General features: G+C 39.8%; 3 protein-coding genes and 2 non-coding genes across 9 annotated transcripts in view; 2 read left to right on the top strand and 3 right to left on the bottom strand.

Moving 5' to 3' along the window:
• Positions 1 to 4,281: 4,281 nt before the first annotated feature.
• Positions 4,282 to 4,442, bottom strand: LOC124516871 (U1 spliceosomal RNA). Its single transcript, XR_006963256.1, has one exon. It is a non-coding gene; the product is annotated as a U1 spliceosomal RNA (small nuclear RNA).
• Positions 4,443 to 38,231: 33,789 nt separating this feature from the next.
• Positions 38,232 to 363,520, bottom strand: ANKRD44 (ankyrin repeat domain 44). Of its 2 annotated transcripts, none has more exons than XM_047083714.1 (28): positions 363,313 to 363,520; positions 245,787 to 245,870; positions 203,335 to 203,413; positions 192,034 to 192,104; positions 177,614 to 177,814; positions 177,204 to 177,291; positions 174,658 to 174,800; positions 173,373 to 173,585; positions 164,806 to 164,884; positions 157,585 to 157,699; positions 147,641 to 147,723; positions 146,436 to 146,499; positions 144,365 to 144,433; positions 142,588 to 142,728; positions 140,845 to 140,928; positions 136,704 to 136,815; positions 79,707 to 79,778; positions 69,244 to 69,445; positions 64,629 to 64,716; positions 63,479 to 63,596; positions 61,621 to 61,837; positions 57,712 to 57,799; positions 50,387 to 50,470; positions 48,732 to 48,877; positions 48,196 to 48,278; positions 45,991 to 46,073; positions 44,907 to 44,998; positions 38,232 to 42,586 (listed from the first exon to the last, which is right to left on the bottom strand). In XM_047083714.1, the coding sequence occupies exons 1-28, from the start codon at positions 363,337 to 363,339 to the stop codon at positions 42,339 to 42,341; spliced, it is 3,174 nt and encodes a 1,057-aa protein (XP_046939670.1). In that variant the 5' UTR covers positions 363,340 to 363,520; the 3' UTR covers positions 38,232 to 42,338. The 2 variants fall into 2 exon arrangements, with proteins under 2 accessions (XP_046939670.1, XP_046939671.1); XM_047083715.1 differs by having other exon boundaries at positions 140,845 to 140,925.
• On the top strand, positions 332,190 to 332,262 carry TRNAK-CUU (transfer RNA lysine (anticodon CUU)). Its single transcript has one exon. It is a non-coding gene; the product is annotated as a tRNA-Lys (tRNA).
• A 65,161-nt stretch (positions 363,521 to 428,681) lies between the features above and the next one.
• On the bottom strand, positions 428,682 to 467,113 carry SF3B1 (splicing factor 3b subunit 1). Of its 3 annotated transcripts, XM_047085899.1 has the most exons (25): positions 466,941 to 467,113; positions 454,776 to 454,942; positions 453,001 to 453,105; positions 452,494 to 452,608; positions 450,573 to 450,652; positions 449,059 to 449,229; positions 445,226 to 445,463; positions 443,575 to 443,787; positions 443,213 to 443,334; positions 441,373 to 441,570; positions 441,172 to 441,273; positions 440,443 to 440,622; positions 439,388 to 439,474; positions 438,994 to 439,264; positions 438,083 to 438,228; positions 437,824 to 437,970; positions 437,560 to 437,685; positions 436,610 to 436,831; positions 435,930 to 436,112; positions 435,729 to 435,840; positions 434,124 to 434,244; positions 433,706 to 433,837; positions 432,315 to 432,587; positions 429,459 to 429,675; positions 428,682 to 429,169 (listed from the first exon to the last, which is right to left on the bottom strand). In XM_047085899.1, exons 1-25 carry the CDS (start codon positions 466,966 to 466,968, stop codon positions 429,011 to 429,013), a joined length of 3,915 nt encoding a protein of 1,304 aa, XP_046941855.1. In that variant the 5' UTR covers positions 466,969 to 467,113; the 3' UTR covers positions 428,682 to 429,010. The 3 variants fall into 3 exon arrangements, with proteins under 3 accessions (XP_046941855.1, XP_046941854.1, XP_046941856.1); XM_047085898.1 differs by lacking the exons at positions 452,494 to 452,608; positions 453,001 to 453,105; positions 454,776 to 454,942; positions 466,941 to 467,113 and adding an exon at positions 450,960 to 452,440; XM_047085900.1 differs by lacking the exons at positions 428,682 to 429,169; positions 429,459 to 429,675; positions 432,315 to 432,587; positions 433,706 to 433,837 and adding an exon at positions 434,640 to 434,709 and having other exon boundaries at positions 434,136 to 434,244; positions 466,941 to 467,035.
• Positions 467,114 to 487,142: 20,029 nt separating this feature from the next.
• COQ10B (coenzyme Q10B) overlaps positions 487,143 to 501,719 on the top strand; it is a 21,194-nt gene continuing 6,617 nt past the window's right edge. Inside the window, exons 1-4 of one of the 2 annotated variants that reach the window (XM_047084492.1) lie at positions 487,254 to 487,340; positions 488,542 to 488,642; positions 493,004 to 493,156; positions 499,620 to 499,812. In XM_047084492.1, the coding sequence (XP_046940448.1) occupies positions 493,029 to 493,156; positions 499,620 to 499,812 (321 nt within the window). In that variant the 5' untranslated portion in view covers positions 487,254 to 487,340; positions 488,542 to 488,642; positions 493,004 to 493,028. Of the gene's footprint in view, positions 487,341 to 488,541; positions 488,643 to 493,003; positions 493,157 to 499,619; positions 499,813 to 501,719 lie in introns of both variants that reach the window. The other variant, XM_047084491.1, reaches the window with a different exon arrangement.

Genomic DNA, 501,719 nt, shown 5'->3' with positions numbered 1-501,719 from the left:
TACAGATATCTGTGTAAAGTGCCTAGTATGTAATAGGCACTCAAGAAAAAAAAAAGCTATTATTACTATGAGCTTGGCTATTTAGAAAAACTAGTACTTGCCCCCAGTTAAGTTAAAGGGGATTTTCTGGTACCAGAAGGAAAAGAAAAATGAAAGACTAACAGTTTATTGAACGAAAAGACCATCATCTTTCTGTCAGAGGGTAATATGATTTATGACACAAAGTTGACATTCAGAAAAACTGACTTAATGAAAGAAGGTGGGAAGTTCTTAAAGGAGAAATTAGTGCACTCATAGCCAGCAGAACGATGGTGGATTTTTTTGTTTGTTTGTTTTTGTTTTTTAGGGGCTAGGAATTCCTCCAAGGAAAGCCCATTTCAGTGAAGGCAGAGAGTTTCTGTGGACAGCTGATTTTCAACCCCTGTCACACCTATGGTCTGATGCAGCTGGTTCAGCATGTTCAGTGGCTCTTCCTAAAGCTGTGTGACCCTTTTTTCCCTCTGCTGCTACAGGAGCTACTGCAAACCTACACATGCTGTCAGGTGTCTCCAGGCCTCTCTTCTGGACAATCACCTGCTGCCAAAGCCCTGCTCCAAAGCCCCTAAGAAATGAAACACATGGGAAGGTTTCAGGCTCCTTTACTGGACTGCAGAGGCCAATGCCGAGAGGGGTACACTGAAAAGTCCCCGGCTCTGTCTCAAAACCCTCAATCCGATGAGTCACATTATAAAGGCTCTAGAGACTCTCCAGTGAGAGTATCCCCATGACAATACTCATTTGTTCTTTGAGAAGAAGTTCTTTGAGAGAAACAGAGCCAGCAGAGTCTGTCGGGAGGTGTTAGCCTGATTTTCAAGCTGTTATTTTTTTTCCAGTGTCTTGTGGGTGGGTCACATGTCATGGGTATATGCTGGTGCCAGGTCCATTTAGTCTAACCCAATAGCTCCCACTCCAGTGCACCTGACTTACTCTGATGCCTAGCGGGATGGAGGATGATGGATCTTCCTTCTTTCTGATAACTGGTGCTGAGATGGGTCTCCTCAAACAATCAGTGAAAAGAATCCAAAATGTAGTTGCTAGATTGAGGTCAGAAACTGAGGAGATGACAAGTTGCCAAAGGTTAGTCAATAAAAGCAGAGTGAGGAGAATAAAAGTAGGAACTAAGACAACAACCAGAGACTCTAAGTCTAGACAGAAGAAAAAGAGAACAAAAGTCCAAGGAACAAAATGAAAATGATTGTTGGCGGGTGCTGGCAGAGAGATAAGAACAAGGAAACTGAAATATGCTTGTAGTTAAATCTGCTATAGAGCATTCCACTTTGTTAGATGCCAGCATATCTCAGAGGCCCTAGATATGCTCCTACAGGCCCACCTGTTACTCTTCCTCCTCCACATATACCTCTCTATCCTAAACATAGGAAGCACTTATGGGTTAATAGTGCTGCTACGTGTAAAAGTGGGTGATGGTCCTCAGATATGTGTACACCCATGTTCATAGCGGCATTATTCACTACAGCCAAAAGGCAGAAACAACCCATGTGTTGAATATCATTTAGACTTCAAAAGGAAGGAAATTCCGACACATGCTATAGCACAGGTAAAACTTAGGGACATTGAGTGAAACAACCCAGCCACAAAAAGATAAGTGCTGTATGATTCCATGTATATGAGGTACCTAGAGTAGTCAAATTCACAGAGACAGAAAGTAGAATGGTGGTTGCCTGGGGCTGAGTACTGAGTTTCAGTTTTGCAAGGTAAAGAATTCTGGAGATGGGCGGTCATGATGATTGCACAACAATATGAATGTACTGAGTACCACTGAACTCTACACCAAAATAAATGGTTAAAATGGTAAATTTTATGTTACATATTTTACCACAATTATTTTTCTATTACGTATTTTTACCAAAATTGTAGGGGCACCTGGGTGGCTCAGTCAGTTGGGTGTCCGACTTCAGCTCAGGTCACGGTCTCACGGTTCGTGGGTTCAAGCCCAGCCTTGGGCTCTGTGCTGACAGCTCAGAACCTGGAGCCTGCTTTGGATTCTGTGTCTCCCTCTCTCTCTGCCCCTCCCCCACTCACAGTTTGTCTCTCTTTCTCTCTCAAATAAACATAAAAAAAAAAAAGGAGGTGATTACCTTGGAGGACTGTTCTCTTTCATGGCACAAGTCCTGTCCTTAAAACATTTTCAGCTTAGTGAGAAATCAAATGGTTCTTCTCAGGAAAGAGAAAGTACACAAAGATATTTTTTAGGGAATTGCCTACAAATAGAAGTGTTTTCCTTTTGGCACCACCAAGAAGCCAGTACTCTTGTGCCAAAATCACAGTTTCCTGAAGCGTAATTAATAGTCCATCCTGCTATGAGAGAAAAAGGAGGTAGGTTAGGACAGTGTGTCACACAGAGCACAGTATACTCAGGAAAAATCTGGAGAGAAAAATAGACAAAAGGAGGACATGGAGATAACAGGAGGGAAAAGTAGAAAGCAACATAAAACCAGAGGAAAAAGAAGAAAATGTAGCAACAGTTCTCTGCAAAGATCTGCGATCCCCCAGCAGTAAGCATAGCAGTGAGGACTATGAGACTTTTCAGACACAATAATCTGTCAGCTAAAGAGCTCAGTGAAGACATAGTAGAACAATGCAGGACAAGAGAGAAAAACTGAGCATGGATCTCAGTCACCCTTGACCTATGAGCTTAGGCAACCCTCTGTAGGAGAAAGGAAGCCTAACCAACATGTATCCATTCTTCCTAGAACAGTACTCCTTCAGCTTGAGTATGCATCAGAATCTGGAAAGGTTGTTAGTATGTGCCCACACACCAGAGATTCTTCCTCAGCAGATCTCCACTGGAGACTGAACATTTGCATTTCTTTTCTTTTTTTCTTTAATGCTTTTAATGTTTATTTTTGAGAGAGAGAGTGAGACAGAGACAGAGTGCGAGCCGGGAAGGGTCAGAGATAGAGGGAGACACAGAATCTGAAGCAAGTTCCAGGCTCTGAGCTGTCAGCACAGAGCCCGACACGGGGCTCGAACTCATGGACTGAGAGATCATGACCTGAGCCGAAGTCATTCGCTTAACCGACTGAGCCACCCAGGCGTCCCTGAACATTTGCATTTCTAACAAGTTCACAGGTGATGCCAGATGCTATTGGTTTGGGGACCACACTATGAGAATCAGAGCTCTAGAATTAAAGAGGTATAGGATATTAGTGATTGGTTGCATTTTTTTTTTTTAATTGCTTAAAAAGGAAGGTCTAAATCAAGTACTGTGGTAAGGGACTGTATTGAAAATATTTAAATCCAGGTAGACCTGTCTACCATTTGGTCCCTCAGTGCAGTGGTTAACAGCATGAACTCTTGACTCCGACAGACATGACTACACTTTCTAGTAGTATGCCTTTGGGTAAGTTACTTGACCTTTCCATACCCTCTTTTCTTCATCTGTAAAACTAGGATAATATAGCACCAACCTAATGGGGTTGTGAGAAGATTAAATGATTGATGCATGTACAATGACTTAGCACAATACCACGACACACACTAAATGTAGCAGCAACATTCATCTCTGCTACTTTTGTACCAGTCCCAATTATCTTTCCACCAATGTTAATAGCCCTTTGAAACCTGAATCTTAGGAACAAAGCCAAGATAATAATCTGCTGAACTGATCCTCTCACTTTACCATGGAAACCACTTCATCCTGTGGCAGGTAATTTACAGGCAAAAGAATAAAAATATATATTGCCTTCACAGAAATGTTTAATCCTGGAATATTCCCTTCTGTGGTTGCTAGAGAGGGAGATAGTTTCAGAGGTTTCCTAGGTAAATTAATTAGTTTGCAACTGTAATGTTATTCAGCATCTTGTATTCATAGGCCTGTGCAAAAAAATGTTGCAAGGGAAACAAAGGGTTTGTGTCCTTAAATTTGTGATGAAAATCTGGAGGTAGCTGCTAGGATGAAATGCAATTTTTTGTTATCTGTAAACTCAAAAAAAATTATTATTTGGGAAGAGAATTTTAATTTCAATAAAACAAATAAAACCAATTTCACTTCTCTTCCATTAGAAGATGTACTTACAGTAGTTGAGGAATGATTGGATTAATCATTTCTCTTAAATCTATCACAAAGGAACATTCTGGGCCATAGCTTCAAGACTAGTTTCTATGCTATAACCTCTTAGGGGGATACAACCCTTTGCCCCCTGCATCTGCCCCTTAATCCAAGAAGATAAGCTCTTATATGGCACCCCTCAATCTAAGAAGATAAGCTCTTATATGTTTATAGGGGAGAGCGAGAATTCAGACTCCCACTACTGCAAATTATCAGTCGAGTTTCCCACATCTGGGGAAATCACAGGGGTCAGCATATCCGGAGTGCAATGGATAAGCCTCTCTCTGAGAAAACCACCTTCATGATCATGGTATCTTCCCTGCCAGGTAAGTATGGAATTTGTTGTTTTTTATTTTTTTTTTATTTTTATTTTTATTTATTTTTTTTATTTTTTATTTTTGGGACAGAGAGAGACAGAGCATGAACGGGGGAAGGGCAGAGAGAGAGGGAGACACAGAATCGGAAACAGGCTCCAGGCTCTGAGCCATCAGCCCAGAGCCCGACGCGGGGCTCGAACTCACGGACCGCGAGATCGTGACCTGGCTGAAGTCGGACGCTTAACCGACTGCGCCACCCAGGCGCCCCTGGAATTTGTTGTTTTTTAAATGGCTTTTTTTTATTGTGTCTTTTGGATAGTTTCATAGAGCAAGCACCTTTAACTGCTATCTGTAATCCTTTCCTTTTTTCTTGTGAACTGTCCTTTCTTTTGCACAGAGCCATATGTGTCAGGGAGGCCAGTCCAGTTCTAGCTCTGTGAAGCAAGGGGCGGGGGCAGTATTTATCCTAGACTGGCATATGACAAGAGCTTATGACAAAATTCTGGCTATGATGAAGTGAGGGGGAAGTCTACTGGGGACATACAGGAAACCCTTCCTCACATACAAGAGGGGTGCCTAGGTGGCTCAGTTGGTTAAGCCTCCAACTCTTGGTTTTGGCTCAGGTCACAATCTTATGGCTATGTGGGTTGGGCCTTGCATGGGGCTCTGCTCCCACAGTGCTGGGCCTGCTTGGGATTCTCTCTCTCCCTCTCTCTTCCCCCATCTCTGTCTCTCTCAAAATAAATAAACTTTAAAAAAAATGGCACGCAAGAATGAGGTGAGCTCATTTATGTCTGCATCTTGTTTATGTCTGCATCTGATCTGGGATAAGGGGCAGCCATTTTGTAACTAGGAAGGGAACTATCCTAAAAGATGGCAGGATAGAAGGTGGAAGGGTAAAAATCCTGAGAGCTTGGTGATATCACTGAGCTGCTGAATTCAGTAACCCTAGAGGCACCCTTCCTCTAGGATAGTAAATAAGGTAGTAAAATTTTTTAAATAAGATAGTAAATTTTCCCTATTGTTTTACATATTTTAAGTTAGATTTTCTGTTACTTGCCAACAACATTATCCTAGCAGTCATTTATATGAAACCAGTCCTTGACCTGGTACTCAAAGAGACTGGTGTTCTCAGACCCAGCGGTTGGGCATCTTTGCTCCAGTCAGTGCTACAACTGAAGTAAAGTCTGTTGAAATGCACCGTAAAGCTTTGAGTGAAGCTCTTCCCGGGGGACAACAGTGGACTTCAATGTCAAGAATGTGTCTGTCAAAGATGTTTGTGGCTGCAATGTGGCTGACAGCAAAAATGACCCACCAAAGGAAGCAGCTGGCTTCATGGCTCAGGTGGTTATCCTGGCCAGGCCAAATCAGTGTGAGATATGCACCTGTTGTGGACTGTCACACAGCTCATATTGCATGCAAGTTTGCTGAGCTGAAGGAGAAAATTAATTGTCATTCTGGGAACCAGCTGGAAGATAGCCCCCAAATTCTTGAAATCTGGTGATTCTGCCATCATTGATATGACTCCTGGCAAGCCATGTGTGTTAGAAGCTTTTCTGATAATTCTCTTCTGGGTCATTTTGCTGCTTGTGACATGAGACAAAGGGTTGTTGTGGGTGTCATCCAGAAGGTGGACAAGAAGTCTGCTGAAGCTGGCAAGGTCGTCAAGTCTACCCAGAAGGCTAAATGAATAGTATTTGCCACTCTTAATCAGTGGTGGAAGAATGGTCTCAGAACTGTTTGTCTCCATTGGGCATTTAAGCTTACTGGTAAAAGACTGGTTTGATGATACAATGCACTGTAAAACCTTCAGAAGGAAAGGAGAACATTTTGTGGACCATTTGTTTTTGTGTATGTGTGGCAATTTAAAAAATATCAGTACTTTTTAATGGAAACATTTTTTATTTTTATTATTATTTTTAGCTATCTCTACACCCAATGTGAGGCTCAAATGCACAACCCCGAGATCAAGAATGGCACACTCTTCTGACTGAGCCAGCCAGGCACCCCTTTAGTGGAAACAACTTGAATAAAAATCTTTTACAGAATTTTGCAATTCATTAAAACAAAGTTTAATAAGAAAAAAATTCTGTCATTCAGCCTGACCTATTTGAAGCCTGCTCAAAGAGACTATGAATGAACATCAGGAATCTTCTAGTGATAGATAAATTAATTATCTTGATTGTGGTAATGGTGTCGTGGGTACTTACATATGCTACAACTTGCCAAATTATACACTTTATTTTTTAATAAAGTTTATTTATTTATTTTGAGAAAGAGAAAGCACACACACACGTGAGGAGGGGAAGGGCAGAGAGAGAGGGAGAGAGAGAGAAGAGAATACCAGTGCAGAACCTGATGTGGGGCTTGAACCCACAAACAGATCTGCATCACACAAGCGCCCCTTAAATTATGCACTTTACATATGTACAGCATATTGCCTAACAACTATATCTCACAGATAAATTTCTCTGACTACAATGCAATTAAGTTAGAAATTAACAAAAAAGGAAAAATCCATTAAAACACTTTTAAAAATTCATCAAAGAATAAAATGATAGATTTATAAAATTCTTTAGAATTGAACAATGAAAACAGCGTAGAAAAAACTTTGAGATGCAGCTAAAGTGTTACCAAGTTGTAGATGTGTCTTCAGTGCTTACAAAAAAGCCCAAGGACTTGATATTATAATCTAAGTTAGACAAAACAGAATGAAGAAGTGGAAGAAAATGTAAATAAGAATTGAATGAAATTGAAAATAAGTATACGAAAGGAACAATCAGGAAGCAAGAGTTGTTTCCTTAAAATGACTAATTAGACAAACCTCTGGCAAATTTAATCCAGGAGAAAAAGAAGAGAAATAAAAAAACTGAAAAAGGAAACAAGATACTGTAGATACTAAAAACATAAAGGATATTATGATCCACTTTTGGCCAAGACGGAGTAACAGAGACCAGATTTATCATCCTTCCTAAAACAAGCGAAAAAAACACACAAAACATAAGAAAAGATAGTTTTCAAGAGACTGGACATCAGAGAACAAAGAGCAATGGTTCCCAAGAGACAGAAAACAGGAGAGAGGCAAAAGAGATGACAAACGACAGAAATGAGAGTCCTGTGATAGCCCCAACTTACCATCCTTAGAGTTTCCAGGCTGGGGTTCAGGGAAGGGGAGTCAAGGTGGAGTCCAGCAGATTCCCCAAGGTGCTGAGGAGTGGATTGTTCAAGAATACGGAGCTGAGAGTCCAGGGAGCTCAAAGAAGCTAGGGTTTGCAGGACAGAGTGTCTGCGTTGAGATAGAGCTTCACATGAAGAGAACCTAGGACATCTGCACATGCGTGGGAGGAAACCACCTGAGGTCAGAGAAAGGAACACCTGAAGGCATTTAAGGAAAGAATGCCTGGAACTCACAAAGGAGTGGTGTCTACTACCACTAGCCAGTTGGGAAATAATCTCATAAATCACAGGCATTGGGGGGAGTACTCTGAAAGGATTACAAAGGGCAGGAGAAAACTTTTTGGGGATGAGGGATAATGTTCACTATTTTGATTGTGCTAATGGTCTCTGGGATGTTTGCAAATGTTAAAACTTATCAAACTGAAAACAAAAAAAAAGCTTATCAAATCATATACTTTTATATGTACAGTTTATTGTCTATAACTATATCTCAAAAAGGCTGTTAAAAAACTTTAAAAAATAGACTCTAGAACACAAAAGTACAGTACGTATAATAGTGCATAAGACATCCTCAATAGATACTTATTAGTTTTCTCATATAAATAACTTTATCCAATAGAGTTGAAACTTACATGAGGTAGATGAATTCCTAGAGAAATGTAAATTACAAAATTGACTCAAGAAAAAAGGAGGAAAACTGAATTATCTACATCCTTTAAAGAAATTAAAAAAATTTAAGAACTACCTCAAAAAAAAAAGCACTGTGCCGCCCAAATTTTTATAGGCATATTTTAGCAAATAGTAAAGTGGAATAAATAAAAAAACACAATATAACAAGAGTAGAGACACATGTTCAATACTCACTATATATATAAAGCACATTCAACTCAACAATTGAGAAAAAAATCCAATCTTAGTGAAAGAGTATCATAATTACCTCAACAAGTGATAGATAAAGCAGAAAAAAATCAAGAAGGATAATGCTGACTTAGAATAATTTCAATCCTTAGATAACTATTTCCAGAGAATAGAAATAAAACTTCTTAGCTTATTTTATGATGTTAAAATACCTTGATATGAAATCCAGCACAATCTTAATCTTGAACAATAATCACAAACCTATCACTGTATAAAAAGATATTAGGTTTTTTTTTCAGAAATAAAATATTGATTTAACATCATGTTATATGTATAATAATATATTGTTTAGAGATACGTACATATGCTATAATTAATGCCAAAATATTGAACACATTCCCTGTAAGATCAGGAACAAGGATATCCAGTATCATGACTTTTATTATATTTTTCCATTTTATGAAAAATATATTTACTATCATGACTATTCAATATTGAACCAGAGATCTTAGCCAGTGTGGTAAGATTTAAAAAAAAAAAAAAGATATTTGCAACAACATGGTTGGAGCTAGGGAGTATCATGCAAAGGAAAATAAGTCAGTCAGAGAAAGACAGATACCATAGGATTTCACTCACATGTGGAATTTAAGAAATAAAACAAATGAACATAGTGGGGGGATAAAGAGAGGAAAACCAAGAGACTCTTAACTATAGAGAACAAACAGGTGATTACTAGAGAGGAGGTGGGTGGGATGGATTGGCTAAATAGGTGATGGGGATTAAGGAGGGCACTTGTGTGTATATAAGTGTTGATTCACTCAATTCTACACCTGAAACTAGCATTACACCGTATGTTAATAACTGGAATTTAAATAAAAACTTGGGGGCACCTGGGTGGTTCAGTTAGTTAAGTGTCCAACTTAAGTTTCTGCTCAGGTCACAATCTCGAGGTTGATGGGATGGAGACCGCATTGGGCTCTGCCCTGACAGTGCAGAGACTGCTTGGGATTCTCTGTCTCCCTTTCTTGCTATCTGCTCCTCCCCTGCTTGTGCACGCATGCTCTCTCAAAATAAATAAATAAACATTTAAGAAATAAATAAAGACTTGGAGGAAAACACACACACACACACACACACACACACCTGAAAAAGAAGCAAATGGAAAAAAGAAAGAAATGGCACAAGAGTCAAAAAGGAAAAAAAACAAAACTCTCATTTGTAGATAATAAAATTTCCTGTATGGAAAAACTTAAAAGATTTTTATTTTTTTTATTTATTATTATTTTTTTTTTCAACGTTTATTTATTTTTGGGACAGAGAGAGACAGAGCATGAATGGGGGAGGGGCAGAGAGAGAGAGGGAGACACAGAACTGGAAACAGGCTCCAGGCTCTGAGCCATCAGCCCAGAGCCCGACGCGGGGCTCGAACTCACGGACCGCGAGATCGTGACCTGGCTGAAGTCGGACGCTTAACCGACTGCGCCACCCAGGCGCCCCTTAAAAGATTTTTAGATAAACAATTGGACTTAATTAATTTAATAAGTTTTCTGGATTAAAAAATCAACAAATGAGAGTGAATTGCAATTCTAAATAACAGAAACAAATTAGAAAAAAAAATTACTTTTAAAGTACTATTTATAATAGCAACAAGACAAAATGCCTAAATACCCAGGAGTAAGTCTTGACAACAGATGTGCAAGTCCTTTATGGGAAAATTAAGAAATTTTATCGAAAGACCTTAAATAACATCTAAATAAAATGGAATGATATATATGATGCTCATGGATTAAAAAATAAAAAACCTCAATATGAAAAGTGAGCACACAAATAGAATGCAAATATATCTAAAAATACTCAACTTTTTAGTAATCTAGGAAATGTAAAATAAAATCACAATGAAATACCATTAAACCTCTACCACATTGACAAACATATGGCTTACTTATGTCTGCGAGCAATATTGAACTCCAGAATTAGGCTGACACACCCACTTGGGCATGGACCACCACTGGTGGCCTACGTGACAATTAATTATGCCCTGTGGCTTGGAGATATGGGTGCTTCCTCTGTGGCCAGCTAGCCCTTAAGAGGAAGAAAGGAGGAAGGTGGGGCTCTTATTGCCCAGTTTCTGCTCCTAAAATCGTGCTCAGGTCCTTCCTAGGGTAGAGTATGGGGATAGAGAGGAGTTAGGAGGATTATGTTAATTGACCTCCCTTCAACTAGAAGGAAACTCCAGGAGAGGGAATCAATGTTCCTACTAAAGATAGTTATTTTGTAGTTAAGGCAAAACAAGTTACTCCCACAATGGTATAGTTATTTTTACAGGGATGGGTAGCCAGCATGTAGAGTAATTTTACAGCAATGGTAGCTTACTTGAGGTCTTACTTGAGGTTTATCAGCACCATAACCAACCACCACCAAGTTCAATAGAACAAAGGCACCAGACTTTAAAGAAACAGTGTATATTCACTTGCACTTTAGAGAAATGTTCTAAATATATAATTTGGCAGTTACTTTTAACAATTTTTAAGTTAAAAAAAAATCTTACTGGGGGAATAATTATCACAATACATGTGGTATAAAATTCAGAGGGAATAAAGTATGTAAGGTGAAGTCTTTCCTCTGCCTTGGCAATTATTTTTTAAGAGTTGTTTTTCTAATTATATATCATCAGAAATGTGTTTTGTTTCAATTGCTCTTCCTCTTGATTTGATGAACACAATTTATTTTTGTAGCACAATTAGCAACAAATTTTTTAGCATAATTTGCTTTTAAGGCTTTTGGAATTCAGACTACATAGTAAATTTCTGTTTCTAGTTTCTTTAAGGAGGCTCACCAGCTTATAATTACACCTCAAAAATACACATGAAATAGTCTATCACCTAATGCATTCAATCACATAGTTTCTATACTAAATTGTATTCCAAGTTCTAACTGAGACTATCAGAAATATATCTAATTATCTGCCATTTTACCTCAAAATCCCAGCAGAAACCATCCCTCTTCTCCTCCAATATCTATACTGGAACTTTCAAGCTAATTCTGAGGGAAGAGGGAAGTAAAACATGTGTCTATGGTGGTAGACAGGGTAGTAATGGAACTTCTGGGAGAGTAACAACATTTACTATGGGAACCCCCTGCCAGTTGGGGATTGAGTAATTGGACCACAGTGTCACTGAGAGCACCCCAAGCACTGGAAGACACAGCACTCATGAATCCCACAAGCTGTAATTTTGCTCTGGAGTATATAGTCAGAAGTGGCAATGACTGATACACATATAAGTATCTTTAACTTGTAGAGACCATAGAAGATATTGACAACCAGTTAATCATATACAAATGGTTTATTTCCTACCTCTTAATTTTAATGGACACAACTCGAAAAGGAAGTATTTTTCATAGTCACTTTTTTTACTTTACTTCAAAGAAGTATGAACATTTCTTTTAGACATTTGCTCTTTGAAATAGTGTTGCTCTTCCGTTATTTCTTCTATCTGCTTATTATTTGTTTACATGAAGCTATTGACTTACTTATATTCATTTTATATGCTACTTCTTTACTAAGTTCTCTTATAATTTCTATTAATTTTTCCATTCATTTTTTTTTGTCTACCAGATATATAATCAAGTTATCTATAAAGAGAGGTAGATTTTTTGTCTTCTTTCTAACTCTTGTATGATTAAATCCTTTCTCTTGTCTAACTGTATCGGCTAATACCTGTTTCCAATGATAAGTAGTAATGGATGTGATGGTCATCTATGTCTTCGTTCTACTTTCAGTAATGTTTTCCCATTAAGTAAGAAGCTGGCTTATGGGCTGAAGTATCCCTCAATTCCTATTTAATTAAATATCTTTAACATGAATGAATGTTAAATTTTATTAAATGCCTTTTTTGGCATTTATGAAGGCAATGAGCTGATTTTTCTCCCTAGCTGTATTAACACGACGAGTCATATTAACTGATGACCTACTATGGAAAAACTCCTATATCCTTGGAAATAGACTTTGTAAACATATATTATTTTTTATATTTTAAATATAATTAAATACATTATTATATTTTACATATGTTGTTCGTTCTCTTTGTGAACATTTAAGATTTTTTTTATCTTTCACAAGTGGGATTAGTTTTCTTTCTTTTCCTGTGCTCTGGATTGGATTAAATAGCATTGGGATGATCTTATCTATATGGTTTGATAGAATTCAAACCATCTTTTTTTTTTTTTAATCAGATTCTTCAGCTCTACCCTAGTTCCACAGCATGTGGGACCCAGAATAAAAAATTTCAAGCCCTCCTCTCCTATACCTACTGCCAGTGATACTCACCCATGGATTTTGCATTTTGGAACCACCATAGGATATGGGGATGCTAAATCTTCTAAGAAAGGAGTATAATATTAATACCAAACCTGACAAAGATCACACACACAAAAAATTATAGACCAATCTGACTTATTCTGTGAATATACAAAAAAAAACACCACGTTGCACACTTTAAATAGATGAATTTTATGTTATGTGAATTATATCTCAATAAAGCTTTTTTGTTTGTTTGTTTTTAAGAAAAAAGATTACTATAGCATGATTCCTAGATATCTGACTTAGGGGACTGAGTGGTTAGTGGTGCCAGATACTAATACTAGGAGTAGAGAAAGACGAGTGGGCTTGGAAGGAAAGCTACTGAATTCAACTTCAGACAGGCTGTAAATTGTAAATGAAGCTATAGAAAGGGATAGAGATGGAGACAAGCCCATAAAATTGTAGAATCAAGGACATATTCACTCTCTTGCATATAATCCTGAAATTCTATATGAAAATAAATTGAGTTTCCAAGTTGTTTAAAACTAGTTGAAATTTCCCTTTGCTTTCCATTTTGTTAAAAAGATACATGGTTTATCACAAGCCATATTTGATGGAATGTTAATTTGAACTCAGTATAATAGTCATTACCAGATACTAAGAGAATGACAAAGTTTAACTATTTCTAACCTTTACCTGGAAATTAATATTAAAAGAGTCACCTTCTGACATCAGTGAGAGAAAAAAACATCTCTATGAATGGCTTCCCTCTGAAGGCTTATGAAGGTTTGACCTATTTGTAGAAGAATGGTTGTGATTGAATAAGGTGTACATTAATTAAGATGAATGAGTTTAAAATTAAGTCAGTTTAAAATTTCAACTCACAATGAGTCTGGCAAACAATGGAGTATAACTTGTTTCCTAGAGATGAAGGTTTTGTTGTTTTTGTTGGCTAAGACTTTAAATTGACTTCTCACAAGGAGGCTGCAAACAGATTCTCTAGCAAATTGGCATCCTGGGGAGAGCCAGGTACTTTGAATGTTTCCAATTAGGAGAAGTTAAAGGTTATATAAGCCCAGCTGCCAAATTGACTGCCTAACCTTAACAGCCAGACAGATTTACCTTTGTTTCCTTCCTTCTCCTTATTTGAAACCTGGTCTGGAAATAAAACTCAAAATGCAAACACAAAGTTCTGTGATAGATCAGGTCTGAGAACTAGAAGGGAGCTTGTTATAGTTTAACAGAGGCTGTGGCTCATCCGAGGCTTTATATCTAAGCACTCATAATCACAGGTAGTCCCGCATTTGGCTTTGGTGTGAACTAATCCAGAGAGAGGGCAAAACCACGTAGTATGCTATACTGTGTCCACAGAACTTTTGTCCATTATGCTTATTTTACATTTCTGAAAGCAGGATTATTTCAGTGTGGAGTTACAGACCCTATTGCCTGTATAAAATCTAATCAGGACCACTGCCATAGATACCGACCAATTTTAGAAATGATGTTATTCCTGGGGGGGGGGGGGAAGCCTATAATCATCTATTTAATAAGAGTTATTTCTGGGGCACTTGGGTGGGTCAGTCGGTTAAGCGTCCCACTGGCTCAGGTCGTGATCACACGGTACGTGGGTTTGAGCCGCGCGTCAGGCTCTGTGTTGACAGCCCAGAGCCTGGAGCCTGCTTCAGATTCTGTGTCTCACTCTCTCCCGCCCCTCCCCCACTCAGCCTCTCTCTCTCTCTCTCTCTCTCTCTCTCTCTCTCAAACACAAATAAACATTAAGAAAAAAAAGAGTTATTTCAGCATTTGGGTTCAGAAAATATTCCTAATTCAATTTTCACCTATCTTTACCAGCCTGTTGATCATACTACAGCTATTCATAAATTACAATAGATCCAAATTGTATCCTTTTTAAACAGGAGCTGTTTTTTCCAAAAATGATCCTGGTTATTTCTAGGAGTCCCCAAACAAGTTTCTTCCCCATATTTATGAACCAATATTTCAGCTTTCATCACTATATGGCACTCTCCATTCATTCATTCACTCATTCATTTGGTTAATCTGTACTGAGTGCTTACTGTGTGAGGGGATAGTGCAGAGTCTTACAGACATCTCAATCCTGGCCCTCTTGGGCATCCAAAGTATTTTTCCTGGAAAGCTCCAGTTATCATTTGTCAACATTCATTGCTGGCAAGCAGCTGGATGAAATTTTTATCGCTGTCTCTGCTGAGGAAGTCCACTGTGTAACACTTGAATCAGAATATACCAAGAATGCTGTCTCTCAGTGTTCCCAAAGCCTCCAATCTTTTTTTTTTATTAAAAAAAAATTTTTTTTTTCAACGTTTATTTATTTTTGGGACAGAGAGAGACAGAGCATGAACGGGGGAGGGGCAGAGAGAGAGGGAGACACAGAATCGGAAACAGGCTCCAGGCTCCGAGCCATCAGCCCAGAGCCTGACGCGGGGCTCGAACATCACGGACCGCGAGATCGTGACCTGGCTGAAGTCGGACGCCCAACCGACTGTGCCACCCAGGCGCCCCATCAGAGCCTCCAATCTTATATGCCAGAACAATGCTGGATTCCATGAGGAGATGGAGAAAACGGCCCTTCTCAATGCTGTGATACTCTTTGACACCTGGACTCTAAATCAGAGCTGCTTCTTGAAAAAAAATTTCCATAACTCTTGGGGCTCAAAACCAGTCCTAGAGGCTGGAGGTCATGTTTTCATCTTCATGGTCTTCATCATCCCTCTTGCCCACCCCAAACCTAGTTATTGAACTGACAAGCACCCACGCATGTCAAATGACAGCAAATACTTCCTAGGTGGTGGTGGTTGTGTTTATATTAGAAGTGCCTGGATCCCAGCTGAAATGGCTTGTTACATTATGTAGCATAATTCAAATGCTTGGCCAGCAATCTAGCAACCACTTAAAGATTTTGCCCAGAGCTACAGCAAAAAAAGAACATGGCAGTTTAGTGAGCTTAGTCCATTCTTCAGCATGCCCAAAGTGCAGGAGGATATGGCCAGATGCTGGTATGGATTACTTTAATTATTTGGAGGTAGATACGAATAGTAGGGACCTACTAGTCTAAAGCTGGGTGTCTAGAGCTAGATGTGTCACTAGGTTGAGAGTGGCAACCAATTCTTGTGGGAATTGATAAAAGTTTGGTACTGTTACCACTAGAAGATCCCAAGCAAAGTGGGAAATGTGGTCAGAAAAAGAATTCAGTCCTGAAATATCGAGAAATCATGTTGTCAGGGAGAATGCATGCATGGCAACCTATAAGGACAACAAAAGCAAAATAAATAAAACCAACCAACCAAAAAACAGACACCAGTCAGAACTGTTACTGAGGGATTTGCTCTGGGAACCTAAGAATAAATCAAATAAAATTCAATCTACACCAAGTCTGACCTGTTTCGTGGGCCAGTATCCACTGTCACCTTGCATGTTTTATGAATGGTCTTATTCACAAGTTTCTAAACTGAAAAAGAATCCAACACAGGGCTATGATGTAGCATGTATAACACCTGACACCAGATATTATTTATTACTCGAGTGTGGATCAGGTTGCTCAGATTTTGAGATTTCTAGTATTTTTCGGTGTTGTTCCTTCCACCATTTAATTACCACAGAGGGAAATATTTAAAATTATTAAAGTTTTCTACAACTCAAGAACAGGTAAATTTTCAGCCTAGGACATGAAAAAGCAGCAATCAATTATTGTTTTTACTTTGGGGCACCTGGGTGGCTCAGTCAGTTGAGCGTCCAGCTTTGGTCAGGTCATAATCTCATGGTTCGTGGGTTTGAGCCCTGCATCGGGCTCTCTGCTGTCTCTCAAAAATGAATCAATGTTTAAAAAAAACTTCCACTTACCAGAAGTAGATAATTTCCACTTACCAGAGGTAGGCATTGATAAATTTGCCCTGTATCCTTCTTGTCTTTCCCCATGCACGTACATCTTCTTTCTAGACTATGGAATCATACTACATAAACTGTTCCACAGTTTGTCTTTCATCACTAAATAATTTAAATTGGATATCTCTGCATGTCAGTAAATAAAGGGCTGTATCCATTTTTAAAGGATAAAAATATATCATATTCCACTATTTTGATGTAACATTATTTATCCAATCCCCATTGATGGACATTTGGATTATTTCCAATCTTTGATTATTACAAATAGTGCTACAGTTAACATCCTTATACATTCTATGTACTTATACAAGCTTTTTAGGAGATAAATTCCTAGAAATGGAATTGCTTGGTCAGATGGTATATGCATTTACATTTTTGATAAATATCTCCCAAATTACCTCTAAAATGTTTACATCAATTTACACTCCCACCAATGATGACTAAGAGTGCCTGTTTCCCTGCCTGCTCTCCAAACTGTGTATTCAGGCATTGCCTGCTGCAACTAGAGAATGTGTCTCTCGCTTCCAAGATACATGGTGATAAAGGCCTTTCCTTGTGCTCTAATTTTCTTTTCTCTTTACTTTTCATAACTGAGGTTTAGTCCTAAGATAGGAAAAAAAGAATATGCCTATTTGGTTTTCAGGATGTTCCTCAAAGATCCATGAATTCTCCAAGTTGTGAACACCTACCTTATAAGCATTTACATCTTACAGATACATGAACCCTGTGGAGATGGGGGGGTATAGGAAGCCAGGAGGGTGAGAGTCAGTCAGCTCTAGAATGAACAGTAATCCCATTTTATGGTATTTATCCTAATTAGGTATGACCTTTATCATAGGTCAGAGGTGTGGAAAAATACACTTATTGATAATTTATAAGAACCAAACTTGGAAAAACCTAAGTGTCCACACACAGGAGATACATGATGGTAAGTCCATGAAATGGAATGAGACAGGGCCATTACTGTATTAAATCATAATGTATCATCTTGCATTAAAATCTTAGTTCCAAAAACTATCTGGTAAGGTGGGAAAATATTTATAATAATGTATTAAGTCAAAAAAGGAACATACAAAATAGAGTAACATACAAAATACAGAGTAAACCCACCTTCATAGTGACAATGAATTTTATATATTGTGTATGTTTTTCTATTTGTGCCCACACACACATACATACAGTTGCATTTACATAATACACACAGATATGTGTTTATCTTTTCTATCAGTCAGGGTAAGCTAATTTATGTTTCATTAACAACATGAATATCTCCAGAGCTTACAATAACAAAGTTTATTTCTTCTGATGCTGCCTGTCCATCCCAGGTCACCAAGAAACCCATAAAGATGACAGAGGCTCCATCTTGAGACAAGCTTCTATGATTGCAAAAGCATGAGTGGACTTTTAAAACTTCTGCCCAGAAGTGACTCACATCATTTCTATTCCTGTTTCATTGGCTGAAGGAATATGGCCTCATTGGACTTCAACTAGACAGGGAAGGGCACCAAGTATTTTTGAATAATATTCTAGCATACCACATCCATATATCTAAGCATTAAGAGAATGGGGTAGGGATGGGAAAGAAATTCACTTAAACAAATGGTTATCACAGTGTGATGAGAATATAATTTAAAATAGTCTCCATATGCTTTTCAGTATTTCCTAATTTTGTAAACGAACACATATTACTTCTACTTTTTGTTTTCTTTATTTACCTAGGTATACATTACCATATTTTGTAAATAATTGAAACACTATGGAAGTATAGAGTCAGTGAAACTCCACCATCATATCACCTCACTCTAATCCCCAGCCCTTCCAGATGTAATTATTCCCAGAAGTAATCACTGTTTATGGTTTGGTGTATATGCTCCAGACTGTCTTTGTACATGCATTCACAAACATGAATATAAATACACATGATTTGATTTTATGAGAGAAAAAAATTAAAACAGCATGTAAACTGAGCAATATGCATACTATTGTAATAAACCACTTTCTTAAAGAAAATGCATAATTCAACCATACCAGTTCAGGGTCCTTAATAGCTCCATCCCAACTCATGAATTCATCTATAGGCAATCCATGCTCTGCACTTCTCTGTATTTCTTACCTTCTGGTGGTTTTTTCAGTTGCCTCTGTCTTCCACTGCTGACTTCACTTTGGAACTTCTGTGCTTTCCACATTTTACTTCCTTACTTCCTAACCCTGACTAAGGGCACAGTTCTCATTGTGCCTATTTTCTTGTGATCCTACTGCTGCTAACCAGCACTGCCTGCTCACAGCCCAGGCTCCAGCATCACCAGCCCAGCTGCTCCCCTACTGGGAGAAGTATGTGGGGGGATGTGGGTCTTAATTGCTAAGATCATGAATCTCAGCGAGCTATGCTCAAGAAAATGTGGAATAATGACTCTCATGGTGGGGTGTTGGAGTTTGGTGGTTTGGAAAAGCCACCATCATGATTTTAATTTGGAAAATAATATGGAAACCTATTGTTTTTACACTAGAAACTTTAAAACTAAAGCTTGCAGTTGAGAGTACTAGAGTAATGTCAACAATAAGGAACAATAGTCAACAATAGTCAACAACAGGGAAAATTGGGTATATGGTATATAGGAACACTCTGTAACTCTTGGAATTTCCTGTCAATTTAAATTTAAGTTAAATTCTGTGAATTTAAAACTATTCTAAAACTAAAAGTTTTTTAAAACAAAAAACTAAAGCTTACAAAATCTTGTTGACTGGTAGAGAGACTCAGAAGTCACAGAGACTCCCAATCAGGGATAGTCTCTGAAATTCTGTAGGAAATCCAGATGTATAACCTCAATGCAAATATTACATAGACTAAAAATTCAGAAATAATCAGAAAAGTAATCTATCCTGAAATACACCCCCAAAGACAGAAATTCCAGTTGTGAACTAGCAAAGGAGTGGAATTTAGATTTAGATGATAGGTTTTATAATTTATTATTTATATCCACTTACTTCCAAAAGATGTATAAAAATTGCCTGTAACGAAACCTCATATCAGCGGAACAGTTAAAATAAAAATATCAGAGAAAGGCAGAACAGCATTTTTCAAAGTGTGTTTTATAGAATGGGAATAGGTATCACGTGAAAAATAAAGTTCATGTTCAAATAAGCTTGAGACATGTTTTAACAAAATGAAACAATAGTTCCTCTTTTCAGAACTTTGCAGAGCCTTTTATGCTAACGAACATGGTGAATGAACAAAAGGAGTAAGGTATATGCAAGGCTCCCTGATTAGAGCATGCTTTCTGCAATGATGAAAATGTTCTATAATCTGCTAGCCACATTTGACTGTTGAGTACTTAAAAGGTAGCTAGTACAGCTGAGGAACTGAATTTTTTATTTTATTTAATGTAAATTTAAGTAAGCACAAGTGTCTACTAGCTACCATATTGGCTAGCACAGTTAGAGCATCCCAAAGTCAACCTTCCAAATAATGCACTCTGGGAAGCATATATAAAGAGCAACCATTTTCAAACTTCTTTTGGTCTCAGGATCTTGACACTCTTTTTTTTTTTTTTTTAAGATTTAATTTTAAGTAATCTCTACACTCAACGTGGAGCTCGAATTTACAACCCCGAGATCAAGAATCACAGTCCCCAACCAGGTGCTCCAGGATGTCTTTTAACACTCTTAAAAATCAATGAGGACCCCAAGGAGCTTTTGTTCATGGAAATTAACACTGAAAGATTTAAAAAATAGATATGCACTAATTCACTGAAAAATAGCATCAGTTGTTTTCCTTGAAGTGACATTCATCTTCAAGAAAATCACTGCCAAATACCCAAGTCTGAGTAATCACAGTCATCTCATCAGCTGTATATTTGAGTAAAAATGGTTTTCCATGAAAAAGTCGCTGATTCAGCTAGCAGCTCAATGCAACAGTGCTCTGACCATACTTGAACATGCAGCACAAGTGCTCTCAGCCTATTTTCATACCTTTAAGGACTGAAGTTCAATAAAATTGATAACTTTTACTTCATCATTTTTTTTTTAGTGCCAGTATATGTATAGCGACAGCCAGTATAGTTCCAGCACACTGACATTGGTGCTAAGACAATGGCAGTTTTACCTGCTATAAAACTTGTTTTGCACCATTAGTGAAATAGGCAGGTAATCTTAGAATTATTATGAAAAACTTTTTAACTCATGAAGTCCTTCAAAGCGTCACTGGGATGTCAAGGGTCTGCAAACCATGTTTTGAGAAAAGCTGGTATAGAAAAAGAATAAGGTGGGGAAGGATGGGTAGGAGAGGATATAATCCAGGAAACTGGGTCTTTCGTTGACATTGATGATGATATGGAAATGTTGCAGTTCAGAGCAAACAGTCAAGAAAGGATTCTTGAGATACCTTAGATGCAAAAAAAGTGGTTTTATTAAATGATGGGGACAGGACCCGTGGGCAGAAAGAGTTGCACTGAGGTTGTGATGGGTGACTGATAATGTACTTTAAGTTGGGAGGGGGCTAGGCCTAGTGTAAGTCTCTAGGAATTTGGAAGCAAGGTTTCCAGGACCTTGAGGGGCTAGCTGTTGTTAGGAAAAGGTCATTTATTACTGTTTAGTAAACTTTAATCATGAGACCCTTCAGATGTATATCAGGGGGCCCTATGCTTGGAGGCTGATTGTTAACATATATCTTCGGGGTTAGAAATAAGGGAAGTTTCGGGGCGCCTGGGTGGCGCAGTCGGTTAAGCGTCCGACTTCAGCCAGGTCACGATCTCGCGGTCCATGAGTTCGAGCCCCGTGTCGGGCTCTGGGCTGAGGGCTCGGAGCCTGGAGCCTGTTTCCGATTCTGTGTCTCCCTCTCTCTCTGCCCCTCCCCTGTTCATGCTCTGTCTCTCTCTGTCCCAAAAATAAATAAAAAAACGTTGAAAAAAAAATTTAAAAAAAAAAAAAAGAAAGAAGGGAAGTTTCTAACGGAATTTTTATATGTTAAAAGACACTTAAAGATTCAGGAGGTCAGGATCATGTTAAGCTAAAATTGCCTTTTGCCCTTAGCAAAGTATTAACATGGAGGCAGTTGAGTTCCTAGAATTCCTCTGCCTGTCTCAAGGACTTGTCAGTGGGATGTACGTTGTAAGGAAGTTTAATTTAATTTTTTCTTTTGTCTTTGTTCTCCACATCAATGAGAAAATTGGTGAGTGTCCAAACTGTTTATTATGCACGCTTAGGTTAGAGGGACACGGAGACATCCAAATAGAATCCATCTTTGGAAGCAGGTAGTTGTAGCAAATAAAAGGAGGTACCAATCATTATATCCCCACAACTGGATTGTTATTAGCTATTCATTTAAGAATAACTAAATAGTATAAATTAGTCAACATAGGGTTCCTAGAGCTAATTCTTCACAGATGACATAAACTGGACAATGAAACAAGTTAGAACACTATTTCCTTAGTGTTGGTCTGCAAAGCAGGGTACTTTAATTTTGTATAGCCCAGAGCTCATTTCAAAATATGACCAAATTCTTTTCACATTCATTCCCAAGTTTCCACTTCTTTACTTCTTCTTTGTCTTATAACTCAGAACAGGATTTATTTTTCCTTCCCACATTAGTAGACTTCCCTTCCATCAGGAATGTCTCTTTGTCTCCACACCACACATGGTTTCTCCCTTCCCTTTCAATGAGAACTTTGGGGCTTACATTTTGAATTATTTCTCCTACTTTTACATCCACCCTCTCCCCTCTCACTTTTGTCCAACAGGCAGACCATAACATGCGATGGGAAATGGGGGACAGAGGTAATTTATTCAGAGGCTGATTTTGCATGCTTCTGACTCTTCCTTCTTTGCACAGCAAAGTTCTCTTGTTACTTAGTGATTCACAGCATTGTTACTTTCAATTAAAAAAAAAAAAAGCTCCCCTTGGAGAGTTATTGATGATAGGAACTTAATTTAACAATAAAAGAAATAATTTGTGTTCTTACAACATTTTTCCTGAAAGAATTCCAAAGAGCTCTGGAAATACTACCTAGTTCTAATTCCCACAGAAAACACCCTTGTTTTCTGTTTTTAGGTGGAAGGGGAGTTTCCAATACCTTGCTCCCAGTAAGAAGATAGAGTGTAATTCCCAAGGCGGGAGGGCGAAGAAAGCCTCTCTCATCACCCACCACAGGCCTTGCAGCTTCCAGGGGAGTAAACCCCTTTGCACTGGGTGGGTGGTGTAAGGCACCTTCCGATTCCTAACTGCTCCTTCAGGGCTTCTGTTATGCAGCTGACCCATGGATCTTGAAGGGTTAACAGCCTGGGTTGCTGTTTAAAAAAAGAGAAAGAGGGGCGCCTGGGTGGCGCAGCCGGTTAAGCGTCCGACTTCAGCCAGGTCACGATCTCGCGGTCCGTGAGTTCGAGCCCCGCGTCAGGCTCTGGGCTGATGGCTCAGAGCCTGGAGCCTGCTTCCGATTCTGTGTCTCCCTCTCTCTCTGCCCCTCCCCCGTTCATGCTCTGTCTCTCTCTGTCCCAAAAATAAATAAACGTTGAAAAAAAAAATTAAAAAAAAAAAAGAAAAGACAAAGAAAATGTGCAATTCTGTTAATTTTTTCAAAGTGGGGACTGGAGAGTGTTCAAGAATAAAAAATATTTGCTGAAACAAGATACTAGTGCCTGCTTTAAATCATCAAAAATTAGATCTTTAAAAAACTACGCAAATATGCAATAAACAACATAGGACTCAATTTTATACAATGGCAATAAAAGCTGATCCTACAAACAGAATTATCTATATTAAAAAAATTAATAGATAAAAAGTGTTGAGATTAAGAATCTGGAAAATAATTCTCACAGTCTTATGTTGTTTCCTAGATTAAGTCAACGGCAACTTAAAAGACTTATCCCAAGAGGAAAAGTAACTATGAAAGGATAGAAAAGACCAAATGTGGAAATGGAGCTCATTGACTGAGAACACTGAATTTTCTTCAAGGTTCCTACTGAAATTGTCCCAGGAATTGGCTCCACAGAAGGCCATTGGCTGTGTCATAAACATGCCATAAAGACGCACAAATGAATTGTGTCTTTTCACAACATCAGCTTTATCCAGTCATAAAGCAAAGTTGACCACCATTATAAAGCAGGTTCAGGATTCCAAACTCCATGACATTTCACCATGTGACTAAACTTGGCTTCTTACACAGCACACAGAGCAGACCATAAGACAAACCACATAACAAACAAGATAACACAAGGGTGTGGGAAGTAATGAACCAAAACCAAAATCAGTCTGTGGGCGTGCAGTTGAGATAAGGCCTCAGTCTGGTCCAGGTCAGCTCTTGGCACCTACTGCTTATTAAGTGCAAGCAGTGGAGGATCTCAATTCTATTCGGGAATCCATTGGGCAGAGCCTTTGGTGGTGTCTGAAGAGTCTGATAGTTTGCTGCAAAAATCCTCCCCTTTTTAAAGGGATTTCATTGGTCTTGGGCCCCTGCAGACCTCTACTGCTTCTGTTTGTTATCAGTTCTGGGTACCAGCTGATGCTGGTCCTGGTCATATCTCTCACCTTTAACTACTTGTGTCATTGCTTGACACAGGCTCCTGCTTGACATGAGAGACTCCATTTTGCTCCCTACAGGCTGGAAAAGTGGGAAACCAGGGAGATTGTGTCTTACTTCAGAGATAACTTTTACTGCATCATTATTTTTCCCTGCAAGTATGTGACAGTGTAGAGTACTGTGACTACCAGTACAGCACCAGGATATAAACATGATTTATGGTAGGGCACCAGCAGTTTTTGCCACTATAAAGCTTGCCTTGGGTACTCTGGACTGGTCTGTTCAGTGGGAGAGGAGTATGAAAGAGGGGATACACAGGGTGTTGCAGTGTCTTTAAATAGCTGCACCTGCCCCATTCAAAGACACATTCTGAAGAATATCCCTTTCTCAGATCTCTGAACATATTTCCTTCATTTGGCATCTTGAACTGGGACATCATCTTTGGATGTCTCCTGGCCACTGATCTCACAGCTTGTGTTCATCTTAAGCCTTTGGCTTGCCTTTCTCTTGGCATCGCATTAATAACTATTCTCTCATTGCCACACTTGTCTCACTTCGATTTGGCCTTCCATCCAGAGCACAGGCCCCTCTGCTTATGTTCCAGCCTGTGGGCACTCCTCTCATCTGTTGGCCTGGCCTTGAGGACCTCTAGTGTTTGAGCATAAGCAAAGTGACACCATCTGGAAATGTTCATTAATGCTAATTTGGAAAACTGGGACATTTTGTTGGAAGGAGACAAATACGACATACTCATGCACATTCATACATTCACTTATTAAGTAATTCAGGCACTGTCTTAGGTACTGGAGAAATAGACATGACCTAGAAAAGGAAGCAACAGATACATGCATGACCTAAATAATCCCAGGGCTCAATGTGGCTTATCTCTGTGTGACAGGCACAATATTCCGATATTTACTTATGTTTCTCAAAGAATATTAAAGGAGTCCTGATTCAATTCCCCATATTTAGAGATTTTGATTACCCAGAGGCTCTCATATGCTAATCCTCCCAAGCCCTTTCCATGCCTGTTTTTAAAGCACCAGAAAAGACCCAGAATTAGGCCAACCCAAACTGTTCTTTGGCATGTGGCTGGGAGGAGATGGGGAGTGAGGAGCATTGACACAAGAATATTTCATCATCATACGTATAATCACATCATTACAATGGTAAGTGATATGATCAACCACTGCTACTGGCGTATGCACAGTGCCTCAGAAACAGGAAAAGAAACAATTATTTCTGCCTTTTGTCTTTCAGGTAAAACTTTAGGAGACATTTGAGAAGTGACATTTGACCCAGGTTTGGAAAGTTGAATCCAACGGGCATAAAAGGGGAGGTACGTTCTAGGTAGAAGGACTAACACATATGAAGGCAGCAATATATGCGAAGGAGAGGACTTCAGTCCTTTCCAAAATGCCTATAGTGTAGGGTGGCTGAGCTGTACGAGTGATGGAAAATGAAGGTGAAGAGATGGGCAGGTGGTTCAGGCTAAAGAGCTTGACTTTTAAAAAGGATAGATTTTGGCAGCAATTTTGAAAAAAGGTTGAAGAAGGGCAAGACTGCAGGCAAGGAGCTTATTAGGATGTTATTTCAGTAATCTAAGTGTCCTTTGATGAGGGTCTGAAACAGGAGTACTGGATAAGGAAATGAGGTAATTGGTCCAAAAGACATTTAAAAGGCACAGAAGTATTAAAAAATTTTTTTTTTAATTTTTAGAAGGCACAGAAGGAACAGAACTTCATAACCCATTGTATAATTATAGCAAAGGAGAGGGAAGAGTCAAGGATGTCTGTCTGGTTTTCAGCCTGGGGACGCAGGATGAATTTTGATGCTATTGAATATCATAGCTACAATAGATTGTTCAAGGGTGAGAGGAAATAAATGTGTTTGAGCACCCATGAAACAACAAGCTGGCGGAGATGGCTGTACATGTAGTGCTTGAAAGACTTCTGAGCTATGGAGCATATTGGCCAACTGACATCTCTCTAACACTATCCTGTCATGATGAGTGACAGCCTTAATTCTGAAAGTCTCCAGTAAAGGGACTTTACAATCGGTTCTGTATCCACCACTTCTTTATTAGCTCTACATTTTCCCCAGTCATTCTTCATGACCCTAAATTTGTCATGCAGCAGTTAAAACCCATGTATTTTCTTGCTCAGAAGAGGAAGAGCACATCTTAATCTCTTCTGTCTGGAAGAAATTCTTTCGGTGCAACGACTAATGGCACAGTCAGCCTCCAATCATGTTTATTTCCCAGTGTATGCAAATTCCTAGTTTTCTGCTTCAGATGTTACAGGCAGTTGGCAGTTACTCTGTTGACCAACAGACCTAGTCTAAAAACAAAAAATTGTTAGAACTGAAAGGATATGAGAAATTACTGACTCAAATCTCCATATTTTACAGTTCAAGGTAACCTTAAACTATTTAGGTTGTCTTTAACTCTTACAAAAAGGATGTGTTCCTCAATTCTTAACATATCTGTGGTTTTACTGGAACATCTCCAAGTTTTCTTCATTCCTCTCTAACTTTGAAACTTGGAGCTTGTGCTAATGAACGGTATTAACCTATCATAAAATAGAATGACTAAAATTTACCTCCTAGTTCCTGTTGTGCATTCAAGCATCTTTTCTTTTTAAAAACTTTATTGCAAAAACAATAAACATAAATGTAAACATAAATTCAGAACAGAAGTCGCCCACAATTCTGGCACATAGTTAAATCAATGTTTTAATTTGTCTATATTATATTTCAGTCCTTTTTCATATATATGTTAAATTTTTATCTATTTTTGTGATATAAAACAATTTTATATTCTACATTTTATATTTTCACTTAACATTATGCCATGCACATCTTCCCATTTAACTGCAATTTCACCACTATCTTATACCCTCCTCCTCTAACATTATAGGGTAAGTCCTGCCATCATGCAGCAGATAGATGCCAATAAACATATATATGGATTTTTTGTTGATGTTGGGATTATAGCTATAAACATTTCACTGAAACTTGCTTGTTTTAAACCACACTTAGTACTGCTTAACCACACTTACTATTTTTAATAGCTTAATATCATTCCATAGTAGGGATATAGCAGAATGAATTCAAATTGTCTCCCGTTTTTTCTTTCCCACTAACAATAAATGCAACAGACAGGGGTGCCTGGCTGGCTCAGTTGGTAGAGCATGGGACTCTTGATCTCTGGATTGTAAGTTTGAGTCCCACATTGGGTGTAGTGATTACTTAAAAATAAAAGCTTTAAAAAATGCAATAAATATTTTGGCATATATTTCACTGCTTTTCTGAGGGACTAATAGTCAACTTGTAGTTGCTAGAAAAGTATACTGGCCAGCAGTATTGGCTTTAGACTGGTGTCCCATACTAGAAGGCAATGCTCTGGTCCTTCTCCAGTTGTGTTCCTCCCTGTGTGGCAAGGAGTCTGTGGCTGAAAGATGTGCTCGATTGTAATCTTTGACCTTCTATTAGACTATTTTGATATCTAAGATGCTGCAATTCCCTACCCAAAAGTATTAATTCTAATAACACAGCTACATGGCTCATTTTCCTATGTCCACCCACTTGAGGGTAACTTATGCCACCATTGCAAACACCCATAGGCCTGAGGGGTAACCAAGGGGCTGAAGGTATAAACAGAGCTTGGTTGTGCCAGCAAGGTATCCATATACGTATGTAAGACTCCTCTTGGTGAAGGATCAGGCTGTAGGTAGGAAGAAAATGGAGTGAGTCACGAGCCACAGGTTGAAGGTGGGAGGCTACCTTCCCTATGCTACAGTGGTCTGACTTAGAACTCCAACGAAGGCAACATTTTTACATCTAAACCGGTTCTTCTAGGTTGTCATGAAGGCATATTTGTCAAAGTATGGTGAGAGAACATATTTTATTTAATGATCTTTTTAGCTTTTTTTTTTTCACTTTTAAGTATTTCAACATCTGGTATAAAACCTTCCACTTATACTGTTTTGCTCAGGACCTGAGAATGTTAGAGGCAGGCCTATTGGTGTCTGTTTTGATGGTTGTCTTGTTCTGATTGGTAGGCATTTGTACCATATTGGCTGTTAAATATTTTAAATATCACCCTTGCTTAGCTGCAAGTTTATTTCTGCAGCATAGATTCCACAGGGTAGGACTGATTGGTAAAAGGATTTGTTTAATTCTAATTTTAATTAGTATTATCATATGCCATATTTTATCATTCACATTTAATGTCTTTAAGATCAGGATGCATCTAATAATCAAAGAGAAGAAAGTATTGTATCATTGTTCAATTGGCAGTATTCTCTTCCTTTGATAAAATAATGGTACATCTTTGCTATAGACTGAATGTTTGTGTCCATTCAAAATTCATATGTTGAAATATAATTTCCATAATGATAGTATTAGGAAGTGGTGCCTTCGGGAGGTTATTAGGTCATGAGGCTGGAGCCTTCATGAATGGGACTTGTGCCCTTGTAAAGAGACCCCAGAGAGTTTTCCTATCCCTCCTTTGATGTGAGGGTACAGAAACAGGGAACAGGCTCTTACCAGACACCTCATCTACAGCACCTAGTCTTGGAATTCCCAGTTCCCAAGCAGAGAAATGAATGTTGTTCAAGCCACCCAGTCTATGGGATTTTTGTTATAGCAGCCTAAATTGACTAGACAGTCTTACAATTGCTATCTTAGATTTGATGAAATACAGTATTGTCCTACTGTAGCAGTTCCCATACCCACTATCACTGTAGGAGAGTTCCTGTCTTTTGGCCTGCAGCAGGTGGTATCACTCTTTTTAAAACTTTTTGTCAATCTTTTGAGTAAAAAATAATATAACTCTTGCTTTAACTTGGATTTCCCTACTTACTAGTGATGTTGAGATTTTTAAAAACATACTTATTAAATATTTATCTTTTTGTAAATTAGTTATATACTTTTTCTATTTTTAAATTGTGTTTTCTCTGTTTGTTACCAATATATAGATATTATATTATAGACATTAAACTTTGGTCTATCATTCTATTGTAAACAGAAATTATATAGGGGAGAAATGCGATGCAAGGGAATGGTTGGTGAGTCACCCCACAGTGTTGGGGGCTTTGATGTTCAAACCAGTCATTCTTTGACATCTTCCCTCCTGGCTTCCCATGGAAAATCGGGAATTCTACATGAATTGTGGGAGGTGTGATCCAGTGACTAATGAAATCAGAGGCCTTGGTTCCCCGACCCCTGCTAAGGTTAGATGGGGAGAAACAGAATCCAACAATGTATAAAACATATTATATACCCTTACTAGATGGGATTTATCCCATGTATCCAAGTTGATTCAATATAAAAAATTAATGTAATACTCACATTAATAAAGGACAAAGGATGAAACCACATGATCAATCATCTCAAAAGCTTCAGTGAAGCATTTGGCAAAATCCAACCCCCTTTAATAATTTAAAAAACTCAACAAACTAGAAATAGAAGGAAACTTCCACAAACTGTTAAGGGGCATCTGTAAAAACCCACAACTAACCTCATATGTAATAGTGAAAGGCAGGATTCTTTCCCCCCAAGATCAAGAACAAAATAATGATGTCCATTCTCACCAGTTCTATTCAACATCATACCTGAGCTTCTCATTAGGGCAATTCAGCAAGAAAAAGTAATAAAAAGTATCCAGATTGAAAATGAGGAAGTGAAACTATCTCCATTTTCAGATGACATGATGTTATATATAGAAAATCCTAAGGAAACCACTAAAAAACTATTAGAAATAATAAACAAGTTTAGCAAGTTTGCAAGATACAAGATAAATTTTTATAAATCAATTGTATTTCTATACATTAGCAATGAAAAATCTGAAAGTGAAATTAAGAAAACCATTCCTTTAACAGTTGCATCAAAAGGAATAAAATACTTAGGAATAAATTGAACAAAAGAAATGTAAAACTTGCACAGTAAAAACTACCAAACACTGTCAAAAGAAAGACCTAAATAAATAGAAAGACATTCCATGTTCATGGACCAGAAAACTTAATATAGTAAATTGGGCAATACTCCTCAAGTTGACTTACGGATTCTAAATGTAAGAGCTATACCTGTAAAACCCTTAAAACAAAACATAAGAGTAAATCTTTATAACTTTGAATTAGGCAGTTGTTTTTTTTACATATGATACTAAAAGTACAATTTTTGTGCCTCAAAGGACACAATCAAGAAAAAAAAATAGAATGGGAGAAAAAATGTGCAAATCCTATATTGATAACGGACTTGTACCTAGGATATAGAACAAGTTTTTACAACTCAACAATATAAAAGTAAATAACTCTACTTTAAAATGGGCAAAGGATTGAGGGGGGCCTGGGTGGGTCAGCCAGTTAAGCCTTAGACTTTTGATTTTGGTTCAGGTCGTGATCTCACAATTCGTGAGATCAAGCTCTGCATTGGGCTCTGTGCTAACAGTGAAGAGTCTGCTTGGGATTCTTTCTCTCCCTCTCTCTTTCTCTGCCCCTCCCCCACTCGTGCTTGCGAGCTCTCTTTCTCTCAAATAAACTCTAAAAGAGAACATTAAAAAAATAAATAAAATGGGCAAAGGACTGAATACACATTTCTTCAAAGAAGATTTAAGAATAACCAATAAGCACACAAAGCAATGCTCAACATCATTAGTCATGAACCAGAAATGCAAATCAAAACCACAATAAGATATCACTTCACACCCACTAGGGTGGCTGTAATAAAAATAAATGGGAAGTAAGATAAGGGTGTGGAGAAATTGAAACTCATATATTGCTGATGGAATGTTTGGCAGTTCCTCAAAAAATAAATCTAGAGTTACCCAGAAATTTCAGCAATTCCACTTGTACGTATAAACATAAGAAAACTGAAACACAAGTCCATACAAATATCTGTATACAGTGTTCATAGCAGCATTATTCATAACAGCTCAAAAGTAGAAACAACTCAAATGTCATCAACTGATGAATGGATAAACAAAATGTGGTATATCCATACAATCAAGTTGTTATTTGGCTATAAAAAGGAATGAAGTAATGATACATGAAAAAACATGGAAAAACCTTGAACACTTTATGCTGAGAAGCCTGTCACAAAGGACATACATTGAATTATTTCATTTATACGGAATGTCCAAAATAGATAAACTCATGATGATAGGAAGTAGGTAAGTGGTTGCCAGGGAAGGTGAGAAGGAGCGGATGGAGAATGACTGTTAATGTGTATGGGGTTTCTTGTTCGGGTGATGCAAATTTACCAGAATTAGATAGTGGTGCTTGTTACAGAACTTTTTGAAATCACTAACAATGATTGAATTTTATACCTTAAAAGAGTGAATTTTATGGTATATCAATTATATTTCAATAGATCTGTTATTGAAAAAAAAGTGGCTGCTTGTTTTGGACCACAGACCATAGTTTACCAACCCCCTGTTGCATACAAATATTTACTGTCATAGAAGAAATTACCATGCTATGGTAATTAAGATTATGAACTCTAGAGTCACCTGAGTTTGAATCCCAGATCTGCCACTAGTTATTGTGTATTGCTGGGGGGTTATAATAACATCTATCTTCTAGGTAGGGTGAAATGGGTTGATGCATGGAAAGCACTCACAGCAGTGCCTGGCACAGAAGTATTCAGTGGTTATCGCTATTTTTATTATTCACTCTGATTGAAAAAGTAGCTCGACTAATTCGATAAGATGATTTTTATTTGGTGCTCTGGTCAGAACCAGCAGCTTAATAAGAATGTCCTCTGTTCCCCATCCAGGTCACTAGCAGATCATGAGGCTGGCAGCCGGAAAAATGAGGATGAATCGTTAATACACACTAGAAAATATGTTCTTATCTCTAGGAAATATTGTCAGCACCCTGAAGGGCTTTTCTTTTTCTATATCTAAAATATATTGTGGGAAATTAATTAGTTTTCTCAATCTAATTTCTAGTGTCAGCTGTGACATCACAAAGCAAACTCCCAGATGGTACCAACTGAACCCTTTATCAGCTTTGTTAGCACTGATGCCAAAATGAAACTGGCCCAGCAGCCCCATCAAAATTTACATGCTAATGGGTAGACCCTTGTGAATGAAGTTAAGCAGAAAATGAATCATTAGGTAACATTCCTCTAGCAAAATCATCCTAGATTTTAAGTAATAATGAAACAGCAAGGAGTAAACTCAAGACTGAAAAAGAATGTAAAATAGAAACATGGCATGCACTTAGAAATGGAGAAATCATTTCTAAAAAAACAAGAAGTTCAAAGGGAAATTATAAACACAAATTAGCTTTCTTTCCTTTTAGTTGAAAATTGAGATTTTCAGGAAAAGTTAACATTTTAAGGCAAATTTAGTTTTCACTTAAAGAGCAAGACAGAATTCCAGTGGTTTTAGTCTTCTGTCTTCTGTGGAAAGCCTACTGCTAAGTATTCAGTTTGTCATTGTTATTGCTAACATGTTTGATCCATACACTCCTTTTGTTCATTCCGTGGCTCTTAACCATCTGTCATGTTTTCTGGAGAGCATCATAAACACATTTAGGTTAAACCATATGGTCATGAAACCTGTCATCCTATTATAATGAAAGTCTGGTTGGTTCTTTTTCTTGTGTTTGTTTGTTTTTAACAGAAATGCACTTGACCATTCTTCTTTAAAAGCATCATCCTAATCCTGGAACCAAACTTCAGTCTGATAATAAATCAACTCTGAGTCTACAGCAACTTAAAGTAAACAACCTGAATAACAGATGTTTTGAAATGGCCAAATTTTCTCATCAATTTTACTCAAATACTATGTGAAATGGCTTTGGGGCCTTCATTATATTGGCCTCCTCAGTTTTACTTCCGCACCTCCAATGCTTTTTCCTTCAATCATCCTAAACTACCCACTCTTTAGGTTTGTCATCATCAAAACTGTGCCACCTCTGAAAGCCTTACCTCAGGCATCCCATGTTTAGCTCATCACCTCTGATGCTACAACTCAGCAATTCTTCCATCTTGCCAAGACCTTCAGTTCAGTGACTCTACCCCTTGTTCATTCTCCATAACCTCCCTCATGACTTCACTTCCTTCCTTACCCAGTTTAGAATCCATGATCCATATAACCATATCTATTGAAATCACCATAGTTCCATAGCTCCCTTGACTCGCCTCGCAAAGCTCTATCCCTTTTTAAATCCTACTCTGTACTTATTCTATGCCTGTACCCAGACATCTGATGAAAAACCCATCAGGATGACTGGTATCATTTAAATTAATGGTCATAAATCTCAAATGTACTAAGCCCTAATCAGCAATCTTCCTTTGCTGCTCCAAAATGTTCCTTCCAAAATTACTTTCCATTGCTTCCCAGACCTTCTTCCTGCTCTCTTCCAGACACTCCCTCAGCATCAATATGATAAAACATGTCCTATCTTAAAAAAACAATACCCTCTCCGGTCTCCAGAGCTTCCTTCAACTACTGCCTTGCTTTTCTTTTTCCCTTCAGCTTCTCTGCTTTCTTTATCTCCTCATCCTATCCTCTGGATTGTTGCCCCCACCACTCTGATGCATCTGCTCTTACAAAGATCACTAATAAATTTTATGTTGCCAAACCCAACATCACTCTGTCATGTCTTATTTGAGTTTCCAGAAGTGATTGAGACCATAGATACAACTGAAGCTCCTTTTTCCATGACATTCTTTTCCAGGTTTTAGAGATACCTTGTTCTCTTGCATTTCCTCCTTCCTCACTGGCCATTCCTTTTTGATGTTCTCTGCTAGGTCCTCTCCTCTTTCTGACCTCTAAATGTTGGTGTGCCCATGGTTCAGTGTCCTTCTCTCTCCCTATTACTCCCAAGGCAATCTCCCATGGTCATCTATAATTTCACATGACCCAAGCCCCAGCCTCTCTGCCAAACTCTAGACTATTTACTTGACATCAAACCATCAGTAAGGTCAGCCAACTCTACTTTCAAGAATACTCCAAAATTTCCTCATTCTCTCCATTTCCCTTGTTGCCACACCATTCCAAGCCACCATGTTTACTTGTCTATTCTATTGCAGTGGCCACTGAACTGATCACTAGGGTTCCTCTCTTTCTTCCTTACAGCAGCTAGAATGATCTTTTAAAAACAAAATAGGACCACAGCCATTTTTCTCCTTAAATTTCTTCAGTGGATTTTTATCACATTCAGAATAAAATAGAAACTACTTCTTCTGGCTCATAAAATTTAATAAGATCTGGCTCCAGATTGCTGTTGAGCTCATCTCCTACCCTACAAGTCTGTAGCCACACTGGCCCCATTTCTGTTCCTGGAACATACCACATTCACTCCTGCCTTTGGGTGTTGGCACTGACTGTTCTCTTTCCTCTGGTCTTTATAGGGTTGGCAACTTGTCATTAAGATCTGAGCTTAGATGTTTGTAAATCTTAGGAATCCCGACTATAAGAAATATGAGTTATTCAAGTTCTCAAACTTGCTGGGTGCTTTCAACTGAATATAAACATGGGTAAGTTTTTTTTACTCCAAGTACCACTTCACTTCACTATTTTTTCCTTGAAAATTATAAAATCCTTCTAGAATTTAAGTTTGCTTCATTAAATCGTCATTTACCTTTGTGGTGGTAGCCACAAAGATTTAAAAAAAAAGTATCCTAGAAATTGTGTCTACCAATGCCTAGAGAACATGAGAGAACATGAGACAATAGTGCTTTGTTGCCAGATCTTGCTATGTGACTGTGGGCCAAGAGCCCCATGGTTGTGAACAGGATTCCCCCACCTGGACATAGATACGATCATACCCTGCTGAAGACAAGGAATGTATATCTGCATACATGCATTCGTGTATTTAATAACAAAAGAATTGGGGCGCCTGGGTGGCTCAGTCCGTTAAGCGTCCGACTTCGGCTTGGGTCATGATCTCGCGGTCCGTGAGTTCGAGCCCCGCGTCAGGCTCTGTGCTGACTGCTCAGAGCCTGGAGCCTGTTTTGGATTCTGTGTCTCCCTCTCTCTCTGACCCTCCCCTGTTCATGCTCTGTCTCTCTCTGTCTCAAAAGTAAATAAACGTTAAAAAAAATTAAAAAAAATAAAAGAATTAAGTGTCTCAATTCTGCGCAGTACCTTTCTCCTCTCCACTCACTTGCATGTGCTCTTTTCTGGAAAAACACACAATCAGGGACCATGTTGTCAACATTGCTTCTGAAATTTTTTTTTTACAATTTATTTTAATAGTTTATTTATTTTTGAGAGAGAGAGAGAAAGGGCATGAGAGAGGACAGGGGAGAGGCAGAGAGAGAGGGAGACACAGAATCCGAAGCAGGCTCCAGGCTCTGAGTGGTCAGCACAGAGCTCAACATGGGGCTTGAACTCTTGAGCCATGACATGAGGTCATGACCTGAGCCAAAGTTGGTTGCTTAACTGACTGAGCCACCCAGGCACCCCTGAAATTCTTTTTCTTAAACTTGTAAGTGCTCTTTAACAGGTATACATATTTGAGCCTGTTTATGCAATTCCTGTGAAAAAATAGTTAAAAATATGGCTGGCTTCACAAATAACAAATCGATGAAGAAATGATTCAGCAAAAATGGTGAGGAGGCGGATGAGTTGTGAGGTGGCAGAGCACCAGCACTGAGGACAGGGTGGTTGCACGCTGGGCTTGGTGGGACATTTGGTGGTACCCCTGGCCTAGTAAATGCTAATACAGTAAATGCTAGTAGCAGTTTACTCCCACCCACAGTTACTGTGCCAGTCCCAGAGCTCATGTTTCCAATCACCCCCTGGAGTGCTTGAAAATTAATGAATGGCACAGCCATTATCTTTGCTGCTTTATATTTTACAGCAAATGTATCTTCAGTATGAAATTTGCCAGAGACAATTCATAAAGCACTTTGACCCACAACATTTTTTATGTTACGTTAATAGCTTTTTAGTTGAATGCCTTTGTGCCTTGCAAGCTAATTCTGGAACACAAGGGGCGGATGTACCAGGATCTAAACCTGCTGAATGGAATTAGAAGGATCCTTTGACAAGCGGTTTGGAGACAAAGTGCACCAGCAACGTTCAACAATACAGCTACTGTAGCAGAAGCCATCGGCTCCTTTCTGCTTGCTTATGACAGCACAGGTGAAATTAGGGGATCCCTATGTTTTTCTTGAATTTAGGAAGTCAAGTAAACAATTTCCTTAGCAAGACTGGGAAGAAGTTATTCTAGGAGGATGCTATGCTCTGGAAGGACATTGTGATAGATCCAGTGAGATAAATAGCTTCCCAAATAGTTCCCAGTGATTACTGCCTCTTGGTAGTCAGACCCTTTGGTCCCTTGAACATGGAACAAACTTAGTGATTTGCTTCTTATGAATAAAATATTATGGAAAAAATAACGAAATTTCACTTCAATATTCAGTTTAAAAGCTGTCACTTCTGGGGCACCTGGGTGGCTCAGTCGTTAAGTGTCTGACTGTTGATTTAGGCTCAGGTCATGATCCCACGGGTTCGTGAGTGCCGACAGTGCAGAGCCTGCTTGGGATTCTCTCTCTCTCTCTCTCTCTCCTTCTCTCCCTGTCCCTCCCCATCTTGTTCTCTCTCCCTCTCAAAAAAGAAAAAAATAAATAAAACTTAAAAAAGCCATCACTTCTGTCTTATACTTTCTCTTTCTGGCTTTTTTCAGCTTGCTAGCTCTAGTGAGGTAAGCTACCAGGTTGGGACCTGGCCCTGTTGGGAATGGAAAAATTTGGCATGGAATTGAAGGCAGTGAACAGCCATCAAGAAACAAAAGCCCTCAGTCCAACAACCCATGAGGAATCTACCAACAACCATATGAATGAGTTAGAAATGAATCTTTCCCTGGCTAACACCAAGATTACAACCCATGAGGGGCCCTGCGACAGAAGACCCAACTAAACCGTGCCTGGACTCTCTCAGACACTGTGAGATAATACACATTTGTTGTTTTAAGTCACTAAGTTTTGGGGTAATTTGTTTCACGGCATTAGGTAACTAATATAGACACTCAGCTCTCAACTACATGAAGTACCTACCTGCGGTATGACTCACGCTTCACAGTCGTCCAGAATGAAAAGCACCAACATTTGTATATTTGAATAAGGAGTGAGACATTGCAAAGTACAAAACCTCCCTAAACATCTCTAAGCAGGAACAACCCCAACAATCACAAAGCATTATTGCCAGGATGGCATAAAAGAAAGAACATCTATAGGCACAGGTTGTACATTCAGATCATCAATTATACAAATTTGAGCAAATTATATAATTTCTCTGGAATTCAGTTTCTTCATGATGGGATTGGGCTAGACCGTAAGAACTACTAGCACTCTAGAACACTGTGCTTTGAGGAACTCCAGAGGGCCCCACCCCAGAGTCTCTTTCTCTTTAGCTGGAAACGGCGTCCCTGGGAATTTGTTCCTTAATGCTTCTAAGGACTGTCCCTGAAATTATTACTTAATGGGAGGAATTCTGAATGTGAGAAAGAGAGAAAATTCTATTGACACCTCTGAGATAGTGCAGCGAGGTGGGGCCTTGTATTGCAATGAAGCAGTTGAAGGGTAATGGTGGCAGCCACAAAGATAAGTGTGGTTGATTTCACAATTTTGAGGACCTAGTAGACTTCCCCCTTTCTGAGATATGTGATTTACACAGTCACATTGCCCCTCTCACCGTGAGTGCCTTAGGAATCTAGAGCAAGCTCCCATTCAGTCAGAGCCACTGTATTAAATCTTATGGTTCCCATATTTGTGCTCTTTTTCTGTCCTAATTTTTCTACTTCCAGTTTATCACGTGTCCTTTGTTGCAGGCCAGCTCAGATCCTTTGCCAAAAAAATTGGAAGCACAAATAAATATAATAAACACGATTATACATATTTAACTTTTCCCCCTCTAACTGAGTTGGTATAAACAGACATAGCAAATCTGAAAATACACTTCTATCTTGATTGTTAATTTTCAAAATTTAAGGACAATTAGGCTTTGGTGGTGACCAAGATTTAAGTTAGCGGAATAATTGGTAAAGTGAGCATAAACTGGAAAAATTAAAGACAAACACAAATTGTAACAATATTTGTACCGTTTTTATTTGTAAAAATAACCATCTGAATGCATTTCCATAGTATATTACAGTTAAGTACTTCATTACATTATTAGCATTCAGTAGTTGAAAAAGTATTAAACTGTGCTTGAAAAGATTCAGATTGGTTCAAAGTCATTCACTGAACTAAAAGTCATTGTCTTCATTTTTACAGTCATGACATTTACCAGAGTCATTCAACTCCAATTTACATAAGAAAACATTACAGACAAAATCCCACTGAAATCATCAAACAGTATTTTATGCGATTACAAATATGTTATGCAAAATATAACACTGGCACCAGATTTGTATCATCGTGCTTTGCAAAGATATATTGCACATGCTAAAGCATAAAATATGTAGACAAAACTACCAAACAAAAGATATTTGCATTGAATTTTTAGATCACTGCATAAGAAACGCATAAAGTTACATTTTTACACACACTCAGATTGTCACTATCTTAAAACGCTTTTCCCCTAGAACATTGACCTATGGTTTACAGTTTTGTAAGAAGAAAGCATTTTAGCACTGCAAAATTCAACATAATTCCCATAGAAAACTTCGGCATTTTCATTTCAAAGCAGGTAAAGGGGAAATAGGAAAAAAAGACACTTTATACATTCAAAGAAAGGCTGAAATGAAAACTCACTGGTATTATATTGCTCCGATAACACTCAAACGAAAAAAATACAAAACATTTCACAGAACATTTTCAGAATATACAAATATAAAAAGGCACTCTAACTTCATATTACAAGACAAAAAAGGGGGTGAGTTCTTCAACCAATGCAACAGATAAGCAAACCAAGTTGCTCAACAGTACAAAGAATAACGAGTGCAGCAAATCCATTTGATGTTCTTATTCTAATCTTATAATAAAATAAAAAATCAAGCAGCTGTTTACTGCCTAAAGTACCAAAACATACTATGGTGCCCTTTTAGTAGTGATAAATAGAAATCCCCTGAGCTTTTTACTGTAGAATCATAGCAGATTTTAGGCAATTTGGAGATAGTAATGTATTTACCAAGGATAGGCAGACACGGCGAATAGGTTAAGTGCAATGAAACATGATCCCTGTGGCTGTGGTTAAAATACAGTCCAAAAACAACACATTTAGGTAAAAGCGCTAAACAGCTAAGACTCAGTTAAAAGCATAATTTTTTTTTCTTAGAAAGCTATGCTGCAAATCTAGTTTTATTTCTACGAGATGTCCTTGAAACACACAGAACTCAGAGTTTTAAAAGTCATTTCCTAAAGAAAAAAATTTGGTCTTGGGGAATGGAGAAACTGAGAGAGTGTGGGAGAGAGATCTGATTCAATGAACAATTCAGAGCGAGCATGATTTCATTTTGTTCCTTTGTCCTCCCTCTATCAGTGAGAGAGGGGAGAAGTCAAAATGCAGCTACATGGAGAGAAATGTCCATGGCCGCCACCGCTTTGCTGCAACCTTCCTTGTATCTCTAGGCTACTCTGCAGGAAAAATGTGAACGCTGCTTCACCCACTAAAAGCAGGCATTTCCTTTCCTGCTTTAAATGCCAATGGAGCAAGATTTCCATTCACTTCTAGAAAAGACACCACAGTATATCGTGCTTTTTTTTTTTTTTTTAGCATTGGATCTCCCTTACTTTCAGTGTTTTGGTAAAGACAAGGTCATTATTGCTCATTAGCAATTTATCTACTTTTTAAAAATTCATCTTCCCTAAACAAACAAAAGGACAGAGGAAGGAGGGGAGCACAACACCAAGAATTTAAAAAACAATGTTGGTGGTGTCAAAAATCGTCAGTGGAATTAATATCAATTCTAGAAGTCCTTTGAACAAGTTCTCATCTGTGAAGAACCCAACGTGAGTTTTTAATTAAATCCAGAATATTAAAAGAGTAAGAGTAAAGTCTTTTACAGTTAGATGAAAAATATAATACGGTATGTGTATTTGATCCAGATATGCTAGAACACTGTTTTAAAAATATCTCACACACGCTATAAAAGAGAAATTTCCAGGGTGAAAATGGAACTGATTATAAAACGTCAGAGTCCCGCCCAAATGCAACACGTTTCTCTCCGGTTTCTTCCTCAAGCGGAAAATAGCACTTGAGCTGGTGATTTGTATTTCTTCTCTTGGTACATGGACTCACACACTGATATCATTTCCCATTCCGTTTGGGGGACCACGTGAGATTTTCAGCGTGTTCAGAATAGTTCCTGCATCTTTCTTTGGGCCACCTTTGTGCATATGATCCACCACCCACCTGAGTTTTCATCTCGCAGAAGAGCTTTAAGGACGGCAGTGTCTCCTAGGCTCTCAAGGCTGGCTACAGACTGGGGCTGAGCCCTGGATGTCGCACCCCTCTCCAACCGACGCGGAAGAACCTGAGGGTCGGCTGGCAACCTTAGCAGGGGAAATGCTGGGCTTGGCCCAGGACTGCTGGCTAGCCCAGAGAGGGTCCGGAGGGTTTTTCTGCTTTTTTGTTACTCCAAGTCACGCACACAGCAATTAACACAGAGAACAAACAACGGATGTTCCTCGACATTTGTTTCATTTCAAATAAATACAAACACATTTACATCAAAAGTATATGAACATTTTCTCTAGTTTGGCAAAAAAAAAAAAAAAAAAAAGCCTTGGTCAACACATCCTCAGTTACAAATGTTAAGCCATCAACTAGAAATCTGTGTCATAAGAAATATAAAATACAACAAAGACTGTTACACAAAAAGATTACAGTTGAACTCCATAGAAAAGCTACTTCAGTTCTCATTTCCATTTTGAAGGAAAACAATTAAATTCTTCCATTTTAGACTGAAGCATTTTGGTCCTCACGTATAGCTGGTTGATGAACTACAGACATATATATATATATATATATATATATATATATATATATATACACACACACATATACATCTATGTGTGCGTGTGTAGGTGCATAATGTTTAAAGAGTTTCATTCTTCTTTTTGTACAGCTATTCCAGGTGCAGAACGGGGTCCATTTGACCTAGAAGCTTTGGCAGAGGGAGCAGATGCAGTATTCACTATGTTGATTTGATCATCAAGTAACTATCAGTTGGCTTTAATTTCCACATCACCCATTTCTACTTTCTGCTTTCACCTCCTTTGCTTCCTTCTGTAGTCACACTTCCACTCACTTGGCATGACCTTGACTGAGAAGCTCATTTAACGTTTTACTACTGATAAACAAGGTCGATGGTTCTGATGTTTTTTAAAAAGTTAGCATTCTGATTTAAGGATGAATTAACAAATAAATAAAGGGTAGTTTCATATTAAATTTGCATATGTCTCAAAGTTTTGGTGCAATACAACTTTTCACCTGAACTTTTATTACATAGATTTGGATTCAATCAGTCGGGTGAAAACTACTCACAGACTTGTTACAGGGAGTATTCGGTGCCATATTTGTGTTAAATGAAAAAAGCAACTTCAATTTTCAGTGAATTTTTCCATTCATCTGGCAACTTTGACAAAATCCTTGGAAAGAAGTTCTGGATATTTAAGTGCGTATTATAGAGAAGATATATGAATAATTGGACTCCCTCAAAAAGATTATTACAGGCATCATTTCTGAAGATGAACACCTTTACCTTTGGCTTCTAGTAAGGAAGTAAACATCAAAGTGAGAAGAGATTTGAGGCAATTCCTATCTATACCTTCCATCCCCTCCCAGGGGACATGAATGTCATACTGATATGCTTCTTAGAACTCACAACTGGGTGAGTATACGAAAAAAAATTCTTTATAGAGAACCGCTCCCTCTCAATTGCATTATGCCAAAAGAAAAAGAATTAAATGCATTTCTTACTTCTTACTTAAAATGAGAGGTAGACTTTCACAGAAGTATCTTAGATCTAAGGAAAACATAAAGACAAATAAAAATTGGCGCCCATCTGTGTGAGTGCTTTGTCCTACAGCCTAGCTGCCCTCTCTGGGTTTGATTAATTCCTTCTCTACAGGCTTCTGGAAGCCCAGGCCCATGATAACACTTGAACACAACATAAACCTGGAAGTCAAATTTCTTTCCCTTCTTCCATTATGGGTGATGAGGGAAAAGCTTCTACAGTCCAAAGTCAAAACGTTTCTGAATCAGAATCATTTTCATTGTACCCGTCCTCTGAGCCTACGTTGTTACTGCACAGGCTAACCATACTACCCAGATTGGAGAGGGTCGTCCTGCTCAAATTGTCTTTTTTAAAACAAACGAAGTTGACAGCCGTCATTGTACTGGGAGGAGAAAAAGGCATCATGGTAGCCAAAATGAGGGCCAGGCAGTCAGCCACGTCTTTGTTAGGAGCACAAGCCAGGGCCGGGGTATGACCTGGGCGTAAATGCAGACAAGGCAGTGGTTAGTCCAGGAAATCCAAAGGCGCCGTGAGCATTCCACAGTACATCTCAAACGACCTCACACGTGGAGATGTATGTTGAGTTAGAAATCATGCCAGGCAAAAAGAGGAGTTACTTCCCATGAGTCATGCTAGGGGTGAGGCTAGAGGGAACTGGGAGGGGGAGACACTTCATGAAGGGTTTTGGGGTTTGTTTTTGTTTTTTCAGTTTACATGACAACAAGCACTATGTTATCCGAAGTTAGGCAGAATTCTAGTCTTCATCTAGTGAACAGAAACACAAGGGGGCAGGGATGGGACACAATTCCACACAAAAAAACCAGCAACAGGACAACCACAAAGGTGTTTCCACTTGAGAGCACACGCACACCATGCGCCTCAGGCCTGGGCCAGAGCACTCTCATTCTGAGAACAATGACTTTCCATCGTAGGTAATCGTGTGTCAGGTTAGGAGAGATACTGAAAATCAGATGTCCGTAAAAGTGACTAATGCAGATTTGTTGCTCTATATATATTTATATAAAGTCTATACCAATTAACTAGTTCTAGGAAAATGGAATCATTTGAGCAGATCAGACACAGGAAAGCACTGGTTGTTTGTGATTTGAAATTTACTATCAATTAGTGAAAATTTAATAGAATTAAAAAAAATACCAATACCACCAATCAAAGTCCCAAATCCCAACTGTGGAAAAATGACTGTCGAGTCATGTCATTCTCTACCATTTAGACTTGATGTGTCCTATCCAGAAGAGAAAACTATCTCAATACGTGTAACAGGTGCACGGGGAGGTAGATAAATTCTTTGATTTAATTATTATCCCTACCCAGCCTTTATTCTACTGACCTGAAAGGGTTAGCCTATCTTCTCTGTTGGCAAAGTTCCTACCACCTCTCCCTCATTCATTCAGAGGAATTGGCTTCATAAAACCCAACCTTTTGTTGTTTTATCAACGCTTGACCTAATTTCTGCTCCTGCCCTGCTTCCCCCAACAGATTATTCCTCTCTCTAGTACGAAAACCAATAAAAATAGACAGGTATGATTTATGATTGTGCTGCTGTACAAAACTGCCCCAAATTGTTCCCAGACCTTTGGGATAGAGCTAAGCTCTGAGAAAGGCCTCAGTTCCACTAACCCAGGCCTCCCATTCCCGAGGTTACTATTGGCAGGACAAGCCTCAAATGCAGCAGGCTTACCCTGGAGAAAGACAAAACTAATTTATTTTGATCTCTTTTGGTCACTTTGGAGAAAAACTGCATGCCAACCCTAAGATACATAATAGGGATAAGAAGGTGAGGGGGAAGGGGGGTGGGACAACCAAGGAGATGGAGAAATAGAGAACTTTCTGTGCCTCCTAGATGAGTCAGGTTGGGGAAAGAGCGGGGGGTACATGCTAGGATAAATGGGGCTGCAAAACAAAAACTAATAGGAATTAGCTAATGTCATATGGCTAATGCTTACTTCTGAGAAATAGGCATGGGCTGCTAGTTCCAATACCTGTAATAAGCAGTTAATTGAGTTACATTAATTATAATACTTTATAAATAATAACGCCACAATTAATGCCACATTAAAAATTACATCGTTCATAAATATCCAGAAGTTCGTCTTTTGTTCCCCGCGGTTTATAGGCCTTGTGCTTAAAATGGTAGTTTAACACAATTCTGGTATTCATTAGCTTTCCAAATTTCTTAGGAAGCAGAGTAGAAAGCTTCTGCTAAGAGTTAAGAGTTAGTTCATTTAGAAAAGGAATGTTACGTAGATCAGGAGAAGCTTTCAAGCCTAGAAATTAATTAAACAATATACTCATGTTCCCCAAATATCCATACTGAGAATATGAGTTTTGATCTGTTCTTTAAAAAAAAAAAAAAAAAAAAAAAGTTTGATCTCAGAATGAACTGAAATACAAAGACCTGGGTTTTTCTTTGAGCCCCTGAGCATGCACTAATGACATGGATAGTCTCTAACTCTTCAGCGTATGCAGTTAGAAGTTTGAATGCCTATTTGAAAGCTTTTCAGTGTGTCTAAAACAGTTTAACCACCACGCTGAGGAGTCAGAGACCAGCTGCTGGCATTACATGCAAAATGGAAGGCACTGGTGGGCTACAGGTAGACTACGTATTTTACAAAGACAGACAGGACAAATTATCCTTGTTTGATTTCTCACACACAGAAACTTCCAAGGGTAGAGAATTCTCACTGCCTTTTTAATGAGCTTCTATCTTTCTCATCTTCCTCTAGCTTCACAGCATAGGTAAGGTACCTGTGGTGATTGCTTACTTTTTCCACTTACCATTTTCATCTATAGCAAGTACACAGGCCCCTTTGGCCAACAACTCCTCAACTACCACCTTCAAGCCATTTCGTGCAGCCACGTGGAGGGGTCTGAAACAAGACAACACCTAACGTCACCTGTGATGCATATTTGTATGAGAATGTGTCGTTTTGGGTAGCTGAATTGCTAAAAGGAAAAAAAAATACTTAAGAATCTATAAATAGTACACGAATATTTTTATTTTGTAAAATAAAAATATTTGCCAACTAAATCTTTTCCAGGTGCTAATGATCCAACTGTTCTTCCATGTTGGTCCAGATTTCTCTGCAGATACTACAAATACTCTGCATCTTAAACAACCCTAATAACAGTATATAGGGAGTCAGAAAAAGAACGCAAGCTCTGGCATGTTTTCTAGAAGGTTCTTTACCCCTTGCTTTCTACTCTAGCATTTGAATGACTGTTTCACACTGTCCATCAACATGATTGGTATTAATATCACTCATATATATTTATCTCAAACCTCCTTATTATTACTAGATGCACTAAACAATATTTTGTTGAATTTCGAATACCTTAAAGAATAATGTCAAACCCAGTATACTCATCTCTGCTATATACTTCTTAAGAAACTTAATGGAAAAAAAATCCTAATACTCCTTTGCCCTAAAATGCATAAGGAATTTCCTAAAATGGAAAACAAATCAGCCTTTAGGTCTTCCATGCTGAGGAGTACACTGAATTGTATTAAAATGTAATTAAGCCAAATTGCTTAGAAACCCTTCAAATGTATTCGAGGAACCTGATTTATAAAACTGTCACTTTCCAGTAAGAATACATAATGGTAGTGTATTATATTATATAATTCTCTGAAGGCATATCAAAATAAAGATTCTAACTAAAAATGTCTAGCTTGGTCAGCATTTGTCAGTATGTGACTGTCAACTTCCTGAAGGAGAAGCCAGGACTATGTCTTTCACCACTGTGTTCCTCAGTGCTAGACTGGCACACAGCACACTCTTAATATCTGTTGAATAAACGACTATGAAATGAGTATGAATAAACAACTATGTCCAAATCCAACTGTAGTAGTCACACTTACGTCTGCAGTGCGTTATTTCTTGCATTAATAAGGCTCTCGTCCTGTATCTTGTCAAGTATTAACAAGGCACATTTTTCATGACCCTAATCAAGAAAAAAAAAAATAAGAAACACAAGACAGAAACACAGAAAAGTTCCTGCAAAATTACTTGATTTTGCTTTAAATTGAAAACGAACATTCTTTGCTTAAAAACATTTTATTAAGGCTATTTTCTGAGTAATTCCTTTTTTTTCTAAAAAGCAAATGGTTAAAGGATGCTAGATTCTCAAAGATTCTGGATAAGATCTATTAGGACTTGATTAATGGAACTCTAATCTAAAATATTAATATTTCTAAGGTAACAGCAGAATTAATGTTCAGAGAACTGAAGGAGATGCTAGTTCAGCAAGGTCAGCTGGTAAACATATAAGTCTGTCAACGTTACTTTTGAAACATATGTCAAGTCCCATCTCCTTCCTCAAGCCCTCAATGACACTCAGTGACCTATCTACTCCTGAAATTTCCATCACATCTATTATCAGTATCACTTATCATTATGTTGCGAAGGAACTCTTTCAGGAAAGTTCATTCTTTTCTTCCTCAACCAGGGGAAGATATCTTTATATCTTATAAGAGATGGTTGATAATTTTAAAAAATTAATTTGTAAGTCAGAGACACTTTCATGACTTCAGGCCTATGCCCTGTTAAGGGGTCATAGTTTCTTAAACGTTTGCTATTCAAAGTGCGTCCCACAGACAAGCAACATCAGCTTAACTTGGGAGTTAGAAATGTTGAATCTCAGGCCTCACTTCAGACCTGCATTGTTTTAAACACTTATTTATTTATTTTTTTGGGGGGGGAGAGGGAGAGAGAATGAGCTGGGGAGGGGTAGAGAGAGAGAGGGAGCCCAATGCAGGGCTTGATCTCATGAACTGTGACCTGCATTTTAACAAGATCCTCTAGTGATTCATTTGCACAATAAAGGTTGAAGATCATTGTACTTCTATTCATGAAAACATTACACTTTGAAACAAACTTTATGAAACTGAGTTTTTTTGTGGTTTCCATGGGCTTCCCAGAGCATGAAGTGAGAAAATGCAACCACTGAAATGAAAAACCAAGACTTCTGGTACCAATGGGTATAAACAACACCTTTAACTGTCACTATATTCAAATCAACCACCATCACCGGTGTCCATTGGCATCACATTATAATGCCTTATAAGGGAGCCCCTGAAATGTAATTTCAGAAGTGTCCCTGGAGTTTTCATTCTAATGCACTCTGATAGAGTGTAAATAGTTGTGATCTTATTAGAGGCCCATCTGGGCTTAAAAATATTCATAGCCGTAGGCTTAGTAAGTTCACATTTGGAATTTATCTTAAAGGAATGAGTAAGAATTCTTTAAAAAAATATTTCTCTACAATGACAACATCTATAGTAGCACATATTTTAAAACATGCAAACGTCTAACAGTTGGGGACGGGTTGAATAAAGGATGGCACATTTCTAAGGTAGAATACCATGCATCTTCTAAAACACTATAAAAATTTGATATCTAAAAGAAAGATATTCATAAGAGATGATTCAGTAACAAAAGCAGGGTTTAAAATAGTATGATCTCCCTTTTGTAAAATTATATATATATTTATATATCATTTATCTTTTACAGAACCAGGAATCTTGGGCTACATGCGAACATCATACTATTAAAAAAAAAAACAAAAAAACTCAAACACATTCCTTGTGGTGAACTACGTATGCATCAGAAAACAGGACAGAAGGTAGAAATGCACATGAATGCACTAATTTGCCTCCTAGGAGAGTAATTTTTGGCTGTGTTATTACAATGTTTTCAAATGGAACAAGATGAAAACAAGTGGACCTTTTTATACTTTAGAAGCCATGTAACTACAGCCCCAGCCTGTGTTTCAAACCAAAATGATATAGTAATGCAACCATGGAGACAGACACAGTGGCAGCATGAAGATAGACCACACAAGAATGCAAGTGTCACATGCCATGAAAGTCATGTCCTCATCAACCCCTGCGTGGGTCTGCCTTTTGCCTCTTCCCCTTCCATTATGCTTAGAGTTGACAACACCTTGGGGAAATGTACATCTTAATTAAGAGACATGATACACGCTTCTGAGATAGCATTCAAGTGGTATTATTATTCCTATTATTACAACACTAAGTAACAGTGTTTCAAATTCATTTACATACTTTGCTACTAGCCAAATGTAAGGATGTGTTCAAGTCTTTATCCTTTACAGTCAGATCAGCCTGGGCACTGTTCACCAAGATATCTATAGAAAAAGCCAAGAGAGAATTACTCAGACTACATGCCAATTATAATCACACATTCAAATCAGTATGGTCACGTAATCATATTTAATCCTTTTAAAGAAAAAAAAGAGGAAAACTTTATTGCCACATTTTTTCCATCCAAATCCAAGGTCTACAGGCATCAAGTTTAATTCTCTGTACACAGTTCTGTTATTTCCAGGTCAAATAAATCTGTTGCTATATTTGGTCTCTAAATGTTGAGATGTTTCACTGCAGAGACGAGTTCACTTTGAAAAGGTCCACCAATAATCAAATAACAGGGGACTGAGGATGATTAGCAAGTAGAGTCAAGTGGCTTAAATAAAATGCTGGCCTTTTTTACATGCATATACCAAGAGAATAACTGATTCTCGGTTTTATGCTACTCTGGTTTTGGTTGGGCGTGGATGTGAAGCCCACCAGTCAGCACATACCCACAGCGCCTGCCTGCCCATTCTCAGCAGCCATCATCAGTGCTGTTTTCCCTGAATTGTCTGCTGCGTTCACTTCGGCACTGTGTCTCAGAAGAAGCTGCAAGCACTCCACGTGATCAGCAAATGCTGCCGCGTGAAGCGGTGTCCTAATGATTTAAAACAAACAGGATGTTAGTTTCCTTTATTTATTTTTGACATTTATTCACTTTTGAGAGAAAGAGAGAGAGAGAGAGAGAGAGAGAGAGAGAGAAAGAGAACGGGCAGGGGAGGGGAGAGAGAGAGGTAGACAGAGAATCCGAAGCAGACTCCAGGCTCCAAGCTGTCAGCACAGAGCCCGATGCGGGGCTTGAACCCACGAACCACGAGATCATGACCTGAGCAAAACTTGGATGCTCAACCGACTGAGCCTCCCAGGTGCCCCAATTTTAGTTTCCTTTAAACTCAACACACTCTTTCTGTATATGCCTAAGAAACATGTGCACAGTGTCATCTTAGGGATTTAAACCTTCTCAGTTTACAGAGATGACAATCAGGCCCTCTCCAAGGTCCATTCAGTCACCTATGTGAATGGCACCCCCTAGATTTGGAGGGTGTAAGTGGTGGCCTTGATAATAAAATGAGCATCTTCACTGACCCTTTGATGTTGAGTTCCAGTGACTTCTTTCTTATCTTTGATAAAGATACTTTCAAAATTAGGCCTTAATTTTATAGATAATTGGCTATTTAAATAATAAAAAAAGCCCACATTATCTACTGTGGACAGTTGATTTCTCTAGGAGTACAATTTGGTATTATTTACCAAAAATAAAAACCACTGACCTTCTAACCAAGTAAATCCATGTTTAAAGCTTTATTTCCTAGATGTACTTGGTCATGTGAACACACACATATACTAGACTGCTCACTGCACCACTCTGTGAAACAGCAAAATACTGGAAACAACTTAAATGTTCTTCACTAGAAGGCAGGCTGATTAAATGAGTATAGCGATTCAGTGAAGTAATATGCAGATTCAAAAATAATCTGGTAAATCTACATGTTCTGGTATGAAAAGATTTCCAAGATACCCTAAGAGCAGAGCATTGCAACAGAATTCTCCCATTTGCATAAGAGCATAAGTATATATTTTTTTACATATGTTTGTGGTTATTGTGTAGAAATTACTTGGTAGAATATAAAAATGTGAAAAGATCAATTTAAGGTGATGGAAGAGGCTGGGGCTTCTGGGATAAGAGAGTAATTTCTCCTAATTACATATTCATTATATTTAATTTTTAAAAGCCATGCTTTTATATTAGTTTTTGTGACTTTTATTGTTTGTTCTTTTTTTTTTTTTTTTGAGAGAGAGAGAGAGAGAGAGAGAGAAAGAGTATGAGTGGGGCAGAGGGGTAGAGGAAGAGAGAGAGACAGAGAGAGAGAATCCCAAGCAGGTTCCACACTCAGCACAGAGTCTGATGTGGGGCTCAATCCCAAGACCCTGGGATCATGACCTAAGCCAAAGTCAAGAATCATATGCTCAACTGACTGAGCCACCAAGGTGCCCCTATATTACTTTTTAAACTAAACAAAAAAATAAATGTTTGGCTACTTTACAACCACAAAGCAGAGACTAAGATTGATCAAGACAAGAGGCATGCCATCTCAGTATCACTTACCTGCCTTTGTCATCTCTGCAATTGACAATGCTGGAATCTATGGCCCCAAGTAGCAATGACGCACAATTCTCATGATCATTTATTCTAAAATGAAAATAAGTTTTACATTTTAAGGTATCACTCTTTAAAAAATTACATGTTTCCTCCTACTCCATCTTCCTATGCACTATATATTTTAACAGTCTGACACATTAAAAAAATATGATTCAAATATCTGTGGTTTATGATCTGTTCACATGATTGCAGAAGACAATTTAGATCACACGAACAAACTTCATTTAATGCTTCATGAAGCAGGCAGTCTCCATTCTCAAGAGTTTGGAGAACTGCTTGCTTCAGGAAGCGTTAAATAAGATGTATATCACCTAAATTGTCTTCTTTAATCAGTTTAACAGGTGACGAGGGTGGGATTCTAAGCTGACTACTAACAGCCTGCAAGAGGAAAAGACAAGCAAGGCACCTGCCTAACCCTGAGTTCACTCTCCTCTGGTTACCAAGGGCCGGGGGTGAGTCACTCTTGGATGTGAGGTCTGCTCCCTTGTCTGAAACGGTCCAGGCCAAACGCACTTTATCCAAAACTTTTTAAGGGAAAAGTGTTCATTAAAGTTCCCAGAGAGGTTCTATGATTCAGAAAAGGCTCAGGGACAGTTAGGTGACAGCAGTTGTGGGACTAACAGGGACCATGATGTAAGTCTACAGCATAAACCACTGGGAGACTTGGGGAAATAAATTAAAAGTCTGCAAAAATGCAGACTGTTTTGACCAACGGCACATCAAAATCTAAGTAGGCACAAGTTGGACTATTAGAAGCCCTTAGGGCATCCACCATTATAAAGAATGCTTGTGACGAGTAATAGATCTTTTGTTAATGAGAATCTCAGAAATCAAAGCCACAAAATTGATGGGCATAGGTTGGGCACTTTAAAGCTGTTACAGTGCTCACCACATACTTCTGTGATAAGTTGGTCATGGAATAGATTAGATTCATACTAGGTCACCCAACAACTTCAAGAAAATTTCATGCAACAAGGTACACTGTAAAACACCACACAAATCCCAAACTCAATGGTACATCTCTCTCAGGTATTAATTTGGTTCCAAGAGACTCTAGGCTTAGCTAAAGAAATGAGATCCTCAAGTTTCAAAGAATTGAGCACTCTGCCTTCCAGCACAGTTGCTTATTTTATGTCTAAGAACTGTGATCCCAGATGCAACGGATACCTACAAAAATGGCAAACTCCTACTAAGACAACCTAGAATTACAATGGCCATCATGGGGAATGTTCCAATTAGGTAAGATTGTTCCTTTGAGAAGAAGAGTTGAAAGCAAGGGTTCCCAAATCAACAAAGAGAATGGGATGACTATTTTAATTGGTCTGCAGAAGCTTCCAAAAGGTTTCAAGGTTCCAAGGTAGCTTCATTGAAAGATTCATTGCAAAAGGTTAATGAAAAATTAAAGACACAAGAGGTACCTAAAATAAAGACTGTAAGACTGATATGACTCCTACTACTGCCCTCTATCCTCCCTTACCTGAGTACTTACAGTCTATTAATTCACTTCTGAATTGCCTTTCCACTGTAAAGAGGCTACAAGAGTGTAAACAAGTCTTTTCAGAGTTACTGGCCCTATAGCTACAACTGCTCCAAGGCCAGAAACTTAAAACAACACCTCAGTGCACCATCATCAAAACACTGGCTCAGAAATTGGTGTCTCATTTGCAATCCACCAGGACACTGGAGGAAAGATTGTCCTAGAAGGTTTTGTGCAAATCCTCTGATACCAACTCAAATGTCCCCATATATACCCTCAAAGGAGGGCCCCTATTATATGGCCCCCCTCCAGTGTTGATAAGATGCCAAGGAATTCTCCGGTAAACTGCTATAAGTTATTCCTTTTAACAGCCAAGTCGAAATAAAATTAAAATTAATGGAAAAATCTTGCAAAATTCCAGTAGACACATACCAGAGCAATATTCTCTACTTTGAACTACACTTACTCTGGAGCCTGCAGATGGGATCCTGGGAAAACTGGCAAGAGTGGGCAAAGAATGAGAATTCTTACCAGATTCAGCTTTTCTGGTCTCTGTGGTGCCTGGTCAAGAGGGGAAGGTATAATTTTGTGTTTTCCCTTCCTTTCCAAATTCACTCTTATGAATTTGGTTTTGAGGTAGCCATTGATTATTGATCTTTTTCTCTTCCAGGGACTGCTATTGCCTTCTTGCTTGTCCTAAATCCTTCTTTCTTTTGGCAATCTTTAGGAGGTAGCTGTGGATCTTGGGAGAGTAGTATCTTTTGCACCATCTTTGGGGGCACCTCTTGCATTCCATGGGTTGTTCAGTATTGCCAGGGATATTTACTGTTTGCCCAGGCTGACAAGATATTGGAAATGCCTTTTTCTTTCTTTCTCTTTCTTTCTTTCTTTCTTTCTTTCTTTCTTTCTTTCTTTCTCTTTCTTTCTTTCTTTCTTTCTCTTTCTTTTTTTCCCTTCCTTCCTTCCTTCCTTCCTTCCTTCCTTCCTTCCTTCTTTCCCTCCCTTCCTTCCTTCCTTCCTTCCTTCCTTCCTTCCTTCCTTCTTTTAAAGTTGCTTCATGGTCAGAAGTTGGCCAAATAGGAAGTTGGTATTCAGAGCCTGATAGCAACTTTTTTTTTAGGCCTTCCCACTAAGTTAAATGAAACTATGTACCTGGTGTTGGGAGTGGGGGACCAGGGGCATTCCAAAGACAAACAGCTCTAAATCTAGAACAAAGGAAGCCTTTGATTTCTATCTTAGTTGAAGGAAGATTTTCTCCTTGATATAAAAAAGCAAATTAAAGATAATGTAGTTGGATGAGTGGGTCAGCCCCCTTTTTGGGGGGAATTAAAACCAACCTTCCTTGCCTTACAAATTCGGTTTTTAAAGAACAGAAAAAGCTCACCTATCCTTTTTATCAATCCCCAAATATCCTCTATTCATCTCAAAAGGCTTGTAGGTATTGTAAAATCCTAGATTTAGGAAACAGAAGTCCTTCTTGGAAGAAAGAATTACTGCATTCTTTCCCTGTGCCTTTGAGATGTAAATGTTATAAAGGTCTTCTCTAGGAACTTGTTTGTAAGTCAACTGTTTGAAATGCACATTTCAGGGAAATAATTCTTGTCAGAAAAAAGAAGAAAAAAAGAAAGGCTATTTGGAAACTAGGAAATAAAAAATCCTAAGTGTTGATGAGCACTGGGTGATGTACGGAATCTCTAAATCTCTATATTGTACACCTGAAACTAATATAACACTGTATATTAACTATACTGGAATTAAAAAAAATGTTTAGGGGTGCCTAGGTGGCTGAGTCAGTTAAGTCTCAGACTCTTGATTTCAGCTCAGTTCATGATCTCACGGTTGGTGAGTTTGAGCCGTACGTACATTGGGTTCTGCACTGAGAGCACAGAGCCTACTTGGGATTCTCTGTTCCTCTCTCTCTGCCCCTACCCCACTTGTGCTCTTTCTCTCTCAAGATAAATAAATAATTTAAAAAAAATTTTTTTTAAATCTTAAGTTTTCTTCTCAAATATTAGTAAAGAGGTTTAAGCCATCTGAGCAGATAACCTTAACTAATTCCATTTGTCAAAAACAAAATTTAGATCTATGTATTTGTTTTGTTAAAAAATTTTTTTCAAATGTTTATTTATTTTTGAGAGAGAGAGAGAGAGAGAGAGAGAGAGAGTGTGAGTGGAAGAGTAAGTATGATGTTTCATCTCCAATTTTGGAAGAATTTTGTTACTGATTTGTAAATTGATTTCCTTGTTTCATTTCTTTTTAAAAATACATATGACCTGAGATCATGACCTGAGCCAAAGTTGGATGGTCAACCAACTGAGCCATCCAGGCACCCCACCCACAAATAAAATTCTAAATGAAGTCTTTTTGACCTTGAACGAAGTTGGGTATTTTTCAAAGGTACCTGAAACATCTCAAAAGATTCTTTCTCTTTCCTTATTAAAGGATAAATATTAAACTAATCAGGCTTATTTGGTATGTTAAATTATATAGGAAGCATTGTCAGATAAGAAATGATGTTTTCAGGTTATATGGTGAGCATACATACGTTATCATAAGTGTTCCAGAAATTGTATAAAATTCCTAAAATTCTGATGCATTCTGGTATAATTTTATCTGTCCATAATTCCACTTATCATGTTAAATGTTATGTGTAACAAAAATTAACAAATTTCCTTGTCAATTCCTTGCAATTACTTGTTATCGGATCTTCCACAATAGACCTATTTAAATCCTTTGTCATTTGCAGGCAGTTATTCTTTTACTCTGATGCTTTTGCAAAATGAAATTCCTGGAAAGGACCCTACGAAGTACCCTTGATCACTGACACTGCTGCCAAATTACAAGGTGTACAAATCTCATGACTGTAGAAGGCTCATCTGACATCTGGTCCTGGGCCAATGCCAGAGACTTCAAAATCAAATTGACTGTGAAGATTAGTAGCTGACACTGAAGTACACCGTTTCCTCCTAAGATGTTGGATCAAGAACATTTCTCTCCATTCCTCTTTCCCTCTCTGGCCATTATTTCCCTAATTATTATACCATGAAGGTCTTTATGATTCGTTTGTCCACCTCTCACCTTGAGCTGGCCTAGAAAGAGAATGCCGTCACTCACATATGTCAGGCCACTGCAAAGGAGGGTAATCAAACTCTCAACTTACTGTTGGATTTGCTATAATACTGGTGACTCTGTGGTTCTGTCCATCAAAAACTTTCTCCTGATTTCTAATGTCTAGGTTTCTCTAGAACAAGCTTGCTGTAAAACACTTCTAGGGAAGTGGAAACACGGTTATACAAGATACATTAACAGGCCAACTGGCTTAAAGAAGTATCCCCTCTTTGGGACCATTTCTTGGTTTGATTCTAGTTGGTTTGGTTCATGGGGACCCTGTTTCAGGAATGTCCTGCAAATCTTAGGAATACTTTTTTCTTATTTTTATTTTTAATTTAATTTTTTATTTTTTAAAATTTACATCCAAATTAGTTAGCATATAGTGCAACAATGATTTCAGGAGTAGATTCCTTAGTGCCCCTTACCCATTTAGCCCATCCCCCCCCACAACCCTCCAGTAACCCTCAGTTTGTTCTTCATATTTATGAGTCTCTTATGCTTTGTCCCCCTCCCTGTTTTTATATTATTTTTGTTTCCCTTCCCTTATGTTCATTTGTTTTGTCTCTTAAAGTCCTCATATGAGTGAAGTCATATGATATTTGTCTTTCTCTGACTGACTAATTTCACTTAGCATAATACCCTCCAGTTTCATCCACGTAGTTGCAAATGGCCAGATTTCATTCTTTTAGATTGCCGAGCAATACTCCGTTGTATATATATACCACATCTTTTTATCCATTCATCCATCAATGGCCATTTGGGCTCTTTCCATACTTTGGCTATTGTTGATAGTGCTGCTATAAACATGGGGGTGCATGTGTCCCTTCAAAACAGCACACCTGTATCTCTTGGATAAATGCCTAGTAGTGCAATTGCTGGGTCGTAGGGTAGTTCTATTTTTCGTTTTTTGAGGAACCTCCATACTGTGTTCCAGAGTGGCTGCACCAGCTTGCATTCCCAAGGAATACTTTTACTATTAATAATTATCTTCCTGGTCTATTGCTCCTGGTATGTTGTTCTCTCAAGGTTTTTAGATGCGTGTGTGCAACTATAAACTAACAAATAGTCTCCCTCCAACTAGAATGCAAGCCTGACATCATCTCCTCCTGTGAAATATATACTGACACCCAAAGAGACAATGGTAACTGAGAATAGCTTTCAACATCACCTTTGCTCAAACCTCTTGGTTGGCCAGAGGTTGATCAAAGGGAGGAGGAAGAACTGTCAAATTGATCTCACATTAACCTTTCCTTGGTAGACGAGGCACCACTGGTCCTGGGAAACAACATCAGCAAAACAAAACTTTACATTTCATGTTCTTATAAATGTTCCATCTTCCCAGAGATAAGACCATCTAGTTAACCAATTAATAATCACCAAGGTATATGGGTGATTGCTCCATTCCTATGATACCTCAGATTTGTAACCCTAGGTAATCAGGTTTTTTTTTTAAATGTTTATTTATTTTTGAGGGGGGGGCATGAATGGTGGAGGGGCAGAGAGACCGAGAGGCAGAGGATCACTGTGCTGATAGCAGTGAGCCCTATGTGGAGCTCAAACCCACAAACTGTGAGATCACAACCTGAGCCAAAGTTGGATGCTCAACTGACTGAGCCACCCAGGTGCCCCACTAATCAGGCATTTTTATTCCTTCTCTTCCTTGTTCCCGATTTTTTATTCTGTAAAAGCTTCCTATTTTCCGCCCCATTTTGCAGTTCTCTGAACTCTTCAAAGTGCAGACAGTCTGCTTCATGAAGTGCAAAATAAAGATTGTTTGTATCACTTCAAATGTCTTCTTTAATGATTTTAACCATTTTAATGGCACACGCTCTGTATTCCCAGCATGTCTTCAGAACCCCTACATCCAGGAAGGTGTTTACCACTTATACAAGGCATCATGTTAGGTTTTGGGGGGATACCAAAGTGACAAAGAAATGCTTCCTTCAAATTTAAAATCACCCCTACTCTTTATTCCTTACCCTTTCTTTATGGAGCCATTTTATGCCTCCAATATCTTTCAATCAAATGACCCAGCTGCATGTGAAGCACACAGAAATGCATAGACAAAGCACTCCCAAGTCTTGGGTCTCTAGGCTGACCATCATTTCCCAGGTGAATATGAACCCCTGGGTAAACACAGGCCCCAGGTGGCCATGTTCCTCCAGGCTGACTGTGGAAGTTGGACTTAACCGTCACCGTATTCTCTAAACATTCATACTATGACATGGCAGAAAAAATTACATTCATCAAAAAAGAATTTACAACCTATGAAGAATGGAGAATTACAATATATAAAAAGTCTTCCTGCTATAAAATGTCTTTCCAATCATCCATAGGTACATTGTTTCTAACCCCAACTTATTTTTAGAGTTTGGTACATCTAAAGAGCTCTTCACCTGGTGTGTAACGTGCCTGTTAGCAGTCACCCATTACCCTTCAGGTAGTTTCCCTCTGGTGATATGTGAGCCCCCTGGAAACCTGGGCACTCTACAAAAAGCTCCTGGAAAATCATTAACACTAGGGACCACACTTTGCTATCAGACCTATTTGCCATTAGCAGCAAAATGGAATATATTGGTCTTATCTCTAGTCTAAAAGCCCATCTCTTCCCTAAAAGGCAATTTCTTTGCATGTAGTTAAAAGGATTAAAGGAACACCATTAACTTCCAGCATTTCTACTTACATTGCACAGTGCAGTGGAGTAAAGGGATTACCGATAAATGTTCGAAAACATTTTTGCTCCAAAAGTACCTCTATACAGTTTTCATTACCTGCAAGGAATCAAAAGAATTTAGGGAGTTTCCCAGAAAGAAATTTTGTTCAACGCAATCTATTTTCTTTTTCATTAAGTATTGAATTCGACTGAATTCTCCTGAATTGGCTGCATGTTCATTCTCCATGGAATAAAATTCACAAAATGCCAAAATGTTATGAACTATGCTCACAGGTGTTCTGAGACATAATGAAACAGTGAAGGCCATATGTTCTGGTGGAGAGAAAGAGATAAAGAAGAGACCTCATTTGCAAGCAGAATAGATTCTATATCATCCTCAGCTCTTGCCAGATGCTTGACATAGATATGCCTGTTTGACCATATTTACCATAGCAAATTCTCCTTTCACCCTCACGAATAGGTTCACTTACAATTATGCAACCTAATTCACGAAAGAAGATGTGATTGATAGAATTTAGTATTTGAGATAATGCAGGTGAAAAAGGGCTTTGACTATAAAATACTACACATGTGTTTAATACAGCACCAAGATCAGTTCCCAGCAAATAGTATGTACCCAATAAGTATTTTTTTTAATAAGTAGAGGAATGAATATGAGGAATTATTTTCAGCAAAATGACAAGTAGTTTCTAAATCAACTGAATTTGAGTTGAGTAAGGCCCTAGTTCTGTCAGCTTACTTGTTACCTGACTTAGGCAACTCACTTGGGATTTGTGAGCCTCAGTTTCCCATATATAAAATATCAGACTAGTAATGCCCGTCCTACCTAGGTCACAGGATGATGGAGTTTTCAGCTGATAAAGGACATATATGTGTTTTGTGAGACGAGGTACAATTGTTGAAGGCAAAGTTATTTGGCTTTGGAATATAGATTGTTCTCCTGAACCTCTTCTTGGTTAAATTTAGTGCTAAATTAGAGTTCTTTTATGGTCCACCTCAGAATTATGTAGATGTGTCTAATTTTAAGTGTTAAAATTCAAGCCAAACCGGGGCGCCTGGGTGGCGCAGTCGGTTAAGCGTCCGACTTCGGCCAGGTCGCGATCTCGCGGTCCGTGAGTTCGAGCCCTGCGTCGGGCTCTGGGCTGATGGCTCAGAGCCTGGAGCCTGTTTCCGATTCTGTGTCTCCCTCTCTCTCTGCTCCTCCCCCGTTCATGCTCTGTCTCTCTCTGTCCCAAAAATAGATAAACGTTGAAAAAAAAAATTAAAAAAAAAAAATTCAAGCCAAACCTTTCTTGTACTTCTAGAGAGAAAAGGTGAAACAGTTTTTAGGATGAAGAAGCACATGAAGTGATGAATATAAAATCGTCTAACTTTATTCAAGTTATACTGTTTAGCTTTCCAACTATATCCAACCCTCACTCAAACCACCCTAGATACTGTTGAAGTGTTGGGAAGAGGGGCTTCCCTCTATTAGTATGACTCCCCCCAAAGGACTTAGCTTCATGCAGCATCTACATCTACCATTCCTTGAAGACTATGTGAATCCCAATTTCAGATCTGTGTGGGGAGGACTGAGGACCCCTGTACAACTTTCAATATTCTAAGTGCTCAGTGGAGGGGATTCTAGGAAAATGAGAGCTTGAACCTCAGATTTGAAAGGCTGCACTGGCAAGGTGATTGCTCAGGAGAGGGTCTCCCCCTTCCCTCCTTGCACCTGGATGGGCCCAAGAACAGAGGCACCTGCCATTCCCACACTATCCCACTCCAGTCTAAATTATGCGGTCTATAATCAGCACTCTTATGTCTTCCCCCTTCCTGTAGGCTTTCCAGTGCCAGAGAGATCTCACAGCTTGATTCAGATGGGGGTAGGGAGCTCTCATCCATTAGTAGAGAGAAAAAAATCACAATCCACCAATGGCAGGGAGGGAGCAAAATCAAGTCGAACAAGCAGCAAAATGTGGCTCTCACCAAAGTCGAACACTGAAAAAAGGAGGACTCTAACGAAACCATAATGAAAGGTCTTACGTTGATATATCAGGGCACCCAAAAACCTTTCTGGACCTAATAATCATAGTTTTTGAGTGAAAATTTAATAGAAGAATTAAAAATGGAAAAATAAAATTATAGGAGTTGAGTAAGAAACACATGGGGAAATATCCACATACACTTAGGGGTGAAAGACCTGCTTAAGCAAGACTGGAAACTTAGATGCAATAAAAGAAAAAAAATTGATAGATTCAACCATTTAAAGTTCAAAATCTCTGCATCAAAAAGATATCATAAACAAGGAACAAAGACAAATGCAACACACATAACAAATGGAGAATTCATATTTCGAACACAAGGTACTTCTGCAAACACTATGAGAAATGATAAACAACTCAGTAGGGAAAAATGAGCAACAGATGAAAAAGGTAATGTCCAGAAGAGGACACTTTCCTCATCTGGAAAAGGAAATACAAATACATAAATAAATACACTATCAGAGAAACACAAATTGAAAAATATCTGTTTCTTGCCCTTCAAACTGACAAAAATTAAAAAAAAAGACATACTATCTTGGGCTGGCAGAGGCTTAAGAAGATAGTAAGTTTTATATACACGTTTGATGGAGTAATAAATCTTTATACTCTTTTTGCCAAGTAATATGGTATAATTTACTAAAATTAAAAAATTTTAGGGTATGTATGCCCTCTTATCAACAATTTCACTTTTGGGGACATCTGAAAGAACTCGAGTTACCATAATATGAACATACACACTGCAGCATTGTTTGTAATAGGAAAAAACCTGAAAACAATTTGAATGTTCGTCAACAAGGATATGGTATGAATAAATAATAGATTCTGGTATACACACTCACACATGCCTGTATCTATCCAGCTATGTGCTACAAAATATACAACTATTAAAAAGATCAATGTATAGTGATACATATTGACTTGTCAGAGTATCTGCAATGGAAAGTTAAGTAAATAGTGACAAAAAAGTTATATAATATTTGCTCTATGATTCTAGTTTTTAAAAATAGGTGCGTATATAATAGGTGCATATTTATTTATTATTCTCAAGGGAAAATTATGAAATATATATACACCAAATTACATCAGAAAGTAAATTTGGAAATGGAGACAATTTTACTTTAGGCACTTCAGTATTTTTGATATGTTACAGTTAGTATGCATTTTCCTTTTTTACTCAAATAAGTGAAATAAAATTTTAAAAATCTCCCAAATAACAAGTGCTACTAAATAATTAGGGGATATAAGACATAAAAAGAAATGCCAAAAAAAAAAATCACGCATCTACTAGTGGTCAATTGTGACAGATTATTACATCATATTTTTTTGTTTGCTTTTTTAGCTTTATTATTTTAATTCCTTGTAGGATCTCTGGTTATCTCATGTAAACCAGAAACCCTGATTAAAACTAGTTCTTTCAGTTCATCCAAAGCTCTGAATAGGAGTTACATGTTAGAGGTTAACAAAAAGGAGGAAAGTGGAGGTGCCTGGGTGGCTCAGTTGGTTAAATACCCGACTTTGGCTCAGGGCACAATCTCACAGTTCGTGAGTTCAAGTCCTGCATTGGTCTCTGGGCTGACAGCTTGGAGCCTGGAGCCTGCTTCAGATTCTGTGTCTCCCTCTCTCTCTAACCCTCACCACTTGTGCTCTCTCTCTTTCTCAAAAATAAATAATAAACATTAAGAAAAATTTTTTAATTAAAAAAAAAGAGGAAAGTGAATTTTTACTGCATTAGGGCATCATGGTAGTCATGAAGGGGGAAAAGGGTATCTTAGATATAGAAAGATTGGAAACCATGGTTTACAATGTTACACTATGTTCTCACTTCCACTGAGACCACAGTGGTACCGGGCAGGCAGGAAGTCTACTGGAAACAGTCCAACGACAATCAACTCACCATTGTAACAAGCCCAGTGCAGTGGCGTGTAGCCTTGGTTATCTTTGAAAGAACAGTCCTCCTCGGAAAGTGCCATCTGGAGCAGCTCGCTCAGCCATGTGGCATGGCCACGAGCCGCCGCGTAGTGCAGGGGTGTCCTCCCTCTGGAATCTTTACAGAGAATCGACACTTCTTGTTCCAGCAGCATTTGCACACATTCCTCGTGGCCTGTCATAATCTGAGGCATTGCAATTAAAAACACAAAACACATCTCAGAAGGGCAGAGATGCAGGAAGCAAAGCAGGGCTAGATGAGGCTAGGCTCAGAGTAAGTGGACATACACTTGGGCCTTAAGGCAAGCAGACTCTGCCCTACTGCGGAGGGAAGAGGCAGCACAACCCCAGCAAGATTCCTAACGGAGAAGTCTGTGAACACCAGCGCCTCAGAAACATCTCTTGACTCTCCAAACATAAACTTGAAAGGTAGCGTGATATAGTGGAAAATACCAGCTTCAGATTCAGGAAGGTGCAAGTTAAATCCTGGCTCCCACTTATGACACTTGGACAAATCAATCTGCCTTTCTGTGCCTCACTTTACCCACCTATAAGCAGGAATAGTCATAATGACTCGGAGGTTGTTGTGAGGCCTTGTGAGGTATGCAAAGGCTCCCAGCCTGTGACACGGACCACAGGAAGTATTCAAAAAATAAGAACTACGATTATGATATTAACCACTTAGAGTTCTTATTCTTTTCATTTATCATAGTGTTTAGCACCATCCCCAAATAGCAATTTCATAATTTGTTTTTGTTTCATTTAGTTTGACACGCATTAAAAAAAATTTCAGCAGATATGTATGAAGAATCATCCAAGGATACATATTTCAGCAGGATATGTATTTCAGGTGGGAAATTGTCACAGGATACATATTTTAGGTGGCGAATGGGCCCACATTTGTAAAAAAGAACAATTAGAAATAGCATGGCTACTGAAAACTAGGTAATCACTACAATAAATTATACCTCCTAAGCAAAATGGAGGATTAAAATAATGTGGCAGAAAAATACTTAGTGACATGGAGGGGTGCCTGGATGGCTTAGTCAGTTAAGCGTCTGACTCTTGATTTCAGCTCAAGTCATGATCTCATGGTAAGTGAGTTCAAGCCCCGTGTCTCTCAGCATGAAGCCTGCTTAGGAGTCTGTCTCTCCCTCTCTGTCCCTCTCCCTAAATAAAAACATTTAAACAAAGAAAAAGAAAAAATATTTAGTGACATGGAAAAAAAGTCCTTGATCTACTTAGAAAAAAAAAGCAGGTTCCAAATAACATCATCAGTATTCTCTCTTTTTAAAATTCAAAACAAATGCACATTACAGCAAAAAAGAATGGGGATATATTTACTAAAAAGTGGTTATCTCCAGGAGGTAGAATTGCTGGTGATTATGATTTTCTTCCTTAAGCTTTACTTTTTTTTTTTTTTTGCAAATTTTGTATGATTTGCATATAATCATAAAACAGAATCAATTCTATCAACAGCAGGTGTTCATGTATCTATTATCATAATCGAACATGAAATCTGAAGAGCAGGATCTAAGAGTACCTGCCATTATTTTACCTTTGCAAAAGATTTTGTAATTTCTTTTCTCTCTTTTTTTTTTTGTAATCTCTACACTCGATGTGGGGCTCCAATTCATGACCCTGAGATCAAGAGTCACATGGTCTACTGACTGAGCCAGCCAGGCACCCCTGTAATTTCCTTTTCACTGACCTTTATTAGTTATCTTAGAAAATAATGTTTTTACTAAAAATTCATATGGGGGCAAAAAAGAGGAAATAAGCTCACTACAAAATTGCTTTACTAAAGCTGAGGAAGATGTGCATACCCCTCTGTGTAAAGCTGTGCAGCCCATGATGTCAACAGCATCTACATTTGCTTCCTTTTCAAGCAACAATGAAACAGCATCAATGTGGCCATATGCTACTGCAAGCATCAGTGGGGTTCTAGGGAAGAAATAAATTAGGCTTTTAAAAAGAAGATTGGGGGAAAAAAAAACCCAAACCACATCATTTCCTGAGGGAAAACACCTCTCTCTTCCTTCTCTTTCTCCCCCTCCCCTCTCCCCTTAACAACTGCTTAATATTTTCTGAGGGTCCCCAGTTTGCCGTAGGTCCATGGAACAAGCTATATGCTCTACCTCTGGTCTCTAAAGGCCATGTGGAATGGTGTCAGTGGAATGATCAATAGAGGGGGACAGGGTTGCTTCTCACAAGGTTCATGTTAATCCCATCATTTTCAAAACCATGTAGCATTCACCAAATACTGAGGAGGGAGTGTGTCTATGGAGGAGACCCTCTTACTTCTAGCATTGCAGCTCTACTTTCACAGTTTCCTATGTTGGACGTCTGCTCAAGATTTTATTTGATCAAAACTTCATTGCCTTAAAGAAAATTCTGACGAATCTAGAGTTAAAAACAAAGGGTTGGGGCCCAGGAAGTGAGGTTCTGGTTTGAACTCTGACACTAATTCATTGGTCTGGAGTGAGTCACTAGCGCTTTGTTTTTGGCTTTGCATTTCCTATCTGTAAGAGAAGATTAGGTGGGGGAATAGGCTAACAGACGGAAAATACTTTGGAAAAACAAACTCAGAAAGGACAAAATTATGAAGGATTTTTTTTAATGATAGCGATAACCTCGTGAGGTCTGTCCTGTTCTCATTATTAATTAAAAAAATGGGAATGCAGCAGCTTCAGACGAGGGTAAAAATGGATACAAAGAAGAAACAAATTAAAGAAAGCCCAGGACACATGGCCCCAAAAGTTGGCTCTTTTTCATCAAGATACACAGCCCCCACCCCATACTTTTCTTGGATATATACTTTAGCACAAAGGCCCTTCATTATTCTTGGGCTTTCAACTATTAATTTCACCCAAATATATACCTCAAACTAGAACTCCCTCCTAACTGTTTAAAGAATTAACCAGTTACCTATTGTGATTGAAATGTCAACCCCAGGCCGGATTTAAAAAGACTTACTGTCCTTTGGCATCTTTCACGTCAATTGCTTCTGGGTTGTCTGCAATTTCTAGTAATAGCCGCAAACACAGTGTATGACCATTAATTACTGAAAAGGAAAATAAGGGACATGTTTTTAACAGACCAGCACTACACGTATCCTTCGAAAGTGAAATTTATTTACACTTCAAATCAGTGGTTTTCAACTGCTGCTGACAGATACCCCAGGTTTCCAGCTGGTGCTAGCTGCTGGGCACATCATGCTCCAATGTTTGTTTCTAGTCAATTCAGCTTCCCTTTCTTTCCATTAGGGCACGTTGGTCCTCACCTACCATTTTCCTGGTCCTGCATTGAGAGTGTGTTCCTTAAAAATGATGTCCTTTCTTCCCTCCTTGTATGGGACTGATATCCTCTCCTCAATTTTCAGCTAGCTATCTTTTGTGTTCTTTGAAGAGAGTTACCCAATTCTATATAATCCCATGTCCAGCCTGCCTCTAGCGCTTTTTAAAAAGAAGAAAGAAGGGAGAGGATGGAAAACAGGAGAGTAGAACAGGATGGGAGGGGAGGAGGGCAAAGGGGAGCAGAGGAAGGGAGGAAAGGAGATGCAAACAGGTCCTGCCTGTTTTCTCCTAGACTTCACATTTATAGGTAGACAAGAACAATCATTCAGTTGATTTGTGGTGACTTAAAGCCTCAAACTGGAAAGGTACCCAGCCCTGGGGTCACTGCTCCTTGATTGACTAGAGGCTCCCAGGGGATTCAGGGATGCGCCCTCTGCGGCTGGAAGACAGCTCTGTCCCAGAGTTCCTCAAACTTCTGCCCTAGGTTTATCAGTCTTCCAGGGTCTCTTGCACTGGCTTCCATGGCTGCCACCTGCCTGTCCCCTTGGCCCCCCAGTTCCTTCCCTGGCTGACCTGTGACTCTAGCAACCGCCTTGCCCCTTCTTCTTCTCGCCCAGCCGACCAAAGGTGGGCTGTCCACTGGGCCGTGACCCACTGGGGCCAAATAACAAGATCTCACCCCTGTGTGCACCAGGCAAGATTCTACTCTGGGGAGTGGTGGTGCCCCCCTGGGACTGGGAAGCAAGCCTCCTGGAAGAATAATCTACTGGGCTAAGGTACTTTCCTCCAGGTTGTTGAGTGGAACCCACAGCCTTACAAAAGACATGGGTTTCCACTGAGGGAGTATGATGAGAACAAATATGTTTAAAATTCTAAACGTGACCTCCTCTCTTCTCTGAACAATGAGAACACTATAAGACACATTGCATTTACCGCATTATGGCTGTGGAGAGAGAAGGGAATAGATGCAGCTATGTTAGGTTGATAAAGGCTCTTCTAAGAGCTGCATTTTACAGTTCTTTTTATTGCATGCCAGTCGTGAGAGAATGCTAACTTAACGACATATTTTTCAGGGACAATGCATATTAGAATTAGCTTCCATTCATTGACACAACACAAATTAACTACAGGAATAATGCCCACATTTTGTAGACCACTGCATTCAGCTCATTCAGCAATGTTCCATTTATGTATCTCAGGAGGAAATTTTGGGGACTGGATGTACAGGCAATCTACTGCTGTTGCTGTTGTTTTGTTTTTTGTTTTAAAAATTACATTAAACCTATTACCACTGGCAAAATAGGCAAGAATTTAATGTATGCTTAAAAGGAAATGATCAGCAGAGAAATGATTGCTACACACTATAGACAATGGGTTCATGAAGGTACAGGTATATTTTGATGGATTCCTCTTTCTATATCAATTTGCTACTCATTAAATACTCATAATCATAATAGTTCCAAAGACATCTGATTTTTGGCCAAACAGAAAAAGACAATAAAATTATCTAAGTTCACATCACTCGCCCAGTATGCTGGAGAACAAACCAATTTCTACAGTGGTGCTTTTTTTTTTTGGCAGGGGGTAGGGTGGTGTACTTTTGAACTTAGCTAATAGCCCTCAGGTAATTATAATTCCCCTCTAGTGTAAAAGTGTTGCCAAACCAGAATTCTTACCGGCTTCCCATACACTATGTTTTCCCCAGTTGCCTTCTAGCAAAAAGATGCTAACATCTCCTTCAGTTGTGCCTGCCAACTCCAGCTTTGTCCCAGACTAGCTCAGCCTCTCCCTGGCTGTGAGTGACAGCCATTTTTCATACTGCTCAAAGGCCACAACTGTCAATGCAACGATCTGTGCCAAAACCTCTAATATCCATCCTGGCTCCCGCCTCTCACAGTACTCCCAGGATTTGAAACAAAAAACAATTGGCCTCTCAAATGAGTTGGAAAAGATTCTGGAAGCACAAGCAAAAGCTTCTGCACATCAGACATTTTGTGGAGAATAGAGTCAAATGACGGCCTGTATCTTTTTAATGAATGACCTGATGGAAATCCAAAAGGATTGAGTGGTCTCGACCACGAGGGGGCTCCATTGGACCACAACCTATATCACAGTGGCAAATGAGTGAAAATGATTATCCTTCACTGTTTACCTGTTAACAAGGACAATTTTCCACAACAAAAATAGGCCTTTTGTAATTGTCAGGAAGTACTGTACATGGTAACTAAAAGCATGATGTTTGCCGTGAATAATAGACAACTAATCTTTAAAAAGGAGAGCTACCATTTGCAACTATGTGGGTGGAACTAGAGGGTATTCTGCTAAGTGAAATTAGTCAGAGAAAGACAAATATCATATGACTTCACTCATATGAGGACTTTAAGATACAAAACAGATGAGCATAGGGGAAGGGAAGCAAAAATAATACAAAAACAGGGAGGGGGACAAAACAGAAGAGACTCTTAAATATGGAGAACAAACAGAGAGTTACTGGAGGGGTTGTAGGAGGGAGGATGGGCTAAATGGGTAGGGGCATTAAGGAATCTACTCCTGAAATCATTGTTGCACTATATGCTAACTTGGATATAAATTTAAAAATATAAAATTAAACTAAAAAAAAGAGATCTAAATATGAACTTTGTAATAATACCAAGAATGCCTAGAATACCAAACTTTGCAATGACACTTTACAATATTACCAAAAATACCAAAAAGACTAAATGTGATGGGAAATTAGTACTTATAATTTATAACCATACCATCCATTACTGACGTCATGGCTAAAAATTCTTCCAGGAGCAATCATTTCCAGATGATTAGGTAACACCATGATTTTTCAATCTCCATATTGATTTTCTTCAGTGGTTTGGAAATTCAAGGATATATATAGAAACAGTGCCACAAGATCTACCATTTTTCCAAATAACAAGAATTATAAAGTCTTTTGAAAAACTGTCTTTACTCTTATTTTTCAATCCACCCATTATTTCATGGTCTGAGTACGATAGTTATTTCTCTTCATAAGACAATATCGGGGTGCCTGGTGGCTCAGTTGGTTAAGCATCCAACTCTTGATTTCGGCTCAGGTCATGATCTCATGGTTTGTGAAGTCAAGCCCCGCATCAGTCTCTGTGCTGACAGTGCGAAGCCTGCTTGGGATTCTCTCTCTCCCTTTCTCTCTCTCTCTGTCCCCCCACTGCTTGCTCATGTGTGCATGCATGTGGACATATGTAGACTCTCTCTCTCTCAAAATAAATAAATGAATTAAAAAAAAGACAATATCTACTATTCTGATCAAAGGCTGATATCCTTGAATTCCTGACTTCAAAGGAATTTATGTCTTAGCTGAGCTAGAGATTCTTCCACATTACCTTTCTATCTGTGTATGTAGCCAGAAATGTCTTGGCAGAGTTTTATTTTATGTATATTGGAGAAAAATCTCCAATAGAAGGAAAATTACTTACTTTTTTATACATATGCATATACTTTTTAAGAGTCTTTATTTTTACCTGATGTAAAGTCTTTATTTATTTTACCTGATGCATCAAGAATTAGAGCAGAAGCTAAGAAGCATCGTTTAGACTGGCAGACTGATGCTGTCTGATGACACCTTTTATGAAACAGCCCAGAAATATCATTAATTTTATGCTTTAAAATGCTGTGTGATTTTGTCTATGTAACTCATTTGAAGATCACATTACACCTTGCCTCCTGTTTAGAAATTTTTGTGATAGCCATTGGCCAAGGTTCTGAACTCTCTTCTGAGTTAAGAAGGCCAAAAAGAGTGCAGAGGGTTTTTAGGGCAGTATTTACAATATCATACTTTATATGATACTCTAATGCTGGATGCATGCCATCATACATTTGTCCAAATTCACAGAATGTATAACGAGTGGACCCTAATGTAAACTATGGACTTTGGATGATTATGACGGGTCAATGTAGGTTTATCAACTGTAATAAGTGTATGACTCTGGTAAGGGATACTGACAATGGGGAAGGCTATGTGGGGGGAGACAGGAAGTGCATAGACAATCTCTGTAGCTTCCTCTCAGTTTTGCTGTGAACCTAAAACTGTTCTCTAAAAGAAGAAGGCCAGAGCCTACCTGGCCATAAAACACTAATCATCTCCAAGTGGGTAGTAGACCAAAAGCGTTTTGGAAGACTGGAGGCATATTTGATGTAGAAAGAAAACTGATACTTTAAAAGTTGGGATGCAAGATGCTGCCATCCTTTTACTTGGACTTATAAGTGGGCCGTAAAACTACAGTCACCAGACTCTTGGCAAGACCCACCTGAGGCATGAAGTGGGGTTCTTTTGGTTACATTGTCTTTCACAAAGATGGATGCGCCCTGATTGATAAGTGCTTCCACGCATTCTGTGTGTCCCTTAAAGGCAGCCAGGTCCAGAGCGGTGCGGCCTTTCTCATCCCTGATGTCCAGGTCCACCAGCGACTGCAGAAGGACTTCCAAGGCTTGGTGGTGCCCGTTGTAGGCCTGCAAAGAAGAGACCAACGACACAAATGCTCACTCACTTCCAATCCCATAACAACCCACATGAGGGGCTAAGCCTCCAAGGTCACAGTTGGAGACCCCTCCAAAGAGCACATCTGAAAGATGCTTGGGATAATTATTGAAACAGGCAAACCAGAGAGACTGAAAAATGATAATGCACAAGGCTCACTGGTACATATGAATTTCTTCATGTTCTTTCTTGCTTGTCAAATAATTTGTTCCAAACGTACTAAATGTATTAATGTATTCTTACATTTATGTCTATCAATCTAATAATATAATATAGACAAGCAGCTGAATGAATGAATACATTAATTCTAGCAGTTCAGTCCTAAACATAATGACACAATTAGAATATTTTTTCAGGATACTTTTCTGTTAAACCTGGGGGAAAAAAAATCACTGAAAACAATGCAGACTTGGTAATTCAACAGAAGCATACTGACCTGTTGCAGCCCAACATTTTAATTTCTTTTTTGTTAATGTTTATTTTTGAGAGAGAGAGAGAGAGAGAGAGAGAGTGCAAGATGGAGGGAGGGGAAGAAAGAGAGTGAGACACAGAATCTGAAGCAAGCTCCAGGCTCTGAGTTGTCAGCAGAGTCTGATGAGGGGCTCAAACTCCTGAGCTGTGTGATCATGACCTGAGCTGAAGGTGGACGCTTAACCGACTCAGTCACCCAGGCACCCCACTGACATTTTAATTTCTAAGCAGGGGACCCTTGGCAGGTTTCTGAATTTCACTTAGGGTTTGTTTTCTCATTTATAAAAATGAGAGCAATAAAAGTCACCTCCCATGGAAGATAGAAAGAATAAAATCACACAGGCTTCCCCATCCTATCTTGTACCCAGTCGATGCTTCCTCCTTTCTCCTTTACTTCTCCCATTGATTATAATGAAAACACAGACACAATTATGGAAATGTATTTCATGTACCAGCACCAAGTTCAGACCTATTATGAGGTCCTATGCCATGTTAGGTTAAGAAGCTTCACATTACTAAAACACAAAATTAAAAGACTGAGGGATAATTTTCATTAAGTCTACAAGGTAAAAAATTGTATATGCACACACAAGGCTGAGGACACTGGAAATAAAAGAGAGAAGAGGGATAAGGACAGGAAGGGGAAAGATGGGGGACAAGGAAGTAAAGAAGGAGATACAGGAATAATCTGCCTCCAGGGGTTTTCAGCAGCCAGAGTCCCCTCTTATGTCAGCAGCACTTTTTGTTTTCCCACTGCAGCAATTGCTCAAGGCACAATGAATTTGAAAAAAGGCTTAGCACATACAAAAGATCAATATCTCTAATACATAAAAAGCTCTTACAAACATTAACAATTTTTTTTTGCATTTATTTATTTTTGAGAGACGAAGATGAGCAGAGGAGGCGCAGAGATAGAATGAGACAGAATCCAAAGCAGGCTCCAGGCTCTGAGCTGTCAACACAGAGCCTGACGTGGGGCTCGAACCCACAAACTGGGAGATCATGACCTGAGCCGAAGTCACACGCTCAACCAACTGAGCCACCCAGGCGCCCCTCTTACAAACCATTTTAAAACTTAGGAAAATGTACAAAGGGCATGAAAAGACAGCTCCCAGAAAAAGAAATATGAAAGGCCAGTGAACATATGGAGAAAATATATAAATTTTTTTAAGGTATTATTTTTCAACTACCAGCTTGACAATGATTAAGTTTGGTCATGTCCAGGGGCACCTGGGTGGCTCAGTCGGTTAAGCATCAGACTCTTGATTTTGGCTCAGGTTATAATCTCACAAACCGTGAGATCAAGCCCCATGCTAGCTCTGTGCTGACGGTGCGGCGGCTTGGAATTCGCTCTCTCCCTCTCTCTCTCTGCTCCTCCCTTGCTTTCTCTCTCTCTCTCTCTCAAAATAAATAAACTTGAAAAAAAAAAAAAAAAGGTTGGTTATGTCCAGTATTTGTTAAGACCTGGTGAAAAAAGCAATCTATGCTCTGTTGCTGGGAGTATATATAGTACGACATTTGAGGAGACTTGACAAAATCTATCAAAAACTTTTTTAAAAACTGTAAGCTGCAGATAGCACATATAACATGACCTCATTCATATAAAAAGCAAACATACCCAAATATACACATATCTATGTCTATGTATATTTCTATATTCATAGAAAATCTTAGAAAAATACAAAAGTAACTGTTAATGCTGGCTACCTCTAGAAAAGGGAGGTAAAGCAAGGATTTACCTCATCTTACCTTTTTAAAAGTCACTTGAGTTGTTTTCCTAAGTATATGTTCATAACAACAATACCAAAAACTCAACATAAAAGGACCCACAGAATTTAAGAGTACTTAATTTTTAAGTTTTAATACTTTTTCTTTATATTACTTTTGTGAATGATTGTGGCTATTATATGTTATGTATTAAACATATCTTACCTATAATATGCAGTATAATAATTCATATGCTAATGAGTTTCAAATTTACATCCATTTCTAACTTCTTTTACTTCCAAACTTGTGTTTTTTTAAGTTTATGTATGCATTTTTGTGAGAGAGAGAGAGAGAGAGAGAGAGCGAGCGAGCATGAGTAGGAGAAAAGTAGAGAGGAAGAAAGAGAAAATCCCAAGCAGGCTCTGCACGGTGGACACAGAGCCCCACGCGGGGTTTGAACTTATGAACCGTGAGATCATGACCTGAGCCTAAATCAAGATCAGAGGCCAAATGAGCCACTCAGGCACCCCTCACTTCTAAACTTATATATTCAACTGCCTATTGATCTTTCCACTTGAATATATGCCTCTCATGCTCCTCTATTGCAGCAAATGGCAACTCTATACTTCTAATTGCTCAGGCCCAAAACTTTGGGGTCATCTTTGTCTTCCCTCTTAAGACCAGGGTTGTAGCCCTATACACGGGCCCTGGGATGCTGGCACAAGTGTGTGTTGAAGGATAGCCTCTCCCTCCTGATCCCAGCTTTGCCATGCCCGGGAACAGGGATGCGTCTGCTGAGAGGAAGGGACACCTTTTGCTCAACACACAGAGTTCTCCTCAGGTTCTCAGGCACCTGGCAGGAAAACATCTATCTCCAACCCCCTACACCTCTGTTCTAATTCACAAACAGGTGTCATGTGGCAACCCTCAATCCACGATCATCTCTAAAATTATATCCAGAATTAACCCAGTTCTCACCATAGGGCCATTCTCTTTGGCCAGGATTATGGCAAACACTTTCTTTCCATCTTTGCCCCACTGCAATCTATTCTTGACATGGTATCCAGATGAAATCTCTTAAAACCCAAGTTGGACATATCACTCCTTGATGAAAACTAGTCAATGGCTTCTTTCCTCCTTGATAATAAAATCCAAAACTTTCCATGACCATTCAGGCCCCTTAGGATTAGTCCACCTTCTTCTTATTCTTTTTTTTTTTTTTAAGTAACAACCAGTCTTTTTTGTTTTTAAATATTTACTTTTGAGAGAGAGAGCACATGTGCATGTGAATGCACACAGGTGGGGCAGGGGCAGAGACAGAGAGGGAAACATAGAATCCGAAGCAGGCTCCAGGCTCTGAGCTGTCAGCACAGAGCCCAATGTGGGGCTCAAACCCACTAATGGTGAGATCATGAGCTGAAGCTGAAGTCTGACACTTAATCGACTGAGCTACCCAGGCACCCCAGGATTAGGGCTCCTTCTACCCTGATCATCAGCATGCCCCCTCACTCTGTTCAACCACACTAACCCCACCTCCTACCCCATGGTTAAATACATGCATTTCCTCCTCTGGGCTGTTGCATTTGTACTCTTAAAATTTTTTTAAATTCATGTATTTATTATTTTTTAAGTTTATTTATTTATTTTGAGAGAGAGAGAGAGAGCACATCCATAAATGGGGGACAGGTAGAGAGAGGGAGAGAGAGGATCCCATGCAGGCTTTGGGCTGACAGCAGCGGGGCCTGATGCAGGGCTTGAACCCACAAAATGTGAGATCATGACTTGAGCTGAAACCGAGAGTCAGACGTTCAACCCACTGAGAGACCCGGGTGCCCCTGTACTTTTTTTTTTTTTAAGTTTTTTTTTTTCCTCTAGTAATCTCTTCACACAACGTGGGGCTTGAACTCACGACCCGGAGATCAAGAGTTGCATGCTCCTCTGACTGAGCCAGCCAGGCACCCCTGCATCTGTACTTTCTATTTCCTCTATCTGGAAAGCTCTTCCTCCAGAGGGCCACATGGTTCTCCTGGTACTTCTTCAAATATCACCTTACCTGGATGCTTTCCAGAGCCAAAACACAGCCCTCCACCCTCCACCTCAGCATACTACCAGACATTCTCCATCCCACTTATCCTGCTTTATTTTATCTTTATAGCACTTATTACCATTTGATATCTGTTACTTATCCATTGGTTTATTACCTGTGATTGAAGGCACTTCATGCGTATTGCTCACTGCTGTATCCTAAATCATGCCTAGTGCATAGTACACACTCCACAATTATTTGATGAATAAATGAATTAATTTAATGGATGTTATTTTCATTTATTGGTATTAGTGGTAGGAATATATTTTTAAAATAGCAGCTATTTGCCTATGCAAACATTCTTTTTATTGATGAAAAAACAAAACAAACAACGTAAATTAATTCATCCAAGGTCACTTAGCTATTAAGTGACAAAGCTAGAATTTGAAACCCAGAGCTGTGACCACTAAAATCTATGCTGTTCAGCAATGTCTTATAATTTTTCCCAGTAATTCCACTGAATTGGCTTTTAAACAAAATACTTTTGTCTCTACATGTAACGGCACAAAGAGGTGAAGGACAAATATTGGATCAGAAACCTTGACCCCTTCTCTAGAAGGCTTAACACAGAGGTAAAGTGACTTGCACAGAACTATGAGGCAAGAAGGCACACCCTGGGGCTAACTTCTAGACTATTGTTCTTTTACTACACATACTGCCTTTCTTGAGACAGGGAAATAATTTCCTATATGTCCATGTTTGTGATCTGTGTTTGCTGTGCAAACCATAACTGCATAGGATTGTAAGCCGTTTAATCTAAATTGTGAAGCAATAGCTAACTTCTACTGAGCCCTTGCTGTGTGTCAGACCGTGCTGGACATGTAGCACCTCATTTAATTGTCAAAACAACTGCCGATTTGGATACTACTGTTATCCCCATTTTACTGACAGGGCACAGAAGGGCAGAAGGTAACAATCCAGCCTTTCCATGGTCACTCAGCCTTACATGGGAGAGCTGAGATTCAAAGACAGGCCAATTGGACCCCAGAGCCTGAGCTGTGGGCTTTTCATGAGCTCCTATGGAAAGGGTGCAACAAGGCCAAAAGGTGTATGTTTCTTTACTTCTTTATTATAGGAAGTTTGAAACTTAGACAAAGAGAGGATAGCTTATCCACAACCCAGTTTCAACTCAGCCATTATCGACTCAGGCCACGGGTGATTTTAAGCCAACTTGGGAAGACCTATCCTGTTAAATCTGTGGTACTAGCAACATCTACATCAGGGTATAAATCAGTCTATCTCATTTTACTCCAGACTTACCTGTGACTTATTTGAAAACAAATTTTGCATAACACTTCTCATTTTAAACTGTAATAGTAGCAACTGATTCAGCTTACGTGGAAATCCTGACTTCACACCAAAGGGAAATGAATCCCTGTAGATAACAGCAGGGCCTAGATGTCATTTGCAAATGTTGGTCCCTTCAGTGCCAGTTATTATTATGACAAAGACAGTAAACATTTTAATTTCCATCAACATGACTTAGCCTAGGAAATCGAATCGGCAACTTATAAATTGTAGGCGTATCTGCAAAACATGATGGCTAACGTATTTCGATTTAATAAAGAGAAGACATAGGGGAAAGAGAAAAGTAGTAGGAAGGAAGCCAGTGTGAAGGAATCGATGCTGTTCAGTACAGTAGAGTCACCCTGCAAGGCGCTTGGGTTAGTGCTAAACTTATCCCCACTCTTTCTTCTTTAATCCTCACAACAAAAAATAAATCCATCAGTCTGTGTTAAATTTAGAGGCTTAATATTTTTAAAAAAAGATGAAGTGGCCCTGTTGGTAATTAGGAAAGCTTCAGAATCCCAGCCCATACTTTGTTCTGTATCAGGCATTTCAAATTCTCTTACGGAATGGTTGAAAGGCCAGATTTACCTATAAAATTCCTTTCATTTCTTCACCTAGTCTAGCTAGCAGCTTTTGAATTTTAGCATGCAAAAACATTACTCCACAGAACTGAAGACATAAAACTATGTATACTAAACTTAAATGGCAATTTAAAAGGAATAATAAAGTGAGTTTGATTATACAAGAACTTTCACTTACTTCCACACTCTAGAGTTTAACCCTAGAAACAAACTACCATGTAACATGGAATTCTGTTTTATGGTTAAATGCATGATTATGTCTTTGGGTAGGTATATGGTTCTTGGAGTACACACACACAGAAGTATATAATAAAGCTTTAAACTCTTTTAAGGAGGCTCAAGTAGGCAGGAAAGGAAACCTTTCTCATGTCAGCAGTACATGACGAAAATTGCCCTCTTTCTTTCTATTTCCATCCTAATCCAGGTATTTAGTAGGCAGTTTCACCAATAATTTCTGAATTAACTAAATGAGGAAGGAATCACATAAAAGAACAAATATGTTGGTTCAAAAAGCATGTAATATTTTGGCTTTCAATAGATAACTCAGTTAAAGTCTTCACTAGAGGTAGCAATCAAACATTTTAAATTTGTTTGATGAAATGTCTTTATTAAAAAATACATTAGGTAACTTTAAATATGTCTTAAACATGATTAATTTCTTTGAACTTTTTAGATAGGAACTGAGGGCAATGAGGAGAAAGAATCTGGCATCTCAACAGAATCCACGAAACAATGGGTCCATCTGGAAATCTTGACAGCTGGAGGCTTTCATTTGCATAGCCTTGTTTCTTGATTTAATTTTTTCAAGTGGATGAAATGTTTATGAAATTCACTGGGTTGATAACCCTGGAGACTTGAGTCATTCAGCCAGGAAATAGTAACTCAAGGCAGGTCAGGTTTCTTGTGACAGTCAAGGTTTGGGGGCATCTGCTGTGATTTCATTGCTAGAATGCATCCCCAGAAGAAATAATGTGCCTTGAGTTTTTATCAAGTTAATTGCCACCGAGGCCCCTGGAGAGGGTGATGGGCATACTTATAGGGTTCTTGAAGCATATAATAATTTTTAAAAAGGTGTTAGCAGGCAAGAATAACAGAGTTTCAGAATTAATCCACTGCTATCACCCTGGTCAAAGACATCATCACCATCATTACGTCCTGGTTGTCTAGCTTCTGTTTTTCTTCCCTTACAATGTATACCCCACACAGAAGCTGAAATAATCCTTTTCAAACAAAAATCGTATCATATCATCTGTCTCTTCAAATCCCTCCAAATGGTTTTCTAACTTGCTCAGAGTAACAGTTGAAGTTCTTACCGGGGAGTACAAGGCCCTCCCCTGACTCACCTCCTCCACGACATGTTGGACACCATCGCCTACGCCACTCCCTTTCTACTCTGCTCCAGCCATGTCGCCTCCCTGCTGTTCTGGGACCATGCCGAGCATGCTCTTACCCCAAGGACTCTGCACTTCTGCCCAGAACACTCTTCTGTCACATGATATCAACATGGGTAGCTCTTAAGGTCTCTTGTCCAAATGTGAGATTCTATGCTATGCAAAGTAGAGCCTCGCCTGTCGCCTCAGTGTTGTCTCACTGATCCCATTGGTAGCACTTCACACCATGTGTCATGTTAAATATTTACTTGCCTATTTCTCTCCTAGACTAGAAACTCTACAGAGGCTGGGCTTTGTTTATTGCAACCTCCCCAGCTCCCAGAACAGGTGCTTAGCATACACACAGTGAGTGTATGTCAAATGAAATAATGATATGTTAGCATTAGTGAGGATGAAGCTTAGCTGAAAGCACATATGTGCCAGGCACTGTTCTAACCACTGTAACGCATTAACACACGTCATCCCCACAATGGCCTTACAACAGAGGTGCTGCTATTGTCCGCTTATTTATTTTATTTTTTTTAATGTTTATTTTTGAGAGAGAGAGAGAGAGCAGGAAAGAGGCAGAGAGAGAGGGCAACACAGAATCTGAAACAGGCTCCAGGTTCCGAGCTGTCAGCACAGAGCCTGACACGGGGCTCGAACTCACGGACCATGAGATCATGACCTGAGCCAAAGTCGGACGCTTAACCGAATGAGCGAGTCAGGCGCCCCTGTTATTGTCGCATACTATGGGTGAGGAAATTGAGACACAGGAAGTTCAGTTCTTGGCCAAGATCATACAACAAACAATTAAATAAATCTACAAATTAGAAAGGGTGTGGGGGTCCTTAACTTACTCCTTTGAATTTACAGGTGGGAAAACCATGACCAGGCAAATTGCTAAAGGGAAGACTGGTGGCTGGGACCTCCTCTCTGAGTGTACTTCCGAGGCCCCTCCAAGTACAGAGCTGCCAGATGCCCCGTTCTCTCCAGGGATAACACAGCACCCTGACTTTACAGGACCCAGAAACTCACAGACCTTAGCAGAGCAACTGGCACACTGTAAGCACTCAACAATAATTCTTTGGGGGGAGAAAAAGAGAATGACAGCTGGCAGAATTTGGGAGAGCTAAGAAAGTCTCTTCTCAGATTACTGGCAGGTGTGGCAGTGCAACCAGCCCCACTTACAAAGGGCATGAGAATTCTATCTGAGATAACCTCAGATAGTCCTCTCTAGGGTCAGCTAATTCTGCTGTGAACCCTCAGCTTTGGGGTAACTTCTCCAGGTGCACCAGGTGGTTGGGCAGAGATTCTAGGGAGCAACCTTTAGGGCAACGTATACTAAGAGCCACATGGCATAAAGTTTTATACATACAAATATCCCACTGTCCATCCAACTTTTCTGCTCTAAGTCCACCTCCAGAACAAAGATTGATGCATATTTTAGCCTGATTTCAGGACTCAAAACGTGTGTGTGTGTGTGTGTGTGTGTGTGTGTGTGTGCAGTGGATGTGTTGGTGGGTGTGACAGAGGGTGGTGAGTGGGATCAATAGGTGCGCTGGTGGATACGTGGGGAGACTAGCAAGGAAGTGGGGGCTCCATGCAGTGTGATCAGTTCATCCCAATCCTTATGGGATGGTCTCATCCCCTCACCTTGCCTGATTACTTATGCATGCCCATCAACAAAGCCACTCCCCTTTGCTCTCCAAAACCTCCCTCTCAATTTTTCATCAGAATGACATTGAGAAAGTGCTTGTACATAGATGGTACTAAGTGAATGTCATAACAGTTAAACTCAGAGACCCAACTCCTTCCCAACCTTCTCAGCGTTCAGCCTCCAGGTGCCTCCAACCATCATCATTGTGGCCATGGACTGAGGGCTCACAATGTGGTGACACCTTCTGTAGCTGAGCCTCTATTGCTGGGTGTGGCTGCCGGTTGGAGAGAGGCTCCTAAGGAATAGCTGTTGATTACCAACTGCTGGCAGGACCATGGTAGGATGGTGGGTGAGTTTCCTGGCTCGGTCATCCCTATGGAGAATCTGGGGATCCTCACTCTGGGCTGCTGCATTTCCCTTCAATTGTTGGGATGTGGAGAGGAAGGTTTATGGGTGACAGAATAACTCTTCCTCCCTGCTCACAGATCTTAGCCAGTACAAGAATCAGAGCTCATACCTCCTCTGAGACCCTGACTTCGAGCCCAGGCAGAAAGAGCAGAGCTGCAATAATGCACGTGCTTACCTTGCTCTCATGTTTGTGTTTAAATATCTCACACGTTTTTAATTGGGGTATTTGGTTTATTTTTTGGTAGGCTGTATGCATTGTCGGCTATAATCAAATCTTTAAGCCACAATGTTTTCAAATTTCCTCAATGTTTTAAAATTTAACTACTAGATAGCAATAATTTTAAAGATTTAAAAAATGTATAACAATCATTTATTAAGTATACTGTGGTAGAGGCTTTATGAATATTATCTCTTTTCCTTTGTCTTCATTTTACAGATGGGGAAACTGAGGCCCAGTAATGTGTCTGAAGTCACCAGTGAGTGAAGCTGGGACTGGAATTTGAGGCAGTCTTTCTCTCTGCAGCCTGTGCCTTTACCCATGTACTGTTTTCATTATTTGTTATTATTGCGTTATTATGCTCTCATTTTAAGAGAAGCCTAGTTCTAGGACACTTAGGTTCTTTTTGTAACAGTGGAAGCCACTCACAGCATCTCACTTACAGCTAAGTGGAGCGGACTCTTGGTAGCACCGGAATCTGATTCTTCAAAACCATTGTTGGTTCTTTCCAAAAGCTGTGGAGACAAAAAGAAAACAATAGTACATGAGTGAACTTTGCAGGAGGAATCCTCCTTTATGGATACCAACGTTGACATAAATGCAAAAGAGGTTTCAGAAATGTAAAAAAATCACACAACTTAGCAATATAAGAAACCTGGTGCAGCATATCTGAAACAAGTAAGAAATCAGATGTAGCATATCTAACACAGATACTCTAAATATTTCAACTTCTAGATCATCTTAGCATTTGCTAATGAAAAAAGGCTTTCATACTTGAAAGATGCTCAGTCTCATGAATCCAGGAAAATAATTCATGTTTAATCCTCTTTTCACCCCGCAGATGGTAATAATGAAAAATTATAATAGCCGGTGTTCAACTATCAAACACACATTTACCGGAGATAAGGGTTAGAAAACACGGATAAAGTTCCCGTTCTCATGAAGCTTACATTCTAGAGAGGGGAAACATAGACAAACAAATAAATATAGAAATAAATATCTGGTAATGACATATGCTATACTGAAAATAAAATAGGGTGATGTGATACGGAATGACTGGGAAGTTACTTGACAGCTGATGATCAGGGAAGTCCTCTCTAAGGAGGTGACAATTAAAGTAAGGCCTGAATAATAAGGAGAATTAAACCAAGTAAAGGTGTGGCAGGAGAGTATTCTGGAGGAGGAAGTCATGGAGGAGGGAATGTAAATGTGTCAAGGGGAGATGGACATGGTGAGTTGAAGGAACAGAAAGGATAGTGTGACCAGGGAATCAGGAAAAAGACATTCTCAGGGATTCATGGTGGGAACAAATTGTTAAAACATTTCTAGGCAATTTGTGTATACTTTTAACCCAAGGAATTAATTCCCAATAAATAATTAGACAAGTGCATAATGATGCATTTATAAAGAAAATTATTCAACAAATATTTGATGAATGATTACCAATGTGCCTAGACACGGAAGATTCAAAAATAAAATTAATAATGTATTAAAATATTCACTTCCCCAGGGCAGGGGGTAGGGTGGATAACAATAGAAAAAAGTTACGCAGTTAATTAGAAAATGGTATGTGCTATGGAGATAAATCAAACAGAGAGGGAGGGTTCAGAGAGCTGGAGGGGAGATCAGTTTGCAACTTAAATAGGGTGATCAGAGAACGTCGTACTGGCTGAGCAAAGTCTTAAGGGTGATGAGACAGCCTTGTGGATATCTAGGGGAGGAGAGTTCCACTCAGAGGAGCCAGCAACTGCCAAGTCCCTCAGGGTTAAGTGTGCTTAAGAATATCCAGGATGTTGGAGCAGAGTGACCAAGGGTGAAAATGACAGGAAAGGAAATCAGAGAGATAGTGGCAGTGGGGGTGGGAGTGTCATCAAGAACCTTCCGGGTTGTTGTAAGAATTTTGACTTTTCATCCTGAGATGGAATTTCACTGGAGTGTTTTGAGCAGAGTGATGACATGTTCTAACTTTTAGACTCTAGGGAGGGCACAGAGAGAGAGTGGGGCAATAGTTCAAGAGAGAAATAACAGTGGCTTAAACTAGTGGAGAGCAGTGGTGATGGAGACAAATAGTTGGATTGTGGATATTTTTGGAGGTAGAATCAACAGGATTTCCTGATGGGATGACTGAATGGGAATGTAAAAGAAAAAGAGAAGTTAAAGATGACCCCCAGGATTTTGTCCTATTAAAATGGAAGGATGGCAGTTCCATGAACTAAGATGGAAAAGACATTGGTGGAATATATGTAGTGGGAAAGAACAGAAGTTTGGTTTCATAACAGAAATGTTATGTTTGAGATGTTCTTAAAGCATCCAAAAGTTCATGCTAACAAAGCAGCTGTTGGGTACATGGGTGTGGAGTTCAGGTATTTAAAGACATTAGACTGGATGAGATGAGAAAGACAGTAAAGTTTAGAGATGACAGATAAGGAGAGAGTTGGAGAGATGGGGGGGAGCCAGCAGGGTGACAGACTGAGCAGATGAACTAGAAGGAACACGAGGAGGTCTGGAAACTGAGTGAAGAAAAAGTTTCAACAAGAGAGTGAGTAACCGTGCCAGAAGTCCTGATAGGTCAAATAAAATGAGTTGTGAGAATTGACCACTGGGTTTGGCAACACAAGGCTATTAGTGACTCTGTGAAGAGCAGTTTAGCAAAACACTGTTTATATGAAAAAACTAGAAAAACAGATAGCAGTAGAGATGGGTTAAATAAATTAAAGTGTTACAGGGACTTCTGGGGAAAATGTCAGAATAGGAAATTTCAAAGCTCACCTCATTCCATGAATACAACTAGAGAATATGTACATCAATGTAAAAAACCCAGAAAACGACCCAAAGATTGGCAGAACACACTCTCTCCCAAGCTAAAGGTAGACAAGAGGCCACGTCAAAGAGGGTAGGAAGGTCAGAGATGTGGTTGGGAGCTAAATAGACCCATGCGACTTTCTAAGGAGGGACACCTAGGGCACAGAGAGGGGAGGGAAACAGACCCTCAGACCAAGCACCCCAGGCATGGGGAACTCACACAGGTTAGACAAATTCCCATAACATTTGGCTTTGAAAATTGGAGGGGCTTAATTTTGTGAGTTCTTACAATCAGTACGGCTTAATACCTGGAAGTTTATTATTGTTTTTAATGTTGTTTTTTTTTTTTTATTTTGAGACAGAGAGAGAGAGAGAGAGAGAGAGAGAGAGAGAGAGAGAGAGAGCGAGCATGTGCATGTGAGCAGGGAGGGGGCAGAGAGACAGAGAATCCCAAGCAGGCTCTGTGTTGTCAGCACAGAGACTGAAGTGGGGTTTGATCTCACAAATTGCGAGATCATGACCTGAGTCAAAATCAGGAGTCAGATGCTCAAACGACCACGCCACTCCAGTGCCCTCCGATGCCTGGAACTTTAAAAATCAGTGTGCTCAGTTCTGGGAAAGCCAGGAGAGTGATAGAAACTGAGTCTCTGCCCTTAAAGAGACAGTACAAGAAACAGCCCAGCAGAGATACAGCATAGAAACAGCAGTTTGAAAAATGCCTGGGGTATATAGGAAGAAGATCAAAGTGTGCACTGGAGAGGCAGGGAGTCTTAGGAGACTTTTCCAAGAACAAAAGAGTTGGCAGGTACCGTTTTCCCTCCCCTGTCCCATAGTTTAGACACATTGACCAACACTGCACCAACAGTTTCCACCTAACTTTCTAACAGTGCTCTGCCCCGCATTCCTCTGTGGACTTGCCCCCTTGAATACATCCTAGGCCAGAGTCCATCCAAAGTGGTGCCACAAGCCTGGCAGCATGCAAGGATTCCTGATAGGAGGCAGCACCACCCCAAAGTGACTCCTGTCCTGGAGAAAGGGGAGGATAACCACCCACACCAGTCTGACTATGGCTCCAGCAATGGGACAGGAGCAGATATCAGGTTTGGCTGCCTTACTCACCAACAAAAGGTAGCTTCTCAGGGCACCAAAAAGAGAAAGTACCCTGCAGTTTGGTGCTATTGTATCTCTGACAAATGCCTGTTCTGACTCAACTCAAGCCTAAGGCAGCCCCAGACTGGCCCACTAACAACACAAAGACCAAACCGTGCCCCAAACAGGCAAATAGAGCCATTGGAGATGACTGGACAGGAGGCAAAAGTGGCCCAACCACAACAGTTGGGTGCATATAACATACCCAGGAGATACCCCAAGGCACTAGGTTCTGGTGAACAGGGGACATTGCACTGCAGGGCACTATAGGACCTGTTCTTCATAAGGCCACTACTTTCAAGAGCAGAAGATGTAGCTGACTTTTTTTTAACACATAGAAACATACACAGAGAGCTAGACAAAATGAGGAGATAGAAGAGTGTGTCCTAAATGAAGGAACAGGGCCAAATCAGAGTAAGAGAGCTAAATGAAACGGAGATAAGTAATATGCCTGATAGAGAATTTAAAATAATAGTTTAAAAATTCTCACTGGACTTGAGAAAAGAGTGGAGGACCTCAGTAAGGCCCTCAACAAAGAGAAATAAAACATAAAAAAAGAATGAATCAGAGATAAACTTAATAACTGAAATAAAAAATACATTAGATGAAATAAAAACTAGACAAGAGGAAGCAGAAGAATGAATCAGTGACCTGGAGGACAGAGTAATGGTAAGCAATCAAGATGAATAGGAGAGAGAAAAAATAACAAAAAATGAAAACAGGGGCGCCTGGGTGGCACAGTCGGTTAAGCGTCCGACTTCAGCCAGGTCACGATCTCGCGGTCCGTGAGTTTGAGCCCCGCGTCAGGCTCTGTGCTGACCGCTCAGAGCCTGGAGCCTGTTTCCGATTCTGTGTCTCCCTCTCTCTCTGACCCTCCCCCGTTCATGCTCTGTCGCTCTCTGTCTCAAAAATAAATAAAAATGTTAAAAAATTAAAAAAAAAAATGAAAACAGACTTAGGGAATTCAGTGACATCATGAATGAAGCATAACAGCATTTACATCATATGGATCCCAGAAGAAAAGACAGGAAAGGGAGAAGAAAAAAATTTTTTTTTAAATTTTTTTTTTCAACGTTTATTTATTTTTGGGACAGAGAGAGACAGAGCATGAACGGGGGAGGGGCAGAGAGAGAGGGAGACACAGAATCGGAAACAGGCTCCAGGCTCTGAGCCATCAGCCCAGAGCCTGACGCGGGGCTCGAACTCACGGACCGCGAGATCGTGACCTGGCTGAAGTCGGACGCTTAACCGACTGCGCCACCCAGGCGCCCCATGGAAAGGGGGAAGAAAATTTATCGGAAGAAAGAGTAGCTGAAAACTTCCCTATTCTGGGGGAAGAAACAAAAATCTAGATGCAGGAGGCACAGGGATTCCCCCAACAAAATATACCCAAGAAGGCCCATGGCAAAACACATAAAACCGTAAAGGGACACCTGGGTGGCTCAGTCAGTTAAGCGTCTGATTTCATCAGGTTATGATTTCACAGTTTGTGAGTTCGAGCCCCATGTTGGGCTCTGTTCTGACAGCTCAGAGCCTGAAGCCTGCTTCTGATTCTGTGTCTTTCTCTCTCTCTGCCCTTCCCCTGCTCTCACTCTGTCTCTCAAAAATAAAAAAAACATTAAAAACTTTTTTTAAAAAAACCAGTAAAAAGCAGTGACAAAGAGAGAATTTTAAAAGCAACAAGAGAAACGAAAACAGCTACATAAAAGGGAAGTCCCATTAGGCTATCAGCAGATTTTTCAGTTGAAACTTTGTAGGCCAGAAGGGAATGGCATGATATATTCAAAGTGCTGAAAAAACCTACAACCAAGAATCTGTCCAGCAAGGCTATCATTCAGAATAGAAGGACAAATAAAGAATTTCCCAGACAAACAAAAGTTAAAGAAATTCATCACCACTAAACTGGTCCTGCAAGAAATGTTAAAGGGGACTTTTTCAATGGAAAGGAAAGACCATAAATAGAAGTAAGAAAAGTAGGAAAGCACAAAAGCAGTAAAATTAGCTATATTTATAAAAATAAGTCCAGGGATTCACAAAATAAAAGGATGTAAAGTATGATACCATATACCTAAAACACGGGGTTGGGAAGAGGAATAAAGAATGCGTCCAAACTTAAGCAACCATCAACCTAATATAGAATGCTATATGCAGAAGGTTTTATATATAAAAACCACAAATCAAAAACCAGTAATAGATATGCAAAAAAATAAAGAGAAAGGAATCCGAGTATGTCACCAAAGAAATCCAGTAAACCGTGAGAGAAAAAAGCAAGAGAATAAAGGCACAGAGACGAATTACAAAAACAACCATAAAACAAGTAACAAAACGGCAATAAGTGCATACCTATCAATAACCACTTTAAATGTAGATGGACTAAATGCTCCAATCAAACAACACAGGGTGACATAGTGGATAAAGAAGCAAGACCCACCTATATGCTGCTTAAAATACTCATTTCAGATCTAAAGACAGATGCAGATTGAAAGTGAAGGGATAGAAAGCCATTTATCATGCAAATGGAAGTGAAAAGAAAACCAGGGTAGCAATACTTATATCAAACAAAATAGACTTTAAAACAAAGACTATAACAAAAGACAAAGAAAGAAACTACATAATCATACAGGGAATGATCCAACAGGAAGATATAACAACTATAAATAATTATGCACCCAACATGTAAGAACCCAAATACATAAAGCAGCTAGTAACAAACATAAAGGAAGCAATAGATAGTAACACAATAACAGTAGGGGACTTTAACACCCCACTTACATTAATGGATAGAATATCCAACAGAAAATCAACAAGGAAACAGCGGCTTTGACACATTGGAGCAGATGGATCTAACAGACATATTCAGAACATCCCATCCTAAAACAAAAGGATATATATTCTTTTCAAGTGCATATAGAACATTCTCCAGAACAGATCACATATTAGGCCACAAAACAAGTCTCAACAAATTAAAAAAGACTGAAGTCACATTATGCATCTTTTCTGACCACAAAGCTTTGAAATGAGAAAACAACCATAAGAAAAAATTTCTGGAAAGAACACAAATACATGGAAGTTAAATAACATGCTACTAAACAATGAATGGGTCAACCATGAAATCAAAGAGGAAATAAAAAAATACATGGAGGCAAACGAAAATGAAAATGGTCCAAAACCTTTGGGATGCAGCAAAAGCTGTCCTAAGAGGGAAGGTTACAGCAATATAGGTCTACTTCAAGATGCAAGAAAAATCTCAAATAAACAACCTAACTTTACACCTAAAGGAGTAAGGAAAAGAAGAATAAACTAAGCCCAAAACCAGTAGAAAGAAGGAAATTATAAAGATTAGAGCAGAAATAAATGAAATAGAAACAAAACAAAACAAAACCACTATAGAACAGATTAATGAAACCTGGAGCTGGTTCTTTGAAAAGGTCAACAAAAAAACCTTTAACAAGAACCGCCCCCCCCAAAAAAAAGGTAGAGAGAGAGAGAGAGAATCAGAAATGAAGGAGTAGAAATAATAACTGACACCACAGATACAATGAATTCTAAGAGAATATTATGAAAAATTATATGGTAACAAACTAGACAACCTAGAAAAAAATGGATAAATTTCTAGAAACATAGAACTTTCTAAAAACTGAATCAGGAAGAAATAGAAAATTTGAACAGACCAATTATCAGCAATGAAAATGAAGTGGTAATCAAAAAACTCCCAACAAACAAAAGTCCAGGACCAGATGGTTTAACAAGTGAATTCTAACAAACATTTAAAGAAGAGTTAATACCTATTCTTCTCAAACTATCCTAAAGAACAAAAGAGGAAGAAAAGCTTCCAAATTCATTCTATGGGGCCAGCATTACCCTGATACAAAAACTAGACAAAGACAATACAAAAAAAAAAAAAAAAGAAGAAGAAGAAGAAGAAGAACTACAAGCCAATATCTCTGATGAACATAGATGCAAAACTCAACAAAACATTAGTAACTGAATCCAACAATACATTTAAAAAAATCATTCAGTGCAATCAAGTGGGATTTATTCCTGGGGTGCAAATGTGCTTCAATATTCACAAATCAATCAATGAGATACATCACATCAACAAGAGAAAGGATAAACCAATACGATCATTTCAATGGATGCAAAAAAAGCACTTGAAAAGTACAGCATCTCTTCATGATAAAACCCTCAAAAAAGTAGGTTCAGAGGGAATATACCTCAATATAATAAAGACCACAAATAAGTTATAGTTAATATCATACTCAATGGTGAAAAACTGAGAGATTTTCCCCTAAGATCAGGAACAAGGCAAGGATGTCCACACTCAACCACTTTTATTCAACATAGTACTGGAAGTCCTAGCCACAGCAATCAGGAAAGAAAAAGAAATAAAAGACATCCAAACTGGTAAGGAAGAAATAAAACTTTAAGCATTTGCAGATGACATGACACTATATGTAGAAAACCTTAAAGACTCCACCAAAAAACTGCTAGAACTGATAAATGAATTCAATAAGGTTGAAGGATAAAAATCAATACACAGAAATCCATTGCATTCCTTTACACTAATAATAAGGCAGCAGAAACAGAAATTAAGAGAAGAATCCCATTTACAATTGTACCAAAAAGGATATAACACCTAGGAATAAACTTAGCCAAGGAGGTAAAAGACCTATACTATGAAAACTATAAAACACTGATGAAAGAAATTGATGACAACACAGGGGTGTTTCGGTGACTTGGTTGAGCATTTGACTCTTGATTTTGGCTGAGGTCATGATCCCAGGTGTGGGATGGAGCCCTGTGTCAGGCTCTGCACTGAACATTGAGTCTACTTAAGATTCTTTCTCTCTCCCTCTGCCCCTCTCCCCTGCTTTCTCGCTCTCTCCCCAAAACAAAAATTAAAAAAAAGAAATTGAATAGACCAATGGAATAGAATAGAAACCCCAGAACTAGACCCACAAACATATGGCCAACTCATCTTTGACAAAGCAGGAAAGAACATCCAATGGAAAAAAGACAGCCTCTTTAACAAATGGTGCTGGGAGAACTGGACAGCAACATGCAGAAGGTTGAAACTAGACCACTTTCTCACACCATTTACAAAAATAAACTCAAAATGGATAAAGGACCTAAATGTGAGACAGGAAACCATCAGAACCTTAGAGGAGAAAGCAGGAAAAGACCTCTCTGACCTCAGCCGTAGCAATCTCTTACTCGACACATCCCCAAAGGCAAGGGAATTAAAAGCAAAAGTGAATTACTGGGACCTTATGAAGATAAAAAGCTTCTGCACAGCAAAGGAAACAACCAACAAAACTAAAAGGCAACCAACGGAATGGGAAAAGATATTTGCAAATGACATATCGGACAAAGGGCTAGTATCTAAAATCTATAAAGAGCTCACCAAACTCCACACCCGAAAAACAAATAACCCAGTGAAGAAATGGGCAGAAAACATGAATAGACACTTCTCTAAAGAAGACATCCAGATGGCCAACAGGCACATGAAAAGATGTTCAGCGTCGCTCCTTATCAGGGAAATACAAATCAAAACCACACTCAGGTATCACCTCACCCCAGTCAGAGTGGCCAAAATGAACAAATCAGGAGACTATAGATGCTGGAGAGGATGTGGAGAAACGGGAACCCTCTTGCACTGTTGGTGGGAATGCAAATTGGTGCAGCCGCTCTGGAAAGCAGTGTGGAGGTTCCTCAGAAAATTAAAAATAGACCTACCCTATGACCCAGCAATAGCACTGCTAGGAATCTACCCAAGGGATACAGGAGTACTGATGCATAGGGGCACTTGTACCCCAATGTTCATAGCAGCACTCTCAACAATAGCCAAATTATGGAAAGAGCCTAAATGTCCATCAACTGATGAATGGATAAAGAAATTGTGGTTTATATACACAATGGAATACTACGTGGCAATGAGAAAAAATGAAATATGGCCTTTTGTAGCAACGTGGATGGAACTGGAGAGTGTGATGCTAAGTGAAATAAGCCATACAGAGAAAGACAGATACCATATGGTTTCACTCTTATGTGGATCCTGAGAAACTTAACAGGAACCCATGGGGGAGGGGAAGGAAAAAAAAAAAAAAAAGAGGTTAGAGTGGGAGAGAGCCAAAGCATAAGAGACTGTTAAAAACTGAGAACAAACTGAGGGTTGATGGGGGGTGGGAGGGAGGGGCGGGTGGGTGATGGGTATTGAGGAGGGCACCTTTTGGGATGAGCACTGGGTGTTGTATGGAAACCAAGTTGTCAATAAACTTCATATAAAAAAAAAATAAAATAAAATTCTTTCCCTCTCTCTCTGCCTCTCCTCTGCGCTCTCTCTCTCTCAAAGATTAAAAATAAATAAATAAATAAAATCATAAATTAAAAAAAAAAAAAAAAAAAAGAAATTGAAGATGACACAAACAAATGGAAAGATATTCCGTGCTCATGGACTGGAAGAACAAATATTGTTAAAATGTCCATACCACCCAAAGCAATCTACACATTTCATGCAATCTCTATCATTAAACCAATAGCATTTTTCACATAACTAGAACAAATAATCCTAAACTTTGTGTGGAACCATGAAAGACTCCAAATAACCAAAGCGATCTTGAAAAAGAACAAAACTGGAAGTATCACAATCCCAGATTTCAAGATATACTATGAAGTTGTAGTTATCAAAATGGTATGATGCTGACACAAAAACAGACACATAGATCAATGGAACAGAATGGACATCCGAGAAGGAAACCCATGATTCTATGGTCAATTAATCTCCAACAAAGGAGGCAAGAATATGCAATGGGAAAAAGACAGTCTCCAACAAACAGTATTGGTAAAACTGGACAGCTACATGAGAAAGAATGAAACTGGACCACTTTCTTACACCATACACAAAATATAAACTCAAAATGGATTAAGGACCTACATGAGAGACCTGAAACCATAAAAATCCTAGAAGACAGCACAGGCAGGAATTGCTCTGACATTAGTCGTAGAAACAATTTCCTAAATATGTCTCCTGAGATAAGAGAAACAAAAGCAAAAAATACACTGTTGGGACAATATCAAAATAAATGGCTTCTGGGGCACCTGGGTGGCTTAGTTGGTTAAGTGTCTGATTCTAGATTTTGGCTCAGGTCATGATCTCATGGTTTGTGAGTTCAAGCCCCGTATCTGGCTCCCCATTGCCAGTGTGGGATTTTCTCTCTCTCTCCCTTTCTGCCTTCCCCCCCACCCCGCTCTAAGTAAATAAATAATCTTTAAAAAGCCTCTGCACAGCAAAGGAAACAACCAATAAAACAAAAAGACAACCTACTGAATGGGAGAAAATATTTGCAAATGACATATCCTATAAAGGGTTAGTTTCCAAAATACGTAAAGAACTTATATAACTCAACACCAAAAAAACAAATAATCCAACTGAGAAATAGGCAGAAGACATGAACAGGCATTTCATCAAAGAGGACATTCAGATGGCCAACACATGAAACAATGCTCAACATCACTCATCATCAGTGAAATGCAAATCAAAGCTCCAATAAGATACCACTTCACACTTGTTAGAATGGCTAAAATTGAAAACACAAGAAAAAAGAAGTGTTTTTCTGGAAAACAATATGGAGGCTCCTCAAAGAATTAAAAACAGAATTACCATATGATCCAGTAATTCCACTACTGGATATTTACTCAAAGGATAGGAAAAACACTATTTTAGTACATGTGCTGCCGAAGCGAGCACAGAAAAACACTATTTTAAAAGGTTTGTGCACCACTGTGTTCACTGTAACATTATTTACAATAGATAAGATACGGAAACAGCCCAAGTGTCCATTGATAGATGAAGGGATAAAGAAGATGTGGTGTATATATACAATAGAATATTACTCAGTCATAAACAAGAATGAAATCTTGGGATTTGCAACAACATGGATCTAGAGAGTATTATGCGAAGTGAAATAACTTAGAGAAAGACAAATACCATATGATTTCACTCATATGTGGAATTTAAAAAACAAAACAAATGAGCAAAAGGGAAAAAAAAGAGGGAGGCAAACCAAGAAACAGACTCTTAACTATAGGCAATAAACTGATGGTAACCAGAGGGGAGGTGGGAGCAGGGGAATGAATGAAACTGGTGAAGAGAATTAAGAGTACACCTATCTTGATGAATACTGAGTAATGTATAGAATTATTGTACACCTGAAACTAATATAACACTATATGTTAACTATGCTGGAATTAAATTTTTAAAAGAATAAATAAATAAATAAATAAATAAATAAATCAAGTAAGCAAGTAAATAGAGTGGCATAATCATCCCTCAAGACAAATTATTCCTCTTTATGTTGCCTTTAAGTTCTTCTTCGTATAGTGATACATCCAAAAGGAAAAAAATCCAACACCCAAAGCAGTGATGTGTGGTGAATATGGTGGTACAGAACATCCACTCCAGCCTCCTAACTGATGGGCTTGGGCTGTGTAAGCTAGACAGTTAAAAACTATGTCCCTAGACTCCCTTGAACTAGGATTCCAGATATGATGTAAGTTCTGCCAATTAGATGCACTAACCTGAAATACTGAAGACAGAAATGAGCTGAGAACATTTCTGATGACGGGCACAGTTGTGGAGACTTTGTCTTTCAGCTTCCTGTGTACAGGCTCCTAGCTTAGTGAGGGTGGAGTAGCCAGACAGGGATACAGGACATCCACTTTTTAGCAGTGTGGATCAAGCGGGTGCTGTGGGGGCTCTAGGGCCAACAGTGGTACCACTAACAAGTGTGTCCCTGTATGTCGCCTAGGGTGACGTGTCTGGGAGCAGCCATTCTGGTGGCTACTTTCCAATTCCCTGTCACCCTGATCATGGGGAAGAAGCAGCCACTGCAGTCCAAGTTCATAGTTCAGGCTCATTTCTCCTCTTCTAGACAGCCCCACAGTCTTGTAAATACCTATTTTTAAAAGTCAAATCCTTCTCTGTTTAAAATAGCTAGCATTGTTTCTGTTTCTTTCAAATGAACCCTGATCGATTCAAAGACTAATAGAGTTTATGACAGAAGTTGTCTTAATGATAGAAATTACAGCACTCAATATACCAGAAAGCACAGCTTCCTAAAATCCACTATATCCATTTTTCTCCCTAACAGTCACAAACTTGTTAAGTGGAAAATCACATTTTAAAGCCATGTATGTGGAATAGTACTATTTCATTTACAAAAAATCTGTATTGACATGATGATATATGCAGGCAAAAAGCCTAGAAATACATACTCTATTTATACAATAAGCTAAAAGTGGGATTTTGGATGATTTTTATTTTTGTCTTTCCAGATTTTTTGGGCAATAACTATGTATTGTTTTTGTAATCATCAAAACACAGAAACTATTTCCTACTTGGGAAAAAAGCTATTAACCTTCTTTTTCATTCAATAGAATGATGTCCACAGACTCCCCCCCAGATAGGTCCTAAATTCCTTTCTGGCCAATGCACATGGCACAAAATGTTTGTATTCATTGGTAGATCAAATAGCAGCATAAAATTTATCATCTAAGAGCACACAGTTTTAAGTTTGTGAAGACTACAATATAAATGATGATATAAGAAGTAAGGTATTTTATGTTTGTTTTTATTAGTATAAGAATAGAGTTTGGAACTTAATCTAGGATACATTAGACTAATGAGACTAAATTTAATTTGAACTTCAAAGCAAATCACTTTAAAACCAATCTGCCTTGCATAGTTGAAATACAAGTAGCCTTAACTGCTTGCAAAGGCTAGAAAACAGCTGTTCTTTGCTTTGTTTTGCAACATTATCACCTGCAAGACTTCCTGGAATTGACAGTGTGTACCAATGCCAAATCCTGTCCTAGAATGAACTTTTAATCAAAGGAACACAGAATCATTTCCACCATTACCACAAACATGATGAACAGAGACAAGAAGACAATATACTGTTTATAGCCACAAAGTAGGCATGTTCCCAGATTTATCACGGAGTAAGATTTTTCCACACACATTCTTTGGTCATTCTAATAGCATGTGCTATTTTACTTCTATCATTTACCAAATATTAGTGGAGTGTTATCTCTGTACCGGACCCAGGGTAAGGCACCAGGATTCAACTTTGCAGAGAGCAGATGTTGCTGGTGACCTGAGTGAGCATGGACGCTAGTGGGGAACCCACAGAAATTAACGGTATTGAAAACGATGAGAGCTAGGCTGCAAGATGCCATGGGAACATGAAGAGGTACCTGACATAACCTGGGGGGGTCAGAGAAGACTTCTCTATAAAGGAAGGTCTAGCCTGAGACCTGGATGGTAGGAGTCAGCCAGGCACAGAGAGAGGAATTTCCAGGCAGAAGGAAGAGCCTGAGAGAGCAGTGAGTACAACAAATTTGAAAAACTTTCAGTTCAATAAGGCTAGAGTAGTAGGTAGGGGTGAGGAAAGGATTAGGAGCAGAATGGGAGGCTGGAAACACAAGCAGGAAACAGATTAGATGCATAGTGATTATATCATTATTGTCCAATCCAGGACACTTTTGAGAATGAAAATAGTGCCAGGACAATAACTGTAAACCAGGACATTTAATCAGGGTGATTATTCTGGGTCACTGAAGTGCCAATCAGAGAAGAGGCACAATCATGGTCAAGATTCTTGGGGATCACTCTGGCTGCAGTGTGGAGAATGAGCTGCTGTGGTGTTGGGTGGGGATTACAATCCTAGAAGCAGGGACATCAGTTAGAATAGTTCACCTCTGGGATTTCTAAATTGTGAATTATTAAGCTGGTGAGACCTAATGGTGGCCTGAACCGCAGAAATGGAAGGAAGCAGGTGCATTCAGGAGTTTCGTTCACTACTGTATTCATTCATTCCACAATTATTTTTCTGGTGCTGTCCCTACCCACATGAAACTGATAGTTTAGAAGGCGTAGTGGACACCATTCGTTGATTGAACAGTAGAGGAAGAGGAAAGGGTGGAGTCAAGGGTGATTCCCAGTTTTCTAGCTTTGGTGATGCTTTCTTTAAGAAATACAGAGAATATGCAAGATCTGGGGAGAGAAAGGTATGTTGAGTTTTGGTTTGAAGAGCTGCTGGGACATTCAAGGGGAGATATCTGGAGGACAGATGGATATCATGTCTGAAGCTTAGAAGAAAGATCTGGGCCAGATCAATGGATCTGTGAATCATCATAAGCAAAGGCTAAGACATAAAGCCCCCTGTGGATGAAATTGCCCAGGGAGAGCGTGTAATGAGAGAAGGGAAAAGAGCATAGGGCATAAGCCTCAGGAACCCCAGGGTTTAAAGGTTTGGAAGAGGAACAGAGTCTGCAATGGAAGCTAAGGAATGGACAGAGGTAGAAAAGAAAAAAACCCAGGAGTGTGAGATGATGATGATGATGGTGGTGGTGGTAGTGATGGCAATGATTACCAGGACATGAAAGTGGTCGTGGTGATAAATGATGATGAAGATTCTCACGGACAACAGCCAAAAGTTGTAAAGCATTTACTATGAGCCAAGTATTCTACTAAGGGCCTTACATGGATCATCTCAATCTATCCTCAAGTAATCCCTTATGGCCTTCTCAAGTTCACACAGCCTGTAAAGGATAGATCACAGGACTAAATCTTGGTCTAACTCAAGATTTACCATGTTATTTACCCAACACAACAATGCCTTCCCCATCAACTTAAAAGCTGAAACTCTCCCCTGATATCTCACAAAGGAAAAAAAAAAAAGCAGCAGGGATGAGTGGAGGAGACAAGGAAAGGTTGTTTTGTGTGTGTGTGTTTTTTTTTTTCAAGTACGTGAGTCTTCTGAGGTGTCTAACTTCATATATAGACTTAACTTTCTTTTAATTTAGAATTTGGTCCTAAGTATATCAAGTCCAAGGGATGAGGCGGGTACACAGCTCTGCTCATACTGTCTCCTGAGCATAAATGTCTCAGGGGAGGGACACGGCAGCCAGAGAGAGACAGAGAGCTCATACCATGACTCATTATACAAACTTATAAGTCAGTCCCTGGTCTGCAATATTCCTGGAAGATAACATTGCTCTGCAGAGATCAACCTCTACATACTCTGTCAAAATCAGAAATGGAATAGCTCTTTTGAAACATAGTTATAGCTAAGAATGCATACCAAAGAAGCGGCATCATAAAAAGCAATGAGTTCTGCACATAAAGCTTGTAGTTATAAATCAATCTTAGAATACAATCTTACATGTATAATATAAAAGCAAACTAGTTATAACTTTCTCTCTTTTAAGGCCATTTCCAATTAATATAACCTCATGCTTGTCATCAACATTTACACAACCTATGCATTTATGTGCTAGTTTTCCCACTGAATCACCTGCATAAATTCAGCATACACACGCAATATATTGCCATAGGCTTCTGTTGGAAAAATAAACATTTTGCACACATTCCAAGGATCTACTTGGTTCTCTGTTTAAATAATATTAAAATGGCTGCTTTAATAAAGCCTTATCTGGGCTACTTAATTTTATTCTTGTCATCTCCAAAATCCCAGAAATACTTCTTTTCTCAATTAGTCATTTATGAAGCCTGTAGGTACAGTCTCACACTATTTGATCTCACTTCTTCCCCCAGTCTCCTCCAGTCACCTTGCATTTGCTAAGACTCTCTTGGCTAAAAACAAAACAAAACAAAAAACCAAACAAACAAAAAACAGAAGGTTTGAGATTAAAGCTACTTCTAATTCCCACTGACAAGTAAAGACAGGTGTCTAAGGTGGGAATTGAGAGAAAGAACCAAGGAGTGAGAGCAAGCAAACTTTTCAACTGTCTAATCTGTAAAGAAAGACTCCCTGTTTCAAGTGGAAAGCAAGTAGGATGCTCTATGATTTTGTGGGCCCCAAGAAGATTACTGTATTTAACATTATAGCAACTTAAAGGACATTTTTTTGAATCCGGATGGTGTTTGCACAGGATTGGAAGGCTCACATAAAAAGCAGCTTCATGTCTTGGATTTAAAAGCAGCAAAGGTAATAGAAGGCCAAGTTTAAGCCTCTTTCTCTACAAAGTGAATCTATGATAACAAAACCAAGAATAAATATGAACTTAATGGTAAGCCAACTGGCCGCTGGGTTAACAAAACAGTAATCTTATCATTCAAAATTGTGAGGACACACATAAATATTACACTTGAGCTGGAAACCCATGCTTTATAAGTAGTTTAGGTTATCACTGGCTATTTGAAAGCATGGCAGGGAAAACTTCAGGGATCCCAAGAGACCTCAAGCTGATCTAAACCAGTTTTTAAATGTGCTTTTTAAGAAAGCAGAAATATGCGAGGCAAATATGGCTCAGACTGTAAAAACAGAAATGTGTGGCCAGGGGGTCTGTGGGGTAACCCTTTCTCTTGTTGGTTCTGGTTAGATTCTGACTACACAACTAGTTTCCAAAAGTTAGGAGGGATAGGAGGAGCTAGAAAACCAATCAGAAAATATCCGTGGAGGGTGGCGCCTGGGTGGCTCACTTGGTTAAGTGTCAATTCTTGATTTTGGCTCAGGTCATGGTCTCATGGTTCATGGGTTTGAGCTCCACACTGGATTCTTCTGCACACACAGCACAAAGCCTGCTTGAGATTCTCCCTTTCTTCTCTCTCTGCCCCTCTCCTGCTCGCTCTCTCTCACTCAAAACAAACAAACAAACAAACAAACTTAAAAAAAAAAAAAGGAAATATCCATGGGGACCATGTAAAGGAGGTGCTCTGAGGAAAAGCTTAAAAATGGATCTATTTATCTTTCAGCAGTGAGGGCTGAGAGGACATTATGAGTCTTCGAGTCTGTGAAGGGTTGGAAGCAGGCCAAGAGCCCAGGAAAGTTGGCACCTCTGTCAGAAATTCTATTTCACATTCCACTCGTCTGTGCTTGAGAATGAAGTGCTTTTTGGGCAACCTCAGGGCTACTCCTGAGTTAACTGTGGTGGGACTGGCTCTGGCTCAGTCCAGAATGGGGGTTGGGTTTGCAGAAGTTCCAGACCACCCAGCCTATGTCAATACACTCTATTCAGAGGATCCCAGGGGCCCAGGACAGAGCTCAGGGATACCATAGGTCTTTAAGCCTCAGAATAAATATGATATTTCAGGCCACAATGGACCTCAGTGAACCCCAGGTCTTTGGGCCTAGCCCCAAATAAACTAGCTCCCCATGATGGCACATCAGTAACGGCTGTGACTATCTATTTCTCATGATTCTGCTCACACCCCTTCACAGCTATTAGAAAGAGCTGTGTTGCTTGAAATTATTATTTGAAACAATTATCAGAAAGTCAGTGGTTTCTAGAAATGTATGAATCTAATCTAATTTCTGCCTCCCCCAATTCCACAAGTGAGGAACCATTAACCTTCTACACTTGTGTAAGCCAAGGTCTATGCAACTTTAAAAGGAGATAACACGAATTAAGGAGGGTGCTACTGTAAACTTAGCTAGATTAAGTTTCCATTTTTTCTTTGGAGCCGATTTTGATAACTCTGCTTATCTCCTCCCTCCAGTGTGTATTCAGTTCCTGGTGATTTCCTTGCCAATTAAAAGGCAGAAGAGTCTGGAGTATGTGTAAGGAAGGCTAATGAAACCCACTGTGAAGATAAAGTCAAATGCAAGATGTAAAAGGTATGGTGTTCAAAGTCATCTTGCAAGAGCCTTAAAAATGTTCACATATGTTGACCCATAAATCTACTTCAGAGATTTTATTCTGAGAAAGTTTTAAGCCCAAAGCCATTCAATAGTGAATAGTGTAAGCAACCTAAATAGTTGAAGAATGTCAAAGTTATGGTTTATCCAATAATTGAATATTATTTAGATTAAAACATGTTTACTGAATTTTTAATAGTATTGAGAAAGGTTTATATCATAGTTATTTTACAAAAAAGAAATCAATGTACAAAGTTGTATATTTAATATTATCTCATATGTAAAAGTAAAATGTGAAGAGACAAATGAAATACAAGTGATCCTTGAACAACATGGGTTTGAGCCACATGGGTCCACTTATGAGCGGATCTTTTACAATATTGTAAATATGTTTTCCTATGACTCTCTTCATAACCTTTTCTTTTCTCTTACTTTATTGTAAGAATACAGTATCTATTTCATATAACACACAAAATATGTATTGATTATGTTACTGGTAAGTCTTCTGATCAACAGTGGTAGTCAAGTTTTGGGGGAGTCAAAAGTTATACTCAGATTTTCACAAAACAATGAGCAAAGGGAAAAAAAAAAGAGAGAATGACACAAATGAAGAAACAGACTCCCAGCTATAGAGAACAAACTGATGGTTACCAGAGGGGAGGTGGGTGGGGGGATGGGTGAAATAGGTGATGGGGATTAAGCAATGCACTTGTGATGAGCATCAGGTAATATATGTTGAATTACTATATTTTACACTTGAAACTAATATAACACTCTATGTTAACTAACTGGAGTTAAAATTAAAACTTAAAAAAAAAAGTTATACTCAGATTTTCAACTGTGCAGAGGGTTGGTGTCCCTAATCCTCACATAGTTCAAGGGTCAACTATGTACCAAAAGGTTAGTAATGATTGTTGTGGGGTGACGGAACTTTGGGTATTTTGATTTCTTGTTTCCACTTTTCTACATATTCTAAAATTTCTACAACAAACATATATTACTCTAATAAATAAAAAGATAATTTTTTATTCACAAGTAAGATGGTTCAGTGTGATGATTTCCAAAGTCCCTTCAGCTATCCTCTGCATGGTATCTGGTCAAAATTTAAGGAGTTAATGTTTTCATGACCATAACAATATATCTTCATGTTAAAGAAATAGTACCAGTCTGGCCAGTATCAATGTTGGTTGAGTGCATTCCTTTGTGGCCATTAAATTGCAAATTCCTTAGGGGCAGGGGCCATCAATACCATGTTAGGCATTAAACAAATGTTTGCTGAATTTAATTTAAATCTGATAAGTGAGTGAAAGCATTTGTGGAATTAATTACAGGGTGATAACACATTTCCTTGCCTGTTTGGAAACTGCAGAACCATCAAAAATGATACTGGTATCTGAAATTTTGGGTGGATTTTTGCCTTTATAGAAACAAGTTAAATAACATTCATTGCTACATTTATAAAACCAATGAACTGATCAGCAAAACAAAGAAACAAATTTGACCTTTCACAGAATATGGTTTTGTAAATGAAAAATGCTCCAGGATAAGTGTATCTTTTTTTTTTTTTTTCAACGTTTATTTATTTTTGGGACAGAGAGAGACAGAGCATGAACGGGGGAGGGGCAGAGAGAGAGGGAGACACAGAATCGGAAACAGGCTCCAGGCTCTGAGCCATCAGCCCAGAGCCTGACGCGGGGCTCGAACTCACGGACTGCGAGATCGTGACCTGGCTGAAGTCGGACGCTTAACCGACTGCGCCACCCAGGCGCCCCAAGTGTATCTTTCTATACCATAGTCACAGTTTACTGTTACCAGGTGGTGGTATAATTCATCATGAGGTGACCCTCTGTTCTTCTGTCATAAGGAACTAAAGAAAATTAGTAGCAAATGAAATTTTGATATGATGGATGGACCAATAGTATGAAGAAGATGAGATAAAACAGAAAGAATTCCAAACACATTTTCTGGTTGTAAATATCTAAATCAGTCCAGAAAAAGCCAATTAGTATGTTTTCGAAGTAGCAAAACAGTATGATTCTTTTAATCTTGCCATAGGCATTCCAGATGAAGAAGAGTATTGAGATTAACTCATAAAAAAAAAAAAAGTCAGTATCTTTAGGGATAAGGCATCCTGGTTACTGAAACAACAAGGACTGATCCAAGGCTAGAAGGAGCCAAAACTGATAACGGATGGGACAAGGGTTTAACTAACTGAAGGAGTTGCAAAGAATCATGGCAGAAGCCATCCCAAAGGTAAAAAAAAAATCATCAAAGTGCTCCAGTATTATTTTGAAGTTCCATGGCAGCTTTGTTTTTAAATTATTTACCTAAATCTCAGAACTCTTACATTCAATTTTTCCCCAGCAGAATAAAAAATATATAATTACTATATCTGGGTTAAACAGAATCAGAAGACCTAATTCAGCTTAATAAGGAAATCATTCTCTTTGGCGCCATAGTTTCCTATAACTGAATTTGGTTTGATTCTTTGTGTGTGTGTGAGCAAAAGAAGGAAGGAATGTTTATGTCTTGGAGACAGAAAAGAGAACTGAAAATGGTCTCTATGAAAACCTCTGAGGGAACACAAAGAAGCTGCAGGCACCAGCCAATTTCAGAAACATTAACCTCAGATACAAACTCAATGCCTTGGTTGTGGCTGCCTTGGGAGCACCCTTAATATATCTACAAGGGCTGTGGTTGTAAGTCCTGAAAGTCCTCTTGGATCTAGCAATAGTTGTTGCAAGGAAACTTCTGTACAACAATAACTTTGGCTCTTCCCTTGGTATTCATGATAAAGGAAAATCTAGACCACACCTGTTCACCTCCTGAGTTTTGTAAAGTAATTCAAAAGTTAAGTTCACCCTTCTATATTAGCAATGTGTGCAACACACTGGTATATTCTATCAGTGGAAGAAATCAACTGATTCTCTTTTGTTCTCTTTTCCTTTTTGGATCCCTGTATCACACGTGTGTGCTGTAGTGATGGTGGTGTGTTGGGGGGGGGTGGGTAAGAGAGAGAAGACAAAAGCAAAAGGTCTGTGTTAATCAAACATGGATGTTGTCATATGTTAGTAACAGGAGTTTAGGCAAAAGAGTAAGATGGGTAAATATCAAGAGGTACTTGATAGATCCCCTATTGTTAAGAAAAATGATCCAAAACTTATCAACAAGGCAAAGAGGCTAATTCCATGTCCTTTTAAAATCATACTGAGGCACTGTTTTAACAAGCCAACACAACGATTAATTTTTTAGTATAATGTTAGTTAAGAGCCCAGTCTTTATGAAGTCACATGTTAACTCATAGATCAGTTTCCAGCAGAAATATACATTATCTCTGTGTGGTAGAAAAGGTAACTCCAGAGGTTATAACTTATTGCCCTTTATGACATTAACCAGTTTTGTATCTAACCTAGTAATCTTATTCTAATATTATTTTACTAAACTGCCTATAAATGCTTTGTTCTTCAAAGGATCCTTGAATAAACTTTAGCATCTTTACTTAATGAGATTTAAAAAATCTTTAACACATATTCCTCCTCCTTTTTTATGAGAGTCTTGTTTTAAGTTTATTAAGAAGTAGACTTTGACACCACTCATCAGCTCCAATCTTAATGCAAGACCTCAAAAGTATTAATACCCTTTGGAAATGCCTGTAACATTCTCCTCCCCTCAATGCTGTTCCACAACAGACTATTCAGGCTAACCCTGAGAGAATATGAGAAGGTGCCTTCCTCTCTTTCTAAAGGAACCTGTGGGCAGACAGAGCTATGTTGTTCCAGGATCAGAAAATCAATTCTAGTGGATTTCCAATGAACTCTTTTCAGGCTCTGAGACTGAGGAATCACGTGCTCCTTTCCCCGCTTCAAGTGTCTACTGTATCCAGAGAATCGTGGTAATGGCCAAGCACTTTTCACATGGGCTGAAGGCCTTATGGCCTACACTTGCCCATTTTCCTCCTAGGAACCAACAAGAGTTGCCAGAGACCAACACAGCCCTTCTTCTTGCTCCCATTCTAAGAGAGGAGGTCTCCCTTAGTGTACTAAGCTCATTTGGCACACTTCGGGGGAGTGGTAGGGGGACTCACAGTGCACCACCTTTTCTCTTCCTGGCCTCCTTCCCTGCTTAGACTCCTCAGCAGAACTGCACAGAACCTCACCATGGTTCCCTCCTCCACCTCACCTCTCTTCAGAAATAAATCTCACTGCAGAAGAAAATTAAATGCAAAAGAATGCATAGAGCATCTATGACTAAAAGCAAGAGCACGCTCATTTCACGTTAAGCTAAATAAGATAATTCAAAGAATTGTTTCTCTCAAAGCTCATTTTCATTTCATAAAACCGTCTTTTCATTTATGTAAAATGAATTTATGCCATAGTTATCTTGGTGGTATAAAAATTAAGAAAATATGGCTGTAGATTTATATAAGATAAAACATACATAAAAATCATAACAGAGTTCTTTTCTCGTTAGTATAATGAAACTATGATGCTCCAAAGCTTGATTTATTTGTGTCAGTTTAAAAAATGGTTTCTTCTATGGGTTTTTCTACTGTGGACCCACCTTAGTCTCACACCCTATCCTGGATACTTAGCCTCTCCTACCTACTCCTATTACTACCTTGTCCGTACTAAATGAAGAAAACTATCATGGATACTTAGCCTCTCCTTAAGTGAAGGGCTTGTTGGGAGCCAGCTTGCAGGGTGTCATTTTGGCAAATATAACCCTCCTAGATTCTCTTTCTGTGGGATGCTAGGCCATCCACCCACCCAAGTCTGACTCCTGCTATCTTGTCCTTTGGCAATTAGTGACCACAAAATATGGCCCCCATTCCCCCCCGGGCCACCAGTATTCTGGGGAGAGAAGGAAGGTCACTGTCTGTAGGATCTAATTAACTCCTGTTCCTTCCAACCTCATCCTCCCACTCCAAGGCTTCCTGCTCCATCACCAAATTCAAACTGAAACCCAAAACCCTTGCCAGCCCCCAGGACATATATGTAAATAACTACCAGTCTCTTGGGGAAAATGTGCACCTTTTTTCCTACTCACCACCGCAATATAAAATATAATCTGCTGTCACAAACCCAGACAGTCCATGGATAATTCATGAATTTTAATGAGTTCTGAATTCAGCTCCTAAACTATTTTATCTCCCATTAAGGCTCACAAAACCAACAATTCTAAAAGTTAGTTATGTTCAACCAATGGCAAGAATGAAGCATCTTCAGCAAATGGTGTCCATCATTTAATGGGGCGCCTGGGTGGTTCAGTTGGTTGAGCATCCAACTTTGGCTCAGGTCATGATCTCACAGCTTGTGAGTTTGAGTCCTGCATTGGGCTCTGTGCTGACAGCTCAGAGCCTGGAGCCTGTCTTGGAGTCTGTGTCTCCCTATCTCTCTGCCCCTCCCCCGTTCTCTCTCTCTTTCTCTCTCTCTCTCAAAAATAAACATTAAAAAAAATTTAAGACACATTAAAGGGGACCTGGGTGGCTCAGTTGGTTGAGTGTCCAGCTCTTGATTTCAGCTTAGGTCATGGTCTCATGTTTCGTGAGGTCAAGCCCTACATCAGGCTCTGCACTGACAATGCGGAGCCTGCTTGGGATTCTCCCTCTCTCTCTGACCCTCCCTCCCTCTCTCTCTCAAAATAAATAAATAAACTTAAAAAAAACCCTACATTATAATGTACGAATTTGGGCCACCAAATAGGATGCAAATGGAGCGATTTCACTCATGGAATTCAGAGACTCTTTTACCAAGTTGGGAATGTCCATGCTTCCTTTCCCATCTGTTATCTTTTCTTTTTAGCTGTTAATTAGCTCTTTGAACAGAAGGTGCGAGAGTATTTAATGTGGTAAAGTAGATCACAAAGGTTCCCCCAATTCTCAGAGTGACCACTCTCACTGCTTGCTAATGCCTTCAATAAAAAATTTAAGAAGACATATGAAATTATTGACCAAAATTGGGCTTTTGCATTACCCATGCACTTATCCTACTACCTCGTCCCTACTAAATGAAGAAAACCTTAAAAAGGTATGTAACTTTATGTCACTCATAACAGCAATTTAAAAGAAATCTATACTCTTGTAAAGTTCTTTTCCTTGTTGCTCTTGACTATTGATCAGAATGACTTTACTCTGATTTTAACAAGGCTTTATTCAAAAAGAGTCACATTTATTTTTTCTATATATTTTTAATGTTTATTTTATTTTGAGAGAGAGAGAGAGAGAGCAGGGGAGGGGCAGAAAGAGGGAGACAGAGGATCCAAAGTGGGCTCTGTGCGCTGACTGCTGAGTGCCTGATGTGGGGCTCGAACTCATGAACCATGAGATCATGACCTGAGCTGAAGTTGGACGTTTAACCGCGCCACCCAGGAGCCCCCAAAAGAGTCACATTTAAAAGGTACTTTATATGCATTCTCTAAAAAGTATGGAAAACTGTAATTTGGATGCAGCCCTGTTTTAATATTGTAATTACTTTGTATGGTGACAGATGGTAACTAGACTTATCATGGCGATCATTTTGTAATGTATATAAATGTTGAATTACTATGTTGTGTACTTGAAACTAATACAATATTGTACACTAACTATACTTCAATTTAAAAAATTGAAAAATAAGATAAAATGTTGAACATCAAACATGTCAGTATGCAGATGAAAGGGACCTGAAAAAATTCAGAGCTCCATTTAAAAAATGGGTACGAACTGATGCTTTTAGCTCGACACATTTGAAACTAAGCCACCTTCATTTGTTGTACAAGAGTGCAGTTGTCAAATGTGGACCCTGTATTTTTCCCCTTGAGGACACACATGATACCATGAATTCTTTAACTTAGAGTGTGGATTAATTAGGAACACATTTGAAACTAAAAGAACTAACTTCACTTCTAGTTAGAAGTTCACAAATTCATAAATTTCAGTTCCAATTTCAGTTTCCAAGTTCAGGTCCAAGCTCATAAATTAGATTGCTGAAATTTAGATAACAATGATCCATTTATAAAGTCTAGTGCCAAAAATAAAAGAAACTGTAATATTAATGTGATTTCAGTGTTTAACAGTAGAGATAGGTGATCAAAAGATAAAAATCATGAAAACATCTTAAAAGAAACAAATCACAACTTACAGCGTATTTTTCTTTTTTGTTCACTCACTGTATCTCTTGGAATTTTACTTATCAACTAATAAAAATGGCAATGAACATAATTGCATAAAAACTCTTGGGAGACTTCTCTGTATGTTATCACAGTAGAAAGATGTTTTTTCCCCCCAAATTTCTCTTAACTACCAAGTTATTCTGAAATTGCCTGAATGGTTAATAAACACTGGAAGTGCTAAATTGCATACCAACTCCTGCAGCTTCCAGTTGCATATTCCAGTTTTAAAGTCAGGCCCATTATGAATGTTTTCCTCAGGAGGGTGCTTTGCGTTTATTTATGATCAATTTTTAAGTATATGCCTGAAAAGTGACATGATCTTGAGAAATGCCCAAACACACCAAAGCACAGTCTGTGATTTCACCTGGTTCTAAAATATTAAATTAAGCCATCAATCCATAAATAGTTTATACAAATTCCTAGCTATGCCATAAAGGAGGTATAAAAAGGGAGTTTTACGTCTAATTAAAAAAAATTAAATATAGCTTAATTTCAGCATTTATTTGCTGAAACAGCTTTTGAAGAAAGTTTCCAAGTTTGTGCTCAGGGAGAATGTTGGATTAGAAAGACTACCTCAAAGTTATTAAAATTAAATATTAATGGTGAATCTTATTAAAATGCCAAAAGAATTGTCAAAGGTTCTGATAATTTCATAAATAGTCACACAGCTTGAACCACAACTTGGGTTTTTCTTTTTCTTTCCTGCTTTTCCATGTAGGCAGTAGGAAGGCTGAGCCACCTTGTCAGTGGGCTGTACAAATTTGTCTTATGTTGCTTGCACACTAATCTCTTAGCGGAAGAGACAGGAGCGCTTCTTTTTTTTTCCTTTCTAAATGCTGATAATTCTGTCTTCATTTTACTTTCCTTCCTCAGTTTCAGTAAAGAAGTTGTTTGTTCTTTTTCTGCTATCATAATGAGGTCAGGTTACTGCAATCTAAACTACTTTGAAGGCATTTTATTTTTAACAGGATGGAACCACTAACAGAGACTTTAAGGCCCTCCTCCATCACTCTGAGCTACCGCCCGCCTGCAGCGCTGTGTTGATCCCCACCCGAGTCGGTTTTCCCTGGCAAGCAGTCTAAAAGCATCATCAGTAGGAGGAAGTAGAACTGGAACTTCAGGTCCTTGTCTTCCTCCTCTAACAACAGGCTTGGAAAGTCACTCTTCTTTTTTTTTTTTCTTTTTAATGTTTATTTATTTTTGAGACAGAGAGGACAGAGCATGAGCAGAGAAGGGGCAGAGAGAGAGGGAGACACAGAATGTGAAGCAGGCTCCAGGCTCTGAGCTGTCAGCACAGAGCCCAATGTGGGGCTTGAACTCACGAACTGTGAGATCATGACCTGAGCTGAAGTTGGACGCTTAACCGACTGAGCCACTCAGGCGCCCCGGAAACTCACTCTTCTAAACACTGCTGGTCACTCTGAGAAGCTTAATTTTCCTTTAAAACAAACTTTGATGACTTTTCTTCCCATTGACTTTTAAAATTATATTTTTAAATTTTTATTTATTTTAATATAGTTTATTGTCAAATTGGCTTACATACAACACCCAGTGCTCCAGTACTCATCCCAACAAGTGCCCTCCTCAATGTCCATCACCTATTTTCCCCTCTCCCCCACCCCCCATCCACCCTCAGTTTGTTCTCTGTATTGAAGAGTCTCTTGTGGTTTGCTTCCCTCCTTCTCTGTTTGTAACTATTTTCCCCCTTTTCTTCCCCTGTGGACTTCTGTTAAGTTTTTCAAGATCCACATATGGGTGAAAACATATGATATCTTTCTTTCTCTGACTGACTTATTTCACTTAGCATAATACCTTCCAATTCCATCCACGTTGCTGTAAATGGCGTGATTTCATTCTTTCTCATTGCTGAATAGTATTCCATTCTATACATAAACCACATCTTCTTTATCCATTCATCAGTTGATGGACATTTAGGCTCTTTCCATAATTTGACTATTGTTGAAAGCATTGCTATAAACATTTGGGTACATGTGCCCCTTTGCATCAGCATTCCTATATCCCTTAGGTAAATTTCTAGTAGTGCTATTGCTGGGTCATTGGGTAGTTCTATTTTTGATTTTTTGAGGAACCTCCACACTGTTTTCCAGAGCGGCTATAATAGTTTACATTTCCAATAACAGCGCAAGGGGTTTCCCATTTCTCCACATACTCACCAACATCTGTTGTTTCCTGAGTTGTTCATTTTAGCCACTCTGACCAGCGTAAGTTGGTATCTCAGTGTGGTTGTGATTTGTATTTCCCTGACGAGGAGTGTCGTTGACCATCTTTACATGTGTCTGTTGGCCATCTGGATGTCTTCTTTGGAAAAGTGTCTATTCGTGTCTTCTGCCCATTTCTTCACTGGATTATTTGTTTTTCAGGTGTTGAGTTTGGTGAGTTCTTTATAGATTTTGGATACTAGCCCTTTATCCGATATGTCATTTGCAAATATCTTTTCCCATTCTGTCGGTTGCCTTTTAGTTTTGTTGATTGTTTCCTTTGCAGTGCAGAAGTTTTATCTTGATGAGGCCCCAATAGTTGCTTTTAATTCCCTTGCCTTGGGAGATGTGTTGAGTCAAAGAGGTTGTTGCCTGCTTTCTCCTCTTGGGTTTTGATGGTTTCCTGTCTCACATGTAGGTCTTTCATCCATTTTGAGTTCATCTTTTGTGTATGGTGTAAAATTATATTTCTTTTAAAAATCGAAGGATATTTGACATCCACTGACTTTAAAGTATGATTTTTAAATAAGATACACCTAGGCAAACACACATTATCTACCATGGTGCCTGACTCTAGGGCAGTATCTAGCCCAGAGAAGATATTCAATATATTTGCTTTAATCCATGAGTTAAAAAAAAAAAAGAAAGAAAATGAAAGAACTGTAAACTAATCTTTAAACCAGGCCAAAAAAAAAAAAAAAAAAAAAAAGAAAAAAGAAAAAGAAAAAGGAAAAAATTAAAGAAAAAAAGAAAGAACATAATAATGTGGTCCCTAATCCATAATGGCAATGATAGAGGTAACCAGTGAACATTTTACTATGTGCCCTCCCAGTTATATAACAGCCCATAGCACACATAAATCATGATGTATGCATTATTTCTTAACTTTTCTTTTTGTGCTATTTAATATGTAGTGAATATTTTCACATACATTAAATATTCTTCTACAATGTCATTTTAATGGCTATACTGCATTCCAATAATCAGTGTAATAATATCTCAATAATTTAACTTTCTCCCCTATTGTTAAACTTTTAGGTTGTTCCCTTCTTGGCTTTATTATTATTGATATTAACAGCTATGGACACTTGTGTGGCTAAATCTTTATGAATACTCATGAGGATTTCTTGATGATAAATTGTAAACAGCATAATACTAATATTTTGATTTGCAATTGGCAAAATATTTTTGGTAATTTATTATTTAAAAAAAATTTTTAATGTTTATTTTTGAAAGAGAGAGACAGAGCACAAGTGAGGGAGGGGCAGAGAGAGAGGGAGACACAGAATCCGAAGCAGGTTCCAGGCTCTGAGCTATCAGCACAGAGCACGACATGGGGCTTGAACTCATGAACTGCAAGATCATGACCTGAGGTGAAGTCGGATACTTAACTAACTGAGCCACCCAGGTGCCCCTTTGGTATTTTAAATCCATTTCGGGGGTAGCTTGAGGAATAGTACCTGCAGATATAGTGTCTGGATCTTTTTCTTTTTTAACAAATTCTTTAAAAATTTTTTTTTTAAGTTTATTTATTTTTGAGAGAAAGAGAGAGAGAGAGAGAGACAGAGAGACAGAACACTAGCGGGGAGGGCCAGAGAGAGCCGGAGGAGACACAGAATTTGAAGCAGGCTCCAGGTTCTGAGCTGTTAGCACAGAGCCCAACGCAGGGTTAGAACTCACAGATGACAAGATCATGACCTGACCTGAAGTTGGATGCCTAACCACTGAGCCACCTAGGCACCCCAGTGCCTGAATCTTAGTTCATCATTTCCAACTCTATTCACCCTTATCTCTGACTTTTTATTTTCAAGGCTCAACAAAGCAGTTATTCTCCAAGGAGCTGGTGACTGAACCCTGAAAGAGAGCAGGAAACTTGTTTCTCCTTTATTAAAAATAGCTCCATGGGTATTGCCAGCTGTTCTTTCATGCCCAGCTGGAGAAGTCTACATATCTTTTGATTCTTTTGCTAGTAGCAAGCACATTTTCTAAAATGAATCTTGTACTCTTACAACTTCTCAAATCTTTATGTGTTCATTCTTAATAAGTGAAGTGAAATATGAATTGATTCATATTTAAACTAAAAGAAACAAAACCTAATCTTTTCCACTAGTTAAAAAAAAGGAATTTCAAGTTGCAAGAAAGAAATGAATAAAAAGATAGGCTTTATTTATGATTTTAAAAAGGGCTTATAGCTATCTATGAATAACTATCTCTAGAAGACTTAAAATTTTCTTTAAATATTTATCTCCAGTTGGTAAATAAAATATCTAGAATTGCTATTTTAAGATGATAACCAAAATGCAATCCTTTACAAATGTGAGTGGACACAAAATAATATAGTATTTATCTACTTGGATTTTAAAATTTATCTTTAGAAAACATACACATTGAACTCTGAGTGGTGACTTGAGTAATTAAATGGTTTGTTCATTTTACTTATAATCACCACTACAAATTAATGAAGAAAAAATTTCTCTTCTTATAGGACTAGGGCCACAGTGTTTCTAGTAATGACAGAGATACTCAGCATGTTTTATAGGAATTTAGCAGAGAAGGATTTACAACCTTTTCCAAAAGGGTCCCTGAGGATGGGGTAAGAGGATAAGAGGTAAAAATCTGAGCATGACTTCAGTGAATTTTTTGAATGCTTATAACAAATGCCCTCTGGAACTAAAAAATACCCAATTCTAAAAGAAAACACACACACACACACACACACACACACACACACAATTTCTTTGTTAAAATGCTTTTTGCTATTCCTTTAAAAACTCAAATCTTAAATCTTACTTGTCGCTGTATGAATAAATATTTTATATGGATTTACTGCAAATTATGAAATAATTTATTCTGTATATTGTACTTTTCTAAACACACCTATTCTCGTGTATCCAATCATTAAAGACTTTTCATCTTCTAAAAATTTATGTGCAAAGGATTTTTCCATAACCTTCACAAGTTCACAGGATACCACTATGGAGGGTAACTGAGGACTTCTAAATATGTGCATGATTACAAGAAACCCTTGTTTTACCCCCCTTTAATAGCCACACAAAACCACATGCTAATATTTAAGTTCTATGCTATTAAGGGAACATTCTCATTGTTTATTTAACTTTTTAATTTTTTTTCAAATATGCCTTAAATGTTCATGCTTTATATACACCTTAGGATAACCAGATGCTTTTCTGAATTCTCACCTTAATATTTCACCTTAACAGTGATTTTAATCAAAGAAAGAAAGAAGATTCTTGGGGTGCTTTTTCTATTATAACATAAACTACTCTTCCTCCTAATCTAATCCAGAAGCCTCTTTCTGTATCTTGGCCAGGACACTCCTTGACCACCAATAATAAAGCATTATACTTCTCCCTCATTCCAAATTCACAATATTATTTATTGCAATTAAAACCTTTCTCCCCAGAACTTTAGGCTAATTAAATTTGAGCCTTTTTCTGCTGGTAAGCCACCAGGTTAGTTTTTGAAATTTCTTGCCTACTGAAAGTCGTACAAATAAGCTTTGGTTATTCCTAGCTGTGTTTGGGCTCTGTGAGAACACAGCACTCTCAGAGGCAGAGCTGAGCCTGGGGAGGAGCCCCTCCATGTGTGAACTTATTCAAATGCCTCCCTTTCTTATCTTTGAAGTATTGATAACTCATAAACAGTAGGACTCAACCTTTTCAAAACCATGCGCTTCTACCAAATCAAGCTACTAGGAGGTACCAGTTTGGTTAAATCAGATTATCTGGTCAAATTATTATGCCCCATATGTGTCTTTTGAATTATTTACTAGTAACTTTGTTGAAGAGAAGAATTAACAGTACGAGCTTGGACTCCCAGCTAAATCTCACCAATAAATAATTACCTACTTTATCTTACTGTCACCACTGAGATGTGAATACTATTCTGTAGGCCAGAGGTTCTTGACAAGGATGACTGTAACCTCCAGGGGACATTTGGAAAGGATTGGAGATATATTTGATTGTCAAAACTTAGAGGGGATGTTGGTTGCTATTGGCACCTAATAAGTAGAGGCCCAAGGATGCTACTAAACACCCTACAATGCACAGGACAGCCCCCCACAACAAAAAATTATCTTGTTCAAAATGGTAATAGTGCTGAGGTTGAGGAATCCTGCTTTAAGAAAATGAAATACGGGAATGCAAGCTGGTGCAACCACTCTGGAACACAGTTTGGAGGTTCCTCAAAAAACTAAAAATCGAACTACCCTATGACCCAGCAATTGCACTACTAGGCATTTATCCAAGGGATACAGGTGTGCTGTTTCGAAGGGACATATGCACCCCCATGTTTACAGCAGCACTATCAACAATAGCCAAAGTATGGAAAGAGCCCAAATGTCCATCGATGGATGAATGGATAAAGAAGATGTGGTATATATATACAATGGGGTATTACTCGGCAATCAAAAAGAATGAAATCTTGCCATTTGCAACTATGTGGATGGAACTGGAGGGTATTATGCTAAGTGAAATTAGTCAGAGAAAGTCAAAAATCATACGACTTTGCTCATATGAGGACTTTAAGAGACAAAACAGATGAACATAAGGGAAGGGAAATAAAAATAATATAAAAACAAGGAGGGTGACAAAACAGAAGAGACTCATAAATATGGAGAACAAACTGAGGGTTATGGGAGGGGTTGTGGGAGGGGGGATGGGCTAAATGGGTAGGGGGCATTAAGGAATCTACTCCTGAAATCATTGTTGCACTATATGCTAACTAATTTGGATGTAAATTTAAAAAAATTAAAAAGAAAATTAAAAAAAATAATAAAATGAAATAAAAGTAGATAAAAGAAAAGTATTCCCTTTGAACCTTTGGAAAGGGTTACCACCCAGGTAGTATAGAGCTCCTGGAGCTTAATGATAGGAAGACAAATTGCCTAACAGAAGTCCTAGGATGGCAGCACCCCAGTACATTCTTAAAAAGGAGTTTAGTAAATGTGAATCCATGGTACAAAGACCAAATTCCAGAAAAAATATAATCATCAACTTGATAGTGTTCATAGCTAGTGAGAAACCCATCCTTCACATTTAATTTGACTGCATAGAAAATTTATGGAGTGAATGAAGAATAAAATAGAAAATAGATGTTAACCAAGCCATCCTAATTAGGTATAGCCTTTTTGATCCATTTAAAATCTTCTCTTGTTTGGAGAAGCGTGGCGCTTGGGGGATGGGGTACAAATAAATATCTGTAGTGTTCTGTCAGTGTTGTGACACATGAGCAAACCTCCAGCCATTTTCAGATTTTAATCATCTTACCCACATTACAGATGCAGGCTATTTGGCAGATGCTCAGAGGAAAAGAGCCTTATCAGTCCTCAGCATCTAATTACTTATCTTAGAGAAAATTAGGCAAGATTCCAAGTCTACAGAAGACTCATGTTCTGTTGGGAGTTATTAATTACAAGCAGACTTAAGAAGCATTAATTTGTTTTAGTAATCATGCCAGGGTGTGTACAACTCTGCCAAAAAGCACAGGAAGTAGAGATTGGGGAGAAGGTGAGCTACTCGGCTCAGCTGGTAAAGGGGGATTAAAACCAGACGGCCCCAATTTGTCTCTTTTAGCCAAGTTCCAAATAAAATATTCCTTGTGAAGTTTAAATTAAATTGATGCCTGATTGTCTCACTCCTAAGAACCCAAGTTAATTCCTTCTTTGTGATTTCCAGTTTCATTGTTATGGTTGAAGACCTTAAGATAGTTAAAACTTAGTCTGACATACAAACACACATCCACATACATTTGCATACATGTGGGAAGAAAGACTGGAAGAAAACAGACCAAAATTTAAACAATTATTATATCTGGATGGTGAAATTATACAAGATTTCAATTTTCTTTCCTTTTTAAAAAAATTTTATTTTAGAGAGAGCGTGTGAGCAGGGGAGTGGGACAGAGGGAGAGAGAATCCCAAGCAGGTTCCACGCTCAGTGCAGAGCCCAATGTGGGGCTGGATCCCATGGCCCTGGGATCATGACCTGAGGTGAAATCAAGAGTCAGCCGCTCAGGGGTGCCGGGGTGGTTCAGTGGGGTAAGCGTCCAACTTCAACTCAGGTCATGATCTCGTGGTTCATGAGTTCGAGCCCCGCATCAGGCTCTGTGCTGACAGCCCAGAGCCTGTAGCCTGCTTCAGATTCTGTGTCTCCCTCTCCCTCCGCCCCTCTCCTGATCACGCTCTGCCTGTCTCTCAAAAATAAATAAACATTAAAAAAATTTTTTAAAAAGTCAGCTGCTCAACCAACTGAACCACCCAGGTGCCCCTCGATTTTCTTTTTATATATCTATGATGTTTCCAAAATTTCTACGATGAAGCACATATTATTTTTATAATCAGAAAACCTGTAATAGATTTGTTAATTATACTCCTCTCAGCTTTCTATTCCATTCCCTAATTATGATCTAGTTCTACTGATAGTGTTATTCTTTAAAGGTTGACATGAGTACTTATGCTGAAAAGGGGTGAATAACCAGTCATAGATGCTAATCAGATCAAAATCTCACCCAGTACTACCTACTTACATAGCCGTCTGTATAACATATTGCTAATGGGTAACATGTTACTCAAGAAATAATTTAGCAAGGACTTCTCAAATTCTATCTTTCACTATTTACATATCTTTATATTCCAGCAATGTATAGTTAGAGGGAAAGAAAAAAAGGTGGAGAATGGATATATCAGGTCACAACCAGGCCAGTTGTGGGACATATTGAAAAGATAAGGCTCAAACCTTGAAACGAATTTGAAATGAATTATGTTTAAGCTCAATGTCTAAAGTTACATGCAATCTATATATTTAGTGAAATCCCTTGACAAGCTGGTAATATAAGGTACCTGATGTTGGCCTAAGTGAAACACAAAAAAATTCCTACAATACATGAAGTAACACAGGTTTACCTCAATTTCATGGTCAACAAAGAATTAAGACAAAGTGTTTGTCATGCTGTGATGCTAAGAAAACTCAAATGATGGGGGCGCCTGGGTGGCTCAGTCGATTAAGCATCTGACTTCGGCTCAGGTCACGATCTCACGGTTCATGGGTTTGAGCCCCGCATCAGGCTCTGTGCTGACAGCTCAGAGCCTGGAGCCTGTTTCGGATTCTGTGTCTCCCTCTCTCTCTGCCCCTCCCCCACTCGTGCTCTGTCTCCCTTTGTCTCAAAAATAAATAAACGTTAAAAAAAATTAAAAAAAAAGAAAACTCAAATGATGAACTTAGGTATATCAAAGCAAGTGCTGACAACTCTACCTCAAAAAAAAATCATCAACATCAAACATTAATAGCTATTATCATTGAAAAGAAACATATCCTTTCTTTGCAAGACAGAGAGAGAGAGAGCAAGTGAGTGAGGGGAAGAGAGAGAGAGAATCCTAGGAAGGGCAGAAGGAGAGAGAGAGAGAAGCAGGGCTCACCCAACGTGGGGCTCGTGTTTTACCCAAAGTGGGGCTCGTGCTCACCCAAAGTGAAGGCTCAAGCTCACCCAAAGTGGGGCTCAAGCTCACCCAATGTGGGACTCGAACTCATGAACCGTGAGATTATGACCTGAGCTAAAGTCAGATGCCTAACAACTGAGTGACTCAGGTACCTGAAACACATCCTTTAAAATTAAAGTCTAGATAGTTAGGCAAAAAAGATAATGAAAGTCTTATATAAGTACAAAATGAAGAAAATCCTTGTACCTACCACTCAGGTAATAAGACTGTCTTGATAGAAGTCAATAAGTGAGAAATAAATTATGCCTATAGTGATCCTGGAAGCAGGTAAGTGATCTCTCGTCCACTAGCTATTTCCAGTTCCTCAATGTTAAGCACTGGGGAATTTCTCTTTGACTCATGACAGTTTCCTGATGAGTACAGGACCATATAGATATTCTCAAGGCTCTTTTAAAATAATACTTCTAGTAACTCTATGGTTAAAGCCACACATACAGAATACCTTCTGTATGGATGCTATAGTGATAGATGTTTTGAGGCCACAGAATATGGAAAAGATACAGTCCCAGGAGGCAGCAGCCTGGGGTAGACCTGGGAAAACAGAAACTTATTTGGACCAAGAATCCTTCATCCACTCAATAGTCTTATGATGGCCCTAGGCAGCTCAAGTCTCTCTCACAAAGAATTTATCAGTCCTATATCTCATTCTTTCAAGTTTTTGCTCTTTCTGAGCTAAGATGCCAGCAGATGTGTTTCCTTCTAGGAAAGTAATTTTCAGTTTAACAGAAACATAATACCTTGACTCAGAGGAATCACCTAGCTGAAAGAATTTTATGTGACCAGCACACAAGTCAAGAAATACAACATCAGGGGCACCTGGGTGGCTCAGTTAAGCGTCTGATTTCAGCTCAGGTCATGATCTCACAGTCTGTGAGTTCGAGCCCCACATCGGGTTCTGTGCTGGCAGCTAAGAGCCTACAGCCTGCTTTGGATTCTGTGTCTCCCTCTCTCTCTGCCCCTCCCCCTACTCTCTCTCTCTCTCAAAAAAAAAGTTAAAATTAAAAAAAAAAAGACGAAATACAACATTACTAGGAATTAAAAAGTCCTTCTCATGCCCCCTAAACATTAGCCCCTTCCAAGAGTAACCACTATTCCGACTTCTAACACCAGAGGTTAATTTTGCTCACTTTTGAGCTCTTTTGAAGTGGTATCATAAAGAATGTATTCTTTTGTATCTGGTTCTTCTGATCAACATTATGTATGTGAGATTAACCCATGTTCGTATGTGTAGTGTAAACTATGTGTTCGTATGTGTAGTTGTATGGGCTACTCATTTCCAGCTACAAATATTATTTACTTCAGTCTTCACTGTTTTTCCACACATAACTCCAATTATTCATTCCAAAATTATGAGAGACATAAAAAAAGCAAGAAAAAAACCCACAACCTACTTTTAAGAGATAAAGCAATATAGTATAGGATTCTAAGATGAATGATCCAGATAGTGGAACTAGAGTCATAAACTATAAAACACCTAAGAATAACATGTGAAAGGATTCAGTAAAGAAAGTACAAAAATAAGTATGAACAAATGGGGAAAGCAGCAGAGAGATAAAAACTATACAAAGAGTTAAATGGAAATATGAGGGGAAAATCATATCAGAGATGAAGAATTCCTTTGAAGGATTCACCCTCAGACAAAACCATGGAAGCAAAAACCAGTGGACTTGAAAATAGGTCAACAGAAGTGATCCAAATGGAAACACAGAGGATAAAAGAAGTAGTGAAAGAAAAAATAATAAAGTATCAAGAACTACAGGACTATATCAAACAGTATAATATATATGTATTTGGAGTCCCAGAAGATGAAGAAAGAGCTAGCAAAAATCTGAATTTTCTAAAATTAAGAAGATATCAAATCACACGTCCAAGAAATCCAGCGAACTTCAAGCAGGATAAATGCCAAAGGGGAGGAAATACACCTACATACATGTTAGCCAAACAGCTGAAGCCCATAGATAAAGAGAAAATCTTTAAGATAGCCAGAGAAAAAACTGAAATATTACATTCAGAGAAACAAAGAATTACAGCAGATTTCTCATTAGAAATTATATAAATCAGAAGACCATGGAATGACATTAAAGTACTGAAATAAAAAAGTTGTCAATACAATATCATATAACCAGTGAAAAATCTTTCAAAATGAAGGCCAAAATAATAGTAATAATAATAATAATAATAATAATAATAATAAGCAGGAGGAGAAGAAGAAGAGGAAGAAGACAATGACGAAGGCAACAATGACAAAGTGGTTCTACTTTCAGCAGCAGTGTAGGGGAGTTATACTTGTTCCACATCCTTACCAATACTTGGTATTTTCTTTTTCACTGGCAATTTTGGTGGCTGTGAAGTTGAGGCATAATGTGATAGACAGAATAGCTCCCCAAAACATCTATGTTTTAATTCCTAGAACCTGTGAATATATTACCTTATATGGCAAAAGAGAATTTACTGATGTGACCTTAAGATGGGGGAATTAAAAAAAAGGGGGGGGACGCCTGAGTGGCTCAGTGGATTGAGCGTCTGACTTCAGCTCAGAGCATGATCTCATAATCCATGAGTTCAAGCCCCGCATCTGGCTCTATGCTGACAGCTTGTAGCCTGGAGCCTGCTTCAGATTCTGTGTCTCCCTCTCTCTCTGCCCCTCCCCTGCTTGCACTCTCTGTCAAAAATAAATAAACATAAAAAAAAAAAAGATGGGGGAATTACCATGGATTATTTGGGTAGAAGTAATCTAATCACACAAGTCATAAAAGTGGAGAATCTTTCCCAGTGGCGGTCCCAGATATACACAGTGGAAGAAGTGTCAGAGAGATGCAATATTGCTGGCTTTGAAAACAGAGAAGAGGAGAAAACCAAAGAATGAGGGTGGTGCATAGAAGCTAAAAAGAAAGGGAAATAGATTCTTTCCTAGAGTGTCCAGAAAGTAATGAATGCTATCAACATCTTCATTTCAGGGCAATGAGACCTTTGTTAGACTTCTAAACCTATAGAACTGTAAAATAATAAATTTGCATTGCTTTAAGCCACCAAATTTGTGGTAATTTGTTATAGCAGCAATAGAACATGAATACATACATTGTGGTTCTAATCTGCATTTCCTTGATGGCTAATAGGGTTGAACTACTTTTCATGTTTATTGGATATCCTTTTTTATGAAGTGCCTGTTCAGATTTTTTATCCATTTTTCTATTGATTGCTTATCTTCTTCTTACTGGTTTTTAAAGTTTCTTTGTATATTCTTTAAGAGTTATTTATATATTCTGTTTTTTCATATGAATATATTGCATGCTGAAGCTTGCCTTTACACTCTTTTTTAAACATTTAATTTAATTTATTTTATTTTTTATTTTAGAAAAAGAGAGAGCATGAGCAGGGGAGAGGGGCAGAGGGAAATAGAGAATCCCAAGCAGGCTCCACACTCAGCACAGAGCCCAAAGCAGGGCTCGATCCCACAACCCTGCGATTATGACCTGAGCTGAAATCAAGTGTCAGCCGCTCAATCGACAGAGCCACTCAGGTGTACCTCATCCCCATACATTCTCTTAATGGTATCTTTTAATGAAGAAAACTTTTAAAGTGAATATATTCCAGTATATCCAATTTTTTTCTTTTTGGTTTATTATTTTTACATCTTATTTAAGAAATCTTTTCCTCTAAGTCATGAAGATGTTCTCCGATGCTTTTTCTTTTTTTTTTTTTTTTTAATTTTTTTTTCAACGTTTATTTATTTGTGGGACAGAGAGAGACAGAGCATGAACGGGGGAGGGTCAGAGAGAGAGGGAGACACAGAATCGGAAACAGGTTCCAGGCTCTGAGCCATCAGCCCAGAGCCCGACGCGGGGCTCGAACTCACAGACCGCGAGATCGTGACCTGGCTGAAGTCGGACGCTCAACCGACTGCGCCACCCAGGCGCCCCATCCGATGCTTTTTCTAAAAGCTTTATTGTTGTAACTTTCATGTATACATCTACATGTATAGATTTAATCCATCTTGAATTAAATCTTGTATATAAAGAAAAGGTTTATTTTTACCATGTGCACATTCAATTAACTGTTAGTGAAAAGACTCTCCCTCCCCCCACTGAACTGCTCTGCACCTTTATCGTGAGCCAGGATACCATACATGTGTGGATATTTTTTCCAACTCCCCATTCTGTTACATTGGCTCGTTCATCTGCCTTTGCTCTAATATCATATTGTTTTCGTTACTAAGATTTTGAGATATGGAAGTGTAAGACCCCAAGTTGTTCTTTTTCAAGATTGCCTTGTATATTCTTTGCCCTTTGTATTTCCATATAAAACTGTAAATCAGCTTTCCAGTTTACACACATATACAAAGCCCCACAGGGATTTGGATGAGTTGGAGAGAGTTATTATTTTTACAGTATTGAGTCTTTTTAACTAGTGGAAATAATATGTTTTTCTGTGTATGGAATCAGAGTTAATTGTTCTCCATAATATATTGTAGCTTTAAGGTAAGGACACTTAATATTTTTTATGTTATTGAAAATTATAATTTTTTAAGTGGTATCTCTTTAAAATTTTATTTCCTAGTTGTGGTTAATGAGATATAGAAAAACAACTGATTTTTAACATATTATCCTTGTATATGGTAAAAATAAGGGCGTTTACTAGGTCATCTCTAATTTTTCTCAATACTCTTGTAGTTTTTATGGAAAGGACATTTTATATAATATTTTAGATGCTAATAGAAATAAACCTATCTTTTATAAATGGTATGTTTAAAAATTTTTATTTCTTATTTGTTTTTGTTAGTGATATATAGAAATATAATTGCCTTTTGTATGTTGACCTTATACTCTTACCAATCCATCTTGAATTGAACTTTCTATATGGTATGAGGTAGAAAAAAGTTCATTTCTCCCTATATGCATATTCAATTAACCCGCCACTGATCTTATTGTCTGTAGCTTATTAGCACCTGCAAAGTGTCATTTGCCATATAAGGAAACATATTCACAGGTTCCAGGAATTAGGGTGTGAACATCTTTGGAGGGCCATTTGTCTACTACACTTTTATTTCCTTTTTTCCCCTTATTTTACCAACTAGAACTCCCTGTCCAATGTTGTACAAAAGGGGAGATAGCAGGTATATTTGTCTTGTTCTTACTGTAAGGAAAAAAGCTGTCAATATTTCACTATTAAGTATGATGTTTGCCATAGATATTTTGCAGATAATCTTTATCAGATTAATGCAGTTGTTGTCTATTCTTATGCTGCTAGGATTTTTTTTGTTTTTACAAATGAGCATTGAGTTTTACCACATACTTTTACTATATCGATGGAGATGTTTATCTGATGTTTTTCTGCTTTTTCTGTTAATGTGGTAAATTACCCTCGTTAATTTTCTAGTGTTAAACTATTTTGTATTTCTAGAATACTCCCATTCATTTGTGATATATTATCTTTTTTAGCATATTGTTACACTTAATATGCCAATATTTTGTTTAGAATTATCACATTTTGGATGGACACTTTCAGTCTAAAAACTATTTTTTTTTGTTCTACCTTGAGCAAAAGAAAAACTGTAGATAATATTGAAATAAGATTAAATCCTTATTCTCAAGCATTTTATAATCTTCTGTAACTTGTCCACATTGGTCCAACCACATAACAGTTCTTTTTGCTCCTGTCAAATTTTTTTTGTGATTTCTCTAAATGAAATGAAACATGTCTGGGAATTGGGATCAGAAAAAGAATCTTATGGGAACCACATATTTCCAACAGAGCAGTCCATTCATTTATTTTCAGCATTTTTGCCAGTTGGCAATATATGCCGAATCCATCAAGATGAAGCTGTGTCCACTTTATAGAGTGGACACCTGGCACATTATATGTTCTTAATAAATATGCAGTGACATTAACAGTGAAACCACCAGATGGTGCCACTGTAGGTAACAGCCTGCTTTTTCATTCCAACAGTAAAGAATTCTTTCTCTCTAAGTACTATCTGGAAAAATCTCTTGGGACTGCAGTTACTGCACATACTAGTAATTATCTACTCCTTCATCCCACCCCTGACATTGCAGGTCCCCAAAGTCACCAAATATTTAAATCGGTTTGGGCTCAAAGTTATCGGAAAAAAAGCACTAGAGTTGAATTGGGGGATTCAGAGGGTGTTCTCTCTACACTTAGCCTGTGAATCTTTATAGCATTTTTCAGCATTGAATTGTTATTGTGCTGTGTTGTGTAAATTAAAGCCTTGTAAACAGAGAAAGGATGCCATAGAAGATGAGAAGAAATCATGACTAATTTTAATGAAGGTCAGAAGCCTAGATTTGATGTCAGTTGTTTAATTTTTCACTTCCTGGGGTAATATTAATTCATTGATAAAATGTGAATGATATCAACAAAGACTTTTATTATAAGAGAGTATTCGTAAGTATGAGGCCTAATCACCACTCTAAGTGGATATCTAAGACAAAAAGGCAGCAGGTGTCCTGGATCTCATACTATGTAAAATGCATTCAAGCCCCCTGTCCATTATCCACATATCTATCAACAAAAGTACTCAACTGAGAGCTAATTCAGCTGAAGTTCTGCACTGCAAAACACTTGATTGCATTAAGTGACAGACATATTGAAATGGTGACAAGTAGTCAACCCTGTAAAATATTCAGGGTCATGGGTATTATATTTGCTCAATTCCACTTGCTAAGCATATACAGTTCTTTGTGTATTACCAGGAAAAACAATAATACTAGCCTCATGTTTCCATGGTGACTTCTGAGAGCAATTCTTAAATTTAAAAGTTACCTCTTTTAATCAATGATAATTTTCATCTAGATGATATTCCCAGGTTACCCTGACTTATATTACCGTGTTAATTTACTTTCTGCCTCAGTGCAAGGTGAAATTTATTTGCCTAGGGCAAGAGAGGTTTTATTTAGGGGGTAGATAGTTTGGAGAGGGATGTGGAAGCTGAGGGACATGGTAATCATATGGTAATATGATTAAAAACTGCAGAAAAAGAGAACAAAGAACATAATAGATTTGAATACAAAAATTATTAATTTTTTAATAATTAAAAATTGTGCAATGGAAAAGGTATTCTGTTTCAGAAAGGCATTTTGCTTACCTCAAGGCTGTGCAAACCAATGTAATGTCCCTTTGTACACCATATTTATGTTAAGTTACAGTACAAATTTCCCACTCTAAGCATTGATGAACATTTTAGTGATTCTAGCCCAGTCAATAAAATATACAGCTTTACAGAAAATTTCTGATGATTCAATTAAAGCTCATCTTGGTAGGATTCTGAAACACTAGCTAACCACCACAGACTACTTCTACCTAATGAACATTAAAAGAATTAGCAGAGTCAAGTAAGTGGGTAAAGAAAGCTGTTATTATTTTAAGCAAAATTAAAACAGATGGGAGAGACTGACACACATGTATTCAGATATGTGCCTGCCTCGCATTTAATCTTTTATGAATGGCTGGTCCCAGATGGTGGTGGGATTCAGGAGCATAATTTGAGACCCAGCATCCATTTTCCTACTCCAAGGTATATGTCATTTATATCTTTTCTATCTAGTGGATGATGCAAATACCATCAAAAGCAAAGAAACTTTTTGCAAGCAGGTTCTCTGATATTTTGAAAATGAGGTATTGGTCAATTTATCAACCAAGTCCAAACATCTACCCGCATTCTCCATCATTCAATTCATTTCAGGTTTGGTCTGCTATTCCACATTCACACAAACGGTGGGGTGATGAAACAAGAAATCTAGAGACAAACTCAGCAAACACATTATGCTGACAAGTGTCAGTGAATCTCTCATTAACCACTGAACCCAGAAAGAGATGTGCCCTCCTCTGAACTCTCACAGCATGTCACCAGTACTTCTTCTGGGACATCATATTTTATCTTGGATGATGGTAAGAATATCAGAAACACAGAATTCTAAAAGAGCAATTATAGTACTTTACCACATTGATTTACATGCTGATTCCCATTACTGGACAATAAACTCCCAGATACAGTGGTTTCTTCATCTTTTAGACCTGGCAACACAGCCCAGTGCCTAGCAGACGGGGGAATTAGGATACACTAAACAAAGATACAATGATAGCTGCTACTGATACCCATCACATGGCAGGCACAGGGCTGGGCACTTTGCTTACATTATTCCATTAAATCCTCAGAGCAACCTAACCCCTATTTGACAGATTAGGTAAGATACAGAGACTCACAGAAGTGAAGTAAAATGCTTAAAGACCTTGCAGGTAGGTAATGACACAGCTGGCATTCCAACACAGGCCTGTGTGATGCAGACGTCCTTAAACTTGCAATGATAACAACGCCCCCGCCTCTGGCACAGCTCCCATAGGCGCAGGCACACGTCGTAGAGTGGGAGGTCTAAGGAAATGATCAGTGGCACCACAGGAAGTGGTTGAGTGAAGACCCCACACGTTGGGCACAGCACTGGCAGCCTCTGCATTGACACCGGTGGACAGCAATGGGAGCAGTGTCTTTCCTGCACATCGGCGACCAAATGGCTTTTTGGATGTTAATGGCAGATACCACCTTAGCAGGCATGGACAGGAGAGAAGGAAAATAGTGGGTGTTCTGTAGTAGCCAAGATAAATGCATAGAGCACATGGGAAACATGCCAAAAGCTTTTCAGAATGAATTGGAGCCAAAGCTTAGGCAGAATGAGAGGGGACAGGGCCAGAGAAATAATTTGGGGATAGTTATTTTAGTCCTATTATTACCATATGGGGAGCTAGGAAATGTGAGTGACATTTTGAGCCAATATCTATATAGTATATATCTTACCTCCCATATTCCATACTCCCATAGATTACAATCTCCTTGAAAGTAATATTCATGCCTAATATGTATCAGCCATGGTTCCTAGCATATTGCCTTGTAATTTACTCTATACCTCCAGAAAGCAACCATCCTAAAGATTGCTAATGTAAAAGAAGCCACCTCTTGGAAGTTGTCCCAGGGGACTGCTAGATCCGTTTTCCTGCAATCTGGGAAAAGTAGTACCAGTGGTAAGGGCTTCTTTAACTCCTGGATAGGTTACCAAGGATATTCTGATTGACAAGGCACTGGGTCTCAAGTACAGGAAAATACATGAGGTTACCAGAGTTTGAGCTCATTGACTTGTACTGAACTCCTTGATTTTAATGTTATAGACAGGAAGAAGACTTCTGATCTTTATTCAGTTTATAAAATTGAACCCCCTCTTTGGAAGGGAGCGTAGCTATAGCAAATGACATGAATACTTCGGTCCTCTTAGCAGTTGGACTTTTCACTGTAAGTTAATAAAGAATGGTCTTGCTTATCAGTCTCATATGACTAATAAGGAGGACTAATAACATTTATGAACTTGTAAAAGCTGATATGTTGACCCTGATCTCCAACTGCACCAACTGCTGGTAGTAATAGAGCCTTAAAAAGACCAGTACACAGGAAATCCTGACTAATTATGTACCATCTTTACTGTAATATTCCTTACACTTTCAACAATATTTTTAGAGACAGAATGACACTGAAAATATGCTGCTTGTCTGAAAGGATTGCTTCGGATTATTTCTTTTTTATATGCTGCTGAAGCAAGCACTGCATTATTTCTTACACAGTTTGTCTCACATCATTGTGGGAATGTGAGATGCAAAGAAGATTGCTATTAACTGAAAAATCTTTATGGAATAAGAGGAATTTTTGTGTGAAATAAATCATGTGTTTGGAAAACTACAAATTTTTCCTAGAAAAAAATTCTATGAAGTCCCGACTGTATTAAATTGCCTTCCCAGTGACCCAGTGAATTTTATCATTTAACGTTAATAAAACTACTTTCCAAGTCTGAATGGCACAGAATTTAAATCCCATGATGTTACCACTTAGCTTATAGGTATCTGCTCATACGAGAAAATAAATCTGTTATTACTCAGTGATTTGGTTTTTCCAAATATCCTTTTCAGCTGTTACAGATGGCTGAGCCTCTACCCTCCTTTGGAATCTTAGAAAGGCTCTTTGTTCTTTGTGACTATCATAACCCCATGACCTGAAGGCACAGGTGTCTATGTCAGCTCTTATTCTGATAATGCTCAAGCTTCTATATCTTCTGTTACTGAATAAGGATCAAGGGAAGATGTGATTATTATAGGGACCTGATCTAGGCTTCAAAAATGTCAAGTCCTTGGCAGCTGTTAAGGATAAGGCATCTTTGGAGAAACAATCTTGCTGGGAAGTCACTCTTCCTCCGGCCCTTCCCTACCCCCCCCTCCCCCCCCAGGCTGGAAGGGGTCATCCCTGGCAGCTGTTCTTATAAGGAGAGTGAGGCCAGGCTGACAGCAGCTGTTACAAAGATACTGAACAGAGATTCCAGGAGAAGGGCTAGGTCCAAGTAAGAGTACTTTTATGAAAATATGTACCACAGTACAGGGCTCAGGGCTGCAGTGGGATGTACTTGGGAGCTGTATCGGGGGTCATTTTACTTCTCACTCGGTGGATAACGCTGTAAGGTAGTTCTGCTCTCCTGACTGAAAAAAGAAAATGCAGACCTCTAGACAAGGTGTCCAAAGATGACACAGACATAACCGTTATTGATATTATCCGTCAATTTCCGTTATTGATATTTCCTTTGACAAAGCCTAATGACTGCACATCTCGGCACTATCTTGGTTGGATGTCACTGTCTTGGTTGATGTGGAATTTAGATGTTCTGAGACAGCTTTATCTTTCAGAGTGTGGAATTTGCCAGTCTTCCAGGCAGTACCACATAATGGTTAAAAGCCTGAAATACCAAATCCGATAAACATGGGTTTGAGTCCTGGTTCTACATCACACCAGCTGTATGACCCAGAACAAATTAATTTTTCTTTGTACGTTAGGGTACTCACATGTGAAACACAGATAAAAATAGGAGCTCCTTCAGTGTTGTTGTGAGAATTAAATGAGACGATGCAGGCACAGAGCCCAGCCCAACATGCCTGCAATAAATGCTCATTATTGCGACTTTACTAAAAATAGGCAGAGCTGTTAAACTTCTCTACGAGAAAAGACTTTCAAAGAGAAGGAGGGTTTTGTTTTGTTTGAGGGATTGATTCTTTCAGGAAATGAAGGTCTGATGACTTTTTATCATTGATCAAAGTTCCATGAACTCTGGTGCCATAAAGTTCAAAACGTCTCCCCGTTTTTAGATCTTCCTTGATTTCTTTCATCAGCATTTAGTACTTTTCAGCATACAAGTCCCATATTTCATTTTTTTGTGGCAGTCATAAATGACACTGTATTTTTGATATCTACATGTTCATTCTTAGTATGTAACAGTGCAACTAATTTCTGTATGTTTATTTTGTATCCTGTAACCCTGCTACATTTGCGAGTTTTTTTTGTTGTTGTTGATTCCCTGGGATTCCCTCTGTAGACAATCATGTTATTCACAAACAGGGGGTTTTACTTTTCCCTTTCTGTTCTTTATACCTTTTATTTCCTTTTCTGACTTTTTTGCTCTGGCTGGAGCTTCCAGCACAATGTTAGAGAAGAGTTGTGAAAGCAGACATCTTTGCCTCGTTCCAGATCTTAGGGGGAAGTGTTCAGTTCTTCGCATGATGTTACTTGTTCTTTATGAAGTCGTTAGGTGCTTTTTTATCAAATTGAGAAACTTCCTCTCTATTCCTATCTTTTCCAAGAGTTTTTAAAAAATCTATTCAAGATGTTGAATCTATTCAAGGTGTTGAGTTCTGCCACAATTTTTTTCTGCGTTGTTTGACGTAATCATGTGATGTTTCTTCTTTAGCCTACTCATATGGTGAATTGCATTGATTTTCAATTATTAAAATAGGCTTTCCCTATACTAATCTCACTTGGTCATGATATATAATTTCTTGTATATGTTACTGAATTCTATTTTTTAATATTCTAAGGATGTTTTCTTCTATATTCTTGAGATATATTGGTCTATATTTCTCTGTTTTTGCTTGGTTTTGGTGTCAGGGTATTAGCTTCATAAATGAATCAGATGGTGTTCCTTCCTATTCCATTTTTTCAGAAGATATTGTACAGAATTGTTAACTCTTTAAATATTTGGCATAATTCTCCAGTGAAATCATCTCGATCTGGATATTTCTTTGGGGAGAATTTTAAAATCCAATTTTCTAAATAGTTATAGGGCTATTCAAATGATCCACTTCACATTGGGTAAGTTGCAGTAATTTGTGTTTCATTTTTTAATTTTTTTACTGTTTATTTATTTTTGAGACAGAGGGAGACAGAGCACGAGTGGGGGAGGGGCAGAGAGAGAGGAAGACACTCTCTCTGAGAATCTGAAACAGGCTCCAGGCTCTGAGCTGTCAGCACAGAGCCCGATGCGGGGCTCGAACCCACGAACCGTGAAATCAAGACCTGAGCCGAAGTTGGACGCTTAACTGACTGAGCCACCCAGGCGCCCCCCCCCCTTTTTTTTTTAATTTTTTTCCTAATGTTTGTCATTTGTGTTTTATGATTAATTGATCCATTTCACCTAAATTGTCAAATGTATGTGTGTAGAGCAATTCACAATATTATCCTTCCGATGTCTGAAAGGTTTGTAGTAATATTTCATTTCATTCCTGATACTGGGAATTTCTATCTTCTCTCTCTCTCTCTCTCTCTCTCTCTCTCTCTCTCTCTCCTCTCTTTGGGTCACAGTCTCAGTAGAGGTTTGCCAACTTATTAATCTTTTCAAAGAATCCAATTTTTAAAAATTAATTTTCTCCATTATTTTCTATTATTTCCTTTTTATGCTTATTTGGGGCTTACTCTGCTCTTTTTTTTTTTTTTTTTTTGAGGTAGAAACTTAGATTATTGACTTGAGACTTTTTCTCTTTTCTAATGTAAGCATTCAATGCCATAATTTTTTTCTGCATTAATTTAACTGTGTCCCCAAATTCTGATTTTTTATATTTTCCCTTTCATTCAATCCAATGTATTTTTTTGGTATTCCCTTGAGGTGACTTTCTTTGATCCATGGATTATTTAGATGTCTGTTATTTGATTACCAAGCCCTGGAATTCTTCCTGGTAACTTTCTGTTACTGATTTCCAGTTTCATTCCATTGTAGTAGGAGAATATCCTCTATGATTTCAATTCTTTTACATTTGTTGAGGTTTGTTCTATGGTTCAGGATATCCTGGTGAATGTTTCATGGGCACTTAAAAAATATGCATTGTTTTTGTTGGGTGGAGTGTTGTATAAACGTCAATTAGATCCTCCTGTTGATGGTATTATTGAAGCTTTTCTATATGCGTGATGATTTTCTGTCTAGTTGTTCTATCAATTATCGAGAGAGAAGTGTTAAAGTCTACAACCGTAATTGTGGATTTCTTGATCTTTTCAGTTCAATTGGTTTTGGTTTCGCATACATTGCAGTTCTACTGATTGATGCATACACATTAAAAAAAAATAGGACACTTTCCTTCAGTGGGTTCTAATCTTTTCTGGGCTGCCTTCTGGCATCTCCTCCTTGGGCTCCAGCCCAAACTGGACTACTCTCCTGCCCTACAGGTTTTTAAATGAGTAGGAAGGAAGGAAAGGGGAGGAAAGAAGGAAGGAAAAAAAGAGGGAGGGAAGAAAGGCCAGATTATTATTATTATTATTATTATTATTATTATTGTTATTATGGCTTTTAAACTATATTCTCTTGGGGTACCTGGGTGGCTCAGTCAGTTAAGTGTCTGACTTCAGCTCAGGTCATGATCTCACGGTTTGTGAGTTTGAGCCCCATGTTGGACTCTGTGCTGACAGCTCAGAGCCTGGAGCCTGCTTTGGATTCTGTGCCTCCCCCTCTCTCTCTGCTCCTCCCCAACTGTGCTCTGTCTCTACTCTCTCAAAAATAAATAAACACTTAAAAAAACAAGCTATATTCTCTTTGAGAAATCTTCCTTTCTCCTACATCACTGAGTCCTTAGAAGCTCCCATACAAGGAGCAATAATCCCCCTTCTTTGAGTCCCTTAGTGCTCATGATCTATCTGGAAGAAACGACAGAAAATGTGTATGTGGGCATGTGTGCATGTGAGTGTGGGTGTGTGTAATTTTAACTTGGTGGATGTCTTCATATCGGTTTGATACATTAGTATAGGTTTTCAGATCTTGAGGAAGAAAAAAGTGGAGGGGATATTGCAATAAAATGAGTTGGTGCTAGGAAGTAATCAAATCTAAAGAAAAGGCCAAACCACAGAAAAGTAAATTTTCATTTCTTCTCTCACCTGTGTCTCTTCTATGAAATACCTTCCTAACTAACAGGACAGTTATCATAATAGTTATAAAATAGCATTTAAGTCAAGCACTAAGTCAAGTTAAGCACTAAGTCAAGCTTAATCATTCATAAGTGTTCTTAATTTGTTCCACAATTTTGGGCATCTGATAAGTGTGTGGGATTACTAAAACCTCTGTCTTACCCAGTTGGTATTTAAATCCACATACATTTAAAGGATAATTGTTTATTCTACCTTACAGCTGGGCATTCATCTTTCCTAAAACAATGATTCTAAGTGTGTGACTTTGTACTGAACCAGTGAGCCATGGGGTATAATCAAACCCGAACTTAATTCTCCTTCTCCCCACACCAGGTCTAATCTCCTTTATGGAGCTACTTCTTTTCCTGCTACCTTTTCCTGCTACCAGATAAAATCTCTAGCCAATAACAAAGAGTTCCTCAGGCACTTTAGTTACAAGTGTAAGTTGGTATCAGTAAGTAGTACACCTACTCTAGTGTAGTAATCACAAACTGAATGCTGTTTAATGTTGAAGCTTCTCTATGCCTCCCGCATAGGCTGCAGTGGGGAAGGAAGGAGACAAGACTGACTTCTCTCTGTTCCCCAGCCTCAGGCTCCTCCTCCTCCTTTACCCTCATTGTCTGCCTCTGCCTCCTCCAGGACTAGAAGAGTTGGGGAAAGGAGGACACAGAAGGGGACACGGACCATGGTCTGACCGACTGGCACCCTTCTGGCAGTGACATTCTCTGTCCAGGTCAGGTGTTTAAAATTGTCTCTCTGGGATGCTTATGTAGGTTCTCCAGCAACACCCCCATCCCTGGGACCTCTCACCTGCAGTTCCCTCTCCCCCATATGAATGCACCTCTCTGCTGATAGCTCACGTTCCTCTCCAGGCAGCCTGGGTCTCCTCACTCTTGAATAGGATCTAGGAGAATGCCAACCCGGCTGTGGCCCATGGCTCACATTTGGACACTAGGAAATATACACTTCTGACCCATCATTGGTGGGGATGGAGTATTTCTCAAACACAGACCTCTTTTTATTTAATTTCTGGCAAGCAAGCTCTGGTCAGAGCTATTTAGTCTTCAGATTTATCATATGCCAGTCTACCGGCCCCTAAATTTCATGGAACACATATCAGGGATCCAAGCCATCTCCTTGAAGCTTCTGTGACTGGGCTTGGGGTCAGGTGAAATCATCCTTAGCCTCTGCTATGGTGGGAGGGGAGCAGCAGTGGGATTCATAGCAGACCTGTCTCCAAAGAAATCTGTTCTCGGATCTCCAACTTCTTAAATGGGGAAGGAGGCCATGGGTTGGAACACTTGTATTTCACTCTGAAATGTGAAATGTCATGTGCCCCATGAAATGAAATGAAATGCCCCACTTTCCTGGGGCATACACCTGGTTGAATGATTCCTTCATCGATTGCCAAATTCATTCACAGTAAAGACACACAAAAAAATTCTGCTGTATTACAAAGAAATAAATGAAACATTGTGTCATAAAATACTGTCTATTCCACTCTTCTGAATACAGATTCATGTCACATTCTGATTCAAATTTTGTGAGTTTTTACATTTACATTGCTAGCCCAGGAGGCTGCCAGTGGCATCAAAAGATCTGTGCCCACCCCTCCATTCCCTCCCTGAGAGTTCCTCATAAGATTTTATGTTTCTCTTCAACTAAATTAGGAGAAAAAAACAAGACCAGCATTGTTGAGGTCTCCTCTGCCCATTGGAAGTCTTCTTGCTGGGAGGTCATATACACCTCCAGGCACATCTCTGACATGCACCTCTGGGGGCAGAAAAACACCATCAGGGACTTGTTTGGGGCTGGGGTTCATGTTTGCTGGTTTTTCATCTTCTCATATTTAGATGACTGCTTGTAACCCTCCTCTTTTTCACTGCTTTCTCAGCCTTCAGAAGCTTAATTAGACATTGCCAATGTAAGTACATCTTATACAGAGCCATGTAGTAATGGTTTCTTAAGGTCCTGTGATAAACGCAAGAACCAACCAAAACATTAAGTAGTTTATCTCAAAGCAGCATAATTTCAGAGTTCAGTTGCCCAAGATATACTTATCTTCAGAGAATCCCAGAAACTCCTTGGAGAGACAGGTAGGGGCATCTGTCACCCCCACAGACTCTCACAGTTGAAGTTCAAGTTAGCTTGTAACAGTGAAAGGAGGCGAAGGTCCCAGGGAAGGAGCCAAATTCCAAGTAATTTGGCATGGTATAATCTCGGACTGAATTTAATCACAGGCCTGGAGTTTTCAAACAATCTTTCTAAATTTCTGCAGGCAATTTACGTAATTATATTGGCACATACATTTTTCCATTTCAATAACAAAGCCACAAAGATCTTTATGTTCGCAGACAAATCTTTAATACTATAAAAGAAAAGCAGCACGCCAATATAAACTCACAAATTCCAAATAGGGGCATGATTCTGAAATTTTTCCCTTCAGAGCTAGTAAGATGCATTCCAAGAAAGGGGAGGCACAGGGCTCTCCTTTGCCAACTCCCTTCCTCCGCTCAGACATAAGTTGTATTCAGACATGAGATGCTTTATTAGCCAAGTCTCTTCCATTCTGCTTTGATATTTTGAGCTCAATTGATTATGACTTATCACAGCTCTCAGCATGTGTTTGTGGGGAGATTTTTGCTTGTACCCATAGTACATACGTTTTTTATCACAACCAGCTGAGAACACTGGCCTAAGTAGGCAAACTTGGCAGAATCCTGAGCCTTGGCTATTCTACCAAGGCTAAGGAGTTCATACTACTTTCTAGAAGTTGTTTGCTCAAGGAATGAATTCCATATAACTTTATATGAGGGAAGTAGAATGAAAATGACTAAAATAATTTCTGTTCCCTTTTGATTACAGCAAAATAGGCTGAACACAAAGTATGGTTTATAAATTTTAAGCTTATGATCACAGACAGGAGCCATGGACCATGAATGCCAAGTAAGCCCATACCAAGTTAAATGTCAGAGTCAAGTAAAATCTGCATCAAAATTAATGATACATATTTAATGATATGCATAATCACAATAATTGCTCAACTAGATGAGAAGAGAGGTGAAAGACAAATGTTACCAACCTTACTAATCAGCTGGCTCCGAAGGCCACCCACCCTCCTCAATGCTACACCGGCTCCCAAAGGACTAAGGCCCTGGTCTCACAGGAGAGGTTCAGGGGCTATGAATACTGATTTGCTCCACTCCTTCCACAGGCCAGAAACATAGGCTAGGCAATGAGACATAAAGAAATGATTCCCTGCATACTTCCTGCTGTGAGGCTCAAGTAAGCCATTCAGGGCTACTAGAAACATGCCTTTCACTGGCGTAATTCTAGCACCTGGCACAGAGTCAGGATCGATTTGTTAAAAGGATCCCCCACCCCGCTGAAGGACAGGGGTGTTTGTGTGGTGAGATGAGGGAGCAGACTGGCATGGCAGTGGTGAGTCTGAGGAATGTACCTTACCTAGCATACTGGTGAGGTGGTTTACTTTCCTAATATCTAGCACCCAAAGAAATGGGGCTTTTAAGGAATTTGAGGGTATTGTAGTCCTAGAGAAAGAGACAGGGTATAAGTTAGAAAAGGCGCCCTTCAAAAACCCTACTTGTTGTATCAAGAACAAGCCTGGGGTGCCTGGGTGGCTCAGTTGGTTGAGCATCCGACTTTGGCTCAGGTCATGATCTCACGGTTTGTGAGTTCGAGCCCTTCATCAGGCTTACTGCTGTCAGTGCACAGCCTGCTTTGGATCTTCCGTGCCCCCTTTCTCTGACCCGCCCCCACTCTCTCTTTCAAAAATAAATAAACATTAAAAAAAATTTTTTTTAAAGAACAAGCCTTATTCTCATCACAAGGGAAAAAAACACTTCCTTTTCTTTTTCTTTTCTTTTCTTTTCTTTTCTTTTCTTTTCTTTTCTTTTCTTTTGTGTGTGTGTGTGTGTGTGTGTGTGTGTGTGTATCTATATGAGGTAATGGATGTTAACTAAACTTATTGTGGTAATTATTTCACGATACATGTAAGTCAAGTCATTATGCTGTATACCTTAACCTAATATGTTGTTGTCAAATATATCTCAATAAAACTGAAAGAAAAAATAATTAAATGGCATTCCTGGCATGTGACGAACATGTAGTAAATGCCATTAATGGTGGTCTCAGCCACTCCCAAATCTGTTCACAGTGCTGCGAGCCAGCAGTATGGCTAAGATGGCTGCAGTGGTCTGGCTCTATGATGCTGGTCCTAGGGGAGAGCTCAGGACTGTGTGTTGAGTGGGAGGGAGCAGGTACAAGAATGTTGATAGCTTGCTTAGGATCTCTGCTTAGTTGAACCACACCCCAAGAGGAATTGGAGGATGCATTCCAAAATGGAAATATACAGAACGTTCCATACAACCACAATCATTCAGGGTTATGAGGAGAATTTTCATCCTGTCTGTGTTATAAATAACCCACTGAGGTCCTTTCCTGAAAGCAAACAATGATGACCTTTCTACCAATTTATATTGATAGTCTGGCTTTCTCAGCTGACAGTACAAATTAAGACCACTGAATACTTTCCCTACCCACTTTTGAATGTCTTAAAATTGCCAAGAATAATCATTTCTTTGTAAATCACATAGGGCAAGTTTCGATATAATCAAGGGGTAATTTCATTATTAGACAGAACTTGCAAAACCTTCTTAGGGACAGAAAATGTTTTTGTTGGATAACAGAAATAGTGGCCCTGAAATGGCTTTCCTGAAAAATGAAAATAATATGCAATATATTATTTACATAGAAAGAAAATGTTACAGAACAATCATTCTCAGAGTTACTCATGCTATGGGATTAAACATAACTCCTCAAAGTACTTTAAAACAGCAAAGTTATTAAGACTATAATAACTTTGTAATAAAAGTTTGTATGTCCAGTTATGACATGTGGTTTTCATAGAGAAGACCAATTAAAGACAGCTGTGTCTTAAGTACATTTTGGAATGCAGGCTTATGACGGGTAGTAACAATAGTAAGCCTTCACTCTCTGCCACTGATTACTAAACACACAGACACACACACGTACAAACTTTGGGAGGAGCCTTTCTTATATGGGACCTAAACATAGAGTCCTATATGGTGATAGGTCTAGATCAACTTCCACAGCAATGCTGGTGTTGGGAGGCAGAAGTGACCCTGTCTTACATCTTAACCAGTTCCTTCCAAGCTTTTGCTCTATGCTGAAAAGGCTTGAGTGGTGGTAGAGCTTTGCCCTGCAACGGAAAGCAGCATGGTATAGAAAATATTTTTTGTTTTTTATATCAGGAATCCTGATTCATGAGACTGCTTCTTCCACTGACCAGGGCTATGTCTTTGGCACAAACCAGTTAATGCCCTGCGGTTTGGTTTGCCCATCTATAAGATAAAGGATTGCCCCTTGGCCACTTGTGGTTCTCCATTAAAGTCCATCTTACAGAAGGCTATGAAATCATTGGCTTTCTACATCTTCCTAGGAAACTGGATGGTTTTAAAATATGTCTATAAATCCTTTGACACTCTTCCCTTTGAAAGGTGGAGTCTACTTCTCCTTTCTAGGGTAACCCTGTGTGACCTTCAAGGCTAGATCATTAAGACTGATACTGTCTTTCTCTCATTCATTCTCACACTGGCTCTCTCCCACTCTCTTCTGGATCCCTGAAGTGATCTTCTGGATCACTCCTTTTGATCCCTGAGCTACCACGTAAGATATCCAGCTATTCTGAAACCACCATGCTAGAGAAAACCACAGAAAGAAGCCCCCCAGAAGCTATTTAAATCTTACAAGCCAGGTAACTGACATGAGTGAAGAAGCGTTTGAGATTATCCCAGCCTCAGACATTGTCTGTAATCTCATAGGATATCTTTAACAATAACTACTCAGCTCAGCCACTCCTGAATTCCTGATCAATAAGAGATATTAAATAATTGCTGTTGTTTTAAGCCACTAATTTTGGGGTAATTCATTTGCAGCCTCTGTAACTGGAAGGGGAACTATAACAGAATCAGGAGTAGGGGGAAAATGACACCTTCAAGGTCAAACAAGGAAGTCTTCAGCAACCACAAGAACCTCAGGAAAGGAGACTTAGAAGTCTTCAAGAATGATGATGGTAGATATAATTCACCAATAAATGCCACACCTAGCAACACCAGAATAATCACCTCTCTATTTTCAAATGTTTATGAACATTTCCCCACATTCACGGTTAAGAGAAATATAGTAAGAATGACCCTAAGTGGAACCACTGAAATCTGGCAGCAAGGTCAAAGGTAAAGGAACCAGCTAGAACATCATTCAGTCATTTCTATGGAGGCACTGACACAACTGCTTGCTGGCTTTCCGCCTCAGGCCTTCCTTAATAGATTGTGCAGTTGATAAAGTGCAAGTGTTTTCTCAAACATATCTCCCCAATAACTCTGAAAAGTAGGACTACTCCATTTATTTATGTATTTATTTAATTAAAAAATGTTTATTTGTTTTTGAAGGAGAGAGAGAGACAGAACATGAGCAGGGAGGGGCAGAGAGAGGGAGGAAGACACAGAATCCAAAGCAGGCTCCAGGTTCCAAGCTGTCAGCCCAGAGCCCGATGTAGGGCTCGAACTCACAAACTGGGAGATCATGACCTGAGCTGAAGTTGGTTGCTTAACCGACTGAGCCACCCAGTCTCCCCAGGACTACTCCTTTTAAAAAGAAAAGGAAAAGAGATGGAGTCCACTGAGGGAGGTGGCACCTACCAATGGACCAAAGATAGTGAGTTTGCGATGCTCCATGCGTCCTAGTGAAGCTGACCCATGGGCGATGCTCAGGAGATGACAAATGGTGGCCAGCAGCCAGGATTTAACCACAAATCTGTAGTTTTTCTTCCTGGTCCACCCAGTGTTTTTGAAATAGGAAATTTCACATAAAGAGTCTACATTTCTAGCTTTCCTTGAAACACTGGAGTTCATCCCTGAGTATGAATTACCACCTGATCTCACTCACTGGAGCTGACTGGCTGTTTCTCCCTTTAGACATAACATGTCCTACTGGTCACAGTCCCCACTGCTCCCTATTGCTCTACACCTGGGCTCACTTCAATGGCTTACTTTCCATTCCTGTCCCTGTGGTCATTTAAGTTTGTGTCTGATGACCTATACCAGTAGAAGAATTTCTGACTCCAAAACCCCAGGTGTTTTTTGATAGCTGCAGGTTTGAAATTTGGGGCAGTTTGGAAATTCCAATAAATTTTGCTGTTGAGCCCTTGTCAATTTCTCTCTCTAGACTACAAATGTGGGACCATGACAAACCCATATGCCTAGCAGCTATGTAAGTCATCTTACAACACATAGGGTGATAAGTGTGACTGGAAATATATACTGAACCTATTTGATACATCCAAATTATCTTTAAAATACAAACTGTCCATACAGAGGTCTAACATTCCTAGTCCAAGTTAATATGGAAAAGCAGTAGCTGTGAGATTAGGATGCACAGAAATGAAACAATGAGATCTACCTGTTGTAAAGTAAACATATAATCATTTACCACAGAATATCTTCAAGGTGATTTCTAGTGGGGACTTAATTAGGCAGTGAGGGCATTTGTGAGAGATTAAGACCGGCATTTTCAGGGTTGGGTCTGTGTGTGGTGTGGTGTGTGTGTGTGTGTTAGAGGAAACAAAACAAGACAGAACAGCTTACCAATTCCAGACATTGTCTGTGGCCATAGGCAGCAGCATAATGTATGCTATTGTAACCTTCTTTGTCCCGGATAGATGGGTTTGCATCATTTTGAAGCAGAAACTCTAGACATCTGCAAGTATAAAAATGGGGTGTTATTTTAGAAAACATCTCTAGATTAAAAGTTATAATTAATGTAAATATTCTCCTATTATAAATGTTCCACAAAGCACTTTGTGAATTTAAGTGTTTCTTTAAAAGTCCTACAGCAATGGGTGCCTGGGTGGCTCAGTCGGTTATGCTTCTAACTCTTGATCTTGACTCAGGCCATGATCTCACAGTTCATGAGTTTGAGCCCTGCACTGTCAGTGCAGAGCCTGCTTGGGATTCCGTCTCTCCCCCTCTCTGTTCCCCCCTCTCTCTCTCTCAAAATAAATAAACTTTTAAAAATATCCTACAGCAATGAAGGTTTATGTATTAAAAGTTTTACTTGTTTGTGTTTTCTGTATCCATCTTTACTTCAGCTTAAAATAGCCATTCTAGAATTCAGGAAAAGCCTTAGGAACAAGAGGGTAGTTAAGTACCGTCCCCCACCTCAATTTATTGAAAGTACTATCTCCTCCTCACTGAGTTGTTTTAATGTCATTATCAATTATTGCATATTTATCCATACATGGGCTCATTTCTGGACTCTGTTCTGTTACAATAATCCATTTGTCTCTTCCTGCATTGATTGGTTTTGTTTTTATAGTTTGCATACAATTTTATATTAGTTTCAGGTGTACAACATTGTGATTCAGCAATTCTATACATTATGCTGTGCTCACCACAGCAAGTGTAGCTGCCGTCTGTCACCAATGTTACTACAATATTATTGATTCCCTGTGCTGCACTTTTCATCTCCATGACTTATTTATTTTACAACTGGAAATTTGTATCTCTAATCCCCTTTACCTATTTTGCCCATTCTTCCGCCCCTATCCTCTGGCAACCACCAGTTTGTTCTCTGTACTTATGAGTCTGTGTCTGGTTATGTTTGTTTGTTCACCTGTTTTGTTGTTTCGATTCCACACATAAGTGAAATTATATGATATTTGTCTTTACCTGACTTACTTCACTTAGCATAATAAAGAATAATTAAGCCTCTTTTTCCTTTTCACCTTAAAGTACAGAACCTGGTACTGAAAGTTCCACGTTCAAAAGATGAGCTCTCAAATGTAACAAAGAAGTGGTCAGGCCATTACAGCAAGAGAGAGGGATCTACTTTTAACCTTGCTATTGGAGACTACCATCAATCCAAAGGTTAGAAAATGAAAATTAGGAAGAATAAGAAAATAACAACAGCAAAAGAACTTAAGAATAGCCCAAATAATAAAAAGATTAAAGGAGCGGGCACTTAAAAAATATAAAAGATTAATTCAGTAACCACATCTGAAGAAAGACGCTTACATTGCATCATTATGTATAGACTAGAACAAAATAATTAATAATAAACTTAGAAAGCCTTTTTGGAAAGAATTATAATTTTTCTAAAAGAGCCACAATCTTTACAATGGGTTGGAGGTAGGGGTGTGATGTGGCTCCGACTTGGCTGAAATGCCCCAAAGCCCAGGACACAAGTGCCGGGGGATGTAGGAATTCTGTTCAAGGTCTTCTGGTCAAAGAGGGAATAAGTAGTCAGGAAGCACCACTCCATAATTTCAGTTTTATATCCATGGCAGTGGGACAAATGTGTCCTCTACAAGGTCAAGCTGATTCAATTTCATACTCAAATCAAGATTCTCAAATGCTCAAATTATACTTACATCAAAATATGCAATGGAAGCATGTACATTAAATAAGACCATCCAAGGGAAAATGCCTATTGTTTCCTCAAACACTTTATTTTTGGTTCTAATTTTTTTAAAGTTTTTATTTTAATTCCAGTTAGTTCACATACCGTGTTATATTAATTTCAGGTGTACAATACAATAATTCAACACTTCCATACATCATCCTGTGACTCAAACACTTACCTATCTTTTGGCATAAGGCAAAAGGAGTAAATAAGTCACACACAGAGACGACTAACACAGATATTTTAATTTCTAGAAAAACTGATAAAAGACACAAATTTTTTACACCAAATATCTACAAGTTACCTGATTTATCCATCAAATGCTCCATAATAAATCAAACTATTATTGGAGTTCTGATATCATTCTGTCTTTGGTGATTTGTACCTTAAAAGGAAGTCTTTTTTTATTTTGGCAATTAAATGTCCATGGACAGGATCCCAGGTATGACTCATTTTAAATAGAATTTGGCTCTTGAAATAAAATCATTCAATAGGAAAAGGGTTCTAGTGGATTCACAACCCCCAGCTCCTGAAAGAGTCACATTGTAAAAAACCAGTTGGCGGATTTAATATGTAATTCGGAAAACACTTGGAATTGCTCCCAAAGTGTCATTTACCCCAGGATATAGCTGAACTATACTACCAGCAGTGTGATTTGAAAAGACAACAGCACTGTAGAATTTGAATATTCTCCATATCGTTTCCAAGGGAAAATACATTCCACTTTTTTTTTTAATTTTTTTTAACGTTTATTTATTTTTGAGACAGAGACAGAGCATGAACGGGGGAGGGTCAGAGAGAGAGGGAGACACAGAATCGGAAGCAGGCTCCAGGCTCTGAGCCATCAGCCCAGAGCCTGACGCGGGGCTCGAACTCACAGACTGTGAGATCGTGACCTGAGCTGAAGTCGGACGCTCAACCGACTGAGCCACCCAGGCGCCCCAATACATTCCAGTTTTAACTGGGGATGCTTATCTCTTCTCCTCCCAGGGCTGTGGCTACCACTTTGGGCACCTGCGCTGCAAAATCAAGACCTGCACGTTAAGTCAGAGATGTATCTGGATGAGAGATGTAGCCTCTCTGCTCCGAAGAGCTCTCAGGAAGCCTGGTTCCCTGCCTCCCCTGCCTGTCCTGCTTTTTCCGTCTCCATCAGCCGTAAGAGGGTAAGAGGGCTGCTCTTGGCACGATTTCACTGGAGAAGGGGGCGCTGGCTGATGTGGCTTAAAATTCTACAGTCTTTGAATATCATTAAGTTTGGAATATTAGGGCAAAACCTTGGTCATTCTGCTTTACTCATGGCTATGTTTCCTGTCCCCACCCCAGTAACAGCCCAAGTTACGTCCCACAACCTATATCAGGGCCACACTTTCTAACTTCTCTTCCACAATGGTCTGGACCTGGGAGGACAGCCCAGTGGACAGTGGGAAGACCCTAGAGGGGACACAAGCCTTCAGGTCACAAAGAAATTGGTTCTTCTGACAACTGGAGAAGAGAATAAACAAGTTAGGAACTGTGTGGGTGCAGACTCTTAAGAGAACTGTATCCACTAGTTTCAAGGAGGCGGGACACAAAGTGTGGGCAGCAATCATTCCTTTGTTCATTTGTTTAACAAACAGTCACTGAACACCAGCGACACGCTGGCTACTGCACTGAGCAGAGCACAACCTTCACACTCTGCTTTGTTGCACAAGGACTCTCAGAGGATGAGGCATTACAGCTTCCTGTGCATCAACCCCCCTGGGTGACGGCAAGGACTCTGGCCCTTGTCACAGTACTAGCTAAGTCTCTGTCAGAAGCCAGAGAGAGAGAGGTGGGATGAGGTGGGGCAGGAGAAGTTGTGGGAAAGAGTGAAGGACTATTTGTGAGCTGATGTTTGTGGGTTGGGGAGGGGAGGGAGAACACAACCACAGTATTGCACGCTGAAATTTCAAAACATTTATTTATAGAACCTGGTAAATAGTTACCCCCCAGGTCATTAAAAGAGAGCCGATGGCCTGAGAGGAGGCTTAATGTGTCCCCTGAGGCATATGATGCATGGCAGTCAAAAATGATATTTAAGACACCTGTTCCTAAAAACTGCTGACCAATCACAGTGATGGTCTTGGCAAAGGGTTCAATTTTAGGAAGAGTTCCTTGTGTAAAAATAGCATAATTAAGGGATATATTAAAAGAACCATTTCCTCTTCACTAAAGGCAAGCCCATATCGCTTCCTCAATATCCCAAATCAAACCCTAGAATAGCAAGGGCTGCCCTACGTGACAACCCAGAAAAGCAGACAAGCATCAGTAATTACAACTTGTGCTTTAAGCTGAGAAGAAACTTACAATGCGGCTTCCTTTTCCTTCAGCTCTCTGGCTCTTTCAAGTTCTTCTGAATTTTCATGGGCATTTCCTAAGATAGTCTTACTTCTCAACATAAGGGAAAGAAAAAAATTACAATTATTTGTTTTAATGGCAAGGCTGCTAGTGATTTTGGTACAACTTCTATCTCAACATCTTTTCCCCCAACCCAAAAGAAATAAGCACTCCTGATTTTCATTGAGGATCTACGTGGTTCTCTTAAAGGCCATCCAGTAAATCTATTCTCTCCCAAGAAACCCAACTGAGAACATGACTTTCCTAGAATTTCCACCCTGGTTTCAGTAAGTAAGAAAACAATCAAGTCGTCCTCCCCTCTATAAATATCCTAAACTCCCCAAGTAAATAGGAGGCAATTTAGCTTAGACCTCCCTGACTCCTACCACATTCCTTGTTGCCTCCTTGTCAGTTCAGCATCTCACTTATCCAGGAATGGGGTTCTAGTCACTCTTCAACTGACAGAGAAATTCTTCATCACATAGGATTCCTTTCTCAGCTTTAACATTGAAGTGTACTTGCTCCCACATTCTTTTCTAAGTGAGCAGCATAGAGCCTGCTATGTAGTAGGGTCTCAATAAATGTTTGTCGAATTAATAACCTATGGGTCTACGGGATCCAGAGTGTAGGGACATCAGATTTGCCAATATTATGTAAACATAAAAAGAAAAATAGTGTTTCCCAAACTGGAAATATGGATTATAATCCATTATGGAATTATGAAATTAATTTAGTAGATTGCAGTAATTAGGGTTTTTTTAACAAGATAAAAGAGAAAATATCAGAATCATCACACAGAGTAAAAGTAAATATGGTTTTATGAAATTCTGCCTCCTTTTTACACACACACACACACACACGTCTATATAGACATATAGGTATTTAAAACCTATATATTTGAGTACATATACTGGGTCATGACATCAAATGTATTTCTTACCGTGGGTCACTGTGTAAAATATTTAAAAGCCACTGCTGCATACGAATAGAATTTAGCACTGACCCAGAATCAATTCCGTAACACAGAGTGGCAAGTAAGTCAATAGTTCTCCAAACAGGGTCACCAAAAAGCATTCCTCTGAAGGAGGCCCTGGTCCTCAAGTCTTTGAGAACAATCTCATAAGCTGTGGGCACCTCTCACACCGTTTCCACCTGACCTGGTTCACTTCTGCTTTTCATCCCTGGACACCTAGGATCCAAACATGTCCAGGGCATCCAGCCTCTCTCCAGCTCCTGATAGAGCATTCTTGCCCAGGTTTGGAAAGAGTGCCAATTTTACACATACCGACGCTGCATTTGAAGGCTATTGGGATTATACACGGATGGATATTTTCGACACGTGACGTATTTATTAGCGAATGTAAGTTTGAGAGCCAATGAAGCATTTAAGTGGTGATGATGGCAACTGCAGTATATGACAAAATAAATCACAGCTGATCTCGAATGAACTGAAAACATGGGCTTGACAGCTCCACTTGGCATTCAACCCAAAGACGAGAGAAGAGAAATAATTGGGCAGTGACACGTAATAATCAAACATAAAGAGAGCAGAATGGGAAAACTGGGGTTAGGGATGAGGCAATTCTAACTCCTCTGGCCCTGGATGAGAGAGATTCTTCACTCAAGTTTCCATGAGGCAGTATGAAGAAAACTGAGTAAACCCTCCCCCTGTAGCCATACCCCCAAAGTAAATTTGAGCAAGGCTGTTTTTACTTTCTATCCATGTCTGATGCAGCAGCATAGTGCAAAGCTGTCCGTCCCCAGTCATCTGTTTCATTAACGTTGGCCCCTGTGGTCACTAATGTCTCAATACAATGGAAATGACAATTTGCAGCTGCATAGTGCAAAGGCGTCCTGAAAAACAAAGAGCAATTTCTTACTTCATTCAGTCTGAAAAACAGACCTCCCCACCCCCCGCCCCAATCATCAGCATTAGCACTGACAGCCTTATTCCTGGGAGTGGGGAAAGCTCTTCAGCTCTCAGAGTGTGGATGCCAAGGGACATGCCTTCATTTGAATTTATACATTGGAGCTGAGGATACAAAGACAGTGGCTTCAGACACGGCCACCTACCTGAGGATCTATCCTTTCTTTCCATTCCTAGTGCCTATCCTGGTTCAGACCTACATTACTGCTCTTTCAGACTATTGCAATACCATCCCTATTGGCCTCCTTAGCTCTAATCAAATTTCTATCTATTTCTAATTGGTATGAATGAAGAACTGGATTTTCTAAGGTCCAATACCCACATACGACATCCTGTTCTAAAGCCATCGGTCCTCTCTACTGAGCAAAGCCTTGATTCCTTAGTCTGGAATGGAAGACCTCCCCAAGCTGGGCCCAAACTACCTTTATAAAGTATCTGTCTCTTCCCTGGATGCACCCATTACTACAAGCCCCTTGGGGGTAGGGATGTAGGTTAATGGGAAGAACAATGCCCATGAGCTATACCAAACCACATCCCCTCTCTGGGCCTGGGCTTGCTCACCCTTGCTTCAATAAGGACCTGTGAGCAGCTGTCCCCTAACATCTATTCTAGGTCTAAAATTCCTAGAATTTTACATGCACATGTAAATTTATTACATGTATAACTCATTTAGTTTCTCCAAGCCACTTTTATTCATCTATTAGAAAAGGATAATAAGCATCCCCATATATCTCATAGAGAGACCATGAAAAACCAAATGGGTAATATATAAGAAACACATGCACCTTATAAAGAGTAAGGCATTGCAGAAACATGAAGCAATTTATTTTATATTACTTATTTTTAGTCCCCAATTATTTAACAGTTTATCTGGTGTGCCTAGCCAATATTTAGGGTATAATAATCAAATGAATTACTTTATATCAGAGTGAATAACTACTTCAAGAACTATTGATTAATTTTCAAGTACCACTCTTTTATATTTTAAAGTCAATGTATGGGCTCTTTTACTAGTTGACTTTCTCCTCTTTCATCCCCCCAAAAGTAAATTATAAGTATTTTACAAGATCCAGTCCTGTTCCTCAGGAGAGCCATGGACAGGTAAGAGGAGAGACAAAACAGAGAGTCCACTAGAACTGTGTGATATGTGCTTCAGTTGTGAAGTATGGAGGGTACCAGGGGAAGGGGAGGGAGGTGTTACTTAACCTAAGTCTGGAAGGGTGGGTAGGAGTACCATAGATAGGTTGGTAAGAGAAGAAATCTGTAGCAACTCCAAGAGCCAGGGTGCATGTGGAGAGGAGGGGTAGAGAGATGCATGGAAAAAAAAAAAAAACTGGAAGAAGACACAACTGACATTTCTAAACAGAGCTGCGAGAGGAGATGCCTTCCTTGGGGCTTGTGCCTGCTTTGTTGTGTTTCACTACAAAAAGGGATTTCCTTCTGAGGACAGAATCTCCCCAGCTAGCTTCCCTGTTTACCATTTCAGTATAACATGATTTCCAGATGGATTGCTCCCCACTCCTTTTACTTAGGCACTTGAAGCAGAGTTCCCTGTTTACATACCTCCCACACTTGTCCTTTTTATGGAAATCTGCTCCGCTGCTCTGCAAGAGTTTTATACATTCCACGTTACTAGAAAGACAGGGAAAACATTATTAAGATGGTAGACGTCAATTGCTTGGGCTACCTTCAGAAAGAGCTGTTTTTGGTGAAGTGTGGGCCAAGATGAAATGATAGTTCCAGCTTTAAATTCTGCTAACACAAAAACAACGTGAACATATGAGGAAGGTAATATTGCAAGGATCTAAAGTTCCTGGAATTCCTTTTTCCATAAATCAATGCATGAAAGAGCCTGATGGAACATTTTCAATTCCATGACCAAGGTATTTAATTTTTACATGGTTATTATTACATGATTAAACCTTTAAGTGATGGTTTCATCATTTATCCTAAAATTCTCTTTCAAAAGCATCAAGGGTTTGGGAAATAACCCCTTAAACATATGATGATTTTGCATCACCTTTAAACAATGAGCCAGAATGGAGAAGCATTACCTTTTATCACAGCAGAATGAATTCACTGTGATAACTGTTTTCAACCCAGACTCTCCATAATGGAAAATAAAACAGCTGCATTTCCCTGTCTTTGTAATATAGGTAAATAAATGTGCAAAAAATAAAAGGCCAAAAGTGATGTAATGGAGCATAGTGATCTTCCAAAGCTTCTTTGTCATTTGCAGAAGCAATAAATCATATTTAGTAAAGAAAAAAGGACCCACTGAAGTGAATTTTCCTATTGAAGGGCATGTAGCTGAATATTAATTCTACTAGGAATTTCAGATATGAATCCAGAATGGTGTGTTTCCACTTTCCGTGTAGGTCTGATATTTTTTTCAAATGTCGGCATAAAAAGAGACAATCATCCATTATTGTTTTAAACTTGGAATGCTGAGTAGTCGTCTCAGATTTACTATTTTATTATCATTTAAGTATGAAAAATGATCTCATTAATGATGAACCTGAGCAGGGTGCCCCCCCATCCACCCTTTGTAGTCACCTCTCTCAGAGAACTAGCTGTTTCTGTCATCAAATATAAGAACTTTCTGAGACCATTATGTGTCTGTGTAGTGTGCCCGTTGATAGGAGGCACCTGTCTCTTACTGAATGAACCCAAAGGATCAAGGGCAGAGGCAGATCTAGTTGTGTGGCTCATGAGACTCATTTGGGGAGAGGGGTTGGGTAGAGGGAGATTCATTTAAAAAATAATACATAACTATGAATATAAAACTAAATACAAGATTTTGGAAGGGACCCATGCAAATAAAGGCCCTGAAGTTTCACAGTCAACCCACCTCTGATAAAGAGGTAATGCCTTTGATAATGTACAGATGACAAATGGGGAGGTATTGCTTCTCCTTAAGGACAAGAAACTTGATTAAGAACTAACACATTACCCAAACAAGGTCATCTGAGAGAGGCCATGTTTGGTCAATATATGGTCATATATCAATAACATATTGATCAGAGGCTTAATTTCACCACTGATATGAAGAAGAGTACCTGATTAAAACATGCTTTCTACAACTTAAAAAAAAAAAAGGCAAGGATTAAATCATTTCTTGCCTATCCTTTGGGTTTTCTTGACCTTTGTTCACATTTAACCATTTAAGTACTTAAAAATCAGCTTTGAAATAAGGACAAAAATATCTGCAAATAAACATGAACTAATTCAATCTTGGATTCCCTTGCGCATCATCCATCTACTAGCAACAACAAAAAAAGAAAAACTTAGGAACAAATCTCAAATTATTTTCTTTTGGTAGAGTATCAGCTAGATACACATTCTATAAGGCTTGAAGACATACAATTTAAAAAAAATAAGGAAAAGGAAGAGAACGGAAAACACAAGAAAAATGATTTTCTATATGAGATGGGCCAACAATTTTTCTTTAGAAGAACAAACGTACAATTAATCTGCAAGTGCAATAGTGATAGTGATATTTGGTGTTGGTAGAAATGATTCTTTACCCATCTTACTACAGAAATTGACTTTGATTCACAGACAACTTGAGTCAATGAAGATAAATTAGAGGAGTTAAGTCATGAAATAACAACTGAAATTGCTAACTACTCACCCTCCTGCAGCGGCAGCATGAAGGCACGTTCTTCCAAATTTATCTGGGGTGTCTATTTCAAAGCCTGCAGACAGCACGTGCTCATTACTAAACAAGGATACTATGCTATACTTTTGTCCTAGTTAAACCACAAGAAACATTGCAGAGACAGAAAAATCAGTTAGTAGAAAAACCAGAATGCAAGCAATTGTAGTCAGAAAGAGGTTGTCATGGAAACGAATGGTAACTGCTCAAGCTTGGCAATTTTATAGGAAGAACCGTGAAGTCTAGAAGAATTTATTTTCACATTCAGCCCTGGGTGAACCACAGCCCCATATTTCAATCCCAGGGTAGAAATTTATGAAACCAATTTGAGATAAGTAGGGCAATAGGCAGACAGAACACATGGAGAAAACATGGACAGCAAAGGAGTAATCTTAACATGCTGGAGTAGATATTTTCTTATGTGTATTATTAGCTTTCAGTTGGTTTAAGATCTGGGAAACATGCTTTCATGCAGGGATTATTTTTAAACATGCCAAAAGCAGCGAAAGCAGAATCAACCATAGGTAAAGCACTTAAAAGGAAAAAAAATGCCTCTGGGATGTCTGTTGAATTAATTCATAAACAATCTTTGCCTTGCAGACCTCTATCACCTTTGAAAGCCAGGAACTTCTTAATACATGGAGGTTGGCAGAAGCAGTGATAAGAAAGATTAGCAAAGCTCCAAACCAGAAAGAATTTCTTGGTTCTAAACAGTCCCATATTTAAAAAAATAAAAATTAAACATAGGTGGAAGGGATCGAACTGTAGTGATTTTTCAGAGGCCACAGAATGGGGAGGTAACATGACATTTCTACTGTCAAAATGTGGGGAATTGCCCTTTTTCCTTTGTTGAAAAGATTAACTGTTAAATCCGCCATTTTCAGCCTCGAAGGTGTTTTTTCTGATTACAACAAACTTCCGGTAAGCTACGGCCATACCTTCCTGCCTCTCACTCTGGATCACCCAAGCTTTAACTTGAAAAACAGACAAGGCTCTCATTCTGGGGCAGGAATACGGACACTCAAACAGTAACAACACCAAGTATTGCTGGGAGCTGTCCCCAGACCAGATCAGGAATATCATGAAGTGCAGGCAGCCACTTACTCTAATCAGACACCTAGAGCCGTCTGGCTCATTTACAGGACACATTAAGCCTCATCTGTGGTAATGGGGTTACTTACCCGATGATAGCAGCTTTCTGCAACAGTCAGAGTGAGCATTTAGGGCAGCTAAATGTAAGGGGAACATGCTATGGATTCCACACCTGAGGAGGAAAAGAATGGAGCAGCTCAACGGTAACAGATCTCAAGATACATGCAGAAGAACAACAACCTTTCTAGAAGTTCTCTGATGAAAATGAAATCCACAACACCTCGCTTAGGGACTCTTGCCTGAAATAATTTTATAATTCTTTCACTCAGACAGGAATTGTGCAATCATTTTCTTAAAATAATAAAATCCTAAACCCAGAACAGAATTAAAAACCCCTAACAACACGGAATGTATAACTTCTTTTCTTTTTAATTAAAAAATTTTTTTAATGTTTATTTATTTATTTATTTATTTATTTTTTCAACGTTTATTTATTTTTGGGACAGAGAGAGACAGAGCATGAACGGGGGAGGGGCAGAGAGAGAGAGGGAGACACAGAATCGGAGGCTCCAGGCTCCGAGCCATCAGCCCAGAGCCTGACGCGGGGCTCGAACTCACGGACCGCGAGATCGTGACCTGGCTGAAGTCGGACGCTTAACCGACTGTGCCACCCAGACGCCCCAAATGTTTATTTATTTTTGAGAGCAAGAGAGACAGAGCATGAGGGGTGGAGGGGCAGAGACGGAGAGAGGGAGACACAGAATCTGAAGCAGCTCCAGGCTCTGAGCTGTCAGGACAGAGCCCAAAGCAGAGCTTGAACACACGAACCGTGAGATCATGATCTACTGAGCCACGCAGGTGCCCCGAGGAATGTATATCTTCAAGAACATAGTCCCTATAAATGGTGACTCTACACTGAGAATTAATTTACCTTTTTTTTTCAGCTTAGCAATTTTTATGTCAGCAACCTGTTTTACTCAGCAACCTGTTTTATTCCTTGAATTGATGAATAAATACTATTGACTCATGTGCTAAGCACTTTGCTAAGAATTAATAATGACTGTATTATTGAAAATAAAACTTTTGGGGCGCCTGGGTGGCGCAGTCGGTTAAGCGTCCGACTTCAGCCAGGTCACGATCTCGCAGTCCGTGAGTTCGAGCCCCGCGTCAGGCTCTGGGCTGATGGCTCAGAGCCTGGAGCCTGTTTCCGATTCTGTGTCTCCCTCTCTCTCTGCCCCTCCCCCGTTCATGCTCTGTCTCTCTCTGGCCCAAAAATAAATAAACGTTGAAAAAAAAAAAATTTAAAAAAAAAAAAAAAAAGAAAATAAAACTTTGGATGAGAATAAAAGCTAATGTTTACCTTTTGCAGGTGCAATGTCATCTTCCTAATAAACTTTTATATTGCACATTAACCCACATCAGGACACGAGTCATGAAAATGTGCTGAAGCAGTAAACATTATCTTGCATACATTTCATCAATCTAGCATATTTTCCCTAACAGTATTACAGAAAGAATCTAGAAAAGGACTTTTTGGACGGATACCCCACCATAAAACAGTCCCCAGGATGATCCCTTAAGGGATTGGCAGCCTTCTGATGGCAGTGCTTTTTGCTTTCAGAATCAAATCCTCCTCTTGCCCATCACCTCTCCTCGAACAAGGACCCAAAGCCGTGTGCGGAACTGTAGTTCCTAACAAACAGCATCATCAGGAGTTTCCTGTGTACTTATAAGCATTTATAATGTTAGTGTTCATTTCTCAGAGCATCTTGTTATATTCAAATACTGTATTTCAGATTTTGTAAATCCTCTGCATAACACTAGTATATATACTTACACCTGCAGTATTAATGACCTAAGTTTCTTCTCTGCCACAGTTGCCGTTTTCAGATTCTACACTGCATTAAAAACCACATACAGTTTGAATTTGTTAGGTTTCAGATACATGAATTTTATTTGCTATCCTAAAAGCTATTATGATGTGTGTGAATGTGTGAAAGTATCTACATATTCACAGATATTTCATGGTATGCAGTGTTTTGCCAAATCTGAGTTTGCCAGCAATTAACCACCTCTCTCTTTCCGTCAAAACTTTTCTCTGCGTATCGGTGTTTTTGTTCAGTCTTCCCTCTGTTCGTTTCTCTTTCCCTATATGGAGATTTCCAACCCAGTGTATATAATAGCTGGCATCCATCAAGAGATGCAATTTGCTTGTCTTCTGGGCAGTGTCATGTGGAGGAGAACTCCTTGTAATTGCCTCTCTCATCATTTACAAAAAAAATTCTGAAAAGCAATTGCACCAGTGACAACCTTGATGCTCATGGGAAGGAAGAGTGAGTTGGGGGATGGGAGGGAAGCCTTTCTATCTATGCTGCTATTTAAATTGTTCCCTCTTGATTCCAGTGAAACATAGTAATTTTGTAAAATGTCTAACATGCTTTAAAAACACCTTACTAAATGGAATTTTAAGCCAACGAGACTTTACCTAACCATTTTTGTTTGTTTAGGGCAAGTAAGGCAAAAATATATGAATATCTCTGGATATTTTCAAGAGAACAACAATATTTTCTAGGATGGTTTCAAGTTCCTGAAAGAATGTGCCTGAAATTAGATTGGATCTCTCAAGATTTCTTTGATCCTTTCCTCATTCGTTAAAAATAATTTTAAGAGGCACCTGGGTGGCTCAGTTGGTTAAACATCTGACTTCTGCTCAGGTCATGATCTCACAGTTCGTGAGTTCAAGCCCCATGTCGGGCTCTATGCTGACAGCTCAGAGCCTGGAGCCTGCTTCAGATTCTGTGCCTCCCTCTCTCTCCGTCCCTCCCCTGCTCACAGTCTGTCTCTCTCTCTCTCAAAAATAAATAAACATTAAAAAATAATTTTAATAAAAATATATAAACATGTGTACAAATATATGTAAAATATAAATATATTAAAATTTTATACATTAAACACATATATATATATACATACATATGCACACACATATGTATATATGCAATAAAATATATATTTTTAAGGATACAAAAAGTATATATCTTTATATACAATAATACAAGCAAATGAACTGGAGAAAATAGCATCAAAATCTATAAGAAACCAATTAGGAAAAACATAAAAAGTGTAAATGATAGTATAACAGCAATAGTATTGTAACATATTCCATACACTTCATCATTGTTTTCAGATAATTCATCATACTCTACATTAGCTAATTCTTTTTTTCCTGCTACTTGTAAACTTGAGAAGATAAAGGAGGTAGAACCATTCTAAAAGACCTAGCAAAAATTCTATTTGGTATATGTTTTTTATTCCATAGTTAATAAAAAATCACCACCTCAATTAAGTTTTGAAAACATATTAATTTAGACTCAAGTATTATTGGCAAATATTAGGCCAAGATTGGAAAGAGAATAAAAATTAAATTCAGAATCTCTGAATCACTTTAGAAATGATTCATGCATTTCAAAATAAAATTATTCCTTTACTGTTATACAGTAAGACTACTTATAAGGAAAGGCCATAAAACCTTTGGCAGGAAAATTAGGGTTTGTCTGCCTTAGTCAAATAAGAAGCATCATCTTACTTCATCAGGTATACATCAAAGAAGATCAAGAAATAAAGATGTCAGATAACTGTAAACTTAACAATGCATAAATTGCAGGAGAGAGGAGACCAATTCTACCTAAAATGCTACATTTATTTGACCAGTCATAAAATTAATGAGATAACATTTGTATTAGCTATTTCTTTTTTTTCTTTTTTTTTCATGTTTTTATTTATTTTTGAGAGAGAGAGAGAGCAGGGGAGGGACAGAGAGAGAGCAGGGGTAGGGACAGAGAGAGAGAGAGAAGGAGACAAAGAATCCAAAGCAAGCAGCAGGCTCTGAGCTGTCAGCACAACGCCCAATGCGGGGCTCGAACTTGTGAACTGTGAGATTGTGCTCTGAGCTGAAATCGGATACTTAACCAACTGAGCCACCCAGGTACCCCTGTATTAGCTATTTCTAATTTAGCTGTTACCTGTGTCTCCTACCCAGTTACTTCAGAACAAATAAGGTCAGCATAAACTGTAGGGACCTATCAGGAGTAAGGAGAGGGTTCGTGCAGGATTAGAATAAAAGTTCTTTTAAGCTTTTGCCTTGGCATCAGAGAGCTACGGCGGTCACTTCCCACCTCCAGTGCTTTCTAGAACTTTCCCTTTGGCTGTATGCTAAAAAAAACACTGCGGTTAAGGTGATGGGATCAGAAACCTTGGGTTTGAGTCCTAGTTTTGACATTTGCTAGCTATTGGATCTTTGGGAAGTACACAATGGTTTCCTCATCCAGAAAATAAATAAGATTCCTTCATCCAGAAAATAAATATAATAATAGTGTCAATCTCACAGAACAATTGTAAGGGCTAATTAATAATGCACACCAAGTGCTAAATAAGGGGTCTGGCCATGATAAGCCTTTACCATACAAGTATTGTATTATTGCCCTTGAAATTATTATTAGCTTAGTTGGAAAATTGGCAGTCTATGAGTTTTAAAGTTGAAATCAGGCAATGATTCCTTAAAATCAGGTTTGTGATTCTTTCTTTCTTAAAATCAGGTTTGTGATTCATTCTTCTCTTCTTTCTTTCTTTCTTTCTTTCTTTCTTTCTTTCTTTCTTTCTTTCTTTCTTTCTTTCGGTTTGTAATTCTTTAAAAGCCAAGAATAACTTGTGATCTGCTAGCATTTCTGCTATCTTCCTACATTTCAAAATTCTTTATGATAATTATCTCACAAGTCCCCTAGGGAAGGTGGATTGATTTAGTTTTGCCCACTGAGCAGGTGAGATAAAAACATGTGATGGTTTTTGATCCTCAAATGATTTTATGATTCTTACTCAGCTGATCAACCCAAATCAAAAAATCAGTTTCCTATTAATTTTATCTATGTCATTCCAAGTATTATCATGCACCCCTAAGCTATAGGCATTTGGGTATAACTGGCAACAGTGAGGCCTGGTTCTTGCTGTTTGCAACCTACTGACACTTTTAGTGGTTTCTTTGGAATCAAGACCAAACACTCTAATGTGGCTTACAAGGTCCCTTCAGGGTCAAGGTGTTGCTTAACCAGCCAGTATTCTAGAATCTCAGTGGACTTCTATCCCTTTGTCCTGGAGGAACCAAGGCTCATTTCTGCCCAGGCTTTGTTTGGTACATGCAGGTCCCCTCTTGAAATTCATCCTTCTGCCTGGCTTCTCGTAGCCTTTCTCAAACTAGTTAGTGCATCTCTGGAGGCCACTGGAAATACCTTTGGGCTTTCAAGAGTTCTCTGTGGGAATTGTTAAACTCTCTTTTCCTTTTGATGATAACCTAAAGCAAGTGGTATAAAAGCATATTTTGGCTTCCCTCAACAACCACCTTCTTACTACAGACCTCCGCCAGATGTCAGCGCCCGAGTCTGTATTTAGGGTCACAGTGCTGCCATGTGGAACTACTGTGATTGGCAGGGGCCAGTAAGAACAGAAGAAAGGTGGACTTAATAGACAAATGACGTCTGGACGTGGGAAGGGCCAGTGATAATGCAGTGTGCTGAGCCTTCTATATGTACAGAATTTGGCAGTAGTTGGCCTTTGTGTTGTGTGACGAGCCCACGGTCCCTCTATTGCATTTGAAGCCACTACAAAACCTCTACTCCCACAGCATGTACTGACCTCTAAAGAGTCAGCACCTTGGCTACCAGGACAACTCCATAGAAAAGGTGATTGAATTTTGGCAAATTGTGCACTATCACATTGTCCACTACATAGAGGGGCAGCAAGCTTCTTGCTGAGGAGCCTTACCTCCCGATCCAGATGGACAGAGTCTCATTTCCAGCCCCTCACAAGCTCTGTGACCGTGGGCAAGTACCTGAACCTCTCTGTGCCTGATTCACTTCACCTATAAGATGGCAATAATCATATCACTTACTCCATGGAGTTGTTGTGGTAATTGAAGGTAATTCCTCCTCAGAGTGGAACTTAGCATGAGTAAGCACTCATGAATGTTTGCTACTACTGTAAGCCTGTTAAAGTTGAGTGCTGTTTGCATGTGTTTTGTAATTTTTTTTTGGATTTATTGATAAAATAGAGTCAAAAGCTTAAGGAGTTTCTATCTGGTCTTATGTTTATACATATTCAAGTAACACTATAATAAAAACAATTTGTCTACACTTAAGATCTGCAGACTCCCATGACCTAACTCATCGCTATACACCTTGCAATCTTCAGTAACCATTGCTCCTTCTGGAAACCCCACCCCCAGCCCTGCCATGTTCCACATATGTTCTGTATCCAGTAGCACCCAGCAATTATTCTGGCATCACACTTTGCATGCATGATTGTAACTGCTTGTTTATTTCTTGCCCCCAGTGGAATTATAAATTCCTTGAGGGCAGGGAATTCTGTAACCCCAGAAACGGACACAGGGGGTTATACTTCACAGACCTTCAACAAACATTTAGTGAGTGAACAGATGTTGGAATCAGTTACCTGTGTAACTGTAATACCCCTAATTTTGCTGCGGTTGAGGCAGAAAAACACGTGAGAGCATAATCAGTAAGGTGGAAGACAAATTAAAATCCCAGAGAAAAGTGCCCCAAACCTAAAAAACTTAAAGAAGAAAAACCAAAGGGCTTTGACACCACATAAAGTTGTGTGAGCACTGAGTCAAGTTGCAGAAGTGCTCTGACTTGAAGTTCAGACAAGGCAAAAGAATACCAAAAACATTAATTTGGCCCTAGAATGAGGTTCAAATAAATTCGTAAGAAAGTAAGGACCATAGCATTTGTCATATGGAGATCTTTTAAAATACATTTGGTCATATTGTTTGTGAGTGAGGATAGGTTAATTTTCATAAATACGATTTGTTTGTTTTCTTATTTATAGAAGCAAAGTCCTACTTTCCTCCTCTTTAATAAGCTACTCTACATAGATCTACAAGGAGCCCAGAGATCACGCAATGATTTTCCGGAGGCCTTTAGCAAAGTTAATCTTCTCCAACACTACCCCCACATCACACCTCATTTTGATATTCCCCCTCAAGTGATTTCTTTCCCCATGCACTACACACACACACACACACACACACACACACACACACACACACACAACACACACACCACAACACACATGATTGCAGCCTAATGAACCACAGTTTGCTGCAGGAGGCCTTCTGGTTTTTTTTTTTTTTTAAGTTTATTTCTTTTGAGAGAGGCAGAGACAGCCCAAGCGGGGCTGGGGCAGACAGAGAGGGAAAGAGAGAGAATCTCAAGCAGGCTCTGCACTGTTAGCACAGAGCCCGATGCAGCGCTCGAACTTAGGAACCGTGAGATCATGACCTGAGCTGAAGCCAAGAGTCAGACGCTTAACCAACTGAGCCACCCAGGCCCCCCCACTGCAGGGAGCGTTCTTAACCCCAGATATCCCCTGTGACAAAAGCAGATGTGGCTCTTTGAAGCTGGGACAATGTTTGCCTCAGTGGCATCCCCAGGACACAGCACAGTCAATGGAAGGAAAGTCTACTTGAACAACAATGCCATCTCTAAGGCACTTGAGCCACATGGTGTGTGTTTGCATAAAGTGAAGGCAAAATCATTACCCAGAAATGAACTTTGGGCTTATTGAGTAAATGTATTTTGGGAAATTTTAAATAAGTAGTGGGCCCCATTTATCCCTCATGTGGATCCAAATCTGAAAGAAAATCAGAAAATCATGGTTGTTTGGTTAAAACTCCCCAAGTAACCCTAAGTTGAAACAAAAGTACCACTGAAAATATTAACATATCACAGGTGAAGTGCATGTGTCTAGATAGTCTACTTCTGCTTAATGAACACTGAGCATTTACAGTCTCTGGCTTTGGGGAGCCATGATCTGGTTCAGGACTCAGAATCTGGTAAGAGCACTCTTTCCACAAGACTGAACTGTTTCTTTCAGCTTGCAATATCCCAGTCAAAAAGGTCCTTTATTCTGAAAGGAGACAGCCCACTGCTCTTACTATTTGTCAGCATGTCCCTCTCTTTCCACCCCCCGCAGCCTCGCCCTGAGCCCAAGCCCTCGTCTTTTCCTCCCTGGACATTTGCAAGAGACTGCCACGTGTTTCTGGTCTGGACCACCTCTTGCACGTCCGGGCTATTGTCAGAGTGATCTTTCTCACATACAAATGGGATCATTAGACACAAACGTCCCTACATCCACTCAGACTTCTTTAACAGTTTCCGAATGCCTCAGAACAGAATCCAACTCCTTAGTGGGACATGCAAGGTCCTTCAAGATGTGGCTCTTCCTGCCTTTGCACCTAATTTCTTTCCATTCCTCCACACACCTCAGGTAAGCCAAGCATGGAATCTGCTTCAACACATGCACATGCTTGTGCTTTTGTAAATACTGTTCCCTCGCCCTGGAATGGCCTTTCTTGCTTTCCCTCTATCTTTTAACCTCACACAGTTTTGTTCTCCTGGCAAACACCTATCCATCCTTCCTTTTGCTGAAATGCCCCCTCTTTTGTGAAACCCACAGAGTCAGCGTCTCCCTGCCTATTCCCATAGCATGGTGCAAACCTCTTAATACCGTAGTCATCTGCTCTGGATCTTATTCCCACCACTGGACTGGGGTCCCAGAAGGTCTCTGGAACCCACTGATGCCTTCCATGGACTATTTAAATTTCAGCTCATCCTCAAGCAAGATTTTCAATTCTGTTGCACAACACTTGGCAGATAAAATGGAATTCCTTACGTTACACTGTCCTTATATCGTTTTCCTGAACATCTAGTTTTTCTTTCCCACAGTCTCTGTGATCAAAGCTATACTCTTCATTCAGTCATTTAAAACTCTCTTTAATTTGGTTCTACTACATATCATTAAGTAATAAAACAAAAAACAGTTACTGATAGCTTCCTATGTGCTAGGCACTCTTCAAAGAGCTTTTAACATGGATTATCTCGTTTGATAATGTTAGCAGATATATTTATGTAACTCATACAGATATTAACCTATAGCAGAGAGATTTACTAATAATTATGTCCTTTAATCCTCATAACAAGCCCATGGGCAAGTACTATTATTACTTCCATTTTTGAAATGAGGAAACCAAAGCACAGAGACTTAAGACATTGCCTTAAGCAATGGCTCAAGGTCACACAGTTCATACCCAAGGTAGCTTGGATTGGAGCCAGGTAGTGCCTGTGAAAACCTGGGCTCCCTTGCAACATGATTACAACTTCAGGGCAGAGAATCGTGGAACTGTACTCTTGTGACTCTCGTTCCTGCTTTCCTCCCTGCTCAGGATGTCTGCTGCCTTCTGCTCTACCCAAATCATTGTCATCCTTCAAAGCCTACCTAAAACTCACCTTCTGCTTAAAGGCTTTTCTGAAAACTTTGGCCACCTTTGAACTCTCTCCTTCATGGCTACACTCTATGGTGTATATTGTCTGCACCAAACATTTTGCCACTTAAGTCCTGCTTCATATAACTTTATTATATACTATCTTGCATGGTTCTTTGTCTTAAGAGGCCCTTGGGCCTCCAACAAAATTATGAGCTCCTTGAAGGTACCAACCAGGTGACTTATTTCTGAAATTTCCCATCGCACCCCACATTGTGACAGACTTATACAGCTGCTTTGTATATTCTTCTTGAATTGAAATGTAAAATGAAGTCAGGTCCCCCTTCCCAATGTAGCAGATTGACTCAACTGTACCCCATAATTATATCATTAAAACCAAGCAATCACCCTGAATAAAATTTGAATTTGTCCAATTATGTTTTAGCTTTCTGCTTAACTAACAATAAACATTGGGAAGAACAGAATATTAGAAAGTAGAGTTAGGAATAGAGTTCAAGTCCTCTTGGTTAAAACCACTGATGTAGCTGAAAATAAAATTGGCTCTTCCTTGCATCCATCATTTAAAGTCCCTTAATTTAGTTTAAATTTAATTTGTATTTAGCACAATGGTACAGATCCACCTTAACCTAGATAAATGGAAATGATCTACTGCATGGCAGAATCCCTTTTGCAGTAACCTACTTGGCTGTGTCAGCTCCGCTGGTTATTAAGGTGTTAATCAAAAGCTCATGACCGTATCTTGCAGCCACATGGAGAGGAGTGTTGCCATCCTTATCCACACAGTCAATTTCACCTCCTGAAAGAGATGTTTTAAAACAGGATAACATAAGGATTCAGGTTGATTCAGACACTACATTCTGTGCTAGTCACTCCTGTTGTCCAAATGTTGATTTCTTTTCCCCTCTGTATACATCTCTATTCTGAAGTACAAGAATGTCTTTACAGGGATCAGGTCACCATCTAAAGTAGTAGTGTTATTAAATCTACGTAGAGGGAAGTCTATTAGAAATGCTATGGAAGAGTCTTTCCATATTGTCTTATTTAAAGATCTAAAATCCAGGGGCACCTGGGTGGCTCAGTCAGTTGAGCGTCCGACTTCGGCTCAGGTCATGATCTCACAGTTCATGGGTTCAAGCCCTGTGTCGGGCTCTGTGCTGACAGCTTGGAGCCTGGAGCTTGCTTTACATTCTGTGTCTCCCTCTTTCTCTGTTCCTCCCCCACTCATGCTCTGTCTCTCTGACTTTCAAAAATAAATAAACAGAAAAAAAATTTAAAGATCTAAAAACTTAACAACTGAATTCCTGCTTTGAAGGAACAGTGTAATCAAATTCCATAAAATGTAATTCTGAAGATACATTCCACTTTACTTTTACCTGCTGGATTAAAAACTTTACATTAAAACTTTATAAAACTTTTATAAAAACTTTATATTAAAGCATATGAACCAAAGAGAATAGAAAGTTCAGGAAAATATTTTACGTAGTTTGAGTATTTGGTTTAAAACATGATGAGTAAAATGAATAAATGCATAAACTATGGAATGAAAATGTCTACATTTATAAAAACTATCACATTAATCACCAATAGTCCCTTTAATAATACAGTATTTTCATTTATTTTATTTTGTCTTCTTTTCCCCCAGCTTTTTGTTTTACTACATTTCTTTCTTTTTCTCCCCTTTCCATAAATATATATGTAAATACAGTCAGTCTATCTATTCATTTATTTGAGGAACCATTTTAAAATAAGTTAGACATCGTAACATTTCACTCCTGAGAACAAAGACATTCTCCTACACAACTACAATTCTATTAGTATACTTAAGAAATTTAACGTTGATGTCACAATCTTATGTAACATACAACATATTCCAATCTCTCCAGTTATCCTCAAAATGCGTATTATAGCTGTTATTTTTTTTAAGTCCAGGATCCAATAAAAGATTCTGCTACCATTTGGTCGTCATGTCCCTCTAGTTTCCTTTAATCGAAAACAGTCCTCCTGCCATTCATTCATTCATTCATCTCCTATGTCATTGATATCTTTGGACGCCAAGCCAGGAATTGTGTGGAATATCCTGCATTCTGGAGTTGTCTGATTATTTCCTCGATTAGATTCAGGCTGAATTTTTGGCAAGAGCACCCCAGAGTTGATGTGCCCTTCCCATTGCATCTCCACAGCACACATATAAGGTCAGGATATTCAACTAGATGATGCAAATTTTGATTATGCGATGCGCACAGTTTCAGTTTGGAAAGATGAAAAAGTTCTAGAAATGGACAGTGGTGTTGGTTACACAAAATGTGAATGTAGTTAGCACCACTGAACTGTACAGTTAAAAATAGTTAAAATGGTAGATTTTTATGTTATATATATTTTAACACAATAAAAAAAAGGGGGGCTTGATTACTTGGTTAAGGTGACACCCACCAGAACTCTCCACCGCAAAATGTCTTTTCCCCTTTGTAATTAACAAGCAATTTGTGGGTGGTACTTCAAGACTGTGCAAATATCCTATTTCCCAACAAAGTTTCCTGCGAGGATTTTAACATAAACAGGGAGTACTTTGTTCAAAAGTTACCTGAATTTTTTATTGTGGATGATTATATTATGAACTTGATACATAGTTCATTGATTCTGTTTTCGAAAATTTTACCAGCTTTTGATTTAATTTTACCAACATGTAAAACATTCAAAGGTCAAAATTATATTCTTTAAAAGCCTCACTCTGATTTCCATCCCTTCCACTTCATTCTCAACCACATCCTGCACTAATCATTTCCATTAGTTTTGGTTTATGCTTTCTTTGTTTCTCTTGGCAAAAATAAACACACAGACTCTTTATACCTTGCTTTTTTAAAACTTAACAATATACCCTGAAAACCTCCTAAATATACTTTTACAAATCACTTCTTGAAGGTCTTCCTCATTTTTATACAGCCTTATTGTTTTCCATTGCATGGATATACTACTTATCCTGGTAGGGTGGGCATTTAGGTAGTAAATATCATTTTGCTATTATCAGGAATGCTGCAGTGAATAAACACATGCATATGTTGTTTCCTATTTGTGGGGTGAATCTTCAGGGTAAATTCCTAGAAAGGGAGTTTCTTGGTCAAAGAAAGAACTGTGTAGTTTTGTTCAATTTTGCCATATTTCTTCCTTCAGGTGCTGTGCCATTTTACTGTTCACACGAACCATGTATGAGAGTGCCTTTTCCCCACAGTCTAATCAAGCCTTTGAATACCTGCCATGTGATGGAGGGAAGTATTATCTCAGTGTAGTCTTCATTTGCATTTCTCATAATAAGAAAGTTGAGCATCTTTTCCTATACTGAAGGATTATTTATCTTTTTCCATGAACTATTTATTCATGGCTTTTGACCATTTTTCTAAGTGTGTGTGTGTACGTGTATAGTTTTTTTATTCCTTGATTTTCAAGGACTCTTAAAATATGTAGGAGATTCACCATTTACCAGTAATATGTATTACAAATATTTTCACCCTAGATTTTCATTTTTCTTTGTTTTTTACTCTGAATTTTTGGAATTCATGTCTTTTCTATTATACTATTTAGATTTTGCATTAAGGTTAGAAAGGTTTTCCCCATATCCTGACAATAAACTGACACACGTGAAACTATTTGCAATACTGTCTCCACAGATACCTCAGAGCAATCTAGGGCCCATGTATCTAAGAACTGCCTGCAGTGGTTGCCTGAAAGTTCCCCCCCCCCCCCGCCCCCGACCAGCCCCTAGAGCTGATCCAGGGAGATGAGAGAGGCAGATTCCCAGACTCCAGAGAAACCTTTGCTCTGGACAAATACTGCATCACTCCATGTCCTTCCCAGCCAAGAGGCACCAAACCTTTCTTAAGAAGTGTTACAGCCTCTGTGTTTATAGCCCCAAATATGTCCAATATTGGGTAGGGAAAGAAAAGAGTGAAAAATATTGGAAAAGGTAAGGGGCTGAGTTGATAAATTTCTTCCTGTTGTTACTACCATTTTATAAGTCAATTTAAAACTATGAACATATATTTAATTACTTTCCACATATGCATTTGTTGTCATTTAAAATATATTTCAGAAAAACATCTTAACTAGTGGAAAAATAAAGATTGTATTTGTTATTCAGAAATATGTTTTATATTAAAGTAGGACCTCTAGATGAATGAATTTCTATTTTATAGTTATTCCCCAAACCTTTCCATTTTCACCTGAAAATCTTTAAGATTTGCCTGGATTGTAAATTAAATACCTTTACAATTCATTTGATGGTTGTAAGTTAAATGTCGGTAATTGATTACTGATAATCAGTGAGGAAAATAAACATCCGTGAATTTAGAAGTATGCGAAGCATGTCAGAAAGGATAATTTATGCAGCATTATCTAAACATTCCTCTGAAGTTAGTTTTTCCTGCATAAATAAAAAGAATGGTCATCTTATTAAATTGCCTCAAAAGTATTGTGAGCCAAAAGGTCAAAAATCTCACAATGAATCATCCTAACCTATCACTTGACTCTTCCTTTTTAAACTCTATTTTTAAAGCTTCCATGAAGCAAACATCACATTTGAACTCTTGTAACCTGCTGCACAGCATCTGAGGCAGCTGCCTAGTGCAAATGGCTGGATCACATGCCTCCCGGTATCACACAGTGTCACACAGTGGCTGGGGCAACATACCTTCAGACAACAAACAACGTGATTGAACCTCAGAGGTAGTCCGCTACCACCTATAAAAATAAAAGAGGGGTGTGTGTGTGTGTGTGTGTGTGTGTGTGTTTTCTGTTTGTTTCTCTTTTTGTTCTTTTTTCACAACTATCTCACCAATGCTGAATGATCCTGGAAAAACAAAGTTATGAAGAACTAATAACTCTTGACTAGAGAATAGTCAGGGAAGTAGAGAAATGCCGTACAAAGTCCAAACACCAGGGTGATGTAACAAAACAAATAAATAAACACAAAGAATGTTCCTCAGGAGTATGCTCAGTTGGTTTAGGGAGCCAACTGATGTCCCCACGTGGGACCAGCATTCCGAGTCCGGTTGTGCAGTGACCCATTCTGGAGGACAGACACCAGGTCCGGGGGTGTGAGCCTCTGGATTTTTCCCAGAAGGAAGCCAGCAAACAGAAGGAAAGAAAAGAGCTTCCTATTCTTCTCCCTAAGGGCATTTTTGAAAATGTCAGATGGAAGAACTCACAGTTCTCAGATGTGTAATGAATGCAAAGAATTGTCAGCTGACAGAAGAGAATGGCAAATCATCCTTCCACAGGGACGACTCTACTCCAGATATGTGACTCTTAGAGTAAATAATTCAAGTTAAAAAAAATTTTTTTAAATATGCCACTGTGCAGGGCACCTGGGTGGCTCAGTCGGTTAAGTGACCAATTTCAGCTCAGGTCATGATCCCATGGTTTGTGAGTTCGAGCCCTGCGTCGGGCTCTGCCGCTGACAGCTCAAAGCCTGGAGCCCATTTCAGATTCTGTGTCTCCCTCTCTCTCTGCCCCTCCCCCACTCACGCTCTGTCTCTCTTTCCTTCAAAAATAAATAAACATTAAAAAATTAAAAAAAATATATGCCACCGTGCATCCAGAGATGCATTTGTAAGTGTAGTGCTTGAGAGTTCGGTCTCTGATGTTAGACTGGCTGTGTTCCAATCCCTGTTCCTCAACAAACCTGCCATGTATCCTGACAGAAGTGACAACCTCCATGCCTCAGTTTCCCCATCGTTGAAATGCAGATGACAACAGCACCTCTTTCTCATGGGGTGGTTGAAAGGATTTATGTGGAGTGCTTACTCAAGCACCTGGCAGTGTGAACACTTAATGAACATTAGCTGTATCATTATATATAATGGGCTATGTATTATTGCCACCATATCTTCATCATTTCAGGCCCCTGGACCCCACCCAACTCACAAGTAAGATTCCAGGCCAGCCAAGAATGAGGCTCTGAACAAGCTCCTTGATCATAGAGGACAAGAGACGGGTTCTCTTTCAGGTCTCATCGCAACTCAAAAATCTAGCAACAATGTCTGGAGAGGGCATGGAAGTCTTTCAAGTCCACTGGAATGGCTTTTGGAGGGGTCAAAACAGCCAGCAACACCCCCAGACTGCTGTCAGCACACTAACGTTACACAGGGAGATGCGTCATGGGCTTGATATAAAGGAGATGGTCAGTATGGTCTGGCCACAGGGAAGGACCTGTAGGAAGGCAGTACGCACAAAGAGAAAACTTACTCTCTCTTTGATCTGATCACTGGTTCTTGAATATGCTTTAACAGGAAGCAAAGCCTTTTATACCAAAGAAGTAAGGCCTATTGATTAAATTCAGAGTAAATTTTATTTTTTAAGTTTATTTATTTATTTTGAGAGGTGGGATCAGAAACAGAGAGAGGGAGAAAGAGAATCCCAAGCAGTCTCTGTACTGTCAGCACAGAGCTCAATGTGGGCTCAATCTCATGAAATGCAGGATCATGACCTGAGCCAAAATCATGAGTTGGACGCTTAACCGATTGAGCCACCCAGGCACCCCAAATTCACACTAAATTTTAAAAAATGGATCCAAAAATCACCCTGGTTTCATTTATTTTTAAGGCAGTGGACACTATTTCTGAAAAAACAGTTGAGAAACATGTGTGATGAGGAAAGTGTGAGAAAGAGAGTTTCGAGGGTCACTCCCTACCTCCCCTTGTTTACTTCAAGCAAAACAAAACAACTAATGTGGCCCTTTCAATAAACTGAATGTCAAAGACATACCTCATATTTCAAATTAGAATTAATGGGTCTTATGCAACTAATTTTCATTTTATCTTCCTTTGTTCACTGGAAACCTGTCAGGGTTTATTTTTCCCTATAGTTACACTGAAATGCTTATAAATTTCCTTCGCTCTGCTGCAGATATTTTGCTTCCTAAGCGTAATTTTCCTGGCTGATCTTCCATCCAAATGTCAAATGACTTTTTGGTTTTATGACTTCAGTATCTAAGATATAACAGTACCACTAACAATTCATCCAAAATTCTTAAAGATGAGAAAAAGACAGGTCCAAGAAATTGACTAATGCCAAAACTTTAAAAAGTACAAACGTGGGTCAACTAAAGATAGTTTAGGAACTGCTGAACTTACCTGGAATGTCAGCATAAATTTTGCACTAAACCTGTTTTTTTTTGTTTGTTTGTTTGTTTGTTTTTTTTATTGTGTCTAAGATTTGCTAAGAAAGCAGTAGTTCTACTGTGGTCAAGGTCAATCCACTCACAGATGCTGGCCACAACCCATAATAGTATTATAAACCATAATGTGAAGTGATACTCCCTAGTACTTTGGCTACAGAGACAACCCAGTGGTTCAAGTACACCTTTCCAAGTGAGCCTGTTAAATTACTAGGTTATGTGACTTTCCAAGGTTTCTATCAAGCCTGTGACTTTATCATCCTTTATATCAGGCACTTAATTGCTTTTCCTCTGAGTCATCTCATTTTTCCTACCTTTGTCCAAGTAGTTAAAGAGGTTTAACTTAGCAAACTATGGTGAATTCTAAAACTTAAAAATGGTATGATTTGCTGCTAGAAAATGTATGATAGTTATTTGTATTAGATTCTGAGTGAAGAATGCAGGACCTTGAGCCCATACAAGGACATCATTTCCAGTTTCGAAACTCCTATGTTCTTTGACTGGGAATTAACTGAGAAATAGTGGCTTTATGTTCTTGCTCCTAAGCTGGATGGTGATGATATGTCTGATAAAGAGCTTTTAGCAAAGTGCATCAAAGGACGGTGTAAATCTAAGTTTCATAAAATAGACCATTATCTAAAACAGAGCATCATCTTTCATGTCCAGATAACTGACAGACAAGCTCAGATCAGGACACTGTTCAAAAAACAACACTGCGGAAGAATCTCTCTTACCATTCTGAATGAGAGTTTGTGACCGTGTGAACCTTCCATGGACAGCTGTCATGTGCAGTGGACTTTTGCCATCTTTACTCTAAAAAATGAGGGAGAGAGAAACAGTTGATCAGTGACACCAATCTGAAACATCCCTATGAATACTACTGCCAATGCCTTGAAAAAACCAATTTAATTTTTTTAAATATGATAAAAAATTATAAGAAGCCAATGATAATTTTGAAAGCAAAAGGTAAAATATATATGAAGCCTCAAGTGACTGCATAACATTGCATTTTATTTATTTTCTTAAAGTTTTATTTATTTTTTGAGAGAGAGAGAGAGAGAGAGAGAGAGAGTGAGCACGTGCCTACAAGTGGGGGAGGGACCTAGAGGGAGGGAGGGGACAGAGGATCTGAAGTAGGCTCTGCACGTACAGCCAATGTGGGGCTTGCACTCACAAACTGTGAGATCGTGACCTGAGCTGAAGGCAGATGGTTAATGGACTGAGCCACCCAGGTGCCCCAAGAAGTGAAAATTATTTTAGAGAGGAAATGTGAAATGTCTAGTTACACTGATAATTTTTAAACTATCCTGTTTCAAACCGAAATAATCATCCAAAATGTTTTTTTCCTCTCCTGTGATTTACTGATGAAGACGGTTTCCTCAAAGGTGGTTTTTTTTTTTTCCAACTTTTGTCAAAAGTACATGAGAAAAGACAAATGATGTGTTAACTGGCTTGGCCCTGTTTGACCCAACGTTGACTATGCTGCTATAAATGACTGTAACTCTCAAAACAGACTTGGAACCCTCCACCATTTCCTATACTCGAATTCCATAGCACAACTTTTTATTGTTCCAAAATAGAAATGCATGCTTCATTTAACTCATTAGAAATCACAGGATTACAACATGCAATGGTTTAACAAATTGCCATTTAAATGATCACCTGGAAAGGTGCTGAATTTACACATGTCTTTATTATTCAAGATATAAATGATAGAACTCCTGGACGGAGATTAAGCAAAAAACATGAAAAATGTACAAAAATCTATATAGTGATCATTATTATGCCAAATACCAAAGTCCTACATATTTATTAAGAAATAGCCATTTATAGGAATTCATCTGAAAATAATAATACCAAAAAGAAAATATTAAGTATCCCCAAAGGACAGAATGTATCCTTTCATTCAGGTATTGTTAACAAAAAAAAAAAAAAAAAAAAAGAAGAGAAAGAAATACATGTTCTTTATTATTCTAAGTCTCAGGAGGAACATTTTCCAAAGTCTGAGGTTAAATATGAGATGTCAAAAATGCAAATTCATTTTTGAAATGAAACCCATATACCTGTGCTTTAAAATGCACTGTTGGTAGGAATGCAAATTGGTGCAGCCACTGTGGAAAACAGTATGGAGGTTCCTCAAAAACTTAAAAACAGAAATACCACATGATCTAGTAATTCCACTATGGGGTATCTACCTAAAGAAAATGAAAACACTAATTTAAAAAGATATATGCACCCCTACTTTTACTACAGCATTATTTACAATAGCCAAGATATGGAGACAACATAATTGTCCATCAACAGATGAATGGATAAGGAAAATGTGGTACATAACACACACACACACACACACACACACACACACACACACACACAGGAATATTATGCAGCCATAAAAAGGCTTTAGACTGTGGGCTGGAATAGCTTATAAAAACCACAAGGGTTTAACAGAAGAATTTTTATTATATCCTAAAAGTCCATCCCTTAGGAAGTAAGAAAGGAGTTATGCACACTCTGTGCCAAGGAAAGAGTTAATCAGAGCAGTAAGTGCATCAGTTGAAAAATAATCTTTATAGTGAAAAGTCAACAGGAAGATGGGAGAAAAATAGGATCCTTATATGATTATAAGCTGAGTCAGAAAAGATTAAGAAAGGAAGATGGAAGTAAGCTTGAGGCTTTACTGAAATGATATTTTTAGAGGAAAACGATCAGCAACCAAGAGAATGAGGATACAATTGCAGAAATTGCAGAGTTGACATTAACTTGTCCCTAGGTGGTGCTATTTCTTTAAATTTTGCTCCAATATTTTCTCTTAAATTTAATTGAAAACATAACTAACTAGCATTTAGTTAAATATATATAAAACCATAAATATTTCAGTGTTTAGATAATATCTTTATAAATATTTAGCTAAGAACTTTTCTGCGTCTAGAAAATAGCTTAAAGGCTGCTAACTACCTAAACTGCAGCCAGAGAACCAAAGCAGAAATAACTGGTTTCTGTATCTTGCCATTGACAATGCTGGTTCCATTTCAGGGACAGAAAACACTGCACCCTTTTCTCCCATGGAGTGGTTGTGCATTTGGTAAGGGGACAAATAAATAGGACAACCAAATTTTCATAAAATACAAACAACAGCTATATCAGATCAATCTTTGCCTGGGTTCATCAACCACTGAGTCCAGTCCTTAGCTGATTTTTCCCCCTTAGGGATATGGTGGCCGGAGGTGGGGCCAGGAAGCATTGAGAGAATCATGGCAGCCATTTGGGAACAATTATGTTTATATGGCATGGATGTAAAGGGAACTTGCTATTTCAAAAAGCCATTGGAAACTAATGAAGGTCCAATCGATAATACTTTTTATTTAGTCTTTACAAGTTAGAACTCAGGATACTCAGGTTGAGACTAGGGATCCTACTGAGTTTCATTATCTGCCTGAGAAATCTGTCACACTGGGTGTTTGTTGTTACTGCTGCTGTTTTAACAACTTCAGAGAAGGATAAAACATTCTTTGCATTCTCAAAAGAGAGGATATGTTCAATTCTTATTTATTCAAATCTCTGCTTTTATAAGATTTTTTTCTTAATTCCTAGTCTCTTTCCTATTTCTAGACTCATTTCCCCATTGTAGTTAGTGCTTGGAAAATTCTGTTATTTTGAGAATTTTTTTTTTAATTTTTTTTCAACGTTTATGTATTTTTGGGACAGAGAGAGACAGAGCATGAACGGGGGAGGGGCAGAGAGAAAGGGAGACACAGAATCGGAAACAGCCTCCAGGCTCTGAGCCATCAGCCCAGAGCCTGACGCGGGGCTCGAACTCACGGACCGCGAGATCGTGACCTGGCTGAAGTCGGACGCTTAACCGACTGCGCCACCCAGGCGCCCCGAGAATTTTTTTAATTTAAGCCAGAAGCCCTTCTATTGATGTAGGCATGGTTCAGCCACGCTCACGAAGAAAAACTAATAAAGATGAAGAATATTTTATAAACATTAGTACTCTTCCAGGACAGAATGAAATATCCTTCACTAAATGGGGTATCTCAATTTCCTTGACCACCATTCTCCTGAGAAATCCTTTCATTTCTTCCACTTTGAATGCCTTCTTTCCTCATCCTCCAACATCCCCCAAACCCTCCCTAAACCCAGACATTCTTACTACCCAGGAACTTGAAGGCATTGTGTTGTCTGTGGCACATGTCTCCTGGAGTCACACAGCTCAATGGTCCTACTGGAAGGCAATAGAGCATCTAGAAGATAACATTAAGGTCAGCCTGCAAGGGTTAGGGGGAATGTGTCAGAAGCGCAAAAGGGCTTCCTAATTCAATGGAAGAGCAATATAAAACCCTAATTTGCAAAAAGCCGTACGTAGTCCAATTTTTTAAATGGTTCTAAAAGCCAGAGATGGTACATGGTTAGTCCTCATCCATTTTTTTTTTCCTCACATCCTCTCCAAAGTCGTCATGTCCTTATCACTGCTTTCTTTCTCTCGCCTGTCCCATTTCACCTTTAACCTCTGCTGTGCAACTCATTCTATAATTCAGACCTGGTACATATACAGAAGGGAGCTGGTTCACTTCAATAGATGTGTGATGGGCTTCAGCTCCAGTGTCTGAGGGCTAAAAAGACTAAGGGCCCACGGATGGAAAAGAATTCAGACCATGGCAGGCTGAATACTAGTCATCTGGAGGCAGGAAACTTGGCAATGGTAATTTCTGAATCTATCTGAGTAGTATTTGGAATAGCTATGTATTTAGTGCCTTCTTTAACATTTTGAATGCTTCCAAAAAGAGCTTTGAGATGCCACAGAATTACAATGTAATGTGTAATGGAGAAGAAAAATTATTTTGTATCTTCTCGGGCTCTTCCTATTTGCAAAATACAAGTGAACCTTCAATGGATTATTGTATAAAGTATTGTGTCTTTATTATTTTATCATAATTAAACCAACACTACAAAGTCAGAGGTAGGGCCATGGTCAATCGAAGCAAAATGAGGGATTGCAAAATGTGTGTAGGACACACATTCTCCGTCCCCTCTCCATCATCTTGTAATTGCTCATGAAGACATCACTCTTAGTACTTTGTAATGATAGAGGAAAACAACGTGAACATGTGCCTGGGTATTGGCCACATTTCAATATGCTATTTCTGTCAAACTCTGGAAGATCTAAACAAATACAAATTGTCTTGGAATCTACAAACACTTTCAAAATCCAAGGAGCACTGTGGTACACAGAGATAACAACTTCAATTAGAAAGCTACCTCCAGAGTCAGACAGAATGGCTCTACGGAAATGGGAGACAGATTATGGCTCCAGGATGAATCCGGAATCACGAAGGAGGATTCAAGAGAAGGAAATCCAATGTAAACAGAGTAGATTGAAGGAGACTGAAGGAGAAGGCTAGATTTGAACCAAAGTCCCACTTACACAGATCAGCTATTACATAACCCTAAGTCTCAGATTAAAAAAAAAAAAGGTATTTCCATATTGTATTGATGATTAGCAGTGTACAGGAAAAATTAATTCTTTAAATTAAGTGGTCATGCTTTCCAGGCACATTTCATGAGAGAGAAGGCTTCCATAAACTGAGACAGCATAGTTAACTGGGAGAAGTAGGGAGGTGTGCCAGAAAGTGGCCTTCTAGCCTTGTTCTCAGGCACACTGAGAGCACCAGTTGGCATGGTTTGAAGAGGGAATAGAGAACATCAGACAGCTCTTTGAATTAATTAACTGAAGGTTGGTGAAGCGAGCTATTTTATTTAACTTCAATAATTTTCCTTTCTTTGGAGAATTCAAGGATTTCCTTCAGATACCAGTATGGCAATACAAGTGTCACAAGTTTTGGGGACAAGAAGTTTGGCCACCTGTAAACCTCCTGCCTTCTCACCACTGTCCTCTGTGACTTCAACGCCATATGATGACTCTTCCCACCTTGGGTTACAGGTCCTCAGTCTCTTTGATGCCCCTTCGTCTCTTACCCCCACCTAGCACCCTGGATTGACTCCACTCAACACTCTCTTCTTCATTTCTGCCTGTTTTCCACCTTCATGAAGACGTTATACTCCCCTCCACTTCCTTTCTATCTTCTCCAACTCTTCTTTTTTCATCCCTTTCTCTGGCTCTTCCTCCTCTTCCTGATCCTAACACCAAAGGGTTACTGGCATCCTTCATCCTTCCTCTCCTCATGCTGTGATGCACTCTCTCCTTGGGTGACCTCAACCTTTTCTCTGAGCCTCCACTATTGATCACCTCTGTGTGAATGAGGCAGCCTAATTTTTTTTCTTCTATTTTCTACAGCTCTCCCATGCTGCAGGATCACATTTTCCATTGTTGGTTTTCTCAGACTGTACCAAAGGCTCAAAATCACCTTCTCAAAAACTAAACTTACCAGTTTTACCTCCTAAGCCTACTCTTTCTCCTAACATCCCCCTTAATAACGATAATTGTTTATTGAGTGCTTGCCATGTGGAAGACACTGTTCTAAGTAATTTATGTGAGGTAACTTGTTTGGTCCTCACAGCAGTTCCATGAAGAAGATGCTACTGTTTCCCCAACTTTACAGATAAACGGACACACAGAGAGGTTGTTTATGATTACATAATTACTGAAAGTCAAGGCTAGGATTGGAATATAGGCAGTCCAGCCTCAGAACTGAACACTTAACTACTATTCTGTATTATCTCTTAACCAGATTTCATTTCTTACATTTGTCTTCAATTCCTCTATCTCCTATCCATCCAAATTTCATTGATTTTCTTTCTGCGAAGGCTCTCTCTTCTGTTGGTTGTCCCAACTCCCCTGGGCTCATTACTTCTTATCTAGACCAGTTTTATTGACTTTCATTTATTCTCTAATTGTCCTCTCTCTAGGTCCACTACACCTGAATTTTCTTTTTATAAAAATGAAAATAGTTTTTTCTCACCTGGATATAAAAATAACACATGCTCATGTATCACAATCAGAAGATTAAAACAAGTATATAAAAAAGAAACTAAAAACCCAAATCATAATTTTGCCTCTCTGCAATATATTTGGTATATATTCCAAGTATTTTTCTCTTTTTATTCATATACACAGACACATACTTTTTTAAATTAAAAAATTAGATATTTAGTTACTGCATATTAATTTTTTCACTGATAACACTAGGTATTACAAGTCTTGTTCACATTTGCCAATCTTTTTTCTTTTACTTTTTTCCTTTTTTTTCATATTTGCCAATCTTAAAGGCAAATATACCTGTGTGTTAGTTTGCATTTTTCTAGTTACTAATGATACTGAATATTTTTCATAGGTTTAATGGATATTGTTTTATCAGTCTTGTGATCGGCCTTTGCCCAGATTTTATAGAAGATTTTCAGACTTTTTTTTTTTAATGTTTATTTTTGAGGGAGAGACAGAGCGCAAGCAGGTAAGGGGCAGAGAGAGAGGGAGACACAGAATCTGAAGCAGGCTCCAATCTCTGAGCTGTCAGCACAGAGCCTGATGTGGGGCTCGAAACCACAAACTGTGTGATCGTGACCTGAGCCAAAGTCAGATGCTTACCCAACTGAGCCACCCAGGCACCCCATCAGACTTTTTCTTATTGATTTTTATGAGCTCTTTATATATTAAATGTATTAACATTTTGTTTATTATGTGTATTGCAGAAAAAATTCTTTTGAGTTGTTCCTCTTTCAATTTAGTTTATGTCTGCGTTTTTATTTTGTTTTGTTTTGTTTTTTTGGGGTTTGTTTTGTTTTGCCATATAAACATTAAAAAAATTTATGTAGTCATATATACAATTTTTTCTCTGGTGTTCTGTGGCCAGATTACTATTTCTAATTGTCAGTTTAGATCACATGACCTCTATAATGAGTATTGGTCCCCACAGCTTATAGAAGCCCAAACTCCTCAGCTAGTTGATAAGCCCTTTCGTTGGTCAGGTCACATCTCAGCTTGCTCCTGGGTACTTTCTTTCATACATTTCATTCAAGCACAATAAATCACCATTCTGAAAATTCGTCTCATATTTCCTCACTATTAAAAATTGTAACAAAAAAAGTAAAAAGATTTTAATAGTGAATGGGAAAGGTCATTAAAATAGATTGATCCATGGGCACCTGGCCGGCTCAGTTGGTAGAGCATATGACACTTGATCTTGGGGTTGTGAGTTTGAACTCCAAGTTGGGTAGAGAGATAACTTAAGTAAATAAATCTTAAAAAAATAAAACAGATTGATCCAATATTCTTAAAATTAAATTTCAGGAATGGTAATTTTTCAAAAGCAGAGGCAGAACACATTGGGACCTTGCTTTAAGATTCCTGTGTGCTTGGGATAAGGGAAGCTGAGGATGAGTACAAGGTCACTTGGTACAGGTTAGGATATTCTGCTACAACCTAAATGCATTCAAATGATGGAACCTGGATGGTGAGGGCTGCACGCATAAGTTCCTCTTGGTTACCTGTTATAGTGAGCTAACTACTAACCTAGAGTCTACCCAGAGGTTTTCCTATCCAGAATTCCCAAACCCTTTCATGTGGTTCTCTTTACCTGGAGTGCTCGCTCTCAGATTCTCTCTATCCCTCCTCGTATCAACTGACATCAATCTTCCGAGTCTCAGCTCAAAAGCAGGTTCCATTTTTGATCCTCGAGAAATAAGCACTGCTTCTTACAGTTTGCAGCATTCTATTATTGTCTCATGCCACTCAGCACATTCCTCTCTTGCCTCATGAACACTTGAGCACACTATCTCCTTACCGTACTGTAAATTCCTTGAAGGCAGAGCTCATATCTCATCTTGGAGTACTCCTTCCGAACTAAACAGAGGGCACGAGATGATCTTCAGTAAGTGTGCTGAATAAAGACTATCAGGTCCAGGTCAATGTTACATTACTAAAGCCACTATCTAGGGTTTACTATTGGACAGTGCCTGAGAAACTTTTTAGAGGGCCATGCCAGGGTTAGGAGCAGACCTGAGATCATTGGCTTAGGCTTTCCTTTTGATTCTCAAGCAGTTCTGCCATGTTAGCTCAACATTCACCTCAGTGTTAGAAACCAAGCCAAGTCAACATCCCTGAGACCAGTATTTGCTCTAGAACATTCACTAAGCTACCAAAAGCATGTGGCTAGACCCTCAGTGTCTTCCAGCTGGTCCTACCATTTCTGTGGTAACAACACAGCTAAGTTTCTGTAACACACCCCCACAGGGCAAGGCTGTTGTTTACTAAAACAGGGCATAATTTACAACAGTTGATTTTGCTCACACAGAGGCTCAACGCAAAGGTATTTAGCCCAGAGAGAGACTGAGAATGTCGTACCTGGATGTTAACATCCGCCCCGTTGTTTACCAATAGTTCAAGACACAAAGCACCGTGTGTGGAGGCAGCAGCGAAATGCAAAGGGGTGAACCCGCTGTTGTTGGGCTGGTTCACGTTAGCACCGTAGTCAGTCAGCTCATTAACTACAGCATCCTGCCCGTTGTAGCAGGCCAGGTGAAGGGCCGTGTTTCCATAGATGTTGATTTCATCAATCTGCAAATGAGTCCAACACAGGATGGGTAAAATCACCAGAGCCACTTTATTGCATTTTCCACAAGAAAGCCTAATGGCTACACTAAGGGAAGTAAACTTCCATCTGCCAACATAATTATTCAGAGCTTTCTCTTGTCCCGGTGTGGTCATCCTGGGAATACCTGTCATCCCAAGATAAAGACAGCAAAAACTGAATGTGACAAAAAGTGAACTGGGAGGAAGAGTTGGAGGTTTCAAGTCGTGGGGAGAGATTTTTCAGCAAGGGAAGGGATAAAGAGTGAAAGGCAAAACTGCCTCAAAATGGCAGAGGAGAACTGAATCAGGGAAGAAAAGAGCCAAAACTCAACAGAGAACGGGAAGCGAAGGGTTGGGAGATATGCAGGGAGGTGCTGCAGATTCTAAACTAGGAGTTGGGCTCAGAAGCCACTTGGTTTGGCTCTGCCGTCCGACACCTCCCACGGCCACGTCCCAGCTGCAGAGCCAAGAGCTGTCTTAGGGATTTAGCTCAGGGCTCTCTCCTGCTGTCCCAGAACTGCTGCACTGCTGGGTTTCACTATCTCAGTCTCAGCATTGCAACTTGGTTTTCCTTTCCTCCAGGGACAGGGATGTTCCAAAGCCCCACACTGCCCCTGTTCTGCTAGTTGAGGGAGGCTGGGATGGGGCTGACTTTCCAGCTCAGCATTGGACATTTCTGCTGTTTGTCCCTGCCACTCACTCCTTTATTTCTGCGTGTACACCACAACTTAGAAGGCTGAATTCTGAAGGTGGGATGGAGAACCGTAGCCTATTTAAAAAAACAACAGGTTAATAATATGTACTACAGGCAACATATATGTTTACAATTCTCTATGTTGATACAGAAAGTTAGCCTGTTTCTGGTTTTTCATTACTTGCTATATGCCCCCATTGCCCTTCATTGATTGCCCCTGTAAACTCAAAAAGACAGGACGCTAGAAAAGAAGGTGGGGTGTTTTTTTTTACCCTCTGGAATTAAAAATCAAACAGGATTCAATTTCAGAACAACAGAAAACCCACAAATACACCATGGGTTGATGCATTAAACATAGCTCACCTCCACCCCTAGATTCAGGAGATGTTTGACAATGTTGATCTGTCCGTTGGAGGCTGCAGCGTGCAGGGGGGTATAACCCTTCTTATCCTTACAAGTCACTTCTGCGCCATGGTTAATGAGCAATGCCACAACGTCCAGGTGGCCTTTACAAACAAAACAACAGAAGACATGGTGAACCTTTTTAGGATAATTTGACAATTTATTCCACCTAAAACATCACTATTAGCTTCTACTGTCACCAATATTGCAAATCCTGCTAAGTATGTTAGTACCACAACCTAAAATATGTTAAAATAAAAGCAATGCTTTTGAAAGCAATTGCCATTCCTCAATGAAAAGTCCAACAATGACAATTTGGTTTGGAAAAACTAATGGAAGAAAAAAAATCAATCGGAATAACTCCAGATTATTGTTAAATTATATTGCTGCTGCTTGACCATAGTTGTGGATCACAGAAGTGGCAATTCATATGGTTCAACTTAAAAGTATTCTTGTGAATTACTGGCTAAATAGAAACCTTCTAGTTTCAACTCCTGTTGACATATTTTCTAGAATATTTTCCTTTATACCCTATCTCACTATATAAATAGTATGATAAATGTGTTTGGCCTTTATATTGTGACTGAAGATTATTTGATGCTCTGGGTCATTGCTCTAAACATGGTTCATAATTGAAGGGTAGAAGGTAAGTACTGACTCCAAGGGTCTAAGATGCATGTGGGATTGTGTGTGCATATGTGTGAGAAAGAGAGAGATGGAGGGAGGGGTGTATTGGGGGGGGGAGGGAGAGAAGTGTGTGTGTGTGTGTGTGTGTGTGTGTGTGTGTGTGTGTATGAGACACAGAGAGAGCATTTGGCCATGGCTTGTTGTATTAAAATTTGACTCTTTTCCCCCAAGACTTGTATATGGAAAAATTACTTTCAGTTACTAGTGGTGCTATCTTAAGCTTAAGTGGTGTTATCTTTTGTCCTGGTTTTGTCCTTTATTCCCTAAAGATAGTCATCTATATATTTTTTTCCTATTTGTATCCTGATGACACACAAAAAGCAATTCCATACAAATGCTGAAAGCAATTCTACACGAATGTTTTAACTATATGTTAGCAAAGAACAAACTTGAAACCCCAGGTTCTTTGAGTCCCATCTCACACTAGTCTAGTGTGTGCTCTACACAAACACCAGTCTGGCAAATGTCCTCTTGACTCCAGTCCTGCAGGTACCATGCAGACATCCAATCTGCTTCAATCGGCACAAAAGTCCCTGCTGTCTTTAAAAAAAAATGATAATGCTTGCAAGATCTTAAGATTCTGATGTTTTAAGCGCAAATGTCCATGCAGACTCATCTACAGCCACATAATTTATTTCATCCCTACCCAATCCACTCTTTTTTCTCCCCACAATTAATGTTATTATTTTTATGATAATAAAAGACCTGTATGCCTACTAAAAAGATTTTGGAAAAGGCAAAACGGTGTTAAAAGGAAACCAAAATCATCCATAATTGCCAATCCCTTGAGATGATCAGCCAACATTTCAGTGTGTAACACTGAACAGACATTTCAGTGTATACTGAATAGACAGCCGAATAGATAGTTTAGATTGCATGGATTTTTTTTTTTTACAAAAATGAGGATCATAATATCCATACTGTGTATTGCACTGTTTTTACTTAACATATCACAGAATCTTTGTATGTTAATAAATACTAATGACATCATCACTATAGTTACAGGATAGTGTCCCATTGTGCTTATCTTTATAATTCACCAACACAATCTCCTGTGGATGGGCATTCAGGTTGTTTATAACTTGGGGCTGACAGAATCCTATCAACTTTTCAAATTGCAGGACGTTCTCCAGTTAGAAACACAAAGGAAGGATCTTAGCTCTTCATTTCCCACAAGTCTACACTGAGAATAAATTCCATGAGGTCTGTCATTTGTGAGTGATATTCGTGCCAACAGAAGTGAAAAGGAAAAACACGGAAATGTCACGGCTCCCTTCATCTCTCCCCAGCGAGCTGGCAGAAGCGGGAGTGGCAAGCCCCAGCCTCGCGGTGGTACAGAAGCAGGATACTCCATGGTTACTCTCGTCACTTCAATCTCCCTAACAGCCAGGGGGCTGCCCTTCCTTCCTTTTTGTTTATTTCAAAAATATTTATAAATAAAAGGACAAATGGAATTTATGTCCTTGCTTTGCTAGCCAGCCCTCTTTCTTTTTGAACACTTCATTTTGCTGCCATGACAAGCTCAAAAGAAGCTCAATTCACGCCACTCTCCAGTCCCGACTGAAACCCATTCAATGAGGTCTGGGCCATGATTCATCCCTCTTCCTCTCTGTGGGGTAAATGAATCCCTGAGAAAGCAACTGTGTAACTAGAGTGCTCTACGCATGCCAGTAAAATGGACCAAATCTTAACTCGGGTGAATTCCAACCTTGGAAAGAAGTCAGGCCTGCCCAAGAGAAGGCCTACATCGTTAATGGCAGGGCTGTGGCTTCTTTAGGTACAGGTATCTGCACTTTGCCTTCCATTCATGGAATCCTTACCCATATATGCTGCCCAGTGCAGAGCACGCCGGTCCTTTTTGTCAAATGCGTTGATGTTTGCTCCTTTGGCCAAGAGTAAGTTGACCATCTGGAAGAAAACCAACATGCGGATACTCTGAGTCAAATTAACATCAAATCTCAAGGTGGGTCAGAAACCTGGAGTTCACACAAAGTATGAAGATGATGTCACAGACAACCGTGAGGCATGTGTGTCAGAGGAAAAGACTGAGGTGATGGCTACTTTTTTAACCCACTGGCTGTGAATTTAAAAATTGCTATGGTTGCCTAAGGTTTGGTGTACAGATGTAAGCATCACACTCTCTAAAACCCTCAGCACTAAGATTAGGCCCCACCTGGGGCTAAGGGAGTCTATAGTAAGAATTGTTGCTCCCAGTGATGAGGACACTCACCTCCACATGGCCATTCAGGGCAGCATGGTGCAAGGCTGTGCGCCCCCCTCGATCGGAGACGTTGACGCTGCTCAGCAGGGGAATGATCACTTCTGCACACTTGACAGCCTTATTGGCAGCTGCCACGTGGAGGGGGGTCTGCCAGTTCTTGTCCCTCGCATTGACGTCAGCCGAGTGCTTAATCAATACTTGTACTGCTTCCTGCAACCAAAGCGGAGTTTGCAGGGGTCACTGACAAATGCTCAGTCAATACTTATTGAATAGAAGACGCTTTACCAGACCCCAGAACTACAGGAAGGGAAGGCTCCATGCCCTCAGAGGCTGGCTCATGATGTATATTCTTCTGAGAAAAGCTAGGTAATATATGATAAAGATCAAAAGAGTGGCACAGATGAAAACAGATCCACTTTATCTTTATTTGCTAGACCAGGAGTCTTGGCACATCTTCAAAACCAAATAAACCTTCTAAACGTAAGGTTTCTTTAAAAAAAATTTTTTTTTAATGTTTATTTATTTTTGAGACAGAGAGAGACAGAGCATGAACAGGGAGGGTCAGAGAGAGAGGGAGACACAGAATCTGAAACAGGCTCCAGGCTCTGAGCAGTCAGCACAGAGCCCAACGCAGGGCTCGAACTCACGGACCACGAGATCATGACCTGAGCCGAAGTCGGCCACTCAACCGACTGAGCCACCCAGGCGCCCCTAAATGTAAGGTTTCTTAATGAGGTATAAGCAGCCTTAGGTTAAATGTGAGCACTCATGCGTAGGTACGCATGCCAGGGTAAAAATATCCATAGGTCAAAAAGCCCCCAAAGATAATGTAAAGTTGGAAGTGTTTGTCCATAAGCCTCCATCATCCAAAGCCAAAGACCTCAAAGTCCTTCAGACATTCTTGGATCAATTCATAAATCTTTGGTTTTCTCTGCCAACATCTTAACTTTCACTGTGTGATCCATAGCAATCAAGGGAAGATGTCTATTACTACCTCAACTTGAAGCTACAAAATTGTTCCATCCTTTCCCAACTTTTTTCCATGTTATGGTGAGGTAACTTTTTTCCTACTGTTGAGTTCCTTCATCTTTATTGAGACTTACACTTTTAATTTTCCTTCTATTGATCTAATCCGCTTATTAGACTCTTGAAACCTCAACCGTGGCTGTGCAATGGAATCACCTGGGGAACTCTTAAAAATACAGAGCTGGTCCCACACCAGAGATTCTAACTGGCCTCAGAATTTCTGTAAAGCCATCTGGGGATTCGGTTATACAGCTAAGATTTAGGACACTCTTCTGTTACAGCAAGAAAATGATATAGCTTCTCTCAAGATGGGAATGACTGTTGACTGTTTCTCTTTACTTCTAGAGACAACCCTAGAGCCAATGAGTGGGATGCCTTTATGAACATCTTGTCAGTGTGGCATCAATAAACCAATGAAACGCATGAAAGGTACCACACTCCTGCCACCCTTCATAGACCAAGAACTTACCCTGTCCACCTTATTCCTCACAGGCCTGGACTGTCTGATCTACTTTATTGTGCAGGTACATAAAAGTGCCCAGAGAGTAAATTATTTGAACTCTTGAAATTAACATTTTTATCAGGGACATAAATAATGAAGAAGAATGTTCTAGGAATCAGTAGCAGCAACACATTAAGATGAATGGCTAACCTGGACAGTAGAATGAGAGCAAAAACATTTAATTTTGCAAATTAGAGAATACAGTTTAAATATGCGGTGTGACTCCATTCAGATGCTATAAACAATAAACTGAGAGGGCCCAAGCAAGTAATTTGTTAAAATTACCAAAAAGGAAAAAAAAAAAGGATATATGCCACACCTCCTCAGCAAGGCAATAAAGTCCATGAAACATTCCTGGAGCTCATGTTAGAGTGAAACATGTCTACGTGTATTCTTCTCTCTCTCTTTTTTTTTAAGTTTACTTATTTTAAAGAGAGAGAGAGAGAGAGAAAGTGGGGGGAGTGGCAGAGAGAGAGAGGGAGAAAGAGAAAGAATCCTAAGCAGGCCCCACACTGTCAGTGCAGAGCTTGATGTGGGGCTTGAACTCAAACCAGGAGATCATGACCTGAGCTGAAGTCGTCCACTTAACCGACTGAGCCACCCAGGGGCCCTTGTATATGTGTATTCTTAATGCTCAACCATGATATGTGAAACACTGCAGAAGATTGAAAGAAATATTAGTCACATTCTTTTTTTTTTTAGAAAGAGAGTGAGACAGACAGAGAGACTGCATGTGCGGGGGGGGGGGGGGGAGGGTGCAGAAGGAGACAGAGAGGGAGAGGGAGACAGAGAAAGTTTTCCCAAGCAGGCTCCACACTGTCAGCGCAGAGCTCCACATGGGGCTTGATCCCACCAACCTGAGATTATGACCTGAGCTGAAATCAAGAGCCAAATGCTCAACCAAGTGAGCCACCCAGATGCCTCCAGACTCTGTTTTAAAAGCTAGCTGGGTGAAAAAAAAAAAAAAAATAAACAAAAGAAGAGCTAAGCCACAATATAAGGATGAAGATTTACATAAGAAAAAGATGGTATTTTTTATCAACTTTGGTCTCAAAAGTTGTGAGATTTATGCAGATGCACATACAATCTATTGTGATGTGGAAAGAAAATATTGGAACCTCCATTCATGTTTGTTTTCTTTAAAAAGGAAAGCATTTTAGCCGGTATTTAACTTCTGGGTTGGCATTGTGCCCTCAGTCATCTCCACAGAAGATCTTGCCTCGCAGGAAATGAGATGCCCTCCAGGAACAGTGGGGCCTCCAGGCACAGAGGGGGTGAGCCTTGCCCTCTCCATTCATTTGCTCCGAATGCACTGAAATGCACAGTGATGGGCCTGCCAAATCAATCTACAGATTGTAATATGTACCCTTAAACTAAAAAGATGTATGCAAGGAACCTGCAGATTAAAGATGATAATACAAATGCAAGTGTAAATAATGTGCAGTCACAGAGCTGACAGTTCTACTCTGAGTAAAAGGTTTCTATCATCCACATTACAGGGTAAAAATAATGACAAATTTAATCAGATCTGACAAGAGCTTGGCCAAAACAGAAGAAAATCATCAGAAGTCTATTAGCTACATGGTTATGTAAGACTATGATAAATGAAAAGCCTCACCCTAAGCATATTGTGATATACTTGAAATATTAGCTAATAATAGTCATTCCTATATATAATTCATAAGTAAATAAGATGCATATCTTGAAGATGCATACTGAAAAAGTTTTGCAGAGATACAGCCAAAAAGGTTGGAGATAACCATCATAAAGTAATAATATAAAAGTGGTATTGTACATATTCACAGCAAATAAGAATATACACTATATTTTTAATTCCTTTGTCTTGTGTCTTATTTTACTGTATTTATACAGATTATTGCTTTGCACTAGATATTATTTAAATTCAGAATAGACTAACAAAATAGAAACTATACATGAACATTTCACAAATTTATACTGTTCGGACATAAGACCAATGAATTCATGAAAAAATTTTAATTAATTAATTAATATATTTATCTATTTTATTTTGAGAGAGAGGGGTGGGGCAGAGCAAGAGAGAGAGAATCCCAAGAAGACTCCCAAGAAGACTCCACGCTTGGTGCAGAGGTCAACACAGGGCTCAACTCCATGACCTTGTGATCATGACCTTAGCTGAAATCAAGAGTTGGATGTTCAACCAACTGAGCTACCTTGGTGCCCCAAAAACCTTTTTTCTAAGATAACAAAATATGATTACTTTGAGAGTAACTCAGACTAGGTAAATAAGATGTTACCTAGGAGAGGCCCTACTTTTAAATGATTAAGAATGATTTACATTTCATTCAAAGTAACAGGTTAGGGGCGCCTGGGTGGCGCAGTCGGTTAAGCGTCCGACTTCAGCCAGGTCACGATCTCGCAGTCCGTGAGTTCGAGCCCCGCGTCGGGCTCTGGGCTGATGGCTCAGAGCCTGGAGCCTGTTTCCCATTCTGTGTCTCCCTCTCTCTCTGCCCCTCCCCCGTTCATGCTCTGTCTCTCTCTGTCCCAAAAATAAATAAACGTTGAAAAAAAAAAATTAAAAAAAAAAAAAAAGTAACAGGTTAAGCCAAGAAAATATATATTTACATACCAGTTATAGTTTATATATAAATAAGTAGTATTAGAGCTTGTCGGGAAGAAAATCTGTATTGTTAAATAGGCAATACTTCTAAAAATAGTTTAAACAGAAAAATTTTGGTCTGTTTTTGTAAATAAAGCTTTCTTAAAACACAGAGTCATTCATTTCTTTACATATTATCTATGGCTTGGTTGAATTGTAATAGAGTATGCAGCCATCAAAACTCAACATATTTACTATCTGGCTTTTGCTGGAAAAAGTTTGCAGATGCCCTGGTCCATCTTGCTCCTTGTTTGAATTACCACAAATTGCAAATGATCAAATCTGGTTAAAATAAAATTTTGTTATTTACCAACACGAAAAAATACTGTTTTGAGTCCAAACAGTCTTCTAAGGAGGGCAGAAGCCTCTGTGTTCAGTCCTTGCTATGCAGTGGTGGGTCTATAGTGAATTTGGGAGGGGGATGTACCAAGCTGCATTTTGGGGCATAATACAACAAGCAGCATTTGGAGCTTGGTAGGAAGGAAGGGGCGAGGACAGAGAGAAAGGAGAGAGGACTTGGGCCCTGTACCCCAGGGCAGAGGTGTACGTCTGGGCAGGAACAGAGTCAGCAGGCTACGAAGAAGAGAAAGCTGATACATAAACCAAACAAACATCAGGAGCAGGTTGGTGGAGCCAGGCAACCAAACGCTCAGATCTCCAGGAATTCTTTGGGATCACTGGAAGAATGCTAGACTTTGCACAAGATATGGCACATCGTTTCCAGCCAGTTATATCCATTTAGAAGGCAAGGTGCCCCAACCAGCATCGGAGTTACACCCCCAAAATTAGACAAGTTAAAGGTTCAAGTTCATTGACTGGATGGGGAAAAAAATAGAAGCAGGTAGGCTTTCTAATAAGTCTCCTTTCACGTGAACTTTAAGCAAGTACCATGTGAGTACCAACTTCGTCACATTTGTCTCTCATACCAACACTCAACTGCCATAGCTCAAGGATGCCTAGAATAACCATTACTTTTATTTATCTACTTTTATAAAATGTTTTAGCTTTGCCATTCTTCATTTTTATTTCTCTATCTGCTTATGCAATGGATTGCACTGTTTTCATCTTACTTGACAAGAAAGGACTCTATCTAGAAATACTTAGTATACAAAGGAGGGTATCTTACTTATTTTCCAAAAATTAACACTTTTTTTAATGTTTATTTACTTATTTTGAGAGAGAGTGAGCAGGGGAGGGGCAGAGAGAGAGGGAGAGAGAGAATCCCAAACAGGCTCCATGCTGTCAGTGCAGAGCCTGTCACGGGGCTTGATCCTACAACCCATGAGATCGTGGCCTAAGCCGAAATCAAGAGTCAGGTGCTTGGGGTGCCTGGGTGGCGCAGTCGGTTAAGCGTCCGACTTCAGCCAGGTCACGATCTCGCGGTCCGTGAGTTCGAGCCCCGCGTCGGGCTCTGGGCTGATGGCTCAGAGCCTGGAGCCTGTTTCCGATTCTGTGTCTCCCTCTCTCTCTGCCCCTCCCCCGTTCATGCTCTGTCTCTCTCTGTCCCAAAAATAAATAAATGTTGAAAAAAAAAATTTTAAAAAAGAGTCAGGTGCTTAACTGATTGAGCCACCCAGGGGCCCCCCAAAGTTAACTATTTTTTCTTAATGAAAATACAAGTATTCTAAAATTATTATGGAATGAACTTCATAGACATGGGATATTAGAAGTAGAGAAGGCTGGAGCCCCTCGGTGGCTCAGTCGGTTGAGCATCTGACTTCGGCTCAGGTCCTCATCTCACCGTTCGTGATTTCGAGCCCCACATGGGGCTCTGTGCTGACAGCTCAGAGCCTGGAGCCTGCTTCAGAATCTGTGTCTCTCTCTTTCTTTCAGTCCCTCCCCTGCTCACACACACTCTCTCTCTCTCTCAAAAATAAATAAACATAAAAAAAAAAAAAAAGAAGAAGTAGTAGTAGAAGGCTTCAGGGGTCATCTGGCCTGACCTCTTCATTTGAATAGGCAGCTTCATGTGATAGGCAGGGTGACTGCGTCAAGGGGAATGATCTGTCAGCCTGGCTGATTAAGAACCTGGCTTATGCATTTTCTACCAGGCCAGAGCTTACTCACTGGACGGTTTCAGCCAAACATGCTGACATAAGTACTTTTAAATGTTAATTCTCCTTAGTTATTTAAAATTTTTAACTCTGTTTTAGCCAGCCAAACCTGCTTAAACATTAATAGAAATTTAATATAATACTTCAGTAAAAAACAAAGCTTTGATTTAGAAAGACAGTAATTTCCTTCTTTAAAATTGCATTTCTCTTTCAAAAATTTTAATCTTGGAAGCACAATTTGGTTTTAAGAGAGAGTAATTTTATAGCTATTTAGGAAGTTAATAATTTTTGTAATCAAAAGAAGCCTTTCTCTCCTAGTATCACCCACTAGCTAAAATCTAGGAGTCCGCCCTGACAGAAATTTACAAGATAAAAGAAAACTAGGGGCAGCCGGGTAGCTCAGTCAGTTCAGTGGCCAACTTCGCTCAGATCATGATTTCATGGTTCGTGAGTTTGAGCCCCACGGTCGAACTCTCTGCTGTCAGCACAGAGCCCACTTTGGATCCTCTGTCCCCCCTCTTGCTCTGCCCCTCCCCTGCTCACGTGCGTGTGCTCTCTCTCTCAAAAAAATAAATAAATCAGCATTAAGAAAAGAAGAAAACTAATGTGGGGCAAGGGACACTGAACACTTTCTGAATCAAGAAAAGATATTTAGGGGCGCCTGGGTGGCTCAGTTAAGCCTCCAACTTCAGCTCAGGTCATGATCTCACAATTTGTGGGTTTGAGCCTAGCGTTGGGCTCTGTGCTGACAGCTCAGAACCTGGAGCCTGCTTTCAATTCTGTGTCTCCCTCTCTGCCCCTTCCCCGCTCATGCTCTGTCTCTCTCTGTCTCTCAAAAATAAGCATTAAAAAAAAAAAAATACCTAAACAGTGTTTCTCAAACTATCTGTGGTGAAGGACCAGTTTTTAAAAAAATATTACTTCAAATCAATCATGAGTCAATGCTTTTGTGAAATACAATAAAAAGTATTTAGTAGGATAATAAAATTTAAAAAGACAAAGACAAATTTTGAACTTGATTCTTTTATTATTAAATTTAGTAGGCGTGAAATGAAAAACTGCTCTAAAAAAACCTGCTCCATCAAATTGCTCTAAAAGTTTCTGAATGCTTACTCTTATCATTTTGTCTTAAGACAAAAGCTCACGGGCTTAGATGGGTATACAACGCACACTGTGAGTAGGGCTCCCGCAAAGACTTTCTTTATAATGAACAAGCACATGTGAGGAGTCCGGCATTTCTCCTGAATGGAGGCATCAGCCCAGTTAGCATTCAGTGTTAGGACTGTAGACCTAGTTGGATTACACTCCACAGTAGGCTGCTCTGTATCAATCATGGAAATAATAGAGTGAGCAACTGTCATGGGATGCCATGCAGAAGGGAATTGGAGACGGCATTTGCAGTCACTTTATTGCTACTTTTTACGACTTTCTCTTTTTACAAAAGGCCACCCGAACCCTGTAATAAGAAGTAGAAACATACACAGCGGCACATGGAAAAGATGAAAAGAAATAGGAAGCATGTGTCTTAAAAACTGTCACCCTTAATGTTTGTTTTTTCACTTCCAAACGTGCATTGCATTTAAGTGGTCATAAATTACTCATGGAAAAGTAATTGTTTGTGACTATAGAGAGTCCATGCAGGCATAAGCAATGTCAAATGTTATAAACTGTAAGTTGGTTTAGACCGGGGTCTGAGTCTCACCCAGTTTTCTGTAGAAACTCTCCCCAAAGCCTGGCAGGTGCCTTGTGCATACTGTATATACTCAGTATATTTGGGTAGAATAAATGCATTGGTATAATCATTAGAAACTCTCTAAGTAAAAATATGCCAGTGTTAACAAGACATTTCCCGCAGTCCTGACGGCATTTACTCTATTACTGAAATCATTTGGGGCTTTCACCCTCTATTGATTACAGCAATTTCATATTCTGAAAGAATTGCATAAATCGGTGCCCAACTAATTTGTTCAATTAATTGAATATTTTTCCAAAAGCCCTCCTTATTAAATCAAACTTGCCCTTCATTATTATAATTATTATTGGAGTTCAATTATTCCAAGAACTAGCAGTACAAAGGGGGCTCCCTGGAGACTCTGGGGTATGGAGGAACTCAAAGGCAACTGTTGAAGAAGTGCTGCCTTTCGACACAGGGAAGGCCAGACACTAAAATATTCCCGGTGTTAGACCTCAGCTCTCAGAGTGTGGTGTGGAGACCACATGCGTCACAATCTTCTTTTTAAAATGCAGATTTCTGGGCGCGACCACAGGCTATATCAGAATCTCTGGAGATGAGGTTCTAGAACAGGTACTTGTGACAAGCACCCCAGATAATATGAATGCACAGTAAATCTGAGTATCACTCACCTACATTCTAAGTAATAGGTCATAGAGTGCTTACTTTCTTTCATTCCCGGTACTACGTCCTCTACGTGATCATCTTTTTATAATCATGGAATAACTTAAGGAAAGCAATAACATTCCCGTCTCCCATATAATTCTTCCAATCCTCTTGTCTACTAGCATTTAGCTCACAATAATGACAATGCTTTTTAGAGAAAGGGGGAAAGCATGAGTATTAAAATTTGAGCTATATGATAAAATGCTTATCCTGCTTGGCTCTGGGAAACATTTTTATACTTGTCAGGACTTCTGTCTACGCAGACACAAAAGCAGACCCATTTTATGGGTAGGAGCAGTATCCATCAGGGGGCTCGGTTGATCTGAGGGAAGCAGCAGATCATGGTGGTTAAGAGAGCAGATTCGAGAGTTACACGCTCCTCCACTTACTGGCTGCAGCATGTTAGGCTTGTTACCTAACTTCACTGAGATTACCTTTCCTAAATTAGGATTAATAGCATTATCAGTCTCAAAGAGTGGCCCGGAGGTTAAAATGGGATCATGCACAGAAAGTGCCTACTAACATTCTGCCTAGCACACACTAAGGTTTCAATAAACGTTCACTGTGACAATATATATTGGGACTCAACATCCTCACTTCTACAGCCTAAAGACAGTACACAATCATTTTTAGCACTGTTAACCAAAAGACAGCCGCTAGAACAGGAAAGTGAAAAGTTCAGCCATTCTCCTTTGGTGCTACCTTCAGTTCATTCTAGAAGAAAAGGCATGTGTGAAAAGCCGGCTGCATCTGGACGCAGGCCACAGTAGGCTGGGTGCCTGGGTGTCTGCCCTAAATACCATGTCCTGGAAGACACACTCTGTGACCCTTCAAGGCCCCTGTAGCACACTTAACAGTGTCCTCCACTGGGTGACTTCTAATAAACAAGGTATTAAACTGTCCAGGTTCATATGCATTTAATTCCTGTCCCCTATGGCTGCTCTTTTCTAAGACAGAAAAACAAAAAAGCAATAAGAATAAGTTAAACAGGGGGGCGCCTGGGTGGCTCAGTTGGTTAAGCGTCCGACTTCGGCTCAGGTCATGATCTCTCAGTCTGTGAGTTCGAGCCTCGCGTCGGGCTCTGTGCTGACAGCTCAGAGCCAGGAGCCTGTTTTGGATTCTGTGTCTCCCTCTCTCTCTGACCCTCCCCTGTTCATGCTCTGTCTCTCTCTGTCTCAAAAATAAATAAATGTTAAAAAAAATTTATAAAAAGGATAAGTTAAACAGGAGGAACAATCAGAAATAATTCACACTTCAGAAAACTCTTCCTGGAAGCCCCAAATGTTGCTCATCTGTGTTATCTAGAATCTCAAAATATGTTTCCCTAACACTTTGGCAAGAGATATCTTCATTTCTTCTCAGTAGTGGGAGTAGTCAGAGAAAGGGGAGGTGGTGGTGAAAGAAGCCTTTGGGGGGTCGCGCAGAAGACAGTGCTATGGCTCCAAATATTGGTTTGGCTGTCTCCTCCCTGGGAATCCCAGGTGTGAGGAGGTGGGGAGGAAGGAGGGGGACGCGGGGAAGCATCAGAAGGAAGCACACAACACAGCCTGGTCAGTAGCAAGAAAGTCTTGAAGGTTTATCTCCAGATCCCAGTCTATGCTGGACAGTCTTTGGAGGGTATGACCACGTCTTGATCTACTTTCCTGTGTGTGTAGGAGCTTTTCTGTCAGGCATGGGTTGATGTTTAAGCAATATTATAATCTGATACTCCTATTGCTATTACAGGCTCAGGAAATACATTTAGCAACAAATATGATTTTTCCAGGCATAGAAACCTGAACATAAAACTTGCCTGGATGGAAAGAAAGCTCAGAAAATTTGACTGATATCGATATCTTTGACTTCTACTGATATCTGTGCTGCATACAATTTTGAAACTCATCCTGGTCTCGCGGGTTCCAGTAGCTTAAACAGCTTCCTGTGCCACACTTCCATAAACAAGCTTCGAGTCAGTTTACCTTGCATGCACAAAGGATGATTACCATCGGCATTCTCTGTGGTGCACACTAGTTCTATGTTAGCAGTTGTACAGAGAATCACATGAACATAGCTTAAGTTAGAAATCTAGTCTTTAATGAATCACTCAAAAAACAGTTGTTTACTGAGCAGGCTAGATGCTGGAAACACAGTGACAAGCAACAGGCATGACACTCATTTCAAGGAACTTACTATCCAGAATGTCATTTAAAAATTTTTTTGAAAATATTTATTTACTTTTGAGAGAGAGAGACAGAGAGACAGAGGCATGAGCGGGGGAGGGGCAGAGAAAGAGAGAGACACAGAATCTGAAGCAGGCTCCAGGCTCTGAGTTGTTAGCACAGAGCCTGACGCGGGGCTCGAACTCATGGACTACAAGATCATGACCTGAGCTGAAGTCGGGCACTTAACCAACTGAGACACCCAGGTGCCCTGAGAATGTCTTTTTAATTAGAATAGAATAATAACTTCAGTGATAGTTTTATGTTGTGTCAACATAGCCAAGCTGAACTATATTTCCCAGAATCCCCTCCCCAGCCCTGTTTGCCACAAGGGAAATCTGCCTGGATTTTGGGAGGCATAGATGAAACCACAGCCTGATTGGTGTATTGGGTGCCAGGTGCCGCTGCGGCTTGCACACACTGTCACTGACCAGCTGGACCCTGTGTTGGCACAGGACATGGTTGGTGCTTCTTCAGAACTTACAGTATCTCCCTCGGTTTCTCCTGTTCTTGGGTCAGGTGCCCACAAGCTCTAAGGTGAAGCACACAGCTCCTTCTGCAAATCTCCCAAGTCTGCAATGTTGAGGCAGTGAGAGTCAGGGGTTCCAGTTTGTTCTTGTTCTCCCCCATTTCACGTCCAGCTTTTCTTTGCAACTGCAGACCCTGCCCACCAGCAGTGACTTCAGAACCACACAGAAACCAAGGTGATGGCCTTACACAAACTTCTCCAGCAGCTCACACAATTGTGTGAGGCTTAATTGCTACAATAAATATCTTATTCTGTATCTCTCATGGTGGTTCTGGGTCCCTGACTGAACCCTGAGCCCCGAGACATCAATTGCCTACATTTCAGAGGCAAAGGGCTTTGAGGACAGAAGAGAGTTCATAAGCCTTTCAATGCAGAAACGGTTTTTAATTCACATTCGCGTAAGTCATACACCAGTGTTTGCCAATCTAAGCAACAGACAGATGTGCCAACTCTCAAGCTGAGCACACACATCTCCTTTGGCAAATGCTAACAGACAAGTTCCAAAACACAATCCAAACCTTCTCTGTTGTTTTCTCCTCAAGCCTGCTTCTCTTTTCTCAGCTATTATTTAGGGGAGATATAATGGAATGTAATAATCACATAATAAGATCAAATTCAGAGGAAGAAGAAAATCTGAATTTAGGACTTCCACAGCCAAGTGCTGTGTTGGAGTTCAGATGTCCACAGTCTGTTCCAACGACAGTCACAGAGACTTCGATTTTCATAAGAATCTTTTTGACTTGTTGTGACAGATATTAATTTGAAGATATGACCCTGACTACAACTCAGGGTCGGCTTGCATTTAATTCCTTCCTAACAAGAGACACCTGCAAGGGATATTTTTTCCCTCGGCAAACCTGTAGAGGGAGCTGGTTCCTCAGGGAAGCAACAAACGCCTGTCTCAGACATAAAGGTTGAATCATCATTGGGTTGACTGAACTCAATCAAATACACTAAAGACATGTAAGGAAGGCAAGCTGATGGTTGCTGGCAAATGGGTGTTTTGAAGATTTAAAGCAAGTAGCTGAGCTCACAAAGGGGGAGATCACTTGGGAAAGATCACATAATACTGAAATCATCTGGTTTTACATCTTTCTGTGCCACTAGACTACAAGCCTCCTAAGCACAGTTCCTGGCATGTTGGAAGTGCTTGGTGAATTTTTTTTTTTTAACTAAAAAGACCTGGTTCATGTTAAAAGAGGAATAAAACTCATAGTTTTTGAAGAATACTTAAAAAAAGAAATTTCCTGAAGATCAAACAGTCTTCAAAGACCAAGGAATACTCTGTGAAGGAGCTAGTCTCATGACACATGACACTGGTCATACAAACTCAAGCAGCCCACTGTACCTGCTTTCCCAGGTAAAACAGAAATGAAACGTGAGACCATAAGGAGATTCTGGATTCCCCAGGATCTGAGTCAGGCAACTTAGGATCATTTGTTTCCCTCATTCCATGTGGGCTATTGGGAAAGAGAACAGACCGCATCTTATAAAAACTACTCAAATCACACAGCACAGCAAGGAAGATTATGAGCACTAAGTTAACTGTCATCTACGAAGCATATTGTGAAATGTCCAGATAGTTTGCCAAAGAGGAAAAGCTGACGCTGATGATAGCCATCAACACGTCAGCAACACCACTTGCTCCTAGCTGTACCTGGAGAACAGCACCTTCTCCAGCAGCAGAGAAGCCTCATTTGGTAAAAAATCAGCTACAAAAACTAGTCATCCAATGACAAGTGCCCCCTAGGTGACAGCCTCTTGTATCCCTGGATGGTGGGCATCCCCTCTGACTAGGTTGCAAGGTTCATATTCACCAGCATTCCTGGCCACCCCTCCCCCACACTGGTTCTCTCTTCGCATCTGTTATACTTTCCCTGAACCAGCTGGGCCATTTGCTGTAGTTTCTTTTTAAAATTTTTTTAAAAATGTTTATTTATTTTGAGAAAGAGACAGAGAGTGAGCAGTGGAGGGACAGAGAGAAAGGGAGACACAGAATCCAAAGCAGGCTGCAGGCTCTGAGCTGTTAGCACAGAGCTCAACGTGGGGCTCGAACCCATGAACTGTGAGATCATGACCTGAGCCGAAGTCGGAAGCTTAACTGACTGAGCCACCCAGGCGCCCCTCCCCCCCCTTTTTTTTAAGATTTGCTATAGCTTCAATGACCATCCTCTCAGTTCCTCAGTGCTAGACGTGTATAAAAAATGATCATCTATTAACCATCTTCACCTGCATTTTTGGAATTTAAAATAAATTCTTTCTTAAGCACCTACAATGTCCCAGGCTTGGGACATCATCAAGGAACAAAACAACAACAACAAAAAAAAACAGGTCTGTGCCCTTATGGAGCTTACATTCTGGTAATATGTTTGCCAAATGTGACATGTTCATACAGAACTGATTAACTTCCCTTCCCTGCTCCTCTGCCTCTGCCTTCTCAATCGATGGCATCACCATTCACCCAGTGACCTCTCTTCTACCTCACCCTCACAAGGTCCCAAGTCCTGTCAGGTTCATTCTTATCTTGCCGTGACTGTACCCTACTGCTCAGAGGACCCCCAGCCTCTGCCATCAGACTTATCTTCCACCACATCCCTTGTTCCATCTATAGCCATCTGAACCTGCCATTCAATCATGTCCATGGCCCTTGTCCTCTAGCACGTCTACTGTCCTGCCTCCACCCTCCCCCCTCCTTCTGGCCTGGTAAGTCCCTACTCATCCTCTAAGCACCAGCTCAACCGACCTCTCTTCTTGGAAGACTTCTCTACTCAGGCAGTTATCTTCTTCCTCCTCCAATTAAGTTATGATATTGTACTGATCTGCTTACATGTTTAGCACCCCCTTCAGACTGAGAACTCACTGAAGTCAAGTATCACACTGTCTACCTGGGACTACTCCAGTCACCACCCCCAGCACCATGCCTGGCATGAAGGAGGTGCTCAAAAGAACAAACTGTTTTTTGGTAACCCTCTTGTATTAGAAGTAAAAGCCTTTTGTTCACAAGCAACAATACCGAATTCAGCAGAAAGCATTTTTCTCTTTCTGTGGACTGGAGGTGCTAGATTAGATAAGATAATCACTCACTTCACTTCTGGAGGCAACAGCCCGGTGCAGTGGGGTCAGCCACATGTTGTCCTTGGCATTTACACGAGCTCCTGGAACCAAAAGCACAAGTTAGAGGCATAATGCAGTCAGGGAAATTCTACTGATGTTAAATCAAATGTGATATCTTGTGCTCTCATTTGCCTGGTACAACCACCATATTTTGTTTTGTTTTCTCTTTGTACCGGTCATGCATTTGCTAGCCACCAGCCAGGAGGAGAGACCTAGGATAGTAGAAAAAGTGAAACCAGGAGCTGAAAATGTCACCAGAATTGCATAAAGACTGTGTGAGAAGTGCAGTGCCTCATTGGATAGGAAACACAGATGTAAGAAGGTGGAGATTCTCCAGGAGCAGGGAAATGTCGATTCTGAAGAATGAAGAACTTCGCAGGTATGTGTGTATGTATATAAACATATATGTATATAAAATGTATAAATATAAAATGTTTTATAGACAATACACAATATATAATCACATATGTTAGTTTTAGTCTTCAAGTATACTTACCACGCAGGACACACAATACCCTTCTTGGCAAACTGCTTAGGATGAGCAGCCTTCCAATAAAAGTATACTAGAGGCCAGTGGGATTTCAAACAAGTCTTGTAAGGTTGACTTCTCATGAGACTTGATCTGGGCTGAGGGGATTAGCAGAAATCTGTTCTATCCAGGAATCCCAATTATTTCTCTGAGACTAGCCAGGTATCTCGGTAGGAAGAAGCCAGCTTCCAAAGCATTTGGACAGACACAACATGAAGTCTATACAGGTTGATCACGGCCCTCCCTCCCCTGCCACTATGGGGTGGGCAGACAGGCTCACACATAGGCCAGAACAAGCGCACACTCAGGGATGTGCCACCCATGCTCAACTTTCTGGGAGCCACGTCGCCATCACGGAACAGAAGCTCTATGTGAATGGATTTCCAGAGAGTAGAGCATGCCCTCCTTCCATGATACCCTCACCATATCTATGACTGCAAGTTCACTGAGTCTACAACTGAACTGTGGAAACACCCAATATGAGCTTCCCTTTTTTGGGTCCAGGGTTTTGATCAGTGTTTTGCCCAGATGGAAAATTTCTTTAAAGGGCTATAAAAGAGGAGGATAAGATAAATATCTGTGATATCTTTGTAGCTGCAACCTGAGGAGCCTATGTTAGCCTCAGGACAAGAAGGAAGGAAGCTTGTGAGGACGAAGAGTGGAGACATGAATCAAAGAAACTAGAAAGTAAGGCAGAGGAGGGGAAGTGTGGAGGGGGTGCCTCTGGGACAAGGGCCGAGAAAGTGAGTCAAGTGGAATCAGGGAGTGACTAATCTCAGTGAGGCCAAGGCCAGCTGAGAGCTGAAAAATAGAAACCTTGTTTTAAAAAGAAAAGAAAAAAAAAGGCGACAGGAGACTTTCATGGGTAAAAGTGAGCTAGCCATTTAGTTTAAGCCACCAGCTAAAAGGAAATAACAAATCATAGAACTTACCCTATTTTTTCTCCTTAACTGAAGAACAAATACCATCAACAATATTAATTACAGAGAGCAAGAACATAATAATCCCTAAAACAAGAGAGAGAGAGGTCTCTCCTCCCCTCCCCTCCTTCTGACTTCATTGGCTTGAGATAGAGCCAAGTGCAAGTATTTTTTAAAAGCTCCCCAAGACCCAAGGTTATTTTAATATGCTGTCAAGGTTGAAAGCCACTGATAAATTGTTGCTTAGTTCATCAAGCTTAAAATTACTTGAATCCTAATTCTACTAACTCTGTCCAGGCAGTTTACCCGAAAAGGCTGAAGCCCCTTACATCAATAAGGATGAAATAAAATCAGTTTGGGCATGCTAAGAATCAACAGCAGCAGGTTATCTCCTTGTCCTGTAGCAAGAAGTCCTGAGCTAAACGCTCTGGAGTGAACGTCCTATAGGGGTGGATGCCTGGTGGGGATGCCTGCATCAGGGTATCCCGTTCGCTTGCCCTGTCCAGTTTTAACTTCATGTCACAAAGTCAAACCAGTCGTCTGAGAGGGACAACACCTGGTCGCATCACACCCTGAGTCTGAGTCTGAGGTGTCACTGAACTGTCTGCACCCTGTCCCATTAACCACTGTAGTCACCCCCTCCTTTAGTACGTTCGTAGGAAGAAACGCTATGTGTGTCAGATGTGGTACCTGCTGTGGGTACCGCATCCCTTCAGACTCGGAGCCTCAGAGTCAGTGCAGTCCAGTGGGAATGTCATGGGAGCCAAGGATGCAATTTTAAATTTTCTGGTAGCCACATTAAAAAGGGGGATAAAAAAAAGAAGCAAAATTAATTTTAGTAATATATCTTATTTAACTCAATATACCCAAACTATTATCATGTAATTGAGTTTAAAAATTATTCAGGTAATTTATTCTTTTCCTCATGCAAAAGCCTCAAAATCCAGAGTGTATTTTACCCTTACAGCACATCCGCACTGGAACTGGCCACACTTCAAGGGCTCAGTAGCCACCGCAGGTTTGTGACTACCGTGTTGGACAGTGCAGTTCTAAATGCTAAGTGGTAAAGCCCAACTTGTCTACTCATTTGCTTAAAAGCTCCCTTTAGTTCGGAAGAGCTAAAATTCTATTATTACAGCTGTGCAATTGCTAACAGCCTTGTTAGAAACTGCTAATATAATCTGAGCTCTTGCTTGGTATACTAACAAATGTGTAGTCCATTTAATAGGGAGATGCTATTAAGATGCTAATTTTGTAGATGAAGGAACTAAGGCCACAAGAAGTAATAAGCTCCAGGTACCCAGCTAGGAAATGGTAGATTTGAACCCAGGCAGTCTGACTTCAAAGCCCAAGCTCTTAGGCAGTGTGCCTCACTTCACAATTAACCTTTCCACTAAACATTGATTAAATTTCCCTTCTACTTTCTCCAATCTTTCTCTGCCTTCCTTAGATTCATTCCTCTCTCCCTCTATCTTTCCATCTTTCTCTATCTTTTTCCATTTTCATATATATATATATATATATATATGTATATATATATATTGCAAGTATTTATACATGTACATTCCCCCTTGATTTCATTTCCTTTTCCCCTACATTTCTCCTTTTAGCTCCAAACACTGGTTATAATAATATGAAACAAAAATACATACTTCATTATTCATAGTCTTTGACAGAGCAAATTTTGCATTGCCTGTGTGTAAGCTTAAAAAGCTAATGCAAGAAGAATCCCAAATGGCAAGATACATATGAAAATATACTTCTCAAAATTTATCAGGGAGAAGCAAATGAAAGCAACATTAACATACGATTTCACACCCATCAAATTGGTGAAAATCCTAAAGTATGACAATCCGAAGAGTTAGTAAGGGTAGGGAGTAATATTAACACTTAAATTGGGGCGCCTGGGTGGCTCCGTCGGTTAAGCGTCCGACTTTGGCTCAGGTCATGATCTCGCGGTTTGTGAGTTTGAGCCCCGTGTCGGGCTCTGGGCTGACAGCTCAGAGCCTGGAGCCTGCTTCAGATTCTGTGTCCCCCTCTCTCTCCGCCCCACCCCTTCTCATGCTCTGTCTCTCTCTGTCTCTCAATAATAAATGTTAAAAAAAAAAAAAAGATTTACATACAGCTGGTGGGAGTATGAACTGGTACAACCACCTCTGGGAAGCAATTTGCTGCTACCCAGTAAAACTGACGTTGCATGTGCCCTCCTACCCAGCGACCCATCCCAAACATATACCCTGGACAAACTTTCGCACATGTGGAAAAATGCTTACTGCAGCATGTTTGTAACATGCAAGAAATTGAAATCCTAAATGCTGGTCAAAAGGAAAATGGATAAATACATTGTGGTATATGTGTACAATGGAATGTCATACTGTCATGGAAATGAAGGAATGAAGTTTTTGATATATATATATATAAACAGATGCACTTCAGACGAATAACGTGAATGAACAAATGAAGTTACAAATAATACCTATTACATAATGTCAGTTATATAAAGTTTTTAAATTTACAAAAACAATTCTACATGATGTTTGTGGATGCATAGGTGTGAAACAAAAGTAACAGATATGGCTAAAGAAAACAAATAGCAATTCTAGACAGTGGTTGCTTCTAGGAAGGGATGGTAGAGAAAAAAGGATGAAGTATGCCAAATGGGCTGGAAGTGTATCTTCAATATTTTCTTTAGAAAACAGATATGATACAAACATGGAAAACGTTAGGATATCTTAAAGCTTGGTGTACATGGGTATTACTTATATTTTTCTCCATATTTTCTGTATGTTTGAAATATTTACTATTAAACATTTCTAAGAAAGCAGTGCATTTGGAGTTTTATGTTTCTTAATAAAAATAGGGAAGTTTGGGACACTTGGGTGGTTCAGACTCTTGATTTTGGCTCAGGTCATGATCTCGTGGTTTGTGAGTTTACGCCCCAACTCAGGCTCCATGCTGATTGTGCAGAGCCTGCTTGGGACTCTCTCTCTCTCTCTCTCTCTCTCTCTCTCTGCCCCTCCCCAGCTCGTGCTCTCTCTCGCTCTCTTTTTAAATAAATAAGTAAGCTTAAAAAAATGGGGAGGATTATGATGCTTTTTCTTATGCTATTTTTTCTTGGTCAGTGGCCCTTCTCACGGATAAAAAAAAAATGACATTTTCATATAAAGTGGCCCAGGCACAGTCTCTTCCAGGATTTTCCGAAGGCTCACTCCAGGTATATAATTGATTAGGAACCACAACTGCTGTTGGATTTGTAGATAACCTCAGTGGCACAGTCCAATTTGAAAAGACATTTTCAAGTTAAAATTTGTTCTCATGCTCTCTTCCCTCCTCAATCACTGTAGCTGATCCCACAGATAGATCCCCAGCTGTAGAACAGAAGCAAGGTCAGCACACCCAGAAAAGGTGGGACCACAGAAGTTCATGACTACCCAGAGGTGAGAGAGCTTGAGAATCTCAGGGAATCTTTTGCTGTCTTCCCAAATTTTATCACGACATTTTGAATCTAAACATCTCACCCCAGTAGCTCCTCACCAGGCAGATCACCAGGATACCAACGAGGGGCAGAGGGCACGTGCATGGTACCTGTGTTCACCAGCTTTGGCCATGGCATGTCCAAATCTTACCTTCAGTCTCCCTCTGTGTTCTGCCTCCCCCTTTTTCCTCCCTCTCTCTCCCCTTCTCTCTTCTCCCTTTCTCTCTCTCTCTTACCCACAACCTATTTCTGTCTTTGTGTAAGTGTATTAGAATGCTCTATAACATGTTTCTAAAGGAAATAACTATGGGCTAATGTTAAGACTAATCTTCAAGAATGTGTTAAAAAAAGGTTAGCCAAAAAAGTAATATACAGGAAACAATCTTGGTGTTAGAGAAGAGTTGGTTAAATAAATTAGCATATAGCCATACGCGGTGGCTGTGGTGCTTTATAAGAATTCTTAATGTGGAGGGATGTTCACAAACCATTGTTATGTGGAAAAAGTAAGTACCAAAATATTATATGAGCCTGCTTTTGTAAAAATATTGAACAGTCTAGAAGGATAAACCACAAAAGACCTGAGATCACTTTCTGACACATGGTAAGCACTACATAATTGCTTGTTAACTATTATCAGAGCAGAATCAGGGACTAAGGAATAGAAACTGGGGGCATCTGTCTTTGGCACGGTGTGCCAATTTAGGTCCAAGCCCAGGGCAGTCCTAAATTAACAGTTGCTAATTGAAGGAAGCTTTCTGGTTAAAAGAGAGATTCCTCAAAGTCTCCTTCACTGAGCTAGTTTATACAGCAGCTATGAAAATCTGCCTAACATAATGAAAATCAGCAGACCTATTTTACTTCATGGTTTCATCATACAAATAATGCATTCTTCTTTAAAACATGAATTTTTTAATGTTTTTATTTATTTTTGAGACAGAGAGAGACAGAGCATGAGCAGCGGAGGGGCAGAGAGAGGGAGAGACACAGAATCGGAAGCAGGCTCCAGGTTCTGGGCTGTCAGCACAGAGCCCGATGCGGGGCTCAAACTCACGGACTGTGAGATCATGACCTGAGCTGAAGTCGGACATTCAACCGACTGAGCCACCCAGGCGTCCCTAAAACATGAATTATTAAAGATTTGAGTAAAGTCCTCTGGAGAATCATTCTCAATGCTGGACTCTCCCCACTTACTGAAGGAAAAAAAAAAAAAAATCACTGCCCTGAGCCTGGTACATAAGCCTCCAGTTTCTTTTACCCCTACGCAGGCCAATATGTGTACCAAGGAAAACTGAGAGAATTAAGCTGAGTGGTCAGTACAATATTCTTTTTTGCATATTTAAAACATTACACAGTAATTTTTAAAAATCTATAGTGTTTTATAAGTATGCTTTTACATAGATTATATCATATTGTAATAACCCTCTGAATATTGTATCCTACTATAACACTCTGAGTTTCTGAATTGTTTCTGAATTGACATTCTGCATTGTTTCACACGATATATTTTTCATACCTATCTCTGTTGATACTTATGACGCCATTCTTTTTAATTACCACATGTATTCCAACATATAAACACAGTACATTTTTTAGACATTCTGTCCATTGATGGGTATTTCAGTTGTTTCCAGTATTTCATTATTCAAAAAATGCTGCTGTGAACACCCATAAAATGATTCCTTCTACAAACGTGCAAGTATTTGTCTAGGATAGATAATTAGAAATGGACTTTCTGTGTCATGGGTCACACACACTTTCGGTTTTAATCCTTAGTCTCAATCCTCCAAAGAGTGCTAATGTGTGAGATTGCCTAGTTCCCCACATCCTCATCAATATTTGATATTATCAGCCAATAAAATATTGCAAATCTGATTGGAAGGAAGCAATATCACATTTTTCTGTTCCTGTTTAATAGTGAGGTTGGGCATCTTCTAATATGTTTGTTTACTGGACATTTGCAATTTATTCTCTGAGAACTGCGTGTTCATATTTTTTGCCTGTTTTCTCTATTTTTCTATGACTGTTTTTCTTGTTATTTATATTTATACATTTACATTATATTGTTATTACTATTATTATTTATATAGTCTGCAAACTTTCAGTTTTATGTAGTGCTCAATGTGGCTTTTAATATTAACATTCTTTCAAGGAGAAAGATGACCCCGAGCTTGCTGATATCAGAAAACAACCCACACCCGGTGTGTCACAACCAACCAATGCCAGCATTGTTTCCTTGCAGCTTTAGCGTCACTTGAGGAATTGAAAAATAATTAGAAATCTAAGAAGTAGCTTCCTTCAGTTTCTATCCCTCCACTTCTCCTCCTCCAGAAGGTTAAACGGGCAGCTGCCAGGAAAATCTCCTCTCCCTGAACAACAAAATTATTATGACAAAAGCAGAGTTATCTGAATGGGGACCAAGCAGTATTTCATCAGTGTCATCCCCTGCCACTGGTTTCCTCATCCTCTTCCGCTGAACACGTCCAAGAGTCTTGTTTACATGTCAGAGGGAGACGTCAGATGGTTTTCAGTTGAATATTTATAACTGATTTTTCTAAAGGAAGCTTCATGTTATTTACCTGCCTGTCAGGCGCCATTGTGCACTGAAGGACACAGAGTCTGCATGTCTAATGATTTAAAGGCAAATGCTTTTTACCCAAGGACATTTTCAACCTTAAACATAAAAAAAAAAAAAAAAGGTGCTAGGCTATACTGATTCTTCAGAAACAAAGACCCAACTAAAAGTTGTCAGGCATAAACTCTAATTATAAATTAAGTATGTTTTCATCTTATCCCTATTACTGCTTGATTTTTTTTTTTTTTATGGAGATCAAGAGTAAAGGAAACTAAGTATCTTTCCCAGAGGCAATATTCCTGTTCTCTCAGCCTTGTCATCTAGGAAGAAGTAAAACAAAGACTAAGTGACTGAAAAACCTTACAGGCCCAGAAAGGATAATTGATTCTTAAGTCTGGTTTATCCAAAGTTTGACTTTTAATTGTAGAAATAAATACATACGAAAGATCATATGAAATATGACTTCAATGTAATGAGATCAGCTTGCTATTGATTTTGCTTTTAAGCAAACAGACCAAATGTTATTACAGCCCAGGAGCACTGTCCTTCAAAGCAATAACCTTGGAAGAGTGTATGATAATTCAGTGTATGTGACAATTGCTTAAAACCTTTTTCAGACTCCCTTTGGACCTGCCTTTAGAACCAGTTTACACACCCACCAGAAAATGGCTCATTACTTTGTAATCACACCACACTGAGGGTGCCTGGTTTAATCACCCCTCTCTCACCAGAACAAACAAACAAACAAACAAACACCAATCAAATCCAACCTCAAAGGATGAATAATGAATATTTGTTATGCATAAAAGAATCAAAAGAATGACCTGCCCCTGGCACTGGTGGCAATTTGCATTGACCGTGGTAATCACATTTTGACAAATCACAGGAAATGATTTTACAAGAATACACTTGTTTGGTGGCCTATGTCTAATAAACATATCATTTTTAGTTAGCAGTTGCACCTCACAAACACTCCCACGTTAGCAGGTGGGTACCTCCAGTTTTCTTCCTTCAGCCCAGGACCTGAACCTCGAGCATCCCAGTTTCTCTACAGGGTATTGTGACAGTGCTCGGTTTCCTGTGTGCTCTGCTTCCTCTAGCTCAACCCCAATCTCTTAACTCTTAGCCACGGATCCACTGATTGGTTCACACTGATCTCATTCATGCATCTCCAGCAAATGATTTAGCATGCTCTTCACCTTCTCTTTGCCTTAAATCCTGACTCGGCTAGTTCCCAAACAGAAGCCAGAGGCCAGACTGGGGATGGGGTGGGGAGAATAGAGCCAGAATCTGAACTGGCAGTTATAAGCAGAGGAAAGTTTCAAGGCCTGAATTCCTCCCTTTCTACTCAGAGGCATTCAGGGTTCCATCCGCCTGGCTAATAGGAGATAATGTCAGTGGGAATTTAGTGGGCTTGGGTTACACTATGCTCTGTAAGTTAATACAACAATGGAGTACACAGCTGTAATGGGCTATTCTGGCAAGGCCAAATCATTTGTCCAACATGGGAATCATTAGCACCTCATCCATTATTAAACTGGAAAGCAGTTTGGTTGGATTCCCTAAAGGGTCAGCTGCCAGATGTAAGCTCAGAAATGAAATCATCGTGCTCTTACAAGGATATTTCTTTAGGAATTTAATATACAAATTGAATAAAGGACCTTTCAAGGAAATTAAAGCCATGTGAATTCCAAGAGTTTGTCTAAGCTTCCACAGTTGAGTAAAATTTCGAAAGAACTTTCCCAATGCTCTCCTGTATCCTACGTCTTCCTAATTGGATATGAGGAGGAGGAAAAATTCCATTGCATGTGCCATCCAAAATTATACCAGAGACTAAACAGGTGTGCAGATCAGGATCTATGGAAAAATTTCTCCAGGCTCTAGTAGATGAGCCCCATGTAAGTGAGGTTGATGGACTCCATCCCACGTGAAGGTGATACGAAACCAAGTTTCTCAAACAGTCACCAGCCCACAGATGCCTGAGGAACATAGAGGGGTCAACTTCATGCTGCAGAATTAAAATCTTCCTTCGGATGTGGAAAAATAAACAAACAAAAAACCAAAGTTGGGGGTCTAAGACAAAGTTTTGAATTTGCACCTTCATGAACTAAACATTCCTCTGAGACGTTGAGATGTCTCTTAATACAACACTTGGTTGGTTGGGACCCCTTAGCTGTCGTGCCACAAAATTCTTATTTTACACCCCCACTGGTTTTGCCTACAATTTTCCATTCTACAGCTATAGGGCAACCAGCCAGGTATGTACTGGCTCTCAGCCATAGTCTGTGTCACACCAAACAATACATGTTTGTTTGGAACACAGCCCTGGAACATCTTTAAAACTGTCAGAAGGAAGGCCTGTTCTTTATTTTTTATTTTTTTTTTCAGTAAATATAACCTTTAATCCAGCAGAAAAAAAAATCAGTCTATCAAATGGAAAGTGAAAAAAAGGAGGAAACAATGTACATTAAACATAAAATAAGAAATGACTTGCAAAAATAAATCTCAGTATATTAGCAGTTAGGCCTGTTCTTTAAAGCACAAGGAATGTCACACAGAATCTAACCTAAGCTCCGTGCAATTGTCAGGAGCACAGAGCACACACACGTCGTAAGGCACTGAATACTTGCTTCCTGGGAAAATCCACCTCAAGAACACGAACACAACAAAAGTAAGGGCAATGTGAGCCTTCCTGGTGTATCACAGCACAATTCTTGTTAGTTTCTTCTACAGTGTTCCCCACGTCTGTTTGAATACATGCATTAGCTCCTACCTTTGCATAGCGTACTTTGGATTTCTACAGTTTCCCTTTACTATCGCAAACAAAGGCAAAATCTTAATATAGGCCTTTTGCATAGTCTGCGGGCAGAGGTATTTCTTCCAGATTTTAATCTTCCCAAACAAAAAGGAGGAGGGGAAAAAGCCAGCTGATCTGCAATCCACACCGAGACACGTGCATGTGCCCAGATTCATTCTAGGGATTTGTCTAGCAAATACTCAAGGGAGAAAGCACATATTGGTTTTGGAAACCAGTTTGGTGAGATGTACCAAGCATACAGGTTTCCAAAAATGAAAGCATTGGTATTTCTAGATCCAATGAGATCTTTAAAATTCATAAAATATAAAATATAAAGAGAATAATAGCCCCCAAACTACGTTTGCCATGTTTGCTTCCGATTTTTTTTAAACAAAATATTTTACAGAGTTGTAGTCTCTTCTTTACCCTTCCCTGAAAATATCTCTCACTCAACCAGCCTCTTCAGAGGTAACCACCATCTGGAAATTGGTATATTTCCTATCCTTCCATTTTTTATTACATAGTCATAGTCATGTATCCATAAACAAAACATAGTATTATTTTGCCACACAATTTAAATGTATGTAAATACACAGATACATTTGTGTTTTTCATGCAGGCTTTAAGGAGTCAGTTTTGTTTGTTCATTTTTTTAATGACAAAAAAATGAAAAGATATCCAAATCTACTGAATTCATCTATAATACTGGGCCTGATTAGTCAAATCAGACTTTCAAAGTAATAAAATGTTTTAATGGCTACGCCATTTTTCATATAAGAATAACTTCTTGCATTGTTGTTTTTTTGTTTTGTTTTGTTTTCTTTTTTTGTTTTTGTCTACTGATAAAATCACTGATCAAATAAACTTCCATGAGCACAATAAAGAAATTTCGTTTGGGTTCACTGTCATAGTCAATCTAGTGAGTTGGTCATTTAAATTTTTATCTGCAATTGACTTTTAAGTAGATCTGGTATTTACCTGACAGAATCAGGAGTTCAATGATCTCTGCATCTCCCAGAAACGCAGCCACATGAAGCGGGGTTCGCTTCTCAGAATCCTGAAACGGCGGCAAAGATAAACAAGTCAGTGGAGGCCAGAGGTGCCTTTTGTAGACACAGTCAGACATGTCACTTACTCTGAGGTTAATGTTTGTGGGGAGAATGAAGGCCAAAACCTACTCAGGTGAGCTCTGGTTCCACATTTCTCTCAGCGTCTCCCGCAGTCACATGTACAAAAGATCCCGTTCGGGGTCTGTGTGTTGCATTTGTGTCCCTGCTCCTTTTATTGGAGCCCAGCTCAGGTCAGGGATGGACTATCGTGCAATGGATGATGACATTCAATTTATTTTCAGACCTTCGTTATGGCAAAAGAGAAAAAACTCAAACCCTTCTACCTACTGTAATAGCAGTGTTCAAAGCATACAATGATTTCTTTCAAAGCGAACATAGAATTGTTCTCAAGGACATTAAATATAAGTACAGTCACTTTCTCCTTTCCATCTCCATTAACTGTTGCCTGGTTCGCTGCCCATTCATGTAACACATAATGAGAGCCTACTGTGTGCCAGGAACCAGATTTTGGGTTCAGTCCCTGTCCTTGTGAAATTTACATTCAAATGGGGAGGCTGCCAATAGTCCTGGAAACCAGTTACAAGACAACACTTCAGATGGTGATAAAGGCTGTAACAAAACTAAAACAGGGTGGGGCGCCTGGGTGGCACAGTAGGTTAAGCGTCCGACTTCAGCCAGGTCACTATCTCGCGGTCCGGGAGTTCGAGCCCCGCGTCGGGCTCTGGGCTGATGGCTCAGAGCCTGGAGCCTGTTTCCGATTCTGTGTCTCCCTCTCTCTCTGCCCCTCCCCCGTTCATGCTCTGTCTCTCTCTGTCCCAAAAATAAATAAAACGTTGAAAAAAAAAATTTTTTTTAAAAAAACTAAAACAGGGTAATGGGATCCCATGACTGGCGTGATGGGAACAAGATTCCTCAGAATGATGGAATAAGGCCTTTCTGAAAATATTGACATTGAAGCCGAGAGCTGAGGTAGATACCATATCTCTGTTTTACAGATGAGAAAACTGTGGCTCAAATAATTTAAGAAATTTCCTCCAGACCCCACAGGTATATAGCAGAGCCAAGGCTGGACTTTTGCCTGTCAGACTCCATTCTAAGTCCATGGCAAAGCATTTAACATATTGTGTTGTTAAGATGATAAAATGCAGCGGAAAAAAATATTGCTTCTCCATCTGTAAACTGGAGGATGTGATGAGAGAATTCAAGACAATGTAAGTAAATAGAGCCCTAGGCAGGCACGAAGCTTGGCCTGTGCATGCCATGAGTTCCAGGCAAAGCTGTCTTCGTCATGAGCATAGATGGTTGTGTGATATCTCCCCTCCAAGACCAAGAATTCCACAAGGTAAAGAACTTGCTCCCTTTATCCCCACAGTAGCGGCCAACTAGACGCTCAGCGTAAATTGGCCAAATTGAACCAGTCTACATGCGTTGCGTCTTCTACAAACTTCCATTGATTGCTCCACGACAGTAATCAAAGTTTGTATGCTGTGTATTGGAGGTTTCCCCTAAAACCAGCATGCATTTTAGTTTCAAGATTTGTGAATTTGCTGTTGGTTTTAATCATCGTTCTTATTATCACTTGATGATACAACCTACCCAACCACCCTTGGATTTGCCCAAGGACACGATTCTGTTTTCTGACAATTCAGACCCTCTGCTCCTTCTCAGTCTCTTTCAGACTACTGTTTTTAGGCATTTTGTGACTCACTAATATCTAAAACAGATGGCAGGCAGGGGACATGACAAGAACTGATGTTCAAACCAGTCTATATGTTAGGAGGTTTGGGAAATAGGTTTTATAAAGGGTTGGACTAACTCTTAAGTGGGTAAAAAGAGGGGTCTGAATTAGCTGGGAATTTATGTTTCCTATGTATGTTGCAGGCAATTATTACTGATAAGTGGAAATAGGACAGTCACGTAACTATTCCATATAAAGTAAGGGTATGCTGTAGAAAATTCAGAAAGCTATATAACCATGGTTAACCCTCTTAGTTATATCATCCTTTCCATGAAAATAGAGATTCAGTATTTGAAACCTGAAAAATATCTCAAGTGTATTAATTTGTGCAAAGAGCTACACTAAGAACTGAGACTAGACTTTCACAAATGCTTTCCATTTCTTTTTCTTCTACTGTTATCTCTACAAGCATTTTCCATCTTAGCCTCACCTCTTTGAATCCCTGCTGTGACTATAAAACATTTTTCTTGAGTCTTGTGACAAAAGTTACATAATTATATGTTCTTCTGTGAACTGAACGGGTTCCAGGGTTTGGTTCAACAAATTAAACCTTACCTAAGTGACTTAAACAAGGACTAACCCGGTCTAAAGTATGACTTCATTTGACCTGAAGCAAAGTCAATGCTCTGTGTGAGAGCTTGGCCTCAAATAAAAAATCAAGAAAACCCCAATATCTAAAACTGTTTGGCCTGTCATTATAAGACTGGCTTTGCTGATTCTGTGGCCCCTTTTATGACATGGCTTGTTCAAACTGAAGTTTTTAGAATATAAAATAGATGTGTTACATGAGATCATATTGTAAAAATGCTGGGTTGCAAATACCAGTGTTCCTGTTGAAATGTATTTAAAGGTTTCCTGTAGCTTCCAGAACAACTATACCGATTGATACTCTCCTTCAGTGACATGCCACAGACAGGTAACTGCAGAGAAGACCTGTATTCCGGCAGCAGGTCTTTGGTTCTCTAAAGCATCAGAACTAGATAAACAATTTCATGTGCTATTAAGATCTTAACTAAAATAACAAATCATGTCCACTATTGACCAAGGGTCACCAACACCAGCTCTCTGGCGGGAACCTGAACGATATACAGGGTCCTGAGCTGAGAGGTAAATAAGAGAGCCACAGTACTCACCAAACTCAATCAGGTAAAATCAGCTCAGAGGCTGCAGTTCATCCTCTGCCTAAGTATAAGGCTGCTCTACTTTGCCACAAGCTAGACAATTGGACAAGAAGATGTGATGGTAGGAGAAGGAAGGAAAAGGGTCTGGGGAAAAGAGTAGACTAGCAATAATACTAGAAAAACATGTTCTAGGCCAATGATACTCCTAGAGTATCTAAAAACAAAACCTAATTACAGAGTGCTTTAATTTTTTTTTTTTCAAAATGCCTTTTAATCTATTCTACTACTTGAATCTCATAACATCCCTATCAGGGAGACATGCCTTTCAGAATCATGTTGTTAAGCCTTATTATCGTCATTTGAAAGCTATGATGTTTTAGATTGAAAAGCTAGGGACTCTGAGCATTCTGTATGACTTGCCCAACACTCGGGGATGGGAGATGAGGTGAACAATTAGAACTGACCCTCACAGAGAGAGAAACCCTTGCAGTGGTCTTGAAGAAAGATTCTTGAAATAAGTTGATGTTGAAAAAAGGCCAAACATGCTCACAGGTAGATGGAAGACCAATGCCTTGGCCTAGACTCTTGGTGGGGGAATAAAAGTATCTCCTCTGAGCATTCCCACAGTTTACCCTGATGTGGTTTGGAGTTTTGAATTCACAATACTTGCGTATTCCAGGAAATTTCAAGCTGAAAAACAGGCATAAAATTGGTTCTAGGCTTAGGACATCCTTAGGGTGACAAGAAGAAACAAGACCTCTCTGGAGGGATGTGTCCTCAATAAAAGCAACGACAGACACCCACAGTTGAGCCACCCCCGAAGATGAGCTCACAAGCCTAAGCCACAAGACCCATGTGGAAGCAATTAAATATAACCAAGAATCAGCAGGCACAACAACCAGAGAGAACTTGAGATAACAGAAGAATCAGATAAACATATGAGTAGTGTTTAAAATCATTTAAGATGTAAAAGGCAAGGCCCAAGAAGAAAAAAAAAAAAAAAACATTATTTTTTTTTAATGAACAAAATTTGGGGGAGAAGTGTGCAGGAAGAGTTTCAGGAAGTAGTATAAACACATGATGCTGCCAATCATCTAAAGCTCTGGACTAAGACCGATGAAAACAAGAAGGGTAAACAAGAAGGAAAGGAGAAGAAAAAATAAGGACAGTGACTTTGGGGTATGTTTTACAATCATTTTTCAGCCATATTTTCTAGACATAGACCTTTAGTTGAGAAGTTATTATACCCCAGATATTGTGGTGGATGTTAAGAATGCAAATGAAAAACATCCAGGCCTTGCCCTAAAGAAACTTACAACCCAGTTACCAGTTTCCGTATCTAGGACATTAGAATAAAAATAAGAAGCAAGTGGCAATTAGTGACACTTGTGATGTTCAATGATTTGTGAAAATTACCATAAGTGATGAGACTAATGTCTTAGTGAATACTGCCCTGAAACCCACCCCATTCTGAACTGCCCTGGGCAGCAAATCTAAACTGACAAGAGAAAAATCACTTCTGAATTGGGAAATAAGCACATTTTGCCCAGGGCTCTCTAGAAACCGTACTGGCTCCAGTTTACCTAGGAACTTCAGAAACCCAGGGAGAGACTTTCACTTTAGCCACAGAGCCCAGCCTATATCTTACAGGGCTGACTTAGGGATCTTTTCTGGATCAAAGTTAGAATCGAGGACCAGGTCAGGACCAGAGAGGAACGTTCAGATATAGTGGCTGAGCTGTGTTCTGCTTCATTTGCATTCACTGACACCTGGTCCTCAAGTGGATGTTCCACAATGACCAAGAGTTGATGGATGGTCATTGTGGTCTTTCCAACACTAATCATACAAAAGGAGAAAATAATGCAAAAGCAACCACAGTAAATTCAACACACATTGGAAATGACTCATCGGTGACTTATCCACACTGACAGCACAGAGCCCGATGTGAGCTCAAACTCACGAACAGTGAGCTTGCAACCTGAGCCAAAGTTGGACGCTTAACTGACTGAGTCACCCAGGTGCCCCACATCAGTGTATTTTTTAAAAGATTGTTCAAGTATCACAAAAAAAAAAAAGACCTTTTCCCATTAACCAGTAGCTCCGATTCCAAATAGCCTTTTGAAAACAGATTCGTAGCCATGAAAAGACGGTTTCTCCAGAAGGAAGGAAGGTAAACCCTTCCTTTCTATGAATAGCCAGAGACACACACAGCCAGCTGGCGTCTGAGCTAAATTTGCAGTATGTCATAGAGAGATCAGGCAGAGGAAGTTTCTGTCGTCTGTTTACCAAAGAGGCAGATGAAAGAAAATAGGGAACTTGAAGTATATACACATAAAGTGAGTTTGACATGGGCAGAGAAGCCATTGTGGCAGCCAAAAATACGGTGTAGGCAGGCAGACTGAGGGGGCACCCCAAGCCTCTGCTCTTAAGATTAAGAATTGTTTATTATATGCTTTAGAAATTCTCAGCTAGAAGTGCATGATCTAATCTTCATTATAAGTATCTATCATACACTAAAACAAATATCCCTCCCTACATATAAATATCTTACGTACCAAGACAGGCGGATGGAGCAGTATTAAGAAAAGAAGCCCTGCAAAGCCTTGCTGTCATGAAACACAGCAGTTAAGTTTCGATTGTCAATCCAAACTCCCATGAAGAGCAAAGAAGCAAGGAAATAACGGACAACTTAGGCCCAATAAGTTTAATGCGATATTGAACAGAGATCGCTAGAAGGAAGGAGATGTCTAAAAAAAAACTCTGAACACAAAACAGTTACCTTGGAGATACTTCAAATCATGTGAAGAAAACAGCTCAAGACATGTTATGTTATAGGTTGACATCAAACAAGACGCAAAATGGGAAAGATGGGTCTTAAGGTGAGGAATTAAAAGAAATTTGTAAAGAATTAAAGCAGAGAAACAAACGTCATGTTTCTTTTTAAAATTTTCATGTTTACTTTCAAGTTTTAACATCTCACAAATACGAGAGGTACAGAAAATAACAGATTTGTATGTTGCCACCAGCAAAACCAAACATGTTGACATTTTTCTCTATCTGCCTCAGAACTCTGTTTTAAAAAATAGCTTTAGGGGTAAAGTGCCAGGAGTATTGTGACTTGCAATGGTTTTGAAAATAACTTGAAGTGTGTGGCAGGGAGGAAAGAGAGAAAGAGAGAAAGAGGAGATTGGGGGAAGGGACTGTTTTGAATTCTTCACTATTACAAATGGCGTGGCAATGCACATTTTTGTGCATGTCCCTCTGCACATACGGGTGAAAATTTCCCTACAGCAGATACCAAGAAAAATAAGTGCTGGATCTCAGTGTTTATACATTCTCAACTTTATTAGGTATTTTCCATAGCTTTCAAAAGTAGTTTTACAATTTATACTCTCTAGCCATAAATTTGCTCCTTTCTCCAACATCCTTGCCAATATTTGATGCTACTGACCATATTACTTTTTGTCAGTATGATGTGCCTGACACGATATTTCATTGTTGCTTTGATTTACATTTCACTACGTACAAGTGAAATTAAGATTTTTTCATATGTTGTTTTCTTTTTAACTTTTGGCTTCTTCAACTGCATATTGCCTGTACATATCCTTTACTCACTTCTAAGTTCAGTTGTCAGTCTTCTTATGATATGTAGAGTTTTTATGTAGTTCAACTTTCAATGGAAACTCAAGTTATGCCTTCAGCTAGACACAGCAGAGATGAATTGATGTCTACCCCAAGTTATCATAGGAGAAAAATTTAGATTGATAGTCAGTATTCATCTATCCTATGGAGCTGGATTTTCCTCAGCTGGAATTTTCTACATCTCAAATGTGACAGCAAATCTCTGCCCCTACATACCTCCAGCATCAAACAACTTTATTCAGTCATCATTCTGTTGGTATTTTAACCCATCCATTTGAATTTAAATGAGTGTATGAGAAACACCAGTACATTTTGTGATATCTAAACATGTTCAAATGACAAGTCCAAACCTCAAAATGATACCCAATTCTTAAAATGAAACAAGAATCATTCAAAAATCACTTAATGGCTCAGAGCCTGGAGCCTGTTTCCGATTCTGTGTCTCCCTCTCTCTCTGCCCCTCCCCCGTTCATGCTCTGTCTCTCTCTGTCCCAAAAATAAATAAACGTTAAAAAAAAAAAAAATTTAAAAAAAAAATCACTTGAAACGAAGGTAAAATAAGGGAAATAAGAATGCCAAAAGTGTTCTGATTGTATCTGCCTTAGGTAACTAAATATTGGATATTTTTACATTACGCTAATTTTTTAAACTAAGATGCGTACTAAATAAAAATTGCATCAGAGATTATATATTTCCTAATTTGATCCTTGAAACACTGTGGTAAGGTACATATTGTCATTCCCATTTTGCAGTAGAAAAGCATGAGATTTTGAGATGATGAGTAATGTGGCCAGAGTCACACAGCTAGTCATGGCAGAACCAGGACTCCGAACCAGATCCGAGTCCATTGTTCATGCTCTTGCTGACTCTCTGAATAGTTAACAAGCCTGGGTAAACAAAATGCAAGTTATTTTTCATTACAATTAACACTCTTGACCTAGTACTCTAGACCTGAGGACAAAATTCTCATAAGTAAAAAGTGCAAGCAGGCAAGTAGAATAGAGTTGGAGAATTAACATTGCCTGACTTTTAATGCTTATCATAAAGCTACAGTACTCAAGACAATTGGGTACTGGTGCAAAGACACATATATGCACAACTTACTGGATTTTCAAAAAAGGGAAAATGGCAACTCACTGGTGAAAGGATAGCATTGTCAACAAACAGCATTGACACAATTAGATATTCATATGCAAATAAAATGAACTTTGATCTGTACCTTGCACCCTAGACAAAAATTAAATCAAGATCACAGAACTAAATGTAAAATGTAAAACTATAAAATATCTGAAGGAAACACAAGAGAAATCCCTTGCGACCTTGGGTTGGACACAAATTTCTTAGATGTAACTCCAAAGCATAACCCAGAAAAGAACAAACTGATAAACTGTATTCCATCAACATTAGTAACGTCTGCTCTTTGAAATACACCGTTAGGTGAATGCAAAGATGAGCCACAGACTGGAAGAAAATATTTTTAAAGCATATCTATTGAATAGAAGATTTCTATCTAGACTATACAAAAACTCAAAATTCACTAACATGAAAGCAAACAATCCATTTAAAAACTAGAGAAAATATCTGAACAGATATTTCACCAAGGAAAGTATACAGATAGCAAATAAGCATATAAAATGAAGCTCAATATCATTAACCATTAGGGAAATGTAAATCAAAATTATATACTCATTAAATTAGCTAACATTAAAAGGACTGGTGATATCAGGTGTTGAGGATGTGGAGAAACCGGAACATGCAGACATGCCGGTAGGAACATAAAATGGTACAACCACTTGAGAAAACAGTTTGACAATTTTTTAAAAAGTCAAACACAGATGTGCTTTACGATCCAGAATCCTAGGAATTTGCCCTAGAGAAATGAAAGTATATGTCCATACAAGGATTTGCACATAAACGTTCACAAGTTTTATGTGTAATAGCCAAAAACTGGAAACAATCCAAAATCTCCATCAGCAGATGAATGGTGTTATTTCCACACAATGGAACACTATTCAGTAATTAAAAGGAATGAACTATTGCTGTGTGTCACAACATGGACGAATCAAAATAATTACGTTGAGTGAAAGAAGCTAGCATAAAAAAAGAGTACACACTGTATGAATTCATTTACATAACATTCTAGGAAATGCAAACTAATGTACAACAATGGAAAGCAGATCAGTGGTTCCCTGAGGTGGCTGGAGCAGAGATTGGAAGGGGCGGGGGTTAAGGATTACCAAGGGGCACAAGGAAGCTTTTGGGAATGATAGATAGGTTCATTATCTCGATTGTGGTAATGGTTTCATGGATATAAATATGTCAAAACTTTGCAAATTGTACACTTTAGGCATGTCTGGTATATCATATGCCAATTATATCTCAATTAAGCTGTTGTGAAAATACACAAGTGGGCAAATAAAACTTTCTGTCACTTGTGTAACATAAAGAAGGGGATATTTATGAGTTAAAAAAATACACCTAGGCAATAATATAAATTCAGTTAATAGGAGAAAAGAAATAGAATCTGATCAACCAATAATGTATTAATTTTAGAGGCAACTCATGTTATGTCCCACTCATGTAGAGACATAAAAGTGAAGCCCTTGCAAAAGAATAGGGTGTTGGATTTACGTCTACATGCTTTAAACAGAGGCACAAGAAAGAGTTCTCTTCAAAATCCCTTGGAACACTTACATTTCCTAAAAGAAACCTGTGACAAGTGTGTATTGAGTAAGGATGTAGAAAATAAATCCAGAAAATCAAGTACGAGTGGGAAGATGGATGGTCTATGCCTAACCTGTGGGTACATTGCAGCATGTCAGCGGATTACCAAGGGACTTATGGGATCTTACCACAGTACCCCGAGATTCCCAAATGACAGAAGCCCTTTTACATCGATTTCTGCCTAGGAAAGTTGATGGAGTGCCAACTATTTGTTCTGTTGCTCTGATATCATTTGGCCAGCAAAATTTCTTGACAGTGCAAACAGGATATAGAAAAGGATTCTACTCCTCAACTGCTACAGAATGGAAAACTGGCCAAGATGCTTGTGCTTTGTTGCCAGTGAAACAGTAATATACATCCAGCCACTGCAAAGACATCATCAGGAGTGTCTGATGAAAACCAAAGCAGGTCTTCAAAGCACTACCTCCCCTCACATCCTACAAACTAATAAAGTTCACAGCTGTTCTGTGCAGTATCTCAAGCATATTAAGGAGCAGTACCTTTTAATGCATTTGTTAAATAGTTTTTATGAAGAAACCCTAATTCTTGTACAAGTGGGAATGTTTTACTACTAAGGGTATTTAAGGAAACTCATAGATTGGAACTGCTCTTGGTTCCAATGAACTAACCAATGAGGTGAGAAATCTAGTTTCAGTTGGGGCCCCACCCCCGGCTCACTGTCTCTTTTAATTACTTCATTAACCAGCTTATTCAAGAAAACATTGGTGCCTAATAGGAAAGGCACATAACTAAGAAAATATATTAATTGGAAAATTATCTTCTATTGATGAAAGAGTAAAAAGAAAGCAGTTGCTAGCTTTTCACACCTATCAGGGGCTAGCAAGCGTGAAAATTTGACATCAGGTAAATGGCCACACAGTGTCAGAATCAAAATCTCAGAAGAGGAAACCTAAATTTATAAAATATTAGAACTGGAAAGCATTAGAGACATCCAGAGAGTTTAATTGATTGGCCCAAGGTCACATGGCTATTAATGGCAGTGGTAGAATCCTTCACTAATGCAAATGACAAAATATTTACTAGGGTCTTCTATGTGCCAGACAGCATGCTCAGTTCTAGAATGCAGCTGCGTTCAAGATACAAGTCCCTCCCCTCACAGGAGCCTCAAAGGATCTTGCTCTCTTGACTATGGTGATGGGCTCTTTACTACAGTAGACTAATATTAGATTAATCACACCAGTCAGCAAAGAGCAAACACACATAACACAGTGTAGAAAATGCCAAAGAGAGAAAGAAAGAGTGTGGTATAAAAGGAGACAATGCTCAAAGGCGTCCAGTCTGGATACAACAATAACTTAGTTCTTGGGTCTGTTTTTGTCTCTCACGTGTGCATTTGGTTGGGGGGAGGGGAATTAAAACTAAATCTTAGAAAAACTGTTTCTGCAGTCATAGAAAATCCTCCTAACTGAAAAGATTTAGTAGCTCTTCACAAGTTTTTTTTCCAGCCTCCAGGTGGATATTTTAGAAACAGTTTGTATGTAATACTAATAATAAAAACCACCAATGCAGTTGTGGACATATCAGATCGGCTCAATGTACTAAGATGGTTACAGTGATTACCTCTGGGTGAACAATTTTATGAGTGTTCTTTACTTTCTTCTTTCTTTGCCTGTCTTTCAAGACTTTGTACATAATGCAGTTTAGAAACAAGAAAACACAATTCCTTTTGTAAATAAGAAAAGACTTTCCTATAAAAAAATAACAAGAGTCAGTTTTAACTAACTGCATATAAATGTAATGCACTGGACATTATTTATTGTCCAAAGCCTTAATCATCTTGTAGTAGGTTATAATATGCAAATGTGTTTCTGTGCAAATGACAAAACATTATGTTTATGACTAAACATGGGAGGATTCTAATGCTCCATAGCCTTGCCAGAGCACTGTCCTACACAGTGCATCATCTAATTCTTGAGAAAACTCAAAGGAACTAATCAAGTGGTATTGTTGTCTCCATTTTGCAAGACAGGAATCAAGGCTGATTGGGAGAGTTAAATGACTTGTCCAGAGTCCTCTGTGTTCTCTCTCAATACCATATAAAGCCTTACTAATCAGTAACATTCCTCTCCAAAGAAAAACCTGTTTCTACCTTTTTCACGGCCTTTGGAGGCCTTTGGTCCTAATGGGACCTTTTCTGTCAAGTGTCCTTCAGGATAGGGACACACACACACACACACACACACACACACACTTTCATTAGAGGCATCTTCTTGTGGCTAAAAGAGCATATACTCTGGAGTAAGAGTGACATAACTTTGGACCCCTCCTCTGCCACTTACGAGCTGTGTGACCTTGAGCAAATAAATCAACCTCTGAGACTCATTTTCCTTTTCTGTAAAATGAAAATGGACTATCTCTCCAACAGGTACAAAGTGGATGTTAGATAAATATTAGCCATCCTATTATCATTATTACTACAGACATCTTTGCAGCTTATCCTGATTTTTTTCAGTTCCTCTTGGGCTTAGAGAAAACAAGAAGGAGATTCAGAGCAACAATTTTACTGGAGAAACAATTTTACTGTCAAGTAATGATATTTGTTGGGGCACCTAGGTGGCTCAGTGAGTAGAGCATGTGACTCTTGATCTTGGGGTTGTAAGCTGGGCCCCTCATTGGGTGTAGAGATTACTTAAAAAATAAAATCTTAAAAAGAAGTAAAGACATGATATTTGTTTACCAGTAGAAGGGCTGAGGCTGCCTACTCAAAGCTGGCCAATAGCAGTGTTTTGCCTGTCTCCTTTCCTGCCTGAAGCAGTCACCCCCCAAAGGTTTGGCCATTGTATCCTGTCCAACCTCAACCAAAGGTAACCAAAGCCTTTCCCAGACTCTAGAGTTGGGCCTTGCATGATTCATCCTTTATCTCATGTAACTCACAGTGGAGTCTTTTCCTCTCACAGAATGACCTAAAAGACCCACACCTCAGCAGTTCTAAATCCTTGTTCAGAAAATATCCCTACTGTCCTGAAGGCCTTTTTTGTCACTTATTCTTGGTAGCTCAGCAGAGTCAGATCTGGTTGCAACCTGGACAGATGGGAGCTGCCCCAAGGGTTTGGATGCTGTGCTTTCTTTCCTCCCCCAAAGCTGAAAACCTTTGAACCAGGCATCCCCAAGCTAGAACACCCTTGCCAAACCTTTCTAACACTTAATAAGACGGTTTTGACACTCACGACACCTATGCTATCAATGATAGTTCCCCTCATTAACTTATTAGAAATCCACCACAGAATTGTTAAAGGTCCTCAGGAAGATAACCTGGGGGTCACCTTCCAAATCAACAAGGAAGGAAATATTCATTTATGCCCTTACCAAATTCAAACAATCGGGTAGAAAGCTAACCACACTGCAAAGATTCCATATAGAAGAGTCAGCTTAGAGAAGGTAGATTGCAAAATGGCAGGCTTAGCAAGCCCCTCAATTACAGACTGATAGTAGCGGTCCCAGAACCTGAAGAAGGTTATATAACATGCTTCTTGGAGACAAGGGATATGGGAGATGTACCTCTCCACCTCCAGGCAACCTCTAATAAACCTATAGCACTTGAGAACAACCATCAGAGAAAATGGTCACTGAGATGCACTTGGCCTTCATAAACTTGGGCTGTAAGGGAAATTTTTTTCCCCATATCAACTTTAAATTACTGTATTTCCCAACTAACTAGACTTTTTCATGTGGGTTAAGACCCCCTTAAGATCCTCATTCAACAATCTGGCTTCTGGCAGCATAGAGAAAACAAGAATGGGTCTTCTTTTAGAAGACATCAAATACCCATGTACTCAACACCAGAGAAGACACAGGGATATGGCATTTCATTGATGGATAAAATGCTAATGCATATTTGGATGCTTTGCTTGCTTGTAATTATCATCCTTTCTCTATTGAACTTATGTATTCATGGGAGGGAATGATCTTCAATTTAAATGTATCTTGTTCTGCATACCATATGTATTTATGAAAGTGGTTTAAACATTAAGTTGTGAAGAATTGATTAGTTTACCTGAATTATAAAATAATACTAGAATATAAAAGAAGACATGACGTTCAATCAGATGAGTGTCCTGGGGTATTACTTTTGGCTGCTCTAGACTTGAAGTCTTTGTGCCCTCTCTGGGCAATTTGACCTCAAGATGGAATAGAGCCAGACATATCTTATTAGCACATCAGCCTTCTATTTCCTATAGACATGGAAACTTTTACCAGCTCACACATTGCCATGATCTTACAACTTGGAGGGACTACTCCTCCATTACCCACCTCCTATCTATTAGTTCCATACTCATAGATGTGCTTCATGCTCAGCCTTGAAATCCCCCATAAGACCCCATCATCGTTAGTGATCCACCTGGCCAAATGGCTTAGCCCACAGTATGTTCTGGTATGTGATACTTTCCTCCTTATCGTCCCTAGATCAATGCTAATCTTAGATCACTCCCCAACTTCAACCTTAAGAAGATATGCTTGGGTTTTCAGTATAACTATCCCGATATGTTCTCTTCCCATCCTAAATGCGACAAGATGTTTAGGTTTCCACTCTCTGAACACCACTGGAGAAAGCACAGAGCTCTATGACCACTGGCCTACTTGTCAGAATTGTCTACTCTTCTTTTCTCCATGCCTCCCACTAACCAGGTTGAGGGCTCAGAGGGCAGAAATAGTTTTATTCATCTCTGTATCAACCCAGCACTACATCTGGCATACAGTAGGTGCTCAACATATGTGTCTTGAAGGAATAAAAAGGAGTAATGTCTTGATTTATCTTAGATTCTTTATCAAAACATACACCCCCCAATAAGAACAGGGTCTATATAAAGATGGCCTGAAGGTTTCTGTGGTGAGACAGAGGAGTGGTTGTCTACAAGGGGTTAGGGATGCCATAGAGTCTGGGTGGGTGGGTGTCATGGTTGTGTGTGGTTCTCATCCACCTCTAACCTTGACTGAAGATAGCAACCCCCTCAGTCCATTACAGGTAGGCTTGGCCTTGTTTCAAAGCTGTTTGTGATGAAAAGTACAGCCCCCAAGTAGTCAATGATATTTTAATAATATTGTATGGTAACAGATGACAACTACACTTAACTGTGGTGAGCACTGTGTAATGTACAGAATTGTTGAACCACTATGTTGTGCACCTGAAGCTAATATAACATGTATGCCAATCTTACTTCAATAATAAAAACAAAATTTTTAAGCTGTTTGACCATCCTAGAACCTTCAGCCCTTCAGACTTCCTATCGATTCTGTTGCTCTCAACTGGGGCCTTGGTCTTGCACCTTACTTACCCAGTATGTAGGAAGGCTTGCTAAGAAGCTTGTAACAAGCAACTATGAGGCTCAGCTAACATCTCTTCTCAGTTGAGCTCACTCACCTGTGCTCTCTCTTAACGAGGGCTGCCTGCTGCAGGGATATGGTTTGTGAGACCTCGCCTACAAGAAGTATTAATGTCCGTGGCCAGGCCACAAATACCAGTTCCCAGAAACCTAGTGACTTGTGAAACTAGGGAAAAAACACTGAAAATTTTTTTTTTAATTGTGGCACATTTATTTCCTTGTCTCTGCTAGCCCAAACCTGTGTATGAAATGATCAGAGGCTCCTATTAAAATCAAACTGCTGGTATGGAATAGTTCCAGGCAGAGGAAATCTGGATGTTGGAACAGAGTCATGGAAAGTAAAAGGCGTGGGTTTGTAACTATTAACAGGCTGGTGCAGGCCCAGTGCTGAGGAAGGGTGCTGAGGATAAAAGGAGAGGGTTGATGAGATTACAGGGGAGTGGTTCCACCAACGTGCTTTATAAAGGACAAGAAATAGGGGCACCTGGGTGGCTCAGTCGGTTAAGCAAGCATCCGACTTCGGCTCAGGTCATGATCTCACAGTTCGTGGGTTTGAGCCCCGCATCGGGCTCTGTGCTGACAGCTCAGAGCCTGGAGCCTGTTTCAGATTCTGTGTCTCCCTCTCTTTCTGCCCCTCCCCCGCTCATACTCTGTCTCTGTCTCTCTCAAAAATAAATTAAAAAACATATAAAGGACAAGAAATAGAAGCAGGGTCACAGGTGGTGTCTTTTTTATTTTTAAAAAAATTTTTTTTAATGTTTGTTTTTGAGAGAGACAGAGCCTGAGTTGGGGAGGGGCAGAGAGAGAGAGAGAGAGAGAGAGAGAGAGAGAGAGAGAAATCTGAAGCAGGCTCCAGGCTCTGAGCTGTCAGCACAGAGCTTGATGTGGGGCTTGAACTCACAAACTATGAGATCATGACCTGAGCCAAAGTCCAATGCTTAACCAACTAAACCACCTAGGTGCCCCACCTAACTCTTTTAAATTTTTAAGAATTTCCCAGAAGGATGAATTTCCCAGAGGCTGAGGTGCGCTGGGAGACCCACAAGCCAGACCAGCCATGTCATTTGGCTAGGACCAGAGTTACTGGAGAAATTTTATTCAGAGGGTGAGAAAGAACTTTATTTCCAACCTGCTTGAGTGAGGGCTTTGTACATTCCTCAGGTCCCCGGAGGTCTGGCCTCAGACACTACCAGCTGTGCCTGGGTAGCAGGACCCTCTCTCGCAGCACAAGGTCAAGAGTGTGGGGAAGACGGGGCTGAAGGAGGAGGGAGGGAAGTGCAGCTGCGTGTTCCTGGAGTTCCCAGAAGGGGCTGACACAGGAAGCCTTTTTCCTCTGTTCTCCAGGGCCACACTGTGGGGTCAGGCAGGTCATGCACTGCCCCCAGCTGAAGAGCAGCTCTCAGGAGAGCCCTTTCCCACAGCACTGTCTGTGGAAGAAGGGCGGGCTTTGCCTCCACACTGAGCATGTGCAATGTTGAAGCCCGTCCTCACACACACACACACACACACACACACACACACACACGCACGCACGCGCACACACACACAGTCTATTTTCTATGGGAGGAGAGGGTTATCCTGCAATGGGATTCTCACACCTCCCATGGCTCCCCTCCCTGCAGCTGCCCCCACCCCAATGTCTCTCATCCCCACCACTGCCAAAGGCCCCCTTGGAGCCACAGAGCACTGGCTTTCCTGGCCCCAGACCTCTGCTCAATAGACCTGCCTCTTCCTCATTTTCTCCACCCCTAAGATTTCTTACTTTTTCAGGTGGCCCAGCCCTCAACCTCCCCCAGGGCCTCCTAGCAATGCTTTCCAAGCAGTATCTCTCAGAAGTAGTAGTCCCTCCCTCTGTGGTCCCCAGGCTTTGTTTACACTTAGTTGATTCTGCCTTGGATTTTAGCAACCTCTGAGGATGGCAGTACAACCTAGTGGGTTCTGGAGGCAGAATGACCATGTTCAAGGACTGACCCTGCTTTGTAGACCTATATGACCTCAGGTAACTTACTGGACCCTCCTCTGAGCCTCCACTTCTTTGTCTGTAAAGTGGGAATAAGATTAGACCTGCGTCCTGGGGATTTGTGAGATGGAACAAAATGATGCTAATGAAGCCCTTGCCACAGTTCCTAGTATATAGTTAGCAATGCACAAATGTTACCCAGTGTTATTTAATCCGTGTGTTCACTCTTTCCCCAGCATGCCTTTCTGGCTGGCTGATGGAAGGAGGGAGAGAAGGCAGGGTAGGGACGGAGGTGGGGAGGTTAAGGTGTCCAACCCATTCTCAACTGAATTCCAGAGTAATCAAGATGGCATTATCCAAAAGGAGGAGGGAAAATATGTCCAAGGGCCAGATAAACATCCTCTCTAGCAGGTCTCGTGGCTAGAGATGCATAAGATTAGATGAACAAAATCAAAACATGCTCAGTATCATGGGAGGGAACACCTGACAGAAGAGCTGACCAGACAAGCCTTTCATCTTCATCTTTGGTGAACAAATTCTAATTGCTGTCACAGTCATTTATAATTATTGTGGTGACAGAAAGGTGGAGTGAGCACCAACCATAGTGAGTGGTTCACGCGATATGTCTCATTTCCTGTGGGCAAGCCCCTGTGAGCAGCCAGGACTAGAGATTGTACGAAGAGTCTCTGAACACCAGAGAAGCTCAGAAAATGCAGTTCTGTGTCTAAAAGACAATGGACAAATTAGCCAAATGCTTGCGTTTTCCCAGGAGTAAGCCACCATTAAATACAATTTGTGGAAGCATTACTGATGAGAAAAGGTGCTGGCATCAGGAAACATCCACCCTAAAACTTACCCAATGAAGGAAATGCTTAGTAGTAACTATGAGCACTTATTTATATGTAATGGCATTTAAACTTGGACTTATTTTAGATAATGCACTTGATATGACATATTGACTATATAAATGATCTGACTCATTTTAGGAAATGAGAAGGATTTTCTAATAATTTTTACACTGGGCCAGGAGAGAGGGGTTTCAAACAAAGAGAAATGGCACTGTGCTAGCCCTTAAATTCATACTTTAGTAGAGGCAACAAAACATATGTTTGTAAGGTTTTTATTTTTTTTTAATTTTTTTAATTTTTTTAAAAGACCTTTATTTTTTTTTTAATTTTTTTTAACGTTTTATTTATTTTTGAGACAGGGAGAGACAGAGCATGAACAGGGGAGGGTCAGAGAGAGGGAGACACAGAATGTGAAGCAGGCTCCAGGCTCTGAGCTGTCAGCACAGAGTCCGATGCGGGGCTCGAATTCACAGACCGCGAGATCATGACCTGAGCCGAAGTCGGCCGCTTAACCGACTGAGCCACCCAGGCGCCACTGTAAGGTTTTATCTATACCTATTTTAATATATATAATATATATATATATATTATATATATAACATAATATAATAATATATTTTAATACCTATACCAGAGCTCAAAACCCAGACCCTAAATCTACCCACATATCTTGTCTGGCCAGCACAGAGGTTTTTAAAATCTAAATTTGAATGTCTTTATTGGGGTACAAATGTTTCTAGTTCAGCACAGTTCTCCCCCCACCACCACCGCCTTCCTCACACACTGGACCTGCAACTAGACTCTGAAAGCTTTTAAGGGGCAACCGGGTTCTATACCTTTCTTTCTAAGTATGCCCATGCCTTTGGCTTAAAGCAATACAATTTGGACCCAATGAACTGCAATCCAAAGACATGCTCTGAGGCACATGCACAGTAATGCCATGTAATGCCATGTAATGGCACATGTAATGCCAAAGTAAGGCACATGTAATGCCATAAACTGTTAAGGGCAGTTTTTCAGAGCTAGGCACTGGGATAGGTTCTGGGGATACCCAAAGAATCCCTGTACCATAAGGGATTAAGATACTGAAATAACCAAGGCACCAAATGAAATTGAAGAATACTGAAAAGAGGATGTTATGTGATAAGAACATGCCTAGAGACGTGGGAGTTGCTGATTCCAGACAAAAATTAAATTCTTTAGAAAGAAACATGCTTAGAATAGAGAAGAAGCACTAACGTTGATTGGGTTCTTAACATATGTCAGGCCCTGATCTAAGCATTTTTCATGGATGTAGCTCAGAGTAAGTAGGAACTACGGGTATCCCCATTTTACAGATGGAGAAACAGGCACTGAGGTTAATTACTTAGCCAAGGTCACATTGCAGCTGGTAGGCAGCAGATTCACAGTTGGCCAGTCTGGCAGTCTGGCCACTAGAGCGCTCACTCTTAGCCACCATTCTATGCTGCATCCCGAGAATAACCCACCGTTATGCTGCATCGGTTTCTTGCAAATATCCTTTAGGAATCCAAAGTTTCTTTCTAGTTTAAGGTTCATCAAGCCTCTTGTCTGATATTTTGGAATTTTTTAATTATTATTTTGAGAGATATAGAGAGAGCATGAGTGGGGGAAGGGCAGAAAGAGGGAGACCTCCAGCAGGCTGTGTGCTGTCCGTGCAGAGCCTGATGTGGGGCTTGAACTCATGAAACTGTGAGATCATGACCTGAGCCAAAATCAAGAGTTGGATGCTCAACAGACCGAGCCACCCAGGAGGCCCTGATATTTCGTATTCTGAGAGAAATTACTCTGTCAAAGAAAAATAGTATAACATGTATAAATGATAAGCCTAGTTTTCAAGCTATCAGAAAATGATAAATTTGGCATTTTGGTTTATAAGTCAGTCTCTCGTAGCTTAGTGTGAATCAATTCATCATATTCTAATAACTCTTGCACTGAGCTGAGAAAAATCAAGCTTCTCCAGGTGATTTGTATGCATAAAATTTCAAAACCATTAGCTATAAGGTGTAAATGCTCCATCAATGAAAAAAGCAACTTTTTAAGCAGAAACAAAGTTAGTTATTTACTTAACTAGTCATTTATAAATTTCATAAACTCATTACTATATTATCATATTTAATATTCTAAGATGCACACAAAAATATATATTAAAATAATTTCCAAGGAATAGAAGTAGGTACTCCACTGCCTGCAGTGAATCATCTTGCATGCTTCTTGGCGTATTTATACTTCCCTTTTTGGAATCTGATGCCTTAGATCAAGGATCTTATCTTATAGCTAGAGCATCAAACTTAGACTAGTGTTAAAAATCCTTGAAGGCTACTCAAAACCCAAATTAAGAATAATTTCTAAACTTGAAGCATTGTGCATTGCTACCTGAGGTGAAACCCACCAGAATGGATCTTAGAGGTCTTGGCAAATCTGTGTAATGTTTAAATAATTCCAACCTGTTCTTAGATGTCCTAGTTTATAAACATCCTTTTATTATCTGGTAAGTATAAAATATGCTTGGTTGCTTCACCTCTCAGGGCTGGGCAAGTGGAAGAGAATGGAAAAATACTTGTTTACCACATGACTGGCTCACAGCCAACGTAAGAATATCCTTGTCATCTGGTTTAATGCAAAACATCCAGTTCCTCCCTTTTACCAGACTCTTCTTCCCCGAGTCAGGTTATCCCCAAAACAGCACGCTGAGCATGTTGCAATCCCTTTCTTATCTAGCATTCTATTAGGCAGAACATGAATTCAGCTACCTGTCCTGTAGAATTTAGAGATTCAAGATCTTTGCAGTGATGACCCGCCCTTGGAGCCCAGAGCTGCCGTGTCAGAAGTTCAAGTGCCCTGTAGGCGCCCTGCTGTGAGGAAGCCTGGGCCCCGAGGAGAGGCCATGTGTAGGTGTTCAGGCTGACAGCCAGCATCACCTGCCAGGCATGTAAGTGAAGACATCTCCAGATGACTCCAGCCCCCATCTGTCAAGTCCCCCCAGCTGACAAGTCTCTCCAGCTGAGCCCAGACATCATGGAACACAGAAGAGCTATCCTGCTATGCCCTGTCTTAGTTCCTAACCCACAAAATCCATGAGCACAATAAAATGGCTGTTTTCGCCACTAAATCGTGGTGTGGTTTGTTACACAGCAACAGTAAAGGTCTCTGTGAGATTCTGAAGTGCTCTCTGAATTATTACAGAAAGACAACATTATGTTCAGTGTTAAATGGCCTTATTTGTTTTCTAATTCAGGGCAACCAGGCAGCCATTGATTTGTGATATATAGGGCAACTCTCTAATAAGAATGTTTATTAAACCCCAACATCATTTCTTTTGTGTACCAGCATAAAGCCAATTACTATATTTGCAGAATAACTGTGGCTATGGTCACTTCACTGTCCCCTGAAAAGTAACTCTTTTGTTCTGTCCCCTCTCTCAGAAACGAATTGGCACCCCCTCCTTCTCCTCCAGCTCTTCCTCTTTTCTTCTCTCCTCTGTTGCTCAAGCCAGGAGCCCAGGAATCGTTCTTGGCACCTCTCTCTTTTGTTGAGCCCCACATTTAATCCATCGTCAAATCCTGTTATGATCCACTTCCATAATATGCCTGGAAGCAATCCAGGTCTCTCTACCTCCAGTAGATACAAGCAATCCATGTGAGTGGCGCCCCCTAGAGCTCATGGGTCCACAGCAACCCTGACCAGAGCTGCAGCCCCACTGCAGGTTTATCATTTCTACCCTGACTCTAGCCTCCGGGTCTTCCTGCTGTTCTCTCACAGTGTCTGCTCTTCTCCTCACACTCCTTCCTTCACACAACACAACTTTAAACCACCACTAGAGCCTTTTGCACTTAGAATGAAACCCACACTCCTTCACTGAGCTCTGATGACCCGGCCCTTCCTTGTCTCCTCTCCAACCTCCTTTTCTTCCATTTTCTCTCTTGCTGACTGGCTTCCAGCCACGCTGGCCTTCTTTCTGTTCCCAGAATTTGCCACTCTCCCTCAACCCATCAGGGCCTTCACACATGTCTTTATCCCAACTAAAACATTAAGCTTGGGGCACCTGAGTGGCTCAGTTGGTCAAGTGTCCAACTTGGGCTCAGGTCATGATGTCGCAGTTGGAGCCCCACATCAGGCTCTGCGACGACAGTGCAGAGTCTGCTTAGGATTCTCTCTCTCTCTCTCTCTCTTCCCCCCTCTCTCTCTCTTCCCCCCTCTCTCTCTCTTCCCCCCTCTCTCTCTCTCTGCCCCTGCCCCACTGGCATGAGTGCATGCTCTCTCTCTTTCTCTCAAAATAAATAAACTTTAAAAAAAAAACCCATTAACCTCATATTCTCAGGACCTCCAGTTTTTCATGGCCTATCTCAGCTTGAATGTCACTGCCACCTCCCAGAGATCTTTCCAGATCACCTTTTGTTTAGGATCATAGCACACTGTGGGCTTCCTTCACCGGGCCTTCCCAATTTGTATGGACCAACTGACTCATTTCTTGTGCCTGTTTACTGCCTGCCTTTCCATGACACTGTAAGCTCCTGAAGGCAAAGACCAGGCCTGCATCCACCACCCACGTATGCAACCCCAGTGTCCAGCATAGTGCCTGGAATACAGCAGGCTCAATCTGTATACTCGAAGTGAGTACATTAACTTGCACACTGTAGAGAGGCACACCTGTGGTACCACCACTACCCCCTGGAACTTTTGTTTTCCTTCCAGTTGGACCACAGACTAGTGGTTCTCAAAGTGTGGTCCCAACCAGCAATCAGCATCACCTGGGAATTTATGAGAAATGTAGATTCTCAGCCCACCCTGGACCTCTCAAATCAGAAACTCTGGGGGTCAGGCCCAGCAACCTATATTTTAACAAACCTCCTGGGATTCTGATGCTCAAGTTCAAGAACCACTGCCCTAGACGATTCCAGAGACTCTCATTCTACAACAAAGTAAAGCATGTTCTACTGGCTCTGAGGGTCAGTTCTAGGTGATAGGTTAAAATTAAGAGAAAAAACAAAAGAAGTCAGAATTTGAAGCCAAATGACTTTGGAAAACACTGTGTTCAAGAAAGTTAAACACATTTCCTCACAGCAGAAATTCTCATAGCCTTTAATATGGCAATATGCACTGTAAATCAATAACACAAGGAATTTTGCAGGAGTACTTCCCAATTTTATTTAGCCACAAAACCTCTTTCTTCCCCTTCAAAACACATGTCAGATTTGTTTGAGACTCTGAGAAACACACTCTGGAAAATGGTATCCAATGTATTCTTCCCCCCTACCCAAATCTTTCCACCATCATTCCAATTCACCGTGCCTACAACAATATTAATAATGTCTGAGTCATTGGCAACAACTGTTTTCAGCTTTGTGCAGCTTTATCTCTTTTGTTCTCACTCAGGTTTGAAAATAAATGCTTAATATTAAGTACATATTCATACACATATGTTTAATGTCAATAAGAAGAAATCCGATCTTTGTCAAAGCCAAAAATGTCTATAAAGACAAGTGTGGAAGAATGGAAAATGGTGGCAATTTCAAGTTGAATTAGAAAAAGAGGCAGAGTTTAGGCTCTTGCTCTGTATTGGAGCAGGCAGTAATGAGATTCACTTTTTAGACTGTGAGAGAAGAGTCCTCTAAAGAGCATTAGAGGACCAACTTCATGCCTGGGGCTCTGGGAAAGCCTTGGTTTTCTTCCTCAGTTGAATGGGGATGGGGAGGGCATTCCCCAATGACAGAGCGGGGGGGTAAACTGCACAGGTGAATGAAGAATTATCGGTCCCAGCTGACAATCAGTAACCTCGAGAAGGCCGAGCCAGCTTGGAAATAGGAAGTTAAAATATTCATGCCAAACATCCAGTGTTTACTTAATCAGGGCTAATGATTAGCTTCTTAATGAAATTTTACAAGCTCAGTTGAACACAGAAAACATTGGCTTCTCTAAAAGCAAATAGGTCTGTTTGTATTGTAATCAAACATCTGGAGCACAGAAACCCCCTAACCCTCAGTAGTACAGAGGTGGCTCCATCTGGGGACTTCCAACCTTTCTGGAAAGATGAATGCGGTCAACCTGTGAGGACGGAGGGAGAATGGTGACCAACAAGTCAGCCATGAGCACATCCACCACATTCCTTGGTTTTAAAACTGCAGGATTTAGCGCCACAGATCCTGACATAAACTTTGGGCCTTTGTGCAGCTGTTAGGTAGAGGCCTGGATGGCCAAAGGAGCTAACACAGTCAGCGCTAATTCCAGAATGTGTTTGGAGGGCTTTGCAGAAGCAATCTGACTGGAGTTGTTTCTGCACTTCCGGCAAACTCTTCCTTCTTAAATTATAGGTAAAATTCAGTAAAACAGGGGAGGGAGGGATGAACAAGCAGAACACAGTGGTGAAACTATTCTGTGTGATACCATAATGGTGGTTACATGTCCTTGTACATTTGCCAAAACCCACACAGTGTACAACACCAAGAGTAAATCCTAATGTAAACTATGGACTTCAGGTGGAAATAACGTGTAGATGTGAAAATGTAGGTTTATGGAGTGTAACAAATGTACCCTTCTGCTGGGGTATGTTGACAATGGGGGAGGCTAGGCATGTGCGGGGACAGGGGATATAAGGGTACCTTCCTTCCTCTCAATTTTGCTGTGAACCTAAAACTGTTCTAAAAAGTAAAGTCTATTTTTTAATTCAATAAAATTAAAAGTTTCTAGGGGTGCCTGGGTGGCTCCATTGGTTGAGTGTCTGACTTTGGCTCAGGTCATGATCTCACAGGTTGTGGGTTCGAGCCCCGTGTCAGGCTCTGTGCAGACAGCTCAGAGCCTGGACCCTGCTTTGGATTCTGAGTCTCCTTCTCTCTCTGCCCCTCCCCAACTTGCATTCTATCTCTCTCTGTCTCTCTCTCTTTCTCAAAATAAATAAACATTAAAAAATTTTTGGAAAAAAAATTAAATTTCTAAACATCTTTTTATTCATACTTTATATAAGACTGAGAGAACATCATTCACCCAAATAATAAATCACCATCATTACTTGGAGAAGGAAGTTAATAAAGATGGTAGGTGGGCTTAAAAGTTCTCCCACCACCCCCACCCCAACACCTACCCAGGCCCTTCCTGACACTGTTGCTGAGGGAGGAGACTGCTGCACTAAGAGTCCTGGCCACACAGGGAGTGTGCAGGGACAGAGCATTTCTACTTCTACTGTGGAACTGACCATCTCCTTTGACAAACTTGATTAAATATCTGTCTCAACCACCTGATTATATAACCCAGGAGGACAAGAACCCTGCCCTGTTCATCTTAAATTCCCAGCCCCTGGCACAATGCCAGGAATGTGGTAGGTGATGCTCGATGTCTGCTGATTGAATAGAAGTGAAAACACCACGCTCAAATAGTTCTTTAACTGTCACTTGTGTGTTAAATATTTTCTTTAAATATTCAAGTTTAATAGGGCCCAAGGAAATTACCAATCAAATTTAGGAAATACATAACAAGACCCATTTTGAAATTGCTAAATAGCTAACTGAAGTTTGACTACATCTCTAGAAACAAGATATCCATTCATAGCCCCCATGGATTTTTATGAGCAAAATGCAAAACAGGGTCAATCATGTGATCTTTCTAGAACAATTTCACATTGACCCAAGGACTACTGAGTCATTATTCAAAATTAAAGATGGTAAAATCTTCCTTAACTTTTCAATTATACCTACAAAATTTACAAAATGCTTTTAAAATAAAACCTTGTTCTCTAAACAAGTATTCTTTCAATAGGAAGCTCAGAAGAAGGATATTTAAATGTGTACTAAAGAAAACCCAGGCACTGGAGTTATTCTGTACCTATGTCTGAAGTCAAATTGTCATATTATAGCAAAAACAGACTTCTCTGACATTTACAATCTTATCAAAAACCAAGAATTCTAAATATTACTATAAAGCACCTCAACATATTTGTCCCTAGTTTTTCCCTTCTTGAAGGAAAAGCCATTAAAGCTTTACTAATATGGGGGAACTATATATTGAAATATGTGATTTACCTCTGGAAGAATTCTATTTTCTTTTCTCCTCCAGCTTTATTGAGGTATAATTGACAAATTGTTAAGATATTTAGAGTGTATAACATGATGATTTGATAGATACATACATTATAAAAAGATTCCCCGCATGGACTTAACACATCTCTCACCTCGCATACTTAACCTTCATTCATTCATTCATTCATTCATTCATTTTTAGATTCCAAACACAAGTGATACCATGCAGAGTTCGTCTATTTTTTTTTTCATTTAGAATAATATCCTGCAGGCTCATCCATGTTGTTGCAAATAACAGGGCTTTCCTCTTTTTTAACTGAATAATATTTAGCTGAACAATACTCCAGTGTGTGTGTTGTGTGTGTGTGTGTGTGTGTGTGTGTGTGACGTTTTCTTTATCCATTCATCCATCCACAGGTACCTAGTTTGTTTCCACACCTTGGCTACTGTTAATAATGCATATGCTATGAACACAGGAATGAAGATATTTCTTTTTTTTTAATTTTTTAATGTTTATTCTTGAGAGAGAGACAGAGAGCAGAAGGCAGGGGAGGGACAGAGAGAGGGAGACACAGAATCATAAGCAGGCTCCAGGCTCTGAGCTGTCAGCGCAGAGCCCAATACGGAGCTCAAATTCACAAGCCATGAGATGGTGACCTGAGCTGAAGTCGGACACTTAACCAACTGAGCCACCCAGGCGCCCCTGAATGCAGATATTTCTTCAAGATAATGATTTCATTTCTTTTAGAAATATACCCAAAAGTGGAATTGATGGATCGTAGGGTAGTTCTATATTTAACTTTTTGAGGAGTCTCCATACTGTTTCCAGAGTGGCTGCACCAGTTTGCATTCCCACCAATAGTGCATGAGGGTTCCTTTTCTCCACATCCTCACTAACATTTGTTGTTCCTTGTGTAAAAATTTTAACCATTCTGACAGGTGCGAGGTAGTTAGTATCTCATTGTGGTTTTGATTTGCATTTTTGATGATTAGTGATGTTGAGCACTTTTTCATGTACCTGTTGGCTATCTATATGTCTTCTTTGAGGGAAATCTATTCTTGCAGTACCAAGAACAAAATCACAATTCCTTGAAAAAGAGAATTTTATAAATAAATGTGTTCAGTGGTGCTGCGTAAAAATCGCTGTCTAAAAATACTATTTATAATGATTTTATTTTTTCAAAGAGGATAATTGTTATTGAAGAAACTTACGTGGTTCCCCTTCTAACTTATTTTTTTCCAAGTACACAATTCGGTAAGTTTTTAAATATTTTAATTGTGGTAAAATACACATAACAAAATTTACCGCATTAACTTTTTTTTTTTTTTTTTTTTGGAGAGAGAGAGAGAGAATGAGCAGGGGAGGGGCAGGAAGAGAATCTTTTTTTTTTTAAGTTTACTTATTTATTTTGAGAGACAGTGAGCATGAGCAGGGGAGGCACAGAGAGAGAGAGAGAGACAGAATCCCAAACAGGCCCTGTGCTGCCAGCCCAGAGCCCAACGCCAGGCTTGAACCCAAGAACCCTGAGATCATGATCTGAGTTGAGGTCAAGAGTCAGACGCTCAACCCACTGAGCCACACAGGTGCCCCAAAAGAGAGAGAATCTTAAGCAGGCTTTACACTCAGCATGGAGCCCAACAAGGGGCTTGATCCCACAAGCCTGGGATCATGACCTGAGCTGAAATCAAGAGTTGGATGCTCAACCGACTGAGCCACCAATAGTTTCACAAATGTGAAACCCCATTAACTGTTTTCTAACCCATTTCTAGAATTGGTACAATCATTACCACAGGTTAAACTCAGAGAGTCCCTCACAAAAGAAAGGTAACATATAGCTGATATTAAAAAGCTACGGCCAAAAATAGATCCACTGGGATAAAATTTTAGAAGGAATACTGTAGGAATATGAAATATATGAAGTAAATGCTTCTGTATTCACATAGATAAATCTCAAGCACATAATGTTTGAAGAAGTAAGTTACAGAGATATATATATAGTTTGCATATGTAATTTTTTTTAGAGAGAGCGTGAGTGCACATGTGCATGTGGAGAAGGGAGAGGCAGAGGGAGAGGAAGAGAGAGAGACTCTTAAGCAGGCTCCACACTCAGCTCAGAGCCTGACGCGGGGCTCCATCTCACAACCGGGAAATCAAGACCTGAGCAGAAATCAAGAGTCAGATGCTTAAATGGCTGAACCACCCAAGCACCCCTCTAATATTTTTTGCCCCCCACTGTCATATTTCTAAAGATACACACCACCATCTATTGTTCTAGAGTATGTGTACACAATGCTCACACAGAGATATAAAGGTATAAATAAAATTAGATTGCATAAAGACAAGGATGGGGAAGATATATAAAACTTCAGGACAGTGGTTCCCCCTGAGAAGAGAAGCAGGGAGAGAGGTGATGCGTGAGGAAGCCTAAAAGAGGCTTCAGCTCTGTTCACCAGTTCCTAGCTGGTGCCAGCCCCACTGAAGGAGAAAGGGATTCATCAGGAACAAAGCCACATCCAGCTCTCACAGAGCTGACATGCTAGTGGAAGGAGATGGACAGAAGACAAGCAAATAAATACACTATGTATGTCAGGTGGTGAAAACTGCTAGCAAGAAAAGGTTAGAGGGGAGGTTTTACATGGAAGATTGGGGACAGTGTCCCAGATACGGTAGTATTTATGCAAAGACATGAATGACCCAAGAACCACGTATTTATATGGGAGAAAACCTCGACATCTATAAAATTTCATTTTGTATTTTTTCTTAAATATGGCAAAGTGTTAACATTTTTTTCCATCTCAGTCATGAGCTTGTGGTTGTTTTCTGTTTGAACATTTTCATAATAAAACGAGATTTTAAAAAAAAGAAAGCGCACTACCATCAATTCCTGAAAGATTAGGATGAAGGACATTAGACATCTCTGAATTCCTTCCAAATGGAGTATCTTAAGCCTGTGACTGTAGATCCTATTTCCTAAAGGGTCCTGCAAGTATTCAGGCCCCCGCTGAGAAACAGCCAGTAATTGACAATGCTGCCTGATGATTAGGTTATGCTTGCTTGCTTATGTATACTTATCCATCCATCCATCCATCCATCCATCCATCCATCCATCCATCCAACCACCCACCTACCCACTGATTGATCGATTGATCTATTTCCCTATCTATCTATCTATCTATCTAATCTAATCTATCTTTGCTTCCTAAGTAAATTGCGTGTCTATTCAAACACAGTGTTCCCTATTCAAAGGAAGAGGAAAGAAGATGAAAAGTCAATCCTGCGCATGTGCTTTAAATAGGGAAAAGGGCATATATCCAAATAAGTGAGGATGCAAGACGTAAATCAACATGAGGAACTGATGACAAAAGACAGGACCTCTGTGAGCGGGAGGGAAAAACATGCACAGTCTGTACTGATGAGCTAGAGAGCTGTCATTTTTTACATGCTCCAATGTCACCCTTCCCCTTCCCTCCTTCCAAAGAAAGGGATTAGTATCTTAGTGATGTTCTATGCCCACATGCACAGCAAAGTAGGGGAGAATCACAGCTATGTGAATCCCTCAACCCTTTTTCTTGGAGATAACATAAATTGACTAAAAAATATATGAGGAAGTATACGGGCACAAGTTCTAGTGCTACACCCCCAGTAAGTACTTAATAAACACTTGGTGAATGGATGAATGTACATCAGGTTGCTTCTGGCAATATTACATAAATACTTTTCGTACTAGAAGCATTTCCTAGGTCACAAAAGTCTTTCATGAACTGTGGCAAAGACTGCCAGTCTGCCCCCACATCTTTCTTTCATCATAAATGTAATAAACATAATAAATAATAAGCTGCCTTTTAACTGAGTACACAGCCACCTGATGGGGTTCTGTACAATATGTGAGCAATCCTTAGTGGAAGTATCCTTAAAGAGAATGGGTACACCCTTTTTCACCTTCCTCCTTTCTCTTAGCTGGAATTTGGATATAATGATTGGAACTCAAGTGCTCATTCTGGGCTATGAGATTGAAGCCACCTGCTAAGAACAGCAGTGCAAAAGGAAACAAAGACTGGGTCCCACACCATAAAGTATCATGCTAGTCCTGGGCAGCCTGGCTCTAGACTCATATACAGGAAACAAACAAAACTTCTATTTCCTATGAAAATAAAGTTCTATTTTATTAAAAGCTACTATTTTACTATTATCGCTGTTTTTGTTGTTGTTGTTGTTGTTGTTGTTGTTTTTTGGTTTTTTTTTTTTTTGGTCAAAAGCAGTCAAATCTAACCCTAACAGATACACATTTCATCTCCCTAGCCATAACCTTATAAAAAGTTTGTTATAGTGTCCATTTTATAGACAGGGAAGTGAGGCCAGAGTATATCAAGAGGCTTCTGCCTCTGAGGTTAGCCCAGTACTCTTCTTCCTCCATCATAGTTGCATTTTGGTGGGACTGATATAGATTATGTAGCCAACCAATAAAACATATCAAGCATGGATATACCAGGTTTGTTGTGAAGGGGCTATACCAGAAAGTGAATGTGTGCATGTGTGGGTAGGGAAAGCCAGGGAGGAGCTCAGGAAGGGACTAGAGGAGAAGGAGAAGGTAGCCTGTATTACTTCAGGATGACTTTAGAAAGTACACAGCAAGTACCCATAACTGTCCTGTACTAACTGCCAGGAACGGCCTTTTAAGCAGAAAGTTGGCAAGTGATGTGACTATAACCAGCTATGCAACCTCCTGGAGAAAAATCCCACCCCTCCCCCAGGCTTCTACCCTAATTGAATAACATATCCACTTAGCCCTTTGTATTCCTTTCTTTTCTTTTAAAGTCAGTGGCAATAATAATATGTCTATAAAACTACAATTGGAAAGTCCTCTGGCTGCCATAATGATACAGTTATTTAACATTTGAAACAGAAAGTAATATATCCTTGGTAAAAATCAGGGCCAGCACAACTAATCAAACTAAAATATACCTTATATCCTTTTAATTTAAGCATGTCTTTTAAGAATAATCTGAATGTGATCATATCTGCCTAATTCATTTTTAAAATATGAGTTATCTCTTTTCCTGTGGATTTAAAATTTAAAATTTAAATTCCTGTGGATTTAAAATTTTTTTCTGATTACAAGTATATTCTCGATGTAAAAGAAATTGCAGAATGAAGGAAACCATGAAGTGTCTGGAAACTTGTACTAAATTTATCCTAATTGAAACTAACGATCAAAACCTGAATAGCCAAAGCAATCTTGAGAAAGAAGACCAAAGCTGGAAGTTTCACACTCCCTGATTTCAAACTACAGAGCTATAGTATTTAAAACAGGACAATAATGGGGCGCCTGGGTGGCGCAGTCGGTTAAGCATCCGACTTCAGCCAGGTCACGATCTCGCGGTCCGGGAGTTCGAGCCCCGCGTCAGGCTCTGGGCTGATGGCTCGGAGCCTGGAGCCTGTTTCCGATTCTGTGTCTCCCTCTCTCTCTGCCCCTCCCCCGTTCATGCTCTGTCTCTCTCTGTCCCAAAAATAAATAAACGTTGAAAAAAAAATTTTTTTAAATAAAAAATAAAACAGGACAATATTGGTATAAAACAGGCAGAAAGATCAATGGAACAGAACAGAGAGCCCAGAAATAAACCTACATGTATATGGTCAATTAATTTACAACAAAGAAGCCAAGCACATACAGTGGGGAAAGGACAGTCTCTTCAATAAATGTGTCGGGAAACCTGGACAGGCACATGTAAAAGAATGAAACTAGACCACTACTTGCATCATACACAAAAATTAACTCAAAACACTTAAATGTTAGACCTGAGTCACACAGATCCTAGAAGGAAAAATAAGAAGTGGTAAGCTCCTTGACATTGGTCCTTGGCAATGATGTTTTTGAACCTGACACCAAAGGCAAAGGCAACAAAAGCAAAAATAAACAAGTGGGTCTACATCAAAGTAAAGAGCTTCTACACGACAAATTATCATCAAAAAAAAAAACAAACAAAGAATCTAATTCAAAAAAGAGGTATTTTTCCAAAAGACTACATATGGCCAACAGGCACTTGAAAAGATGTTCAAAATCACTAATCAGGGAAATGCAAATCAAAACCACATTGAGATATCACCTCACACCTGTCAGAATGGCTATTATTGAAAAGATAAGAAATAACAAGAGTTGTCGAGGATGCCGAGAAAGGAAACCCTTGTGATTGCTGGTGAGAATGTAAACTGGTGCAGCCACTATGGAAAACAATTGGTAGGTTCCTCAAAAAAACAAAAAACAAAAATAGAACTACCATATGATTCAGCGATTTTACTTCTGGTATTTATCAAAAAAAAAAAAAAAAAACAAACCAAAAACTTGAACTCAAAGAGATATATGCACCCCATGTTCACTGCAGTATTGCTTACAATAGCCAAGATATGGAAACAACCTAAGTGTCCACTGATGTATGAGTGAATATAGAAAATGTGGTGTGTGTGTGTGTCACACACACAATGGGAAATTATTCATCCATAAAAAATGAAAACCTGCCATTTGCAACAACATGGGTGGCCCTTAAAAGCATTATGCTAAGTGAAATAAGTCAGAGAAAGACAAATACTGTTTGATCTCACTTATGTGTGGAATCAAAAACAAAACAAAACCAGGCTCATAGATAAAGAGAACACATTGGTGGTTGCGAGGTAGAAGATGGGGCGGGGGGGTAGGCAAAATATGTGAAGGGGGTCATAGGATACAAACTTCCAGTTATAAAATAAATAAATCATGGAGATATACAGCATGGTGACTATAATTAATCATACTGTATTGCATACTTGAAAGTTGCTAAGAGAGTAGATCTTAAAAGTTCTCCTTAGGGGGAAAAATATTTTGTTACTACGTATGGTAACAGATCTTTACCAGACTTATTGTGGCAATCATTTTGCAATGTATACAAATATTGAATCATTATGTTGTACACTTTAAACTATACAATGTTACATGTCAATTATATTTAAATTTTTAAAATTATCTTTCTATAATTTATGACATGAAATGTTCATATAGCTAAATAAAAAGAAATGCAATTTTATGATATTGCCATCTAGAATCTTATACATTTTCAGTCTTCAATATCAAAAAAGGGAGTCCTCTCTGAAATTCCTGTAAAAGGGGAAACATGATGGTAGAAAAAAAGAACTCTACTGAGGTGACAACAGCTCCCACCACCATTCCTCAGGCTCCTGCTAATACCGTAGAAAAGACCCTAGTGACGTAATACAAAATGGGAATACCTCCCTGCCTGTCATTGTAGGTAATAAGCACCATGTCACTGAAGTATGCTCTACACTTATTCAAACAGACAAATACAACAAGTGTATTTTAAAAGTCATGGGGCGCCTGGGTGGCTCAGTCAGTTAAGCATCTGACTTCGGCTCAGGTCATGATCTCAAGGTTCGTGAGTTCCCCCTGCATCCAGGTCTGGGCTGACAGCTCGTATTCTGTGTCTCCCTCTCTCTCTGCTCCTCCCCAGCTCGCACTGTTTGTCTCTCTCTCTCTCTCTCTCTCTCTCAAAAATCAATATAGAACATTAAAAACAATTTTAAAAAATAAACAAATAAATAATAAAAGTCATATCCTTGGTGCCAGGGTGGCTTAGTTGGTTAAGCATCCAACTCTTGATTTCAGCTCAAGTCATGACCTCACAGTTTGATTCGTGAGATTGAGCCCTGTGTCGGGCTCCCCACTGTGGAGCCTGCTTGGGATTCTCTCTCTCCCCCTCTCTCTGTCTCTCTGTCTCTCTCTCTCTCCCTCCCTCAAAAATAAAAAAAAAATTTAAAGTCATATCCTTATACTAAATATGAACAACTCTGGAAGCTAGTTTGTTGTTACCTCTTACCAACATAATACATGGTGAGTGCAAAAAATACTAATAATATATAAAGGAACAAACAAAAAAGCAAAATTCCACTAACCAATTTCAACTATAATTAAACTTTTGAAGAATATTCTCTTAGACCTCTTCTTCTATTTGTATATATACATGATATACTTTAACAACTGATTGTTTCATTCATAAACATATCTTGAAGAACTTATCTATCAATAAATATATGACATAAATAAAAACTGACATAAGCTATCCTTTTTAAAGCTAGTATGATGGGGCACCTGGGTGGCTCAGTCAGGTGAGCATCCAACTCTTGATTTTAGCTCAGATCATGATCTCACAGTTCAAAGCCCCACATCAGTGTGCAGCCTGCTTGGGATTCATTCATTCTCTCTCTCTCTCTCTCTCTCTCTCTCTCTCTCTCTCTCTCTCTCTCAAAATAAATAAATAAGCCACATATGATAGTATGATATTACCACATATATATGTACTGTAATATATTTAAGAAACAAAGTACTGGTAATTCCCAGTTTCTTGTTATTATAAACCACCCAGAAACAGATACATTTATACAAATTGCTGTCTGGTGATTTCCTTTAGGGGATTTTCCCAGGAGTTGTGTTGCTGTGTCAATGGGTGTACACAATTGAATGTTGATACAGACTGCCAAACCCTTCAAAGGTGAGCACAAATTAAACTTTCCCCAAAAAGGCATCAGAGTGTCCCTTCAACTACACCATCCCTGAGACCTTATTTTCATCTCTGCTGATCCAACTGGCAAAGCGTGGCTGCTTTATATGAACTCTTTGATTTCAGGTGAAGTTGAGCCTGGGCACCCTTTCGTATGTTTTGGTTATCTGCATTTTTTTCTTTGGTGAGTGCCCTCTGTATGTCCTCTGCCCATTTCTCTGTTTGGAGGTTTATCTTTTTCTAAATAATCTACAAGAGTTTTTTATGTATTAGGAATCTCAATGCTTTTTCACATATAGCATACATATCTTTATCTTTTAATCTTGCTTTTGGTAATGATTTAATATACAGAAGTGCATAGTTTTTATATATTCAAAAGTATCCACATTTTCCATCTTGGTTTTTATCTTTGTTATTATGCTTAGGAAGTTCTTTCCCACACCAAGACTGAAAAAAATATTTCCCCCTTCTTATATTTCACTACTTTATCTTTTTATTTTCTACCTCTAGATTTATCTTCATATAGGAACTTGGTGGGGGGGGGGAGAAAAAAGGAAATTAGGGAAGAGTTCAGCTTTTTACTAGCCAGTTGTCTCAACATTCTTTATTGATTAACCCATCTCATCCCAGTGGTTTGAAACACGTTCTTTATTTTATACCAAATGTCCATATACACTTGGGTCTAATTCTGGATTCCTTGTTCCACTAATTTGGTTGCCTATTCCTGTGCCAATAACACACTGTTTTATTTTTTTTGTCATTTGTTTTAATAGATTTTATGAAACTCCCCCTTTGTTGATTTTCTTTTAAGTTTTATTTATTTTGGAAGAGAGAAACAGAGCAGGGGGAGAGTGGGAGGGAGAGAGAGAATCCCAAACAGGCTCCAGGCTCAGCACAGAGCCTGATGCAGGGTTCAATCCCAAAACTGACTCCAAGATCACTACCTGAGCCAATATCAAAAGTCAGACAGATGCTCAATCGACTGGGCCACCCAAGCACCCCTGATATTCTTTTTTAAGAGTCTTCTCACATGTTTATTCCTCTAAATACTAAAGTTTAGAATGATCTTGACAACTTTCCCCACCCGAAGTCCTGTCCCCAAATTCAACTGTATTTATATATGTATATATACATATATATGTATAACTGAATTTATACATTCAGTTCAAACAATTGAGTTTTATCAATATAAGAAAAATATAGCTCATTTATTCATATTTGCATCCTCCCCTCAAACATAATATCTAATGTGAAAAAAAGAGCCATAACCTTTTATCTAGAGATGTCCATATTCTCATGCTATTTACAATATACATCTTTTAATTGAAAGATTTTTCTTTGTGCTATAAAAACGCCTAGCAATTGCAAAGTAATACTAATGCCATTACATTTGGAGTGTTTCCATAGTTCCAAACAATGATCTCTATTATTTGGAGGGTGCACAGTGTATATACCCTTGTAAGATTTCTCATTCACAGAGGGCGGCTCTTCTACCTCCAAGGTCAGTGCTGGAGAAATGGGGCCACGAGCTGCTGGGCATCCCCTAGAGGATCATTAGGAATGATGCTAATCAGACCTGCCTTCACACATTTTAAATGGCCAAGAAGCCACATCACTGCAGCCTGCCCAGTGCCGTCTGAAGGTTATGAATCATTCTCTACAAGACACAGGTCATGGCTTCCAAACCACAGCCCCACATCCTGGGCACTGGTCCAACAAGGAGCAGGAGATGGGACAGTATTGCCAGGCACATGCTGAGAGACAGGCACCTACCCTCAGCACAAAAAGCACCCCTCTCAGAGCTATGAAGGGACCACCAGCCTCCCTACAGGCTAACGAGCCAGAAGTGCTGTCAACCTTTGAAGAACACAGGCCACCGCTCTCTCCAGAAGACTGAGCCACTGGCTTCACACTTTAGATTTCCAGATACAGGTGGCCAGAGAAACCTTTACTGCTGAATATTTGCTGATCTCATCCACGGTTAGTAAAACGGTGGCCTGCAGGCCAGATTTGGCCCACAGACATGTTTTCTTTGGCCTCAACAATGTTGGATCGCTTTTTGGAACCAATATTTAACAATTTAGAGATTTCCTGTATTTTCTCTTAAAAACGTAGGAAGTCTGGGCCACACTGGGCCCGCGTTCCTGCATACCAACACTCAGAGCTGAGTGGGTCAGCGTGCTTCTATTAGTTATGAGACTGGAGTTTGCCATCCCAGCCTCCTTGTTCCCAGCAGTTTCTGATTTAGGTCTAATTTAGAAAGTGCTCAGATCTCTAAGCCAACAAAACATCTCAGGTTTTTATCCCCATATCAATTCTTCATTAAAAAAAAAGAAAAAAGAAAAAAGTCAAGCAACATATATGTAAGTGACGGAAAACACACAAAAATCTAGAAGCTTAAAAGGCTGGGCTATATAGTCTGTATTCCTAATGTTCTAGGGAATCTGACATGATAGAATCAAGCTGAGGAAAACTTAAGGTATTAAATTTATCACTCAAGGCTCTTTACACTTTTTTTAATGTTTATTTTTTGAGAGACAGAGACAGAGCATGACTGGGAGAGTAGCAGAGAGAGAGGGAGACACAGAATCAGAAGCAGGCTGCAGGCTCTGAGCTGTCAGCACAGAGCGTAACACAGGGCTCAAACTTACAGACCGTGAAATCACGACCTGAGCTGAAGTCGGATACTTAACCAACTGAGCCACCCAGGTACCCCTGACTCAAGGCTCTTTAGGTAGAGCCATATTGCACCCTTCTGGGTGGATGCAAAACATATGTTCTATTTTTAAAAGAAATAGTGCAAACTTCCAGTTATAAAACAAATAAGTCATGGGGATGTAACTATAGTTAATAACACTGTATTGCATATTTGAAAGTTGCTAAGACAACAGATCTTAAAAATTCTTACGACAAGAAAAAAAACATTGTAACTATGTGAGGTGATGGATGTTAACTAGACTTACAGTGATCATTTTAACAGAAAGAAACATTGCAGGGAGCCTGGGTGTCTCAGTGGGTTGAGCGTCTGACTCTGTCATGATCCCAGGGTCGTGGGATGGAGCCCGGCTTAAGATTCTCTCTCTCTCTCTCTCCCTCTGCACCCCTGCCCCAGCTTGCACTCACTTGTGTACTCTCTAATAAAAAATAAAGAAATAGTGCAACACCCCTACACAAATGGACACTGAGTGCATATTACAAGCTTACTATTGGTAATTCGTCTTATTTCTTTTTAGAAAATTCATCATACGTTGTTGGTACAGTTCTTTTTTCTCACTTGGATCTTGAGACTAGCAGGCCACCTCACCCAAGTTAACGCTTATAGTTAAAAACAAAAGCTTTAATGGTTGTCTCCCCTTTTTTCACTGTAAGTCCCCTACCAACGTAAGCTTAACGTTCACCTCGCGATTTATTCTATTATATTCACATATCATCCCTTTCTATGTTGGAATTGGAGAGGACAAGCAAAACATGCCAATATTCTTGGGCTAAATCCTATTAGAGGAAATAATAAACATTAATAGCTTGACAAAACCATTTTGTTGTAGAAAATAGATGGATTAAAATAATCAACTTGGGAACAACCCAACTATAAAAAAAAACATTTTTGAAACTACTGGAACAAAATAAAATTGAAAATGCACTGGGTATTAGAAGATAAGGAATTATTGTTGATTTTGTTTGGTATGATCATGGTTGTGTGTGCATGAGTGCACATGTGTGTATTCATAACTGTTACTGATACTTTAAAAAAGAAATAAACACCATGGGTTTGCTATCATGTGGGACTTAAAAATCTTGGAATTGTAGTCCTTCACAGTTGTAAGAGACTTTAAACATCACCTAGTCCAGGCATGGGAAGGAGGTTTCATTTTAAAGGCTAACTCCAACTTAATAGTGCTGTCCTGAGAAGAAATTTTGGTCTTTAAGACTCAAAGAAAAAGAAATGCCACAAACCATTAGCAAGGTCAGCTCAGGGCACATGAGAGGAGACTGGGGCCATGTGCTATAATTAGTCTCCTTTAGAACCACTTAGAACCACCAGTCTAGTGGTCTTTCAGGGAGCTTACTACTTATTATTAAGTCAGCTCATTATTTCTTTAGACAGCTCTGTCCATTAAGTTATTTCTTCTATTTCGAGCTGTATATCCATTCAGTAGCTTACAACCACCGACATAATGGTAAGTCTAGTTCCATTTTAACTTGACAGCATTTGAACTATTTGAGACCTCAAATTCTCCTGTTCTTCCCAGATCTAAAACATCACCAGCTTCTTCAGCCCCTCCTCGCGTGGCATGGTTCCCTCCTGGTCTTTACCACTCACCAATGACAGGCACTAATTATCTCTGTACCCATTCCAGCATGGCACAGTGGAACGGTCTGTTGGTGTCACGTTGTCATAGCATAATCCTAAAAATGACTGTATTACATTCAAATTTGGTTTTCAGGCTCTATGCATTCATTTTGAATTCAGATGCTCTACTTTGAATTCTAGCTCAATTTGTTAGTCTGATAAAGCCTTCTAAAATCTTTCTAGTTGTCAACTACATGTGGGTCAATTTAAATGAATTTCTCAGAGTGTACAACTTGCCTTCCCACATTTCCTGACCCTGGCATGCCACCAGCCAGAGAATCCACAAAAAGGACTTCCTGGTCCTTCAGTGGCTCCTCAAATCCACCTACAGATTTGCAATCTTACAAAGAAAACTTTTAATCTTACAACTGAGACCTGAGGGACACTAACCAAGCCAGACACTATTTGACAATGTACCCCCTCATTGGCAGATAGGAAAAACAGGCCACCACAAATTGGCTTAACATAACTAATAAAGCAAGGTTTAGTCATTCATTCAACATGTGCTCCAAGGACTGAAGTAGGAAATTGAGGAAAAGAGAATGAATGACATAGCAACCATGTCATCAAGCTCATAGTCTCTCAAAACTAAATAGCTCAAGTAAAGTGATCAGTGAGAGACAAGGAGCTATGGGAGGTGAGAGAAGAGGTAGGTTTCTTTGACTGGGTTGGGAGGTGGCAGAAAAGGCAGCAAAAAGGAAACGAGAATTAGGACAACTCAATGGAAGAAGCAATAGGTCTGGAAAGGCAGATGGGATAGGAACAGTGGAGAAATGAGAAAATAAATACCAATGGGTTGAATAACTTTGTTCAGTTCACACATAGGGTCCATGAATACTGCCAGTGGGAAATCAAGATAAGAAAAACACAGAGAGGCAAAGCTGAATGAGACTGCTTCCCATATCAGGAGCCCCTAATCAAGGGATATTCATACCAAAGAACAGGTGACCAATCAAAAGACACAGGAAGGTGGGAAAGAAAAGAGAAGGCAAAAAAAAAAAAAAAAATCAGAACCTAGGACAAAAAAGAAAACTTAAGTGAATTAATATGGTAAAGAGAGAAAAGCAAAGGGTGAGAAGAGAAGAAGACAAATATTGTCCTCCCACTAACAGGAGGCTCCTCCGTTATTTATTTCCCTTCCTTGCCATTTAAATGTACTGGTTAGTGGCCTCTCTTCCCTCCTGAAGTAAAGCTGCAGACTTAGATCCCTAATCCTTATTTGTCTTCCATCTCCATATGCCCTTCATTAACAATCACTCTCCCTAAACTGCCTAATCCACCCCTAGCAAAACAGTCAACACGACTGATCCCCAAGCAGTGTTGGCCAAAGAAAAGCATGGCATTAAGAGAACAACTCACTGTCTCCAACGTACCTGATAAAAGAGCAGGGAATCAAGTGAGGTTCTTTACACTCACCTGAGGGAAGGGAAAGGGGGATATGAAGAGAGGGTCTACAGAAGTGACAATGGAGGAAAGGGACCAGGACCCAAGGAGCCACCATCACTGGAAGGAGGTCAGGCATTCATTCATTTATTGCTCTTCCTCCCTCTACCCCACCCTTCCCTGATGCAGGGCATCCAAAAGCCCACACACACAACCTCTGCAACAGCATCCCTTCGGTGTCAATTTGCCACATCACTTCATCAGTCCCTCATGATTAACCCAGACCCCTAACAGTGTCCTGCATTTTCCCTTTCAAAATATATGTCAATAAGATTCCACATTTGTTGGCTTCTCTGCCATGTCACAAGCCCATGAGGGAGAGAGCAATCTCACTGCTATATCCCTAGCACTCAGCACTGGGTCCGAACTCAGTCAGTTACTGTTGAATGAGTAAGGCACCGCAAAGACAAGTAAGTGTTATCCCTTGAGTTCCCTAAAATTCTGTAGTATCAAAAATTGATGTGGCCAAGATTGCTAACTATTCATGTTCTCCAACCTTTTGGGACACAGCTATACTAATTTCCCAACCTCCCTTGTGGTTCAGTGTGGCATGGGACTGAGTTCTGGTCAATGGGCTGTGTGCTCAAGTGATTATGCCACTTCCAAGATCACCCATAAGAATCGTCCTGTGCTTTGCCTCCATGCTCTTTTTTCCCTTCTGACTGGCTGGACTGAAGATGAATCCCTTGGGTGACCTTGGAAGCTATGTGTTGATACCTAGGATCCTCTGTGGAAAAGAGCCACCTCTCTGATCTGTTCATAAGAGAACTAAACTTCTCTCATATCTGAGCAATTATATATTTAGAAGTCTATGTGTTACAGCAGTTAACCTATCTAATTCAGTAACACAATTAGGTTACAACTGAAGTTAAGCCTTCTTAACCTTTAACAGCCAGCAAGTGTTTGCCACTTTCCGAAGGAGAAATAAAGGCCATTCAGAGGGCAGTGCAACCTTTCTTGGTATGAACAGAAGCTTGGTTTGCTCATAATCATCAGGAAAAGATAGTAACTAACCTTGCCTTGGGCTTGCCTGGGCTTGGGCCAGAGCCACAAAATAAGCTAGGCAAATTCCGGTGATGTCAGAACACTGGACAGTCAGCTTGCTGGCCTCGGCTCCTCTCAGAAGGATGGGTCATGCCCCATAGGCTCTGGACAAATGCCTGACTGCCTTCTCAAGTAGTTTGGCCCTGGCCTCATCGGTGCTTACCTTGCAAAATGTCATAAAACATTGCCCTGTTGTTTTCAGTGCCAGCTGGGGAGAAGCTGCCAGCAGCTTTTTCAGAAAGCCACACCAATCTGCACTGCCACAGAACAAGGGCTGTACCAAATGACTCTCCCAAATGAAGCATTCAGCCGACCGGACAGAGATTCGACCTCAGACATAATTCATTTCCCTGTAGCAAAGCTCTTCTTCTGCAGATGTGTTTGACTCTTTCTGTCGTTTCCACCTAACGCTAGAGACTTCAAAGAGAGCCCCTCTCCCTGATGGACTACAGCACTGAGGTAATTGACTTACATTAAGAGAATTAGTGGCATGGACTGCATGTAATTGCTTGTTCAATCTAGGTCTAGGAAACTATTACAAGGGTAAATCATTGACTAACTCTTTTCACTTTTCTTCATTGAAGCTTTGTTTATTTCAGGAACTTCCAGATCCAACCGTTCTGAATCTTCTGGGGGCCACAGACCCCTTTACAAATACTATGAAATGTCTTTACTCTTTCACAGAAAAAAATACACGTCCATAAGCGCACACATGTATTACATATGATTTCAGGGTACCCGATTTACCCACTGGTCCCAGGTTCATGGACCCTCTAGTGCAGAGGTCAGCATACTTCCCCTCTGAACAGCCAGATAGTAAATATCTTTGACCTTCTGGGCCACGTACAGTCTCTGTCATCAATTACTACCCAACTCTGCTGCTACAGTGTGAAAGCCGTCATGGCTGTGCCCCAAGAGAACTTGATTTATAGACATGGAAATCTGAATATCATATAATCTTCGTGTGTCACAAATAATTGTTCTTCTTTTCATTTCTTCCCCCAGCCATTTAAAAAATGAAAACCATTCTTAGCTGGTAGCCTGTACAAAAATAGGTGATGAACCATAGTTTGTCAATCCCTGTGGCAGAGCATGGGTTCTGGATGTAAAAATATGTCTTTATTTTTACTAACTTCCGATGGAAATTTCACATTTCCTTCCATTGTGAATGTAGGAAGCAATTCTCAGTAGTGTCAACAGTAACTGTGACTTGGTCACCAGCAGAAACCACAGGTATGTTCCTACCACATTAGAGTGGTCACAGACAACACAAAATATTGAGCACGCTCCTCACTATTCTTCAGTTATGCTCATTATTAGATCTTCCATTGTATCTTGCTATTTAAATGTACTGACAGAGAAGCACATATATTATTCTATCACAGATTTGATATTGAATATTTTGATAACTGTATTTGCATATGACTGACTTCCATTCTAACCATATATATTTTATTTTGTGGACTTAAAAAGAGAATTCTGAGCAGCAGCCCAGAGCTCTCACCAGATACCAAAGAGGTCCATAGTACAGAAAGGTTAAGAGGGCCTGAGCAGGCAAAACCATAGCATCTCTTACCAGAGCATTCACATCTTCGGTTTTGTGGATGAGCATCCGTATCTCCTCTGGATCACCACTGAAGATTGCTTGGACCAGGGGTGGCTGTAAACACAGGAGAATTTGAATTAGAACTATACTTAAACACATTTAACTGCATTCAGATGCAGATGGCTATAAGAGGCGTTCCCCAAAAGTTGATTCAACAATAATCAACTGGCAGACAAAGATGAATATGGCTCAGACTCACCCACGCTAGAAGTCTGGTGGGGGAGATAGCTGCATAGAGAAATAACTATAATGCAATTTGAAAGCCATAACAGATAGTCACATCCAACCTGGGGCTATGAGTATGACATGAAAATCACCCATAATTGCAGACGTCCTTGAAACACACTTAAATTTCCCAGCAAGGAAATTACCAAATCTGCAGTTTTGAGCATACAGTCCCCTATAGTTCCCGACCTCTCATTAGACAACGTACCCTGGTTACCCTCAGACAATTCCATTTCTAGAGGATGTTAATGGCCATGTTTCTGGCCTCGTGAACACTTCTTTTCAATGTTTGAAAAGCCTTTGAAATCATTCTCAAACGCTTCCCAGAGCTTAGCCAACACTAAAGGCACTGAGTGTTTCAGATGTGATTATATCCCTACTACCTGTTCAAAGTAAGTGGTATAATGGTGGGGTGGGGATCATGAAGGGGGATATTACCAAGCACTTATTATTGAACTCACCCACATTAAACAAGACCTGACACAGAGAAAAGGGATTTATAAAGAGTGATGAAAACAGAACTGAAAGAGAAACTTGCTCTGCTTGGAGGGCAGGTAGGGTGAAGAGAAGAGTATATCTAGAAAAGCCTCATGGAAGGCACTATAATGAACGAGCATGAGTTTGCAAACCGGGAAGGAAAGACATTCCAGGCACAGGGATCAGGGTGTGCAAAGGTGTGCACGTGCAAAGAACCTGATATCTCAGAAATGCTGCCATCAATCTGGTGACCAGAGAGTGGGTAAAAGAAGAAAAGTGGTGTGCTCTGGGGTTGATGTTGGGCTCGCCCCACGTGAAAAAGAATCCTGTTCAAAGCCAGCTCCACCACTTGCCAGCCATGTGCTGAGCCCACATCCCGTGTGTAACCTGGGGGTGAGCATGATCTTTGCTGTCCAAGCCCTCATAGGATTGCTATTAGGAACAAATGAGATAATACATGGAAAACCCTCTGTAACCATACTACCCTACACGAATAACAGATGTTCTTACTAATAAATGCTTGGGGCACCTGGGTAGCTCAGTTGGTTAAGCATGTGACTCTTGATGTAGGCTCAGTGATGATCTCACGGTTCGTGAGATGGAGCCTCTCATTGGATCCTGCGATGACAGCAGGAAGCCTGCTTGAGATTCTCTCTCTCTCTCTCTCTCTCTCTCTCTCTCTCTCTGCTTCTCCCTTTCTCTCTCTCAAAATAAATAAATATTTTTAAACAAGAAATGCTTAACAACGCTACTGTAGAATATCTGACCATTATTTTTAAACTTTAAAAACTTTGGCAATTACATATTCTCTCTCTCTCTCTCTCTCTCTCTCTCTCTCTCTCTGTCTCTCTCTGTCTCTCTCTCTCTCTCTCTCTCACACACACACACACACACACACACACACACACCTTTCGGAAATACTTTACAGTAGTTCATGTCAGCAATAAGATGACAGCAGTTCCCCAGATGTGTCTGACCATAAGAGTTATCTGAGATGCTTGTTAAAACAATATTCCAAGATCCCTTCCTTGGAGATTCTGACTTAGTCTATCTGGGGTGGAAACATGTGAATCTACTTTTAATAAAATGCTCACTTAACTCTTAGAACACTGGCCTAAGGTAAAATCATCAGCATCATCTGCCTCAACGTCTCCCTGTGCTATCTAAATGAGAATCCCAGTCCTCATTACCCCTATAAATTTTCTTTTCTCTTTTGCTACCCTCCTGTTGCCTTTCTTACAGGTTCCGGTGGTGTTTTGTGTTATTGGGGGGAGGCAATAATATAAGTATTATCAGTAGAATATAGTAAGACTCCTTGAGGAAACACTATATTTAAAAAAATTTTTTAATGTTTATTTTTTGAGAGAGAGAGAGACAGAGTGTGAGCGGGGGAGGGGCAGACAGAGAGGGAGACACAGAATCTGAAGCAGGCTTCAAGCGCTGAGCTGTCAGCACAAAGCCCAATGCAGGACTCTAACCCACGAACCTTAAAGTCATGACCTGAGCCAAAGTCTGATGCTTAACTAACTGAGCCACCCAGGCTCCCCAAAAGAAACACTATATTTAAAATGTCAAGTTACAGATAAGTATTTCAATATGCCAGGAATTTTTCCACAGTTTTTCCCCTGCTATAAAAGTATCCAGCAAGTGGACAGATAGATGTATCCTTCTTTTGTCCCAAATACCCTCAATTCCACCTTCTTGCTAAGGTAAATGATTCAAAGATAGTTTCTTAAATTGCCGACAATTAAGTAACTGGAAAGAAGTCTTGAAAAGAAAGCAAGTTTTCTACCAGTTTGGTGTTAGCTGGTTGATCTGCCCAAAGACAAGGAGATCCATCCACTTGCTTGCTGACCACTGTTAACCAAGTCTCCAGCTCAGTTGCCCCACGGCAAGGACCCTATTTCATATAAAACAGTCAGACACAAACTCAGGATTTCAACAACAATGCTAAATCTTGTTTATCTGTTCTATAATTCTCTGCTGTGCTCATAGTCAAATGCTTGTGTGCACTTTTCTGTCTTTTTGAACCTGAAGAGAAAACAAATAAGAAACCTAACAGCCATATGACTTAGATGACAAGCAGGGGCAGAGTCTGACAAGACTTTAGTGTTAAATCAACAGTGATCAATTAACAGGTTAGAACCAACCCATCCCCATAAACTATCTATCACTGGTCACTTCAAGGAAACAGCTAGTTAAGCAAAGCCTCAGGTCACTCATGAGAGCCAGGAATGCACATAGGTTTTGTGTTGTTTCAGTGCTCACACTTCTCAAAAAAGACAAGAGCTCCAAGCTAGGGCAGGAATCCCAAGGAAAGCCTCCCTGACAAAGCTGCCAGACAAGGATGCCAGCACAGTCCTTCAGCAGGGAGCTCCCCAAACACCTCCAGGACCAGTCACTGAGGCTGTTTTGAAGGGTGTCATCAATGCACAGAATTCCCAGCAGAGAATGGCGTGTACACCCGCCCTACACCTCTGGGCCTGGCTCTGCTAAAAGCTGCTTTACAGAGTATTGTCAATGCACAGAATTTCTAGCATCCATTCGAAAGAAGCAACTCTTCCAGTGCTGCAGTCACATGTATACATACATATACACACATGTACATGCATACATTCGCACATATCCATACATAGCATATCTACACTGATGCATGTATATACAGAGATACGTGTTGATTCACATACAAATCCCTCACACTGCCTGTGGAAGGGAAAAGTTCCTGTTCCCCAAAGCCCAGAGTCTTGCTGGATGGACATCTCTAGCCCCAGTGGGGCCATATCCACTGTGACATCACTGTCTTCACAACTGGGAATCTGAGCATCATGTGATTCCAAATCAGAACTTCATAGGTACATGCTGTGTTAGTCAGAAGCTGTGTGTTTGCTTAGATGTAATTCTTGAACTAAATTACTGTGGTTCTTGAGCAAATAGCATTGAAAAAAACAAAAACATTATGAGCGTGTGTGTGTGTGTGTGTGTGTTTCTCCAGCCTCTCAAATAAGGCATGCCCGGAGAGCACTCTGGCATTCCTTTTTGTTGGGATTTTTAATCCAATCCTGCTGTTTTATTTTTCCCTAGGTAAACACTTACCCTGAGAATATTTGGAAAAAATACACATCTAAATACTATCTCCATTACATGATCTTAAGAAAGGGGGAATACCCTAAATATTTTTGCTCATAAGTATCAAGTATTTATACTCTATTGACCAGTAATTTGGCAATCACTATATCTGTTGTAGTGTTACCCTTGACCTTGATAAGACTTAAGCAAAGTCTCACCTGCAAAAGGACAGAGTCCTAAGCCTTGGTATGTATTAGTATTTCTTTCGGACAATTCATACACTTCAACACTAGCATATACAAAATATTAGTGCTCTGTGTGCATTAGGGTGCGAAGCTGAATAAATATAAACTCATAATAAGGGTCAAACTTGGGAAAAACAAATAGTGGCAGGAAAAAAGGGGATTCTGATGCCATGAAACCATTAGCTATCATAACCTAAAAAAAATTAAATGCTTTTTTTAAAAATATTTATTTGTTTTGAAAGGGAACGTGTGAGCGGGGGAGGGGCAGAGAGAGAGAGACGGAGACAGAGAATCCCAAGCAGTCTCCATGCTGTCATCACAGACCCCAATGCTGGGCTCGATCCCATGACCCATGAGATCATGACCTAAGCTGAAATCAAGAGTCAGACACTTAACCAACTGAACTACCCAGGTGCCCCCAAAAAACAAAATTCTTGAGAGGTATGCAATAAGTTCAGTGTCAATTACTAAAATTTCCTCAGCATGTGTAGCAAGTGTATACTGAAGGTGATTTGTCATGTGCTGTGGATACTGGCACAGTACCACACATAGATTCAGAAGGCAGAAGCATACCTCCTGGGCCTACTTTACCAATGGCGCAAGTGGGATTCAATATTCAGATGGGACCTGTCCTTGTCTTCTAACATCCCCAACTATCAGCACCCTACCACTACGACCAGAAGTGTAGACAGCTGCCATCTAGAAATGACCATCTGCCAGGCTGATGACATTGGACCCCTCTAAGACAGAAGTCAGAGCAGAAAGATCCCTTGGATTTAGCAGCCATTTAAAATCATGCAGCTTACCTTGCCAACACTAGGAACTGAAAATTCATCATAAAAAGCTACTATCTCTACCCACATCCCCTATCAGCCCATCCAATGCAATATTTTTTATTTTATTGTCAGCCTTCAAAAATAAATTGGGAAAATATTTGATTTCCAAAAATAAGACGCTACATCAAAAGTGTATTGATAACAGTATTTCCAAACTTTGAAGTAGAGTTACAATTCCACTAGGGGGAGCAAGATGGTAATTTGTTACCTGGGAGATAACAGTAACTGTTCAGGTTGTGCAATTAAGACAAGGTAGCTGGAAGATCCACTTTGTCAAGACCTAAGAGAACTCAAGCTTCCGAGAGACAGAGAGAGAGAGAGAGAGAGAGCTCAGTAAAGAGTAAACACATATGCTACGCACATACCAAAACAAAAAACAAAAAAAGCTTTCCTACTGATCCCTGAGGGTCCAGGTTTAGGAAATCATAATGCAATCTAAAACTCAGGAGTTAAAGTATCATTTTCATCACTTAAAAACTCAATTCAACTATTCTTCAATTCCACTTTTAAAAAGTACTACTAGAAGTATCAGACAAGCAATTAAAGAGTAAAGCCCATCGTGGGTTTTATGAAGAGAGTGTAGCTGCTTTAGAGTACCTGCTCCGTCTTGTAACGAGATTGTAGGTCCCCCCTCCCAAATCCCTAATGAAACCACCAATTGGATTTTTGCTAAAACCCTGTATAGTGTACTCCACATTCCCTTTGTTGGAGCTGCATGTTCTTTACTAATGAATTGGCTTTGGAAGATATGCAGGGTGATAGAAGCTGTCACGTAGCATCTGTGTAACTACTGTCAATGGTAAGAAGTCTAAGAAGATGCTCCAGCACTTTGATACAAATTCCTGGCATACTGCTTGTCTTTTTTTGGTTAGACTGGGTAATGAACGATTCCACATTTGAAAGAAAACATCTTACATTCTAATCAGGAGTGGATGTGGGGAATTAATCAATAGCCAAGAAGAAAAACAATGATATTCTTAAACATCTGTCCATACTTGAGTATTCTGAGTACAGTATGTCATTAAAGCAAGATAGGAGCATGTTATTAGTGGCTATTAGCTGATGCAGCAATAATCTAGCCATATGAAACCATCAACTTATATGAACATGCTGAAACACTTCATTAGGTAACAACTGGTTTTTCTATGAGGCAGTGCTTGCATTTTTACAAAAGGATAATAAAAATTTGTTCGAGTCACTAGATTTAATGGACAAAACTTGTTAGCTCTATTCATGTGGGTCCTGCTGTGTGATCTGCTGAAAGGATGCCATTAAGTGCTTCCTGAATATAGATCACTCCTTATTTGGGAAGAAGTTCACTCTATCACAGAAAAATAATGATGATCATAAAGTCAAAATCTGTTTCCCTTAGGAACTGTACAAAACATACTGAGTCCCCATAAACATTTTTTTAAAAGCAGGACTTCATATCTGAAAACGTCTCCTACAGGCTATGCTACAGAGTAAATGCCTATAATATTTCCAATTACCTATAATTATTATTAAAAACAAAAAGGACAAAATTCTAAGTATCAGTAATAACCTCTATGTAGCTATTTATTTACTCTATACTTACCAGAGAAGAACAATTACATTTAGTCAGAAAATGAAGAAATTATCTAACCTCTTCCAAAGTGAAAACAGTAATAGGTATGGACTATGGGGTAGCTATTCAAGGACCAATTACTCAGTCTTTAAAACATTCATCCTTTGTTGTACCTTCCTTTCCTGACATCCTCCATGGCTATTTCTCTACCCTTTAATACTGCTGATTAGCACCTTCACCAGAGGATAGTTCACCCAAGGAAAAAAGAAACCCAGGCATGTGAACTTTGCTACCAGTTAGTCGCAAAAGATTAAGTAAAAGGAAGTGATGAAACAACGTACCAGTTAAATTGAAATCTGGAGGCGATGTTGATTTTACAGACCTGAGATCTCACTCTCTTTTTCTTCCACAGTAGGGAGATTAACATATGATATCATATTGACTTGGAATTAAATCCTAGCCATAATTTCCTCATTAATAAAATGGGGTTACCATAGCCATTTCATAAGACGTGTTTGAGAAATGGCCTAATATATGTAGACACGTAGTGTGCAGTCAGTTAAAATAGTGATTAGTGTTGCCATTGAATTGACAAGCTCAAAAACATTCATAGACAAGTATATTTATGTTCATCCTACAAAAGGAAAAATAAGGGATCTAAAGAGATTTCCCAAAAAATACAGAGCAAGTAAATCAAGTTAGGATCATAAGCCATTCATACTACCTCTAGAGTAGATAGGCCCATCATACTGGGAGAGAAGCTTTTACAAGCCGGAGAGCAAAAATCAAGCTGAGCCTAACTTGGTCTTTGTTACACTGGGCAACCTCAAAAAATGTTGCACAACTTCTCTGTACTCCAAGGTCTGATCTATTGTGCCAAAATAATAGCAACTCACCTTAAAAAAACATCATCCCCCTTTGACTAATCAAAGGGTGCCACATGTTCATACCCATTGGATGGGACATGAAATCATAATTTCACTATTTAAGGTTACAGTTATACTTTTCCTTTACGATCTCCTGATGGTCATAAAGAGACTGATTCCCTGGTTGGAGCTCTCGGTGGGGGGCAGGGGGTGGAATGATTTACCTGGTAGTCGCAAAGTTGAGACTAGAATTTAGTTTTCCTGATTCTCCAGGATCATCACTTTCTCTCACATGTCATTTTAATAGAATACAATAGAATACAATATAGTATAATGAATATATAATAAATATATGTAATTCAGGATTCAAAATTCAGCCTTAGTTTCAGGGTACTTCCCATGGAGAATTATTATATACTTCATGGCTCACTAAGGAAAGATGTCACTATATATATACATATATATATATATATATATATATATATACATATATACACACACACACACACACACACATATCGTTTCTATATATGTGTGTATATCTATACTCTGTATGCATGTACATAGTGACTATATATGTGTATATATTTCTAGATATAGTTACTCTCAACAAACTAACAATAAAACAATCTTGCCAAAAGATGCAAAACAAAGAGGTACAATATATTTTAAAGCAGGGGCTCAGTGCAAGTTTGAGTTAGGAACACAGAGAAGGTAGGTGTTAACCTAGATTTTGAAGAATTAACAAAGGAGTAATCCTTCTTCATGTTGAGGAATAGCCAATGAAGAGGTTAGAAAAGTAAATAACTGGGGTGCCTGGGTGGCTCAGTCGGTTGGGTGTCCAACTTGAGCTCAGGTCATAATCTCACAGCTAGTGAGTTCGAGCCCCGCGTCGGGCTCTGTGCTGACAGCTCAGAGCCCGGAGCCTGCTTCAGATTCTGTGTCTCCCTCTCTCTCTCTCTCTAACCTCCTCCACTCATGCTCTGTCTCTCTCTGTCTCAAAAATAAATATTAAAAAAAATGTTTAAAAAATTAAGTAAATTGGGGCGCCTGGGTGGCTCAGTTGGTTGAGCGTCCGACTTCAGCTCAGGTCACGATCTCGCGGTCCATGAGTTTGAGCCCCGTGTCGGGCTCTGGGTTGATGGCTCAGAGCCTGGAGCCTGCTTCTGATTCTGTGTCTCCCTCTCTCTCTGCCCCTCCCCCGTTCATGCTCTGTCTCTCTCTGTCTCAAAAATAAATAAACATTTAAAAAAATGTTTAAAAAGTTAAGTAAATTGGGGCGCCTGGGTGGCTCAGTCGGTTGAGCATCCGACTTCAGCTCAGGTCACGATCTCGCGATCTCGCGGTCCGTGAGTTCTAGCCCCGCGTCGGGCTCTGGGCTGATGGCTCAGAGCCTGGAGCCTGCTTCTGATTCTGTGTCTCCCTCTCTCTCTGCCCCTCCCCCGTTCACGCTCTGTCTCTCTCTGTCTCAAAAATAAATAAACGTTAAAAAAAATTTTTTTTTAAGTTAAGTAAATAACTGGGTGGGGGGAGCGTCGTGCCAGCAGAAGGAGTTTTAACCCAACCTTGAGGGGAAACAGGAACTAGGGTCTTGAGCAAGAGAACAGCACAGAGTTTTTGCAAACATTTAATCTATCCATTACATGCACCAGGCATGGGAGAAAAGAAGGGAGCCAGAGAACCCAGTCAGAAGACTATTGCCACAATCTAAGGCATCACAGGAAAGAACTTTCCAATCGTCCTATGTCTCCCTCTCTGCTACTTACAGGGCCGTGGTGGAAACAACAGATACTGTTGTCAGTTCTTTGATGCCGCTCTATTCCTGGATGCGGGTTTGGCTCAGCATCTTGGCCACTTTCCTTCACTCTTTATACATAGCCCAAATCTGCTGCCCCTGAGACACTAATGTTTCCAGGTGAAATTGAGGTTACTTCCTTCAGTTCCTGGAACACTTCCATTTTTCCCCACAGAACCTCTGCTGAAGTCAGTTCTGTTTTGTCAGACTTGTCACTTGATCCCTGAATTTAAATCACAGCATTTCAAAAATAGGCCACTTCCATAAAGAGAAAAGCAAAACAAAACAAGGCAGGCATATTTTGCCAAATGCCATATTTTTATTGGGATTTGCTGCCAACCACCCACATCTTTTTTCAGTCTGTCTAACTTTCAAACAACTTGAGATCAAATCAAAACTTTAGCTAAGTTAATTTAATTGGTGTTCGGGAGTTAACTTTTAAAGAAAGTTAATTTAAACAAGAGCACAATGGATCCGAGAGGTTAGTTAACAGAAAATACTTAGATGAGTGTAATTTTAGTAAAATAAAAAGAACAGCAATATCTTTCTACAACAGTTTCCTGTTTTGAAAAATTGTTACAGAGGTTTTGTTTCCTATCTTAGTTTTGGTTACATTCTTTGTATAACTCTATTTTCTAGCATATTGAATTCAGACGGTTTCAAAAATGAAGGGTGATTTGACAACGTTAATCAGTATAAGCTGTTTTAGTGATCTCTGTGGAAAAAAATTATACAGCCAGATGATTTTCAGGGTAATAAGTGTATTGAGTGTAATTTCTTTGTTCAGATACAGAAAGTGGTTCTCTGTTTAGAATGGATCATACAACATTACTTTTTATTAATATCTGGTATGCATCTCCCTTATCATAATTAGGGCAATGATAAAATAGGATTCCCAAAGAAAAAATATGATAGAAGATGATTTATAACTACAGTAATATTTTCTCATGATCTAGAGTAATAATTTTTGAGGAATATTAGAAATTGGGAAGCTAAGCAAAGCAACTTAAAAGTAACAACGACAAGCAGTGCCTGGGTGGCTCCGCTGGTTACGTGTCAGCCTCTTGAACTCTGCTCAGGTTGTGATCTCGTGGTTCGTGAGATCAAGCCCCGTGTCAGGCTCTGCATTGAGTGTGGAGCCTGCTTGGGATTCTCTCTCTCTGTCCCTTCCCCCGCTCATGCTCTCTCTCTCTCTCAAAATAAATAAATAGGGGCGCCTGGGTGGCGCAGTCGGTTAAGCGTCCGACTTCAGCCAGGTCACGATCTCGCGGTCCGTGAGTTCGAGCCCCGCGTCAGGCTCTGGGCTGATGGCTCAGAGCCTGGAGCCTGCTTCCGATTCTGTGTCTCCCTCTCTCTCTGCCCCTCCCCCGTTCATGCTCTGTCTCTCTCTGTCCCAAAAATAAATAAACGTTGAAAAAAAAAATTTAAAAAAAAATAATAATAAATAAATAAATAAATAAATAAAGGCTTAAAAAAAATAACAGCAAAATCAATGCATAGAAATAAAAGGCACTCACCAGGAAGGTGGCAATTTCTTGAGAAATTAAGAGGGATAGAATGACCATATATGAGGTATAGAGATTAACTCAATCACATGAAGTCATTCATGATTCGGGCAAACTCCAAATTGGGTTTGTCTAAAATTTGTTAGAACCGGGATTCTTTCAAAGGCCACTTTTTGCCCAGTTAAGTCATTCTAAAGTTCATAAGAACTTCCCCTTAAGGATTCCCCTTAAACTTTCTCCTTCCTCTCCTTAGTTTTTTGTCTTTGAATTCCTTATGCGTTCCTTAGAAAGGGAGAAAACTGTCATACTCCACTGCCTCACCCCAGGGAGCCAGGTGAGAAATTAGGGAAATGTGTGAAACTGGGTCACCTTCCTGGCCCTGCCTATTCAAACCACTTGCAAATCTAAGGCACGGTGTTGACCAGCACCTCTATTAGTCTCTGCCTGAGATGACTGGAGGGTTCCCTTCTGCCCACAAGACCAGGAAAGTCTCACAAGGAATGCAAATCTATTAGGTATTCTGCCCATTTCCCCATCCAATGTCCTGGCAAGGGAAGGGCATTCAGTAACAGATATCAAACGGAAATGATAAGGCAGCAGGAAGAGAGGAGTCCAAAAGGCTGAAAAACATTAGATAATATAAAATGGGAAATTTTGCAAAAAAAAAAAAAAAAAAAGGACAGTCACATCACACTTCCTTGCAAAAACACCAACCCAGTTCATTTTCCCTTTATTTCTCTACACAGCACCCTGCCATCAAGACATAAAAGTTATGGTTTTTTTTTTAATTAATCTGGTATATTTCAGGCAACAACCACATTCAACTCAATCCAATAAATATAGATTAAACCAGAGGCCTGCATGGCTCAGTCAGTTAAGTGTCTGACTCTTGGTTTCGGCTCAGGTCATGATCTCATGATCTGTGGGATCAAGTCCCATATGGGGCTCTGCACTGGCAGTGCATAGCCTGCTTGGGATTCTTTCCCTCCCTCCCTCTCTGTCTCCCACCCCCACTTATGCTATCTCTGTCTCTCTCAGAATAAAGTTTTTAAATTTGTTTTAATGTTTTGATTTATTTTTGAGACAGAGAGAGACAGAGCATGAGCAGAGGAGGGGCAGAGACAGAGGGATACACAGAATCCGAAGCAAGCTCCAGGCTCTGAGCTGTCAGCACAGAGACCAACGTGGGGCTTGAACTCATGGACTGTGAGATCATGACCTAAGCCGAAGTCAGATGCTTAACTGACTGAACCACCCAGGAGCCCCATAAATAAACTTTTTAAAAAAAAGATTGATTAAACCTCAGAAATCTACTGAGCTTAAGAAATTTAGACACTGAGATGTTATAGTCAGTCTTCCCTTGAAAGAGTTACTGAGATGTAGAATGAAATATATGAGTATATAACTTGGATGTAAGGGAAACAGCATAGAAGTACATGAAGAAGGGAGAGTGACCACATCTGGTGTCCTGAAAGATGCAGCCTTTGAAATGAATATTGAACCTTATAAAGGATTTAAATAGGAAGAAATAGAATGGGAAGTGAGTGCTCCTGCCTCAGAGGAATGTGAGCAGATGCGGGAAGACCAAACATGCACAGGGACAGTTTCATTTGGCTGCAGCATGAGAGAAGGGAGGTGAACTGAACAGTAGACAATGATCATATTACAGAAGGCTTTGAATGCCAGGCTAAGAAATTGAGACTCTCTTCTCTAGCACTGGGGAGCCATGCATGGTTTTTGAGCAGGAGAGTGACCTAAATGGTACGCTTCAGAACAATCTGTGGAAATAATGGCCTGCGTGATGAACTGGAATTAAAAACTAGAGTGATACAATAAGTTAGGTGACTTTAACAACAGTCTAGATGGGAGGTCCTGGGGATGGAGTGCCCCTCCATTGTGAGAGAAGCATTCTGCTGGTGGCCAAGATGCAGATCTAGAAAGTCAATGAACTATGCCCACCCTGAATGCAGCAAGAGCTAGCCCACTCAGGCATGGCTGTCTACATTCAGAAAGACTCTCACCAGCTTCCTCTGTGGGAGGCAGGGAGCCGCCCCAACCATCAGCCAAGGAGCACCGGAAGTTCTGCAGCATTTACTTTTTTTTTTACTTTTCCACTTGTGCAAGGCCCTCCCATTGCTTACTCGGTTCAGTTCTGCCCTGGGACAGGAAGCTCCCAGGGAGCAAACGTCAGTTAGCATCCTGCATCTGAACAACCTGCCACTTCTCTCCCCACCCCACCACAGAAACCATAACATCAGGGCTTTCAGATTGGGTGCTACCTTTATAGTCTAGGTTTTGGTAAAAAGAAAACTTATCTTCATGTCATGAGCTGAAAACAGACAAAACTTAATCCACGTTATCTTTATTTCCCAATTCTAAAATTTAGTCAAGAAGATAAAACTCTTTTCTTTTTTCAATCATACAAAGTTTGAAAAACAGAAAGAAGTATTAGGGAAAGGGACTTTCTAATGCACGAAAACCTCTACCCATTTTCTTTCTCTTATGTTTGCAGGGTTTTAATCTTAAAAGTTGTCCCATTGCAACAATACAAAAACAAGGTAAAGAAAAAACTTAGTAACCTCTCCTAATGTTAGCAGCCTAATGTGTATCCTTCCACATCTTATGTTCCTGCTGATATATAAAAATACAAGTATAGATGTAGGAGGTTACAATGTTATCACAAAAGTACGATTTACTCTTTCTTGCTATTTGTAAAATAATAATATATTGAGGCCATCCCCCAGGTCAGTAGTTATAGGATTAACACATTTCTTTCAATAGCTATATCATATTCCATATCATGGATATGTCACAATGTATTTTATTGTTCCCCTTTGGATGAACATTCAGGTTGTTTCTAGTTTGTGCTGCAACAAACTAGCTTCTGTCAGTGTCTATCCTCACCAGTGCATTTCACAGAAAAGTGCTACCAGAGCTGAAGGCGTTTTCTGAATACCTACTATATGCTGTTTTTATAAAATATACAATAGAAATGTGTGACATAGTCCCTTCCTCAGAGCATGCCAAATATAGCTGGGGACATAAGCCTAACCCACACAAAACAATTAAACTGTGCAAGACAGGACCGAACCGTGTTCCATACACTTTACGCAAACGGATGCCAAGTTTTCCTTCCACATGGTGACAGACTGGAGAGATAGCTCGGAGGTCTTTTAGCCTTAACATTCTAGGGGCTTTCTTGGATTCAGGAAAGGGGGAAACAAGAAGAGCTAAGAAGTCAGTGGTCTGTGTGTGTTCAAGTCTGGCAGGACTTGCACAAGGCCAGAAAATGGTTTAGATCCATGGAGAAAAAAAAATTGTATTTTGGAGTGACAAATGAGCCATCTTTACGACTTTAGACACATATATGCTTGGAGAATGACAATAAGCAGTTCCTTCTCCAAGTCATTGCAATTCCAAACAGCCTCTCTGATATTCTTCCCACCCCCACCCAGCCTCCACTTAAAGACATAGAAGAATCCAAAGCTTAACTGCCACAAAGCATTATACTAATGCAGATTTAAAATGCATTACTTCCAGCCAGGAAAAACTTAAAAATACTCCCCAAATTTCTTCCCCCCCCCCCCGTCCTTCCCATGCCCAACCTACCCCTGCTAACACACACACACACACACACCCCACACTTTTTCTGTGCCCTTTAAACAACAGCAGTCATTTATAGTGTTCCTGTCCATCTGGAAAATAACACGAATAACATGGAATAAAGTAATAATAAAGTCTGAGTGATTTAATTCAACCAAAACCTGAGCTTTTTGGAGAATCAAAAACTCTGTTAAAAAGGTTGGTATTGATAAACTAGCCACTACAGCATTGGTCTTTCACTCTCCCTTGCAATGCTATGTTTGCAACTTACCAAGTCCATTTAAATATAAACCATGTTTAATGACATGTTTTACATTTCATCATACTGGAAATAGGATTTGAGAGCTCACTGTTTATGCCAGATATGTGTTATGCCTCAATAATGTATATAAGTAGCTCTATGAGAAAGTTCTGAAAATGAATTACACATAAGAAATTAGGCATGTGTTTTTTATCTCAAAGATTTGAGATTTAAAAGTTGTATGTAATTTTTAGGGGCGCCTGGGTGGCTCGTCGGTTGAGCATTGGGCTCCTGATTTCGGCTCAGGTCATGATTTCACAGTCCAGGCTGGAGCTTGCTTGAGATTCTCTCTGTCTCTTTGTCTCTGTCTCTGTCTCTGTCTCTCTCTTCCTCTGCTCCTCCCTGCTCATGCTCACTCGCACGCTGCCTCAAAAGAAAAAATTATTTTAAAAAAAGTTGTAGGTAATTTTCAATCAAAGTTGGCACCACAAGGAAGTCTATGATTCTCTTTTTTTTCCCACCAAACTTTATTCGGAAAAAAGCCACTGATGGGTCCAGGTGATGGTAAGCTCACTCGGAGAGAAAAGCAAGGCCATCAAGCATGGTTCATGTCTAAAATTAGCTTTCAGGGGCGCCTGGGTGGCGCAGTCGGTTAAGCGTCCGACTTCAACCAGGTCACGATCTCGCAGTCCGTGAGTTCGAGCCCCGCGTCAGGCTCTGGGCTGATGGCTCAGAGCCTGGAGCCTGTTTCCGATTCTGTGTCTCCCTTTCTCTCTGCCCCTCCCCCGTTCATGCTCTGTCTCTCTCTGTCCCAAAAATAAATAAACGTTGGAAAAAAAAAAAATTTAAAAAAAAAAAATAAAATTAGCTTTCAGTGTATTTTCTAAACTTTAGGAAAACAAGATTTATTCCCAGGATGTTAACTTGAATGCCAAGTTCAAACACATAATCTTGATAGTCTTATTGCAGAAAATAAGGGCTTTTAATAAGGAGAAGGAATAACTGACTTTCAGTAAAACCTAATTTACTATGTGTTTTTATTTAGCAGTAGGAAAAAAAAAAAAAAAAGATAAAAGCCCTTGACCTCTGCTGTACCATTCCAACCACAAAGGTGACTGAGGTCTGAGATCGGGTCCAGAGTCGTGAGGCCTCCTTGTGACCTGACTGAGCATAACTGATGTGCCTCCTTTCTTGGTGTCTCCACGCTCCATTCTCCGCACCAGCCTCCTCGCGACATCAGCTCTAAATGGTATGGAGACTCCACTAGTGTCTTTGCAGGTCAAGTCTAGATTTGGGAATCGGCAACATGCACCGAACATCAAAGCACTTAGCAACTGTTACCCAGTCAACACACAACATTCCAGCAGTTTAAAATGCACAATAAGATCATGGTTCCTTTGAGATCATAGTCCCATTGTCCTAAGTAAGGGGGATTTTTGGCTGCCTTTCCTCCTCCCAGGGCTAGAATTGGGGGCTCGGCCAAAGGCAGTAAAACCAGGGTCTCGTGGGACAGAAGCAGCCTGCCTGGACGTGTTGAGACCTGTTCTCTCTTCTAGAGTGCTCTAAATACAGTTGGCATGTGCAACCACATTTCTCCTCTTGAATCATGAACAATCTAAAATGTCAAAAGGAGGCCAATGGGGGAAGTGGAGAGAAATAATCTGAGGAGTCAGAGACCTGGGTTTACACTAGCCTTGGTGAGTTGGTATTAGATAGCTATGGCAAATAACAAAGTTAGCAGAAACCTGTTGCCTCACCAGAAAAGATGAGTTCAAAACTACCAACTCCCTGAGGACGAGAAGGGGAAGACCAGATTTTTTGAGGAAAAAAGCCCACCGATGATTTTGACGCAGTAAGTTAGAGATGGCAATCCCAGCACACAAGCACTTGAAAAGGCTTTCCAGGCAACTGAGTATGCTCCTCAAACATGCCATACCGAATGTGGTCCTGCATATCAACACTAGAAACATTACACTTTGACCCTATAATCTCACTTCAAGGAAGCTATCCTACAGAAATAACTAGGTATACAGACAACTCTTATAGAGAGGTATTCATAGCAACAATATTTATGATAGTACAAATCAGAAAGGAACCAATGTCAAAGTTAAGTACATTACTAAATAAGTTATAATACATGAATCCACAAAAGCTATAAAAGGGCCGACAGGTACATGAAAGATGTTCAATGTCATTAGTCATTAGAGAAATGCAAATCAAAACCATGAAGATATTTCATGTTCATGGATTAGAAGTCATACTGTCAAAATGTCCACATTACAAAGCAGTCTATAGTTTCGATGCAACCCCTATCAAAATACCAAAACCACAATGAGATGCCGCTTCAGACACACTAGGACAGCTAACATGAAACAAAACAAAGACTAGGTGTTGGCGAGAACACGGAGAAATTAGAACATTACTGATGACAGCGTCAAGTGGTGTAGCCACTGCGGAAATGGTTTGGCATTTCCTCCCTTAGTCAAACGTGGAATGACCCAAGATTCCAGTCCTAGGTGAACACGCAGAAGAATCGAAAATGAGTGTTCAAACGTAGAACACAAATCTTCATAGCAGCATTATTCCAGCAGCCAAAAGGTACAAGTAACCCAAATGTCCATCAGCTGATGGATAAATAAATGTGGCATAAACATGTAAGGAACACTATTCAGCCAAGAAAAGGACTGACGTCTAGTGGCACACGTGACAACACAGATGAAACTTAAAAACATTATGCTACATGAAAGGAGCCACCGAAGTCACAAAGAGGCCATGCATCATATGGCTCCATTTATGTGCAATATTCAGGTTAAGCAAATTCATCAAGACAGTAAAGAGATTAGTGGTTACCGGGGATTGAAAGGGGGGGGATGGGGAGTGAGTGGGGTTTCCTTTTGGGGTGATGAAAATGTTCTGGAAGTTAGGTTGTGGTGACGGCTGCACAACCTCATAAGTGTACTAAACGCCACCAAACTATGCACTTTACAATGGTTAAAATGGTAAATTTCATGTTGATTATTTTACCAAAATTTTTTAAAGTTACAATCATAAAGCGGAATATTTTAGTTATTAAAATTGATCTTTTGGGGCGCCTGGGTGGCGCAGTCGGTTAAGCGTCCGACTTCAGCCAGGTCACGATCTCACGGTCTGTGAGTTCGAGCCCCGCGTCAGGCTCTGGGCTGATGGCTCGGAGCCTGGAGCCTGTTTCCGATTCTGTGTCTCCCTCTCTCTCTGCCCCTCCCCCCGTTCATGCTCTGTCTCTGTCTGTCCCAAAAATAAATAAAAACGTTGAAAAAAAAAATTAAAAAAAAAAATAAATAAAATTGATCTTTTAAGGGAGTTTAATAAGATGTAGAAAATGTGGAAAGAGTGTGTGAAACTACTTATAGTGTGACCCCAGCTTCATAGTATATAAATACACACAGAAAAACAAGGAGTGAAAAGGAAATTTCTAAAAATGCTGAACAGGGTTATCAATAGATACGCTTTTCGTCTTATATTTTTCTGAATTTTCCCAAATTTTCTATATTATTTTTATTGTTAAAATATTAAATTATAATTCAATATTGTTTTATAATTATAAAAATAAAGAATTTTTTTTAAAGGTGAGACCAGGGCAGGGGGTGGGGGGGACCTTGGTGGCTCAGTCGGTTAAGCATCCGACTCTTGGTTTCAGCTCAGGTCACGATCTCACGGTTTTGTGGGTTCAAGCCCGGCATCCAGTTCTTTGCTGGCAGCTCAGAACCTGCTTGGGATTCTCTCTCTTCCTCTCTCTCTCCCTGCCCCTCCCCCACTCATGCGCGCTCTCTCTCTCTCTCTCTCTCTCAAAATAAATAAATAAACTTAAAAAAATAAATAATACAAAAATAAAAGATGAGATCAGATGACACTTTGGGACACAGATGGGAAAAAGATAACAAGAATAATGGAAGGTCTAAAAAACATATGATGTCATGATGTAAACAGCAGGAGCTAGACAGCATTATGGAATGGTTAAGACTGCAACACTGGGGAGAATTTATGTCCCATCCAAAGCTGGAATTGTGGCTCCAGATTCTTTGGAGTTTTCAAGAAATGCCGCAGCTCCGGACGGTTCAGTGAAATGCCCTGGGTTTTAAACCTTGGCAACTTATTCAATACTTTTCAAACCACAGGCCAAACAAAACACATCTGTGGACTGGATGTAGCCCACAGGCGCCAGTTAGCAAACTCAAGTTTATAGGAACAGGAATGTTTAGCCTGGAAAAGAAAAACCTTTGAACAGAGATAGTAACTTCAAATATCTACAGAAAGGTTATGTGCAAGATGGTGTGGACTTAATCCATTTGTCTCTAGAAGGCAGAACCAACCTAAAGGCTAGGTGTGGGCGAGAAGCAGAATAATGCCTAGTAAATAAGGGAGTGGTTTCTATTAGAGCAGCCGTCAAATAAACAGGGACTTCAAAAATGCATGGAGGTGCCCATCCTTGAGGTGTTCCAGCGAAGACTACAGAGACTTCTGCTTAAGTCAGAAGTTGGACTAGGTCAAAGGCTCCCCATCATGGGGGAGTATCAGAAACTTGAAAAACAAAACCCACAGATTTTTGGACCCTATCCCAGAACCATGGGGTGAGGCCTAGGAGTATGTATTTTTCAGAAGAGTCTCAGCTGCCTGGCAGGTGGCTCAGAAACACTGCACTGAACCTCTGAATCTGTACTGGAATTCTATTATTCTAATCCACGGTTCTACCTAGCTGGCAGACAAGGGAAGGAAAGACTGAAGAAAGAAAGAACAATTTACTGGAACTCATTGTGGCTCTGTGCTAAATGCCTTCTTTATGTCATCTCCCTGAATTTTCACAACAACCACATGAGGTCAGAAGCAATGTCCTCCATCCCACTTCCCAGAAAGAGAAACTGAGGCTTGTAGATTTGAGTATGGCCCAAGGTCATTGCCACCACTGAGAAGATCTTTCTGGCTCCAAATCACACACTAGTTCAACTACTCTGCATCGCCCTCCTCTGACCCATTTGACAAATATCTCAAGTGGCCCTGATGAGCCAGGCACTACACTAGGTGGAGGGGATTCAACAATGATTAAGATACAGTCCCTGGCCTTGAGAGGCTTTGGAATCTAGTGAGAGAGCAGAAAAGTAAGCAATTACATTACAGTGAAAACTAGGGGGTCACACAGGAGGAGCATCCAATCTAGCCTTGTGTTATCAGGGAAGGTTTCTGGGAGGAGAGAACGTCAAAGCCAGGGCTCTAAGGTGACAAGGGAAAAGGGACTTCAGGCTGAGGGTGCAACATCTACAGGCCCGGAGGCCAGAGGGAGCCTAATGTGTAAGGAAATGTGAGAAATTCAGGGTGGCTGGAGAATGGGAAGCAAGACATGGGCCTGGCAAGGTAGGCAGGACAGAGCCCCAAGCACTCATGTGCCACACTAAGACTGCCATTTATCCTAAGAGAAACAGGAAGAGTTGAGGCTTAACCCAAAGGAGTAACTCTTCAGAATCACATTTTATGAGGATCAGACTGGCTATAGTGTGGAAATGGATTGGCAAGGCAGGGTCCACGTGGAAGGTTGGGGCAGAGAATTTCAGTGAAAAGGTGATGGTCACCCACACAAAAATGGTGGCAGGGAAGATGCTGTGAAGCAAAGATGATGTATCTTCCATCCTCCCTTCCTTCGTTTCTCCCTCCCTCCCTCCCTTCCTTACTTCTCATGGTAAATAATACTACAGAGCCCTGGCTATCTACTGGCCATTCTGCTTGGGCAAAAAGAAACCTAGTCCTTGCCATCATGGAGTCTGTCCTCTGCTAGGCAATAGATGTTTGTGGAAAGTACTTTCAAAAGTATTAAATAATAGACAAAAAACACACTGGTTGGTTAGATTGCCAAGAATAACACAGATGGTAAAGGATGTTAGGGGGCTGGCTTCTCCCTCATCCAGCATCAATTCTCAAAGAATCATTAAGTATAAGAGCCCATAAAATAAATCTGAAAAGTTACATCCTAACAAAGCAAGTACTCCTCAGAGTTGTATTCTTAATATTCATATATGAGAAGGTAAACCAGACTGTCTGCTTTTGGTGTATTTCATTCATGGAAAGTAAGAAGAATTTACCTACATTTTAATTCCTCATTCCTCAAACAGAAATGACTGCCTGACTAAAAAAGAAATGGAGATGGAGTACTAAATCAATAAACTAGAAGAATTATTAAAACCTTACTAAATGTGGCCTCACACTAAATTAAATGAAAACCCTTCTTGCTGTACTCGGGATATTTGCTAGGTGCACTGGCAACGAGTTTGGATTCACCCAAAAACTGACCACAGAACAAGCAACAAGAGACTTGGAGGGAAGGCAGCAGGTGTCTGAAGGGGCTTCCTGCTCAGAGCCTTACCAGACGTCAGGAGGGGGCTTCCGGTGCTCTGACCTTCCCCAAGTCTGCACTATTCCATTTCCTGAATTACTCCAACCAGTCCCTGGTCACCAGTGAGGCCAGGACATTCTTACCAGAGGCCTACTTGTTTAAGTCCTGGTTACAACATTCTTCTCACTCCTCGATCCCAGCATAAGAATCACCCTCAGTTAAGCAGCTGTGCCTGTGGATGGCACATTAAGATGCTTCTCTTCTACAGGTGATTTTCATGATTTTTTTTTATTTGTTTTAATGTTTTATTTATTCTTGAGAGAGAGAGAGACAGAGCACAGGCAGGGGAGGGGCAGAGTGAGAGAGGGACACAGGACTGGAAGCAGGCTCCAGCCTCTGAGCTGTCAGCACAGAACCCAGTGTGGGGCTCGAACTCACAAGCTGTGAGATCACGACCTGAGCCGAAGTTGGACACTTTACCCACTTAGCCACCCAGGTGCCCTGAGGTGGTTTTTATTTTTTGTGACCTCTCAGATGACTTCTGATCTTTGTCATTCCAGCATCTCAATGGCCAGCAAGGAGAAAAAGTACATTAGAAAACGAACTTGTTGGGGTGCGTGGGTGGCTCAGTCAGTTAAGCATCCAACTTTGGGTCAGGTCATGATCTCGTAGTTTGTGAGTTCAAGCCCCACATCGAGCTCTGTGCTGACAGCTCAGAGCCTGGAGCCTGCTCCGGATTCTGTGCCTCTCTTTCTCTCTGCCCCTCCCCTGCTCATGCTCTGTCTCTGTGTCAAAAATAAGTAAACATTAAAAAAAATTTTTTTTTAATGAACTTGCTCCTGCTCCTTTCCATTTTTCAGTGGGCTCTTACAACACTAGCTCAAGTAATCACACCGCTGATCACTGATTGTGATCTTTCATGGGTGTGTTATATAGCTTTCCCTGGTCTACCAGCAAAGGGGGAGCATACCCCATTGGTTGGTAGTATGGAGTCAAAATCTGCTTCCCCAGAAATGTTCTAGATGGAAAGAAATTGGATCCCACACAGTCAAATAATCCTAACCTTGGTAGATTATAGAAGAACAAATGACTTAGAGGCATACATCCCCTGGCTCCTTTGAGCCAGCTTCCAAACAGGATCAACTTACAAAAAAATGTATTAGATTCCTAAAAGTAAAGTTTGAAGACACCCCTTCCCACCTTTATAAATTGTACCACAAGGAAAGAAGAGAAGATGCCAAATGGTGATGGGCGCTTTTGTTGCCATTATTAGCTTACGGTTTTATGGTATTCTTGGGACAGTATTGAAAAACTCTAAAAAACTGATTTCCTCAGACTTTCTAAATATCTATTTTCCTCTGGATACTCAAAGAGATGCTTAAGATCTGTTAAGCATTTTAGATATTTTCTCTCCAGCTCCAAACCAAAGTGTGATCTAAAGCTGTCTACAGGGGCCCTCGTGGAGAACGCTCGGTGCTGATAACCACCCCCATACATGCCAACAGTGCCAGGACCAAAGGGAGGTCAGAGAGAGCGCTGGCGGTCTTTCTTTGGCTCTAGGCAAAACTCATCTGATTATCGACTCCACTTCCCCTTCCCTGGCTCCCCAGGGAAAGAGTGCAGGGAAGCAAATCTTCAGGAAAAGAGCTATCAGTTCCTTCAACTTTCCCAGGGAGAGGCCCCGTAGGCCAAGCCACGTCATGCCACACCCCGGTTGATTGTGTCAACAATCGCTTTCATTTTAATGCTTTCAGAGGGGTTCTAATGTAACCTTGGAGAAGAATAACCCCAAACCCCGTATAAACGACCCATTTTCTCCAGGCTGTTTGTGCCCCTCTCTCAGAATATAGTATGATTCATCCATTAGGCTATCTGAAAAACAAGCATGGACCATAAAGGCAAAGTGGATACAGCAGCCAGTACTATCGGAGGAAGCTCTTTGCTTTGTCGCTCAAGTGATTCATGAACGTAATTCATTTCCTTGCCTACGGTTCACATGATCACAGCTCTTCAGAGATGAAAAGGCAAGACGTTCGGAGCAGTTTCTCCAAATGAACCAAATCTTGATGCTGTTTATGGACCTCAGGATCCCAAACCCTGACTTCATAACCACTCTTAACTATTCATGTGAATGGACACCAATAATAGGATAAATATGAAATCTATAGAAAACTGAAGAAAACAAGTTTTAGTTGGCATCATGCTTTCAACCTGTTAAATCATTTACCAGAGTAAACCTGAAACCACATTCTTTGATCCCCAACTGCTCTCAAGTGGGAAAGCAAACGAAGAGAGAAATGATGGAATGGGTAGTGGCTGGGTAGTTGGAGAAAGGCATGACAAAGACACAGAGGGGCCCTGGGTGGCTCCGTCGGTTAAGTATCCAACCTCGGCTCAGGTCAGGATCTCACGGTTTGTGGGTTCGAATCCCGCATCAGGCTCTGTGCTGACAGGTCAGAGCCTGGAGCCTCCTTCGGATTCTGTGTCTCCCTCTCTCTCTGCCCCTCCCCCGCTCGTGCTCTGTCTGTATCAAAAAATGAATAAACATTAAAAAAAAATACGCAGTCAGAGCTGCTACTTCATTCCCGTGTCTCTAGCAGACATCACTAATCAAGCATGACACTCTTTTCGGTCTCACAGATACAACCTCAGAAGCTTTCTCAACACATCTCAATCCATCGGTTGCATACAAATGATAAAAAGTTGACCGGTCTTTTATTTAACAATTTTATTTTATTTTCCTCTAAGAACAGGAATCACTTATGTAAATCACGATGAAAGGCTCGAAAGGGTGAAGTGCTAAAACAACAGCTTCTGATTTCTGTAAGATGGACAGATAAGGGTGCTGCCTCAGCACACGGCACAAGGTTGCCTTATGAGCCAGGAGAACAAAGAATCAGAGCACGGGTCTGGTCTCAGAGGCAGTAAGAACAGGACTGCAGCTAGGTGAGGGCTGCCAGGGAGAGAGGGTACTTTGGGGCCTCTCTTGAAGGCACAGGGACAAAGCACAAGCTGCTCAGAAACCATGGGAACTGACTCCCACCACCTAAAAGACTTAGTAACAAAAACTCCTTTGAGTTAAAGTTCCCCTTTTAAGGCTTTAGTCACATGAGTGAGTTAGAAGATTATCATTCAGTCACATCATACTGAGAAGTCGTTTATTTAATAAATGAGGTTTTTTTAAATTTTTTTTATTGACTCCTCAATAGAGATCAGCAGGAAGGGGGAGGATAGTGTTTTCACCTGGGCTCAGGGATGCAGAACAGCCATGAGGAGCATTTATTGAGTTGTTACTACACGCCAAGCACTTCTCTTACATTATTTTGCATCCTCTTCACTACCAACAGTGAGTTCTTAATATCATCCTCTTACAGATGAGGAAAAGGAGGCTTGGTAATGTAAGTAACCCAACCAACGTTATAATGCTAGTGAAGGACCAGGGTTGGATCCAAATTAAGACCCATCTGATTTGGGATGCCTGGGTGGCTCATTTAGTTAAGCGTCCTGACTCTTGATCTCAGTTCAGGTCATAATCTCACAGTTTGTGATATCGAACCCTGAGTCGGGCTCCGCACTGATAGCATGGAGCCTGCTTGGGATTCTCTCTCCCCCTCTCTCTCTGCTGCTACCCTGCCCATGCATGCTTGCATGTGCACACACACACACTCTCTCTCTCAAAATAATTAAAGAAATATGAAAAAAAAAAGATCTGTCTGGTCCTAAAGCTTGTGCCTCTCCCATTCCACTGAGCTGGCTCTGCTGGGAAGGCATCAAAGACACACTTGGCATACTCAGAAATTTTCCATAAGGCAGATGCCTCTCTTATTCTGTAGCCTTCTTCCAGAGATTAGGAAGGAAGCAAATTCTCCTCTTACAAGGGAGGCCTTAAAAGAGAAGGATCACCCCACCTGTTGGAACTTCTTGCCTTGGACAGATTAGGGGGTCAGGGGCTATGAACTGGAATGACAAGCGTCAGCTTCCTTGGACTCAGATACCATTCCTCCTTTATGGAGAGATGCAACTTCAAAGGAGGTCAGAAACAGAAGCTGAGCATGGTCTCAACTCCACACAGAGGAAAGTGAAAGTTTAGAAGGACAAATGTCCTTACAGCCTTTGATGGGGTTTGATGGAGCAGAAAGTGTCCAGGGCAAACTCTGTTCTGGTCAGTGTTAGAGCCGATAAGCTAATCCTGTCCTGCTTCCTCAGTAGGGTTTACCTAGGGACTATAGACACCCTCTCATGTTATGTAGCCTCCATTGTGCACCTGTGTGCCAAGGGAGGGTAATGGGCCAGGTGGCCCCTGTGTCCATTCTCTAAGTACACGTCTCTCACTCTGATGTCCTGAAGCCAGGCTGCTGCCATTCCACTCACTGCTTGGTCCTGCGCTATTTACCTTCAATACTGAGGAACCACAGGGTCTATCCTTTGAGCAGGTTCAGGGAAACCCAGGAGCAATGTCAGCAGCATTTGTGGAACAGGCAGGCATACAGAAGGGTGATGCGCAGAGCTGAGCACATTCAGTGTGAGCGATAACACAGGGAATAACTTAGGGAAGTGGGAAGCATGGAGGGAAAGCAACCAGTATACCTTGATTGCTTCCTACATATCTCAGATAAACGAACCAAGGAGCCATGACCCAATCAGGCCTGTTCAAACTCTTCCTCCAAAGCACTTGTGACAGGAGACAAGAGGGAATGTACTCCTTGGATGTCTGACTCAAAAATAATCTTTTAACTTAAAATTCATGTAAATTTTACGGTTTATGCCTTAAGATAACCACGTTTGTTTCAGTGTAAGAATAATGTTTTTTAGTTGACAAATGAAAAAAAACCTAACCATCTGGAAGATAAACTGCGTTAATCCTGTGAATTCGGCAGACCCTGCCATACCTCCGATGCACCATCTTGAAGGGCACAAGATTCTGGGACCAAGTCAGGGTCATTCAGTCCTGCTGCCCCATCCCACCAGGAGGTTCTCCTTCTTTTACCACTTGGGAGGTTGTAAGTGTTCATTAAGAAAGGCAGATTATAAACCATAGCTCAGATAAGGGGTAGAAGCACAAGGAGACCCCATGAAAGGTCAATAGATCAAGACCAAAATAGCCAAAGGAACATATGCAACTGGGGACCCAATCACCTTGGCCTCTTCTATAGTTTTGTGACCAGTGCTCTAGTGATGAAGGATTAGTAATCAAAAGAAAACTCTCCCGCACAGGAATTTACTCTGTTGAAACTCTGTCTCTCTCATACACACACACACACCCTGCCACCACTACTTCAGGGGAAGGAGGGGAGCGAGGGCAGGCATACAGATCCCAAGAACGAGGAAACGGAGCGAGGAGGTGCTGATGATGGTGGATACAGAAGATGCCAGACATGAGGCAGTACTAGGGCCAAGAGTTTGGAAACAGGTAGATAGTGATATGGTGACAGTATGCTGACATGAGATAGGAAGGTTATCTGGCCTCTGAGGCTGGGTTTTATATGCTGGTAGGTATGTGAGTTTAGATAATGGGTAGTTCTCAAAGAAACTAATTTCACCATACAGTTCCAAGTCACAAACCCAAAATAAGCATTTTCTGCACCAAACATTTGAATGTCTATAGATTTAATGACTATCTGGTCAGTCCATCATTGCCTAGGCAACAGCACATTCTCAGGAACCTACCAAGACCATAATCTCCAGAAGGGCAGGTATTGAGTCTACAGAGTCACCATTGTGTCCCTAACTCCTAGCACATGGTAGGTCCTCAACAAATCTATGCTCACTGAATGTAGAGAAGGGAACACTATAATATTATTAGAGGATAATTTCAAAATAACACATTCATTCACCCAGCCTCATCCACTCTGTTTTTATAATGTGTGTTAACCAATGAGGTCACTGTAGGGTCTCACAGACGAACTTCAATATGGGTAAAAATCCTGCATCACAGCAACTGCTGTGGTGTCACATAACAACACCTGCTTTCACTCAAAAGAATCCAGTAACAGCCACTACAGAGGAGGGAGGCAGGGAAATACATATATGCATGCATACCAGCAATCCCACTAGGTGACCTCATGCCCTAGAATGAAAGAGAGAGAAGAGAAAGAAACTATTCCAGAGCTCCCTTGTACTCCTTCCGGAGAGCTTCTCACAGTGTGAACACCTCACAGAGGTGAGCAGGACTCTGGTGTTTAAAGAGACATATTTTTCATACACATTGGCCCCTAAACACAAGCCAACTGCTCATCTGCTGCTCAGAGAAACAGCAATCCGTTACAGCTTTGTAGGCAAAACTGGCTGTCAGACTCCATCCAGGACATCGTGTTGGACTCTAAGGTGGAGCCTTCCAAAGGTATCCTAAAGGATCATTTTGACTCTACAGACCTTTACTTCAAATACAGACTTAAAACTAGTCACTCAGAAAGCTGTACCCCCTGGAACATAGTCTGTACATCACCCCAAACAAGATGAGGTTGAATAAGGAGTATCTTCCAAAGGAGAACACTGTACGTCTACTTCCACAAGTGGTCTATAAAAGAAGTATATATAACATAGATATTATTTTTGGCAGTGTATCTTCTAGCCAGCTTTCTGGTTTTTCTAAGATGAACCCAAACAATATCTTCATGGTGATTATTCCACAGAAAGCCTGCTTGAAATTTTTCTGCATTTTGTCTTCATTGATTTCAACACGTTATTTCAAGACCTCTATGAAATATATTAAACACATTTAACCTCAGCTAGAATAAATCCAGCTAATTAAATGATATAAAGAACAGCTCATTAGCAGAGCACGGGTAAATATTTCTCTATTCCAGCTAATAAGCAAGGTTTATTATACCCTTGAGCACTGTGCAGTCTCATCATGCCTCAATTATCAGCCTTATAAGCTAAGCCTAAGCAGAAAGTTGTTATTGAGCAAATAATGGCATTGGACATGTGCATTGCCAAGCTCTTGGCAACTGATTCATACGATCTTTAAACAGCCAATTTAAACCAACGGCAAGTTTTCATAAACAAGATGATTCTAACACTTTTAATGATCTGGTTTATCAGATTTCTTGAGTAAACAAACTTAGAACTCTTCTGTTCATTGTTAGAAAGATAATATCTCAACCACAGTTACCTTAAGCGATCAAACGTTGGTATCTTTAGGAGTATAGAATCTTTTCTAAAATACAATTTGGGTTTCTTTATTGCTATGTAAATTTTAGGATCATTTTAAGGCGATCAAGTCACTTTAAAGGATAAAGAATCAAAGAATAAGATGGAGTCTGCAGCTAAAGGTACATTCAGATGAGCTACACCTATATTCACATTCTTTTTGTTTGTTTGTTTTTTTGAGAAAATGCACAAGCACACTTGAGCACAAGCAGGGGAGAGACAGAGACAGAGAGAATCTCAAGCAGGCTCCACGCCCAGCACGAAGCCTGACTCAGGGCTCAATCTCACCTCCCTGAGATCATGACCTGAGCCAAAATCAAGAGTCGGATGCTTAACCAACTAAGCCACCCAGGCACCCTTATATTACCATTCTTTACCTCTATAAGTGTTGTGGGAAGTTACCCTAAGGAAACAACCAGGGATGAGCACAAAGATTCATGTTTAAGATGTTTATTAGGATGTTATTTATAGAAAATATTGCAAACTTCCTAATTATCTAATCTTAGGGATATAATGAAATAAAATACAGCACATCCATATGGTAGAATATTATGCAGCTGTTAAGAAATGATATTTCAAAGAAGTTTTAAGGACTTGGAGAAATACTTTTTTGTAACATAGTAGGAAAACAAGTAAAAGCATATCCAAGATCGCCAAGGCTGGCATACAAACAGATATGCAAACATGCAAAAAGAATTCGGTTGCATAAAGACAAATATACAAGCTAGCAAGTCTATATTTTGAAGCACATATACACATACATTAAATAAGGAAGTGTTGAGAAAAAAATGGGAGGAAAAATATCAACAAGTCAGTAGTATTTATCTCTTAGTGATTACATCACAGGTGAGTTGCTTTCTCATTTTTTTTTTTTCATGCACATATTCCAAATTTTGGATCTCTGATATCGTTGGGAAAGAAAAAGAAACATTATAAAAACGAAATGCGAAAACATGTGTCTAAATGAAATACAAACTAGAACACAGAAGGCAGATGGTATCAATGGCTATAGCAGAAGCAAAGCCTCAGAGACCAGAGGTCACGAATGTTCCTTCCCAGACGGATGCTCAAAGTTAGGCCAAACCAGAGCTCAGGCACTAGAACAACCAATAGCTGCACGCATGCGACTGCATCTACTTATTGGTTATTTTTCATAGCTGCATTTAAAAAGCAAGTGTGCAGGGCGCCTGGGTGGCTCAGTCGGTTGAGCGGCCGACTTCGTCTCGGGTCATGATCTCGCGGTCTGTGAGTTCGAGCCCTGTGTCAGGTTCTATGCTGACAGCTCGGAGCCTGGAGCCTGTTTCAGATTCTGTGTCTCCCTCTCTGACCCTCCCCCATTCATGCTCTGTCTCTCTCTGTCTCAAAAAATAAATAAACGTTAAAAAATTAAAAAAAATTAAATAAAAAAATTAAAAAAATAAAAATAAAAAAATAAATAAAAAGCAAGTGTGTAGTTCATCTAAAGTTCCCCATCAGAATTTTCCATGTTGGGTTGATACAGTAAATCTAAGCAAAATGTGCTAGTATATTTTACTCTGTTTGCTGAAAAACACTAAGAAGTAACTAGCCAGCCCCAATTTTTCACCTGAAGCTCTTTCTTGTTTCTGGTTTAAAAAAAAAAAAAAGCCTATTTTGTGAGGTACTGACTGGGATACAGAAACCCAAGAGTTTGGCAGCATGAGTTTCTCTCAGTGTAGGGGGTCAGCCGGTATGGCGAGTCAGTGTAACACTCAAAATGCGAAAGTGTGAAGCAGTAAATCCATAGCCTCCAGCCTTCTCCATCCCTAAAACCATGAATGAGAGAACAATCTCCAATTTTTAGTAGCTTCAATTAACTGAAATAAACATCTCTATGTATTGTTAGTAAGGAAGATACGCATTCTTGGTTGACCAAGTATCTGGTACTTTAAAAGATCTATGTTAAGCCTGTCACTAAGTAGCCATTTAATTAAAGTAAATGTCTCCACATAAATCCTACTGGCACAGGGACATGCAGTTTTGGAAATCAACCTGCAATTAAGACTCTGGGCCTAATTGTGTGGCACCAACTGAGAGATCCTAAGAGCCATGACATATTGAAGGCCTTTAAGAGACTTAAACTTTTGTGTCAGGATTTATGATGCTGTTTCCTCCTCATTTCCTTCTCAATTTGTATTCAACGTCACAACCTCGATCAACAGCACATCCGCCAGCTGTCTCCTAAGCAGCTGGGGCATCGAAGAAAGAACACAAAAATCACACAGACCTGGGTTCGAGGATTTGCTCTGCCTTTCACTGGCTCTGAAACTTTGCCCCCTGGTTTCTGTCCTCTCGTCTGTAAAATGGAAAGGAAATTGCCTACCTCTTCTGGCTGCTGGGAAGATTTAAGAGAGGAACTCATGTGAAGGTTCAGAGTACAAAACTGTCATTTAAAATACAGCATATGCAGTATGGTTTTCAAAAATTTTTGTCCCAATCTGTAAGTAATATACAAGAATGGTACTTTTATTCAAACGAGGAAATGAATGGATATTTCACCCTAAAAATCTCTCACTTAGGAAGAATATTTCCTCCAGGGCTTCTCCTATCAGTGATCCAGCAAATCTCTTTGGAGCACCTACTGTGAACTAACCCATGTACTCCAAAGGATCAATGTTGCTGGAGGAAAAATCTTAGCTTTTTAGTTGGTCCTACCTCCCTCCATTTTAGGAACTCACTCTCTTAAATCCTGTGATTCAGAAGAAACTATTAATTAGAAAACTTCCTGCAGCTTTGCTCACCACCAAGGCAGGCACATGACCCAGGCTGACCAGTCAGAGTTCTCTTGTAGGAACTGATTTGGCTCTTGGGAGGGGAGCAAGGGTGACCTCTCTCCAAGACCCTGAGTAAAGTTGAATTCACCATCTTCCTCTTTGTGGCCTATGACTGGAAAAGACTAGACTTTCCATTCTGCACTAACATCATACCATACATAACTACCTTGTCTGCAGTAGAAAAACATTTTTGTCCTCACAAGCATCAACTTCCGGGAAACACTATCTTACCGCCCTGAAATAGCATGAAACCGAAGGCAGCCAGTGGCTGGCTTCTAAGCAAGCACACGAATAGAAAAACAAACAACCAAAATCACTCCTTTGGCAAAAAAAAAAAAAAAAAAAAAAAGGGGCTCAACCACCATCACAAATAAGAAGGCAGAGCCAGCTGGTCTATAAAATCACCAGCCCATAAAAGGAGCGGGAAGATGAAGAAGGAGTTTTAACTATTCTTCTCATCACTGTTTGCCAAGTGAGCTTGGTGTTGCTGATGAGCAGAAATCATTTCATTTACTTTTCACTTTTTTCATGACCCAATTATCTTCCATGTTACTAGGTTATCTAAATAGCCACAATTACCTCCTGTTTCCTGACTGATTCATGCGTTTTTCAGTCAGTCAGAACCCATAAAGAAACAAAGAAAGATCCAGGGTGTCAGATATGATGTAAACACCATGAGGGTTTTTATCAAAGGCTCTAAAACCATCCAGAGAATCAGACTCTCAGTAAGGCTGGAATGCTCCCAAAATGGATTTCAATGGCGGAACATATTAGTGTTCATCACCAGAGAAAATGTTGGTGTCATCATAGCCCACCAAAACCCAAGTGACTCAACCAGAGTAAGACTAGTATGTGCTTGAAAGACATAATAGACTCTCTTGGAGGGAGACAGCAAAAATAGCATACTCTACTCTGTATCTGAAAGACACTTAAAATTGTTGTGTAAAACAATTGAGAAATTAAGCAACAGGAAAATGGCTGGGTAACAAATCCAGAAGAGGCTATTTTCCACTTCTGAGCAAAGAGATAATGGTTCTGAATCACTCGTTTGCTCTTCCTCAAGGTGCACCCTTGAGATTTTTATCCTTCAAGGTAATAAAGTATGATAGGGTTATATTGCAACTGTGGGATCTAGTTTTCTCATCTGTTAAATGAGTGGGTTGAATGGCATGTTTTTTGTTGGTTTTTATTTATTTATTTTTTTTAGGTCCTTTCCAGATCTAAAAAGTCTGCAGTTCCGCTCAGAATACACAACTCCCACAGAATTTCCAGAAAAACATTTGTGTAATTGGCCCCAGAGGAAAAGATATTTAGCAACAAAGCCTTTCACTCCTGGATGAAAACATTCCCTCTGCTTCCTATTGACAGAATAAGTTTGGCAATAGCATGAGGGCTTAGGTTATAAATAAGAAAATTCATAGGCAGCATTAAAACACTAGAATGAGATAGAAGAAAAGAATAATTCTTGAGATCAAGACACCAGAACAGAATGGATTCTTATTTGCTTGGGATACTTTAGAGGAGGACCTGTAACATGACAGAAAGGATAAAAAGACATTCGAACAGAAGGAGTGGAAAATGTTTACTGAGATGATCCTTCTCCAACACTCCTTCTACATTGGACTCCCCAGAGCAGGAGCCTCTGCCTTCTTTATGAGGTGCCGCTGTCCTCACGTACCCACTTCAGTCTCCAGGGATGTATAAAACGCCCGTGGAACTCCCACTGTTCCCAACCACCTTTGCTGAACTTAGCTATGCCATTCTGCTTGCTGTGCACACATCATACAGGGCATTCGAGAGCCAAAGTCAACTATTTACCTGGGTTTTCCCATCTTCACACCTCTGCTCAAGCCGATCACTTTATTTTGACGGCTCTTTTTGCAACTGCTCCCAAGCCAATAACCATAGTTCAAGGGCCAGCTTCTCCATGAAGCCACCTGTGACCCATGCCACAGTCCACTCCCTGCCTCCCACATTTCTCTGTCACATACTGAAGGCAAGGGATGATGAGTCAAATATTGGATCTCTAAGAGACAGTGAAGAAAACAGAGTTTCCTGAAGCCCTTTTATACTTCTCAGAATTGGGGGTAGGGGGTGGGGTTCATAAAGTCACTTTTTTTAAGTGTACATTTCTGTGGCATGAAGGCCATCCACATTGTTGTGTGACCAGCACTACCATCCATCTCCAGAATGTAATGTCACTTTTGCTTAAACTAGTTTGAGTGGGATTTCCATCACTTGGATCCAATAACATCCTGACTAATAAATAAATGTATAGTTAGACAGGTAATTACAAGAAATTCAAGAAGGATCTGAGGGCTGTTTTAAAAACAGTGAATAAAGTAAATTTTTATGATACTATGAAAACAAATGAGACCTTGATTTGAGGATCTTGAGAATAATCAAGGTCTGAGAAACCCAGACGAGAATTAACCAAATGGACTGTGTAGTGCAAATCACTGGAAAAGGATTCTTTGCTTTTATATTTGTAAAAGGAGAAAGCTCTAATACACAAGAGAAGCTTGCGTCTCATCTCCCAAGGGAAGAAGACATCCTACTGAGGAAATTAAAATCAGGCTAAACAGACAAATCTCCTAAGGCTGGGAGAGGCCTCAGAGAATACAGAAGGAAGTAATGAAAGAGAGTAAAAGCCTTAGCAGAAAAGATGCCCTTTGTTTTATCAAGATTCAGAAAGCTGCTCTTCATATTTTCCTTACATATGCAAATAATTTATTGAAGTGTAGTAGAGGAGTATTCTAGGATCACCTTTTTTGGGGTCAGAAAAGTCTGTGTAATATAAATTACTTTGAAATCAATCTAGAAAAGTTACATAAGAATGAAAGTATACTATACTAAATGTAGAAAAAAATAAAGAAACAAAACAGTCACAACGTAATCCTTTTTTATAGCAGGCCTTCATTACGCGACAGCTTTTGTTTCTTCTTTACCATATATTTATATTTAAATTTGAAGAACATTTATTCCCATTTTCTCCAGAAACAAAATATGCCTGAAGATTTTATTATAAATCCTACAGGGTTATGATCCAACAAGGAATTAGATGAGGCACCACGATATTCTTGGTATCATGTTTGTTAGCCTAGAAAATGGGTTGTCTGTATAATGGGTTTTTCTTATTTCTCTGCCTTTTTCTCCACTCATTAAGTACCGTCAGCAAGTATTTTGAGACAAGGAATATGCCCTAGAGAAAGAAATGTGATGAAGAATTATTATGGGTGGACACTGGCAATTTGCTTGGTGGCCAGACTCAATCACAAATACCCTTCACTTTGGCGGAGAGGCTCTGCAGCTGGAAGATGGATGCTGCTTCAATTCACTGCTGTGTGAAGCTGATATTTCTGGGGGGACAAGTAAAAAAGGATTACAAGTACAGCTCCCAGCTGAAGCAGTTAGTTTGCTCCCAGCAACCAGTCTCAGAGAATCTTGCCTTAGAAATTTACCTGTTAATATAAATCAGTGTTAAAACCTCTGAGACATTTAAAAGCCCTCATTAAATGGACGTTCAGGAGCCTACTTCATTTAGATTCACAGGTAGGCTTACAATTGATCGTTTGCTTTTGAGATATATTATGTGATGTGAAAGTTACTTTTACAGAAAACAGCTGGGAGAATGTATCCATCTCCTAAATTTATATACTTTGAATTATTTTAAAACATAACTGCTAGATAAGGAAGGAAACCTTTTTAATGTCATAGTTTGGCTGTTCTTTGACTAGCAGCCCTGACCTTAAACTCCTGCTTTAACCTTGACTACAAAGGAAAGTCATTCCTAAGGAGGAAAGCATAGCTCAGAGTGGCTCAACCTCTCGTCTCTTTCAGGGGGGAAAAAAATTCCCTAAGGATCTGAAGCACAGTGTGAGGGGCTCAGGATTAATGCATTTATCTTCACCTCCCTCGGTGTCCTCTTTCACTCCTTTTGAAAGTCGTTGGCAAAAGGACAACATAATATGTCTCTTTTCACTGGAGATAACCCGGAAAGGTCTTGGAATTAGAGATGGAACACAGGGGAAATGTTCAGATAGTTCAGCCAAAGGTAAGAACTGGAAACAAGATGGGCTCTGAAGAGATGGCCGGCGGAGCAGGAAGCCCCTCACGTGAGGGCAGGAATGGCGGCTCCAATCTGGCTCTCCCACCTCTTGGGTCAGGCTACTTACATATACTGGAATCTTACTCTTGCTATCTGTAAAATGAGAACACTGTACTGAATGTCGAGGATCCCTTCCTCTACTACAATCCCAGTATTAAAACAACTTCCCGGACTCAAATCTTTTATTTTATGGTTCTGCTCCGGCTATGAATGGCACACAGAGGAAGACAGAATAAAGGTTTCTAGAATATGAGATCGTCTTCTAAGGTGGACAATGTTAGGCTGGCAATCCTAATACCGTGTGCTGCAACTGCCTACTAGAATCTGCTTGGTACTTTCCTTTCTCTTTATTCCCGGAAAGCACTGGCCACTGCCCTGAGAGCAGACACAGGAAGAAGAGGAAGATGGTAGGAAATCAGCCTCCTGAACTTTTGCCGTAGCTGAAAGCTCTAAAACGGGAGACAAAACACCCTACCAAGAATGGTGAGGAATAAGAACTAAATATTTGCATTAGGATCAGAAACATTCATGAAGATGAAGTTTTATTTAAGCCTTGAGATGCCCATCACCTGTGGGTTGTGTGTGTCTCTTCAAAAGACACTTCATCGTCCTATTCTGAAAGACTTAGACCCCTCTTCTGGACCAAGGACACATCCTCTTCCCTTCACTTTCTCCTCCTTGGTCTTTTACTGGGCTAGGGACATCTTGAAATAAGGGGTCAGGAGAAGTTTGAGGAAAGGTCATCATCCCTCCGATCTAGTGTTTCTAGTGCTGTGTTCATTTTGTCTGTGCTTTCAACAAGTTTCCTTAAGCAAAGCAGTCATTTCATGTTACTTCATCAGATTTCCTTCCCTTCTTCCTGATTCTATTTGGTGTTGTTATTTTGATAAAATTACAATGGGGTTTCAAGACAGTTGCATTCTTTTCTAGTACTGAACTGTGAAATACTGGAAACATATACACAGCAGCTCAGACAAGAGTAGAGACATGCATGTACCTACCATCCAGTTTAAGAAATGAAACATTACAGACGTAAGGAAAGCCCCAGATCTATTGTTCATCCTTCTGCTCCACAGTAAACCACCATCCTGAGACCAGTAGTTATCAATCCCATGCATGTTTTTAGATATTTCCTAAGTATGTTTATAACCATAAACAATGTAGTGTTTTAAAGGCTTGTATAAATGGAATCATGGTATATAAAGCTCCTTCTGGAACTTGCTTTTCTCATTCAACATTATGTTTTGGGGATTTCTTTATGTTGGTGCATGTAACTGTAGTTCATTCATTTTCATATCTATATAATATTCCATCACATGAAAAAGACCGCTCTGTATTTCTCCGTTTCAGTTACATTTGCTTCCAGTTCGTCTGTTTTTTCATTATTGACATGTTGCAATGAACCCTCTTGTACTTGTTTTCTTACACTCTGACACAAGAGCTTGCCAAGGGTGCAAACCCACTGGGTTGTGGGGGGTGCACAGCTTCAACCTCACTCTCTCCAAATTACCCTCCAGATAGCTGTAATAATTTACGCTCCCAGGAGCAGTGTGGGAGAGTTCCTGGGTACCTACATTTTCTCCACCATTTGTTACTTACAGATTTGAATTCTTATAAATCTGATGGTTATATCTACTTGTGTACTTTCACTTATTACTTGTGCAACAAATAAATTCTTAAATGGCAAAAAGAAACAAAGAAAAAATTAAAGAAAAAGGTTTGACGAATGAATAAAATACAAGATTCCACCAATGTGTGAGCCAGCATGTGTAACAGAATGCATTTAGGAAAATAATTTTCTATCTGCATATATTAAATGTTGGCTTCTAAGGTGTTAATTACAACCAGAGAAGGATCTTGGTCCCTTAAACTGTTCCCTGAAGTCATCCTCCATTCTAGAAGGCAAATCAAGTCCTAGGCCTCATCTGACAGGGTACAAGATGCATTACCACCATTATCATTGCTCTGATGAAAGCAGCACTCCATGGTTTAGATCTTGACCATATTTTGAAGATCCTCAGAAAGAAAAAAAATTAAATAATTGAAAAATAAAGAAGAGCAAGCAGGGAAATCAATTGCAAACTGTAGCCACAATTGGCACTTTCCACCCTGTAAACATAATGTTAATCTAATACAACATGTGAAATTGCATAATCTTTCAGGTATTGTTAAACCAAATTCTGCTTTTCTGAGCTGATCCCAAGGGGTAGGTCTGAATAAGGAGATGGTCTTCAGAAGTGTTCTTCAACAACCTAAGATGATAGTTTTGGGTTTCCACAGCAAACTAATTTACTTAGCAAGAGTAGTTATAACTTTCTATAGTTTAACTCCCAAGAATTCTGTAATAAGTGGCGTAAGAAATGGTTTATGAGCTGGGCTTTGGAAGCCAGGCTGTCTGAGTTCAAATCCCAGCTGTCCTGCATATTAACCATGACCGTAGGCAAATAAATCACTTAGCATCTTTTCTCATCTGCAAAGTGAGGACAATAATAATCTACTTTATAATAGTTGCTGGAGGATTAAAAGTTAGAACAGGAATTGTCACATAATAAGGGGCCAAAATATAGTTATTATATTCTAGTCTCATTTTATTTTTTTCAGTATTTTCTAATGTTTATTTTATTTTAGAGAGAGAGAGAGAGAAAGTGGGGGAGGGGCAGAGAGAGAGGGAGACACAGCCTGCCAAAGCAGGCTCCAGGATCCGATGTGGGCATAGAGCCTGACGCAGAGCTTGAACGCACAAAACATGAGATCATGACCTGAGCCGAAGTTGGACGCTTAACCGACTGAGCCACCCAGGCACCCCACCTCATTTTAGAAATTAAAAAAAAAAAGTTCTGTATTAAAAACAGATATTTAGGGAGTAGTTCTTCTGTGTCCTTTTTTGCACATGTGAGTTTCGGAGGCTTACTGGATTACCTAGGTGATGGATTTGGGTCATTTTTGTTTTCTTCACCATGCTTTTCTGTACTTAAAAACTAACACCCAGTATTTTTTTAAAGCCTCATAGAATTTTTGAATACAAACTCCATTTTCTTTCCCTTTTCAGGAAAAAGAGTCAGTAGAAACATTGTTTCAAAAACACCTCTTATCTAATTATACACGCTCCTACCGGCTGCAGCGTGAGCTCAATTGCAGTCCACTCTCCTGGTACATAATTGTTACAGAGCATAGGATCTCAATTCAAAATAAATGTGAAGTTTATCATAGAAATGGATGGTGGCTTCCTGTATGGAAGAAACAGCAGTTCAGAATCTTGGAGAGATTCTTCAGACACAAAAGGAGATTACATAGTGAAAGCTTTTTATGTTTGTGGTAGGGAGGGAGGGAGGGATGGGGGATGACCTTGGGCTTTGGATTTACTCTGACCTGCTTATGTGTTGGATGATAACCATCTCTGGGGATCCAATGAACCTCAGACATGAACAGGAAGTACTTGTGAGGAAAGCTTTGCTACCAAATTTTATGTCACACATCTCGATTTTTCTTCTGATACCCAAGTAAAAACTATCTAAAAAATTCAGCCCAATTCTTTTATGGTTAATAATTTGAAACTAAATAAATGAAAAGAACATTTGATTAATCTTATGTTTTCTAGTGTATTACATTTAAAGACAAATCTGGTTTGGAGAAATCTGATTCTCAAGGAAGAGTAATTTGCTTTAATGAGGACTGGTTTGACTCAAAAACAGACTTAATAATTTGGCCTTTAAAAAATATTGTTTTATCCCTTTGGACTTAAATATTAGTATGAGCTAAAAAGGGGGTACCTGGGTGGGTTAGTTGGTTGAGTGTCTGACTCTTGATTTCGGCTTAGGTCATGATCCCAGTGTTGTGGGACTGAATCCTGCGTCGGGCTCCATGCTGAGCATGGAGACTGCTTGAGATTCTCTCTCTCTCTCTCTCTCTCTCTCTCTCTCTCTCCCCCCCCCTTTCTGTCTCTCTTTCTCTGCCCCTCCCCCCACTTGCACACATTCTCGCTCTCTCTAAAATAAGAATTAAAAAAAAAAGCTGTGTGGTCTAAAAATTACTGTGCTTACCTTTAAAATAGTTTGCAACCCAAACATTCTCTTCTAGGACTATGAACATATTTTTCTAGCATAAACTTCTGAGGAAAAAAAGCTTTCTGTAACCCAAAAATGAACAATTCTTCCTTCCTGGCTGTATTAAACTCTGTGACTCTCTCCCATGTTCAATGTCTCATAGAAGAAATCTACAGATTCCTCTAGAGAATTATCTTACAAATCAATAACATAGCTTCTATAACTCTTCGATAACTTTTCTGTATTTTCCAAGACAAAAATAATCCAGTGTTCATTACAGTAAGCACATTTCTAAGCTGTTGTGTGGTTCAGAAATCCTTTGGTAAGAGACCAACCAGATAATAGACTCTTAGAGCTAGAGGGGATTATTTTTTTAATGTTTGTTTGTTTGTTTGTTTGTTTGTTTTGGGAAAGAGTGTGAACAGGGGAGGGGCAGAGAGAGGGGGAGACAGAGACAGAATCTCAAGACGGCTCAGTGCTGTTAGCACAGAGCCCGATATGGGGCTCAAACCCACGAACCATGAGATCATGACCTGAAACAAAATCAAGAGATGCTCAATTGACTGAGCCACACAGGCACCCCTAGAGCCTAGGGGATTTTAGAGTCTATTTAACCAGGCTACACATCTGAATCCCCTAGAGAGCCTTTAAAAATACTGATGTTGGGTACACCCCACACCAATTAAATCAGAATCTCTATGTATGGGGCCCAGGCACCTGTATTTTTTAGAAGTTCCCCTTGGTGATTCTGATACACAGTGAGGGTCAGATCCCACAGATCTGGTCCAACCACTTCTTTCTACAGTAAGGAAGCCAAGGCCCAGAGCTGTTAAGGGACATTCCTAAAGTCACATAGGTAATTATGTCACATGGCCAGGCCTAGAACCCATGCCTTCCAGATTCTTTCTTCTCTATAATATTACCTTCTCTCACAACTCCATTTCTCATAACAAAATTAGATCTCAGAATCTGAGTCCAAAAGGGACCACAATTTGGACCTTCCAGGGACCAGCCACACAATAAACAGCCTTTCTGCTGTCTTTCCACCCAGCAGTTTGCTGCTGTTATGACAACCATGTCACCCTGTAACATGGAAAACACCCCTCCTTGCCATCTCCACCAGAAAGCAGCATCTAATTCTCAATCTGTATTAATGGTTTCCTTTATTGCCTCTACTAACTCCTGTCTTCTGATATTTCTCTTTAAAAGGAAAAAATAACTTCTTCTAAAAAAAAAAAAAAAGCCTCATTTGGTGATAAAAATTGAGTATCTAGCATAGGGACAAACTAAAAGCTTTCACATAAAGAAATGGCTTCGGGGCAACTTTTTAAAAAAGGAATCATTTGTAGACGGGTGGTCTTTGCTTTCAGGGAGAGCTAAACACGGGACTGAAGAAACAGTGCACGGGCTGGCAAGGGGCCAAGCTCCTCAAGTACTGGGTGTCCCACTGCATCACTGGCCCTTTTCCAAGACTCTGCAGGGGTGAGCACAATTACCCCACCCGGGGGTTAGCGAACACCTCCTGATGCACACGACTCAAGGTATGAAAACTCCTGGTGGACCGTGTTCTCTGCTTGTCCCACCTGATCCCATATGCACGTCCTAATCCTGCTAACCTATTAAAACTAACCAAGAAATTGTTTTTGTTCTAACAAAAAGCAGTCCTGTTGGAGCAGGAAGAAGAAGATGGCTAACCTGTGAGAAAGAGGTGTCAGAACCAAGCAGAGATGAACAAGAACTGGACCAGCAGCCAGAAGATCTCAGGGCCAGCCCCACTCCTGTCACTTACTGGGTGCATACATTGAAGTAAGTCCACTTTTCGGGGTTCCATTTTCCTCATAGGCAAAGCTGAGATAACACCTGTCCTGACTGCCCCATGGGTTGGTTATGAAGACCAAAAAAAGGATAATTAATACAGATAAATCTAGATTAAAACATCTGTATAAAAATATACATAAATGTGGGGTACCTGGGTGGCTCAGTCGGTTAAGTGTCCGACTTCGGCTCAGGTCATGATCTCACAGTCCGTGAGTTCCAGCCCCGCGTCAGGCTCTATGCTGATGGCTCAGAGCCTGGAGCCTGCTTCGGATTCTGTGTCTCCCTCTCTCTCTGCCCCTCCCCCGTTCATGCTCTGTCTCTCTCTGTCTCAAAAATAAATAAACATTAAAAATAAATAAAGTTTACTTAAAAATACATGTAAGTGTAAGTATTATTAGGAAGAAAAAGGAGATGAAAAGAAATTTATTATCACCAGATTAAACACTTAAGACATTCGGAAGTGCTAAAATCCTGAAAAAAGATTTGACCATAGAACAATTTAGCAATATAATGTCATGGTGAACTGTGCCTGTGGAGTCACACAGACTTAGAGTCAAACTTAGCCTTGTCAAGTAACCTTTCCGAGCCTCACTGTTCTCATCTATGCAGTGGGGATCACAGCGACAAGTCCCCTTGGAGGTTTGACGATGTTGACTGATAATCATGTAAAGAGCTTAGCTTGGTGGCGGGCACATGGCAAGTGCTTCACAAACGTTAGCTCTTGGTTACTATTGTCAAGGAATTATTGTTATTGTCACCGTCTCCCCTACCCCTCAGGATTGTGGCGATTAGTAAGGATCATATGTGTCAAGTAGTAAGCTGTCAATAGATGGTCACCATGATTCTACTTGAGTCATCAGCTCCCCCTCTCAACAGAACAAAGGGGATTGCTAAGGACCACATTTTCCCTTTCCCACCAGGAGATTTCTTTTTTTACCCAGTCCAATTCTTTATGGGCTTTGTGTAAGAGCAGGTGGACTGTGAGGGATCTGGTCAACCCCCTTCCCATTTCAGACACTGGTATGGTCACATTCATCTCTAGGGGTTGGATCATGAGTACATTTTTTCAAGGTAAAAGCAGAAGCAGTCCCCTTAGTATGAGCTCCATGTCCTATAGCTATTTGACCCATACCTGAATCAGGGTGGCTGGCAGGAACCCAGCTAATTACCAGGACTATCAGACACGAGGCGCGAAAGAAACAAAGGAGGAAAAGCTACTTATAGAGAAGTTACATAGAATGTGCAACTATGTTCTAGAAGTCTTTGTGAGTGGCAATTTGCGTCACTGATCTTACCAATGCTTTTATTAGAATGGAGAAAACATAGGGGGAAATCACAAAAAGTTAAGGCAAAAAATATTCATTTCATGTGAAATTTCATATAAATCACATGTAAATACAGTACAAATAACATTCTCTTTGGAAATGTCAAAATTATGAAGTTCTTTGGCCTGCTAAAACAAAATTCTATAAGCAATATAGGCAAATATGGAAAGACATGGAAAACGGAAATGAGAAAGTTTTAAATGAGTTAAGATCATCCATATTCAAACCTCCCAAAGATGATGCTATTAACACTTTGATATATATTATTTCATACTTTTTTCTATTTTTGTACATATAAAAATAGAAAATTTCCCCCAAAACAAGTTTTAAAACTCTAGCTAATTAAGTCCTTAAAAAGCACAGAGGGGATTTAAAGATCTAATGAATTAAATAATGATAGCTACTTTCTCCTCTTGATCCCCATGTAATTAAAGCCTATGAAAACACAGAGCTTGGCATTCAGTGAATATTGATGGGTAATATTTATGAAGTACTTACATCATGCCAAGCATGCACCTAAGGTCCATAGGCAAATTAACCCCTCTGGCTCACAATGGTTCTATGAAGTGGGAAAAATTATTGTTCCTGAAAACAAGGCACAGTGAAGTGAAGTAACTTGCCCCAAGTCACACAACAGGCAAAATGCTAACCTGGTGTTAGAACTCAGGCAGTAAGGTTCCAGAGGCCAAGATCTTGACTACCTTGCTATGCTGCCTCCCAAACAGAGATGCAAGATTATCACTAGAAAAGGAAAAGAGAAAATCCCTTCTGCTTACCCATAAATTGGCAGCAAAAGTTATATAGTACAGTGATTGCTGAGCTAACCATAAAACTGCCTAATATGCTGAAAAATCACAACACACCCAAAAAATCTAGGAAACAGATACTGATTAAAATAAACAGAACTTGCATTTCACAAACAAAGTTGGAAGGGACAGTTTTGGAAGGTGGGATATCGGTGTCAAATGTAGCCAGCCAACAAGCTTTTTTCGAGGATGCGCTGTCTGTGTTTAGGTTTATGACTTAAAGGTTAGACTGCCAAGAATTTTTTAAAAGGTTGATACATCTGTGGCTGCATTTCCCCAGAGCACCATAACCCGCAGTCTTGCCAAAATTAAATAAAAGGATTGACTGTCCTCTTTCTTCCTCTGCCTTAAGAAATGTCACCATTTGAACTCTGTGGGGAATAAAGCTACTATGAACTCAGCATTCAGGAGGAATTTTCTGCTTGGATTGCAATCAAAACTCCTTATGCCATGACTGGTTCCTAGTAGTCTCAAAGGATAGTTAGAGGAGGATCTACACACTCATCCCTCCCAAAGAAGATTTTGAAAAGGAAAACCGTGTGAGCTAGAAAGGTATATAATTAATTGTAACATTGGTACCGCAAAGAGAGGGGTACATCCTAGGTTATGACATGTGCAAGTCACTGGAGTAACCAAAGAGAAGAGGTAACATTAAGTAAAGACAGGTGAGAGGTTTCCAATAGAGGAGAGAGTATATTAATCAGGGAAGGGAACTACTAGACCAAACATTCCCTACATCTTGGTGGAATTGCACAGGGAGAGTATTTCTTGCTCATGTTACAGTCCAGAACAGATCAGGAGAGGGCTGGACTCCACGCAGCTATTCAGGGTCTTGGGCCTCTTCCTCCAGTGGCTTCATCATCTTCCAGGGCCTCAGGGCCCTCTTCCAAATCCTGTGCTTATAGTCAACAAACCAGGAGAGAGGACAGGCTACTTTCTGGTCTCATCCCGATAAAACCCCACACATAATCCTTTACTTTGTGTCTCCTCATTTGTTAACTCTAAGCACAGGATCCAGAAGAGGATGTCAGGGCCCCAGAAGATGTCTCCAGCCAACTGAAAGAAAGGCTGGAAAATGGGCCCAAAAGAAAAAGAATACATAGTTTGATAACATATAGCATTCTGTCTGCCATGAGGAGGAAGGAAATCAATCCAGATTTTGACAAAAAATTGATATGCCTTTACCTAAGTCATTGGCAGCATTCTTCTTGGGAATGAATTTATCTGAGCCTGAATTATCAATTTGGTTCTCAAGTCTTCCCATTATGAAAACCAAACGAAACAACAAGAAGTGATGATAATCCAGTCTGTCCTTAAGAAACCCAATGCTCAAAGGAGCACATGACCTTACAGGCCAGTAATGAAGCATAAAGCCTTGCCTTTATAACCTCTTCCGGATCCAAAGATATAGGATGGGGTACCCTTGTGGCAGCCGCACGGTGAATTCCATTTGATCTGAGCCCCCAAAAGAACCTATTGTCCCAGCTCCAATGATATGGTGCAGGGGCTGAGCACAATCCTAAAAAATGTCACTCAAAATCTGTCCACACAGGAGAACAGGAGCCCCTTGGCGTCTGTAGTAGGCCCACCTCCTCTTTGAAAGAAGCTTCTCTTAATGGCAACAAGTCCATTTGATCCAAATGGAGGTCAGTTCATGAGATTCCTTTCCTGGCTCTGTTCCCTTCTCACCTCTCCCCTTCCTCCGCATCAGCTTTCCCATCTAAATGAGAGCAGAGTGCCCAGGCACTTCTCAAAGCATACCAAGGAGAGATGGAGTGTGTTGTTACACCAGTGACAACCAAAACACTACATCACATTTGTAAAATGTCTTTCGAGGAAGTTCTTTCGTATTTGTTATTTTATTTGACCCTCATCTTTTCCCTTCAAGCCAAATACTCTTTCACAACACTTTGCAATGGTTTGAGGCTTTACTGACACAAAACACGGTCCCAGTACATTCTACCCCAAGCAACTCTGCTACAGTGCACACCCTCCTGCTGGGAAGAAAGAGAACAAAATCTGAAATTGAACAGCCTGGCTCCATCCAAGTCTGGACCCTGTCAGTTGCTACACCGTGACTCGATTTATGTCACTCATTTTCTCTGAGACTGTTTCCTCCTGTGTTAAGCAGATCCAGCGCTGCCTGACTTCAGCCATTGCTCTTAACAGGATCCAACAGGATAAAATATGCAAGAGCATTTTGTAAATGTGGTGTCATAGCTTCCTTCTGGAAATTAGCACTATGCCTCTCACGCACGGAATGCCTCTAACCGAGATAGAATTGTTAGAAAATATAAGTTTAGGGGCGCCTGGGTGGCGCAGTCGGTTAAGCGTCCGACTTCAGCCAGGTCACGATCTCGCGGTCCGTGAGTTCGAGCCCCGCGTCGGGCTCTGGGCTGATGGCTCGGAGCCTGGAGCCTGTTTCCGATTCTGTGTCTCCCTCTCTCTCTGCCCCTCGCCCGTTCATGCTCTGTCTCTCTCTGTCCCAAAAATAAATAAACGTTGAAAAAAAAAAATTTAAAAAAAAAAATAAAAAAAAAGAAAATATAAGTTTGATTACATAAATGATATTATTAAACTAATTGTTGCACTTTATTGCTCAACCAATATCCGATGACTTTTAAATTGACTCAACAAAGGGAATAAAAAGAAACTGCTTATATGCTATTTCATATCACAGTTTCTCATTGTTTAGCAATACTCAAGTTGAACCACACTCGTCTTTGGCCAAAAATAATAATAATAATGCAATTAATTCAAAACTACACACTGTTCAATTGTTCTTCCAGTTTTCTCTCATAGGACACCACAAAGGGGAAACCACAGGGGAATATCTATGGACCACTGGCTGTATGTTTTTCTTTCTACGTTTTCATAACCAAATAAGATATAAATATGTTCTCAATTTAAAAGTTTCAAACAATACAAAAATATACAGAGTAAACTAGAAAATCCCACCTGTCTTTACTTCCCAGAGGTAATCACCCATTAATCTGTCTGCTCTCAATCCTGCCAGACTTCTTTCTGCAAATTGACTTTATGTGCCTATATGCAAAAATCTCTTGTTATGTTTTGTTATGTAATTGGGATCATACTTTACAAATTGCTCTATAACTTGCTTTTTTGACTTTTCGTAGATTATTCCCATGTTGTGCATGCCTATCAACTTCATTCTTTTTAACAGCATCTGGTTTCTGTTAGGTAAATACCCCAAACTTTACTTGACCCTATTGATAGAAATTTGGTGGTTCCCAATTTTCAAAATTACAAAGCTTTGCTAAACTTTTAAGGTTAAATTGCTCATGGACTCCGTTTTATTGCCTCTCTCCAAATTTCACTTGAAACCCGTGTGCAGTAAAGTTCCTCTTAACACCCTCTTCCTCCCAGGGATAAGTAGAAGGCTCTTTATGGAAAACAGAGTGAACTCTACTCTGAGCCCTTTAAAGAAAAGGCTAACGAGAGTGTTAGCACTTCAGACTCAAGACTCTATCTTTCACACTGCATTCCTTATTCATTGTGGAGAGCATTTGGTCAATCCGTCCTGTGTTTTACCTGCAGAGAGAATGGACTTCTACCTATGGGCTTTCTGTGTGAAGCATTACAAACTTCAACCTCAGCACACACACATGTGCACACACACTCTCACTAACAATGCTAAGACCAAAGAAAGAGGCACGTGTGTAAATATCTTAGCACACTCTAAGGAATTATCTACCCAGGTAAACATGGTCTTGGGTTCTATAAAAGAACTAAATAAAATGATATTGCCAGAATCTTCTACAAGAGCAAAACTATCTTCACTTGAAACTTCCAGATTTTAATATTTGTTGATTGCCTACTGTGTGCTAAGAGGGGATCAAAAGTAGTATAAGATCCCGAAGCTATAAACCAGTTGGGGGGATGAGGATTGTACACAGAAAACAATTAGCTAACAATGTAAAGTGGACAGGCAATGCAAAATGATGGCTGAGCAAATGAATGGTACAGGCAGTAAGTGCTCTAGGAGGGGTTCTCAGGGGCCAGAAAAGCAAACAAGTCGTTCTGAACAGGGGCCTCAGCACTGCAGTGTGGGCTCAAAACACAGAGTCAACGATGGGGCTATTTATCCTATGACCATAAAATGATAAATTCTGTCTGTAAGAGAAATCTGAGTGTAATGGCACACTTGATGTGCAGAGGATATAATGCTCCAGGAGGTAAACACCTGACAGATGCCACAAAGAGGCTCAATACAGACCCTAAATGATGTCCAGAATCCCCCAACCTTTGTCCCTTCTGCAGGCTCTCTTGGAAGGATTAGAATTTAAGTTTTAGGCACTTTTCCCTCTCCTGATGACTGACTGTGTCAATACATTAAAAAGCCATCAGTGGGGCACCTGGGTGGCTCAGTGGGTTAAGCGTCTGACTTTGGCTCAGGTCATGATCTCATGGTTAGCGAGTTCGAGCCCTGCATCGAGCTCTGCACTGACAGTATGGAACCTGCTTGGGATTCTCTCTTTCTCTCTCTCTCTCTCTCTCTCTCTCTATCAAAAAAAAAAAAAAAAAAAAGCCATCACTAAGCATCTACTGTGTGCCCATTGCCTAAATTAAGACAAGATTAAGAAGATGTGTGATCTTATCTGGAAAGCATTCACAAGTGTCTGAACTATCTACTCTACCTCAACAGTGTCCTGAACCCACCTCCCTGGCTAGTCAATGGTAGAGCCTGAACTCATAAAAAAAGAAGCAACAGGAGACCACATGAAAGGTATGTTTCTTTGGGCCAATAAAACAGAGGATATCATAAAAACATTTCTCGTTTTAACTTCTTCCTAAAATGTCGAGGCTTGGTTTGGTCTACAGAGCCTAGCAGTTTCTCTTACCTCCATGGTTAGAGGTGTTACCCATGTATTCCTTTTATGGAGCTTCTAAAAAAGTTTCCCTTTTCTTTCTCCATTTATCCCAAAGAGACTCTCAATCCAAGCCCCAAACTGCCAATCTCTCCCCTCAACAAACTACTGAAAAAAGAAAGGAGGGAAGGAAGGAGGATTGGAAGGGGAAGACAGAAAGAAACTTTACAGTAGCTACTGAGAAAAAGAGAGTCACTGTACCACACCAGGCCCAAGTTGGTACAGAGTACACAGTGAAGGGGAAGACCTGAATACTATGCTGCCTTTGACTCTCCCAGAAGTAGCAAAGGCACATCAGCATTCAGAAATATTAGAGGGGAAATGGGGAGAAGCAAGACATTGCTGTCTGTCTCTCACCAGAAGGCAAGAAAATGGATGGAACAAAGCGTTCTTTGAAGCCTGGGCAGCAGCAGGGATGGCAATAGTGTAAGAGGCAGCATAGACTCGTCTTTAGAGCAAACGCGACTCCTTAAAGTCGCTTGCCATCGATTGTGGGTCTTGAATAATAGCTGACTGTATTATTTTTTTTCCCCAAGAATAGACCTTTGTTCTCCTACAGTACTGCACTCTTGAATGTTTCAGTACTAGTTACTATGCTTAAAAGAAAGGCACAAAATACCGTATTTGTTCAAAACAAAGAAGGAATCAATTATTAAATCATCTTTTCTAAGAACTCACCAATCTATAAATAAAACACGTTTGGAAAATAAATATTTTCCTGCCTCTGCTGTTTTTCCTTTCACTAGCATTAACTTAAAAGGTGCCATTTCAGCAATACCTTTCTCAAAAAAGGAGACTCACTAACTCACGTGTGTTCAAGCTACTCCGCTAAAATCATTTTCTTTTAGGAATGGGGCTCTACTCAAGGAAACGTGCTCATTAAAAACATTTCACGGCACTAGCGTTCTCACTAGGAGCTTCAGTTTGTGTGATGTCTTTAATGCTGGTTCCATTTGTGCCCACTGTCCACCTGCACAAATGCGCAAATGACAGCTGATACACAAGAATTGCACGAAAAGGAACCTGGAGCTTAGTTACACATCCTAGAGCATCATTCCCAAGGATATTAAAGGTCTGACAGATTAGGAATTAAGCGCTCAGATTCTTGGGCCACCTGGGTGGCTTGGTCAGTTAAGACTCTCTGACTCTTGATTTTGGCTCAGGTCATGATCTCACGGTTCTTGAGTTCAAGCCCCGCAATGGACTCTGTGGAGCTGACAGTGTGGAGCCTGCTTGAGATTCTCTGTCTCCCTTTCCTTCTGACCCTCCTGCACGTGCTCTCTCTCTCTCTCTCAGAAATAAACTAAAAATAAATATAAAATGAACAATCGGACTCTAAAATAATTTCATAATAAAAGGTAATGCTTATTTCCTGAAAAATGCCATCCTAGCCAAGGAAGTGCAGTTTACTTACACTGCTCTCCCTTGTTCACTGTGCACCAGTAACACAACAGTGACCTTTCCACTCCTAGATGCACCAGCTCTCTCCCTCCTCAGAGCCTCTGCACAGACCATGCCCTCTCTCTAAAACATCATACACACCCTTCCTCATGTAAGTAAATCGAATCCGCCTTTCAGATCTCAATTCAAAAGCCCCTTGTCCAGGAGAGCCTCCCCACCTAGCCCTCCTCTACTCCCTCGCCTACATGAGATTTCTCTGTTAATATAGGTTCTTATAGCTTCCTGTGCTTTTCCACAGAGCACTTATCACAGTCTGTAGACTAATTACCTAACTATGGTCCTTTGATTAATATCCATCTTCCATACCAGACTACAAGCTCTGTCAGGGCAGGGACTATGGCTGTTTTGCTCTCACTGGATTCTTGGAGTCTAATATAGTTCCTGGCACATAATAGGCACTCAATTATTAGCTGAATGGATTAGTATGTCCTGACACCCTGCCCTAGTAAATGGTGAAGACAAAGAATCCATCCTGAGAATTGCCTGGTCAAATGCCTCAATATAGTGCTAGTAAGTTGACTCTTCTCAGTGAATGTGGTTTACTGTGGTCTGTGCTATGATCATGGCCCTGACAAAGAACTGGTTCAGCCCTAAAGAGAGCAGAATATGATAGAAGATGAGGTTCCTCAGAATAGTACAGAAAACTCCGAACAACAATGGCTTAAACAAGGTAGATGCCTATTTTCCCTCATAAACAAGGGTCTGTCTAAAGGAAGTTACTCAGGACTGTATAGTGCTCTACAGTAATAAAGACCCAGGTTCCATTTACCTTCCTGCAAAGCTCTCCTCAGCATCTGCTTCATGCTTCTACTTGATCCATAATGGTTGCTCGAGTACAGCCATCTCATCCAATTCCAGGCATCAGGAAAAAAGAATGGATTAAAGAAGGGGGGATGTATCCCCTTTCTGAAAATTTCATGCTTAAGTCCTTTAGCCAGAATGTAGTCACACAGCCATACCTAGTGGCAAGGGAAGTTTAGAAAGATAGTCCTTACTCCAGGAAAAGCTTATATTACTTTTAAAGAAAGGAAGACTGGATACTGGAATGCAAAAATACTTGAGGGGACCCAGTTTGCTGTTCCCAGTAATAGCAAGTCTCTCCCCAAGTGGACATTACCTAAGCAGTCAAGGCTGACCAAAAGGGAAGAGGAAACCTGTCTGTTCAATAACAACAAGTAATTCCAGCCTTGATGTGAGGAAACAAGTTAGTATCCATGTAAGATAACGAAGCGATCAATCTCACGTGAGTTGTGAAATGCTTTTCATTCTGCTTTGACTTTATTTTCTAACTTCATAAAAACTTTTGCAACATTTACACTATCCCAGAAAGCAAAGTTTCACATTTTATATACCTGCCAATTCTACTTCATACCTTCCTTGAGGTCAGTAACCTGTCTTTGGAAGTTTTAATATCTAGATGGATTTCAGACCCTGAACAAGAGGGCAAAATGTGACCAGGTGAACACTTGTATAAAAACCAAATGCAACCAGTCTAATTTTTCTCAAATGGTTTCAATGTGAGTTTTCAGTCAGATGAAGGGCTTTTCATTTTTCTGTGAATCTCTCAAACATACCCCCTTATATGCATTTTTGGTTATATGATTTCTACACTTCCTAAAATACCAATGGTTGAATTGTTGGTTATAAAATAAAATTCACATAGAAATATACATTCAAGAGGTAGGTCAAACCAGGTTGATACCTTCTTTTTTAAAAAGGTTGTTCAGGGTCACCTGGGTGGCTCAGTCATTTAAGCATCCAACTCTTGGTTTTGGCTGAGGTCATGATTTCATGGTTCATGAGTTTGAGCCCCGTGTCAGGCTCTGTGCTGACAGTGTACAGCCTGCTTGGGATTCTCTCTCTCTCTCTCTCTCTCTCTCTCTCCCTCTCTCCCTCTCCCTCTCCCCCACTCATGCTCTCTCTTTCTCTCAAAATAAATAAATATTAAAAAGAGTTGTTCAGGGGTGCCTGGGTGGCTCAGTCAGTTAGGCGTCCAACTTCACTCAGGTTATGATCTCGCAGTCTGTGAGTTCAAGCCCCATGTGGGGCTCTGTGCTGACAAGCTTGGAACCTGGAGCCTGCTTCGGATTCTGTGTCTCCCTCTCTCTGCCCCTCCCCTGCTCACGCTTCTCTCTCTCTCTCTCTCTCTCTCTCTCTCTCTCTCTCTCCTCTCTCTCAAAAGTAAATAAACTTTCAAAAAATTTTAAAAGAAAGAGTTGTTCAAACTGCAACCACTAAGTTGGCATTTTAGGAATCAAGAGGAAAAGCTGGGTAAGAAGCAAGGTGGAAATCCCTAACACTGCTCTATACACAGCAATCTAGTGACACTAATGACAGTTGATAGAAGCCCAAAGGAAACCTCCACAAAACTGCTGGAGATGCTAACTCACTTGTTTCTAGCAAGACTTTATCTGAAGGTGACAGTGCTTTATGCCCAGTTTAGATTTAGTGTGGCTACAGCAGTCCTGAAGTAAGTTTTTTGATTAACCACAGCAGCATGTGGTAATGTTTTATTGTGGGTAGGAGTCATCTCAGAAAGACAGATCCAAGGACATGGTATACTATATAATAACCATATCTCACAATTTTATGGTCTGTGCCCCACCCACCCTACCCCCACTGGAACACACCCATCCTCTCTTAAAAGTAAGTGTCTGCTCTTTGGAGACAGGAAATTCTACAACAAGCTAAACTGTGATCAAAGGCCTCCCCATCAGCTTCCCCAGATACACAATCCACAGCTGGCAAAAACTCAGAAGCATCCTATTAATCATGAATACATTTAATTTTTGGACTGGCGGTACATAAAATCGTGCTATGCAGCCCACAATGATCAGGCATTTGAAGATTATTCCTACTTTCCAGGGCAAATTTTCTCCTTCTGAATCTTGGTCCTCTTTCTGAAGTCTACCAAGAGATCAGGCCTAGAAAATTAAAAGGGAATTTTCCATAGCAAGAGCAGACATTCAGAAAAGCTTACATCTTCAAAGAAGAAACGGAAAAAGAAATAAATTTGTCAAAATAAGAGGATGCTAATAGGCATTACACACACACATACAGGCACACACATACACACACACACAGGGCTTAGTAGTCAAATAAGTTTGGGAAACACGGATTAAAAAATGAAAAAGATCTCTTTCTTGCAAACCTTCTCAGAGCCTTTATTATTGTCAATATGCATTATGGATGTACAAGAGAGCCACAGGAGACAGGTTTTCTACTTGAACTCTTGTTTATCAGAGCATTTTCTATGGCAAGTCCTCTGTAGAGTACACATAACAAAATGCTGGCCTGGAAAGAAATATATCAAAATTAAATAGAGCTATCTCTGGGTACTGAAGTTTACAAGTAATTTTAATTCTCTGTATTTCCAAATTCTCTGTAATAAATTTATATTGCTTTTATAATTTGAAAAACTTACAGATGATAAGAGAAAAATAATATTTGGATCTATATTATTTTAATATTTTTAAGAATCAGAAGCAACGAAGGTGAGAATTTTCTTTCTCACAAAAAATAGAGGTATTCATTGTTTTTTAATAATTTTTTAAAGATTTTATTATTTTTTATTTTATTTTAGAGGTATTCATTGTTTCTTAATAATTTTTTAAAGATTTTATTATTTTTTTATTTTATTTTAGAGAGAGAGAGAAAATCTTTTTTTTTTTTAACGTTTATTTATTTATTTTGGGAGAGACAGAGAGACAGAGAGACAGAGAGGGAAAGAAAGAATCCCAAGCAGGCTGCATGCTGTCAACAGCACAGAGCCTGATACAGGGATCACGACCTGAGCTGAAATCAAGAGTCAGACGCTCAACCAACTGAGCCAGCCAGGCACCCTGAGGTGTTTATCGTTTTTAAAGATTTATTGTATGCCTCCAGTATGCCAGGTTCTGGTATTAACGTGAGTAACAAAAAGGAAGATTTTGATGATTTACCACAAAGTGCCGGTGACCCAAAAGAGGAAAAAGAAACTCTTTAGACTACTAATATATAAACTAAAGCCTGCAAACATTATAAAAATACTTGTACAGTATTAATCTCAAAAAAATATATTTATCTATTGTGTTTTTCCCCTTAATCATTTAAAATGTCTCTTTTTCGGTTTAACTTCTTGATTTATCTTTTAATAGTGCCCTATATATAAAAACTTGCTGGGGTGCATTGCAAACAAAACTTATGAATAGATCTTTAAACTCCATCATTCATTCTTCTACCAATTTATTGCATGCCTATTATACTCCAGGAAATGTGTGATTATTCTTGGAGAATTCCATAAAAGCAGATCTTTCTTCATGACCGGTTATTTTAGTAGCTAATTACCTAACTATGTTTAATACTCTTTATAAAATAATAAAGAAAACAATCAGCATAGAAAAACAAAAGTTGTAACTGATCTATGTAGCCAATATTTTATGATATGATGGGTTGCTTTGTCTTACTGGATTTCAGTTTGATTATCATCCTAACTTGGACTCTCTAGAGAAGTAAAAGCAATTTAATTCTGGCCAAAAGAAAAAAATGTTCAGTGATGCTTGATCCTGAGGCGTCCTACGTTTCCAGTTACACCAGGTTTCTCAAAGGAGACAGGAGAATCCAGGCATCAAAGCCTATCTTTAGCAATCCTATAAACCACTTTCTTGCTTAGGTGTTTGTGTCCCCAGTTAGAACCACAGTGATGAGACTGAACTGGCAAGGCCACCTCTCCGGATTCACCATGAACAAAAGAACTCTTCTTCTCACCCTATCAGGCCGTTCTCCCCACTGAATATGCTCCCATGCTTCTGGGAATGGCCCCCTTCCTTTTGGCTTGGAGAGAAGGTCAAGAATGGTCAACAGGATACACTAATTCAGGCAGAGTTTGGGATTTGATTCCCTTATCAAGAGAGGCAAAGGAAGCTTCTATTTGCCTCATTGCCCAAGATGAGACCAGAATATCTCAGAGTACTCTCTGCAACTCAAAGGGGAGAAACCCAGGAAATTACATCAGCCCAAAGCCCCCTCTGTCAGACTTCTCAACCCACCAGGCTAACAGCCAGATGTAAGGGCCACAAATAGGTACAAGTTCCTTTGCTTCCAGACCTGAGTAAAGAGTCCTAAATTCTGTGACTAGCCAAATAAGCAGCAAACGTATTTGGTTAGGAAATTACATTGCCCTGCTCTAATTACAGCTCTACTAGGACTGAGTTTCTAGAAGGTGTTGAGATTTCCATTGGTTTCATTGAGCTAGTGTTCTAATGACTAAAGTGGACCCACAAAACTGTATTAGAAAAGTTCTTCATTTAGAGGAATAAATTTCCACAGATCAAACCAAAACAAAACAAAAATAAACTAAGTCTACTGGTTTTTTTAGTATTTACTCTACACATATGTTCACCAAATATACAATATGTTTCTAGTTCACACTGCTGAATTTGTCTTAAGATGTCACTGTTCCAGCCAATAGGAGAAAGGAAGATTGTAAGCCTATCTCAAAAGAACTCCTAGAGAGCCTAAGAAACAAGAAATCCAGCCCCACAGAAGTACAGCTTCAAGATAAAAATAGTAATGTTTTATAAGTAAGAGAAATTTGGGCCTAAACTCTAAGCTTCGTGTTAACTGAATCAGTGTTAGTAAGTTCAAGTTAGTTGGGCCTCCCTAAAACTAACATATTGAAACATAAGTGAAGGCCAAGGAAACACACAAAGGAAATACAGGAGAAAGTTGTGGGTCCAAAACAAGGGAGTTAAGAAATCAACAGCATTACTAATAAACACAGAACTGTTACGTCGCCCATGAACACGGACATGAAATGACCTAGGTATAAAAGTTAGCAAATGTCATTGTCATCATATTCCAGGACAGAAATGCCAAAACAGCCAAATACTCCTCACACATGGACCACACCTCAAAAGTGCAAAGAAATTCAAAACAACTTAGTTGGCTATAAATGACAGAGGAAGTAACTACTGTTAAATGTTCAAGTTTCCTAATAGCTCATGTCAGCAGCCATACAACAAGGAGAATAACTTTTGAAATGCTTGGACAAGACTCTCTTAAGCAACTACCCATGGTGTGATCGGAAAACAGATAAATGTATACATCACAGAATACAATGGCATTAGAGGAAAATTGCTTCCGACTCTCTTATCAACCTAGCAAATAGGAAGACTATCAGCTGCAAGATTGGTCACCACCTAAGCAGCAGGCAGTAGTTTTTGTTTACTCTCCTGTTTTTCGGAAGGATCTAGGAATGTTTCTAATGTCTTTTTGCTGGTAATCATCTCCTTCTTTTTTTTTTTTTTAATGTTTTATTTATTTTTGAGAAAGAGAGAGCTTGCAAGCAAGGGAGGGGCAGAAAGAGAGGGAGAGAGATAATCCCAGGCAGGCTCCGCAATGTCAGCACAGAGCCCCACATGGGGCTAGAACTCAGGAACCATGAGATCATGACCTGAGCCCAAGTCAGACACTTAACCAACTGAGCCACCCAGGCGACCCTGCTAGTAATCATTTCTATTCACTGTCACCAAGTATATGTAAAGACAGAGTTGGGACAGAATACTACATGTACCTCATATGTCAGCTGAAACTGTTGCTGGAGAGAGAAGGAAATGCAAGATGGGGAAAAGTACAACATTTACAAAAATGATTTATTATTCACTTTCTACCCTCAACAAATCTAACTAATGCCAAGCTTTGACTTGATGATTTTTTTAATCTTAAAAAAATTTTTTTTTAATTCCAATTCAAGCTAGTTAACATACAGTACAGCCTTGGCTTCAGGAGTAGAACCCAATGATTCATCTCTTACATATAACACCCAGTACCCATCCCACCCCCAAAGCATTTTTTTAACATATTTAAAAAAATTTTTTAATCTTTATTTATTTTTGAGAGAGAGACAGAGACAGAGATAGAGCATGAGTGGGGGAGGGACAGAGAGAGAAGGAGACACAGACTCCAAAGCAGGCTCCAGGCTCTGAGCTGTCAGCACAGAGCTCAACGTAGGGCTCGAACTCATGAACTGTGAGATCATGACCTGAGCTGAAGTCAGATGCTTAACCAACTAAGCCACCCCAGCTCCCCTTTAATATTTTTTAACTTTATTTTTGAGAGAGAGAGAGAAAGAGAGAGAGAGAGAGTGCACAAGCAGGGGAGAGGGGCAGAGAGAGGGAAACACGGGGCTCAATCCCACAACCCTGGAATCATGACCTGAGCCGAAATCAAGAGTCAGGTGCTCAACCAACTGAGACACACAGGCACCCCTGATTTGATGATTTTTTAAAAGAGAGCCAACTATAGATCTCAAGCAGTGATGCTAATCATCTCTTTAGCTATCCCCTTGCTCCATCAAGATGATCTACCACTCCATTCATGGTAGAAATACGTGGATAAATGGATGGCTCTGTGGGCAGCCAATCTTGCGGGTATACATACACTGCTTGTTTTAAGAAAATACATGAAAATTTCAATTTACAAATCAGATTAACTTGAGGGTGCTTATTTACCTAATAAAATAAAAAGGTCATTGGGTATAGTTTGTCTCAGGTCAAGGGGAAGGGGGGATCTTGAGGGTAAAGTTGTTTGTGGGTTATTTTTCCCCAAAGTGGTAGAAACTGCCAGAGAGTCACATGAGAATCACCCTGAGACTGCAACTCCTTATCTGTATGGATCACTCCAGGTGAGCCAGCAGCCGGAGCCACCACAGGTGACGCCATTCCACACCACTGGAATACCTTTACATTCTGGGAAACTGAATATGGGGGAAGCAAATCAAAGTTGGACCTACATTCCTCCTGAAACACTTCAAAAACAAAGAAGGCAAGTGAAATAAAATATATTCTCTAATACAGTACCCAGATATCATGTAACCTCTTTCATCTCACTAAAATGAAAGGAGAGGGGAGCCTGGGTGGCTCAGTCGGTTAAGTGTCTGACTTCTACTCAGGTCGTGATCTCGCGGTCCTCATTCGAGCCCCACATCAGGCTCTGTACTGACAGCTCAGAGCCTGGAGCCTGCTTCAGATTCTGTGTCTCCCTCGCTCTCTGCCCCTCCCCTGCTCACACTCTATCTCTCTGTCTCTCAAAAATGAATAAATGTTAAAAAAAATTTAAATGAGAGTAGAAAACAGATAAGGAAGAAAGTGGGGGAAAGTAAGGGTGAGTAGTTTGGATTTCCCTGCCATGTTCCATTCCTAATGTTCCATTCTGTCCCAAACCACAAAATGACATCAGGAACGCGGGCACAGTATGGCCACATGAGCTCTGATAAGGCCAGGCTTTAATGAAGGAGCTGGAAGAGATGGGGCAAAAGATGAGAGTCCATCTATAATCTCACAAATAACTATGCCCTGCCACACAAAACCCCTACATTTGCAAACTATTCCGCCCAGCCATCCCTACAAAGCAGGCTTCAATTCCCAGGCCCCGGGTGCCGCCAACAACCATGCTTATACTGCAACAGTGTCCCCAACCACCACCCTTTCAGCCCTCCCCTGTTGTACCACCTCACTCTCATATCCCTGCCAGATCCGTTTCCTGACCTGCATGTGTTCTACAGCTCAAACATCTACAGCAGCTTGCCAGGGTCAGGTCTTACTCTAAGTGATGTTCATGCATTCTCCCATTTCATCCTGACCACCATGTTATAACTTATATGCAATATTGTCATTCTTTCCATTTCACAGATGAAGAAGCAGAGGCACCGAGTTGTCTAGTAATTTACCCAAGATTGCACAGCTAGGAAGTAGTGGGGCCAGAATTGGAACCTAGGCGGTCCAACTCCAAACCCAATGCTTGCAATCCCCATGCTTTACATCAAAAGAATGAAATCCAAACTCTCCAGCCCAGCCATCGGGTATCTCTGCATCTTTTCGGTCTTCTTTCCCTCTCTCCCCCTTTGCTCCTTCCTTACTGCCTGCCCAGCACCGTTCACGATGTGGTCCCCGTGATGAATATGCGTTGATTGAATGAGTGTCCAAGCTAATGAACAAATAGTTTTTATTCCATTCAAGCATGGTCCTTATTTTCAGTGCCATGGAGGGAAAAATGGTTTCAGCTTCTGCTCAGGAAGTCTCATCTCTGAAGATGACACCAGGCAACAAAGAAATCATACAAGAACTTGTTAGGTTAATTATTCATCTCACTGTCGGCAAGGGCTTCCAACCAAGGCAGCAGGGACATGCCTGTATCCTGGATGTGTTACAAGTTATGTGGCTGAGGAAGGGGGGGGCGGGTGTGCGGGGTGCTGAAATACAGCTCCCCAATGCAGGAAACAAATTCCCTACAATACACCATTTTGTACCTTGAGAGAAAATTTGGCAAATCTATCAGAGGGCAATCATATTGGCAAAATTCCTGCATACCTAGAGTAAAATTAATTTCCTTATATAAATTAGGTTTTATCTGGTGGTAACAAGTGACACAAAGTAAAAACCCTAACTAGATTCATTAGTACATTATACGGTACCAATCACTTACACACACCTCTGACAGAATCCCCACAGCAATGTTCTGAGATCTTATTACTATCCCCATTTGGCTGATGAGGAAACTGACACACAAAGATGACGACTAACTTACCTAAAACCACACAAAAGAGTGAAGACAAGAACCCAGGATTCCTCTCAAGTCCGGTGCAAGGGTCCTAGCTGTGAAGAGCAATTATTTTCTCTCAAACACAGCCTCTTCCATGGTAAAGAAAGTTCTGCCTGACTCAGTCCAAAAGTCCCAGCTGAGGAATGGAGGTGCCCAAGGAAAACTGGAAAGTGGCTAGCCACAGAGCCCCATGTTGCAGTTTCTGTGAGCTTAAGACATTCACTTTGTCAACTGTGCACAATAAATAATGGTTCTGGTGCTTATCATCCTCCTTCCCACTTCCCTGCTCCCCAATTACTGGAACAACCCAGAAGTAGAGGAGAAAAAAAGTAGTTGTATCCATACTTGTCCCTCTTGACTTCCCGCCCAATGATGCCAGAGGGACAGAAAGCAGAGCTCAATTACCTTGAATCTGGAGGGAACTAGAAGGATTAATTTCAAGTGTCAACTTGTAGGGTGTTTTTGGTGTGACTAACATTTAAATGGGTGAACTTTGGGGTAAGGCAGTATCCCCCATAACATGGGTGGACCTCGTCCAGTCAAAGGCCTGAATAGAACCAAAAGGCCAGGCTCCAGAGCAAAGAGGAATTCTCCAGCAGACTACCTTGGGACTGGAACTGTACCTGTTTCAGTGAGAGCTGCATCCGCTCTCCTGGGTCTCCAGTCTGTCAGATTTTGGACTGCAGATTTTGGACTTCCCAGCTTCTAACATCATGTGAACCAATTCTGTATAATAATTATTTTATGTATGTATGTATGTATGTATGTATGTATATCTCCTACTGGTTCTGTTTTTCTGGAGAACGCTGACTAATAATACAAAGACCAATTTGCAATGGTGCAAGACTGTGGGAGAAAGTCTTTTCCTACAGATGAAGAAGGATCTCTGGGAAGATGAAAAGAAGGGATTCGGAGCAGAGGTAGCCTGCGGTGTCCATGTGGAGGGATGCACTGAAGTATATGTACTTTGAGGAGTGATGGCAAGGCTGCTGCAGAAAGTGAAAATTTTGCTTAGGGAGAACTAACATTTTTAGCTAGACCAAGAAGAAGAGTTTCCTGTTCTTGAAAATTCTGTAATATGTAAGAAAAATGTGCTATACAGCTTGCTTTGACTATGAAAATCCCACTAGAAAATACATCTTTATGTAAGCTAATTTGACAATAAATTGTACTTAAAAAAAAAGAAAATACATTTAACAAGTACCTCTATCAATTTAACCTTGAGATAGGGCAAGATTCACATAAAGAACAAGAACTTCCCAATTTTGCTCTGTGTGTGGGAGAATCTGGTGACCACCAGCATGCTTTTATTGAAACAGTACTTGGGGGAAGAAAAAGTTTCTATGAAAATGCAAAGAAAAATAACAACTTCCTGCTTATTTTAGATATGCAATTTCAGCAAACACATCCACTAAAACACATAATCTCTTCATCAGCTGTGCTAAAGTTTATTTTTTTTAATTTTTTTAATGTTTATTTATTGTTGAGACAGAGAGAGAGAGAGAGAGAGAGAGAGAGACAGCGTGAATGGGGGAGGGGCAGAGAGAGAGGGAGACACAAAATCTGAAGCAGGCTCCAGGCCCTGAGCTATCAGCACAGAGCCCAACACGGTGCTCGAACCCATGAACCGTGAGATCATGACCTGAGTCACCCAGGCGCCCCATTAAAATTTATTTTTAAACAGATATTCAAAATATTAAGCCATAATCCTACCACAGCTGCAGCTAGAGCATCAATTGTAGAGTTACAAGTTTATATTCACTCTCACCAAAATGTCTACATCGTTACAGTATTTATTTGGGGAATATTTTTCATATTGATAATTAAAAACATACAAGTCCATCTACATTTCACTTTTATGATCAATATACTTTTAACGTTTTATTTATTTATTTTTGAAAGAGAGCATGAGCAGGGGAGGGGCAGAAAGAGAGGGAAACAGAGAATCCCAAGAAGGCTCCATGCTGCCAGCACAGAGCCCAATGCAGGGCTTGAACTCATGAACCCTGAGATCATGACCTGAACCAAAATAGTCAGACACCTAACCGACTGAGCCACCCAGGCACCCTTGATCAAAGCATTTTTCAAAGACATTTCTGGGCTCAAAATATACAAGACAGTTATTAACTAAGGTTAAATTTTAAAAGTATTATTTCTATAATGAAAATCTTATATCTAAGGTGAAAGACTATAGGAGAATGCTTATTCCAGAAATTTTAATCAGGGGCACCTGGATGGCTCAGTTGGTTGAGCGTCCGACTTCAGTTCAGGTCATGATCTCATGGTTTGTGAGTTTGAGCCCCACTTCAGGCTCTGTGCCGACAGCTCGGAGCCTGGAGCTTGCTTCAGATTCTATGTCTCCCTTTCTCTGCCTCTCCCCCACTCGCACTCGCTCACTCTCTCTCTCTCAAAAATAAATAAACATTTAAAAATTTTTTTAGGGCGCCTGGGTGGCGCAGTCGGTTAAGCGTCCGACTTCAGCCAGGTCACGATCTCGCGGTCAGGGAGTTCGAGCCCCGCGTCAGGCTCTGGGCTGATGGCTCGGAGCCTGGAGCCTGTTTCCGATTCTGTGTCTCCCTCTCTCTCTGCCCCTCCCCCGTTCATGCTCTGTCTCTCTCTGTCCCAAAAATAAATAAACGTTGAAAAAAAATTTTTTTTAAAAATAAAAAATAAAAAAAATAAAAATAAAAATAAAAATAAAAATTTTTTTAAATGGGGCACCTGGGTGGCTCAGTTGGTTAGGCGACTGACTTCGGCTCAGGTCATGATCTCGCAGTTTGTGAGTTTGGGCCCCATGTCGGGCTCTGTGCTGACAGCTGGGAGCCTGGAGCCTGCTTCGGATTCTGTGTCTCCCCCTCTCTCTGCCCCTCCCCTGCTCATGCTCTGTGTTTCTCTGTCTCTCAATAATAAATAAACACTAAAATTTTTTTTTTTAAATAAATTTTAATCCACTCATGAGAAACAGTATCTTTGGGTGACATAATTTTAAAATCAGCACATCAGACAATGACAATTAACCTGACTTTATCTATCAGTTTGGATGTTTTCAGCTGCAAATATCAGAATATACAATTACAATTTGTCTACGCAATTTGGACATTTTCTCTCTTAAAATCTTGTGAGGTAGGTGATTCTAGGCTGAGTTGTTAAGCAACTAGGTCATTTAGTGGCTCATTGCTGTCATTCAGAACCAGGCTCTTTCCATCGTTTTGCTCTGTCACCCTGATTACTGGCAACCACCCCATTATGGTTGCAAAATGGCCACACCGGTTCCTAAGAACATATCATCACACAAGAATGTCCAAAGCAAGAAAGGTAGAGCAAGGAGACGGTGAGGTGTACATATTTCTCTGTGCCTCTCTTTTTTTTATAAAGGAAGAATAAGGAAGAATATCTTTACCAGAAGCCCCTTTCTGACTTTCCAACAAGTCTCATGCACCAGAACCAAGTCACATGACCACTTCTAGACCAATTTGTGCCAAATGGGAATAAGATTTTCCTGATTAGCAAAGAAGTCTTCCTTCACTCCCTAAGGCTGAGCATATTGCACCTGGATGCCTGAACAAAATTGGGTTCTGTTAACAAGAAAGATATTCGGGTGGGCAATCATGAGTGCCTCCCAAATATGGGTAAAGAATAATAGCTTATACTGTTGAGTACTTTTAGTATCAGGCACCTCATTATGCACTTAAAGAATTTGTTCTTATTCGACTCTTAGTTTCAGGTGTACAACATAGTGACTCAACCATTTTAAACGTTATGCTATGCTCACCACAAGTGTAGCTGAGATGGCAAGTGACCATCTGTCACCATACAACACTACTTCATTATCATTGACTATATTTCTTATACATTGCCTTTTATTCCCACGACTTATTCACTCCATACTGGAAGCCTGTATCTCCCACTCCCCTTCACCCATTTTGCCTGCCCCCACCCCTACTCCTCTACCCTCTGGCAACCATCAGTTCTTTCTCTGTGTTTACCAGTCCAATGCTGCTTTTTGTTTGTTTATTCATTTGGGTTTTTTTAAGATTCCACTTATAAGTGAAATCATACGGTATTAGTCTTTCTCAGTCTGACTTCACTTAGCATAATACTCTCTAGGTCCATCCATATTGTTGCAACATGGCATGATCTCATCCCTTTTTATGGCTATGTAATATTCCATTTTATACATGCAGACACACACACACACACACACACACACACACACACACACCTATCTTCCTTATCCATTCATCTATCAATGTACTCTTAGGTTGCTTCCATATCATGGATATTGTAAATAATGTTGCCATAAACATAGGGGTGCACAGATCCTTTCAAATTAATGTTTTCATTTTCTTTGGGTAAATAAATGGAATTACTGGATCATATGGTATTTTTAAGTTTTTGAGGAACCTCCATACTGTTTGCCACATGCATTATATCATTTAGTTCACATCAGATACAGGCCATTATCATCTCCATTTTCCAGGTTAGGAAACTGAAACCCAGAGTGGTCAGATAGTTTCTCCAGGATCTACACCTGGTTAGTGGTAGAAATAGGATTTAAATCCAGTTTGACCCCAAAGTCAGCAAAGACTTGGTTTGGATGTCTATAAAATTTTAAAAGCAGAAAAGACAAATAAGGTGGCTAGAAAATTCATTTTGGGAAGTAAGCTAGTAAAAGGAGAAAAGTTGTAAAGCCCTTCAAATTTCAAATGAAAAACATTTTATTTCACTCAGTATTATTCTAAGAAGGAAGGAAATTTATTCCAGGTATAACAAACTTTATAATGCTCCTTTAAAAATATCTCTTATTTATTTATTGCTAAAATGTTTTTAATGTTTTAAAATATACATATATTGCCAGCACCATAATAAAATCATTTATTGATGATATTTTCACATATTTCATTATAATATATGTATAAACATTTCACTATGCTTTCTTCCAAACCTTTTTCTTTGTTTCTTCAGACTTCCTGAGTATCATTTGAGATATCTAAAAAATATTCCAACTGTATTTGGTCCTTGTTGGCCAACTACATTCTTTCTAATTTTTCACTATCAGAAATAACAACATGGGCACCTGGGTGGCTCAGTCAGTTAAGCTTCCAACCCTTGATTTTGGCTCAAGTCATGATGTCAGTTTGTGAAATGAAGCCCCAGGTTGGGCTCTCTACTGACAGCATGGAGGCTGCTTGGGATTCTCTCTCTCCCTCTCTGCTCTCCCACCCTAAAAATAAATAAATAAACGTAGAAAGAAAGAAAGAAAGAAAGAAAGAAAGAAAGAAAGAAAGAAAGAAAGAAAGAAAGAAAGAACAACACAATAAATGCCTTTTTTTTCTTATAGCCCTTATTCTTTCTTCAGAAGAAATTCCACGGAGCTGGGTGCCTGGGTCAAAGGGTGTGATTTTCGGCACTCACTGCCAATGCGCTTTCCAAAGAACTGAGCTATTAATGTTGCTGCCAGAAATGTAAGAATATACCCATTTTCTGAGGTCACATCAGCTCTGGTTTGCTTATATTTATATCAATTTAATATCCATAAAATGATTTCTCATTATTTTTTTGAACTTCATTTCTTTGATTTGGAGCAAAATGTCTCTCTACTGGCATGTTTGCAAGTATATCCTCCTGTGAAAAATCTGTTCCTATTCTTTGCCCATTAATCTTTCTGGGTCTTAGTGCTCTTGTGATTCACATATTTCAAAACAAAGTTGGCTTAATTTCATTTCTGAAAACTGTGTGCAAACTAAATGACTGGTCCGTCTAGACTTACACTTGGGTGGACCCAAATTCCAGCTCGTTTCCCAAACCTCCTAGATTTCAACAACTGGGGCATAAATGTCAATGTTAGCTATAAAAATGTGAACAAGAATGTTCTCACTGCTTAATTTTTTCCCCAAAATACACCTTATGATCACTATACTCCACATTCTAAGAGTAATATTAACATTTACACATCAGTCCTTGTTTTCACAGTCAACTACACTCTGAAGACAAAGGATTATCCTTTCAGTATGGGATAATAGCTATTATAAGATCTCTTTTTTGTTTTTATCCTGAAATTGCTAGGTAGGTACAAAATCAGAGGGGAAAAAAAATAATTCTTTAGATTTTGTTTTCCTTAAGTTCTACTTAAGAAAGCTCCTCAAAACACTATGCACAATAAAACTCTTCAATCTTTCAGCGAAAAAGAAAAGGCATTAGATACATTGTTATACACACTTTTTTTAGATTTCTGCCACTCTGCCTCTCATCTCCTCTATTACCCAAATGTTTAGTCACAAACCAGAATCCCTATGAGGGCCTTTTTAAAATATAGACCCTTGCCGCCCTCCACTCCAGGTCCAGCAAATCAAAATCTTTAGGGTTACAGCCTGATATCTATGCTTTTAAAATAGTCCCCAAATTTTCAAGTATTTTAGCTGCAAAATACTCATTTTAAACTAAATCTTAACAAGAGGCTTAAGGTTTTATATTGATTTTTTAACCCTGATTAGCAAAAGATCTGTATTTACTACCGTAGTGGTTTGAAAAGAGTTGTTCTAAAAGACAACACCAGAGCCAAGTCACGTGACCACTTCACTCTTACTGAATCTTTTACCTAAGAAAGAGCAGAGGCCAGAGACAAACAGTTTTGACTTTTAGCTCTTTGCAGAGGTGAGGTAAGACATGATCATGGGCATCCACGATCAATGTCCACATCTCTCTCTTATCCTCTGGGTGCTCCCTGAAGGGGAGGATTCGGGACTCCTCAGTCCTATTACAAAGAGGTTTTTTTGTATTGTTCTTGTTCCCTTGCTCAGAAATGACCAAAAGCCTTTGTATGAGGGTGGCGTAACCATGAGTAATTTCATTTTTTCAAACTGCTGCTTAATGTTCTGGAGAAGTTATTTTTATCTTTCAGGAAACACTGAAAGGGGATTCGTAAAAAGCCCAGGTAGCATTCCCAATTTATACACTGGTTGCTTTTAAATTCTCATTAGTGTCAGGCATGATAAGAATCCTATTCTAAGATGCCAATAAGCACAATGAAGAGTTTATTTAACGTATCCAATAATGTCGATACACACAGTATTCTATTGCTATCTATTATCTACATACACATCCACACACATTCTATACATGTCAATAGACACAGTGAGTAGTGTAACAATATCTTCAATAATGCTGATTTTTGCATTATTCTATTAATGAGTTATTCTATATAAATATATATAGATAGATATTTATCCCACACATGTGGAATATTGATTTATTTATTCATTCATTCATTCATTCATTCCACACATGTGTGGAATATAAAAGACACCTGGATAACCTTGAAAATCAGAAGGATATTAACAGAAGTCCCTATAAAGCAATTCTTTACTATCTCTCCAGGTATTTCCATGTAGGCATTTAAATCACAGAAAAGCACTTTAGCTGCGGCCTCAGCTCGGTGGAGAGAAGGCCCTGTGGTTAGAGTTTTACCTTCTCTCTGTAGCCCAGAAACACAAAGTCATGCTATGTGAAGTGGGCTATGAGGAGACATGGGTGGCTCTGTGTGGTCTCACAGTCAACAAGAAAAAGAGTTAAGTGTTTTACAAGCACACCGTGGCCTCCAGAATTAGCTAAATCTTGTTATTCGGCCTCATTCTAGAAACAACATCAATAATCAGTCCAAGGTTCCTTGAAAGAGTACATTAATGTTTCTTAGCTCAGCCACCACCAGTGGGAGTATTCCGTGCCCAATTCTACCATATGCAGACAGCGAATCTTCTGGCCTCTTTGAAATGAAATAGGAGAAAGCACTCGCTAGCTTACTAGATGGTTTCATGTTAATCTTCCAACTCCAGCCTGCAATTGGCCAGAAATGTTGGTGTTTCCTCAACTACCCGACCAAAGTATCTCAACAGCAGAGGAGTATGTCCCAAATACAAAATTTAACTATTTTCCCCTCATGGTTATCTTAAAAATTCTTACCTATATTCCACCTCGGTTCCTATTTCAACTATGCACTTGCTTTAATATCAAAATAATGTTTCTCCTAAAACTACAGGACGAATGGGATACTCCAGGAGGAGGTATTAAGTGTATTATAATATTTAATGTACCCAATAGGGTGCACTCCTATCAGATTGACTGCCTTATTAAAAATGCTCCCCTGCCCAAATGCAAAACACATCCACAAAGCAAGTTCCTAAGAGCCGTTTGTGCAATGTTCTGCCCCCAGGCCCTCACCATCCAGGGAAGGCCCTGGCCACTTCAGGGGGACCAAAGAGATTCTCTCTCCAGGGAATGTGAGGAGATGAAGGGTGAAATGTAATCTCTCTCTTTGGATGGACCTATAGCTACTACGTATGTGGTCCAAGGAGTCAAGAAAGGTGGTCTTCAGAAAGGGAAGGAATGAGCAAGAACCTCAGAGAGAAGCAGATGCAAGAGGTAGAATGCAATGCTGCCTGGGTCCCTGCAAGACATCCAGTCTGGAGGCTGTCCTCCCCGGGCTGGGCTCCAGCATTCTGGAGGCTCAGCTCCTCAAGTAGTCCACCCAGGCGTGCCACAGAGAACTCCAATTTGAGAACCATGAGCAAAATGATGCAAAGCCATAATACAGCAATGCAGGGTCCCATTCTTCGTAAGGTAAATCACTTTTGCTGTGGGCACGAGAACTCTGAGATTAAAAAAAAAAAAAGATACAAGGGACAGCAAAATCAAATTAACAACTGTGCAGGCTCCTACTTGGATATAAACTAAGTATTACTTCTTACATAGCAAGAAGGACCCATTCTAACTTGCCTTCCCTTAAACCGACAGAGTTCTAGAATAGAGAATCTGTGAATTATGTTATGCCCCCTTCCCCCAAGAGAAGAACTGTAAGGCCTGTCTTCAGTAGGACTGTGAACTTTCTTTTTCTCCAGGTTGTCACATGCTTTGCTGTTATCACCACTTCCAGTGTGGGAAGAGGCAGCACCCCCGAGTTTGCCCAGGCGGCTGTCCCACCACAGGCAACCACACATTGACCAGGACAAGAAAGCCAGAGAAAGTAGTGCTGGAATCCTGACAAAAGGTAACAACACACCTCTGTCACATAATGAAAACCAGAGCAGAACACTGTGCTTACTATAAGGATTTCCACCAAATAAAGAAACGTTTAATAATCGTGCATCTGTGCTATACTTTGCACCAGATCTTTTAAAAGGTAATTACTGAGTGCAGTTTAAAAATAATAAGGAATCTTGATTGATCTGATCTAAATCTAGAAAAATGATTGAGGGGACTCAGATAATATTCTGAATGTATATTTTCCTAAGGGAAGCTGTCTTTTGTATAGGAGGTTTGAAAGAAAATGTATGGATGACCTATAATTTGAACCCATTTTCAAAGCTAAGATATTATACCACTGAATTCATACCATTTTCACTTATTGCTCTGGATGGCAGAAAGTAAGACAAATGGGTAAAGAAATTTTAAAAGGGAGAGACTTCAGATGAAGAATGAGTTTCTAGCAAATATCCAACAATAGACCAGGCTGGCTTCTAAATCACTAGCCGTATGAACTTGACAACAGTCAGGGATAGACCCCCAACTGTCAGAAGCAGTGGTAAAAAAGATTCCTGCCTTTCTATTATGTGTCTTTGACTCAGTGCCTTTAAAAGATCTTTTTTTTAAGGCTCCAAAATTTAGATATTCTCCATATACTGACACATGAACAGCTTTACAAAAAGCACCTGTAGGCCAGTAGAGCAAAAAGATATGACAATTTGAACACAAATATCTACATCAAAGTAACAAAACCAAAGGGAATTATAGTCAACACATTAGGAAATCAATCAACCTGGGGAAGATGAAGAGGAAATATATAAATATATATTCTGAAGTTAAATATCTATTTTCAGGCTCAAGTTTTTTAAAAAAATACACTTTAAGATCCCTTCTGGAGAAGACATCACATATATATATGCAACTACATTAATCTCCTGTAGAAAAGACCTAAAACAAAGGCATAGGTGTTTCAGAAAATGGCACAGGAGAAGAAGCAGGTGTAAGGGTCGATATACATAATGCAAGTCAAGAAGCCTGTATTCTAAGCAATTACCTCCTATGAAATTTGAACCAGACACATGACCCTAGTCCAAGGCTTTCCATGTATCCCCAATAAACAGTAAACTGTGCTGTAAGTGGCTTCAACTTTCTCATAGATCACAGGTTGAAGACAGTCTGTACAAAGGAAGGAAGGAGGAAACACTAGATTCATGCTGTGGGTGCCTCGGTAGATTCGCCAAACCTCTCAAAGCAACCCATCTTCGTAAAAATGGAGGAATCGATGAAAACATGAATTCAGCCTCTAAGAAGAGAGCAGACTGTTGGCACAGGTTTGGGATTTAAAATGCAGGTGCCTGAGCTTAAACAGATTCTAGGACTCCGAGGCTGCCACCATAACTGTAAGGGTTTTCTTTACAGTCCAAGTGATTAGCTCTCTTTTAGGTTGTTTTGCAAAGGAAGTCAAATGGGGCTGAATGTGCTTACGAAAGCAGTATGTTTGCCAGTTCAGTACGATTTGACCATAGTTTTAAGAAGTAGTCTTTAAAAACAAATTAGAGGGGTGCCTGGGTGGCTCAGTCAGTTGAGCGTCTGACTTCGGCTCAGGTCATGATCTCGCGGTTCACAAGTTCGAGCCCCGCGTCGGGCTCTGTGCTGACAGCTCGGAGCCTGAAGCCTGTTTCAGATTCTGTGTCTCCCTTGCTCTCTGCCCCTCCTCCGCTCATGTTCTGTCTGTCTGTCTGTCTCTTTCTCTCTTTCAAAAATAAACATTCAAAAATAATTTTTTTAAATAAAAAAAATAAAAAAATAAAAACAAATTAGGAGTACCTAGGAGGTTCAGTCAGTTGAGCATCTGACTCTTAATTTTGGCTCAGGTCATGATCCCAGGGAGTATGGAGCCTACTGGGGTTCTTTCTCTCTCTCTCTCTCTCTCTCTCTCTCTCTTTCTCTCTGCCCCCTTCCCTGGCTCATGCTCTCTCTCTCTCTAAAAAAAAAAAATAATAATAATTTAAAAATACATAAAGAATAAACTGAAGGCACACAGAGACTTTTTACTTGATAAAACTTAGAATCCACACACAATACTGGTCAGCTTTTTACTAATCGTTATAAATCTTTGGGAAAAAAACAGCCCTGACTTTCTTCAGTTCCATTTCCCTTCTTTTTTTTTTTTAGTATACAATATTTTTTGCACAGATTTTTTTTTATTGTGGTAAAATATTCATAATATAAAATTTGCCATTTTAACCATTTTCAAGTGTATGATTTAGTGGCATCAAATACATTCGCATTATTATGCAAACATCACCACTGTCGATCTCCAGAACTTTTTCACCATCTTATATGGAAAAGCTGTACATGTTAAAGAATAACTCTCTCTTGCCTCCTCTCCCTCGCCCCTAGTAACCACCATTTTACTTTCTGTTTCTATTAATTTGACTACCCCCAGTACCTCATATAAGCGGGACCTCACAATATTTGTCCTTTTGTGTCTGGCTTATTTCACTTAACAATATCTTCAAGATTCTTCCGTGTTGTGGCATGTATCAGAAATTCATTCCTTTTTAAGGCTGAATAATAGTCCATAGTATGCATGTGCCACGTTTTGTTAATCCATTCATCTGAACTATTTCCATCTTTGGCTACTGTGAATAATACTGCCACACTTGTTGGTTGGCAACTACCTGTTCAAGTCTCTGCCTGCAGTTTCTTTGGATACATACCCAGAAGTGGAACTGTTGCATCAAATAATAATTTTATGTCTGATTTCTGAGGAACTGCCACACTGTTTTCCACAGAAGCTGCACCATTTTACTTTTCCACCATAAATTTCTAAACTCCTGCAAATAATCTCTCTTGACCTTTTCCATCTAAGCTAACCAATCCTCCTTAGGCTGCCTGAGGAAATTTTGCTTTCAAATCTTGTCCTTTTTCTTTGTTCAACTGTCCTCCAATTCATCATTATTAATTCAAGAGGTAACAAGCATATGCAGCAGACCCCTTTGTGCCGGGAGCTGAGCCTGGTGCTGGAGACACCACAATGTCATTGGGAAGGACTCACCATGGATGAAGTCTGCCTTCTTTGAGTTCTTACTTTATCTAAAGTCCTGAACTATCTCCTGAGGTTTATAACTATGCTTTGCTCATCTATAAGCAGAGGGTCACATGCTATAATTCATTAAAAATAATGTGGTGCTGGGGCGCCTGGGTGGCTGAGTCAGTTAAGCGTCCAACTTCAGCTCTGGTCATGATCTTACGGTTTGTGGGTTTGAGCCCCGCATCGGGCTCTGCAGACAGCTCAGAGCCTGGAGCCTGCTTCGGATTCTGTATCTCCATCTCTCTCTCTCCCCCTCCCCGACTTGTGCTCTGTCTCTCTGTCCCTCTCCAGAATAAATAAACATTAAAAAAATTTAATAAAGGGAAACCCAAATGAGGTTTTCTTGATAAAAACAACAGCAAAATTGACAATCTCTTCTAAAAACTTTCACCCCAAGTCTCTATGCCAAAGGCAAAGCTTTGACTACAGTTGACCCCTATGTCTTCTATACCAGCTGTCAGCACTGCTGCGTCTCCTGAAGAATGTTTCAGATGGAGTGACACGCCACTCCAGAGAATCTGAGACTTTTCGTTGCCAAGAAAAGGACCAGAACAATGCTGGAGATACCACTAAGTCAACAAGAATGCTGCCTCATACTACATGAGAGATAGGGCCTCCTTAACTCTTCAGAGATGGTCAGAAAAGAGCCTGTAAATCTAGTTCACCTTTTGAGGAAAAGAGGATCTGAAAAGGCTCAAATGTCAAAATCACCTTTGCCATGTGTAATGAAATAAGAGGAGAACTGAGGGTGAAATGTAAACACACTAATTAGATATCTCAACCCAAATTCCACAATGTCTGGCATGCGCTAGTCTTTACAACAAGAATCTGAGTATCAGGGGCAGCTCACTTCCTACCAATCAGAACAGAATAGCCACATACTTTGATACAAACAAACCTTCTGGGCTATACAGTAGTTCCCTCTGATAGAGCGCTCTGGGAAGAGGGCAATAAACAAAATCCAGACAGGAAGCAGTCAGAAAGAATAAATGGCAGAGCTTTCTGGCACTATCTCCTTGTAGGGAAACACGAGACACTGCTCTATTTTAATGAAATTATTGTAGAACCCAGACCCTGAAATTACTTATTAATATAGTTACTCATATGGGGTAAGGAGAGTTCTAAATGGGTTTGTAATGTTTGGCTCCATTCCTAGAATCAACATCATAAAGTCAACCCTAATTACCAACCACTGACAACTCCAGAATCAAATTCCCATCCAGAATGACATATTTTTACCTACTCCCTGGAGGTTGCCCCTTCTGAATCCCTTTCTCCTTTCAATGCATATGGATTTGTGCTTATGGAAATTCTGTGTGAAAATTCCAACTTGCCAAAACAAGTCCCTTCTTCCCACAAAAGAATATTTAAAAGTACAATCACTTTTAACTATAGAATGACAATACATTCAAAATGAACTTCCCTCATCCGAGCAATACACTAAGTGTAAGACATATACATTGCGTGTTATGTTCTGGTCCTGCTCGTGAATTGTAACTATGCCTCATTACGAGGGGTAGTGTCAGGTCTGAATTTGCCTCCAACCCACAGTGGTACAGCAACACTGAGGAACATATTCTTGCTCCTTTTTTGTGTCGCAGAGGTAGTGCCCATTCTCCCTTTCCTCTGTGAAAATAGAAGGCTTAGCTGGGCACATGGCTGCCTACCTAAAGATTACATTCCCTAACTTCCCTTGCAGGTTAAGTTGTCATGTGATTGGTTCTGGGCAATGGAGATAAACCACATGATATTTACAATTTCTAGGTCATGCTTTTTTTTTTTTTTTTTTTTTAGTGTTTATTTCTTTTGAGAGAGAGAGACAGAGAGAGAGCGCATGTGCAGGGGAGGGGCAGAGAGGGAGGGAGAGAGAGAATCACAAGCAGGCTCCACGAGTCAGCACAGAGCCTGATACAGGGTTTGATCCCACAAACTGTGAAATCATGACTGAGCTGAAATCAAGAGTCAGACGCCCAACCAACTGAGCCACCCAGGCGTCCCTAGGTCATGCTTTTAAAAGGAAAGGAGGTTGCCCTCCCTTTTCTAACTCCCACAATGGTAGAAAGTAGAGCAACCATGTTAGCTGGAAGATGGAAGATGTGTGGTAGGAGAGGGCACAGTAATGAGAGAGGAAGAAACTTTATCCCCAACATCATGGAACTATCTTCTCAGCCTGGGTCTGCTTATGCTCAAGCCAGTATAGATGAGAGTAAAATAAACTTCTGTGTTGTTATTTTGACCAAAGCAGGATCCTTATTAATACATCTCTTGAAGTACTTTGAATTCAACAACTATCTTTTGATATGTGCTCCTTATTAAACAGAAAGCACCCTGTATCTCTTGAAGGAAATTTCCCTCCATGTTTTTTGCATCCTTTGTGTTTAATGTTACTTTGATGTTAAAATCAGTCTTTTTGTATTGTTAGTATCACTCTTCATAATCCCCCAAATCAAGATAAGTAACCCAGAACAAGAAGTGGCTTTCCTACCCATTACTTGGGCATCTTTCAGAAGAGGAAAGTCTTTTCTTCTGGCCTAGCATCCACCTCACCCACCTAACAAAGATCTCATTCTGCCCTTATCGTGCCTCCATCAAAAGGCAGGACATATCTGGGCAGTGGAATACTTCACATCATCTATAAAATGGGAACCTTATCTTAACCTCTTGCAGACCCCTGAGAGTAAAGAGAAAAATCACATCTTTACAGCTCAGGAAACTGAAATCTGTGACTGCAGGTAACTGGACAAAATACTTAGGATAAAGTTACTAGGTCAGATTTCATAGATTCTTTAAAAAAAAATTACAACATAACGTGTCAATGTCAGAGCATCTGGCTGGTTCAGTCAGGAGAGCATGCAACTCTTGATCTTGGGGTCATGAGTTCGAGCTTCATGTTGGGTGTAGAAATTACTTAAATAAATAAAACTTAAAAGAAAATAATGTGTCAGTGTGGATTCATCAACTGCAACAAATGTATAAGCCCATCAGGGATGCTGATAATGGGGGAGGCTATGCCCATGTGGGAACAGGTGGTATATGGGAAATCTCTGTATCTTCCTCTTAATTTTTGCTGTGAATTTACAACTGCTCTTTAAAAAAGAAAGTATTTTTAAAAATAGAATTATACAATATGTTTAAAAGATACGAGGGGTGCCTGGGTGGCTCATTTGGTTAAGCATCCAACTTCAGCTCAGGTCATGATCTCACAGTCTGTGAGTTCAAGCCCCGCATCGGGCTCTGTGCAGACAGCTCAGAGCCTGGAGCCTGCTTTGGATTCTGTGTCTCCCTCTCTCTCTCTGCCCCTCCCCTGCTCATGCTCTGTCTCCCTCTGTCTCAAAAATAAATAAAAACATTAAAAAAAATTTTTTTTTAAGATACGAAACTTTCCCAATTTTTTAATAGTCATTACCGCTTACAGAACGAAAATGATGGTTGGCTAGAGGACAAAAATGGTTCAAGAGTCAGCAGCCAAAAACACTGAGAAAATCCAGGGAGCCTCCTGCAGAGCAGAGTCCTCACAGAGCTACTCTGGCCAATATCAACCCCAAGCTTCACTCTAGCCAAAACCCCAAGTAAGAGTAAACACATCATTAACCCATTCCACATGCCAGGTAGCTTTTCCTTATTTTAGTCACAGAAACACTAATGCACTTCCTTAAGTAAAAGCTGTCTTAAAATGAAAGCTTGGGCGCTCTCTCTCTCTCCCTCTCTCTTTCTTCTTTACTGCTTCTGCTTTATCTAATGAAAAATGACTGAGTGTTCTGTTTTGTGATTCAACTCCTGAGTGCAGATTTCTCATATGCAGAAAGTGTTATAATTGAGACCATTTATGAACAGAGTATATTAAATTCTGCCATGAGGATACTGCAAACCAATGGATGTCACTTTCCTTTAATACTTGAAGGAGTACTTAATTCTGTGATATTAAAAACAGGAACAAAAGAAAAATTTTTGATAATAGTTCAACCTTGTGGCTTTATTAGCAGTATAACCTAAGAGTTCTAATCCAAACCACCTATGTTTTCACAACCTGAACTCCAGTAGCAAAAGCATTTTATCACATCTTCCAAAGGCTAACATTTAAAGCATATTTGACTTGAGAGAATTAAAAATCAGTCCAGAATGCCAAGCATATGACATATCCCCTCACAAAAATTACCTTCGGTAAAAAATAATACATCAAATGCTCACTCTCCAAGCAGAAAGTCAGAAGCTGGATACAGGCAAGGGGAAAGCTGTATGTAAGTTAAGACTTTGTGCTTGGATGGCAAAGTGACTGCTTGGGTGAGTAGAACACATCTGAGGGATGGTAGCTCTTGGCCGATGAACTCACAGTCTTTCAGAGGACCAACCAGAGGTTAGTCTAAAGAATTCTCCACCATGGGGTGCCTGGGTGGCTCCGTGGGTTGAGTGTCTGGCTCTTGGTTTCAGCTCAGGTCACGATCTCACAGTTTGTGGGATCAAGCCCCGTGTCAAGCTCTGCACTGACAGTGCAGGACCTGCTTGGAATATTCCCTCTCTTTCTCTCTCTCCCTCCCCCCCCCTTCTCTCTCTCTGTCAAATAAATAAATAAGCCTAAAAAAATAAAGAATTCTCCACCAAACACCACTATTTTCAGTCTTTTCTGATTAGGGACCAAAATAAAAGCTGCAGTAGCTGTTTCATTTTGATAATTTAGAAAGCCTCAGATAACAGCTACGAGCATTCTATAAGCATGCTGGAGAGAAGGCGGGGGGTGGGGGAGAAAATTACAGTTGAAATTACATCTTTAAGAGAGACAGTTAAGCCACTAATATACAAGGAAGTCTCAAGTCTGCTACCTGACCCAGAGGCCATGGGTGAAGAATTCATTTTAGGACTGATTACACAAACAAATCACTCCATTTTTTTCATCTTTCATATTTAAAATGTGGACTTTCTCTTTATGCAAACTGAATGATGGCTCCAACTCCGGGACTTGAACTTGGGAGTGGGAAATCTTCCACTACAGGAAATGAAGTGTGCCACTAACCTCTGTACAACCTCAGGCAAGTCTACACTTCTCCATTCTACCATTTCCCCACCTGCAGAAAAACAAGCCACACCTCCTACTTCCTGTTGTGATGAAAAATGAAATAACTAGGGTAAGTCAAGCTGCAAAGAAATTTTCTTTTTTTTTTATTTTTTTTCCATTTATTTATTTTTGCACAAGTGGGGGAGGGGCAGAGAGAGAATGAGACACAGAATCTGAAGTAGGCTCCAGGCTCTGAGCTGTCAGCACAGAGCCCAACACGGGGCTGGAACTCACAAACTGTGAGTTCATGACCTGAGTCGAAGTTGGCACGCTTAACCAACTGAGCCACCCAGGAGCCCCTGCAAAGAGATTTTCAGCGTGGTATGTGACATTCATAGAGCCAATTTTGAAAGTCCTAGAAATAATCTCTTCCATTTAATCTATTCACAACATAGAAAAGCTGCCTACATATAATCTATTAAAAATAGTAAAAAGAAAAAAAAAAAAAACTTTGACCCTCTCAGGTCATGGAGAATTACTTGCTCTGGATAGCCTAGTCTTCTAGATTAGTCTTTGAGAGGGCAGGGATTTTGCATTTTGCTTTGTAATACAGCTTCAGCACCTAGAATAGTACCTGGGACATAATAGGTGCTCAATAAATATTAGATGCAGGAAAGAATACAGATTTAGCCCTCATAAATGTGGGAATGCTTCTTATTTTAGCCATTTCAGGTGGAGATTTTCTTAAAATGTATAGTAGTATCATTTCTTACCTTCTTGAGAAGATTATAAGGGCTATAATAGCATATTTTGCCAATAGCAAAGCGTACTACTATGTATAGCCTGTATTTCAAAGATGTTCTTAGTATGCTTTAAAATACTAAATCACTCCAGAATATTTTACATAATTTTTCAGCTCTTTCATACTTTTGTCATTTTTCCTACCCTTCTCTTTCTGTTGCATTGTCATTTCTCTCTATTATTAACACCTATAATTGGCTATTTCTAATTTACTGTGTGCTTAAAAGCCAGAGAACCACAGCAGTTTGTCTAAGATACGAGTATAAAACTCTGAGGGTCTGAGGTCTTCTCCTAGGAGTAAAGAATGTAATCCTTAGATCTTGTGACATCTAAGACTGGCTGATTACAAGCTCTGTTTTTCAGACTTCTTCCTGATTCTCCACCTAGTTCTGGATAGGTAATAGGTCAGACAGCCAAGATCCAAACAAGAGGTACTAAAGGAACTCACACTATCTCAGTGTGGCATCTCCAGTGGCTAACAGACAATCGTTCCATTAGGCAGGGTAGTTGAAATTATGGCCCCGGATAACTGGTGGCTGTCTAAGTAAGCAGCTGGTCTAGGGCTAGAGTAGGGATGTCTAAAACAAAACACCAGGAGTATGGAGAAGTCTGTAGGGAGTGCAAACCCTATTCTCAACACTGGGGTTCCAAGGGAGGAAGCCATTCTAGAGGAGCTATAGTAAAGTCACCAGGGGAGGAACTGAGAAAGAGTCAACAGATTAGGTACAAGGTAGAAATTATAACTTAGGAACAAAAAACCAAAGCCCCATTTTCCAACATGGAACACAAAGGCAGAATCAGACTTGACTTCACACAGAGTCCCAGAGTTAAAAGTAGAGCCCCTCGAATCCTCAAAACCAAAATGGTACAGGACTTCCAGGTGTCATATATCTCAAGTTGAAATAAGGCTCAGAAACCCAGCAGATCATGACAGGAAAAGAGGGGCTCAGGGCTGCCAACTGTCTCCTTCTCTATGGCCCAAGGGCATTACCTTCTCCATGGCCAAAGGGCAAAGTGTGTCTGAAATGCCCAAACTGCTGATCAATGAGGACATTGCCACTGGTTGAGTGCAGTGGAAAGAAACCCTAAGGCTCACCAAAGAGACAAGAGACTGGGCTGGAGAAAGCTATGTATGTCTCTCAAACACTTCTCTACACGTGTTACAGTGTGGTCAACACACTCATTCCCTGAAGTAACACGGTTCTCCAGGTGGCAGTTATAGGTGATAAGCCAGAGGCTCTGGAGACCACTTCTGAAGTCCTCCTACCCCAGGCTTTAACATACATGCCTTGAAAATCTATTTGTCTTTTTGAGAAAGGAATAGTAAATATAGCAATAATGGTTCAGGAAGACAGACCTGGAGAGACAAGCATTGGAGATAAATTGGGTCAGGGGAAGGAGGAGGCAACTAGATCATGGAGTGATAACAGTTATCCAGGAAGGCTCTGACAATTTTCAACCTTGGGTAAGAAAAGAGAAGAAACTATCATGCATTGACTTTCTGTGAACCAAGCACAGAAATGCTGGTATTTCTCACATTCATTATCTCATTTATTCCTCAATTTAATCCTGCAAAAGAAATATATTATCTCTATTTTACAGGTGAGGAAATTGAGACCCCGAAGGGTAAAAGCAATACATAGTTGCACAGCATGGATGACAGACGGGATTCACTTTGGAATGATCTGACTCCAAAATCCCACTTGCACCAACTTACACACAAGGTACTATGATCTTAAATTAAAAAAAAAAAAAAATTTTTTTAATTAAAAATTTAAAAATGGGAAAATGCATGAGGAGAAGCATCTATATGGCAGATCTTAGATTAAGATTGGTTTGGGAAAGAAATGCGATTCTTAATTAAAATAAGAAATGCACATTAGAAAAAATATTCAACATTTCCACGAAAAACCACTAAATGTGGGGTGCTGTTTCTTGATCTGGGTACTATTTACATGGGTGTGTTCACAGAGATGCGTACTTATTATATATGCTCTCTCCTACATGTATAGTATGCTTCAATAAAAAGTTTCAGAATTGCCAGAGCAGAGTAATATCTTGCCCTGCTCAATTCTCCATGTAAACTGGCCTTTGATGAGCAATAAAGCAGGGAGAGTTTGCATACGGAGATACAAGCCCTAAAATTCCTCTCTGCTAATGCAGATCCACTAAGAAAAGCACTCTACTCATAACCAGAAGGCTGTTGCCTTGGAAACAGGAGCTGTGACTCCTGCCATCACACCTCCAGAGCAAAGATGGCCAAGATCTATTTCAATTCTTAGATGCCTCGAGGAACCACAGATGACTGTAACTATGGAAGATAGCCAATCTGTAGTAATGAAGAAGCGCATGCCAGAGTTAGAAAGGCTGCAATTGAGAAAGGGGGGGAAAAAAGGAGAAGTGGGGGAGGAAGGAGAAGACAGAATTCAAGTGTAACAAGTAAAGCCTAATCCAAGAACTGTGTGGCTGCAAAGCTATGGTTTCATTTACCTCAGGGGTTCCACTCTCTTTACCTAATTGCACACCCACTACCTGCTGGCATCATGCTAGCTGCAGAGAGTACAAAGTGGAAGAAGACCAGCCCTTCTGCAAGGAAAGACACACTCAAAGAAGTGCTCCACTGGAGGTCCAAGCACCCTGGAACAAAATGTGGGGACTGATTAACTTCGGTGTGAAAAGGGGCACAGGAGGCTTCAGAAAGTAGGTGGCATGATTCAACTGGAACTCAAAAACTATGCAGGAGTTCTACAGGCAGAGGTCGAAGAGGAGCATCTCAGGCCAAGGGAATGGCAGGTACAAAGGGCTGAAGCATGAAACAGTACCATTCTGTTTCTCAACAGGGTGGCCTCCCGCAGTTCTGGGTGGGACAATTTCCCATTTCAGAGACTGCCTCACACACTGCAGGGTATTTGCCATCTCTGACCTCACCCACTAATTGCTGGTAGCAACCTCCAATCATCATGATAACTAATGTAATGCCCCACACATTTCCAAATGTACCAGGGAATGAAGGGTGTGCTGTTGCTCACGAAGCCCAAGAACTTAGGGGAACAGATCTGTGGCTAGAGCAGGGATTGTTGGGGTAGGGTAAGAGCTGAGGATGGAATGCAGATGAGGACCAAGGTGAAGGGCCTTGTATGCCCTGCCCAGGAGTCAGACTCTCTGCCAGACTTGGAGAAGAGAAAACAGACTCAAAGCATTTATGTAGGAGGCCAAGCTGACAAGACTTGGCAGCTGATGGATATGAGGAGGTGGAAAACAAGGAAGAATGGAAGAATAAAGAATAACCTCTACAGTTTTAAGTTTGGCCAACTGAGTAAACAGTAGTGACACTAACCAAAGCCATGAATAAAAAAGTCAGAGCAGGTCTGGAGGTAGATGGAAAGGTGAGGTGGAAAATGAGTCGGAAGGACATAAGGGACATCCAGGTATAATTTCTAAGAAGTAATAAATAGACTAACACTGAGAAGAGACATCTGGGCTGGAAGTAAGAGAAACCTTAGTATTTCGTTGTAGGCAGTGTCCAAGCCATTCCCCCAGGGGCCCACGGGAAGGGTGTTTCCCCAGACTTGCTACACAATGCAGGGGGACAGACAACTAAAGATGACCAAGCTGAGATCCGGGAGCCAGACATAATCAGCTGGGCACCAACACAGCAGAAACTGGGCCCACGGAGGCAGGAACAAAGAAAGCTGCAAGGTGGAGGTGAGCAGATGAGAGGAGTGCCTGAACACAAACAGCTGGAACCAGCTACTCCACACTTGGAGTCCATAGAGACCCTTTTTTTTTTAATTTTTTTTTTATTAACGTTTATTTATTTTTGAGAGAGAGAGAGAGACAGAGCATGAACAGGGGAGGGGCAGAGAGAGAGGGAGACACAGAATCTGAAACGGGCTCCAGGCTCTGAGCTGTCAGCACAGAGCCCGACGCGGGGCTCGAACTCACGGACTGTGAGATCATGACCTGAGCCGAAGTCGGACGCTTAACCGACTGAGCCACCCGGGCGCCCCCATGGAGACCCTTTTGCATGAATCTTGGCACACATTAGAACCAGTGGCTTTCAAACTTATATTTGTCTGTGACCCATAGTAAGAAAATAATTTACCTTTGAACCTAGTTCATAAACACCATGGCTTCATGGGTGTGCAGCTGCACTGGGTCCCATGCTCAGAATGGCCCCACTTATGGTGAAGGTCTCTGTGGTCGCCATCTTGAAATTCCTAATTTTTTTTTTTTTACAAGGCTCAGTTATGAGACCAGTCCTGACACACACAAATACACATTGTTAACAAAAATTTCACAAAATAATATCTTACTACATATGATACAAAATTATATTTTCTGTTCTATTTTATTTCCTAGAAATGCAATCACAGCTCCTTACATTCACAACCTAGTAATGAACTGCAAATCACAGTTTTCAAGTACTCTCTTGGGTTAAGGCAATATCTTTTAAGGTTTGCTTTGTTTAGTTTGTGGTGGTGGGAGGGATGTGCAGATTCTTTTGAAAATTTATATTCTTTTTTCTCTACAAAGGATTAGAAGCAGTGTGCAGCAAATAGGGTAGTTGAAGACAAAGGAATTGCTGAAATTAGCCAAGGAAAAGAGTCAGGTAAGGGTCTGTAAGGAACCAACATTGAGTTGGTGAAGGACTGAGGAGAAAAGATCAGAAAAGTACAAGGAAAACTACGAGAAAATGGGCAAAATCAAGGAAGTAGATGCACTTAGATGGCTCAGTCAGTTAAGCGGTGGCTCTTGATTTTGGCTCAGACCATGATCTCACGGTTAGTGAGATCAAGCCCCAAGTAGGGCTGGTGGCACAGAGCCTGATTGTATTCTCTCTCTCTCTCTTTCTCTGCCCCTCTCCCTGCTTGTGTGTACTCGCTCGCTCTCGCTCTCTCAAAATAAATAAACATTAAAAAAAAAATCAAGAAAGCCAAAGAGCTTCCAAAAGGGAGTAATCAGCAAGGTCAACAGCCCAAAAGAATTCCAAACTAAGGTGAAAACTAGGTCATGGGGCCATCAGAGACTGAGCTAGATCAGTCCAGTGGCAGGGTGGGAAGGCACAGAACCCGAGTGAAGACTTCCAAGTGACCAGGAGGTAATAACACAGAGAAACTAAAGACAGAACAAGAAAAGGAGAAATCAAGGAACCTGAGAGATAAGTACAAGAAAGAATGCTGTCTTTTTAAGAATTCTGGGAGATATGAGGGTGGCTTAAATCTCTGAAGCCACAGACCATTTTTTCATTTAGAAGTCCTATCCCACACCATATTAAAAATGTAAAAATATACCCACCTCCCACACCCAGTATACATTACTTTTATTTGAGTTATGAATAACTATATATTGAGTTGAGTTGTGGCTGGTTGACATGTTATATGTTTTATAGGCATTTGTTTAAATATATACCACCTTCATTTTACAGTTTTCTTTTAGATTTCAAGAAGCCAATAAACTGATTTTTTCTTGATTTGCAGACATGTTTTTAGGTCTCTGAAAAGCCTTAGGTTCATAATCCCTAGGGATTAACAAGGACTGAATCTCTGATGTTGAAGGAAAAGAAGTCTCAGAAGCAGTAAGATGAAGAGGAAATAACTCAGGACACACGAGGCTCTGGTAAATCAAGAGCATCTACACACTGGTCAGAAGAGGCTAGATAACCCAATTTCTTTTAATGGCAAAGTCACTGAATAAGCAATGAAGAAGTCAATGAATAAGCAATCGAAGGAAGAGAAAGGTGAAAAGGTCAATGAACACAGAAAAAGCTGTCTAACTTTTAGCACTTAGGGAAATGTCCATTTTTCATGTGTAGGATGGCAAAATTTTGAAAAACTAATAGCACCTAAAGCTGAGGAAGGTGCAGGGAAACTGGCCTGTGATGTACTGCTGGGTGGAGTGTGAACCGCTACAACGGTTGCATAAGGTTGTCTGGCAAACTGCATTGATAAGTGACCAGAGCACAAGAAAATAACCTCCCTTACCTGGAGCACTCTTACTGCAGGTGTCCAAAGAGCTGTATCTTCGATCCCATGGTCTCAGCTTCAACCTACCTCCTGAAAGGCACCCTTCTTCTAATAAAGCATCTTACTTTATTTTTCTCGGAGCCCTTACTTCTAACTGCTATTTCCTATTTTATGCATTGCTTTACCTGTTTATACACAGCTTCCCCCTACTACAAACCTCTAGAAAGCAGGGAGCGTCTCTGTCTTGTTCATCTCCCTATTCCCAGCTTCACAGTGCCTGCAGAAGCACTATTAAAACTGATGATGTTCAGGGACGCCTGGGTGGCTCAGTCGGTTAAGCATCCAACTCTTGATCCCAGTTCAGGTCATGATCTCATCGTTCGTGAGTTTGAGCCCTGCATCAGGCTCCACACTGCCGGAGCAGAACCTGCTTGGGATTCTCTCTCTCTCCCTCTCTTTCCACCCCTGCTGTGTGTGCGCTCTCTCTCTCTAAATAAATACATAAAATAAACTTTACAAAATTATAAAAAACTGAAAATTTTAAAAATTTAAAAAACCAATGGTGTTCATTGCAGCATTGTTTTTAATAATGAAAACTGAAAACAACCTGAATGCCCATTAATAGAGAAAACGGTTGAATAAATCACGACACATCGACTCAATGAAATATTATGAAACTATGTACTGACCTGGGGAAGGGGTGTCCATAATATACTGTTTTGTGGATAAAGACATTTATGAAATGTTTAGAATATTTTTATTGAAAAAGAAGGGGAGAATATGTGGGTGAATATATTGGTACATATTTGAATAAGCACAGGGAAAGCTAAGGAAGGAAATGCCTACAACCGTTGATACTGATGTCCTTAACGGTATGACAGCAATGGAGGGGACAGGAGATTTCATTGTTACAGTGGGTATATCTTTTGTAATTTTCCTTTAATTTTTTTTAAATCTTTATTTATTTTTGAGAGAGACAGAGTGTGAGTGGGGGAGCGGCAGAGAGAGAGGAAGACACAGAATCCAAAGCAGGCTCCAGGCTCCAAGCTGGCGGCAAAGAGCCTGACACGGGGCTTGAATTCACCAACCAGTGAGATCACGACCTGAGCTGAAGTTGGACACTTAACCGAGTGAGCCACCCAGGCACCCCTATCTTTTGTGATTTTTAAAAATTAAATTTTTTAAAAAGAATTCTAGCCTCAAAAACATTAAACTATCCTACTAACAGCTGTGCTCCTGTTGTGTTTATTTCATGTGTTGGAGTTAATAATGCTTATGATCCACTGGACTTGCCTATGACCGACCTCAAACCTAGCAGTCATCTTCATTTGATTTGTTAAAAAGCCAGTTATTCCAACACACAGTAGCAGAAATGGCTTGCCTTTGATTAAAGACAGTAGTTCTCCCTGGGAGACCTGGAAATTATTTGAAAGCCTTTCCAATGGGTCACTGAGAGCCCAGGGCTAAAGCTGCCTGGCAAGAGAGAGGAAGAGGGAGTGGGGCGGGGAACCAGGCCTGTGTGCCTGGAGGGCCCGGGCTTCCTGGAGTACACCTCAGATTCCTAGGCACCTGCCAGGCAGAGAGAGGTTCACCCGCTAACTCCAGTTGGCCGGGGCCTGGGAAGTGATATCTTGAAGGCCCAAGGCACTCTTTTTCAAAAGCCCCTAAATCAAATGTCCTTATCTATGCCAGAAACAACCTGGAAGGAAAATCTTATCACAAAACAAGCAGCAATCAGGCATGTCAAGGATTTTTTTTTAATTAATTCCTTAAGCTGATCAAGTGATAAAATCTGGGAATTTAAAAGAACTCAGATATTTCTACCTCACTGTGCCAATCAACCTGTAAGCTATTCATCCAACTACAAAAAAAAAAAAAAAAAACCACATGAATGAGACAGGCTTTAGCAGTTCAGGTGTCCTACTCCAGCAAGGACCACAGCACTTCACACCAGCCACAGAAAAGGGGAGGGAGGGAGGGAAAACTGTCAACCCCATGTGAACTCACTGAGGGAAGCTGGCATTTGGAAGGCCCGGAATCCAGTCCTCACTGAGACACCAGTTAGGTACTTACACCAGGAAAGTGAGTGAAAATTCCCCAAGCCTCAGTTTCCTCATCTATGAAGTGGGAATGATAACGGTGTCTATCTCCTAGGGTTACTGTGAGGCAGAGTGAGGATGTACACAAACCCTGTAGTAGCCCGGAGGTGAGCCGCCCACATCCCTCTTTGTCTGCGGACTGCCACCCAAAGCCACTGGGGGTGCAGGCAGTGCACCACCTCCGGCTACCAGCTCCCTCAGGGTCTGCCTCAGCTGCCAAGAGCAGCTTTCCCCAGGCCGCCCCTTCCTGCCTTTCTGCATGTGAGGATCCCCGTCTGGTGACAGAGGCCTGCAATTCTGGCACAAAGCAGGGCACCGAGACTGCAAATAGTCACCGCAGGGCTTCCCACCAGGTTGGCTGAGACCTTTACAACCTCTTCTTCTACCCAGTCGTGCTTCCTTCCCTTCTTAGATGTTGCTCCCCAGTGAGCATCTCACACCCCAAATTCCACGTCAGAAGCTGCTTCCAGAGAACCAAACATGCAACAGAGCTTTTTAAAGTACCCCAGGGTTTCTATAATGTGACTAAGAGCAGAGGCCAATTCTGGTTTAGAAAAAAGAAACTTTATACCCATAAATTTTGTTGTTGTTGTTGTTGTTTTTTTTTTTTTTTTTTTTTTGCTTTTGCTGGGTTTGTTGTTGTTGTTGTTTTGCATACATGCCATTTATTTCAGGTATTCAAAGTCTGGTGACTCATTCATATTCACGAAATACGTACAGAACACAATGTCCTGTGGGCAACCTGCTGGAGGTCACAGGACTCCCGTGCACTGATCATAGTTTAGGTTCTTCTATCGCTGTAGCTGTGATTCTACATGGTGGCACTGCTGCTCGGGGCTTTGGAACTGGGTGAGGAGCTTTTGATTGTTACAGTGGTTGCAGGGCTTGTTGAAATCTGGGGAGGGGAGAGTAGGAATGCTAGACTCCTACAATGCTCTAGAAGGTCCCTCTTGATCATGTCCCATACAACTTTCATAAAGGTGAAGAAACAAAGTTTATATAATTGAGTGTAGATCTTAACTATGCATTTCATAGAAAATGTTGTCCAGTTCTAAATACACTAAATTTGTTAGGAATTTGATCACCCTATAAATCAAGAGAGGATGTATTTATTCTATTGAGAACTTTACCAAGAATTTTTTGTCATCTCCAAAAATGATGACAGTTTCAGGAATGTCACTCATGATTATTGAGTCACCTCTGTAACAAACCTATATTGGTCTACATTTATAGTTGTCTTATTCTTAGTGATAAACATAAAAAGATTTATTTAGCCCTTATTTCTAAGGCTTTATACATAAAATTATTGATAATACCCAGTTGAATATTTCTTAAACCTAATTTATCTGATTATTTCATTATGTCTTCTAATGTAGCTGTATACATATTAAAATATAAGCTATAAATTATTTTCATTTTTTCCTCCTTTATATACAGTTGGAGTCTTGTGATTTTTTTTAATATTGCGTGTAAGTGAGGTCTATTATCTATGAGTTTCATTTCAGGAAGTAAAGAGGATGTTGCAAAACATATACAAGGGGATGTTGAATGTGACAGAGTTGGAAACTACTGCCTCACAGAATTGGTTCTAAAACTGGGGTCTGAGGCCCACCTGCCACAGAAACATCTGTGGCAATCACTAAAAAAATCTAGGTTCTTACGGGGAGCCTGATTGGCTCAGTCAGTAGAGCATGTGACTCTTGATCTCAGGGTTGTGAGTTCAAGCCCCACATTGGGCAAAGAGATTACTTAAAATATAAATATACTGCGTTTTTTAAAAATCTATGTTCCTAAATTCCAACTCACCAAAATGTTCTCTGAGGCTAGAACCCAGGAATCTGGATTTTTTCCAAAGCTCCCCAGGTGAATGTGATGCTCACCCAGGCTTGGTAGCCACACCTACAGAGGAGAGAGGGTGCACCAAGCCATCACCTAGCCTGGGGTGCTCACGGTCTAAAAGGGAAGGGCAAAATTTTAAGTATAACATCAGGAGCATAATTGTCAAGTGCCAGGAAAAGAAACCAACTAAGTGCCTATTCTCACCCTAGAGAATTCAAGAAAGGGAGACACTAGCCTACAAGGGGTGTCTAGAAGAGGGTTTACTGGAGTGAGGGTCTGAGAAACAGTAAGAGAGGGAGCCTCATCTCTGGGGAGCATTACTGCAGAAGCCCTTTGCATATATTATCTCCATCAAAACACCAAGCTACCCCCTCTGGAGTAAATACCCTTCCTGCCCAGGTCTTTCAACAGAAAATACTGATGCCTAGAGAAGTCAAGTAACTTAACTCAAGGTTTCAAACTCAGGCCGCACAGCCCAAAGGACAGGGCTTAACCATCCAGCTAATAATACTCAGGACCTGGTCCAAAGGAAGGGAGAGGAGGTGAGTATGGGAAAAGGCCCAAGGAGTTTCAACAAGTATGATTTCTATCCAAAAGCTGCATTTTCATCTTGCTTTTTACCTGTCACCAGCATTCAGGACAACAACAAGAAACTATCATTATTAGGGACTCCTAATATTATTACTGTATTATTCACATACGGCTGGAAAGGCTCTAGGAGGAAAATGGGCATGCAGGAGTCACCAATGCTAATAAGCCACGAATCACAGAAAAGCAACCTAATTGAGGCAATAGCAAAATGGAAGGCGGCTTAGAAGGAGACCTTTCTCGTTGCTTCCACTGACCTAGCAACAGAATAAAGCAGCTTCTGCTTAATCAATTCCCACCTAATCAGAGAGCCACCTTAACACTGTCTCCAGAGCAGCAAATTAGCCTAATAGTGAGTGACTGCACAAATCAGGAGGGTATTGGTGGGAAGGTGGGGATGGAAACAGGCTTGGAGGAAAAGCAATTGGCTAGTGCTAAGGGGTTAAGTGGTGTTTAACTAGCTGTTAAATTGCAAAGTGCTAAGCTTCCCCATTCTAATACAGAAAATGTCAACAATGAATAGAATGAAGATGAAATGCATCAGATTCTGTTTTTATTCTACAACTTGGATGTACATCCAGGTAGATACAAAACTTATTTTTATCACTGAAAAGGGAAAGATCAAGGCTCTTCATAAGCCATTGGTTGTTAACTGTTTTTTAAACACCTAGAATGTAGGGGTGCCTGGGTGGCTCAGTTGGTTAAGCGTCTGACTTTGGCTCAGGTCAGGTCTGATCTCACTGCTCATGAGTTTGAGCCCGGCATTGGGCTCTGTGCTGATAGCTCAGAGCCTGGAGCCCACTTCAGATTCTGTGTCTCCCTCTCTCTCTGACCCTCTCCCGCTCAGCTCACTCTCTCTCTCTCTCTCTTTCTCTCTCTCTCTCTCTCTCTCTCTCAAGAATAAACATTAAAAAGAAACTTTAAAAAAACACACACACCTAGAATGTTGTCTGCGTCACAATCACCTAAGAGGCTTGTTAAAACACCGAAGGCTGGGCCTGCCCCCAGAGTTTCCAAAGCCCGTAGATTCTGGGTAGGGCCCTAAAATTTACATTTCAAACAATTTGCAGTGGTGCTGTTTCCGCTGACCTGGGGACCACACCACCTAGAATATCTCCAGAGCCTTTTGGAAAGGCGGGGTAGGAGGGGTGGGAAGATGAGAGCAGCTGAGGGTGACCTGGGAGTGGGGCAATCACAGTAAGCAGTGGAGGGGCCCCCAATAACACAGGGTAAGTTCCATGTATGCTTTAAATCGGTGATTTGTCATATCACTTAAGAATAAAGAGTCTATATGGGGCGCCTGGGTGGTTCAGTCGGTTAAGCGTCCAACTTCGGCCCAGGTCACTATCTTACGGTTCATGAGTTCGAGCCCCACATCAGGCTCTGTGCCGACAGCTCAGAGCGTGGAGCCTGCTTCGGATTCTGTGTCTCCCTCTCTCTCTCTGTCCCTCCCCTGCTCATGTGCTCTTGCTCTCTCTCTCAAAAATAAACATATATATATATATATATATATATATATATATATATATACATAAAAGAATAAAGAGTCTATAACTATAAGCCAACGTGTAATGGCTACTACATTATCCATGGAAAAAGAGACTGAAATGAAAACAGAGAAGACTTTCACTTTTCGTGAGTGTGAAATGAGATTGGTAAACCAAAGGGGAAGTCAGAATATGTCACAGGGGATACGAGGTCCCAGGTCAGAGACAGATGAATGGCTACTCCTCTGTCTGCAGGACCCTAAGGAAAATTCACTGGCTCCACATTGCTCCTTCCCTCTGTTGATTTATGGTCTTGCCATGATGAAAACCCCAGATCCACAGTCTGAAGAAGACCTGGCTTCTGCAATGAATAAAACTGTGGTTTGACCAGCCACATTCAGCAGGATTACCCAGTGGTAACCAGTCAAAATCAGACTTCAGGCTTCTTTTGGATCAGCCTTACGCTGACCTGGCAAAGATAATGCAGGTAAGGCAGGACCAAACTACTTTGTGCATTATCGTGGGCAATGCGAATTTCTTCTGCTAAGCTGGAGCAAGACTAACACCAACGTATTATACCTTTTTCCCATGGCCCCTCCAACTTCCAGGTACATTGCCAGGAGATCAGACGTTTCTGGATGAAGATTTCCAATCAAGGCACTGCTTTGTGGCCCTAACTTTTATTAACCAAAAAGACTAAAAGTCCCTTCTGCCCATCTTCTCTTCATCCTTTTCCCTTCCCTCAGGGATGAAATGCGGGTCAGCAGCAAGCAAGTGCCTCAAATCTCTGAGCAGAGACCTTTGGCCTTGGAAACATTTGGAGCAGAAACAGGTGGTGTGGTCTGGAGCAAACATTCAAGAGAAGAAAATACCAAAAACTCGGAGAGGAGAATGTCTCCACATGGAATTCTCATTTGCATTTCATGCAGTCTCCAGTTTTTCCATGTCCCTTCAAAGGTTAGGTTCTCATATGGTGTGCTGTGAGCAGGTCAGGCTGCTCAAGGGTTTTTTCTTCTGGTTTCAGGCTGGGTAATATTTCATAACCACATGATTGCAGGGCTGAGCTTAGCAGTGCTGTATTTAAGAGACGATTGCATATCCATCATTCAGACCACATTTCAAAGACTGATAAAATATTGCTTCTGTGGATTTAAGAGAAGGAGATAAAGCATTTCCCTCTCCTAACTAACAAGACTGTGAGGGTCACTTCCTAATACAATGCCAGGGGCCCTGCCTGTACACAATGAAAATGCATTTCTAACTGGAAGATGGCTGAGAAACTGTATCGCACAGTCTAGGCAGTAAATAAGTCATTGCTTCTCTACTGTATATCATGGTTAGATTATTTGTCCTAAAACACAACTTTGCACAACCCACACAGCTGATCAAGTCTTCCGTGGCTCTGCTCAGAATCCACACCTCCTAGACGTCTTCCAGGGGGCCTGCACACCGCAGTCCATTCTCTCCAATCCACCTCCCGCAGCTCCTGTGCAAACCCTCTGCTCTAGTCAAACCAGTCCTGGAAATCCTGCACAGAGACCCCCCCACCTCTTCTCTCTTGCATTGCTGAGCTCCACCCCAAATGCCCCCACCCTCTTTCTTACCAGTTTGTCAATCTTCTACCATGAGGCATTTAAAAACCAGGTCGGGACACCTGGTGGCTCAGTCAGTTAAGCGTCTGACTTCGGCTGAGGCCACGATCCCATGGTTTGTGGGTTCAAGCCCCGCATCGGGCTCCATGCTGACAGCTAAGAGCCTGGCGCCTGCTTCAGATTCTGTCTCTCTCTCTCTCTCTCTCTCTCTCTTAAAAATAAATAAACACTGAGAAAATTTAAAAAACAACAACAACAACAACAACAGCTCATATCACATATCCTCCACAAAGCTGCTCTTCAGGAAACATCCCTCCCTGGACACTCTCCTCACCCCCATCTCCCGACTGCCATGAGAGTGACAGGCCCGCCCTGTACACGGGCTGTCCTGCACTGTGGCTTCTCTGCTTCCACATGCTCCCACCTTGCCGCAGCTGGACTGTGAACCCCGGGAACACTGCCTCCTCCCCAGCATCTCCCCTGCTCCCCTCTCATGGTGCCATGAGGTTTGTTGCTGTCACTTCAGCAATCACCACCCTAAGAATTTGGTCCTCCCTAGGACTTAGGGTTTATGCTATACTTCTGTCTCTAAACCATCTTATTTCTCTTCCTTGGTGTCCAATCACTGCCCTTTTAACCCTGGGCATGTGACAGGTCTGTCAATTCACTCTGTCCCTAGGGCTGTTGAACAGCTTAATGAGTGTTTAACAGAAGAATCATAAGAGGCGATTGCTAGGTTGGAAAAAATCACCCTGGGTCCCAGGAGGCTATGTGCAGTTTACAGACAGGAAACCGGCAACAGGGAAAAAAAAGATTAGTGTGAAGAATAAGGGGGCTAGGCTCCCCTCCACCTCAGCAGCAGTGCCTCCAAGAAACAAAAAGGAAAGCATCTGGCTAGAATGTGGACCGAGACTGCTGAGATGGGAAAACTGCACACACAACAAAAGCACAAAGGTTTGCAAAAGGCACAGTTCGCTCCCCATCCCCCATCACCAAGAGCTCAACAGGAACGCTAGCCGTTTGCACTCAGCACATCTGTTTTCAGTTACCTGTGCCTGAACCACAAACTCAACAGAGAAATGGAGAGATTTCGAGCTGACTCCACGGTTTAAGGTCGGTTGGGGCAGATTATGCAGAGGCAGAGACGGAGTGTGGAAGCCTTCAGCCACTGCTGTGCCATGTTCACGGTCTTGACAGGCCACACCGATGACATTTCCGTGGGCCAGGAACTGTTCTTTCATTGCCTTGACTGCTGAAAAAGTTAAGAGCTGCCAAGGAGTATCACTATCGCTTGATAAACACAGCTACCCATGTTAGTCAACCACTAATTAACAGGTTAACTTACAATTAACAGTTGCATGTTACCAATCCATTCCCAACATATGTATCCTTTCTGCTTCCATTATTCTATCTTGCTACTATCTTCCTAAACCTCTCCAGCTAAGATTATGTTTTTCCTTATTGAAAAAGTCTTTGACTACTAGAATCTTCTCTACATTAATTCCTAAGCCCTGGTTCTGTTCACAACATGGGCTCTCCAGGCTCATAAAAATACTTCCAGGAATAACATTCCTTTCCTTTCAATGAATTGGGGATACAGCATATTGTCCACAGATAGATGCGGCCGAGTGGGAAAGACAGTCATGAACAGTGTTTTCCCTTCCATAAAACCCACCACATTTGGTGCTGGAGTTAAGTAAATACAATCTTGATATCACTGAGCTACTTTTTGGAATAGCACAATATTGGAAATCTCTCCATACCAAGATCCACACCCCTCCCTTTTCAGACATTGCCCTGGCCTACATAAGCCTGGTACAGTTGCCAAGCTTTACCTTCCCCCGACCCTTACTGCCCCTTTATTGCTGTAAACACAGCTGCAAGAGAGAAATGTAATTTTAAATATCCACTTTGGTAATAGGGATCCCAATGACTTCATTGCTACTTGAAGCGTTTTTTGAGAAATTGTTACCAATTATTAAAATATATATTTTCTTGACAACTATTGTCATCCAAGTACTTAATTTGTTGGGCTTTCAATAGTTGAGTTTCCGTTATGAACACAATTCTTTTGTAGGGAAACATTAAATATTTACTATAATTAAAAAGGCACATCATGCTAGTCATTGTTTCACTATTAGTTCTTATTTGAATTGCTTTATATGGAAACACAAAGATTAATACTGAAATGTCAATACAGACTATATCTAGGGGCTCTGCCCAGAGATGACATGAAATATACTGGACTCAAGAAATATTTATTGAGTGGAAAAATGAATTGTATGCCATTCTGTTTGTTCCTAAGGGAATTCATCATAATGGGCTTTTTAAATTGATTAGGTCTTACTGTAAGGAAATTTAAACAGTATAGTTTGGTGTCACCTGGGCTGTGTCAGAGAAGGGTAACCAAGTTCTGAGACAGGGGTCGCCAAACTCTCCCACCAGTCTCCACGTGGGAGAAATGAACCTGGGTAAGGGGGAATCTGAGTGACACTTAGAAACTTACACAGAAGATACTCTTCCATAGAAGTATTCCAATGATGTTTCCCTCTCTTAAAAAAAAAAAAAAAAAAAACCTACCAAGAGAATTATAAGAATAATTCAGATATAAAACAGATATAGAGCACCACTAGTTAACTTGCCAAGTAATCATCTGAAAGCTGCTATGTTTTTAATTCATAAAAGCAGAGGCCCTAGTGTGTTCTCTGCATAGAAAAGTAGGGGCTTCTCTCACTGATCATCCATCTGGCTTCTCCTCTTGCTCAGAGAACTTACCCACTTCCACCATTTTACCCACCATCTATTTTAATTACTGCTCATTCCACTCCAACTGTTTCATCTTCATTCTCCCCAGATGTAAAAGGAAAACTCTCCCTGGATGTAAAAGGAAAGTAAAAAGGTGGGTTCAATCCCTCTCCTGCAAACCTGCTAAAATTCCCAATGTCATGCCTTTTGTCTTCCCAGGGTGGTCCTTGGATCTGCCCCACACACCCAGGATTCATCGTGCTCCATCAAAACCACTCCAACATCCCCGCCTGGAACTCTCTGAACTGAACTACCTTTATCCAATCTTCATATATGACTGAGCTCAGTTTAGCATTCAAAATACACACACACACACACACACACACACACACACACACACACACACACGAGCAGTAACAGTCCCTCCCCATGCCCCTTCAGCCTTTCTCCAATGCCTCCAAGTAAAAACATTCCACTGGAAAACATGGTAGACGTTTTAGTGTCTACAATTGTATCAGAATCATTTTATACGGTGTTAGACAGAACACTGATTTAGAATTAACACTGACCAACAAGTATCATGCTGTAGAAAGTTTACCACAGATTGAAACAAGATTTAAACTTTCCTTCCACTGCTGGGAACAAAATGAGGGAAAGTTATAAGCAAGCAAGTAGCAGTTTCAAATTCCCAGGAGGCTTTTAGAGTAATATATACATTTTAAATTCCAAGGAAAAACTTTGCCTGCATTTCTTTAAAAGAGGAAATACCAGTCAAACTACACCCCATCACATTATCCCTCAAAATACAGTTAGCAAGTTAGCAACATCATTTCCTCACTTTCCAAACACATCTGCTGCTAGATTCAGCAAAAGACTTACTTTACATCCTATTGCTGGCTTTGAAAATTACCAGCCTCAAAAGAAATTTGATGTGAACTACCTAGGGGTTGGTGCCTTATACAAGGGCTGACAATGGTTTTCCGGTTTTAATTAAGCAAAGTAACTCCCATTTCGCCAAGAGGAAGAAAATGAATTGACTGCAAGACAGTTATCTCCAAAAAAAAATGTCCAGGATGTTGTCTCCTTGCTGGATTGAGGGGTACAGGCAAACTAAAGCTAAGATGCTTTCATATAATTTATACTATTGAAATATCTACATTTCTCTGGAGAAAATAAAGTAACCTCACATGAACAAATGTGTAACATGTTCATTTCATATAAGATCAACTCTCAAAGTACCTCCAAACATGGACAGACATTAAGAGATGCAACTCACTTTAGTGAAATGCATTTACAAACAACATCAAAGAACTGCATGAAGAGAATGAATGAAAGTCCCTTGGGCCTCTGGGAGGCTATCAGGATTTCTCTGAGCTTTCCCTGCAATTTGTTCTAGAGGTTTCCAACTATCATTCCCCCAGAATATCCATATCCTACGACCAGGTCCGAATTGCCTTACCACGAAAACTGAACAATGGAGTCCTTTTCCTAATTCTAAAAATAAAAAAATAATAATAATATCATCATCATCATAAAATGATATATGGCATTTACTCTTTTGTATTTTGTAACTTTCCCATTAATTTCTCTACAACCTTAGCAACCTACCACCACAAGATCTCACAAGAAATTAAGGCAACGTGTGGTCAAAAACTACATGTGTATTTAAATGAAATCCTAGAAATGATTCCTTACACAATTTTAAGTTGTTAAATTTTAAGATATAAAGACCAGCAACACCCACAATAGAAATCTATTTTCTGCTAGTGAAGCAGGGCCTTTTTCATAAGACAGAAGTGGTGAAATTTCAGTTTTGTGGCACTCCAAGAAATGTGCATCTCAAAGCCCACCCAGGAACTTCACATCCTGAGTGAGTTTGAGTATCACCCACCAGCCTCTAGCCAAATCCCTCAATCCTTCTACAACACATTCTGCAGGAAGTGATGAAAAGTTAGAGTTTGAGTTACATAAGGCCTATGGCCCCTGGTGAGTCACATTGCAAAATGTCCACCAACAAGTTTCACAAACCCTCCTCCTGTGAGAATGTGGCTGGGACCATGGAGGCTAAGAGTTAATCAATGGAGCAGGTCCAATGCCATAAAATGCTACCTGCGGCATGGAGCTCCAACCTATTCCTCTTCTGGGTCATGATCCATACACAGCAGCCCTGCCTGTGATAGAGCAACTGGAGAAAACGGTGCAAAGTGTGGGAAGCCATGGGTTAAAGTGATTTGCTAAACTATGGGAAATAGTCTAGCTGGATGTTGGAGCTTTAATGCTTGCTTGGCTCTAATGGAGCAATGACTCCCGCTCCTCTCTCATAAACATGCTAAGTAGATTTTTACTTTCACAAGAACCTACACCCTTCTGTGGCTTTATGACTTACTTCCACCACCAAGAGTCTCTTACGCTATTAACAGCCTAGTGTCACAGCCCTAAAGACTTGGACTGTTTGTTAGTCTCGGGCATGCCCCCTTCACAAGTTCCTGCAAAATAAACCCTGGTTAAATGGATTATAGAAAAACAAAAAGGAGAGAACACAAAAACCCATGTATGGCTGATAGAGAACCTGTACAGAGCTTTTAAAAAATCAATAAAATGATGGGGCGCCTTGGTGGCTCAGTCAGTTAAGCGCCGGCTCAGCTCAGGTCACTGTCTCATGGTTTGGTTCGTGGATTCAAGCCCCGCATCGGGCTCTGTGCTGACAGCTCAGAGCCTGGAACCTGCTTCAGATGCTGTGTCTCCCTCTCTCTCTCTCTGAGCCTCCCCTGCTCATGTTCTGCTCCTCTCTGTCTCTCAAAATTAAATAAACGTTAAAAAAATGTTTTCAATCAATAAAATGACATAGTATCAGATTCTGATAAAAAGAAGAGATTTTAGTGTAGTCACTTCTGGGAACCCTCTGCCAGCTTCATCACTGAGTACCAGTGCAAGCAATTCAACCATTCCATCTCCCACATGAAAAGCCTGACCCACAGCTAGCTCTGGGAGAGTCTGAGAGTACTAACCCCTTAATTTACAAAGTAAAATGGTAAGCTGACCCGTTCTGCACAAGGGAGAGAACACTTCCATTTGACCACTGCACCTGGTCTACATTTGCTGCTCTACAAGAGTTCCCCAATGGCACCATTAAAGCACATTATCCTTTCTAAGCATCTTTGCCTCAATAGATTCCAGTTCCACCTTCCACCTGAGCCTGTTTCTATTTAATACCAGTTCTCTCAATTTGAAAGCAATCCCTTTTTATTTAATCCAGGATCTCCCAAAATGCTATCAAAATGGCAACCAAAGTTGACTTAAAGAATTCTTTAAGGAATTTCTAAGGACAGAAAAAAATGTCCTTCTACTTCCTCCACCTTGAATTTTTTTTTAATGCTTCTCTTTGCTTCTCCCAGAAATATCTAAGCTGACTTTAAACAATGCAAAGTACTTTTTTGCTTGTGAAGCTGAACAAGTTGGTTCCCATTCAAACTGTTGGAAAATACCAAATTTTGATAAGCATGAAAAGGCCACATAATAGAAACTCTCTGAGATTCATTGAAGTTCCCAAATTTTCTTATCCTATTATATCCTTTTTAAAAAGAATCTATCCAACTACATGACTTTGTGGAAAAAGCAAAACTATGGAGACAATGGAAAGATCAGTGGCTGCCAGGACCTAGGGGGGACAGAGGGTGAACAGGCAGAGCACAAAGGATTTTCAGGGCAGTGGAATTACTCTGTATGATACGATAATGGCAGATATATGTCATTAAATATTTGTCAAAACCCACAGAATGTACGAGACCAAGAGGGAACCCTAACGTATACTATGGACTTTGGGTAATAATGATGTGTCAGCGCAGGTGCGTGGATGTAACAAACGCACCCCTCTGGCACTGGGTGTAAATAGTGGGGGATGGAAGGGGTGAGGTGGGGCAGCGAGTATAAGGGAACTCTGCACCTTCTGCTCAATTTTGCTGTGAACCTAAAACTGCTCTAAAAATAAAATCTATTTTTTTAAAAAGGATTTTATACTACTGGTTGCCCTATATACTCTAATAGCTACCCCTTAACTGAAAAAAGGAGGCAGAAGAGTCAAGAAAGAGGTTAAATCTCCCGCAGCCCAAAAAGGAAAAGTGTAAGAAAAAGCCACGGTGCTGTAGGGCCTGCCTTGTGACGTCACAGAATACTTGGCGGAGGATGCATGTTTCTGTTTGGTCTGGAGCTGAGCAAGAGAGGAACCAGCAATGCTAGTCATCAGATCCCAGCATTCTCTTCGAAGAACCATTTTCAACACTGGTGAAGCACTGCAGCATTGCACGGAAAAGCCAGACAGATCCATTCAACATACACGTGCAAACGTACATCACTCTGAATTTTATATCCAGATACTTCACCTCGTTTTTTGTAAAGTAACTGCCCAGTAGAATATAAATTCTCAATTTACAAAATCAGGGGACGTGTTAGCCAATTCAGGAATTAAACAAACCAAAGTTGCTGTCAGATGTACTCCTGCAAGCAACTGGTTTGTCAAAGGTCAGGTATAAAGCAGGATCTGGGTCTTCAAATATAAGAAATTAGCTTTCTGAGGCGCCTGGGTGGCTCAGTAGGTTAAGCATCCGACTTCGGCTCAGGTCATGATCTCGCGGTCTGTGAGTTTTGGAGCCCTGCGTCAGGCTCTGTGGTGACAGCTTGGAGCCTAGACCCTGCTTCAGATTCTGTCTCCCTCTCTCTTTCTGTCCCTCCCCTGCTCACGCTCTCTCTCTCAAAAATAAAAACAATAAACATTAAAAATTTTTTTAAAAAAGAAGAAATTAGCTTTCCAATACATCAAATTCTAATTAAATTTTAAAATCTAATGAGGAACACCATTACTGACATCCTGCTATTACTCAATCAGTTGCACAGAGTGAAACATAAGGAGGGCACGTAGAGACCTGATTCAACATGCCCAAGAGGAAGTCTTCATGAACACCAAATAAAGCTTCAAAAGTTGCAGAGATAAGCTGCCCAAATATTCAAACACACAAAACCAACTTATCATCAAGTATTGACATACTATAATTGTCCTGAAGAAACACAGAGACCATGATGGGGCTCCTGGGTGGCTCAGTCAGTTAAGCATCCGACTTCGGCTCAGGTCATGATCTCGTGGTTCATGGGTTCAAGTCCTGTGTCAGCCTCTGTGCTGACAGCTCAGAGCCTGGAGCCTCCTTCGGATTCTGTGTCTCCCTCTCTCTCTGCCCCTCCCCAACTCATGCTCTGTCTCTCTCTCTCTCTCTCTCTCTCTGTCTCTCTCAAAAATAAGCATAAAAAAAAAAAGAAACACAGAGATCATGAAAGAAATGTTAATGAATTAGTTAATTAAAGGCTAGTTAATTTACATGTTTAACTGAGAACATATATAAAGACCTCTACATATCCCTCCACCTTACCTTCAAAAGTTAAAGTTTTAACACATATTAGTCCAGTTTTTCAAAAATGCAAGCACAGCCTTCAAAAGCAATCTGTATTGCCTATGACACTTGACTACTGTGTCTGTCATTCACACTTGAGGTGACCCAGCCCAGTGACCCATATTTGGCCAACTGATGGGGCTACAGGGGCAGGGGAATGCAGGCCACCAGCTGTGATGACATCAGCCCATCCAACGTTGCCTCTCTAGAGTAGTGAGCTTTACCCAGGCGGCCTTGGACCCCTGGAGCCCATGAAGACTTTGCAAGAGGTTTGCAGGCACGGGTTATTTTGTGGGTATCACGTTCCAGACCTCCACTTCCATATGTCCACATTGCTAAAAGTCATGTGTTTGTGGCTGAGGCATCACTCTGCTGTTGTTTCCCATTTTCCTCTTCACCATCTTCCCTCAAAAAGTAGACTTACTTCTCACCCATTCTGATTTGGACCAAGGGAATTGTCCCTAAGGTGTAAAAATGTCTGGTAGAGAAAGGGCACGTTCAAGATATGTGAGTCAGGAGAACTTCCTTTAATTCATACCTCCTTTCCTTCCATTAACTTCCTTTATCATGAACTAATTTAAACCAGGAAACAAAGCCTCATCAAACAATCAAGAAACACACCTCAAATAAGAATGTCTAACTTGTGCATGTTTTACTAATAATTTATCAATCTTTGGGATATATTTATGTTTTGATAAATAGTAGTATAATAATTATTACAAAGAGAAATTCAATCCAGGAATTTATATAACTCTAAGCACCTTAGGATCATATTTTTATTGCAAAGTACCAGAGGATAATTGGGGCTTTTTAAATGTACTGTATTTGGATAAAATTCTGTGTGAGGAAGTGGAATGGAAGTATTGAATTCAAGGAGAAAAGGGAACAATGTAAAATTTCCACCTATTAAGGAAGAGCTTGCTCGTGTGTTTTGTAAGTGATGATGGGGCATATCAAATCACAACAGCGTTTAAATTCCATTCAATACAATCCAAACAGTGATATCACCTTTTCATTTTAAAAGTCAATATTTACATTATGCCAGGAGTGATATATATCCTTTGTACCTTTCTAACTTTATGATGGAAAACTTCAGATGTCAACCTAAAAAATGTGCAAGGGGATACATTGTTTGCAAAAACCTTTTGGGAGTGGAACTTGGGGGTAAAAACATTGCAGAGGTGCTCATAAGCATCAGTAGATGGCCTGGGGTGGCCCTCCCTTCTGTCTACCCAGGATCAGTGGTGGGAAGCATATTCTGCTTCCCTTGGGCTCAACTAAACTAGAGACTTAAACCAAGAACCCACATTAACAGTCACTTCCTGGAGCACCTGGGTGGCTCTGTAGGTTAAGCACCTGACTCTTGATTTCAGCTAAGCTCATGATATCGCAGTTTGTGAGTTTGAGCCCTGCATTGCGCTCCATGCTGACAATGCAGAGCCTGCTTGCGATTTTCTCTCTCCCTCTCTCTCTGCCTGTCTCTCTCTCTCAAAATAAATAAACTTAAAAAAAAAAAAAAGTCACTTCCTATGTAAGTGACTGTCCCAGTTAAAGCCAGTCTAACCTCTTGCAATTACAAAAAAATAAGATAAAATAATAAGCAAATATTTCTTTCTATTTTCTTGACTGGAGAGGGAGGGAGCTGTTTCAGGTCTGTTCATGTCATGACACACTGAACTATTAGTCATACAATTCTTTCATTTTTTTTTAAGTTTATTTATTTATTTTGAGAGAGAAAGTGCAAGTGTGGTAGGACCAGAGAGAGAGAGAGGGAGAGAGAGAATCCCAAGCAGGCTTCGTGCTGTCAGCGTAGAGCCCAATGTGGGACTTGAACCCACAAACAGTGAGATCATGACCTGAGCCGAAATCAAGAGTCAGACACTTAACCAACTGAACCACCCAGGTACTGCTCAGCCACATAATTCTTGATTGTATACATTTAACAAGGTACTAAGAAAAAAATCCACCAAAAACTCAGCAATATTTCCTACCTTCAATCCTTACAGTCAGGCTATTTACATAACAAAAAATTAATCGTGTTCTATCCTTCCTGTCTTTGTGGTAAAGTTTGCAGGATGAGGAAAGAAGGTAAAACAGTAAGGAACTGAGAGTGAAGGCAGGGAAGAAGGAAACACAGCAGCAGAAACTGGCCCTAGATCATTCATTCATTCAATAGTCCTTGCTAACCTAAACTCGAGTGAACCACAGCCTTGCATACTAAAAAGTAGGGGTGCAAACATTTTCCCCCAGAAGTGAACAGCAAATAAATGGCTTAGCTCCAGCCTTCCCAAGCCACACATTAATCAAGGAGCTAAAAACGGATTAAAACCAGAAGTGAGAGGCTCCACGGAGAAACTTGCCTCCTTCCATGTAAGAAGGAAAATGAAAGTGCTCTTTAGATACATCTGCATTTAGACACATCTAAAGATTAGGCAGTTCTGTGACAAACATTCCCTTCAGACGGCAATTTCACATACTTCTCATAAAATTCTAAATAAGAAAACAGAGTACATCGTAGAGGTACTTTGGGGGTGAGAGTGTGGGAAAGCCTTAGTGTTTCAACACAACTACCAGCTACAAGTGTTTTCAAACAAGAACGAAGTTCCATGGCCTTCTGCATATCAAAAAGTTTTTCACCCAGAGGGCAACCATGAAGCAAAACCCTTTTGGCCCTGTACACAATGGGCTCTCTCTTCTAGACCAACTTTGAAGTGTGTGATACATTCTCATCTAGATAATGGAAATGATATGATACTAGACCCACATAATAATTACCTAGGCAGCAGACTTCAGTATTCTATCACAGGGTGTTTATGCAGTGTTTCAGGCTACATCCTAAATATAACTATAGAAATGACATGTGATTTTACAAGTGCTGTTTAAGAAGAGGATAGGCAAATGAAATGCATCTCAGACTGAGCAGAGAAAAACAAGATCTCTACCCCCACTAATAGTCGGGCAAACCAAATAATAACCACTCATCTCAGTTTTTCCCTCTGAAAAATGGGAATTTTACCATTCTGTTCACCTCCTGTCTCCTCCAGATTTTTATGATATTGTTCAGAAAACATTGGAGGTCTTCAGCTGGCTTAGGTACTGAGTCACTGTCAATGTTTTCTGAAGTTATACACTACATGAATTTCTTCACAAATCTTTATCAACAAGTATCTCCATTAATTCCTTCTCTCTGGAGAATCAAAAGAGAAAAATGAAGCTAACTTTTAGATGAAATATCACATGTGCTGACTGACCTCCCTTCTGCCCTTTACTAACCAGTTCAAGGTGCCCGTCTTCTTCTAAGTTCAAAAGAATCTCCAGGCCTAGAAGGAGTTTTAGAATAACTCAAATGACTTTGGAAGTATAAGAGTGGGAGACAAATTCTCTTCTAAATTATAATGATGTGAACACTGGACACCACACACACACACACACACACACACACACACTCACTCACTCAAACCCATAACTCACACAGAAATTAGCAGACTTAGCTTCAAAGAGAACTTTCTAGAATAGTGGGAAATGTTAGATAAGTGGATATTATTGATATTTATTTTTTAATTTTATAATTTCCATTTGTAGTAATTGAGTGTATCTTCAAAATGCATTCATTCAGTTGCTATAGTTGGCTCTCCATGAGATTAAAGCCATTTCCATCCCCACAGTGATCTAGAGTGTCTACTCAAAGAAACTAAAAATAGTATTTTTAGCATATAATGGGAAATCGAAAATATTAAGATTTGTTTCACTCTCAAATATAAGAAGTAAAGTTCTCCTCCCCCATCATGGCTCTTTGAGAACATCAAAAGTACATTTTAACTGTTCCTGAATCCACATCTGGAGTTTAAAAATCCAGTTTAAAAGGCAAATGATTTAAAATACAAACATATGGCTTCTTTCTCTACAGTGATTCCTAAAGGGAGAAAAAAAAGTCTGAGTACAAACAAACTATTGTTTTAAAGGGGATTTTTCCTTTTAATTAAAAACATACCAAGTAAGCTAACTAAGCCTCTACTTTCTCCTGGATAAAATAATAAAAGCAAGAATTATATTAATCTAATTAAATCTAGATCAAAGTACAGTATAGGAAATACGAAGATAACAAGAGTGTAGTATTTGATATCTGAAGAGTGTGGTCCCAAATCTGTGTTGGGGTACAGCAGGGGTTGGCAAATTTTTTCTGTAAAGGGCCAGACAGTAAAGTTTTCGGTTTTGCCAGCCATGCAATCTCTGTGGCAACTACCTAATTCCACTCTCGGGGTCCCAAAGCAACCACAGACAATACATAAACAAATGAGGGAGGATTTGCTCCGATACAATTTTATTATGGACACTGAAATTTGAGTTTCAAATAATTTTCATGTGTCTCAAAATATTATTCTTTTGATCTTTTTCAACCATTTAAAAACATAAAAACTATTCTTAGCTAACAGTCTGTAAGACAGGCCTCGAGCTGGATTCAGCCTGTAGGCAGTAGTTTGCCAGCCTCTGGGTGAGAGCCATCAAAGACTGGAACAGCTGTCAGCTCCTCTAACCAACATCCTCATTCCTTAGAGGAAACTGAGGCCCAGAGAGAGTGTAATGACTGCCAGCGTCTCACAGCCAGTTCTGGCAGAATCGGAGGTAAGAATTAGATCTCTGGGAAATGCTCACTGAAACGATAAAGCAGTGATAAGGAAATGTCCTTCTTGAGTTCCATTCACAAAGACAAGCAGGAGGCACTTAAAACCAGAGATGTCACAGGAACCTCATTACTAGTCCCAGGAGCCCCCAATACCTGCCTTCCCACTGTGTAAAATAATTTCATATCTGCCAGTCACTACACTGATTCAGAAGGTTCGGTATCAGCAGCAAGAACCCACAGAATGGGTCAAATAACCATCAGCCTGATTCTTTCCAGGCTTCTGGGTACATAGCTCTGGTCATTTCTTTTGTAGCTTAAATAACAACCTCCACTTTGGTTATTCCAATCCTAGAATTCCAAGAAATAAGTGTCAGTGTTGCTGAAGAGCAATGTTAAAAACTAGTTTAGAAGCAGAGTATAACAGGTGATGACTACTTTAGCTTAAAGCTTAAGAGCATCTCTAACATTCACCTTGGAAAGTAACATCGTCAGCCATGGTCAGCCTCCCTCCATTCTCAGTTCCCCCCACCCCCCTTTTTTTTTTATAAAGAGAGAGAGAAAGCAAGGGAGAGGGCAGAAGGAGAAGAGACAGAATTTCCAGCAGGCTCCACACTGAGTGTGGAGCCCCACTCAGGCCAATCCCATGACCCTGAGGATCACAACCTGAGCTGAAATCAAGAATTGGATGCTCAATCTACTGAGACACCCAGGCAACTCCTTCCCTTTTTTTAAAATATATTTCTCTCTGGGGCACCTGGGTGGCTCAGTAGGTTAAGCAGTCAACTCTTGATTTCAGGTCATGATCTCACATTTTGTTGGTTCCAGTCCCATGTTGGACTCCGTGCTGACACCTAGGAGCCTGCTTAGGATTTTCTCTCCCTCTCCCTCTGCCCCTCCTCTGCTTCCGTGCTTGTTCGCTCGCTCTCCCTTTCCCCCCACCTCTCTTGAAATAAATAAATAAACTTTAAAAAAATACATGGGGCACGTGGCTGGCTCAGTTAGTAAAGCATGAGACTCTTGATCTCAGGGTTGTGAGTTCAAGCCCCACATTGGGTATAGAGATTACTTTAAAAAAATGAATCTAAAAAAAAAAAAAGAATTAAAACATACGCACATATCCAATGATGTTTCACTTACCATCTTTTCAAATAGCATTCTACGGTTTTAAAAGGAAAAAAGACTCCAAATTAAAGTGACTTTTTACAAGGAACCCTTTTTCTGACTTTTTTAATCACACTTGTTTTCAGAGAAATGTATGGCTTTCTATCCTGTTGTACATTCATTCTAAACTTGAAATTTTACACCAATGTTTCTCAGAAATTCTCCCATGATGACTTTTTATGAAGACTGCTCTATCAACTATCAACGATTCTGTTCTTACACACTTCCTCAAAAAGACATGGTTTTATACTTCTGTGAAGAGGAAGTGGCATTCTTAAAAGTAATTTTCAGTTCTTTTTGACGACTTAAATCAAGAATGATTGCAAACTCCTCAGAATTTTTCAACACACATTTATTCTCCTAGATCTATCTTAAACATAAAATTCTTCTATCAAATAAACTAAATCAGTTCATTCGTTAAAACCAAAAGGAAAGAAAAATGCACTTCCTAAAGTTGTAGGAACGAAAATGCTACAACTCAAATCTAAGTATGGAGATTTCACACAAGAATAAAACAAACAAAAAATTTTCTACATTTTCAATGTTGTTTAAGTTACTGATAAAAAAAAAAAAAGACCAGATAAATGGTCACAAACTTAAAACAAAAAAAATAATAAAATCAGATTCCCATCGAGCTGAAATTGACCCTAGAGAACTAATCTTTAATTTGGCAAATGAACCAACCAGAAATTCAAGGACTATGTACTGAGTGTCTATAGACCAGTTGCTATACAAAGACTTTTCCCGCTGGATTGTCATAACTTCCGTGTAAAGTAAGTATTATTATACCCATTTTACATTCAAGAGAAGTTTTGTCACAATTGTGTATGAGACACTGTCAGGAGAAGAGATGTGCCTATAGCCTAGATCTGCAGACAGCAACTTAGGTATTCTCTGAACTGTGCCACTCCCATGTAATATTTTTTGGAAATTGTTCAGTGAGATGACATAACATTTTAAAACATTGTATACACAGTAATAGAGTGCCGTGGGACTTTGATATAAGACTCTTTGCTAAAGAGCAAAGCCCCTCAAAATAAAATGGTTTCTTCTTGGCTGCTAAGAAAAGTAGCATTAGCAACTAAATGTTACACTCACCTCCTGGTCCCCAAGACTTAATTATAATGAGGCTCCAGAGCATCCCAAACTCAAGTCATCTGGCTTCTAAATTACACATGACAATATCATTTACTCAAGTTGCAACTGGCCATTTCTCAAGCCTCCGGTCTATTCTTAAATCTGCGCTCCATCAAGAAGGCTAGGGAAGGGTTTTCACACTTGTAGAAATAAACACAGATATCTCAGCATGCCTAAAGCAACACTGAAATCCTTGGGGGCCATAACCAACATTCACTTCCTGTTCAGGTAAGAAAAGGGGCGTGGCAACTCAGTCATTAAGACTGAGACCTTATAACTGCTTGCTGTTTTTTAAACCTACTCAGTTTAAATGGAAACATGGTTTTAAAGTAATGTAACATCGTGATAAGCACCAGGTGACCTACAGAAATGTTAAATCACTATATTGTATACCTGCAATTAATATATTACTGTATGTTAACTGGAATTTAAAAAGGAAAAAGTAACATAACAAAGTGATTTGGGACAACTCTAATAACTAAATTCCCCTGGACATACCTCACACTGAAATAACTGTACAAGGATAGTCAAATCTAGATCTTCAAAAAGGCACCAGAGATGTGATTTTAAGGCAGATACTCAAATATCTAACATGAGTTATGAAGGCCACTTAAACTAAGTCAATAGATGGGTAAGTTTCACAACTAATTCAGAGTTAGTTGCCTATTTAGGCAACAAAACTGGCAGAACTGTGTGCTTTCTAACAATCAAGGATTCTAACAACTCTACTGAAGACATTCTCTGAGGTGAGAGGAGAAAGCTTAGAAGGGACACAAAGAGAACAGGAAGAAGTAAACTGAAAGAAAAAAAAAAAAGCTTCCCAAAAGAGTGAGTCACTAAAATATTTAGGTGCCCTGGACAAATGCTAAGGTTTTGTGGTTTTGTTTTCTTGTTTTGTAAGATAAAGACTTTCTTTTTAAACATAACCACAATACCGTATTCACACTTTAAATCTTCAAATAACCAGGCAGTATTCAAATTTCCCCAATTGTCTAACAGAAATGTGTTTTTTAGGTTTGTCTGAATCAGAATCTAAATCTATTCACTGCAGTTAGTTTATACGGGACTTAATTCTCAGTGATGTATATATTTCCCCCATCCCCTCCCTCTTTTTCTTTTTTTCTCACAATTGATTTTTTTTAAGAAATGAAATCATTTTTTTTCTATAGATTCCCAATAGTCTGGATTTTTAAAGTAATTTTTAATAAAAACTTAAAGGTTAAAAACAGGCCTTCTCCACACCTACTACATTAATCTGTCAGTGTCTTGTACCATGAAGACCATCCATCCAGCCTCTTTCAATGAAGTTCAATACTCCAGGATACATGTTTATCCACAAAATGTTGCCATAACAAGAATGTGTACAATATTCCCTTCAAGTAGGAGGTATGGTAGAGACAGAAAGACCCATAAGGTAACACCTCACCTTATGCATCAATACTTTTTAGTACAAGATAGCAATATAAATTCATTGTTCAAATATCATGCCTACACAACACATGGAAATAATGAGTTTTGCCCAGACACAATTTATGCCTCCAGGAGAGGACACGTAGTACCTATCAGAAGCCAAGTAAGAAAGATTTGTTAATACACAAATACCATTTCTATCCAGGATGCATGTTGACTATTTCCTTCCTTTCCTCTTATGCTTTCCTAGTATGAACCCCCTGCTTCAGTAAAGCCAGTCTTCAGGTTACCTGACAGGTACATGGCACATCACTCACCTGGGATGCCTTTCACCCTCATACGCTGTCTAAAATCGTTCCCTTCCTCAAGGATCACTGGACTCCCTCCAGCTCCCTGATGCCTTTCTTAGTAACTATGCCCATCTCTGGACTTCTGTAGTTCCTAAGAAGTACCCCCACAATGTAGTCTAAACCTGCACTATACCTACTTTGAGAGCTGTTTCATATGCCACGTTGTATTCAGTAAATATCTGATGTGGGCCTTCCATGCACAAGGCATGCAATACCATCTGTAACCACCACAAGCTCCATGAAGAAAAGGGCCTCCTGTGATACTACACCTGTCTCAAGAGGCCAGAAGCGTGACAGCTAAGAATGTGCACTGTGGAGACAAGCTTGCCCAGGTGTGAACCCCGGAGTCATGAGGCCCTAAAGAGACTACTTCAAATCTCAGTTCTCGTGTTCCCCATCTGTAAAGTGGAATGGTAATAGCCACTCTTTTGTAGAGACGTTGTCGGGATTAAATAACATGAAGCACGATTATTGTCTTATCTCCTTCCCAATTTGCTGTCTGGTTTCTAACTCTTCTGTTGTACCTGTTCTTATCCTTTATGGAAAGAGGGAGAGCAGAGGACTCTATCAGAGTCACTACCTTGGAGATGGGGTTCATTAAACTGACCTTGATTGCTGGAATACATAAAAGAGGTCCACTTAGCAATGGGTCTGAGCATCCTTTCCCATGATATTTAGGGTCCACATTTCCCTTTTCCTAGTGTCACTCTGATACCTTCCCTAAAAAGAAACGGAACCCCTGAGAACCAAGTACAGTGCTAACCCATCCCCACCACTGAAAGTTCAATTTAGAAAGAGGAGACATATAACCAGAAAAGAAGACAATATGTGATCTTTTATCTTTCGATGGGGAAGAAAAATTTCTCTGAATGTTGTCTGAATGGAAATCCAATACCCCAGTGTACAGATGGGAGCTCTGTTTACAATAGTATTTTTGTTTGTTTATTTGAGCACCTTATGAGTAAAAACATTTGAACGTGTAGATATACACACAGACACACATACATATTTATATCAGCCATTTAACAAATATTCATTGAACATTTACTTATGCGCCTTATACTGTTTGTAAGTGCCAAAGTTACACTAGTGAATGAACCAAGCTAACAAAACAACAAAAAGCTTTGCCCTGTTATTTTTATCTCCTCTACACATAAGTTTTTTTTTTTATTTATTTTTTTTAACATTTATTTATTTTTGAGACAGAGAGAGACAGAGCACGAATGGGGGAGGGTCAGAGAGAGGGAGACACAGAATCCGAAACAGGCTCCAGGCTCTGAGCTGTCAGCACAGAGTCCGACGCGGGGCTCGAACTCACGGACCGCGAGATCATGACCTGAGCCAAAGTCGGCCGCTTAACCGACTGAGCCACCCAGGCGCCCCAAGTTTTTATTTTTATAAAAAGATAAAATATATGGTATAAGGGATATGTACCATGGAGAGGAAATAAAGAAAGGAGACCAGAAATATGGCATAGGCAGTTTATACAGCATGGTCAGGAAAGGACTCACTGAAAAGGTAACATTTGAGTAAAGATCTGAAAGGGGTGGGCGTGTGGATCTCTAGGGGAGATGCTCACAGGCAGCAGGAACGTCAAGGGAGGACACGAGGAGACATGGCCGGATAGGTGAGTGGAGGAGACCTGGAGGATGCCACTCTGTGACTTCAGCTTTTCCTTGGTGTCACGTGGGAGGGTTTGAGAAGAGAAATGACACGATCTGAGCATCAGAATTCCCTCACTCTGATGGCTATGTTGAGAGTCAGGTGTCAAGGCTGGATGCATTCGTCCAGTCAGAAGGCTGCTGGAATAGTCTACGTGGTGGTTTGGCCAGGTGGTAAAAAGTAGGAGACAGAGCTAAGAGGATTTTTATTGTACTGGAGTATAATATAGATTTTAAAAACACAAAAATAAAAATTTTAAAGGGTTTTCAAAGAAATACGAATTCTGACATTTTCTTTCCCAAACTCAATAAGCCATCTTGCTCAGCCCTGGGGCAAAAGCACACCTGGCTTTGGGAGGCTACTGTTTAACAATAACGGGTTAGTTGACAGGTCCCAGTTTACCTGAATCTCTACCTGGCTTTCTGTTATGACACTTCTCCTGTGCTCACTTCCTATCTTTCTCTTCATCTTGCCAGGCTTACATCGCAAAACAAGCTTCCTCCATCGACTGGGTACATCTACACATACAGAGTTGTTGACTGCACGTAGGAATTCCCTCCCTGAGAAATTCTGTGGTCACTGTGTCAACCGAATCCATTATCTGGGTCCAACAGTTGGGAAATGGACTTGTTAGACCCAAATGTTATTATGGAGTTCAATAAAACAGGATTACGGGAGAACCCAGGCCATCTGCTAAAGCAAATGAGAAAGGCTAAAGTAGGCATGAGCTCAGCACAGCTCACAATAGACAAACACAGGGTTCTGCACCCCTCCCTGAAACCTTATACTACTTCTAGAAGTATGCTAGAAGATGCCATTCTTGGGGAAAGGACCCCTGACCTGTAGGCAGAACATGGGGTATATTTCTCAGACCTGGTCAACTCTACTGGCCACCACCACCCTGGGAGGGTAAGGGGAAAGGTAAGGGAGAGAACAGAAGTTGATGGAAGGCAGATACTTTTCAAACCAGATTCCCAAAGTTGAGAAGAGGTATCTGGGGCATTCTCTTAGAATGTTAGAGCTTGAAAGAATGCAGAGGATTCTTCACCCATGAAATCCCATGTTACAAAGAAACTAAGGCCAGGATTTGCCCAAAGCCATATAAGTATTAGAAAAAGAACCATGAGGAGGTGCCAGGGTGGCTCAGTCAGTTAAGCGTCAGACTTCAGCTCAGGTCATGATCTCACGGTTGGTGAGTTTGAGCCCCACGTCAGGCTCTGTGCTGACAGCTCAGAGCCTGGAGCCTGCTTCAGATTCTGTGTCTCCCTCTCTCTCTCTGCCCCTCCTCTGCTCACGCTGTCTCTCTCTTTCTCAAAAATAAATAAACATAAAAAAAAAAAGAAAAGAACCATGAGGAAAATCCAGGTCTTCTGATTCCCAATCTAGTGTTAAATAAACAAAAGCAATTTAATACAAAACCCTTTTTTCTTTTTTAACATTGCAACCTTTGAGACAGATTGAAACTGTGAGGAAATTTTGTATATCTAGGCCTCAGATGTTCCTACAAATCTCTTTAGTTTTACCAAGAGCTCTGGAGGCTCCCCTGGGGTAAAATGGTCTCCTGGTATTAAAGATCTCTTAGAAAGTTCCACTGGGGTGCTTATGACTCACAAGGGTGAGAGTGGGGGAATTACAGGTACATGAAGACCAAGAAATACAAGCAAGCATTGACTTAGCAAAGCCTGAAATAACCCAAAAGTGGACTATACACTTCTTACTTCTTGGTCCAATCAGCAGGGCGCTAGATAAATTTTCAGTTTCAAAAGGAGAGACAATAAAAAGATTCTTAAAAATTATGAATATCATAATGAAAGACTAGAGTTTTGATCATTAATTTCAACCTCTTGGGCTACCAACTCTTTTACAGACTTGAACACTGATGAGAGAAAATACCTCTGAAATCAAGTAGAAGGTAAATATGTTGGTAAGAGGGTGCTAATGGAGTAATCAATAAAAGTGATGCTCTAGAAAATAAACAATCTTGGATTATCTATCAAATAGGGGGAAGGGGGAAGGTGGAAGGTGGTCACAGGGCAGGAATCAGTTCCTAAACCACTGACATCGGTTACAACCTTCTTTTGGAATCTAACTTAACTTTCTGACTTTATTGCCTGGAAAGCTAAATTGGAGCTCATCTGCGAATACACCCTCCATGGCCACATCTGTGAAGAAGACTACAGCACAAACTGTGCGCAACAAAGGGACTGAGTCACAGAGAGAGAGGGAGGAGCCAAGACACCTGAAAGACATCCAGTCCAACCTCTTCATTTTACAAATAAGAACTGGAGGCCCACAGAGGTTAATCTGACCTGCCATGGTTTGGCTAACAACATAGGCCACCTCTCCCTTATCTTATACTCATAGCAAACACTGACAGTCAGTTGTTACATTTCCCCCCATCCCTTGCTGCAAGAGCCAGAGCGCTTCTGCAACCCCTCAACCAACTGGTCAGAACTGATGTATGAAATGGAAGCCATTTTCCAATTCTGGACTTGCATAAGGTTAAAAAACAATGTTTGTAATACCTGCTCCAGTGTAAACGCGACTCGAAAGAGAGTGACTGGTCTACTAGTCACTAATTCACCTACTGTCAAGCCTAAGGTGAACAAACACAGTCTATGTGGTGTGACCATGTGTCCAGATTTACTTGGGACAGTCCTGGTTCACACCTATTTTCCCAGCTTAATATTTAATAATACACCCATCATTCTCAAAGCTGCCTCAGAATGAATAAAAATGACATGATCATCCAAATTCTACGTAAAACTTAATCATCTACAATAATTATAAACATTTGTTTTCTGAGAACATGATGTCAGGAAAAGAACACTGAATCAGTTACCAGTAGGTTTCTCATACAAAAAGGCTTTCAAATAATATTAAATGCAAATAATCTTTGAAAGGGCTTCAGGGATCGCTACTGCCACCAATCTCTTATATATTAAGTTTCAGTATGGAATCTTCTTTGAGGAAAACAAAAAGGAGAGCCAGAGGGAGCGCCTGGCTGGCTCAGTCGGTAGAGCATGTGACTCTTGATCTCAGGGTAGGGAGTTCAAAGAGTTTACTTTAGTATTTTTAATTAAAAAAAATTTTTTTTTAATCTTTATTCATTTTTGAGAGAGAGACAGAGTGTGAGCAGGGGAGGGGCAGAGAGAGAGGGAGACACAGAATCCGAAGCAGGCTCCAGGCCCTGAGCTGTCAGCACAGAGCCCAATGTGTGTCTCGAACCCACGAACCGTGAGATCATGACCTGAGCCGAAGTCGGATGCTCAACCGACTGAGCCAGCCAGGCACCCCTTTTTAATTTTTTTTTAATGTTTATTTATTTTTGAGACAGAAAGAGAGAAACAGAGTGCAGGCGGGGGACGGGCTGAGAGAGAGGAAGACCGAATCCTAAGCAGGCTCCAGGCTGTGAGCTTTCAGCACAGAGCCTGATTGAGGGCTCAGACTCAAACTGTGAGATCATGACCTGAGCTGAAGTCGATGCTTAACCAACCAAGACACCCAGGCACCCTGAAAGAGCTTACTTAAAAAAAAAAAAAAAAAAAAAAAAAAGGAGAGCCATAGCTTTACAAAGTTTTAAAACCACAGGACTATCAGATCTCTCTAGCTCCTCCCTATTTTTTAAAAATTATTTCATGTTGTACTTCAGCCTATAAAAAAAATCATATTATATTGTTGAAATAGAAGTCTTTTTAAAGAATAGCTCAGTCCTGTTTCTGGCACAAACAATTGTGCTTTTTGGAGTTTATATTTACTCTCTGTTTAGAGAAAAAGAGGAAGTAAAAGCTGAAATCTTTAAAAAAAAAAAAAAAAGTACGTGCTGCTGGGTTTACACTAGAGCAGCCAGTCATTTATTTAAGAGAAGCATAAATTCAGTTTATTTGGAAAAGTCACTGGTCTAGAGAGCAGAATTGTTAGCTTTGTGGTCAAGAGAAAGATACTGATATTATCATGCAGAAAGTTAAAATTTTTATCTGGCTACTTAGAAGACTAGAAGTTTCCTTCTATATCAAGATGTCAGGAGGACTTCTGAGTACAGAGACTGAAGATGGTTTTAACTGTTTCTTTTTGCTAATCTAGCTTTCTGATTTTCCTACAATGATCATAGTTTATTTATTAATGACCAAGAAAAAATTCCCCAAGCTACCAATCAACAGGTCATTCGCCAGGGTGGAGAGGTGGAGAAGCTAACAGGGTAAGCCAGGTCCAAGGCTGCTGGGAGGAGAGGCCTCAGAGGAGCTCCTAACTCTGACAGAAGTAGGTCTGGCCCCAAGAGCTAGGTGGAGTGCAGGGAGTAGGGCTAGCCCAGTGGCTTCCTCCTAAATAAGAGCAGGCATCCAGAAGTCCTACTACCGCATAGACCTTCTGACTATTAAAAGTATAGCCTTGTGGTTAAAGCCCCACCTGGGCAATCAGTGTGCCAGGGTAGGACACAGTGCTCAATCACTTAGTGGGTGTATGACCTTGAACAAGTCAATTAGCCTATTTCTGTTTTCTCATCTATAAAATAGGAATCACACTGCCACCTACCTCCTAGCATGGCATGAGGATTAAGAGGCGTGATTCATGGCAGGGCTCAGCATACAAGAAGATCACAATAAATGTAAGCCATTATTAGGTCTCTGCCAGGAAACACCAGTCCTCGAGTGCTCTCCCCAAATCATGTGACTGGATCCCAAAACAACTAAAGAAGGGCCCAAAGAATAAAGCCTTTCTTTTCCTTTCATCTTTGCTGAGGGCAGGGCTGCAGCATAGTGCCTGCTATAGACCCAGTGCCCTAGGGAGCGACAGAAGGATGGGAGCAGCCTATAAAATACACGTGTCCCAAGGCCCCACACTACGAGCTAGAAATCAAAGTTACAGGATTTCTAGTTTCTTGCCACTGCCACGGCTGCCAGCCACTGCCTTTGGCAAGGACATGGGTGACTCAAGTGTGAGCTAGGACTTGGCAAGGGGACATCTAGCCAGAAGGCCTCCAGGCAGGAAGCTCCATAAAGGGCCACCTGCTGAAACAGTTTGTCTACAGGCAGCCCTCGAGATGGAGGTGACATTCTGCTGTCACTAGCAAATTCAGGTAAGAATAGTGAACATTTCAAAGGTCCAAAACAGCTCACCATTCTGGCTTCATAACTTTGAAAAACGTTGGTTTTTTTTTTGGGGGGGGGGGGCGGGGTGGTGAGGAGGGAATCGGAGGCAGGCTGAAGATATGACCAGACACTTAAAATCACGAGAGTACCTTAACTAGACATAAAGAGCAGCCCCCAAAAGTTCAATAGCAAATAAAATTTCAAGGAGTTTCATGGCTATCTTGAGCTAAAAGGCACTACATTTGTATGAAATAGAACTTTCTTTCCCAAACTTAAAATTACCTCACTTTATCAAAGATATAAAGAAACCTTCTAATGTCCTTCTAGGAGGAAACAATTACATTAGTATATTAATTACATAGGTGAGTGTGTTCTATGCTGCTGATCCTGGTTTGCCTAGAATTTTCCCAGTGTTAGCACTGAAAGTCCTACATCCTGGGAAACCCCTCTGTTGGCAAACCAGGATCCTTGGTCCCCCGAACACTGCAAGAAAAACGGTATGCGTTGTGTGAAGAGGAAAACAGAAGAGACACGGTTACAAATGCAGAAGTGCTAAATGTTAAGTTTGTTTGTAGCAACAGCTCTCAGTTCCTTCTCATAGTAAAAAAAAAAAAAAGAAAGAAAAAAAGTAATTTAAATTAAAAAAACAAAAACAAAACTAAAAATCACACTTGCCTGTCCCCTTTTAAAACTCTCCCAAAACAGAGTTCAGAAAAGATGTCTCCTCCTGGTCCACTGAGGTGCCAGTGTGGGCTGACTGTAGAGGTGGGGACTCCCATCAACCCAATAAGCTCCTCCACCCCACTCCAGCAGGACAGGAAATGTCATCTTCTTACATTCTTTCTTTTAGGCACATTTGAAAACAAACCAAGACAACTTGTGATTCAGGTTATCAACAACAAGAATGTGTCAGGGAAATCAGGATATCAAGCTAAAAATCCAAAAGCCATGGCAAAAATCAAGAATCACCTCACAAATAGGGCATTAAAAGGTGAGGGAGGGGGGCACCTAGGTGGCTCAGTCGGTTAAGCATCCGACTTCGGCTCAGGTCATGATCTCGCGGTCCGTGAGTTCAAGCCCCACGTCAGGCTCTGTGCTGACAGCTCGGAGCCTGGAGCCTGTTTCAGATTCTGTGTCTCCCTCTCTCTCTGACCCTCTCCCGTTCATGCTGTCTCTCCCTGTCTCAAAAATAAATAAATGTTAAAAAAAAAAAAAAAAAAAAAAAAGGTGAGGGAGGAATTGAGAAGTGATTGTTTTACCAGCAGCAAAATGGAGAGTTAGGTGCTCCTCTACAAACTCTAAGGCAGAGACTCAGAGCAAGCAGCCCCCTACCCAAAGGATGGAGCAAAACTCTTGCTAAGTACGGATTTAAGCAAAGGGTTTTTAAGCCTTGATGAGGTTAGGAACCAGCGTCTAAGAATTTAGTTTCAAACTGAAAGGTAAGACTATATAAGGCAAGAAAGATCACACACTTCCTGGACTTGAAGCCACACAGAAACCTTTATTGCTCACGACTCCACCCAGCCCAGACCACCTCCTCACCCGGCCTTCTTCTGGCCTTGTCCCAAGATGGGCTGGCAATTCTTAGATGCTCCTGAGTCTTAAAACTCCTTAGACCCCTTTGATGCATTTGAAGATGGAATCAAATGCAGGTTACATGACTTTTTTTCTCCATAACGATACTAGTTTCTTTGGGGAAGGGAGGAGATGTATTCCAAAACATTTTAAAAGACAAACATCTTTGAAAGTCCTACTCTGATAAATCCTGAAGAATAACTTTCTTTCTAAGACCAAGAAATACACTTTCCCCTACTGTTGATCTTGATTTAGGAGCGGATAACTTCTTGTAACCCTTTTAACACACCCAATGAAAAGACAGAGGTGTCTTACAACCACTAGCAAAAAGCACAGAAGCCTGGAAGGCAGGAGACAGGAGTTAGTTTCAGCAATACAGGCCAACAGCTGTGGTCCTTCAAGATCCCACGCTTCACTTGTTCAGATCTCAGTTTCTTCATTTAAAAAAATGAAGGACTGTCTTTAGCATCTCTTCCAACTCTAAAGTTCTCTGTGAAATTCTGTTGCGTATGTGATAATAATAATGTCCATTAGATTCATTTTTTGTACTTGAAGACTTAGGAATTAAGAGACAAGTATAGTAACTTGGACCAGCAAAGATGACATGACCAAAACAGACTAAAACTGGAAGATTGAAAAAAAGCAAATGTCTAACAGTTGTCAAAGTATGTGACTAAAAGGTGGAGAGAATCCTAATATCAACTTACACTTTTAAATGCTCTGGAACCAAAGGGAACAAGTAGATTCATCACAATTGCCAGCTGTTCTTCCTGCTAAATTTAAGGCTAACATGAGTTTTAACTCAGTGATCTCTCCTCCACAGAAAGAAAAAAAAAAATGCCTGTAAATACTTAAGGAAAACAAACCAGAAATGTGACTCTCAAAGATATGAAAGCAAATCATTCTGGTGATTGATTGCATCTAAATGTCCTGACTGGATTCTAACTGGGGACAGCAAAGCAACAAATGCAACCCCTTCAAGATGTATGAGATGTTAAATATCAAGAAATGGCATGTTTGATAGGGTGTCAAAGTCAAGATTGACTCTGTGCCAACCAGGACCCCAAGCAGTGTTCATTTCACTATCCATAAATAAATGGCAGAAGGGAAAAAAACAAGCTGTCTCCTTTTTTCGTGAAAGAAGCTGCAGAGTTCTATCATGCAACTTGGCTGTGCGCCTATGAGTGTCAATATCCTAAGAGCAGCAAAGTCTGCAAAGGTGGGGTGTTTCCATTCCCCAGACCTGCAGCAAGGACTGTCAGCCGAGTCAGCAAATAACCCCACTTCTCCAAACCAGCACTCCAGAGCTGCCCTGTGCGGTGTCTGAGCCAGGAAAGCAACAAAACTGACACACACAGGCACAGAGAGGGTGGTTCACCGCTGTGAGTGGAGCCCCGGGACTTCTCCTCCTGGGACAGACCGGCCAGAACCAAAAGCGCCGTCTCCAAGGGACCCCATCGCGCACCACGCACACACAACCTCTGGTCTACTAAAGAGGAAGTCAGGCTGTCATGTCAAACGGATAAAGACAGCTCGACCACACAAGAGCCGCGGTCTGGGCCGGTCTCTGGCTTGGCTCCGGGAGGGTCCCAGGCTGCGATCCTTTCTCCCTCTCCATACACCTCCCTCCTTCCCGCGGCGCGGACGAGCCTCCCGGCCGCCGGCACCGGCTGCCGGAGCCCACGCTGCGCAGCACGGTAGGAGCCGGAGGAGCACCTCGAGCCTCCCCTCCCCCTGCCCAGCCCGGGCCCGCGGACAGCGCACACCCGCGCTCATCTACGCACACCAGTGCACACCCGCAGAGCAGCACCCCGGCTGCGCCTGGCGCCCGCCGGCCCCTTCCCCAGCCCCCCGGCGCGCCGCGGGCACCGAGCGGGGCGCGCAGTTCCGACGGCCCAGGGCGGGGACGGCGCAGGGCAGGAGAGCCGCAGCCGCCGGCTTTCGGAGCAGCCGGCGGCCGCACACACTCCTCCCCTTCGCCGCGAGTAAACAGCTCGCGGGCGCGCTCCGCGCCGCGCCCCCATCCCCCCGCCGGGGCTCCGCGCCGCCCCGCGCCCGCGCGTCCCGCCCGCCCGCGCCGCCGCCCCCTACCTGGTCGGTGAGTTTGAGCACTGCCATTCTTCCGCTCCTTCGCGCGCACACACATACAGGTCCCGGGTCCGCAGATGTCACGCCAGGAGCCGGGGAAGCGGAAGGGATTGCCAGGGGAAGGGAAAAAAATCTGGCTCCCGAATTTGACAGCCCTCCCCCTGCTCCTCCTCCGCCGCCTCCTCCTCCCGCCGAGAGGCTGACACTGGCTAGTGGGGTTTGCAGCCGAGCCCGCCCGCCTTTATACAGGAAGTACCGGCTGCTGCCAGCCGGGCCGCCACTGACATCACCGCGCGCTGCCTCGCCGCCTGGGCCGACGCTGCCTCCTGCCGCCCGCAGCCGGGCCTCGCAGCCCGCGGCCCCCAGAGCTCGCCTGAGCCAGCGCCCGGCGCGCCGTGGGGCCAGACTGCCGCCTGCTTTCCGCGCCTGCACACTGCGCCCCGGCGTGCCGGCCCCACTGCCCTGTGGCGCCAAGGGCGTGCGCGGTTACAGAAGCCCCCCCTCCCGCCCTGGGGCTGAGCGTGGCCCTGCCTAGCCGCATCTCATACCCACGTACATTCACGGACACAACCTGATGAGCGAGCCCGGTGGACACACCCGGAGGCGCAAGAAAGGCTGCTACTCACAGGCCACCAACTTTAGCTTGAGAGACTGGGGCAGTCTCACTTCTCCTAAACCTCTCCCTCTAATTCGGAACCAGATTACCCAGCACTCCAAATTATCCCACCTCGGTCCGGGGTTGTGGTTCTGGGGCTTTCTTTGTTTAATGGGGGGAGGCCTTGGTCACATTGTCATTCCTTAGCGAGTGTTCGTCACTTAGGAGGTGGGGGACAGGGTCTCTAGCCCTTCCACCTTGTTCTCCAGTTACCTTCCAGCTGGACACACACAAAACCCCCACGGTTAAGTTCAAACACTGGGTTTTGACTTGGGGAGATGGAGGGTAGAGCAGAGTTACTGGAAAAGAAAAGAAAATTAATGGAGCTTTTGAGTGTTTTCACCAGTCCTGACTCATTCATTTCTACAAAATCCAGTTACCATGCTCTTCCACAAATAGAAGATTCGGCTGTCAAAAGCATGGGATACAAATACAATGGTAATATACATAAATCATGGTAAGTGTTGATACTTCTGGAATTTGTAGCAAATATTTTTTCATTCAACAACTATGTACTGAGTGTCTACTTTGTACCACATGCCAGCTAGGCACAATATGAAAGGCAGGGAGCATAAACAGGGAAGATACTTAGTCTTAGTAGGTGTCCTGCATAAACCACATAGTCACAGCTAAGGAGTCTAATCATAAACTGATAAGGGATCACGGAGGGGGGGGGGGGGGCAATGAAGGAATTGTCCTGAAGGAATTGTCAGGAAGGAATGTCCTGAAGGAATCCAGGACAAAGGAATCAGACCAGACTGGTGGGTGAGGGCAAGCTTCCCTGAGAAAGTGACAAGAGTTGAGATTCTGAAGGAGGGAGGTAAGTAGGCAAGTGGGTGGGGTACTGCTCCCAGGTGGCCCTATGTGCCCCTGGCATACCATAGAGCAAACCTGCATTGAACAGCAAACCAGTGCTAGAGTTCTGGGTTAAGACCAAATAACCACCCTTCATTCATTCATAAAGCAAATACAGATTCTTCCTCCTACTTTTAGAGCCTCTCCAAAGATTCCATGTGGGAGAGGAGAGAAGGGAGGGGTAACATTTGCTTAGCATCCTCATCTAACCATGAAGTTGTGACTCAGATCATACAGGCTAAGGAACTAAGAAAACATGCCCCTGGCTCCCCCTCCTCCATCCTCAGGAATGCTCAGAGACAGAATGTTTTTCTCAAGTCCTCCTTCAAACACAAAATAAATTGCATTTGTTATATCTGTGAGGCAGTTCTTCACCACTGTTGTTGGTATTTGTATTTCCTAATATCATCCTGCATGGCTTTGTAAGTAAACTGATTAGGACACAGAATTCTCTACTTAAAAACATAGGGTGCCTGGGTGGCTCAGTTGGTTAAGCGTCCAACTCTTGGTTTCAGCTCAGGTCATGATCTCCCGGTTTCATGAGTTTGAGCCTTGCATGGAGCCTGCTTGGGATTCTCTCTCCCTCTCTCTCCTCCCCTCACCCTGCTTATACTGTCTCTGTCCCTCTCAAAACTAAATTTAAAAAAAAAAAATTAAAAAAAAAACATAGCCATCTTTCAGAAAAGGGATAACAAATGATTTTATTTAGCAAATACACGCAATATCCACTTTGGTTCATCATGGCCATGCCTATACATAATTTCTTTGGACCCAATTTGAAAGGAGAAGGGAGCTTTTCTCAACCCTATCAGACCCATCACCTCCTTTTGCAACTATTATTTTTAGTACTCCCTTTACTATCCTGAAATGAAATTCATAGACACTATTCACTGCCTGTGCACATTTCCCAAGAAGTCAATATAATGCCCTAATTATATAGTAGAGGAAAAATAAAAAGAAAATAATTTATAATTAATTTTGTATTAGAAGACAAAAAATATTAAGATGCTTATACTTGTACGTATAACCATTGTGAATGAGAAAACTGTAAGTGCAGACCAATATGAATGTGTTGTAGTAGCAACTCAAATATTAACATCGATGTTATCAGAAGTGACATGATTTTGTGAAAGGCTGAACAGTTTTGGGTCAAGTTCCAAACAAAATAAAGAGAAAAGGGTTGGTTAAAGTTATTGATATGGGTGCATTTACCATAAAGCCTGGATTTGATGTGTTAGTTCATACACTGAAAGTGACTCTAATGATTTAATTGGTTAGCTAAAAGTTAGACCCATTGGTGGTCTATATTCAATGAGATTGAGATGCCAAAATGTCCCTGGTATAATGTAGAGGAAAAAATCCAAAGGTTCATGGAGATGGCAATGTTGGAGTGATTTTATGTGTAATGTATATACCCAACCCTCAACTATATACCCCTAGAGACCCAGATGATGGTGTTTATAGTAAGGCACTGAAAAATATATTGGAAAGGGGAGCACCAGCAAAGCTCTGCAGTACTGGATTTGATGGCGGAAGATGCTTCTATTGAAATCGCTCCCTGATTTCCAGGACAGTGGGATCCTGGGATTGCAATAACCAGGTGACAGCACTTAACTGGCAGGGACAGGGTGGACATATTTACCGCAATGGGCAGCAGGGACAACATCAAAGGTCAAAGGTCGTGACCTACAGGGATATTTACTAATGCCCTGGATGGCCCTAGGAATGAAATAGATGGAGAGACTTCTGAAATATTCCTTGATCTCTGTACCAGGCAAAACTAGGTCTGCTGCCTGAAACCTGACTTGAGCCATCAAAATGAAAAGTCATCCTTTTCAACCAGTTTTCATACCTCAGTCAGTTCACAGAGCCCCTTGATTGAAAGGGAGGCTGATTTCCTTAAGGAGGACCTTGCAGCATTGCCAGAAATATATATGACAAATCTTCATCCAGGCCTTTCCCAAAGGAACCTGATGTCATTTGTCAGAGTGAGTGTGCACTGTGAAAAAGGAAATACCCAGATATTTCAGGGACTACTTGATACTGTTTCTGAATAAATGCTAATTCTTGAGGATCTAAAATTTCACTGGGTCCCCCAACTATTGTGGAGATTTATGGTAATCGGGTGATAAATGGAGTTTTCACCCAAGCACAAATCACCATGGATCCAGTAGGTTTGCAGACCCAGCCTGTGGTTGTTGCCTCAGTTCTTGAATATATAATTAGAATAGATATACTAAATAAGCGGCAGAATCCTATTACTTGTCTGACCCACAGAGCGAAGGCTATTGTGGTAGCAAGGGCTAAGTGGAAGCCTCTGGAAATTCCTCTTGCTATCAGGATAGGAAACCAAATCCCTGGAGAGCTGTAGAAATTAGTACCAGCATAAAAGATAGGGATGATGCAGCAGTAGTGATACTATCACTTCCCTCATTCAATTCGCCTGTTTGCCCTGCAGAGGCAGATGAATCTTAGAGAATTCCTATGAATTGCTGTGAACTTAATCATATGGTAAAGGCAGTTGCAACTGCATTCTATCCGTGCTATCTTTACTGCAGCAAATCAACATAATCCCGGGGACCTGGTATACATCTATGGATATGGCAAATGCTTTTTTATTTATTCCAATTTGCACCAAAAGCTGTTTTCTTTTCTGTGACAAGGCCAACAGTCCACAGTCTTTATGGGATGGAAACTTCTGCTCTCTGACATGATCTAGTCTGCAGAGAATTTGATCACTATAGTAAGACATCAAGGGGTGATCCTGAGAACCGCTGTTACTGCAGTGATAATAGCCTATGATTTCAATAAATCTGCCCAATTTACTATATCACATTTCACAGGGTTTTAATTACTTCTTCCTTTTGAATTTTCATAAGTATAAATACACACAAAATGTATATGTATGTCTATATATTTATGGGTGTGTGTATATAAATATATGAATACATATGCATATATACATATGTGTCTATATGTACATTAACATGTAAACATATGATGCTGTGGTGTCCCACCCAGTTTCCACCTTGGGGACCAAAGCCCATATCCCCCAGCTGCTGGGAGTGTTGTCTGCTGACAGCTTAACGTTAAGCCTTCCCCAAGGCATTGACCTCAGCCAAAAATAACTGCCTCAACAAAGGCTACAACCCCTCCCTGGAGGCTATACACATCAAATGACTGCAAGAATGTAAAGCCAAGGCTCCCTTGCCTCAATTCAGGACATGTCTGAAAGGACATCTTAGCTCCAGAGCGCCCCCCGCCCAGGGATCAGCTGAGGCCTATGCTGCAACAGCATTGCAGATCAACTCCTTCTGGCCAGTCCAGCGCCCCTCAGTTCCCACAGGTGGTGTTGCTAATAGCATTGCAAATCTCCACTTCAGACACCGTTTCCTGAGGAACCCCACCCAATATAATCATGTATTTTGACTTTACTCTGGTGGTTTAGATAGTTCATCTCATTTGTAAATAAATCAGAACCACCTTCCTGGCCCAGCTGAAAACCACAAGCAGAGCTATGTAAATGATTGCTGAAGGAGATTAAATTTTGGATGAGGTTACCTCACTATCTCAACATGCAGACTCTTCTGTCTTTTGCAGCCTTTGACCAAATTGTTAAGATATAGGGGGTCCAAGGGTATCTTGGAGCTAGCAAGTGATCCTCACAAGGCATAACCAAAGGCCTGGCAATCTAGGCTAAGGAGATAAGAACATTTCATCAATGTAATATATATATATATATATATATATATATATATATATATGCATATATATATATGCACTATTTACCTGCACACATACCATACTTCCTGGACCCTAAATAGCCATGGAATTTCAGTTTGTACCAATTGTTTAGTAGAGCCTAGTGGGGAGAAGATGAAATATTTCTACCCTATCAAATGATCCATATTTAACATGTCAACATATTTAAAGCACTTTATAACAGTACCTCATACAAAGTGCAAGATGAAGGTTAGCTATTCTATCTGTTGTATTCAAATGTGAAAAGATGCCACCTTAGAAACAAAGAAATACGGTAGGTTTTTAAAAAATAAATATCATAGGGGCACCTGGATGGCTCAGGTGGTTAAGTATCCAGGTTCGGCTCAGGTCATGATCTCACAGTTCATGAGTTTTAGCCCCACATCAGGCTGTCTGCTGTCAGCACAGGGCCCATTTTGGTTCCTCTGTCTCCCTGTCTCTCTGCCCCTCCCCCGCTTGTGCATGCTCTCTCTGTTTCACAAAAATAAGCATTTGAAAGGAAAGCTTTAAAAAAATAAAATAAATATTATTAAGTTATTTTTGGTGGTGATTTGTTGAAAGTTATGTTCTTTATTTAAAACAGAAAATGCCTTCTTTGACTGTTGGTCTTCACTGTCCTTGACCACACATATATAATCAATAGCATTCAGTTAAGGATTTCATACTTTATTTGCTATTATTTGTTTACTGTATTTAAATGTCTTATGAGTATTAGTCTTCTATAATCTATTATATTTTATTCTGCATATGTGTTGCTTCCCTCATCATATTAGAAACTCCTAGTGGTCACTAGGCATGCCTTATACTTCTTTGGTGTCCCATATAGTGCTGGATGTTAAGTATAAATTCAATAAGTAATGGCAAACTCTCTGACTTTAAGAGCATGCAAGTGGAGGAAGTATTAGCTGGGAACATAGTAATTCTCCTCAATATATACTGATTTTTTTTTTCTTTAACTACCTACTGAAAATCCCACTTTCCTACCCAAAGTGTAAAATTCAACAACACAAAATAATTCCAGAAGTAGAACAGAGCCAAGTAGAAAGAGCTAAGTTACTACAATAATGTGGCAATAAAGTATTTAAATTTTGCCTGTGAGTGATTGCTAAAATGAATATGGAATTTGCTCTGGGTTAAACCTTCCATTGTTTACTGTGTTTTTTTAAATTCTATCTCATTCGCTTTCAACTTAAAAAAAATTTTTTTTAATGTTTATATATTTTTGAGAGAGAGGGAGAGACAGAGTGTGAGCAGGGGAGGGGCAGAGAGAGAGGGAGACACAGAATCCGAAGCAGGCTCCAGGCTCTGAGCTGTCAGCACAGAGCCCAATGCGGGGCTCAAATTCATGGACTGTGAGATCATGACCTGAGCCAAAGTCGGTCACTCAACTGACTGAGCCACCCAGGTGCCCCTGCTTTCAACTTTTTAAGACAGCTTTCTAGGAAAAACAAATCAAAAACAGTAGAGGGTGAGAAAGTAATATTCCTGTTAGAAGATGAAGTGAGGAGGGATAACGTAGAGAAAAGAACTGAAGAGGTGAAGTCAATGGAAGCCTGAGGCTCCAAGAAGAGAGGAAAAACCCCAGCAGGCACACTTTGATATGCAATGGTGGTCCTTCAACCTCATTGGGACACTAGAATCTGAGGCACTCTCAACCTTCTGCTAGAAAAATGATCATGCTAAGTCACAAAATTTGCTAACTCTTCTGCTTCACTTGTCAAAAAAATATATATGGCTTTTCTTTATTTCCACTTTATGACCCCCTCCGCCCTAACTCCTCTGAGCCCACTCCCCTGAAAACACAGCCACTTGGAGCAACTCCATTCCGGTATGACGTGACAACGTTCTAGTTTTGGCCCAAAATGCATTTCTGTGTCTTAGCCCAACCCTATATCTCCTGATCTCCAGACTCACCCAACTGACCATTTCTCATTCAAATGCTTCAAAATCACCTCACACCCAGCATGTCCAAAAAGGAATTAATAATATTCTCCTAGGGGCACGTGGGTGGCTCTGTCATTAAGCATCTGACTTCAGCTCGGGTCAAGCTGAAGCTCTGACTCAGGTAAGCATGAACCCCACTTTGGGTGAGCCCCGCTTCTCTCTCTCTTTCTCCCTCCCTCTCTCTCTCTCCCTTTGCCCATCCTGGGATGATTCTTTCTCTCTCTGTCCCTCACTCATTTGCGCCCTCTCTCTCTCTCTCTCAATAATAATAATAATAATCTTCCCCTAAACTCAGTCCTCCTCTTGTATTCCCCATTTCAGTAAATGACATGCCGTGGACCTAGTTTGGTCTAAGAACAAAAGCTGCAGCTTATCCAAGTCTGATCAATTCTGATTTCATCATCTCTCTTAAATCTATTGCTTATTCTGATCCCAATTTCCAGGACTTCATTTCAGACTGTTTTTAATATTCGCCTGCCTTATTGGAACCAGCCTCCTAGCTGGTTTCTCTGGATCCATTCCCCACCCCAGTGGCTGTATAGTCTTTCTAAAATGCAAGTCTAGGGGCGCCTGGGTGGCGCAGTCGGTTAAGCGTCCGACTTCAGCCAGGTCACGATCTCGCGGTCCGGGAGTTCGAGCCCCGCGTCAGGCTCTGGGCTGATGGCTCGGAGCCTGGAGCCTGTTTCCGATTCTGTGTCTCCTTCTCTCGCTGCCCCTCCCCCGTTCATGCTCTGTCTCTCTCTGTCCCAAAAATAAATAAACGTTGAAAAAAAATAAATAAATAAATAAAATGCAAGTCTGGTCAAGTCACTCCCCTTCAATGGTTTTCCATTGCCTTCAGGCTATTTACAAACATTTTAGCATACAGTAAAACCTTGGATTGCAAGTAACGTGTTCTGTGAGTGTTCTGCAAGATGAGCAAACATTTCTAATAAATTTTAACTTAATAAACAAGCAATGTCTTGCCATAGGAGTAGTACATGACACTGAACATCACATGATCACAACTGAGCAAACGGTTCTTGAAATTTACTTTGATATACAAGTGCTTTGGATTACAAGCACGTTTCCAGAATGAATTATGCTCACAAACCAAGGTTTTACTGTACTCGGTTTTCAAGATCCTTCTCTCTCCCCACCCATCATTTTTCTTGCAGGGAAGCCACATTGCTCAACTCTGGAAGGTGCCATTTATCCTAGCCTATGTGAGTGGTGACTGCTGGGTAGTGCAGAACACAACCTGTGAGATTAAACATGGCAGCTTTGCCTCTTTCTCACACTTTATACACAGCTAACAACAGCTTTTCTGATGCATCATATTTCTTCTCACTCGGAGCATTTGCTTATTTCTGTTTTCTGCCTATAATTTACATCCACACCAATCTTCATCTAGCTAATCCTACCTGTCCTTCAGATCTCAGGTTAGATATCACTTATCCCATGAAGCCTGTCCTTACTCTACCTCCTAGGTTTGGGTAAAGAGTTTCCCTAAAGTTTATGTTTGGTGCCCTGTACTTAACCTCAATTATTGTACTTATCCCTTGATCCTATAATTGCCTGTTTACTTTCCTGACTCCTCCTTTAGACTGTTGTTTTAATCACCCTTGTGTATCTAGTTCTGGTGCATGGTAGATGCAAAGTGACTACTTTTCAATGAATGCAACTTCAAGGAAATCATTTAACCTGGCTAAGTTTTAGTTATCACTAGTCAAATAAGGCTAAGGATTTGTGGGACTGGCCTCAGTAATTTACGGAATGATATGACAAAATGTATATACAAATGCATGGAGGGGCAACTGGCTGGCTCAGTCAGTAAAGCATGCAACTCTTGATCTCAAGTTTGTAAGTTCACACCCCATGTTGGGCATGGAGCCTATTAAAGAAATAAGTGAATGAATATGCATTAAAAAGTGGGAAAAAATAAAAGATGAGAAACAGAACAATTGGTATGGCGTTATCATAAAGAAAAAGTCACAAGTAATGGGAGGATTCTAAGGAAAGGCATGAGAGATACCTTTCTACTCTGTCATGTATAAGGTCTTAATGCTTGTGCTGTTGAAGTGAGCACAGATTCCATGGTTCTTTTGTGAATGAGCAACTAAGACAAGTTAGAAATGATAAATGTAGTAATGAACCATGTTTTCAATTCATTAACTGGCCATACAATCTATGATTTAAGATATATATATTATATATAGATAGATACATAGAATTTCTTTCTTGGAGACCAGGTTCTTCAAAATGGTGTAGCAAGGGCTCAGGAATTCACAGGATAAACAGCTTTTCTTCCTGGAGCATCAATTTCACTTGGTGATTGAGGGAGTTAAATCATTTAACTTGATAAGCAACTTGAAGCAGTATTTTCATAATTACATAAACAGATATAGTTTGACTGTAGCATTTGCATTCAAACATTTTGTGGTTGCCATGCACTACTCCACACTATCTCCCTCCACAACGCCTACCAAACCTTCACACTCCCAAGCCCTAGGAGTAAGTTTTTACCCACCTATGCTCTTGGGATGCCTAGCAAAAGTTGAATAAGTACTACTTTTAGAAGTCTGATAGGATTCCATGCTGATGAAATGAAACAAAGACAGAAGAACCTTCAGCAAATGTGGCTGATACCCTTACATCAGGGGCCAAGCTGAGTATTGATTTGTCGGTCTGTTCTTTGTTCTTAGCTTGCCCACTGCATTGGTATGCACAGCACTCTTTTCAATAATATATTAACTAATCTATGAAATATATATTAAAAATGAATCACTAAGTGTAAATGTCCCCATTTCAGTGGCTTTAACAGGTGACAAAAAAAGAGGACCAAAGTCACACTGCTCAAAGAGGGTTAAATATGCATTCTGAATTTCCAAGTCTGTAGTCTCAAGATTGTTTTCCTTCCTTCCTCACATGCAATGTAATCAAAATATAGAAATTTCTAGGGCACCTGGGTGGCTCAGTCAGTTAAACATCCAACTCTTGATTTTGGCTCAGGCCATGATCTCACAGTTCATGAGATTGAGCCCCATGTCAGCCTCTGAACTGATAGCAGGGAGCCTGCTTGGGATCCTCTCTCTCCCTCGCTCTGCCCCTCCCTACCCTCTCTCTCTCAAAATAAATTTTTAAAAATATATAGAAATTTCTTCTTATCTTTTCACTTTAAAATGCATACAAAGCTGGGGCACCTGGGTGTCTCAGTTGGTTAAGCATCTGACTTCAGCTCAGGTCATGATGTCATGGTTCATGGGTTTCAAGCCCCACATCGGGCTCTGTGCTGACAGCTCAGGGCCTGGAGCCTGCTTCGGATTCTGTGTCTCCCTCTCTCTCTGCCTCTTCCCTGCTCACACTCTGTCTCTCTCTCACTCAAAAATAACTAAACATTAAAAAAATGTTTTAATAAAATAAAATAAAATGCATACAAAGTAGGTGCTGTACAAACACACACACACACACACACACACACACACACGTGTGTGCTCACACATGCATTAAAGAGGAAAAATAGATACTAGGGGACTCACCAATGCCCTGATTTAGAACCAGCTCAAATATATGAATTCAAAAGTTTTAAACCTAATTAAACTTTTCTCAAGTTCAAATTCACTCGACATTTATTATATTGTGACTTCCTGTTTTTGTAGAAGAGCAGTTTCAAAAATGGTTCAATGAGCTCTTTGGGCAACATCTAACTCCCACAATGCAAGCTTTGGAACATTTAGTGGTAAATGGATAAAGAACATATGCAATACATTTCTTAAGATGTGAATATTTTCAAAAACTCAGGGGAAAAAGTGGTTGGCTAAGTCTATCTGTGGTTTCATTGAATACTTGAAAATTAGTTAATGACATTCAGAGACACAAAGATACAGTTGGGTTTTCCCGTTCAGTCTGCAGAACACATAGCTGTTAACCAGTGATGATAGAACCCATAGGAAAGTACTCTCAATTTTTGTAGAAACAGGAAAGAATTAAGATTTTGTTCTGGAACGGTGGTGGTTGGATGCATCATTAACGAGAAAATAAAGAACAAAGCAAAAGAATCTAAAAATACGCTTGTGTGTTTTACATTGGCTATTTCTTTGCTGTGTAATTGCTAGTGCGTGGCCTATGGTGGAAAAATATGCTGGCAAATATCAAATCCACCAAATAGTTCACTGGCAAGTCTTTTTTAAAAATTTGTTTGTTGTTGTTTGTTTGTTTGTTTGTTTTGACAGAGAGAGAGAGAGAGAGAGAGAGAGAGAATGGGGGACAGGCAGAGAGAGAGGGAGAGAGAAAAATCCCAAGCAGGCGCAACACTGTCAGTACAGAGCCTGATGTGGGGCTTGACCTCAGACCATGAGACCATGACCTGAGCCAAAATCAAGAGTTGGATGCTTAACCAACTGAGCCACCCAGGTGTCCCAAAATTTATTTATTTTTTAAGTAAGCTCTGTGCCCAGTGTGGGGTTTGAACTCCTGAACCTGAGGTCAACAGTTACATGCTCTACCAACTGAGCCAGCCAGGTACCCCTCACTGGTAAGTATGTACCAGCCTTGGTGAAAATCTACAGTAGCTCTATTGACATACAAAAAATTTTATCCTTTACTTCCACTCCAGACCCTAAGTGACTCTGGGAAGTCACCAGGGTGTCTCAAAAGTGTTCAGGAGTAAATCAACACACTATTCTCTCTTGGGGGTGCTGGGTACCTACTAAATCTGCCTAGCTTCTACAATTTTCTGCCAGCCTTATGGCTTTGCTAATGTTCTGCTGAAGCTCAGACAGAAAATATCCTGCCCAATTCTACCCTCTTTTCCTATAAACCTTTGATGTGCCAAATGCCATTGCTTCCTCTTCAGGCCACACTGTGCCAAGCACCATGCTCCTTGCCATGCAGAAATGCAGATACCATGCCTCTCTCCGGAAAGTTCACATTTACTGCATAGGCTGGGCAGGAAGAAGGAGTGGAGGACAAGCAGTGTGCTGTCCTCTCCCTCCCCTTACCATTACCTTCCTATCCAGCTTTGGAAACCACTAACAGAATTTCCTGCAGTGGAATGTGAATTGACACCCACATTCACTCAATCTCAGCTCAGATACAGCCAGACTCATCCACTATGGTTGTTGCTAAGAGGTTCTTTTTAATTTTATAACTTTGTGTGGTTGAACAGAATCGAGGTCTTATTGTGGAAGAATATAAGGAAAATAAAATTAGAAAAATACCAATAAATTGTATCTGTTCTAATGATTCCTCATACTATACTACACAATGGTCAAATAATCAAAAGAAAAGCACACAATCAATAGGTACTCAATAGATACAGAAAAAGCTTTTGATAAGCTTAGCACTCATTGATGATTACAAAACAACTCTTAATGCTAAAAATAGAAAAGTAGAAAAGAACTTCCTTAATGTGATATTTGGTATTTACCAAAAAATTGAAAGCAAACCTGTTAATGGTAAAAGATTATAAGCATCTTCGTTAGAGTCAGGAACAAAGCCAGGAGGCCAGCTATCACTGCTTCTATTCAACATTTTTCAAAAGAACCTAAAGGAGGGGCACCTGGCTGGCTCAGCTGAGGCACCTGGGTGGCTCAGTCAGTTGAGCATTGGACTCTTGATTTCAGCGGAGGTCATGATCCTAAGGCCATGGAATCAAGCCCTGATTGGGCTCCATGCTGAGTGTGGAGCCTGCTTAAGATTCTCTCTCTTTCTCCCTCTGCCCCTCTACCCCACTTGCATGCTCTCTCTCTAAAAATAAAAAAATAAAAAGAACTTAAAAAATAAAAAAATGTATTGTAACAGTAACTAAGGCAAGATAGTATTGGTAAAGAGACAGATAAATTAATAAAAAGAATAAAATAGGGACCCCAGACACAGACCCACTCATATATGGAACATGGTATTTGACAGAGACAGCACTGCAGATCAGTAAATATTGAGCATCCAATAAATGGTGCTGTAATAAACATTTATTGCATGGTAAAAACCTGAAGTTATATCCTAACCTCACATTATACACAAAAATCAATTCCAGGTTGATAAAATATCTAAGTAGAAGTCATCAGAGTCATTGATCTCAGTAGTCATCAGAGAAATGAACTTTAATCCCAATGAGTCAGTCATCAGATGTACAAATAATTTAAAAGTCTGACAATGCCTCCCAAAGTAGACAAATGGATAAGGAAGATATGATACACACACACACACACACACACACACGAATATTACACAGTCATAAAAAAGGATGCAATCATACCATGTGAACAATATGGATGGACCTAGAGGGTATTATACCAAGTGAAATAAAGTCAGATTGAGAAAGACAAATACCATATAATGTACTCATAAAAAAATGAAGAAACAAAAAGCAGAATCAGACCTATAAATATAGAAAATAAACTGGTGGTTGCCAGAGGGCAGGGAGCTTGAGGGATGGGCAAAATGGGTGAAAGGGAGAGGGAGATACAGGCTTCCACTTATGAAATAAAGTCATGGGAATAAAAGGCACAGTATAAGGAATATAGTCAATGATACTGTATCCAAACAGATGTTCATTTGTGCCATTGCTTCTTGGCCTTTTGGCTAAGATCAAGTGCAGATGTTCATTTGTGGTAAATGTAGCATAATGTATAAACTTGTCAGATCACTAAGTTGTACACCTGAAACATACTGTAACATTGTATGTCAACCATAGTCAAATATAAATATAAATAAACAAACAAATAAATAAAGTCTGACAATGTCTAATGTTGGTAAGCATGTAAAGCAACAAGAATTGTCCTATTTGCGCCTGGGATTATAAGCATTATAATTTGGTAACATTTAGAAAAGTCACCAGCAATTCCACTTCCACACGTGAACAAGGAGAAATACTCATTGCAGCATGTTTATAATAGTGAAAACAAATGAATACAATCTAAATGTTCACCAAGAAGAGAGCGGATTAATAAACAACAATTAAATACTATACAACAGGGGTGCCTGGCTTAGTCAGAAGAGCATACAACTCTTGATCTTGGGATTGTGAGCTTAAGCCCCACATTAGGTTTAGAGGTTACACACATACATACATACATACATAAATACTTTAAAAAAAACCTTTAAAAAACTTTAAATACTGTACAAAGTGACCATGAACTAGTCTCATCCATCAACATGGATAAAAGGATACAACAATATATTTCATATGAAGTTTGAAATAGTTAAAAGAATACTTCATAGTAGAAATATAAATATATTCATTAGAATGGTAAATACCAAATTGAGGGCAATGATTGCCTTTGGGAAAGGAAGGGAGAGTGATGGAGTCATGGAGGGTATACAGAATCTTGAATTTATCTCTAAAAACTTCTTAAGCTGCGTGGTTGGCACACATATCATTATTCATTCTTTAATCTTTTTTTTTCTTGTGTGCTTGAAATAGTTCATTAATTAAAAAAGACGAATTATCCAACAAGAGATCTTTGAGAGTTAATTCTATGCTGACACTGTGCTAGGCAATGAGACATAGAATTCCAAGATAATAGAATGCCCAGTGACAGGCACTCAAGAAACATTCAATTCATTCATTAAGTGAATGAGTATAAGACACAGTCAATCCCTAATTGCAGAACTAGAATAATAGGCATGAGCCAAACAGGGAAATGTGCATGATTCTCAGTGGTCTCTAAGAGAGGGATTTGTCAAAAGAGGCAGGTTTTGAGAATAGAGATGATGAACTTAGTTGAGACTGGGTGACTCAGTCCACTAAGTATCAGACTTCAGCTCAGGTGATGATATCACAGTCCATGAGTTGGAGCCCCACATCAGACCCTGCTGTCAGCACAGAGCCTGCTCTGTCTCCCTGTCTCTCTGTCCCTCCCCCACTGGCACTCTCCCTCTCTCTCAAAAATAAATAAACATTTTAAAACTTTTGAATAAATAAGCTATAATTTTAAAGTCCAGTTGAAACAAGTCAGGACAATAAAGAGGTCACCCCCATATTCCCTGGAGAGCCATTTTTTTGGAAGATGTTTGAGTGGTGTGGCCAACTCATTTTTGAGCTGAAATTGGAACTCAGACTGTGGTTGTGCAGAGCACCATCTTGCATTAAATCAAAAGCTTTAATTTTGTTAGACTATCATAAAAGATCCAGAAGTTCTGTAGGATAACTCATACCACTACAGTTATTTCTTCTGACAAATTAAGGACCATTCATTAAACCCTTCTTCAAAGAACAGAAGAGACTGGCTTTTGAGGTATTCCTTTTATACTGACAGGTTTCCTGAGGGTTTATGTCTCCTAAATGAAGCAACCACAAATCAATTTGACTTTAATGTAGACAGTTGTCCTCAGTAAAAACCACTAGCCTAACAATAAACTCAGAATCATTTTGAATTATTCACTAAAACTGTGAATAGGGGGCGCCTGGGTGGCTCACTCAGTTAAACATCAGACTTCAGCTCAGGACATGATCTCTAGGTCGGCAGGTTCAAGCCTTGTGTCAGGCTCTGTGCTGACAGCTCAGAGCCTGGAGCCTGATTCAGATTCTGTGTATCCCTCTCTCTCTGCTCCTCCCCTGCTCATGTTCGCTCTCTCTCTCTCTCTCTCTCTCTCTCTGTCAAAATAAATAAACATTAAAACTGTGGATAGTAATCCAGCTCCACATAGTAGTTCTTAACACCCACTTGATAGTTTTGGATATTAAGGCAACAATGGAATTTTACTTTTAGTATTTTGTAGGGTTTTTTTAAAGATGCTTAAACATATGTTCACTTTAGCAAGTTTCCATGAATCCTTAGAAATGCTTACCACACAACTACCGTGGGGTTCCTTACTGATTCTGAATTCTGGTTTTCCATATAAGAAGTCAGTATCTTTGAAATTCTTATTGTTTACAATTGAATTTCTGAGGCTTCTGGGTGGCTCAGTAGGTTAAGTGTCCAACTCTTAATTTCAGCTTAGGTCATGATCTCACAGTTCATGAGTCCTCGCTTGATAGCACAGAGCCTGCTTGTATTCTCTCTCTCCCTCTCTCTCTGTGCTTCCCTCACTCATTCTCTCTCTCTCTCTCTCTAAAAAATAAATAAACTTAAAAAAATTTAAAAAAATAAAATAAAAAATAAACTTAAAATAATTTTTTTAATTAAAAAAACCTGAGTTTCTATGTAACGTACTGTTTTGGTAATAAATTATGAACTTTTTCTTCTTGTGACTGTGAGAGTTTTCAGTGATGCTACACTGAACCCATTTCACCTTCTCATCCATGGAGCTGCTCTGTGTTTGTAATGGTATCTAAACTGAGACAATACAACAGAGTGGTCAGTCTTCATGCAGGGCCCTGGCAACTTGCACAGTGGTAACTGATGAGCAGAAGACATCACCTAGAGACTGGAGCTGAAGAATATGTGGGGCTTTGTGAGGCACTGACACCCCCTATACATGAGGCACTGAGAAAAAACACTGAGAGGCCCTGAGGTGGGGACACAGATGGAGCCAAGGTCCTACGATTATGAGAAGGGTGTAATAAGCTATCAGTACCCGAAGGTACGGCACCTTGAATTTACAGGTGCTCTAGTGATCAGAACTTCCCTGGTTGCAAGCCCAAGTGACAAGAACCAAACTCAAAATGGCCTAAGCAGAAAGAAAAGGAAATCATTAGGTCACTTGATGGAAAAGTCCAGGGACTCAAACAGTGTCATCAGGCCTGTTTTCTCTCTCTCTCTCTCTCTCTCTCTCTCTCTCTCTCTCCATTTCCTGTTTGGTATTTTTCTGTTTTGATTGACTTCTCCTTAGCCCAACTTTCTACAGGCCCCAGAAGCTCCAGCCTCACATCAGCCTGACTTTGGCAATATCAGCAAAAAGCATAAATTTCTTTCCACTTCGTTAAAATAAAGGCCCCAAGATTGGAGCTCATTGACTCAAACTGTATCCCTGTTCGTGTATGCACCGATGATGGTTAGAAAAAATGGAAGAGCAGCAGGGCCAGGAACACAAAGGATGGCATCTACCCTATTCAAATGCATGAACTGAACATAAAGGAGAAGCAGATCCTCCTAGGAAATCAAGTCACATCTGCCAGGAAGAGGGGAGGGTAAACAATGAGTGGACAAAACAACACAGGTACACAATAGCCAAGATGTGTAAAATTTGTGATGATTTTAAGCTCTTGACAAAGAGTAGGGTATAGAGTGAGGTAGGGTATAGAATGAGAGTGTAAGCCGGTATCTCCCCAGGAGCAGATGAGGCTGGTGTAATTATGGTTCCTCATGTAACAGGGAGGGTTTGTATGGAGAAGGAGGAATGTACAGGAGAGCAGAGAGCTGGAAATGGTGAGATCTGGAGGTATTAACTAGGCTGCCCGGACATTCTAACTGGAAGGATTGTCAACTAGAAATGGGATGCATGACACTGGGCTGAAAGAGGTGAAGGCAGATTCAGAAAATGTATCCGTTAATATGCTTTTGGTTACACGTGCCAGGATACACAAGTGAAAACATTCCATTATTCCATTAGATGATTCCGGAGTTGGTTGGTGCAGTGGCATGACGATGTCCAGGTCTCTGGATGGCTTTTGTGGGATTCTCCTGGCTTTACCCTCAAGGTTGCAAGATGACCGCCACAGCTCCAAGCACCACATTCTCACACATCAGCGTTCAAGGACAGGAAGAAAGTGAGGCCATAGGCTCTCTTCTTGCTTGTCTCTTTCAACAAACACACACACACAAATCTTTTCTAGCTACTCAGCAGGTTTCCTTTTATATTTTAATAGCTAGTTTGAGAAGTATGTCTAGGTTCTTATGGCAAGGAAGGCTGAAAAGTAAAATAGTACTTAGCCTTTTTGGTGGGAAGGAAGGCTCTGCCAACAAGGAGATCAACTGAACAAAAATGGGGGTCAGGGCCCAGGGATCAGCTGGGAACATGCTGCTCAGTACAGGAGGCGGGACTCCATCGGACCAGGAAATGTTGCCACAACTGCTCTTTACCTCCTTCCATCTTCCATGGTCCTCACATCCTGGATCATTCATGCGGGAAACAAGTTCTGTTGTTCTAAGTTGCCACGTAATTGCTTGTAACTGGTATATACATTCTCACAAACTATGAAACACCTTGGAATAGGAATATCTTTATTAAAATTTTATATGGTATAATTTTTGAAAATTTTTTAATGTTTATTTTTGAGAGACAGAGACAGAGACGACAGAAACAGAGCGCAAGTGGGGGAGGGGCAGAGAGGAAGAGACAGAATCCGAAACAGACTCCAGGCTCTGAGCTGTCATCACAGAGCTTAACACGGGGCTCCAACTCACAAACCGTGAGATCATGACCTGAGCTGAAATCGCACGCTTTTCAGGAGCTACCCAGGAGCCCTGCATGGTATAATTTTTAATGCAAATCCAAGTTAAAGAGATACAACTATTTGCATAATTGCAGAAACATATTAAATTTAACATTTTTAAATTTAAACATTTTTAAATTTAATGCAGAAACATTTTTAGATTTAAAAACGAACACTGTAGATATGTCTCCTAAGGCAAGGGAAATTAAAGCAAAAATAAACTGTTGAGACTACATCAAAATAAAAAGCTTCTGGGGTGCCTGGGTGGCTCAGTCAGTTAAGCGGCCGACTTCGGCTCAGGTCATGATCTCGTGGTCCGTGAGTTCAAGCCCTGCGTCGGGCTCTGTGCTGACAGCTCAGAGCCTGGAGCCTGTTTCACATTCTGTGTCTCCCTCTCTCTGACCCTCCCCTGTTCATGCTCTGTCTCTCCCTGTCTCAAAAATAAATAAAACGTTAAGAATATTTTTTTAAAAAATTAAAAGCTTCTGCACAGCAAAGAAACGACCAACAAAACTAAAAGACAATTCTGAATGGGAGAAGATATTTGCAAATGACATATCCAATAAAGGGTTAGCATCCAAAATATATAAAGAACTTCTACAACTCAACACCAAAAAACCCCCAAATAATCCAATTTAAAAATGAGCAGAAGACATGAATAGACATTTCTTCAAAGAATCCATACAGATGGCCAACAGACACATGAAGAGATGCCATCATCACTCATCATCAGAGAAAAAAATGAAAACCACAATGAGATATCACCTTACACCTGTCAGAATGGCTATAAACAAAAACTGAAGGGGTTCCTGGGTCGCTCAGTTGGTTAAGCATCTGACTCTTGATTTCAGCTCAGGTCATGATCTCATGGTTGTGGGATCAAGGCCTGCATCAGGCTCAGGGCTGAGCGTGGTATGTGCTTGGAATTATCTCTCTCCCTGTCTCTCTGCCCCTCCCCCACTTGTGTGTGTGCTGTCTCTCTCTCTTTCAAAACAAACAAACAAAAACTCAAGAAACAACAAGTGCTGGTGAGGATGTGGAGATAAAGGACCCCTCATGCACTGTTGGTGGGAATGCAAACTGGTACAGCTACCGTGGAAGACAGTATGTAGGTTCCTCAAAAAATTAAAATTAGAATTGTGCTATGATCCAGTAATCTCACTACTAGGTACTTATACAAACAAAAAAACCCATTAATTCAAAAATATATATGCACCCCTATGTTTATTGCAGCATTATTTACAATAGCCGAACTATGGAAGTAGCCTAAGTGTCTATCGATAGATGAATGGATAAAGAAGATGTGGTATACATATACAATGGAATATTATTCAGCCATAAAAAAATGAAACCTTACCATTTGCAACAACATGATAAACCTAGAGAATATAATTCTAAGCAAAGTAAACCAGTCAGAGAAAGACAGATACCATATGATTTTACTCATATATGGAATTTAAGAAAGAAAACCAGTGAACAAAGGAAGAAAATGAGGAAGAGACAAACCAAAAAAAGGACTCTTAATTATAGAGAACAAACTGATGGTTACCAGAGGGGAGGTGGGTGGGGGGATGGGTGAAATAGGTGATGGGGATTAAGGAGTACAGTTGTCATGATGAGCACTGAGTCACGTGCGGGACTATTGGATCACTATATGGTACACGTGAAACTGATAAAGCACTGTATTTAAAAAAATAAAAATGAATAGTGTATGGACATCAATTTACCACAAATTTACAGGGTTAACATATTTCCATTTTTTAAAGCTCATGGAACTTTTGAGGGGATAATGACAGGAGTCACAGGGGCACCTGGGTGGCTCAGTCAGTTAAGTGTCCAACTTTGGCTCAGGTCATGATCTTACAGCTCGTGGGTTTGAGCCCCGCGTCGGCCTCTGTGCTGACAGCTCAGAGCCTGGAGCCTGCTTCAGATTCTGTGTCTCCCTCTCTTTCTCTGCCCCCCTCACCCCCACTCACACTCTGTCGCTCTCTGTCTCTCAAAAGTGAATAAACATTAAAACAAAATTTTTTAATTCATCTAGAAAAATGAAAATGTCAAAGAAAATTCACTAAGTAATTTTTCAAAAACTTTTAAATCTTAGAGTAGCCTACTAGAAACCTTTGGTGGTTAAGACATTTTTTATGTGGTTCAGAAATCTCTTGGGTTTTACTAAATCATTTCCTTTTGATCGATTCAGGCAAAATTAAACTCAATATTAGTTTTGTTTAATGGGAAAATATATACTTCCATCCCATTTTTAGGAAACTATTTGATTTGTCCATTCATTAAACAAGCGTCAGTGCCCTGCTATGTGCTGGACACTGTTCTAGATGTGGAGATAAGCAATGAACAGAACAAACGTAAATCCCGGCCCCATCTCTCTGTCCAGCCAGCTACTCCACTATTTTATGTCTACTTATGTCGTAATGGATGTGTTCAAATGGTACAACTTAGTTTTGATTTGTTCTTTTCCCTGTTGCATCACTGAACTGGTTTATTATTTAATAATAATTGTCATCTGTGTCCTCCAGGAAGCAGATGTCAAAATGAAGATTTTTGTGGGTAATGCCTGTGAAAAGCAAAGGGGAGAGGGAGCAGGAATAGGCAGGGAAACCCTTCAGACCTCAACGTCAGTCTGACACTTGCGTGTCAGACAAAAAACAAACAGAATTGAAATGTTTTCAACATCACCGGTAATTAGAAATAAGTAATTTACACAAGGTTTTTTTAACCTGAGAAATTAACAAGTGTTCAAAAAATTGTATTACTCAGTAATACCTATTAAAAATATTTCTCTTAAGTACAAAAAAATCTTTAGACACACACAAAGATGTTATTTTAGTGAGGACTCTTGTGAGAAACTCAAGTTTTCTAAGCCAAAAAGAGGAAATTACATGTTAATATAAACAAACCGTAAAGCCATGGAAAGTAGGTTTAGAACAGGCCTCAGAGTAGACTAGAAACAGGGATTCCACAGCATTAAGTCATTCCCTTTCTAATTCACACACACATACACACCACACCCCTTGTTCCCGAAGCTCTGAGAGAAAAACAAAATGCAAACAACTGTGTATGTTAACTGCAAGGTATTGAAAGACTGTCTTTCCCAGCAATAATCAAAGTGTTTAAAGGAGCCCATGTACGGTTTCTCCACATGGCGGGGAATAAGGTAGGCACTGGCTCTGGGAACACATCTTAACAGCTTCTGGTCACAGAGAATGAGACTCTGCTCTAATCAGCCTGGATCACAAGCCAGTTCATGGCCACGTTTCTTTGTTCCATCTCTCTTTCAATAACCCCTGCTTGCCATAGTCTCTTTTACATCTTCATATTCCCTCACCTAGACTGTCTGAATGATCTCCTAAGAGGTCTCACAATTTCTGTAACAATTTCCATAACAACCACCACCCTCCTCCTCATATGCTACACACACCCCATTAATCCACCCTGTGCACTATGACTCGTGTTGTTTGCTTTTTTCCTTAAACACAAATCTCATTGGGTCACTCTTGCGTTAGCTTTTCACTGGCTCCCTGTTGCTTTCAAGATGAAGTCTGTAAGCCTGCACAATCTCAATCAACATTCTCTTCTCCATCTGTTCTCCTTGACGTACACAATCCAGACAGACACACTGCCATTTCTCAAGAGTCTCTGCTCTTCTACATGCTGCTTCACATGCCACTGTTAGGACAACCTGTTCCGAGCAAGTACAGCCCAAGGCCATCTTGTTTCTGTTCCGCACCAAGAGCCTTTTGCTTTATGCCTTGTGGCCTCTCTAACCTCACGAGACAGGATGTCCATGAGAACCTGCTGTTAAGTTAATTAAACAAGGAGGCCATTAGACTGAGATGGCTAACGCCATGGCAGCCTGGTAAGCAAACCAAAATCTAAACCTATAAATGCTCAAGGTTAAGAAATGGAAACCTAAGGGCAACCAATCACAGCCAAGTAGGTTTTAAGCTATATTCAAACAAATAATTTCCTTGCTTTGCCTCCACATCTTCTCTATACACATCATTCCCCTAGCTCCAAATGGCAGAATGTTCCTAACCACTTCTGGTTTGGTGCTGCCTAACTGGAATCAATTTTTGCCAAAATAAACTCTTCGGAGTTTTTTTTTTTTTAATTTTTAAATAATTATTTATTTTTGAAAGAGAGAGAGAGACAAAGAATTCAAACTAGGCTCCAGGCTCTGAGCCATCAGCACAGAGCTTGATGCAGGGCTTGAACTCACAAACCACGAGATCATGCCCTGATCCTGAGGCTTAACCAACTGAGCCACCCAGGCACTCCAAATTCTTACAACTTTTAATATCACTTGGGGTGCTTGGGTGGCTTAGTTGGTTAAGTGTCCAGCTCTTGGTTTCAGCTCAGGTCATGATCTCACCGTTTGTGGGTTCAAGACTGTGTCGTGCTCCATGCTGGCAGTATGGAGCCTACTTGAGATTCTCTCTCTCTCCCCTTCTCTCTCTGTCCCTCCCCTGCTCATGCTCGCTCTCTCTCTCTCTCTCTCTCTCTCTCTCTCTCTCTCTCTCAAAATAAATAAACTTTAAGAAAAGCTTTAATATGCCTCAGTTTATCTTTTAACACTGGTCAACTGTCAGGAGAGCACAAGCCAAAAGCTCAGATCAATGAAAGCCTATGAGGCTACCCTTGACCATTAGAAGATTGGAGCCAATGAATAAATGCTTTTCCTTTTTGTTCCCTAAGAGGACAATTCTGAGAAACATTTCATAAAGCTCTTCAGAAGCTCCCATAGGATCGAACATCAGTTACCCATACCAGTGCCAGCCTCAGTGGTCACATGCATGTACTGGCTAATTCTTCCCTGTTTTATGGAATCACATTCCCAAATAGTCTACCTGAACTCAAATCTTTGCCTCAGGATCTGCTTTGGGAGAAATTCAGGCTAACACACAAAGCTACTTCCTGCCCAACAACTTCCTAGAAGGTCATAATCTGACCAAATCAGGATGGAAGCTCCCCCGCCTGAGGAAAGAAGAAAGACTATTCAATGAAGGAGACAACTGCCTTGTTCCAATATTAGACTCAAAGTAAGAACTGGGGTGCCAAGAAGCCCAATCTCAGAGCAGTCTGGCACTCAAACTAAACAGTTCAGCAACCAAACTGATGTAAATAAAAGCATTACTATCATCTCTTGGAAAGCATCAAGGATATGAGAGTATATGTCTGATACAAAACAAAACACTGTTTTTAAAAAAATCTTTCTATGGGGCGCCTGGGTGGCTTAGTCGGTTGAGCGTCCGACTTCGGCTCAGGTCATGATCTCACAGCTCATGAGTTCAAGCCCCGCGTTGGGCTCTGTGCTGACAGCTCAGAGCCTGGAGCCTGCTTTGGATTCTGTGTCTCCCTCTCTCTCTGCCCCTAACCCACTAGCATTCTGTCTCTGTCTCTCTCAAAAATAAATAAACATTAAAAAAAAAATCTTCTCTCACTGCTGCACTTTCAGTGGCATTCACATGGAAAAGATCTGCCCCTCCAGTCCATATTCTCTCTCCCGACCTTCAATTCTCAGTTACAAAACTCTTTTAGGAGAAACAACATATACCTGGACTTTCCTTTCTCCTCCTGCCTCCTTTATCCCCCCCTCTTTCTTCTCTCCAATAAATAAATCTTGGGCTTTTTCCGTGAAAATACCCCACCCCATCTCTTCTTCCATGTTCCATCTATTTTCTACCATTGTCCCAATTCTGCATCCAATGACCCAGAAAACAACCTAGCAAAGACAAAATCTTCCTCAGTGCTCAGGGTAAAAGGGAAGATGGAGGTTGCCAGGCTCAGAATTCTCCTTTGTGGGCAAAAGAGGCTGTGAACACTCAACTTTAATACATGTGTTCCTAGTTACCTGAAACATTCACTAAACACAGAGAAAAGTGTATCTCAAGGCTTCTCCTTCCTCTACAAGGAAAAGAATAAAAGATGGTGAAGCCAACAGCCTGTAAAGATTGAAGGTAACCCAGGAATTATCAGGTCCATGTGCCATCTACCTACCTATACTTTTGGATTTTATATTAAATACTTTTTATATTCATTATATCCCTTAACATATCTTTGTGACTGAAAAATTGTCTGGTAATTCAGATATTCCCAGAGTTGCTGGAGGTAGGGACTATCTTATGCCGCAATATTCCGATAGCACTAAATGGGATGTAGGGGGGACCTGGATCACCTTGTGGCCAACATTGGAAGTCAGATGGTAATCCCATGCTGTCTGGAGAACTCAAATCCAGGGCTATGTGAGCATCATGGAGCTATGATCACTGGACACTTTCAACTCATCTCTAGGGCTTGACCTGCCATATAGGTGAGCTGGGTGTCCCAGGTCAAGGTGTTTGCTGTGCAAGAGAGAATTTGCCAGGGTCTACCTCCCCATTCCCCTTTTTCCAAGGCTAGCAAATCTCTTTCTACTTGGCTCTTTCTTTGGATACATGAATATCTTTAGTCAGGCCTTGTCCTGTTGGGGGTTGGGGGACCCAGGATGGGATGTGGCTTAGGCATTGCTTTCACAAAGGGCTTCAAGTGGAAGAGGCTACTCATACAGCCAAGAAATACTGGGGCTGAAGAAAGACATGTATTATATGCCTTTATGCTTGAACCACAGTATCATTCCACCCTGCCTGAGTGTACCATGAGAGAATAATTTAATAAATCCTATAATTATCTTGTGAGCAGCAAATTATATTGTATTATGTGTGAAAGTGTTAATTGTCTCAATGTAAACATTTAAAGTAGCACATTTTTTCTGTTTTGCATCTCTTTGTTTCTTTTAATGAGTGGGAGTCACTTAGGCCTCTCAAATTCTAAGCAGTCCTGGGTCAAGTAGCTCTTGTCTGGACATTATATCTTGACAGATGGACTTTGTATATCTCCACACTGTTCAGCTATATGTTAACTCATGAGCAAATGAGAGAAATTACCTGAGCGCCTACTCTTTGTAAGATGGTGGGCAAAAATGAAAAAATAATAGTCATAGTTCCTGCCCTCGAAAAGTTTACATTCCAGGGAGAGAGAGAGATAGACACTAATCATGGAATCACATAATTAATGTAAAATTATATTCATGGTAAGTTAAAATAAGGGAATTTGACCTTTGGTGGGAATCAGAAAATTATTCATGAAAAAAGGACAGATACCTGAGAGGAGAATAGTAGGAAACAGTGGCAAGGACAGAGAAGAGCATCCCGGGCAAAGGGAAGAATATGTTCAAAGGCCCTGTGGTAAGAAGCAGCAGCACAGATTTGAGACTTTGAAAGATGGTTTGAGCCACTAGAGCAGAGAGAACAGGGTCTAGATGAGGCTAGTATAAAGGTATTACTTTGAATCTCCAGGTTTTGGGTTGGGGTGAGTCATCTCACTATTTCCACACACATCACCTTCAAGCTCTACCCAGAAAACCACTGTTCCCCACCCCATATCCAAATCCTAATTATCTTTCAGAGCTCAACTTGAGCCTGAGCTTTCCAGAATAAACCAAACTAATAACTTATTGCCCTTGAAGTAGGACTTTATCCCTGTGCTTCAGGTTTTGAACAGCATTAAAATGGAGAAGTAATGTAATTGGGAAAGTATTATCCAAAGGAAGGGAATTCAAGCAACAATATTAAAACGAGTTTATAGAAGCAGACAGAAAATAAGGAAATACACCCACACAGGAAATTTTTTAAAGTTTTTCCAGATACAGGGACTTTTCATTCATTCAGAGCAACAGTTTTGAGTTATGAGGGGAGTTTTCACATACAAATATTGCAATGCATGCCAAGGCATGTGGTGTAAAGATGGATTATAAAAAAGCTAATGTAGAGAACCAACAAAGCCAAAATGTGGATCTTTTAGAAGACATTTTTAAAAATAGACAAAACTCAGGGTACCTGGTTGGCTCAGTTGAGCATCTGACTTCAGGTCAGGTCATGATCTCACAGTTCGTGAGTTCAAACCCCACATCAGTTTCTCTGCTGCCAGCCTGTCAGTACAGAACCCACTTTGGATCCTCTGTCCCTCACTCTCTGCCCATCCCCTGCTTGTGCTCTCCCAAAAATAAATAAATATTTTTTTAAAGAATAAAATAAAAAAATAAAAATAGACAAAACTTCGACAAGTTGGTAAAGAAATAAAGAAAGCATAAAGAAGCAATATTAGGAGTAAAAAGGGAACATTACCATAATTTTTTTATGTTTATTTTTATTTTTGAGAGGGAGACAAAGCATGAGCAGGGGAGTGACAGAGAGAGAGAGAGAGGAGACACAGAAGCCAAAGCAGGCTGCAGGCTCTGAGCCATCAGCACAGAGCCCAATGCAGAGCTCGAACTCACGAACCGCAAGATCATGACCTGAGCCAAAGTCGACACTTAACCTACTGAGCCACCCAGGTGCCCCAGAACATTACTATAAATACAAGGAGTTTTTAATCCAGTGAAGAAATGGGCAGAAAACATGAGTAGACACTTCTTTAAAGAAGACATCCAGGTGGCCAACAGGCACATGAAAAGATGCTCAACGTCGCTCCTCATCAGGGCAATACAAATCAAAACCACACTGAGATATTACCTCACACTGGTCAGAGTGGCTAAAATTAACAACTCAGGAAACAATAGATGTTGGTGAAGATGTGGAGAAACGGGAATCCTCTTGCACTGTTGGTAGGAATGCAAACTGGTACAGCCACTCTGGAAAACAGTGTGGAGGTTCCTCAGAAAATTAAAAATAGACCTACCCTATGACCCAGCAATAGCACTGCTAGGAATTTGCCCAAGGGATACAGAGGTGCTGATGCATAGGGGCACTTGTACCCCAATGTTTATAGCAGCACTCTCACCAATAGCCAAATTATGGAAAGAGCCTAAATATCCATAAATTGATGAATGGATAAAGAAATTGCGGTTTATATACACAATGGAATACTATGTGGCAATGAGAAAGAATGAAATATGGCCTTTGTAGCAACATGTTTGTAACTGAAGAATGTTATGCTAAGTGAAATAAGCCATACAGAGAAAGACAGATAACATATGTTTTCACTCCTATGTGGATCCTGAGAAACTTACCAGAAGACCATGGGGGAGGGGAAGGAAAAAACAAAAAAGGTTAGAGAGGGAGGGAGCCAAAACAAGAGACTCTTAAAAACTGAGAACAAACTGAGGGTTGATGGGGGTGGGAGGGAGGGGAAGGTGGGTGATGGGTATTGAGAGGGCACCTGTTGGGATGAGCACTGGGTGCTGTATGGAAACCAATTTGACAACAAATTTCATATTTAAAAAAAAAAGAAAGAAAAAAAAATTTTTAAAGTGAATTAAAACTTCCCTGCTTGTAAAAAATACATACATACATACATACATACATACATACATACATACATACAAACAAGGATTTTTAAAGAGAACAGAATACTAAGAATATATTTTGGGCAAAAAACCTGAGAATAGATTAAGTGGATAACTGACTACAAAAAATATAATTCACCAAAACTAATTCAGTTAAAAAAATTAAGTAAAGCAGAGAATATATAACTGAAATTAGGTAGAGAAAGTAGACTTGACCTCAAATAATATAGTGCAGGTTAGCGCAAATGACAGAAAAGGCATTCAGGAATTCCCTTAAGTACAAAATGGGTGTTTCCCCCCCGCCCCATGCCTATACCCTAATGTATGAAGAAAAGACTTAGTAACTAGGATTATCAGTGACTGAGGCAGATTTTTTTCTCACATTAATATCTTGTTGGCCTGTGAAGTTCCCAGAAATTTCCACTTATAACATTACCTTTAAGGCCCTCTATTTTAAGCAGGTGTGTGCATTGTCATTGGCCCAAAGCATTATGGTGGCATCCTGAAACTTTCTGGTCTACAGGACAGTTTTGAATACCAGTGACACACTTGAAAGGAGTCTCAGACAACACTAGACAAATTAGGAAAAATTACACCACAATCACGCTATTAGAGTAACAATTTCACTGTGGTTGTCAAACCAGCCACAGTTATAATTGTCACCCTTCAGCACCATGTTACTATTTGAACAAATCCTTTTACTCCCTAATCATGCTCCTTTCTATATTTTTAAGGCAATGACCTTATGCCTCACATCTAAGCAACAGAAGAGCATTCTCTGGCACTGGCTTGGGCTTTTCCTTACACCTCTTATATCCTACCCACAGCAAGTTCTGTGCCATTATGTATCATACAACCCCCTCAACCCTTTCCAGTTGACAGAGGTCATATAAACATATGTATACTGAATCCCTGGAAGAATTACTGTTACGTATTAGTCAAAGTTTGATAATGCCCCCTACCCTTTTGTGACAATACCTTACACCTTGTACACTCGCTGTGAACTACTAGGATCTAACTAGCAAGTCAACCACCAACAGAGACTTGTTTCCCAAAGCATGGAATACACCTTACTGAGGGTCAGTGAGATGACTGTGGACAGAATTTTTCCCATTGCAATAGTTACACATTTATCTTTAATATGTATTAGGAAGAAATGTAACTAGCACCTCAAATTTGGATTTTCACAGATATTAATTCAATAGAAACAGTGCAGCAGAAAATAGAAACAATAGAAGAATGTGAATTTGGTATTAAAGATGCAAACATGCCTCTTAGGGAGAATGGTGACATCAACATATTTTTAGCAAAGCAACAAACCAAGCATAGCCTTTAAAGAACCTAGGAAAGGAAGATACATACTCACAAGCAGACACATCTCTGTTACATTTTGTTACAGAGAAATGCACAGAAGGGTTGCCTATCATGGCAACCAAAGGCAGAAGAAATTGCCAAATCCTCCAGAAGAGTTGAAAGAAATTTCAAAGCAACAAGAGGCTGATGCAACTGATCAAAAATAACACAGAATTGGGGTGCCTGGGTGGCGCAGTCGGTTAAGCGTCCGACTTCAGCCAGGTCACGATCTCGCGGTCCGTGAGTTTGAGCCCCGCGTCAGGCTCTGGGCTGATGGCTCAGAGCCTGGAGCTTGCTTCCGATTCTGTGTCTCCCTCTCTCTCTGCCCCTCCCCCGTTCATGCTCTGTCTCTCTCTGTCCCAAAAATAAATAAACGTTGGAAAAAAAAAAATTTAAAAAAATAAAAAAATAACACAGAACTATCAGGTGTCACAGGTTTTTCCTGCTTTCTGGTACATAAAATAATGGTGAACCTCACAGTATTGTTGTCTTAGATTTGACAATGCCACAGTCATGCTTGGCTCTGCCCTGGAGCTGATTAGCACTGAGCAAGGTGGGAGGAAATGTTGCCACCGGGAAAGAGACAATACAGAAAGGCCGACCTCATGTACCTGGCCCTGCGTGGCAGCAGAGACAGAACATTGGAATTGGTTTATGACTGATGTGAAGGAAACCTCTAATGTATAAAATAGAGTAGCTAGAGATGGAATATAACAAAGCTGTAAACTCTAGAGCTGGCCGCCCTGCCTTAGTCCTATGATCACTAGGTGTTCCTTCTCTGGAGTGATATACGGAGAATTAATAATCCCCACACCGAATGCAAACTGGTGCAGCCACTCTGGAAAACAGTATGGAGGTTCCTCAAAAAATTAAAAATAGAACTACCCTACAACCCAGAAATTGGTATTTATCCAAGGGATACAGGTATGCTGTTTCGAAGGGGCACAGGCACCCCAATGTTTATAGCAGCACTATCAACAATAGCCAAAGTATGGAAAGAGCCCAAATGTCCATCAATGGATGAATGGATAAAGAAGATGTGGTATATATATACAATGGAGTATTACCCAGCAATCAAAAAGAATGAAATCTTGCCTTTTGCAACTACATGGATGGAACTGGAGGGTATTATGCTAGGTGAAATTAGTCAGCCAGAGAAAGACAAATATCATATGACTTCACTCATATGAGGACTTTAAGACACAGAACAGATGAACACAAGGGAAGGAAAGCAAAAATAATATAAAAACAGGGAGGGAGACAAAACAGAAGAGACTTATAAATATGGAGAACAAACTGAGGGTTATGGGAGGAGTTGTGGGAGGGGGGATGGGATAAATGGGTAAGGGGCATTAAGGAATCTACTCCTGAAATCATTGTTGCACCATATGCTAACTTGGATGTGAATTTAAAAAAAATTAAATTAAATTAAAAATAATAATAATAACCCCTACACTGCCCAAACAGAAGGCCCTGGAAGGGCTTCTGAGGGGCCCTGCTGAGGGGCCCACCAAATGTGGCCTCTCTAGTTGCCACATGGGGGATCCCGGGTCCTGGAGAAGGGCAGTAGGAGAGCACAGGGGAGGAGGGGAGAAACTAGGGGCAACACTATTTACCAGTTAGTGTGGAAATATTTTAATATTTAGAAAATCACTGTGGCCACATTGTGTGTTTACCAGTTGAATATACCCCTGCTAATATCCTTTCTTTTACATCTCTCCTTTCCTAGGTAACATGCAGAGACTGTACTACAACATGGAAAGTAACAGCCAGGCTGTGGACACTACCGTGGGCCCAAATCCCTGCCGGTTGACCTTCAGCAATCCATTAACTTCTCATAGTCTCAACTTTTCCATTTATGTAATGGAGAAAGCACTTGATGCTATAGGTTTCTTAGCATTACATGAGATAAGGTGATGCCCACCACATAGTAAATTCTCCACAAACAGGAGTTACTGGCACAGTTACCTGTTTCTCATGCTCAAAGGAATGAGCTACCTTGCCCAGGCATTAGTGGATGACTCACATTAGCTGGGCCACACTGAGGATGTGGGTTTTAGGGTTTGACTGCTGATACCCATTAAATATAATCACAATGAGAACATCTGGTTTCAATTGAAATTCTAGTCCCTGTGTTCTGTGAATCAGTTTAGGGTTTCTTTCCCCCCAACCCTCCAAAACAATTGAAAGCTTTGTACTAAATTTACCATTTCTAAGTGGGTTTTAAATATGTTCTTTAAAAACAAACAGGCCCCAGGACAATGTGGGAGAGAGCTATCTATTGGCAAGTTGCCTTTCCATTAAGTGCATATTACACAGTCAACTCACCATGGTAAAGCAGTTGAGACATTTCTCACTGACCTTTCTAGCCCCGATTATCTAATGCACAGCAAAGCTTTTATGGAAAATATCATTGCAATTTATAGCTAATGGGTGAGCTGGGCTTGTCTGTGTCTTTAAAATATGCCTCTTTATCCTATATTAATGCTCAGTACTATTTTTTACTATTATACATACTATTATAGTGAACGTGCTTGTAGTTATGTCTTTCTCCCTTTATCTAATTATTTCCTTAGAAATTCTTAGAAATAGGATGCCTGGGATAAATGGTCAACAGATTTTTTTTTAACTGAGCATATACTGCCTTCCATAAAGTTTTTTACCAATTGACACTTTTAGCAGTAGCATATTAGAGTCTATTTCCTCATGCTTTCATCGACATTTAAATCTTTACCAAACTTGGGGCACCTAAGTGGCTCAGTCGGTTAAGTGTCCGACTTCGGCTCAGGTCATGATCTCTGGTTCATGGTTTCAAGCCCTGCACTGGGCTCTGTGCTGACAGATCAGAGCCTGGAGCCTGCTTCAGATTCTGTGTCTCCCTCTCTCTCTGTTCCTCTTCCGCTCACACTCTCTCTCTCTCTCAAAAATAAAGAAAAGCTTTAAAAAAGTTTTTTAAATAAATAAATCTTTACCAAAGGTGAAAATATCACCTTACTATTTCAATTTGCATTTCTTCAGTTACTCATTAGTAACTGAAGCATCTTTATGCTTGCTTATTAACCACATGGATTACTTGCTCTGTTTGGGTCTTTGCCTTATTTTTCTATAGACACTGGCATTTTTATTGTTATAAACATTTAAAAGATATATATATATATATATGTGTATATATATATAATGTAAATAAATATTTATACAGATATAAATACAAATGAAGAACTCATAATTATATAGAAAGAGTATTTAAGGTTTCAACTATTATAATCTTGCCTTGTAGAAAGAAATTAGAGTCATTCTTCCATTTTAGTTTCAAGTATATTGTTTATAGTAAAAAATATATATATACATATAATTTATAGTAAGCTCAAGATAATTTTGTACTAGTCAACAAGACCTAGCCACAATGTATTAGTTAGTACTTTAGGAATCAAGACAAGCCAATGAGCTATTAGTGGTTAATCTTCGTTCCTCTGATTAGGTCAAAGAGTAAATAAAGCCCTGCCTTGATGTAACAACTTCAGGGAAGGGAGAAGGGAACAGACCTGCAAAGGTCAGACCTTGCTGGTATTTCTCTGCTCTTAATTGATCAGGATATAAAATTAGCAACTATTATCCCATGTCATGAGATCCTTCAGTACTTGTTACTGGGGGGAGAGGGAGGCATAGTGGCACTCATCCAGCACCTGGTTTTACCTTGAGTGAGAATGAGCAGGTAAGGCTGGGAGGAGAGATATGACAATTAGGATCCTCTTTGGGGAGACAGGAGGCAGAGAGCAGGAAGAGCAGTGGAGGGAGGATGCTCCTACACAACTGGCAGCTTCCTCCAGCTGTGTGGTATCCAGGCAGTGAGACTGTGAGATGGCCATCTTCCACAGAACCTCAAAGCTTTGGGCCATCTGGTGGGGTAGAAAATGTGTCTCATTCCCCATTGATTAAGTCGCCTGAGAAGTAAATCTGTGTATGTGCTAAGGTCATGGGTCTTTCTCTGGTCTTGTTTCTATGTAGTGATGAAATTATAATTTGGGGTTTCTTTTTATCGCTCACCATGTCATTCATCAATTTATATGTGAATCTCCATTCCTTTCCAGCCGGATTATAAACTCCTTCATGGTGGAATTCCTTTGCAGAATTCTTACTATTTAGCAAAGTTGTTAAGTACACAATAGCTAATCAAATATTTATATCTACTTATCACACAGCCCACTAATATAAAAGAAGTTTTAAAATTAAATAATACTATGTAAGTTAAATATTTTATTAATGAACTATCATTTATATACCAGGTGCATAAAATGCTAAGAAAGAAGAGAGACCACATAGGAAGCCAAATGGAAAACAAGGCATTCTTGCTAGGCCACAGAATTTTACACAGAAGGAGTTGTAAAAATTAATAAAAAGAGACGGTGCCTGCTGGCTCAATCGTGAGCTTGTAACTCTTGATCTCAGGGTTATTCTAGCCCCATACTGGGTGTAAAGATTACTTAAAAATAAAAAATAGGGGCACCTAGGTGGCTCATTTAGTAAAGCAACTGACTGGTCTTCAGCTCAGGTCATGATATCACGTTTGTGGGTTCAAGTCCCACATCCGGCTCCCTGCTGACAGCGTGGGGCCTGCTTAGGATTCCCCCCCACCCTCTCTCCCTCTGCCCCTCCCCCACTTGCACTTGCACGTGCGTGCACACACACACACACACTCTCAAAATAAATAAACTTTAAAAATAAATAAATAGGGGTACCTGGGTGCTCAGTCCGTTAGGCGTCCAACTTCAGCTCAGGTCATGATCTCACACTCCATGAGTTTGAGCCCCACGTTGGACTCTGTACTGATAGCTCAGAGCCTGGAGCCTGCTTCAGATTCTGTGTCTCCCTCTCTCTCTGCCCCTCCCCTGCTCATGCTCTGTCTCTCTGTCTCAAAAATAAATAAAACATTAAAAAAATAAAAATAAAAATAAATAAATAAATAAAATTTAAAAATAAAATTAATAAAAGGAAACCTCATTTAGAATGGAGTCAGGAGGTTGGAAGGGAGATCTCTCCCCTCCCCTCCACTCATTGTCAATTGCAAATCTAACAGGAAGAGAAAGATCTTGCACAGGGGTCTTACTTTATACTACCACAGCAGGAGAAAGGAAGGCTTTCCTTCTCCCCTAGCAACAGCCTAGCCAATGAAAGACTGTCACAACTCAGCCAATTAAAAGCCACTATACTCCAAACTCCCAGTTTACTCCAATGGACTTTGTGTTTATAGGCCTTCCCAACTTCCCCCTCTCCTCCATGAAAGAGTGTTTCTCTCTTTTGTTCTGAAGACTTCCCTGTGGTGCTACTGGAGCTTGCCTGTTCTGGATTGTAGTTCTCTGCTATTCCCAATAAACTCATCGTTTGCTGATAAAATAACTGGTAGTTTTGCTTTTGAGGTTAACGAGTCTTTGACATTATTAAGCTAATACCTTTATTTATTTGTATGGAATCTGGATTATGTTGGCTTTCTTTAAAAGTGTTGAGTTTTTTCTGGCAAGTGGTTAAATTACTGCCAATTCCTTTTGGTCAGGTCAGATTTAATTTTAGGTGTTGTTAGGGTTGGATTAGTTTTGTCCTGAATCTACTGTGATTGTTATTCCTATGGTGTGGCATTTACGGGGTCTTAACTGAATCCCTGAGGTTTTCGGAGACATCTCTCCACTCTGCCTTAGCTAGAACTCCAGGAACTCCAAGCCCTGCCCTGCCTGTGTCCAGTCAGTTCCATTTTCTCCACCCTCATCCCCAGAGTTCTTTCTCTCTCCCCCAGGCACTGTGGAGTCTGGCCTGTGAGTGAACAGCCAGCATTAGCTAAAAATCCGAGCAGAACGCTCTCACAGATCTCAGATGCCCTCCCCTGTGTCCAGTTTTCTGCTGCACAAAGTCTCCCTCAGCAGCTCTGGACACTGATCTCTGCCTTCTCAACTCACTAAACAGATGCTCAGTGAGACAACAACTCTGGGCTCCACCTCTGCACCACAGTCCAGAACATGTTCCCACACAGAAAGCTGGGCTGAATGGCGAGTCATCTTTTGTGTTTCTCTTAAGGGTCACAGTCCTGCACTGTCTGAAGTGTAACCCAATGACTGAAAACAGTTGCCTCATACTATTTTATCCAGTTTTATCAACATTTATGGCAGGGGAGTAAGCCCATTATCATTTTTTTTTAAATATATGTAGGCTTCACACCCAGTGCAAAGCCCAATGTGGGGCTTGAACTCATGACCCTGAGATCAAGACTTGAGCTGAGATCAAGTCTCAGATGCTCAACCAACTAAGCCACCCAAACACCCCTCTAATACTTTTATTTTATTGAAGAAGAAAATGAAACTCAGAAAAAAGTGCTAATCCTTTTGTTTTTCTTTTAAGATCATAGGAGCGACTGGGTGCCTCAGTTGGTTAAGCGTCTGACTTCGGCTCAGGTCATGATCTCGCGGTCCGTGAGTTCGAGCCCCACGTCGGGCTCTGTGCTGACAGCTCAGAGCCTGGAGCCTGTTTCTCATTCTGTGTCTCCCTCTCTCTTTGACCCTCCCCCATTCATGCTCTGTCTCTCTCTGTCTCAAAAATAAATAAACATTAAAAAAAATAAGATCGTAGATATCAATGTTTATAGCAGCACTTTCAAGAATAGCAAAATTATGGAAAGAGCCTAAGTGTCCATCAACTGATGAATGGATAGAGATGTGGTTTATATATACAAGGAATACTACTTGGCAATGAAAAAGAATGAAATCCTGCCATTTGCAACAATGTGGATGGAACTGGAGGGTATTATGCTGAGTGAAATAAGTCAGCAGAGAAAGACAGATATCATATGTTTTCACTCATATGTGGAACATGAGAAACTTAACAGAAGACCATAAGGGAAGGGAAGGGGAAAAATAGTTTCAGAGAGGGAGGGAAACAGTAAGAGACTCTAAAATACAGAGGACAAACTGAGGGTTGATAGGGGGTGGGGGAAAGAGGAGAATGGGTGACGGGCATTGAGGAGGGCACTTGTTGGGATGAGCACTGGTGTTGTACATATGTGATGAGCCATGGGAATCTACCCCCCAAAACCAAGAGCACACTGTATATACTGTATTTTAGCTAAGTTGACAATAAAGTATATTTAAAAACAAAAACAAAAACCTAGGTCCACCAGTGTTTCCTAGCAGAGGCCATGGGAATTGTTCTTTTACAGCAGATAATCAGATTGTAGGAAATGATTATCTGTGTATAAAAGAAAACCATGGGTTCCCCCAGTTTTGTTTTGCCTTCTCTCAGTCTCTCCATACCTCATTCCGTCCTGCAGCTTGATTTGCCCCCAAAAAATTACCCTAAAAAATAACAGTGAATACTCATTTGCTACTATTGGTATCATGTAAGTTCTTTCTTCACCTGGCTGGGCCCACCTCTCACCCACACCTGTCCGCTCACCTACCTTCTAGAATCCTGCACTCTAGCTCCTATGACCTTCTTAACACCCCCAGTTATTCACCAGGTCACTTGGTGCATGCTGATCATTTTGCTAGCAAGCCCATTCCCCAAGCCTTACATGCCTGTATTCAAAACTCAGTTCACATATTCCTTTGGCTGAAGGCCTTCTGTGGCATCACACCAACCCCTGACCTGGAGCGGAGCCAACCACACCCACCCTTTTCTGCACTATGTGCAGCCACTGCTTTCTCTCCACAACTTAGCAAATGGAATTATGATGTTTCCTTGTCCTTCTCACCCATTTAATTGTAAGTCCTTCTGGGGACTGGGGTCCTCAGCATCTTACGCATGGCTGGTGTGAAGTGTTCAGTCAAGGTTTAGTGGATGAACTAGCAACTGCCAGTTCTTTTCAATTTCTCACATCTTTCCATTTTTAGCTACTTACTGCACTGAGTGCAAATATCCTGGTCTGGTTTTCAGTGTCACAGTGGGTCCATCCAATAATCGTATTCTCCTCCACCCTTGGCATGCACCCTCTCTTACCTGAACAAACTGCTTGTCATCCCTGATCCCCACCCACCTCATTCCCACCTCAGCTGCCCTCCAGCCTAGTTTGTTCTCTGCATAGCCAACATTCAAGGGCAAACTCAAGATCTACCTCCTGTGTAAAATTGTCCATGATGATTCTTTTCGATTTGCTTAATGATATGCAGACTTTCTTTTTCTAAAGCAGTCTGGATTCAAATACTTGGGTTAGTAATCTTTGATTTGTATTCTGATATTGTATTTGTAAACCATGCTTTCACTAAATTCATTTGGCTCCCCTTTTACTCTTATTGAGTTTTCCTGACAATTAGCACATTATTTTTTAATTTCATTCTATTTTGTAAATACCTAAGATACAAATAAACATAACTTCTGGTTCACTTATTGCCTCATGGGTTTATCAGATTTTCCCATATAAACTTTGACTACTCCTGGGGGAATATATTTTCCTTCTACATTCCCTTCTTCCAATTTATGATTGTGAAATGTCTTCCATTTATTTGCATCTTTTTCAATTTCTTTTATTGATTTCTTATAGTTTTAAGTGTACAGGTATTTAATTTCCTTGGTTAAATTTATACCTAGGCATTTTATTCTTTTTGATGCATCTACACTCTGTTACTGCTCCATAAAACTTCTAGAATAGTGCTATACACATAATGAACAGTAAATTAACTTATTAATTAATTTTAGGTAGTTAAAACTAAAGTACTGCTAAAATGTTTTAGAAAATTCTATAAAATAATAATATTATATTATAAAATGTTATAAAGGAATTCATCCTACCCCACTAATAGGATTTATACTCATTCTAAACCAATTAAGGCCAAAATAATGGGGTTATATATATACATTATATATATACGTATATATATACATATATACGTATATATATAAATATATATATAATTTTAAATATATATAAATATATAAAATATATATACACATATGTATACATATACATATATACACACATATATACATATATACATATGTACATATATATGTATATGTATATATATGTATATGTATGTACATATATATGTATATGTATACATATACATGTACATATACATTTATATATAATTTTAAATATATATAAATATATAAAAATTATATTTAAAAAAATCTAGAGAGAGAGTGTGCATGCAAATAGGGGAGGGGGCAGAGGAAGAGAGAATCCTAAGCAGGTTCCATGCTCAGTGCAGAGCCCAACATGGGGGTCAATCCCATGACCCTGGGATCATGACCTGATCACGACCCTGGGATCAAGAGTTGGATGCTTAATTGACTGAGCCACCCAGGTGCTCCAATACAGTTATATTTTATTTCACAGAATCAGAGTCTTACAGTAGGAAGGGAACTTCAAAACGACTTAATCCAACACACTCATTCAACAGTTAGGTCTCCTCCCACAGACCCTCCAGGAAGCTTTGCAGCAAAACATCCAGTGACAGGGTGAGTCCCGCTTTCCCAAGACAGCTCAGTTAGAAAGAGCTTCCTTTTTTTTCTTTAAAGTAGGCTCCACACCTAACATGGGGCTCAAACTCACAACCCCAAGATCAACAGTCACATGCTCTGCTAACTAAGCCAGCCACGTGCTCCAGAAAGGGCTTCTTTATGCTGCTACAAATTTCCCTGCAACTTCCTCTCTCTTGTCCTGGTACTACTCTTTTGGGACCAGACAAATCTAATTCTTCCACATGGCAGCATTTCCAGTATTTGGAGACAGTTAGGACAGGCTCTCATCCTTCCTCTGCCCCATCTTCTCTAGTGTAAATCCCCAAACTCCTCATATGGTGGCTGTTGTTTCTCTTCCTTTGCTCTCTGTGTTGTTTTTTTCCTGAATATGATCCAGTTTGTCCACAAATGGTGGGCCCACAATACTCTTGAGTAGGGGTTGCAAATTCAGACACTTCCAGAAGCCAGATCCCAATGAAAGGTAAATGTGTGGGACAGCGTAAAGATAGGAGTAGTAGGAGCTGGACTTAAAGCCCCAACTTCAGGGTTTCATATTCAAAACTTTAAACAAATGTGCTGGCCAAATAATACTGAGGCCTGTGAGCCATAGCTGCTCTCATTTATCTGTCACCTCCCTGAGGCTAAAGAGGCAGATGACATTACACTATACTAGCTATTATATGTATGTGTGCATATAACATATATGTATACCTTATATATATATATTTTATATATAATGGCTGTATATTATAAAATTTGTATACTATGCATTATATAATTTATATAAATTTATATAACTATAAATGTTGAATTTTACCTGAGCCCCTATGATCCTGGAGAACAATGAAGGTTAAGTAGCCTCCCTCTTTGTGTTCTGGAGAATGGTTTACTACAAAGAACCACCTTTTCCCATGTGAGTTTGATAAGACTCATGAATGCCCCCTTGTTTACAAGGCCAAACACAGACCCTCAAAATTCCCTTTGCCTCATAAATGGTTAGCTGAATTGCTCTTCCCAACTAAACTTTGGTTCTCTCCTTCCTCCAGGCCCCTGAACTTTGGCCCATCTCTGCCTGAGCCAGCATATAGCCCCTCCTGAGGATGGACTGGCCTCAGGGTAAAATTTTCTGCTCCACTACCCACCATATCACCCCTTCTTTCATCCTACTTCCCCACACCTGGTTCTTTATTTACTTCTCTCTATGAAAGAAAACTCTTTTCACAACTCTGGAGAGCTTGTGGATCTTATGGTCAAAGCATTCTCCCTATGGCAGCAAAGGTCTCCCTCCCCTTACTGCAACTGTCTCTTTCACCCCCTTGCAATAATCCTTTCGAATAGTGTCCCCTTACTAAGTTTGGACTTGTTTTTTATTTGGCCATAGTCATGAAAATATATTAGCTATTAATAATATAGCAATATTATTAGATTAGCCCTTCTAAGTTTACTTTCAACTTAGTGATAAACATGGGATACCAATGAGTCTCAGTGACTGTAATCCTAAATGTTTCCAAATATGTTACCAATAAACCTAAGTTCCCCTTTTGGAGCATGTTCTCTTACCAAATGATTTTTTCTTACCAAATGATATTTTAGGATCCTGATTCTGTAATATCACTGTGTTAAGTGGTTCCCTATCATTTACTAAATTGGTCAAAGAGCTTCCTATAGCTTCATTCATGTCATCAATAAACATGTTCCCGAAACAGAGCCAAAAACCGAGTCCTAAGGAATATTTAGAAATCTCTCTCCTGGTCCCTTTTATTAATAGTTAATGTAGAGTTAACTCTATAGGGAAATATAGCTATAACACATTAAATATGAAAAATCATTGACACTTCCTTAGGGAGGGGCACTTTATAAATATTTGTTAAATAAATAGTTTAAGAAAGGACCACATTTCAATGTAAAATTGTTTGACTTACTTGAGAATTTTTATTAAGCTTTATATGTATAAGTTAAATAAAGTACCAGTATACTCATGAAAAAAAAACTAAAAACAAAACAACTACCCAACTCGCTGTGATTTACTTATTAGTCTTCTGAATAGATTATAATTGAATCAGTTTTTTGAAACTCTTGTTCATTCATCCAACAAATATTTATTAATATTTATTGTATTACTACTGATACCAGACACCATTCTGGACACTAAGGATAAAGAAGTGAACAAAAACTTTGAAAGAATCAACAAAATTGATAAGCCCCTAGCCAGATTGATCAAAAAGAAAAAGGAAAGGTCCCAAAAAAATAAAATAAGGAATGAAAGAGATCACAACCAACACCACAGAAATACAAACAATAATAAGAGACTATTATGAGAAATCATATGCCAAAAAATTGGGCAATCTGGAAGAAATGGACAAATTCCTAGAAACATATAAACTACCAAAACTGAAACAGGAAGAAGTAGAAAATTTGAACAGACCCATAACCAATAAAGAAATTGAATCAGTAATAAAAAATTTCCCAACAAATTAGCTGACAACTTCCAAGGGGAATTCTACCAAACATTTAAAAAAGAGTTAATACCTATTCTTTTGAACGTGTTCCAAAGAATAGAAATGAAAGTACAACTTCCAAACTCATTCTATGAGGCCAACATTACCTTGATTCCAAAACCAGACAAAGACCCCACTAAAAAGGAGAATGACAAACCAATCTCCCTGATGAATACAGATGCAAAAACTCTCAGCAAGTTGCATCCAGCAACTCTGGATGCAAGATATTAGCAAACCAAATCCAACAATACATTAAAAGAATTATTCACCATGATCAAGTGGGATTTATTCCTGGGCTGCTGGGGTGGTTTAATATCCTCAAATCAATCAATATGATACATCACATCAATAAAAGAATCATCACATGATACTCTCAATAGATGCAGAAAAAGCATTTAACAAAAATACAGCATCCTTTCTTGATAAAAACCCTCAAGAAAGTAAGGATAGAAGGAACATACTTAACGATTATAAAGGCCATATACAAAAGAACCACCACTAATATCATCCTTAATGGGGGAAAACTGAGAGCTTTTCCCCTAAGGTCAGGAACATGACAGGGACGTCCACTGTCACTACTATTGTTCAACACAATGTTGGAAGTCCTACCCTCAGCAATTAGCCAACAAAATGAAATAAAAGGCATCCAAATCAGCAAGGAAGAAGACAAACTTTCACTCTTTGCAGACAACATGATTCTCTACAGGGAAAATCTGAAAGAGTTCACCAAAAAACTGCTAGAACTGATACATGAATTCAGCAAAGTCACAGGACATAAAATCAATGTACAGAAATCAGTTGTGTTTTATACACCAATAATCAATCAGCAGAAAGAGAAATCAAGCTGGGAATGCAAGCTGGTTCAGCCTCTCTGTAAAACAGTATGGAGGTTCCTCAAAAAACTAAAAATAGAACTAGCCTATGACCCAGCAATTGCACTACTAGGTATTTATCCAAGGGATACAGGTGTGCTGTTTCGAAGGGGCACACACACCCCAATGTTTATAGCAGCGCTATCAACAATAGCCAAAGTATGGAAAGAGCCCAAAAGTCCATCAATGGATGAATGGATAAAGAAGATGTGGTGTATATATACAATGGAGTATTACCCGGCAATCAAAAAGAATGAAATGAACTTGCCATTTGCAACTATGTGGATGGAACTGGAGGGTATTATGCTAAGTGAAATTAGTCAGAGAAAGACAAATGTCATATGACTTCACTCATATGAGGACTTTAAGAGACAAAACAGGGGCGCCTGGGTGGCTCAGTCGGTTGAGCCGCGGACTTCGGCTCAGGTCATGATCTCGCAGTCCGTGAGTTCAAGCCCCACGTCGGGCTCTGTGCTGACAGCTCAGAGCCTGGAGCCTGTTTCAGATTCTGTGTCTCCCTCTCTCTGACCCTCCCCCGTTCATGCTCTGTCTCTCTCTGTCTCAAAAATAAATAAACATTAAAAAAAAAAAAGAGACAAAACAGATGAACATAAGGGAAGGGAAACAAAAATAATATAAAAACAGGGAGGGGGACAAAACAGAAGAGACTCATAAATATGGAGAACAAACAGAGGGTTACTGGAGGGGTTGTGCGGGGGGTGGGCTAAATTTGGGTAAGGGGCACTAAGGAATCTACTCCTGAAATCATTGTTGCACTATATGCTAATTGGATGTAAATTAAAAATAAATAAATAAATAAATAAATAAATAAATAAATAAATACCTTCAACAAGTTGAAAAAAATTGAATGAAAAAATAAATATAAAATGGATCACAGAGGACTCTGATACTGGTAAAAAAGAAAAAGAAAAAGAAAAGAAAAAAAGAAAGAGAAATCAAGGAATCGATCCCATTTACAATTGCACCAAAAACCACAAAATACCTAGGAATAAACTAACCAAAAAGGTAAAAGATCTGTACACTGAAAACTATAGAAATCTTATGAAAAAAATTGAAGAAGACACAAAGAAATGGAAAAACATTCCATGCTCATGGATCAGAAGAACAAATATTGTTAAAATGTTGATACCACCCAAAGCAATCTACACTTTCAATGCAATTCCTATCCAAATAACACCAACATTCTTCACAGAGCTAGAACAAACAATTCTAAAATTTGTCTGGAACAAGAAAAGACCCCAAATAACCAAAGCAATACTGAAAAAGAAAACCAAAGCTGTAGGCATCACAATCCCAGACTTTAGCCTGTACTACAAAGCTGTAATCATCAAGACAGTATGGTACTGGCACAAAAACAGACATATAGATCAAGGGAACAGAATAGAGAACCCAGAAATAGGCCCAAAAATGTATGGCCAGCTAATCTTCGACAAAGCAGAAAAGAGTATCCAATGGAAAAAAGTCTCTTCAGCAAAAGGTGTTGGGAAAACTGGACAGTGACATGCAGAAGAATGAACCTGGGCCACTTTCTTACCCCATACACAAAAATAAACTCAAAATGGATGAAAGACTTAAATGTAAGACAGGAAACCACCAAAAGCCTAGAGGAGAAAACAGGCAACAACCTCTTTGACCTCGGCTGCAGCAACTTCTCACTCAACACGTCTCTGGAGGCAAGGAAAACAAAAGCAAAAATGAACTATTAGGACTTCATCAAAATAAAAAGCTTCTGCAGAGCAAGGGAAACAATCAACAAAACTAAAAGGCAAACTAGGAAATGGGAGAAGATATTTGCAAATGACATATTGGATAAAGGGTTAGTAACTAAAATCTATAAAGAACTTATCAAACTCAACACCCAAAAAAACAATCCAGTTAAGAAATAGGCACAAGACATGAATAGATACTTTTCCAAAGAAGACATCCAGGTGGCTAACAGACACATGAAAAGATACTCAATATCACTCATTATCAGGGAAATAGCAATCAAATCCACAATGAGATACCACCTGTCAGAATGGCTAAATTTAACAACTTGTGAAACAACAGGTGTTGGTGAAGATGTGGAGAAAGGGGAACACTTCTACACTGCTGGTAGGTGTGCAAACTGGTTCAGTCACTCTGGAGAACAGTATGGACGTTCCTCAAAAATTAAAAATAGAACTACCCTACATCCCAGTAATTGCACTACTAGGTATTTGTTCAAAGGATACCAAAATGCTGATTTGAAAGGGTAAATGAACCCCAATGTTTATAACAGCACTATTGACAATAGCCAAATTATGGAAAAAGCCCAAATGTCCATTGACTGGAGAAGGGATATTGATGTGGGGTATATACACAATGGAATACTACTCTATGATCAAAAAGAATGAAATCTTGCCATTTACAACAATGTGGATGGAACTACAGTGTATTATGCTAAGGGAAATAAGTCAGAGAAATAAATACATGATTTCATTCATATGTGTAATTTAAGAAACAAAATAGATGAACATAGGGGAAAGGAAGGAAAAATAAGATAAAAAAACAGAGGGAGGCAAACCATAAGAGACTCTTAAACACAGAGAACAAACTGAGGGTTGCTGGAGAGGTGTTGGGTGGGGATATGGACTAAACAGTTGGGCATTAAAGAAGGCACTTGTTGGGATGAGCACTGGGGGTTATATGTAAGTGATGAATCACCAAATTCTACTCCTGAAACCATTATTACACTATATATTAACTAACTTGGATTTAAATATAATTTAAAAAAATAAGAAAATAAAATAAACACATAAATAATAAATTAATAAATAAAAAAAGAGAAGTGAACAAAACCAATATGCTGAGCTCATATTCTAGGAGGGAACATGTAATAAACAAGTCAACCAATAACTATATAACATAATGTCAGCTTTAAAAAGGGTCTTATAGAAAAATGAAGCAGATTAGAGGACAGAGAATGATGGTGGGGGGGCCAGGTGCAAGGGTGATACTTTCTTTACACAGGGTGGTCAGGGAAAAACTCTTTGAAGACCCAGTAAAAAAAGAGAACTATAGGCCAATATCCCTGATGAATATGGATGCAAAAATTCTCAACAGGATACTAGCAAATCAAATTTAACAGCATATAAAAAGAATTATTCACCATGATCAAGTGGGATTCATTCCTGGGCTGCAGGGCTGGTTCAACATTCGCAAATGTATCAATGTGATACACCACATTAATAAAAGAAAAGATAAGAACCATACGATCCTGTCAATCGATGCAGAAAAATCATTTGACAGAATCAGGATCCTTTCTTGATAAAAACCCTTGAGAAAGTCGGGATAGAAGGAACATACTTAAACATCATAAAAGCCATTTATGAAAAGCCCACAGCTAATATCATCCTCAATGGGGAAAAACTGAGAGCTTTCCCCTTGAGATCAGGAACACGACAGGGATGTCCACTCTCACCGCTGTTGTTTAACATAGTGTTGGAAGTTCTAGAATCAGCAATCAGACAACAAAAGGAAATCAAAGGCATCAAAATTGGCAAAGATGAAGTCAAGCTTTCACTTTTTACAGATGACATGATATTATACATGGAAAACCTGATAGACCCCACCAAAAGTCTGCTAGGAAAAAATTCTTTGAGAAGGTGACATGTGAGCAGAGACCTGAATAAAGATAGGAGCAAGCTAGAACACCTGGGTGGCTCAGTCGGTTAAGCATCTGACTTAGGTTCAGGTCATGATCTTGCAGTTGGTGAGTTTGAGCCCAACATTGGGCTCTACACTGTCAGTGCTTAGGATTCTCTCTCTCTCTCGCTCCTTCTCTGTCTCTGCCTCTCCACTATTTGCACACACTCTCTCTCTCAAAATAAATAAATAAACTTGAAAAAAAAATAGGAGCAAGCCATGTAAATATCTGAGAATAGAGAATCCCAGGCCAAAAGAAAGGCGAGGGCAAAGGGCAAAGGCCTGAGATGGAAACATGGTTGGATCGTTTGAGGGACAAAAAAGAAAGCCAGGGTGGTCACAGCAGAGTAAGGAGGGGTAGAAAAATGTGAGAAACAGGCAGGGCCAAGGTCATGTAGGGCCCTGAAAGCCATCATAAAGAAGATGACTAGAAGCCACTGGAAGACTGAGCACAGAAGCATGACATAATCTCCTTTTTGTTTTGAAGAATCACTTTAGCTGTTGCATAGAGAATAGACAGAATATATGGAGAAGGACAAGAGAAGAAATGATTTTTGTCTTTGTGCCTTTCTTCTATCTCTTTTACAACTCTAGTAACAACCCTTTTAGAATTTTTAAATATTTAGAAACCGATGAAATGGATGGGATCAGTCAAGTGTCCAATCAAAGATGCATGAGCTTTCAGAATAGTTGCTTGAAAAGTGATTGTAAAGTTCACCCATCCATGAAATGTGAAATGCTTAGGTTGAAAATTACTTCCAGCTGTTCATGAAGATATATGTACCAGGAAACTAATGACATGTGCATGTCAGAACCCTCAAGGCAAACAGCTGGGGTTGATCTTTACCATGCTTTCTCCCTCTTTTTTTTTTAAGTAAGCTCTATGCCCAATGTGGGGCTTGAACTCACAACCCTGAGATCAAGAGTCATATGCTGTACCAAGTGAGCCAGCCAGGGCCTCATTAACAATGCTCCTTTTAAGAAAGTAGGTGCCAATGACCATTTCAAAGAAAACTGTACAGAAACTATAAGGCTAAGACAGAGGTAAAGCAGTAGCAAAGGGAATCTCTGCATTTTAAATATGCAGTACTGGGGCGCCTGAGTGGCTCAGTGGGCTAAGTGTCCAACTCTTGGTTTCGGTTCAGATCATGATCTCTCAGTCTGTGAGTCTGAGTCCGAAATCAGTCTCTGTCCTGACAGCATGGAGCCTATTTGGGATTGTCTCCCTCTCTCTCTGCCCCCTCCTACTTGTGTTCTCTCTCTCTCTCTCAAAAATAAATAAACATTGGGAATGCAAGCTGGTGCAGCCACTCTAGAAAATAGTATGGAGTTTCCTCAAAAAACTAAAAATAGAACTAGCCTACGACCCAGCAATTGCACTAGTAGGCATTTATCCAAGGGATACAGGTGTGCTGTTTTGAAGGGACACATGCACCCCCATGTTTATAGCAGCACTATCAACATTACCCAAAGTATGGAAAGAGCCCAAACGTCCATCGATGGATAAATGAATAAAGAAGATGTGGTATATATATACCATGGGGTATTACTCAGCAATCAAAAAGAATGAAATCTTGCCATTTGCAACTACATGGATGGAACTGGAGGGTATTATGCTAAGTGAAATTAGTCAGAGAAAGACAAATGTCATATGACTTCACTCATATGAGGACTTTAAGAGACAAAACAGATGAACATAAGGGAAGGGAAACAAAAATAATATAAAAACAGGGAGGGGGACAAAACAGAAGAGACTCATAAATATGGAGAACAAACTGAGGGTTGCTGGAGGGGTTGTGGGAGGGGGATGGGCTAAATTTGGGTAAGGGGCACTAAGGAATCTACTCCTGAAATCATTGTTGCTATATATGCTAACTAATTTGGATGTAAATTTTAAAAATTTTTTAAAAAATTTAAAAATCAAGTTTGTTAAAAAGCTAACTAAAGTTGAAAGTAAGAACAAAAGAGGAACCCCAAGGAAAGTAAAAAAATAAATAAATAAAAGGAATAAATAAATAAATAAATAAACACTGAAAAAATAAGTATGCAGTGCTAACAGTAACAATCACACTTGTAAATGTACTAAATTGGAACTCCATTGCATGATATACAGTGCTAGTGATTACTCAAAATCCACCTCTATCCTCTACCTTCTACCTTGTTGACAGAACCCTGATTTGGTTTAGAGAAGAAATGTTCCTGGTCTCAGGTGGATCAACATTGGTCTAAAGGAATCATGATAATCTTTCCTTGCTTTCCCACCTTCCTATGTAGGTGGAGGTGGTCATATGACCCACCTCTGGCCAAAGAGGCATAAGCAGAAATCTTCTGGGAAATGTGGTCTGAGAAAGCTTTAGCTTTCTGAATAAAAAGGGTTGGTCACAGCTGGCCTCCCCTTACCCTACCCTTCTTCCTGCCTTCTATTTGGGCATGCTGGTTACTGTTTGATGTAGTGCAAATACAAGGGAAAGGCCAAGAGATTTACCAGGTCACTGGCCACCATCTTTAGCTACTAAACCACCACCATCAAATACCTACTTCAGACTTCTGGTTACATTAAGAAATTGAAACTCATGTGTTTCTATAAACTGGGTTTTCTGTTACTTGTGGCCAACAGATTTTTAATTTTTTTTAATGTTTATTTTATTTTTGAGAGAGAGAGGGAGAGCATGAGCAGGAGAGGAGCAGAGAGAGAGAGAGGATTCACAGCAGGCTCCTTGCTGACAGCAGTGAGTCTGATGTGGGGCTCGAACTCAAGAACCATGAGATCATGACCCAAGCCAAAATTGGATGCTCAACCGACTGAGCCACCCAGGAGCCCTGGCCAAATAGATTTATAATTGACATGCTTTAAATCGCTCTAGGGAAATAAAATATCCATCATTATCACTTGTAATCTAAAATGAACAAAATATACCTGCCCATATTCAGCAGTAATTGAGAAATCTCATTCATACTAACTAAATCTCTTCAGAATATCATCAAAGAGCATCTATTCTGATCTTCCAGGCTTCTCTTAGATTTATTCTGGCTTATTTTTTTGTTTTAAATGCCCGGTGGGAAAGGTAGTTAACTATAGGAAGAATTTACTGCCAGGCTGAACAGCGAGGGGGTACCTGGTGTAAAGAGACAAATCCAAGAGTGGACTTTCATCTGCTTTGACTAGCTTGGCAAGTTCAAGTCTTAATCCTTTGACAGCAACTAGTCACATTCCAACCCCTCTCTATGCTGAGGATTCTGAGTCTGATTCTAGATTTGTGAAGAAAAGAACCTACAGGACAAGAACATGCACTCTTGATTAGCTAAGAACTAGGATACTAGGATGAAAAAGTACAGGAATCTTCTGAATACAATGTATACGTCATGTATACTCCACTGTCACTTGTAAGTGAATACAGACTCAAGGATTCTAGTGGACATGTTATTTATTAGCATTTGGTTTCTTTTACCTGGTTGATGTGGAAGGTAGAAAGGTGTACCCTGATTTAAGATTGCCTTTTCGTATTTTGTTTCTTTGTTCCTTCCTTCCTTCCTTCCTTCCTTCCTTCCTTCCTTCCTTCCTTCCTTCCTTTCTCTCTCTCTCTTTTTCTTTCTTTCTTTCTTTCTTTCTTTCTTTCTTTCTTTCTTTCTTTCTTCTTGTGGCATCTGTAAAGCATTTCACTTTCTAATTGTGGATCACACAGTGTTTTCATGGGTCATGTTACAGTCTTTCAACTTGCAGTCTCTCTTTCCACCCCCACTCTTAAATGAGAAATAAAATGAAAAAGGAGGCCAGATGGAATTTATTCTCCTCCCTCTGTTGCAGATGTTAAATGAAAACTTTTTAAATGAGGGAATATTAAAAGAGCCTTCTTTTTATCCCAGAGCAAATTGCCCCTGCATCCAGAGTTCCAGTCTCAGGAGGAAACCTCACTGATCTTTTTATCCAGGTCGCAGACAAAGGACCCTGGACCTCAGTTCTGGCTCAGACCCCTTCCCATCGAGGGCCTTGGGCTAGACTTTGACTCTCTCTGGGTCTCAGTTTACTCACTGGAGCGGGGTTGGATGAAAGAATCTTTGAAGTTATTCCAGCTCCTAAGAGCCAATGAATTGCCTCCAAAATTCAAATGTAAAACTGCTGACCATTTTTATGAGAAAAATCACTTTCTCTTCTTTTTTTCCAGTTCCTTCTCTCAATAACCAGAGATCATCTCATTCATTAATTTGGCTTTATGAGGTATTTGTTGTTAATCTCAGTCACTTGGGGTGAAGACTCGCTATTAAAGTGGATGTTTGAGAAGCTGCCTCTTTAATTCAGATATGTGGTTTTAATCTGTTGAGAGCTTCACATGACAAATAGCAATACATTTCTGCTCTGTTTGAATACTTTTGGTGTGAGAGCTTTTATTGTTCATACTTGACCATACATAACTTGACTGTATGTTATTAAATTCTCCCCCCTCTCTCACCCCCCCCATATACACCAACACATTTGTTATGATACTTCTAGCTAATTCAGTTTTCCAAATTGAGGTCAAGAATCTTTTGATTTCCTTCCTGCCTCACTGCTCCATCTGATCCACAAGCGTCTGTCCTGTTTTCTTCATTCACAATCTCTGATAAATACCATTACCTTACAACCCTCAGACTACAGATCCTTATGGATGGAACTTCTGGAGTGTGCCTTTCTAGACACCCTAGCGGTATCCTTCCTGAGATGGTGCGTTAGAGAGAAAATGAAAGGTTAAAGAACTTTCTTTGCTCTTGCTCTTTAACGATTAGACTTGTAAGTGTGAGCACTTTTGCATACGGTCATGGCCACCATAATAGAAGACAGTAAGAAAAAGCAAGATCCTAGTTCCTGCAATTCGTTCTAATCCAGAAAATGCCTGAGGCCAATTCACTTAAGACTTATTTAAATTTTATACTCTGACTCTGCCCAAATTTGTCACATTTCAACAAATGAAATGTGATTTTGCAGTTAAGCTGCCTGAAGAACAGGACCGTTTGCTCAAGAGAAGTACAAGAAGTCAAGAAACACAAGCTTGGCTCATATTTTTCATCATCTTCACCCAAGAACACCTAGCACACTTTTTTTCTTCGTCCTTGTGGGGAAACTTAAAGCTTCAAGACCCAACTCGGAGCCACATGGTTTTCATTTCCTGGCCTCCTCCTTCAGCCCCTGCGGCACCCACAACACACACAAAGGCCTCATCCTCTATCTGCAGATTCAAGATACCGTCCCTTGTACATTTTTCACAGAAGCAAATGAAGCATAAAAAGTCAATACTCTGCATACATACCAGCCCAAATAATAAATAGCTGCCTGCTGGCTCCATTTGTTCCCTTGATTTGTACTAGCCCTTGTGTTTGCTCAGAGCTTCGCGCCTACAAAGCACTTTTACGTTCATTAATCTCACGGTCTTCACCCTAAGCCCGAGAGAAGGGTACACCCTTCTCTTCACATTATAGACAAGCAGATGGCTGTGTGAAGGTCTGTGCAAAGTCACACAAATTAAGGGCAGACCCAGGACTCAAACCTCAGCCTCTGACTCCAGGTTCAGTGCTCATTTTTCTGCCCCCACCATAACCTGTGCAATGCTCTTTCTTGTTGGATATAAGACATACATGAACAGGGCCTGACTGGGCAATGTTAGGTTCTAGAAAAGTTGTCTTGAGAAATGTAGTATGCAGGGGTGCTAAGAACCTGGGCCGTGAAGCCAAGCAGCCTAGGTGTGAATCTGGACTCTGCTTCATGAGAGCTGTGTGCCACTGCATCATTCTCGGGGGCTTCACTCACAGGGTGCTTCACGTGCATGGTGTCCTCAGAGGTTTTCAATTCAGCTAGCCTAGAAATTACTCGATTGTCCTGTGACTCGGGACAATAAGAAATGGGCATAAAGATACCTACTTTCAAGGCTGTTGTGGCAACTTAATAATATAAAGCACATAAATCCCGGCCCGGTAAAAGACACCCCAAAGTGTTCTGTGCTCCTGGAAGACCATCTGCCTGAGCTTCACCTTCTTGGTTATGCCTCCACCCAAATTCCTTTCTGTGAGTATCCTCCATGATCTCTACTAATCCCATGGCTGGGACACCTCATAATCCCCACGACAGCATTGTGCCACATATTGAATACAGCACTGAGCCAGGCACTGTACTAAGCCCAAACGTGCATACTTCCCTTGATCCCGTATTTCAGGATCTCCCCATCCTACTGCTAAACCGGGCCCCGCTGAGGAGTGAGCATCAAGGACTGCTCCACAGGAGTCTGGATAAAGGGATTCTCATCCTAGTCCTACCAAACAGTCTAGGTGACAAACAGGTCCAGAACATCCCCTCTCTGAGTCTCATGTAACTCATCTGCTAGGAGAGACTCCTTAATACGTGTCTTGTCCATTAAGAGAATCCCTGTCTCTACAAACAGGATGAATCACGTTAAGCTGCTATGCAAAAAAAAAAAAAAAAAAGGTGAAGTCAGTGTAAGAGGCTCTGAGCTATTATTTTTTTTTTTTTCAACGTTTATTTATTTTTTTTTTGGGACAGAGAGAGACAGAGCATGAACGGGGGAGGGGCAGAGAGAGAGGGAGACACAGAATCGGAAACAGGCTCCAGGCTCCGAGCCATCAGCCCAGTCTCTGAGCTATTATTAAAAGAAACGGTCAGGGGCGCCTGGGTGGCTCAGTCGGTTGGGCATCCGACTTCGGCTCAGGTCATGATCTCGCAGTCCATGAGTTCGAGCCCCGCGTCGGGCTCTGTGCTGACAGCTCGGAGCCTGGAGCCTGCTTCACATTCTGTGTCTCCCTCTCTTTCTGCCCCTTCCCTGCTCGTGCTCTGTCTCTCTCTGTCTCAAAAATAAATACATATTAAAAAAATAAATATAAAAATAAAAGAAACGGTCAGGGATGCCTGGGTGGTTCAATCAGTTAAGCATCTGACTCTTGGTTTCAGCTCAGGTCATGATCTCACAGTTCATGGGATGAGTTGAGTCCTGTGTTGGACTCCAACGTCGAGCCTGCTTAGGATTCTCCCTCTCTCCCTCTCTCTTTCTGCCCCTCCCCTGCTCTCTCTCTCTCAAAATAAATAAATAAACTTAAGAAAAAAGAAAGAAAGAAATGGTCAGTGTCTTACTAATTAATTGGCAAGAACCCAGTTTTGAAATCTGCCTCTGAGAATTATGAAGAGAACTAACAGACAGGAAAGGGGGACAAAGGTCTAACCATCAATGCAATAAAAAGATGGAAAATGGAAAGCCCAGTGTTGAAGATACTGCAGCACTGCTAGAAAGAGAGACAAGAGAAAATTAGAGCTGAACCACTATAGGATTTCTAGACTAGAGAGATTTCTAGAGGGAGAAGGGCATCAGAGGACTTTAGGATGCCCTGCCAACTTCTTCTGTATTCCTGGTTTCAAGCAGTCTATGCGGCTGTGGGACAAATTTCTGCCAACCAGACCCAGCTCACCTGCATGTTTCTTACCTGTGCAAACCCACCAGGCAACCACATGGAATCTTGCCCCTTTTCTTTCCGCTGCTCTTCTTTGCATCATTTTAAATAATGACACATTGGGGCGCCTGGCTGGCTCAGTCTGTAAAGCATGTGACTCTTGATCTCAGGGTTGTAAGTTGAGCCCCATGTTGGACACAAATTATTTAAAATGAATTAATTGACTGTTAATAATAAAAAACAAGAAAGAAAGGGGTGCCTGCGTAGCTCAGTAGGTTAAATGTCCAACTCTTGATTTTGGCTCAGGTCATGATCTCACAGTTCATGAGATCAAGCCCTGAGTGGGGCTTCTGTGCAGACAGTGTGAAGCCTCTCTCCTTCTCTCTCTGCCCCTTTCCCATTTGCATGTATGCTCTCTCTTTCAAAATAAATAAATAAACTTTAAAAAAAATAAGGAAGGAAGGAAGGAAGGAAGGAAGGAAGGAAGGAAGGAAGACACATTAACAGAGTCCCTAAAGTTAGACCTGGGATAGTACATGCCCATGGTGATCATGTTTTGGAGTGAAATTCCTCACCCCTATGTATCTCTGGGACAACTAAATGTGATATACAACTCAGGAACTCCGGTGGAGAAGTTACATATGATAAGCCCAGAGTGTTTGTTTAATACCACACAAGTTTGCTGAGTGCCTGCCTGCCACATGCCAGGCCATGCAATGGTTACTAGACGAAAGGTGTAAGAGGCATGGGACCGGCACCCAAGGACTCATGCCATGATGAGTAGGGGAGGGACAATTTTGGTTCCGACCATTTGCTGTATTTATTATCTCAGTTGCTTTCATTATTTTGTGTTTTTTCTTATTTACTTTATGTCTTTATTTCCCCAAGTTGGGGTAAGGGAAGGGTAGCCCCAGCATCTGGTAATAATTTACAAATCTTGACATTCTCCCTAATACCAACTGGAAAGGTCTCATGCCTTAGAATCATTTTATAAGTCACTGGCAAAAAATAAGCATCCACCATTTTTAAGATCTTGTAATTGTGAAATAATCAAAAAAAAAAAAAATATATATATATATAGGCCTTTGCCCCTTGTTCCTGGCACAGAACTCCTAAAACTCTAGTAGTTTCCTAAGTGATAAAAGCACTAGGAACATCTTTTGCTGTAATATTTGGTCTTTGACTCTAGTTCCTGACACACAGTTCTTTTATCCCTTGGCATTTCCTGGGTGATAGGAACATCTTTTGTTCTAATGATGCAATGTTTGTTGGGCTCCTAAATAGGGATTGGTCATTAGAAAGACCAAGCCATGATTGGATATGTAATTTCAGCCCCATTCCCTATCCTCCAGGAAGGGGAGAGGGGCCAGAAATGGAGTTAATGATTGATCATGGCCCCATGGATGATGAAACCTCCATGAAAATCCCAAAGGCATGGGGCTTGGGGAGCTTCCAGGTTGGTGAACACGTGGAGGTGCCGGGAGAGTGATGCTCTGGGAGCGGGTACAGAAGCTTCATGCCCCTTCCCACATATCTTGCCCCATGCATCTCTTCCATCTGAATGTTCATCTGTATCCTTTATCACACCCTTTTATAATAAATCAGTAGATGGGGGCACCTGAGTGGCTCAGTCGGCTAAGCATCTAACTTCGGCTCAGGTCACGATCCCACGGTCTGTGAGTTCAAGCCCGACATCAGGCTCTCTGCTGACAGCTCAGAGCCTGGAGCCTGCTTCAGATTCTGTGTCTCCCTCTCTGTCTGTCCCTCCCTCGCTTACATGCTGTCTCTCTCTCAAAAATAAAAGTAAAAACATTAAAAAATATAAATACATAAACCAGTAGATGTATTTCCCTGAGTTCTGTAAGCCACATTAGCAAATTATTGAACCCAAGGAGGGGTTTGTGGGAACCTTGATTTATAGCCAATAGGTCAGAAATACAGTAACAATGTGGGACTTGAATCTGGCATCTAAAGAGGGGTATGTCTAGGGGCGCCTGGGTGGCTCAGTCGGTTGAGCGTCCGACTTCGGCTCAGGTCACGATCCCATGGTCTGTGAGTTCAAGCCCCGCATCAGGCTCTCTGCTGAAGCTCAGAGCCTGGAGCCTGCTTTGGATTCTGTGTCTCCCTCTCTCTCTGCCCCTCCCCTGCTCATGCTCTCTCTCTGTCTCTCAAAAGTAAATAAACATTGAAAAAAAATTTTTTTAATAAAATAAAATAAAATAAAATAAAATAAAATAAAATAAAATAATAAAGAGGGGCATGTCTTGTGGGACTGAATCCTTAACCTGTGGGATCTATGCTAATTCATGGTAGGTAGTGTCAGAAATGAACTGAATTATAGGACATCTAGCTGGTGTCACAGAGAATTGCTTGGTGGTGGAAAAACCCATACACATTTGGTGATCGGAGGTGTCTGAAGTAAAGTGTTCTATGTAAGTAGTAAAGGAGAAACACACAGGAAGAAGAGTGAATTTTTCCTACTCAGTAATAAAGTGAGGGATATGGTTATTTGCATTAAAAAATAATCAACAGTTTTCTCTTTAAAAAAAACCAGTAAATACTTTGTAGTGCCTTCAAAGCATACTGAATTAATAAAAGCTAGCCTTTACCTTAAAGTCTTAATTCAACAGCGAGGTTTATCAAATATCAAGCGCTGGTTTTTGCTGAATATTGTTAAAGGTCTGGCTCCAAAGTTTTGCAAACCACCAGGTAAAAGCAGCCAACTTTTGTTTTCATGGGCTCTGCTGCCCCCTGTCAGAAGCTAAGAATGTTACAGGAAATAGAATTTTTTTAAACAAAGCTTTTCATAGAATAGCGATGATTTCCTCAATTACATGACACAGGATATTCTCACATCTTGTGAATTAATACCAAAGAATTATTTGTTTAGAAATGTGCCTGCCTTTATACAACTGTCTGAAATAATTCAAGAGGGCTGTCACTCACTGAGTTCCTCGGCACGCGTGCACTGAGCAGCAGAGAAGTGTTGGGCCCCATCCATGGGCTCACACCTTTCACAGACCACTGGGGAAGACACATGAGCAAACGGACAACTTTCACACAGAGCGAGAAGGGGCATGTGGGCATCAGGTGCTGGGGAGCACATCAATGCAGCACCTTAACCCGTGGGTTCCAAATGAAGTAAAAGGGGCCCATTCCCAAAGAGCAGGATCCAGCCGAATGAAGAAGAAGTAAAGGCCTTTACCAGATAGCAGCAACCGTATGTGCCAGGGCAGGGAGGCCCAGAAGAGAGTGGCAAGTTCAGGCCCCAGCAAGAGGGGAACTGAACTGTGTGCCGAGCTTAATCTCAGCAGCCCAGTTGCCGCCTCCTGTGCTGAACAACAGCTGGCTGGGAGTCGCTTCATCTCACTGCCTGAGAGTGTAGCTGGGCCAGAGGTCAAGACAAAGGAGGGCAAATGGAATTCCTGAGGTGGCCATTTGAGAAGGAAATCCTACTAAGATGCCAGCCATTGCCCTGTGTTCTGCATGCATTCCATTCACAAAAGATAAAATATTTTGCTAGCTAACTTAGGACTCAACTTAGCTATCTTAAGACCCAAATGGAGAAAGGGAGCCATTAATTAGTCCATAAAGATTTGCACGTCATCAGAGCTGCTGTTCACAAGACAATAGAAAGAAATACCAAGTGAAAAGAAACCCAGTGATCATCCATGGCATTTGAAAATTCAACCTGTAGGAGATCCTTAAAACTTAGTGCTCATTTCCCCTACTTTCCCTCAGTGCTGGGCATATTGCTTCACTTCACAAAGGCCTTTTTTGTCTTTGTCGGAATACACACGCACCAAGGCATTAATCATTTACAGACCTCCATTATTTAGCTCATTTCCATGTAGTGCTTCATCTTTCAATGAGTCATATGTTTTCCCTTTGGACAGCCTTTTGGCAAAGTTTTCCATTATTTTTTTCTTTCCTTTCAGTTCATCCTCTATCAAACATTAAATATGCATTTAGTTCTATACTCTATAATACAGTTTTCCATTCTCCTGATCTCCTAGTGACTTCTTGGACTTTATCAGTCCTAAAGGATTTTGGTAAGAAAATGACACCCCTCCAAAAACAAAAAAATTACGACATACTATATTTCTCGTTAGTGCTGAACAACAAGATCAAAACTTACTTCAATAGTTAAAAATAACACTGAACAGATGCATCAGTAGAAAGAGCATCAGCTTGGAGTCAGACCAGCCATGATTCACATAATGACACTGCCACTTAACCTCACTGAGCCTAAATTTTCTCCTCTGTACAATGGGCACAATAAATCTACCTCATAAGTTTGTTGTGAGGAACAAACGAGCAAATAGATGCTAAAGTGTTTTGGAAATTATAAAGCACTAATCAAATGTAAGGCATTGTTAAGTGGCTCATTGAAGAATATAGGCTTCATAATTTTTCTTTTTGAACACCAAGGTTCTAATCATGACAACATTCTTTATTTGCCCATACCTCACAGTTTTAGGATCTTGCCAAAGTCAGGAATGATTCCAATTGTCTTCTCTCTGCTAGGCCCCTGTTAATCAAGTGATTTTTGTTAAAACTAGCAAGACAAAAATTTCAGCACACAAGAAAACAGCACTGCATTCAAAGAGGGTTTGTCTTTGTGCCCTTTTATGTATGTATGTATGTATTTTTATTTTAGAGAAGGAGAGAGAGTGTGAGCAGGGGAAAGGGGCAGAGGGGGAGGAAGAGAAGGGGAGAGAGAGAGAGAGAGAGAGGGAGGGAGGAAGGAAGAGAGAGAGAGAGAGAGAGAGAGAGAGAGAGAGAGAATCTTAAGCAGGCTCTACGCTCAGCACAGAGCCCAATGTGGGGCTAAATTCCACAACCCTGGGATCATGACCTGAGCTGAAATCAACAGTCAGATGGTCAACTGACTGAGCCACCCAGGTGCCCCTGTGCCCTTTTAGTTTTTATACAAGGTAATATTAAGTAATAGCTAGCATCCATCCCTTTTCAGGCCACTGTTTCTTCCCCTAGAAGTCCCAGTTGCTTGAAACCCTTGAGTGGACAGAGAGAATTCAGGTATGCCATGGTAAATCGCTGAGGACTGAACTCAGTAACTGCATCTAAAGGACTAAAATAACTTGACCTCCATTAGTAACACTTCTTGAACAGAGATGAATGATATAATTAGCATCTAATTACAAACTTCTTTTCCTTATTAGAGCAAAAAGAGGATTTTTTTTTCCTCTAAGAAATATTAAAAGTAGGATCCATGTATAATTTCAGATGGAGACAGAGAAATATCATTGACATTTGCAGAGCATTAACCACTTCTGTTTCCTTACCTTGTTATGACATGTACACATGATCTTGTGGGGTGGCTGGCCAGAGAGCTGTAGTGCCACACTCCATGAACAACACTGACAGCTCATCCATCCCAACACTTCGTGTGGAAAATGTCCAGGAAGACTCTCGGTCTGCAAGTCAAATTAGCCATGATCTTTGGAAGGTTTGCTATTTACCATTTCCCCCGGAAATATTCAGAATATTCTAGATCTCTTTGTGACATAAAATAATCATTTTCTAACACCCTCCAGAGCCCCTAAAGTATTAGACTTCTAGGGAAAGAAGCTAACAAGCAAGTAATTTGAAGAACACAAAGCCAGCTTGGTATTGATTCCTTCAACAATTGGCCCATATTCTGCAGTGGTGGGCTAGTGTTGAGGCAATGACCAAAAACCACAGTGTCACAGCAAAGGAGGGAAAAGAAGTGTGTTGGGTGGGGGGAATGATTTAATCAGCCTAAGGGTCTTCTTTGAACTAATTCTGCCCTGAGAACACTTGCTGGATAAACTCCTTATATAAATCTATGCTTTGGATCAAGAAAATGAACCTAGGGATATTAACCTCCCCATACCATGATTCAATTCATGATATTTCCCTACTTTAAAAACTTCAATAAATATTTATGGAATAAATGAATGCTGAAATATTAGTGATTACTCAGTGCCTATAAAGTTTAAAGAATGGCCTTGGAAGCTTTCCATAAACTGAAGCCAATATATATTTCATTCATTCATTTGTTCAATAAAGGTGTATTGGGTTCCACGTAAGGGTGGAACTTTTCTTAGTGGTGGAGATTCCGATATGAACAGACACACCATGTACTTGGACCTCTTTTCTTGAGGCTACATCCAATCTCCCACCATTTATTATCATTAGGGCTGCCCACCCACCCACACGTTCTTAGACACAACCTAAGCTTCCGCTACTTTGTCAATGTTCTTCATCCTTCCCTTGCAACACCATTGAACTCTAACTTTTCCTCAAAAATTAAATTCAAATGCGCCTTCCTCAAGCTCCCTCCTAACTACACACTCTCCTCCTTCTCCAACATGAAGGAAACTCTGTCCTCTGAACTCACTGGGAACATGACCTGCAGCTTTCTTTTGGCATTATCTACTCTATTAATGTTACTTAGACATTTTCTCCACTATCTTTCAGGGAAAGACCTTTTCAACTGTACTTATAGCAGCTGGTTTAGTAATAGTTGGAACTTAGTAAACAGATAAATGTGAAACAAACGAATCAACTACTAAAGTCCTTGTGACTTAAGTTGCAGATACTCTGTTTATACACTTGAGAATACATTTCTCAAATCCCCTTAAAGGTATGATTTCATAAACTCAAAAGCCAAATAGGCCATTTGTTCAAGATTATTCAATGTGACAAAAATGTAAAACTGCCCATAAGAAAATAAAAATATGTTGGGCTGCATATCTCATGAAAGTAGCTGAGGCAGAATCATGCACCTATCTCCAGAGAAATAAAATTTGAAGAGTGTTCTTCTAACTGCTGAGTGATACCAGTTCTTTCTCAAATAATTTGTAGATTTGAACAGCAAATCTGTACTTTCAAGACTTCAACTGCAGTCAGGCCAACCTCCTAATCCTCTCACTTCTGCTGCACCTGCAGACCAATCCAACCCAGTACCTTCTCCATCTACCTGGGCTGTTAAGCAATACTAGAGAATACCCTGCAATACTATCAGGCACTCTTATATCCTTGATGAGTTTCTTCTCTTATGTCCTCAAGAGTTTGTTTCCAAAGTATTTCTTCTCAAGCCACCTACCAATCTCTCTGATTTCAGCAATCACAACCGAGCTCTCTTCCCTCATGATAATAAAAACAATATATCAACAGCATTTATTAAGCACTATGCTTAAGCATTTTGCCTTAGAGGCATTATCTCAGTTAATCTTCACAAGGACCACCAATTATTAAAATAGGTGCCATTATCCCTCTTCTACAAATTAGGAAACTGAAGCAGACAGAGGTCAAATAACTTGCCCAAGGTCACAAAGTCACTAAGTGTGAATCCAGGACTTGGATTTATAACTTGGGTATGACAAACTCCAGAGCCAACTAGTAAGCCTATACTTTGTTGACTCCTTGTTCTCTTCCTCCCTTGGGACATGGTAAAGGCAGGGAGAGGATTCTTTTTTTTTTTTATTTACTTATTTTGAGAGGGAGAAAGAGTGCGAGCAGGGGGAGGGGCACAGAGAGAGGGAGAGAGAAATCCCAAGCAGGCTCCACACTGTCAGCGCAGAACCTGACATGGGGCTCAAACCCACACCCTGTGAGATCATGACCCAAGCCGAAATCGAGAGTTGGACCCTCAACAAACTGAGCCACCCAGGTGCCCCCAGGGAGAAGATTATTAATAAGCCCTATGGCTCTGGCCTAGCTCATACTGGCCGCTAGAGAATGACCTCCATCTCTTCGGTCCACAGTTCTCCAACCAGTGTCAACTAGTCAGTAGGAGGAGGAGCAATGTGGATATACATTTGTTAACTGCATTGACCTAACCAGCCTTAGTTCAGGTTGCTATAGCAGAATGTAACAGACACCCTAGACTGGGCGGCTTAAACAAACATTCCTCACAGTTTTGGAGCCTGAGAAGTCCAAGATCAAGGAGCCAGCAAGATCCAGTGTCTGGTGAGGGCAGGCCTGCCTGCTTCCTGGTTAAAGGTGGCCATCTTTTCCTGACAAGGCAGAGGGTAGAGAGAAAGCGTCAGCTCTCACATCTCTTATGAGGGCACCAATCCCATTCACAAGGGCTCCAACCCTAGGACCTAATCACTTCCCAAAGGTTCCATCTCCTAATACCATCCCATTAGGGATTAGTTTCAACATATGAGTCTTAGGGGACACAAGTTTTTAGTCCTCAGCACAGGCTTATTGTTTTAAAAAGCAATTGATTTTACACAAAAACAAAATTTCTCCTTTTGTTCCTTCCCTTTTGATTTCACCTAGGTTTCAGTAATGTACCATCCTGAGAGTATCCTGACGACCTCTTGTGTGCCATAAGGCCCACTTACTTCCATACCTCAATGGGTATTTCCATCTCTTATTAACCATATCCTTACTACATTGGGAATGGAGTGGTCTCCTAGACGATCACTTCTCAAACTTAAATGAATGTATAAATCACCTGAGGATCTTACTAAAATGTAGATGCTCAGTGGGTTTGTGGTGAAGCCTAAAGAAACTCCCAAGTGACACCATGCTGCTTGCTGATCTCCAAACTGCACTTTTGAATAGTGATGCTCTAGATATTTAAGCACATGAACAGTTCTTCCTTGGTGATCCTGTTAGTGCTGATTTTCCTCCCAAATGTGTAATCACATTTGGTGATCAAAATTATGCTGAGTATGCACTTGCATATTACATATGTAACCTACTATAGATACCAGTGGCTAAACGTCACCAGGTTTTTAAGTGTTTTGAATTTTTTATTCAAGTTTCATTTTCCTCATTTAGGTCTAATTGTGAAGTAGCAGTAAAACTGTTTAAATTTTGCTTTGATAGGCCCTGGGCAATTTCTCATGACTACATTCCACCACACTGTCTTCTTTATGGACTCAGGGAAAGATGTTCTCTTCCTGTCCAAGAAAATCCATCTGCATCCTGACTTCCACCTCTTTCCACAAGAAACTCAGTTATCTGTTTTCTCTTGTTCATCAGCCCCCTTCTGTCTTATAGTTCCAAATTTTTCTATAGTAACACTGACAGAAAACTTTCCTAAAAATACACTATTTAAAAAAATAGAGTAATTTCGCAAAATTTTAATTGCTAGATTTCGGTGGAGGATACACCGACAGGTGTTCATTGTACCACTCTTCCAACTTTTCTCAATATTTGAAATTTTAAAGTTTAGAGCAGAGTTAGACACAGAAACAATGAACAATTTTTCCTATTTGTGAGTTCCTGGCCCAGGACAAACGTATTCCAGGGTAAGACTTCAGACTATAGATCTCCTTCAGTTTCTCATTCACTAACTTATTACAAATCTCCTTCCAAAAAAAAATGTATTAGGTCATTAAAAAAAAAAAAAAGCTTATGTCCAACATGATACATAAGCATATTCTTTCATAGTCTTTTTAGATTATAAAATAAACTATTAAGAATTTTTAAGTTTTCCTAGAATGAATGCTAGAAATGTCGCTGACCTACACTCCCTATAGTTTACTTACTCCCTCCTGCCTATAAACCTTGACTGCCTTGCAAATCTAAATTCTCTATCATATCACCTTAAAATCTATGGCTTCATATCCATATCTCTTTTAAAAAGGGGAAAGGCTCCATTCCCTGCCTGGCCTCTTTCTCCCAACAGGTGACAAGCTGGGCCTTGAACAACTGAATTCCAAGTAGAACACTGAGCCACTGGCACTCTTGCCCCTGCACTCCACACTTGGCACCACCTGGACCACAAGCTGCTCTGAGGACCTGAGGTCAGTTGGCATCTTACATGCTTTCATCTTGCTTTCCCCAACACCGGTGTGGCACTTAACCCAAGGTAGGTGTTTAAGTATTTGTGAAATAGTATTTCTAGTCACTTCCTAGGCAAATGCTGCCCAAAATGAAAATGCTTTATACATCATGCTTTAATTTTATCCTGTTTAAACAAGTCTGAATGGTTCTCAACCTAGGGAAATCTTGCCCTGCAAGGGACACGAGGCATGATCTGGAGGCATTTTTAGTTGTCACAACTGGGGTGGGTGCTACTGGCATCTGTCAGGACAGGATCCCTACAATGAAAAGGTTATCTAACCGAAAATGTCAGTATGCCAAAATTGAAAAATTGTAATAGCTGTAGTTTCTATTTCCTTTAACCTAAGGGATTTAAGAAGCACTAGAAACCAAAGAGTCAAGCAATTAAACCCATAGATAGGGCGGCACTATTGTTTTCAGTTTCTTAATTTAAAGAAAAAGTTCTTGATTTTTCATTATGAAGTTCCCTTTTCTGGAAAACCACCCAAAGAGCAATATTATTTAAATGGCACAACCACAACACTGTAGTGCAACAACGATAGTCAACTAAGATTAAAAACTGGTCTAAGACTTTAGATATAATAAGTTTTATTCATCTGGTGGTACTTGATGCTCACAGGGCACCGTACAACAAATTTTAAAAATACAATATGAAAAAATTGAACAGCCAAAGAGATCAATTCCATTAGAGGGCCCACAGAAAAACCAACAAAAGCCCACAGAAAAACCCACCCACTGTCATCCCTTAAGAACATTTTCTTCCTGCTTAAGTTTGGCTTTAAGAAACACCAAAAGAAAGTGAGAAAGTCTTTGAACGAGTTAAAACTTCACATAGCGTCTTTCACATGAGTGTATCACAAAATGCTTTCCTTATTCAATAAGCATATAAAATTATCCAAACACCTATGAGCCTCTATTTGGTCCCATCCTTTAAGGTCATAGCTGTATTTCCCTCACCTGCCTTCAAATGATTTGCATCAGTAAACGTCATATAAAGCGGTCTCTTTTGCTCCATTTTGCCACTACAAAGCAGATATGTTTTCCATAAACAGGAAGGGCCCAAGAAAATTGAAGTTACCCAACTTCTTGAGGTGAAAATACAACTAAATTTTTCCAAGACCAGTTTAAAACCAAATTCTGGCTTCGAAACCATTTTCTGCAATTTTCATGATTAGAAATTACTGAAGGTCATTTGACATAAACTACAAGGAATAGTTAAGATGTAAAGTTATAATGGGGGCTACTGTTACAAAAACTTCAAAGAATAAAAAGATGATCTGGAAAATTGTGTTCTAGGACAAGCTGACATGTTGTCACAATGTTACACAAGGAACAATAAGGAGTTACAACTTCTGCCTGAAGAGTCCTTTACTGCTCAGTATTCATTTTGTAAAAGTCAGGCAATTACAAACTGTCATGTGAGCCTCCAACACAGGAAGCACTAAGTGTTAACCGTTGGAGGCACAAACTCCTTAGTCACAGTGTAACAGTTTTACTTAAAGTAGCAGAGCCATCCCATGCATACTCTGCTGTAGAATCTCATTTCCCATTCGAGTTCACCAAAGTACTAAAATAAGGAGGCAAAACTGCTATGGGTAGTCAAAGTACTAAAATGAAGAAATTTTTGGTCGGATTTCTGGGAAAAGCTGAAAATATATTTAAAGTAGTTGCCAAAATATGGTAAGCACTACCTTAATGCTTAGTTCCTCTAAAATTAAATGGTGTTCCAACTTATGCTTAACATCTATAGATCTAAGCAAACCTAGACATTTTAGCTGCTGCAATTGTGTAATAACACAGTATGTAATACGCAACTAGATGTGTCTCCCCTTTTCCATTATACTGCATTTCTTAAGGGCAAGGGGCAGGTCAAAAGCACCTTTGCATCCCCTACACTAAGCACAGTGGCTGGTATACAGTTTAAGTGTTCAACAAGTATTTACTGAATACATTGTTGAGTACTGGCTTATGACATGGGAAAGAGCCCAAAGATTGTCTTATTCTATTAGCAATACTTAAGTAGAAAGCAGTTTCAAAGTAGATACCTTACCCACTTTCTAAACACAGACTCAAGAGTTAGATATGACTTAAATCATTTCTCCTAAACATGTTCATAAAGCATTTTGAGAAATCAAGAGATGAAAGGCGCTATGTAAGTGCAAAATATTATTACTCAATACAGGTTAGCAAAGATGCTATATTCTCTATGGTGATAGAACAGTTGTGCTAGTTTGAGGTGAACAACCCCCAAAGCTACTACTCTTCTTGATGTCATTATCAACAGAACAATGGAATTGGACAAAGATGCCATCACTTTATATAGTTTATATTCTGCTAACTACTTTCTATAAACCAGGTAACAGAAAATAAAATTAAGCCACTTACTCTACACAAACCAATACTTTATCAAAGTTCCGCATTTTACAAGTCATGTTCAAAAAACACACACAAGTTAGCATTTTGTACACAAATGTTTATTTCTCAATTAAACATTCCCTTTAAACACAAGGAATGAATTCTAAATTTTCATAAAGATGAATTAAAAATGAAATTCCTCCAGTATAGTGTGTGTAATCGCTGTGTTCTTGGTCACTACTGGCATTTACTGTTTAACATCAAAAACAAAGACAGGTTATTTAAAAATCATGCTACTGGATTTCTAGCTCTTCCTCTATGGCCAGTTCTACACTGATCTGCAATGTTTAAAAGTTTACATCACCAAATCGAAGCAAGTTTAAGAGGTGAAACAGCTGTGCATTAAACACAAAATAAACAATAAAGTTATAAGATATAGTCAAGTTCATAACGAATATAGGTGTTCTTATCATCATTGTAGATTCTTGGGTAATGTGCTATGAGAGCATCCTGTGAACCAATGTAGATGGAGTTGTAAATTTTCCAATACACGTCTCTGACTTTCCGGGCCGGGTGAAACAAACCCTAGAGTAATTAGAAGGTTATATTATTTCAATTTTCAGTAACATATATAACCTTAGCACAACTAACCAACAAACCATAAAGACGGGATTCCAAACATTTCTCTTTAAGAGAAAAAAACCTGACAAAGGCACAAAATTGCAACAAGCTAAGACAAAATCTAATCTCTTCTCCCCCCACAACTGTTTTCCCATATGGTACAAACTAGCCTACTCATAATTAAGAACAGTGACTTAATTCAACTAAATTTTTTTTTTTTTATGGAGTAACCTTTTAAAAATCTTAACCTTACCTGTAAACAATACTGTAACATTCTACATGGTCCAATAGCAACTCTCAGGCCCTCCAGGGCTCCCATAACTGCTTGAATTACATGGGGCGATGTCTCAAACACATTGGGCCATACATAGTTCAACAAGTGATTCAGTGAATCTTCACAACCAAATCCATAAACCCCAAGTGACATGTGTTGCACCACTGCACTAGCCGTCTGTCTGTGTACAAGGTCCCTGTAGCAGGTGGAAAAAGAAAAACCCTCTTGTTAAAATGGTCTTAGTTTTACAGGAAACACTTACCTGTCCTAATTTGAAACTAAATTACAAATTCGGTGCAGGGAACAAATGCAAACATCTCATACTTTATGTACCTGATATAAAATGCCTTTAGAATATACAACATTCTGTATCAGATTCAGGATTCCCCTTGAGAATTTTTACTTTAATGACACAAACTTCACTGTGGCTCAAAAATAAATAATTCCCAATTAACCTTTGAAAGGAATATGAGCAAGAGAGCCCTGTGCAATGCACTTTTAGTATGCTACTAAAGAGGGGATACATGACTCTTAGATATGAATAACAGTAATCTCATTTTAAACTCTTATCAATTTAATAGACTTGAAAAGTGATTCAACACTGCTATATAAGAGACAACTAAATTAAAATTAAAACCCTTCCCTTGTAAATTTTAAGTTTCATTCAAAAATGCAATTTGGGGAGAAGGACCAAAAATTTTTTCAAACCAACAGAGTAAGAATTCTATCATCTCCCATGTTAACTGAATTTATGACAAATCATGGAGTTATTTATTCTACAGTGACTCAGCTGGGAAAAACATCAGATAAGTTGGTGATGAGTATAAACAACAAGTTCATACACTTTGCCCTCAAAGGTAACAACACCTTAAAGATACAAGAAAAAACACTGAACTTGCTAGCATCCTGATTTCTTACTTACTATAAAAACACTTAATCAAGTACACTTTATAGTAAAGCAGCATTCCTCATTAATCAATTTCCCAAAGGTATTTGTTTCTTTTCATTTGGAAGTTTTTGACAAGTTACACCTTAACTTAATAGTACACAGAGGGGCGCGTGGGTGGCTCAGTCAGTTTAGTGGCCAACTTCGGATCAGGTCAGGATCTCCCAGTTCATGGGTTCGTGCCCCATGTTGGGCTCCAGAGCCTGGAGCCTGCTTCAGCAGGCAGCCTCTCCTTGCCCCTCCCCCACTCATGCTTTGTCTCTCAAAAGTAAATAAACATTTAAAAAATTTAAGAAAAAAATAGTACATAGAATATAAATTTTATTTTATTTTTTTTAAATTTTTTTTTTCAACGTTTATTTATTTCTGGGACAGAGAGAGACAGAGCATGAACGGGGGAGGGGCAGAGAGAGAGGGAGACACAGAATCGGAAACAGGCTACAGGCTCTGAGCCATCAGCCCAGAGCCTGACGCGGGGCTCGAACTCACGGACCGCGAGATCGTGACCTGGCTGAAGTCGGACGACCAACCGACTGCGCCACCCAGGCGCCCCCATAGAATATAAATTTTAACTGCAGGTCACATACTTTGATGGCTGCACTCTGATGGTCAGGCACACCTCACTGAGGAATATGGAACAATATGCTTCTGATTTACTGGGCCCCAGGTGGCTAGACTTTTACAGAACCTGATTCTTAGTCTGTCTCTATGTCTTGCATGCATTTATACCTTGTTGGTAACTTGTTGATCCTGTTAAGCCTCCCTTTTGGAACGTCATGAATAAGTAACTTTAATGTGTACACAAAACTAATTGAATTGTTTCTAATTTGGATACCTTATCTTTCTTGAAAAATAAAGAGCTAAAACAGTCATTTCCCTTACAACTTGGGACTTTTTTGTTTATTTATTTTGAGAAGAGAGAGAAAGGGGAGGGGGAAGTAGAGAGAGAATCCCAAGCATGCTCTGAGCTGTCAGTACAGAGCCCGACATGGGGCTTGAACTCATGAACCGAGAGATCATGGACTGAGCCAAAGAACAAAAATCAGATGTTCAAGTGACTGAGCTACCCAAGCACCCCTTCCCTTACTACCTGGACCCTGAACCTTTCTTTACATGAATTACTTTGGTGTTTAAAGCTGTATGTCGGTCCAGATAGTTAAAGGTATCAGGAATCTATCAAATAACTCAAGCAGTCCTGTATCAGTGGTCAATGTCTGAATAACTGGGGGCCTAAAATGGGAATAATATAACTATGTTCAGTAGTTACAAAGCCTAATAATAATCTTTGCTTCGCATGCACTAATAAAAAGCTAAATAGATCAGGTCTCTTTGCCACACCAATAAGCTCATGCTCATCATTTCCTCCAACTATATTTGACTTTAATTAATTTCTTTCCTTGTCCTTTATTTTAGAGAGAGAGTACACACCTGGGGAAGAGGAGCAAGGGGAGAGAGAATCCCGAGCAGGCACCACGCTAAGCGTGGATTTGAAGTTTGATCATCACATGATCCTGGGATCATGACTTGAGCTGAAATCAAGAGTTGGATGCTCAACCAACTGAACTGCCCCTGCACCCCATGACTTCAATTAATTTTTAAAACAAAAGTTTACCAATCACTGCTTTTCAAAATGTATTTAGTCTAAAGATATGAAAGGGGGGCTTAAAAGGGGAGGGAGCACCTAAAAAAGAAAATTTGGGGATCCACTATAGCATACATGTTATTTGGAGAGAATGGTCATGTTCACTTCCATAAAAATTCAGTCTCATATTCCCCCTTCTTTAACTGCATCACTAACAAATAGGTCACATAATAATTATTTCAATAAGTTCTAAAATAAAGGAAGAATTATAACTATTTCTTTCTTGCGTTTAATTCAGGTCACTTACCTATCCATTAAAGCATCTTCAAGTAATGGTGTTACAGCATAAATGTAGTCCTTTCCCATTTCACCAATATATTCAAACAAGAAGGAAAGTGATTTTAAGACTCCATTTTGGACATTCAGCTCAGGAACTCTGTATTCATTCATTAAGGCAGGTAGTACTGTGAAGGGTGAACACGTTTCGGCAACAATAGCTATTGCTACAGTGGTACAAACTCTGTTCTGCCTTTCCTGAACTTTGAGGTTGTTTAAGAGTGTAGCCAATACATCATGAGGACTGAAAAAAAAAAATGTGTCAGCAATCTGTCAGATTGTAAGTCAAATTTTGGAAAGAAAAAAATGTAAAGGAATAAAACTTTATGGTAAATAATTATTGGCAACTTTGTAATTTTATGATTAAATACAATAATGTCACTTAGCACTGGTACTTATTTCTACTTAAAAACTTCATCAAATTAAAATATATGTTGAAGAAAAAAATTCAAATGGTTAGTAATTTTCAAATGTAATTTTTAGTCTTTAGTGAACTTCCTAAAATATAAAGAAGTTTTAGACTGAACAATTCTAGACTGGTCAAAACATGGCCACCAGAGCTAGGCAGTAGTATCCAAACTGTGGTCTCTCATGCCTCAATACATAATCTACTTTTCTTTTCTTGCCTTCCCGCCCACACACCTTTGTAACATCTATTCACTAAGCATTTATTTCACCACAGACACTGAAGCTAAAAAAGCACAAAAGCTATTCATTGCAAAAGTCTTAACTATACCACCGCTGAAATGAATTATTCTACTACTGCTACCAAAAGACAGGGAGGGGGTAAGGAGACTCTAATTAATCTGGGTTTTATTATGTTGTATTGCTTAAAAATATTTTGTTATTAAACCACATGTATGTGTGGTATCTCATTTTGTACAATGACTACTTCTTCTAGTTTGGTTCTGATGAGATGAGCAAATAACCACAAATTATCTACTAGTTATAATTTCAGTTGTCTGTGGATTCGCTTTAGAAAAATATTTTAAAAACACAAAGTATTAACATGAGACCTGAATTATGCTCATTGTTTTATTAAGAACTGCCCTTAATATTTTAAACAATACCTGAAAGGGACCAGCTAAAATCTGAAATTATTCTAAAGATGGTACTGTTTTCCTTTCTGAAAATACCTGAGGTGTGATTAAAATAAATTTTAAAACTCTCCATACATTTTAATTCAATTTAAAATTTAAGAAAACATTTCAAAAACTGGAGGTCAGTGTTAAACGATATGCTTTCTCACCTGCATTATTCACACCACACTTTTAGAGATTACTACAGAAATAAAAGCATTTTTCAACACAGTGGGTTTATTACAAAATTAAAAATACATACATAAAAGTAAGTAATACTCACCCAATGGCCTTTGCAATGTAACCAAATGTGTTGACTGTGGCTCTACGAATAGCTTTTTTGTGAGCTTTTAAGAGCTCCAGAAGCTCAAAACAAATCCTCATCCATTCTCTCGCAGACACATACTCAGCTCCCCTAATTTAAAAAGAAAAAAGTTAATTCTGATAATAAGAAATTTTAGAAGGTAAACTTGCAAATTCAGTTCTCAAAACATGACTACTCAGTTTAAGCAGTAATCTTAAAAATTATATTGCCACCTCTAATCACCATCTCAAATTGAAATTTCACAGAACATTTCACTGGATAGTCTTACCATATATGTTTGTATTAGCAACATTAAGCATATTTGCAAAGTGAATAAAAAAGGAGCTAAACGTAAAAACCGATACTGTTCATAAAAATGTTTAGGCAATCTGCTTACCTGTCAGCAATACGTCCAACAAGATCAATACAATTCTCTTGTACTTTTTCATGCCTGTTCTTTAAGATGGGGGTGAGTCTAGGCAGGAGATCTTTAATTGGTGGGGTCATCTTATGCATACCTATTTAATAGAAGTCAACACACTATCAATAAACATTTGAACTATAACTTGTTCATTTTACCTTTTACTTAGCAATGTAATATAGATGACTAGGCATAAATATAAACTTACAGCTGCCTATGGAAAGAAAAAGCCCCATATTCTGACCAGACTCAGAACTGTTTTTAACTTTTTATTAACAACTTCTGATTATGCATAGAAATGAAAAGAAATTAGTGAAGTGATTTAAAAAATGATGGATACTCAACAACAGAAGAGTTTTATTTGGTTCTGAAATGTATTTGTACACTCATATTTAAATATGGGGACAGTTTATGTTCCGGCCATACACAACAATATAAGCCAGAGGCAGACATGTAAATTAAAGCAAAATTTTCCAGAAAGGGCCCCCTTACCCTTTAACTGCAAAACAAACAGATCTCCAGTCTCCCTGCAATGCAGGGCATACTTGGATGGTATTTACACCTATGAAGAGAGAAAAAAGGAGGCAGCTGGCAGGGGCTCTTGCTCTAACTAGAACTGCTTGTTCTGATTCTCTCTCCATTGCTTTTCCCATGTTTCCCTGACCAACAATATGGTTTACAACTCCCTGCAAACCAGAGCCCCTTAAGTGGCCAAGTAACTGATTTTTGGCAAGTAGCTATCTTCAAGTATAGAAGACAGGGCTAAATTGGGGATTACATGTCAATGCAATGGTTCAAAGATCTCCTATACTGCATAAAAACCCCTTACTAAAATGAGAAAAACAGTGGCTATCAGTCAGCTATTCTGACCTCCTGCTAGGTTATTTTGGCTCTTCTTAACCATACAGAAGTTACTTTTGCAGAAGTCATGTTCAACTACAGTAAAGATTAAAGAGAAGAGACCATTTGTTTGCTACATCATAATTTTCTTAAATAATGAAAGCTTTGCTCTCCATACCCAAGGGGACATTTGTAATGTACTTGTGTTTTGCTTTGGGTTAGAAAACTGAATGGATAAAGAATTGGATATAAATAAAAATGAGACAACAACTTGATAAATCCACTTTTCTTTCTGGTTATGTTCCTGAAACATGACAGCAAACAGAAAAACCTGCCATAATCATTTATTAATTCAAGGGTAAAGAAATATACAATATTTCGTCTCCTAAAACTAAAACTTCAGCATTGTTTCCTCACACCCTTCAAATACGTTTCAGGTGAGACACTGTTTTTATTAGGATTCTCTATTCCATGACTTCAAAGTTTTTTGAGTTGGTAACTATTCTCACCTCTCTTTACAGGTCCTAAACTTGCCCTCTTTTCTGTTTAAAGTACAATATAAATGAGTTTTAGGAAACAACTTTCGTGACATCCTGACTTAACTATGATTTTGAAGTGCTTAAAACCATGTATCAGAAATCATTACTCAATTCCTAAATGTGATTCTGTATCTTACTTTCAAAAAAACAAACTTAAAAAAACAAAATAAAAAAATTCTTTCATGACCAGCAAATTCCATACCTATTACATTTACAATGGCCTTCAACGCTCCAAGAATGCTGCCCAATACTTCAGGGTACTCTTCACCCAAATACTCATACAAAACAACACCCAAGTGCCCCATCAATTTTTCCTGTAATAATAATAAAAAAAAAAGTTAAAATGTTACTATTCACATGGAACTATTTGGTGGGAAAATAAGAATCTGATAGAAAAGTTTACCTCTTGACAAGTCTTCATGACAACAGCAGTTCGAGAAATCAAGTCAGCTGCCTGTTGCCTAACTTTTGCTGATTTGTTATTTAAACGCCACAAAACTGTACCACAGATCTGAGGCAAGTAAGGTTTGACTCGTTTGCCAAGAGCATTGACCACTGTGCCAAAGCCATTCAACATTACAGAGTCCTAAAAAAAGAAAAGCTACGTTAAATTTAAAAACTACATTCATTGAGACTACAATTCAGTTTGTGCCCGAACAGTTTAAATATACTAATATTCAGAGGTGCCTGGGTGGCTCAGTCGGTTCAGCGTCCGACTTCGGTTCAGGTCGTGACCTCATGGTTCGTGGGATCAGGCCCTGTGTTGGGCTCTGTGCTGATAACTCAGAGCCTGGAGCCTGCTTCAGATTCTGTGTCTCCCTCTCTCTCTGCCCCTTCTCTACTTGTACTTTCTCTCTCTCTCTCAAAAAAATAAAACATTAAAACAAATTTTAAATATACTAAGATTAATTTAACAAAATCAAATCTAAAAAATTTAAATCATAGACAACTGAAATGAGAACATGAGCATTTTTAAAATTTCAAATTCAATTACTTTTCAGTGATAATTATTTGGTTGAAAAGTAATGTGTTTTACAAATATGAAGGTCAGCAGCAATTTGTTGTAATAATCTGTATCATTACCTCTGTAGTCTGTTCTTGGAAAGCATAAAGAATACCATCAATCAACTGTTCTTCAAGTTTATGATCAATATCTGCTGCTCCCAAGTTGCCCATAATTTTCTCAATTGTCTCCATCACCATTTTTCTGTACTGTTCAGCTTCATCCTTCAGATCATCCACAATCCTGGAAATAATTTCTGCTGCACCTACTTTGTTTGCCAATTCCACAGTAGTATCAACTAACTAAAGACAGGAGGAAAGAAACCTTTTAGGTATTATCCAAGCCAGCAAATAGGCTGAGAACAGTTAATTCCGGTTTCAAAAACTTTTAAGAAAAAGGTAACCCAAAAAACATAAATGTGAGAGTAAGTCAAAATGATTTAAGGTAAGATTGTACTCATGTTTCACCTAGCCCAGATTAAGTATTTCTTTTAACTAGACAAAGACATTAATTCATAGTTGAGTATTTATCCTAGAATGCAAAATCAAAATGGAAGTTAATTAGCTGACTAAATACATCTCCTTTTATAATCAAGTACATATTTTGAGACCAGGGCAAAAACAATGTTTAATATTCATTCAAATTAACTAAAGAATTAGTTGAAAAGATTATTTAAAAATATTTTCTTCAGTAGGTTCCACGACCAATATGAAGCTTCAACTCACAACCCTGAGATCAAGAGTCATATGCTCTACCAACTGAGCCAGCCAGGCACCCTTTGAAAATATGTTTTACGGGGGGCCTGAGTGGCTCAGTTAAGTGTCTGACTCTTGATTTTGGCTCAGGTCATGACCTCATGTTCCTGAGACAGAGCCCCTTAAACCCCATGGTGGGCTCTGCGCTGGGTGTGGAACCTGCTTAAGATTCTCTCTTCCTTTTCCTTTGCCCCTCCCCAACTCATGCTCACTCTTAAAAAAAAAAAAAAAAAAAAAAAAAAAAAGATAAAATATTTTTTACAATGAAAGTTTACCTGTCGGTAATTTCTTCTATCCAAAGCCATTCTGTGTTGCCAGAAGTGTTTAAAAAAAGGAGGAAGAATCTCTGTTTTAATGTAGTTTGCTTCTACACCATCTGTTCCACAACACTGCTTTACCACCTAAAAGGTTAAAAAATAGTAGTAAATACAGTCCTGGTTTAACAATAGTTAAATAGTTTTGGGCTTTAACATTCTCTGAACCATGAAACACACCCAATTTACGTGAACCAATCCATGACAACAATTTGGAATACTTACCTTCAGCACAATTTTCTTCATTTCTTCATCAGGTGACTGAAATTCTCGAATAAGGATTAACATCACTTCTCTAGTATAGTAGTTGGCATATTCTGCATCCATAAGAGGAATAAGATAGCCAATAGCCTTTAAGAAAGCAGCCAGACCCTATTTTAAAGTAAAAAAAATATGTATACTTAGTAAGTTAGATTTAATTGCCTTAACTTCAATGAGTGGAAATGAAAAGAAAAATAAAATCTATCTGGTGAACCAAACCTACCTTTCCTCTGTGTTGACGGATACCCTTCCATAGAGGCTTTAACACAGAATCAAAAGATTCGATACCATAAGGAGTTGCTGCTTCAGCCAAGGCAGCAATGGCCAAAGCACTAATGGTCCGAACTTTCTGTTGCTCATCCACAAGACCTAGAAAAAACCAAACACAGGTTGTAACTAAGTGACAACATTACTTAATTTTCACAAGCTCATTATTTAGTCAAAATGAAGAATCTGTTCATACTAGAGAAAATTAGACAAAAGCCAATATGAACCAAAGCCTATTAGCAGATAACGTAATAAACCCCATCACAAATTACGTGGGGTTTTTGTAGGTAGAACCCTTCCATTTATCTCTCCAAATCAGTAGCCCAAATTTCAGGACACCTATTTTACAAAAGATGAAGTAATGGGGCGCCTGGGTGGTTCAGTTGGTTAAGCATCTGACTTTGGCTCAGGTTATGACCTCACTGCTCATCTTGAGTTCAAGCCCTGCATTGGGCTCTATGCTGGCAGCTCAGAGTCTGGAACCTGTTTCAGATTCTGTCTCCGTCTCTCTGCCCCTCCCCTGCTCAAACTCAGTCTCTCTCTCTCTCGCTCTCAAAGATAAACATTAAAAAAAAACTTTTTTAGGGGCGCCTGGGTGGCGCAGTCGGTTAAGCGTCCGACTTCAGCCAGGTCACGATCTCCTGGTCCGTGAGTTCGAGCCCCGCGTCAGGCTCTGGGCTGATGGCTCAGAGCCTGGAGCCTGTTTCCCATTCTGTGTCTCCCTCTCTCTCTGCCCCTCCCCCGTTCATGCTCTGTCTCTCTCTGTCCCAAAAATAAATAAACGTTGAAAAAAAAAATTAAAAAAAAAAAAACTTTTTTAATAAGTAAAAATAATTTTTAAAGAGACGAAGTTATATCACAACTTACCATGCTCAATGATTTCAACTAAACTTCTGAGATGTGGCAAGATGGCACAGCCCATAAGAATAGCTATCTGCTGTACAATCTTAATACCAGTGTGTCTCGCTTGCCAGGACTTCTTACTTTTACACACAGCTTTTAAGAAGGGCAACAATGAAGGAATGCCCAGGGCAGAGGCTACAACAGCAAAAGCTCTAGCTGTTGTGTTACGAACATACTCATCCATGTTATCTATATCAGGTCTCATGGTAGAGATCATAGTAGCCAGACCAGCAGCCTAAAAAGTCAAGAAGGACACTCATCAGCTGATAACATTAACCCTCAACGCTTTCCTTCTATAATCAAATAATCCCATCAATGGATACAAAACTTTCTTCTCTAGAAATATAATGTAAATTACCTTTGCCAAATTAGAAATAATCTCTCGACCTTCCACTCTAGCATAGTAATCTTCATCAATTAGCAATGGTTCAATGACCACAAGGATCTGAAAAAGAAAAAGAGCTACACTTTCACACCAATTACTAATGTCATACTCGTGTAAGAAAATTAAATACATATTGAAAAAATTTTATTATAGGTCATTTATGTAATTTATACACACAAGCATACAAAACATATTTTGCTAGGAAATTTATAATTACCGGGACTTTGTAACAAGGGACAATTAAAAATTTTAATTACACAATTTCAAACCCCATATAAAAACTGGGGAGAACTGTTCATCACAGAGTAACAAATATTCAATATTTAAAAAAATAACAACTTCTGGAGCGCCTGGGTGGCTCAGTCAGTTAAGCATCCGACTTTGGCTCAGGTCATGATCTCATGTCTCGTGGGTTCAAGCCCCACATCGGGCTCTGTGCTGACAGCTCAGGGCCTGGAACCTGCTTCATATTCTGTGTCTCCCTCTCTCTTTGCCCTCCCCCACTTACTCTTTCTCTCTCTCTCTCAAAACCAAACATTAAAAAATTTAAAAAAAAATTCATAAAAAAAAAAACTACACTGATCTTCATTTAACAATTCTAAGCCATTATTACCACCAGCAAAAAGATGGGTCCTTAACACCAAATGGCATGCTACAGACATGTATCTTTTCTTACCCTAACATAATATCAATAAAAGTAAATGAAAAAGTATGAATAATATGAAACCATTTTAGTCAAGATGACAAAAAGTTCCTTCAATATCTACACACATACATTTGTATACGTGTGATATATACTTGTGCAAAGAAAAAGGTCTAAAAGGACATATAAATATAATATTGGTTAACTCTGTGGAGTGTCTTACAGGGGGGTGAAATTTCCCTTTTTTGTTGTGAATGCATGCATCAGCTATTACCTTTTAAGAATTTTTTAAATTTCACAAATAATACGTGACTTAAGAAATCCATTAATTGTTTTTATATTAAAAATTATCCAACTATTAGAAACACTAATTAGAACAACACACCTTGTGCACATATGGTCGAACTAAGTCATCAAGTTTGTATAATATTCGATCAATAACTTTCACAAGTAAATGACGCTCTTGATCCTCAAGTGTAGGAGACATCAGTAGAGGAAGAATCTGATTAAACAAAGGACCAGCTCCAAATTCACGAGCTTTATCAGTAATCTGACGCAATGCAGCCTGGGGGGAAAAAAAGAGTAGAAGGTATATTCCCTTATAATTAAGCATTCTGAAAGAACTAATTACTCCATGATTTTCTTTACCTTAATATTTTTAGTATAAACTTCACAGACATCTTACACATTAGCATAAGTGCATTCCCATCAAATTACTCTGAAGTTAGAGGGGCGTCTGAGTGGCTCAGTCACACCTGACTCTTGATTTTGCTTCAGGTCATGATCTCACAGTTTCTAAGATGGAGCCTGCTTGAAATTCTCTCTCTCCCTTTCTCTCTGCCCCTCCCTGGCTAGCGCTCTTGCAGATCTCTGCATCTCTCAAAATAAATAAACTTAAAAAAAAAATTTATAAAAAGGCCCGGAGAACAAAAAGGAGAATCTCATTTTTCAGCATCTGTATTAGCATAAAGCTGTTTGATTAAAAAAATTAAATCCTTCATACTACACGTTTCTTTCCCTTACACTATGCCCATGGTAAAGATGAAGAGATTAATTATAAATTTCTAAACATAAAACTATAGTGAACATGACGATGTAATGAACTAGTACTTACCTTTCTCATTGGAGGTGTTCCATTCTTAATTTTTAAAAGAAGCTTCATTATTTTTCTCTCTTTTTGCTCTTCTGGACTAAGTGTTGATTCATCAACATCAACCTAACAGCAAAACAAAAAGAAAATGCAGTTAGATTAAGATACTGTGATTTGTAAGTCCTAAATAAAAAATGGTATTTCAGTTCTGCTATTATCACTTACCAAAAGTTTATCAAAGTACTGAATATCATCAGGTTTTAAAAATGGCAGATTCCCAGATGGTTGGTCATTAACACTTTTCATTGTTCTATCTTCAGTTTGCATGTGGAAACCAGTCATACCACCCAAAGGCGTTGGAGTTGCTGTCAGCTTTCGAGCTGGAGTTCGAATAGGAACATAACCAGCTGGAGGGGGAAGTACCTAATACAGTTAAAAGACAGTTTAGGATTTTCTTGACTTTATAAAATAACACAATAATATTTGTATTTAAAATATCTTAACAGTTTATTAGCTAAGAAGCTTCCTGCTTGTTCTATCATTTAAAATCTGTATAACAGGGACACCTGGGTGGCTCAGTCGGTTAAGCATCCAACTTCAGTTCAGGTCACATGATCTCACAGTGCAGGAGTTTGAGCACCGCATCAGGGTCTGTACTGACCAACTCAGAGCCTGGAGCCTGCTTCAGATTCTGTGTCTCCCTCCCCCTTTACCCCTCCCCGCCTCATTCTTGTTCTCTCTTTCTCTCAAAAGGAATAAACATTAAAAAATTTTTTTTAAATCTGTATGACAGACATTTCTCATTTGCTGATTAAAAAGCACATTAAGAATATTAGTAATGTGGGGAAATGAGGAGATACATGAAGCAGGCTTATAAAATTCTGATCACTCTCAAACATTAATCTATATAAACATGTTGGTGAGCCGACATGTCATAAATGGAAATAAGTTCACAAAGTGCACATAATATATAAAGGGTTAATTTTAATAAAGTTAAAATTTAGATTCATACAAATCTCTGCACCATAAAAGCAAGAATCTTAGTATTTAAGTTGCTTGACAAAATGTATAAAAACTAAATCTGGGGTGCCTGAGTAGCTCAGTCAGTTGAGCGTCTCCTGATTTCAACTCAGGTCGTGATCTCGTCATGGGATCGAGCCCAGTGTTGGTCCACTCAGTGCAGAGCCTGCTTAAGAGTCTCTCTCTCCCTCTGCCCCTCTCCCCTGCTCGTGCTCTCTAAAATAAAAAAAAAAAAAAAAACTAAAACCAAAATATTTACCAAGGTCCTATAAAATACACCATTTGATTAAACCAAGAAATTTACTTAAGATTCACTAATAAAGATTTTTATCTCCTATGGATATTAAGGTAATCAATGACTGTAACTGAGAAGACATTCAGGAAGTCAACAGTAAGTTGCAGAAATGTCTATACCCACAGCATTATGTGGAGGCTACAAGAAGTTTAAAGCAGAAATTCATGCACACTTGAAACACTCTAATACAAAACTAACAAGGGGGAAAAACATACATATACAAACTCTTAAAAGCAATGGGCACCAGCAATATAAGGCTCTGTAGAGGCCATCGGAATCTAGTTCCAGCTATATGACCACAGACTACCTTTAGACCAGCAAATGGTCCCTGAATGCCAGGTACATTTTATAACTCAAAATAAACTTTAACTTGATACAGTAAAAACAATATTCTTTGTGTTCATTTGCAATCCATGAATTTAAATACACAAAATCTTGTGAAACACAAAGTAAAATAACCATGATCTAATGTGAGCTTAATCCTGAGACTATGATGAACTGAAGCAACAAGCTATTCCATATCCCAAAGGCAGCAAGTTCTCAAAGTATGGTCCTAGAAGTCCTTGAAATTTCTCACTTTCCAAAAGCAATAAAAGCTTTGTCTCATTCAGTTTTTTCAACTCTTATTACTTTTTAGAAATAGCTAAAAGAATTAGCAGTAGTAAATTTGGGCAAAGCCAATGTAAACCTGACCAATTAATTTTTTCAAAGAACACTTAAAGAAAATTCACATTATAAATACCACATTACCTTATATCCTTCTGGAAACATGGCATCTAATTCTTCATCAGAAAGTGGACGGTTTCTCTCATCAATTTCTCTTTCCCACCTCCAAGCTTGAAGCTGTTCGGGAGTCATACTCATTATGTGACCTACCAAAAAAAGCAAATTTCTGTAACAATCTATAGCGTTAAGTCTTTATCATTACATAGGTCCTTGGGATATAAAACAGTTAACCTCATAATTGCTTTATATTATCAACTCAAATCAAGACTTCTTTTTATATCTGGTCATTCTTGCTAAAAATAAACATTAATAACATACAGAATACCTCAGAGAAAAACATTCAAAATATTTCTGGTAAAAAGTATTTCCAATGGGAAAGTTTCTACCTGGAGTAGGGGTAGCCATGTTCATGGCTGGTGTGCCAATTGGTGTCTTTCCAGGTGTCAGAACAGGAGTGCTTCCACCCATCTGACTAGCTGGTGTTTCATCCCAACGTGACTTTCTTTTACTGGCTCCAGGAGTTGGTGTTTCACCAATTGAATCTCCACCTCGATCTGTTCGAGGAGTCTCAGCCCATCCGCTTCCATGCCCAGGAGTATCTTTAAAGAAAAAAAGTAAATAAATATAAAATTTTAACCACTGTCAAAAAATTAGTGTACTCTCAAAGATCTAATATTGAAATGGATCAAGTTCAAAAAAAGGATATTCTTAAAATGCAGACCCACTTAAGAGTTTTAATTTTCATTTCGTCTTTATTCTCTTTCATTTTTTCTTTCCCAATGATTACAAAAGCATAGTAACCACTGAGGAGTAAGAAAACAAAAGTATTTTTTTAACCATGCATATTATCACAACCCAGAGACAACCACTTTATGCATCTTGAGCCACTTTTCATTTCTCCATACGGTTGATATTACTCTGTACATACAATTCTATACTGCTTCTTTCATCTACTATATGTTAAGCACTCTCCCCATCACTAAAAATTCTTTATAAAAATATAGCAGATGTACTATGAAGTCTTAACCTGCCACAGCTAATCTTATAAAGAACAAGACACATGGAAATGCAAACTGGTGTAGCCACTCTGGAAAACAGTATGGAGGTTCCTCAAGAAACTAAAAATAGTACTCTATGACCCAGCAATTGCACTACTAGATATTCATCCAAGGGACACAGGAGTGCTGTTTCGAAGGGTCATTGCACCCCAACGTTTATAGCAGCGCTATTGACAATAGCCAAAGTACAGAAAGAGCCCAAGTGTCCATCGATGGATGAATGGATAAAGATGTGATGTGTGTGTGTGTGTGTGTGTGTACACACACACACAAATGGAGTATTACTTGGTAATCAAAAAGAAGGAAACCTCGCCATTAGCAACTACATGGATAAAACTAGAGAGTACTATGCTAAGCGAAATTAGAGAAAAACAAGTATCGTATGACTTCACTCATATGAGAAATTTAAGATAAGGGAAGGGAAGCAAAAATAATAGAAAAACAGGGGAACAAAACATAAGAGAAAATAATATAGAGAACAAACAGAGGGTTGCTGGAGGGGTGATGGGTTAAATGGGTAAGCAGCATTAAGAAATCTAGTCCTAAAAAAAAAAAAAAAAAAAAAAAAAAGAAATCTAGTCCTGAAATCACTGTTGCACTATATGCTAACTTGGATGTAAATTAAAAAGTAATTGGTTTTTTAAAAAAACGAATGCACTTAACACCAATGAATGGTACACGTAAAACAGTTAAAATGGTAAATTTTATGTTATGTATATTTTATCACAATAAAAAACTAAGTTATGGTCTACAATCTTTTCTTTCTCCTAATGTTCTTCCTAAAATAAGTATTAAACCTTTTCAAGAAGGGAAAAGAATTAGGCATATGATCTGCTTAGTCCTTTATCTGTCCCCAAAGCAGCTGATTATTTATCTGTCTAGCCAGGACTAGAGGTGTAAACAGATTTCCTCTTATAAATGTACCACTCATCAAATCAATACTTAACCCAAACACACACCCAGACTCCACTAGAAGTACCTCTTTCTGTTTTGGGGGTCTCATCCCATCTGTTTTTACGAGCACTGGAAGTTGCACCTCCGTGGCCTGGTGTTGCATGGCCTGGCGTATCGCCGCGTCCAGGAGTAGCAGCTCCCGCTGGTGTGTGGCTAGGTGTAGGATCCCATATTTTTGAGCCTGGGGTTGCTCCAGGAGTCTCACTTCCCTTTGCACGACCTGGTGTCTCATCCCATCTTAAGGAAGGGGTATGTCCGGGGGTCTTAACAAAGCAAAAAAATACCTTTATTTCACACACCTACACATTCACATAAAAAGAACTAGAAAATTTCTATTAGAAAGATAGTAAACAAATGAACGTTTTAGTCTTCTTCTGTATAAATGAGAGTAAACTACCCTGCTTAAAAGATACCTACTTCATAGCAAATATGTCTAAAGACAATGTAAAGTTTTAATTTTGAACAGTTTTGATTGAATAAAGCCCTAGCTTAAAAAAAACGTATTTTGGGTTATGAACCTTGGATATGCCATTAATATCTCTGTAGCTTTTAGAAAACCACTAAGCTTTCTCTGTCTGCCATCTGCAATCTAAACATTTCAGCTTTGATGATATCATTGCTACTTCCCAAACTAGGTTTAGAGACATATACCTAGAAGTTCTCACACTAAGGAAACACTATTTTTGTGTTTGTGTTCAATTTTGTGTGTGTTTTTAGTTAACATAAGTATGTTTTGGATCACCTGGGTCATAAGTAGATACTGCCACATAATTTTAATCCTTGAGATTTAAAATCACATTTGTAGCATAATTCTAACTGAAGTTGACAAGATTATTAGTGAAAAAAGATTAGAAGTGGAGTGAAGTAACCAAAGGTTCCACTATAGTTTGAACAGAGACAAGTGGTGGGTGATTCAGGGCATCAGACAGCCCATGATAACAAAACAACCTGCACAGTGGAGACAATACAGTATCAAACTATCAGGTGGTTCAGTGTAAGTCACAAAAAATTTGATTTAAGACTCAAGTATTCCATATAGGTTTTGTAATATACCTTTATGTATTTATTTTAAAGCTGGATGCTCTCTATCCAACACAAGAATTCTACCCAGCTTTACACCTGCAAATTTACATGAATACCATAATTAAGACTCAACAGTTTTTTTCTTTTAAAAAGATTTTATGTATCACTCAGGGTTGAGAAATTTTCAATTAGGTGAATGAAGCACATGAATTGTTCAAAATCTCATCTTGGCAACTGCTCCTCCTGCTGAATCAGGGAAGAAATAAATTTTTTAAGTATTTATTCATTTATTTTGAGAGAGAGAAAGCATGTGCACACACACAAGCAGGCTAGGAGAGGGAAAAAGAGAATCCCAAGCAGGCTCCGTGCTGTCAGCACAGAACCAGACACGGGGCTCAATCTCATTAACCAAGAAATCAGGACCTGAGCTGAAATCAAGAGTTTGATACTTAACGGACTGAGCCACCCAGGCACCCTGGAAATAAATTCATTCTATTATCCATTATAATTCCCACAGTTTTGGGGTGCCTGGGTGGCTCAGTTGGTTAGGTGTCCAACTCTCAATTTCAGCTAAGATCACGATTCCAAGGTTGTGGAATCAAGTCTTAACGTCAGGCTCTGCGCTGAGCATGAAGTATGCTTAAGATTCTTTCTCTCTCCCCTTCTGCCCCTCTCCCATACTCATGCTCTATTAAAAAAAAAAAAAATTAAATGCCTATTAAACATCCAAATAAAAGTGTTAGGTCCAAGGAACAGAGGACATGAATGGGATAGATTTGTAAATCTGGGAGTAGTCTCACGGAGATGGTATAGGAAGATAGAAATGAGAGGAAGGAGTGCTTTTAGATGGAAAAGAGGTCCAAGGACTGAGCACTAGAACACCCCCAAAGTTAAAGGAAGCCGAGGAAGATCTCACCAACAAGACAGGAGTCAGGAGAGTATTAGGAGAATCAAGAGAAACTCAAGTTCAGAATCTAAAGGGAATCAAGTGATAGCAAATATCACTGATATGTGATAAATGAAATGATATGTATAGGATATGAGGATTGAAACTTGATCTATGGATTTACCAAAAGGAGGTCAAATGACCTTGACAAGAGATGTTTTGGTGGAGTGGTACAAGCAAAACACCAGATAAGCAGAATGCAAGTATAGACAACTCATTCAAAGCATTTTGCAGTGAAAAGTCAGAAATGGCTAGAAGGGGATGTGAAGATCAAGGAATGGTTTCCTGTAGTTTTCTGGTTTTAAAAGGAAAACAGGTAAAATGTGTTTGCTGATAATAATCTAGAGAAAAAACTGATGTTACACAAAAGTCTCTGAGTAGTAAGAAGAGATGGGAAACAGTACATAAGCAGAAGTTGTTCAACTTGCATCAACACCTCATTACAGAAAGAGAAAGTAGATGAAACCAGAAACAGGCATACTGGTAGATTTCATAGTGGGAACATGTTTAAGTTTTTCAATTATTTCTACTTTAAAAAGGAAAAATAGGAATTAATATCATCATATAAAGAGCTGTTAAGAAGGTATTAGAAGATTGAAATAACAAAGAAATTCTCTGGGAGTGAGAAAGACAGAGAATTACTACTTAATAGAGTTTGCTCAAGGTGATGAAAAAATTTTGAAAATAGCGGTGACAGCTGTACAACATTGAGTGTAATTAATGCCACTAAATTGTACATTTAAACATGGTTAAAGTGACAAATTTTATATTATTAATGTTTTATCACAAGTTTTAAACATTTTAAAACAGGGGTGCTTGGGCTGCTGAGTCTGTTGAATGTCCAACTTCGGCTCAGGTCATAATTTCACGGTTCATGAGTTCGAGCCCCACATGGGCTCACTGCTGTCAGCACAGAGCCTGCTTTGGATCCTCTGTCCCCCTCTTTCTCTGCCCCTCCCCCACTTGTGCTGTCTCTCAAAAATAATTAATTAACATTAAAAAAATTTTTGAGGGGTGCCTACGTGGCTCAATTGGTTGAATATCTGACTTCAGCTCAGGTCATGATCTCATGGCTCATGAGTGTGAGCCCCGTGTCAGGCTCTGTGCTGACAGCTAGAGCTTGGAGCCTGTTTCCAATTCTGTGTCTCCCTCTCTCTCTGCCCTTCCCCTATTCATGCTCTGCCTGTCTCCTTCAAAAATAAATGAGTGCTCAAGAAAAGTTTATTTTTATTTTTATTCTTTAGAATAAAAACAACCCCCAAAACGGTTCTCTAGGAAAATAAACTGACCAAGGAAATGCAGTAGCACTGCCAATGTGACACCTGTGGTCAGATGCTTAAATTATCCATCTAGAAAATAAGGAAGATCATTGTATTATACTTAACCTCCACAATGTGACGTACTGAAATATCTATTTTAATATTCCAAAAGGGACATTCCTTTATTCCAGGTTATGGACTTTACTGTCTTCCCCCCAAAACTTACGTTGAAGCCCTAACCACCTATGTGTATTTAAAGATTGGGCCTTTAGTGAGATAATTAGGTTAAATAAGGTCATAAGGTTAGGGCCCTAACCTGATAGTACCAATGTCATTAGAACAGACACCAGAGGTCCCTTGCTCCCTCCATGTGCACACAGAGAAAAGGCCATGTGAGGACACAGCAAGAAGGCAACCATCTGCAAGCCAAAAAGAGAACGCTCACCAGACATCAACCCTGCTGGCACCCTGAGGTTGACTTTAAGCCTCTAGAACTGTGAGAAAACAAACGACTACTGTTTAAGCCACCATTCTCTGTTCCCTTGTTAGGTCACCAAGAGTAGACTAATACAGTACATGAGAGGGATAAACTAAAAATAATAACAATCATAAAAAACAAAAATAAATTACCTCTGCTTGATCCCAACTTGATAGTTTTTTAGGAGTGGCACCAGGAGTCTGATCGGCTGTTTGATCCCAACGCCGTTTTCGTTTTGAGGGAGGCTGGGACGCTGCTGCTCCATTGACAACTTTTAATTCTCCAGCTTTAGCTTTTTCTGCTAGTTGTTGCCTAATTTCTCTCTAAAAATATTTGAATAAGCACTAAGTATCTCTAAAATATTTTCAACATATTCCCATATAATCAGCATGGTCATTTCCATTTAATGTCATTTTCTTCATTGTCTGTTCTATGCTGCTACTGGTAGTCCCATTCTTTATATCTTTTTATTTTCTGTATTTCTAGTCTTTATACAATGCCCTTCTGCACAACAGATAAGTACAGAATTCATAACACAGAGCATCTTACTTTAAATACAGTTAAATGAAGTAAAATCTTCAATGGTGGAGAATCAAAATGCTTTAAAAAAATTTTATGTTTATTTGAAGGAGAGCGAGCAAGAGAGCAGCAGAGGGGCAGTGAGAATCTGAAGCAGGATCTGCACCATTGATGCAGAGCCTGACACAGGGCTCAAGTGAGATCACGACCTGAGGTGAAACCAAGAGTTGGATGCTTAACTGAGTTACCCAAGTGCCCCCAAAATGCTTTCATTGAAAAATAGAGTCTTATTTAAGTTTTATTTAAAACTCTGATGAACAGCAATTAACATCATGTAGTAAGATAGAAAAGTGGCAAAAAGTGAAAACTTAAAAATTTTCACTACATAGAGGTGCCTGGGTGGTTCAGTTAAGCGTCTGACTCTTGATTTCGGCTCAGGTCATGATCTCGTGGTTTGTGAGTTCAAGCCCTGTGTTGGACTTTGTGTTTGTATCATGGAGCCTACTTGGGATTCTCTCTCTGCCCCTCCGTCTGCCCACACTCATGCTCTCTAGCATTAAAACAACTGTAACTATGTAAATTATATACAATGTAATCATAACAAATCCATTTAATTTATCCTATGATTTTAAAGTTTAAACCCACTTAATCCATATAACAAATTATATAATTGTAATTAAGTTATAAAGGTTCACTATTAAAATAAATGAAGCAATCACCACAGGCCATTAGGAATCCTTCAGTCTTCTCCACCCATATCCAAACAGAATCTTATGGATGAACTGAAAAGGTTTTTCAAGGAATGCTTTAACTATCTGACTTTGCCTTTACACATCTATTTTGGACACACACCACCAATCCTCCCTACAAATATATCCACCAGGTCTGTGTATGTGTATATATACATACATGTGTACACATATATATATACAGCCAAAAGGCCAAGGGCTAGAAAAGGACATAGAAATATGAAAGTTTAATTTGGGAGGAGGCAGAATTTTGGGTAAGGTTTCCTTCTCAACTTAATTTTTATTAATACTATTAAGATATTACTCGTGTAGCAAATAAAAAGGAAACACAGAAGTATCAATTTGAACTTTCTTTACATTATGTCACAACCACTAAAATAAAAATCCGGTTCACATACCTCTTCTTTGGTTAAATGCTGTTCTCGCATTACATCCATGTAAGTCCTAGCATTCATTTTAGGATCAGGGGTCTTCCCTCCTGCAGAAAAGAACAGCAACAGGACAAGAGTACAATAAATAAAAGATAATTAGGTTCAACTGATTTATCTTCCCTGCTCTAATATTATGTTATTCCATAATCATTTAATTTATTTTTTGATGGAAAACTTTAATAATTATACATCTTACTTTTTATTGAGTTTGCTGATCAATTTAACCTGTTTGAACACAAACATATCTACAGCAGTTTAAAACAAATATTTTAATGCATATAAAAACAAAATGACAGCACAGTTTAGAGTCTTCAGTAGTGATGGGTTCCTGGGTTGCTAATCCGGAATACGTACACTTTCGTGCCTTTGTCTCCATCAGCAGTTCTGACTTCAAGCAGCAGAATAGAAGCCTAGAAAATTATCTCTTTACCATTAGTAACACTTTGGAAAGATATTTATATTCAAAACATTACCTGTTGCAAGCTGTTAAAATCCTGACTACAAATAACTATAACTAGATAAGTTCTCCATACAATGTTCTAAAACAGTTATAGTTTAGAAAATAGTTTAGACTTTTAAAAATACACCTATAATCTGATTCTGATCCCATGTTACTAAAAAGGGCTTCATTCTTTTTAAGTTTTGTTGACTCCAAAACATTTTTATTTTCTTAGAAAGTATAAATTACAACTGGAAACATATTACTTGAAATATATTACTTCTACCAGTTATGTTGCACACAGAAGAAAAGTGGTGTACAAAGAGATGTGTTAGTCTCTTGGTTAAAGTTTCAGTATTTGCTTTTCAAACTTCAAAATATCTTAAAGAAGCCCAAACAGTACATAATAAGATTCAGAGGCACACTGAGTTTTAGAAATGTGGTAATTTGCTATACAAGTAGTATAGCATCACAATTTAGGAAAAAATAATAAAATTCTAAGACATTTCCTATGCTGAAGATCATGCCCAATTGATAGTGTCATTCTTTCTGACACTAGCTCTGATAAGACTTCCTTTGGAATACTTTTTCACCATAATCTAGAGAGGATGTGTTGAACTGCACCCTTAAGAATGCAGACAGGACTGGCATATAGCAGTACTGCTGTAGGAAAGAAATTAAGGACAGTTAGTATGGGCCTGTGAATTCTGACATACATGTTTAAATCAATTACAATTATGCAAGTAAAAAAAGAATATCCCTACTAATTCATGCAGGCTGAAAGTCTAATTTGTAAACCTGCAGCAGAATCTAATTCTAAGAAACAGGCACCTAATTCTGCTTTTGAAACTCACTCACCTGAGGAAAGCTTCCATCAGGCTCACTATGCCCCTTGTGCTGACCTGCACACTAAAATTAGCAAAACAGACTCCAACTATTAAAAATACCAAAGTCTTTTTGTATATATACTTTTCTTTTAACTTTAAGTATGCTTAGAGCAAAGTAGGTGCATTTACTAAACTACATTTAGAGCAATACAGGGGGGAGCTCTAATGTGAGAAACAGTTTCTCAAAAGTAACAAGCCTAAAAGTCTAGGATTTGGAATGAAAACTTTCAATAGTTTGAAAGTATTTTGAGCAGAAAAACACATTTGTTCAAAGTATAGAAAGCGTACCCAAAACAAAAGTAAAAGAAAAACCTTTAACCCTTTGCGTTTCTATGGCATTGGCTCATTATTTTCTTGTCCTTCTACCTGGAAAGAAAACTTGCATTATAAAGATGAAGAAAATGGCATCTGTGACTTCAACCAAATCTATACAAATCTATAATAAGGGGGATTTTAAAAAAGAAAAGCAAATTCATAAGCATGCCAAAAAAAATCAAAGGGCTAAAGACAACTTAAGACAAATAAATTCCTGAAAACTTATAGAAAAGTGGGAAAGAATTACCATCTGCAAAAGGATCAAGACGCTCTGGGGATATTATCATGGTCCGCCTGTGCTTTTTGTATTCATCTTCCCGGTCAGCAATCTTTGGAGGTCGGTGCTCAGCAAATGGATCATACTGAAAAGAGGTATGTCTCATTTAATAACCACTTTATTAAATACCAAAAAGAGTATCATAAACAAAACCCAGAATGTTATATATAAAACGTGTAAAAATGTTAAATAAATGCCTACTAATAAAAGAAATATATTTTATGGATGTTAACGTGAAAAAATGACATATGGAAATGAGACAATAAACATGTCCACATCTGCATAGTTCTTCATGAAATGATTACCTTCATAAAACAAGCTAGGTACTATTTCTAATCCTCCCAAATCAACTCAAGACATTCTAATAACTTGTTTCTAAAATACATGGGCTTCCATGGGAATTGAGACATTGTTTTCCTTATGAATAAACTCTGATTTTAATTTTAAACAGAGGAAGAAGAAAAAGAAAAGAATCACCTGTTCTGTTGATTGTGGTATATCATTAAGCAATGCCACAGGGGCATGATATCCTGGCTTCTTCTGACCAAGCAAACTTGTAGATGATGAGTAGTCATCGTCATCCTGCAATGAAATGCCCCCCGGAAAACCACAAAAATGTCAGAACTTAAAAATGAGAAAGAACATGCAAATTCAACATGGCATCGAAACACTTACTGACAGGGGCACCTGGGTGGCTCAATCAGTTGAGTGTCTGAATCTTGGTTTCGGCTTGGGTCATGGTCTCATGGTTCATGGCTTCAAGCCCTACATCTGACTATGCACTGAAGGCGAGGAGCCTGCTCGGGATTCTCCCTCTCTCTCTGCCCCTCCCCCTCTCCTTGCGAGTGTGAGCAGTCACTTTCTCTCAATGTTAAAAAACAAAACAAAAAAACAAACCCAACTTACTGATAAAGTGATGTCTAAACCTTTGTTCATAAAACTTGTAAATACTTAGGTCTTCTTTCAACTCTTAAACCTATTTTAAAGAAATTTTTTACTCTTTTAAAAATATTAAACCAGGAATGCTTTCTGTGGAAGTTAACTGAAATAAAGCAAGTATGGAATTGAAAAACCTGAGCATTTTATTTTCTCACAGAAAGCATAATGAAATTTGTTTTTCAAATTTGGAAACTGCAAACAGCTTATTTAAAACTCTCCAGTTTCCTTGATTTTTTTTAAATGATTTTACTTTTAAGTAATCACTACACCCAACGTGGGGCTCAAACTTACCGCCCCAAGATCAAGAGCTGCATGTTCTACTTGAGCCAGCTAGGAGCCCCTCCTTGTTTTTTTTCACTCATTTTTTTTTAAACATGATTTAACACAAATAAAATGTAATTAATTTTAAATGTATTTGTTTCCTTAGTAGTATGTTTAAACAGACCAAAGTGATATTCTTACTTTACTACTGTAAGAAGTGCAACAGTGCATTAACTCCCAAGATATTAACACCTCATTTATTTTAGTCAAAAATGAAATCACAATTTCCTCAGCTTCTGGGAACATATAGCCATCACTGTGTTTTACCATGAAGGTCTAATAATGCTAACAGAAGCCTGACTAGTCTCTAGAAATTGTACCTTTGGAACTTTTATTAAATTTTTCTTAAAAGAAAAAAGTGCCAACTAAAAATGTGGCTTGAATTTCACAAAAACAAGTTTGATAATCTATAACATAAAATGTTTGCTACTGAATCACACAAAAATGACTATTTCACCAAATATGGATGTTTGGCATGGCCTAACAAAATAAGCTCTGTGGAATGTATAAAAACATTTTGAAGGACATATTTCAAAATGAGAAGTGGGTAGTCATCCTCCAGAGTAAATGAAAAAGTCCATTAGCATCATTCCATTCATATTAAGACACCAAAGGGAAAAAACACACAACATCAAGCATAAGTCTGAAGTCAAAAGTGGCAAGGACAGATGGCTATCTACAAGAAAGTTGACTCACACTGGCTACTCTAGAGCTCAATAGGTCACAATAGGGATTTATTTTACAATGGTTAATGATTTGCAGGTCCTTTACTAGATAAACTAGTTTTAACATAAAGATTGAGAACTGATCACTTCTAGAAGTTTCTGGATCTTACAGAGGAAGGACACCTAATAGTTTTATCCTTCAAAAGAAAGATTTCCCAATGCCCCAAATCTTCCCAGATTAAATGAGAGGATTAAAATAGAAAATTCCTTTATATTTCTTGCTCTTTGTTAAAAAAATACTTGACTCTTGTACACTTGGTAACTCACATCTTCAAGTTCAGTTGCAGCAATTGATGTCACATATCCAGCAAAGCGGCTGTCACTTCCACCATAAATTTCCTGGTCATAATAACCTGTAGAATCAAGGCCCACTCCTTGAGCTTCATCAAGAGCTGCCTTCTTGCCTTGAATTTCTCGAATCTGTGCTTCAATATCTGTAAGAAATTAAGATTTTCTTAATTTTCTAAACAGACCCAACACAATGCAGTTCTCTAGTAGAAATTATCAAAGTAGTCTTCTAAATACATAAACTTTAAAATAATTATAATACATAAGTAGTAGAACTATTCCTAGTACTGATTTTTAATACACTTAATACACCTCAACCTCAACAGACAATACTCGTATACAGAAGATATGCTTACCATTTCATCAACCACAAACCATTCTTACCTTAAGAATGGGTTACCAAAGTATAAGTTATTGTTGAATTCCAAACCTTTTCCCAAATGAAAAAATAATACTGTCAATGTTGTTTAGGGACTAAGAACAATATTCAAGATAATTTAAAGTCAACAATACCAGAAATGCAAACACAACAGTACTACGGAGTGTGGGTCTCAAACTACATAGAATGTGCAACAAATGGTCTCTAGATTTTGTCAAAATGCAGTAGGCCTGGATCAGACCCAAGTTTCTGCATTCCTAACAAGCTCCCAGGTGATGTCCTAAACATCTAGGATTACACTCCTGGGAGTAAAATAATAAAGTCTAAATTCTTTAGCCTAGAATTCAGAGCCCTACACAGTTTGACTGCAACTACCATGACATTAGTTTTACGATTAAGAGTCTGAGCTCTGGAACCAAAATGTCTGCCTTCAAATAAAGGCTTTCTCTACTAATTAATGTTATTTCACCTCTGTGTCTCAGTTTCCTACAACTTGAAGTTTTTTTTTAAGGATTAAATGAGATAATGAACATGAAACACTTAAGCACTCCACCAATGAATTAACTCTTGCCACATCTCACCCTCCAGGCACTGTGTTCTTTCTATCCATTGGTCTGACATTTAGAAGATGGACATTTGATGAATGAAGTTCTCAACCGATTCCCAAACTTCCCTATTTTTAATTTTGACATTTTTCAAGACTAAAAAAAAATTAAAACATACAATGAACATCTACATAGTATTCACCTATTTTCATCAAGTGTTTACATATATATGAGATATAGCAAATATTATATATGTACATGACTTTTCTACACCATTTAAAACCCCTACTATTTCAGCATGTATTTACAGGTCTAAGACATTCTCCTATATAATCAAAATAGTATTAACAGGCTCAAGAAATCATCATGCTAGTAACAACCTTTCTAGATGTTCTCTTCTTTGGCCCATGATTCCATCAAGAACCTGGCAAGGCACTGAGTTGTAGTAGTCTCTTTTAAATAGACTAGCCTTCCAAACTTTTTTCTGGTCTTTCCTAATACCAGCTAACTTTAAATTCCAAACTAATGTTTCATTGTAATAATCTGAATACCTAGGTGTTTTAAGAAACAAAACTTTTTACAGCTACTGGTTTCTTTTGTGGCTTAACAAATAGATGTTTCAATTTTTGCAGGCTTATTACCTTCAACTGAATCAAAACCCTCTGACACCAGGCACTTTAAAAAAGCTCATTTACCAGTTTGCAAAGACCAAAAGAAAAAGATTCAAATGCCCAACTCCACACCCTCAGCAAAGGGGGAAAAACCTCCACTGTTCAAGAAGGGTATGGTTTAAAGCAGAAAATATAATAACATGATCTAGTCCAAAGTACAGCTGGGCCATGTAACTGTGGGACCAAGTCTCAGAAACTCAAAATAATGGAACAGGGTTTACCACTGAATTTAGCAGCTCCAGTTTATAACCACATCTCAAAATTCTTATGGTGTATCCACAGCACTATCATCTCCACAGTTGCTACTTTTTCCTGCATCTCTCCCCTCAAAACCATTACAGCAGCCCAGGTGGCCAGAGGCCCCCACCATGAGTAATCACAAATAGAAACATTCTCATGTGAGCTGGGTGGTTTATTTTACTATTATTTTACTAATCTACTTCTGTTTCTATTTGAAGTAGTATATATTTTTTAGAAGTCTTAAATCCACATTTGCTCCCCTCACTACTCACCCCTGAAACTTTTTGTCCTGGAGCACAGAAGAAACCTCAGTGGATAAAAAGACTGGCTAAAGGGTGACTAGAGATTAAGCCTTTTCTTTTTTCTTTCCAAAAATTTCCATTTCTTAAACGTTTGAGAAGAACATTAAAAAATATATATATATTTTTTAAACCGCTAGATGCATGGATCACCTTTAAGTAAACAAGTTCTTTTCATGGACCACAAATGCTACTGCCATCAGGATCCAGACAGGACACACAATGGTGAATCAGGCCAGCCAAATAATCTGCAATCTCCCCTCTACAGCATCAGTGTAGTCTACTAACAACCTACATTAAAGTCACCTGGGGCACCTGTTACAAGGACTGACTCCCATGCCTCAGACCCATTAAGTTGGAACCACCAACGTCAGAGCCCAGGTTTCTTCACCAATATATATTTTGTGAATAAACCCAATTTTATACTTCCATTTTTCTTTAAAAGAAAAAAAGGGAGAGAGAGAGAGAGAGCCCACGTTTCTATATCAGTAACAAACACTCCAGGAAACTTGTACATGGCCCTCGACTTCCAGCTCCAGCCTACCTTTACTTTAAAATTTCCAATTTGGGACATGTTATACTTTTTTCTAGCTCATACACAACAAAAAAGCAATGAAGAGGTGCTGTTTCATAAAAACCACATCACAGCATACATACTGGGCAGCTTACCCTCCCCCCCCTTCACACACACACATTATACATTACAACCGGTTTTATTTTCCTTTGAAAGGATTCTTCTAGAAGTTTACAGCAGCTAGTACAATACATTTATTCAGGAACTACTTTCATCTATTCAATCTTACCCACTGATTTTATGTACTTAAGGATAAGCAACAGAGTTTTCTAATTACAAAAATACTCAAAATATTGAATTTGTGTTTGTATAAACTCTATGTATTTTATGACTGGATTCCTATTAAATAAAATGTGGTAACAAAATCACCTAGGGGCTAGGCAGCTCTCTGTAGTTAATTAATTCTGAAGGGAGTTCATTAGTAAACTTCTACAAGTTGTATATGCAAACCAGGTACTATATCTACTTGAAATTACGGATAAAAATTCTATATATCTTGTAAGTTTTATTTATGCATTGTAAACTGCAGCACATTTACATAAGCATCACATCCACAAAATTAAGACAACAGATTCCCCAACATTCAGCAGTTATGCAAATAAATGACAGAATTAAAACTCAGTTATTATTTAGTAAACTATGTGCCAAAATATGAAATAGAACACACTCAATATTTATAAGCAAACAAATGTATCATTTCACTTATAAACATTTATAAAATGTATAATCAAGTTATTATGAGTATGATATTTTGTTTACAAAATAAAATCTATGGCACAAATATGGCAAAATATTGAGAACTGGTAAATCTGAGCAATATTCATTATTTTTCCTGTACTTTTCTGTAATGTTACGCTATTTCATAATTAAAAGGTAACTTTCAATCAGAAGTCATTAAAAATTTTTCCAAAATTTTATAAACATTTTGCACCTCTGGGAAAGACAAAATCGTCTCTTATTTTCAAAGTTGTCGCACACAAAATTATAGCTACTGGCATGCAGATATTCCTGTACTTTAATTGACTAAACGTAGGTAAATAGATCATTTCTGACAACAAATGCTAAGATTTGTTAGCAACAATGGGATTAAAAAAAATGAGGCAGCATACAAAAAAGAATAACCAGAGGGCCAAAATGTTAAATAAAAGACTTGAAGCTGAGAAAGGAGGAAATGTTTATGCTAATCTCTCCCTACTTCATTTAATTCCTTTCCAATTCAGACTCCCTGTAGTTGAGACATTCAGATGTGAAGATGAAGAAAAATGGATATGGTCTGCTAGTCACTGGACAAGAGACTAGGAGCTCCTCATGGGCACACATACAACTGCCAAGAGCTGGCACTCTAATCCATCTGAACCCTTAAATACTCCAGTCTTCAAGATATGTTAATCAATATTTCTCATTATCAAGTAGTATTCCTATGTACTACAGCATTCAGGTTGCTTGCAGTCTGTAAAGATTACAAATAAGGCTGCTATAGAACATTCACATACAGGTTTTTATGTTAATACAGGATTTAATAGCACTTGGGTAAATACCTACTCTTTATAGATAAATATCTAGTCTGCTAGGTCTTAAAACAGTATGTGTTTAAAAGAAACTTACAGAGGTGTCTGGGTGGTTCAGGTGGTTAAGCATCTGACTCTTGGTTTTGGCTCAGATCGTAATTTCACAGTTCATGAGCTCAAGCCTATGTCTCTGCGCTGACAGTGCAGCCTGCTTATGATCTCCCTCTCCCTCTCTCTGCCCCTCCCTGGCTTGCGTGCTCGTGATCTCTCCCTCTCTCTCAAAAAATAAATAAAAGAAATTTACAAAGTCCTTTTGGTGGATTTACTTACACAAGTTTGAGCACAGAAAAGAACTGAACTATTCTGTATAACAGAGAAAGAATCATTTTGAGAGATGAAATGGAGGAAATTAACAGAACAAGTAAAATGAAGAAAAGCTAATTCCAGTTTAATGGTGTTAAAAAAGGGGAGGTTATCAGGAGGCAGATGTATCTAGTGTGGGTTCCTAAATTATCTGATTTTCCAGATTAAAGCTTCACTTCTGTTCCCCACCCAACCATTCTCCTATTTCAGTAAAATCTCTGAAGAAGTGAGAGGAGGGGGACCATATACAGTACAAATCTTCGTTACTGGTGCTGAAAACTTAAAAACAAAGCAGGAATTCCCCATCATGAGAGCATATTTGGAATCCTAAAACTGAAGTTATGGATTGTCCTTCAATCCATAGATGGCATAGTCTGATAGTGGTTTATAAAAAACTAAAAAGTCTTATTAGACAAGAAAACAAAGTACTAGTTAAGCATTAGACTTGTACACCACAGTCTGTAAAGAGCCTCACTAAATGAGGAGCCCTGAGGGTAAATAGTTGAGAATGAGGTTTTTCTTAAGCTGATGTTCCCTTTTAAGATACAAATATCACAGGGACTCATGCAAAACTACTTCAGGTAGAAGGTAAACCTGTTAGAAAAATTGTGAGAGTACATTCATTGCCATTAGAATTATAGTGGGAGAGGCACCTGATTTTACAAATCCTTTGTAAGATTTCCTTGCCATGGCTAGTCCAACCTAACCCTGAAGTATGATTTCAGAACTGTGTTCATTCCTAAATCCAATAATTTTCTTGGCACCTCCCTTACTTGTGGGCCTCCCGACATCTTAACTGCAGCAGCAGTGAGGAGAGTCTTAGAGGCAGTTATGGGTGTTTTCACTGCCCTCTTTCCTTTTTCCTGCAGACTATGGGAAACTACAAAGTAAGGGCGCTGCAACAAATAAATTGCAAGGAAAAAGAAACATGGAGGAGGAACATAAAGATTTAAGACTAATCCCTGTATGGGATTTATTCGGAACTTAAACTGTAAAAAAAAGTTTTATAAGGCAATAAATAAAACAAAAATATATTTTGTTATATTAATTTTAGGGGCAAAAATGGTATTTTTTTAAAAGTCTTTACATTTTAAGGGTGCCTGGGTGGCTCAGTCAGGCGAGCATCAGACTTTTGATTTTGGCTCGGGTCATGATCTCACTGTTCATGGGATTGGGCCCCCTCCCAAGTCGGGCTGTATGCTGCCAGCACTCAGGCACACACGCTCATTTTGCACACTCTCAAAAAAATAAATAAGCATTAAAAATAAAGTTGTTAAATTTTATTTTTTTTAGTTTATTTTGAGAATGAGACAGCATGTGTGAGTGGGGGAGGGGCGGAGAGCGGGAGAGAGAATCTCAGGCAGGCTCCAAGCTGTCACTGCAAAGTGGGGGGGGGGGGGGGGCTGGGCAGTGCTCAATCCCACAAACCAAACCGTGACATCCTGACCTGAACTGAAATCAAGAGTCAGGCGCTCAACCACCCAGGCGCCCCCAAAGTCCTTACACTTTAGAGACACACACTGAAAAATGTATGGATAAAATAATACGTCTGGGATTTGCCTCAAAATAATGGGAAGGGTGGTAGAGACGAGAATACAGGTTAAACAAAAGTGGACTCATGTTTGTAACTGTTGAAGCTAGGTGATGGGTGCAACATGTGGATTCGTTTCATTGTTCTATTTCTGTATATGTTTGCAGTGTTCAATAAAAAGTTTAAAAATTTTAAGCGTGTTTTTCTGAAGTTTTTCTTTTTCCTCATTTTTGGTTCTTCTTTCTGCTAGCCCCTTGAAACCAAGGCTTGTGATCCCATGAAACAGAAAAATAAAAACTCTCTCTTCATTGAAATGGAATCCTTTGCTAGATGTAAAGATTTTTTTTGTTTTTTTTAGCTTTTCTATGTAATATGTTCAACCTTAAAAGTCCAACTCTTCTCCACCTTGTCATTTCTTTTCTTTTCTGGCTTTATTTATTTTGCTGATGATAATGTAAAATCTTAACAAATGTTAAGATATAAACATACATTTCAAAAATAAATTTGTTCCAATGATCTACAGAAAATAAATATTATTCAAGTGAAACTCCCCTCTTTTTGGAGGGGATTTCTGGATCTTAAGCAGGCTTTCAACTATCAACGAACAAATCCTTCCCTAAAAGATAGATATAAATTAACTGTGTATTAATGAATAAATTTGTGAGCCAGCTCACTTGGTATCTCAATTCATTTTTTTTTTTTTAACGTTTATTTATTTTTGAGACAGAAAGAGACAGAGCATGAAGAGGGGAGGGGCAGAGAGAGAGGGAGACACAGAATCTGAAACTGGCTCCAGGCTCTGAGCTGTCAGCACAGAGCCCGATGCGGGGCTCAAACTCACGGACCGTGAGATCATGACCTGATCCAAAGTCGGATGCTTAACCGACTGAACCACCCAGGCGCCCCTCAATTCATTTAAAATTGATTTCCACTTTGCATTTTCTTAAAAATCACATTACTGTTATAATCAGAAAAAAAGTGATGTTAAAATTGCAAACATTTTTGACATAAACACATCAAATGTTTTATCTGGGAGTTGACTTTGACTATTGTTCAAGGAGTAATGCAGAACTAGGGGTCTTTTTATTTTAAAAAAAAATTTTTTTAATGTTTATTTTATTATTTTTGAGACAGAGAGAGACAGAGCATGAACGGGGGAGGGGCAGAGAGAGAGGGAGACACAGAATCGGAAGCAGGCTCCAGGCTCTGAGCCATCAGCCCAGAGCCCGACGCGGGGCTCGAACTCACGGACCGCGAGATCGTGACCTGAGCCGAAGTCAGACGCTTAACCGACTGAGCCACCCAGGCGCCCCCTAGGGGTCTTAAGAGAGTCAACATCTAGCCCACTGTTTATAATCTAACCTAAACCCTAATTATCTAGCCTACTGTTTATAATCTAAACTAAAACCTAAATATCAAACTCGGAGATAAACCACCACTGGTCACATCTGATACAACTGTTTAACTGCTCCCCACCAATTCTTTCTACTGGTTTCCCCTTCTATGCCTTTTTTCCATGCCCCAGATTATTGCTAAATCTGGCACGTAGCACTTTCTACTGCTTGCCGTGTCTTTTTTTTTTTTTTTAATAGTTATTTATTTATCGGGAGGTGAGGGCTAGGGTATAGAGACAGGGAGAAAGAGTGAATCTGTGCTGTCAGTGGAGAGCCTGACATGGGGCTTGATCTCACAAGCTGTGAGATCATGACCTAAGCAGAAATCAAGAGTTGGATGCTTAACCAACTAAGCCACACAGGTGCCCCAGATGTGTCTTTTTATTCCTCATTTTTAATTTGGATGATTTGCAATATTCTAGTCACTGTTCATTATGTTACAGACATACAGCCTTTGGATGTTACTGACACGTTAGTCTGGTCCATAAATGTTACCTATTCTCCCAAAAAGCAGAGACAAGTAGTGAGCAAGGATTTATCACATGTGACGCCTCTAAAAGAGATCCAGAAAACACCAAGTATATTCTGTATCACAGCTTTCAGTCTTTTCCTTAAACAAACCCCAAACAAGAAAACGCGTTATAGTGACAAATTATTTTACTGAACACTAGAGACATCAATTCCTAAATGACTAATTCCTAATTAGCATTACTTATATTAACTCTTAAATGATTATACAGGAAAAAAATCTTTTTCAAAGTCTTTAAGCAATTTGTTTTCATTTTTATTTTTACTAGCAACATTCATACTGGAAGTCTACAAAACCAAAACTATTCTGAACACAGAAAAATAAAAATCTCAGTAAATGAAAAGTAAGATGACCATTCTGGACATTCTGAATACAAAAATTTAGGGGGGATAAAACTCACCTCTGAGATGTCCCCCAAAAATCCACTTAAGGGACAGTGACAAAACAAGCCAATATGTGAGATTTTAGGATAATCTACTTTCCCCTTTCTGAGAGAACAGATTGTGTTTGTTTGCCAAAGTTAATATAGGAACTGCTGGATAGCAACATTATGCACATTAATTAACTGTATACCCTTGACAAAACATGCAGGAAGGTCCAAAAGATTTTATTGATTTGAACAAGTCCAGCTCTTTTTATAGAAAATGCAAGCCACCAGGATAAAAAACAATCAGGTTGCTTAAAAAGGATGTTAAGGGCTGACCCTAATAGAAATATTCAAAAGGAATACCACCGCAAGAAAAAAAAAAGTTACCAGTTTGGCTCAATGATGGGAGCTAATAGCTGTGTGAAAAGAACCACACAGGAAAGAACCTACTTCAGCTCGAATACAGTACCACTGAGCCCGGGTGGCTCAGTCGGTTAAGCGTCCACCGCTTGATTTCAGTTCAGGTAATGATTTTGTGGTTCGTGAGTTCAAGCCCAATGCTGGGCTCTGCGCAAGCAGTACGGGAGCCTGCTTGAGAGTCTCTCTCTCTGTCCCTCCCCTGATCAAGCTATCTCTCAAAATAAACTTTTTTTTTAAAAATTTTTTTTAACGTTTTATTTATTTTTGAGACAGGGAGAGACAGAGCATGAACAGGGGAGGGTCAGAGAGAGGGAGACACAGAATGTGAAACAGGCTCCAGGCTCTGAGCTGTCAGCACAGAGCCCAACGTGGGGCTTGAACTCACGGACCGCGAGATCATGACCTGAGCCGAAGTCGTCTGCTTAACCGACTGAGCCACCCAGGCGCCCCTCAAAATAAACTTTAAAAAGAAAAAAGAATACAATTTTATTTAACTCACCAAATTCAAGTAAAAAAACTGATGCAGCCATTACTTTAAAAATAAATTACAGGGGCACCTGGGTGGCTCAGTCAGTTAAGAGTCCCACTTCGGTTCCGGTCATGATCTCACAGTTCATAGGTTCGAGCCCTGCGTTGGGCTCTTTGCTGACCACTCAGAGCCTGGAGCCTGCTTCAAATTCTGTGTCTCCATCTCTGCCCCTCCCCTGCTCACACTCTGCCTCTCTCAAAAATAAACATTAAAAAAATCTTTTTTAATAAACAATAAATAAATTATAAAGTACAACAAAGTAAGGTTTTTACCAGCAACATTCAGGGATAAAAAGATTAGAGTATGTATTTAAAAAAGCAACATGATGATGGACAATTCTAAAACAAGTACTCTGCACATTTTTAAAAGTTACCCCACTCAGGCTCAAAGTCAAGTTCTTCAGACAACTACTTCACTAGCCTAAGAATTGTTGCTCTTACTGTCATTCCTCACACTGCAACCAATGACTTTCCTGAAGTGCAGAAGTAACTTGTTACCTGGGAGAAGGAGGAGGCACTACTGTAGTCACTGGAAAGCCACGTCAAACCTAGATCAGTGTTTAAAGCCTTCTTGAATTTGATGCTTACCTGACATTTTTTCCTTTCAGCCCAGAAAATTTCTAATATGTTACTAAGTCTTCCCACCTACCTCAGCCAAACAGATGCATCCAAACCTACTCAATCAAAGGTCAGTTTAAGTAACCGCATTCTGTGAAACTTTTAATATTTCCAGCATAATCTCTCAATAAATGTTAATATTCAGTACCCATTAGGCACTAGATACGGGGATACGAAGGTACATTTCCTATACACAACAATCTCAAAGTAGAAGAAAAAAATCTTAACCCAATATTCTAATATTTATAAAGTGCTACAGTAGCATCAAAATGAAAACAAAAACAAAAGCCCCACCAAGAATTCTGCTCCAGATTATCAGAGATGACTTATCAAGGGAAAAGAGATGCACGATAAAGAACTACGGTTGTCAAGGTAAATGTCATAAGGGAGTAAGAAACTATGTAAATACTGTATTTCCAGTAAACATTTATCATCTTCAGTGTCATACAGTGATGGAAAATGTCTTGTACACAGTGCTCTCATGTTACCTGAACACTCCTATACTTTCTTTACAGCATCAGTTATTTCATATTCACAGTACAGTCCCAAATAAAATGACAAAAATTTGGCCAATGAATTTCAATCTTCTGCAGATCAAAGCTTTTAACTGGGTTTCAAACAATGCAGGAAAACTGATCAGAATTTTCATTTTCCTGTCTAAAAGTATCTTATGATAAGGATACCAAAAAACAAAGCCACAAAATGCCCCAAATGAACAACCTACCCTGAAGGAACAAGAACAGCACCATCTTTACATTTTCTAATTATTTTGCAAAAAGTATGTCTGAGTTAGTTTAAAGAAAAAGTGCCTAAAAACACTTCTGAGTTAAAACAGTGTATAAATCCTAAATACCTACCATCAATAAGAGGAATATTTAAAGTCATTGCCAATTGATTAGCATGTTTTAGAAGTTGCAGAAAGCTGGACTTCGGTTCTGGTGGGTAACAACTATTTGATGTCATTCACGTTCTGGTCCCAACCAACCTTTCCAGATCCATGGACATTTTTCCCTCCTTGAACTCTCTTTCCCTGCCACAGTCCACTACTCAAACAAACTTTCATGACTCCCTGCCTCCTTACAAGATGTCTCTCAGACTCAAATGTCCTCCCCTAATTTAAAACGCACTTTTTTTTACACCAGGGACACGTCACCTCCTCTATGAAACAGTCCTAAGCATAAATTAATCACTCCGTTACCCAGGATCCCAGAACATGTTGCTTGTATTTCTATTTAAGCATTCAATAAAAGGATGAAAACGTACACACATCTGTTTCCCTACTAGACTGTAAAACTTTTGACGGCCTTAGTCTTGGTTACTCCACTATACTGAGCCAGGCACTTGGAAACGACGAGTGAAATAACCGATTCTCTTGGAAGCCTCGTGTTTGATAAACACTTCAGATTTCACGTCAGAAACCAAGGAATGCAGTCCCAAATTCCCACGCCTCATCTTTTCTGAAGTGACCCTATTACCTGCCATTTCTGGATATTCCCTAAAGGACTCCAGCCTATTCTCAACATTTTCCTAGCTTTATATTCTCCATCTTTCATAAAATGATCACCTACCTCGAAAGCTTTGGCCATTAATATAAATGTGCCTTTCCCGCTTCCACCAATAACCCAGTCTCCAAAGAAAAAGACCAATATACCACAAATATTCCCAAATCACTTCGTACAAAAAACCCAAAGTATCTTTGACGCCTGAAGACACACAAATTAGCCAAAGTTAAGAGTAATGGTTAGGTTAAATTCGATTTGGGGGCCGCCCAAAAAGCGGCTGCCGTATTTCAGTGCTCTCCAGACTCATTTGCAAAAACGGCCAATAGTTCTGAGAGGCGCGGGAGACTTTTTGCTTTCACGCCCGTTTCCCCGATCCCTTGCCCTGGACTACTCCTTAGCGATCCGTTTAAATGCGGCCTTCTGGTCAGAAAAGCGAAGCAATTCTGAAGGAGCAAGACCCAAACACGGAACAAAGCGCCTGCCGGCTGTGTTTAAGTAGGACGCCATTACGTGGGGCAGTGGCCTGCGCCGCTTGTGCGAAGAAGACGACCAAGGCCCCCAAGCGCGGGCTCGGCACCCTACAAAAGAAACCACACGACGAGACAAAGCCTAGGAAAACTGACTCTTGGCTGGCTAGGCAGCAGAGAAGACACATAACTAGGGAAAGACAGCTTACCTTCGTGAGTCTTGGCGATCTTCGCCATTTTGTCCACTCGAACACACAGACGGAACTGGCGCTCCCAAGAACTTCCGCTCGCTGCCGCTGCCACGGAGAAAAATAGCTGGGAGATACTCTCTGCGCATGCGCCAAGCGGGAGCGCGCTCCGTTGGGCGACACGTGACAGAGTAGCCACCTAGAAGGAACAGAGAGATGCATTGTGGGGGTGGGGGAGGAGCTAATATTGGGCCGGAGGCGGTTTTCGTGGTGACCGAAAAAATGGCCTGGCGGCCCATAATGTCTTTAAGGGAGTAAGTTTGCCCTGGAGGAAGGTGGATTACGCGAGAACAGTGTACAGTAAGAAACACTACGGATTTCATGGCTGGGAGAAACCTCAGACCTCCAATTTATTTTCTCCAAATAGACCGGAAGGAGTCTTAGTGCAAGACAAAAGCTTTCCTTAGCATCTGTCTCTCAGCTGTTGCAGTGGCTAGCTGTAGAAACAGTCCTATAAGCAGTCACATCCTACGTGCTGCAATTCAAGATTTTCCTTCAAAAAAAAAATTACCATCTGGGTAGGAGTTTCATTTACAACATTGTATTTCCAAGCACTGTTTATCTTACAAACAACCTAGTAAAGTAGACAAGTTGTTGCTAATCCCATTAAAGAAATAAGAGAAAAACTAGGGCGGGGGTATATATAAATTGTGCAAGGTCACACGGTTGCTAAATTACACAGCAGGAACTTTGCCACCCTAAAAGCCTTTTAACTTTATAGGTTCTTAGAAAATCACTGATCATCAGCATGAACACTGATGAAATGCCTCTCTTAATCCTAAATGTCATTCTGAAATCAGGAACTTTTAAAAGATCAGAATATGGCTTTTTCTTTTTCTTTTTTTGACAGCTCATAAAGGTTCTATTGTTGGTATTATATTGGTTTTTCACTCTTTGTGTAAAGAGTGATTATCTTAATTTAAATCCAAGTTAGTTAACATATAGTATAATAATAATTTCAGGAACAGAATTTAGTAATTCATCACATATAACACCCAGTGCTCATCCCAACAAGTGTCCTCCTTAATGCCCCTCATCCCTTTAGCCCATCCCCCCCACCCAACACCCTGCCAGCAACCCTCAGTTTGTTCTCTGTATTTAAGAGTCTCTTACAGTTTGTTGACCTCTTTTTATATTATTTTTGATTCCCTTATGTTCTTCTGTTTTGTATCTTAAATTTCACATATGTGAAATGAAATGATGTATTTGTCTTTCTCTGACTTATTTCACTTAGCATAATACACTCTAGTTCCATCCACATTGTTGCAAATGGCAAGACTTCTTTTTGATTGCCGAGTAATATTCCATTGTGTGTGTGTGTGTGTGTGTGTGCGTGCGCGTGTCCCATATCTTCTGTATTCGTTCATCAGTCAACGGCTATTTGGACTTTTCCCATACTTTGGCTATTGTCGATAGTGCTGCTATAAACATTGGGGGGCATGTGCCCCTTCAAATCAGCACTCCTATATCCTTTGGAAAAACACCTAGTAGTGCAATTGCTGGTCAAAGGGTAGTTCTATTTTTAATTTTTTGAGGAACTTCCATACTGTTTTCCAGAGTGGCTGTACCAGTTTGCATTCCCATGAACAATGTAAGAGGGTTCCCCTTTCTCCACATCCTCGCCAACATCTGTTGTTGCCTGAGTTGTTAATTTTATGGCGTTTTCTTTTTTTTAAAAAAAAAATTTTTTTATGTTTATTCATTTTTGATAGAGACAGAGCACAAGTTGGGGAGGGGCAGAGAGAGAAGGAGACACAGAATCCGAAGCAGGCTCCAGGCTCCAAGCTGTCAGCACAGAGTCCGATGCAGGGCTCAAACCCACAAACCGTGAGATCACAGCCTGAGCCAAAGTCGGATGCTTAACCGACTGAGCCACCCAGCCACTCCTATGGCTGTCTTTTTCTATGCATCATTACACTAGCATAACTTTGAAGTGTCAATGCAAGCCTTGGACTTTAGAAATGAAAAGAACATAACTTAGGGAAGTTGGTACAGGAAGCAGCCTAAGAAAACAGGTAAGGATTAAGGTTAGAGCCTTCACAAAGAAAACAGTTTACCTGGCTGTGTGATAAGACTCACAACACAAATATTTAGTAGAAACTTCAGTAACAAATCAGTGAAAAAAATCAATCTGATGAGATGAAATTTTCAATTTTTAATTGTTTTAATTTAGGTTATAGTTGGGGGAAGAAGGGGATGAGAGAAAACATGTAGATTATTATACAAATTATTAATAAACTCTAGTTCTTGGATTGGTTAGAGGGCCCACAGATATTACTTACACGGTTTATAACCTAAACATAGATTATACTTTTATATATACAAAATAACATGTTTTAAAATAATTAAAGGAGGGGTGCCTGGATGGCTCAGTCAGTTAAGCGTCCCACTTCAGCTTAGGTCGTGATCTTGTGGTTCGTGAGTTAGAGCCCTGCATGGGGCTCTGTGCTGATAGCTCAGAGCCTGGAGTCTGCTTCAGATTCTGTCTCCCTCTCTCTCTCTGCCCCTCCCCCGCTCATGCTCTGCCTCTCTCAAAAATAAAATTAAAAAAAGGTTTTTTTAATTTTAAATAATGAAAGGCAAAAAGAATGTGAAATAAGGAGTTACAGAAGGGTGTTATTATCCATCAAGAATCAACAATCTAAAAAACATCCATGTTGACAAAAAGAATCACAAAAACATTGCATTTCTTGGCTCTACTTTATAAAAAAAGATGAATATGTATACACAAGGAAATTACTGTCCCGTAAAAATATATGCAAAGGAAATTCACTATTGTGTTAATAGTGGATGTTTATGAATGATGAAATTATGAATTATAAAAATAATTTTTAGTATTTTCCAGATATTCTGCCAAAAACACATATTATTTTTATAAACACACACAAGAAATGTGTTAAAGAAATGAAAAGCATCTGCAAAGTAGGTATCACATGTCCTTTGTCTTTCCAAGATAGAAGCTGCACCTGCTGGCCAGTTTGCATTATATGCGTATTTCTCTAGGTTCCTAGGTATTCGGTTACTTTAAAAAAAAAATTTTTTGGGGGGGGCGCCTGGGTGGCGCAGTCGGTTAAGCGTCCGACTTCAGCCAGGTCACGATCTCGCGGTCCGGGAGTTCGAGCCCCGCGTCGGGCTCTGGGCTGATGGCTCAGAGCCTGGAGCCTGTTTCCGATTCTGTGTCTCCCTCTCTCTCTGCCCCTCCCCCGTTCATGCTCTGTCGCTCTCTGTCCCAAAAATAAATAAACGTTGAAAAAAAAAATTTTTTTTAACGTTTATTATCTCTGAGACAGACAGAGCATGAGTGGGGGAGGGGCAGAGAGAGAGGGAGACAGAATCCAAAGCAGTCTCCAGGCTCTGAGCTGTCAGCACAGAACCCGACGCGGGGCTCGAACTCACAGACCGTGAGATCATGACCTGAGCCTAAGTTGGATGCTCAACTGACTGAGCCACCCAGGCGCCCTGGTATTCAGTTACTTTTGTAGGGCAAAGGCATATATAGGATAGTGAGACATGAGAAAATTTGCCAAAGTATCAAGGGAGATTCCCTTCTTTTAGTCTTCTTCTAAGGACTAATTACTCTTTAATAAAACAATGACTTGGACATTCAGACAATAAGTAACAGAGATTTTTCAATAAGTACTTTTTACTTTCCATTTTCAATATTAATACATAATACTCAGATATCACTTAAAATACATTTCCTGCCCTTTTCTGGTGAAGTTTTTTTTCCAAAAGTTAGAAAAGGGATCTAGCTTTTATAATCTAAACAACTGACAGTGATGACATCCAATTAAAAGGAAAATCGATTCCTTTTCTAAGTATTTAAACAAAATTTTAATGTTTATTTTTGAGAGAGAGAGCACACACGCATGCACATACATATGGGGTAGGGGAAAGAGGGAGAGGGAGACAGAATCCAAAGCAGGCTCCTCGCTGTCAGCACAAAGCTGAACATGGGGCTCGAACCCACAACTGTGAGATCATGACCTGAGCCAAAGTCAGTCAACCAACCGAGCCATCCAGGTGCCCCTATTCCTTTTCTTTTCAGGTAAGCTCTATACCCAATGTGGGGCTTGAACTTAAGACCCTGAGATCAAGAGTTGCATGCTTTACTGATTGAGCCAGCCATGCACCCTCATTCCTTTTCTTATCAGGAGCACTTGGAGGCTGGCTTTTCTGAGTCTCAAAAAAAATACCGCAAAGCAACAAGCATACATATTTTTTTTCTGGACAAAAAACAAGATGTAACAGTTTTGCAGAATGTTAAATGCTAGATGTAATTTTCTCAAATTACTTTTGGGATAAAACTGTAAAGGCCTTGAAGTTCTATGCTATAGGAAAACCACTGACAGTTTATCCATCCCATTTTTTCTGAGGTAAAAGAAGGACTTTCATGGATAAATGGCCCACAATCTTGATGTGCAGTGCTTCCTAGAAGTCTCCTATATCAAAGGAATATCAGACTCTACCTACTCCAAGCCAAAAATCCAAAAACTTCTATCTCCCTTTCAGTTATGCCTAAAATCCCAAAACTACCGAGTCTTATTTCTGAAATTTTAACGCATTACTCAGTTAAAAAAAAGATAACCTTGAGACAATGTTCTAAATATGTCTGTCAATGTGCCTGTCATGTCTAGCTTCAACTTAACTGACCAAATTCTCTGCTCAGGGAAACAGCACTGGCTTGTTCTCCTGGAAGAGATAGGTACCTGGCCAGCTACCTAGAACCTGGCCTAGAATACAGGACATTCTACCCACAGAAAAAGAAGTTACTGGCTAGGCCAAGATTCCTTCTCTTGGAAATTTGAACTGGAAGTATGAAAGGAACTTGCTGGTTGCTATTGAAACAGAAAGAATCAAAGGAAAATGTCACCTGAATGACATAAGACTGAGGGATCATAAACTCCTGCTGCTCAAATCCTCACAGCTACCCTAAATCCAGAACTATCTCCAGCTCCAACCTTCTAAAGGCCCATTCTTTAAATAATACTGATTTTCTTGAACTAGGGTAGATTTCTCTACCTTCCAGCCTCACTAGAATAGAAGAGCAGTATTTTTAGTGTGAATTCATTAATTAGTTTATTTTTCTAGTTAAAGGTCAACTGAGAGCTCTTTTTGATTCATAATGCTGAAATATCTAGTTACAGCACATATAAATCAAGTCTGAGGAGGTGTCCCAAACAGCTAAGGGATTGTGGCACAGAAGCATTAGGTGCCTGGAATGCTGTGATGTCTTCTAATATGTGAATTTGGCTAAGCTACAGTTCCTAATTATTCAAATAAATACCAATTTATTTGCTATGAAAGCTTTTATAGATATGCTGAAAGTCCACAATAATTGACTTTAAGGAGACTGTCTTAGATAAGCTGGGTAGATCTAATTCAATCAGTTGAAAGGCCTTAACAGCAGAACTTAGGTTTCCCTGATGCAGAAGAAAATCTACCTGTGGATAGCAACTTCAGCCTCTGCTAGAAAGTTCCAGACTGCCCTTACTGATGGTCTGCCTTTAGATTTTGGACTTGCTTAGCCAGTGTCCACAATTGCATAAACCCAATTCCCTGCAGTAAATCTCTTAATATGTATCCCCTACTGGTGTCTCTCCAGTTAAAACCTGATTGATATAAATGCCAAAGGTAAATTTTACCATTCATTCGTTCAAAAAATATTTATTGAGGACCTATCGATAAATATTTAATGAGGACCTAGTCTATACCAGCCATTATTTTATTTTATTTCATTTCATTTTTAATTACGGAGCACATTGTATCCACAAAGAGTATGTACAATTTCCCATGCAGCTGCTATTACTCAAGAATATTATCAGTCTCTTGTGTGTTGACTCCAGTGTTCCTTGCATCAATTATAGCTCCACCAGTCATACTTGAAAATCCATGTTTTGAATTTTGTGTTAGTTATTCCCTTGTACTTCTTTATAATTTTACTACATATGTATGTAATCAAGTATACTTGTTTTTTTTAACTTTTATGTAAATGGAATCATCCTAGTTATAGTCTTCTATAACTTGTGTGTAGCTATCACTTGTTCCTTTTTTTTTATTCCAGTATAACTAACATACAGTGTTATATGAGTCTTAGGTGCACAATACAGTGATTCAACAATCTATACGTTACTCAGTGCTCATCACCATAACTGTACTCTTAATCCCCTTCACCTATTTCGCCCATCACCCACCCACCTTCCCTCTGGTAGCCAGTTTGTTCTCTATATTTAAGAGTCTGTTTTTTTGTCTTTTTTCTTTGTTGGTTTCTTAAATTACATATATGAATGAGCTCATATGGTATTTGTCTTTCTCTGATTTATTTCATTTAGCATTATACCCTTTACATCTATCCATGTTGAAAATGGCAATATTTCATTCTTTTTATGGCTCAGTAATATTCCATTGTATGTATGCACCATATCTTCTTTATCCATTCATCTATTGATAAGGCATGGACATTTGGGTTGCTTCCATATCTTGGCTATTGTAAATAATGCTGCAATGAACATAGGGATGCATATATCTTTTAGAATTGGTGTTTTCATATTCTTTGGGTAAATACCCAGTAATATAATTACCAGAGATTATTTTAGATGCTGGGAATACAATGTTGAACAAGACACTGTCCTCATGGAGCTTACATTATTTGAGGGACAGAGATTAAAAACTGTGTGTGTGTGTGTGTGTGTGTGTGTGTTTGTATAATTTCAGGTACTGCCAAACACTATGAAGAAAAAGCAGTATTAAGGGAGAGTGGGCAGGATGGAGGATAGGATGGGGGCACCTAGCTGGCTCAGTCAGTGGAACATGCTACTCTTGATCTCAGGGTCATAAGTTTGAGCCCCACACTGGGCATAGAGATTACTTAATAACAACAACAAAAAAATGTTTTTAAGAAAGAATAGGATGAACAGAAAAGGCAAGATCTCTGAGAGGATGACATTTGAATAGATATTTAAATGAAATAATGGAATGAGATTGGGGAGAAGAGTATTCCAGACATAGTAAGTGCAAATATGCCAAGGTCGGAATGACCTTGGGGTTTGTGTCCAGAGTGAAGTAAGGGGGAGGGAGTAAAGAATGGCATGAGATGAGATGGTGCCACAGATGCCTGGCAGTATTACATTGTTGAATGAATGAATGAATGAATGAATGTTGAATGAAAATATCTTCCAAACTTTCCTGCTCTATACTGCCTCTGTTAGCTAATACAGAGACAGCAGGCACATAGTTTTTGCTACTGGATTCTTCATGATAGATGTACATAAGAGCAGAAAACATTGTCACTAATGATTCGCCTTAGGATGACTGTTGTCACTAACTAAACTAAGAAATTGGTAGGAGGAGAGGAAGGTGGTATATGAGGACCAGAGAAATAGGATTTGTGAAAGAGGGTTAGGAATTTTGGGCAGACTATGGCCCTTGGGTCAATGACAGGTGTTGTATAGTCAGCAGGTACCAGAGTCAACAAGTTGGCAATAGCAATAATAACAATAGCTACAGTACAAAGCCCACAGTTTTTAATGCCACCCAGAACTCAAAGAGACTTATTAAGCATAGTGCTTCCTTCTTAGTGGTAGGAGGTACAAGATGCAATAGTTGTCCTTTACTTTGGAGGGGATGTCCAGGCATGCCCCAGGCCACTATGTACCTAAAACAGTGGTTCTCAGATAGGAGTGATTTTGTCTTCCAGGGATACTTGGCAATGTCTAGAGACATTTTGGTTGTCACAACTCTATCCTCTTCCTAGAGGATCCTCCTTCCTATTCCCACCCCCATATCCTCTACTCTCTGTCACATGGTAAGTCCTCATCCGGTAAGACTGGCACAGTGCCACCCCAGCCAGGAACCTCACCCTAGGATTGAGATATAGATTGTATGCTTTGATATTTCTGTGCTGTATTCCTGAAATACCACAGACATCTCTAAGTTATTACTTTGTGTTATCGTTGTTTCTGTGTCTATCTCCCTGAATTGGACTGTAACACCTAGAGCAACTTAAAGGGAGAGATTACTGACATCTAGAGGTCAGGGATACTGCTCAACATCCTATGTTGCACAAGATGCTCCCCGAAACTAGAAATTTTCTGGCCTAGGATGTCAGTTGTGCCACAGTTGAGAAATCCTGCCCTAAAAATACCACCAATGGAGCAGACCCTTTCCTTTTTTTGGGTTTATCTTCCACCTTCTGGAGCATCTATGTCTTTCAAGGCCTCCAAGTATTTACCACTTCCTGGTCATCTAGTCTTATTAACAGGATTAACATAATGCCATCAATATAGTGGGCCAATGTTTCACTGTATGTCCAGATGTCCATGTTGCTTAAGACTGTATTATGATAGTTCTTATGACAGACTGCATTGGGGGGGAGTTAACATAATTCAGGGATAAAATTTAAAATGTATACTGTTGTCTACCCCAAGAGAATGCATACTGTTTAAATACTCCTTACTGTTAAGGATGGAAAACAACTCTTTCATCAGATCAATACTTGCCTACCATGTACTTGAGGTCATGTTAATCTCTTAATCTGCTCTAGAAACCACATCTGGCACAGCAACTGCAATTGAGGCTACTACCTGGTTGAATGTGATAATTCACTGTCATCCTCAGGATCTGTGTAGCCTTTGTAAGGGTCTGACGTCACTGTAAATATAATGTGGACCACCATCCTTGCATGCTTTAGGTCTTTAAGGCACTAATCTCTGCCATATTTCCTAGGATATAATAATGTTTTTTATTTCCTATCTTGGCAGGCTGTGGGGGGAGCTATTCAGTATCCTTCCCTGCTATGTTCTTATCCCATAGGCTCTGGAACCTATATGAGAGTTTGGCCAACTTCTAATTATGCTCATCACAATTATACTTTTGGCAACTTGGGAAATGACACTTGGCACTGTGAGCCAGACCTGGGCCAGGACATTTATGACCCTATATACCACCATTCTAAGAGAGGCCACTATGACACTTTGGGTATCAATGTCAACTTGGACATTTTGCCTACAGCCTTCAAAATATTTGGTTATTCCACTTTTCCCAATGTATAGTTTTGAGAGCAAATGATAGGTACCTTTGGAGAAGTACTAGGGGATTCATTAACACATACTACGGTGTTACATGGTCCTTCCTGAGGACCTAGTTTCACTTTCAATCACATGGTCTGAAATCAAACCGTTCTAAGTTTAAAAACTAGCTCAGGTCTGAAAACTAAAGGAAAGGACCACTTTTTTTTTTTTCTTTCCTAACTGGAATAGCTGCCTTCAACCTCCTAAACATCCATCCTTGATTTCTCTTGGTTGTAATAAATTGAACAATACTTCTGTACACTGCCCATCAATTTGCCTCTAAGGAAATCCTACTGAATCAACCATCTAAATATCATTCTGCAGGTCAGGACCCTCCAGGCAGCCATTCTAACCTTGTGCTAATCATAATTCTGCCCACCTTCCTTCTGATAGTTAAACCTCACCAGGTGGCCTCTATTTGGGGATCCCATCATCCCCATTGCTATCATGGAACTCAGCTCTGTAACTTTATCTGCCACTATCTCCAGAGGCCTGTAAAGAACAGCCACCATAACTAACAGTGCTTTGCTGGGCCATATTGAGTCTGGGGAAAACGAGAAAATCAGAAATATTGATCCTGTCTTTAAGATTTGGTATCTTGTTCATATGGATTTTTCTGCATTTTGATTTTTAATATTTTTTAATTTTAATATTTTTATATTATTTAATAATATATTTTAAATATTTTTGAGAGAGACAGAGAGAATGAGCAGGGGAGGGGCAAAAAGGAAGGGGGACAGAGGATCGAAGCAGGCTCTATGCTGACAGCACAAAGCCAAATGCAGGGCTTGAACTCAAAAACCACGAGATCATGACCTGAGCTTAAGTCAATTGCTTAACCAACTGAGCCACCCAGGTGCCCCTGCGTTAATTTTGATTTTTAAAAATGTATTAGAGGATTATTTATTTATATTGGTTACTGGACTTTTTGGTACTCTCTTAAATTTTGCACCTGAGGCAAGTACCTCATTCACTTCACCCTAGTCTCAGTCTTATTCAGTGATGCTGGTGCCTCTGTCACATTCCTTATTACTTTAGGAAACAGAGTATCCTCTGAGCCTTCCCATGGAACATAACTGCTGAGCTTTCCGGCCTTAGCATTGAATATCTACTCTAGCATAGCTACTTCTTTGAGTCTTTTGATCATCCCTTCATCCACCATATCCCACAGTAGTCCTGCCATTCCTGCCACTTAATGTGGGCCATTACTTTCTCTGAGTTTCTAAGAGCCATCCTAGTAGAGTGTTAGCACTGCCTTTCCAGATTCTTGTCAGCGTATCATATCATGGGATGTCAGGGATTCATATCATGCTATCCAATGTTCTGCTATCTACCCCTGCCCCTTGATCTAGGACACTCAGAATTTAGTTCCTTATGCCGTCTTTCAGCTACGGATGGTACCTATTGGCTTGGTCATTTAGCTCCTTTGAGGTGTCCCTTTCCATCCTTAACAGGTCCAGAATTTTCTTGGCCAGGTAGAGTATGATTTAACTGCAGCTACTGGTCTGGGATCCAGGATGGAAAGTAAGGAAAGTTCCTGAACAGGGTACCTGTTGTCTTATAAGTCAGAGGTCTCTGTATATTCCTCAAGCAAAGACAGAGGACTAGTTTTTTTAACAGGGACTTGAATATATAAATGTTGATTCATTTTTGAGAGAGAGAAAGTTTGGGCAGGAGGAGGGGCAGAGAGAGAGGGGGGCAGAGGATCCAAAGCAGGCTCTGCAATGACAGCAGTAAACTGATGTGGGGCTCAAACTCATGAACCATGAATGAGATCATGACCTGAGCTGAAGTGGGACACTCAACCGACTCAGCCACCGAGGCACCCCTACCCAGAGATTCTTAAAGGGAAGACTGTGTAAGAAGTAAATGTTGGCAAAAATTACACACTATAAAAATCACAAATTATTCCAAAAAAGAAGGAAAGAGTTTAAGCATAAAGATGCTAATATGAATAAATACAACAAGTCCTGGTAAAGTTAGACTTTAACAAAAAGGAGAAAAGATGAAAGGAGGCCTACATAAAAAAATAAATCAGGAGCTTCTGGGTTGGTGAACACATGGCCACTAGAGAGAGTGGCACACTCAGCATGGAAACCCTGATTCCCTTCCCACATACCTTGCCCAATGCAGTTCTTCCATCCAGCTGTTCCTGACATATCCTTTTATAACGAACTGGTACTCTAACAATGTACTGAGTAAAGATGCTGAGCAATGTGCAATATGCCTTGAAGAACTGCAGCAGGATGATATTATAGTGTGATTGCCTTATCTATACATAAGGGTCTTGTTTGTAGATCTTAAAGGCTGCACCAATGGTTTGAGATAAACAGATCTTGCCCTGGGCAACCTTTAGATTAAACATCAGATTTCTTTTTTATAGATTTTGTTGCCTTTTGAAGATGCTTGAAAAAGTGAAAGGATATGAAGATCCGTTACTAGAAAAACAAAAACAAAAATGAAGGCATACTCAGCCAGAAATCTGAGGTCTCTAAGATTCAGCAATAGAGAGATGGACAAACATACAGAACAGAGTAATATGTATACAAAGTACACATGGGGATTTAGAAAATTCTGCACATCCCTTGATAGTCATCTACAAAGGTAATATTGATAAACATTTTGTATTCAGATGCCAATATTAACTGATTTAAAATTTCATTTGTTATTAAGTTCCCTAAAGCTGTGCAACTTCCTAGGTTTTGATTTGTTTTTTAGTTCGGAGTCTGTTTTATTTCCCCAACATCAGGTTTCTGCACACCTCTTCTTAAATTGAAGACCACATAATTTACTTCTTATACCTTAATGTCTTACATGTGAACCCAATAAATGTAACCAAGCAGTAACACATTCTCTGAGTGTAGACCATAATCGCAAGTTTTTATTTTTTTCCCCCATGAGTGGAAAATACACTTCTACATAAGAAAGTTAAAACGTTAATTTTTAAAATCACATATTTAACAATATCACAATGCAGTCCAAAGAGTAAATCAAGTGATATAATTACATTATAATTAATTAAATCTAAGATTATCTACTAAATTGCAACTTATTAAATATATTGTTTCCTCTTAAATGAAACTGCTAAACAGTTTGTCAGTAATGAATCATCTTGCAACTTTTTTTAAAGCTATGCAACTTTAAAAAAAATACAAATTACCAATTTTAAGTACTTCCAGCTACAGTAACTTTGTTTTGACTGGTTATTTTTGTTTTCTCTTTTCATACAATTGTTTTATTGTGCTTTGCAATCCCCAGGAAGTTTTCCCACATTTGGGTGGGGGGAAAAAGAAATTAAAAAAAATTTTATGTTTATTTTTTGATAGAGAGACAGAACATGAGCAGGAGGAGGGGAAGAGAGAGAGAGCAGGTACAGATACAGAATCTGAAGCAGGCTACGGGCTCTGAGCAGTCAGCACATAGCCTGACACGGGGCTGTAACTCACAAACAGTGAGATCATGACCTGAGCCAAAGTCGGAAGCTTAACCAACTGAGCCACCCAGACACCCCCCCACACACACACAAAAGAAATTTTTAAGTGGCAGAAACATAAAAATAGTGTAAGGAAAGCTAAACACTCAATGAGCTGAGGCTTTTGGCAAAATGTTAAAGAAAATACAAAGGCCTTTGTTTGGAGCAAGAATAATGAAATGAGTTCTGTTACCTCAGGTAGATGGCTCAATATAACAGAAGACAAAGTGCACTCCCTGATTCATTTGTTTCTTTCTTTTTTGTTAAGAAAAATAATCCCAAAGGTAAAAGGAAAAAAATATAAGAGGGAAATAGGCTTAATTTAAATGAAATAAGGTGACAGTACTAAGAGAGTAACTGATGGCTTTAAGTGAAGGAAGGTGCCCTGGCCAAAACCAACCACATCCCAGGTGGCAAGAGAATTTGCTAATGTAACAAAAGCATCTTTAGGAGCAATCACAACAAAATATACTACTTGTGGAGGACACAAGAGCTGAAAAATCTGAAACCCACATTCTACGCAAACTGACTAAAGAAATAATGTTTCAGGGGCACCTTGATGGCTCAGTTGGTTGAGTGTCCAACTTTGGCTCAGGTCATGATCTCACATTTCATGAGTTGCAGCCCCACGTCATGCTCACTGCTGTCAGACTGTCAGCACAAAGTTTCGATCCTCTGTTCCCCTCTCTGTGCCCCTTCCCCACTTGCGTTGTCCCAAAAATAAATATTTTTAAAAAGAAATAATGTTTCAAAAAAAAAGAAATAATGTTTAATACCAAAAAGAGAAGATAGGAGAATAGAAACTATGTCTCAGATTTTTAAAATGGTAATCCTAGTATATTTTGCCTATTGTTTTCATATATTATAGAAATACCACAGAAACCATAGTATTTCAGCTGCTTTATAGTCCAGGGCTGGGAGAAAGACTCATAGGAACAATTATAATACAAAGTGGTTAGAATAAATATATTTGTAGGATTTTAGAACTGTACAGAAATATCAAACCATGCTATATGTAGCTATATATAATTCCTAGGGTGTGACTTTCTGGATATGGTGACACTGGATCAGTTTCATAGGATGAAGAAAGAAAGAACCAGGTGAAAGGGAGTAGAGGAGATGGAAGTGGGAATAGGAAGGAAGAGTCTCCAGGAAAAGACAGCATAGGCAACAAACACCACGGGGTCTGTAGAATCTAGAGGCAGTTCTGTGACTAGATGCCACAGTGTGTGTCAGGGAGTTGCAAAAGGAGAATTATAGGGTTGGATAAGAGGATGGTCATATAACTAGGATGATCCATTTTCTTGATAAATTCTGAGTGCCCTAACCTAAAAATCTCTGAATCTGGAAAGCTGAGAAGAGCCCCTAAACTATATTGTTACTTTTTGTGGCCCTTCCTGGGTATTCAATTATCTTCTTTTCTCTTGTTTACATTTCTGGTTTGAATAACTTGCTCAAGTTTCCAATTTTGACTCACTCTAATTGAGCTGTTTTAAAAATCAGTTCTAGGGGCGCCTGGGTGGCGCAGTCGGTTAAGCGTCCGACTTCAGCCAGGTCACGATCTCGCGGTCCGGGAGTTCGAGCCCCGCGTCGGGCTCTGGGCTGATGGCTCAGAGCCTGGAGCCTGTTTCCGATTCTGTGTCTCCCTCTCTCTCTGCCCCTCCCCAGTTCATGCTCTGTCTCTCTCTGTCCCAAAAATAAAATAATATAAAAAAAAAAAAAAAGAATTTATTAAAAATCAGTTCTAATATTTTGGTATTACAGAGTGGCTGCTTCATCTTTTAAGAAGTCATATAATACAAAGCAGCATTCTTTTAAAAAAAATTTTTTTTACATTTATTTATTTTTGAGAGACAGAGTGAGACAAAGTGAGAGTGGGGGAGGGGCAGAGAGAGAGGGAGATGCAGGATCAGAAGCAGGCTCCAGGCTCTGAGCTGTCAGCACAGAGCCTGACGCGGGACTCGAACCCACAGACTGTGAGATCATGACCTGAGCCGAAGTCGGAGGCTCAACCAACTGAGCAACCCAGGCGCCCCAAAGCAGCATTCTTTTAAGAACTTTTTTTTAATGTTTATTATTTTTGTGAGGGAGAGAAAGAGAGCGAGAGAGCATGCACGAGTGGGGAAGAGGCAGAGGAAGGGAGACAAAGAATCTGAAGCCAGGTTCTGAGCTGTCAGCAACAGAGCCTGATGGAGGGCTTAAACTCACAAATTGTGAGATCATGACCTGAGCTAAAGTCGGACACTTAACCAACTGAGCCATCCAGGCGTCCCTACAAAGCAGCATTTTGAGTCAAGGTCAGAAGATAAGTGTTCACTTGTTGGCCATGCTGGTTTCTAGTGTGTGCAAGTTACTTATTTTTAAACTGTTTCCTATGTTCTCAGTAAGGCCTCATTGCATCCCATTAGATGCCCCATTATCAATCGATGCTTCCTCCTTAGACACCTGAGTCCCAGCTCCGTGGAGTTTGGGAATAGGAGATATGTCACCTTTATGCTTCTTAGGCACTATTATCAGCCGAGCAAGCACTGGTCTCCCCTCAGAGATCTGAGTCCCAGTATTGTGGGACCCTTTCACTAAGTTTCTAAGTTCTGATAGCCCAGAATTTTTCCTTGTTCCCTCAGTAGGAGGAGAGTATGCAGAAAAGTCAGGCTTGCCTGCTATTCTTTGAAAAACTTGCTTACAAGGTTGGCCTTTGGCAGGCATTTAAAAACCTGTATTTCAGGTAAGCTTTCACCATTCCCAGAATTGATAAGACTGCCTCACTGTGCCTAAACTGTGAAAGCAATATGGTTTGTGGAGTCTGGAATTTGGGTATACGACAGTCTCTAATGAGCTTATCTGGTTGGCAACATTTCACACATGTGGTCAGAATGTCAGAAGTAAGCATATCCTGTGTGATTCTACAACTTCACAGGGAAAGGACCCTTGGAAGTTTTACCCGGTTCCCCTAGATATCCCACAGGCTCCTTTTCCCTTTATTCATTTTGCTTTATATCCTTTTGCTGTAAGAAATCATAGCTGTGAGTACAACTATATGTTGAGTCCCATGAGTCTTCTCAGCAAATCACTAACCTACCAGTGCAGTGGTCTTGGGGACACAGAGTGGTACTTACTTCTTGCAGTCGCTACTGCTTTCTTATAGCAGTATCCACTTTTTGTCACCATAGTTCTGCAACCCCTGTTTAACAACATCCCTATATTAAATTTTCTGTTTAAAATAACTGGTATAGTTTTCCTGACTAGTCCTTGACTGACATAGCCAGTGAGTAAGGGTAAACTATCTAGTTAATGCCTTTCCATAGTCTAATTTCATCAGCAACTAACATTTGTAATAGCACTAACCTCTTGTAATGCAGTTCCTGATTCAGTAAAGGAATGTGTTCTTTCAACCAAACATTTTCATGAAGATAATCCCTGTATAAAATTATTTAGCATACTGGGAATACTATTTTGCTGATCAAAAAGGTATAAATAATGAGATTAATTTTAAAATTTTTGCTTTATTTCAGGAAAAAATACGTGATGTTTAGGTAAAGGTTTTGTTCTGTGGTTAAAATTCACCCAATATTCATTTGATTGGAGAGTTGATTATAAATAGTATTGGCACAAAGTCATAACCATCTCTATTTACCTGAAGCCTTTCTGGTTCTATTCAGTCTATATTCAGGGTTCTGAAATGAGCAAAAGGTCAAACAAAGTGAGATTCTAAGTGGAAGTCAACCAGGAGGATTTCATTTGGCAAGATCACATGAAAACAGAAATTAAATATGTGGGTATACATACATATATAGTTTTATTATGGAAGATTTCAAACATCCATGAAATTTAGATATATTATTATACACTCCCCATTTACTCACCATCCAGATCAATAATTAACAAATGATCAATTTTGTTTTATCCATTCTATTCCTTCACCCCCTCCCTCATTGGATTATTATTTTTTTAAGTTTATTTATTTTTGAGAGAGACAGAGACAGTGTGGGTGGGAGAGGGGCAGAGAGAGAGGGGAGAGAGAATCCTAAGCAGGCTCCACACCACCAGCACAGAGCCCAATGCAGGGCTCGAATCCATGAAACCGGGAGATTATGACCTGAGCCAAAACCAAGAGTTGGACGCTTAACTGACTGAGCCACCTAGGCTCCCCCCTGATGTTGGATTATTTTATTTTATTTAAAAAAAATTTTTTTTTTCAACGTTTATTTATTTTTGGGACAGAGAGAGACAGAGCATGAACGGGGGAGGGGCAGAGAGAGAGGGAGACACAGAATCGGAAGCAGGCTCCAGGCTCTGAGCCATCAGCCCAGAGCCTGACGCGGGGCTCGAACCCACGGACCGTGAGATCGTGACCTGGCTGAAGTCGAACGCTTAACCGACTGTGCCACCCAGGCGCCCCAAGGATTATTTTAAAACATATTACAGACATCATATTTCACTTGTAAAATCCTCAATATAAATCTTTACTGAAGTAGAGATTCTACTTTAATTTCTCATTCTTCTATATGTCTTTTTACATTTAGTTTGTTCAAAACAAAATCCAAACAATGCCTCTTAAAATCTTTTAAGTCTAATCAGTATGGATGGTAGCTACACTTACAGTGAAATATATCATAATGTATAAACTTATCCAACTTATTTAATATAACACTGTGTGTCAACCATACTCAAAGGAAAAAAAAATCTACCTTAGTCCCCTGCCCCCTTCTCCCTTATTTGACATTTACTGAAGAAATTGGGGCATTTGTCCTATAAAATTTCCCATCTTATTTGGCAGATTGTATCTCCATGGTGTCATTTAACATGTTCTTCTATCCCCTGTATAAACTGGCTTATTTGAAAGCTTCACCAGATTCAGATTCAACTATTTTGGCAAAAATATTTAATATATGATATTGTGTCAAATATATTTTTGACAGCATAGTTGGTTTGGACTCTAAGATATTGGTTCCCACAGGTGTCTGCTGAGTTTTAATTTATTGCCAATCTTTTTATGTTGGTAGACCATTTAACCCCCAATTTACAGAAGCACTGTCATCTACTGAAACTGAATGGAGTTTATTATCACCTTTAAGCTTATGACATTATTTCCTTTACTGAGAAGATGTCATCTATTACAAAGATTCTTTTATTTGCCTTAAAAGTTTTTTTTTAATTGGGGGGTCACCTGGGTGGCTCAGTTGGTTAAGTGTCTGACTTCGGCTCAGGTCATGATCCCACATTTCATGGGTTTGAGCCCCACTTCGGGCTCTGTACTGACAGCTCAGAACCTGGAACATGCTTCAGATTCTGTCTCCTGCTCTCTCTGCCCTCCCCCACTCATGCTTTTTCTCTGTTTCCCTCTAAAAAATAAACATTAAAAAAATTTTTTTAAGTTTTTTAAATTGGGAAACTATTCAATTGAGTGACCCAATTCAGTAGGTATTTTCATATGTCTGAGAAGAGTTGAATGAAAAAATGTTTGGTGAATTTAATAAAAGAAAGCCTTGGGGCATCTGGGTGGCTCAGTCAGTTGAGCGTCCAACTCTTGATTTAGGCTCAGGTTATGATCCCAGGGTCATGGGATCCAGTCCCACATTAGGCTCTGTGCTGAGAATAGAGCCTGCTTAAGATTCTCTCTCTCTCCCTCTGCCCCTCTCCCCAACTTTCACTCTCTCTAAAATATATATATTTTTAAAAAGCGTTGGGGCACCTGGGTGGCTCAGACAGTTAAACGTCCAACTTTGGCTTTGGCTCCAATCATGATCTCACAGTTAGTGAGTTCAAGCCCTACACCGGGCTTTGCGCTGATGGTGCGGAGCCTGCATGGGATTCTCTATCTCTCTACCTCTCTCTCTGCCCCTCCCCCACTTGTGCATGCATGTGTGCTCTCTCAAAATAAACAAGCAAACAAAGCCTTATATTAAGTACTTAAGCACATCATGTACTGACAAGTATGTTTAACAGGTCTTCCAGTTAACAATATCAATAGTTTGAAATAGAATTTAGTAGGAGGTGGTGGTGTAATGCTTATATCTCCTAGACAACTGGTAACAACTGGTTTTTGAGCAAAGGAGTAATATGATAAAAATTTGTTTTAAGGAAGACATTACTGGAAATAGTGAGGTCAAGAATAGCAGGGATTGTGTATTTGAAAGTAATTTAATACAGAATCGTTTGGATGCAGCTATACACCACTTCAACAAGTATGTTATGTGTTGTATTGAAAAGTGTTTGATAAACTTTGTAGCTAGTGATTTAAACTCGTTCCACAAAGCATCTAGTAAGGGATGACTGCAATGAACAAAGCAAGAGTAGAAAAATAATAAAAAATGACAAATTCCCTATCTCATTATTTATATCACCCCCAAAATAATCATATATACACACAGCAGCTGAATATTTCTGTTAATGTAGATCAGATCAAGTCACTATTCCACCCTCAAGCTTTCATGACTTCCCTGCACACTTAGAATAAAATCCAAAGTTGATACCATGGCCTCCCAGGCACTATGATAAAGCCCTCACTATCTCTAACCTCATTTCTTACCATGCTCCTCCTCACTCACTGTGATCCAAAGCCCTTGCTCGTCATAAAACAAGGCAACATTATTTCTGTTTGGGGCCTTTGCACTTGCTATTCCACCTGAAGTTACTTTCCTCCCAAATACTCACATAGTTCATTTCCTCACTTTAGGCCTTTGTTCAAGTATCACCTCCTGAGAGGTCCACTTGACCACCCTATATAGATTAGCACCACACCTTACCCCTGTCCACCTCATTACCCTGATTTTTTTTCTATAACACGTGCCCAATTATTTGTTCATTATATTTAATCAACTATCTCATTTGCTCCTCAAAACCATATTCAGTAGGTAGTACTACTATCTGGTTTACAGGGCATTGACATACAAAGATTAAATAAGGACCTGGGAACAGAGAAGAAAAGAATGTCAGGACTTGATGACTGACTGATTCCTGACATGGGTAAATTAAAGCAAAGTTGTCTGGTTTGTCTGCACTATGGGAAACCCACACTATACATGAACACCAATAAAAATGTTGGCCAGACAAGAGGAAGGCAAATAGAACTGAGTCTCTTCCCTAGGCACATGATCTTATGTTGCCCTCGCAACAATTTCATGGGGTAAGCACGGCAGGTACTGTATTAGACAATCATTAAACAGCAAGACTGACGGCCAGACTTCGCAGCCAGGAACGATGGCAGTCCGGCTCAGCACTCACCGGTTTGGACAGTTACGTAACGAACACCCAGAACCTCGAGCTTTCTCCCGCCCTTGGACTGGGCTCACGTGCCGAGCCTCACGACCTCAAGCAGCGCCTAAGAGAACGGTGGCGGTTGGCGAATCCGGAGAAGAGTTCCAGCGCGGGAGGTGGGGTGAGAGGTCACGAAGAGTCTTACGTAAAAGGCGCCTTAGCGTGCGGCGGGAACTGGAACTCGGCCAGGAAAGAGGGGTGTGTCCAGGCGGCCCTGAGCTCCCTTTGATTGGCTGGAAGGATGACGAGGCATTTACAGTCGGCCTTACGGCAGCGGGAGCTTGCGTCAGTTATGCGCTTTCGGGGTGGGAAGAGAGGGCGTGTCTGGCAGCTCAAGGGGCCCGCTGATTGGTTGGAAGGCGCCGGACCCGGGCGGCTCCGCGGGCCACAGAAGGGCGGCACCGAGGACCAGGTCCCGGAGGTGAGGACCGGCTTCAGTGAGACTATCATGGCAGCTCGGGCCGGTCAGGGGGCCCTGAGAAAGGTGGTTTCGGGATGCCGTCCAAAGTCGACAGCAGCGGCCGGAACCCCGGCTCCGGCGCAGAGGCCTACCCGGAACGTCAGGTAATAAACAACGGGGGTGCTGCAGTGAGGGTAGCCTTCGGCCCCGGCTTGCTGAGTTGGGGGACCGAGGAGACTTGGGGCGAGGGGGAGCCTGACCGGATGCGTTTCCGCGTCTCCAGAGGAAGAGGGTCTCCTGCGTTTGAGGAGTTCAGGTTTTGCGCCCATCACCCCGGCCAGAGGTTCGTGGGCCTGTTCCAGACACCCGTCTGAGTTGGTGACTCGCTTCCCTCGCGAGAGGTAGTGAATCATCGGCGGAGCGACTTTAGCAGCAGCTGATAGAGCAATTAGGGAAAAGGGTAACTTGGAGCTCTTCCGGTCTCCTCCCCTACGGCCTGCTGCTGTTGCTGCTCTTTTAACTTTGCCTCAGAGTTGCTGGGTGCCCTGGCTGTGGGAGTTTGTGGCCCGGCGGTGAGCCTCCTTCTTTTCCTCTAGCGTGCCAAGTGGCCAGACATACTTTCCCAGTTTTTGGTAGGAGACGTTTGCTTCCACCCTTTGGTGCTTGCAAAACTAAATGTAGCCATAGTAGGGGACCTGGATTTTTTTTCCCCGCTCGACTGTAACTTAGAGGTCCTGTAACCTTGAACCAGCTTTGGATTTTCCTGGTTGGCTCCTTTTTGGTGGGTGGAGGTGGAGACATGAATGATTCCATACTTCCACCGCTTAGTTTCCTTTTCCTGATGACTTTGTAATAAATTAATGCTCGAAAACTAAAGTTAGTATTTAAAATGTATTCAGTTGTAAACAGTACAGGATGAAGGGAGAAAGCACAAATGTTGAACTCCAAGAATTTAGATTTAAAGAGTTTTTCAAGTATCAAACCCCCAGCCAACTCTAAATCTTTTTAAACAAATATTGGTTGAAACTGAAGTCTTGTTAAAGAAAATAACTTGAAAAAGTAGTTCTAATCAGTTTTAAGAAAAAAAATTGTTTTAGTGATTACATTAAGGTTTAAATTCCAAGACAAGTATTTACTGTTTATAATAATGAGGAGGGAGGGAGTTTATGAGCTCATTTTAGGCGCAAGCAGTAACATAGGTTGTGGCGTTTATTATAGTAGGGTGAGATGTAGTATAGGAAGTTTAGTAACAAAAAACTGTCCTTCCTCTGATTCAGTTTTAATATCATGGTTTAACGATATATATGACTGTATGGCTCTTCATTACAGTTGAAGACGTTATTCTTTTTTTTTTTTTTTTTTAAGACGTCATTCTTGATAGTGTGTGAAAATAGATGTGCGGTCCAGGGCTTGTAACCATAGTATGCAGACTCATCAGGAAAACTATTAGCTTGCTTTAAACACAGGTATTTCCTTTACAGTTGTAATCAGATTGTATAAGGGTTTTTATATGTATATGTGTATGTGTGTGTGTGTTTTCTTTTGGGGGAGGTAGAGTGGGAGATTGGGGACATGGTATTACATAAACTTGATACAAAATTCAAAACCATATACAGTGAAAAGCTTCATAGGCAACCAGTTCATCTCTCAGGAGCAACGGTTTTATCTTTTTTAAATAAAGGTTTATCACAGAAATGCTGCCTTTTCTGATACTGATTTATCAGAAAATTATTAATAAGTGTTTTCAATATCTGTCACATAATTGGCTTCTGATAATAGGTAACAAAAGTGGGGAAAATAGGTAAAACTGTTATAACAAAGACAGCTAAAGAATGTCCTAGAAAGGGAACAGGTGATCAGGTATTTTGTACACCAGATTTGGTTTGTAATCAATATGATGAACAGAGATCCTAAATTATTTTATGTGGCTTCTTTTTTAAATATTTTTAAATATTTATTTTTGAGAGAGAGAGGGAGAGAGAGAGAGAGAGACACACACACACACACACACACACACACACACACACACAGAGTGTGAGTGGGGGAGGGGCAGAGAGATTGAGACAGAATCCGAACTCCAAGCTGTCTTCACAGAGCCTGACATGGGGCTCGAACTCACAAACCCTAAGATCATGACCTGAGCTGAAGTCAGTCAGTTGAGCGTCTGACTTCGGCTCAGGTCATGATCTCGTGGGTTGTGGGTTTGGGCCCTGTGTCAGGCTCTGTGCTGACAGCTCAGAGCCTGGAGCCTGCTTCAGATTCTGTGTCTCACTTTCTCTCTCCCCTCCCCCTGCTCGTGCTCTGTCTCTCAAAAATGAATAAACCTTAAAAAAAAATTTTTTTTTGAAGGAGAAGCTAAATTAATTGCCGAATTATGTTATTTCCACTGATCTGCTTCATTTAGCAGAGTAACTGTCATTCACTTACGTTGGTATAATCCCACTTTCTTTTTTTTTTTTTTTATTTTTTTTTTCAACGTTTATTTATTTTTGGGACAGAGAGAGTCAGAGTATGAACGGGGGAGGGGCAGAGAGAGAGGGAGACACAGAATCGGAAACAGGCTCCAGGCTCTGAGCCATCAGCCCAGAGCCCGACGCGGGGCTCGAACTCACGGACCGAGAGATCGTGACCTGGCTGAAGTCGGACGCTTAACCGACTGCGCCACCCAGGCGCCCCATAATCCCACTTTCTTAAAAAAATTTTTAATGTTTTATTTTTTATTTTTGAGAGAGGGAGAGCATGAATGGGGGAGGGACAGAGAGAGAGGGAGACGTAGATTCCCACGCAGGCTCCAGGCTCTGAGCTGTCAGCACAGAGCCTGCCGCGAAGCTCGAATTCACAAACCTCGAGTTCCTGACCTGAGCCGAAGTCAGAAGCTTAACTGACTGAGTCACCCAAGTGCCCCGGTATTATCCTACTTCTAAGAAAACTCTGTAGTTTTACTCTAAAAAAAAAAAAAAAAAAATCACAATAGGCTCTTTTTTAAAATTATTTTGAGAGTGAGAGGAAGAGAGAGAAAATCTCAAGCAGGCTCCATGCTGTCAGCACAGAGCCCAACGTGAATCTCTATCCCAACTGTGAGATCATGACCTGAGCCATCCAAGCGCCCCACAATAGGCTTATTTTAATATTATCTCTGCCTTTAAAATAAGATTCACATAACTAATCATATTTTTAAAGATTTTTGGAAACACTTAACACCTTTATTCTCTCTAGATGAATCTGTCTAAATTGGTAACATATTTTTCTCTCTAGGAGGTGAATTTATCTAAAATCTCTTTTGATTAAAAATAATAGAGATATCTTTAAAATATGCTCTTACCATCATTAAAAAATCAAATACTACTTGTGATGTCCTAAAAACCTAGAATTTAGAAAGCTGTCTTGTTTTACAATATTTTTATCCCCTTGTTTATATTTTGAAGTGTTACTTACAGTTGGATGAAAAATCCTTTTAAAGTCTTAAAAAGAGGCCAGTAAGTTCACCTATATAGTTCATATGTCTGATTTCTTTACCATTACATTTTGACAAATAGTTATCAGTGTTTAGCTTAACCATTTTCATTAACCTTTATTTCATTGTCTGGAATAAGACCACCTAATTTTTATAAAGAGTATTAATTGTTCAAAAGTTCTTTCTTGGGGCACTTGGGTGGCTTAGTTAGTTAAGCAACCAACTTTGGCTCAGGTCATGATCTCACGGTTTCTAAATTGGAGCCCCACATTGGACTCTGCTGTCAGCACAGAGCCTGCTTCAGATCCTCTGTTCCCTCTCTCTGCCCCTCCTCTGCTCGTGTGTGTGGGTGTGTGGGTGTGTGTGTGTGTGTCTGCTGACAACGCAGGCACACACTTTCTCTTTCAAAAATAAATGTATATTTTTAAAAAAAGGAATTATCAAAAGTTCTTTCCTTTATTATGGAGCCTAAATTTATCTCCCTCTGATTGGGCTTCTTGTTTATGTTTTGGAACCATGCCTCAGGTATCATCCTTCTGGCTGAATATTCCCAATTTCTTCAACTATTCCTTGTTTAACTTGATTGTTTCTTCCTCCCCAGCCAAATTGTAGGGTGTCTATGTCCAAAGAAATTTTATTTATGTGTAAATTCTATTTATAAAACAAATTTTATGTATGATGACATAAGATTTCACCAGGCCCTCCATTCCCCTTTTAAAAAATAATTTGAAGATTTGATCTAATGAAATAGTACTCTTTTACTTGGAATTCTCCAAAAGCTTCTCATTGAGGATAAAATCCAAATTGCTTTATCCTGGCTAATAATTGCCAGCATGATCTAGCTCCAACCAGTTTAATATTATTTCATAGTACTCTCCTGGCTTGCTTTACTGATACTACACTGTTAGTCTTTTTCAGTCTGTGGATACTGCCAGGCTCTTTCCCTACTACCTGGAATGCCCCCTGCCTACCTCCCCTCCTTCCATATACTACACTCACATATACTGTGTGTGTATGCATACACATACACATTTATTATGTACATACATACCTATTTTTCTCTTTATATGGCTAACTCCTGTTATATCTCAGCTGAAGTATAACGTTAGAGGACTTCTGAGACTGCCCTATCAAAAGGAGCTCCTAATTACGTGTCCCCACCCCCTTTCTTTCTTAGCACTTCTTTTGAATGCTCAACTACAAAGTAATTCTCATACAGTTAATTTTTATTTTTACCATTATATCCCTGGTGCCTAGCACAGAACACGATCTCAATGAGTATGTGAACTAATACATAAATAATAGTATTAAATAGTTATACAATAATCTCATTAGGGAAAGGCAGAAATATTCAGGTGAAAACAAGTGTATCAGGCACCTATATTTAGAAGCACCCAAACAACTAATATTCTAATTTCTTTGATATGTGTTTTTACATATACGCATTGAAAGGGAGACTGGAAGGTAAAGGAGTATAGAGCAACAGTTCTGAGAGGGCCACTAGATTTCCAATCTCAAGTCTCAGAGTGGGTCAAGAATTAAGGAACCTGGGGCACCTGGCTGGATCAATCGGTTAAGTGTCCAACTTTGGCTCTGGTCATGATATCAAGATTCTTGAGTTTGAGCCCATGTCAGGTTCTTTGCTTACGCTGGGGAGCCTGCTTGGGATTCTCTCTCTCTCCTCCCTCTTTCTGCCCCTCCCCCACTTTTGTGTGCATGTTCTCTCTCTCAAAATTAAAAAAAAAAAAAAAAAGGAATTAAAGAACCTCTGTGGATCCAGCTGAGAAAACAACCTGGATAGATGAGTTGAATAGATGATGAGGGGCACCTGGCTGGCTCAGTCAGTAGACCATGGGACTCATGGCCTCGGGGTCATGAGTTCAAGCCCCACATTGGGGGAAGAGTTTACATTAATAAAGAGAAAATAGTTGATGAATATTCTAGCAAGTGTATGGGAAGAATATGTTGTAATACGTGATGGTAGACTGAAAGCCAACTTTCTGGGAGAGATCCCTTTTGTGCCAGGAACTTCTAACCCAAACTGTAAGCTGTTATGTTTAGTTTTCTTCATGGTACTTAATAAATTTTTTTTCTGTGTGCTTGTGCATGCATGTGCACACAATTCTGTGTGTGTGTGTGTGTGTAATATTCTAAAGTTGCAAAGCCTTCCAAAGTGTGATAGTTACTGGGAAGCCAGACTGGCGCAGTTGGTGGAGCAGCAACTCCTGATCTCATGGTCATGAGTTTGAGACCCACGTTGGGTGTAGAGCTTACTTTAAAAAAATAAAGTGTGATAGTATTTTACAGTCTGTAATTTGTGTTTCCTCTTAATTTTCAATGCCATTCTAAATCAGGTAATTTTTTGTCTTTTAGATATTTTGCTTCCTGTGGTATACTGATGAGCAGAACTCTTCCACTATATACCTCCTTAGTTTTGCCTAAGGAGATATATGCAAGAACTTTCTTCAGAATTGCTGCGCCATTAATAAACAAAAGAAAAGAATATTCAGAGAGGAGAATTATAGGGTTTGTATATAATAACTTTCTTGTGGGGCGCCTGGGTGGCGCAGTCGGTAAAAGCGTCCGACTTCAGCCAGGTCACGATCTCGCGGTCCGTGAGTTCGAGCCCCGCGTCAGGCTCTGGGCTGATGGCTCAGAGCCTGGAGCCTGTTTCCGATTCTGTGTCTCCCTCTCTCTCTGCCCCTCCCCCGTTCATGCTCTGTCTCTCTCTGTCCCAAAAATAAATAAAAAGCGTTGAAAAAAAATTTAAAAAAAAAAAAAAAAAAAAAAATAACTTTCTTGTATCAAGACTTTTTTTTCTGGATTTTCTTCTTACAGAGTAAGCTCTGGTTTTTCTGGATTGGCCTTTCCATAGCTTTTGCTGTTTTATAAATATTTGTTGAATTAACATAATTATGTAGTGACTTTATAGGATAGATTTAAATCTTGACATATAAAGGAAATAACTGAACTGTTTATGACCTGTATTTTTGTACACTGTTCATTTCTGTAGTGGCAACATTAGTGATTTGTTGGGCCCAATATGTTTATATAGCTCCCTAACATATACACATGCATAGGTAAGTAACATGCAGATGTGCTAAGAGGCTCCTACCACCTAGAGCGTAGGTTAGCAAACTTTTTCTGTAAAGGGCCAGAGAGTAAATATGTTAGGTTTTGTGGACCATACTATCTCTGTAGCAACTACTCAACTCTGTCATTGGAATTATAGCCCAAAAGACCTACTACTATAGCCTGTAGTTAATAAGTGGGTGTGGCTATGTGCTAATAAAACTTTATTTACAAAACGAGGCAATAGGCCAGGTTTGACCCCTGATCTAGGCATATACACAGGAGAGAATAGAGAGACTGCAGTTCTGCTAAACCAGAAATACAGCATCTGTTCATAGGGGAATTTCTACAAGGGGGTCTTAATTCTTAACAGGCCATTAAGTATTACATGAATTCTTGTAAAAGTGCATTTCATGAATTTTTCCACTTGCTCTTGCCCTTCTGTAGTAAAGTTTTCTGTAGTAAAGGACTTTCAGCAGACTCCACTTTTGTCACTAAAATCACCTTTATTACTGGCTAAGTCACTGTATCGGTTAAGGTAAAGCTAGCAGCTATATAGGTAAAACCCAAAAGTTTATTTCTTCCTTATGTAAAGTTCAAGTGAGTACTCCCCATCCATGCACAGCAATTTATGAACCGGGCTCCATCTAACTTGTACCTTTGTAATTCCTTAGTCTTCAGAGTCTCTTAAAAAGATATACCTGATTCTAAACCATATTGATTTGGAAGGGATTATTGGGAAGAACTAGTTACATAATCCCATCTAAATGCAAGAGGGGTACTGGGAATAGTAGCCTCCTTTTTTTTTTAAATCTGTTTATTGTTTAATTTATATCCAAGTTAGTTAGCATATAGTACAACAACGATTTCAGGAGTAGATTCCTTAATGCCCCTTATCCATTTAGCAATCCCCCCTCCCACAACCTCTCCAGCAACCCTCTGTTTGTTCTCCATATTTAAGAGTCTCTTATGTTTTGTCCCCCCTCCCTGTTTGTATATTCTTTTTGCTTCCCTTCCCTATATTCATCTGTTTTGTATCTTAAATTCCTCATATGAGTGAAGTCATATGATATTTGTCTTTCTCTGACTAATTTCACTTAGCATAATATTCTCCAGTTCTGTCCACATAGTTGCAGATGGCAAGATTCCATTCTTTTAGATTGCCAAGTAATACTCCATTGTATATATATATATATACCACATCTTCTTTATCCATTTATCCGTCGATGGACATTTGGGCTCTTTCCATACATTGGCTATTGTTGATAGTGCTGCTATAAACATGGGGGTGCATGTGTCTCTTTGAAACAGCACACTTGTATCCCGTGGATAAATACCTAGTAGTGCAATTGCTGGGTCATAGGGTAGTTCTATTTTTAATTTTTTGAGGAGTCTCCATACTCTTTTCCAGAGTGGCTGCACCAGTTTGCATTCTCACCAGCAGTACAGAGGAACTCCTCTCTCTGCATCCTCGCCAACATCTGTTGTTGCCTGAGTTGTTAGTGTTAGCCATTCTGACAGGTGTGAGGTGGTATCTCATTGTGGTTTTGATTTGTATTTCCCTGATGTTAAGTGATGTTGAGCATTTTTTCATGTGTCGGTTGGCCATCTTGATGCCTTCTTTGGAGACGTGTCTATGCATGTCTTTTGCCCATTTCTTCACTGGATTATTTGTTTTTTGGGTGTTGAGTTTTATAAGTTCTTTATAGATTTTGGATACTAACCCTTTATCTGATGTGTCATTTGCAGATCTCCCATTCTGTTGGTTGCCTTTTAGTTTTACTGATTGTTTCCTTTGCTGTGCAGAAGAAGCTTTTTTATTTTGATGAGGTCCCAGTAGTTCATTCTTGCTTTTGTTTCCCTTGCCTCCAGAGATGTGTTGAGTAAGAACTTGTTGTAGCTGAGGTCAAAGAGGTTTTTGCCTGCTTTCTCCTCGAGGATTTTGATGGCTTCCTGTCTTACATTTAGGTCTTTCATCCATTTTTTTATTTTTGTGTATGGTGTAAGAAAGTGGTCCAGGTTCATTCTTCTCTATATCGCTGTCCAGTTTTCCCAGCACCACTTGCTGAAGAGACTGTCTTTATTCCATTGGATATTCTTTCCTGCGTTGTCAAAGATTAGTTGGCCATACGTTTGTGGGTCCATTTCTGGGTTCTCTGTTCTGTTCCATTGATCTGAGTGTCTGTTTTTGTGCCAGGAAATAGTAGCCTCCTGATGGGCATCTTCTTCCCAGCAAGTATACCATGTGAAGTGAGCCTAAATAATTGGATAGGTAGACCTCTTTGCCAGAGCTGGTATCAGTTAAAAAAAGAAATGGCAATAAAAAGATTAATAGTGAATTGGTCTACTTTTTAAAAAAAATATTTATTTATTTATTTATTTTGAGAGAGAGCCCACGCATGAGCAGAGGAGGGGCAGAGAGAGGGAGAGAATCCCAAGCAGGCTCCAAGCTGCCAGCACAGAGCCCAATACAGGGCTCAAACCCACAAACTGTGGGATCAGGACCTGAGCTGAAATCCAGAGTCAGATGCTAAACCAACTCAGCCACCCAGGCACCCCTGGCCTGCTTTACTTTTGAATCACTGTTAATATCTTCTTTTACTGTGTACCTGGCATTTGACAGCTATTACTGGGTACTTTACTGTTTCATTTAATTCTCACAAGAGCCATGTATATTAGGTGTTGTTATTCCTATTATAGAGATGAGGAAACTGAAGCTCAGAGAGATAATGTACATGAAGTATGATTCCAAAGATTTTTTTTTTCAAAGATTATTTTTTCCAATGTATTTACTTATTATTGCTTGCTTTCTTATTCTTTCTCAGGCTAAAATTCTTTTTATTGCAAATTGGCCTTATCCAGTGATCTCTATCTTATCTTTTCCCCCTGTATTTGACATAAACACATATTAGCTACCATTTATTAAGTGCTTATTAAGCATTGTGCAGTATGGCAAAACGATTTCACTTAACCCTCAGAAGAACCCTGTAGAGGTACTTTTTAGTTATGGATGAAGAACATAAAATTGAGAGGTTAAACAGCCTACCCAGGGTCATGTGGCTTACTATGTTTTAGGGTTGATACTTGAGCACAGTCCTTCCTGAGTATAAAGTCCATCTCCTTGACCACTATGCTATATATACTGCTTTCTGAGTTGTTGTAGACTATTTTTATAACAATTAAGTTCCAGGCTACAAGGTTTCATACTTCTTCATGGGACTTACTTTGGCCTTTATTTCAAAGTAACTAAAACCAAAGGGGTAGGGTGATTTTCCCTCCCCTCTGGTGTGGGCCTCATTTCATGCTCATAAAGATTAATTTAAACATTCATAAAGACTCATTCTGTCTTATTCTGAAACTTCCCTTTTGTAATTTAGATTGGGATTGTTTAAATTACTGTATAATTTTTCTTCTTTCACTTTTCACATATTATTGGCCATGGGAGGATGTGTCCTCCCTGCAACTGGAGGTGCTCACCGTTTCTTCAGCCACTCCAGACTTGGGCCCGGAGTCCTGGGGGTGGCTGGACACCTTGGGCATGTTCCCATCATCTGGGAGGGGCACTGGGTAGTTGTAGGGTGTGGCCTAGTTGATTAAGACCATGTACTTATTGAAGGGATTGGAGGGGGGCAGAATTATAGTCCCAGCCATCATGGTCTTGGTGGTGGTGTAAATTCCTATTACCGTTTTGAGGTGAATTATGTTTTAACAGTGTTCAGTTTTTATAAGAATAATATGTATCTGGCTCTCATCATCCGCTCGTCTTTTTGTATCCATAAACTGTTGTTGTTTCTGTTTGTTTTACATTTAGGCCCTTAAGTTTTTTTGTTGAATTTATTTGTAGGTATTTTGCAATTCTGTGCTGTTTTATAACTGGTTCTTGTTAGTGTAGGAAAAGTATTTATTTTTAAAGGTTCTTTAACAGGTTACCTTACTGAATTCTGAATTGCTTATCTTCTGAATTGATAGTCCTATCACCTGCCAACTGATACTCTTGTCTTATTCTTCTCCATACATATGCCTCATATTTCATACTCTGATTTTACTTCAGCTAATACTTTCAGAACAATGTTACATAACAATGATAACTAGCATCTTTGTTTTATTTCTAACTCTAATGAGAATTCTTTTGGTATTTTACCATTTATGGAGGGAATCACAATTTTTCTTTTGGTTAATATGGTTATAATAATATAATTCTTAGTGTTAAGCCATCCGTGCATCTTTAAAAGAGTTGCATTTGATAATGTTTTTTTCAAAATGTATTTCTGGATTTTATTTGCTGATAATTAGAATTTTTGCCTTAGTAGTCACAGGTGACATTAGTCTATAGATTTTATTTTTTATGTTCTTGGTCAGGTTTGGGTTGATGGAGTGTTATGCTGGCTCATGAAAAAGAATGAGATGTTTCCTTTATGTTCTAGAATAGTTTCCTTTTTTTTTTAATTACAAAAATACTACATACTTGTATAAAAATCTAACAATATATAAGAATATGTACTAAGAGAGTCGATCTTTATTCCTACTTCTTTTTCTTGAGTTAAAAACTATTGTTTAATCTGTGTCCTTCCAGATTTTCATTGCACATAGTCTGTTACCCTAAGAATTAGTTTCAGGAAGAAGTAAACATCAGGTATTTAAAAGTGAGAAATATAGAATTTACATATAATTTTTCTTTTTTAATTTTTTTTAACGTTTATTTTTGAGACAGAGACAGAGCATGAATGGGGGAGGGTCAGAGAGGGAGGGAGACACAGAATCCGAAACAGGCTCCAGGCTCTGAGCTGTCAGCACAGAGCCCAACATGGGTCTCGAACCCACAAACTGCAAAATCATGACCTGAGCCAAAGTCAGATGCTTAACCGACTGAGCCACCCAGGCGCCCCTATGTATAATTTTTCTTAAATGGATAATAGAATCGTGCATATCCTGTCTACTTTGTAGTGTGCTTTTTTTCATGTAACAATATGTTGTAAATTTCTTTGCTCTAAAGTGTATATTTGATCTTAAAAAAACAGGGGTGCCTGGGTGGCTCAGTCAGTTAAGTGTCTCACGTCGGCTCAGGTCATGATCTCAAGGTTTGTGGGTTTGAACGGCGCGTTGGGCTCTGTGTTGGCAGCTCAGAGCCTGGAGCCTGCTTCAGGTTCTGTGTCTTCCTCTCTGTGTGTCCCTCCTCCTGCTGATGGTGTCTTTCTCTCAAAATAATAAATATTAAAAAAAAAATTTTATTTAATAAAAATAAATAAACTTAAAAAAAGGAGGGGTTGTCTGGCTGGCTCGGTCAGAAGAGCATGCAATGCTTGATTTCAGGATTGTGAGTTCAAGCCCCACATTGGGTATAGCGATTACTAAAATAAATTAATAAGTAAACTTTAAAGTATATATTTGATTATAATTTTTTTATTTTTTAATTATTTTAATTATTATTTTTTAACGTTTATTTATTTTTGAGACAGAGAGAGACAGAGTATGAACGGGGGAGGGTCAGAGAGAGGGAGACACAGAATCCGAAGCAGGCTCCAGGCTCCGAGCTGTCAGCACAGAGCCTGACGTGGGGCTCAAACTCACGGACCCTGAGATCATGACCTGAGCCGAAGTCAGATGCTTAACTGACTGAGCCACCCAGGTGCCCCTTTTAATTATTTTTTAAAGTTTGTTTATTTATTTTGAGAGGCAGCAAGTTGGGAAGGCGTTGAGAAAGAAAGAGAATCCCAAGCCAGCTTCGCGGAGTCAGTGCAGAGCCCAGTGTGGGGCTCAGCCTTATGAACTGTGAGATCATGACCTGAGCCTAAGTCAAGAGTCAGATGCTTAACCGAGTGAGGCACCCAGGTGCCCCTCATATTCAATTTAAAATATATGTATGCCATATAACTAGGTGCAGTTAACACCTTTCTCTCTTTTTTTTTTTTTTTTTAAGATATTCTATGCAGGAAATGTATGATGTGGTATCAGGAATGGAAGATTACAAGCATTTTGTTCCTTGGTGCAAAAAATCAGATGTAATATCAAAGAGAACTGGATATTGCAAAACACGATTAGAAATTGGGTTTCCACCTGTGTTGGAGCGCTATACATCAGTAGTAACCTTGGTGAAACCACATTTGGTAAAGGTAATAGTTTTAGTTTTTGTTGTTTTTAAATCTTTCCCAAATGTTGATTATATCAAGTGAGTTAAAGTATAATAGCTTGAAAGAATGTCCCTAAACTAATCAGAGAAGGAAGGAAAAAACAAATGATTTCTTATGTCTTCTAACTGTGCTGTTTTATCCAGTATTGGTGTTATTCTTGCCAAATAGAAATTTGACTAGAATATGGAAATAAGAAGCTTTTTCTTTTTTTTCTTCAGTTGAGGACTATTGCCCCTTAGAAAAGATTGGACCGCACAAGTGAGAACTGTTTTAATTTTTGCACTAGTATGTTTTTTTGATTTTTTGGTTTTTTTAAGTTAAGGAAAGGACAGTGGTGAGAGAATGAAGGTAGAAAAGATATAAATGAGAACATGAACACTGTCAAGGTCATACTGCCATGTGGCGGTACTGAAATGCCAAGTGCTATTACATGCATTCTATTGATTATTTTACCTTGTCAAAGGAGAATGCACATATAGAAAAGGTACTGAGGCTTAAATACACAAAACGGCAGAATTCCATAGAGTTCTTTTGAATTCCTAGAGTTTCGTGGCCAAATACTTAAAGTGTAGTTGTGTTTTATGCCCACAAAATATCATTTCTTGGTAATTGGCCAGAGCTAAATGCCTTCGTCAGCTCCTTGTTAGGCATTGAAGGAGGTGCAGCTCTCATATCAGAGAGTCTACTGTCCAGTGAGGCTGACTTTGGAGTCCACCCTCATCCTCTCTCAACTTGAACTCATATAAAAGTCTGTGCCACTCCGGGGCTTTGCCATTATGAATATTTCCATCTTTTTCCTCATAGTTTTGGAGATTTTTACTACTATACTGCACTGCCTCTCACATTAGCTAACATTTATTGAGCTCTTTGTAGTGCTTTAAAGCACTTCAATTACTTGTTTAATCTTCCAAACAGCCCTTTGAGATTCAAATGTTACTGTTCTCCATCATATAGTTAAGCAGATTAAGGTTTAGAAGAGTTAGATAACTTACCCAAGGTTACAGAGCCAAGACTTCAGCTCAGTCTTTCTGACACCGGTGAATATCTATATAATCTGAAAATGTTTTTCTGTTTCCTGACCTCAGTCTCTCTTTTTCTAAATGTTTGTTTATTTGAGAGAGAGAGAGAGAGCACAATCAGAGGACTGACAGAGGGAGAGAGGGAGCGAGAGAATCCCAAGCAGGCTCCATGCTGTCAGGACAGAGTCCCATGTGGGGCTTGATCTCACGAACCGTGCATGACCTGAACCAAAATCAAGAGCTGGATACCCAACCGAATAAGCCACCTAGGTGCCCCTGACGTTAATCTCTTATAACTTAAATCTTCATATTCTATATCTAACTAAAAGAATTCTTGAGAAAAAAAAATAATAACCCTCAATTTTCTCCCCCTAGCTTTTTCTTTCCTTCACTGGCTTTTTATTTTAATTGAAGTATAGTTGACACACCTTCCCTTGCTTCTTAATACATACAAGATTAAGCCATCTGCTTTATTGTTGTTCCCCACCCCTTCCCCAGTACACACTACACACACACACACACACACACACACACACACACAAATATACTAAACGTTCAGGCAGTACCTTCCATCTTCAAGTTCCATGAATGCACCATACGGTGCTTATTGTGCGGCCCTGTGCCTTTGCATACTTCACTCTTGAAACTTAATTCTTTGCCTAGTAGTCCTTCAAATTCTAGCTGTCTGATGTTGCTTTCTCCCTTTCCTTAATATAAATAATCAGTCCTACTTCGGAGATTCTTCTGGGCTTTGTACATGTTTTGTTTCTCTTATCACTCTGCAATATAATTTATTTCTTCATCTGATTTCTGCTTGACAAGGTTGAGCTACTTGAGGGAGTGGAAGCTTCTCTTTTTCATCTTTGTGTG

The sequence above is a fragment of the Lynx rufus genome, unplaced genomic scaffold (assembly GCF_022079265.1).
Source record: "Lynx rufus isolate CCGP_SWC_20201006 ecotype Redwood Valley unplaced genomic scaffold, mLynRuf1.p SCAF_2, whole genome shotgun sequence".
Taxonomy (NCBI): domain Eukaryota; kingdom Metazoa; phylum Chordata; class Mammalia; order Carnivora; family Felidae; genus Lynx; species Lynx rufus.
This window is presented reverse-complemented; position numbering and strand designations above follow the sequence as displayed.

Excerpts from the sequence above, each read along its gene's own strand:
- ANKRD44 (XM_047083714.1), bottom strand. The coding sequence starts at position 363,339 with ATGGCAGTGCTCAAACTCACCGACCAG. Across the intron at positions 177,292-177,613 it reads CCCTGAATGGCCATGTGGAG|ATGGTCAACTTACTCTTGGC; the intron begins GTGAGTGTCCTC and ends GTTTTCTTCCAG. Across the intron at positions 140,929-142,587 it reads GCATCAGACATGGATAGAAA|AAGTAAGACTATCTTAGGAA; the intron begins GTAAAAACAGCC and ends CCTTATGTTGAG.
- SF3B1 (XM_047085899.1), bottom strand. The coding sequence starts at position 466,968 with ATGGCGAAGATCGCCAAGACTCACGAAG. Across the intron at positions 441,571-443,212 it reads TGTTTCCAGAAGGATATAAG|GTACTTCCCCCTCCAGCTGG; the intron begins GTAATGTGGTAT and ends TAACTGTATTAG. Across the intron at positions 429,676-432,314 it reads GAAGATGCTTTAATGGATAG|GGACCTTGTACACAGACAGA; the intron begins GTAAGTGACCTG and ends CACCTGCTACAG.